The 574,837-nt window shown below is 41.9% G+C and overlaps 13 protein-coding genes and 1 long non-coding RNA gene across 17 annotated transcripts; 11 read left to right on the top strand and 3 right to left on the bottom strand.

The window, feature by feature from the left end:
* The first annotated feature begins 1,610 nt into the window (after positions 1–1,610).
* Positions 1,611–20,036, top strand: ddx27 (DEAD (Asp-Glu-Ala-Asp) box polypeptide 27). The gene is made up of 22 exons (XM_079580912.1): positions 1,611–1,856; positions 3,304–3,459; positions 3,735–3,794; positions 5,496–5,661; positions 5,747–5,799; positions 7,069–7,152; positions 7,240–7,345; positions 7,442–7,615; positions 9,785–9,935; positions 10,080–10,179; positions 11,872–12,013; positions 13,171–13,324; positions 13,997–14,078; positions 14,167–14,344; positions 15,879–15,985; positions 16,064–16,154; positions 17,179–17,270; positions 17,352–17,472; positions 18,444–18,540; positions 18,618–18,677; positions 18,750–18,770; positions 19,984–20,036. Exons 1-22 carry the CDS (start codon positions 1,773–1,775, stop codon positions 19,997–19,999), a joined length of 2,295 nt encoding a protein of 764 aa, XP_079437038.1. The 5' UTR covers positions 1,611–1,772; the 3' UTR covers positions 20,000–20,036.
* A 1,242-nt stretch (positions 20,037–21,278) lies between these two features.
* On the bottom strand, positions 21,279–28,297 carry rfc2 (replication factor C (activator 1) 2). The gene is made up of 6 exons (XM_079580765.1): positions 28,055–28,297; positions 27,471–27,576; positions 25,758–25,859; positions 25,409–25,667; positions 23,007–23,267; positions 21,279–21,558 (listed from the first exon to the last, which is right to left on the bottom strand). Exons 1-6 carry the CDS (start codon positions 28,266–28,268, stop codon positions 21,448–21,450), a joined length of 1,053 nt encoding a protein of 350 aa, XP_079436891.1. The 5' UTR covers positions 28,269–28,297; the 3' UTR covers positions 21,279–21,447.
* Positions 28,298–31,176: 2,879 nt separating this feature from the next.
* Positions 31,177–43,240, top strand: lmnb2 (lamin B2). The gene is made up of 13 exons (XM_079581072.1): positions 31,177–31,576; positions 34,801–34,937; positions 35,112–35,268; positions 36,610–36,735; positions 37,771–37,869; positions 38,156–38,227; positions 38,309–38,434; positions 39,912–40,132; positions 40,214–40,436; positions 40,517–40,624; positions 40,714–40,833; positions 41,032–41,100; positions 42,953–43,240. The coding sequence occupies exons 1-13, from the start codon at positions 31,364–31,366 to the stop codon at positions 42,986–42,988; spliced, it is 1,707 nt and encodes a 568-aa protein (XP_079437198.1). The 5' UTR covers positions 31,177–31,363; the 3' UTR covers positions 42,989–43,240.
* Positions 43,241–46,459: 3,219 nt separating this feature from the next.
* Positions 46,460–51,709, top strand: commd2 (COMM domain containing 2). The gene is made up of 6 exons (XM_079581004.1): positions 46,460–46,572; positions 48,275–48,352; positions 48,430–48,512; positions 51,048–51,122; positions 51,196–51,294; positions 51,477–51,709. Exons 1-6 carry the CDS (start codon positions 46,506–46,508, stop codon positions 51,678–51,680), a joined length of 606 nt encoding a protein of 201 aa, XP_079437130.1. The 5' UTR covers positions 46,460–46,505; the 3' UTR covers positions 51,681–51,709.
* An 8,490-nt stretch (positions 51,710–60,199) lies between these two features.
* On the top strand, positions 60,200–74,544 carry lrrc41 (leucine rich repeat containing 41). The gene is made up of 11 exons (XM_079580791.1): positions 60,200–60,346; positions 62,385–62,471; positions 63,130–63,188; positions 64,094–64,373; positions 65,111–65,539; positions 67,332–67,550; positions 70,536–70,700; positions 71,541–71,639; positions 71,963–72,091; positions 74,010–74,082; positions 74,279–74,544. The coding sequence occupies exons 1-11, from the start codon at positions 60,250–60,252 to the stop codon at positions 74,496–74,498; spliced, it is 1,857 nt and encodes a 618-aa protein (XP_079436917.1). The 5' UTR covers positions 60,200–60,249; the 3' UTR covers positions 74,499–74,544.
* Positions 74,545–77,714: 3,170 nt separating this feature from the next.
* On the top strand, positions 77,715–101,022 carry arhgap39 (Rho GTPase activating protein 39). Of its 2 annotated transcripts, none has more exons than XM_079581378.1 (11): positions 77,715–77,895; positions 84,702–85,109; positions 86,994–88,206; positions 88,275–88,439; positions 88,701–88,886; positions 90,753–90,966; positions 92,771–92,844; positions 94,458–94,657; positions 96,133–96,224; positions 96,304–96,473; positions 100,033–101,022. In XM_079581378.1, exons 1-11 carry the CDS (start codon positions 77,885–77,887, stop codon positions 100,225–100,227), a joined length of 2,928 nt encoding a protein of 975 aa, XP_079437504.1. In that variant the 5' UTR covers positions 77,715–77,884; the 3' UTR covers positions 100,228–101,022. The 2 variants fall into 2 exon arrangements, with proteins under 2 accessions (XP_079437504.1, XP_079437503.1); XM_079581377.1 differs by having other exon boundaries at positions 77,716–77,895; positions 86,979–88,206.
* Positions 101,023–108,547: 7,525 nt separating this feature from the next.
* Positions 108,548–133,511, top strand: LOC306981682 (epidermal growth factor receptor substrate 15-like 1). 2 transcript variants are annotated; one of them, XM_079581313.1, is made up of 25 exons: positions 108,548–108,645; positions 113,641–113,685; positions 113,975–114,064; positions 114,192–114,239; positions 116,245–116,340; positions 117,665–117,733; positions 117,945–118,070; positions 118,141–118,200; positions 119,990–120,232; positions 122,210–122,367; positions 122,519–122,675; positions 124,325–124,387; positions 124,470–124,555; positions 124,638–124,710; positions 124,824–124,985; positions 126,820–127,017; positions 127,100–127,276; positions 127,422–127,533; positions 127,949–127,999; positions 130,113–130,246; positions 130,360–130,417; positions 130,569–130,717; positions 130,804–130,897; positions 131,311–131,457; positions 132,591–133,511. In XM_079581313.1, the coding sequence occupies exons 1-25, from the start codon at positions 108,619–108,621 to the stop codon at positions 132,752–132,754; spliced, it is 2,787 nt and encodes a 928-aa protein (XP_079437439.1). In that variant the 5' UTR covers positions 108,548–108,618; the 3' UTR covers positions 132,755–133,511. The 2 variants fall into 2 exon arrangements, 1 of the variants encoding a protein (XP_079437439.1); XR_013794128.1 differs by lacking the exons at positions 130,113–130,246; positions 130,360–130,417; positions 130,569–130,717; ... (1 more) ...; positions 131,311–131,457; positions 132,591–133,511 and having other exon boundaries at positions 127,100–127,295; positions 127,444–127,533; positions 127,949–127,976.
* A 7,519-nt stretch (positions 133,512–141,030) lies between these two features.
* Positions 141,031–142,474, top strand: LOC306981448. Its single transcript, XR_013794113.1, has 5 exons — positions 141,031–141,098; positions 141,526–141,576; positions 141,656–141,774; positions 141,869–142,261; positions 142,342–142,474. It is a non-coding gene; the product is annotated as an uncharacterized lncRNA (long non-coding RNA).
* A 70-nt stretch (positions 142,475–142,544) lies between these two features.
* LOC306981232 (uncharacterized protein) lies at positions 142,545–143,993 on the top strand (the record flags this gene model as incomplete). The annotated part of the gene is made up of 5 exons (XM_079580793.1): positions 142,545–142,564; positions 142,690–142,901; positions 143,123–143,270; positions 143,350–143,459; positions 143,682–143,993. The coding sequence occupies exons 2-5, from the start codon at positions 142,743–142,745 to the stop codon at positions 143,991–143,993; spliced, it is 729 nt and encodes a 242-aa protein (XP_079436919.1). The 5' UTR covers positions 142,545–142,564; positions 142,690–142,742.
* A 7,433-nt stretch (positions 143,994–151,426) lies between these two features.
* Positions 151,427–164,945, top strand: fetub (fetuin B). Its single transcript, XM_079581374.1, has 8 exons — positions 151,427–151,646; positions 153,958–154,071; positions 155,118–155,205; positions 156,326–156,492; positions 158,078–158,185; positions 158,478–158,570; positions 161,927–162,129; positions 164,344–164,945. The coding sequence occupies exons 1-8, from the start codon at positions 151,440–151,442 to the stop codon at positions 164,858–164,860; spliced, it is 1,497 nt and encodes a 498-aa protein (XP_079437500.1). The 5' UTR covers positions 151,427–151,439; the 3' UTR covers positions 164,861–164,945.
* A 6,233-nt stretch (positions 164,946–171,178) lies between these two features.
* Positions 171,179–457,295, top strand: LOC306981333 (carboxyl-terminal PDZ ligand of neuronal nitric oxide synthase protein-like; the record flags this gene model as incomplete). 2 transcript variants are annotated; one of them, XM_079580914.1, is made up of 14 exons in its annotated part: positions 171,179–171,283; positions 174,386–174,457; positions 270,383–270,475; positions 281,843–281,901; positions 311,324–311,432; positions 333,715–333,844; positions 350,739–350,911; positions 389,665–389,823; positions 412,520–412,682; positions 422,787–422,945; positions 446,904–447,097; positions 450,574–450,680; positions 455,497–455,795; positions 456,887–457,295. In XM_079580914.1, the coding sequence occupies 14 exons, from the start codon at positions 171,179–171,181 to the stop codon at positions 457,123–457,125; spliced, it is 2,061 nt and encodes a 686-aa protein (XP_079437040.1). In that variant the 3' UTR covers positions 457,126–457,295. The 2 variants fall into 2 exon arrangements, with proteins under 2 accessions (XP_079437040.1, XP_079437039.1); XM_079580913.1 differs by having other exon boundaries at positions 350,694–350,911; positions 456,887–457,293.
* A 21,048-nt stretch (positions 457,296–478,343) lies between these two features.
* ncbp2 (nuclear cap binding protein subunit 2) lies at positions 478,344–488,808 on the bottom strand. The gene is made up of 5 exons (XM_079581364.1): positions 488,641–488,808; positions 488,130–488,216; positions 486,847–486,941; positions 483,918–484,056; positions 478,344–478,474 (listed from the first exon to the last, which is right to left on the bottom strand). Exons 1-5 carry the CDS (start codon positions 488,713–488,715, stop codon positions 478,376–478,378), a joined length of 495 nt encoding a protein of 164 aa, XP_079437490.1. The 5' UTR covers positions 488,716–488,808; the 3' UTR covers positions 478,344–478,375.
* Positions 488,809–491,008: 2,200 nt separating this feature from the next.
* On the bottom strand, positions 491,009–494,288 carry fkbp2 (FKBP prolyl isomerase 2). Its single transcript, XM_079580906.1, has 3 exons — positions 493,955–494,288; positions 493,163–493,346; positions 491,009–491,205 (listed from the first exon to the last, which is right to left on the bottom strand). Exons 1-2 carry the CDS (start codon positions 494,180–494,182, stop codon positions 493,170–493,172), a joined length of 405 nt encoding a protein of 134 aa, XP_079437032.1. The 5' UTR covers positions 494,183–494,288; the 3' UTR covers positions 491,009–491,205; positions 493,163–493,169.
* An 18,330-nt stretch (positions 494,289–512,618) lies between these two features.
* Positions 512,619–565,156, top strand: LOC306981347 (calcium/calmodulin-dependent protein kinase type IV). Its single transcript, XM_079580935.1, has 11 exons — positions 512,619–513,152; positions 525,003–525,081; positions 530,365–530,427; positions 532,090–532,172; positions 537,565–537,637; positions 543,970–544,060; positions 555,989–556,063; positions 557,932–558,007; positions 559,503–559,629; positions 560,548–560,700; positions 564,440–565,156. The coding sequence occupies exons 1-11, from the start codon at positions 513,043–513,045 to the stop codon at positions 564,938–564,940; spliced, it is 1,431 nt and encodes a 476-aa protein (XP_079437061.1). The 5' UTR covers positions 512,619–513,042; the 3' UTR covers positions 564,941–565,156.
* Positions 565,157–574,837: the final 9,681 nt, after the last annotated feature.

A 574,837-nucleotide genomic window follows, 5' to 3' on the forward strand; every position in this document is an offset into this window, starting at 1 on the left:
GTCTTTTTCTTTCATTGGAGAAGCACCTGGCAAAAATAATATCATTGCTCGATACTAGAAATATGAATACTTAAAGCTGGAGTACCTGACTTTTCGTTGTTGTAGAGTAAATGTATTTTTACCATCATAGAGTATGTGTAAACACAGTAAAAAACAGACCTTGTTGCATGGTTTTCATCTAGATCAGGGGTGGGCAATTAAATTTTAAAAGGCCACATGAGAAGCCTGAATTGAGTGTGAGGGCCACACCAACAATAACTCAAACGTATTCTGCTCAACTTTGTGTATCTTGAATAGCTGACACCTAGGACTATTGTTTTCTGTAAATATTGTGCACATCATAATTTAGGTTATTCAACTTTTTGTCCTCGTTAACTTCTACCATTGCACTGAAAGCACCTCGGCTATAGCAAGTACATTTCCCTAGGTCCAATATATATCGTAAGTGTATTGCCGGGTCCATAAACAAAAGCAAAATAAACAAAATAAAAAATAGTTTTGATTGGGAAAATACTATTGAGGAAACCTTTTTTCAATAAATGAATAATAATGAGCCAGACAGGACTGTAGCCTCGGAGCCTGTGTCACAAGTCTCTGCTACACTGTAGTCAATATTCATTCACTTCACTACAATGTGTTGTTTGTATCCTGATCTTTCATTATGTCAGTGCCCTCTGCTGGACACGTGTGGAATTCTTTCCTTTTATTTCATTTAAAGTGTTTGTATTCTGCTTTTTTCAATCACATAGCACCAGTCTATATCACACTACAATGATGACCAAACCTTCTGTTGGTCTGTAAATGCAGTAAATTAGAATAACTGCCTTGTATAAAATGTCTCTCAAAATGGCTGTAGTGAATGTCTTGAAATAGGCCTCTGTCTCTTTAAGAACCTCTGAGCCTTTCAGACACGCCCCCTCCACACGCTGTCTGTGGCATCAGTGGGGAGGGGGTTCTGCTGAGGAGCAGTGGTTGGTTACTCGGCTGGTGACGAAAGCTCGGAGGCGTCTCCAGGAGGTGGGGGCGTTCCTAGGAGGACTCAGGCAAAGCTATCCCTAAAATGGCCGCCATCAGAGTTTTTACAGATTACTCAAAAATACGTGAATGTGCCAAGGCAACACTTCAGCCATGTTTTTAATGAGGGAATGACATAATAACATGATGTAAAGCTTGAAAAAGTCGATTTTGCATAATACCCCCCCTTTAAACTGCCCCCTAGTGGCTGGAATGAGCATTCTGGTAATTTCTTTAAAAAAAAAATCATAACGCACAGGAATGGGCTAGAGACTTAGTTTTTTTTTTTTTACATGCTTGTGAATTTATGCCCTACAAGCCCGCGGGCCGTATTTTGCCCAGGTTTGATCTAGATGTTTATTGAGTGATGGAAGACAGACTAGATTGGTGTAATTTTGCTTCAAACAGGCAAAATAATTAGCTTGAACTATTCTGATGTGCAGGAGGGATTGTGAGAGCTAGAAATGAGTTTGGCTCAAAACTAAACGCTTCACTTCTTCCTTTCTTTTTTATTTTTCCAATCTATCAGAGCCTCCTGACCAGTAGGGGGCGGTAGGTGGCGCGTTCAGCTGCCCATGAAGCCAAAGTAAAAACACCGGAAGCGGATCACTTCCGGCATCACACGTGTGTTTTGTGCTGCTGAGGACTAGTGCTCCTGTAGAGACCACGTTAAACGACTTTGAAACGAAACGTGGTGCGTAAAGCTGTGAAGAAGACCGTGTGTCCGCTGTGTCCTGACCCTCCGCGGCTGAGTGAGGATGCTGGAGCAGCTGGGCCTGATCGGGACCCTCCAGGAGGACGACCTGAGCCCGGAGGAGCCCAACTCGGGGTCCGACGGGGAGGTAGGTCCAGAGCAGAGGGAGGTTTACACATCTGTTTTGTGTGTTTGCGCACTAGAATGTGATTCTTAAAGGCAGGGAAATCTATAAAGACAGAGCTTCTGGAGAAAATAATACAATCAAACATCTGGTCATGTTTGTGAGGGGTTCCTTAATCTGCCATGTCAAACACCTTACCCATGTTAATGTCACCACTTTAGATGCCTATGTGAGTAAATGATAGTAAATATAATTGTACATACATAATTGGGGCATTTGTGCCGACAGAAGAGTCCAATAGTTAGTTAATAGAATTCCAGTAATTACAGAGATATTATTATCCATAAACCAAGTACAAAAATAGTCATGTAGCTAAGGCTGGGACAAAGTACTACCATACCTCAATACTTTTTGCTGCAATACTAAGTTTCGACACTTTATCAAGTATTGCAATACTTTCAGTACTTGTGTTTGGAGGCATTTTCATCATGCACTCTTTTCTTCTACTTTGTTACACAAATGTACTGTTCTGTCTCATCACTGTAATAAACTGTGCCAAATGGCGTTTTGGTTTATAAACTTTGGACGCCTGTTTTCTTTTTGCACATTTTAAGGTAAACATCATTTTGTAATAAAAGTGTGTCTTCTAGGGCTGAAACGACTAATCGATTATTGAAAGAGTCGACAACTATTTTAGTAATCGATTAGTCGTTTTCTGGTTCACACAGACTCAAATAGAGCAAAAATGACATGAAAATTTAACATTTTTGATGAAAACCTGCTTTGTTTTTCATAGTAAGTGTCTGTGGTGTTTTGTACATTTTAAATTTCATAAATATCCGTCTGTGTCTCGTCCAATCAGAAGCAGAATTAGCGCCAAGAGCCTCCAACAAACATTTAAGTTTCCTCCATCAACACGTCCTCAAGCGGCGCCACTTTAGCTTTATGTGATCAATTACATTTCAAAAAATCCAATTTTCCTACACCATTCACAGCCAAGTGATTAATCGATTAATCGTAAAAATATTCGATAGATTAATCAATGACAAAATAATCGTTTGTTGCAGCCCTAGTATGTTCCCAGCCCTGGTACCAAGAAAATCTTTGATCTTTGATTTTTGATCATAACTTCAAGTTGCTTCATATTTCCTGGTGGCGTTTTCCATAGGTATATATATATATATATTATGTAAGCATCGCTCATGATCCAGGCTGAAGGATGCGTCAAATACAGAATTACACCATATATGAAAATTGCAAATTCAAATGATGGGGACCTCTGAACAAACTTTTTTGAGTCCATTTGTAGCTGCCATTTGTAATTTGTTTCAATCCCCTCTGAATCAGCAGAATATTGTATTGCTCAGAAAGTTCTGGAGATAAATGGCAGTTTTCCATCCATATGCATGATTTGAGGTTTTTAAAGGTGAAATGTCTGTGTAATATTTAACCCCTAAACTTGTTTCCTCAGGAGGAGCCCATCGTGCTGAACAGGAAGAAGAAGCAGGGCAAGCGCAGCCACGGGGCCGGTGACTTCAACGCTGACTTTGAGTTTGGAGAGCGGGATGGGGGCCTCACGGAGCGGCCCTGGCTCGAGCCCGACGTCCTCAGCCAGATGAAGCCCAAGGTCAGAGCGGAGAGAGTTGTTTTCTGTACTCTGTAGTTACGCCTGTCATCCAGGACGCTTCATCAATGACAATAGTAAACTCTGGACCTTTTCAGACCAGTGGGTGGGGTTAACTTGTTCTGGTACCACTCTTTATTCTGAAAGCTTCTCGCAACCTTTATTATTGTTTAGTAAGTTTCAGTCTCAACGATCCTGTTCTCACCTGACTCTAAATATCCCATCTTAGCCATGTTTGAAAGCTTCTGTGTTTTCTAATGGGGTTTGTGTGTTTGCAGAGGACGCTCACCACCCTGGACCAGAAGATCGAGCAGGTCCGAAAGAAGAGAAAGGCCCAGGTAACTCCCCTGTTCTCTTCTGTTCATGCACTTGTTTTGTGATGTTCCATCTTGGTGTTAGGTTGGCAAACCCGGGTCGATCAGCTCCGACTCAGTGTAGACACAATTCATTCAGTTTATTATCTACTCTTTTTCATACTCCTGTTTAATCCGGATTAGATCTTGATCCAGTTGTGGTGGAACGTGGCAGGTCAGATATATTATGAGGTACTTGGTGTGAAAAGTTTGACTGGGTTTGAAGGGCAGTAAAAGTAATTACAGGCCGCCAATGTCATTAAAAAACAATTGTATTGCCACATTAAATCTATATTTCTATGATGACACTACAATACTATGTTTAAAGCATACACTTATTGAAACAACAAAATTAACATTCAGCTGCATTTTTGGTTTGCCTGCGGTGTCCAATTTTATAAATAAAAAAGATAAATACTCTCTCAGGTTTTGAGGACCTAGTATAGTCTCGGTTTTATCAGGGTTAAGAAGGAGGTCATTCACAGTCATCCCGGTCTTTTACACAGGGGCTAAGTCTGTCTAATTTATCCGTCTGACGTGTTTTCACTGATAAGTACAGCTGTGTCGTCCGCATAACTGTGAACATTTATATTGTGATTTCAGATAATGCTGCCTAATAGAAGCAACGTAATAAAGTATATGAGCATTGCATTCGAGAACATAAAATATGACCAATTTACTTTAAAATTAAGGGTGTATTCAGACCAGAAAAGTCCTTTGCTCAGCTTGTTTGTTCCGGATCAGAAGCAAACTTTTTTTTTCCGTTGGTGCAGTTCGTATTCAGACTGTACTTTTTGCAAGAGAACTATATTTTGTAAACATGTGTGTGACGATCGAGGCTCCCATTGGACAGCAAGGACCACAACAAATGAAATAAAAATGAAAATTTGATGCTTACTATGATAATAAAAGAAACGTGAGAGGCTAAACCACTGACCTTTAACCTCAGCTTCACCGGAGCAGCTGGAGGAAGAGGTGTTTTGTGTGGATGAAGGGTCGTCTGCTGAGCTGTTTGTTGCTATTATGTCAAACAAAGTGTTGGTCTTGATCCTCTTCTTTAATGCGTCTTGTACTTTCATTTAAGTTTTTTCCACTTCGACACCGCGCTGCGACGACCGCGGCTGTTCATTTTCTCGCTAAACACGAGCGCAGTTGAGTTAGTGCATCTGCCCAAACATCCAGGAGCTCCAGGTCTGTCCACGGCTCACTGTTTGTAGCATCCATCCAGTATTAGCGTTAGCAGCCGCGAAGGGATAACTTTTCCCACGGTGCCTTAGCTAAGGTGGCTTGTTAAGCCCAAAAAGACGCATGTTTCCCGCAGTTGTTTCGGATCAACAGTGGTTTATATTCACACCTGGAGCGAACTGGACCAGAGTCCGTTTGGAAGCCGGACCGAGACCACCTGACAAAGTGGGTCTCGGTTCTTTGATCAGCAACAGGATTCGTTTGTTGAATTCACACCTGAATAAAAAATCCGGAGCAGCGTTCAAAGCGAACCCTGATCCGTTTAAAGTGGACCAAACAGTGCAGGTCTGAATACACCCTACGTAATTGAATTCTCCTTTCACTTGTTTAACATTTGCACTGTGACCTGTATCTTGATTCTAAAACGTAAACCGCTTCAGCCCTGCCTCTGAGCTCACTGTTCTGTCTCATCGCACTCATGGCGCACTTGCTCTGTTTCAGGACAAGGCCTCCGATGAAGCTTCTGTGGAGGTGACGCCAGGCCTGAGCCAGGACTCCACCGACCCCGACACTGCCTCCGGGGAGCAGCAGTCGGACCAGTCGGGGGAGTCCGAGGAGTCCGAGGCTGAGTTCAGCTCGGGAGAAGAGGAAATCCTCACCAAGTCTGGTCAGGACCATGCAACCGCTTCAGCACGGTGTTTTATATTGTTTATTCAGCCGATCGTCCTAAATGATCTGATCTCTGTGTGCAGACACTCTGAAAAACAAAGAACGCAAAGGGAGGAAGCGGAAAACTGAAGACGAGGTAGGAGCACATGACATGACGGTCCTAGACGTTCGGTTGATCTGTGGTATTTTAAGTTTTTCATTCACTTGTGCGATATTCATACCTGACTATTTCCACTGTTCACGTCCTGCAGTCGTCTTCAGAGTGGTCACGTGACAAACTTCCTTTAACTACAAAGTGGCAGAAACACCCCTCCCCATTTTAACCAATTTTTTCAGTTCAATTTTGTTACTTTTTTTTTCCCCTGAATGTTTCTACTCTTCTCCTCATTTGTTTCACTTTTTTCTATTTCATTTTGTTCCCCCTTGTTCTTTGTTATTTTTCTTTTAAAATTTGTCACTGTTTCCCCCCCCATTTTTCCTCAAGTAAACCTTTTACCCTGCTGGTTTTGTTTAACGGCACCCAGCTCTAAGGGAGACATGCAGGCAGTGTCAATTTCGTCGACTAAAATATTTAGTCTTAATTTTAGTCAAAGTGTTATTTTTGACGACTAAAATTAAACTAAAACTAAATTAAAAGTTTCTCATGAGACTAAAACTGTGACTAATATGTCCAGATATTTTAGTCGACTAAAATAAGACTAAATAAAAATGAAAAGGAGAGACTAAAATCATCCAAACTTCTATTGATGCAGTGAGCAGTGAAACGCTCGGGTATGAAAACCACACTGATGTGATAAAAATAATGTGTGAGGAAAGTTGGGAATTGAGTTTAGACTGAACTTGTCATACTGATACGCAAGAAAACATTCAGTAGCTGAGAGCGCCTGAGCACCACAGTCAAGGCTATGACAGAGATAGTACGACTGTACAGCCTGACCAGTATGATAAATAGCAATTTAATGTTATCCTCTAACACAACTAACAATTCTATATTTACCAACTATGAAAGCAAACAAACAGAAAAGTCCTGGGCCTTTTTACATCATTTTACTTCATCAGTAGGTGTCAGTAGTGAAGCGCACTGATGCGGGTCACTCTGGTCTGAAGCAGGGGCGGACTGGCCATGAGTCCATTCTGGAAGAGCACAGAAGGGCCACTGGCTCGAGGGCCACCGGTCCCGCCTTAACCGAGCTTTACCCAAATCTAAAAGCTAAAAAGAAAAGCATCAAATTAGCGACAAAAAGAGGATGAAAAGAAAACAAAATGTGCCGGAAAAGTGATGAAAAGTCAACAAAAACATAACAAAAAATGACAGAAAACATGTGACAAAAACACTGAAGTCTGAGCACAGCGGAGTATTTTCATCCTGGCACCGCGAGATGGTAACCGTGCGTTGTTTGTTCAGTCTGAGCAGGTGTTTGAAGATGCGTCCGAGTATGACCACTCTCTGACCTTCAGCGACATGAACCTCTCCAGACCCATCCTGAAGGTGAGCAGTGTGTCCTCCTCTGGGCACCTCAGGCCTCTCGTGTTGTCACAAACCTCCCTGACCACCTTCCTCCTCCCTGCGTTTCAGGCCATCACAGCTTTGGCGTTCCATCAGCCCACCCCCATCCAGAAAGCCTGTGTCCCCGTGGGGCTGATGGGCCGGGACGTCTGCGCCTGCGCCGCCACGGGCACCGGTAAGCAGTTACAAAAAGACCTTCACAGTGTGGTTGGAACTACACTGGCGTTTCCGTCGTCCCGATAAGTGACCGCCGTGTGTGCTCTTGTTTCAGGGAAGACCGCGGCCTTCATGCTGCCCATCCTGGAGCGGCTCCTGTACAAGCCGCGCAGTGCCGCGCTCACCCGAGTCCTGGTGCTGGTGCCCACCAGAGAGCTGGGCATCCAGGTGCACTCGGTGGCCCGGCAACTGGCCCAGTTCACCAGCATCACCACCTGCCTCGCTGTGGGTCAGTGCTCACACACCAAGGATGGACGGGGGGGGGATGGTGTCGGTGGTTCAGGGGTTAGACAACATTTAGGCTGTATCCGAATGTCCACACTATTCCCTATATAGTGACTATATAGTGCTCACGCCATTTTGTAGGGGTGTCCGAATGTCCAGAGAGAAAAAAGTAGTGCACTCGAAATTTCCCACAATGCATCTCGAAAAGTAGTGAGCATCGATGGTCACTAAACGGGTCAATATAGACCACAATGCATTGCGAGAGTCGGAGAAGAGCCTGACAGAGACAGGTCTTTGAACTAAACAACACGACTGAATGAAATCAGCTGTTTCAGGCGTGTGTTTGTATTTCTCATGAATAAACAACCAAAATATAAACGGTTACTGTGAAAAGATGCTAACGTTAGCTGCTTTAGCTTGCGCTGTTAAATGACCGACAGCGTCCTGTCGAATAATCCAAGCCATTCACGTAAAATCCATGTGAAGTAAAAGCGTATCTGACTCGTATTTATCCATAAATATTCCACGAGTTTGGTCTTTATCGCAGAAATACTTTATTCCCGGAGTTTCGCGAACTTTTAGCAGATATAGTCACTCAATCTGCTGGCGCTTCGGACACCGGGCTCTGACCTACTTTCGGGTCTCTGAGCTCACGCTGGGGTGACTTTTTTGTTGTTGTTGCTTTTTTTGTGATGATAGTAACACCTGTAAAAGTGCCAAAACAGTCGTTCTGTTTCATAAAATAAACGTTTGTAACAATAAATAAATTCAGATAAAAAAAAAAAAAAAAACATATCTGCAGAATAATGTGGACTTTCGGATACAGCCTTAGAGTTGGTGGTTAATTGTACCACATAATTGAGCGTCCACGGGGTTTTAAAGGTATTTAAAGTTCTTCACTCAAACTAGCCAGATTTATAACCCCCGCCTTAACCAAGCACATGTTTTCCAGGTCACATGCGTTTTTATCTTCATTTTTGTTGCAGTTTTGACACTTTTTTTTTTCAAGAAGCTTTCATATTTGGGTAAAGCCAAGTTGAAGGACATGTGCTTGGTTCAGTTGGGGGTTAAGAGGTCAAGACCCTCAAATGTATTGAAAAGACTTATTCACAATTTAGAAGGTCTTCATTTTGGAGAGCGTTTAAGTTTGTTTTTCCTCTCGTCAAAGTCCACCAAAGTTTTGTATGAAATTCGCACCTGGTCAGTTACTGTATTATGTCTTACACTTTGGCAGATTTTTTTTATTCCAGTTATATTGGATATGGAATGTTTTTTTTCCCAGAGTCTGATTTTATTTTCAGATGTGTTTAAATCAGGATCAAGGATCAAGAATTTTCAAGAACTGTGTTGAAGCCATGAAGCATGAATGTGATTCTGTAAATTACATTCTGCATTTTGAAGCCTTTTTTGCTCTCTAACTCTTTTGTAAATGTCGATTTATGATGAGGAGTTAAAAGGTGAGGATTCAATGTGACTTCAGGATTCCTGTAAAGGCCCTGGAACTGCCAAACAAGCGGCTCCTAAAAACCAGGCTCAGAGCCAATAATAATTCAGTTAATAATTAGTTTTGTGTACTTTATTAGTCAGGACTATTTATATTAAAATTTTATGTGGAAATACCACCATTTCACATTATGACTTCTCAACTTCTGTCACAATTATTTCACTTGTAAAAGAGTAAGACTTTAAAAGAGTGATAGAAAAGTGATGAAAGTGCAACAGAAAAGACAAAATAAAAAACAAAATATAAAAAGCCACACAAACGCAAGAAAAGGGCAAGAAAAAAGTGACAAAATGAGTTTGGTTAAGGCAGATTGTGAGAGGTTAAAGTTACTTTGTGCTACTGTCTCTACTTCATGGGCCAAACTGCCTTTGCTCTGCCGTGTCCTGTCAGATCTCCACAGCTAAGCAGGGAAGGACCTGGCAGTACTTGTATGGGGAAACACCAGGAAGCCTGAATGTAGTGAGCGGGTGGTTGGTGGTGGTCCAAAAAAGACTACTCGACCCGCCTCTAGCTATTTCAGTTCATCTTTTATTACCTCAAACTTTGCATCATAATGACAAAGATGTAATAAAGACAGAGGCAGCCTTAATAATTTAGTCCATTGCCCCCATAGACGAAAAACGTACCGCACTTAATTCAACCTGAACGTGCCTCTCTCGCTGTGCCCAGGCGGACTGGACCTAAAGTCCCAGGAGGCCGCTCTGAGGGCGGGGCCTGATGTCCTGATCGCCACCCCCGGACGCCTCATCGACCACCTGCACAACACGCCCAGCTTCGAGCTCAGCCACATCGAGATCCTGGTGCTGGACGAGGCGGACAGGTGAATGCATAGATATACACACACACCACGCACATATATCTGTGCTCTAAGGGGATGATGATGCCATGAGCTGGTTCAGGATCATGTGTTGGGCTGGTGGACTCACTGTGGGCAATGCGTTAATGCCACTGTGTGTGTTGACAGGATGTTGGACGAGTACTTTGAGGAGCAGATGAAGGAGATCATCAGACAGTGCTCCCACAACAGACAGACGATGCTCTTCTCAGCCACGCTCACCGACCAGGTCTGTGTGAGGGCTTCGTTCAGGGCCGGCTCGGTGCTGCACTGACTTCGTTTTCCACCAAAATAAGAGATAGCGAAGTGCTACGTTTTGATACACGCCCCCACTGCCATAGCAATGTACTGGGAAGTCAGTTGGCTCATAAAAATGGATAGTAGTCTTACTGCTACTATTTCTGGTTTATATAGTTTGTTAATTGGTTGTTCGACTCTACGCTCCTTTCATAGCCTGGTGTTTCCATTTCCCGTGGAATTTCTTTAAAGGCCTGTTTGGTCGTAGCTGCTTCCTCTAGTTATGGCTGTCTCTCAGGCTAAAGAGCCCAAAGCAAGAAGACGGTTCATGTCCTAACTATCTTAGCACTGCTTTGGCTCCATTTCTCCCCTTTTACTAAAGTTAGCGCTAACTAAGCCTACAGTCTTTTTAAGGCGAGACACTGCAGGTGAATAAGAAAAACATAAATGTAGAGATATCAATTTGAAACTTTTGCTGAACATCACAGAGATAAATATGAGAAAAAAATGTATTGCACTTTTTCTGTCATTTTATGTTTTCACATAAAAATAAGGCATTTTGAGCATTAAAATGGCTAAAATTGCCTATATTTTGGGCAACGAAATCAAAAATAATGAATTGAGCCAGATTAAATGGTTTTATTTTATTGACATATTAGTAACTAAGATTTTTTCAGAGGGGATTTTGGATATATTGTTTAGTTTTGCAATAAACTAATCATGAGTGAAAAAATCTGTAAAAACTCAAATTCTGCCTGTTTTTTTGGTTTCAAAGCTGAATAAATCAGGCTAGGAATTAGATATTAAAAAATCCCTCTGAAAAAACCTTCAAAATATTGTTATGTCTCAGACTGTAAAGTTTGGAGTCTGTGGGAGCTTCTATAAGGGCTCAGGCTCTGCCCGAGTGCGGCTTCTCTCATTCAGAGAAAACCAGCCCTGAAGTTTTGTAGCGAGTGCGCATGCTCAGCCCGTTCTCCGACTTTTCCGCACCAGCGTCTCGTAGGAGGAAAAATAACATATTTGGGTGAAAGCGTCATCACGGGGCCCCTTCGCAGGACACGTGGATGTAAAATCTGTCAATATTTATGAATGAAAACCCGCGGGAAAAACTGACTTTCTACGCAGCGCAGCAGCTACTTCCGGGCATAAAATTAACATCATGCAGGGTGAGTTTTGTCATTTTTATATCTGACATGAAAACTAAGATGTAAAGGGAGGAAAATAGATAAAAATCTCCACTTCGACTTTCACCTGCCGTGTCTCGCCTTAAAAGCGCTGTCTGTCTTTTGTTTCCCTGACGTCACTGCTGCTCGTTTCTTGGTCCAGGTGTTAACTCGGTCCTATTTGGTGCCAGGTTTTGGAGCCAAGAGCCAGCTTTTTTTTTTTTCTGTGGAAAATGAAGCTGTTCTGAAACTGGAACCGGCCCAGCACCAGCATCAGCTTGATGGAAAAAGGGCTGTGTTGGTGGTTACCCCATTTGGAAACGTTAAATCGCTGCATTATTCAAACTGCACATGGACATGCCCAGAACATTTCACATACGCTGAAGTTTCTGTAGCAGCAATACTTGAACAATTTGAGATGTATTTGATATGGTTACAATAATTATTTTACTTGAAGTTATTTTATCAGCTGCCCTCTGCCTGACCCCTGTGTGACCCCTGTGTGACCTGTCTGTGCTCAGGTGAAGGACCTGGCCACCGTGTCTCTGAAGGACCCGGTGAAGATCTTTGTGAACAGCAACACAGACGTGGCTCCATTCCTGCGGCAGGAGTTTGTGAGGATCCGAGCAAACCGCGAGGGCGATCGAGAGGCCGTCGTGGCCGGTAAACTCGCTGAGCTTTTACTCTTTGGTTTATGTCGACAACGATAGGACTGTGACAAGTGTGAGGAGATGGAGTTCATCAACATGCACTGGACCGACCCAATAAACCTATAAGTACTAGATTTTGAACAACATTTAGAGCCCAAAATAAAGTAAAAAGAAATGTTTTGAGGTTTGATTTTAAAATGTGCTACTGAGCTGTGTTTTTTCTTTGACCTTTATTCAACCATGAAAGACCGACTGAGATTAGATTTACAAGGGAATCCTGGCCCCAGAGGGAACCTATAGTACTTTTACTTGATTGTCCATGCTCTTGAAGATGAAAATGTATTTTGAGGTTAAAGGGGCTAGATGCAAGTTGGCCATTTTATACTCACTACTGCCACCTCAGGTCTTATGCGTAACTGCAGCTTCTATATTAAGCTCGTGCGTGACGGCACTTCAGACCAAAGTAACGATTTTAGACGCAGTTGTGGTGAACAGGTCTGGGCTCATTCTATACCTTAGGACATATCTTGAACATGTAGGGGGAGGAAAATACATAATTTTAACATTATTAAACTCCGTATAGTTCCTTTAAAGTAGTACTAAGTAACTCGTGTCCCTGCAGTAGCTGTGTAGCATGTTGTAGTGTTTTACTCATTGAGTAAATACTACGCTGACAGAAAAGGGATATTGTGCATCCAATTATACAATGGAGATCATTTTTTTCACTCAAACTTGGCTGTAAATACTATAAGTGACGCTAGCCCACAGCTAGCTTTGCCCGTTATCCTGTTAGCTTCTTCTTTGTGATTCCATTAGTGTGTATTGGTGACTCCGACCCAGAGGCAGGAAAGTTGCAATTCTGGTTTTCTGGTCAGAGACACCAGGGGGAGATGAAAGACCCTCCAATCATCCCATTAACACTTGTATTACCCCCGAGCGACTACGAAAATAATTTATTTAGGTAAAAACCCTACTTAGCACTGCTTTAATTGTTTAGTAAAAACAAAAACAATGTATTGTTTTGAAAAGCATCTACCTCTAGTAAGTTGCATGATGGGCAAAATTGGAACAGTGGTGCAAAGAAGCGAAATCAACACTAAACCGTCTCCTCAAAAACAGAGACCAGCGGAGCAGACATTTGAGAGTTGATTTTCTTGTGTGGCCCCACAGCGCTGCTGACCCGAACCTTCCAGGACCACGTGATGCTGTTCACTCAGACCCGTAAACAGGCCCACCGGCTGCACATCCTGCTGGGGCTCATGGGCCTGAATGTGGGCGAGCTGCACGGCGAGCTGAGCCAGACCCAGCGGCTGGAGAACCTCAGGTCAGCACCTCACGCTCCGGTCTGGACTCGGGACAATATGTCACCAGATAATCGTTATCGCAGTTATCAGTGATTCAGACGTTTGTTTCTATTTGAATCCCATTTTAGCCTCATCTTACCCTATTATTTAAAAGGAGACGTGTTTTGCAAATTGGCCTTTTGCGAGTTTTTAAGCTGGTTGTGGAGGTTTTTACTGTAGTTAGGACTTGGAAGTCAAACTCGACGGCAAAATGGGTCCATTTGGATAGTGCAATGTGCATTGGGAGGCTAGAAGCACCAGTAACTACTTCTCCTAATATAAATACGCTAAGCCTGACTGTGACACTAACGTTACATGTCTCATCAACTACTACACCATCGCTACAAAACCCTCCATGCCGGCGTTCTTTCAGAAACAGGGCTGTGCTTTATCCACCATCATTTCGGGGATTCTGCCTGTCATTGACTGGCATTAAATCTAAATTTCTTGGGATGATGATGATTGGGATAAAAATCAGCTGAAAGCTCAAAGCAAAATAAAAGCTTTCGATACTTTTCTTTTTTTCGATACCTGTAGTACCTAAACTGTTCTTCCAATACCAGCCTGGTGTTGTATAACGGGCTGGGCAAACAAAATGCCAGATAAAAGCATAGTTTCCTTTAAGTCTGTAAGTATTTGAACTGTTGTTTCAGGAGGTTCAAAGATGAGCAGGTGGACGTGCTGGTGGCCACAGATGTAGCCGCTCGAGGCCTGGACATCGACGGGGTCAAGACCGTGAGTGCCCCCTTGCTCAGTTAAAGTGCTCCACCCCTTTCTCCTGCACTTCACGATGGTAACACACACACCCGTCCATGTGTTCCAGGTGATAAACTTCACCATGCCGTCCACGCAGAAGCATTACGTGCACAGGGTGGGCAGGACGGCTCGCGCGGGCCGCTCCGGGCGCTCCGTGTCTCTGGTGGGAGAGGCCGAGAGGAGGATGCTGAAGGAGGTGGTGAAGACGGCCAAAAGCGCTGTGAAGGCGCGTGTCCTGCCTCCAGGTAATGTACGAGCGCGAGTAGGGCTGTGAACTGGTCAATGATCGAAGCTTAGAAATGTTCTTTTGGGACCCTCCGCATTGATATTTTATAATTGGAATGCTCTGAGAGTCTAAGATGGCAAGAGTTTCCCTGGAAATCCCTCTCTCTATTGGGGCAATAGGCTGCTTTATTCAGGGCATTCATGTTTAGGTTTAGACAGTACTTCATAGGGAGCTTGTTTGAAAGACAAAAAATAGCAGGTAGGTTCCGAAATTATAAGCAAGTTGTGTCCCGTTGGCCCACAAACCTGAGTCTTAGCTCAGAGTAAACTCCATCTAAGGCACATAATGTCATCGAAGCAAGTATTTCTGTTATGGAAAAGTAGCTAACGGTACAAAAAAGGCAAGGCAAGTTTATTTGTAGAGCACAATTCATACACAAGGCAATTCAAAGTGCTTCACAGTGGCATAAATACAAGAAAGCAAATAGAATCAATAAAAACATCAACATAGAATTAATCAATTACAGTAAGAGGCAAGAGTGTAGATAAAATGCTTTCAGTTATATGCATTTTTAAGTCTTGTTAAGATTTGCTCTGTCTTGAGCACTACTTTTAAGTCTTGTTTGGACTCGCTCTGTCTTCAGCACTATTTCTGTCTTGCTCGTTCACACAAAGTTACCTAACCTCTGTTTTGTCCCTCCTCCTCTGGACATCAACATAAAATTAATCAATTACAATAAAAGGCAAGAGTGCAGATAAAGTACTTTCAGTCATATGCACGGGTAAAAAGAAAATACCCCGGGCTAAGGAAAACATACCAACATTTCTCAGTAGCAGTATGCATTAAGGTCAACTTGATTATTGAGGAATATGACTGGGTTACATTAGCTGCATTACAAGAAAACAGACAACACAATGATCAATGATGATCAATCATCCTCATCCCTCAGTCACAACTGTCAGCCATGTCTGTAAATGATTCACAGCCACAGCATAAATGAATAAATGAAACACTTACAAATTAAAGCAGTTCTAAGTAACGTGTTTACCTTAATAAATCCTCTCCGTAGTCCCTGTGGGGGTAATACAAGTGTTTATGGGATTATTGGAGGGTCTTTCATCTCCCCCTGGTGTCTCTGACCAGAAAACCATGTTTGCAACTTGACTGCCACAGGTCCGGAGAAAGCAATACACACTAATAGAATCACGAAGAAGAAGCTAACATGCTAACTGGCAAAGCTAACTGCGGGCTAACGTCACTTTAAACAGTATTTACAGCCAAGTTTGAGTGAAAAAAAATATTTCCATTGTATAATTGGATGCACAGTAACCCTCTCTCCCTTCGCCTTTCCTGTCAGCGTAGTATTTACTCTCCAAGACAATTAATAAGTAAAAAAATCGTAACTTGCTACGACACCTGCAGTTGCGCTTATGGCCTCTAGGGGGAAGAGTTACTTAGTACTGCTTTAAAAAATATCTTCAATAACAGATGTAACGATAGACCAATGAGAAGGTCAAATTAAATAAATGAACCCGTGCTGTTGCGTCTCTCAGAGGTCATCCTGAAGTTCAGGGACCACATCCAGAAGCTGGAGAAGGACGTGGAGGCGGTGATCAAGCTGGAGCGAGAGGAGCGCGAGCTGGCTGCGTCTGAGGCCAAGGTAAGCGTCTGTACCTTCCTTCTGCCCCCGTACACCTCCTCTTCCGCTCTGTACCATAACACTGTGTGGTGTGCGCAGCTGTCGGTCGCACATAAGCGTTTGGAGGGCGCCACGTCGGATCCCCAGAGGGTGTGGTTTCAGAGCCAGCAGGAGCGCAAGCAGAGCCGCAGTGAGTGCACATCATACACCTGACAGGACTGTGGGCCTTTCTGAAATCTCTCTCTCTCCTTCCCCCAACACTCCATTTGCATGAACAACTATACCGTCCATATAGACATTAGTTAATGAAAAAGAAAGAGGCAATGGTAGGGTTTGAAGAAGCTAAAATACTGTATATAATGTCAAGGCCGTGGGAACCCAGGGTGCTGAGGGCGCTGCAGCACCCCCTGGTGGAGAGCTTGTGAACTGCCGGCAATATTAACCCCTTAACTCCCACCTGAACCGAGCACATTTTCTCCAGCTTTACCCCCAGTCCAAAAGCTTCTGGAAAAAAGGTGTGAAAAATCAACAAAACTGAGACGAAAACAAGGATGAAAATGTGAAAAAAGTGAGAAAACATTGACGAAAAAGTGACAAAAAATTTACAAAAACGGACAAAAATGGACAGAAATTTGACAAAAAAGTGAGAAAAATTTGACGAAAAAGTGAGAAAAATTTGACATCAAAAAATGCGAATAATTTGACGAAAAAGTGACAAAAAAAGTCACGAAAATTTGACAAAAATGAGACGACTGCCCAACAAAAAAAGTGATGAAAAAAAATCTGCTGTGAGGAAAAAGATCCATTTAGTTTTGTAGGTCTTTCAAATGAGGCGTTACACTGGCCTACAGGATTTGGGTAAAGCTGAACTGGAGAAAATGCTCTCGGTTCAGGCGGGAGTTAAGAGGTTAATAAATAGGATTTATGCACAGAAAAAGTATTTTGGGGGTAGATTTTGTCCCTCAGCGCCCCCTAACTAAAATATCTTCCCACGGCTCTGCATAATGTAAACATATATGGTAAAATTCTTCTGTTTAAAGTATCATCAGTCGAACTTGTGATTTTTGCTGCTTTAGTGGGCTGTGCTGTCACGGAAAAGGGGAGGGTTTCAGATTCCGAAAACTTCATTGATCCCACAAGGGAATTAATTTGTAGTAAACCTCAAACACATGTGTTGTAGTGCAGTAGTTCATCTGAAAAACCTGTGTGTCCAGTGTCCAAGGCGCTGCAGGAGTTTGACCAGGCTCTCAGAGGGAAGAAGAAGAGACAGCAGTTCATGAAGGACTCCAAGAGAAAAGACATCTCGGTGAGTCCAGGGTTAATCAGTAAGAGAAAACATTAAATCACGTGAGTCAGAGGAGACGGTGACCCCTGTGTATTCGTCCAGCCCGAGGAGCGCGCTCAGTTCGAGATCCTGAAAGCTCAGATGTTTGCCGAGCGCGCCGCCAAGAGAGAACGCCGGCCCAAACGAGCCCGCGCCATGGTGGAGGACCCGGCGCCCCCTACAGGTCAGTCTCTTTAAATTCACTGTCAAAGGATTGGTTATTGAGATGCAAAAGCTGCTGAGGTGAGACGCAGTAACAGTCATCAAGACACTGGACGATCCTCGACGGCTGCAGTTCAGTTAAATTATTGTTTTCAATAAAAGCTTTACTCATGTTTTTTTCTTTTTCACTCCCTTTTCTTCTTGTTGCATATTGAAGTTCTACTTGGAACCTTGTTAAGGTCCAATTATGCCATTTTTCCAAGTGGTCCTAAAGTTTTGATCAGGACTGTATTTTCATAAATGTCATTTTGAAAAACTTAAAGAGGGGGTATTATGCTTTTTTCAGCCACATAGCACCAGTCTATATCACACTACAATGATGACCAAACCTTCTGTTGGTCTGTAAATGCAGTAAATTAGAATAACTGCCTTGTATAAAATGTCTCTCTCAAAATGGCTATAGTGAATGTCTTGAAATAGGCCTCTGTCTCTTTAAGAACCTCTGAGCCTTTAGACACGCCCCCTCCACACGCTGTCTGTGGCATCAGTGGGGAGGGGGTTCTGCTGAGGAGCAGTGGTTGGTTACTCGGCTGGTGACGAAAGCTCGGAGGCGTCTCCAGGAGGTGGAGGCGTTCCTAGGAGGACTCAGGCAAACCTATCCCTGAAATGGCCGCCATCAGAGTTTTTACAGATTACTCAAAAATACGTGAATGTGCCAAGGCAACACTTCAGGCATGTTTTTAATGAGGGAATGACAGAATAACATGATGTAAAGCTTGAAAAAGTCGATTTTGCATAATACCCCCCCTTTAACAAAAAAATCTTTGTAACTAATATAAGATAAAACCATAAATGCAAACCTGGATTTTGTTGCTGAACATAAAGGTGCAGTGTCTTGCCTTAAACTAAATGACTTATTCCTCAAAAGACTACGACTAAAACTAATACTCATAATATGTTGGCAAATTTAACACTGTGTTTCTATCCCGCCAGGAGCCAAGCAGAAGGGAGGAAAAGGCGGCAAGAAGTCAGTGTTTGACAAGGAGCTGACCAACACCAACAGCCGGGTGCTGAAGCAGTACCGCGCCGGGTCAGTGTCTGCTGTGGACAGGCTTCACATGCTCCACGTGAAACTAACCTCACCCTAACCCCCTCTGTGTGTTGTAGGCCGTCCTTCGCTGACCGCAAACGTCTCGGTTTGAACCGCAAAGCAGCCAATGGACACAGGTAAAGTCTGCCCACTTTCCCCCCTTTCAGCACTCGATCGCCTTCTGCTCACTGTCCGTCTCTGTGTTCCAGGAAAGGGCCCGGAGCAGCCAGGTAAAGATGACTTAAGCTACTTTCGAAGATGTGTGTGGAGGCTGGGGTTTTGGTTTTGAATATTTTAATCAGAGAGTCCTTTTATACGGTATATTCTCTAATACTGGCCTGTATTCCATTAGCGGCCGGGTCTCTGACAGAGGCCGGGTTTGCGGCTGGCGGAGGCAAATTAAAGCCGGTCTCTAAAACAGGCCGGGGCTTTTATTAGAAACTATAGCAGTAGAAATATTCCCCATGTTAGGAATTTGTCTCATACTCGTGTAAATGAAAACTCACGTGCAGGAAGTAAACAAACGGGAACCCGGGCCGAGGGGGACGCTGCGGAGGAGCTGATCCGAGCGTAACTTTGACACAGATTTAGCCACTTTTCAAACCTCCAGTGACTATTTGTGGAAACAGGGCAACAAATGTTGTGTGACCCTCCATGGTTTTAATAAAGTCACCATTGCGTCTTCAAAGCACGTCCAGCTGCTCCGTGTGCAGGTCAGTCCCACGCCTCAAAATAACTCCTCCCATCAGCGCGAGCGTCTCGTCTTCTCTCGGGTCAGTCTCATGATCGATCACAAACACAAACGCTCCGTCTAAACTCGCCTTTTACACAAGAGAACAACAAATAATCCGGTCCGCGGTAAAAACGAAACAGAAACCTGCAGTGACATTGATGTCAAAGCTCCGCTAACAGCAACGAAACACTTCCTGTTGTCCCGACAAAATAAAAGGCGTCAATGTTCCAGCCGCTCGGAGAGGGTTTGAAATGTTCATTAATAAATGAACCTAATATTTTAGGTGCAAATGGACACAAATCTCGTTTTTCCTCATTTTCCTGGTCGTCCGTTTTGCTCAAATAGAAATAAAGGCCTGTCTCTAATTGTGGCCTGGTTCCAATAAAGGCCTGGTCCTAGATGCCCTTGAGTAAATAAAGGCCCCGGCCTAGATTAGAGCATTTACGGTATTTATATATGATCTGGCATTGTGGGGCTCATTCTGCTTTGTTACACGAAGTGGCTATGCTAGTTCCACTAACCTGAAGTCAGTGCAAGTACTTTATCTACTATTAACAATTCCGGTGTGACGTCACAAATCAAAATCGCAGTCAGAGACGGTGACATAAACGCTTGACTGAAGCCACTGGCTGATCTCATGTGATTTGAGAGGATTAATTCAGCAGAATTATTGTCAAATTCAAACAAAAAAAATGGCCTTTCTGTCCCAGGTTCAAGAGGAAGTGATGTCGCCCGAGAAGTCTGTCAGGAGTCAGGACCGCCGGTATCTTTGGGCCACGCCTTCACCCGGTCACCGCCAAAGGAACATCACAGTCCAAGTTTTCTATACGAGGCTTCCCAAGGATAGAATGGACAGATGTTATAAACCCACAATCTGATCAGGGTGGAGATTGTACCGATCTCTCAGATTGTAGTGTCTCTGTTCTGTTTCTTTGACATCAACAGACACAGGATGTTTGAAGTTGTCCAAGGTTAATCCCACCAGAACATGTTTGGATTTTTCTGTTGTTTATTTGGAGTATAAAAACTAAATAATCGCTGTCAATAAAGTAATCTGGAGTAAACTTTTTTTACTATCATTGTCCTTTTACCTGGCTCTTCTCCTCTACTGCACTTTACTCACAGATAAGCAGTTTAAGGCAAGACACTTGTGGTGAATATGGGGAAAGAAAGTAGGAGGATTACTGACCAAGAGAAAGTCACTCTTAATAATAATCACTTATTAAGAGAGATGGAAAAAGCATAAGAGCCACACACCAACAACAAACGCAATGAAAATGTGGTTAAAAACATGGCGACAACAGAACAAAAAAGTCAAGATCAGTTTTGCAGGTCTTGGCTTTCAAATGAGCCGTTACACTGGCCAAACCTCTCCAGTCCAGAAGCTTTTAGATTTCCGAACTGGAGAAAATGCAGTTGGTTAAAGTGTGGGGGGGTAAGAGGTTAAAGCAAACTGTCCCAAGACCTGAACATTTAAAAAAAAATATTCACAGCAGTGTCACCCAGACTATTTGAAATGTAAAAAACATGGGGGCAGGACTTCATGACATCAACAGCCGCAGGGCAAACTTTAACGCTTAGTACTCACAACCCACTGAAAATGGTTCCCAACCCACCAGTTGAGAACCACTGTTGACATTGACCAAATGGAATGTTATGCCAGGAAATAAAAACACTGACACGATTTTGTCTTTAGAGTACGTTACTTTAACAGGTATTTGATCTATTAATATTTTTCAACTTCATCTTGAGGGCCAGTGGTTCTGTGCTGGAGGACCGGATTTGGCCCTCAGGCCTGACGTTGCCTCAGCTTCAACAAGTGATTATGATTAGTAATACATTTACCTCAACATGTGTAAAAATCATGTCCAAAGTTTATAAACCAAACGACATTTACTGAAGCGTTGAGATTGAAAAATGCATCAACACAAAATGAAACAAAGTGCTGCGTAACTGTTCCTGGAAAACAAAGAAATGCAAGATAAAAACGCCTCCAAACACAAGTATTCAAAGTGTTTTAATACGGGTATATTCAGTTGAAATGTACATTATAAACCAGAGCGCAGAACCAGCTTTACCGTGATAGAATCCACAGCCTTTAATTCAACGTTACAAGTCTGAGTTGGAGAATAGAAACACAGTCTGTTGTGAGCCTCGGGGCCCTGCAGAGCTCCTCAGGATGCAGCAGGGGGCGCCACTTTGCTGCACAGCCTGGCCACGAGCCCAGCCATCTGCAGCAGAGAGTTGACTCCTTCAGCCACGCGCACGTGAGTGTAGCCGATCTCCTGTAACAGAGCGAGACACGTTGGAGAGGCTTTGAAGACTTTCCCACAACAATTTCAATTTGTAATTCGTGTAGGAGTGATTTCAGTCACAACTACGGTGCCTTTAATGTGCAATTAACCAGTGTTGGGAAAGTTCATTTTCTACATGAACTAGTTCAAAGTTCAGTTCACAAATTTCAAAATGAACTAGTTCGTTCATAGTTCATAATTGTTTAAAGTAAATAGTTCGTTCATAGTTCCAAAAATGAACTAGTTCATAGTTCTTTTCTTTTTTCTTTTTTTGCTGCGAGCTATTTTTCAGGCATGAAAACGGATCGGGGTGAAAAAGGTGAGAAGTATATTTCCCCCTTAAAGCAACGATCTTCAGTATTTTGAGATGCATTTTTGCCAACCTTGGGAGAGCTGGAGAAAGTTGAGCCAGTTCAGCCATGAGTCAAAAATATTATGTCCTCCTCACTTAGTGTTAAAGCTCTTTCATGTCAGCCTGTCACTGTTTTATGAGTGGATTTTGGATATCTTTGCTAATCATATTTTATTTTATTATTATTATTATTTTTAGTTTAATTGGAAAATTCTTAGTGGAAAATGAGGCTACAAATATTGAATTGCATTTGTGTTAATTTGGTAAACTAATCATGTGAATAAGATTGTTTTAGGAGCTAATTTGTAGTTAAAAAACTCCACATTGTGACTTTATGTAAATGAGTGGCACCGCGGAGCAGAGGGAAAGGGAAACTCGCTTCGTAGCCTCACTCTGTGGCTGCTCGCGGGCACCGTGCGGACCCGCAGGTTACCCGTGTGCCAGGGTCTGTGCCAGGGAAAACACAAACAGCAGAGTTCACCGCCACAGAACTGGACACAGTCGGGCCGTGGGCGCGGGGGCGGGGGCGGAGCGAGCGCGAGCTACACCGTGGACCCGGCAGAGTTTAGACGCTGGTAAACTCTGACGGCGCGGCGGGGTTTTATATTCACTGATATAAGAAATCTGGCACCATAATGAACGAACGTAAATAGAACGGGAATGCCGTTCACAGACACCAGAATGAACGCGTTCATGGTTTCGTTCATCGGACAGTAACACTGTGCGTTCAGTTCACGTTCGCTCAAAATATGAACGCGTTCATGAACTTTCGTTCAATGAACGCGTTCAGGTACATCACTGCAATTAACCCATCAGTAATTAGTTAAATCAACCATCTTTTGATAAATTGTAAGTTAAAACATTAACTTTGTCAGCCCTAGTGATTTGAGCATTTCTTCTATTCGGGGGAAGCCGCCATGTTTGTTTTGCTGCAACCCTTATTGGTTCATTTTCCTGTCAATCATCTTTGTACAGAATAGCAAAAGTGTGTCGTCTGGCTGGACAAAAGAAGAAGAAAACAAATTCTCTATTCATTCCCCAGGAGCGTTCTGCGACTGCCTGCAGGTGGCGCTCTCTGCTGCTGTACCTTGATGAACTCCAGCTTGAGGTACTCGGGCATGCTGTAGGTTTTGCAGACCCGGAAGACGTTGCCGATGATGTCCTCCGGGGAGTAGCCGAGCCGCCACAGCTGCTCCATCACGCGGTAGGCCTCGTCCACCTGGCCCTGGACGCAGCTACCCAGCATGCCTTTCACCAGCAGCGGGTGGGGCTCGTCGCACACCTTGAAGACGTTCTCGCTGTTGACGAAGCCGAAGCCCGAGTGGGTGGACTGCAGGTTGTTCAGAGCCTGTGGGAAAAGCAAGGGACATGTTTATTATTGTGTTTCGTTTAGCTAAATTTGAGACTTTGCTGGAATCCAACTGTACAGCATTCGTAGAGTAGGAGTCACTGGCAACGTAGGGTTAACAAACGGGAAATGGGAGCGATTTTATTTCTATTTATCTACACTTATAGGTTCCACATTCGCCTGATTCTTGACATTTGACCGATTGCTGACAGGTCTAGTCCCAACGGCAGCAACAGTTTGTGATCCTCGGTTATGAACGTGGATTTGTGGTGTTCGTGACCTGTCGTCATTATGTGTAAACCTGTCTTTACATACGAGTTTATTCAGCTGGAACACTCGGAGGTTGTCATTTTCAAATGGGAAAAATCCCAGTTAACCTCTTAAAGGAATAGGCCACCGTTTTTATATACTAAGACATGTTCTTACCTAGCCTTAGACGTGTTAATATATCCCCGTCTGGTCTTTGTCCGTGCGCACTGTCACGCAAACGGAGCACATACGCAGCCTCTCCCACATGTCATATAGCTCCGAAAAAGCTCACGATAGAAGCTACCAAGCTCGTCCACGTGTTTCCTATTTAAATAAAGTTAATATATATATAATATAGTCCCCCTTTTTATTTGCTTATAAAATCGACATGTTACATTTCTGTGTAAATATACTTCGCATGAAAACACTTCACGTAACTTTATTTAAATAGGGAACACGTGGAAGAGCTTGGTAGCTTCTATCGTGAGCTTTTTTGGAGCTATATGACATGTGGGAGAGGCTGCGTATGTGCTCCGTTTGCCTGGCAGAGCGCACGGACAAAGACCAGACGGGGATATATTAACTCGACTAAAGTGAGGTAAGAACATATCTTAGTATGTAAAAATGGTGGCCTATTCCTTTAAGGGGAGACACTACAGGCAAAACTCAATTTTTTCAGGTTTCAGGTTTTGGGCCAAATTTGTCTCTGAACATACAAGCTTTCACCTGGAAACCGAAAATATGCCTTATCTTCACAATAACATGTTTAAATATTGCGCTGATTCAATGTTCCCCCATAGACTTATATGGGAGAACACAATTTCAAGGGCCTTTTTCCTCAAAACACATTTTTCTGTCATTGTGGCGACACTATGTCCACGTCAGTCGGACCCAAAGACTTCACATTTTCCAGCCTTGGACTGAACAATATTTGGAAGATTTTTTCAGAGGGATTTTTTATTATTTAATCCCTTAAGCCCCATTTATTGAGTTTTGAATGTCAAAAAATAGGGCAAAAATTAAATTTTTACAAATGTTTCCACTAAAAAAAACAGCTTTTTTTTTAAAACTAAACAAGAAATCCAAAATCCCCTCTGAAAAAGTCTTGGTAACTCATTTATCAATAAAATGAAACCATAAATTTGAATGTAGCTCTATCCATTATTCAGACTTCGTCGCCAAAAAGATGGGAAATTTGGGGCATTTTTAGGCATAAAACACCTTGTTTTTATATGAAAAGATAAAATGACAGAAAACTTGCCATGTATTTTTTTCTCACATTTATGCCAGTGATCTACAGCAAAGGTTTCAAATTGACATCTGTAAATTTACATTTTTTCCCTATTCACCTGCAGTGTCTCGCCTTAACCCCCACCTTAACTGACACATTTTCTCCAGTTTTACCCAAATCTAAAAGCTTCTCGACTAGAGATTATGGCCTCATTTGAAAGACTTACAAAACTCCTCTAAGATTCTTCCATGTTTTTGTTTTCACGTTTTAATCCTTCCGTTTTCACAGCTTTTTTGTTGCCACATTTGTGTCACGTTTGTGTTGTTTTTTTATAGTGTTTTAGCCGCTATTTCGTTTTTTGTGTAATGTTCTTGATCAAGCCACAAAAATGTGACAAAAACATGTCAGAAAAGCAACAAAAGTGTGATGAAAACACAAACAAAAAAGACAAAACCATGACAATCATAACGAGGACGAAGCTTGGATGAGTTTTGTAGGTCTTAGCAAAATGCACTCGGTTAAAGGCGGTCAGAGGCTGTATATAATATAATGTCAAAAAATCATAAACAAACAGAAAACCTGACACTAAACGCACATTTTCTTCCGATCTAAGGCTTGTTCAGACCCTGCAGCAGCGAGTGGCCCCGCCCGTCCCGCGCACCTGTCTCATGTCTCCCTGCGCGGTGAAGATGACGGCCTCCAGCCCGTCGTCGGTCACGCTCAGCCCCTCGTCCTTCACCACGTCCTGCAGCCGCGCCAGGATCTGCCCGTCGCTCAGCTTGGAGTAGCGCAGCACGGCGCAGCGGGACTGGATGGGCTCGATGATGCGGTCGGAGGCGTTGCAGGCCAGGGCGAAGCGCGTGGTTTTGGAGTAGATCTCCATGATGCGGCGGAGGGCCTGCTGCGCGCCGTCCGTCATGCTGAACACACGGGGGAACGTCCGACAGGGATTCACTCACACGCATTCATCGAGCAGCAGGAGAATGTACGACGACAGTAACGATAACCACCTGTCAGCCTCGTCCAGGATTATGATCTTGTGCCGTCCTTTGGGGAGAGTCACCTTCTGTTGTGCAAACATCTTGATTTTATTTCGAACCACATCAATTCCCCTGTGACAGAAGAGCAAACAGAAATGTGTTTATAATAGAGGTGGGCATAGATTATTTTTTTTAATCTAGATTAATCTAGATTAAATTTGAAATTAATCTAGATTAATCTAGATTAAAATGGCTCGCTTGAATTCTGCCGAAGCCATTCAGAATATGTGTGCTACCCAAATAATGACTAAAAGTAAGTCTTGGAGAACGAGTTTCTCAAGTCAGGCGGTGCGTTAGACCAGGGGCTCATCTCCTGTTTCCAAAATGCATCACAAACTGCTTGAGAACTTTCTACTATGATAATTGGTGATGAAAATAATTCATGTTCAAGAAGATGCACTTGTGTTTACTAACTGTTTATTCAGTTAAACATAAATTTTGAACTGTAGGCCGACATTAGAGGTCCTGATGAACTGTTTACAGTCAGCAGCTTTGTGTCAATCAATTTTCTGGTGACAAGCTAAATCTCCTCTTCTGCACAATATCACCTGCTAAAGAACATGGGACAGTTGTGGCAGGAGTCCCCAAGTATTTATTTACGGGTAATGTGGGCCATCTTACCAGATCAGAAAAAAACAGGCCTCTGTGTGTGAGCGTGGGAAACATGTGCGCGTCTCCTGATTGGTCAACAGTGTCACGTGATCACTGTCACAACAACGCAGCTCATGCTGCTGCAGCTGCTGCTACTACGAGCTTCAACCTGGCGATAGTTCTGTCAAAATGGAGATAAACGTCGACAACACGAAGATGTGGGACGTATTTCTTTGGATTTGATGAGAAAAGGAGATGAACCTCAGCCGCGAGGCGGAGGAGACAGAGGAGAGCGGAGAAAGAGAAGCTAACGGACTCGGAGAAAAGGAGCAGGAAAGTCCGTCTCCAAACTCAGTAAGTGCTGCGGTTAAACTCTGCTCGCGGTGGAAATTTACCTGGAAAAGGCTCTCGTGAACATTTGGTGATAAAGTTGCGCTGTTTTGTGAAATGAGTTGTTCATGTCGCTGTTTTGAAAGAGGGAGGCGCTGCGGTGTTTTTCTGTCTTTTTTTCACTCTGTCATTGGCCGCTGCTTCTGTGTGTCGCTTTGGAGACGCTATATTCACTCACGTTTCTCCTGTGCGTCCCACATTGGGCATAAAAGTCGTGTAATGTGTGCTGACCATAAAATATCACGGTGAAAGTCATCATAGCAGAGTATAGACCCAGCTCCCAACCCAGCTTTGAGAATAGATTAACTGCGATATTTTTTTTATCGCCCGATAAGAGTGGATAACGGCCCACCTAGTTTATAGCCTATTCTCAACAGTGACATTCACAGCATTTGGCGAGCGCTACATCCTGTATTCCACAAGAACATATTCACACAGATGGGGGTGGCTCAAGTGTATTTGCTCAAGTGTACAACAACAACAGTACGTGTCATTAACAGGGAAAATAAAGTTCCGTTTATAACACTTTTTTCGCCGAGCCACAGCTAAAGTATATTAAGGCTGAAATGTGCCGACTTATACACAAAGGTTGAAGTTTTCTTGTGTTTCAGAGGGATTTCTGTTCTAACCTTAAAGTCTGTGCTTCCTCTTCATCTCAGTGTTTCATTTACATTTCAGGGTTTACGGAACACTCGCACTGACCTTTCGTTGGATGCGTTGAGCTCCAGCACGGCGTCCTTCATGGAGGAGCCCAGCAAGGCCCGGGCCAGACACAGGATGCTGGTGGTTTTCCCGGTTCCTGGGGGCCCTGAGGAGCAACAGCCCACGGGTCAAGACGAGAGATGGACACGGTTAGAAACGTTTACTACTTTATGTTATTATCAGGATGAAGGGAAAGTTCTTGCAGTGCTGGAAATACAAAAGCATTCAGAGAAGTTAGTTTTATGTAGGTTTGATATTAGGCTAAATCTAACTGTGTTCTCTTGTTTTGTGACATCTAGGTTACCCTTTGGCAAGACATTATACAGTCTTAACCAAGTGTGTTTTCTCCAGTTCAGCTTTACCCAAATCTAAACCAATTAATATATGGGTATTGCAGGTAAAATGTACTGGCGCTTTAAAAAATAATGATACTCTAAGTAGAAGTAAGTAAAAGTACTGGGTTTAGTTTGTCATTGTGACTACTAGCTGGTAGAAGAAGCCATGTTTTTGTTTTCCTGCATGTATTTGATCAGATGGCAATGCTACTAATAGTCTCCGGTGTTATTGTCCGAAGCCTCCCCCACCTGCGATGATGATGTTGGGCACATTTCCCTCCCTGGCGAACACCTCCAGGCGGCTCACCGTCTCCTCGTTCCCCACGATCTCCCCGAGCTTGAGGGGCCGGTACTTCTCCACCCAGGGCAGCTCGTAGGCCCCGGAGACTCTGTCGGCGGGCTTGGAGCTCGCTTTGGCGGCGCTTTCCTCCGGTTTGTCCACCTCCATGTTGTTTACCTCCATCTTTACCGCGTTTTCCTTCTTCTGCGGAGTCTTCCTGCTCGCGACGCCGCAGCGCTGATGCTGCGGTGCTGCCGCGGGTGGTGATGAAGGGTATTGCACCGACTAAAGCTACAGCGTCTCCAGACTTTTTTCTGGGTTGGCAGAGGCACTTGGTTTTTCTGTGGTGGCACCAGGACTATGGTTATGGTTTTGAAGCAGCACAACGTAAAGTGAGGAATACCAAGTTAAAAATATCAGGTTATTAAATCAATTAAAATTGTTGAATAAAAACTTAAGCTGGCAAAAGCAGCACAACAAAAAATGGAACACCTGCTATTGAATGTTAGTGAGGTCAAATGTCATTGCAAGAACCGCCAACCAAAATCCAAGTGGTGCCATCACTAACTATATGCTAACGCCACAACAAAATGGGTTGATTTTGTTTCTTACAAACAGGGGCGGACTGGCTATATGTCCGTTCTGGAAGAGCACAGAAGGGCCACTGGCTCGAGGGCCACCGGTCCCCGCCTCAACCGAGCTTTACCCAAATCTAAAAGCTAGAAAGAAAAGCATCATAATAACGAGAAAAAGAGGATGAAAACATGAGAAAAACACGGACAAAAAAACGATAGAAAAAATAATTAAAAATTCAACAAAAATGTGACAAAAACTCAACAAAAATGTAACAAAAACTCAACAAAAAAATTCCAAAAATTCAACAAAAAGTGACAAAAACTCAACAAAAATGTGACAAAAACTCAAAAAAAATTTGACAAAAATTCAACAAAATGTAGCAAAAACTCAACAAAAAAATTCCAAAAATTCAACAAAAAGTGACAAAAACTAAAAAAAAAATTGACAAAAATTCAACAAAAATGTAGCAAAAACTCAACCAAAAAATTACAAAAATTCAACAAAAAGTGACAAAAACTCAACAAAAATGTGACAAAAATGAAAAAGAAAAAAAAAAACATACAAAAGGTGACACAACACAGCAACAGCGTGAGGAAAAAGCTCAGTTTTGTGGGTCTTAGCTTTCAAATGAGGTGTTCCACAGCCAAAAGAGGACAGAATGCATTTGGTTAAGGCGGGGGGTAAGAGGTTAAAACATGTATTTGTGGAAGTGTCACAATTACGCTACTTTGGGCCAGGCTGGTCAGAGTCCAGGGCTGTTTTTCAGTCCCAGTCCGCCCCTGCTTACAAAGTGCCAGTCAGCATTATGTTTTGCTTAGTAAGAGTAATGTCCATTGTGCCAACTTTATTGCATGAATATTCTTTCTATTCTGTTTTCTATAAAGAAGCTATAGTCAAAACAATCAGTGATGAGTAGAACAAAAGGCTTCTTCTGATGATTTTGCAGGAGGGATGGGATGTGTGAGTGCTAATGAGGAAAGACATCTATACGTGGGGAAAAAAACGTATTAGTGAAACCCAACATTTGATTTGGAGTATTCCCCCATTGTGTATTTTCAACTTTGGCTTGACTTAATGACACAATAGGCACATTTTTTGCTAAAACATAGTTAACACAATCATGTTTAAGGTTTTGCTAAAGATTGTACCCAGCTGTCTTTAGTTTGGCCCTTTTTTGTGATGTTTATAGTTTCACTTCCTTATTGGACACAGAAGAAGGAAAACTATTTTAAACTGTTGCCTTGCCAACCATGTTATGTTAATGGGTAGTGAGTCAAACTTTTCATGTTAATGTTGCTTTCAAATAATTTTACACAAGTCGAAGTAAAAAGTGGTGACCCCAACAGTTATTCAAGTAAAAGTAAAAAAAAAAGTACTACAAAATGTTACTTGAGTACTGTGAGTACTGAGTAAACATCTGAAAAAAATCAGAAAAAGGTCTGATTTATCTTCAGTGGAGCCATAAATTGTGTAAAACAAAGCATAAGATAATATGGAAATCGTGATATTTCCACAGAAAATTCCAAGAAAATGGGATGAAAATACAGAAAAAAAACCCCCAAATAATTCTAAAGATCAAGCTGCACAAAACGAACGGCATCTATTTTAAAGATCCAAATATATTGTGTGGGGCTGGGTCCCGATACACAACAGCAGTTTGGTATTGAAAAAAAAGGTTTATATTCTATTGGTATAGAAAGATTAATTGTATCGAAAGCAGGTAAACTGACAAGAAATATGAATCTTTATATTCAAGTTTTGATGCTCTGTTGGTCACGATGTTGGTCAAAATGTAAAAGAAAGACAAGTTGAAAATGGAAAAATTGGCAGGAAGTGAAATAAAAAAGAAAAAACAATCTTTATTTTTTAAAGATTGAACATTTTGGGACAATTTGGTAAAAAACATGGGGAAAAAATGGGGAAAATCGAGGAATAAATATGGGTAAACATATGGAAAATTTTGGGGAAAAAACATGAACAAATTAGTTGTGAAAATGTGAAAAAAAAGTGAATGTGTTTTTTCTGCCCTTTTATAGTTAAAGGGAGTTTCTTGGTTGTTCCACCTGAAATAAATGATGCAAATGCAAAAGAAATTAAATGGAAGGAAAATAAATAAATGAACATTATTAAACTGGTTCGAATAATTGTTCAGGTATCGGTATCGGTTTTCGATACCATGCTTCATGTTGCACGATTGAACCAAATAAGCTGAACTGGAGAAATTGTGATCAGCTAAGGCGGGGGTTAAGAGGTTAATATTTATATTATTATTATTATTATTATTATTATTATTATTATTATTATTATTATTATTATTATTATTATTATTATTATCATTATTCATTGAAACAGGGACAATGTACAGAACCATTAGTCTTTACAAGAGGAGATGGTTTTCTTTTCTTTACATTTTTTATATTTAACTTTTGAAAGTTATAATGCATTAACACACTCGATGCAGCAGGTGGCGGTAGCCGCAGTCAGTTGTCTCGTGCTCCGCCAGTAAAGCTGAAAGAAGAAGAAAAAGTGCCCGCTGTCCGCGCGGGATTCGGCCATCTTGGAACTCCCTGGACCTCCGCTCTCCACCCGCCGCCCGCCTCTCCGCTCCGTGCCGCCGACTGCCCTCGCCCTGCCGCCCGCCGCTCTCCGTGCATGCCCCTGAATCTGAGGTGGATCGACCCGACCGCGTTTGTAAAAGTATCATGGCCACAGCTACACCGAGCCGGGAGGGCGCGCGACCGGCGGCCTCCACTCCCCTGTCCCCCACCAGGATCTCCCGCTTACAGGAGAAGCAGGACCTGCAGCACCTCAACGACCGCCTGGCCGTCTACATCGACCGGGTCCGGTCTCTGGAGCTGGAAAATGACCGCCTCATGGTCAAAGTGTCGGAGAAGGAAGAGGTGTCCACGCGTGAGGTGAGTTTGGTGTAACTGCGGGGATGTGGAGCGCTTTGTACTCTTCAAAAGTAGCGTGTAAACAGAGCCACAGGCCTTTCTAGTTTCACGCCCACAAACTACAATTCAAATGAGCGACCAGGCAGCTCTAAGTTACTCCCCAAAGGCTGCTTAAACTTTCTGCGTAATCTTTATAAGTACAATGTTATTACTATTGATTATTGTCATTTCAAAATTGCCCAAATTTCTATTCATGCATTCAGTTTCAGTTTATTCGGTCAAAATTATAACAAAAGATTCACATTCAGTTAAGGGGAGACACTACAGGCAAAACTCAATCAAAACTCAATTTTTTCAGTTTTCAGGTTTTGGGCCAAATTGGTCTCTGAGCATATAAGCTTTCACCCGGAAACAGAAAATATGCCTAATCTTCACAATAACATGTTTAAATATTGCGCTGATTCAATGTTCCCCCATAGACTTATATGGGAGAACGCAATTTCAAGGGCCTTTTTCTCAAAACACATTTTTCTGTCATTGTGGCGACACTATGTCCACGTCAGTCGGACCTAAAGACTTCACATTTTCCAGCCTTGGACTGAACAATATTTGGAAGATTTTTTCAGTGGGATTTTTTTATTATTTAATCCCTAAGCCTCATTTATTGAGTTTTGAATGTCAAAAAATAAGGCGAAAATTAAATTTTTACAAATTTTTTTCCACTAAAAAACAGCTTATTTTAAAACTAGACAAGAAATCCAAAATCCCCTCTGAGAAAGTCTTGGCAACTCATTTATCAATAAAATGAAACAATAAATTTGAATGTAGCTCCGCCGAAAAGATGGGAAATTTGGGGCATTTTTAGGCATAAAACACCTTGTTCTTATATGAAAAGATAAAATGACAGAAAACTTGCAATGTGTTTTTTTCTCACATTTATGCCAGTGATCGACAGCAGCAGTTTCAAATTGATATCTGTAAATATACATTTTTTCCCTGTTCACCTGCAGTGTCTCGCCTTAAGTATATTTCTTCACAACGTAACATACAAAATGACCGAAAAGGTTTAAGCTGAAGCTAATGCTTATTTTGCCAACCCTTGTTTTTTTTAAACTTACAGCACGTGTTTTTGTTAACTTTCCAACATAACATCAGACATTCAAAAGGATTTTATTTTATAATATATATATATATATATATTTTTTTTTTAAGTAAGTTGACAGTCTTAAACAAACTAGTAAACAGAATTAAGGTATTTTTCAAGTGTAATCCCTTTATACATTCTCTTTAGGTGGAAGATAGAGGGACATAATGTGAGATCCTTGTACAGTTATTCCAGAGATCGACCCCTTTAATGGAAACACAAAATCTCATGGTGTTTGTTTGAAATGTTTTCTTTACAAACCTCTCCTCTGAGCTCAGACCGGCTCTGTCTGATGGTGAACATAACATATTTTGTAGTGTTTGAGTTTATTTTATACTTTGAACATCATTTTTATTGTGTACAAATCTACTAAATCATAGAATTTCAATGTTTGCAGGTTCATGAATTGCTGGGTTGCAGGTTCTAGAATGTGATGATGTCATCGGGCCCAGCGGGGGGCAGGAGCCAGTTTTTCCTATTAACAGCATTACACTTTCACAAGTCATAGCTCAAAAGAAAATATATGAATTACAAAAATGATCATTAATATCATTCACTGGGTCCATGATCTCCCTGTACAAGACTAAAAATGTCCTCAAAAATAAAATAAGTTTTCCTCCATACAATAGTATTGGCCATTAGAACGCTGTGATGTCACCTGCAACCCAGCAATAGGGAATGGGTTGGTTGTAGGTTGAGAATGTGATGAGTCTTATTGCCTTTTTTTGTAGGGTGAAAAAAAAATGTATGTTTGATTTATAGGTATTTCTAAACAATAAGTGATACATGGCATGATTAATGAGTTATATATAAGAATTAAGCTCTTTGTTTAAAATATATCTGGATTTATATAATATCGCTTTTCATTCATTTCATTTTGTACTTAAAATACACATTGAACACATGAATCTGCTGATGGTTTGGGAGAGTAAAGTAACAGTTTTTTTTTAATAATAATACAGTTTTTACACTTTTTAGTCTTACTTTTGACAGTGAGCTGATGTTTGACTTTGGGATAATTGTTCAAAATGGTCTTACTCATCAAGCACAAACGTTTCCCTTTTGCTGCTTCTGAGTCACTCTAGTAAATGTAGATTCCTTAGTCTGGGTCTTTTTTAGTCGTGAACCTCCATTATAACAACCCCTGGTGTTTGTGACCCACAGGGCTCGTTTTTATTTGACCTGCAGAGGCTTCCTGTATAATCTGGAAACCCTTTTAAAATGATCTTGAACACCATGTGGGTCTTGTTCACCCTCAGGTAGGGCTGCTCGATTATAATAATAATCACGATTATTTTTGTCATAATTGAAATCACGATTATTCAAACGATTATTTGTTGCCTTTAAAAAAATTCATCAAAAAAGTGACAAAAATTCATCAAAAAAGTGACAAAAATTCATCAAAAAAGTGACAAAAATCCAGCAAAAATAGTGACAAAAATCCATAAAAAAAGACAAAAATCCAGCAGAAAAAAGACAAAACTCCAGCAAAAATAGTGACAAAAATCCATTAAAAAAAGACAAAAATCCAGCAGAAAAAAGACAAAAATCCATTAAAAAAGACAAAAATCCAGCAGAAAAAAGACAAAAATCCAGCAAAAATAGTGACAAAAATCCAGCAAAAAAAGACAAAAATCCAGCAGAAAAAAGACAAAAAACCATCAAAAAAGTGACAAAAATTCATCAAAAAAATTACAAAAATACAGCAGAAAAAAGACAAAAATCCAGCAAAAAAGTGACAAAAATCCAATAATTAAAAATTAAGAAAAAAAATGTGATTTTTTTTTGGAAAAAATAAATAAATTGAAGAGAAAAAAAAAATTATAATTGATTTTTTGCGATTATGCTAATTTTGTAATCGTTTACTGTTGTAATCGAAATCGTAATCGAATTTCGATTAATTGCACAGCCCTACCCTCAGGTTTATAACCAGTGTAGAGTATAGTCTCAAAACCCATTTCAATACTTGATACTGATTGTGACGCCTGGGCTGGTTCTCATAGTTGTTCTATACAGACTTGTGGCTCTCAGTGTCTGTTGTTGTTTTTCTTCTTGACAACCCTGTGCTAGTTGTGCCTGAAGCTGACGGTTCTCTGTGCAGGTGAGCGGTCTGAAGGCCCTGTATGAGGCAGAGCTGGCGGATGCACGGAGGGTCCTGGATGAGACGGCCAGAGAGCGAGCGCGGCTGCAGATCGACCTCGGCAAGGCTCAGTCGGAGCTCGACGAGGCCAACAGAAGGTACTGAGCTACTCAATCACTAATGCTACACTTCACCCCTTATGAAATGTGCTTTATGAGTGAGTGGTTGCTGATCCGATAAGTGTCACACACTCGGGAAACAATGGTCCAATTGCCTTTAGAACTTTGTCAAGGTTAGTGAACACATGTGTGACGTTATTCCCTTTGTGTCAGTGTGAAGAAGAGGGAGGGAGAGCTGGCCACAGCGCTGTCCCGGGCAGGTGCTCTGGAGGACAAACTGCACCAGAGTGAGGCTGCTCTGTCCACTGCTCTGAGCCAGTCCTCTGCCCTGAGTGCTGAGCTGGGGGAGGTGAAGGGCCAACTCGCAAAGGTACTCCATTACAAACACCTTAGTGATGCATTCACTTTTGTTCATCCTCTAACAAGGATGAATGTCACCACAGGCAAAGTGGACACTCCAGTGCTCGGCCAGTATTCTGATTTAAATTTACAAATATTTCTGTGTAGAGTTCCCATGTATTCACTAGAGCTGGGACAAAATATTGTATTGTATCGCAATACTAAATATTGATACTTTTATGAAGTATTGAAATACTAATACTGCTATTTTCAAAAAAGCAAAAGCTAAAAAGAATAAAAAGAGTCGTTGTATTTCTGTAAGAGGTTAATCTGTGGAACGACCTGGAAGATCAGTTAAAACTGTCCCAAACAGTCAAAGCTTTCAAAAAGTTGTTTAAAGCTGCTAAAATTCAAGAATATATAAGCTTAGGATGAATAAAGTAAGAAAAATAAATAAGAAATAATAATGATGACATGATTTAGTTTCAACTAAATTAACTTAAAACAAATGTATGTAACATATTTGTTGGAATATTGAAATGTATGTTACTAACTTCAGATACATGCTTATTTCTCTTCTGTTTAACACTTGATATTGTTCATTATTAATGTTTGTGTTTTGTTTTTCTCTCGTGGAAGTGTGTAAACTGGGTTAGGCGTTATAAGTTTTCACTTCAGCCTAAACCCTTTCGGTCGTGTTGTACACAAAGAATTGGAAATGTTTTTACGTTTGAAGGAATGAATGAACTGACCGAATAAAACTACTACTACTACTACTAGCAATATTTGTGTTTAGAGGCATTTTGATCATGCACTCCTTTGTTTTCCGGTAACCCTTACACTGGACTTTGTTACATTAATGCACTTTGCAATCTTAAGTCTTCAATAAATGTCAAATGTCCTTTGGTTTATAAACTTTGGACACATGACTGTTTTCTTTTTACACATTTTAAGGTAAACATATTACTTATCATAATTACTTACTGTATCGCAGTACGTATCGGATCGGCCCCGGACTATCATGATATGTATCGGATCGTAACAAAAGTGTATCGTCCCTGCTAAACAGATTCTGAATCCTAGTTGGACTTAACTAGTTAAATCAAGGTTTAGGTCTTGAGATTAGAGTGTATAAAACTCAATTGGCTGCATAATCATTCCGTCAGCCCCAAATGGACAGTTTCCTCAAGCAAGGTTTACGCACAGTGCAGATCCAACCCTGATCTTACATATCTAATCTAAACATCATGCTTATGGACCACTATGGTGTCCACAGCCACCCCTTGTAGCCCTTCTCAGCTGTTACAGTGTTACTTTAATTTAATTTAATCTGTGCATTCATGTAGTAAACTTTGCTTGTGTGTGTCTTAAGGCGGAGGACGGCCACGCTGTAGCCAAACGTCAGCTGGAGGCCGAGACCCTGATGAGAGTGGACCTGGAAAACCGCTGCCAGTCCCTGAGCGAGGAGCTGGAGTTCAGGAAAAGCATGTTTGAACAGGTCAGCCCTCTGCACACTACTGCTGTGACTGTACTGTCCACATCCCTCTGCACACGACTGCTGTGACTGTACTGTCCACATCCCTCTGCACACTACTGCTGTGACTGTACTGTTCACTACTGCTGTGACTGTACTGTTCACTACTGCTGTGACTGTACTGTTCACTACTGCTGTGACTGTACTGTTCACTACTGCTGTGACTGTACTGTTCACTACTGCTGTGACTGTACTGTCCACATCCCTCTGCTAGGGCTGGGTACCGTTTTTTTTCGATACCACTACTTTAACGATACCTGCTTTTCGGTACCGGTGCCTTAACGGTACTTTTTTCGATACCTATGTTAATTTAATTCAGTTAAAATAATGTGCACAGGAAAAGTATCGTTCAGGAAAACAAACAGCACAGCGGCACAAACACGGCACATCAGACAACAGGCCGCAGCAGCGTCACCTGTAACTTCATTTTTTGAGCAGAATTCCCACTAAAGCCGTGATAAAAAGAGATAAAGGACATTATTACCTTCTGAGCTGCAGAGACAGATCCACATCAGGCACCGTTTTCTTTCAGATAAACTTTTCTAAACACACTGAGCTCCGGTGCAGCTGGAGTTTAAACAACAGCAGTAACTTCAGGCTCTGGGGCTAAAGCTAAAGCTAAAGCCAATGTGTTTCTCGTTGTCATACCGTGTTGTCACTGCTTTTCTCTTTGTCTAAGAGCTCTAGTTTCTTATTCAGTCCTGATTTTTAACCAGTTTACTGTAAGTCCTGGTTTAGTCCTGTCTCTCTGCCATCTCAAAGCTATAGTAAGTTACAGCTTTGCTTCGCTTCTGCATTTGCGCTGAAGCTGCTCATGAGTTCAGGCTTTTTTAGACTCACTGCGGATCATTTATTGACGTTTGGAGAGAAAAAGTACAGAAAATTATCACCGGAAATAAAGTTTTTCGATACCGCCCCCTACTGGAGCTGATATAATTTTTTAGATGTGGATGATGGGTGTCTTGTGCCTCTTTGAAGCTAACATGGCGCGTGTTTCAGGAGGTGCTGGAGTCGCGGCGCAGGCAGGAGCACAGGATCGTGGAGGTGGACTCTGGAGTGAGACAGGACTACGAGTTTAAACTGGCCCAGGCCCTACAGGTAAGCACATGTCGTCACACTGTAAACTGCACTTTTGGTCAAACTAATACTTTACTACTACTTTACTTTTAGAGTTGCTTCTTCTGTTTCTTGATTCCTGATTTAATAACACATTAAACCATTGACTCTCAACCTCAAGGAGTGAGATTTTTAGGACACAGTTTGTCTCATTATTTAGGAGAGAAACTGCTGCTGTTCATAATGCTAGGGACTCCTTATGTCGACCAACTAACAACATGGCGGGTTGTATAAAGTGTGATTTCTTTGACTCTTTTCGCTTATCCAGGACCTGAGGAAGCAGCATGATGAGCAGGTGACTTTGTACAAAGGCGAACTGGAGCATGCCTTCTCAGCCAAGGTGAGACCTCTCTCTTCGTGTCCGGTGTCCCTGCCCTCTGTGGAGTGCTCCCTCTCACGTCCCCCCTTTCTCCCCGTGCAGCTGGAAAACGCTAAGGTTTCATCGGACATGAACGACAAGGCCATGAGCAGTGCCCGGGAGGAGCTGCTGGAGTCTCGCAGCCGCATCGAGAGCTTGAGCTACCAGCTGAGCAGTCTGCAGAAGCAGGTGGGACACAAGCATCATGTCTGAGTTATTAAGTGTACCTTTTTTTTAGTGAAAAACACCGGGAGTAGTAAGTAGTAACTTCACTCATGCAGGTGTGATTGTTCCACATTTTCTTTACTGTATGACAAGTTGGTCACAGGCTTGTACATCTGCCCTCAGGCCACTTGAGTCATAAAGATTAAAGATTCCCGATAAGAAAGGCAGACACTTCCATCACTGTCATATCCTCGTAAAACGCAGCTTTGAAAACTTGATAATCCACACTGCGTTTGATGTATAAGATTCTCCATGACACCGCTGGCTCCTCCACTAAAAGAGTTCATCTCTCTGGGCTCTGAAACAACAGCTCGAACCATTAGGTCAGTGGTTCTCAACCTTTAGGAGCCGCGACACCCATTATAACAGTTCATTAGGATCGTTTCAGTGGTCAACCGTGTACCCCCTCTCTCAAGGGTGTTTATCAAGAAAGTAATTGCTTAAAAGTGGTATTTGTAAGAAAAAGGACAATGTTGCCGTCAAAATAAACCTGAAATTCTCCCAAAGCAACACATTTTACTGAAAAACATAGCTTTTCCTATGAAAATGATGTTACATTTTCCCCTTTTTTCCATCTGAAATAGTTCCAAGTACACCCTGCTAGGTCCTCGAGTAACCCCAGGGGTCTCTGTACCCCTGGTTGGGAAACCCTGCTTTAGATCTACAGTGCGAGGCGAATGCAGGATCCCTAAACAAAAGACAGCATTTGGAAACTCGTCAGTGGAGTTACTTGCCCACAGAGCTGATAACAAGCACAAACTCTTACACGTTCTCACGCCTGGCAAAGAAATGGCTCTTGTCAAATCAAACTTGCACCCACATGTGACCGGATGTGTGTTTTATCTGTCCGTTTTATCCGATTGTTATGTGAAGATTTGCTTTTACGCATGTTTTCATGTATTTTACTACAACATCAGCCCAGGGACTACGGGTGGAAATTAGCACTTGAGCTAAAACCTGGTACAGCATCTCTCCCCCTGAGGTTAATGTCTATTGTGCACTCATCACTGTCCCTGCTTTTCTAAATAAATAAACTAAACTAATCCTGTTGACGGGGTCGTCCCATGAGCAGCAGAACTCACTCGGTTTTGGAAGAGTGTCACAGTTACTTAAGTTAAAACTTTTTAAACTGTGCTTCACACCATTCAGGGACAAAGTGGCGAGATCATTTTAGAATAACTAAACCCCACAGAGAGCTTTTGTTTTCCCACAAAAGTGCCCATATGTCCACTTCACATTATGTCTGGTTTACAATGGCAAAATGCGTGGGCTGAGGTGATCATTATCTAGAGAGTAGAACCATATTTCATCATGTCAAGCTTGTCCTTTGAAAATTGTCTGAAAGATCCCAGAAGTCACGCAGGATGAATAAGAGCGTTTGCAGCTGTGTTGTTTGCATGTAGCAGAATGTATTATGGACTAAATTTGTTTGTTCTCGCAGCTGGCAGCCTCCGAGGACCGTATCCGCGAGCTGGAGGAGATCCTGGGCTCCGAGCGCGACCGGCAGCGGCGCACCCTCGAGGCCAAAGAGGCGGAGATGAGTGACATGAGAGACCGCATGAACGCCCAGCTCAGCGAGTACCAGGAGCTGCTGGACGTCAAGCTGGCTCTGGACATGGAGATCAATGCCTACCGCAAGCTTCTGGAGGGAGAGGAGAGCAGGTACTGAAGCTCGCCGAGACTTCAGGCAGCACAGTTTGACCTCCAGTGCTTTGCCTTTAAACGCCTCTGTCCTGTGCGCAGACTGAAGCTGTCCCCCTCCCCCACCGCTCGAGTGACCGTGTCCAGGGTGAGCGGTTCCGCCTCCTCTCGCTCGACCAAGCGGAGGCGAGGCGAAGGAGACGAGGCCGAGGAGCTAAGGAGCGAGCTGCTGCTGTCCGAAGAGTCCTCAGGCTCAGGGGCCGTGGAAATCTCCCCCACGGACATGGACGGCAATGCGGTCACTCTTAGCAACCTCAGCCAGCAGGTTAGCACGAGGAGCTTTTTAAGTTATTTACAAGACTTACTGTCAGAAAGCAGGTTTAATCCTTCACCGGGCATTTGCAGGACCAGTCTTTGGGCAGCTGGAGGCTCAGTCGGCAGGTGGACGGCGGGGAAGCCATCGTCTACAAGTTCTCCCCCAAGTATGTCCTCAAGGTCGGCCAGTCCGTCACGGTAAGGGCAGCAACTCAACGAAACCACCGGTCCGTCTGTCACTTCTCGAACCACGAGCCGATACAACAATACAATAATCTGTGTTCCAGGTGTGGGCTGCAGGGGCTGCTGTGGCGCACAGTCCTCCCTCAGACCTGCTGTGGAAGAGCCAGGCTTCATGGGGGACAGGAAATGACATCATCACCAGTCTGACCAACACAGACGGAGAGGTGGGTTCCCAAAAAACAAATAAATGCATAAAAGAAATCTAAAACCTAGACGCCTTCATTAAACTGGTCCTGTCGGTGGTCAGACTCTCGCTGTAGAGAGAAATATGGTTGTGATTTCTATTGTTATTGTCCGCTGAGCTGAAGTTGTGAGCGCCAGTCCTACATGTGATCATTTCCTATCTGTGTGTGTGTGTGCAGGAGGTGGCACGCAGGAGAGCCACCCGGACCGAGGAAGACGCCGAGGACGAAGTGGAGGTGAATGAAACGGTCAGTGCAGCGACTGTAGAGCGCAAACTAGGGTTGGGCGATGTTCCCTTAATTGGCCGTTGACGATGTTTACAGTGAACCATCGTGATGGACGATGATATCGTCCATTTCTCATTATAAGCATTTTTTTTTAAAGACATTTGCATAGCCTATATATGCTGCATATTACTATGTATGCTAGGATAATGTGAGATTGCAGGATAAATGGATCTAAACTAAACATGATTTGAACAGAGTCACGGACACGACTTTTGCAAAAGAAATGTGTTAAAACTCGTGCGTAAAGTCTGAGAGAACGACTTATTCAGAGCGTGAACTCCAAGGCTCTTATCACACTAATACAAATGTAAATCGGAGCTTATTATTTGCATTTGCTCAATTTTAACGTAATGTTTAAGAAACAGTGGGTGAACGGGACAATATTTTGATGTTTGCGTCGTAGCTACATTTTTGAAGCCGCTCCACGCGCCGCCCGGTCCGTGAGCTGTAACTTCGTACCTCCTGCACCGCCTCTTTCTCTCTTCTCTCTCTTTCCTCTCTCGGTCCTTCGTGAAAATAATCCGCGCGCTCATCTAGCTCCGATGTGAGCGCCATCTCATTTTAAAACGGTTTAAGTTTCAATACGCAGCAAAGCAAAACAAAACCAGGCGCTGTTAAACTCTGAGCTGCAGAGAGAGAGAGAGAGAGAGAGAGCCCCGCACGTCAGAAACAGAGCAGCTGCTTCTTTATGTTAATAATTACGGCTAACACATCGCGGCTTCTGGCAGGTACTGACACTAGCGTGCATATTAGTTACATCAGTGATTTAATTTACAGTGCAATCCCTGCAAAGTTTGTAGGTTTGCAGGGCCTACAGAAGACCAGTGCGTGTTTTTGACGGGAGGGGGCGTGGCATCACGATGGTGGCTCTCCATCGTGATGTTGCTCATCCATCGCCGATGGACGATGACATCGTCCATCGGCACAACCCTAGCGCAAACGTGTTCAGAAATGCATGTCTTATTGGTTTTTAGTTTTACAGCTTCGGCACGCACACTTGTAATGTGCACCGTTTCCTTAAAGAGGGGGTATTATGCTTTTTTCAGTCACATAGCACCAGTCTATATCACACTACAATGATGACCAAACCTTCTGTTGGTCTGTAAATGCAGTAAATTAGAATAACTGCCTTGTATAAAATGTCTCTCTCAAAATGGCTGTAGTGAATGTCTTGAAATAGGCCTCTGTCTCTTTAAGAACCTCTGACTCTTTCCGACACGCCCCCTCCACACGCTGTCTGTGGCATCAGTGGGGAGGGGGTTCTGCTGAGGAGCAGTGGTTGGTTACTCGGCTGGTGACGAAAGCTCGGAGGCGTCTCCAGGAGGTGGGGGCGTTCCTAGGAGGACTCAGGCAAACCTATCCCTAAAATGGCCGCCATCAGAGTTTTTACAGATTACTCAGAAATACATGAATGTGCCAAGGCAACACTTCAGGCATGTTTTTAATGAGGGAATGACAGAATAACATGATGTAAAGCTTGAAGAAGTCAATTTTGCATAAGACCCCCCCTTTAAGCTTGATTTCAGGAGCTGTATTTCAACTATAATTGTTATGAAAGAATATATTAATGCAAAATGTCTTTTTTTTTTTTAGAATAATTCTTGGAGGCTTCTGAATTTAAAATCTTTTAAAACATTGGTTACATGAATACTTTCTCTGTGATTACTTTTTAGCACCTGCAAAGTCTCTGCAGTCGGTATTGAATTTCTGGAATTTCATTATGTGTCATTCTTCTTGTTTAAGCTGCTCTGAGCGTCCGCATTAGCCACACAGTTGTTTGCTAATTGCCGTCCCAATGCTCTTTGTCTCACAGGTGAGGACGTCCTCTCGGGAGTGTGTGGTCATGTGATCGCCCTCTGTCACTGCCAACAGACGCGTGACTCTCCGTGGGACGAGCCGTTCCAAATATATCTAACAGAATTTCTTTTTTTAAAAAGTGTGGAAATGGACAAAAAAAATCTTAGCTTGTGTGTTTTTAAGACTTTTGGATTTTCCAAATCAACTACCCCTCGAAGTATTGCAACACGGCCGTAAGGAAGGCAGCTCTGGATTTCACTGAAGAGAATTTTTTTAATTTTAATCGTGTCCTTAATCGCCTTTTTTGGCAGATGACTTTTTGCGACTTAGAAGTTTTTGCATTTTAAGAAAAGATATTGTTTTTCTTGCTGCATTGTCTTTCTGTAAATTACCAAAACCTGGACGTTATACTGTTTTGATCTTCATTGAAATTCATTGCCATCTGTCTGTCCGATTCAATGCTTCCGGAGAATGTTGTGAATTTAAACCAGCTCTTTCTGAAGTCGCTCCCTCTTACTCTGGTCATGTGGATTTCACTCCACGCGCCACCACTTGACATTTAAGATGTTTAAAACCAACCTTAGCGTGGGCTCACAGTTTACAAATCATATGTAGTATTTATTGTAAAATACTATATTTGCACAGAAATCTTGATCAAAACACCTCGGCAACAATAATATTACTAGTGGATAATTATTGGGAGAAATGTTCCCTGGAAAGAGGCTGGAGAACTCCTGTGTCTGAGGGGGGGGGGAGCGGCTTCAGAAAGGGCTACGGCCACACTGCGCTGAACTGGGTCGAGTACAGTACCAAAGTAAGAGTTTTTGAGGATCTGTACTTTCACTTAAGTAGTATTTTTGTTGAGAATGTATTCATTTTACTCCACTACATTTGAAAGGTAAATGTAACTTGTTGACTCGATTTCTATAAAAGCTCCAAAGTAAAAAAAACAAAAAAAAACAAATAGAAAGTGGGTGGCACATTTGTCTCATTTGAAAGCCTCCAGAACAGCAGGTGGCGCTGTGCTGCTGCACCGTCGCGTTGCCACAGGTGTTGCCGTTGCCGTACAGGTGGCGAACTCGGGCGTGGTCTTAATATTTTTTTACGGTTTACAACACTTATTTAAAGAGATTTGTAATTTCCTAATTAGTCAAGTACTTTCTAAAGCAAATACTTCCAACTTTTACCTGTATTATTATATAGTAATATTTGACCTCCAATCTCTGTGCTTTGAGTCAAAAACATGAGAATAAAGTACTCTGACAAAGTCCTACGTGAGAGGCGGGCGCAGAGCTGTAACTTCAGGGACTGCTTTATTTTACGGATGATCAGAGTGATCCTCAGAGCTCCACTGTGATCAGTCTTACACTCCACTCTAAGTCCTTCGCATCAAGTAGTATCTGATTTCTGAACTGTCAATCATAGCCGTCGTTTTTTGATGCTTAGTTGAAATACTGTTTGTATGAAATGCCTGTTTCGCTTCTGTCTAAATAGAATGTCTTCGTTTGGACAGCGTCACCGCAAACCTTTACTTTTGAACTTGTAATAAATCTTTTTTATTCAGTATGCGGTTTTTGAATTATGTGATTACCGGTGGTATTGAATGTGTTGTTATATACACTACAGTGGTGGAAAGTAAAGTAAGTAACAAGGCCGTGGGAACCCAGGGTGCTGAGGGCGCTGCAGCACCCCCTGGTGGATAGTTTGTGAACTGCAGGCAATATAACTTGACTTAAATCTCACCTGAACCGAGCACATTTTCTCCAGCTTTACCCCCTGTCCAAAAGCTTCTGGAAAAAAGGTGTGAAAATAAAAAAACTGAGACGAAAATGTGAAAAAAAAGTGAGAAAACATTGACGAAAAAGTGAGAAAAATGGAAAAAATGGACAAAAAAGTGATAAGAATTTGACGAAAAAGTGACAAAAAATTTGCAAAAAATGTACAAAAATTTGACAAAAAAGTGAGACAAATTTGACGAAAAATTGAGAAAAAAATGGACGAAAAAGTGATACGAATTTGACAAAAAAATGCGAATAATTTGACGAAAAAGTGACAAAAAAATGACAAAAAATTGACTAAAAAGAGAAAAAATGGACGAAAAAATGACAAAAATTTACAAAAAAAATACAAAAAAATGTGAATAATTTGACGAAAAAGTGACAAAAAAGTCACAAAACTTTGACAAAAATGAGACGACTGCCCAACAAAAAAAGTGATGAAAAAAAATCTGATGTGAGGAAAAAGATCCATTTAGTTTTGTAGGTCTTTCAAACGAGGTGTTACACTGGCCTACAGGATTTGGGTAAAGCTGAACTGGAGAAAATGCTCTCGGTTCAGGCGGGAGTTAAGAGGTTAATAAACAGGATTTATGCACAGAAAAAGTATTTTGGGGGTAAATTTTGTCCCTCAGCGCCCCCTAACTAAAACATCTTCCCCCGGCTCTGGTGAGTAAACAGTTCTAGGCACAAGTTTTGGCACGTTGGTACTAATGAACACCTTATTCATATTACTACATTTCAGAGTAAGTATTTGTTATTTATAATTCACTACATTTTCAAACTGGATTAAAGTAAATGATATGTTTAATAGTGGTTTATATACATATTTTCATTGTAGCTGCAGAAAAGGAGTTTGGTTGTAGCTGTTTACGACATGCACCATAAAGAATGTCTCAGGGATGCAACTTTATTTTAGATATTTTATATATCTCTTTATATTTGATTTAAGACCTATTAATAACTAAAAGAGAAACGGGATGCAGATTATTATGCGCATTCCTTCCCAGTACTGATGAGAAATTAAAATGTATTTGTTTTGTAAATACATGTAGAGCAGGACTTGACGCAGCTGATAAAAAACATATTTTTTTCTACTGTCCAAATCAAACTTCCAAATTTAAAAATAGGTGAATTAAACATTACAGACAAAAAATGTGACAACAAATATCTAAATAAAGCTTTCAAAGAAAGCTTTATTTAGCTTTCTTTGGTTGGACCTTGAACAAAGAACAAGATCCAACCAAACTGTGGAAGAAATTTGCAATGCTGCGGAAATGTTTTTGAACCTGTAGCACATTGTCATTTATCTGAGAACAATGCCTTATTTTATTTTACTTTACTTTACTTTACTTTACTTGCCTTGCCTTGCCTTGCCTTGCCTTGCCTTGCCTTGCCTTGCCTTGCCTTGCCTTGCCTTGCCTTGCCTTGCCTTGCCTTGCCTTGCCTTGCCTTGCCTGTTTTTATTTGCTGTCTCCACGAGATTTTGTAATAAACGTTTAATTAAAAAAAAAAAGAAAAAAAAGAAAAGAAAAAGGACTTGAGGACAATGGACAATGTGCTTGCCCTGAAATCTTCGGGGGGAAATGACAGTAAGTGTTACAGACAGGAATGGACCCAGTGTTTACAGATCTGACCTGTAGGGGGCAGCGTTACGCGAGTCTTGCAGAGGAAGTGTTCGGTCACATGACCCCGGGATCACATGATTACACTCACAGACAGCCGGGGTTGGTGCCAGTGTGGACGGTGTGGAGGGGACCGATGCTCTGGGTTTAGAGGCGGCTGATCTGCGCCATGCTGCTGGTCCTGTCCGAGCAGCACAAGGGGCACCTCTCCTTCATGTCCTCCGTGGAGCCTGAAGGTAAAACTCTGAACCGACCCACTGCACTAGGCTTCTCCCTCTCAAGCTCAGTCAATGAATTCACTTTCTCAGCACGTTCTGTCCTTTTATCAAGCAGTAGCAGGAATCAGGCAGCCTATTTTAGTAGTTACTTGATGAAATTACACTTTTTGAAGGAGACAGGGATCACTCAAGTGCATACAGGACATATTGTGAAGTCATGTAGTGTTCTTTTTTTTTGTGATCAATTTTTTTTATAGAAGTGTTACATTGCATTGGCATTTTGCACTTTTTTGCACGTGTTACACTTTCATTTTTCCCCCACTTCTGTTTTATTTTATTTATTTGTTTTACTGTGTTGTTGTTTTTCTTGCTTTTTCACACCCTTTTAATCGTGTTTGTTTGTTTTTCTCGCTCTGTTTTGTCACTTTTTTGTCACTTTCTTTGCTGCATTTTCATCCTCCTTTTTGTCTCTACTTCTATTTTTCAAGAAGCTTTCAGATTTGGGAAAATGTGCTCGGTTCAGGTGGGGGTTAAGAGGTTAAAGCAATGCCATTCTGCCTCCAGTAAGTCTTTTAGCTCCTCCACACCCCTGACAGTCGGCCCATCCTGAAACCTCTACAACCTCACAATTGTGTTGGCCCACCAGAGAGTGACCTACTTTTGCGCTGCGTGTGGTTAATACTAATTCTCTTCCAGTCATTCTCAATGGTAAATATGGATGCAGTACACTTTTTGACCACGAGCGTCAAATTGGGGGCGCTGTTTCACCCCTTTCGCAAACACTGTTGTGTCTTGGTATTTATCAATCACAGAGTGTTGTAGCATCAACTTTCACAGTTTTCCAACTTTTATTGCAAAGGTTGTGACGTCAACAACAGCATATGTTAAAAAACTGACTTATAAAAGAACTGATGCTGAACTGACACTTTCAAAACAATCTAATGTGGCATTTTCTTTGAGTGAACGAATGAGGTAAAGTCACTGTAGGTGCTGTAGATACAGGTGATTTTTTTTTTTTTAACTAAATTGCTACAGTTCGTTTTAACCCCTTAACTCCCACCTGAACCGAGCACATTTTCTCCAGTTTGGCTTTACCCCAGTCCAAAAGCTTCTGGAAAAAAGGTGTGAAAATAGCGACAGAACTGAGACGAAAACAATGATGGAAATGTGACAAAAAAGTGAGAAAACATTGACAAAAAAGTGACAAAAAATTGATGAAAAAGTAGCAAAAATGTCACAAAAATGTTACAAGAAATTGACAAAAGAAATTACAAAAATGTGACAAAAAATGGATGAAAAAAATCACACAAATGTGACAAAAAATGACCCAAAAAAATGACAAAATGTGACAAAAAAAATTACAAAAATGTGATAAAAAATGGACAGAAAAGATCCTCTCGGTTCAGGCGGGAGTTAAGAGGTTAATATGGCATGTTATTTGCATAGATAGAATCAAATGCAAACGTAGGCAATTGAAAAAAAAAAGTAGATAAAAGTAAATGTAAAATAAGTAAAAGTAAAATAAAATAAAGTTACTTAATAATTTGCAGTTATGTGTTTTTCGTGCTTGACATCGCCGTGTTTGGCCCGCGACTCACAGGCACTTTTTCATTTTGGCCCTCGGAGATGAAAAGTTTGGGCCCCCCTGCTCTAGGCTCTTGATAAAGTTTTGATTTCGCTTGAATGAAGACTCACCTCTGTCCCCCGTGTCCCCCCCCAGTGGTGGCTGAGTTCGGTCGCATCGCTCTGGACTTCCTGAGACGCGGAACGAGCCCCAAGATCTACGAGGCTGCAGCGAGTGAGCTCCACCACACACACCAACACCACATGACCCTGAATATGACCAGCGCTAAGTGATTTCTGTGTGTGGTGCAGGGAAGCTGGGGGCCTCGGTGGAGCAGGTGCAGAGGGCCGTGGAGGGCCTCATGTTTCTAGTGCTGGAGAGCTGCAGACACACGGTCAGTCTGCCACACCCCATCTGGAACTACACTGTGAATCTGCATGATACGACCACAACAGTCTCACCCGCTTTTTTTCCCCATCAAATGGTTATGGGTCTGTGATTGACAAGACTGGGTCACCTTGCAGGTAAACGGCCCCCTCCCTCCCCCGCTCCCTCCTCGCTGCTGGAGGCGGGGCCAGGGCCGTGTGTGGGAGCGTTTCATTGGAGCGTTTGTGCTGCAGGGCGAGTGACAGATTTTACGCCTCCTCCAACAGTGGCACCACATTAAAGGAATAGGCCACCGTTTTTACATACTGAGATATGTTCTTACCTGAGCTTTGACGAGTTCTTCAGGACCTGTCTGATCTTCCCCCGTGCCTTCAGTCACGTAAACACAGCGCAGACGGCGTTAGCATTTAGCCTCTCCCTCTCTCCTCTATAGCTCCAAAACAGGTCAAGATAGAAGCTACCAAGCTCTTCCACGTGTTCCCGATTTAAATATGGTACGCACAGTAAAGTGAAGATTACTGCGCGGATTTCGAACTACTCCTGGTATTATTACGCCTTACAATATAGTTCCCCCTTTTATCCGCTTAGAAAATCCACATTGTTTAATTTTGTGTAATTATACTTTGTAGTGGAACACTTCACGTAACCATATTTAAATAGGGAAAACGTGGAAGAGCTTGGTAGCTTCTATCTTGACCTGTTTTGGAGCTATAGAGGAGAGAGGGAGAGGCTAAATGCTAACGCCGTCTGCGCTGTGTTTACGTGACTGAAGGCACGGGTGAAGACCAGACAGGTCCTAAAGAACTCGTCAAAGCTAAGGTAAGAACATATCTCAGTATGTAAAAACGGTGGCCTGTTCCTTTAAAAAATCAAATGCAGTACAGACGTTTCCCCTGTAGAGGCGCCACATTGGGCAGGAAGTTGATCTATTTACTTATTTGCACTACACTGCAAAAATTATGACCAGGATTTGTAGAAAACACTGTTGGACACTCATGTATACAGTTTGTCAGCAAAAAAAAAGTGGATTCCAGGGTGAGTTTTCCTTTAAGAAATTAAAAAGAAAGAATTTGGTGGCCGCTCCATTATAAAGCTAGCACATACTCGGTTACCCTCCGTCGTGCCTTTTTGAAGTCTCTTTTTAGCCGATTTGTTTGTTAAATGGTTTTGTCTTGGTGTCGTGTATAATATGCGTTTGTGCTTCTATAAAGATTGTAGTTTGGATTTTAAAATATTGTTGATTGGACCTGGTTGATGGAGTTGAGCGTGTCTTCAGAAGTAAGACTGGTTCAACACACAAACCTATTTAACCTCTGAAGAAATCCATTATAAAGCAGACCAGTGTTAATTTTGACAACATATTTTATTTTAGTTTTAGTCTTTTGACTAAAATGTAATTTGATTTTAGTCTAGTTTTAGTCAAAAAAAAAATATCTTCAATTTTAGTCTAGTTTTAGTCGACTAAAATTGCAAGTAAATTTAGTCGACTAAATTTAAGACTAATTTAGTCGACTTTGCATTGATAATATTCATTATAATCATATTTAATCTTGTTCCTCTGCTTCATGGAGCTGCTCCACATGAACAAAGCTCAGAGCTGATCCTTTGGCAGAGAATTTAAATGATCTGAGGCTCTTTCAGACGCTCAATAGAAGTTTGGATGATTTTAGTCTCTCCTTTCATTGTTATTTAGTCTTATTTTAGTCGACTAAAATATCTGGACATTTAAGTCACAGTTTTAGTCTCATGAACAACTTTTAATTTAGTTTTAGTCCAATTTTAGTCGTCAAAAATAACACTTTGACTAAAATTAAGACTAAATATTTTAGTCGACGAAATTAACACTGAAGCAGACCCACATTTTGACGCCACCCCCTGTAAATTTGCCTCTTTTATTCTCAAACCACCTTTTTCCCTTTTCTCTAGAATTTTCCATTCCATCTAAGGAAGACCTGCGGCCCTCTTGAGATTAGAGAAACAGCCAGGCTTTGTGAAAGTAAATGTGACCTAAAAACTCACCCCAGTCCAGAACAAAGGCTATGTTATAGAGGAAAATTATAAAATTGACTTTTCAGAGCTCTTTTGACCATTTTACAATATGTTCTCTCATCAAAATCAGACTTGAAGACCCATTTGCGTATCTTTGAGTAAGTTCTTACAATAGAAGCGCATGTCAGTTCCCAAAAAGCTCCTCTTGAGGTCCTTACGCATCAGCTGTTTTAGATCAATGTTGTATTTTAGACATTAATACCAAATACCTGCAAAAAGAATGATTTCCCCTCTTTCGCTAAACTAAACTATCTGGTGTAAACAAGAAAAGGTGCCTTGACAGCCTGGGTCCCTCCCTCCAGAGTTTATGCTTCTAGTTTGTGTATTGAACCAGTCTTTCTTCTGAAGACGAGAGCAAGAAGAAGCTTCAACTCCATCAACCAATTCTATTCAACAATCTTTGAAGCTCTTTTCTTGAATGGATCAGTCCTGGGCCACTGAAATCCTGCACAAACCACTCTAAACTCTTTACAAAACATCTCCGTGTGCACAGCTGTCCGAGACCGACTTCCTGGACTCCATTCTCGTGCTGGGCTTCAGCCAGGAGCTCAACAACACCCTGCTGCAGGTCAGTCCCATCATCACTCCCATCACATCATCCACAACTGTCCCTGCATAACCCCCCCCCCTGTCTCCCTCAGCTGTACCTGCAGCAGAGCGCTCAGGTGCGCCCCCTCCTGGCTCAGCTCGCCCCCACGCTGCCCAACTACCACAGTCTGGAGTGGAGGCTGGACGTCAACGTAAGAGTCTCCATCCTGGTTCCTATTCACCCGGTGGTTGGGGAACAATGACTTGCGCAGGATCAGTCAATTAATATTCTGTATTCTCTCTCTCTGACTTTGTTTTTCTTTTTCTCTCTTCCCCCTCTTCCCCTCTCTCTGCTTCTCTCTCTCCGTCCTCCTCCTCCTCTCTCCCTCTGCAGATGTCCAGTCGCGCTCTGAGGCAGCAGCTGTGCCCGGTCACGACGCTGTGCCTGTCGCTGAGCAGGGGGGGCACCGGCGGGTCCGAGCGCAGGCTGCTCCAGGCCCGGCCCGCCACCCTCCTGCACCTCCTCTCCGCCCTCGAGGGGGCGCTGGACACGCTGAAGAGCAGCCACACCCGGCGCATTCTCAGGAACATCAAATGAGGCCCTGGACTCTCGCCTCACGACTGAAATATGAACTAACACAACAGTCACGTGCTTTTGAGAACATGTTTGTGGGGGGTCTGATAGATACAGACGGCAACGAGTCATACAAGGGGGTGTGGCCTTTGGGAATCACTATTTTTAACCGTTTTCTGGTGGACTATAAACGTATGTATTCCACGATCAAGTCAAGCCAAAATTGGGTCTAATATGGATGTTTTTTCACTGCAAATCATCCAGTAGAAGCAACAACCGCCATTGCTACTGTTTGCGTATGTAGCGCTAAGCTAACTTAAGCTTCCTGGTTAGTGTTGAACTGTTGAACCACTTTGCTCCTCTCAACGTGCTTCTTTATTTAGTCGAAAAATGTGTTCATAATTCAGCGTTTTGTTAAAGTAATGGTGCAGAAAAGGGAGACATTTTTTCCCCCCCTTATTTGTTTTTCCCTCTGTGGCTGCTTCGAACTTGACCAGATATGAGCCATTCCAAAGATGCCGTCTGTATCTACAGAGTCTGCAGGTTTTATACAAAAGAATGTGCTAATTGAGACTGGATGCTTTGTTGTTTGTGGAGGACTTTGTACTACGTGAAACACTTGTAAGATTTGGAGGGATTTATTGGGCTTCTGTGCTTGTCTTTAAATTCAGCTCAATACATCAACCCACTCCTATTAGTGTGTTACAGGTAGAATTAACCAATCGCAGTAAAGTGTGAACTTAAAGATGGAAGTAAGTTAATTTCTATCACTATGATTTCTATGTAAAGCGCATTAAACTTTTCTAAACCCTTCTCAAACCTTTGGTGTAAAAAGACAATAATTAATACTGTCTACAGAGCACTATCAAATACTGGGATCTGTCATTGTTCAGGACTCCACGGTTTCAACCATAATAGCAGGCAGAGGTGGATGTGCCAAAAACATTTACTCAAGTGAGATTTTTACTCAAGGAGAAGTAAAAAGTAGTGGCCCAAATAATTACTGATTAGCCTCTCTTTCTTCAGTCTATCCCAGGGCAACTGGGCAGTACTTACCACCACAGGGTGTGGAGTGAATGAATACTGACAACAGCGTAGTGCTTTGAGAACTTGCGGCACAATACAAGTCTAAGCTACTATAATAACTTTTTTTTTTTGCATATTTCCATCACTACAGCTATATCTATATCCTAAATTTGATAGAATTTAGATTGAGAGATTAGACCTGTTCATCGTAGAATGCATTTGCAGATCTTGTAAAAAGTAATTCCTTTCATTGAGATTACAGATCCTATAGCCAAATATAACATAAAATTATTTTAGCAACGCTAATGTATTGACTTTTCATCATGAAACGAAGTAAACAGCCGCCTCTGTCAGACCCTCTTTCTATAACTCAGATTAAGATTAACATTCTGAATTTAAATAAACTAATTCACTTGGTTTTTTTTTGTGGAAGAGTAGGGTAAAACAGCAGAACGCCCTAATGGGAGAAGGTGAGCTCTCCATAGGTCTCTTCACACCAGACTCAGAATACTTTTTATTACCATTATTTGTAAACCGGTTCACAAACTAGGATTTTTTCTTGATGAGACGTGCAACATTAAACATAAAGCATTTTAGAGTTTAGATAAAAATGAGATTCATACTTTAAACTATAAGGCTTTAGGGGGCATGCATAAGAATATTAAAATAAACTAGAAATGCAATGGCTGCGCCATTGCGATTGACTGCGGAATAATTTGCATAAATTGCTTAATTTGCATAATCTAATTTGCATAAACTGGTAAAATGCATAAAATGTTCAAATTGCATGAATTGGTTATATGCGAAAATCCCTATTAAATTGCATTATAGTGCTTTAAAATGCATAAACTGTTTAAATTCCATAAAGTGGTTAATTTGCATAATCTATTTTGCATAAACTGGTAAAATGCATAAAATGTCATGTTGCATAAACTGTATAAACTGCATAAAGTGGTAAAATGCATGAATGGGTTAATTTGCATAAATTATGTAAATTGCATAAGCTCTTTAAAATTCATAAATCCTAAATGGCATAAACTCTTAAGTTGCATAAACGGTTCAAAATGCATAAAGTGGTTAATTTGCATAAATTGTTAATATTGCATAAACTTTTATATTCCATAAACTGGTCAAACTGTTGAAATGGCCTCAGTGCTTGATTGGCAGAAGCTGCACAAATGGCTGAAAGGCCTGGAGTCTCCCCATTGGCTGGATTCCCACATACACACCAATGCAAAAATTTCACACTCCTGTATAAAAAAACTGGAAATCTGCAGAAGGCCAATTTTTTCTCAAAACCCACAAGTTGCAGAAGCTGAACATGCACAAAGTGCAGAAATTGCATAAAATGCAGAAAAAAGTGCAGAAAAGCATGGATTTGCGGCAGCCCCATTATAAGTCAATGGGAAAAATCTCCGACATTTTGGCCGATTGCGGAAAAACCGTAAGTTGCAGAAGTCCCAAAAGTAATAGCACCCTTCTCCTCAACATGCGGAACATTTTGATGCATAACTTGCATAAATTGCACAAAGCATGAAGGTGCTGAAAGCTCTAGAAAATCGGGAAAAAGATGGAAGAGAAATAATAATAAAGAACATGAAAACCAATAATTGACTGCGGAAGAATTCCGCTTGCACACTACAGACCATTGAAATGATGCCATCCAAAGGTGTACTATGCACAAAAGCATTTTAGAGCTGCCAGTGTGGCCACATGGGTGTAATGTCAAATACTAACCACACGAGGGCAGTATTTCTTCAGATATAACAGCTTCCCTTTTTGCCAAGAAATTTGATACTTCTTATCCATCCATTCCTGTTTATTTCCACCATTTATCCAGGATTGATTTCTTCTTCTACAACTAAACGCGAGGCCGTGATTGGAGAACCATAAACCCGCCTCCTTGACAAAAAGCTGTTTGTGTGTGAGCGGCAGATTCTTCTCCGGGACCCGCAGCCTGGAGCCCGTGTCCGTTTGGTTCCATCTCCAGGCAAAAATGGCAGCTGACTCTGTAGATCCTGAAGAAGCCCTGGTGTTTGTGAACCACTGGACTTGCAAAAACAAGGACGTTGACCCTCTGTGTCTCACAACTACAGACTAACCTGTTCTGACCAGACCACTGAAATGTAATGGTGCAACTGAAAAAACAAACTCCTCTGTCTCTCATTGAGGAAAAATCGGGCCTATTTATAAAACTGATCTTGCAACAACTCCCCAATGCTTTCTAAATAAGCTATGAACAAAAAAGACAATACAAATCATCATTCTTATTTACTTACGTTTATTTGTCACTGCTCAAAGTGTTCTACAGGTGGCGCTGCAGAGTCAGGGGGACTCGGCTGCAGCGCCGTCTCACCTCTGCCGGAGCTCCTCTACGGGCAGGTCAGGGACATGTGACTTCCACAAGAAAGGAAGACAGTGGTGCAGATGGTCGAGCGGGTCGTCTTGTGACCGGAGGGTCGGCGGTTCCAATTCCGCAGATGCAAACCGTCATCGTGTCCTTGGGCAAGACACTTCCCCCTCCTTGCCTCCGGTGTCTGTGTACACTGGTGTATGAATGAGAGAGTGAATGGGTGAGTGGTTCCTTGATGTAAAGGTGCTGTATAAATGTGAGCATTTACCCTTTAGAGCGGGTGGTCTCGTGATCAGAAGGTGGGATTCCTGGCTCCTGAGCGTTGTGTCCTTGGGCATGTGGTCCACCTGGCCTCCAGTACCTGTGCACATCGGTGTATGAATGAGAGTGCCAACGTATGAGCGGCTCCTTCTTTATATATACACATATATAAATATACAATTTACCATTTATAAAGAGCAGCGGCCTCCTGAGAAATCACAGGTCACTCCTAGGTCGTGTCGGGTCAGGACGTCCTCTGCTGGTGCGGCGATCACTCCCAGTTGTTTCCCCTGTAAACAAACAAAACAAAAACACACACAACCCTACCGCCGAAAACTAACTATTCATCTCCAATATTAATGTATCATCATTAATGGAAGGCATTAGGGGAAGATTTCAGACGTTTTGGCCCATTTTAAATTAACTTTTATTATAATAAGCTGCTTCTCTGTCACACCTTTTAATATTGGTTTTGTTTCTTTTGACAAACCAAAATCAAGTGAAAAGAGACGAGTCAAATCCTTTTATTAAACATGTTAATACAGTTAATACAACACCAAACAAAAACATGAGAAACGGGGGAAGTAGGGAGTGTCCCACAAACTGCTGAGTTCATGGACAAACCCAAATCTCCTGGTTACAGTTTATTACAGTCAGCAAGTGTGAATGGACCGGCTCCAAACACACACTGACCTTACAGTACAGCAGTCAGTCATTCACCCACACACGCTCTCCACTCACACATCTACACTGGGGCAATGCGGGTCAAGTGTCTTGCCCAAGGACACAACGACAGTGTGCGCGGCCAGTATTAGAGATCGAACCACCAACCTTTGAATTAGAGGTCGAACTCTACCAGCTGAGCCACTGCTGCCCCAGGACAACGTTCAGTTTACAACACACACAGCTAAGTTTGACTGAAAATACAGAGAAGCAGTCGCACCAACAACCCTCTGGTTATGGGACGTCCTGTCTAACCTGCTCTGCCCCGAGTGGAAAAGGGCCGACACAGAGAGGAAACTTTGTTCACTCATTTTGTCTTAAAGTGCAACAGTTATGACTAAGAGTAGAATAAATAGAGTCATTTTTAAACTTTTACATTTAGAAAACTAGAAACACAGATACTTTAGAGCACACACATAATATTACTACTACTACTACTACTACAAGAAATATGTTTTTTGTCTTTTTGTTTTTAGAGCACACACATAATATTACTACTACTACTACTACTACTACAAGAAATATGTTTTTTGTCTTTTTGTTTTTAGAGCACACACATAATATTACTACTACTACTATTACCACAAGAAATTTTTTTTGTCTTTTTGTTTTTAGAGCACACAAAAATACGACTACAAGAAACATGTTTTTTGTCTTTTTGTCTTGAAAGCACACAAAAAACTACTACTACTATTACTACTACTGCTGCTGCTACTAATACTACTGCTACTGCTACTACTACGACGACTACTGCTACTACTACTACTTCTGCTGCTACTGCTACTACTACTGCTACTACTACTGCTACTACTACTGCTACTGCTACTGCTACTGCTACTACTACTGCTACTACTACTGCTACTGCTACTGCTACTGCTACTAGTACTGCTACTACTTCTGCTACTGCTACTACTACTGCTACTACTTCTGCTGCTACTGCTACTACTGCTACTACTACTGCTACTACTACTGCTACTACTACTGCTACTACTTCTGCTGCTACTGCTACTACTGCTACTACTACTGCTACTACTACTGCTACTACTACTGCTACTACTACTACTTCTACTACTACGACTACTACTACTACTATTACTGGTACTACATAAATGTATGTTTTTGTCTCTTAGTGTTTTAAGCACACGCAGAAACGACTAAGTTCAGGTCATCTACAGGTCAAAGGTCGCGGCGTGGACGGTGGTAAATGTCGCCATTACGGACTTTCCAGGTCCGGAATTCAGAGGCTAAAGTTCAGTCCGAGTCTGAATCCGGGTCCTGGAGCAGGTGAGGGTGGAGGAAGTAGCGGGTGAAGCCTCCGGGCGTCCCAGCTGAAGTGGAGGGGTCGTCGGAGTCGTCTTCAGAGGAGGAGAGGCGGGGGCGCTTGGCGTCGTCTTCCTCGTCTTCATCGTCTTCATCCCTGCTGCGCTTGGATCCGCTGAGGGGCAGGAAGTCCGGAGCAGGGCCTGAAGACAAATCCAGGACGGGACGGGAGGGTGCAGGGAGAGAGAGCGGAGGGGCCCGGAGCTCCTCTCCAGGAACGCGCTGGTCTTCCTCTTCCTCTTCCATCCTCTGCAGGGCGCTGAAGGCTGGAGACGGGCTCTCTGCTCGCTGCTGTGGGGCAGGGATCTGGGGAAGACCCACCGGCACCACAGCTTGAGCAGGAGGGGCCCGGAGCTCCAGTCCAGGAACGCGCTGGTCTTCATCTTCCTCTTCCTCGTCCTCTTCAAGACTTCCGTAGCCAGAGTCCCCGTCGTCCCAGTCCTCCTCCTCCTCCTCCTCCTCTTCATCAGAAAGCATGAACACCTGCAACAAAACAGGAGCCCAACGCACATGATGAACCTCACCTCCGTCGTCCGCGTCTGAGTCGACCGCCTCCGCTGGAGCGTCCTCTGGAGAGTCCCACGGGTCGTCCCACGGAGGGAACCACGGAGCGTCCACAGGGTCTGAAAAGGACAAACATGAGCAACTCGCACCAACCAGTGTTCATTTTGACAACATGTTTTTAGTTCTAGTCTTTTGATGGAAATGCAATTCAATTTTAGACACGATTAAGTCAAATAGTTCTCTTCAATTTCACTCTAGTTTTAGTCGACTAAAATTGCAGGTAAAATTTTGTCGACCGAATCTAAGACAAACTTTTTATTTATTATGATCATATTTAATCCAGGTCCTCGGCTTCATGGAGCTTCTCCTCATGAACAAAGCTCAGAGCTGTTCCTTTGGCACTGACTGTAAATGACATGAGGCTCTTTCAAATTGTCATTGGAAGTTTGGATGATTTTAGTTTCTTCTTTACATTTTTATTTACTATCTGGACATTTTAGTCATAGTTTTAGTCTCATTATCAACTTTTAACTTAGTTTTAGTCCAATTTTACTTGACAAAAACATACATTGAATAAAATTATGACTATATATTTTAGTCACAAAATTAACACTGGCACCAACAAATGTAATAAACAATTCATGTTAATAATTCAATATGACTGACCTCAGGCTGGCATCTCTGGTGTAAGTTTACAGGGCACCTGGTAATGCTATCCAAACCTAACAACAAAAGTGAACCAATATTAATCTACTTTGAAGCAAAGCAAATGCATTTCTGAGAAATAATCTACCAGTTTAGAATGTTGGACTGGAAAGGTTTACATCAAACAACGATGATTTTCGACGCCCAGAAACTAAACTACCTCAGTTTTCCATCAAATTCCTTGATGACGTTTTACTTAAGACTCCTACTGATAAATTCAAGCAATTTTTATCAGGTATTAACCAGGCCCAAAATAGAAATAGACCAGTGAAAGTTACCAAGTGCTCTCAAGACTGACCGTTTCGTGAGCTTGACCACTTTTGACCACAACAAGACGTCGTGAAACTAAACTTCCTTATGTTTCCAACAAATGCCTCGATAACTTTTTACTTAAGACTCCTACTGATAAATGTGAGCCATTTTTATCATGTATTAATCAGGCACAAAAAAGAAATCGTCGAGTGAAAGTCACCAAGTGCTCTCAAGACTGACCGTTCCGTTAGCTTGACCACTTTTGACCACAACAAGACGTCGTGAAACTAAACTACCTTATGTTTCCAACAAATGCCTCGATAACTTTTTACTTAAGACTCCTACTGATAAATGTCAGCCATTTTTATCAGGTATTAACCACGCACAAAAAAGAAATCGTCGAGTGAAAGTCACCAAGTGCTCTCAAGACTGACCGTTCCGTTAGCTTGACCACTTTTGACCACAACAAGACGTCGTGAAACTAAACTACCTTATGTTTCCAACAAATGCCTCGATAACTTTTTACTTAGGACTCCTACTGATAAATGTCAGCCATTTTTATCAGGTATTAACCAGGCACAAAAAAGAAATCGTCGAGTGAAAGTGACTAAACCTGACCAGTTTCATTAGCTTTAACCTGACCACTTTTGACAAAAAACATTAGCATTAGCAAAAGCCGCACTGCCCCCACACGGACAAAACGGGCACTAACATTGAACATTCAAGCTATTTTTGCAATATTAGTTGATATACAGTATTATAAAGACACTTACCACCAGGGAAGAGCTGCAGATTCGGTGCCATGGTCAATCAGAATTGAGCGTTGGTTTGTAAATCTGAAAAAAACACAGACAAGCACAGAAACAAAGTGTTAGAAAGCGTTTTGAATGTGTCTATGAGCAAGAACTGACATAAACTTGGTGAGAAATGACGGTACAGACCTCTCGTGTAATCTCTCAGTCGAGCGTCAAAGTGACTGTGAAAAATGACGTTCCAGTTGCGGTTTATATAGCGCGCCTGTTGCCAATGGCAATGACGCCAACGACGCCGACGCCATGACACAGACGTGAGATTTATTATGATAATAATGATGATAATAATAATTATTATAATTATCATAATAATAATAATAATAATAATGCAGACATAGGGCATGGCGGGTGGACAAATATGGGCAAAAAATAGAGTACCGGCACTTCTTTTTGTCCACTTAAAGCACTGCCGGTCACCAACTTTTATGTTCCTGTCTTTTAACTCTTTTACAGCCTATTTACTGGACGTCTGCTGCGTGCCCCGCCATGGCCCCGCCTCCGTACGTCAATGCGGAAGTAGAAGCTGAGTTTGTGCGGTGCTGAACAACTCTCCTGTGCTTCAGACTCAGGCTGTATCAGAGTCTGAGCCGGAGTGCCCGTCTGTGCTGGAGAGTGAGAGCGGGTCAGTGTAGAGCACATGGCCGATGGGAGTGCGACGAGCTCCAGCCTGAAGCTGCTATGTTTCCGCGCCGTGAGGGAGCACTTCTGTGCCCTGGCCGCGCACACTGCCGCAGGTCAGTGCAGTCAGCATCAGCATAATGCTGCAGAGTTAAAGGAGGAGGGGAGATATTATCATTAATATGCACTTCGAGATAGGCTAGCTACACTGTACTTGCACCAGATCGTAAGTTACTCAACAATTGTCTGTTGAGTACAGTTACCACCTCAGTTAATAGAAAAGGTATGAGCAGTTGATCTGTTTGGTGTATGACAGTCAGGCCAGAGTGTGTCTCCTGTCTGGATCACTTGCCCCAGCTCAGGCAATTTCAAAAACTACTCTCTCAAAAACATTGTTCTAAACCTAACCATTCCAGACCTGATTTTATATTCTGGACAATGAAAGAGGAAGCCACTAAAACTCATTTGTAGCATCCCAATTCTTTACAGAAATGCCTGAAAACTAGCCTGGAAGTTCATGAAATTTATACAAATGCTTTATACTAAGATTGCATCATATAGATTTATAAGATTAAAATATTCTCAAGGACATAAACAAATTTAGCTCCACTACTTGGAAAAAGAAAAAAGAAAAGAGCAATTGACCAACTGCTGAAACTCTGCCAGGTCACTACTGATAAGTTAATCTATCACATCGTGTGTTCTAATGCTCCAGTATTTTACGTTTAAAAAAAAATCCAGTTCATTGTGATTAAATATTTCCAGAAATACTCCAGGTTCTACTATCAATGGCTCCCATTTTTTTGACGTAGTTTGAAGTCCTTTACGACTCCATTGGTACTTCTTATGTGAAAACCTCCTAACAGACTTCTACAAACATGTTCTGAAATGAAAAGTGTTCCCACAAATGTTTACAATATACTACTGTCAAGGAGTAGTTCAGCAAATATTGTTGATTTGTAACTGGTTCATCACAAATGGTATGACATATTTGTAATGTCTTTGAATTATTTACCAATTTACTGTGTCTACGCTTGAATATCCTGGTTATTAGTCCTGTCCTTTTTAACAATAGTCTGGATATGATGCATCAGAGAAACCAGTATATTCATTTCCCTGTTTACATGAGCAACTAAACTCTCCTGGATATTAAAGCTCCCGAGTGGGGCGGGACTAATGACGAACACAGTGAGGACCTAAACAATTTACCAATGTTGCTGCTAACACATTACTTTTTCAGACATTTCTCTCTAAACACAGAGTCGAACACTGTCTGCGGAAGCACTTAACACATAGAGCTCTGTCTCAGCTTCAGCGACAGACATGGAATTTGTGCCGTGTCCCAAAGTGAGTGTTTTGTAAAAGGGAATGTCTCTGTCTCTGTTCTGAACCACCTGAAGTCTTGCTATGTCAGTTTTATTTGCAGCGGACCAAATAACGGAGCAATATTCCAGATGTGATAACACAAAAGACAGAACTGCTAGTTTTTTAATAGCTGGAGTTATGTAATATGAGCACCTTCTGACCACAGCTGTAGCTTTACCCATTTTACCGATCACATGATCCACGTGAGGCGACCATGACAGATGGTGATCCACTGTGACTCCCAGAAGTTTCATCTGTAGCACTTGTTCCAACATGGAGCTCTCAGTTCTCAGTATTAGCTGAGTATTACTATTTAGCAATAAGCATACATCTAGTTTTGGAGACGTTTAGAATCATGTTGTTGTTTTTGACCCATTGAAGAACGGCTCCAACTCCTTTTCCAGTTCCTTTGATATTTCATTTACATTAGAATTGGAATAATACATAGTAGAGTCGTCAGCGTACAGAACAACTGACGACTTATCCAATACATACGGTAAATCATTCAATCAGAAAAGGAGGGGGCCCAGGCAACTGCCCTGGGGCAGGCCACAGTGGATCCCAGAGCTTTTGGATAGAGAACCGTTACAGAAGACTTGCTGGCATCGGCCAGTTAAATAATCTTTTATGAGGGACAATGATCTTGTTGATGTTGTTAAGCATTTTCTAGCCTGAAACGGTAAAGTCAGGTCTATCTTTCTTCTTTTTTTCTCCAGATAGCGTCCTCTCTAATGTTAATTTCATCAATACCAAAGCTGCTAAAACATTACCCTCTTGTCCCTGTGTCAGTTCTCCCGTGTGACCTCCTGGAGGAGCTGCAGCCTCACCTCACGGTGTGTCAGTTAGACCAGCTGCAGCCTGCGCTCAACACCAGAGGTACTGTCTCATCTCATCCAGTTTTAGTTTTGTGAAATCACTACACTATATACTGTACTATATCGTCTATGTTTTAGTCAAAGTAGTATGTCCACTTTCTAAAACTAGAAAAGAAACCCTACTGTTCAGTTCTGTTCAGAACGTCTTTTTTACTAATAGAAGAGTAGACCAGTGTTTTTCAACCTTTGTTGAGCCAAGGCACATTTTTTTCATTGAAATAATCACAGGCACACTACCAGCAGAACATGTTCTCATCAAAGTGTCTTGGCTAGGAACACCGTATAGTCTCACTAGCCACAATGCCTCAATACATCACTAATTACTCTGCCAATCACTAGACAGTATAGACACTCTATAGCATTATTTGTGGATAATAATGCATTTGTTTAAAAAAAAAAAAAAAACAACAACTAGGTGAGATTGGATAATTTCCCAAGGCACACCAGACAATATCTCACGGCACACTAGTGGTTGAAAAACACTGGAGTAGACACAAGTTACTTCAAAGCCTTGAACTGTTTAAAACAAAGCATAGTTTATGCTTTGAGTTGTACGATTTCTTCTTAAAGGTTAGTTATGTGAAAGTACATGAGTACTGCATTACTGGCCAGGAGCATTAAAAGCAGGTCTAAAGTTAAAGTGATGTTGTCTCTTACAGGAGTGTCCACGCTCAGCGGTTGGAGTCATATCCTGAAGTACATGCGCTGTTCGTCCAGTGTAAGTGGAGTTTAGAAAGTATCGATCCTACCAGGGGCCGGAGGGTGTCGGGTTTGGGAACCTCAGGATCTCATCTCTGCAGATGATGTTTTTCTGTTGGCTTCATCAAATCAGGACCTTCAGTGTGCACTGGGGCGGTTTGCAGCCGAGTCTGAAGCAACTGGGATGAAAATAAGCACCTCTAAATCTGAGGCCATGGTTCTCTGCGGGAAAAAGGCGGCACCCGCTCCAGGTCGGTGGAGAGTCCTTGCCTCAGGAGAAGGAGTTCAAGTATCTTGTTCTCAGTGAGGGACGGATGGCGCGTGAGATCGATGGACGGATCGGTGCGGCGTCGAGAGTGATGTGGTCGCTGCATCGGACTTTTGTGAAGAGGGAGCTTGATTTACCGGTCAATGTGCGTTCCCACCCTCATCTAGTTCATGAGATCTGGATCATGACTGAAAGGACAAGATCGCGGATACAAGCTGCCGAAATGAGTTTCCATCACAGGGTGGCTGGGCGCACCCTTCGAGATCGGGTGAGGAGCTCAGTTACCCGGGAGGAGCTCGGAGTAGGCCCTGGCATGTCCTATTGGAAGGAGGCCCTGGAGAAGACCCAGGACGACACGCTGGAGAGGTCATGTCTCTGGCCTGGTGTCGCCTTGGGCTCCCCAGAACATCTGGAGCAGACCCAGCCCCTGATACAGCAGAACAAAATTGGTTGGATCGAGTTATTTTGAAACAATTCCTTCATTGTATCATGACTTATTTAAAAAAAATCAGCTGCTGCTTTTTCTGATTAACTAGTTTTTTTGTTGTTGATTCTTTTCAAGTGGTGGCTGTTGTGCAGCTTTTCTTATTTGTACTTAGAAATGACTTTTGACTATCCCTACTTGGAGTCAGACTGTAAAAGTGTCTGTTTTGTAGGTGAAGGTGGACTCAGAAGAGAGTGCCAAACTCCTGGTGATGTCCGGTCTCTTCTTCTCCATCCTGTACGACTCAGGTAGTCGCTATATCCGCTCAACCATTTCCAGTCTGGACATTCCCTTGTTCCTGGGCAAAGCTGCCAGATACACCAAGTACTTAGCCCTGCGGAACAATCATGAGACGCTACGGAAACTGACCACGGAGTGGCGGTCAGTGCTGCACCAGCTCGAGCGACACGTCCAGAGCGTGACGGTGTCTCACAGATTGGACCCCTCCAAACGTATGGAACTTTAAACTGTTCTTAAGTATACTTTTAGTTTGGGTTCAACTTCACATGAGGTTAGAACTTTCTGAAGAGTCCACATAGACATGGACTCAAACCCAGGAATCTTTTCCTTAGAACTGCTACTGTTGCTACTCAAGCCTCGAAAGAACCGGCTCAACATTTGATGTATGTACTCTTAGTGGTATTATAAAAGAGACTATCTAGTTTACATTATTATTATTTTTCCCCTCACGACTGACTCCTCTGACTGCATTTCACGGCTCCAGAGTCAGAACTTTAGCACTAATTTGGACTTGATTTCTAAACTAGTTTTGTTGGGATCTGGCAACCCAAACTGAGGGGATCATTCTGCTTTCTGACTGGATAATTGTCTTGAGAGCTTAAACAAAAATTGCCTTTACGTCATGTAAAATGTTTTTTAAATGTGAAAAAAAACAACATGGCAGTTATTATCTGTAAATACAGTTTTTGAACACAGATGTCAGAGGTCTTGTTTATGGAATATTCACAAATTATCTTAATGACCTTTAAAACAGTCCCTCACCCAAGTGTCATATCGGCGTCTGTCCTTCATCTGAGATATTTCTAAATTGTGTGAACCCACTGTGTGAGCCTGTAATTTGACTTTACTGCTAGTGCTTGCTCGTGGCTCTTGAGATGGTAGTTGTCTGAGCCTGGTCTTGGAGAACAGTATGACTAATTATTGTTACTTACTAAATGTGTGATCAAAGCTGTGAACCAGCCGGCTGTGCTGGTGCTCCACCGGCTGCTCGACCATGGACAGGCCAGGACTGTGGTGTTGGAAGCCCGCTGCTCCCTCACCCTGGCCTGGATACTGCACAGGCACGGCTCCCAGGCGACGGACATGACGGCTGGGTGTAGTGGGCCCAGCGGCTCCAGCGAGGAACTCCAGGGCCCTGCATCCAAACGTCCCAGACTGGACTGTGGGACTGAGGGCGAGGACGGTGGGGCAACGGATGGTGTGGAAGAATCTGACGCTCAGGGTGACTGTTGGGGGGACCGGGGGCACTCGAAAGCCTGCCCACATCGCCCCATTGAGGTCCTGGAGTTGACTCAGTGCAACACGGACTGTCTGAAAGTGCTGCTCAGTGCCCTGCCCTCCTGGAGCTCCCTGAGGCGACTCAGCCTTCACAGCATTGGTGAGTGCATCCCTTCATCAAACACAAGTGCTTGAGGATGTATGTGGTTCTTCTCATGGCCAACCCCTTAACGCCTGAATGTATTTCCAATTATATAAAAAATATATCATCAGTGTTTTTGCTTTCAAGCTGATGCTAAATTAAGTGGAGATTGTTAATTTTTATGTCGCACATAGTACAGATAGAGTTTTAGGTATGTTGCAAATCGGCAACAACAGGCATAAATGTAATTTTTGGTATGTTGTAGATTGACAACAACGGGCAAAAGTTGTAAATGTATTAAAATGACAGAATGTATTTGTTCTGAATGATTACAAATGTAAATGCACTGTAAGATGCACTGAGCACTTGTGTATTCAGGTTAGAATATTAGAACAGTAAACAGAGCAAACGCTTTTCACTAAATACTTGTAAAGTGTTGATTTTGAGCAGCTGATGCCGTCCTGCAACAGCAGCACTGGAAACAGGAAGGGCATCATGGTGCTTTCATCACCTGATGTAGGGAGGAGGAAAAAAAGCCCTTTATAAAGGTGCAGACAATTTATCTACAAAATATCTACAGTTTGTATGATTATCATATTTTGCTCCCTTTCCTGAGGTTTTATAATACATTGTACATCAGATACCTCTATTTACCATTACTTATTTGCAAATTATACTATAATTGCACATTATTTTCAGAAGTGGAACTCTTGTTTGTGGTCCAATAGATCCACTTGGTGGTCGGTTTGCAAACAACACCAACGGTTTCATTTTGTTCTGTGTAAAAAAAGAGATAACTTTTTTTTTTATATCCTTGTATGTTGTTGTTACAATGATTATAGAATTTCACTAAAATGGCATGTTCTAAAAAACGTTTAGCACTGTAATAAATCTAAATACTACTATAATGCAGTCACTGTGGCCACCAGATGGAGCTACTGCAGTTTGCCTTTATGGCCTGATGTTGCCGATTTACAACGTACTGAAATCTTCAAATAACAAAAAAGAAAATCCATCACACGAAGTTCATTCCACTCAATAATCTAAAGATGGAAACGAGGAGCTGCTACATAATTTTATTTTAGCACAACTCAATTTACATTTGAAGATTTCATCAAAGTTGCTGCCTCGATTTGCAGAAATGCTATTTCCGCTAAATAGCTACCATGACCCGCTTGTGGTTCCTTCTCTGACCGGTCCTACGAGAAACTAGTGCTCGCAAAACGTTCCTAGGTACGGCCTGGATGTGCAAACAGGTATCAAGGGAAAACATGCCTTATTTTAGCCACAGTCTGGCAAGAAGAGGTATGTCGTCAATTTGCACCAATAGGCGTTAAGGGGTTAAACTGGGCTTCAATGATTTTTTTTTTGGACAAAATAAACATGCTCAGGATTAGGCCTAATTAATCATTTTCTGGGTCTTAAAACACAGATTAACGCACCAGCAGCTTGTAGATTAGCCACTGAGTGAACCATGTACAGTATATTCTGCTCTCACAATATAGAAAAATACATCTTAGGCTGCCTACATTTTTACTTAATATATATAGTATATTTATAAACTATATAAAAGGGACAGAATAAAAAGCTGACAAGCAAACATATACACAGTTTTTTTCTGATGTAATGAAATGGAAGTTCTCGACGATCTCTGCCAGTTAAATTCAGTGGGCGAGAGCTTCCGTTTCACCCACAGGGGAGTAATGCTTCCTCGAACACACTTCCTTTCCCCTCTCTAGGCCACGCCCCCTGGTATGACGCGCTGTTGTCTGTGTCCATTGTGTCCGATCTGTCTCCCGTCTCTGTGCAGGCACCTTCACCCAGTCCTCTGCTCTGGACTTGGCTGGTGCCTTACAGGAGCGGAGCCGGTGTCCCGATGGGGGTCTGACTGAGCTCAATATCTGCACTCTCCCCTGCCCGTCACTGCTGGAGCGGCTGCTGGAGGCCTGCCCCCGCCTGCTGGGCCTGTCTGCAGAGGTCCACAACGTCCTGGGACACTCGACTGTCCAGGGGTCCAGGAGTCAATGCCGTAAGTTGGATGGATGGTTGGATGTCCACTCACCATGACACTCTTTGATTTAATTTTTGATTTTTTGAGTTAAGCTCCTCATTTAGTTTATTGTTCTGTTTTCTGGTACTAGATGACAAATGCTGAAAAAAGTATGTTACAGGTATCGGCATCTGTTTAAATTTTTTCTGCCTGGTGACTGCCCCAGTAAATTGGACTAAATTATGTCTTTGATAGTGTGATACACCTAAGGGCGCTTTCACACCTACATCATTTGGTCCACTTAAAACGGACTGGAGTCCAGAACACCTGCAAGTACGGTTCGTTTGAGCTGGTGTGAAAGCAGACCAGTTTAATTGGGTCCGGACTAAAGAACCGGACCGAGACCACCTACAGACGGTGGTCTCGGTCCGGTTCCATGTGGACTCCAGTCCGGTTCGCTGCTGGTGAGAACACTGACCAGCCTCGAGTCAGACCTGCTCTGTCACGTAGCAGCCTTTTTGGTCCAACGAAGCTTCCGTAGCAAGCTGCGCGGTGTGTTTTGGGAAGCGCTAACTTTGTTTACACAAGTTTGTTTTGGAGGCGACGCTGGAGATGAATCTGGGACAAACATGGTCGAAAGAAGAGGTACAGTGCCTCATAGAAATATGGGCAGATGAGCACATTATTGCTCAACTGTCGAGCACCCACAAAAACGCAGAAATCTTCGCAATTTTCAGTAAACCAACGAGAGAACGCGGTTTCCAGCGTTCAATTGAACAGTGCCGCATTAAAACCAAAAATCTTCGACAGCAATACACCCTGCGCCAATCAGCTTTCACCTACGTCACCCAAAACACGGTATTTTGTAAATAGCGCCGCCACATGAGTGGGGGGATATATAACATCTACAGGGGTTGGCTCGTTTGCAAAAAACACTGGTGTGAATGAGAACCAAACTTGTTGAGAATTGCAACATTGTAATAACTTTTGGGCCCAACCAAACCACTTTACCGGACCAACAGGTGTGAAAGCACCCTAAGTCAAATGATCTCTAGTCTTAAATACAGTTAATAACAGATGACTGTGACTCCTGAACAAGCCCTACTACCACTGTTTGTTTGCTAAAACAAGGATCTTGACTTTTATTGCTCACAACTATATGACCTGTACAACACGGTATGTTAAACTGGTCAATGAGAGAAATGTAATAGTGGTGCAACTAGAAAAAAAAAATCCTTTGTTTTTCCCTGTCCCTTATTTGGGGAGTCTCTGCTCTTCTATTTCTATTATACCGCACGTAAAATAAAAGTCAATTATTCTGAACCCCCAATACTTTCTCAATAAGCTTTGAATACAAGACACTATACAAACACTCCATATTTACATAGGTTTATTTAATTAGTTTGTAAAAAGTGCTTCATTGGAAAACTTCAGAGCAGTTTATAGATGTATTCACTACTCATGGCGCAGATGGTAGAGCGGGTCGCCTCATGATCTGAAGGCGGGAGTTTGAAATCCGGCTCCTGCACACTGTTGTTGTGTCCTTGCCTCCACAGTCTCTCTGTCAGCACATGGAGCAGACATCAGAATGACAGACATCAGAATGACACCACTGCTGTACTGTCAAACCTCAGCTGGAGCTCCTCTATGACGCCAGTATCGTGTGACTTCCAAGTGAACTCTCCGGAGGCTGCTGTCCTTCCTCTCTTACTACATCCCCATTAGGTCATGTGTCACTCGCTTGCATACAGCCCATGTCCTTCTGGAGGCGTGTTCATGTGGTGTTGGGGTCAGGGCGCCCTCTGCTGGTGCGATGTTCACTCCCGTGTGTGGACAGTACCACGGACAGCTCCATGTTTCCCTGTAAATAAACAAAACAAAAACACACGCACCCTTCCTACGAAAGCACTTCTTTTCATCTTTAATATTGTGGCATTAGGTGTTGAAGTTGTTTTGGTGAAGGCTTGTTTTAAATGAACTTTTTTTAATTATGATAATAAGCAGTGTTAATTTTGACAACATATTTTAATTTAGTTTTAGTCTTAGTCTTTTGACAAAAGTGTAATTTGATTTTAGTCTAGTTTTAGTCAAAAAAATATCTTCAATTTTAGTCTAGTTTTAGTCGACTAAAATTGCATGTCAATTTAGTCGACTAAATTTAAGACTAATTTAGTCGACTTTGCATTTATAATATTCATTATAATCATATTTAATCTTGTTCCTCTGCTTCATGGAGCTGCTCCACATGAACAAAGCTCAGAGCTGATCCTTTGGTAGAGTATTTACATGATCTGAGGCTCTTTCAGACTCTCAATAGAAGTTTGGATGATTTTAGTCTCTCCTTTTCATTTTTATTTAGTCTTATTTTAGTCGACTAAAATATCTGGACATTTTAGTCATAGTTTTAGTCTCATGAAAAACTTTTAATTTAGTTTTAGTCCAATTTTAGTCGTCAAAAATATCACTTTGACTAAAAGTAAGACTAAATATTTTAGTCGACGAAATTTAACACTGATAATAAGTCTATCTCATTTCTGGACATGTTTCCCACCTTGTAATATTGTTTTTGTTTCCTTTGAAATACTGCGCCGCCAGTATGAGAGCTCGACCCACCAACCTTTGAGTTTGAGGTCGAACTCTACCACCAACAACAACCTCATCAGGAAGACGGGGATTTCCCAACCAAATAGTTCATCAACAGACCCAAACCTCCTGATCCAAAACACACAGTTAATACAGAAATCAAAGCACACGGTGAAGGAGTCGCACCAACAGCCCTCGGGTTACGGGGCAATCTTGTCTAAGCCTCCTCAAAATAGTTCACAGTAAAGCAAGGCCGACTCTTCAGGAAACCTATAAAGAAAGAGTGTGCACTAGATTTTCTGAGTCGTGTGTATCAAGTTTGAATTGACGCTGTGATTTTTTAAGCGCGTGATTTCACACCTGGACCTTGTTCTTAAGTTCAAACCCTGCTGCTGCCCGGTGGCGTCTCTAATTTGCTGTGCTGACTGTTGTTTACGACAGAGTTTCCCCTGCAGAGGCTCAGAATCAGCCTGAACCAACAGCTCGTCCCCGGGCTCCTGATCTCCTCCCTGGTCCGGCGTTGTCCCCAGCTCCACACCCTCCATGTGTCCGGACTGAGGCTGCAGAGTGAAGCCTCGTACGGCCGACTCCTGACCACTCTGTCCGGTAACTGCTGCTCTCACACCCGAGCTCAGACCCAGACATATTAATCTGATGTATTTGTCTTGCAGAGACCGCCCTCATTGTGCCTTTATCTGCACAAACCCTTGTGTGCTCTGAATCAGCCACAAATCTCTTACCAGTATGATGATATTTTGTGAAATATCGTTTTCATACCTAGTCCAAGGCGTTTAACTATTTCACGCTTTTCATCAGCAGAGAGATCCTTTTTCTTTCCCTTATTGCTGGAAAATGGTGGTCTGCTTCAAGGGACTAGATACAAGTTGTAATTTTTATACTCACTAATGCCATCTCTGGTCTTACGCGTAACTGCAGTTTCTATATTAAGCTTGTGCATGACAGCATTTTGGACCAAAATGAACAACTTTTTTAGTGACAGTGCAGGATGTTTTTAGGACATTGCTGGAACATGTAGGGAGAGGAAAATATATATTTTTTTTTATTATTTTTAAACTCCGTCTAGCCCCTTTTCTGTTTTTCCCTTACCTGACAAACTAATTATCACATGTGTCTGAGATTGATGTCAGTGATTCAAAGAGCCCTGAGTCAATGAAGCCATGTAATATAAATTATATTATTTGATGATTAACTGGACAGTAAAAGAGAATTGCTACATGCATATGACTGAAAGTATTTTATCTGCACTTTCGCCTTTTACTGTAATTGATTCATTTTATGTTGATGTTTTTATTGATTCTATTTGTTTTCTTGTATTTATGCAACTGTGAAGCACTTTGAATTGCCTTGTGTATGAATTGTGCTCTACAAATAAACTTGCCTTGCCTTGCCTTGCCATTTAAAACTATGTTCTGGTTGCTTCCTCAGAGTCCTGTGGGAGCCTTGTAAGTCTGCATTTGGAGGACGTGAACTTGTCAGACTCTCTGGAGTACATCCTTCTCCTGCTCAAGCGCTGCCGGCTCACAGGTAAACAAGCACTGGAACTAACCACTCTGTCTCAGTTGGATTACCATTCTTAAACATTAAAATATAGATGCACTTGAGAGCTAGGAGAACATACTTTATTTGCATTCATGTGTGCAATAAAGATAAAAAGAGTGGCTGCAGTGCTTTGGAGAAAACATTTGTAGTTTTGACATGAGTCTTGATATTTCAAAACAAATCTGTCAATGATGGGAATTCTATTCATGTAAGCTTTGATTTGTACATTCCCACCCTGTCCTATTTTGAAAATGGAATACAAAAATGTTTATTAAAATTCTCTCTAAAGCAGAGCTTGTTTTCCCCAGACCTGAGTCTGAAGGACTGCCGACTGCTGGAGAAATGGACCAATAAAGAAGAGAGTTTGGAGCGGCTGACCACTGCCCTGTCTAACCACAGGAGTCTGCGTCGGCTCAGCCTGGCACACAACCGCATCGGTAACACAGCCCTGGAATGCATCAGTAACACGGCACATCTGTAACACTTTACACAACCACATCTGTAACACTTCACACAACCACATAGGAGAGCACATTTCATGAATCTAATTCTGTAACAAGCTGCACACACCACTTAAAGGTTGAATAAAGTATTAGTATTATTCAGTGACCCAGCGGCTGTGTGGTACAGCCTTTACTTTCGTCCTGGTGGCCCGTAGGATGCTCGAGAACCAATCGTTTTTTAGGGTTTCTGGTACGTGAGAGGAGGGTGTGATCTCAGTGATTTCCCGGTGGGTCTGATTGACAGACGGCATCAACCAATTCAAGGTTCAAGGTTCAACTTTATTACTGTCCCGAAGGAAATTATTATAAAGCAGGTGTCCACACATGATTCAGAAAAACAAAACCAAAGCACAATAAGACCTCTGTCTGATCATACAGTCACAGCCATCATGAGTCTGGCTCTGAAGCTGAATCAGCATGAAATCGGACAAAGCCTAAGGTGCTGCAGCTTCCTTGCTGAGTGACATAAGATCATTTATCTGAGCAACAACCTCTGGAATAAAAGAGTAAGTTAAACTCCTGAAAGAGCGGATGGTCCAGACACTTCATTATCTGTTGGGCTTTACACACAACCCTTCGGCTGTAAAGGTCCTGCAGCTGAGTCTGCTGTGCACCAATGACTTTACCTGCTACTTTGACCAACTGACAGCAAGACCAAACCAAGACACAAAACAAAATGTTAAAACTGACTCAATAAAACGCTGGTAAAACATAGTCATGAGGACATTACAAACTCAAAAATAATTCATTTTTCTTAAAAAGAACAGTCTTTGCTGCATCTTTTTGCAGATGGCATCAGTGTTGGACTCAAAGTGCAAGTCCTTGTCAGTAATAGTCCCGAGGTACTTGTATTCAGGACTGCAGTGTTAGTGCCACTAGGGGGCGCCTTGCGGAAGTCTAGCAACATGTCCTTGGTCTTTGGTGTGAACAATTTCATTTGTCCATCAATGTGTCAATCAATAAAACCATCGGTGACAGTTTCAATTAGAGAAACGATGGATATGACGCAGGAACAAGCTGCAGGAAGCCTTTTCAGTAACATGTCTGCCAATACAACACTGTTTCTTATTCAAAACAGATGAAAGAGCAGAAAAAACAGTGGACCAGTAGCCGTGCACGCCTTCTTTAATCTTCTTTAAGCCTGGCATCCAGACTAATCTCCGATGTTTATTAATTAATAAACAGGAGACTAGTCTGGCGACCCTGTCGTAGAAAAGCTACTGCTTGAGGCGGGACTAATGTGGGAAAACCGAAGCGCAGAGCAGCCAATGAGAACATGGCGGATGTGACGACAGAAATTCGGACATTAACAATGGCGCTCCTGCCACACGGAGTTCAGTAAATGACTTCTGTCGTTTATGTCAGAAAAACTTCAGAATACAAGCAAACCGGAGCATTACGTGAAGTGGTTGCTTGTGTTGAAAAACTACAAAACAAAGGTGCAACAACGTGACGCCCGTTCAGGGAGCTGCTCTGATTGGTCGGTAGGCTCCATATCGCTGCGTCACTTTCTTTGAAAGCGCACAATGGAGTGTTGCCAGACCCTCTTCTGTAAAGAAGCGGAGTCTGGTTGGCGAGACTAGAGCAGCTGCCCATTCCATCTAGAAAACCTACCAGGAACCCTAAAAAAGAGGCCCCGGGATGGAAAGTAAATGCGGCATAAAGCTGCTTGGTCACTGAATGGTCAAATATTCAAAGATTTTTTTATTTGCCAAACCATGTTAATGATTTGAATTAATATTTCACAAATATATGCACAAATATCAACTTTTTTTCACATTAAAAGTTGCATGCACCTTTAATCAACACCGCTGATGTCTGTGTAAAAGCTGTGTTTCTGGTCCGTCTGCAGCGAGGCATGTTCCCATATTGGCCCAGCTATTCTCTGGACTCCCAAACAGCTCACTGGAGCGTGTCGACCTCAGGTAACGCCAGCGAGATCAATACGCAACACTGCTTTACAATCAATATCTGTAGTATTGCATTAGCACCAGCCCCTTTTCTTCTTTAAACTGAGACCAAACACCACTGTCAATTGTCCTGAAACGACACTAATTTCAAAGTGACATGTTTGTTTCTCTTACTTCCACTCACCTCTGCTTTGACATGTGTTCTAAGCAGCTCTAACTTCATCCAGCCGGGTGAGCTGTTGGAGTTCTCTCATCGGCTGGGAGCTCTCAGACCGAACCGTAGACTGACCTTGAACCTCCGGAGGAACCCTGGGGACCGGGACCCCGACAGATGGAGGTCAGCGGTCAGCAGCCTGGCCCCCTACTGTAATCTGCAACTGCAGGGCTGGAGCTCTACAGACACCATGGTGGACCACGTCAGCAACATGTGACCTCCTCCATCCCTCTGACAAACACCTCACTGTTTAAGTAGTGTCTGCAGCTGCTCTGAAAAGGGTTTAGAATCACAATGGAACCAGAGTTGCCTTAAGCTGCATGGACACAATACAAACTTGGTGACATTTCCTACCTCAAGCTCAGAACTTTCAGAATTCAGTCACTGAGCTTTAAATGATGGATTACTCATTTGGACTTAATTGGGGACGGGTGAGGGGAGAGTCATTTTTGAATAAATGTTTTTGAACATACTTTGTGTGCATTATTCCAGGGAGAGATGCATCAATACCAATTTTATTACAAAAATAAACGAATAATGAACAAAATACATATTTGCTTTAAAGGAATAGGCCACCGTTTTTACATACTGAGATATGTTCTTACCTTAGCTTTGACGAGTTCTTTAGGACCTGTCTGATCTTCACCCGTGCCTTCAGTCACGTAAACACAGCGCAGACGGCGTTAGCATTTAGCCTCTCCCTCTCTCCTCTATAGCTCCAAAACAGGTCAAGATAGAAGCTACCAAGCTCTTCCATGTTTTCCCTATTTAAATATGGTTACGTGAAGTGTTACACTATGTGTGTTACACGGATTTCGAACTACTCCTGGTATTATTACTCCTTACAATATAGTTCCCCCTTTTATCCGCTTAGAAAATCCACATTGTTTATTGATTCTATTTGTTTTCTTGTATTTATGCAACTGTGAAGCACTTTGAATTGCCTTGTGTATGAATTGTGCTCTACAAATAAACTTGCCTTGCCTTGCCTTGCCTTTAATTTTGTGTAATTATACTTTGTAGTGTTACATTTCACGTAACCATATTTAAATAGGGAAAACGTGGAAGAGCTTGGTAGCTTCTATCTTGACCTGTTTTGGAGCTATAGTGGAGAGAGGGAGAGGCTAAATGCTAACGCCGCTGGGGCGACCCCTAAGGAGCAGTGGGCGACGGTACACCCGGTGACCCCTCTCCTGATGTAGGGCCAGCTGATGGTCAGAGTGACCTGGCTGGAGTATTAACCTATTATACATGTTTTTAGTGGTAGGGGAAACCGGAGGAAACCAACACAGACACGGGGAGAACATGCAATCTCCACACAGAAAGGCCCCGTCCAGGTGGGAATCGAACCTGGGACCTTCTAGCTGTGAAGCACAAGCCACATTACCTTGCAAATAAATTCCCTTCTTTTTCCACTTGTAAAAGGAAAACTATTAGTGGTTTCCAACGTTTTTCCCCTCTGTGCCATCTTTTTCCTGTGCATTCAACTCCAACATCCTTTTTCTACTTGACCAATTACTAATGTGCTTTTCTTTTTGAAGATAAACTGGCTCAGAGATCACTGTGAATACTTGGACTCTCATACAGAGTCGGGCATGGGAACTTCATTTTGTGAAAAGCATATGGTGATGTTAAAGGTGCACTATGTAACTTTTTATACAAATAAAAGTTGATATTTGTGCGTGTTTGACCTTGTACTGACCCAGCGGCTGAATGAGTGGTTAGCATGACACCTTTACTTTCCATCACGGAGGCCGGTACAACGCCCTAGGATCAACTGTTTTGTGGGTTTTCTGGTTAGAGGATCCGGCAGCAGAGAAAACCTTCCACTTGATCCTAGAGACCACTGTGATAGAAAGTAAAGGCGCCATGGTAACCTGCTGGGTCACAACAAGGTCAAATACTCGCAAATATCGACTTTTTCCGCATTAAAAGGACCCCATTTTTAGGGGCTAGAGAAGTTTTGTCTCCACACCCGTTTCAGTTGCAAACATGGAGTAAGTCGATGGAGCCGTAAAGACATGCTAATGAATCCAAAATCTGCAAAGTCTCCCTGAGGCTTTAAATGGTCTCTGTGGTTTCACCATCATGGGGAAGACTGCTGACCTGACAGTTGTGCAGGAAACCAGAAACAATATTTGACACTCTCCATAACGAGGGAAACCTCAAAAGGTCATAGCAAAAGAAGTTAGATGTTCTCAAAGTGCTGGATCAAAGCAGAAAGTTAAATGGAAGAGGAAAGTGTGGAAGAAAAAGGTGCACAAGCCTCAGGGATGAGCTCATTCTGGAGAGGACTGTCAGGAAAAGGCCATTCAAAAGTGATTCCTCTGGTTGAAGCATCCTGGTTTTCCATAACACCTCAGCAGAGCCACAGGCTGAGAGCATCCAGGCAATCGCATTAAGGCAGTCGTTCAAGTAAAACGCCCAAACCAAGCAAGTACTTATGCATGATTATAGTTTTCAGAGGGCCGACATTTCTCTGTTTAAAATATCCATCCATTTTCTTCCACTTTATCCGGGGCCGGGTCGCGGGGGCAGCAGTCTCAGCAGAGATGCCCAAACTTCCCGGTCCACACACACCTCCTCCAGCTGTTCTGACCCCGAGGCGACACCAGGCCAGCTCGGAGACATAGTCCCACCACCGTGTCCTGGGCCTTCCACGAGGCCTTGTCCCACTAGGACATGCCTGGAACACCTCCCGCGGGAGGCGACCAGGAGGCATCCGGAACAGATGCCCGAGCCACCTCAGCTGCTCCTTTCGACGTGAAGGAGCAGCGACTCTACTCCGAGCTCCTCCCGGGTAACCGAGCTCCTCACCCGATCTCGGAGGGTGCGCCCAGCCACCCTGCGAAGGAAACTCATTTCGGCCGCTTGTATTCGCGATCTTGTCCTTTCGGTCATGACCCAAATCTCATGACCATAGGTGAGGGTGGGAACGTAGATCGATTGGTCAATCGAGAGCTTTGCCCCGACTCAGCTCCCTCTTCACCACGACAGACCGATACAGCGACCGCATCACTGCTGACACCGCACCGATCCGTCTGTCCATCTCACGCTCCATCCGTCCCCCACTCGTGAACAAGACCCCGAGATACTTGAACTCCTCCACTTGAGGCAAGGCCTCCCCACCGACCTGAAGAGGGGAACCACCTTTTTTTATTATCATTATTATTTTCCATTTCATGTAATATAGATTTTGATTTTTTTTTTTTTTTTTACAAGCTGTAAGCCATAATAATGAAAATCAAAACAAACAAACGTGACATGCCATGAGTCTTTATCATATAGTTGTTTCATATTTTCAATGATTTTTTTTTTTTTTTCAATATATTCTAATTTTCCGAGTTTCAACTATAATTGACCGTAACTCTCCACGTAGGCTCCTCTTCCATTTTTACAAAGCCGTGTCAGCGCGAGTAACCGAGGCTTTTATTGTGAAGCTCCCGGCGGATGTGCTCGCGCTCAGCCCCGGGCCGGTGACACACACACAGCGGGCTGGTGGTAACGGAGTGACTCGGTGACTGCGGCGGCCGACCGCTTTCAGCCATGGGGGACACTGCGGGCTTTCTCCTGCGCGGCTGCTGAACGGCTCCGACCGGGACCATGGCGGAGAGGTGAGCGGGCTCTGCGGCCCACAGGGACGGAGGGCAGAGCGGGGTGGGGAGGGGGTTGCGTTTAGGCGGAGCACCGGGACTCGTGTTAGCGGAGCAGGCTAGCCCCCGCTCCTCCGCGGGGCTCTGATCCTTTAGCTTTAGCTCGCTCCTTTTGCTTCACGGCATCTGGGTCTTTTTTTTTGTTTTTTATCTTTCTGTAGCGAGGGTTCCGCCGCGCTACCCTCCAGTATCATCAGCACCACCGGCGCCATCGGCCCCCGGGGGCTGGTGGCGCGGGCGGTGAGGGTGAGGGTTAGCGGCTCGATGATGGCGGAGGATGGCCGCAGCTGGAGGAGAGTGATGGAGGGTGGTGCTGTGATGCTCATGCACCTGTCGGACTCCACTGTTGTCTGTTTGTTGGAATGCGGGCCCCCCTCCCCCCCCCCCATTCAGCTGGGGTTTTAAAAGATGATGCCTTCATGTGTTATGGGAAACGAGAGGCTTCCCCAGGTGTGATTTAGACACACAGAATGCGATGTGTTCAAGTGCTTTTGTGGTCGTTGAGAAAGTACTCTACAGGCTTGGGATGGAGGAATATAATATATGAGTAAAATATATGATAAATTACTTCTTCGCTCATGCTTAAATCTGTAAGTGGCCAAATAAGCTTTGTGTAATGTATGAAAAGCAATTGTTTATGATGTTTTTTTCTTGAAATTGCGTGTTAACCTCTTAACTCCCACCTGAACATGTTTTCTCCTGTTCTCCAAATCTTAAAGCTTCAAAATGGCGACAAAAAACGAGAAGAAAATGAGGATGTAAATTGACAAAAAAGTGACAAAAATCCAGCAAAAAAAGTGAAAAAAAATCCAGCAAAAAAGCGACAAAAATCCAACAAAAAACAAAACAAAAATTCAGCAAAAAATGTGACAAAACAGCAACAAAAAAGTGACAATAATCCAGCAAAAAAAGACAAATCCAGGAAAAATCCAGCAAAAAAAGAATTGACAAAAATCCAGCAAAAAAGTGACAAAAATCCAGCAAAAAAAGTGACAAAAATCCAGCAAAAAAGCGACAAAAATCCAGCAAAAAAGTGACAAAAATCCAGCAAAAAAAGTGACAAAAATCCAGCAAAAATGTGACAAAAATCCAGCAAAAAAGTGACAAAAAAACGACAACCCCCCCACGTTCAGCTGGGTTTCTAAAAGATGATGATGCCTTCATGTGTTATGGGAAACGAGAGGCTTCCCCAGGTGTGATTTAGACACTACCAATGCGATGTGTTCAAGTGCTTTTGTGGTCGTGGCAAAGTGAAACACTGGAAAACACACAAGAATACACTCAATTAGTACATTCACTTGAGAAAGTACTCTACATACTACAATATATGAGTAACCTGAGTAAAATATATGATAAATTACTTCTTCCCTCATGCTTAAATCTGTAAGTGGCCAAATAAGCTTTGTGTAATGTATGAAAAGCAATTGTTTATGATGTTTTTTCTTGAAATTGTTCTTTGTTTATGTGGTCGGGACAGTGCGTGTTAACCTCTTAATGTTTTCTCCTGTTCTCCAAATTCTCCAAATCTACAAGCTTCAAAATAGCGACAAAAAATGAGAAGAAAATCAGGATGTAAACTGACAAAAAAGCGACAAAAATCCAGCAAAAAAATGACAAAAATCCAGCAAAAAAGTGACAAAAATCCAGCAAAAGAGCAACAAAAATCCAGCAAAAAAGCGACAAAAATCCAGCAAAAAAGTGACAAAAATCCAGCAAAAAAGAGACAAAAATCCAGCAAAAAAATGACAAAAATCCAGCAAAAAAAAGACAAAAATCCAACAAAAAAAAGACAAAAATCCAACAAAAAAGTGACAAAAATCCAGCAAAAAAGCGACAAAAATCCAGCAAAAAAGCGACAAAAATCCAGCAAAAAAGCGACAAAAATCCAGCAAAAAAAGACAAAAATCCAGCAAAAAAAGTGACAAAAATCCAGCAAAAAAAATGACAAAAATCCAGCAAAAAAGTGACAAAAATCCAGCAAAAAAAAGATAAAAATCCAGCAAAAAAGTGACACAAATCCAGCAAAAAAAAGATAAAAATCCAGCAATAAAATGACACAAATCCAGCAAAAAATCGACAAAAATCCAGCAAAAAAAAGACAAAAATCCAGCAATAAAATGACAAAAATCCAGCAAAAAAGCGACATAAATCCAGAAAAAAAAGACAAAAATCCAGAAAAATGTGACAAAACAGCAAAACAAAAAAGTGACAATAATCCAGCAAAAAAGTAACAAAAGTGCTGTAAAAAAGTGACAAAAACACATAAGGGAAATAAAAAGTGACGACAATGGCAAAGAGGAGAGAATGCATTTGGTTTTGGCGGGTGGTAAGAGGTTAATGAACAGACAACAGACTCATGCATGTAAACACGCCACGCCGGATTGTCTTGGGTTAACTTCCATCCGTTGTCCCACACTCACAGTCTCAAACACACTCTCGTTCATCCTATTGTACATGTTTTGTTCAGACATTTAATGGTACGTTCGATTTACCGTTCTAAAACGACGAGTTGTGTGAGTTTTTACAATAATGCAATTAGATTTGGAGTTTATGTAATCGTAGAAATCAATATTGTTTAAAAATTTGACTGAAATATGAATGGTGCTTTAAACCAAATACAAGCAGAGGTATAACAATCTACACGGTTTGCAGCTTTTGAACATAAGTGTGCAATGTTTTTGAAAAAAAGGTGAAATCGGGTACGTCAAACCAAATTAAAGCAATGCAAAGTAACTTGTTTACCTTAATCCTTTCCGTAGTCCCTCTGGGGGCAAAAAGTGACAAAAATACAGTAAAAAAACACAAAAATCCAACAAAAAAGACAAAAATCCAGCAAAAATACAAAAAAACAAAACAAAAATACAACAAAAAAAGACAAAAAAAACACAAAAATACAACAACAACAAAAAAAATACAACAAAAAAGTGACAAAAATCCAGCAAAAAAGTGACAAAAATCCAGCAAAAAAGTGACAAAAATCCAGCAAAAAAACGACAAAAATCCAGCAAAAAAGTGACAAAAATCCAGCAAAAAAAACACAAAAATCCAACAAAAACCCCCCAAAATACAACAAAAAAAGACAAAAATCCAGCAAAAAAACCACAAAAATACAACAACAAAAAACAAAAATACAACAAAAAAAAACAAAAATGCAACAAAAAAGTGACAAAAATTCAGCAAAAAAGTGTCTCTGGCCAGAAAACCACAATTGCAATTTGGCTGCCACCGGACCGGAGTCACCAATATACACTAATGGAATCACGTGGAAGAAGCTAACAGGCTAACGGGCAAAGCTAACTGCAGGCTAGCGCCACTTATGGCCTCTAGGGCAAGCATTACTTAGTACTGCTCACAAATCAGTCCCATCATTGTCCCATCAGAACAGAGGAATGTGCCTGTGTTGTCCAGGGTTTTTTACCAAATTATTTAGAAGCCAGGGTGAAAATTAGAGCTTTTCTTACCTCTCAAATAGCCTGTAGTTAAACATCAAACATTATAGTAAAGGTAGGTGAGTAAATCATAGAAATATGTAGAAATATATCTACTAGAGGACGCCCGAATATCGTTTTTTTCTAAGGCCGATACCGATTATGCACCAACGATATATAGATACAGACGGCATCTCTGGAATCGCCCATATATGGTCATGTTTGAAAACAGTTAACATGCTAACGGTTAGCCAGCGCTAGCTACAACTGCCGTTTTTTCACTTTTACTGAACAATCTGCTGTGAGAAAATATCTATATGGACCTGATTTACACTTGACTCTATTTGTGGCTAAAAAGAGGGAAAATTGTGTTTCTCTAAAGATTCTATTTTCCCCCTCGGCGAAGCCACGCCCCCTTCTATGACGAGATGCCGTCTGTATCTATTGGCCACATTTTTTAAAACGTCTCGTCTATAATCCTTTGTGTGATGCTGCTAAACGCGTCAGCAGGGGGCGCTGTATGAGGGGCTGATTTATTCAGGACATTCATTGCTTAGTCAGTACTTTAGAGGGAGATTTAGAGGGAGATTTCAAAACAAAACAAAAACGGTAAGTCTCTATCTCTTATGGTTCCAAAATTATAAGCAAAAGTCTACAATATATAATCGTTGTACAGACTTGTAATCGACTCGAATGCCCCCCCAATGACCCGAGTGAAGGGGACTGGGAAAAAAACACAAACAGTCGTCCCGTTGTACCTGCTGAACTCTCTCCGGTTTGTCTGTAAAGTGTTTCGGAGCGGGCTGAAGTGGGCCATTTGGACGAGCCACACACGGAGCATTGAGGGGTAGTTAATCTGCGGCCGCGGCGTGAAGGCTGGCCCTGACAGCGCTCTGTTCTGCCCTCACACTGGAGCGGACAACACTGGGCAGCTCAATACGGTGGCTCCTTATTAAGAGGAGCAGCCTGGCACCGGGCCACTCTCTGTAAAAGAAGCCACTGTTAGGCGCCGGGATAGGGTTCATTTGCACCACCGCGGTCACTGCTAGTTTAAAGGTCCTATACGTCTGTTTTATAAGCAATCTTTGCTCGTAAACAAAGTCAAGTTTTGCTCAGGCGGCACGGTAGTGCAGCGGTTAGTAGGGCTGCTCGATTATTGAAAAAATAATAATCACGATTATTTTTGTCATAATTGAAATCACGATTATTCAAACGATTATTTGTTGCCTTTAAAAAAATCCATCAAAAAAGTGACATAAATCCATTAAAAAAAAGACCAAAATCCAGAAAGAAATTAGAAAGAATAAAAAAATTGGAAAAATAAAAAAAAAAAAATTTTGGGAAAAAAAAAAAAAAAAAAAATTATAATAGTTTTTTTGCGATTATGCTAATTTTGTAATCATTTACTGTTGTAATCGAAATCGTAATCGAATTTCGATTAATTGAACAGCCCTAGCGGTTAGTGCTCTCGCTTCACAGCTAGAAGGTCCTGGGTTCGATTCCCACCTGGATGGGCCTTTCTGTGTGGAGTTTGTATGTTCTCCCCGTGTCTGCGTAGGTTTCCTCCGGGCACTCCGGTTTCCCCTACCACTAAAAACATGCACAATAGGCCAGGATGAATGATGTGTGTGAGTGAATGTATGGTGGTGGTCAGAGGGTCACTGGTCAAACAAAGAGCGGTTCAGAAGCCCCTTATAAGAGTCGTGAGGCCGGCCTTCTGTGGACCCACCACCTGCAGGAGGCGCCACAAGGAGCTGGTGCAATGTGATTTGGGCAACTCGAACAGCTGCCCCCACGACCCGGTAACGAAAAAGTGGAAGAAAATGGATGAATACTTTAGATTGAATCATAGTTTCGGTCCCAGCTTTGATTAGCTGCCATTAGCATTAGCATACTGTTTTTGTGCAGTGATCAAAAATCGTTTTAAAGCCCTGACACTTTCCAATGCACAAAATTGGAAGTCTCTATCTCTTTTGGTCCCGGAGATATCGGCTTTTTATCATTGGCCGATCTTTTAAGTGATATATCGGCCCACCTCTACTCCCAGGTCCGCAGCAGCAGCACACACACAGGCCTCTCTCCTCCTCGTCAAGATTCTTTATAAAGAGATCAGTCTTTCCAGAATTCCACCCTTGTTTTTCTCTCCTGCACAAATAAACGCAGTGAGTGTTCTCCCGCAGTGAGCAGATCTGTTTGAGGAAGAGAAGAGCGAGCGTGTCCATCACATCGCCCATAAGTGTCAGACGCCGGGCAGCAGAGGGCGAAAAAACATCAACTTTGATCTACGACGAAAAATAAGCTTGATGTATGAAGGAAGCACAAACTTTTCATTTCTCTCCGGATGAAATCAGCTGTGAATGAACGTAAACAAAGTTGTCACTCGGCTCGTCTGAATCAGCGGAATCAGCACGTAGTAAAAGCAACACAACAGAAAGAAAATTACCTTCAAAAATAGTTTCCAGGCTGTATAAATGTTTGCAAAACTGTAGCAGTGTAGGAAATGTTTTTTGAAGGCTCTATTCATGAAATGTACATTGTGCAAAACACTACAGACCCTAAATATAAAATCAAAGTAGGTTTTCATCAAAAATACTACATTTTTTTGGTCATTTTTGCTCCATTTTAGTGTGTGTGAACAAGAAAACGATTAATCGATTACTTAACTAGTTGTCGACTCTTTCAATTATCGATTAGTCGTCGATTAATCGATCAGTCGTTTCAACCATAAATTCAAAACTTTCATTCTTTTTTCCAATCAGTGTTAATTTCGTCGACTAAAATATTTAGTCTTAATTTTAGTCAAAGTGTTATTTTTGACAACTAAAATTGGACTAAAACTAAATTAAAAGTTTCTCATGAGACTAAAACTGTGACTAAAATGTCCAGATATTTTAGTCGACTAAAATGAGACTAAATAAAAATGAAAGGGAGAGACTAAAATCATCCAAACTTGTATTGTCCGCCTGAAAGAGCCTCAGATCATGTAAATTCTCTGCCAAAGGATCAGCTCTGAGCTTTGTTCATGTGGAGCAGCTCCATGAAGCAGAGGAACAAGATTAAACATGATTATAATGAATATCATCAATGCAAAGTCGACTAAATTAGTCTTAAATTTAGTCGACTAAATTGACATGCAATTTTACTCAACTAAAACTAGACTAAAATTGTAAAGATTTTATCGACTAAATCTCGACTAAAATTAAATTACATTTTAGTCAAAAGACTAAGACTAAAACTAAATTAAAATATGTTGTCAAAATTAATACTGTTTCCAATGAGTAGATTTTATTCAGAACTGGGAGCATCGTCCTTGTACTGACGAGCCCTGTGTGTGTCCAGGCTGGAGTGGGTGGAGATCATCGAGCCCCGCACTCGGGAGCGCATGTACGCCAACCTCCTCACGGGCGAGTGCGTGTGGGACCCGCCTCAGGGCGTCCGCATCAAGCGCACCGGGGAGAACCAGTGGTGGGAGCTGTTCGACCCCAACACGTCCCGCTTCTACTACTACAACGCGTCCACGCAGCGCACCGTGTGGCACCGCCCGCAGGCCTGCGACATCATCCCCCTGGCCAAGCTGCAGACGCTCAAGCAGCACACGGACGGATCCAACCCCCCTCCCAGCGCCGACGACCCCTCTGCGGAGAACAGCCCCGGGCGCAACAGCGGAGTGAGCCAGGAGGGCAGCACCTCCTCCTCTCTGGACCAGGAGGGCTCCGACAAGCAGAGCTCCAGAGAGGGGCCCGACAGGTGAGACCGGACCCCAGACCCACACTGGCACTGGCTCTATGCACACCTGTAGGGGTTTCAAGATGAACCGGTTTTCCAATGATCGCGGTTGTAGAAGCTCACGGTGGGAATCGTCGGACCTATGATCAACCTCAGTGTATTTTATTCCAAATGTTGCTCCTCTGGGATTCAGAGGGCAGACGTGTGTGCGAAGTACTCAGCTGCGATAAAAGAATAGAGAGAGCACATGCGTTTAGCTGCTTTTTTACTTCAGCACGGAAGAATTGTTCTTCTTAACCATGACAACAGCAGTAATCCAAACAATGTAATTACTAGAAGAAGAAGAAGAAGAAGATATTTATTTATGTAAGCGCCTTTCACAGACATGGTCACAAAGCGCTTTACATGAGACAATTGTACATTCACTCCATACTCAGTGGTGAAAAGCTACTATGCTAAATGGCCTTAAGAGTCCAAAAGTCCATGTGGCCATAGCTATATAAAGTATACTAGGAGTCACATGACAGTTACCTTACAATTTCTTCAAAAGCAACACAATTAAAATACAAAATATTCTTTATTTTATTGTACTTTTTAACCTTTTTACCTTTTTATTCTTACCATGAAATTAATCACTACTTATCTCTATTTATTCTATTCATCTTTTTAACTGTACATTTATGAAATCCCTATGCTTAATATATAATTAACTAACTAAGCCAACAACAAAATGGCTGCACTGTATCTAATACAGTAGTACAATGGCATGACTAGTTTTCGGTCATAAGCCATAGATACACCTTGGTGATAACATAACCTAGTCAATGTCTCATAGTAATGAAAAATGTTTCATTTATGTCCTAAATAAATAATACTCAAATGGTCCTTAAATACTGCATTTTCCCGCGTTGTAATTTCCCTACCCTTGACCATTAGCTCTAACAGTTAGCATTGAACACGATCACAATTCTACTAAAGAAAAAACGTAATAAACTTACTTTCTGCTAGACTCACACTTGACAGCTTTACCACAAAAACCTTCTGACTAAGATAATCTACTTAAACTTTGCGAACTTATAGTGTTACCAATAAAAGAATAGAGAGAGCACATGAAAAAACTCCGCCCAGTGTGAGATCCAGCCCAGAACAGTGATCCAATGTGTACATCGTATCTATTTTTGCTTGAAAACTGCATAACGTTGCCAAGGGAAGAGTCCCAAAAGAACAACGAGCAGCTGTGTTGTGTCGCGGTGAAAACTGAAGTGAAACGTGCTTAGATATCAGATGATTTTATGTTTATGTTTAGTTTATTTGAGCAATTCCAAGTTCCAAGTTGTTCCCAAAGAAATTATATCATTAGGTCTACTATTATTATTACTATTATTACTTTTTACATGGGTAAAAGCATAGATATACATAACCATAATCAACACATTTCATTGGTTCATTTGTTTAGGTCACTCAGAGAGAGGAGATCTTGTAGAACATCTTTTGAAAACATTCACATCAGTTTTCTTCCTTTTTAGATATTGCTTATAATAATATTCTATTGCCTATTTATTATTTTCAAATCATTATATCATTAGGTCTACTATTATTACTTTTTGCAAGGGTAAAAGCATAGATATAAGATAAAAGGGTTGGACACTGAAAGACAGCCAAGGCTTCTTTTCTGCAAATGTTGTTTTCCATGTTAAATAGGCTACATTTAGCTTATATCATATATCACAATGTCACTTTCGGACGACATTGCCTCAAGGATTCCTGCATCTCCGGTACATATTGTGCCCCCATAACCTCAAAAGTCTAAAAAGATGTTATTGTTTGGTTTGTTTTTAAAAGTTTGACATTGTGTTGACTTCACTTGTTGAAACTCTATTGTTCTGTCAGAGTTTCTCCTTTCAGATGGAACACTGGGACCAAGGAGCGCATGCTGATCAAGGTGACGGACCGAGAGCCCAGCTTTTTGGCCCACCAGGACAACGGGTACTCTTCCAGCGAGCAGCCCACCTCCACAGCACCGGGCCGGACGCGCCGCTCCTCGGGGGGAAGCGCCTCAGAAGCCGACGGGCCAATGGTGATCTACGCAGACCGGCGGCAGTCTCCGTTCCTGAAGCGGGCCGAGCTGGGCGGGACGGGCACTAACCGGCGCTCCTCAGGCGACTCACAGCCTCCCTCTCCGCGCTACGCCTACGAGCCCCCTCTGTACGAGGAGCCGCCCTCCGAATACCAACCCCCACCCATCTATGAGGAGCCCCCCTCAGACATGCAGCTGTCTGACTCCTCGTCCCTGTACGGCTCCACCAAGTCCCCCGCCCGCAAGAGCCCTGTCCCGCTGTACCTCTCCCCCAAGAACTCCCCCTACGGCCAGCTGGTCCTGACCCGGCAGAAGTGTCCCGAGAAGACCCAGAGTCTGGAGTATAGCCCTGTGGGCAAGGAGTACGTCAAACAGCTGGTGTATGTGGAGCAGTCCACGTCCAGCCCGCGCTTTCGCACTGCCGACCGCCTGCTGCGCTACGGCACCTCCGGAGGCTATGGGGGGTCGTACGGAGGCTCCTTCACCCTGCAGCACAGCCAGTCTCTGATCAGGGACCCGCGCCTGCTCCTGGACTACGGCGCAGAGGGGGACGCTCAGAGGCTGCTGTATGAAGACTCCATCTCATGGTCCGCCAGCCAGACACACGCCATGTCCTCCACCATCGGCGCTGGGCCCTTCTCTCCAGGCGGGAACCGCAAACGGAAGAGCCGCAAGCCCTCGCTGCCCCAGGAGCTGGCCCGCTGTGGCACAGAGGCGGATGGGGGGTCTCCGTCAGAGGCCATGCTGGCTCAGGCGCGCCTGGCCTGGGAGGCTCAGCAGGTCCTGAAGCAGAGGAGCAGCTGGGACTCGGGCCAGGCGGGAGGCTCCAAAGACGGCTATGAGAGTGACGGTGCGGTGCCTCTGCCCCTGCCCGGGCCTGTGGTCAGGGCCTTCAGTGAGGACGAGGGGCTGGCTCAGAGCGAACACCACTGGAAACGCAGCACCTTCGACCGGCTGGGCTTCCCTCAAGCCCTGCTGGAGAAGAGCCTGTCTGTGCAGACCAACCTGGCCTCTCCAGAGCCCTATCTCCACCCTTCACAGGTGAGCGTGACTGTGTACTAAGACTAAGTGCTTTACTTTCTCTAACTGTGCTAACATTGTCTCCCTAGTCTGAAGACCTGGGAGCCTGTGCCCAGTTCGAGGCCAGTCGAAACGCCCGGAACATGATGCCGAGCGCAAGCTGTGGGGTGTTTCCAGAGTTCTCCCTCAGAAAGCCTTCTTCAGAGACTGACATTGAGAACTGGGCCTCCAAGCACTTCAACAAACACACACAGGTACGTCACACAGGAGGGAGGCAAAGCAAACACAACAAAAAGATATTTGTGTGTATTTGACCTTGTAGTGACCCAGCAGCTGTATGAGTAGTCAGCATTTTCAATCACTGTGGTCTCTAAGACGCTCCAGGATCAGTTTAAACTATGCGCACAATTTCCATGTCACAGATATTGAAAGTGTCACATGTTGTAGTTCAGCCGTCCTGCCCATCATGTTGTTGAAATGACCCCCTCTAAGTCCCTCCCCTCTCTGCGCTTCAGGGATTGTTCCGGAGGAAAGTGTCCATCGCCAACATGCTGGCCTGGAGCAGCGAGCCCATCAAGAAGCCCATGATCGTGACGTCGGACCGCACCGTGAAAAAGGAGGCCGTGGACATCTTCAAACTCATCCAGACCTACATGGGAGACCGACGTTCCAAGATCGACCCACTCATTGTGGCTTTGGAGGTGTGTGTATCAGATATTTTGCCAAATTAGCGTTCTCGCAATCAGAAGAAGGCGCCGAAACAAAAGCTAATTGTGGGATCATTCTGTTTCTTGTTTTGATAACATCACATCTGCAATCTTTTCACGATATTAGGACATGATTTTGTCTCTGTCAGCTTTGTTAAGGTGCGCCGTAGATCATGGATGTGCAATTAAGCGTTTATTTTTTTAATGCAGCCCCCGCAAAGAACAACTCTGTTAGCTTTGTGTTAGCCGCCGCGCTAATCCCTCCATTCAGAGTCCTGGGCCGCGCCGCTACACGCTCCCCCAAAGAATCTCCTGTCGTAGATTTCCGGAGCTTCAAGGTTGTTGGAGTTTCAGGAGTTTACTTCCAGCTGTTGCCAACCTGTTGTAACCCCTTGCGTTGTGCAGCATAGTTTGAAAGCATCAAAGTACTTCTTCATCATGCTTGAGACCTCTTTGGGGAGGTGAAAGAAGTCTAGGGCGAACTCGATCGACTTATGTGGCCCAGACCCATAAGCGTTAGCCATGTCGAGCCATACTACATGCAAGTCTGCCTTCTCCCTTTTCGCTCGCCAGATTTGCTCCCAGATCATCTACAGTGTGTTATATTGATTAACAGCAGTGACTCGGCAGCTGACGGAGTTGTTCCACAGCTTTTAATCCACTTTTTGTAGCTCCAACGGCTGCCCCCACGACCCAGAAACGGACAGAAAGTGGAAGAAGATGGATGGATGGATGGATGGATGGATGTAGGGTTGCTCGATTATTGAAAAAATAATAATCGCGATAATTTTTGTCATAATTGAAATCACGATTATTCAAGCGATTATTTGTTGCCTTTAAAAAAAATCCATCAAAAAAGTGACAAAAATCCATTAAAAAAAAAGACAAAAATTTAGCAAAAAAGTGACTAAAAAACAGCAAAAAAGTGTCAAAAATCCATCAAAAAAATTACAAAAATCCAGCAGAAAAAAAGACGAAAATCCAGCAAAAAAAGTGACAAAAATCCAGCAGAAAAAAAGACGAAAATCCAGCAAAAAAGTGACAAAAATCCATCCAAAAAAATGACAAAAATCCATCAGAAAAAGACAAAAATCCATCAAAAAAGTGACAAAAATCCAGCAGAAAAAAAGACGAAAATCCAGCAAAAAAGTGACAAAAATCCATCCAAAAAAATGACAAAAATCCAGCAGAAAAAAGACAAAAATCCAGCAAAAAAGTGACAAAAATCCATCCAAAAAAATGACAAAAATCCATCAGAAAAAAAACAAAAATCCATCAAAAAAGTGACAAAAATCCAGCAGAAAATAAGACGAAAATCCAGCAAAATAATGACAAAAATCCAGCAGAAAAAGACAAAAATCCCAAAATTTAAAAAAAATAAAATAAATGGAGGAAAAAAAAAAAAAAAAAAATGGAGGAAAAAAAAAAATATAATCGATTTTTTGCGATTATGCTAATTTTGCAATCGTTTACTGTTGTAATCGAAATCGTAATCGAATTTCGATTAATTGAACAGCCCTAGATGGATGGATGGACAATATAAGTCCGTTGTAAATATTTCATGAGCGATAACATTGTCTCAGTTTATACTTTATTTTAGTTCTATGCAACAAAAAGTTATTGATTGGTAAATGGGGTGGACAAATCTAAATAAAATTGCAATATTGATTGAAAAAAAAATCTATATTGATTTTTGTCATCTCCTGCGTGTTCTCTAATCCGTCAAAGCATTATTTGGTTTGAACATGTTGACCTCACGCCTGGGGTCACAGATAGGCCGTGTTTATGACCTTTTTACTAAAAAGTTCTAAAATGTAATATCAGCCCCCCCATCTAACTCCTCCCTTCCCTGGGCCGTAGATTGTGGTACGAGGCTGGAGTCACCAGGGCCTCCGGGACGAGCTGTACATCCAGCTGTGTCGTCAGACCACGGAGAACTTCCGCTACGACAGCCTGGAGCGCGGCTGGGAGCTGCTGGCCATCTGCCTGGCCTTCTTCCCCCCCACGCCCCGCTTCCACAACTACCTGGAGGGCTACATCCAGAGGCACATGGACCCGCTCAACGATAACAAGGGTGAGCCTTTTCAGCTTTTTCTGGGGAGGCGAGTGGTGCTCAAGCTTTTCAGGCCGAGTACCTCCTCTCAAAATGGACTGAAATGGATTAAGGTGGGTCTAAAAAGGCTCTAGTTTTGTGTAAGAAAAATACCTAGACCTTCTTGAACGAAAGTCTAAAGTCACCCTAAAAAACGCCTGAAGACGCCTAAGTGCTGCCAGTGGTATATGTGTGGTATTGTGTATCTAATATTTTAAACCAATGTCCGCTGGTTGCACTGCTTTATGACCGCAACGCTAGGGGCCGCCATTGCTGCAGCACCTCCATATCTGGGTGTCAAAACAAGCTAGTTTTCCATTAGATAGCATTGCGCTTCACCCACGTTTTAAGCAACTGTAAAGCCTGGTTTCAAATTTTTTTACTTTCTTTGATAATGCCGGGTTAGTTATATTTAAAGAAACCAGACTGGTTTTCGTAAGGAAATGTTTTGAAATCTCGTATATGACAACTTTGATTGACAGGCCGTTAGCATTTGAGCTAGCGACGCAGGCACAACCGAACTACACGCCCGAGTGCAGAGTCTACAGTGTAGGATAGGAGGAGTCTGTAAATCCGCCATGATTTCCTAGTGTATCTGTCTGCGGCCTGCAAGACAGAGGCGTGTTGTGAAGTAATGTAGGCGTGTCATGAAGTTATGTAGGCGTGTCTTGAAGTTATGTAGGCGTGTCTTGAAGTTATGTAGGCGTGTCATGAAGTTATGTAGGCGTGTCTTGAAGTTATGTAGGCGTGTCTTGAAGTTATGTAGGCGTGTCATGAAGTTATGTAGGCGTGTCTTGAAGTGACGTCACGTAACCAGACACCACAAAGCAATGCTCCACAGCATAACCGCTGTCGACAAGAGGTTTATTCTCAAAAATGTCCCCTCAACTCAAACAATGAGGCTGGAAACTGTGATGCTTAAGATTAGGCAATAGAAATCAAAGTGTTTTAAGATTAGGGCCATGGACAGGTTAAGGCATAATCAATACCAGAAATCAGTGTCACTTCACGACACGCCTCTGTCTTGCAGGCCGCAGACAGATACTACTCTCCCCCTCCAACGTAGTTATTATGGCAAACGTGGAGGAGTGAGGAGATGAAGTCTATTATTATTCTGTCTATGGGTTAAACACTAGAAAATATCTTTAATTCGGTTGTGCAGAGAAACCTTTTGTGTTCACTTTTTCACCACAAGCGACACAAACATTAAAGGTCATTGAAAAAATTGTGTCTAAATTAAGGCCTTGAATGGCATAAAACTTAAATCCAGATTTCTTAGAGAATAATGATATTGCTCAACTATTTTCCAGTACAAGTTTATCAAAAATACAAAAATTATAATCGAAAACACATTCAGCTACAGTACTGGCTGAAACTGTACCCTTGTTACTCAAAGGTTTCCTGTTGTGCCCAGTTTACTTTTGAATATTGAAATTTTACTCATTCCTCTGTTTGAGAGTTGAAATATACACAGACTTGTGTATATTTCTGCATGTGGCATGAAAGTCCTTAATCCGGAAGTGAGCTGAACTCTGTTTGACCCTGAACTGTACCACAAGGGGGCGACAGCAGCAGAGCGATGTTGTGCCCTTGACTTTGGGACGCTGCTCATGTGGAACAAATCCATTCATCAAAACTCCTGTGGGCTGCTGCTAGTCCACACACAGGCCTGAAGCCTGCGCTCTACATACAGTACATATAGTACATACAGTACATACACTACATGTGTGCACTGTGATATAGCCAATGTGCTAGTATTTTATAATGCAAATACATGTTGTTATAGGGGTGGCCATCAGCAGCTACGCCAAATACTGCTACAGGAAGCTGACCAAGGCTGCGCTGACGGGAGCCAAGAAGGTACGTCCCAAACTGTCTGCTTCTCCACTAAAGGAGTGGAACATAAGAGAAACTAAATGTTTATGTATGCCTTACTGGTGAGGTACCAGCCTTACTGGTGAGGTACCAGCCTTACTGGTGAGGTACCTGCCTTACTGGTGAGGTACCAGCCTTACTGGTGAGGTACCAGCCTTACTGGTGAGGTACCAGCCTTACTGGTGAGGTACCAGCCTTACTGGTGAGGTACCAGCCTTACTGGTGAGGTACCAGCCTTACTGGTGAGGTACCAGCCTTACTGGTGAGGTACCAGCCTTACTGGTGAGGTACCAGCCTTACTGGTGAGGTACCAGCCTTACTGGTGAGGTACCAGCCTTACTGGTGAGGTACCAGCCTTACTGGTGAGGTACCAGCCTTACTGGTGAGGTACCAGCCTTACTGGTGAGGTACCAGCCTTACTGGTGAGGTACCAGCCTTACTGGTGAGGTACCAGCCTTACTGGTGAGGTACCAGCCTTACTGGTGAGGTACCTGCCTTACTGGTGAGGTACCTGCCTTACTGGTGAGGTACCAGCCTGAGGTACCAGCCTTACTGGTGAGGTACCAGCCTCACTGGTGAGGTACCAGCCTCACTGGTGAGGTACCAGCCTTACTGGTGAGGTACCAGCCTTACTGGTGAGGTACCAGCCTTACTGGTGAGGTACCAGCCTCACTGGTGAGGTACCAGCCTCACTGGTGAGGTACCAGCCTCACTGGTGAGGTACCATCCATGAAGACTATAACTATAATCATTACATTGACACAGCTGTTTTTACTGACAATAACGTAATGAGGAAAAGCTAAAACACCCTTTGGTGTCTAAAACCTGATGAGACCTCATGTGCCCCCACCTGAACTCATTTTCTCCGGTTCAGCTTTACCCAAATCTAAAAAGCTTCTTGAAAAAAGCGTCAAAATAGCGACGAAAAACGAGGATGTAAATACAACAAAAAAGTAACAAAAGAGCAACGAAAAGCAAGGAAAAATAGCGATGAAGAAAGAAAGAAACAAACAAAAGAACTCCTTGTAAAACATTTGTAGGTCTTAGCTTTCAAATGAGGCGTTGCTCTGGCTGTAAGCTCCAGTCGAGAAGCTTTTAGATTTGGGTAAAGCTGAACTGGAGAAAACGCTCTTGGTAAAGACGGGGGTTCAGAGGTTAAGAGGCGGCTTCAGGTCACACGTCCTCGCACGCGGCTCTCCTGTCTGACATCCAAGGTCTGAGCGTGTCCGACTGCGCTCGAACTGGGACTTGATCTTTTCTCTGGACAGTTTTTCCCCAATTAAATCCAAGTGTTGACCTCATGCCCTCTAAGCCTGAAAAGCACCTGTTTTGTCAACACAACAAAGTTTTTTTCAACAAGAAGATTTCCACTTTAGCCGACACCGCCTTTGACTTTGTTGATCCAGTGCCGCACTCTCTACCCCCTTTCTGTTTGACTCTGTACCGTTCCATCTAATTGTTCTGAATGTAAAATATCAATGAGGCTAAGAGAGTTCACTGAGAAGAAACAAAACAGTTACTGACGACATAATCTGTAAATGCCGTTGCCCACATAAATTGCTGACAGAGCTGTGTGTGTGTGTGTGGGGGGGGCTCAGGGTCTGCAGAAGCCCTGTCTGGAGGAGATCAAGCACGCACAGAAGGCCATCTTCAGCCCCTCCATGTTCGGCTCGTCTCTGGAGGAGGTCATGGCTCTGCAGAAGGAGCGCTACCCGGACCACCAGCTCCCGTGGGTGCAGACCCGCCTGTCTGAGGAGGTGCTGGGGCTCAACGGAGACCAGACGGAGGGCATCTTCAGGTCAGTGTTCTGTCAGTCACATTCAGACAACATAGGGATGTTACAGCCAGCTTTGAACACGTGAGAAACACATATGAGACACTGCGCTGTGGGGGCCAGTGAGGGGGGAGCAACTAGGGCTGCTCGATTATTGAAAAAATAATAATCACGATTATTTTTGTCATAATTGAAATCACGATTATTCAAACGATTATTTGTTGCCTTTAAAAAAATCCATCAAAAAAGTGACAAAAATCCAACAAAAAAAGACAAAAATTTAGCAAAAAAGTGTCAAAAATCCAGCAAAAAAATTACAAAAATCCAGCAGAAAAAGACAAAAATCCAGCAAAAAAGTGACAAAAATCCATCAAAAAAGTGTCAAAAATCCAGCAAAAAATGTACAAAAATCCAGCAGAAAAAGACAAAAATCCAGCAAAAAAGTGACAAAAATCCATCAAAAAAGTGACAAAAATCCAACAAAAAAGTGACAAAAATCCAACAAAAAAGTGACAAAAATCCAGCAAAAAAGTGTCAAAAATCCAGCTAAAAAATTACAAAAATCCAGCAGAAAAAGACAAAAATCCAGCAGAAAAAGACAAAAATCCAGCAAAAAAGTGACAAAAATCCAGCAGAAAAAAAGACAAAAATCCAGCAAAAAAAAGACAAAAATCCAGCAGAAAAAAGACAAAAATCCAGCAGAAAAAAGACAAAAATCCAGCAAAAAAGTGACAAAAATCCAGCAGAAAAAGACAAAAATCCCAAAATTAAAAATTAGAGAAAAAAAAAGAAATTGAAAAAAAAAAATTGAAAAAAAATTGGAAAAAAAAATTATAATCGATTTTTTGCGATTATGCTAATTTTGTAATCGTTTACTGTTGTAATCAAAATCGTAATCGAATTTCGATTAATTGAACAGCCCTAGGAGCAACCCTTGTGACCTGTCAACTCCTCTCCTTATCTTTCCGTGACTACGGGTATGATTGACAGGCTGATTAACCAATCAGACGAACCTGTAGTCTGTCCACATACGAGTTCAAACACATTTTTAAAAGGGTTAACAAATCATATTAAAGCAAAGAAGCGAGAAACATCACCAACACCAACAGATTCCAGTCGACGCCGTTAATCAGAGGTGAAAAACGTTGGCTCTGAACGATGCAGGGATTTTTCAGAGGAAACGTTTTCTGCTTTTGAGAAACGCTCTACAGATAAACGGCGGTGATTGGACTGTGTTTAAACCCGAGCGTTGAAGAGGATCCCGGATGCTCTGAAATGAAAGGAGTGGCTCGCTCACTTTAAGTCCTCCAAGGATTCAGAAATGTTTTAATTGCGAGCAAAGATTCATATTGTACATGTTCAGGAGAGTTTCCATTTGAGAGAAGACTGAAATGTGAGCTGCTAAACTAATTTAAGAATCACATGCATTTCAGTCCGAGTCCGGAAATTACGGTATTTGATTTGTCCAGGAAAACTGACTTTGCCGTGTTTTCCTGCAGAGTTCCCGGGGACATCGATGAGGTAAACGCTCTGAAGATACAGGTGGACCAGTGGAACATCCCCACAGGCCTGGAGGACCCTCACATCCCAGGTATCAAACAGTGCTCTGTGCAAAGTGAACGTACTGCCTGCCCCGGGACCGTTTGCCTGACCTTGTGTCCCTGTCGCAGCCTCTCTGCTGAAGCTGTGGTACCGCGAGCTGGAGGAGCCGCTCATCCCGCACGAGTTCTACGAAGAGTGCGTCCGCCACTATGACAACCCGGAGGCTGCGGTCACCGTGGTGCTGGGCCTGCCGCACATCAACAAGCTGGTGCTGTGCTACCTCATCCGCTTCCTCCAGGTACTGCACATGTGCGGCCTCAGGTCAGGCACTCCAACCTCTCCGCAATCATTCACACTAGGGATGCACCGATACCACTTTTTCTAAAACCGATACGAGTATGAGTACTTGGATTTAAGTACTCGCCGATACCGAATACCAATACGAGTACAAGAGTACATTCTGACTTTTTCACAGCAGATTGGTTTGTAATTAGTTAATTTTCTCATGTACATTACCTTAAGTAAAGTAGGCGACACATTTAAGAGCAGTTATATTAGATTTGTGCTGATGCCATTTATTTATTTATTTTTATTTTCATTCAATATATTTTTTTATTTTTATTGCCCTGTCCATCATAGACAGAAAAGTCCATGTCCTAAAGCTCCCAATGCCTGAGCTTTATTCATTTATGTGTTTTTATTTAACAATAGTATTGAGATGTTTCTTAAATGGTCTCTTTTCGTCTTTACTTCAGCTCCTGTAGATTTTCTCGTGTGTTTGTAGTAACTTAGCGAGAAGCTACAGCGTTTTCATTGTTCTGCTGCAGCTCATTTTGGCTCAATATAAACATGCTGTATCTCTTTATTTTGGATTTTCTGAGGACTTTTTAGTCGCCGGGTTAGTTTTTCAGATGAATAAACCCCTGGCCAAAACTGTTAGCCGCGAGTTAGCAACGTTAGCCTGTATGTTGTAAACACTGCAAATGCTGCAGCACGAACAACATTAAGCTCTGGTTAAATCCAGCTCAGACTCTGGTTTAGAGAGCGCAGTCTGTAATAAAGTCAGCTCTATGTGGATTATTGGATTTACACTAAACTATTCTCCGGTTTGTTGCTATTTTCTCTCCTCAGCTGAGAGGTGCGCCCCGTAGCTGCGCTTCGTAGGTGCGCTGGCCGCACGTCAAATGGTATCGGTTTCTGGTATCGGGATCTCATGAATGAGTACGAGTATGAGTACAAGCATGTGGTATCGGCCCAATACCCGATGCTGGTATCGGTATCGGTGCATCCCTAATTCACACAATGACTGCTGGTGTATTATGTTACTTTTAATTTCGGGTTTCTGGTAGGTATGCTTAGCCATGGAGATGGTTCCATCAGCAAAGAAAACCTACCAAAAACCTAAAAAACTATTTCTCCAGGAGCATCCTAGAGGTCACCCTGATGGAAAGTAAAGGTAACCATGGTTACCATGGTAACCACTCATACAGCTGCAGGGTCACTGAAAGGTCAAATACGCACCAATATCAACATATATTAGAGGTCGACCGATATGGGTTTTTCTAAGGCCGGTGCTTATTTTTTGGGTGATTTTTTCCGCTGATGCCGATGTGTTCGGCCGATATTTTTGATTTGATTTTTATTACTTTTAGGTGATTCAATCTTCAATCTCCCAGCTTTGATTAATTGCCATTAGCATGCAGTTGCTAGCCACAGCTACAGCCACAGCCCGGCGATCAAAAATACAATTGTGGAGGTTAATTCTCCATGTTCTGTGCTTTAAAATGACTTGCAGCAGGTCCATATTGACTGAGGTTTAGTGAAAACAACTTTAATCAAACTTGTAGCTAACCAATTTTCATTGCGATATTGCTCGGCTGCCCTGAGGCCTAGGAAGTTGTGGGAGGACTCGTTTTAAAGCCCTGACTTCGCTCTTACCTATGAGAAAACTGTATCACTTTACATATGTGTCTCCAATAAACCTGCTGGAACGTGATCTCAGATTCCTGTATCCATCCATGAACAGTTCTGAACAACGCACCAACATGCTGGACACACCATCAAAACAAAACACGCTCATCTTTTGACCTGATTTCCAGACACAGTTCTTCCAAAGGACATGATCTGGAAGCCAAACAAACTGACGTGCTTAAACTGACATTCAGAATAAGCCCTGAGTTTTGAAACTATACTGGCACGTTGTTTTTCAGTCAGTACGTTTGTATGTGAAGTCTTGTCCGAGGGCTAAAGGCTAAAGATTCAGCTCTGATTCGTTTTTCCAGTAAAACCTGTCAAACCAGTCTCATGGCCCAACACACATTCTCAACGCTGGTTTAGCCACTAAAATGAGCTCTCCTGTCATCTGTGTTGCAGTAGTAGGCTTTGCAGAACAACAGCAGTCGTCCATTAGAAGAGCAAGCACAATGTGTTGTTTTTGCGTTCGGCAGCCTGACTGTTACACGCTGCTCTAATCTGACCGGGGTCGGCCCAGGCAGTTCGAATCTCACGGATTTATTTGGGCGATCCTGCTCTTCACTGCAAAAAGTATTTAACTAGATCAGTATAAACATCTCAATTTGAGCATAATGATCCAAATGTTAGTTGTTTTGACTAGGTAAGAAGTTGTTGGGCGTTTGTCCTAGATTATTTAACTTGTTCTGAGATGTTTCTGACTCGTTTCGATACATTTCGTTCTTATTTCAGGTAATTTTCTTTGCCAATGGGGTAAGTAAATTGGTCTTATCTCATTGGCAATTTTATTTTCTTATTTCAAGCGAGATTTACCCTAGAACTGGTCTGAAATGTCCTCAAACAAGCAAAGTAAACTTGGTCCGATCAGGAAAAGTGTCTAAATGAGTGAAAACCGCTCAAAACAAGATACATTTCCTCAATTCAAGTCATTTACACTGCAAAAAGTGGATTCTAAGCAAGTAAAAAATGTCTTACTTTAAGAAATAAGTTCTTATTTTTTCCCTAAAAAGTAATAATGTTTTGCCGAGCAAAGTTTTCTTGAGAAAAAAATTCTTGTTTTAGGAAATAAAATGTAGCCATTTCTTGTTCAGATATATTTGCTAAAAACATGCTAATTTTTCTCGTAACAAGAAAGAAAAACTTTTTGAATCTTCTTCAGCTTTAGACAAAGAATATTTTTCTTATTTAAAAAAAAAAAAAAAATGTAATAACTGATTCTCACAGAGAGATAATACATTCCATTCTTTAAAGTGGGCGGCTCGGTGGCACAGCGGTTAGAGCCTCAGCTTCACAGCTCGGAGGTCCTGGGTTCAACTCCCACCAGGACGGGGCCTTTCTGTGTGGAGCATGTTCTCCCCGTGTCTACCACTAAAACATGTACAATAGGTGAATCCTCCAGCCATCAGCCTGGCTCCACATCATGGAGATGGGTCTCCGGGCGCTGGTAATACTTTCCTTAAATATTAGTATTTATTAAGAACATTTTGCTCAAAAATGTGAGTAATTTGAACATTTTGCTTAAATCAAGCAACATTTAAGTAAAATATCCCATTCCTTAAATTATTCCATTTTCTGAGGACATTTTGATTAATTCTAGCTATTTATTTGCTTAAATTTAGTGTTTCTTTCTTGTTTTATGATAAGAAAAACATTCTAGAAAAAAGAATTCTTAGCAAGAAAAAAATGCTGACCTCATTGGCAGAATTTTTTCCTTAAAACAAGACAAAATGTCTTATTTTTTTCCTTGTTTTTCGTAGGGTACTTTTTGCAGTGTAAGCCAATGCTTGATATTAACTGTTTGTAGTGTTGTCAGACTAAGCGAGAGACCAGACCTTCCCTTCGTTCATGTAACCGCAGCGAATGACGTTCACCCATGTGTTTTCCAGGTGTTTGCCCAGCCAGCCAACGTAGTCATCACCAAGATGGACGTGAACAACCTGGCCATGGTCATGGCTCCCAACTGTCTGCGCTGCCAGTCGGACGACCCCCGCATTATCTTTGAGAACACCCGCAAGGAGATGTCCTTCATCCGCCTGCTCATCCAGCGCCTGGACACCAGCTTTATGGACGGCATACTATAGCGCCCCGGTCTCCCGCGCTCCCTCACACTCCTGTTTTTTCCTCCTTTCTGGTCTCTCCTTTATCCCTCCCTGCTCCCTCTCTTGTCCTGCCTAGCCCTCCTCTCTTCCTCCTCATCCCCTTTGACTCTCCCGTTCCAGGCTCTTGTCCCGTGTCTCCCTGGGGTTCCATCTCTTGTCCCTGCGCTTCCTTCTACAGCCTCTGCCTCAGCTCAGACTGCTGCCTCCGAACACAGCTCCACGCACTTCCATACAGCTAACACACCACACTTTTCTCTCCGGAACTGTCACCAGACATCGTGTCAATTTTTATATTATTGTATACTGGCAGGGACACGAGAGCCGTCCTCCACTGAAGTATCGTCACACTCGGGATTTTTATATGTGTAGAAGATCAGGGCTCCTCTTCATTTACTTAACATTTTTTTAAAAGGACTACTGCGCGCGAATGAACACTAATTTATTAGGCCCTTTCCCCGGACATGGTTTGTCCCTGGACCCCCCTCTCTCTCTCTCTCTCTTTTTTTTCGTCTCCCCAAACACTCATCACAATATTCACTGCCACCACCTGCGGTCCAGGATTCTCCGAGGGGAAAAGAGGACCTCCTCGTCTGACGCCTGGGAGGATCTCGTCTGCTTCTGCGTCCTTCGTGTTTAGTGCCTGTTCAGAGTGAGCGCAGGTCGGGAGGTCTTCGCACCTCCTCACGGGTCCTTTGTCATAGCGCCATGTTCCGAACAGTTGAAAATGTGTGATAAAACCGCAACAATGTGCCGTATTCTGTAACTATTCTCTCATTTTGCAGCTTATTACAACACTTTATTTTAACATCACACTATTAAGTTTACTTTTAAGTTAACTTTATTGCACACTACGCAACATTTCACCCAATAAGTCGAATAAAATACAAACATTTATTTGATTAGATATTGTAATGCTGAAAAATCAGTAAAGAAATGCCTCCAGCTCCCCTCCATAGCAATGTTGACTAGGGCTGGAAAAAAATGAAGGTATCGTAAGCATCTCTCTGATGTCGGACCAGGAACAGCATTAAAGGAAGTGACTTGGTTGTCGGGTTTCCCCAATGTATTTATTTTTGCCCATTGTTTTTTCTCCAATTTTTTTCCCCATTTATTTGCGTATTTTGGCCCCAATTTCTCCTCATTTTTCCCAAATTATTCACCATTTTTCCCACACATTTCTTCACATTGGAGATGAGCCCAATGTTGTAGATTTGCAGATCTTCCACACATTATTGTTCTGGTTCTAGATGACAAATATTTTAGTACAGGTATCAGTATCGACAACCAAGTATCGTATAAGTAATGGTATCGAACAAATACAATACTCAGCCCTAATGTTGACGCCAAATATGAGATTTAAATAGGTCAGGCCCTCATCCAAATCCATACTTTGATTACCCCCTTCTTGTCCGCAGTGTGACTTTCAAACAAAGTATATATTTGACCATTTTAATCCCCTTCAAAAACAACACTGACTTGTTGTTTCAGCCCCATAGGCTTCTTCTAAAGGCTACCAGGAGCACATGGCTAATTATGCATAAATAAAAGTCCCTCCCATTCACACCGGTTGGATTTGATTCTGAAGGCTAAATGTAGAGGAGAGTTAGGCTCTTTTCCCTACATTTATTGTTTTAGCTTCTGCAGCTTTAAACCGCTGTGGCCGTTAGCGGTAGCATTAGCGTTGCATTGCTAAAACCCCTTTTATAATTCTTTTATTCCATGAAATTGTCAGCGGGCCAGGGCCGATCGTTTGCCAGAATCGGTTTAGATCAAACCCTTTTTCCGAAACCGTAACCAGACCCACTGTCGCCATGGGAACTATTTAGGCGCTTGTAAACATTTTAGTAACGGTTAGCACGACCATGTTGAAGTTTTACACAATGCGGCACATTATTGTAACATGCGGTTTTACTTTTGCAATGGGGTAAAAATGAGATCACTGTTCGAGCTAATGCGGTGTTATGGCAAAAACGACCCCCCCCCCTACCTTCCCCCCCCACCCAAATACAACTCAAGACTGAATGTGTCCCGACGAAACTGTCCCGTTCACTCATGACACGCGGTACCCGAGTCTTTGATAAGCTCCTCGAAAGTGTTCTTTTTACAGGACTTTATTTATTATTAATATTTATTTCTCGTCAGTAATGCCTTGTTGAGATACTGTATTGTAGTGTGCATTTTTACTGCACATTTATTGTGTACAAAGGCATGGATGAGTGCGTGCCTGATTCCGCCGGGAGGTTTTCTTCGGGGAGTGGGGGGGAATTTTATGTGTTTGAATGTGTAAACGGTGCAATGGTACACAAATGAAGGGGGAAAATGACTTGATGGTTTTACTGGAAACGTAACGGAATGGTAAGAACCTGTGCTTTTCTTTTGTCACTACACAGTCCTTAGCTCAGGGGTCTCCAACCTGTAACTGCATTTAGCTCCCCGAATGTGTCTACATTTCTGCAAAAGCTTGATGCGTACAATTCAATCAATGTCTTGGGGAATCAGCTCATAAGCATCAAGTCAGTATTTAAAGATGATTTTAGGGCCTGTTCACATTTTGTCTGTCCACCCGATTGGTTCCACTTGGTTCATCCGCATCGGTCTGGATCAGTTACAGCATTAGCCAGCAGGGGGCAGTCTGTCAATGTTTGATAGAAACACATAAGTGGACCTTAATATCACAGCCGACTTTCACAAATGATTAATGAAGTAATAATGAAGTTTAGCGCATCAATATACAGGAGAAAATCCCTGGAAACTCTCTGAAGATTTCAGCGACATTTTGCTTTTGTGTTGGTGTAGGTTAAACTTTTTTTTTTTTCAAATGTGATGTTAGCAATACACGTTGGCCTAAAAATATTTATCTGCACTTTATCCACTCGTTTTGAATCAGACTTTCACTAACACGCCCCCTCGTGTCTCCGTTGACATTTACAAAAAGTGTTTTTTGCTTCCGTTGGTTCAGAGTCGGTGTGCGTTCAAGAGCTGTACAAACTTTGCGTGTTTTCCCAGGATTTGCTTCAAGTGGACCAAATGTGAACACGGCCTTAGAGATTTCTTTTTTGTCTTTGTCTCCTTATTAGTTTAGTACAATTGTTTAATACTTTGTTTTGCCTTTGCGGTGCTGATTTTGACCTGGTATATATATATATATGCCTGTTACAGACTTGGTGCTACTTCTGCATTTTCTCTATGGTGGGACTTAACATATGACATTTCTGAAAAACACACCATATAGATTAGAGCAGTGGTTCTCAACCTGGGGGTCGGGAGACAAATTTGGGGGGGTCGCCAGCTCATTTACATAACATATACATAATAATAATAATAATAATAATAATACCTTTAATTTGTAAAGCACTTTACATGAAATCTCAAAGTGCTACAGCACAAGTAAAAACTGTCAATAATAAAATGATAAAAGCATAATATATATATACATATTTTCATTACAGTATAATCTGATGTTTTATTGTAGCATGTGTTTGCTATTTTACCAGAGTGCCATTGTTTGTTCGTAGTTTGATGAATTTTATTTCAGCCATTTGTTTTTTTTTTCTTCGTTTTTTTTTAAGAATTATGTAGGCTAACGTTCCTATTTCCCACGGTGTGACCCGGGCGGGCGGTCAAGAACCTCTTTACCTGTTATAATGGGGGTCGCGGCTCCAAAAGGTTGAGAACCACTGAATTAGAGGGATAAAATGACTCTTAAAGCAGTACTAAGTAACGTGTTTACCTTAATAAATCCTCCCCGTAGTCCCTGTGGGGGTAAAACAAGTGTTTATGGGATGTTTGGAGGGTCTTTCATCTCCCCCTGGTGTCTCTGGACACAAAACCATGTTTGCAACTTGACTGCCACCGGTGCGGAGAAAGCAATACACACTAATAGAATCACGAAGAAGAAGCTAACAGGCTAACGGGCAAAGCTAACTGCGGGCTAGCGTCACTTTAAACACTATTTACAGCCAAGTTTGAGTGAAAAAAATTATTTCCGTTGTATAATTGGATGCACAGTAACCCTCTCTCTCTTCGCCTTTCCTGTCAGCGGAGTATTTATTCTCCAAGACAATTAATAAGTTATAAAATCGTAACTTGCTACGACACCTGCAGTTGCGGTTATGGCCTCTAGGGGAGAAGAGTTAATTAGTACTGCTTTAAGGTAAAAGAAGAATAAGTTTTAAAAGATATGCTTCAATGCATATGTCATTGGCTACAATCTGATTCCTGAAGTTCTCAGATGATTGAAGTGGCATGTAATCAGATATATGTATTTTCTGATATAGATGTTTTTTTTTTTTTCGTTCATCTGAGATCAACATGAAATACTTCATCGGTCCCCGTGAATCGGCTCCACCTGGTGCTGCAGGTGTGTCCGATTGAGACAAATGAACGTTTTTGTCACAGATTTGACTCAAATGCGACTGTTGGATTGCTCAAACCGCTTTACTCCCAACTTTCTCAAGAATCCAAGTAGCTCCCTGCCATTTTTAATTTCACATTGAGAGATGGGTTGGAGACCCCTGCCTCAGCTCACACATGACCAAGTAAAGGGTCTTTCCGATGTCTTAAAGGATGAGTCGGCGCAGCCTTTGAGCATGTGTGTCTCGTAACAAGTTTCTTGTTTTGTTTCAGTGACATGTTTAAAAACTGACTGTGAACGCGCCGTCTGAACACCCTTTATCCACCGCACAGTGTCACTCACAGTTCTGCCTTTTTCTCTCTCTCTCTCGACATTTGTCCGGAAGACGCCAGGAAATCTTCGAAACTGTCCGGAGCGATCGGAGCCCTTCCCGTTCGGCTTTGTTTTCTATCGTGATGTTGTGCTGTGTAATACCAAGTTGTCTGTGGAACTTTATCTCCGGGCATCAAAAAACCTGGTGACCACTAAGTCTAAAAAAAGAAAAAAAAAAAAAAAAAAAAAAAGGTTTGGAAAACTGGAATAAGGAATACTGTTTATAATGTCACTTTCATGTATGCCATATAAAGCAACTGTTGAAAACTGCCATCTCATTTTGACACTTGTCCATGCAGCCCATATAGATTCTATCTGTGTGTGTGCGTGTGCGTGTGTGTGTGTAGGGACAGGCCTGTCTAGAGCTCGTCTGTTTACTTTCATAAAAATCACCAAGCACAAAATAAATAGGTTTTGACACACTAAAGGAAAAAAAAAAAAGGAAAAAATCCGGTGCTTGGTGCCTCTGAAGTGTCCACTTACGGCCCGCTTTCCACTGGTACCGCTCAGCCCTCCTTCACTTCACTTTGTGCGCTTGTTACTTCTCTATATTTGCACTATTTCTACTCTCTCGGGCCGTTATCGAAGGCCCGATCGCTGTCCCTGCCCACTCCTCCTATTGGTCAGTGTCTGAGTGAGTGACAGGTGAATTTAACCAGTCGAAGTGAAGTGTGATTTACGAAAAGACGCCATGATCGAAGACTTTGATTATAATCCAAACTCAATTTCCCATTGAAAGTTAACGGACATTTTCTGCCCCTTTGCCACAATGAAGGAAAAACATCTACCGAACAACGTGATTTTGTTCAGGGTGAATCTGTGTAACTGGATGGAGAAAAAAAAAGTAATCCAGTTGAATAATCCAGGTGTCTCTTTTTAGTGCTTGTAGGTAAATGCAAGAGCAAAAGTGAAGTGCTGAGAACAAGCGAGCAGTGCCATGCGGGGCTGAGGAGGTACCAGTGGGAAGATTTGCTTTATAGACCGACATTAGCTGCACTCTAGTGGAATATAGTGTTAAAAAAAAATGCCACACTTCTTTACTGACCCAAGAAAAAAACAAACTCGTAGTGTACACGCTGAGGCCTGTTGCTCGAAGTCCGTATAGGCTGAGTTTAGGGTAAGTACGGTTAACGGCCGGGTTGCCAGGTAGCGAAAAGAATTTCAGAATCCACGGGCATACAATAATTTCCAATGGAATGTTAGTATTTATTTGTAGAGCTATCGCGCTCGTCTGATGGTTTGGACCTGCCCCTCATGGCTTTGGGGTTGAGTTCTTGTAAATGTGAAGAGATCTTGTGTTGAAATGTAAGCTTATAAACGACACATTTTTGGAAGGGACCTGCAGAAGTTGGACTTGAACTGATTTCAAAACGCCTTCTCGCAACAGGCCAACAGGGTCCTCGATCTTCAGACCAACAATTGGTTCTAACACGTCTCATTAAATATATATCTAAATTATTGTCTATTTTATGCCTTAGATTTATGTTCTTTGTCATTCAATGTGGGCAGCAAAGAATTCATTTAAATGTACAGGGAAACATGTTTTCTTACTGTGCACATGACAATAAACGTTTTGAATCTTGAACCTCTGACTTCCTGTTTTTCTCCTGAGACGTTGCCCTGCCTTTCCACCACCCAGATTCAGTTTTATGAAGGTCAACAGTCCTGCCTGGCCCTGGAGATGGTGCTCAAGACTGTATAGATAACGTCCAGTCCTTGCTGCAGCTTTAGCTTATTATGTTTATCACTACTACAAATATTAACTAAGGGCATGTAGGTGTATTGTAAAATAATCTAACAAAAAGTGCAGGAGTCAGTAGTTATTGAGAGAGAGAGCGACAGGGACAACTTCTGTAATGTGAAATCCATGTAATTTGATAATTTAACACATGGCCATGGATCTGTTGTCATCTCACATCACTATCATCAAGTGATTAAGTGGATCCGCGGTCCTCCAGAGAACCAGCTTAACTCGGAGCCCTAAAGGTCCCTGTGTCCACTCAGACATAGTAAGCCTATGTTTAACAGCGCTAACCCTGTAGTTTAGGCCTCAGCATGATTTAAAATGCAGTGCATTATTATTTTCACACATTTGTGTTCAGTGCACTAGCCATTTGCAGTATAAAAATACAATAGAACCAATGATTTCAATCTCTCGAAGGCTAACTCCTGTATAAAATGAATAATGGTTTGCTTCACAAAGCTAATCACAATGCTGGTACTCGTCACAAAAATTGCATTGACTGTTTTCTTCTTTTTTCTTTTTCTTTTGCATTGGATGTTTTCTGAATAACGACATGACGTTGTGATTAGGGCACTGTTTGGACTGGGCTGGGCTCGTGAAGGACACAAATATAAAGCAGGGTTTATCAGCCTGTGGGGGCGGCCCTCAGAAGAATGTCTCTTCATTATTATTCATTATCATTATTAATACTTGTCTTAAGCAGTTCTTGATTTGTAAACCAATATCAATACATAAATCTTTGTTAATATTTCTTTATTGTTTTGAAACTTTAAAGGATCTCTTCCAGCGTTAATCTTATTGTCACTATAATAGCCTATATCAATCTGCCGCTTGCCAGGGTCATTTTATGCCAGATTCTCCAAAATAGTTTTCTCAAAAATCAAGAGCTCAAATCAAGCTCAAACTAAAAATACAGGTTCTCCTCTGGCCAGGATTCCCCTTAAAAAGAGATTCTTTATCTCAGGGACGTTCCATGTTAAATAAAGGTCAAATTAAAATAAACCTTGTTTACAGGTGTAATTATTTATTACTTATCTACAGGGTCGGACTGGGAATGAAAAACAGCCCTGGACTCTGACCAGCCTGGCCCAAATTAGCATAATTGTGACACTTCAACAAATACTTAACCTCTTACCCCCCGCCTTAACATTAACGAGTGCATTTTCCCCAGTTCGGCTTTTTATTATTATTTTTTTGACTGGTATCATCAGCAAAAAGAACTGGAAAGGTGGTCGTAGAAACAGAAGCAAAATCATTAATATAAATAATAAATAATGATGGTCCCAAAACTGAACCTTGTGGTGCACCATACTCCACGAAATTCCTTTTAGATTCATGTTTTTTTATACTGAGCTTTACCCAAATCTAAAAGCTTCTCGACTGGAGAGCAACAATGTAACGCCTCATTTGAAAGATAAGACCTACAAAAGTGATGGAAACTTTTCGTCACGTCGCCACATTTTTGTCACATTTTTGTTGTTTTATTAATGATTTTTTTCAATCATTTCTATCATCATCTATCATTGTTTTTCTCATGTTTTTGTTGACTTTTCATCCCCTTTTTCTCGCTATTTTGATGCTTTTCTTTTTAGCTTTTGATTTGGGTAAAGCTCGGTTGAGCCAGTGGCCCTTCTGTGCTCTTCCAGAATGGACATATGGCCCAGTCCGCCCCTGCTTATCTTCTATCGTGTATCACAACCTGGCTATAACCTTGTAATTACACGGATATAACACCAGGTTATGGGTCTACATCACATACTGGGGCCCCCAAACTGTGACTATGAGGCTATGAGGCCCAGCCCCAGAACCCTCCCCAAAGCTCGCGCCGGCCGTGCGTCGGTGCGCTCTGCTCGGGGTTTGTCAGCCTGTGGGAGCGGCTCCTCCGCGGAGGGACAGCAGAAAGATGGCAGCGCTCTCATCTCTCACGCAGGTACGGGTCTCGCTTTCCTTTTCCCCAACGACACTCCTGAGTTCGTTCAAACCCGGGGGGGCTTCGCTGCCGCTCGCGTTCTCCATCCCGTATTTACCGAGCGGCCTGAAAACGCACGTTATTCGGGCGCAGGACGAAGCGGATCCGCCGGAGCTCGGCCTGCGCGGGGACCGTTATCCAGCCGCTCCGGGCAGCCTTAGCGCCCTCCCTCCGCATCCAACCGGCGCTAGCTACGTGCGTTCGCGTTTTCTCACGGGGAAATATCAGAAATGCGCGCCGTGACAAGCTCGGTTTGCGTGTCCAGGAGCGACATTAACACGTGAGCGTCCCCGAATGACAGTGCAGTTAAAGGTAACACCGGGAGCCGGGCTGGGGTTTGACCGCGGCTAACCGTGGCTAAGCTAGCAGTCTGTGATTGAAGACAAGATGGATCAACGGCAGCGCGTAGAAGATGCTCACGTTAGCCGCGCCGAGCTTAGCCAGGGTTTACACCTCCTGTTTGGGCCTGTTTGGATGTGGTTAAGCCCTGGTTGGTTTGGGACGGGAGTTTAGGGTTTTTGTTTAGTTTTCCTCCTGGGGTTTTGCATTTTGGCTGCTGATGCTCATTCATTTCCCACCCGGTTCGGACACTGTGGTGGTTTTGTGTCGTTCAGCAGCTGAAAAAGTGGTAAAGGATTCAAACTTTCGCATCCAGAACGTTTGGGGAGCCAGGCTGAAGTGTGTGTTCATGTGTTCACGTGAAATAAGAAAAGAGGATTCAAGGATAACGCGACCTGAGTTGCACTGGACAGTGTGATGTCACTCATAGAGCTCGAGGCAGAGCCGGTGCTGGCCATTCTGGGGCCCTAAGCAAAGGTCCACACGGGGGGCCCTGCTGTGCGCATCCCGTGGCTATTTGACAAAGAGCAAATCCATTTACGGTAGTAATAGGGCTGTTCAATTAATCGAAATTCGATTACGATTTCGATTACAACAGTAAACGATTACAAAATTAGCATAATCGCAAAAAATCGATTATAATTTTTTTTTTTCAATTTTTTTTTTTTCAATTTTTTTTTTCTTCTAATTTTTAATTTTGGGATTTTTGTCTTTTTCTGCTGGATTTTTGTAATTTTTTTTATGGATTTTTGTCACTTTTTTGCTGGATTTTTGTCACTTTTTTGCTGGATTTTTGTCACTTTTTTGCTGGATTTTTGTCACTTTTTTGCTGGATTTTTGTCTTTTTTTGCTGGATTTTTGTCACTTTTTTGCTGGATTTTTGTCACTTTTTTGCTGGATTTTTGTCTTTTTTTGCTGGATTTTTGTCACTTTTTTGCTGGATTTTTGTCTTTTTTTGCTGGATTTTTGTCTTTTTTTTGCTGGATTTTTGTCTTTTTTGCTGGATTTTTGTCACTTTTTTGATGGATTTTTGTCACTTTTTTTGCTGGATTTTTGTCTTTTTTTGTTGGATTTTTGTAATTTTTTTGATGGATTTTTGTCACTTTTTTGATGGATTTTTGTCACTTTTTTGATGGATTTTTGTCTTTTTCTGATGGATTTTTGTCACTTTTTTGCTGGATTTTTGTCACTTTTTTGCTGGATTTGTGTCACTTTTTTGATGGATTTTTGTCTTTTTCTGATGGATTTTTGTCACTTTTTTGCTGAATTTTTGTCACTTTTTTGCTGGATTTTTGTCTTTTTTTTGCTGGATTTTTGTCACTTTTTTGCTGGATTTTTGTCTTTTTTTTTGCTGGATTTTTGTCACTTTTTTGCTGGATTTTTGTCACTTTTTTGCTGGATTTTTGTCACTTTTTTGCTGGATTTTTGTCTTTTTTTGTTGGATTTTTGTCATATTTTTTAAGGATTTTTGTCACTTTTTTGCTGGATTTTTGTCACTTTTTTGATGGATTTTTTTAAAGGCAACAAATAATCGTTTGAATAATCGTGATTTCAATTATGACAAAAATAATCGTGATTATTATTTTTTCAATAATCGAGCAGCCCTAGGTAGTAATACATAATGACCTCAATTCCTGCCCCAGCATGAGAACCACTAACCACTAAGCCACAGTCACACTGGGATTTAGAACGACACTAGTCTGTATCCCTACTTTTTTTAAATGGTGAATGGCAAATGGTCTCCTTCTCTCACCTCTGGTCAGGGGCGGACTGGCCATGTGTCCATTCTGGAAGAGCACAGAAGGGCCATTGGCTCGAGGGCCACAAGTCCCGCCTCAACCGCGCTTTACCCAAATCTAAAAGCTAAAAAGGAAAGCATCAAAATAGCGAGAAAAAGAGGATGAAAACATGAGAAAAACACGGACAAAAAAACACAACAAAAAATGATAGAAAAATAATTAAAAATTCAACAAAAACTCAAAAAATGTGACAAAAACTCAAAAAAATTTGACAAAAATTTAACAAAAATGTGACAAAAATTCAACAAAAATTCAACAAAAACTCAACACAAATGTGACAAAAATTCAACAAAAATGTGACAAAAATTCAACAAAAATGTGACAAAAATTCAACAAAAATGTGACACAAACTCAACAAAAATGTGACAAAAAAAAGGAAAAAGAAAAAAAATATATACAAAAGGTGACACAACACAGCAACAGCGCGAGGAAAAAGGTCAGTTTTGTGGGTCTTAGCTTTCAAATGAGGTGTTTCTCAGCCAAAAGAGGACAGAATGCATAGGCGGGTGGTAAGAGGTTAAAATATGTATTTGTGGAAGTGTCACATTTACGCTAATTTGGGCCAGGCTGGTCAGAGTCCAGGGCTGTTTTTCAGTCCCAGTCCGCCCCTGCCTCTGGTCCCTGACCCACGGTTTGGGAACCGCTGATTTAAAACTAACTGAAACCTGCACCTGACGGTTATTTCTGTGCTACCATTGAGAATTAACCAGCGAGTCGCCCAACTCGTAATAGACTGTGCACATTCAGAGAACCAGAGTTACTGTAAGTTACTGTACTCATGGGAACCGTGTGGATTCAGCTCCTCTTTTTGACAAAAACGCCACGGAGAACGTTTTTCGCCAGGCCCTCATTTGAAAGCTAAGACAAAACTGAGCTAAGATTTTTGTTGTCTTCACTTTTTAAAATTATCTTTTTGATTGCATGTTGTGTTTTTTTTTTTGTTCATTCCTTTTTTGTTGCATTTCTGTTAATTTAATATAGCTTTTTTTGTCATGTTTTTGTAACTTTTTGTTGCTTTTATATTGCGTTTTTTATCCTTGTTTACGTCTCATTTTCGACACTTTCTTTCAAGAAGCTTTTTCGATTTGCACGATGCTGAACACGACTTTTTATACTGTTGAAGCTAATGTTTATCGTCTCACACGTATCACAGACTAGTTTATTTTAACTGTTCATAACTGCCCATCTGTGGGTAAGTGCTGGAAATTGGCTTTTGCTGCAAGTACGATACATGCATTGTACATTTATACTTCTGTGCTGCTGTTTATGAATGTTATAGATCTATAGAAAAACAAATAAATAAATCAGAAGAATGTAAATTCACAAACAGACCTGATTGTAACTTTCCTGAGCGGGACGTCTCCAGCTCACCTCAGATCTAAATAGCCTCGCTCCTCATCTAAATCCTTTCTTGGATGTAGCATTTTCTGTCTCTACCTGCTCATTATTGCCTTTAAAGGAACAGGGCACAGTTTTTCCACACTGAGATATGTTCTTACCTGAGCTTAGACGAGTTGGTACGTACCTGTCTGGTCTTTGTGCCCCGTGGAAGAGCGTGGTAGCTTCCAATTTCACCCCCGTTTGGAGCTATTGGAATGCATTGGGAGAGGGAGAGGCCAAATGCTAACAACATCTTTGGTCGTTTTGCGTGACTGAGGGCACACACAAAGACCAGACAGGTACGCATCAACTTGTCTAAGCTCAGGTAAGCAGTGTTAATTTCGTCGACTGAAATATTCAGTCTTCATTTTAGTCAAAGTGATATTTTTGACGACTAAAATTGGACTAAAACTAAATTAAAAGTTTCTCATGAGACTAAAACTGTGACTAAAATGTCCAGATATTTTAGTCGACCAGAATAAGACTAAATAAAAATGAAAAGGAGAGACTAAAATCATCCAAACTTGTATTGACCGTCTGAAAGAGCCTCAGATCATGTAAATTCACTGCCAAATTAACATCCCTGAGCTTTATTCATGTGGAGCAGCTCCATGAAGCAGAGGAACAAGATTAAATATGATTATAATGAATATTATCAATATAAGTCGACTAAATTAGTCTTAATTTTAGTCGACTAAAGTGGTTATCGCTCTCGCCTCACAGAAAGAAGGATGTGGGTTCAATCCTGGACTGCGCGGGCCTTTCTGTCTGGTGTTTGCGTGTTGTCCCCTTGTCAGTTTCCTCCTGATGCTACGGTCAACCCAAAACATACACAATAGGCTGTCCAGCCAGGTTATTCTGACCTGGACATCTGGAGCGATGCCTGGGTGGATCAAATGCAGAAGAAATATACTACTACTTTTAATACTTAGTGCTTTTAAATAACATGTTGCACGTTGGTAATAAAGCTGGTTTCATTTTCTCATCATATTTTTCCATTTACCCATCCCAATACTAGAATTTTAAATCTCATGGGGATGTTATGGTTGGTGACCGACCCAAAGTTAAATAATCTGCTTTTGCTTCTTTCATAATATTTCTCTCAGTCAGTGAAAAAGGAGTTAACATTAGGTTTAAAGCTCCGGTATGAATTCAATTTCTAGTATTTCAATTTCTATTCTTTAATGGGGTGACAGTGGTGGAGGTGTAGGGCGGTGTCATTGGGCAAGACACTTCACTTGCCTTGCCTCCAGCGCCTGCTTACACTGGTGTATGAATGGGACTGTGAATGGGTGAGTGGCTCCTTGATGTAAAACACTGTATCGCACTTATTCAATACAAATTGTGGCTTCAAGGTTGCTAAAACTGTGCAGCCCAATTTTGCTCCCCACTTCTACAGTCCTGTCGCTGAGGTTGACAGTGTTCCTCTGCTCCACAGCTGTCCAGTGCCAACCCTTCCGTCTTCGAGACCTTCTATCGACAGGTAAGAGCCACCCTAAGGCGCATGTGAACAGCTTTTTCTCCAAACACTGAACAGTAAATCACCTGTTACCTCACATTTGCACACATTCACTTCTGCTATTGTGTATATTCAGAGTTTGCTCATTTGACTATTTAAAAATAAATACATTTGCATGCCCTCATAGACTACTGCATGCACTACTTTGTAAATGTACTTCGCTGACAATGTCAATGAAAGGTGCACATATCATGACAAAGGAAAAAACAGCCCTCGTCTTTAACCTCTGCCTCTGCCCCTGTTCCTTTTGCAGGTGGACCCCGGAAACACAGGCAGAGTGGGGCCCACAGAGGCTGCACTGTTTCTTAAGAAGTCTGGCCTCCCTGACGTCACACTAGGAAAGGTATACAGCCCCTACACCGCTGTCTGTTTCTTTTAACAATCACAATGTTGCCTTTTGTTTACAAGGGAGGGACAACAAACAAACAAAGTTACTGTTGACCCTGGGTTCACTTGTGTTCTGTTCTCAGATCTGGGACTTGGCAGACCCCGATGGGAAAGGCTATCTGGACAAACAGGTGTGACACAAAACACGCAACCATCTTGCAATATTTTTGCCCAAAACAGATTAATTTATGTATTTTTATGGTTATACGAATATCTGCTATGTTTAATGAAAGGACTCCGACGTGAGAAAGACGACGTAAAAGCTCCAAATCTAAACATTGTTGTTGAGCAGCACAGTGGTGCAGAGGTTAGCGATTATAGATGGATGGATGTGAGTCCCATATATGTTCATTAATGGTAGTTCATTAATGGTCTCTTCTTGAGATAGAAGGAGTTCAAATAAATCAGGTATATGAAACCAAGCTGCTGGGAGTTTTAGTGGACTGTAAATTAAACTGGACCAAACATATAGAAATGATAGGGGTAAAAATGGCACGGGCGATCTCAATGATAAAAAGATACAAGCACTGTCTTACACAGCAATCTACTAAACTAATCACACAAGCGCTGGTACTGTCCTACTTGGACTATTGTCCAACAGTCTGGTCAAATGCAACATCTGAAGGAATAAAAACCTTACAAGTAGTCCAGAACCGAGCAGCACGAATGGTGCTGTGACTACATGACAAGCACAAAAGAAATGCTGAATAAACTAAAATGGTTGTCAGTGAAAAACAGACTCTTGTACTCTCTGTTATCCTCAGTAAAAAGTATTATGTCAACAAGATGTCCAAAGATTACTTATGAAAATCTTCTGTTCAGCCACGAGAAACACAAATATAAAACCAGACATGCAACGGCCAGAAAATTTCTCTTGCCAACAGTAAGATCGAATAGCATCACGAGGACCTTCACATACAGAGCTATGCAGGCATGGAATGGACTTCCAGATAGTCTAACGTTAGTGGAGGACAAGAAGAGATTTAAATTGTTACTGAGAAAACTCTTACAAACAAATATGGATTGAATTTGGCGAATGAACGTGTCATGTGATATTCCTTTCTGAATGCAAATATGTGCTACTTTTATGTACAGCTTTTATAGGATTTTAGTAGGATATACAGATGTACCGATACACATTTTTGTATGGATTTAAATACTGTTTTTACTTTTTGTGAATGGATTTAGTGGGACCCCAGGAAGAATAGCGACAGCATGACTGCGCTAATGGGGATCCTTTCAATAAACAATAAACATGCACTGTGTGAAAGAAATAAACAACATTTAAACATTAAGTTGTGGAGATGATGGAGAGCTCACGCGGTTCCTTTAGAACGTACCACTCATCTGCACTTGTAACTCGGACAGGTGACAAACCCCATCGCCGTCTTCTACCTCTGTCCGCAGTGTTTACTGCACACTGGGGCGGGGCAGCAGGATGCCCTTCCACGCTGCGACGTGGCTTCTGGTGCTAAATAAATGCTTTTAATTTTCTCACCTATGAAATGTATGGATGGACAAAGCAAAGCGAAGCCTCGAGCGATTCAACACGGACCCAGCTCAGAGCAGCTTCGACACTGGGAAACTCACAGGGTGCGGAGGGCAGCGCTTTGGTTTGACTGAACACCCGGGTTTAAAGAATTATATAATCGAAGTTATACATTTTAAGTTCTTAACACACTTTATATCTAAACGCCCACAGTGTGTTTAGTTTAGTTTAGTTTATTTGGTTTATTTGGGCTGCAAGGTCACAGATCGACTCATTACATTTGCAGCAACACTATTCCCAAAGGGAGATTGCGGAAGATTACTTAGAAATGCCTACCCCCTAAGGATGGGTATCGTTAACGGATTCATCAATACTACTACTCTTCTCGTACTGCTTATTGATTCGGTATTTGAACGGTACTCTTGTCAGTGCTTTAGAAGAAAAAAAGTTAGATTGAGGCTACTGTATACGTAGTCTTGGTCATTCTAAAGATCTACGTCCTTCCGAGTCAGAAACAGACTCTTTAAGGAGGTACCTCAGGATCAGTTGTTCGTTAAAGTTCATTTGCTGATTATGTTTGACTTTGTACAAGTGTTTTAACAGTGACCGCACAGTTTTTCACTCCCGCTTGTCTGCTGTCCGTGCAGGGGTTCTATGTGGCCCTGCGCCTTGTGGCCTGTGCACAGAGCGGCCAGGAGGTGTCACTGTCCAGCCTCAGCCTCCCCGTCCCACCGCCCAAGTTTGTGAGTATAATGCCACAGAATGTCGCTACGGTCCTGCATGCTTCAGTGTGGATACATACTTCAAAAAGTTACTTACGTTAATCTGGCTCTGGAAATAAGTGTTTCTCTTGAAGTGGACATGTCGTGCAAAATCGATTTGTTCTGTACTTCCTGGAAATAATATTGTGATAAAGATAAATAAGGCCTTTTCTGCATCAAACTGTCCAGATGGGGTTTATCTTTTTTATCAGCTCAATCCAATGATGATGATGATCTTGTGAAAAACGTAATAAGGTTTTCATGTTTATTTAGTTCATGTTCAGCTTATTCTTATTCTTCGTATTCTATCATTACACTATGAAAAATATTTAAACAATATTTGAATATTATTATGCAGCGGGCAAATTGCATTAAAAGCCAGTTTTATTAGATTAGACTAGACTCAAAACTATGGCAAAAAGCCTTTATAACATTTTGCTTGATGATGTTTCAGATAAATGGTTTTATTGTATTTGCGTGTTTGTTTTGTTATATATAGTTAGTGTACAAGGCCGTGGGAACCCAGGGTGCTGAGGGCGCAGCAGCACCCCCTGGCGGATAATTTATGAACTGCAGGTAATATTAACCCCTTAACTCCCACCTGAACCGAGGACATTTTCTCCAGCTTTACCCCCAGTCCAAAAGCTTCTGGAAAAAAGGTGTGAAAATAGCAACAAAACTGAGACGAAAACAAGGATGAAAATGTGAAAAAAGTGAGAAAACATTGACGAAAAAGTGACAAAAATGTGACAAAAAAATGAGAAAAATTTGACGAAAAATTAAGGAAAAAATTGACAAAAAATTGACAAAAGAGTGAGAAAAAATGGACGAAAAATTGAGAAAAAATGGACGAAAAATTGATAAGAATTTGACAAAAAAACGCGAATAATTTGACGAAAAAGTGACAAAAAAGTCCCGAAAATTTGACAAGAATGAGACGACTGCCCAACAAAAAAAGTGATGAAAAAAAATCTGATGTGAGGAAAAAGATAGTTTTGTAGGTCTTTCAAATGAGGCGTTACACTGGCCTACAGGATTTGGGTAAAGCTGAACTGGAGAAAATGCTCTCGGTTCAGGCGGGAGTTAAGAGGTTAATAAATAGGATTTATGCACAGAAAAAGTATTTTGGGGGTAAATTTTGTCCCTCAGCGCCCCCTAACTAAAATATCTTCCCACGGCTCTGTCAGTGTTCGACCCAAGTGAACGTTCTGAGTTGATCCAGATTTGGTGACCTCGAGCCCTGCCTGTGTCTGTGATTGTTGGTTGGCGGTTTTTGCTCTGACAGCTCGTGGTTCTCTCGTTGCAGAAAGACAGCAGCAGTCCGTCGTTAGGCAGCGTGGCTCCGGCCAGCGCAGAGCCGCACTGGGCCGTCAGGGTAAAGCCCTTTTTCACATTTTTTTTTACGTATGGTTCTGGTATATGACTCACAGCATCACCAAAATCATGTTTCTAAGAATAGACTTACTTCTCTGTAATACTGTCAAGTTAACTGAGGGAAATGATCTCGAGCAAACTCACAGAACAATGATGACTTGCACTTTGTTAAAGAGCTATGTGTGCTTCACTGACCTTGCGTGTGCGTGCAGACAGAGGAGAAGAGCAAATTCGACGGCATTTTCGAGAGCCTGGCTCCGGTGGGTGGGCTGTTGTCCGGAGACAAGGTCAAACCTGTGCTCATCAACTCCAAGCTGCCCCTGGACATCCTCGGAAAGGTATTCTCATATTTAGCTCGAGCTGAATGAAGAATTGTACGTTTGACTAAAACCTCTGCCTGTCTCGTAGGTCTGGGACCTCAGCGACATTGATAAAGATGGTCACCTGGACAAGGATGAGTTTGCAGTGGTGAGTGAATGTCAGTTATGGATGTCGCCAGTGGAGATCAGTGATTCCGGATTTTCCGAACAGCTCTGAGGGTCCTCTTTAGTTTTTATTGAGTTTATGCTTTAGTCGTCTTTTGGGTTAGTCCTAGTTCCTGGTTTAGTGATGTAGATTAGAAGGTTAGCGATGTAGCTTTGGGGTTACCGTAAATGCTCTAATACTGGCCTGTATTCCATTAGCGGCCGGGTCTCTAACAGAGGCCGGGTTCGCGGCTGGCGGAGGCAAATTAAAGCCGGTCTCTAAAACAGGCCGTTGCTTTTATTAGAAACTATATTCCCCATGTTAGGAATTTGTCTCATACTCGTGTAAAAGAAAACTCACGTGCAGGAAGTAACAAACGGGAACCCGGGCCGAGGGGGACGCTGCGGAGGAGCTGATCCGAGCATAACTTTGACACAGATTTAGCCGCTTTTCAAACCTCCAGTGATGATATTTGGAAACAGGACAAGCAACAAATGTTGTGTGACCCTCCAGGGTTTTAATAAAGTCTCCATCGCGTCTTCAAAGCACGTCCAGCTGCTCCGTGTGCAGGTCAGTCCCACGCCTCAAAATAACTCCTCCCATCAGCGCGAGCGTCTCGTCTTCTCTCGGGTCAGTCTCATGATCGATCACAAACACAAACGCTCCGTCTAAACTCGCCTTTTACACAAGATAACAACAAATAATCCGGTCCGTGGTAAAAACGAAACAGAAACCTGCAGTGACATTGATGTCAAAGCTCCGCTAACAGCAACGAAACACTTCCTGTTGTCCCGACAAAATAAAAGGCGTCAATGTTCCAGCCGCTGGGAGAGGGTTTGAAATGTTAATTAATAAATGAACCTAATATTTTAGGTGCAAATGGACACAAATCTCGTTTTTCTTTATTTTCCTGGTCGTCCGTTTTGCTCAAATAGAAATAAAGGCCTGTCTCTAATTGTGGCCTGGTTCCAATAAAGGCCTGGTCCTAGATGCCCTTGATTAAATAAAGGCCCTGGCCTATATTAGAGCATTTACGGTAACTCTGGTTTACGCGGTACAATGAAGTTACATCACTGTCTATCAGTGTAGATCTCTATAGTAACAAGCCCTTGGTGCTAAGGTTGGGCGTCCCCTTAATTGGCAGTTGACGATGTTGAATCATGGTGATGGACGATGATATTGGAGGTGGAGGGTTTGGGTGTGTGCTGAGCATTAAAGGTATTATCACAGACTAACATGTCGTGTCTCTGACAGGCTACTTAAACTAGCATGCATGTGTTCAGACTGCAGAATGAAGTGACCCAATTCTGACTTTTTTTCGCCCCTATGCGACCTGTATCTGATCTTTTCATCAGTCTGAATGACACAGGTCCGATCTTTTCAAAGGCGACCCAGTCCACTTGAATATGTCCTAAACCCGATACATATCTGATCTTCCAAAGGTCGCATTTATCTGACCTGCACGTCATCGATGCACTCCAAATACCATTAATTTTGCACTAAAGTAGACGTGAGCGGGAGGAAGACAACACGTGCACTTGTTGAATAAAGTTAGAGTCTATACGGCTCATTTCCACAGCTGCACGTTAAAGACATCGCTGCCTCTGCTCCACAAAAGTCCATTGTATAAAAAACTGCACCTTGTTCAGACTGGAGATCACATACACGTCACATTTGAGAGTCTTGGTGTCAGAATATATTGATCTTTTGACATCCCTAATTGTTATACTCCAAGTCCACTTTGGCACTTTGGTCCTGGTTCAGTCTGTGTCTCCTGTGCCCCTCCCGTCAGGCCATGCACCTGGTTTACCGCGCCCTGGAGAAGGAGCCCGTCCCCCCGGTCCTCCCAACCCTGCTGGTCCCGCCTTCCAAGAGGAAGAAGAGCCTGGTCTCGGTGTCCGGGGCCCTGCCCGGTCTACCCGCCAGCCCCCCACCTCCCAAAGACTCCCTGAGGTCCACCCCGTCCCACGGCAGCATGACCTCCCTCAACAGCACGGGCAGCCTGTCTCCCAAACACACCATCAAGTCCGCCCAGGTAAGAGTCCAGTTTCACTAAGCTTGGAGATATGTTCTTAACCTCTTACCCTCTGCCTTTTCTCCAGCTCAAAAGCTTCTTGACTGGAGCTGGCAGCCTATAGGCCAGAGTAACGCCCCATTTGAAAGCTCAGGCCTACAAAACTCACCGCAACGTTTCTATCACATTTTTGTCTCTCTTTTGTGGCTTTTTGTGGCTTTTTTTATTGTGTTATCGTTGCTTTTCCGGTGTGTTTTTTTCGCTCCTTTGCCAAATTTTGTTGTCTTTTCATCCTTGTTTTTGTCACTATTTTGACACTTTTTCCAAGAAGCTTTTAGATTTGGGTAAAGCCTTAACTGGAGTAAATGTGCTTGGTTCATTTTGGGTTAAAAGGTTAAAGTTTTGAGAAACATCGGTTCCGATCTGAGAAATGTGCCACAAAAACTAATGAATCATCATGAAAAATCCCCAAATCCCTGGGCGAGTGTTTCACTTCATTCACGCCGGTCATTTCTTCTTCTACTGCTGAAGAGATCCAGTCTGTTTCAAGGATAATACACAAACTGCTCATAGTCCAACACCGTTCTGCACCAAAATTTGCATCTGTTATTCAAAAACAACAGGCCACAGAAAGGCTTTATACAGTCACTGACCAGTGGGACACAATTTATCATCCCGAAGACTTCACCAAGGAGCACTTTGAGACACAAAAGCGGGCAAGCGAGGTTCATGGAGAGCGAGGCAGGGGGAGAGCGCACATGGGTCGCAGTTACAGCGTGCACAACAGTTTGTAGATTAAATATGTGCAACAGTGCATGGACATTGTGTGAAGAGAGTCTCTCTGTGTGGGTAACACAGCAGCAGTTTCCCTTGTCATTAATGAGACGAGCAGTGTCCAGATGCTGCTTTTAAAGGAACAGGCCACCGTTTTTACATACTGAGATATGTTCTTACCTTAGCTTTGACGAGTTCTTTAGGACCTGTCTGATCTTCACCCGTGCCTTCAGTCACATAAACACAGCGCAGACGGCGTTAGCATTTAGCCTCTCCCTCTCTCCTCTATAGCTCCAAAACAGGTCAAGATAGAAGCTACCAAGCTCTTCTACGTTTCCCCTATTTAAATATGGTTACGTGAAGTGTTACACTACAAAGTATAATTACACAAAATTAAACAATGTGGATTTTCTAAGCGGATAAAAGGGGGAGCTATATTGTAAGGCGTAATAATACCAGGAGTAGTTTTGGCATCCGAACAGTAAAGTGAAGATATTACTGCGCGGATTTCGAACTACTCCTGGTATCATTACGCCTTACAATATAGTTCCCCCTTTTATCCGCTTAGAAAATCCACATTGTTTAATTTTGTGTAATTATACTTTGTAGTGGAACACTTCACGTAACCATATTTAAATAGGGAAAACGTGGAAGAGCTTGGTAGCTTCTATCTTGACCAGTTTTGGAGCTATAGAGGAGAGAGGGAGAGGCTAAATGCTAACGCCGTCTGCGCTGTGTTTACGTGACTGAAGGCACGGGGGAAGATCAGACAGGTCCTAAAGAACTCGTTAAAGCTCAGGTAAGAACATATCTCAGTGTGTAAAAACGGTGGCCTGTTCCTTTAACATTTACACAGATCACAACTAATTCATTCATTGGTTACAGTTTGCTTCAGTTGGGCTGTCTTATAGTAAAGATAATGCTTGTAGATGTTGACATCACAGTCTGGACACATGCAGGGACATGTGTAACAGCAGTGGACAAAGGTTATGCTCTGCACTGATGACCTTCCACACACATTCCTCCTTGTTCAGTCTCTCTGGAGCCGGTGAATTGACACTATATAGTGCAGATTCTTAACAACATGACTAAAGCAGATCATTTTTTTGTTTTGTTTTAAAGCACACCTGACAATTTCTCATCCAACGGACACTGCACACTGGTTGAAAATCACTGATGTAGAAAACAATGAGCGAGTAAGCAAATCCTCTCTCCCTTTTTCAGCATACAGTGAATTGGGTGGTCCCTGTGTCGGACCGCGGGCGCTACGACGACATCTTCCTGAAGACAGACGCGGATATGGACGGGTTTGTGAGCGGGCTGGAAGTGAAGGACATCTTCATGCAGTCGGGACTGTCCCAAAATGTCCTGGCACATATATGGTAAGAGAACAGCACAAATACCCCCGATATGTGTAACTGAAATGGTCTTTATTGAATCTATTGTGCCTCAGACTTCCTTCCTTGCAGAATGTTTAGGCTTCACTTTAAGCCCGATTCGTCCACTCACTTAATGGTGTGTTGTGGTCTGCAGGGCGCTGGCAGACACCCGGCAGATTGGGAAGCTGTCCAGAGAGCAGTTCTCCCTGGCCATGCACCTGATCCAACAGAAGGTCAGCAAAGGCCTGGACCCTCCCCAGACCCTGACCGCAGACATGATGCCCCCGTCCGATAGAGGCACCCCGGGGCCGGTAAGTCTTAGGGAGATTCATGATATTTTGATTTGTGACACTGGCACAACCCTTTTATACTGGCAGGACAGTAAAGGGCAGCACTGTGGTAGTGCCCTTTCCAATTAGCTCCACAAAGACTTCCAACATTTCTACAAACACTTAATAAGTAATTTTCTTTTTGTTAAAGGGGCTGGATGCAAGTTGGCCATTGTATGCTCACTACTGCCACCTCAGTTCATATGTGTAACTGCACCTTCTATATTAACCCTTGTGTGCCCCATAATGCAGAGTTACACTCGTGGTCACCTGGAGTCATTTTTGACCCCATTTTGTTTCTCTAATATCTCAGCCATAAAATATAATTTTTCAATAAGTTTGGGTTCTATCTTTAGTGTAACTTCAGACTAATGGCCTGATACTAAATTTTTGTGTTTTTTATTTTTTTTCAGTTCGTAGGCCTTGTTTATGTAAAAAAAAACACCAAATCCTGAACAAACAACAGTCATAAAATATCAAAAATCGAATTCTGAGGATAACTCGGACTATCTGGTCAGTTTCCAAGTGGAAATAGTCAAACTTTTGTGTTAATGCAATTTTTGAATTTTTTCATACATTTGAATGAGAACAAATAGTTACGCTCGTGGTCACCTGGGGTCATTTTTGACCCCATTTTGTTTCTCTATATATTATTTCAATCATAAAATAACATTTTGAAAAAAATGTGGGTTCTATCTTTAGTTTGACTTCATAAAAATGCACTGATAGTAAATTTACCAGTTTTTATAATTTTTTGAGTCGGGGGGACATGTTTATGTAAAAAAAGTCAAATTTTGAGCCAAAAATGGCCCTGTAACACTGAAAATCCGGAAGTGGATATAACTCGAAGTATTTGGTGAATTGGGCACTGGGAGAGGCTCAAAGGTAGAGCAGGTTCTGTTTTTGAAAAATGTTTCATTTTTGAAGAGCAAATAGTTACACTCGTGGTCTCTGGGGTCATTTATGACCCCGGCAAAACCCCATTCATTTTAATGGACATGAGCTGAACCTCCATGTTTTCTGTCTTTGACCTTTTGTACCGACTTCATTTGTGCTTCAAATATGAAACTATTATTATGTTTCCATCCCAGAGGACCTCCTCTACATGCACATTCACCAGATTTTGAATTCAGATATTTTTACAATAGTTACAGGGCCTAAATTGGAGTGAATGCTCAATTGTCTCATGTAAAGCGCTTTGTGACCATGTCTGTGAAAGGCGCTATATAAATAAAGATCTTCTTCTTCTTCTTCTAAAGCCTGAAAACAGCAGCAGCTCTCCATTCATTTAAAAAAAAAAACGTCTCTATCTCTTGTGGTTCCAAAATTAACCACATATGCAAAAAATCTATAACATAAAATAGGTGACTGATTTTCACTGTGATGTTTCTCCGCTCCCCTGAGGTCTAGGAAGTTGTGGGAGGCTCATTTTAAAGCTCTAACCGAGCTCTTTTCAATGTTAAAAAATATACATCTCGCCAATAGCTGATATAAAATACCCAAATATTGGCATTTAGAAACATTTCAATGGTGTTTCTTTAACTGTCAGTGTGTGGTCTATTCCCAAGAGTGTCTTTACTCAGTGATCACTGTATTTTACAACTTTGACAGCCATTGTTTTTTTTTTACAGGGCATGGCAGGATACATGGCCACAGCGGGATCTGACATGGCTGCTCTTTCGGAGATGAGACGGGTGAGTGCTCAGTATCTCGTTGTCCTGGCCCGATCTGAGACCCCGGCCGGCCTCTCACCCTCCCCCCTTTTGTCTGCCACAGGACAGCTCCAGCTCAGTGGGGTCCGGAGAGTTCACAGGCATCAAGGAGCTCGACGACCTCAGCCAGGAGATCGCCCAGCTGCAGAGGTGACTCACAGGCTCACTCCCCGGCACTTGGAGCTCCATCACAAGACCAACTGGCACTATATAACATGATGGTGATTTTCAGGGAGAAGTACACGCTGGAGCAGGACATCAGAGAAGCAGAGGAGTCCATTAGGCACAAGAGCACGGAGGTTCAGGTGAGCTGGACAGGTCGATCGGATCATTTGTGAAAACCCTCATCCAACAAATGAATATTCCGACACACAATAAACTGCTTCTCATTCTCCTGTCCCCCCATGTCCTCTCCCAGGAGATGCAGAATGACCTGGACAGAGAGACGGCTGCCCTTCAGGAGCTGGAGGCCCAGAAGCAGGAGGCCCAGGAGCGACTGGAGGAGATGGATCAACAGAAGAACAAGCTGGAGGACATGCTGAACGAGGTCCGCTTCAAGTGTCAGGAGGAGTCCCAGATGGTGAGCTTCAATTGTCCTTTCAAGGCAGTCAATGGATTAACACCGAGAGCCACTGATTTTTACGACTCGAGACCGGACTTGATCGAATAGACTAAGACTTGAGACTGGACTTGATCAAGGGACATCATTCTGGTCTCGCCAGGCTTAAGATTTATACCCATGTAGCCACTTTTTACTCTTAAAGCAGTACTAAGTAACGTGTTTACCTTAATAAATCCTCCCCGTAGTCCCTGTGGGGGTAATATAAGTGTTTATGGGATGATTTGAGAGTCTTTCATCTCCCCCTGGTGTCTCTGGCCAGAAAACCATGTTTGCAACTTGACTGCCACCGGGCCGGAGAAAGCAATACACACTAATGTAATCACGAAGAAGAAGCTAACATGCTAACGGGCAAAGCTAACTGCGGGCTGACGTCACTTTAAACAGTATTTACAGCCAAGTTTGAGTGAAAAAAAATATTTCCATCGTATAATTGGATGCACAGTAACCCTCTCTCCCTTCGCCTTTCCTGTCAGCGTAGTATTTACTCCCCAAGACAATTAATAAGGTAAAAAATCGTAACTTGCTACGACACCTGCAGTTGCGCTTATGGCCTCTAGGGGGAAGAGTTACTTACTGCTTTAAAGCAGTCCTGACAGGAAAGGCGAAGGGAGAGAGGGTTACTGTGCATCCAATTATACAATGGAAATACTTTTTTTTCACTCAAACTTTGCTGTAAATACTGTTTAAAGTGACATTAGCCCACAGTTAGCTTTGCCCGTTAGCCTGTTAGCTTCTTCTTCGTGATTACATTAGTGTGTATTGCTTTCTCCGCACCGGTGGCAGTCAAGTTGCAAACATGGTTTTCTGGTCAGAGACACCAGGGGGAGATGAAAGACCCTCCAATCATCCCATAAACACTTGTATTACCCCCACAGGGACTACGGAGAGGATTTATTAAGGTAAACACGTTACTTAGTACTGCTTTAAGATAAAAATACCCAAAATAGCACAGTTCTGCACCTATAAATGGAAAGTCTTTGGAAACTCAACGTTTGTCAAACAGTATCTCATCTGAAAACCATCTGCTAAGACACCTGACTTTGTGTCAGATGAGAGAAGTGTGTATCTGAACTAAGTCTGATGTTGTTTGTGACATAATTGTGACGTAATTCAAGGAATAAAACATACATGAAAATCTAGATATTTAAAAAGAAAACACTATTTGAATCAGATAGAAGTGATAGAAATAATAACCCTACCCTGTGTGGGGTGACACAGGAAGTAGCTACAACATCGTTTTGCAAATTCATTAGTGTGAACCAGTGTTAATTTTGACAACATATTTTAATTTAGTTTTAGTCTTAGTCTTTTGACAAAAATGTAATTTGATTTTAGTCTAGTTTTCGTCCAAAAAATATCTTCTAGTCTAGTTTTAGTCGACTAAATTTAAGATGAATTTAGTCGACTTTGCACTTATAATATTCATTATAATCATATTTAATCTTGTTCCTCTGCTTCATGGAGCTGCTCCACATGAACAAAGCTCAGAGCTGATCCTTTGGCAGAGAATTTACATGATCTGAGGCTCTTTCAGACGCTCAATAGAAATTTGGATGATTTTAGTCTCTCCTTTTCATTTTTATTTTGTCTTATTTTAGTCGACTAAAATATCTGGACATTTTAGTCATAGTTTTAGTCTCATGAAAAACTTTTAATTTAGTTTTAGTCCAATTTTAGTCGTCAAAAATATCACTTTGACTAAAATTAAGACTAAATATATTAGTCGACGAAATTAACATTGGTGTGAACCTGTTTGTAACATGTGGGGCCTGCCTGTGTCCCCCCTGAGCAGATCTCCACCCTGCAGAGCCAAATCCACTCCCAGGAGTCGGACCTCCACAGCCAGGAGGAGGAACTGTGCCGCGCCAAGGCCGACCTGGGCCGCCTGCAGCAGGAGGAGTGCCAGCTGGAGCAGAGCCTGAACGCGGGCAAGATCCAACTGGAGACCATCATTAAGTCCCTGAAGGCCACGCAGGACGAGATCAACCAGGTACCGCCCCTCACCCCCTCAGTCTGAGAGCTTAGAACCTCCAGAGGCCAACCTCGTCCGCTCTGTTCCCCCGTCACCGCAGGCTCGGAGTAAGCTGTGCCAGATCCAGGACAGCCAACAGGAGGTGTCCCGAAGCATCGAGCAGTTCAACAGCACCCTGAACGGCACCCATGGGGGCAGCATGACCAACCTGGCCGACATGGGAGAGCCCTTCAGCGAGCGGGAGAACGGCGGATTCTCGAGCGCAAGAGCAGCCCTGGTACGGACTTAAGTAAACTGTTACATCCTGCCATTTCAGTCAAGGATGCAGCTCTGAGGAAGCGACAACAACGGACACACAAAATATGTTTGACAGGCCTCTCCACTCTGTGTGTGTGTTTGTGTGTGTGTGTGTGTGTGTGCAGCCGGACGACCCGTTCAAAGTAGTGAAGCCCTCCGTGTTCCCGACGCAGCCCCAGGAACTACACTGTGACCCCTTCCACGCTGAAGACCCCTTCAAAACGGACCCCTTCAAGGGTAAGTCTCATGTCCAACACAGCAACCAAATAAACCCCGCTGCACTGCCTGGGCTGTGTGCTTCATTCATTAAAGGGGGGGTATGGAGGATGTGATCAGAGTCAATTTTATACCCAGAGATTTGGCCATATTGATTAATAACAGGAAAAAACATAGGATAGATATCTGGTTTAGCGACAATAACACATCAGGGTAAAATGTTTTTGTTATTATGAGAAAATCAGCTTATTTTACATGATTTTAAAATGATTACAATCTAAAAAATCCTACATACCCTGTGCCTTTACCTTTTTTGTCCCGATTCATATGATTTCAGTTGTTGCTTGGCTTTCGAGCCTTTTGCTTTCAGCTTGTGACTGTCTTCTCTTTTCTTCTTGCTTTGGTGCTTCCGCCCCTGTTCTTTGCTCTCCTGAAGGGGACCCTTTTCAAAATGACCCTTTTGCAAAGCCACCGACAGCGACTGCAGGTATTTAGTTGTACATTTATCGGGGAATTGTCATTAATACACCTCACACCAGTTTTCTTTGTAGCATTTTCTGAGCGTTATTGATGAGTACAGTTGGGTAATGGGGGTGTCCCTGCTGCTCTTCACCCTGTGCCGTCCTGTCCAGTAAAGCTAACCGGCCAAAAGGAGTAACTGAATACATGTGTTGAGAAAAGGTACTTAGAATACTCATTTTGAGGAACTGTACTCTGATGAAGTTACAGTTTCCTTTGAGAACATTTAGAATACAGTTACTTTCCTAAAATCAATGGAATACGTCCTAGTATCAATCACTAGCTCCCTATTGCACATTATTATGAAAGAACCTTTAACGATGACCTATTTTTCCTCCTAAAATAAAATAAAGATATAAACACCTCAGGCCAAAGTTCATATCATGATGCGCTGTGATCTTCTGCTCTTGTGAAGCCACACAAATATAATGGCAATCAATGTGAAAGTTTTCAAAAAGTATTCAAAGTATTCAGAATACAGTGCTCTGATTAGACAAAGTAATGGAATACATTACAAAATACATTTTAAGGCAAGTATTCAGTAACTAAATGTACAATTTCTGAGACCGTTCCTACGTGCAGTATGGGTGTCAGGGGAAACCCTCTCTGAAAGTTGTAATGACTTTAGGGATGAAGCGATCTGATACTGGAAAAAATGCGATATTGGGTGTCGGCTACAAATATCCGATGCTGCACCAATACCTGTTTTGGCTCTCACCATCTTAAAAACATCTGAGTGAATCGGGGCATAGTGTGCCTCATTTTGGAGAATTCAATTACAAGTTAGTTTTAGCCTGTGTATGTATTTTTGATCGCCATGCAAAATGCTGTGGCTAGCTATGCTAAAGCTAGCGGCAGTATCCTAATGTGCTATTTCTCTTCTATTGTTTCTATCGTTTCTAACTTTATTTGATCAATTATTAAAGCAAATATTTCATTAAATAGGCTATGATGAATGTATTTGTGTTGTTTTGTCACTATGCATACTCTAAGTTAACAAGTGATGATGAACAAGAAAGGAGCTTTTTCGTCTTGTGGTTTTGCAACATTTTGCTTTCCATTATTTGCTTCACCATCACCGCCCCTGCTATAGCAACTGCAACATGTCGTGGACGTACACCCCGACTGCAACACTCAACATGTTTATTTCTGACTCCCACCGCACATAATATACAGTTAAATGTCACTTCAAAAAAGAGGTTACATTAACCGAATATTCTCCGTCATTTACTTTGAGCTTTGATGCAGCGCAGTTCTGTCTTTGGCTGCGTGGGGCTCTCACTCTAAAAGCAGCTGCTTCACTGTTCACACCGCATGGTTTCGCTTTTCGCACGGCAACTAAACAGCTTTTTAGTGCCTCGATGGCGTGCAGCAGCTAAAGACGCACGAGGCTAACTTCTCGCCCATTGTTAAAATTGAGAAAATGCAAATAATGAGCTCCAATGTACATTTGTATGAGTGTAATATGAGCCGTGATATTGACGAGCTGATGACACTCTGAATAAGTCGTCCTCCTTTGAGACTTATGCACAAGTTTATACACATTTCAACCAAGTTCAAATACATAAGCAATTTACAAACAATAGCAATATCAAGAACCACCAAAGAAAATCTTGCTCAGCTTTTATTGATCAGACTTTATTGATCTCACAGTGGAGAAAGAGAGATGACCATTGACTTTTTCCCTCACCACAGCTACTCTTAAGAAAGTCTCGGTTCATATCGGATATCTGCAGATACTCAATTCCCCAGTATCGGTATCGGAAGCTAAAAAGCTGGATCGTGCATCTCTAAAACGACATTCAAATGTGGCGCTTGTATCCCAACGTGAATAAAAAACTTGATCAATCTACTTTCTACTCACTATTAGTTGTGGAAAAAAGTTGTTATTTATTTAAAATCAAGATGTAGTTCACAGTGGCCATTTTACACATGTCCTGGAGCGTCAACATTTGAGACAATCTGAAATATGAACAGCTTAATCACCTGCATTTCAGAATATGTTTTTTATACGAAATACAAAGTACTTTTAGGTGTCACTGAACTGGCCTGACGGTTTGTGGCCTCTTTTGTCTTGCTAGATCCCTTCGGCGTGGACCCGTTTAAAGAGACGGACCCATTCAAGTCCTCGTCGGAAGACTTCTTCAAGAAAACCGCCAAGGATCCCTTCGCCACAGCCGACCCCTTCAACAAAAGTGCCACGCTACCTTCCAAGGTACGACCCTCCTGTGACTCTAGAACACTATAAAAACCTGTCGTCAAACTAAGTTATATGTAAAAAAGTACGAGTAGCTGTCACACGCGCTTATTCTGTTCTGATCTTCACAGCAAGCCGGTCACTTTCCAAGCACTGACCCCTTTTCTTCAAGCAAGTCCAAAGGAGCAGGTAAAAGCGCCCTCTTGGATTCCTGTGTGTGTACAGAAGGAATATTATCATAGCTCTATTGTACTCAGGAGATTTACTGTTTATTTCTAAGATGTTTTGATCAAAATGTCTTTCACATATGTCCTGAGTGTTGGTGTCTTCTTGTGGTCAGATCTGTTTGGGGCCTTGGACCCCTTTGGCAGCAGTTCCTTCAGCAGCACCAACGCTAACTCAGCCACAGGGTTTGCCGACTTCAGCCACATGTCCAAGCCCAGAGACCCGTTTGAGGGCAGAGCCAGCTGGCTGCCAGACTACCAGAAGGTTCCTCATATCCGTTTGCTATGGAGAGATAACACTTAAACCTTCGACATTTTTCTCACGTGGGTTTTGCCTTTCTGTCTTTGCAGTCAGTATTTCCAGACGACCCCTTCAGTAGAAAAAACGACACTCCAGCTCTGCCCCCGAAGAAAGGAGTGCCCCCAAGGCCCAAACCCCCCAGCGGTACGTGTACTCAGCTGAACCGGTGTGTACGTTTTGCTCAAAGGACCGATCTGACTTTCTCCCTGAGCCGATCGGCGACTGACTTTGCAGAGTGCAGTCAGATTAGAGCAGCATGCAGACTTTAGACTTTATTGTCCCCGGGGGGAAATTCTTCTTCACGTACACAGTGCATGTTTGACAAAAGGACAGACAGAAGAATGGACTCTCTTTATAGAACATTTAAAACTTTCCCCATAGATTTACAATACACTTGCAAATCATTTCAGTCAATTTATTTCTATGTGATTGTTCCACAGTCAACACAGAACCAATTTTCACACCACACGACTCCGTGGCTACACTTTTCGTCACATGGACAAACAAAATGACACTCTCCGGGCAGGCCATTGGTGATTTGTGGACTGTTTCCTCAGGTAAAAGCACGCCAGTGAGCGGTGAGTCCAAGGCCAGTGATCCCTTCCAGCCCTTTGGCAGTGAGGCCGTGGACCCCTTCCAGAGTAAGAAGCCGCTGGTGGACCCCTTCAGCGGGAAGGACCCCTTCGCTCCACCGGCAGGCTCAAGTATGACCCCACTGTGGACTACTGCCAAGTGACTACCGCTTTACAAACTGTTTGATCATTCATTTATGTAGAATTAACTTTGTGACTGATTGTACAGTCATGTGTTTTGGTGAATAACTCGGTTCTTGTTTTTCTTACAGGAACGGAAAAAGTCAAGGTAAGACATTCCTTATGAAATAAATGTACAGTACTACTTTTACCTTAGGACTTTAGTAAATTGTGATCCCCCTACATGTTCCAGCCATGTCCTAAGGTGTAGAATGAGCTCAGACCTATTCCCCACAACTGCCTCTCAAATCCTGTCACTCAAAAAGGTGTTAATTTGGGTCCAAAGTGCCGTCTTGTACGAGCTTAATATAGAAGCTGCAGTTACACGTATGACCTGATGTGGCAGTAGTGAGTATGAAATGACTAACTTTTATTTAGTCTCTTTAAATGTGGATGGATACTATGGACAGAAATTACTGATACAATCAAAATAATTGTCCTTTTTGCTGGATTTTTGTCACTTTTTTGCTGTTTTTTTGTCATTTTTTTGCGGGATTTTTGTCTTTTTTTGCTGGATTTTTGCCATTTTTTTTGCTGGATTTTTGCCAATTTTTTTTGCTGGATTTTTGCCTTTTTTTTTGCTGGATTTTTGTCACTTTTTGTGCTGTTTTTTTGTCATTTTTTTGCTGGATTTTTGTCACTTTTTTGCTGGATTTTTGTCATTTTTTGCTGGATTTTTGCCTTTTTTTTTGCAGGATTTTTGTCACTTTCTGTGCTGGATTTTTCTCACTTTTTGCTGGATTTGTCATTTTTAACTTAATATTTATGATGCAGAACAGTGACCCTCTTAAAACATAAAAAATACAGAGAATTACCTATGAGCATGTATTTCAGACAAATTATTAGAGCCATCATCTTATGTGGGATCTTATCTAAACTTGGAGCTAAATCTGGTCCATGGAGATCTACCCTTCTAGAAAGTTATCTAGCTTTATAGTATTGAAAAAACAGGGTTAACTCTGAACTTCCCCCGCTAACCATCGAATCCAGCTTTTAAAAATCTCTAAATGTGTGTGTACTGTATTTTTCCTGCAGTAGTGAGGTGCCTAAAAGCGTGTCACGTCCACTTCGATGTGATCTTACAGTCCTGTGTTGTGTCCAGTTTGGGAACGAGGCGCAGCAGCTGGAGTGGGCCAAGCGGGAGAGCGAGCGAGCGGAGAGGGAGAGACTGAAGAGGCTGAGGCAGCAGGAGCAGGAGGACCTGGAGCTGGCCATCGCTTTGAGCAAAGCCGAGATGTCCAACGCATGAGAGGACAGTTCCCCTCCTCCTCCTCCTCCTCCCCCCTGTTCCCCGTCTGACCGGACTGTCCGCTCAGGCCTCCGTTTATTGTCAAGGACTGATGAAGAGACTTATAGTAAATACTGTACTTTTAGAGAACTACAAACTTAACGGCCAGTGAAAGGAACCCGGCGCCTCAAGCTGAAGCTCAAGCCGAGGGCGGAGAGATGAGCGGCGAGTGTCAGATGGTCCAGGCTGCTCCTCGGGACAGTACCTCACCCACCAAACTCTGAAAACTCTAATCTTTTTTCTTTTATAGTTCAATGGCTGTCTGCTGGTTCTCCAGTGGTTCTTCTGTGGTCCTCAAGTGCTGTTGAAGATTCACCCGAATCTGCTGCTCAACACTGGTCTAGGGAAAGTAAGGACTGTATGACTTCGTACTTATGAAGGGCGGCTCGGCTCTACTCAGTGTGCATCTAGCAGGCTCTCGAGCATTTCCACTTGGAGCAGGTACTTATTCAGTATCGACAGTTGATTCATCAGAGGAGAGACACGACTGCCCTATGGAAAAAAGACATAGCATTTGCAATTTTATACTTTATACCGGTAATTACTTAATACACGGTTTTGAGCTCTGATTTCCACCAACTACTGACCGCTAGCATCGGCCACTGTTAGCTAGCCTTCAGCTTACTTTCAGTTTACATTGTATTTGTCTATTACCGGCGTGTTTGCTCCTGTTTTTGGCTAGGCACTCCTGAATTATAGGTTATAATTTCCCACAAAAAGCGCTTAAGTACGATGCTTAAGCTCAGTGTAGCTGCCGATACCGAGCACCAATCCGATACCATGGAGTGTGAATAAGAACAACAGCAAAGACCTGTAAATATCCCCTGAAACCCGGGAGCACATGGTCATTAAATATGCAAAATAAAGCCAGTGCGCTGTCACATTGCTGCTCAGTTCTGCTTCCACCCTAGAGTAAAGGGAGAGTGAAGGCATCAAAGAGGTAATACGAGTGTTTCTTTGTGATTGTTGACGTTTTTCGATTGGGCGGAGCCTCCACACCCACTCATCTGCGGTTGCTTTTTAAGATAAAATGTATTGGTATGTACGGTAGCGGATCAGTGAATTGTTTTTTTTACTCACCAATACCTCAAAATCCCACAGTATTGGCATAAAATCTGATATCAGCATAGACTCAGACTGCCAACTTCAGGGTGTACATGTGAGTAGAGCCGACGGGGCTGCATAAAGACTAGTAGAAACTGAGATGTTGTGTGTTTAAACATATTGTACGGAGACTGCATTACTCCAATAAGAAATTTTATGAAGCCATGCGCGGACAGGTGCTTTCGATGCCGATACCAATACCTGAAATATCTACGGTATCGGCACAAAGTCCAATATAATTATCGTTATCGGCTATCTACTTAGTTCCCATTGACCGATTTGCTGCTTGAAATGACACTGAAAAGTAGGAGGGACAGTTGTAGGCTGCTTATTAAACTCTAAATTCTGTAATATAACTTTTAATTTCTCTTTTTTTTTATTGCTCCACACGTAAACTGCTGTTACGGAGGGTTTCTTGAGTAAGAAAAGGTGCTTTGTTTACCCACTTTTTAATTACATCTGCACGACATGACAAGAATCCAAGCTACACTCTCAAAACGTATATTTTGTTACCGTGTTTTATTTTATTTTTTAACAGATTTTGTGAAGGACACTATTAGTTCACATGACTTTGTAATTTATTTACCTTTTATGTGTTAAATGTATTTAGTTTTAACAAGGACTTTGCCACGATGTTGACCGTCTCTTGTTGTTTTTGTTTTGTCTTGAAGGGATTTTTTTTTTAATGGAATTGTTTTAAAAGCTGACAATACTGTACTTTTCTTTTGGTTTACTTAGTTATAGCACTGCTGCGTTCCTGTTGTCCTCAAAGGTCAGAGATTTTTGTGTTCCGACCTCACTCCGGAATCAACCCATGTCTACTTGCTAACTCTTGTAGCATTTCTTCACCTCAGCGCATTGGAAGTACATGAAAGATAGCAAAACCAGACTGCTATGTATTTTATGTTTCTTGCAGAGTTTAGTTTACTTCTGTTTCCACACTATCCATAAAACATAAGTCTCTACAGTTACGAAAGGCTCTGTGATGCTAATGTTGCTAACATCCACACCGGGCTAATGGCAGCAAGAGCTAACTCTGCTCACTAATTAAGCCTTGTGACCAGTTCTGTCAAAAATGCTCAATTTTGAAATATTGTGACAAAACTCATTGGTTGATACTGATTTTATGTAGCACAATAACAAAACAAACTTTAAAAAAATGTGCAAACGACCCTTCTCGCTAACATCTGTTTTGCTCAGATGCCAGGGATGACAACTTCCTGTTCCATTGCATTCCTATGGGGGCTATTGCAAATAAATAAATATTTTAATAACTTCTTGAGGGATGACCTCGTAGCAGCAAGTTAAAAATAGATTTGTAACCGGAAACTTCTGTTTGCGCGAAGGTTGGTGTTTTTGTCTTGATGCTAATGTAACCTTTAGTAATTAACTGTGCTAATATGAAACAAAACAATGACTATCCTTTCTTTATTTTTGTTTTTATTTATTCATATTTTGTGTTAGTCTTTACATTCAAGTCAAATTCATCAACAAATACTGTATTTTACAGAAACGGAACTAGCATCATGCCCTGTGAAAATGGTCCACATGCACATTTATCTAGTCTCTGACCTTTTCCACTCTACTATTCTAACATAGTGTAATATTATTGAACATATTGCAATTTTCAACAAAAAAAATGTTTTAATTTTATTGTGTGACTTAATACTCCCTCTGAAATGAGTAACTAGAATAGATTAGTATCTGGAAATCTTTATTTTTTTTGGCTAATCGTAATAGCATCATTGCGTCAAGACGTTAGCAAGAATTAGCAGTTAGCAAGGTCCGTATGTCCGACCTCTGTGGACGACAGGAACGCAGCATGATCAGACGCTCTCTGGCAGCATCATTGTAAAAGGAGTTTCATAGTTTTTTTGTTTCTTTTTTTTTATTGCTTTGTTTTGCACAAGCGTGGCCAATGCTAGTCGGTGGCTAACCTGAAACCCAGTCCTGTAAATGTGAACCCTTCATTGTGTTGCTTGGTCGTGTTTTTTGTGAAAAGCCGTGCTGGTACTCTGTAACGTCTAAGCACTGCACATTGTTTTTGTTTACCTACCAGCGCCATTTTGTTCCAAACTGTACCGCTTTTTGTGGACCCAAGTTCTAAAGTATGATACAAGTATGATGTGAATGCTATGACAGTTCTTAAACTTCACTTCTTCAAGGCCCTATACCTGATTTTTTATTTATTTTCATCCTCCTACAGAACATTGTGAACTCAGATAATTATGGAAAATTGTGGCCCTACCTATGATGCATTTTCAATTACCAATTTCATGAATTTGCAGGCTAGCATTTCCGCGACAGAGAGCCTGAAACATGACCCTGTAAGTTGTGAAATGTGCCCAGAAAGTCATGTCTGTGTAGGATTGGGACGCTAGAAATGTGAGCTCGTTTGTAAAAATCAGGTATTGAGCCTTTAACAGCTTGTTCGTACGTGTGCTTACATTAGCGACGGTAGATGTCCGGTCAGCTGATTTAAACTGTTTTCTTTTGGGCATGTTTTAGTACACTGCAAATTCTTTGTAGCTTAACAAGATTTATTGTCTTAAATCTAGCCAAATTATCTTCTACATCTTGTTTTGAGCATTATAAGCTAGTTTCCAGTTTCATGTGTTAGATAATTAGGCTTGATTCAAGTAAATATTACTTTTTGTTCTTATTTAGTCTGTATATCTAAAAGTTAGCCATTTTACATTTATTTCAAGCCAAAATAGTTTTCTGATGGTATTTAGTCCAAAAATCTTTCTCAAAATAAGAATCATTCACCTTTTTATCTTGAAATAAGAAACTCAATCAACCATATCATTTGAATGTATATTTATTTTAAGTTTTCAAAGCAATGACATCTTCAAGGTTATACTTTGTCATAACATAGACACTGTTTCTGAAATCAACTGGGTAATATGACGTATAATCAAGTAGGTTTTCAACATCAGTCAGTTCAGTTGCTTGGGCAAGGTTAGGTACCGCAACTTCATAAGCAAGAAAGTCTTTGTTAAAACCCAAGGTTTCATACACCTGGTATTCAAAGCAATAGAGCACACTATTAACAACGAAAATGTTTTTTATGAGTCCAAAGGTAGGGCTTGAACCATTTGCTGAAATGAGAATCAGAGACCTGTCACAGATGTATTTGCTACCATGTAAAATAAGCCACTTTACTCTAACAGCATGATGTACAGCATCTTCAATCCCCAAAAAATCTACAACCTTTGATTGTAAATGCTCAATATCAGCAACCTCTGATACAGGACCTAGTTCTTTCTCATGTAAAAAAATCGGATGCTCAGTTCCTGCTTCACTTTGACAGCACTCCAGCAGCTGATTGTGGTTTACAAGGGACTTGCACACATTCTTAAAGTTTAATTTGGATGACCATTGTTTAAAAAAACAGTGTTTAGACTCGAATCTCATGCACATATGCCGTATTACAGGTCCCAGGGCAATAATCTGAGAGGGAAGATGTAACATGTAATGTTGCTTTGGGATTACATTATTTTCTGGGAATAGTTGTCTGAATTGTTTAAGATGATCTTCTATCATTTGTTTCAGTTTGGACACAGTTTGTAAAGACACAACTGGGGCAAAAAGTATTTTAACAATTTCAATTAAATTCAAAATAAACTGGATATATGGATTTTTCTCTACAACACAGTCCAATAGGAATGGCAAAATCTTGATTAATATAAGCATTTGTCCAGAGGATTGTTTGAGTCTATTGTCATTTGAAGCTAAAGTAGCAACACTTATTGGTGACGGTTTGTCACGTATGTCCACTGATGAAAAAGGAAAATTTTGCATGGCAGAATTAAACATGTCCAACTCCAAATTTCCAGATAAAACGAGGTATTTCAACACACACTTCATTTCCATTGGTGCCACTCCTTCAAGAATTATATGCATAATATCCTGTGGCATTTGCTCTATGAGATCAAAACCTGGGAAATCAACTAACTTGCTTTGTCTATTTATGCCAAAAGTCGTTTTGAGCGAGGATTTTAAGAATTCTGTTGTTGCCCTTTGTATTTCAATGCACTGCCTAACGTGTCCGTCCAATGTCCGTCTGGTGAAACTCTGTTCATTGAAATTTGTTTGCATTTCATCAAAAGTACACTCACAATGACGACATTTGCTATATGCAAAACCGACTCCTTCCTTAAATCCTGCTTGCTCATGCTGGGCAAGAGTGTCTCCGCACACAGCAACAACTGCTCCATTTAAATAAAATTCCCCATTCACAGTGTTAATCTTAACGCCATTGTACAGTAACTTCAAGTCTTCATCTATTCTCCGTAGAATAATATCTACACCACACTCATCTATGTCCTTAGACTTTGCGATTGCGAGAAGTCTGATTGAAGCTAACTTTGATCTAAACTTTGGGTCTATGTTGCCTAAAGTGTAATAAAACATTAGTAATTTATTTACACTTGCACGTGACCCTAGGGGGTTACAAATTTCTATCTCATCGGAGTACAGTATCAGCTGTAAAGCAGAATTCTTTTTCGAAAACAGTGGGTGGGTTTTGAAAATTCTTCCATCATTAATGTCATAAAAAAAACTGGCCTTGGGGCAACTCTGAGGTCCAGCACGGAGCATGTCAAATAGTCTTGAATTGGATAATAACTGTTTCAGACTTTCAATCAGAGGGATGTAGTAGAAAGACTTGTTTTTGATTGCAAGAACCCTAGATTCTCCCTTTTTAACTCTACAGGCATACTTGGAAATGATGATCTCCTCAGGTGTAACAGGATTAAAATGCATCTGTGTTGATCGGTCCTGTAGGTTTGAAGTTGCACATAGGGGAAAGGGATCCTGAAAGTTGTCCAGTGTTGAAAGAACTTCTTCTTGTAAAGGTCCATTGCTGTCAGGATGTCTTTCAAGGATGGTCTTCATTTTTTCTCTCAAGGACGTCAGAAGAGCTGTTTGATATTGCTGGACACCAAGGACAATGTTGTTGACACTCCTCTGATGAAAAAAAAGAAAAGAAAACAACAACATCAGAGACATGAAAACATAAACATACAATACTCAATGAATATAAAATATTGTTTATTAGTATTAATTAATAATGATTGATTGTGGTTCTGCACTAGGTATTTGAGTAAATGGTATAAATGCAAAAGCTTAATGCAAGAGTGACCTCTGAGGAGTGTGAACTTTATGTCAATATTATTTATTTGTAGTAAAATAATGATAAAATGCTTTATTGTTAAAATCAATTCTTCATTCCAGTGAACTAGACTTAAGAATTGTCCACTTTTTTCAAATTAACAATGACACCCTTTTTTCAAATTAACAATGACACATCTAATAATGAAACATACCGTTTCATTATTAGATGAAACGGTACCTGTGATAGGTGGCATTGCTCACGCACACCAATAGCAAATGCAGCTGCACATCTGGCAAGATCAACAGTTTCTCTTCCACCCTACAGGTAAAAAAAGAAGACAATTGTGTAAGAAAAATAAGTCACTCAGAATGTGAAAAAAAAAAAAAAAAAAAAAGCAAAACAAAACAAAACAAATACTCCCAACTGTTGTATCTTTTTGCTATTTCAAAATTCCTACGGGGAGGCATATCTAGTCAAGCTGCAGATTTAGTGAAAAATGTACGACTTATTTAATTAAACCTCAATCTTTATGGAATCTACTCTGGAGTTAATTGAAAGAAAAAGCAAGCTTAAAGCTTTAAAAAGGTCTACTCTAAAGATGCCAAATAGGCATTAAGTATTGTAACTAAGCCTACTTTGCTTTCTAAATCTGAGTTTCAGCAGATTCCTGCATTTGCATTTCAATACTGGCATTCTTATACTAAAAAAGTTATACCTTTTTAATTATTCTTATCAAGTAGCTTGTCTCAAAAAACACACAACTTTAATCCCTTAACCCCCACCTGAACCAAGCACATTTTCTCCAGTTTGGCATTACCCAAATCTAAAAACGTATTGAACAAAGCGTCAAAATAGTAACGAAAAACGAGGATGAAAGTCCTGTACAACAAAAAAGTGATACAAAAGTTAAAAAAAAGAAAAGAAAAAAAAGGGGCGACAGAAACACAATAAACACACGGGGTAAAAAAACAATTAGAAAGTGATGAGAAGGCAAACAAACACACAACTCACACTCACACACAAAGTACATTACCTGATTCTGACGCGGTGTTTGAACCTCAGCTGTGTCTTTCTCCATCAAATTCTGACTTTCCTGTTGCTCCTGCTCCAACGTAGCCGACCCATCTGGGAGTTCTGACGGTGACTCTGGCTCTGCTTCAGTGGCATTGTCATCAATTTGTCTTGCTTCGGTAGTATAGTCTGCAAAAATGGCTGTACCAAACGTTTCATGTCCTAACACATCTGCATCGAATGAAGCCGCCGTCAGCCAACCTCTAGGAGGGTTCCCTGTGGCGAAGTATTGTGGATGCGTGCGCCTGAGATGGTAGTAAAAAGAGTTGAAAACGCGGTATTCCTCGGCGCATCCATCTACTCCACAAATAACACGGAAATCCGGACTGCGACTGTGTGCAGTATTGATATGACTTAAAAGAGACTTCAGCGTTAATGCAACAAAGACGAAGCAAATAACGCACCTCCAGCAGGCCATTGTATTGCAAGAAAGTCGCGCAGAAAATGTATTTTTTTGATAGTCAAGTCCAAAAGCAACTCCAGTGTCTTCGAGCCTACAGTGGAACTGTTACCGCGCTAGTTTGGCAAATACCAACTTGATGGGGGTTTATTCCAAACTGTAACAAAATAAAATGGTCACAAATAAAGGAAAATAAAATAATACACATAACTCAATGAATAATTTGGCTATATACCCAGTTAGAGGTAACCAAGCAATAGAATTTAATCAATAAAAAATATATGTTGTATGTAGGAGCCTCCCAGTGGTATCATCCGGAATCAACCATGTTTACCCTAAAGGGTGTGCGTAATTGAATAAGACACAATTAAACTCAGATTTGGCTGGCAAGTTATTTTAAATCAATTCAAAGGAGATTTACATATATACTGACTGTTTTATGAACGCAAACATTAATTGATTGGATGTAGGCGGAAAAATTCAGATGTGCACCCCCTTCGTCTTCCGTGTTGTTACCCTACTCCATTTGAATTTGCTGTGTCACAGTCACAGGCGATCTTGGGCACTGTCGAAAGAAAAACTGTACGAGAACACTTCAGCAAGAAAGAGAGGTAAGCAATTTGGAAAATTTGATACATACGCGTGTGTAGCCTAATCTTTGTTTTAAATTCAAGCGGAGAGAACAATGAATGTAATTTAATTTGGGCGGGGGGGCGGCTAATGGAGGATGCTAACAGATGCTAGCGTTAGCTTAGCAGCCGTCGCACATGGTTCAGAGAACATTTAGTAAATTAGCTATAACGTTAATATTGGTAGGATTTCTAGCTATGATATTGATGAGGGAAAAGTTAGCCTTTGCAAGTCTTGTATTAACTTGTCTTTGACCAATTTCCTGGCTACTTGAATTCCCTCACAAGGTCTGGGTTTAAATTTATATTTTGATATTGATTAATTTGAGTGATTAAAGTTGGCTAAACAGTTTTTTTCAGGAATCAGGTTAGTTGTTTATATATTTTGTAAGCATATTTTGTTTTGTAGGTAACTGAGCAATGGAGAAACTGGATGAAGTAACCGTATCCATCCTTAAAGGTTAGATTATATAATATATATGTGTGTATATATATTGTATCGCCACTTGTTTAATTCAACTGGCGTTTGTCTTTATTAGCTGCAAGCATTGACGAGCAAATGCTTTTAACATTGAACCGTGATGATCTGAGGGACCTGTTTCCCGGGCCTGAGCACTTTATCAGAAGAAAACATGTGTGGTCAATAATTCATCCTGAGGTATTGTATACAAATATGTAGTTAAACTAATCTCTAGAAGGTGTGCTTTTATTTTTGCAGTACTTGACATTATTCTTTTCTCGTTCTAAACCAGGAAGACCATCCCGTACCACAGAAACCTGCAACAACTTCACCCAGAGTAGTTGCAACAGCCAGCCCTCGAACTGCTGATGCGTATAAAAGCCCGCTGAAAACCTTGCAGCTACCCAATCCTCCGGAATATGTTGTCTACACAGACAGTGAGTTGGAGCAATGCCGAAAGACCTACTCTGAATTGGCCCTTGCTGGCAGGGAACATGAATGTGTCATGTCAAAAGAACTGAGATGCAGGCTGGTGAGAAATACAATCACAAGTATGGTGTCCCTTCTGAGAGCAAGCAAAGGCCAAATGGAGCGATACCCCTCAAAGACCGAAATCACTGCAATGGCAAAAAGAATTGTGGAATATTATCCTATGCTGCAGGATCAGGATACTAGCGTGAAACATGTAAGTTCTTTTATTCGTGTGTCCTCCATAGATCATTTTGTTTAGTTCAGTAAGCATGAAATATATGTATTTGTCACCAGGAGAGCATTAATGCCAAGCTGCAAAAAAGGCTGCAAAATATAAAAACTCCATTAAAAAAGCAAGGACCAACACCTGACAGGGGACGGCCAAAGAGAAGGCTCACTGACCTCTCTCCAAGTGATAAAGAAGCTGATGATGAAGATGCTGACTGCAGTTCTTCCAGTGGTGCATCTACTCTGCTGTTATCACCCACCAGCAATTCGGATGATGCCTCCACTTCATGTAAGTGCATACATGTAATTTTGTAAAATGGTTGTCAACACAGTTGTTTACGGCTATGGTTTGTGGATAAGTCTATTTCTGTAACTATTAAAACTGAAGTGCTTTTGTACTTCTCTCCATCTTAGCTGACAAGGATAGTCTGCTAATACAAGCAAGACATTACAAAACTCTACAAGACATGTGCAAGAAGCCAAAACCGAACCAAGATGATGTGTCCCAGCTTTTAGACCTGGAGTTTGAAGCCAGAAGAGCCTTCATTGACTCTGACTCCATGAAGGAGGAGAACAGAGCTTCACTCATCTTGGATGCATATCCTTGCTTCAAAGAATTGCATCATGTAAGTTATTGGGGGAGTTCAAATATAGTGGTGTAGTTCTTAGCTTTCAAATGAGGCGTTACACTGGCCTCTAGGCTAAGTCTTTAGATTTGGGTAAAGCTAAACTGGAGAAAATGTGCTCCATTAAAATGGGGGTTTAGAGGTTACATTTCAAATGTGTTGCGTGTGGTATTTTAAGTTATTATTATTATGATATATTTTTTAAAACCTCCTGTGTTTAGGCGTTGGGTGAGCTACGCAGAATTTTGGAGCCAGAAAACAACAAGTTCATAAGTCAGATAAAACTAAGATGGGAGGAATTCTGCTCCAGAGTAGAATTCTATGGCGTGTCAAAGAAGGCAATGAAGCCGCCGATGACCATGGACAAAAGTAAGTATTAAAATTTGAATACCAAGTACTTCATCCTTTGAAATGTAGGTTTATGACGGTTTGTTTTTGCTATGTCCAGCTGAAGCCCACCTTGCATTGATGAAGGCTCTTCCAACGCTCTTTCCCTCACCTGCCCATCCACCAAAAAAGATGGGGACTCCTTGTCAAGCGTTTCTACATGTCCTGAAGGTAAGTTTTGCATAATTTGCGTTATAAAGATGGACTACAGACTCACTACAACAAAATTAGGGAGGGGCTATGCAAAAACAAGTTTTTATATAGCATGTTACAACCTTGTTCTCTGATTTTAAAAATAAACACAGAACAAGATAATGATTTTGAGGTTATAACCAAATACCAGCAAGAAGCGTAACATGTCTAAATGTGTGCCATATTATTTGTGTCTTGCAGCCTACAGAAGATCCAGATGCTATCCTCCAGAAACGAAGCTTGCCATGTCCTGTAGTGGTGTTCGATGGCAGCAAGTGTGTCATTGCAGTTGGTAATCTGCCAATTACAACATTTGACAAAGAAAAACTTGGTGAGGCTATGATTTATGTGATGGCATACTTTTATGCGCTCCATCTGACTTATCCCAAATGCGTGGCAACCCTGCTGTCTGTCATTCAGACAGAAGTTCTCCAGGATGCCATTCATGAGCGTGACACTACATCATCTTACAGAAAAGCCCTGGCAGAATTCCATGCATTTATTGGAAAGTAGATTTCAGATTAGATTATTGGGGGGGGCGCTTAAAGGAATAGGCCACCGTTTTTACATACTGACATATGTTCTTACCTTAGCTTTGACGAGTTCTTTAGGACCTGTCTGATCTTCAGTCACGTAAACACAGCGCAGACGGCGTTAGCATTTAGCCTCTCCCTCTCTCCTCTATAGCTCCAAAACAGGTCAAGATAGAAGCTACCAAGCTCTTCCACGTTTTCCCTATTTAAATATGGTTACGTGAAGTGTTCCACTACAAAGTATAATTACACACAATTAAACAATGTGGATTTTCTAAGCGGATAAAAGGGGGGACTATAATGTAGTGGTAGTAATACCAGGAGTAGTTCGAAATCCGCGCAGTAAAGTGAAGATTACTGCGCAGTAAAGTAAAGTGAAGATTACTGCGCGGATTTCGAACTACTCCTGGTATTATTACGCCTTACAATATAGTTCCCCCTTTTATCCGCTTAGAAAATCCACATTGTTTAATTGTGTGTAATTATACTTTGTAGTGGAACACTTCACGTAACCATATTTAAATAGGGAAAACGTGGAAGAGCTTGGTAGCTTCTATCTTGACCTGTTTTGGAGCTATAGAGGAGAGAGGGAGAGGCTAAATGCTAACGCCGTCTGCGCTGTGTTTACGTGACTGAAGATCAGACAGGTCCTAAAGAACTCGTCACAGCTCAGGTAAGAACATATCTCGGTATGTAAAAACGGTGGCCTGTTCCTTTAACTGGTGGCACTGTTGTTTTAAAGAGAGTTGCACATATGACCAGAGATCAGGTTTTTTTTTTAATACCAGTCAGCCCATTTTATTTCAGGTTTCAAAAAACATTGAGATTAGTTACATTCATTGTGTCTATAACACTCAAGGTTCAGTTTGTCAGACACGAGGATTAAAGATGTTGCAATCTTTGATTGTTGATTGTACCATTCAAGTGTACAAATAAACATTGAGAAAGATTATGCTCTGCTTCAGTCTATTTTCATTTGCCCTGTACAAGAAATATAATCTTAAAGTACTAGTTTTAGGATTAATTAGCTAAATTTAAGGAATAAATAAATCTTTAAAATGATTAAATGTACTACTTATTAGATTATTTGCCTTGATTTGTTCCTTATAATAAGTGTTTAAAGCTTATTTTAAGATTTAATTGTCTTCATTTGTTGCTTAGAATAAGTGTAAAATACTTATTTTTAGCTTTATTTAGATCTAGATATTATTCTTATTTCAAGAAATCTTAGTAAGAAAAATTCACTTACTGCACTGGCAGATAATTTCACTTGTTTCTAGTAAATTTTCACTAAAAACAAGTGTATTTATCTAGTATTAAGGAAGTGGGATTTTGCAGTGTAGCTCCCCTGGCTGTGAACCGGGACGGGGTGCGCAAGCTCTGAAATCAGACTGAAGACGGCGCTGTCAGCCCCCCTGCCAAAACCTGTTTTAATCTGCTAGCCAGACATGTCACAGCAACATCGCGTGACACTTCAAGGTATGAAATAAACACACGAGCATACTGTCATGAGCATTAATGTTTACACAAGGGCTGCTTGACAAGATGAAAAATTAGAACTTCTTTGGAGTAATTTCAAGGTATTCTAAGTCTTTTCAGTAAACTTCATGTAGTAGCTGGAAACCAGGGGCGGACTGGTCTTATGTTCAAGAGCACAGAAGGGCCACCGGCTCTAGGGCCTTAACCAAGCTTTACCTAAATCTAAAAGCTTAAAAGAAAAGCATCAAAATAGTGATGAGGGTGAAAACGGAAAACAAAAATGTGCCGGAAAAGCAACAAAAAACGTGACAAAAAAAGCAACGATAAAAAGCCATGAAAAACCAACACAAAAACACAACAAAAATGTGCCGAAAACACAACTACAAAGCAACAAAACAACACAAAAAGTGAAAAAAATAAAAATAAACATGACAAAAACGTAACAAAGCAACAAAAAAAGCAATGAAAAACCAACAAAATAGCCATAATAACATAACAAAAACACAAGACAGTGACGAATACACAACAAATACACACAAAAAAACACAAAAATGTGACGAAAACACACTAAAAAAAGTTGTGAAAAAGCAACAAAAGACATGACAAAAGACATGACAAAAATGTGACAAAAATGTGACAAAAACATGACAAAAACATGACAAAAACATGAAGAAAACGTGACAAAAATGTGACAAAAACATGACAAAAATGTGACAAAAACATGACAAAAATGTGACAAAAACATGAAGAAAACGTGACAAAAATGTGACAAAAACATGACAAAAATGTGACAAAAACATGAAGAAAACGTGACAAAAATGTGACAAAAACATGACAAAAATGTGACAAAAACATGACAAAAATGTGACAAAAACGTGACAAAAATGTGACAAAAACATGACAAAAACATGACAAAAATGTGACAAAAATGTGACAAAAATGTGACAAAAACATGACAAAAATCTGACAAAAATGTGACAAAAACATGACAAAAATCTGACAAAAGCATGACAAAAACATGACAAAAACGTGACAAAAATGTGACAAAAACATGACAAAAACATGACAAAAACGTGACAAAAACATGACAAAAATGTGACAAAAAGTTTCAATCACTTTTGTAGGTCTTAGCTTTCAAATCAGGCATTTCACTGTTGCTCTTCGGTCAAGAAGTGTCGCATTTACGCTCATTTGGGCCAGGCTGGTCAGAGTCCAGGACCGTTTTTTCAGTCCCAGTCCGCCCCTGCTGGAAACCCCAGCGTACTCCATGATTTGAAATGTTATGTGATACATAGCTCGCAAAACGTATTACATCACAAAATGAAAACCTACAATACATCGCAGTAAATACATTTTGATTTTGCGTCATCTTTAAATGACTGTAAAGCAGTATAGGTGTTTGAATAATTGAAACAAGCCAAGTTTATTCTTAGAAAAATACCGCATTATCAGCAATTTGTCCAAATCCAAGCTTACAAAGGCTAAACGAGGAGCCGACAAAGCAAAATAAATCCTGGTGTGCAGCCGGCAGCGCACATGGATCTGGGTGAAATGGTGCTGAACTCAAAGTGCATATGTACTGGCTCCATACCTCCGTTGTGCAATAGGTGTTGACTTTATTTTTAGTCTTGTTTGTGTCTTTGTATTGTACAGTTTATTTGAAGAATATTTATAACCGACAGAATTTAACTTTTCATTTCATTCCCGTCGCAGAAAGGAAACTGCCCTCACACTTTTTAAATCAAACTGTTTTAAAATGATGATTATTATTTGCCAGTGTAATGTAAAAAGAGCAGACTTTGTGAGAGTACATGTTAAAGGCTGTCAGGGATAGTCCCTCTGTTAGGACCGAGAAGAGGCCGTGTCGGTACCAGAATAAAGACTTGCCAAAACAGTTCACTTCGAAAGACGTTTTTTTGTTTTCAACTATTAAAAAACAAAAACATACCATAATAACTGATGTGTAATACATTTGCAACCTCGGAGACGGTTCATTTGCCTCAAAGGAAACCAAAACAAAAAATGGCAGTATACACACATTTTAGAATATTTCTCATTGATCTACAGTGCCTCTCGAAAGTACACAAATACAATACAAATAATACACAAATACACCTTGAACTTTTGCACATTTAGTCATGTTTACAACCATAAACATAAAGATTTTATTAGAATTTTTTGACATTTTAGCCCATTCCTCTTTACAAAACAACTCAAGCTCTGTCACATTAGAAGGAGAGCGTTTGTGAACAGCAGTTTTCAGGTCTTTCCACAGATTTTCAATAGGATTCAGGTCAGGACTTTGACTGGGCCATTCTAACACATTAATATGTTTTTTTTTTTAAACCATTCCATTGTAGATTTATCTTTGTGTTTAGGGTCATTGTCCTGCTGGAAGGTGAATCTCCACCCCAGCCTCAGTTCCTCCAAAATGTCCCTGTATTTTTGCTCCATCCATTTTCCCAACTATTCCTACAATCTCCCCAGTCCCCGCTGATGGAAAAGCAGCCCCACAGCATGATGCTCCCCCCCGTATTTGAACTGAATATTGAACAAATCAAGTTGGAGGTTGGTGTAGAAGCTCTGTAGTTGCGTGTAATTGATGTCAAAAACAGAAGAGAATGGGGGAAAGTAACTCAAAGCAGTCTAACTTTTTTAAAATAGTAATATGTAGTACAAACATATTACATTTTTAAAGCTGTAATCACCAAAATAGAATATATTACAATTTTTAAGTAACCTGCCCAACGCTGGTTGTCAGTGTGGTACATCTTTATCGTGTGGCTCAAAATAAAAACACATCGACCAAAAAGTAATAAAAACAAATACCACATTGAAACAGTTTAGTATAACGTCGTATCGCAGTATTGAACAACCGCATGTTTTTCCACGTCGTACAGCGCTACTACTGATGGACACTCACTGGGAATTTGTTTAAGACGTTGCATCAGAAACAGTCCAAAGTGTTGCCTATTGTGAATGTATCAATATTGTTATCAGTCCAGCAGATGTTTGCCTCGTATGTCGGGCCACCAATCTCACAGGTCATGTTTGTGAAATATTCTGACAGTATGTGGCGGGCCGGCCTGTCGCCCCTCATCAAAAGACCAAGGGCCCCTCCACACAGATTAGACAACGTGCAGATGTCCCACAAACTCAAACCCTCCATAGGCCTACTTATCCCCAACCTTTCGATCTGTTAGAGCAGTCCCCCCTCACGCGCCTATTGCATAACCGGCCGGAGTTTGACTATTGCACAGAAAAGTATTGATTCAAACAGTGATTCTCTGAACTATTTGCCTTGTCCTGACTGAGGCCAAAGGTCCGATGGTGAACCCAAGCCACAACTGTCAGCAATTGGTTTAGGATTCTGTTCTGCACCAGTTTGGCTCATCAGTGTGTCACGTTGCACTAGTTGCTAAACAGGAATTAGCCTAAAAAGGACAATGAGCACCATGTTTTAAACCAAAGAGACACTGCAGTCAGATATGGGGGGAGTAAAAACGCTTTGGGAGTGAACAGCTTGTTCCTCCGTAGAATAAAAGGAGGAAGGTGTAGTTTTGGCATCTTATCTGGCAACACAGACTGGCACAGGGCGGCCGATGGTTGATTTAGTGTGTTGTTGCGTAATATATGAACATTATATCATGTTCATCAAGCATCTGAATTAAACCGCTAAGACTTCCTCATGTCTGAATGTGCACAAATATAAAAGCTTCGTCTGCAGCTTCATGCAGCCAATATGTGATGTAGCATCTGTTCAATGCCACATCCATCTCAACGCCAGTGGTGCCCCTGAAAATGTGTTTATTCTAGATTGAAAACAGTATAGATTTGTGTTTTGAGCGAAAAAATAAATGTATAAATGCAAAATAAACCTGTGGGAGCGCTCGCCGGATCCAGCAGAAGTGTGAGCGATGTGGTGCTCTGCAGGATCCCCATTAGGCAGAGGATCGATGGTGAAAGAAAATGAGATCCGAGGCACACAAAATCAGCCAACACGTTTCGACTCTACTCATTTTCTTTCAATATGTTTAAATGCATTATGTTAAAAATGTTTTAAATGTTTCCACATGTTTGGGCTGAAGCAAGAAGCTTATGAGCGCCCCCAACCCCCCACTCAATGCAATAAAACATTTTGTTTCACAATATTAAAAAGGGACATAGTACAAAAGAAACAAAACAACAACAAAGAACAGCAGCAAAAAAATTGATTATATGCACTCATAATGGCATTTACCTTAAAGGAATAGGCCACCGTTTTTACATACTGAGATATGTTCTTACCTTAGCTTTGACGAGTTCTTTAGGACCTGTCTGATCTTCACCCGTGCCTTCAGTCACGTAAACACAGCGCAGACGGCGTTAGCATTTAGCCTCTCCCTCTCTCCTCTATAGCTCCAAAACAGGTCAAGATAGAAGCTACCAAGCTCTTCCACGTTTTCCCTATTTAAATATGGTTACGTGAAGTGTTCCACTACAAAGTATAATTACACAAAATTAAACAATGTGGATTTTCTAACCGGATAAAAGGGGGGACTATATTGTAAGGCGTAATAATACCAGGAGTAGTTTGAAATCAGCGCAGTAATCTTCACTTTACTGTGCGGATGCCAAATTACTCCTTACAATATAGTCCCCCTTTTATCCGCTTAGAAAATCCACATTGTTTAATTTTGTGTAGTTATACTTTGTAGTGTAAGATTACAAGACTGAAACTCTGCACTGTATACATTCCCAATAGGGAGTAATGCTAACAGAGATTAGCTACATAATGAACCGTAAGCAGCATTTACACATCCACACAGTGTGCAATAAAAGACAAGAGTGCAGTTGTCATATGCACGGATAAAAAGAACTGTTTTCAGCCTGGATTTGAACATTGTCAGAGTTCCAGTCCAGTTTAGTCCTGACTCAGGAGACCCCTTCCTGAAGTTCTCAGGGCCCGAGACGGTTCATGCGGCTCTAACATGTCAGAGATGTACTTCGGTGCTAAACCATGAAAAGACTTGTAACAAGCAGAGCTGTTTTAAAGTCTATTCTCTGAGTGACAGGAAGCCAGTGCAGAGACCAGAGCACTGGACTAATATGATCAATACTTGATCCAATCAGCAAAATGTTGCTCCAAAAGTGAGTTCTCCCCGAATGATTTAAACTGGTGCAATCCCAGATTTTCATTTCGTTCTTCATTTTATAATTTATTGAATTTGTCCTTAACACAGGGATTGACTTGGAGGTTTTATATTTTTACACTCCAGACTGATGCAGCTGATTTCAACCTGGCTTTTGTAAAAACCTTTCTCCCTTTTTGTTCATATCTTCTTTCCCTCTTAGTAAATGTGTTTTGCAAAGTTGTACAGTAAATCTTTTTAGATCTTTTTAGATCATTGCATTCTATTCATGCATTCTAACAATTAATTCAATGTCAGTGCTGTTATTTGTATAAAAGTGTAGGATCAGTTGGGTCTCTGGATCCACTTCCGCTGATCTTCTCTGTAAAAGCAACATTTGGATCAATGTAGGTTTTGCCAGCACTTCCCCCACACTTAACACTAAATATCTTTGAATGAAATAGCACCAGGAGTAGACTAGTTGTGTGTTTGTCGGTGAAGGATGGATGTGAAGAGCACAAAACCGTCCCAAAGCCTCAAAACAAACCCATGAAGAAAAATGATCTCCCCTAACCCTAACACCCCCTTCAAAATGAATTAAATTACAGCATGCAAAATCATCCTGTAGCCTCATTGTGCAACCCTGCGGGGGAGGAGGTCAACGTTCGTGTTTACTGGCCCCAGGAGGAGTACCACAGGGGGGCCAGGGGGGCTGGGGACAAGGGGGACGGGGGCCGGCAGTGGGGAGGGCCGGTGGGTGTTGCTAGTCCACAGAGCAGGTATAAAAGTCCCGGCCGCCCCGCTTCTCCTCTCACCTCTAGTTACCGCAGTCCACCATGAAGCGCGCGCTCCTGCTCATGCTCGTGTGCCTGGGGGCCTCCTGGGCGGCCCCCGTGGATCCGGAGGGCCCCGCGGCCGCCTCCTGCACGGACCCCGTGGTGCTGGGCGCCGCGGCACAGGCCATGGACAAGATCAACAAGGACCGCACGGAGGGATACGTGTACAGCCTGCGCGACCTGGCCAACGCTCACATGCAGAATCACGTAAGTTCAGAGGAGAGTTCACTGCACTTTTTAGACCCGCTGTTGCGATGTACACTTTGTTTTTTACCAACACTGCCTAAAACTCACTTGAAAATGTACAGAAAACATCTTTTTTTTAGCTTGGCTTTTGTCCAGATTTCTGTTTTTTTGGGGGGGTAAAAGTTTGGTAAGAGTTTGGAAATGTTAAAACTAAGTATTTTCCTCCCCCTACATGTTCCTCCATGTCCTAGTGTGTAGAATGAGCCCAGACCTGTTCACAACTGCCTTTAAATCCTGCACTGTCACTCAGAAAGGTGTTAATTCGGGTCCCAAGCGCCATCATGCATGAGCTTAATATAGAAGCTGCAGTTACGCCTAAGACCTGAGGTGGCAGTAGCGCAATGTTCATTTTGACAACATATTTTATTTTAGTTTTAGTTTTAGTCTTTTGACTAAAATGTAATTTAATTTTAGTCGAGATTTAGTCAAAAAAAACGTTTCAATTTTAGTTTTAGTCGACTAAAATTGCAAGTAAATTTAGTCGACTAAATTTAAGACGAATTTAGTCGACTTTGCATTGATAATATTCATTATAATCTTGTTCCTCTGCTTCATGGAGCTGCTCCACATGAACAAAGCTCAGAGCCGATCCTTTGGCAGAGAATTTAAATGATCTGAGGCTCTTTCAGACGCTCAATAGAAGTTTGGATGATTTTAGTCTCTCCTTTTCATTTTTATTTAGTCTCATTTTAGTCGACTAAAATATCTGGACATTTTAGTCACAGTTTTAGTCTCATGAGAAACTCTTAATTTAGTTTTAGTCCAATTTTAGTCTGAAAAAATATCGCTTTGACTAAAATTAAGACTAAATATCTTAGTCGTCGAAATTAACACTGCAGTAGTGAGTATAAAATGACTAACTTTCACCTAGTCTCTTTACATTTGAGGATTGTCAGCTGCTTTTTTGAAAGGGTTTAGGAAAACGTCACAATAAAATTGTTATTACAATGTTCAAGGCAGTTATTCAGGGTTTCTGCAGGGCATTGAAAAGCATGAAATCATATTGAAACTGGTATTAAATATACATTTCTAGGAAAACCCACTCAATTACATCTATCAATCAATATTAAAAATGGTTAAAAAAAATCATTATTCATCATTAATCATTATTATACATTAAAATCATAAAATTTGACTTGCTGCCACCCTGTTATTGAATATCGCTCTATTTCTGAAATATTGCTGCCCTCATGCTGGGGCAACTTTGACAACAAAAGTAAAAAATTATAATTTAAGGAGCAAAAATGACTATTATCAGGGTCCGGTCTACAGCATCTTCAGTGTTGGTACAACCTTCTTGGAAAATCCCTTTGACATTATTCTTTTTGTTTGTTTTGGGTTTAATCTGTTTATTGAAAGTGACAAATCGCAGTCGATAATGCAGTGCCATATTGGTGGATAACTTTCCATGGACTTTATCGGCAGAAACTCACGTCCATCTCGAAAAGTTTGAAATGACATAATTAAACCAAATTCCCTTTTCTTCCAGCAGCACTTCCATACGCACCGAAAGTTTCATTTACACTTCATCTTTCTGTCGGCAGAATTCCTTTTGTATCGAATGATGTTGGACCTGTAATCACATTGCTAATCATTCGTTAGCATTGTAGGCTAGGCGAGGCTCAGTTTGACATTATTTGTGTTAGAAAAAAAAATCCAATATGGCGTTTTTGTCACGTGACCACACAGAAAACCATGTTTGCAACTTGACTGCCACCGGACCGGAGCCACAAATACACACTAATGGAACCACAAAGAGGCTAACATGCTAACGGGCAAAGCTAACTGCGGGCTAGCGTCACTTTAAACAGTATTTACAGCCAAGTTTGTGTGAAAAAAAATATTTCCATTGTATAATTGGATGCACAGTAACCCTCTCTCCCTTCGCCTTTCCTGTCGGTGTAGTATTTACTTTCCAAGACAATTAATTAGTTAAAAAATCGTAACTTGCTACTATACCTGCAGTTGCGCGTATGGCCTCTAGGGGGAAGAGTTACTTAGTACTGCTTTAAGTTGAAGATGTATTCAGAACTTTATAAATCGAAAGTGTACGATAGATTTCAAGTGTTGGTCTATCCGCGCTATGGTATTTAGCTCATGTTAGCACGTGGCTAACTTCCTAGCATGACAGAGGCCTTCAAGAGTGACTGTTTAGCGCCGTACTTTTTGAGACTTGGCTGTGATTGGCTAAAACAAGGCACACAAAGTCCTCCTGAAATTGAATTGTGCTCTCCAACCGGTGGTGAGAACTGAATGTGTGTGTGTGTTGCAGGGAGAGAACAGCATCGTGTTCTACCTGACCATGAACGTCGTGGAGACCAACTGCAGTGTGCTCAGCAAGGCCCACTATAGGAACTGCGAAGTGCGGGACCTCGCAGGCACGCCGGTAAGGAGCAAACATTTCATTTCCGTGTTGTACATTTCCCGGGCTGCGTCTGAAACCATCAAATTATATCCTCTAAGCACTAACACTAGCAACTAACTCCTTAAACTTTCATGGGGTCGACTGTTAGATCTATGCAGTTAGTGAACTAGAGCTTCAGCAGCATTTTGAACAATCCGTCCGTCCTTAAACAGGGGAAAGGGAAGTGACATCACCAACAGCTGTTTTTCTTCTTCTTTAAAGTTATTGGTGGAGTGCAGGCCAAACAAAAGTGCATGTCGCCCCCTAGTGTCCAACAACAACATAGTGTCCAAACAAAGACATTTAAGGAGAAAAATAAATCCAAATGATCCAAACATTTCCCTTTAGTGCTATTTTATTTCAACCTCTGTAATAATCCAAATTTTAGTTGTTTTGACTAGTTAAGAAGTTGTTGGGCATTTGTCCTAGATTATTTCACTTGTTCTGAGATGTTTCTGACTCGTTTCGATACATTTCGTCCTTATTTCAGGTCATTTTCTTTGCCAATGGGGTAAGAAAGTTATTCTTATCTCATTGGCAATACTTATTTCAAGCGAGATTTACCCTAGAACTGGTCTGAAATGTCCTCGAACAAGCAAAGGAAACTTGGTCCGATCAGGAAAAGTGTCTAAATGAGTGAAAACCGCTCAAAACAAGAAACATTTCCTCAATTCAAGTCATTTAAGCCAATGCTTGATATTCACTTTTTGTAGTGAAAGAGCACATGAAAAATAAAAGTTTAATGGTCCTCAACTGGTGGATTTTCAGCGGTTCAGAACTCTTTCCGCATAATTGTTGTTAATATATGTGCATATATTTTTCAATTTTGGTAGTCAGCCTAATATGATGAATGCTAAAATCCCCAGAACTCTGTATAATGATCATATTTACTATAATTGTGTCATACAGACCCACAATTAAGATACCAATCATAATACCATCGCTTTAGAAGTGTTGGCACTGGACACCCTTGGTTGAGAGTCCCTGGGGTGTAGCCTAACATGACGTGACCCTGTGTGTCCCTGCAGGTCTATGGCCAGTGTAAAGTGGCCATCTTCATCAGCAGAGTGAACCGAGTGGTCCGGCTCTACAAGTACAACTGCGTGGTCAGACCAGGTGAGTCCACACTTCTTTTTCCATCATCAACATTTTAGTGATTTCAATTTGTTGTAGATTAGTATGTTCTTATGGTTAAAAATAGGCCAAAATTGCACACAAAAAAATACATATATGGATTGAGCCAGATTTGAATTTAAAAGTAGGCTAATTATTTTGTTGACATATTAGATACAAAGATTTTCAATATCGGCCTTTGTGCCATATTCAAAGAACAATCTGTAAAAAATCAAATTTTTGCTTTTTATGGGGAGGCTAAAGAGGCTAGATCCAAGTTGGCCATTTTATGCTCCCTACTGCCACCTCCGGTCATACATGTGAAGTACACCTTCTATATGAAGATTGTGCATGACTTTTTGAGTGACAGGATTTTAGAGGCAGTTGTGGTGAACAGGTCTGGGCTCATCTGGAACATGTAGGGGGAGGAAAATACATAATTTTAGCATTTTTAATCTCTGTATAGTCCCTTTAAATGTACAAAACTAAAATTGAAAACTATACAGCATGTCTCTATGATGTGAAAAAAATGCATTTTGAGAAAATGGCTTTCAAATATACGATTTTATTATAAAACTATGGAGTAATAATGTAATATTACATAAGTGAATTGATTGGACAGTTTATATGTTTCCAAGTGTGTGTTAAGAGAGTAAACTGCCTCAAAAGTATTCCATTTGCAATTTAATTTAGAATTGGTTTATTCATAGCAGATTTTGTTATTTTCATAGATAATTGGCCTAAATTAATAATTCTCAAACTTTTTACACCATCATGAAATATTTTAACCAGTGGAGCCAAGGAGCCCATTTTTTTATATAAATAAAATAGGAAATAACATGTACTGTAACTACAATGCCAGTGGCAGCTCATTTTCTAGATTATAAAAATAATAGAAAATGTTGAAGGGGGCCCCACATGAAACCTTCTTGCTCCGGGCCCCAACACATCTCTCTACGGCTCTGCTCCCAAGAACTACCTCCTCAAGAAAACAAACAAAACCTTCGTACCACCTGAAGATGCTATGTGGACTTTGACTCAGACGGCATTCATCTTGCATTCCTTTTAGATGTAATGTTTTTGTTACCAGTTGCTAACATATTTTTTGTGTGTGTGTGTCCAGTGCCGGCGGAGAAAGTGAACGCCCTCTGCCCGGACTGTCCATCGCACACCGACAAGGACAACGAAGAAGTAAAGAAGACCGTCTCCAAGTCCCTGGAGAAATTCAACAAGGAGAGCGGCCTGTCCAAGCACTTTGCTCTGCTGCAGGTCACCCGTGCCACTTCAGGGGTAACTGCTACTACTACTACTACTACTACTACTACTACTACTACTACTACCACAATGTCCTTCAAACGGCTGCTTTTACAGTTGTAATCTAAGTGGACGCGGAGTCGCCTAGTCTAGACTTCTCGCCCTGGATTATCATCAGATTATCTAGTGATTAGCATTTGTATTATCTCAGATACTGTGTTGTTATGCAGCTGCTGCCACATGTGGAGAGCATCAATGGGTCCTTGAATGTTTAAAGGCCCCTTTCATTCAACTTTAGGATGGTGGAGCTGGGATGCTAAATCTGATTAAACTCACTTTTAATCAAAACTCCGTTAGAATTAACAGAGACTATAATAGACTATAATCTAAAGTCAGCTTTTTATGGAGCTGATGGTTTTAGTGATTCTGTTGGTGCTTATTTCTTGCTTTCACATGATTTAATCGCCGCTAACGTTTGCTGTACCTCTGGTGGGAAACTTAAAGGAACAGGCCACCGTTTTTACATACTGAGATATGTTCTTACCTTAGCTTTGACGAGTTCTTTAGGACCTGTCTGATCTTCAGTCACGTAAACACAGCGCAGACGGCGTTAGCATTTAGCCTCTCCCTCTCTCCTCTATAGCTCCAAAACAGGTCAAGATAGAAGCTACCAAGCTCTTCCACGTTTTCCCTATTTAAATATGGTTACGTGAAGTGTTCCACTACAAAGTATAATTACACAAAATTAAACAATGTGGATTTTCTAAGCGGATAAAAGGGGGAACTATATTGTAAGGCGTAATAATACCAGGAGTAGTTCGAAAACCACGCAGGAATCTTCACTTTACTGCGCAGTAATCTACACTTTACTGTGTGGATGCCAAACTACTCCTGGTATTACTACGCCTTCCCCCTTTTATCCACTGTCTCATGACCCCAAACGCATTCTCGGCGCTAATCTAGCCACTAAAGTTAGATCCCCTGTCAGTCGTGTTGGACTAGTAGTTGGACCAGATGTTGTTTTGATGTTCCTTCCGGCAGCCTGACATTCAGTTTGAGCCAATTCAACGTGCTTTTGATTCAGCCAGCAATCTTTTCACCTTTCCCCTCATACATGTAACTGCATTCCGCGTTGGAGCAAACCTGAAACAACAAAGAGGCGCTGGGGGAGGAAGACCTTGTTTGGAGTTAAGCCGGAATCCACTGGTGGCTCCTCACAGCCATGCGCAGAAACAAAACAAAGGGACTGAACCGAGAGGGATCTGCATTGGGGGGGGGGGGGGGGGGTGAAAGCCTGAAATGTAGTGATGGGCGACTGAAGCCTAGTAACGCTTTGAGGCTTTCCTGGCTAAAAGCTTCGAAGTCTCTGAGCTGCTTCATTCTGTTTGAACACTGACCTCTTGTGGACAAACTCTATTATTGTGACTTCTCATAAACAGACCGAAGCACCGACACAATCATGTGGAAGAGAGGTTTCAAACAGACGTGTGGCGGTTTTATTATTTGCATTTATGTTGGTAGCTGCTTTATTTTAGTCGTTTTCATTTCAAACCAGATTTTGTGGACCGAAATATATGCACAAATGTGTGTTTCCGCTAATGAATGGTCGTCTGTGTCGCAGTGGGGCATGGGCATGATTTACAACGTACAGTACACCATCCAGGAGACCACCTGTGCCAACGGAGCGGAGAAACCAGAAGACTGTCCCCTCATGAACTGCGAGTTCGCTGTGAGTAACAAACAAGCTCCTTCCCTCTGTTTTTACTCCGAGATTGTTTTGAAAATTGGTATTATTGGCCTTTACGGAGCTATAACTGTGACTTAAATGTTTCTACTGCTAGATTCCACTTTGCAGGAGGTTTTCCAAGTACTTCCCAAGTAAAGAACGTTCTACCTGTAACTTATTTCTGCGTCTAGTCCCAATACAGAATGGACTTAAGAATTTGGCATGAAATGTTACAGGAATTTTGGGTCAAACTTTGAAACCAGCTTTATAACCACATGTCCGTGTCCTGTTTCAGCACAAAGGCTTCTGCAAAGGCTCCCACGTCCACGCCCCGAGCCCCACCGCAGACGATTCTGTAGATGTGACGTGTGAGATCTATGAACCCGAGGTGAGTTCGGGAATTGTTTTCGAAAAGGAGGCCAGGGTTCCCTGTTTACACAACAGTAGTGGCCCTAAGTCTGCTCCCTGCTGACAGGCTCCACACCGCACCGGGCAAAAATGTTTCCAGTGCCAACAGAAATATGCAGAGAGAAGTTGATTAAGCTACTGATTGCAGAATAGACCATTTTTTTTGTTATTTCCAGTTGATTGTTTCCCGTTAAACCAGTAGTTCCAGACCTTGGGAGAATTCCAGAAGGTCAGGTCAGAAGACACTGTGGGACAAGTAAAACATAAAAAAGACTGGAAGGTTAATTTAGCTACTGAGAACTCAAGTAGTATTTTTACTTGTTACTATTTTTCTTTCTCGAGTTATGATTTTCTTTAATATAATTTACCTTGAATTTCTACTTTTGTTAATTTGATTATTTTAAGGGGAGACACTACAGGCAAAACTCAATTTTTTCAGTTTTCAGGTTTTGGGCCAAATTGGTCCCTGAACATACAAGCTTTCACCCGGAAACAGAAAATATGCCTAATCTTCACAATAACATGTTTAAATATTGCGCTGATTCAATGTTCCCCCATAGACTTATATGGGAGAATGCAATTTCAAGGGCCTTTTTCGCAAAACACATTTTTCTGTCATTGTGGCGACACTATGTCCACGTCAGTCGGACCTAAAGACTTCACATTTTCCAGCCTTGGACTGAACAATATTTGGAAGATATTTTCAGAGGGATTTTTTATTATTTAATCCCTTAAGCCCCATTTATTGAGTTTTGAATGTCAAAAAATGAGGCGAAAATTACATTTTTACACATTTTTACACTAAAAAACAGCTTATTTTAAAACTAAACAAGAAATCCAAAATCCCCTCTGAGAAAAAGTCTTGGTAACTCATTTATCAATAAATTGAAACCATAAATTTGAATGTAACTCTATCCATTATTCAGATTTCGTCGCCGAAAAGATGGGAAATTTGGGGCATTTTTAGGCATAAAACACCTTGTTCTTATATGAAAAGATAAAATGACAGAAAACTTGCCATGTATTTTCTTCTCACATTTATGCCAGTGATCGACAGCAAAACTTTCAAATTGATATCTGTTAATATAATTTTTGTCCCTATTCACCTGCAGTGTCTCGCCTTAAAGTGACCTCACTCTAAAAATATTTTGGCTTCAACACCCACCTCTAATTATGGCCTATTTTTAGCAATTGTTAACCCAGGAACCAGGCTTATTTTTTTTTTTAACACCAGGGATCCTAATGTTAAAAACAATTAGTATGGTTCCTGCCTAGTACTCTCCAAAAATAAATACTTTTAAACTAATTGGCCCTCATTTGTGGGAGCCTGGATGCTTTTGCAGTGACTCAGGGGCGGACTGGCCACATGTCCATTCTGGAAGAGCACAGAAGGGCCACTGGCTCGAGGGCCACCGGTCCCGCCTCAACCGAGCTTTACCCAAAACTAAAAGCTAAAAAGAAAAGCATCAAAGTAGCGAGAAAAAGAGGATGAAAACATGAGAAAAACACGGACAAAAAAACACAACAAAAAATGATAGAAAAAATGTGACAAAAATTCAACAAAAAAGTGACAAAAATTCAACAAAAAAGTGACAAAAATTCAACAAAAAAGTGACAAAAATTCAATAAAAATGTGACAAAAATTCTACAAAAATGTGACAAAAATTCAATAAAAATGTGACAAAAATTCAACAAAAAAGTGACAAAAATTCTACAAAAATGTGACAAAAATTCAATAAAAATGTGACAAAAATTCAATAAAAATGTGACAAAAATTCAATAAAAATTTGACAAAAATTCAACAAAAATGTGACAAAAATTCTACAAAAATGTGACAAAAATTCAATAAAAATGTGACAAAAATTCAACAAAAAAGTGACAAAAATTCAATAAAAATGTGACAAAAATTAAATAAAAAAGTGACAAAAATTCAACAAAAAAGTGACAAAAATTCAACAAAAAAGTGACAAAAATTCAATAAAAATGTGACAAAAATTCAACAAAAAAGTGACAAAAATTCAATAAAAAAGTGACAAAAATTCAACAAAAAAGTGACAAAAATTCAATAAAAATGTGACAAAAATTCAACAAAAAAGTGACAAAAATTCAATAAAAAAGTGACAAAAATTCAACAAAAAAGCGACAAAAATTCAACAAAAAAGTGACAAAAATTCAACACAAAAGTGACAAAAATTCAACAAAAAGGTGACAAAAATTCAATAAAAATGTGACAAGAATTCAACAAAAATGTGACAAAAACTCAACAAAAATGTGACAAAAACTCAACAAAAAAGTGACAAAAATTCAATAAAAATGTGACAAAAATTCTACAAAAATGTGACAAAAATTCAATAAAAATGTGACAAAAATTCAACAAAAAAGTGACAAAAATTCTACAAAAATGTGACAAAAATTCAATAAAAATGTGACAAAAATTCAATAAAAATGTGACAAAAATTCAATAAAAATTTGACAAAAATTCAACAAAAATGTGACAAAAATTCAACAAAAATGTGACAAAAATTCAATAAAAATGTGACAAAAATTCAACAAAAAAGTGACAAAAATTCAATAAAAATGTGACAAAAATTAAATAAAAAAGTGACAAAAATTCAACAAAAAAGTGACAAAAATTCAACAAAAAAGTGACAAAAATTCAATAAAAATTTGACAAAAATTCAACAAAAAAGTGACAAAAATTCAATAAAAAAGTGACAAAAATTCAACAAAAAAGTGACAAAAATTCAATAAAAATGTGACAAAAATTCAACAAAAAAGTGACAAAAATTCAACAAAAAAGTGACAAAAATTCAACAAAAAAGCGACAAAAATTCAACAAAAAAGTGACAAAAATTCAACACAAAAGTGACAAAAATTCAACAAAAAGCGACAAAAATTCAACAAAAAAGTGACAAAAATTCAATAAAAATGTGACAAAAATTCAACAAAAATGTGACAAAAACTCAACAAAAATGTGACAAAAATTCAATAAAAATGTGACAAAAATTCAACAAAAATGTGACAAAAATTCAACAAAAATGTGACAAAAATTCAACAAAAATGTGACAAAAACGGAAAAAAAATGAAAAGAAAAAAAAACATACAAAGGTGACACAACACAGCAACAGCGCGAGGAAAAAGGTCAGTTTTGTGGGTCTTAGCTTTCAAATGAGGTGTTACACAGCCAGAATGCTCTCAGTTAAGGCGGGTGGTAAGAGGTTAACATACGTATTTGTGGAAGTGTCACATTTACGCTACTTTGGGCCAGGCTGGTCAGAGTCCAGGGCTGTTTTTCAGTCCCAGTCCAGCCCCTGCAGTGACTTGACTCTCTTCCAGGCGGCCGAGCGGGAGAAGAGGCTCCATCTTAGCGGCGGAGACACCGACCACAGCCACAGCGACACGGACGTGACCAAGCCGGCGCTGGGCCACGACCACGTGCACGACCACACCAAGGGGCACGAGCAACATGACCACACGCACCAACACGGAGCCAACGATCAGCACCACCACGTGCACGACCACGCACACGGGGGGCACAGGTGAGGCCAATCAGTACTCATGGTTCTGAAAATGGGATTTAGAGTCCCATTGTGGGCACTGTATTTTAGTGATACTTTGGCTTATGATACAGAAACCTGAACAATACTTTTAAAGCAGTACTAAGTCACTTGTTTACCTTAATAAATCCTTTCCGTAGTCTCTGGGGGTAATACAAGTGTTAATGGGATGATGGGGGGTCTTTCAACTCCCCCTGGTGTCTCTGGCACTAATACACACTAATGGAATCACTAAGAAGAAGCTAGCAGGCTAACGGGCAAAGCTAACTGTGGGCTAGCGCCACTTAAACAGTATTTACAGCCAAGTTTGAGTGAAAAAATTATCTCCTTTGTGTCATTGGAGTACAAGTACAATATCCCACTCTCCTTTTGTCTTTTCTGTCAGCGTAGTAGTTACTCTCACGGACAATTAATGAGTAAAAAAACAAAACATGCTACGACACCTGGAGTGGCGCTTATGGCCTCTAGGGTATGAGTTACTTTGTACTGCTTTCAGTTTGTGTCATTTATATGAGCTGAAACAACCAAGTACTGGTAACTTTCTTTAGTGCTGACAGGCATCAAAACTCGGTCTCTAAAGACATAATATCTTTTCGATACCTTTATTTTTTTTCGATACCATACTGGTATCATTTAACAGTACCCAGCCCTAATCAGAGAGATACTTAATCCTTACTGCCAAAGAATCTGGCAACCGGCAATCAAATAATAGCTCCTCTGTCCTGATCACGTTATAATGCAGTTAGGAACTAGAGCTTCAGCTGCGTTTGTACAATCTGAACGGCGGCGTGGTGGTTTATGGGATGGCACATGTCTCCTAATCGCCGATGAGGAACCACCAGAGGTCCCTATGCTAAAGGAAGTATGATAGGAAGCGTTGAGGCTCCTTTTGCAACCTCCTTGCTAACTGACCGCCCTATTCAGAGGCTTCTTGATTGGGTCCTAAGCTCACAAACAAAAATAAAAAAGTAAATAGTAAGTGAATAGGTTGAAATTTCACTTTTTAATAACCATTTTTTTCCCACATTTTCTTATAAATAGTTACATCACGACCAGAGTTCGAGTGGCTGGAACGCAGTGGCGGAAAGCTATCACTTTAGTTGTAGTTAGAAATATCCAATGTCCAGCGTGAAAACAGCCTCACCACTGTTAACTACTGATGCCTGTGCCTGGTTATGGTTAAAGGAACAGGCCACCGTTTTTCCATACTCAGATATGTTCTTACCTGAGCTTAGACGAGTTGATGCGTAACCTGTCTGGTCTTTGTGCCCGTGGAAGAGCGCGGTCGCTTCCAACTTCATTCACGTTTGGAGCTATAGGAATATGCTGGGAGAGGCCAAATGCTAACAACATCTTTTGTGGATGCCTTTAAAGGAATAGGCCACCGTTTTTACATACTGAGATATGTTCTTACCTTAGCTTTGACGAGTTCTTTAGGACCTGTCTGATCTTCACCCGTGCCTTCAGTCACGTAAACACAGCGCAGACGGCGTTAGCATTTAATAGCATTACGGATAAAAGGGGGGACTATATTGTAAGGCGTAATAATACCAGGAGTAGTTCGAAATCCGCGCAGTAATCTTCACTTTACTGCGCAGTAATCTTCACTTTACTGTGCGGATGCCAAATTACTCCTGGTATTATCACGCCTTACAATATAGTCCCCCCTTTTATCCGCTTAGAAAATCCACATTGTTTAATTTTGTGTAATTATACTTTGTAGTGGAACACTTCACGTAACCATATTTAAATAGGGAAAACGTGGAAGAGCTTGGTAGCTTCTATCTTGACCTGTTTTGGAGCTATAGAGGAGAGAGGGAGAGGCTAAATGCTAACGCTGTCTGTGCTGTGTTTACGTGACTGAAGGCACGGGGGAAGATCAGACAGGTCCTAAAGAACTCGTCAAAGCTAAGGTAAGAACATATCTCAGTGTGGAAAAACGGTGGCCTATTCCTTTAAGCAATAGGCCCAAATTTGGAACAGTTTGGAAAAGTATTTTGGGATAGTTGTTTTATTATTTTTTGCACCACGTACCATGCTTAGAATACGACAATGTAATTCATGTGTATTTGACTCAACACGACCGCTTTTGAAAACATAAAGGCAGGCGTGGATGACTGGCCGGGCACGAGATAACCCAGCATGTAGGTGTCAAGTTTCAAACAAATCCTCACATCGCCTTTCTCTCCACCGCAGGCACTCTCACGACCACTCGCACGACCACGGCCACGGCCACGACCACGTGCACTCCCACCACGAGAAGGCGCACAACCACAGCGGCGACCACCCCCACCAGCACCACCAGTACGCGCACGCGGAGGGCGTCACCACTCACCACCACGACCACGAGATGGCGCTGGACCACGACCACAAGCACCTTCACCTGCACGACCACGAGCACCACCACCACCACCACGGCCACGAGCACCACGACGCCGCCCCGCACCACCATCCCGAGGGCGTGTGGCGGCAGATCCTCCCCCTGGGCGGGCCCGTCACTCTGCCCGCCTTCCCCGACGCGCCCGCCGGCCCAGAGGCGGGCGTGACGCTGCCCCTCAAGCCCGACCCTCAGATCCCCGGGCAGAGCGAGCCCGCCATCGGCCCCTTCCCCGCCAAAGTGTCCGCCGAGTGCCCCGTCCCCGCTGTAGTTGACGAAAACGACATTGTGGGTAAATTGTTCCTGGAGGATCCGGAGTTCAAGGCAGCCGCGTAAGGCTATCACTCGGAAATGATTTAACAAATGTTCTGAGCAATGTGGTGCATTCATTTTGTCTTAAACTCTCATTAAAGGCTTTAAATGATGACTTAAAATGTGTGTGGCGTTTATTATCAGGGGCGGACTGGCCATGTGTCCATTCTGGAAGAGCACAGGAGGGCCACTGGCTCCAGGGCCACCGGTCTGGCCTCTCACTATACCTTATACCCTTACCCCCCGGCGTAACCGAGCTTTACCCAAATCTAAAAGCTTAACCTCTTAACTCCCGCCTGAACCGAGAGGATCTTTTTCCTCACGTCATCAGATTTTTTTTCCATCATTTTTTTGTTGGGTGTTCAACTCATTTCTGTAACTCATTTTTTTGGTCATTTTTTGTCACATTTTTGTCATTTTTTCTTCTAATTTTTTTCATTTTTTGGTCAAATTTTTGTCATTTTTTTGTTGTTTTTTTCATTTTTTTGTCACATTTTTTTCATTTTTGGGTCAATTTTTTTTTATTTTTTTTATTTTATTTTTTATTTTTTTGTCACATTTTTTTCATTTTTTTGTCATTTTTTCTTCTAATTTTTTTTAAATTTTTTTGTCAAATTTGTGTCAATTTTTAAAAAAAAATTGTCATATTTTCTTCTAATTTTTTTAATTTTTTGTTCACATTTTTATTAATTTTTTGTCAAAATATTTTTAATTTTTTTTGTCACTTTTTTGTCATTTTTTGGTCATTTTTTCTTCTAATTTTTGTCACTTTTTGTCATTTTTGTCATTTTTTTGTCATTTTTTTGTCATTTTTTGTCACTTTTTTGTCACTTTTTTGACATTTTTTTGGTCATTTCTTTTGTCATTTCTGTGACATTTTTGCCACTTTTTCATCAATTTTCCGTCACTTTTTTTGTCAAACTTTTCTCCCTTTTTTCTCACATTTCCATCATTGTTTTCGTCTCAGTTTTGTCGCTATTTCCACAGCTTTTTTTTCCTGAAGCTTTTGGATTGGGGTAAAGCCAAACTGGAGAAAATGTGCTCGGTTCAGGTGGGAGTTAAGGGGTTTAAAAGAAAAGCATCCAAAAACAAAAATGCTCTGGAAAAGCAGCAAAATGTGACGAAAACGTGACGATAAAGCGATGAAAAAACAATAACATGAAAAAACCCCCCGAAAAACAAGAGACAAACACAACGAAAAAGTGACGCGTTACAGTGTTGCTCTCCAGTCAAGAGGCTTTTAGATTTGGGCAAAGCCGAACTGGAGAAAATGCTCTCGGTTAAGGCGGGGGGTAAGAGGTTAACATATGTATTTGTGGAAGTGTCACAATTACGCTAATTTGGCCCAGGCTGGTCAGAGTCCAGGGCTGTTTTTCAGTCCCAGTCCAGCCCCTGGATACATTGATCTTATTTTATTACACTCCTAGTTATTGCTCACAATCATCATGAAGGTTTTGCTGTTTATGGGCCTCACCACCAGAGGGCGGCATTGCACCATGATGGACACCGCTCTATCCCGCTCCAAACAAACAGCAAGAAAACGCTTTCCTCAAACCGTGCAGCGCTTGAAACACATGATTTCTCCATTTAACATGTATCCATTTATCACATGAGGACCTCATCTAAGTCTGCCCGTGGATTTCACAACCAATATAATGATAAAACATCTCCCTCCTCCTAAAATGACTACAAATAATGATAAAAACACACACACACAAAAGGTATTACTTACAAGTATTGTAATTAGACGACTACCAGTACTTTATTTCATTACTTAAAGGGGCTAGATGCAAGTTGGCCATTTTGTACTCACTGCTGCCACCTCAGGTCTTAGGTGTAACTGCAGTCTCACTTCTGACCCGAATGAACACCTTTCTGAGTGACAGTGCAGGATTTTAGAGGCAGTTGTGGTGAACAGGTCTGAGCTCATTCTACACATTAGGACATGGAGGAACATGTAGGGGGAGGAAAAGACTTCATTTTTACATTTTTAAACTCCGAATAGTCCCTTTACGTCAAAATAAAGACACTTCTGATCAAGCTCTAAATCAGCTTAAATAAATGTTGAGCAAGACACGGATCATTATTTACTAAAACACACTTAAACACACTTATTGTTTCACTTCCTTGTTGCACACTGACAGGAAGTGACACACATAGAGGCAAACATTTTTTAAATTGTTTGTATATGAGGAATGAGTGAGTCAGAATTCTATGGAACTTTGCGTCTCTCTATGTCACTAACTCACAAACAACTTTTCTTCACTAAATTGCTGCTTCACTGAAATAAACCTATGATTCTTACTTACAACAGATCTAAGTCATAAGTACTGACCTCCGCTGCCTACAACTACAACATGAACTACTTCTACTTTTTCTATACAGTTCAAGGATTTTATTGTCAGTTCATTGATATGCATTGAAATGTGTGAAGCAGGGATAATAGTTATAATAGTTAGATAATAGTAATAGTGATGCTGGTGCTGCTGATGGTCCAGGGGTTCGACCGGCTGCCATTGTCATGGAACACTCTCCCAGCCTCAGCGTCGTGACTCCTGGCTTTATGTCATGGCTCTGATAATTTGCTGAATATCTCCCCCCACTCTTCACCCCCTCCCTTTCCAACAAAGCATGTGGGCGTCATTAGACATAACTTTACTATAACATTACTTCATTTCTATTGTTTTACAAATAAAACGTTTCCAGACCGGTGGGGCCTAAAATGTCAAAACAATGATTACTACACTATAGGCAGTAAAGTAAAAAGTAGTGGCCCAAATATTTACTCAAGTAAGAGTAAGAAAGTACTTGGAGAACATTTACTTGAGTAGTGTGAGTACTGAGTAACTGTTTGAGCGTAAAAGTTTGATTCATGTTTCATAGTCACATAAATGATGTGGAAATAGTAATATTTTCAAAGGAAATACCACAAAACTGCACAAGGGGGGCGGGCCAAAGAAGCAGAGCGAGCTGAGCGACGGAAAGCCTTTTTTATCTCCTCCGTCTCTCTTGGTGTGAGGTCGGTGTAAAAACGAACCACCCACACAGCCGCGGGGTCACTGAAAGGTCAAATATGCACGAACATTAACTTTTTTTTCCCTTAAAAAGTTGCATAGTGCCGCTTTAAAGGGTGTAAAAAGAGTGCTGTGTAAGCCAGTGGTTCTTCTTTTAACAGTAAAAGGAATTCGTGACCCCCGCTCGGGTCACACCGTGAGGAATATAAAGAGTAGCCGACATAATTCTTCACCTCTTAACTCCCGCCTGAACCGAGAGGAACTTTTTGTCATTTTTTTGCAATTTTTTGTCAATTTTTTGGTCATTTTTTGGTCACATTTTTGTCATATTTTTTGTCACATTTTTATCACATTTTTGGTCATTTTTTGGTCACATTTTTGTCACATTTTTTGTCACATTTTTTGTCACATTTATGTCATTTTTTTGTTGTTTTTTTGGTCACATTTTTGTAATTTTGTCACATTTTTTGTCGTTTTTTTTGTCGCATTTTTTATCACATTTTTGTCATTTTTTTGTCGTTTTTTTGTCACATTTTTGTCATTTTTTGGTTGTTTTTTGTCACATTTTTGTCATTTTTTGTCACATTTTCATCACATTTTTGTCATTTTTTTGTCGTTTTTTTGTCACATTTTTGTCATTTTTTGGTTGTTTTTTTGTCACATTTTTTGTCACATTTTTGTCATTTTTTGGCTAAAATGAAATTAATCAAACTACAAACAAATAATGTCACTCTGGTAAAATAGCACACACATGCTACAACAAAATATCACATTATATGCTAATGAAAATATGGCTATTTTATCTAAATGATCTGGCGACCCCCCAAATTTGTCTCACGACCCCTTGGGGATCCCGACCCCCAGGTTGAGAACCACTGGTGTCGGCTACCTGAGTAAATGTAAGTGAACACTGCCCACCTCTGACATAAGGTTTAGCTGAAAATGAAACTATAAAAGTACAGAGTACTAGCGCCTAAATCATCCAAAAGAACAATATGAATTAAAATATACAATAAAAAAAACACAAACAAACTACAACAGTTAAAAGCAGTTGAACAAGAAAACGTGATACTGATATAACTGGAAGAGCACAGAAGGGCCACTGGCTCTAGGGCCACCGGTCCCGCCTCAACCGAGCTTTACCCAAATCTAAAAGCTGAAAAGAAAAGCATCAAAATAGCGAGAAAAAGAGGATGAAAAGTCAACAAAAACATGAGAAAAACACAACAAAAAATGATGGAAAAAATAATTTAAAAAACAACAAAAATGTGGCGATGTGACGAAAAGTTTCCATCACTTTTGTAGGTCTTAGCTTTCAAATGAGGCGTTACATTGTTGATCTCCAATCGAGAAGCTTTTAGATTTGGGTAAAGCCCAGTATGGAAAAACATGAATCTAAAAGGAATTCCGTGGAGTATGGTGCACCACAAGGTTCAGTTTTGGGACCATCATTATTTATTATTTATATTAATGATTTTGCTTCTGTTTCTACGACCACCTTTCCCGTTCTTTTTGCTGATGATACCAATAAAAAATAACAATAAAAAGCCGAACTGGGGAAAATGCACTCGTTAATGTTAAGGCGGGGGGTAAGAGGTTGAAATATGTATTTGTGGAAGTGTCACAATTACGCTAATTTGGGCCAGGCTGGTCGGACTGGGACTGAAAAACTCTGACCAGCCTGGCTCAAATTAGCGTAATTGTGACACTTCCACAAATACATATTTTAACCTCTTACCTCCCGCCTTAACCAAATGCATTCTGTCCTCTTTTGGCTGTGTAACACCTCATTTGAAAGCTAAGACCCACAAAACTGACATTTTTCCTTGCGCTGTTGCTGTGTTGTGTCACCTTTTGTATGTTGTTTTTTTCTTTTCTTTTTTTTTCCCCATTTTTGTCACATTTTTTTTTGAATTTTTGTCACATTTTTGTTGAATTTTTGTCACATTTTTGTTGAATTTTTGTCACATTTTTGTTGAAGTTTTTGTCACATTTTTGTTGAGTTTTTGTGACATTGTTGTCACATTTTTGTTGAGTTTTTGTCACATTTTTGTCACATTTTTGTCACATTTTTGTTGAGTTTTTGTCACATTTTTGTTGAGTTTTTGTCACATTTTTGTTGAGTTTTTGTCACATTTTTGTTGAGTTTTTGTGACATTGTTGTCACATTTTTGTTGAGTTTTTGTCACATTTTTGTCACATTTTTGTCACATTTTTGTTGAGTTTTTGTCACATTTTTGTCACATTTTTGTTGAGTTTTTGTCACATTTTTGTCACATTTTTGTTGAGTTTTTGTCACATTTTTTTTTTTAATTTTTGTCACATTTTTGTCACATTTTTTTTTTTTGTCACATTTTTATTGAATTTTTGTTACATTTTTGTTGAGTTTTTGTCACATTTTTGTCACATTTTTGTCACATTTTTGTTACATTTTTGTTACATTTTTGTCACATTTTTGTCAAATTTTTGTAACATTTTTGTAACATTTTTGTAACATTTTTGTAACATTTTTGTCACATTTTTGTTGAATTTTGAATTATTTTTTCTATCATTTTTTGTTGTGTTTTTTTGTCCGTGTTTTTCTCATGTTTTCATCCTCTTTTTCTCGCTATTTTGCTGCTTTTCTTTTTTAACTTTTAGTTTTGGGTAAAGCTCGGTTGAGGCGGGGACCGGTGCCCCTCGAGCCAGTGGCCCCTCTGTGCTCTTCCAGAACGGACACATGCCCAGTCCGCCCCTGGGTAAAGGTAAACTTTCGTTCCCAGCTGCAGCCGCTCGTGCTCCGTCCGCTCTTCCTTTCGTGCCCGGGGAGGGAGGGAGCTCGATCCGCGGGGCAGGTCCCACAGCCGCGCCCCGCCCCCCCCTTTCACTTCGCCACTGAACCACGGCGCGTCTCTAATCCAATCCAAAGCCATGTCTGTCCGGGCCAACTTCAGGAGGACGCGCCCCACGGAAAAGTAACCCCCCCCCCTGAAAAAAAAAGAACCTCCACATGTCCTCCGCGCGCCCTCGCCTGCCCTCTCCCACACGTCTTTCCCCGAGGATTCTACCCGGTCTGTAGCGCGTCACTGGCGGAGGGAGGGGGGGGGGGACTACGAGGCTATACTGGGCTATACGAAGCTCCTTCACCGCCCCCTTTGGAGCTATTTTTTTTTTTTTTTTTTTTACCGCTGCAACACCGGGACGGTAAGGGCTGCCATGGAACGCCGGATTTAGCGCGCAGTTTTCCGGGGGGATTTTACTCCGCTGGATCGTGTCGGGTGTTTTTTTTGTTTCTTTTGGTTTTGTTTCGGAGTTATCGCAGCGCTCGCGGACGCTGCGACCCCAAAAAATGCCCGTGAGAACTAAGTATAATCTCGTGGACGATGGGCACGACCTGAGGATACCATTGCACAACGAGGAAGCGTTCCAGCATGGGCTCAACTTCGATGCGAAGGTAAAAAAAAGTGGGAAGTGGTGCACACGTAGAGAGCGAAGGGGAGTTTTCGTTTTTTTGCGCCATGACAACATGTTGGCGTGTGGATTAAAGGGTCTGTACCCTTTATTTAGTTTTGTTTACGCGTAATGAGAGCGGGGAGCGCGTAAAGGTGGAGGCAAATGTTCCTCAAAGTAAATATTGGCTGCTTGAGCACTGAGTGAGTAATTGTGATGGCTATGATCACAAGGATCATAAGAACAACAATAAATGCATTTATAAAGTGCTTTTGCGTAATCTGACACACAATAATGTAAAGATCTTGATATTTCCAATGAATACTCCAGCATGGAATGAAATAAAACCAATTCCAAATAGTGCTCAAGACAGAGTGAAGTAGTGTTCAAGACAGAGCGAAATAGTGCTCAAGACAGAGTGAAATAGTGCTCAAGACAGAGTGAAGTAGTGTTCAAGACAGAGTGAAATAGTGCTCAAGACAGAGCAAAGTAGTGTTCAAGACAGAGCGAAGTAGTGCTCAAGACAGAGCGAAGTAGTGTTCAAGACAGAGTGAAGTAGTGTTCAAGACAGAGTGAAATAGTGATCAAGACAGAGTGAAATAGTGTTCAAGACAGAGCGAAGTAGTGTTCAAGACAGAGCGAAATAGTGCTCAAGACAGAGTGAAGTAGTGATCAAGACAGAGTGAAGTAGTGCTCAAGACAGAGCGAAGTAGTGTTCAAGACAGAGCGAAGTAGTGTTCAAGACAGAGCGAAATAGTGCTCAAGACAGAGTGAAGTAGTGTTCAAGACAGAGTGAAATAGTGTTCAAGACAGAGTGAAATAGTGCTCAAGACAGAGTGAAGTAGTGTTCAAGACAGAGCGAAGTAGTGTTCAAGACAGAGCGAAATAGTGCTCAAGACAGAGCGAAGTAGTGTTCAAGACAGAGTGAAATAGTGCTCAAGACAGAGTGAAATAGTGCTCAAGACAGAGCGAAGTAGTGTTCAAGACAGAGTGAAATAGTGCTCAAGACAGAGTGAAATAGTGCTCAAGACAGAGCGAAGTAGTGTTCAAGACAGAGCGAAATTGTGATCAAGACAGAGTGAAATAGTGTTCAAGACAGAGTGAAATAGTGCTCAAGACAGAGCGAAGTAGTGTTCAAGACAGAGCGAAATAGTGTTCAAGACAGAGTGAAATAGTGCTCAAGACAGAGTGAAGTAGTGTTCAAGACAGAGTGAAATAGTGCTCAAGACAGAGCAAAGTAGTGTTCAAGACAGAGCGAAGTAGTGCTCAAGACAGAGCGAAATAGTGATCAAGACAGAGTGAAGTAGTGTTCAAGACAGAGCGAAGTAGTGTTCAAGACAGAGCGAAATAGTGATCAAGACAGAGTGAAGTAGTGTTCAAGACAGAGTGAAATAGTGTTCAAGACAGAGTGAAATAGTGTTCAAGACAGAGTGAAGTAGTGTTCAAGACAGAGTGAAATAGTGTTCAAGACAGAGTGAAATAGTGCTCAAGACAGAGCGAAGTAGTGTTCAAGACAGAGCGAAATTGTGATCAAGACAGAGTGAAGTAGTGTTCAAGACAGAGTGAAATAGTGTTCAAGACAGAGTGAAATAGTGCTCAAGACAGAGCGAAGTAGTGTTCAAGACAGAGCGAAGTAGTGTTCAAGACAGAGCGAAATAGTGATCAAGACAGAGTGAAGTAGTGTTCAAGACAGAGTGAAATAGTGTTCAAGACAGAGTGAAATAGTGCTCAAGACAGAGTGAAATAGTGCTCAAGACAGAGCGAAGTAGTGTTCAAGACAGAGCGAAATAGTGTTCAAGACAGAGTGAAATAGTGCTCAAGACAGAGCGAAGTAGTGTTCAAGACAGAGCGAAATAGTGTTCAAGACAGAGTGAAATAGTGCTCAAGACAGAGCAAAGTAGTGTTCAAGACAGAGCGAAGTAGTGCTCAAGACAGAGTGAAATAGTGATCAAGACAGAGTGAAGTAGTGTTCAAGACAGAGTGAAATCGTGCTCAAGACAGAGTGAAATAGTGTTCAAGACAGAGCGAAGTAGTGTTCAAGACAGAGTGAAATAGTGCTCAAGACAGAGTGAAGAAGTGTTCAAGACAGAGTGAAATAGTGATCAAGACAGAGTGAAATAGTGCTCAAGACAGAGTGAAATAGTGATCAAGACAGAGTGAAATAGTGCTCAAGACAGAGTGAAATAGTGATCAAGACAGAGTGAAATAGTGCTCAAAACAGAGCGAGTCAAAACAAGACTTAAAAAATAGTGCTCAAGACAGAGTGAAATAGTACTCAAGACAGAGCGAGTCAAAACAAGACTTAAAAAATAGTGCTCAAGACAGAGTGAAATAGTGCTCAAGAGAGAGCGAGTCAAAACAAGACTTAAAAATAGTGCTCAAGACAGAGTGAGTAAAAACAAGGCTTAAAAATAGTACTCAATGAATGGGTGCTGCTGCCGGATGCTCTCTCATCGAATGTAATTTCTCCATCTGTGAGATCAATAAAGTATCTATCTATCTATCTATCTATCTATCTATCTATCTATCTATCTATCTATCTATCTATCTATCTATCTATCTATCTATCTATCTATCTATCTATCTATCTATCTATCTATCTATCTATCTATCTATCTATCTATCTATCTATCAAGACAGAGCGAGTCCAAACAAGACTTAAAAATGCATATAACTGAAAGTATTTTATCTACACTCTCGCCTCTTGCTGTAATTGATTAATTCTATGTTGATGTTTTTATTGATTGTCTTTGTTTTCTTATATTTATGCCACTGTGAACTTGCACTTTGAATTGCCTTGTGTATGAATTGTGCTCTACAAATAAACTTGCCTTGCCAATTCACACCCACAAAGACACAAGTCTACATAATTAATGCAGCTTTTGTCAGAGATTTACTCACTGTTCTTCGAGTCAGCAAATGCTTTAGTCAAGTAAGAGTAGCCTTCTGTTACTGTGTGATGGAACTACTCCAGAGATGCACAGTTGCTTCAAAACGCTCGGGTGTGCGCAAAGTGTTCGATCAGAGTTTGAACCGTGTCTTTTATGAAGTGACTGGTTGAGTCCGAGCCTGTCTGAGCCTTGTTTGCTCTTGCTTCTCTTGACAGTACATCGGGAGCCTGGATGTGGCGCGGCCCAGCAGCAGAGTGGAGATTGTGGCTGCCATGAGGAGGATCAGGGTAAGTCCCCGGAGCTTTTCGTGTCTGCGGAGGTCTGGGAGGGGGGGATTCTGGAGCGCCGTGATGGGGCTGACTTTTTCCTCTCACGGTAAATATGAGGTGCTGTTGGTGACGCTTCAAGTAAAAATCAAAGAAATGATCGGGTGATGTGGTCCCGACAGCAGCACCGGGGCCAGGCTTTGTCAACTCGGGCTGGGACCATGCACTTTTGTCACGATCCAATCACAACACCGAGGGCCCGATGTGATTACATATTTCAATACCGTATATTACAATGGATGATGTATTACAGTGTGTTACATTTCAGATTTTTCATTCAAACAAACTGCGATGTTCTAACCCAAATTAGTTTAATACGAAAGCACAAGATTCCAAAATGTGTAAATGAAATATAAATCAGTCTGACATTGATTAACCTCCTAACTCCCACATGAACCCAGCACATTGTCTACAGTAGTGGTTCTCAACCTTTTGGAGCCGCGACCCCCATTATAACAAGTAAAGGGGTTCGTGACCCCCCGCCCGGGTCACACCATGAGAAATAGGATTCAGTAGCCTACATAATTCTTGAAAAACAAAGAAAAAAAATAAATAGCTGAAATAAAATTCATCAAACTACAAACACATAATGGCACTCTGGTACAATAGCAAACACATGCTACAATAAAACATTAGAGTATTTGCTAATGAAAATATGTATATTTTATCTAAATGATCTGGCGACCCCCCAAATTTGTCTCCCGACCCCCATGGGGGTCCCGACCCCCAGGTTGAGAACCACTGGTCTACAGTATTAGTCTCGCCAACCAGACTCCGCTTCTTTACAGAAGAGGGTCTGGCAACACTCCATTGCGCCCTTTCAAAGGAAGTGACGCAGCGATATGGAGCCTACCGACCACTCAGAGCTGCTCCCTGAACGGACGTCACGCTGTTGTGCCTTTGTTTTGTAGTTTTTCAACACAAGCGCCCACTTCACGTAATGCTCCGGTTTGCTTGTATTCTCTAGTTTTTCTGACATAAACGACAGAAGTCATTTCCTGAACTCCATGTGGCAGGAGCGTCATTGTTAACGTCCGAATGACGACAACTTTCTTGTCGCTGTTTCTGTCGTCACAGCCGCCATGTTCTCATTGGCTGCTGTGCTTCGGTCGTCCCACATTAGTCCCGCCTCAAGCAGTAGCTTTTCTACGACAGGGTCCCCAGACTAGTCTCCTGTTTATTAATTAATAAACATCGGAGATTAGTCTGGATGCCAGGCTACTACAGTATGGCATTGTCCAAATCTATAAGCTTGACAAAAAAGGTAACCAAAAAAAGCAAGAAAAAAAAGACACGAAAACAGGACAAAAACGCTTCAAAAATGTGACAAAAACGCAGCGACAACAAAGCTCCGAGCACTTTTGTGGGTCTTAACCTTCAAATGAGGCATTGCACTGTTGCTCTCCAGTTTAGAAGTTTTTGGATTTGTAAAGCCGAACTGGAGACAATGCACTCGGCTCAGGCGGGGGTGAAGAGGTTCAAACTTTGTGAATGATGCAAATGGCAGAAGCATTTTAATCAGCTCCTAATCTTGATTTAACCAAACTATCTTTAGTCAAAAACATTTGTATTGTTTTTTCTATGACCAAGCTGAGTGTGAAAAGTTTTGCAATAGAGAGTTAGAGTTTGCAACATGAAAACTGCTGAATGTTTTCTGAGCTCGGCTTCCAGCTCTTTGTGGAGACGTCTCAAGGCCAGATGAAAGTTATTTGATGCATTTTCCCCATCGTGTCATTGTAAGGTAAAGTAAATATGGTTTGATTCAGTAAGAATACACTTGATACGATGTAAGAGTTTGTGAGAATATCCATCTGTGCTGTAGTATCGCTCCATACCGTGAGCAGTACTTTGTTTGCCCTCAGTTGTCTCCCGATGTAGGATCTCGGAGCATGTTTTACTAAACCGACTGCTGAGACCTGTGCGTGACGTCTGTTTGACTAAGCTGCAGCTCTTAGGAAGAATCACACTTTCTGGTGCGTGCTGTGTGTTTTTTTTCCGCTGCTGGCCGGGGCTATTGTTGTCCCATTTCCTCTGCCTGAAGCCCCTTCCTGAGTGAGCACACTTCCACCGGCTGCTTCAATTCAGCCCCCAAAACTCAGGGCGCCGGAAAAGGGAAAAGGCACTGGAATGGTCAGCGTGAGTCATACCCTTTTAAGAAAAAAAACTGGAGGGAAGAGAAAGAGGTAGCTGCTCACTCCTCCAGCTCTGAGCCACATGAAGATAAATTGCCCTTTTCGGCTTTTTGCGATGGTATAATGTCATGTCCTCATCAAAAACACACCCGGACGGAGTCTGAAAACGAATATCTCCGTATTTGTGGGGACTTTCTCAACAACGATGATGAAGCGAACCATCAGGACTATGCAAAAATGTGCAGTCAAGTATCTTAACCTCTTAACCCCCACCTGAATCGAGCACATTTAGCTTGTGGTGTTTTTGTCACTTGTTTGCCGCTCGTGTGTGTGTGTTTTTTGCCGTTTTTTTTGCCACTTTTTTGTTGCGTTTTCATCCCAGTTTTCGACCCCATTTCGACGCTTTTTTTCCGTGAAGCTTTTGGATTTGGGTAAAGCCAAACTGGAGAAAATGTGCTCGGTTCAGGTGGGGGTAAAGAGGTTCATTTACATCAAAAAGATCATCCGTCCTGAAGAGGGTACGGAAGAAACCCAAACAATTTTCCCCCATCTTTCCCCCATATTTTCTCCATTTCCCCCTTTTTTCCTCTATTTTCTTCCCATTTAAAAAATAAATAAAAAAATTCCGCCCATATTTTGCTATTTCCACCCCCAATTATTTAGTTTAGTTATTTAGTTTTATAATCTGAAATAATGTCTGTGCACGAATAAGACAATGACTCTGAAACGTAAAGGCCGGGGTTGGTCAGGGATGTCACCATTATTATGAGGAAAAATATTGCGATTGTATGAAATTGTGTGAGGAGAGTGAAGTTTGAAGCTCAACCGTCAATTTCCAGAATCAAGCTCCTCCCCCCTCCCTCCTGATTGGACCTGACGGGCTGGTTCACAGGAAAAGCTCGTCTCATTGGTCAACGTGGGAGGATATTAGACTCTGATTAGTTGCTGATTAGTTAAGGAGGGACTTTATAAAAAATAACATTTATATATTATTTACTTACTTTACATCAAAATGCGAGACCAGGGGGTTGTAAAACATTTAGACTTCCAGACTGTCACTTTAATTGAAGATATTGACCTTTCAGCCGGTCTTTTATCTTTATGCTTTATCTTGGCGAAAAAAACAGAATAAAGTTATGATTTTAAAATAACTAACAAGCAAAAGAATAATCATTTTAGCCTTATCTAAAGGAAGCAAATTTGTGTGAATGTTTTAAACCGATCACTATAAAAGAGCTCCTAAATGAACGAACATGTCAGCAGTGTTGGGCAAGTCACTTTAAGATCGTAATATATTCTGTATCAGTAGTTACAGTAAGTTAATATGTTTCTATTACATATTGCTGTTTCAAAAAAATCGAGTTACACTACTTTGAGTTACTTCTGAGTTACTTTTGTCAAAATATAAACTGAAAATAGTAATAATGAGTTGAAGTGCAGTCAAAGACACATTCTCTCGTGTTTAGTGGTGCTGCATTTTTTTTTTTGTTGCATTTTTTCATTAATTGCACCATGACACGTGGTTCTTTTGGGACTCTTCTTTTGCTCCCTGCACACTGGATTATTAAACCTGCCACTTCACGTGTTTTGTGGTGGAGCTCCGGAGCTCGCAGCGCTTTAACCTCAGGCCCTAAACGTCTTAATGAAACTACCGTAAGCTTTTATAACCGCGGTAATCGTAAAACCAGTTAATCTTATCTCTATTAACGGCTTCAGGGCGACGTGATGATTATGAGCTTTAAAAATGTGGAGGACGGTAGAAAAAAACGGTAGGGAACATCTAAAGTGAGTAGGATTGCGAGTCTGTGCTCACATGGGGAACCTAATAACTGCGCTGACACTTCAACAACTCCTCGCGTCGCTCCGTGCTCTCCCCCTGACCCTCCACGTCGAGGCGAGCGCACAGGTCCCGACGGGTTTTTATTTTTTTTCTGTGACAGATGAGAGAGGGGGGGGGGAGCTCCTGATGAAATTGTCACTCAGCACATGGCAATTTGGGCCCAGGCGGAGGTGTCCTCTCGCCACTGGAACATATTTCCACCCAGAAATCAATTACATTCCACAGCACGTAAGGCCGAGACAGCCAGGACACAGCACGGAAACAAGTTTGCCGGCAAATTCTTTTTTTTCTTAAATGTCCAGGTATGGTGTGGTCTCTACACCAGAGGTTCCGCTACACTTTTTTTTGTCGGCCATTAAAAAATATATACATAATGAACGTGGCTTATTATCAATAACAATCTACATTTAGGCAGACCTACACAGAGCTTTAGTGGGTCCAAAAGACGACTATTGCTAATAAAAAAGTGATGTGAGAAAATGCAGCTGAATCCAAATATAAAGTGCGCGTGGATCGATCGAGAGCGGCAGGTTTCACGTGGACGAAGCCTCATCTGCACTTTAACTCAGACAGAAAGTAGCCCATATCTCTGACCCTCATCCAGGTCTGACCACATCAGCTGCTCAGCGAGGGCTGGGCTTCAACGTGACATCAGGTGTAAAATAATGACTAAGTCTGTCACCGCTGAAATATAATATGCAAATCGAACATGGACCCAGCTCTGCCGCGCTCTAGAGCGGCTCCAACACCGGTAACTAAGCCGAGGCGTCTGCGCAGACTGACCGAGGGAAGCAACTCTAAACCCGGCTACTCTGAGCGGCTCCAACACCAGTAACTAAGCCGAGGCGTCTGCGCAGACTGAGGGAAGAGCCTCTAAATCCGGCTACTCTCCCAGGAAGAGCCAGTGCAGGACAGCGCGACCACACGCTCGTTTAAAGAATATCCTAATCAAAAGTATTGCTGAGTTCTTCACACTTTTATAAAAGTAAATGTACCTGTAGTTCACTGTTTTCTTGGAAAATGTGACGAAGCACGAAGAGAAAATCCTTTCATTTCCAGCGTGATGATGGCGCTTCAACTGCGCTTTGTAAAATGGGCTTTTTGATAAAAACATTGAACCTTTCTTTAATATTTGGAGCTGTCTCAAAAACACTTTGTTATGTTAGTCACTGACCCAGGTGACATGTTGTATTTAATATATTTTTCTATATTTTCTCCATATTTTTTACTGTCGGCCAATTTGGCCGATGGAAATTATTTTTACCGGCCATTTGCTTTGCAAACCGGCCAAAAGCCGGCTACAGCCGGCTAACGGAAACCCTGCTCTACACATGTAAGCCCCAAATGTTTTGTCAGTGCTTTTATTCTTTAGAACAACATGTGCCGTAAAGCAGCGCCTAAACACTCCAAACTTTACAGTCCTGTACGTAAAGGCTAAGTAAAATCAACTCAACAAAGTAAGTTAACAAATTGGATTAACGAAAATAAACCACCCTGGATGGTTTCTCAAGAAAACTGCCGAAACTACTGTTGAACCTCTTAAAGGAACAGGCCACCGTTTTTCCACACTGTGATATGTTCTTACCTGAGCTTAGACGAGTTGATGTGTACCTGTCCAGACGGGTACTAATCCACTCGTCTAAGCTCAGATAAGAACATATCTCAGTATGGAAAATTGGTGGCCTGTTCCTTTAACCTTCACCGAGCACATTTTGGAACAACACATCCACTCACCCACATCCTGGCCTTCATCGTAGGGGAGAGTGGGCTAAGTCGAGGAACTGCCAATATGTATGTTGGAAATCTTTGCCAAACAGAAAATGAAAGGTCAGCTATTTTTCTGACGCTGGTCATTTAATTTTTTTTACACTTTGGAATAATCCTTCCTTCTAATGAAAAATAAGAAGTATCTGTATTCTGCGACGGATGATGGTGAGAAATGTATCAAAATGCAAGCAGTGTTTCACAGCTGGTATGGCCTCAGGACCCACAATCACCCCGGGATGACAAGCCGCGACACAATATGACTTAGACTTGTTAAATACTATGTCAATTATTCTCTATTCCTCAAAAAAAAAATAGTTGAATAAAATAACAGACACAAGTGCTGATTCTATACTTTTTCTGTGCATGGATATTAAGGCGAGACACTGCAGGTGAATATTTTATATTTACAGATATCAATTTGAAACTTTTGCTGTCGATCACTGGCATAAATGTGAGAAGAAAATACATGGCAAGTTTTCTGTCATTTTATCTTTTCATATAAGAACGATGAAATCTGAATAATGGATAGAGCTACATTCAAATTTATTGTTTCATTTTATTGATAAATGAGTTACCAAGACTTTCTCAGAGGGGATTTTGGATTTCTTGTTTAGTTTTAAAATAAGCTGTTTTTTAGTGGAAGAATTTGTAAATATGTAATTTTCGCCTCATTTTTTGACATTCAAAACTCAATAAATGGGGCTTAAGGGATTAGATAATAAAAAATCCCTTTGAAAAAATCTTCCAAATATTGTTCAGTCCAAGGCTGGAAAATGTGAAGTCTTTAGGTCCGACTGACGTGGACATAGTGTCGCCACAATGACAGAAAAATGTGTTTTGAGAAAAAGGCCCTTGAAATTTTGTTCTCCCATATAAGTCTATGGGGGAACATTGAATCAGCGCAATATTTAAACATGTTGTTGTGAAGATTAGGCATATTTTCTGTTTCCGGGTGAAAGCTTGTATGTTCAGAGACCAATTTGGCCCAAAACCTGAAAACTGAAAAAAATTAGTTTTGCCTGTAGTGTCTCCTCTTAAGAGAAATGTCACAACTCACCGAAAACAGTTCTGCAACTCATCTTTGGGTCCCGACCCACCAGTTGAGAACCGCTGATCTAAACTACTGAAAATATTCATGATCCTGTGAGCAAAGCTTGATATTAGTGAACAGTGGGGAGTTTCACCACACACACAAAATCGTCCAGTGACAGAGGAAAGTACCCCTGCTGTAAAACCTCGATATTTAGTTTACACAAGCCTCACTTAGGAGCAGCAGCAATTAGGACTTGCTTCTGAGCACTGCCATCGACGGAGAAAAACACGGCCATGAACTGAAGGCCCTTCGTATAGAAGACAAACAAAGATGTACGGCATGCAAATGAAGAGGGCTTACAATCAGGAGACGCTCACATTCATGATAACATGGCGGTCCCTCAGGTACACGGGGCAGCCATGTGCACTCAGACAGGCTTTAATCAGTGCGGGCCAGACTGATGATCTCTGCATGTTGAAAACTCACTTTGGGAGCCTGGCAGATATGACTTTGTGTCTATATTGTCCACATTTATGTACAAAGGACTGGATAGGGTTCAACGAGTTATTGTAAAGACGCAGCAAATCTGGCATCTGCCTTTCTTGAATCAAAACGATCAAAATGGCGTAGGGCTGTGCAATTAATCGAAATTCGATTACGATTTCGATTACAACAGTAAACGATTACAAAATTAGCTTAATCGTAAAAAATCGATTATAATTTTTTTTTTTTCATTTTATTTTTTTTTCTTCAAATTTTTTTTTTGCAATTTTTTTTTCCACATTTTTTTTCAAATTTTTTATTTTTGGATTTTTGTCACTTTTCTGCTGGATTTTTGTCTCTTTTTATGGATTTTTGTCATTTTTATAATGGATTTTTGTCTTTTTTTTGCTGGATTTTTGTCACTTTTTTAATGGATTTTTGTCTTTTTTCTGCTGGATTTTTGTCTTTTTTTTTATGGATTTTTGTCACTATTTTTGCTGGATTTTTGTCTTTTTTAGCTGGATCTTTGTCATTTTTTTAATGGATTTTTGTCATTTTTTTAATGGATTTTTGTCATTTTTTTAATGGATTTTTGTCATTTTTTTATGGATTTTTGTCACTATTTTTGCTGGATTTTTGTCTTTTTTAGCTGGATCTTTGTCATTTTTTTAATGGATTTTTGTCATTTTTTTAATGGATTTTTGTCATTTTTTTGATGGATTTTTGTCACTTTTTTGATGGATTTTTTTAAAGGCAACAAATCGTTTGAATAATCGTGATTTCAATTATGACAAAAATAATCGTGATTATTATTTTTTCAATAATCGAGCAGCCCTAAAATGGCGTCCACAAGCTTATTTTGCCATATGACTGGATTTGGAATTATGTTTGCTGTCAAAAGCACCACCGCATTACCTCATTTTCTAGTAAGTGTGGTGCGGGTGTTGCCATATTGTTTTGGTTCCAGCTCTTCATCTCCCGTTTGAGTACATTTCCCACTGCCCTCTGGTGGTCGCTCATGATAACGCATGCTGGACATTTTAAACAAGTGGAAGCATAAATGCAGTGACAGTAGCTACGCTTGGAACGCACTGATCTATTTACGCATGAAGTGGGAGCATAATTGAGCCTTGGGTCACTGAGGGCGACTGAAGCTTTTAAGAAAGGCCAAAGTTTGTCCTGACCTTTTTGTCCAACTGAAACACTCCACCAAAATAATCGCTCTATATCCGTTCACCGGGCCTTTCACCATGGCCCTGATGATGCCAGCAGAAGTATGTACTCTTAATACTTGCATAAGGCATTGAATTGCACTTAATTTGCTCAGTTTCGTGTAATTCTCAGGTCATTCTGTTCACTTTGATGGTTTCTTCTTCTACCGCTGTAGAGCTCAGATCTGTCCTTACCGGTTAGTGCGTCATTGGTATAATAACATAGCAGTTCTCCACATTTTCGAAGCCCACAATCCACCATTGGATCGGTTCTGAACCATTCTGTGCTCAAAGTGTGTTCATGGCGCAGCTAACATCGCTGTAATTTAAAAGAGTTTGTTTTTTGCCAAGTTATTCCCGCTGCTGCCTGAGGAGGGCGCTCCAGGCAAACTGCTCATCAACCCGCTGTGTTTAAGGGTTACTGAAGTATCCTTACTAAGGCCATTATTTCAAATTTCTAAGTGTCGAGACGCCAAGCAGATAGTTTAGAAGTCTGTTTGTGATACATTCAAGCATAGGTTTTGTCTCCAATGTCTTCTTTTTTCGGATTTTCCAAATGCTGAACAGTGAGACCCATCGTGCTACTGCTACAACTGTGTTTGTGCTAATTTTAGACGGCAACACTTGATGGGGAAGTTGGAGATAGACTAACAACAGGAAACGGGGAAGTACAAAGTTTTCAGACCAAACAGGAAACAATTCGACAAAATCACCCTGGATATCTTAGCGGAAACCAGAACGAAACCAGGACTGAACCAAACTAGGTCTGCACATATGCATTGTTTGTTTGCCCAAAGATGTGGAAAGAACTGTCAATTCCATTAAAATTTCAAGGGAAATGCCTTTAGTTCGTAAAATCGAGGTCAAGTATACGATGTGCTTGACTTTGACTTGTCTGGGTTATTCGTTTTTAAAGGGGGGGTATTATGCAAAATCGACTTTTTCAAGCTTTACATCATGTTATGATGTCATTCCCTCATTAAAAACATGCCTGAAGTGTTGCCTTAGCACATTCACGTATTTTCGAGTAGTCTGTAAAAACTCTGATGGCAGCCATTTTAGGGACAAAACGCCTGATTCCTTCAGGAAACGCCCTCGACCTCCAGGATACGCCCCCGACCTTTCGTCACCAGCCGAGTAACCAACCACTGCTCCTCAGCAGAACCCCCTCCCCGCAGTGTCTAGCCCTAAGATGTAAACAGAGTCATCATGGAGGATTAGCTTCATGTGTTGTGAACCGGAGCCACAGCAGACTTTTACAAAGACACACATCAGTGTTTCTGTTACCGAAACACCCATGATTAAAACCGGTGACAAGAACACTTATTTCAGTGGCTGGTTCTGCGCTGGGCCTTGATGATGCACAGAGCCTCCGGAGAAAGCTAATGCTAAGCTAAACCTCGAGTCATCACGTGGAAACGAGAAATATGCACAAATAAAGTCAATAAAACCACCACACACATAAAGAACCCTTTAACAATGATCACACACGGAGCCTGGCTTGTTGATTTGGAAGTTTATTGCTCACATTTCATCTACAATGGGTCATAGACGAGTGGCTTTCTCCCGGAGCTAACAAGCTAGCCGCGACAAGCTAACGGGAAAATTCACAATGCAAGCAGCATATTATGCACTAAAAACGACACAAAAACATGCAACTGCTTGAAGCAGCCTTTATGGTGATCACACACGGAGCCAGGCTTGTTGATTTTGTAGTTTGTTGCTCACATTTCATCTAGTGAGTCGTAGCCGAATGGTTTTCTCCCGGAGCTAACAAGCTAGCCGCGATAAGCTAACGGGAACATTCACTGAATACAAGCAGCATATTATGCACTAAAAACGCCACTACAACAGGCAACTGCTTGAAGCAGCCTTTATGATGATCCCACACGGAGCCTGGCTTGTTGATTGTGTAGTTTATTGCTCACATTTCATCTACAGTGAGTCGTAGCCGAGTGGTTTTCTCCCGGAGCTACGGCACTATTAGCCACGGCAAGCTAACAACCTTCACCTTCACAACATTCATTGAAAACAGGCAGCATATTATGCACAAATAACGTCAATAAAGCAGGCAACTACTTGAAGCAGCCTTTACGATAATCACACAATGAGCCTGGCTTTACACATTTGTGGTTTATTGTAGACTTTTCATCAACAATGAGCTGTAGTCCTTATAACAAGCTAACGGGGTAAAAACCATTGTCCACCTGCACAGATAATGTCCGTCTTTTAAATCGTATGGGCTCCTGCAGATCCTGGTGTAGTCCATGGGGGTATAGTTAGAGATCCATAGGGCATGGCAGATGCAAAGAGATAGCCTCCAAACAGCAGTTATTTTTCAGGCAAGAGCCTCTTCCAAGCGTGCGGTGTGGAAGGTTCGTCTTCAAATCACATCCTGTGTGGCCATTGTTCCCAAAGTGATAAACAGTAGCTCCTTTCCAACAATAAAAATTAAAATGCACCGATCGTAGTTTCAATACTGTGGAGAAAGTGTTGTGATGCCACTGACAGCGTGTGGAGGGGGCGTGTCGGAAAGGGTCAGAGGTTCTTAAAGAGACAGAGGCCTATTTCAAGCCATTTGCTACCACCATTTTGAAAGAGCAATTTTATACAAGGCAGTTATTCTAATTTACTGCATTGACAGACCAACAGAAGGTTTCGTCATCATTGTAGTGTGCTATAGACTGGTGCTATGTGTACCCCCTCTTTAAGTCCTCCTCTCCCGCACTAAGGATTATCTGGAACATCCCCTTGACAGGTGGTCCAGCAGAGGTCCAGAAGAGGCTGCGATGTTTAGTAAAAGGTGTCCGAAATTGGCACTAAAGGGCTTTTGGTAAAACCGTAGTGTTCTCTGTACCATTTTCCATTGTCCAAACCTCATCGATCACGGGATACGGCCGGATACAGTGACAACAACACCCACGTCTGCTTAATATCCCACACAAAAAGATGAGCATTGGACTCGGACTTGTCTGGAAACACGTCTTCCTGATCACTGAACCGAGACCGAACCGTTTGCCGCAGCAGAAACGATCTTGCAGAACTCTTTTACCACCGCCTCGGCTCCACTCCGCTCCCTCAGACCGCTGCCAAAAAGCTCCCGAGACTGAAGATAATTGGTCCAAACGAGGGATTAACTTCTGACTGCTGCACTTTTCAGACCAACATGGCCGCCCTCCGTGACCTCAGATTCCTCAGATGGAGTGTGAACTTTTAAGAAGCTCTAATGCGGTCTTTCATGTAAGGCTTTTCTTCGCAGTATGACCTTTCTTGAAGTCTTTCAGCGACTGGAGTAGGCAAAGTAGCATAGCATTTTACCCAAGGGTCTCAGCAACACTATGGGGCAATATTACAGCAATGTTTGATTCTGTTCTCTTTGTTCGAAGGGAATCGGAGCTAAATGGACCTGCTGATTGTTGGGCAGTACGTTGTGTGCTTGATTTTAGCCGACCGTACGACAGACCTGGTACTGGTTCTGTTCGTTACTTCTTGGACTAAACTAGAGGTCATGGTTCTCTGTGGGGGAAAAGGTGGCTTGCGATCTTCGGGTTGGTGGAGAGTCAAGTATCTCGGGGGTTTTGTTTGTGAGTGAGGGACGGATGGAGCGTGAGATCGATAGACAGATCGATGCGGTCGCTGTATCGGGCTGTTGTGATGAAGATTCGAAAGGCAAAGCTCTCGATTTACCGATCTACCTATGTTCCTACTCTCACCTGCGGTTGTGAGATTTGGATTAGGGCTGCTCGATTATTGAAAAAATAATAATCACGATTATTTTTGTCATAATTGAAATCACGATTATTCAAACGATTATTTGTTGCCTTTAAAAAAATCCATCAAAAAAGTGACAAAAATCCAGCAAAAAAATGACAAAAATCCATAAAAAATAGTGACAAAAATCCATAAAAAAGACAAAAATCCAGCAGAAAAAAGACAAAAATCCAGCAAAAAAAGACAAAAATCCAGCAAAAAAAGACAAAAATCCATAAAAAATAGTGACAAAAATCCATAAAAAAGACAAAAATCCAGCAGAAAAAAGACAAAAATCCAGCAAAAAAAGACAAAAATCCAGCAAAAAAAGACAAAAATCCATAAAAAATAGTGACAAAAATCCATAAAAAAGACAAAAATCCAGCAGAAAAAAGACAAAAATCCAGCAAAAAAAGACAAAAATCCATAAAAAATAGTGACAAAAATCCATAAAAAAAGACAAAAATCCAGCAAAAAAAGACAAAAATCCATAAAAAATAGTGACAAAAATCCATAAAAAAGACAAAAATCCATCAAAATAAATTACAAAAATCCAGCAGAAAAAAGACAAAAATCCAGCAAAAAAAAGACAAAAATCCAGCAAAAATAGTGACAAAAATCCATTAAAAAAAATTACAAAAATCCAGCAGAAAAAGACAAAAATCCAGCAAAAAAGTGACAAAAATCCCAAAATTCGAAAAAAAAAAATAACGGAAAAAAATAACAAAAATTTAAGAAAAAAATAAAATTTATAATCGATTTTTTGCGATTATGCTAATTTTGTAATCGTTTACTGTTGTAATCGTAATCGAATTTCGATTAATTGCACAGCCCTAATTTGGATCATGACCAAAAGGACAAAACTGTGGTCGAAATGAGTTCTTCCTCAGGTTGGCCCTTGAGGAGTGAGCACCAGAGCTGGAGTCAGTGGTCACTAAAGAGGGAAGTGGTGCAGAACTGCTCTGGGTCAGTCTGTTCTCAGTGAAAGGGGAAAAAGTTGTGAAACTCTTTGCCACTGGAGCTAAAGTCCCAAATTGACCTGAGCCTTTTTGAGGGAAACTGTGGCTAAAGAATAAACAAAAGTGTGAGCGCTGAACTGTATGGAAGAACTTGGGATGTGAAGTGGTCAGATATGTCTTCTCTTCTTTATTTTTATTGTTGATGTTGTATGATACTTTTTAATGATGTTTTCCATCGTTATACTTGTACATACCATGAAAAGCCTAACCAGGGACAGGAGCTAGACACTTTATGCACATGACATATGAATAATGAATAGATAAATTACAGAGAGGCTGAGGAGCTCATTCACTCCATGTCGAGAGGAGCCAGTTTTTCAGATGCCCCCTGAACAGTAGGGGTTTCAGGCTTGCCCCCCTGGGAGTAGGACCTGGGGAAGACCCAGGACATGCTGGAGAGACTATCTATCTTGGCTGGCCTGGGAATGCCTTGGGATGTCACCGGAGGAGCTGGTGAGAGTGTGTGGAGATGGAATTTTGTCTGTCTCCACACAGGCCAATACTCTACTACTGTCGCATCCCGGTGAAAGATAAGTGATGGATGGAATAGATGAATGAAGACCAAGAAGTATAAATCCAAGAAGGATAAATCAGAACGCTGCTGCCGTACAAGAACAGACCGAAGTGAACGTGATTACGCGTTAAAAGCTCCAAACAGTCGATTATGCACGATACGCCCCCTTTAATGCATCCCTCCTGGCTCATCTGCTGCCCCATGTCCCTGCCGCCTCTCGATGAGACACATTACTCCGGTGTAGAGAGGTGTGAGGCTGCGTTTCCTCCGTAATTATCACTTACTTAGACTGAGGCTGACCGCGGTAATGAAGATCTAGCGTTTACTGGCCCCGCCGCACAGCATCCTAACGATAATATGTGCTGAAGAGCTTTCACCGGCGTCTGAAATGTCCCCTCAGAGTCTTCCACTGATGCATGACGACCGCACTCACGACAAGATTACAAGCCGCCCCCAACGATTTCAGTGTTTGCAGAGAAACAAAAATAACCGCAGCCTTTTGAGATGAGCTAACACAGGAGTTTCTGGTCGGTGACGGCGATTTCGAGTGTCTGTGACCGTGTAAACGCAGTATCCTGAACTCAGTGTCCTGGATAAGCCAGCATCCAAGTTATGTGAAGCCAGTTGTGATGATTTCAGCAGTATCTGTGTCATGAAAGTCCTGGTTTCTACTGAGCATATGCGAATTTAAGAGATGGGTATACGGCAGATGCAGAAACTTCCCCACAGTGACTGGAGCTGGTTTTACTTTGGAGCTTTTAAAACTTTGTGTCTAGTAAAAAAAAGAGAAAAATGCAGTAGCTATTACAAAACAACTACTAATCACTCTATTATAGTTCCGATTAGGACTAGGATTTTTCACTTCTACCAACGCAGTGCCCTACTGTCTTCAATCACTCCTTGTTAGCACCGATCCAGCTTTTCTGCTTCCAATGCCGATATCCGATATTAAACGATTCCAAGAGACTTTCTCAACAGTTGCTGCTGTGAGTGAATAACATCAAAAGTCCTCTTCACTCCATTGTAAGATCAATAAACTCGTATTTTTTTTGGCAAACGAGATGCTACAGATCAATGATATCAATCGATAAACTAAGGGAAAAAAACAGATACATACACAAAGATAACTCAGCTTTTCTGCACTACAGATCCTTGGGTATAAGACTAGGGCTATTAGGTTACATTAATATAAACAAAACAACTCACATAAAGTGATGTGATCATTTTAACTTGTGCATTACTAAGGTGTTAGATCAGTTTTTTATTTTCAAGGCATTTCATAAACGAAATCCCAAACTCACGCTCCAGCTGTAGCTATTTTATCTTTTGAGGTGATCCCATCATACTTCCTGTCCCAGCTCTGATTCGTGGACGCTATAGCATTAGCACGTTGTTCCATGTGCATTTTGTGTAGTGATTGAAAATACGTTTGCGGAGGTTCAAAATAATTCAGCGATTGGATTCTCCAGGTTCTGCCCATATTCATAAGTGTTTATTTGGTGAAAGTTGAGAGCTAAAATATGTATTGGTTTAGTATTGAATATTTGTTGCCGATACCGGATATCGATATCCTCAACCTCAACCTGTATTTTTGCCAGTATCAGATTGGTGCATCCCTGCTCCTTCGACCGGTTGTGTCCCTGCGTTTTAGAGAAATATGTTAAAAAGCCATATGTTAGCAACCAGTGTTAATTTTAACAAAACATATTTTATTTTATTTTTAGTCTTTTGACTAAAATGTAATTTAATTTTAGTCGAGATTTAGTAAAAAAAAAACTAGTTTATTCTAGTTTTAGTCGACTAAAATTGCAAGTAAATTTAGTCGACTAAATTTAAGACAAATTTAGTCGACTTTGCATTGATAATATTCATTTTAATCATATTTAATCTTGTTCCTCTGCTTCATGGAGCTGCTCCACATGAACAAAGCTCAGAGCTGATCCTCTGACAGAGAATTTACATGATCTGAGGCTCTTTCAGACGCTCAATAGAAGTTTGGATGATTTTAGTCTCTCCCTTTCATTTTTATTTAGTCTTATTTTAGTCGACTAAAATATATGGAGATTTTAGTCATAGTTTTAGTCTCATGAAAAACTTTTAATTTAGTTTTAGTCCAATTTTAGTCGGAAAAAATATCACTTTGACTAAAATTAAGACTAAATATTTTAGTCGACGAAATTAACACTGTTTGCAACATTGCTTAAAGGAGCTGGCCACCGTTTTTCCATACCATACCAACTTCACCCCCATTTGGAGCTATAGGAACACATTAGGAGAGGCCAAATGCTAACAACATCTTTGGTTGTTTTGCGTGACTGAGGGCACACACAAAGACCAGACAGGTACGCATCAACTCGTCTAAGCTCGGGTAAGAACATATCCAGTGGCCAGTTCCTTTAAGTGTATTCAACTTATTCCGCCCCGCCCACTTTTGTCTCTTTTTGTCACAGATCGGCACTTCTGTTGTATTGGCACTTCCAGTAGAAAGTGTGGAGGGAAAATGTTCGTTGCTAAACTCTGTGTAGAATAGATTATACAGTATGACAGTAGATTGATTTGCATCCGTGTAGAACAGATTTCTCTCTGAGCGCAGACACTGTTCTGAAATGCATGGGATTCTTGTATTAGCAGCGTTTTTCAGTCCACTCTCAAAAGTACACACTCCTGGATGTGTTCATCGTGTGTGGACCGTGAATTCAATGCTGATCATTAAACATTTATGGCAAATCTAATGTCATCTGTCCCAGACTTACGGACCACGACTGGGACTGAAAAACAGCCCTGGACTCTGACCAGCCTGGCCCAAATTACCGTAACTGTGCACTTCTACAAATACATATTTTAACCTTTTACCCCCCGCCGAATTTTCCCCAGTTCGGCTTTTTATTCTTCTTCTTTTGACTGGCATCATCAGCAAAAAGAACGGGAAAGGTGGTCGTAGAAACAGAAGCAAAATCATTAATATAAATAAGAAATAATAGCGGCCCCAAAATGTAACCTTGTGGCACACCATACTCCACGGAATTCCTTTTAGATTCATGTTTTTTTTTATACTGGGCTTTACCCAAATCTAAAAGCTTCTCGACTGGAGATCAACACTGTAACGCCTCATTTGAAAGCTAAGACCGACAAAAGTGATGGAAACTTTTCGTCACGTCGCCACATTTTTGTCACATTTTTGTTGTTTTTTGAGCTATTTTTTCTATCATTTTTTGTTGTGTTTTTCCTGATGTTTTTGTTGACATTTCATCCCCTTTTTCTCACTATTTTGATGCTTTTCTTTTGAGCTTTTAGATTTGGGTAAAGCTCGGTTGAGGCGGGACTGAATGAATTCACCCCCGACTTGGAATAAAATGCCTCGGAATACAACTGCGGCGCCCCCATGAAGACGAGCCCCAGCGTCAGTGTTTGTTTTCGGTTCACAGCCTCCTGAAAAACACTGCTTAGCGTGTTTCGTAGCGTCCACATTGGCTGTGCAAACGTTAAACACGAAGAGGGGGGGGAGGTGTTTGATCTCATATCTGAAACGATCCTGAAAAACCAGCCCTGTGTTTACTGTGCGTCTTCTGCAGAGACCTTTTTGGAGGCGAACCGTGCCCTTCAGCAAATTTACTTTTAAGATCGTCCAACGAGATACGCCAGCAGCCGACACAGCTACAATAAGACACATTACTCGAGAGCCAGGGATGTGCAGTCAGTGAGGCAGGTCATAATGAGGAAAAAAAACACACAATCCCAATAATAAGACAACTCATTAAATTCAGTGAACTCTGCGTTAACACATGCTTTTTCTGGTGATTTTTGTGGTTTTACTATGATTTTATTCAGTTTCTTGGATGAAAACTGACACATATTTATTCAGGTTCTGTTGCTATTCTTCCTAGGATCCAATAAAAATAACTGAAATACAACAATTGCATTACAACGAGAGGTGGGCATAGATTATTTTTTTTAAATCTAGATTAATCTAGATTAAAATGGCTCGCTTGAATTCTGCCGAAGCCATTCAGAATATGTGTGCTGCCCAAATAATGACTAAAAGTAAGTCTCTGAGGACGAGTTTCTCAAGTCAGGCGGTGCGTTAGACCAGGGGCTCGTCTCCTGTTTCCAAAATGCTGTTTACAGTCAGTAGCTTTGTGTCAATCAATTTTTTGGTGACAAACTAAATCTCCTCTTCTGCACATTATGACCTGCTAAAGAAAAAAGTCTCTCGCGTGGGACAGTTGTGGCAGGAGTCCCCAAGTATTTATTTACGGGTAATGTGGACCATCTTACCAGATCAGAAAACATAGGCCTCTGTTTGTGAGCGGGAAGCATGTGCGTGTCTCCTGATTGGTCAACAGTGTCACGTGATCACTGTCACAACAACGCAGCTCATGCTACTGCAGCTGCTGCTACTACGAGCTTCAACCTGGCCATAGTTCTGTCAAAGTGGAGATAAACGTCGACAACACGAAGATGCGGGACGTATTTCTTTGGATTTGATAAGAAAAGGAAACGGACCTCAGCCGCGAGGCGGAGGAGACAGAGGAGAGCGGAGAAAGAGAAGCTAACGGACTCGGAGAAAAGTAGCTGTAAAGTTCGTCTCCAAACTCAGTAAGTGCTGCGGTTAAACTCTGCTCGTGGTTGAAATGTAGCTGGAAAAGGCTCTGGTGAAGTTTTGGTGATAAAGTTGCGCTGTTTCGTGTGGAGCTGTGGCCATGAAATGAGTTGTTCATGTCGCTGTTTTGAAAGAGGAAGGCACTGCGGTGTTTTTCTGTCTTTTTTTCACTCTGTCATTGGCCGCTGCTTCTGTGTGTCGCTTTGGAGACGCTATATTCACTCACGTTTCTCCTGTGCGTCCGAAATTGGGCATAAAAGTCGTGTAATGTGTGCTGACCATAAAATATCACGGTGAAAGTCATCATAGCTTACAGAGTATAGTATAACGCAGCACGTTAACGCCGATAACGGCCCACCACTAATTACAACATACCCAATATGGAGTCAATACATTCTGCGGGGTGTCTTGTGATGGTTCATGGTTCAAAAGTTCAACCTTTTAGATAAGCCTAAACAAGAGGGGAATGCTGTCCACTTGTGGGCCATGTAACCACAGTACATGTATGTTCCTCCTCCCTGTGAACTGGCGGTTTCACAGCCCTTACATTACGAGTGAGGAGGATCCCAGTGAAACGGGTGCATTAATGTGACACTTCTGGAGGGGCGGCTGATGTACTGTCCCGCCGCTGGATCAGAAAGCACTCAAGAGGTCGACCGGCACTCGTTTATGACCAGATCTGCCCCTTCACTTTGCTCTGCTCTCATCATTAGCCCCGCGCTGGACAGTGGGGAGCGGAGTCACAGCCAAAAGTCTCTCCCAGACCTCTGCATGTCCATCCGTCAGAGTCCGGAGGGAGGGAGGGTGTAGAGCGTCTGCCAACATGATGGCTCGGACTCATCTGGATTAGTTTGATTTGTCGAAAGAAAAGAAAAGAAAACAAACGAAAGAAAGAAAGAAAGAAAGAAAAGGAGAGAAAGAGAGGGAGCAAGAGAAGGAAAGGAGAGAGAAAGAGAAAGAAAGAAAGAGAGAAAGAGAGAAAGAAAGAAAGAATGGTGAGAAAGAAAGAGGGAAAGAGAAAGAAAGGAGAGAGAGAAAGAGAAAGAAAGGTGATAAAGAAAGGGAGAGAGACAGAAAGATGGAAAGGAGAGAAAGAGAGCAAGAGAGAGAAAGAGAAAGAAAGAAAAAAAGACAGAAAGGAGAGAAAGAGAAAGAAAGAAAGAAAGAAAGGGGGGAGAGAGAGAGAGCAAGAGAAAGAAAGGAGAAAGAAAGGAGAAAGAAAGGGGAGGGAGAGAGAGAGTAAGAGAAAGAAAGGAGAAAGAAAGGAGAAAGAAAGGAGAAAGAAAGGAGAAAGAAAGAGGGAAAGAAAGGGGAGGGAGAGAGAGAGCAAGAGAAAGAAAGGAGAAAGAAAGAGAGAAAGAGAAAGAGAGAAAGAAAGGGGAGGGAGAGAGAAAGAAAGGAGAAAGAAAGGAGAAAGAAAGAGAGAAAGAGGGAAAGAGGGAAAGAGAAAGAGAGAAAGAGAAAGAGAGAAAGAAAGGGGAGAGAGAGAGAGCAAGAGAAAGAAAGGAGAAAGAAAGAGAGAAAGAGAGAAAGAGAAAGAGAGAATGAATGGTGAGGAAGAAAGAGGGAAAGAGACAGAAAGGAGAGAGAGAAAGAGAAAGAAAGGTGAGAAAGAAAGGGAGCAAGAGAGAGAAAGAGAAAGAAAGAAAAAAGAAAGAAAGGTGAGAAAGAAAGAGGGAAAGAGAAAGAGAAAGAAAGAAAGAGAAAGAAAGGAGAGAGAGAAAGAGGGAAAGAGATAGAAAGAAGGCAAGGAGAGAAAGAAAGAAGAGTTAAAGAAGAAGAAAGAAGAGAAAGAAAAGGTGAGAAAGAAAGAGCGAAATGAGAGAAAAAGAAGAGAAAGAAAGAACGAGAGAAAGATAGACAGGAGAGAAAGAAAGCGAGAACGAAGAGAAAGAAAGAGAGAGAAATAAAGAAAAGTATATCTTGCTGAGCACAGACTGCTCGATGTGGGGTGTAATGTGGGGTCACATTTCGTGTGATTACATAACGAGACCTCACTACAGGAGTCTGACACCACACGCTGCTTTATAAAACAGCCTGTTCTCCTGCTTTGTATCTCCCTCTGGAGGACAACAAAACTGACCTCAGATCAGCAAAGATATGCCCCTGTCTGGATTGGTCAACAATGTCACGTGATCACCGTCCTCCTGAACTTGTCTATAGTTCAAATGGAAATGAAGAGTGGGCGACATGAAGAGGCGGGAGGTATTTCCAGTGTTGAGTCGGAGGGGACCAACAATAACTCAAACTTGTTCTGCAACTTATACATTACACTAAATTGTGTATTTTGAATATCTGATGCAGATATTTAGAAGGACTATTATTTTCTGTAAATATTTAGCCATATGAAGCCAAGGCCGCGCAGGTGTGAGCAGCGTTATTTAGCTTGTTCAACTTCTTGCTATCTTGAAGCGGTAACAGGGGCCTCCAAGTGAATTTCCCTGGGGGCCAAAACATACATGGGGAGTGTATTGCCGGGGTCCATTAACAAAAGCTCCTAAATAAAAATGTGTTTTGATTGGGGAAAATACTATTTTTTTCAATAAATGAGAATAATGAGCCTGACAGGACTGTAGCCAATGTGTTGTTTGTTTGCCTGGCTCTGCCCTGCTCTTCCCCGTCCCAGTCTGGACACGGAGCAACTGGAGCAGTTTGAAGGGGCGGGTCTAACGCTCACAGACCAGTCAGTGAAATAAACCAATTAGCGATTAGCAGACGTGACGACGGCCGTGTCCAATTCAAAAAATATGAAGTCAATATAAACTCAGGCAGAGAACATGAGGCAAAATCCTCGACTACTTCATCCATGATTAGTTTTGGCTGATGTTAATGTTAATCAAACTAACAACAAAGTGAAATCGTAATCGAATTTCGATTAATTGCACAGCCCTAGAGGAAAATACTTAATTTTAACATTTTTAAACTCCGTATTAGGGCTGTTCAATTAATCGAAATTAGATTACGATTTCAATTACAACAGTAAACGATTACAAAATTAGCATAATCGCAAAAAATCGATTATAATTTTTTTTTCAAATTTTTTTCTTTTCAAATTTTTTTTTTTTTCAAATTTTTTTTTCTTTCTAATTTTTTATTTTGGGATTTTTGTCTTTTTCTGCTGGATTTTTGTCTTTTTCTGCTGGATTTTTGTAATTTTTTTGATGGATTTTTGTCACTTTTTTGATGGATTTTTGTCTTTTTCTGCTGGATTTTTGTCTTTTTCTGCTGGATTTTTGTCACTTTTTTGCTGGATTTTTGTCACTTTTTAGCTGGATTTTTGTCTTTTTTGTTGAATTTTTGTCATATTTTTTAAGGATTTTTGTCACTTTTTTGCTGGATTTTTTTAAAGACAACAAATAATCGTTTGAATAATCGTGATTTCAATTATGACAAAAATAATCGTGATTATTATTTTTTCAATAATCGAGCAGCCCTACTCTGTATAGTCCCTTTAATAGTTCCAGCGTTCTTGATTTGCATTTTGGATGTGATTGTGACTTGCTCAGTGAAGCGTCGTCCCGTCCCATCCCATCCTGTGTGTCTCCAGCTCCCGCACTGTGATTCACATTATGCAAATCCGTGCGCAGGTGAGGGTTCGTCCCGTCGGCCACAGATGATGATGATGGTGATGGTGATGGAGGAGATGAGGGCTCAGAGTTACCGGGGGGAGTCTTTTTGTTGTTGCTATAGGGACCAGCCCGAGTCAGTGAATGCTCCAGCTGCGCCTCTTTCGGCAGGCGACTCAATGGGGAAAATGGAATTGCGACGTGTGCGATGGGAAAGTGACACAATGCCCCTCCGAACATGGCGCCGAGCTGCTCCTGCAGAGCGGAGTGTGCGGTAACCGCGGCCGTCGGTGTCACAAACGCAGAAAGGAAAATCCAATCCGTGTGTTGGTCTGCGTTTTCAGCCTGAGCACCGACTAAAAAGATTCAGAAGTACAACCAATGTCACGGACGGTTTGTGAAATAGCCATCTGCTCCATAATCATAGAACCAGAAGCAAAATACAGTTTGGGAATACGTTTTTTATTAGGGGTGTAACGGTCGCTAAAATTGTATTCGGTTCGGTTCACAGTTTTGGAGGGCTCGGTTCGGTTAATTTTCGGTACAAATAAATAAGAACTAACACAATGTTTCTTTTGAAAAGCTGCCAATACACAATAGAATTCTTGCATAAAATAAATAAAAGCGACACATTTGGGTGATATTTTGAATAAATTGCACTCTTAGAATGAAATACACATTTTGTAACATTTAAAATAAAAAATTAAATACTGTAAGTAAGTGATACAGTAAGCGCACTCAGAGCTTGTTGACCACATCAGTTTGAGCTTTTTCATGAAGAGCTGGTATAACTTTTTGGCTGAAGTGCGGACGTGATGGGATATTGTAGCGAGGCTCAAGACTTTTAATCAAATACTTAAAGCCAGCGCCTTCAACAACTGAATATGGGCGCAAAGCCGTAGCGATGAAAACACCTATACGACTGCTTTTGCCTGATCCAAACTACTGGACAGGGGTTGTTTGATGCCGACGTTAGCGGTGTTTGCACAAGGCTGCTTTTCTTCAGTAGACGTGGTTTTCACACTCGGATGATGCCGTTTTAAGTGCGTTAACATGTTTGATGTGTTGCCTGCTGCAAACCCGATCTCCGTGGAACAATGTCGGCAACAACTTTGGATTTATCCACTCGTCTGTCCCCGTCATGAGTTTTAACCGCAAAGTGTTCCCAAACAGGAGACTGTAGTGATGTGGAGGGTCTTCAAGCTCTGGCTTCTCTTTCACTGTTGCCATGATCCCGTTTCTCTCGGCTACTCATGCAGCTTCCATGTACGTCACTCAATAGCGTCAGCGCGGAAACTCACGTAGGAACTTGGTTCCGCGGCACTTAATATGACGCTAATAATAAATTAACATTATTTAATGAAAATAATACACCGAAACGGTACGTAAGTGGACCGAACCGAACAGGCCGAACCGAAACGGTTCAATACATCCCCGTGAACCGTTACACCCCTATTTTTTATGTACTGGTTTTACGTTGCAGATTCTCACTGAAGGCATTTTAACCACCATTATTTGCGTGACTGAGCGCACACACAAAGACGAGACAGGTACGCATCAACTCGTCTAAGCTCAGGCAAGAACATATCTCAGTATGTAAAAAACGGCGGCCTGTTCCTTTAACTGAGTGCATTGGCTCCAGTTTAGCCTTACCCAAATCTGAAAGCAGCAGTGTAATGCCTCATTAGAAAGAAAACTGATGACTTTAACTTTTGTGATGCGTCGTTGCCGTGGTTTTGTCACATTTCGGAACCGTTTTTGTTACTTTTTCGCCGCTCTTTTGTTGCTGCTTTGTTGGTTTTTTTGTCACTTTTTTGTCACGTCTTCGTCACTTTTTAATTTTGTGCTTGTTTATTGCTTTTTTGACGCTTTTTTTTTCTTCTTGGGTCACATTTTTGTTTTTTCGTCCTTGTTTTCGTTGCTATTTTGAGCCTTTTTTTTTTTGAAGAAGCTTTGCGATTTCGCTAAAGCCAAACCGGGTTATTTCACCACGTCTTTAATGAGAATCACAGAATGTAAATAGTGTTGAAATGATAGAAATGTCAATGCATAAGAAGTGTTTCCAAACCTTTGACGGGTACTGTATATTTGATCATATTGGCAAGATAAACAACCATTCATTATTGCTGAGTCTTATCTTAGGACTGGATATTTCCTTTAAGTCAAAGGTTCTTGTTCGTGACAGTAGGAATAATAAAATAAGGAAGGTATTGGCTGATCACTTTGTTCTGTGCATTTTGTCTGAAGGATCGACTTGGCGATGTGGCTAAAACAGAGGAGAGAATACGACTGAGAGCGGCTGCTAAAAACAAGCTCCTTTCTAACTGCGAGTCCTCCTCACTCCCTCCTCACACTTCCTCCCTGGTCACAAAACACAAACATAAAAAGTCTTTATTGTAGACACCGTGACCACCGAGAGGACTCCGTGTACCACAGCGAGACAAAGGCTGTTCTAGTGGCTGTTATGATGATGTGGAGATTGAGAACTAGAAAACCAGCTGCCATATTACATGTTTGTTTTTCTAAATGCCAACAAGCCTTGGTACTTGCATGGCAGCGGGAGTTTATAATACAGTTTGAATATTGTTTGCGCACAAAGTGAATGAATGTTCCTGCTTATTCATTTGACATTTGTGGTCATTTTACTGCAAACATAATGCCAAACTTCATCACGTACAGACGGAGAACTCGTTTGAGTGTCATCGATCTGATGTTGGATTGTTGACTTTGGAAATGTCATCGATGATGCAATACAATCCACGTGGTACAGATTAGAGCTTCATCAGTAGAAGAAGAAACGACCATTGTGAACAGAGTCCTTCAAAACTGCATGAAGGCCGTGTGATTTAGAGCAGTGGGGCCCGCGGGCCAAATTTGGCCCACCGAAACAATTCTGTTGGCCCGCCAGAGAGTGACCTACTTTTGCGCTGCGTGTGGTTAATACTAAAGGCCTATTCATACTCCACAAGACGCGAGAACTTTGCTCTCGCACCCAGAGCTGCGAGAACAAAATGACGTCATTTTGTTCTCGCAGCTCCTGTTCGGCAGGTCTTGCTGACGCATCAGCTCAGAAGAACTTTGTTCGGCAGGGCTGCGAGAACTCTGGCTGTGATTGGCTGGATTATTAGTGGGCGGGGTTATTTTGGCGGAAGCGGGAAGCGAGAATCCAATGTTTACGTCCTAACACCGGAGACATGTATAGTTTTGTGGCACCGCTCGCGGCAGTAAAATACTTCGCTGAAGGACAAGGACACGCACACGGCAACAAAGTCCTGGGAAGAAACACGCAGACGTTTTGGGCGTTTCTAATATAATAAACCAGCGCGAGATGTGGCTAAACATGAAGTCAATCTTCAAAATGTTTGCAATATTGTGACTGATACATTTTATAATAGTTTGAAGTCAAATGGCTCGTTTTATTTCGGTCATTCCTTGTTTGTTTTGGCTGCGGGAAAAGGGGCGTGGCAGTTCGGCAGAAACACGTCTTGTGGAGTATGAAATGTCAGAGCCCAGACGAACTTTGTTCTCGTTCTTTTTGCCTCAAGAACAAGAACAAAGTTCTCGCGTCATGTGGAGTATGAAGAGGCCTTAACTCTCTTCTATTCATTCTCAATGGTAAATATGGATGCAGTACACTTTTCGACCACCAGCGGCAAATTGGGGGCGCTGTTTCACTCATTTCGCAAAGTTAAGGAAACACTGTTGTGGTGTCTTGGTATTTATCAATTACAGAGCGTTGTAGCATCAACTTTCACAGTTTTCCAACTTTTATTGCAAAGGTTGTTTAGATTAACAACAGTATATGTTAAAAAACTGACTTATAAAAGAACTGATGCTGAACTGACACTTTCAAAATAATCTAATGTGGCATTTTCTTTGAGTGAACGAATGAGGTAAAGCTACTGTAGGTGCAGTAGATACAGGTGTTCGTTTTTTTGCACTAAATTGCTGCAATTGTTGATTTTGTTTTGCCATAGTTACCATTTGTTTTAATATAGCATGTTATTTGCACAGATAGAATCAAATGCAAATGTAGGCTATCGAAAAAAGTGACTTTATAATTTGTTTGTATTTGGCCCGTGACTCACAGGCACTTCTTAATTTTGGCCATCGGAGACAAAAAGTTTGGGCACCCCTGTTTTAGAGCTTGATAATGTAAATAATAAAGAATTTTGCAAACAGCGCGTCCCCTTTTAAAAGCTGCTGCATAAATAAAGCTCGGGCGCTTGATGACGGCCCACATTCTGTTTGTCTGTGTTTAGCCGCCGGCCCCTCGCGACCTGCCTGCGCGTTAATCCGGGTCATCGTCTGCCTATTGTTAATCATTGACTCTTTAATCACAAACAGAAGCCCATTAGTTCATGCAAATGGTTTCCGCCAAACCTCAGCATCGTGGTGAGCTTTGGTTGAGCCTGTCTTCTCTGCGCAGGGGCCTCCTTTCACAAGTCAGTGAGCCTCAAAGCAAGTATTTTTCTGCTCATAAACTGTATATAGGTATATGACACTTTGCCGTCCTTATTTTTTACCATTTGAGTGTTCTTGTGGTCTAAAATAGTCTAGAACTGTGTGTGTGCCGCCCCTTATGGCTGCCTACACTTATTTAGACATCACATTTGCCTGGACATTACATTATCCTCAACATTACATTACCTTGGACATTACATTATCTTGTAGGGCTGCTCGATTATTGAAAAAATAATAATCACGATTATTTTTGTCATAATTGAAATCACGATTATTCAGACGATTATTTGTTGCCTTTAAAAAACAGTCTATCTTTATTTGATTTATTTATTAATCGAAACACTATGATGATATTTTATGTTTTCTGGACAGTCATAAAAGTACAAATGATTTCAAGCACGCCTTGATTAAGGAGAGGTCCCTGTTTCACACCTGCCCCCTGCTGGCCAGCCCTCACACCTGCGCAAGCAAACTGAGCGGCGCGGCCTGATGACATCATCACACAGCGCCGTTTGTTTTTATGCCAGACAAAAGCATGAGCCACGGCGCGAGAAAAGCGAAGGGAAAATAATCCCAGCGGCCTGAAATAACGCAAGTCGGCTTTGCAAAAAAAAAAGAAATAAAAAAAAAAGAAAAAAACGTGAAAAAAATAAAAATAAAAAATAATTGGAAAAAAAATAATTATAATCGATTTTTTGCGATTATGCTAATTTTGTAATCGTTTACTGTTGTAATCGAAATCGTAATCCAATTTCGATTAATTGCACAGCCCTATTATCTTGGACATCGCATTATCTTGGACATCGCATTATCTTGGACATCACATTATCTTGGACATCGCATTATCTTGGACATCACATTATCTTGGACATCACACTTTGATGTTTAGTGCAGTAATACAGTGATCTTGGGCTATACAAAACAACTTGATATGATATAAACTGTTTAGTGTAATTTGGATTTTTCTGCAGTGGAAGTCTTTGTAAAAGTGGAAGTCTCCATGGCGATCTGATCAGCAGATCAGTCCCCTGTCACGCCCTGACCACACCTCGGGGAGGAGGGAGAAGGAAATGTGGGCTTTCAGCATTGCATCCACTCTGTGTCCTGATTGTGTCACTAGATAACTTTCTGTGTTTATCTGATGCTTTATATTCGCTGTTTTGCTTGACACTGACCGTGGCCTCGCTTCTTCCAGGCTCAAGCCACGTCGTCAGGTCTGGAACTTCGAATGTGTGTGGAGCTCGGCATTTAGTCGGGCTTTACTGAGCAGGAAGGTCAACCGGGTCGTTGCACAGATACTCACTAAACAATGTAGATTTTGTCGAAGTTATGGGTAGTTTTTAAGAATGAAGACTGGTTGTGCCAGTTATAAGTTAAGCTCCTCCTCCTGGACCGGTATGTTTTCAGCCTGATGCAGCGTAACTACCAAGTACAGTCGTCTGCTTACAGAACATTTGTCTTTACCTGTTCAGAGCTCTTGCCAAGTTTTAATTACTTTTTTATGTGCTGTAGTTTTTACCCTCTTCGAATTGTAAGGTGACCTTGGGTGTTAAAAATGTATTATCATTGTATTGTCTGTGTGTTTTTGTCCATACACCTTCATCAGACTTCTTCTTTTCATGTCTGCCTTCACTAACACTTGAGCAAAGACTGAAATATGAAGTGCTGATTTACTCCAGGAACCATAAACATTTCCAACTGTCATCAACATCAAACCGGAGCCGTGTCTGAACAAACGAGACGCTCGGGAAATGACTTGTTACAGACACGAGGAGGACGTCCACCAATAATGAGGAGGATGTGATCAATTATTGAACGCTCCAGGTGGATGGGAAGATGAGATCACAAGTTGGTGCACTCGTGTAGTTTTTAAATGAGATGTTTTCGATGGATCGCTCAAAGACGCTTTACTTTGTATTCCTTCAGTAAAACAACTCTCATATATTCATGTCAGTTTTCCACAGCAGAGTTTTGCCTCCTCCACAGCTGCAGTGTCCAGGCATCGCTCCTCATTTACACTGTTTAGTAGGGCTGTTCAATTAATCGAAATTCGATTACGATTTCGATTACAATAGTAAACGATTACAAAATTAGCATAATCGCAAAAAATCGATTATAATTATTTTTTTCAATTGGTTTTTTTTTTTCAATTTTTAATTTTGGGATTTTTGTCTTTTTCTGCTGGATTTTTGTCTTTTTCTGCTGGATTTTTGTATTTTTTTTGATAGATTTTTGTCACTTTTTTGCTGGATTTTTGTCACTTTTTTGCTGGATTTTTGTCACTTTTTTGATGGATTTTTGTCTTTTTCTGCTGGATTTTTGTAATTTTTTTGATAGATTTTTGTCACTTTTTTGCTGGATTTTTGTCACTTTTTTGATGGATTTTTGTCTTTTTCTGATGGATTTTTGTCACTTTTTTGCTGGATTTTTGTCACTTTTTTGCTGGATTTTTGTCACTTTTTTGCTGGATTTATGTCACTTTTTTGCTGGATTTTTGTCACTTTTTTGCTGGATTTTTGTCTTTTTCTGATGGATTTTTGTCACTTTTTTTGATGGATTTTTGTCACTTTTTTGATGGATTTTTGTCTTTTTTTTTTTGCTGGATTTTTGTTTTTTTCTGCTGGATTTTTGTAATTTTTTTGCTGGATTTTTGTCACTTTTTTGCTGGATTTTTGTCACTTTTTTGCTGGATTTTTGTCTTTTTCTGATGGATTTTTGTCACTTTTTTGATGGATTTTTGTCTTTTTTTTTTTGCAGGATTTTTGTCACTTTTTTGCTGGATTTTTGTCTTTTTTTGTTGGATTTTTGTCATATTTTTTAAGGATTTTTGTCACTTTTTTCATGGATTTTTTTAAAGGCAACAAATAATCGTTTGAATAATCGTGATTTCAATTATGACAAAAATAATTGTGATTATTATTTTTTCAATAATCGAGCAGCCCTACTGTTTAGTGCTGCAGACCCCGGTTACATGTCGACTGCACTCTCAGCTCTGAGCCTCCCCCGGTGCTCCTCTTTGTGTTTTTAATATTTGGCCCGGCTTCAGGAGGAATAATCTCCAAATGGAAGAGGGACTGACTGCTGGGAGAAGTCCACCCCACAGCACACACGGGCGAAAAGTCGGTCTGCAAACGGCGAGCAGACACCAGGGCTAAGCCTCTTACACTGGCCCCGATACAAACCCGTATATGCTCCCAGCGCCGAGAATCTCCACAAAACAGAGAAAGGCTTTTTGTGCAAGTTTATTCCGGTGAAAAAAGGAGCATCAGTCTGTTCGTGTCGCGTTAACAATAGCTATGCAGCAGATTAGGCTTTTCAAACATTGACGGCGCAGGATGAAGGTTAATCCAAGCATTCAAAGGCTTACGTGATGACAAATTAACTTTTTCTAAATGTGTTGTATCACCGTCGTGAGCGCATCTGGTGTTTTATTTGTGCCTTGCTTTTGTTCTACACATCGCCTTTTTTGTATCACCTCCGGCTGAACCGAGCACATTGTCTCCAGTTCAACTTCACCTAAATCGAAAAGCTTTTTGAAAAAAGTGACGAGAACAAGAAAACATGACTGAAAACGCACCAAAATGTGTCAAAAGCTGAACAAAAAACTGGCAAAAATGTGAGAAAAACTAAAGCGCAGCAACAAAAGTATCTATTGTGTAACAAAACGGAAGAAAAAGATGAAAAAGAATGTGAAAAAAGTGACAACTACAGAGGAACATCGCGAGAAAAAAAGATTTAGATCAGTTTTGTTGATCAGTCTTAGCTTTCAATAATCAATCTAGAAGAGTGATGGTCACTTTTGGTCACGTTGTCGCTGCATTTTTGTCATGTTTTTGTTGCTTTTTCATGACTTTTTTGTGTGGCTTTTTGCCGTGTTTTCGTCACTTTTTCGTCACTTTTTCGTCTCTTGTTTTTCTTTACTCTTTTCATGTTATTGTTGTTTTTTCATCGCTTTTTTCATCGCTTTGTCGTCACGTTTTCGTCCCATTTTGTTGTGTTTTTGTCACTTTTTTGTTGCTTTTCCAGCACATTTTTGTTTCTGGATGCTTTTCCTTTAAGCTTTTCGATTTGGGAAAAGCTTGGTTACGCCCGGTGGTGAGGGTAAGGTAAAGTACTTTGAGATAGTAGCACTTTGAGATTCCATGTACAAATTAAAGGTATTATTATTATTATTATTATTATTATTATTAAGTGAGAGGCCAGACCGGTGGCCCGAGAGCCAGTGGCCCTCCTGTGCTCTTCCAGAATGGACATATGGCCAGTCCGCCCCTGTTATTGTAACCACAGCTGCCCTGGGGTAGACTGACGGAAGCGAGGCATCCAGTCTGTGCCATCGGCCCCTCCGACCACCACCAACCACTCACTACATTCGCCCAGGCTTCTTGGTGTTCCCAAACGGTCTCCCAACCAAGTACTGACCAGGCCCTTCCTGCTTGGCTCCCAAGGCCTGACAGGATCGGGCAGAGCAAAGGTGTTATCACATGTTTCAAATGAGGCGTTACCCTGGCCTATAGGCTTTAAGCTCCAGTCGAGAATTGATAAAAAATTGACGAAAAAATGACAAAAATGTGACAAAAAATGACAAAAATGTGATAAAAAATGACAAAAAATGACAAAAATGTGATAAAATGTAATGAAAAAATGACAAAAAATTGATAAAAATTTGACAAAAAAATGACAAAAATGTGACAAAAATGTGACGAAAAAATGACAAAAATGTGATAAAAAATTGACCAAAAAATTACCAAAATGTGACGAAAAAATGACAAAAAATTGATAAAAAGTTGACGGAAAAAATGACAAAAATGTGATTAAAATTTGACAAAAAAAATTACAAAAATGTGACGAAAAAATGACAAAAATGTGATAAAAAATTGACAAAAAAATTACAAAAAAGTGACGAAAAAATGACAAAAAATTGATAAAAAGTTGACGGAAAAAATGACAAAAAATGACAAAAATGTGACAAAATGTGACAAAAAAATGACAATAATGTGACAAAAAAAATACAAAAATGTGACAAAAATGTGACGAAAAAATGACAAAAAATTGATACAAAATGGACGGAAAAAATGACAAAAATGTGACAAAAAATGACAAAACATGACAAAAATGTGTCAAAATTTGACAAAAATGAGTTGAATGCCCAAACATATGCTTCTGCTTGGGGAATTACATAAAAAAAAAAAGCGTTTTATGTAAGTTAAAACAGCTGCAGATTTGTTTATTCATTCATTGTGAAAGACACTTGTAGGTTTCTTCTTAAGGCCTTTCTAGTTCTATTGTATTATTTTGAAGGCCTGTAAAAGACAGTTTGCACCGGGAGCACATGGCTAATCATTATGTGTAAAAGCCATTCCTAACTTCACTCTAAAGGGGAAATTATAGCACTGAGGTTCATCAAGAATCCAAATCAAAAGCATAGTTTTGATGTTCACTGAGAAGGGGCGCTAACAAAGCTAAAACATCAGGGTAAGTGAGCAGTCAAGCTTGTCATACTCACTTTAAAACAAATCGTGCTTCTATTACTTTGTGTGGAGTGAGAAACTGTAGGGATATAGTTCCGGCGCTGGCAGCAGACGTTTCCCCCGGAGTTACCGCCGTGGTCATCTGTTTGGAACGACAAAAGATCAGCGCCGGCCCTCCACCGTCTCCATTGTTCGTGCGGGACGTGAGCGGTGTCTCCAAAGACCAGCAGAGCCCTCCAAAGTGGATCCATGGCTGCCTTCGGATACACGGCCCGAGTCCAAATGCCCTACATTAGTTTGATTGAACACCGTTCGGAGTAACAGGGGCCAAGTAAAAGAGTGCAGACCTGGGAAGCACCGCTGGATGTGAAAAAACGATACGTGTGCAAAGGACTTATGGCGGATCGTCGTCTCCAGCTGGAACCGGCACAAATGGAGTGGATTGACGATGGGAATGGTGATGATTATTGTTTTTACTGCGGCCATTTTCACTCCGAGCGAAATGTAGAACGTACTGCACCCGGGGTGAGTGATGGGCTGGGAAGGAAGTCTTAAAGGCTTAAAACTATTATTTTTTTTGCTGGGGGCAATTAATGTTAGAGAACTTAAATTGTGGTCTGGTGGATTAGACCACAATTAAAATTAGACCATACAATTAAAGAAAGCATGGGAGCAGCTTGCACTGGTCATGGATCTTATTAAGGGGGCTTTTATCCACTTCACTCAGGGAAACTGGAGAATTGACTTGTTGACCTAGAGCCGTCTGGAAGTTCAGTTTGTGGTCCCGACATATTTGTATTTCTTCACTCTCTCAATTGACTCTGTGCACAATGTTATATTCAAGCTAACGGTAGCTTCACGACCCGCACATTTCTAGTTCCGGTCCTGATTCAGTAAATGATTATACACGCAAATACGAGATGGGATACTAAGAAGCTCTAATAGAGGCCGGGGCCTTTATTTACTCAAGGGCATCTAGGACCAGGCCTTTATTGGAACCAGGCCACAATTAGAGACAGGCCTTTATTTCTATTTGAGCAAAACGGACGACCAGGAAAACAAAGAAAAACGAGATTTGTGTCCATTTGCACCTAAAATATTAGGTTCATTTATTAATTAACATTTCAAACCCTCTCCCAGCGGCTGGAACATTGACGCCTTTTATTTTGTCGGGACAACAGGAAGTGTTTCGTTGCTGTTAGCGGAGCTTTGACATCAATGTCACTGCAGGTTTCTGTTTCGTTTTTACCGCGGACCGGATTATTTGTTGTTATCTTGTGTAAAGGCGAGTTTAGACGGAGCGTTTGTGTTTGTGATCGATCATGAGACTGACCCGAGAGAAGACGAGACGCTCGCGCTGATGGGAGGAGTTATTTTGAGGCGTGGGACTGACCTGCACACGGAGCAGCTGGACGTGCTTTGAAGACGTGATGGAGACTTTATTAAAACCCTGGAGGGTCACACAACATTTGTTGCCCTGTTTCTACAAATAGTCACTGGAGGTTTGAAAAGTGGCTAAATCTGTGTCAAAGTTACGCTCGGATCAGCTCCTCCGCAGCGTCCCCATCGGCCCGGGTTCCCGTTTGTTTACTTCCTGCACGTGAGTTTTCATTTACACCAGTATGAGACAAATTCCTAACATGGGGAACATTTCTACCGCTATAGTTTCTAATAAAAGCCCCGGCCTGTTTTAGAGACCGGCTTTAATTTGCCTCCGCCAGCCGCGAACCCGGCCTCTGTCAGAGACCCGGCCGCTAATGGAATACAGGCCAGTATTAGAGAATTTACGGTATATGATAAGGGAAAGTTTTTTCAAAGTGGAGTTTGAAGGATATATCACCCGAAAAGCCCCTCAATAATTGCACGGAAAAAAAACAAGTAGGCTAATACAGCAACAGCTTTATGCATTTGCGCTAGCAGCAGAGCTAAAGTTAGCATTCGATCTGTTGATGCTGCCATCTTGGGTGTGTATTACCTTGTCTCCGGCGATACTTTTCATATCCCGATTCATTGGTCACGATACAATACGATATATCCCGATATATCCCCGATGTATCTGCTTTAGTTTAGTTTTTAGTTTAGTTTATTTGAGCAACAGATGCATACAGGTATAGTATTCATATAACATACAGAATTTTTCACAACATAAGAGGTATTAGTGCTGCTCAAAGGGAGTAGGAAGAAGTTTATGAATTAATAAACTAGTAGAACCAAAGAGAGACGCTGCAATGAAAATAGATGTTTAAATATCGATTCAGACGCTTTTCGCATCAATACGAGAAAGGCGCGATGTAATATTGCCATATATATCGCAGAAACTATTTTTTTTCAACACCCCTACTGTCATCCAATGCTTCCCAACCTCTGTTATCCCTGAGTCACACAACTGCACTCAGAGCACCCCCGAGCTAAAGGATCCTGACAATATTTTTTACAAAGCGATCAACTAAGGAACCATTGATTTGTTTATCTTTGATTCTGTCGGCAAAGAAATGAAAGCTTGTTTGTCTTTTGGTCTAAAACACACAGTTCCCTCTGCTCGCTGAATGATATGAGTGTGGAGGATGCAGAGGTGTGTGGTTCAGATGATGATGGCCCCGTTAGCGGCCCGTCTGTGGCCGGAGTCATAAAGATCAGGTCATTATGGTTAGCTTTGTGTTGCTCCCGACAGCCGCTCACATCGATCCACTTGTTCTGAGTCGATAAACAATTACGAGCTGTTTTCCTTCTGTGGCCGACGACAGCTCCTGCCAGTGTCGGGGTTTATTACGGCCCCGTGCCACATTTATGCCCCGCTATCCTGTTTGTTTGAAGAAGATCGCCTCTCACCAAGATAAAACCATACATTACTTTTACAGCTCGTTGCATTAGCTTCTTTCCATTAGCATTTCCAAAAAAATACAATAAACATTTCAAGTTGCTCAAAAATATATTTCTCTAAATTTACTAACCTTGCTCCCAATTGACCGAAGCTAAATCTTGTATTTTTGATTGCTTTTTCCGTAGTTTTTTTCCGTTTTTACCGTGAACCCTTTTCCCGACTTTTTCGTTCGTCTTTTTCTCTGTGCAAGCTAACTTCCGTTGTTACGCTTCCATTTTCTATAGTTACCAAAATAAAACCTCGATAGATACAGACGGCATATATGGTCATTTTTGAAAACAGTTAAGGGGGAAACAATTTTGAAAAAATTTAAATTTTCTCTAATTATTCAAAAACGACTGTAACAAATGCTGAAATATGAATATAGTTTCTACTAAATAAAGATACAAAGTCATGGGGAGGAGCAAAGTGGTTCAACAGCCCATAAATACATGAATAACGGAGAATGCTAACCTGATGCTACATGTTAGCATCGGGCTAATGCTAACGGTTAGCTAGCGCTAGCTACAACTGCCGTTTTTTCACTTCTACTGAACAATCTGCTGTGAGAAAATATCCACATGGACCCGATTTACACTTGACTTTATTTATGTGATAAATAAGTTCATATTCCACCAGAAAATGGCTAAAAAAAGTGAAAAATTGTGTTTCTCTAAAGATTCTATTTTCCCCCTCGGCGAAGCCACGCCCCCTTCTATGACGAGATGCCGTCTGTATCTATACAATAGCTATAGTGAAAATAATGCAAAAGTACTCTAAGCTCAGCCAGGTTATTTGTATTGCACAGTGTTGCACCAAAGTTCTCCCAACTAAAGGGCAAAAAGTATTTTACTGCACAAATTGAGGTTTAAACTACAGCGGTTCCCTAACCACAAGGGACTTAGTTGTTTCTGCGCTGCTGGCTTTTTAGTGATCGACATGTTCACTAATCAGAATGATCAGTTCTCGCCTTCATGTTTGTGCCGCAGTGCACTATAAACAATCTCCACTTGTGTCTCGCGCTGTGTAAACGACAAATCATTCTCACCCTCAGGAACAAACGAGTGTATCATGACCTGCGGGGTCACGGAATTATCATTTAATTGCGGAGCGGGTCGATTGTTCCAGAAAAAGCAAATGGCCTCCGCTCAGTGTCATACGTGCGTCATTGTATAAAGCCGGTCAGTCCAATCAGTCGCTATTGTGAAGGCTGACACGCTAACATTTATCCATGACCGGACGACCTCTTCGTGAAATTGTATTGTTATCGTAGTGTTCGTCATTTGACTTATGGAAGTTGATCATACCTGTCCTGGGACCTGTCCTGTGACCTGTCCTGTGACCTGTCCTGTGACCTGTCCTGTGACCTGTCCTGGGACCTGTCCTGGGACCTGTCCTGGGACCTGTCCTGGGACCTGTCCTGTGACCTGTCCTGGGACCTGTCCTGGGACCTGTCCTGGGACCTGTCCTGGGACCTGTCCTGGGACCTGTCCTGTGACCTGTCCTGGGACCTGTCCTGGGACCTGTCCTGGGACCTGTCCTGGGACCTGTCCTGTGACCTGTCCTGGGACCTGTCCTGTGACCTGTCCTGGGACCTGTCCTGTGACCTGTCCTGGGACCTGTCCTGGGACCTGTCCTGGGACCTGTCCTGTGACCTGTCCTGGGACCTGTCCTGTGACCTGTCCTGGGACCTGTCCTGGGACCTGTCCTGTGACCTGTCCTGGGACCTGTCCTGTGACCTTTCCTGGGACCTGTCCTGGGACCTGTCCTGGGACCTGTCCTGGGACCTGTCCTGGGACCTGTCCTGGGACCTGTCCTGTGACCTGTCCTGGGACCTGTCCTGTGACCTGTCCTGGGACCTGTCCTGGGACCTGTCCTGTGACCTGTCCTGGGACCTGTCCTGTGACCTTTCCTGGGACCTGTCCTGGGACCTGTCCTGGGACCTTTCCTGGGACCTGTCCTGTGACCTGTCCTGGGACCTGTCCTGGGACCTTGAGAACAACAGCCTCTGAACGATTGATTGGATTCAGACGTTTTAAAGCAGTACTAAGTAACTTGCTTACCTTAATAAATCCTTTACCTCTGGGGTGATACAAGTGTTAATGGGATGATTGGAGGGTCTTTCATTTCCCCCTGGTGTCTCTGGCCAGAAAACCACAATTGCAACTTGACTGCCACCGGACCGGAGCAACCGGTGCACACTAATGGAATCACGAAGAAGAAGCTAACAGGCTAACGGGCAAAGCTAACTGCGGGCTAGCACTTAAACAGTATTTACAACTTTTTTTTTTTTTTTTTTTTTTTTTTTAAAGTTTTTTATTTATATTTTTTATTGCAAGGTCAAATGACAATGTATCTTAATCAAAAAATAAACAAAAAAATAAACAAAAAAAATAAACATTTGTTACAAAAACATCAGGGCATTAGCTCATATATACAGATAATTTTTCACATAGTTTTAAGGCACTTTTACATTCTAGAATTTTTCAACAAATAATCGTTTGAATAATCGTGATTTCAATTATGACAAAAATAATCGTGATTATTATTTTTTCAATAATCGAGCAGCCCAATATTCATCCATGAAGTCCACACTTGACAGCCAAAGTTGGTATTTATTAGTTATTTTGCCCTGGTTCGAGGTTCAACTTACTATTAATGTCCCGAAGGAAATTATTATGCAGCAGGAGTCCACACATAATAAAGCAAAAACAAAAACAAAAACCAACAACAACTGAAATACTTTTCCTAATGAAGAGCTTCTGAGTAACAGTGTGAGTTGTCAGAGTTTGGCTGAAAGTCGTCCCAGGCGGGTGGAGAACGCTCCAGCCCGGGAGGAACTGTTGTTGTTGTAGCAGAGTGTTTCCAGTTCATTTGGCTGGGAGCGGTTGTGTCCACATGTGGGAGAAGCTGGCTCTGATAGTACGGAGCAGACTGTGTGGGTTTGACCGCTGCTCGGGGCCAGAGTTTTTTCAAATAAGTTTTCTAACAAGTGCGGCGACTGTCATTAGATGGGATGTTCTTTTTTCTTCGTTCTCACTACGCAGTTTGAACATTCGGAGGGAAGACTGTTTAATAATGTGACTGCGGAGAGAAAAACAAGAAAAAGAAGGTTTGATACATAGTCATTTTGTTCTTTTGTTCTCCGAGGATGGTTTATCTTCTAAATAAATAGGCCGTTCCTCTGTTTTGTTCACTTTTCTTATATTGCTTTGGTGAATGTGACTCCGTGGATGTTGCATTTTGCCAATAGACGATTAACGATACTGGGCCCAGGAGAACAATGAGAGATCGAAAATGAAATGTTTTCTTTTCACAATTTTACTAGACCACTAACAAGAATCTGTCATTTCCGCCTGATTCAAATAAAATGGCTTTCATCCTGGAAACATCGCTGGAGTGAGTTCATTACAGCTTCTCTCAGCAACAAGGATGGTACTTCTGCAGTGTATCAGGCAGGGCTGTGCAATTAGTCGTAATTCGATTATGATTTCAATTACAACAGTAAACGATTACAAAATTCGCATAATCGCAAAAAATCGATTATAATTATTATAATTTTTTTTATTTAAAAAAAAAAAAATCCCCTTTTTTTTCACATTTTTTTTTTTTTTAATTTTTTTTCCACAATTTTTTTCCCCGCAATTTTTTTTTTTTTTTTGTAAAGCCGACTTGCGTTATTTCAGGCCGCTGGGATTATTTTCCCTTCGCTTTTCTCGTGCCGTGGCTCACGCTTTTGCCATAAAAACAAACGGCGCTGTGTGATGACGTCATCAGGCCGCGCTGCTCAGTTTGCTTGCGCAGGTGTGAGGGCCGGCCAGCAGGGGGCAGGTGGGAAACAGGGACCTCTCTTTAATCAAGGCGTACTTGAAATCATTTGTACTTTTATGACTGTCCAGAAAACATAAAATATCATCATAGTGTTTTGATTAATAAATAAATCAAATAAAGACAACAAATAATCGTTTGAATAATCGTGATTTCAATTATGACAAAAATAATCGTGATTATTATTTTTTCAACAATCGAGCAGCCCTAGTATCAGGAGCTTTTCAAGTAAAAAAAAACAACAGGACAGAACTTTTAAGATGAGTCGACTAACTTGAAGTGCAAAGCTACAGTGAGGCAAGAAAGTATTTGTCTGAAATCCAATCGGAAGTCTATGGGGAACTGACCAAATACTTTCTTGCCCCACTGTACATCCTCATTTACCATTCCCTTCCATGTCGACAGTAGCTCCAGCCGCGTATAGACGGTGAAATTATTTATGTTCAGTTTCCTGAGATAATAAGTGTGTGAGACCTTTAGCGGGTTATAGGAAAGATGGATGGATGGGGGGGGAAAAGTAGTGAATGCAGTGCAGCGGGGCCCCTCTTTAGTCGGAGAGATCCTCCCCAGACTTGACAGTTTTGGATGGAGCGCTTGTCTTAGGCTCATTGGCTTCGTCTGGCGGATGACCTCCCCGACCGAACACTGCCCACTCACGGCAGCCGCACACAATCGGCTTTTTCACTCTCAGCTTTGTGTGTGGGCTCGGATCCTGTCGATCACTGAGGCCTGTGTGTGTGTGTGTGTGTGTGTGTGTGTGTGTGTGTGTGTGTGTGTGTGTGGTTTACTCCCCGCAGGTTGTGCTATTGATCCCTGCTTGGGCGAGTCTGTGTAAAAGTTTGAGAGCTCTTCCCTCCCGCTCCACCCCAGCACAACTGCAGCTCATGGAGGGGTGGACTGACCAGCAAAGTACAACAACTTCTACACAACAGTATTTAAGTGTTTGTTTGTTTTTTACAGTTTCGATACAACTTCGGTCCTTTTATTTTCCTCCCCCTACATGTTCCAGCCATGTCCTTATGTGCAGAATGAGCCCAGACCTTGTTCACCACAACTGCCTCTGAAATCCTGCACTGTCACTCAGAAAGGTGCCGTCATGCACGAGCTTAACATAGAAGGTGCAGTTACACGTATGACCTGAGGTGGCAGTAGTGAGTATAAAATGGCCAACTTGCATCTCGTCCATGGATTTATTATATATACTGGATAAGGCATGCTCCATGACTCCAGTTTCGTCCGCCATAACGGCCCAAAGTACCCGTATGACGCGTCACCTGTATCTCTGCTCCCCACGGCCCAAGTGGGTGAAGTCAGCGGGAGCGCGCACGGCTGCCGACGAAGCCTCAGAGCCGAGCGGACGCCATGACGCAAAAAGTCAAATCTCTTAATATCATCGTTTTTTAGATACAAAATGTTTTTTTAAGGCCATTTCAGGCGAATAAGCTACAATGTTACGATGACTTTGGGGGTTAAAAAGCTAGTTTAGCCGCTCTTGGAACGTACGTAGCTGCGCTCATGAACTTCCGCTCGGTCACGTTTCTGGGAAGTTTCGTAAATGCTGGAAGTCTTGATATTGTGATAGCATTGATAAAAATCGAGTTGTTACTTCACTGTATTTGCTAGTATAATAGTCCATGTCCTAAAAATAGTAATTTTAAAGAAATATATTTGCCTCAGTCTGAAACTCCAGATGCCCTGTCGACCATTTTACAGGCTGCTCCTTTTACATGAGTGTCTATGGCAAAAAGGGCTTTTTGGGCTGCTGGCTGCAATATCACGGCCTGCCACTAGCACGTACTGGAGACGGGTGTAAAGGGGCGGACCCCCCCACTGATCTCGTCTCTTTAGGTGCAGCTGAACTGATTTCTGCATGTTTCAATAATAATACCAGGAGTAGTTTGGCATCCGAACAGCAAAGTGAAGATTACTGCGCCGATTTCGAACTACTCCTGGTATTACTACGCCTTACAATATAGTTCCCCCTTTTATCCGCTTAGGAAATCCACATTGTTTAATTTTGTGTAATTATACTTTGTAGTGGAACATTTATTTAAATAGGGAAAACGTGGAAGAGCTTGGTAGCTTCTATCTTGACCTGTTTTGGAGCTATAAGATAAGATGATACTTTATAGAGGAGAGAGGGAGAGGCTAAATGCTAACGCGGGGGAAGACCAGACAGGTCCTAAAGAACTCGTCAAAGCTAAGGTAAGAACATATCTCAGTATGTAAAAACGGTGGCCTATTCCTTTAAATAGACACTCATGATGACAGTCCAATGCAAAGATAATGAGCTTTGTGAACTTCCATCTCCAACCACAGTAATGAAAGCCCAGTCCTACCTTTAGGACTGTTCCAGCTGCACTGATGGCGTCTCTGAAGTGCCGTTAACCACTAGAAGCAGTGCTGTTACCGAGGCTGATGTCTGCTGTCATTTACCAGTCTAGCAAACACTTACACTACATGCTCTGGAGCCTGTGCTGTCACTGCAGCTTGTCGGGCTCCATTCTGTCGGCAGTCCGCCTCATCTCAGGGCACTGGAGTTTGTTTAGATCCATATTTACCGCTTTGTTGTGTTCTTTATCGCATCTACGAGGGCAAACGGGGCACACACACGCCTGAGCGGAATGCGGCGCCGCTCGCATTTACTCCCGCCTGCTAGAAAGATCCAAAGGAGAGTAAAGAGGGACTGGATAACAGTACTCAGGTACTCAGGAGAGGGTTCTCACGGCTCTGAGAGGTGGCAGTGTTCTAAACAACTTTAGTTTTATGCCAGCTGAGTGAGTCAACTATAAACCGTAGTCTCCTATACATGCCTTTCAATCATGTGACCTTTGTTGTTAAAGCGGCCATTTTGAATACCAAAGTAGCATTATCTAGTGCTACCACATGTGACAATATCTCTACTTTACTAAGAAAATAAAACATAACTGATTGGCAGTGACATTTTTATGTACTCGTAATCATTGCTCAAGAAGATAACAGTAAAAACACAGCCCCAGAGACGCACGTTTATGTGAAGAAACCAGTGAGTCAGTGTTTAAGATGCTAGCATTCTACCGGCTAGCATTTAGCTTCAACAGCTCAGCTCCAACCTCTCCAAGAGAAACCCCTGAACCACACTCCAAACCTTTGCTACAACTTGTGACAGAGCTCAGAGCTGAGCTGTTCTCCAGTGTTGATTGAATCAGCTGGTTAACAGTTGCTAACCGGTAGCATGCTAGCGCCTTGAGCAGCTTAAACACTGACTCAGACGGAGACAAACTGTAAAAATCACAGAAAAAGGTTCTCTGTTTCGTCTTCGATGAGTTAGTTTAGCCCGCGTAATGCTACTTCGGTATTCAAAATGGCCGCTGGAACTATGCCTGATGTCATTAGAAGCGCATGTGTAATAGTGCAGCACTATATAGTAAATGAGCTGTTGGGGGCGAGTCCGGGAGTCTTTTCAGAGTCTTGTATGTATGTATTTTCCCTATAGCTGTTGGCGTTTACCATCAAACATCACAAATTATGACTGACCCACTTGTTTTAGCTGTTGTCAACCCTTCGACCACCGCCATACTTTAATATAGGGCCTGGCTTTTCTGTGATTTCTGTGGTAGGGCCCATCTTTGTTCAAACTGCTCAACCTGTTCAAAAACAAATCTTTACTATTTACTCAGTTTGACCTTTTGTCATAGGTTAGTGCTAGATCGTCTGCTCCGGAGACAGTGTTCAACTCATTTTTGTAACTTTTTTGTAATTTTTATCACATTTTTCTCATTTTTTCGTCAATTTTTTCGTCCATTTTTAATCAATTTTTTGTCACATTTTTTTTGGTCAATTTTTCGTCCATTTTTAATCAATTTTTTGTCTCATTTTCGTCATTTTTTCGTCATTTTTTTCGTCAATATTTCGTCATTTTTTTATTAATTTTTTGTCACATTTTCATCATTTTTCGTCAATTTTTAATCAATTTTTTGTCACATTTTTGATATTTTTTTGTCCATTTTTTATCCATTTTTTGTCAATTTCTTGTGACATTTTTGAGACATTTTTGCCACTTTTTCATACATTTTTCGTCACTTTTTTGTCAATGTTTTCACACTTTTTTTGTCACATTTCCATCATTGTTTTATTGCAATTTTCACAGCTTTTTTCCAGAAGCTTTTGGACTTGGGGTAAAGCCAAACTGGAGAAAATGTGCTCGGTTCAGGTGGGAGTTAAGGGGTTAACCTTGAGGATTAGGGTTAGGATTAGGATAATTTGTATTTTTAGACAAACCAACTCATAGATCTATACAAACTCACAGCAGACCGTCCCTCCGGAGCATACGATCTAGCTCTAACCTTTTGTCATATGTGGCCAACCTCATATTGGGAACGATAGTCAAAATCTTAAACTCGGAGTGCTCTTTCTTCAACATCATTTTACTTAAGTAGAACTAAGTGAAAAGTACAGTGTCCTAAAGCTACTCTTTTGAAGTACTGGTTCATTAAAAAAGGTGTAATCAAAGTAAAAGTTTGTGTACTCTAGTAAATGTTGCTGATTACATCTCAGATCGAGCGTTGTCTGTCCGTTGTGGCTCTTCACTCTGACGTCTCCTTCTTTGACCTCGTAAACATCTCAGGAGTCATCGCCACGGCAACGGCTGAACGAGCGCGTGCTTTATAGAGGCCATTAAAGCTTTTATGGCGGCGTCCGGTGTATGTTTAAGTCCTCTCTTTGAAGGTCTTTGACTCAGACCTGCTCACACGTGAACCCGCTTGGACCTTTGTGGCTTGTGTTCAGATTTTTTAGCACAAAAACAAACCTGAGCCCTGGTAGAGACGGGATGAGTGACCTTCAACGTGGTCAGACAGAGTAGGTCTTCTGCTTGATTCACAAAATGAGCGCGTGTAGTGGCCAGTGGACAATTGTTCTATTATCTTTGAGAAATGTGTTGCATTGTCCTCGTGTTGTGTTTGTAATGAGCCAGAGCTGACCTCCGGCTGCAAGGCCGTGGGAACCCAGGGTGCTGAGGGCGCTGCAGCCCCCCCCTGGTGGATAGTTTGTGAACCGCAGGCAATATTAAGCCCTTAACTCCCACCTGAACCGAGCACATTTTCTCCAGCTTTACCTCAGTCCAAAAGCTTCTGGAAAAAAGGTGTGAAAATAACAACACAACTGAGACGAAAACAAGGATGAAAATGTGAAAAAATTGAGAAAACATTGACGAAAAAGTGACAAAATTTACGAAAAATGACAAAAATGGACAAAACTTTGACAAAAAAGTGAGAAAAATTTGACGAAAAATTGAGAAAAAATTGATGTAAAAGTGAGAAAAATTTGACGTAAAAGTGACAGAAAAATTTCAAAAAATTGACAAAAAAGTGAGAAAAAATGGACGAAAAAGTGACAATAAATTTACAAAAAATGACAAAAATGAACAAAAATTTGACAAAAAAGTGAGAAAAATTTGACGAAAAATTGAGAAAAAATGGACGAAAAAGTGATAAGAATTTGACAAAAAAATGCGAATAATTTGACAAAAATGAGTCGACCGCCCAACAAAAAAAGGTGATGAAAAAAAATCTGATGTGAGGAAAAAGATCCGTTTAGTTTTGTAGGTCTTTCAAATGAGGTGTTACACTGGCCTACAGGATTTGGGTAAAGCTGACCTAGAGAAAATGCTCTCGGTTCAGGCGGGAGTTAAGAGGTTAATAAATAGGATTTATGCACAGAAAAAGTATTTTGGGGGTAAATTTAGTCCCTCAGCGCCCCCTAACTAAAGTATCTTCCCACGGCTCTGTCCGGCTGACCTCCGGCTGACTCTGGATGAAGGAGCTTCCTCAGATTGCGCAGACTCGGTTGACACTCGTCAGTGCAGCGGTGGGTGTGAGGTGCTCCGCAAGTAGAGCTGAAAGGAATCGAATCAACCGGTGATTCAGTTATTTAAGAAAAACAATGTCCTGTGATTCACGTAACTTAATCTCCTGTCTCCATGGGGTTTTGCCATGAGTAAAAGCTGCTAGAGCTCCACACACACGTCCTGGGAGTCATGGGGTTCTTGCATTAGTTTAACAGTGCCTCCCCATTTAATAAGTTGTATTTATAAATCATGTTCATGTCAAATGGATGTTCAAATTGACATCTCTTAGTGTATCATTGTTTCCTGTTCACCTGCAGTGTCCTTCTTAAATCCTCCTGACGCATTTAAAGTATGCACAGTGTGACCTGAATATTGACTAACAAGATTCAGGTCACACTGTTCCTAGTCAATATAGGAACAATCACTATACTGACCAGACCGCCTTTTTAAGGATGACAGGCCAATCTCTGTAATGCAAATGATGAAGACATTATAGTCTGCTCACGCGGCGCGTCCGGATTGTCAACAACTCATCACTCTGGCAGGCGGGGATCGTGCACGCCATGTTGTCTTTTCATTTTTTTTATTTGCGATGTCGTGGCAATATATTTGAATTACCATAAATGCTCTAATATAGGCCGGGGCCTTTATTTACTCAAGGACATCAAGGACCAGGCCTTTATTGGAACCAGGCCACAATTAGAGACAGGCCTTTGTTTCTATTTGAGCAAAACGGACGACCAGGAAAACGAAGAAAAGCGAGATATGTGTCCATTTGCACCTGAAATATTAGGTTCATTTATTAACATTTCAAACCCTCTCCCAGCGGCTGGAACATTGACGCCTTTTATTTTGTCGGGACAACAGGAAGTGTTTCGTTGCTGTTAGCGGAGCATTGACATCAGTGTCACTGCAGGTTTCTGTTTCATTTTTACCGCGGACCGGATTATTTGTTGTTATCTCGTGTAAAAGGCGAGTTTAGAGTTTAGCGTTTGTGTTTGTGATCGATCATGAGACTGACCCGAGAGAAGACGAGACGCTCGCTCTGATGGGAGGAGTTATTTTGAGGCGTGGGACTGACCTGCACACGGAGCAGCTGGACGTGCTTTGAAGACGCGATGGAGACTTTATTAAAACCCTGGAGGGTCACACGACATTTGTTGCTTTCCCTGTTTCCAAATATCGTCACAGGAGGTTTGAAAAGTGGCTAAATCTGTGTCAAAGTTACGCTCGGATCAGCTCCTCCACAGCGTCCCCATCGGCCCGGGTTCCCGTTTGTTTACTTCCTGCACGTGAGTTTTCTTTTACACCAGTATGAGACAAATTCCTAACATGGGGAATATTTCTACCGCTATAGTTTCTAATAAAAGCCCCGGCCTGTTTCAGAGACCGGCTTTAATTTGCCTCCGCCAGCCGCGAACCCTCTGTTAGAGACCCGGCCGCTAATGGAATACAGGCCAGTATTAGAGAATTTACGGCAGTTTTTCAATGGAAAATGCTGCTGTTATTCCAATGTGAGGAACATTCACGCAGCTACCAGATTTCACGTTGCATGTTGCAAAGTTTTGTTGACTTCATGTGCTTTGGTCAATGTCGAGATTGTCTGCTCGCTTTCTCCCGTAACATCTTCGTTTTAAACCCAACTTTTATGCTTTTTGAGTATCTGTAGCTTTCCAGGAAATCACTCCAACATAGCACAGCTCCTTTGTCGTTTTCCTTCACAAATACTTTCAACATCTCCACTCCAGTAGCTCCTACAGACTCCAAACTTTCTGGTCTTGCACAGATTTTTTTCAGAGCAAATTCTAAACGTCTAATCCCTTCCAAAGAACAAGGCGAAATTTCAATATTTACATCTTGTTTTCTCCTTTGACTCGCTTCTTCAAAAAACTAAACACGATCCGAAATCTCCCTCTGAGGGAAAACCCCGCAGCAAAAGTGTCAAATTGGATATCTGTAAATGAAATGTTTTCCCCCGTTCACCTGCAGTACGTGTCTCGCCTTCAGTTTGAAAGATAATGTAGTGCGCCGACTACACGGACGAAAAACATCCCAAAGTGCACCTTGACAAAAAAGTGCCCGGTTCCACTTCAGCTCCACTTGGTCGGACTGCCCCGCGTCGGGACACTTCCTCTGAGGTGAACCTTATGCATGATGGGAACGGGAGAGCGGTTGGAATCGGGTTTGATGGATGCCCCGTCTGCCCGGCCCGTCACCGGAGCTGTAAGCTGCGCTCGTAAGGCTTTCGCCACCAGCTCACCGCCCTCCGAGTGAAGCGAGGCTCACGACTGAACGCCGGGGGAGAGGAAGCTCATTTGTTTTTAGGAATACTTCCAATTGGCAGAGGCAGTCTTTCGTCTCAGTCAGACAGAACCTTGCTGTCTTGTCCCGTCTTTAGACTTTAGACTGTTGTCCCAAATTTGCTGTGAAAGAGTCTGACAGAAGAATATCACAAGGACCGGAGTTTCCCATGCCGGCTCTAGACTCTAGGTTAAATGACCGTATCACACCAGTCCCGTCCACCCTGCCCTGGCTCACGGTCTTGTTCAGAATCCTGTTTGTTTTCTGTTCCATCCACAGCCTTGCACCTGCGTATTTATGTGAGACTCTGACCCAGAAACACTTGCTGGAGACGTCCAGGTCAAACGGCACACAGTGGGGAGCTCGTGCTTTTGCTGTGGCAGGTCCAACACTCATTGCCCTTTGAGCTACGTGCAACCACAGACCTGCCTTCGTTCAAAGCTAAACTTAAGCCACCTGTTCCGAAGGGCCTTTGACACAGTATTGTTGTAAAGGATAATCCTAGAATAAAACAGCTGGAGGAGGAAAGTGCAGGCTGACTCAAACAGGCATGAATGAAATCAAACAACGACTCCAGGTTTATTTTTGACAAAGGAACGTCGTCTGAACACGGTACAAAGCTCTAAAGCCTGAGCTAAGCAGAAAATAAAGCCATCTATCCGATTCCGTCAGTGCGGCGGAGTGTCCGCATCGACCGCAGATAACTTCTCCGACGCGAGGCAGTGTCAATGAAAATAAAAATCCATTCTCCTCATAAAAAAAACGCATCACAGTGAAGCGACATCCAGGCTTCATTTGTCCCATTATCGGCTTCAATCTGGGACATGGACTCCGGAAAGGGCTTTATGAGAGGAATCCTATTGGGAGCAGTGATGTCTAAGAGCTTTATCCGTGTGGAACAACCTAAATGTCTCCACTGGACTGAGCCGTTTTGTGATTCGTAATATTTGACAGATATTATAACTAAGTAAGGCCGACACGAGGCTGTAATCCAAGTCATTTCTTTCGAGGGAGACTGCGTTTCATCTTGTTTTGTGGGTATGAGGCTCTATAAATCAGGCATGGACTGGATATTTAAAAAAGCTTTCTGATAAAACCTTTAACAAATTGTTAAAGGAACAGGCCACCGTTTTTCCATGCTGAGATATGTTCTTACCTGAGCTAAGACGAGTTGATGCGTACCTGTCTGGTCTTTGTGCGTGCGCTCAGTCACGCAAACGTTGTTAGCATTTAGCCTCTCCTAGCATAGATATAGCTCCAAACTGGGGTGAGTTAGAAGCTACCATGCTGTTCCACGTTTTCCCTATTTAAATACAGTTTCATGAAAAGTTACACGAGTATAGTTACACATAATTATGTGAAAATTATGCTTTCTAAGCAGATAAAAAAGGGAAGCTATATTGTGAGGCGTAATAACACCTTTGGAGCATTTTGAAGTGCTCCAAAGATATTATTACGCCTTACAATGTAGTGCCCCTTTTTTGTCCGCTTAGAAAATGCACGTTTAATTTTGTGTAACTATACTTGGATCGTGTAACTTTTCACGTAACTGTAATTAAACAGGGAAAATGTGGAACAACGTGGTAGCTTCTAACTAACAGCTAACAGCTAACGATTATTTTTACGATTAATCGAGTAATCGCTTGGCTGTGAATGGTGTAGGAAAACTTTATTTTTAACCACATATAGCTTAATTGGCGCTGCTTGCAGATGTGTTGATGGAGTAAACTAAAGGGAAATGTTTGTTGGAGGCTCTATTCATGAAATTTACAATGAACAAAATGTACACATACCCATACACTACAGTATATAAACAAAGTAGGATTTCATCAAAAATACTACATTTTTATGTCATTTTTGCTCCATTTTAGTCTGTGTGAACCAGAAAACGATTAATCGATGACTAAAATAGTTGTTGACTATTTCAATAATCGATTAGTCATCGATTAATCGATTAGTCGTTTCGGCCCTACTCATCCCAGTTTGGAGCTATACACAGGCAGCATTGCGTCATAGAAGGGGACGTGGCTTCGCCGAGTGGGAAAATAGAATCTTCTAGGAAACAGTTTTTCACCCTTTTTCAGCCATTTTCTGGTGAAATATTAGTTTATTTAAAACATACAAATAAAGTAGAGTCTAAATCGGGTCCATATGGATGTTTATTCACAGCAGTTTGTTCAGTAGAAGTGAAAATAGGGCAGCTAGGTAGCAGCTAGGTAGCGTTAGCACGATGCTAACATGTATTGTCATTCACCATTATTCATGTATTTATGGGCTGTTCAACCACTTTGCTCCTCCCCATGTCTTTGTGTCTTTATTTAGTCGAAAACTACATTCATAATTCAGCATTTGTTAAAGTAGTTTTTGAATAATTAGAGAAAGTTTAGATTTTTTTCAAAATTGTTTTCCCCCTTAACTGTTTTCAAACATGACCATATATGGGCGGATCCAGAGACGCCATCTGTATCTGTACCTATGCAAGGAGAGGCTTAAGGCTAACAACATTTGCGTGACTGAGCGCACGCACAAAGAACAGACAGTTACGCATCAACTCGTCTAAGCGTCTAAACAGTGGCCTGTTCCTTTAAGCCTGGGAAGTATGGCGTCCGTCGTGAAGTGGACATGATGTTGCAAGAGTGGGACAAAGACGTCATTCTTCTTTAGCCGCTGCTGTCTGAAAGGGAAATGATCATATTTGGATTACAGCGTCATCTTGGTCGCCTTTCGTGCCACACGTGGATACCAAGCATGTCCCTATTTGTGAATGAATACAGCTCGCCAGTGTCAAAACATCATTTCCCTAGTGGGTTTCACTTTATATTACGGGCCGGTAAGTCCTTAGTACTTACAGTGGTACTTACAGGGGTAATTCTAGGTACTTATTGTGGTTCTTATAATAGTACTTACAGTGGTTCTTACAATGGTACTTACGGTGGTACTTACAGTGGTTCTTACAATGGTACTTACGGTGGTACTTACAGTGGTTCTTACAATGGTACTTACGGTGGTATTTACAGTGGTTCTTACAATGGTACTTACGGTGGTACTTACAGTGGTTCTTACAATGGTACTTACGGTGGTACTTACAGTGGTTCTTACAATGGTACTTACGGTGGTACTTACAGTGGTTCTTACAATGGTACTTACGGTGGTACTTACAGTGGTTCTTACAATGGTACTTACGGTGGTACTTACAGTGGTTCTTACAATGGTACTTACGGTGGTAATTGCAGTGGTAATTCTAGGTACTTATTGTGGTTCTTACACTGGTACTTGCCGTGGTACTTACAGTGGTACTTACAATGGTACTTACGGTGGTACTTACAGTGGTACTTACAGTGGTAATTCTAGGTACTTATTGTGGTTCTTACAATGGTACTTACGGTGGTACGTACAGTGGTTCTTACACTGGTACTTACAGTGGTACTTACAGTGGTACTTACAATGGTACTTACGGTGGTATTTACAGTGGTACTTACAGTGGTACTTACGGTGGTATTTACACTGGTAATTCTAGGTACTTTTTGTGGTTCTTACACTGGTACTTACCGTGGTACTTACAGTGGTAATTACAGTGGTACTTACGGTGGTATTTACAATGGTACTTATGGTGGTATTTACAATGGTACTTACGGTGGTACTTACAATGGTACTTATGGTGGTAATTACAGTGGTAATTCTAGGTACTTATTGTGGTACTTAAAGGATACTATAGTGAGTATTACAAATTATGTACTTCTAGATACAGTGGTAGCGCTTAGTAATGAAGGTTGTACTTCTTGTTTTCCCTAATGCTGTTTTATGTATATGTTTTATAGTCACACAATCCTAGAAATGACGTCTGTTTGTAGAAGTACCACATTTACTACTTATGAATTGCTGCTGTAGTATTCTTGAATTACCAATAAGTACCAAAGATCACTGAAACTTCTAGAAACTATCATTTAAAGTATCAAAGTACACCTTCATTACTAAGAGTTACCACTGTATCTGTTAGTAATGAGATACAGTGGTAACTCTGTGTCTCCCTAACCCATAACCCTATTTACTAGTAATTATGACTTTTAGTACCACAATAATAACCTAGAATTACCACTGTAAATACTAGTACTTACCACTGTAATTACACTGTAAGTACCACGGACTTACCGGAGTGTCGGCCATCTTGATCGTTCCGTGGATGTAAACTGCGGGATGAGCGGGAGTGAATGGAGTCCTGTGTAAAAGCGCGTTCAGTCGGTGACAGCAGCAGGACTCTGAGGATCAGCTGAAGCGTGCCGGCTCTGAACACTCATCCATCAAACACTCTTCAGGATGAGTCGAGCGCGAGGGAAGTGGGAGCAGAAAAGGCTCTCAATCATCCAGGCGATAATGAAGTTAAAAGTGCCACGGGCAACAGTTGCTCTCCAGCCCTTTGCTTTGGCCCCTGCAACACCTGGTTTTGACTTGATACAAATCAAGACCAAATCAGGACTGAACCGGGTTTAAAAAGACCTCAGTTCTGTCTAAACCAGAACCAAAACATCCACTTGAGACACAAATCAAAAAAATAGAATCTCCTGAAGATTTATTTGAAACATGTACGTATATCATGAAAAGGCGAGGCACTGCAGGTCAAAGTGCCCAAAGTCTGGCCCTCATCTTGATGCATTGGCGCACATTGCCTGAGGGTTGACACTGAGCTGGCATTACGCTCCAAGCCTATATAATAGTTCAGTGTTTTCTGCTTTGAGCCGTGGCCCTCCACACCGTGTACAATTCAAGATGTGATTTTAACGAAGTATAGAGCCAGGCTTACATTTATGGTGTTATTCCATCCATCCATCCATCTTCTTCCACTTGTCCGTTGCCGGGTCAGCCCCTATGGCTTCATGGTGTTGTTATGTGACTTATAAATGATTAAAGATTTGAGAGGATTTTGGTTTAGTTTTGGAATAAGCTTCTTATTAGTGAACCAAATCTGTAAATATTCCAATTTTGCCTTGTTCTTTATTGGGTTCAAAGCTCAATAAATCAGGCAGAAATTAGATCTTAAAATCTCACTGAATAAAACATGCAGTATTAAGTTTGAGTCTTCTAAAGTGCTGCTAAAGTGGAGATATTGTTGCAAGAGTGGGATGAAAACCTAATTTTTAGGTTAAAGAAGCAAGTAGTGTGCTTTTTTACAGGTGTTTGGTAATAATAACCGGGTAGTACTCAGTATTTACTCCAGAAGTGTAATGCTGCGTTCAGACCGCACGCTTCTCGGGCTTCGTAGCCATCTTGGAAGTAGAAAACTACAGTTGTTTGGAGACTAACTAATCTCCCTCTTTGCTCCTGCCCAGTCCTACGGATCTATAACTATACCCCCATAGTCTACGCAGGATCTCCCCAGTACTTAAAGGAACAGGCCACCGTTTTTACATACTGAGATATGTTCTTACCTTAGCTTTGACGAGTTCTTTAGGACCTGTCTGATCTTCACCCGTGCCTTCAGTCACGTAAACACAGCGCAGACGGCGTTAGCATTTAGCCTCTCCCTCTCTCCTCTATAGCTCCAAAACAGGTCAAGATAGAAGCTACCAAGCTCTTCCACGTTTTCCCTATTTAAATATGGTTACGTGAAGTGTTCCACTACAAAGTATAATTACACAAAATTAAACAATGTGGATTTTCTAAGCGGATAAAAGGGGGAACTATATTGTAAGGCGTAATAATACCAGGAGTAGAAATCCGCGCAGTAATCTTCACTTTACTGCGCGGATGCCAAATTACTCCTGATATTATTACTTTTTTAAAGTGACAAAAACACAATAAAAAAGTGACAAAAACACAACAAAAAAAATGATAGAAAAAAAGTGACAAAAATACAATAAAAAAGTGACAAAAATACAACAAAAAAGTGACAAAAACACAACAAAAAAGTGACAAAAACACAACAAAAAAATGATAGAAAAAAAGTGACAAAAACACAATAAAAAAGTGACAAAAATACAACAAAAAAGTGACAAAAACACAACAAAAAAGTGACAAAAACACAATAAAAAAGTGACAAAAACACAACAAAAAAGTGACAAAAACACAACAAAAAAGTGACAAAAACACAACAAAAAAGTGACAAAAACACAACAAAAAATGATAGAAAAAAAGTGACAAAAACACAATAAAAAAGTGACAAAAACACAATAAAAAAGTGACAAAAACACAACAAAAAAGTGATAGAAAAAAAGTGACAAAAACACAATAAAAAAGTGACAAAAACACAACAAAAAAGTGACAAAAACACAACAAAAAAGTGATAGAAAAAAAGTGACAAAAACACAATAAAAAAGTGACAAAAACACAATAAAAAAGTGACAAAAACACAACAAAAAAGTGATAGAAAAAAAGTGACAAAAACACAATAAAAAAGTGACAAAAACACAACAAAAAAGTGATAGAAAAAAAGTGACAAAAACACAATAAAAAAGTTACAAAAATACAACAAAAAAGTGACAAAAACACAACAAAAAAGTGACAAAAACACAATAAAAAAGTGACAAAAACACAACAAAAAAGTGACAAAAACACAACAAAAAAGTGACAAAAACACAACAAAAAAGTGATAGAAAAAAAGTGACAAAAACACAATAAAAAAGTGACAAAAACACAATAAAAAAGTGACAAAAACACAACAAAAAAGTGACAAAAACACAACAAAAAAGTAACAAAAACACAACAAAAAAATGATAGAAAAAAAGTGACAAAAACACAATAAAAAAGTGACAAAAACACAACAAAAAGCCACAAAAAAAAAGGAATGAAAAAAACTAAAAAAATATGAAGAAAAACGTGGCGACTTGACATAAAGTTGCAATCACTCTTGTAGGTCTTGTAGCCGTTATATTGTTGCTCTCCAGTCGAGAAGCTTTTAGATTTGGGTAAAGCCGAATTGGTGGCACGTGCACAGATACATTAATTTGGGCCAGGCTGCTCACTTAGAGTCCAGGGCTGTTTTTCAGTCCCAGAGCTGCTGTAGCTCAGGTTCTCCCTGACTTGTTTAGATCTGCCCCGGTGGAGGCTCATGTCTGTCCTTACCTTTAAAGCAAAAAACAAGATTAATATGAGGAAAGGGATTTCTTTCTTTGCCGTAACACCCAAAGTTCGTCCGTGTATATTGCATATGCTCGGCGTTATGGTATACGCTGCGTCCTATAGTCCACAGATGTGACGGATTAAACGTGCCGCATCCTCTTCCCGCACAAATGAAACGGCCTCTTCATAAACGCCGCTGCGGTAGATCCAATCAGAGAAAAGGGAGCGCGAGGGGAGGGCGCACATGAAAAATCGGATGGATGAAAGTGCGGCGCTCCCGGGAGGCGGAGGGGGCACACATCCATTTAGCGGCGGGAGGGGCGGGGCTGACAGGGGCTGAGGAGGAGTTAGTGACCACGCGCTCTACAGCAGGAGGAGATGGATCGCGTGGGTTCGGTGAGGTCTGTGTTTGAGCGAGCGTGAGAGGATACGCTCATGCCGTCTGGAGCAGGGCCGCACGATGTCGGGGAAATCTGGAATTGTGAAGATAAAAGTAACATGACATTTCATTTACGCAGTTTCCTGTTCACTTTGGTCTTTTCTTCTTCTATTGAAGCTCTGATCTGCGCTGTCCACATTTCTAAAGCCCATCATCCAACATCTCATCCGTTCTGCGCTTGAGCTGAAAGTTTGTTTTCAGACTATAAGGCTGGGCAATTCTCGGAAATTGAAATGGAATTGCAATCTCAATGATTGTTTTTTAACAGACGTTAAGTGAAAAAGCCTTTTAAATATGCCAAATAGGTTTGCCTGTTATTTGCTCTGGGCTAAAAGCATTGAAATGCCTCTGAAAATGCCCTTTATTTCATTCAGTCTGATTAATTGGAAACATAAATGAGTCCTAGTATTTTTGAAGAGAGAATTCCTGTCCTAATAGGATCTGCTGAGGCTCAGGAGGATCATCTTCTGCAGGCTGCTCCTCTACACTAGGTCGTTTTCTGAAAATCAAAGGCACTGTTCAAATTGCAATTACTTTATAGTGCATATTAGTAACAGTATGACTGTGCTGTAGGGCTGTGCAATTAATCGAAATTCGATTACGATTTCGATTACAACAGTAAACCATTACAAAATTAGCATAATCGCAAAAAATCGATATTTTTTTTATTTCAAATTCTTTTTTTTTCTTCTTTTTTTAACATTTTTTCTTTTTTTCAAATTTTTTTTTTTTGCAAAGCCGACTTGCGTTATTTCAGGCCGCTGGGATTACTTTCCCTTCGCTTTTCTCGTGCCGTGGCTCATGCTTTTGTCTGACATAAAAACAAACGGCGCTGTGTGATGACGTCATCAGGCCGCTCTGCTCGGGTTGCTTGCGCAGGTGTGAGGGCCGGCCAGCAGGGGGCAGGTGTGAAACAGGGACCTCTCTTTAATCAAGGCGTACTTGAAATCATCTGTACTTTTATGACTGTCCAGAAAACACAAAATATCATCATAGTGTTTTGATGAATAAATAAATAAAATAAAGATACTTTTTTTTAAAGGCAACAAATAATCGTTTGAATAATCGTGATTTCAATTATGCCAAAAATAATCGTGATTATTATTTTTTCAATTATCGAGCAGAATATCTCTAAAACAGGGCTGCGTACAGTTTCTTTAAGTACCTTAATGATCGGCGAGGAACTGGTATTTGAACCTTTGGCAGTTGTTGGTGCCATTCCCTCTTGATCACTTTCCGACAGGAGAGAACTGGGACTGAGCCATAGACAACCTTTTTGAACAAGTGAAAACAGGTCTTGTCTGTGTTCACAAACCACGCCAGTGAAGAAGATTGATCAATATGACGGGAAAAAACATCCAATAATAACTTTCAAATGTGCACTCAGCAGCAGCAGTTGAATATTGTTTCTTATTGCTTCACACAAGGTTGTCCAAGCATTCCGTTCCCGCACACTGGCAAAGAAGTGGAAAATGTTAATAACCGGCAGAGCAGCAGCAGGGTCAAAAAAACGCCTGACCTCCAGTGCCCTCGTTATCCCTGAATGGGCTGAATTAGACTGCATTGTTGTGTGATCATAAGGCAGAACGCTTTCCCATCGATATCTGTTTGCGTAGCTGTGTGTGCGTGCCCAGGGGGAGCGCACCCACTCGCTGGTGAAGGCTGGGGGCCGCAGAAGAAACAGTCAAAGCAGCACTCTCTCTGATGAGTACTTTTAACTACATCTGAGAGCGTGTATCTGTACTGCATTTTTGGTTTTGGCCAACGAGAGCCGTTTTTCTTTGGTGACAATAAAAAAAAAAGGGGGGTACGTGAAGCTAGCAGTGTTTTTACCACAAGGGCAAGTCTTTTCTGAGCCAGATGAGCATTGTGGTTTCCGCCACTCGTTGATTGAGAGCTGGGATGATCTGCTATAGTTGCGATGCAATACCTATGTGATAATTACGATATGTATGCCGCAAGAATTGTGAAACTCTTGAAAAAGAAAACAGATAGATGCACATAAAAGCTATGAACTACGTGGCACTTAACATTAAACCTGCATTTTCTGTGGTAAATGTCAAGTGCTGTGTAACTGTTCCTGAAGGAATCTTACATTTAAAAAGTACTAAAAGATAAATCACCCTGAAAAGCATCTTAAAGAGGGGGTATTCTGCTTTTTTCAATCACATAGCACCAGTCTATATCACACTACAATGATGACCAAACCTTCTGTTGGTCTGTAAATGCAGTAAATTAGAATAACTGCCTTGTATAAAATGTCTCTCTCAAAATGGCTGTAGTGAATGTCTTGAAATAGGCCTCTGTCTCTTTAAGAACCTCTGAGCCTTTCCGACACGCCCCCTCCACACGCTGTCTGTGGCATCAGTGGGGAGGGGGTTCTGCTGAGGAGCAGTGGTTGGTTACTCGGCTGGTGACGAAAGCTCGGAGGCGTCTCCAGGAGGTGGGGGCGTTCCTAGGAGGACTCAGGCAAACCTATCCCTAAAATGGCCGCCATCAGAGTTTTTACAGATTACTCAAAAACACGTGAATGTGCCAAGGCAACACTTCAGGCATGTTTTTAATGAGGGAATGATGTAAAGCTTGAAAAAGTCAATTTTGCATAGTACCCCCCCTTTAAAGCAGTACTAAGTAACCCATGCCCCTAGAAGCCACAAGTGCAACTGCAGGTGTAGTTGCGATTTTCTAACTTATTAATTGTCCGTTTGAGTGAATACGACACGGACAGAAACGGTGAAGGGACAGAGGGATATTGTACATCTAGCTACACAACGGAGATACATTTTTTCACTCAAACTTGGCTGTAAATACTGTTTAAAGTGGCGCTTTTTTCTTCGTGATTCCATTAAGTGTGTGTTGGTGACTCCGATCCGGAGGACGGAAAGTTGCAATTGTGGTTTTCTGGCCAGAGACACCAGGGGGAGAAAAAAAGACCCTCCAATCATCCCATTAACACTTGTATTACCCCCAGAGGGACTACGGAAAGGATTTATTAAGGTAAACAAGTTACTTAGTACTGCTTTAATATTTAGAAAGATGAACAAATAAACAAGTAAGCTAATACAACAAGCTTTATGGGAAAATGGAGTGCTTCTTCCACCGCTGATACGATACACACATGGGCACTGCTGGAAAACGTCAAACCACATCCAACATTGAAGTGGAGAACAGATCGGATCACCTCATTCTGAAATATCTTTGGAAAGTATTCAGACCAGTAGACGTGGACTCACCTGTATCGTTTTCAGTACAGTCAGTGAGAAGCGAAGCCGCACTCGCCCAAATCAATCACTACCAAGATCCGCCATTGATCCTTTCAAAAAAAAATCTCTCTCTCAAAGTTGGATTTTCACAGACCGCACACCGCACGCCGCGAGGAGGGCTGGACCTTTTCAGTGCTGACGGAGCAATCGATATTATTATATAGTGCAATGAATTAGAACTGGAGGTTTAAGCTACGAACTATTGAGTGGGCCTCGAAAAGGGGCTCGAGAGGAGAACTGTTGAGTTTACAAGAAATACGGCCGGCCCAATATGTCGCAGTCTGAAAGAGCCACAACAACAGGCAAGTCCTCAAAGAAGAAGTCACCGCAGAATCAAAGAATGGTTCAGGGGGGCGTCCGTTTAAATCAACCCCAACCACAGCCTGTCAAAGGTCATGGGACCGGCTCGTCTCCTTGGAGTAGAATCGTTCTTCTTCTGTCAGGTTTACACTGAGAAAGAAAGACGGCTACTAAGGGTGTGCTCAAAAAATCCATACAGCAATGTATCGCTGCGGGCTTCTTGACAATACACTCATCGATGTGGAGGCCGTAGTGTCGATACTTGATCCGGCTCTTTTCAAACAGCTTTAATCTGTTGTAGTTTCCCTTGCAGCTGCCAGGAGAAGGAGAGAAGCCTACGCAAAGCAGGAAGGCAAACTTACTAAACCTTTTACTGCCGTGCCACCAGCCAAACTCAAGGAAAACTGTGGGAGCACGACGGATTCTGAAAGGTTGAGGGAGTCAGGAGTGAAAGACACCTCCAGCATCGCTCTGGCTTCACATGACAAGATCGAGCCGCTACTAAGAACACAAGCCTGTGTCAGACTTCATCAGCTAAACACTGTGGGTGAAAAACACACAATGTCATAACATAGAAGACATTAAAAAGTCAGTGGATGCAAAGTGTTTCTTACAAGGGAAAACACCATCGTAAGAAAGGCAGCATTAGAGGTGAGGGTTTTTGCAGCACATAATAATCACGATTATTTTTGTCATAATTGAAATCACGATTATTCAAGCGATTATTTGTTGCCTTTAGAAAAAAGTATCTTTATTTTATTTATTTATTCATCAAAACTCTATGATGATATTTTATGTTTTCTGGACAGTCATAAAAGTACAAATGATTTCAAGTACGCCTTGATTAAAGAGAGGTCCCTGTTTCACACCTGCCCCCTGCTGGCCAGCCCTCACACCTGCGCAAGCAAACTGAGCGGCGCGGCCTGATGACGTCATCACACAGCACCGTTTGTTTTCGAAAAGAAAAAGAAAAGCGAAGGGAAAATAATCCCGGCCGCCTGAAATAACGCAACGTCGGCTTTGCAAAAAAAAAAAATGGAAAAAAAAAATCAGGAAAAAAATGAAAAATAAAAATAAAAATGGAAAAAAGAAAATTTGAAAATAAATAAATAATTATAATCGATTTTTTGCGATTATGCTAATTTTGTAATCGTTTACTGTTGCACAGCCCTAATTCTTCATAAGAAAGGCTTTAGGTTCCCACTATTGATGCCTCAAATCAGGACACGTCTTGGGCTGACCTTTTTGCAACACATGCCGATGATGATAAAAGCTCCACTTTTACAAATACTATAGTGTTATACATCATTGTAGGTATAAAGGATGAGTTTTGATGATGATGATAATGATGATGATGATGTTTTAGATGCCCATTTGCAAGATCCTGAAAAGCGAGAGCCACGACAGAAGCCAAGATGGAAACGGCTAAAATCGCACACAGAGTATCCGCTGCTCAAAACGGTCAACAGAACCTTGGAGAGTAAATTGTGAGCACCTCCCTGACCATCCATCTCCGTCGGCCTTATGAACGCACTCTCTCTGCTCTGTTGGCCTGAATGAGGTCACTCTAATATCTGCGCCGGTGCTGCCGACCACTGCTCCGCGAGGTGTGAGATATATACGCTCATTCACAACTAATGCATCTTTAATGAACTCGAATGACATCGCCGAGGAGCCCTCCGGCCATAAGGTATATTACTATATCCTCCGCTCATACAGGAGCCTCATCGGGGCTGCACAGAGTATCACCAGATTATCATCATCGCAATATGAGTTGGAGCAAAAGATGATGTACTTGTAATGGGGCTGGAGCCAAAAAATAAATAAATAAGGCAACAAACAAGAAGTAAAATGGTCTAAGTCTGACACCTGACCCTCTCATGTTGATATCATTCAGCCGCTAATGGGCTTTTTTTAAAAACTGAAAGCCATTGACAAAATTTATGCCCACCTTTGGCGCTTTTATCATAATGTGAATGACTAAATCCATTGTGCTTAAAATTCGTCTTTGAATTTCATTCCACTTTCCACTTTCCGACATTCGTGCTGCATCTTTAGGCATTACTGGCACGTCCTCAGCCTGAAAGCCAAAGCCACACCTTTATTGTAAGGGCAGGGGGCGATATGGCCAAAGGAAGCCGTTTAACCTCTTACCCCCGCCTTAACTGAGCGCATTTTCTCCCGGTCGGTGTTTTTTTAAGCGTTTTTGTCAAGTTTTGTTTAGGTTTTTTTCTTTGTTCTTTTCTTCATCGCTTTTATTTGGTGGTTTTCTTTGCCGTGTTGTTGTTAGCACCGCGCTAAGGAACGCTAGCGGGCTATGCTACAACTTGTCGAACTTCATCCAAGACGCAAAGCCCGAGCCTTTCCTTGCAGAAGATGATCTACAAGCAGCAGAGAAGCTTCTTTTTAGTTTCTTTACGCCCCTGAAATCTCCACAGTCATGTTTATGCTGCTGTGTAGCTTAAGCGCATAGCATCAGCTGTGATTGTGCGCAAAAATTACACCGGTATAGATACAGACGGCATCTCTGGAATCGCCCATATATGGTCATTTTTGAAAACAGTTAAGGGGGAAAATAATTTTGAAAAAAATGTATATTTTGTCTAATTTTTCAAAAACTACTGTAACAAATGCTGAAATATGAACATAATTTCTACTAAATAATGATACAAAGACATAGGGATTAGCAAAGTGGTTCAACAGCCCATAAATACATGAGTAACGGAGAATGCTAACTTGATGCTACATGTTAGCATCGGGCTAATGCTAACGGTTAGCTAGCCCTTGCTACAACTGCCGTTTTTTTCACTTCTACTGAACAATCTGCTGTGAGAAAATATCCATATGGGCCTGATTTACACTTGACTTTATTTATGTGATAAATAAGTTGATATTCCACCAGAAAATGGCAAAAAAGAGTGAAAAATTGTGTTTCTCTAAAGATTCTATTTTCCCCCTGGGTGAAGCCACGCCCCCTTCTATGACGAGATGCCGTCTGTATCTATAACAGTATAATATGATATTGCCCAGCCCTAATCGGAAGTCTACTTTCTGTTGTCCCTCGGCCCTTCATCGTTAATACACTGCGTTCCAAATTATTATGCAAATTGGATTTTTGTGTCAAAAAGGTAAAAAAAAAAACAATAATAATGAAACTCACGGATGGTATCGTGTCTTGGGGCTCTATGAATCACTGACATTAATCTCAGAGACCTGGGATGATTAGTTTTCAGGTTAAGCCCAGTTAAGGGAAAAACTACTGAAAAAGGGTGTTCCACTTTATTAAGCAGATCATCATTTCAAGCAATATGGGAAAGAAAAAGGGACTTTCTGCTGATGAAAAGTATGAAATAGTTGAATGCCTTGATCTAGGTGTGAAAACCTTCGATATTTCATGAAAGATTAAGTGTAATCATCATACAGATAAGAGATTTGCGGATGATTCAGAGCACACTCCGTTTTGTGCCGATAAAGGCACAATATGGACGGTTTCTGCCAGACAAACACATCAGATTAGGAGAACAGATGCTACAAAGCAGCATGCAGGTATTTGAAGCTGCTGGTGCCTCTGGAGTCCCCCAAACATCAAGGTGTAGGACCCTCCAGAGGCTACAGTTGTGCATAAACCTTCTATCCGGGCCTCCCCTAAATGGTTAATTGAATGCTGATGAACAGAAACGGCTGCAGTGGCTCAGAAATACATGAGGACTCATTTTCAAACAGTCTTGTTCACTGATGAGCGCCGTGTAGCCCTGGATGGTTAACTCAATGGAGTAGTGAATGGTTGATGAATGACCACAATGTCCCAACAAGGCTTTGACGTTAGTAAGGAGGTGGCGGAGTCATGTTTTGGGCCAGAATCATGAGGAGAGAGCTGGTCGGCCCCTTTAGGCCCTTTTAGGCTCCCTGAAGGTGTGAAAATGACCTTTGAAAAATATGTGGAGTTTCTGACTGACAACTGTCTTCTATGCTACAAAAAGAAGAGCCGTGTTTTCCCGAACAAAATCCAATTCATGCAAGACAACGCACCATGTCATACTGCAAAGAAAACCTCTGCATCACTGGCTGCTATGGGCATAAAAGGAGAGAAACTCATGATGTGGACCCCCTCCTCCCCTGACCTCAACCCTGTTGAGAACATTTGGAGCCTCAACAAAAAAAAACTTCTATGAGGGTGGGAGGCAGTTTTCATCCAAACGGCAGCTCTGGGAGGTTATTCTAACATCCTGCAAAGAAATCCAAGCAGAAACTGTCCAAAAATTTACAATTTTAAGGGATTTAAGAATTTTGAAGCTGCGATCACACAAGGGCTCCTATGGTAAAATATAACTTGACCTGTTAATATTTTTTTGATTGAAATAGCTTCTGATTTCAGTAAACATGACCTCCTAATGCTACAAATACAACAAATGACCATTTTCAGTTAATTACAAGCTTTAAAATGTATTGAAACGATGAGTTGCATAATAATTTGGAACAGTGGATTTTGAGGTTTTTACTATATTTATTTTTGAAAAAAATACTGTTATCACTAGGAAATTTTTTCCACCACATTTAAATGATCCTCTACCAGTTAAAGACTTGAAAATTATGCTGACTCTCATTTGAGTTGACAATTTAGAAAATCTTAGAAAAATGTCATTTGCATAATAATTTGGAACGCAGTGTATGTCACATTTTATAACTTGAAATAATGTCCAACATGTTTATGGAAAGGACACTTCACCACCAAAGACTGCGCTGGTTAGCATTTCGTTGTTTGGTTGGAACGCCCTCTGCAGGCGGGAGTGGGAAAGGTCGGCCTTAAAGGAATAGTTCACATTTTTACCATGAAGTGATATGTTCTCTTACCTGAGGAGTGAGGTGAGGAGCTCAGTTACCCGGGAGGAGCTCGGAGTAGAGTCGCTGCTCCTTCACGTCGAAAGGAGCCAGCTGAGGTGGCTCGGGCATCTGTTCCGGATGCCTCCTGGTCGCCTCCCGCGGGAGGTGTTCCAGGCATGTCCTAGTGGGACAAGGCCTCGTGGAAGACCCAGGACACGCTGGTGGGACTATGTATCCGAGCTGGCCTGGTGTCCCCTCGGGGTCCCCCCAGAACAGCTGGAGGAGGTGTGTGTGGATCGGGAAGTTTGGGCATCTCTGCTGAGACTGCTGCCCCCGCGACCCGGCCCCGGATAAAGCGGAAGAAAATGGATGGATGGATGGAGGTCACATTACTAACACTTCTAGCTCAATTCTGATATAAAGGAAGAGAGTCAAAGTAGTCGTCCCATCTCCATTAATCTCTAAAGTCTATAAAAAGTCTATAAAATATAATGTATCATTTTTCATTTGTAAGACTGAAGGTTTGTTTGTTTACTGAGGGTGACCAGACACAATCACACTTTTTTTTCAGCCCCGCCAAAAATCTACTGGTCTTCTTCTGGGGCATCTCTTGTTTGTTTTGGCGAGAATCCCCCCCACTCCTCTCCTGTACATTCATTTTTAACAGCCACCAAAGTTTTCATTTTTTTCCGCCTGAAAACCACTGTCCTCATTTTTGATCATCCCACCCTCGCCACTCTAGTCTCGTTTCAGCCACATCCGACTCGGCTACTTCTGCTTTACTAAAGGAAAAGTCATGAGCAGTAAGAGTCTATTTCAAACTTATCAAACTCAGTAACCCCGTTCCCGAAGTCTTCATGAAAGATCTAAATGGATGCAACTTAATTAGGCTGGATTTTTTCCCCCCTTCCACTTTCAAAGTCAAAGGTCTGGTACACAGCGCTGCCTTTTGGCGAACGTCTCCCGGGCGAGGGGGGAATTCAAACGGCATTGTGTCCACGTCATTGAGCGCCTAATGACGAGTGAAGCCCCTTTTTGACTCCGCCTGTGTTCAATCATGGAGCCAATCATGTGTGCGTTTAATTAAAATCCACATTCTCAAAGGACCATTACTTTGAATTATCTTCAAGTGCACTGTTAGCCTGCCGGACAATATTAGCACTGCACGTTTACAAAGAGTTAGCCAGCGTTAGCGCTATCTTAGCAATAGCAATTACAACATTTTATCAGAAAATGTGGTCAAGATTCCCCCCCCCCACAGGTGAGCGCCATTCTGATGTACAGGAAGTGAATTAGCTCAGTGCAATGTTTTTGGCTAACTTCCTGTCGGCCAGTGTAGCGTAAAGTCTACTTCCTGTCCAGCTTTTTTTTTGGTTTAAATCAGGGGTGCCCAAACTTTTTGTCTCCGAGGGCCAAAATGAAAAAGTGCCTGTGGGTCGCGGGCCAAACACCGCGATGTCAAGCACGAAAAACACAAATAACTGCAAATTATAAAGTTTATTTTATTTACTTTTTATTTTTTCGATAGCCAACATTTGCATTTAATTCTATCCATGCAAATAACAAGCTATATTAAAACAAATGGTAACTATGGCAAAAGCCTAATTTTAGTAAAAGAAAATCAACCATTGTAGCAATTTAGTGCAAAAAAAACCTGCATCTACATCACCTACAGTAACTCAAAGAAAATGCCACATTAGATTATTTTGAAAGTGTCAGTTCTGCATCAATTCTTTTATAAGTCAGTTTTTAGCATGTAAGGTCAACAACCTTTGCAATAAAAGTTGGAAAACTGTGAAAGTTGATGCTACAACGCTCTGTAATTGATAAATACCAAGACACCACAACAGTGTTTCCTTAACTTTGCGAAAGGAGAGAAACAGCGCCCCCAATTTGACGCTGGTGGTCAAAAGGTGTACTGCATCCATATTTACCATTGAGAATAAATGGAAGAGAGTTAGCGCAAAAGTAGGTCACTCTCTGGGGCCAACAGAATTGTTTCGGCGGGCAAAATTTGGCCCGCGGGCCCCACTTTGGGCACCCCTGGTTTAAATTAAAAACAAGTCAGTTTAAAAGATAAAGTACAATTTAAATAAACGTCAAGCCCAGTGCTTTTCAAGAAAATAAATTCAGATTGTGCTTTAACATTTGTTAGCTTAGTTAGCCTTTAGCTTGAGGGCGAAGGAAGGCTGTGTCCGAATGCCTACACCAGGGGTCACCAACCTTATTTCAGCTGAGGGCTACTTTAAGAGCATTAAGTTGTTCGAGGGCTACCAGTTAAAAACAAATCCTAAAGACTTAAACGTCGTACACTGTTCACTTATAGGATATTGACCCCATATTATATTAAAATAGCTTTATTTAAACTCATACTGAGTCACAAGAACCGAAATAACTGTGATTTTAAGAATTAGATTCAAGAAAATGAAGTGTTTTACACTTTAGAAAAAGTCCCAAGGGCTACTGGACCTGCCCCAAAGGGCCCCTCGGTGCCCGTGGGCACCACGTTGGTGACCCTTGGCCTACACTATAGCAGTTTTGTAGTGGTGCCCGAATGTCCAGAGAGTAAAAAGTGGTGCACTCAAAATTTCCCACAATGCATTGTAAGAGTTGGAGGCAAGACGCTAACGCTAATTGCTAACCTTTAACAGTTTCCCTCCTAATAGGCAACAATCCACACAGTTTTCCTTATTCATGTAAAAATACATGTTTAATCAAACTGTTCTGACTCATATTTATTCATAAATATAAATTGAAATTTGGCCCATTGCTACCGAAGTTTAGCAAACTCCTTTTAAGTCCTGCATAGCCTCCAGAGTCCACCCACTATTTGCTCTGTATTTTCCCGCAATATCCACTCACTTTCTATTTGATGAAAATCGCTCTAATATTCACGACTCTCTGCACTCTGAAGCCCAGTGAAAATAGACGATGGCCTGCAGAAACGGCTGATCAGAAGCGGAGATAAAGTGCCGCAGACTCACAGATCCGCTATCACAGAACAGAAAGGCAGAGAGTGTTTGAATCCTCCTCACAACATCGCTCTGCATTTGGGCTTAAAAACATCAGAGGAGTCGAGCTCAGACGTCCTGATAGTTTCACATCAGCCGTGTTTGAGAAGCTCGGCATTATCATATTACAGACTGGGGCTTCTGATCACACTAAGGCTAAGGCACACTGATTATCTTCCGCAATATTGGCGAAAATGTATTTATGACATTTCCCATTAAATGTATCCATATTATACAACTTGGAAAATATTAAAACATCACATAAAACCCACCAAAATAGTGGAAATGAGACCTTATTCCTACACAATTTCTCAGGGGGAGGATCCCGGACCTCCCGCTGACATTTAAGTACATTTAATATTTGTACCTTAAAGCTGATATGCATTGATGGTTGACAGCGTTGGGCTATTTTCTACTGTTGGTTGACAGTAGAGGTTGATTGATATATTGATATTGGGCCGACATATAGTTTTTTTACTATAGATACAGACGGCATCGCGTCATAGAAGGGGGCGTGGCATTGCCGAGGGGGGAAAACAGAATATTTTGGGGAATACAACACTCTTTTTAACCATTTTCTGGCAAAATATAAACTTATTTATCACATACAAATAAAGTCGACCTAAATAAGGTCCATATGGATGTTTTTTAACAGCAGATTGTTCAGTAGAAGCGAAAAAAATGGCAGTCATAGCAAGCGCTAGCTAGGGTTAGCACGATGCTAATATGTTGCATCATGTTAACATTCTCCGTTTTTATGTATTTATGGGCTGTTGAACCACTTCATGTCTTTTTAATCTTTGTTTAGTAGAAAACTATATTCATAATTCAACATTTGTTATGATAGATACAGACGGCATCTCGTCATAGAAGGGGGCGTGGCTTCGCCGAGGGGGAAAATAGAATCTTTAGAGAAACATAATTTTTCACTCTTTTTTGCCATTTTCTGGTGGAATATGAACTTATTTATCACATACAAATAAAGTCAAGTGTAAATCGGGCCCATATGGATATTTTCTCACAGCAGATTGTTCAGTAGAAGTGAAAAAAAGGCTGTTGTAGCAAGCGCTAGCTAACCGTTAGCATTAGCCCAATGCTAACACGTCGCATCAAGTTAGCATTCTCCGTTATTCATGTATTTATGGGCTGTTGAACCACTTTGCTCCTCCCCATGTCTTTGTATCTTTATTTAGTAGAAACTATGAGAACATTTTCATTTTTTCAAAATTGTTTTCCCCCTTAACTGTTTCAAAACATGACCATATATGGGTAATCCCAGGCTTTCCCTGTGTTGCATTGGAAAGAGCTTTCAAAAGAGCGCCCCCCCCAGAACTCCCCAGGCCTGAGGCGAGCTGAGAAACATTGTGATGAAAATCGGTCACAAATGTGTATATTTTACGTTGCAGACTTTTGCTTGTTATTTAGGAACCATAAGAGAGAGAGACTGGAGACGTTTTTTTGTTTTGTTCAATCTATCGGCATCGACCTTAGAAAAGCCCTTATTGGTCGACAGACGCTCTGGCGGAGTGTGTGGTGATGCAGAAAGTGTCCCTTTCTCCTCCTGCGCTGAAAGTGGCAACCATAACGCTTGTTGGCAATAGTGAAATCATCGGTGTGAAGAACAACTTGAGACAGTGTTGTGGATTTAGAGAATATTTACTGGGTGAAGAGTATAGGACATGTTTTCACAACGGACAACGATAGACATGGGTTTTTATCCTAGTATGTAAATGAGGTACGTACAGGGCGTATCCTTAAAGATGATAGGCTGGCCCAAATTCTAAGTAAAAGTTGTTATTCTTGGTGAGGTTAGTTGAGACAGACCGTCTGTCTGTGAGGCCCCGTATCAGTCACTGTCACGGTGACTAGACAGATATATACAGTGGGGAAAAAAAGTATTTGGTCAAAATCCAACACAATGTCTATGTGAAACTGACCAAATACTTTTTTTCCCCCACTGTATGTGAGGCCTTAAGATAGAAAAACACATTCCTTGTCCTATAGGTTACAAATACCTCCATGTAGTGTAGTAAGAATATACGTCATACTCATAACTGAACACACTGGGATACTTAATCATTTCAATATACGCCTGCAGCCTGTTACTCTGATGGTACTGTTTTTTGAAGAATACACAGCATGGTATTTGATTGTGGAGTTCTGGTGTTTGATTGTGGAGTTCTGGTGTTTGATTGTGGAGTTCTGGTGTTTGATTGTGGAGTTCTGGTGTTTGATTGTGGAGTTCTGGTGTTTGATTGTGGAGTTCTGGTGTTTGATTGTGGAGTTCTGGTGTTTGATTGTGAAGTTCTGGCGTTTGATTGTGGAGTTCTGGTGTTTGATTGTGGAGTTCTGGTGTTTGATTGTGGAGTTCTGGTGTTTGATTGTGGAGTTCTGGTATTTGATTTTGGAGTTCTTGTGTTTGATTGTGAAGTTCTGGTGTTTGATTGTGGAGTTCTGGTGTTTGATTGTGAAGTTCTGGCGTTTGATTGTGGAGTTCTGGTGTTTGATTGTGGAGTTCTGGTGTTTGATTGTGGAGTTCTGGTGTTTGATTGTGGAGTTCTGGTGTTTGATTGTGGAGTTCTGGTGTTTGATTGTGGAGTTCTGGTGTTTGATTGTGGAGTTCTGGTGTTTGATTGTGGAGTTCTGGTTTTTGATTGTGGAGTTCTGGTATTTGATTGTAGAGTTCTGGTATTTGATTGTGGAGTTCTGGTATTTGATTTTGGAGTTCTTGTGTTTTAATTGTGGAGTTCTGGTGTTTGATTGTAGAGTTCTGGTGTTTGATTGTGGAGTTCTGGTGTTTGATTGTAGAGTTCTGGTGTTTGATTGTGGAGTTCTGGTGTTTGATTGTGGAGTTCTGATGTTTGATTGTGGAGTTCTGGTGTTTGATTGTGGAGTTCTGGTGTTTGATTGTGGAGTTCTAGTATTTGATTGTGGAGTTCTGGTGTTTGATTGTGGAGTTCTGGTATTTGATTGTGGAGTTCTAGTGTTTGATTGTGGAGTTCTGGTGTTTGATTGTGGAGTTCTGGTGTTTGATTGTGAAGTTCTGGCGTTTGATTGTGAAGTTCTGGCGTTTGATTGTGGAGTTCTGGTATTTGATTGTGGAGTTCTGGTGTTTGATTGTGGAGTTCTAGTGTTTGATTGTGGAGTTCTGGCGTTTGATTGTGGAGTTCTGGTGTTTGATTGTGGAGTTCTGGTATTTGATTTTGGAGTTCTTGTGTTTTAATTGTGGAGTTCTGGCGTTTGATTGTGGAGTTCTGGCGTTTGATTGTGGAGTTCTGGCGTTTGATTGTGAAGTTCTGGCGTTTGATTGTGGAGTTCTGGTATTTGATTGTGGAGTTCTGGTGTTTGATTGTGGAGTTCTGGTGTTTGATTGTGAAGTTCTGGCGTTTGATTGTGGAGTTCTGGTGTTTGATTGTGGAGTTCTGGTGTTTGATTGTGGAGTTCTGGTGTTTGATTGTGGAGTTCTGGTATTTGATTTTGGAGTTCTTGTGTTTGATTGTGAAGTTCTGGTGTTTGATTGTGGAGTTCTGGTGTTTGATTGTGAAGTTCTGGCGTTTGATTGTGGAGTTCTGGTGTTTGATTGTGGAGTTCTGGTGTTTGATTGTGGAGTTCTGGTGTTTGATTGTGGAGTTCTGGTGTTTGATTGTGGAGTTCTGGTGTTTGATTGTGGAGTTCTGGTGTTTGATTGTGGAGTTCTGGTGTTTGATTGTGGAGTTCTGGTTTTTGATTGTGGAGTTCTGGTATTTGATTGTAGAGTTCTGGTATTTGATTGTGGAGTTCTGGTATTTGATTTTGGAGTTCTTGTGTTTTAATTGTGGAGTTCTGGTGTTTGATTGTAGAGTTCTGGTGTTTGATTGTGGAGTTCTGGTGTTTGATTGTAGAGTTCTGGTGTTTGATTGTGGAGTTCTGGTGTTTGATTGTGGAGTTCTGATGTTTGATTGTGGAGTTCTGGTGTTTGATTGTGGAGTTCTGGTGTTTGATTGTGGAGTTCTAGTATTTGATTGTGGAGTTCTGGTGTTTGATTGTGGAGTTCTGGTATTTGATTGTGGAGTTCTAGTGTTTGATTGTGGAGTTCTGGTGTTTGATTGTGGAGTTCTGGTGTTTGATTGTGAAGTTCTGGCGTTTGATTGTGAAGTTCTGGCGTTTGATTGTGGAGTTCTGGTATTTGATTGTGGAGTTCTGGTGTTTGATTGTGGAGTTCTAGTGTTTGATTGTGGAGTTCTGGCGTTTGATTGTGGAGTTCTGGTGTTTGATTGTGGAGTTCTGGTATTTGATTTTGGAGTTCTTGTGTTTTAATTGTGGAGTTCTGGCGTTTGATTGTGGAGTTCTGGCGTTTGATTGTGGAGTTCTGATGTTTGATTGTGGAGTTCTGGTATTTGATTGTGGAGTTCTGGTGTTTGATTGTGGAGTTCTGGTATTTGATTGTGGAGTTCTGGTGTTTGATTGTAGAGTTCTGGTGTTTGATTGTGGAGTTCTGGTATTTGATTGTGGAGTTCTGGTGTTTGATTGTAGAGTTCTGGTATTCGATTGTGGAGTTCTGGTGTTTGATTGTAGAGTTCTGGTGTTTGATTGTGGAGTTCTGGTATTTGATTGTGGAGTTCTGGTGTTTGATTGTGGAGTTCTGGTGTTTGATTGTAGAGTTCTAGTATTTGATTGTGGAGTTCTGGTGTTTGATTGTGGAGTTCTGGTATTTGATTGTGGAGTTCTGGTGTTTGATTGTGGAGTTCTGGTGTTTGATTGTGGAGTTCTGGTATTTGATTGTGGAGTTCTGGTGTTTGATTGTGGAGTTCTGGTATTTGATTGTGGAGTTCTGGTGTTTGATTGTGGAGTTCTGGTGTTTGATTGTGGAGTTCTGGTATTTGATTGTGGAGTTCTAGTGTTTGATTGTGGAGTTCTGGTGTTTGATTGTGGAGTTCTGGTGTTTGATTGTGGAGTCCTGGTGTTTGATTGTGGAGTTCTAGTGTTTGATTGTGGATTTCTGGCGTTTGATTGTGGAGTTCTGGTGTTTGATTGTGGAGTTCTAGTGTTTGATTGTGGAGTTCTGGCGTTTGATTGTGGAGTTCTGGTATTTGATTGTGGAGTTCTGGTGTTTGATTGTGGAGTTCTGGCGTTTGATTGTGGAGTTCTGGCGTTTGATTGTGGAGTTCTGGCATTTGATTGTGGAGTTCTGGTGTTTGATTGTGGAGTTCTGGTGTTTGATTGTGGAGTTATCTTGTGCACTAACCAATACATTTTCTAGATATTGGTATCAGCATGAAATTCAATACTCTTAGATTCATGACAATAACAATCAGATTCCAGGATGATATTTCAGGCTCCACTCCATTCCAATACGTGTAGCTTGTTGACATTTCTGAACACAGCCTCTTGTTTAGTATATGCTGTCTGCCCTTTCTGCTTTGTCAAAAATAATCTTTAGTATAAAAGCTTTTATTTACCAAACGCGCTCACCTTTTCCGCCTCTCCCCACCGAGCGCGCTAAACGCCGCCCGCTGCTGTGGCCTCCCCGCTCTTTCTCGTGCATTCTTATCAAAAATCCCTCCTTTATTCAGCCAGGGCCGGGGTTGAAGTGTGTCCATTATGTGCGCTCACGGGCCCGCATTGTCTCCCCTCGCTCCCCCGCCGCCGCCGCCGTCCGGCCGAAAATAGCTCGCCGCCGATGCCCCGGCTGCCGCGCACCGCTGTGTCTGTGTCCGAAATGATGGATTATGGGGGAACAGAGCAGGTAGGAAAATATCCCGATGTTTATCTGGCTGAGAAGCTGCAAATGTGGAGAGGTATATGAGTGATGGATGGGAGCTATTGTCTGGCTCGGGGGCTCATTTTGACTGTGTTTACCTCGACGGAGGGGGCAGGACACCTTTTCAAGACAAAACAAAGGCGGGAACAGCGGGGGATTGTTTTCCAGGTGGGCAATGGAGCTTCATCTCCCAGGTAGTGTCTGACGTAGTTTAACCAGAGAAAAATTAAATAAGGGACACTCAGAGCCGTGGGAAGATATTTTAGTTAGGGGGCGCTGAGGGACAAAATTTACCCCCAAAATACTTTTTCGGTGCATAAATCCTATTTATTAAACTCTTAACTCCCGCCTGAACCGAGAGCATTTTCTCCAGTTCAGCTTTACCCAAATCCTGTAGGCCACCTCATTTGAAAGACCTGCAAAACTATCTTTTTCCTCACATCAGATTTTTTTTCATCACTTTTTTTGTGGGGCAGTCATCTCATTTTTGTCCAATTATTCACATTTTTTTTGTCAAATTCTTATCACTTTATCGTCAATTTTTCGTCAAATTTTTCTCACTTTTTTTGTCAAATTTCTGTCCATTTTTGTCATTTTTTGTACATTTTTTGTCACTTTTTCGTCAAATTATTTGCATTTTTTTTGTCAAATTTGTCTCACTTTTTCGTCCATTTTTCCTCAATTTTTCGTCAAATTTTTCTCACTTTTTGGTCAAATTTCTGTCCATTTTTGTAATTTTTTAAATGTTCACAGTAAAGTGAAGATTTTCCACGCTGTAATCTTCACTTTACTGTGCGGATGCCAAACTACTCCTGGTATTATTACGCCTTACAATATAGTCCACCCTTTTATCCGCTTAGAAAATCCACATTGTTTAATTTTGTGTATTATACTTTGTAGTGGAACACTTCACGTAACCATATTTAAAAAGGGAAAACGTGGAAGAGCTTGGTAGCTTCTATCTTGACCTGTTTTGGAGCTATAGAGGAGAGAGGGAGAGGCTAAATGCTAACGCCGTCTGCGCTGTGTTTACGTGACTGAAGGCACGGGTGAAGACCAGACAGGTCCTAAAGAACTCGTCAAAGCTAAGGTAAGAACATATCTCAGTATGGAAAAACGGTGGCCTATTCCTTTAAGGTCAAGAAAGTCGACTAGGAATAACGCCGAATTAACAACAAGTACAATATGTTCACGTCCAAATCCGTCATGTAATAATGCAGGCTCCCGTGTGACCTCCGTTTGCCTCGCTCTCCTCCTGGCCTCATCTGGCCGCTCATCTTCCTTGTAAATCCAAGGCCTTGAGTCCACGTGGATAAGTCCGTGAGAGAGGAAGGTTTGACGGTGGAGACTGTCTCGAGTGCAAGTGATTACGTGGGTGAAAACTCTATGTAGGGCACTAAAAAGTGAAAAAGAACTAGCCTCTGCTATGGTGTAACACTGTTTATTGTCCCACCGAAACACGGAAAAGGGGTTCCTCCTTGACATTAATGAGGAAATTAGGCAGAGAGGGAGGGAGGGAGAAAGAAATAAACACATGACTATGGACTCTCTAAAACACGTGTGTCATGGTCAAAGTCTTGCAGGCCACATGCGGCCCGTGAGATGATTTAACCCCTTAACCCCCGGTCGAACAGATTCCAGTTTAACCGATTTTCCTTTAAAGGAATAGGCCACCGTTTTTACATACTGAGATATGTTCTTACCTGAGCTTTGACGAGTTCTTTAGGACCTGTCTGATCTTCCCCCGTGCCTTCAGTCACGTAAACACAGCGCAGACGGCGTTAGCATTTAGCCTCTCCCCCTCTCCTCTATAGCTCCAAAACAGGTCAAGATAGAAGCTACCAAGCTCTTCCACGTTTTCCCTATTTAAATATGGTTACGTGAAGTTTTCCACTACAAAGTATAATTACACAAAATTAAACCATGTGGATTTTCTAAGCGGATAAAAGGGGGGACTATATTGTAAGGCGTAATAATACCAGGAGTAATTTGGCACCCGCACAGTAAAGTGAAGATTACTGCGCGGATTAAGGAGGTATCAGGGCAAGGCTCACAGCTAAGCCACACAAATCTTCTATCTCTGCTATTGTTCTGGCTAATGTTCGTTCACTAGCGAATGAGACGGATTATATTAGTCTATTACGCTTGTCAGAAGATGGTGAAAGGCTGTTGTGGAGCGGAGGGAGCTGCGCAGGAGGTGGATGAGGTTTCCCCTTCCTCTTAAAGGGGGGGGGGTATTATGCAAAAATGACTTTTTCAAGCTTTACATCATGTTATTACGTCATTCCCTCATTAAAAACATGCCTGAAGTGTTTCCTTGGCACATTCACGTATTTTTGAGTCATCTGTAAAAACTCTGATGGCGGCCATTTTAGGGATAGGTTTGCCTGAGTCCTCCTAGGAACGCCCCCACCTCCTGGAGACGCCTCCGAGCTTTCGTCACCAGCCGAGTAACCAGAGGGTTCTTAAAGAGACCGAGGCCTATTTCAAGACATTCACTGCAGCCATTTTGAGAGAGACATTTTATACAAGGCAGTTATTCTAATTTACTGCATTTACAGACCATCATTGTACTGTGCTATAGGCTGGTGCTATGTGACTGAAAAAAGCATAATACCCCCTCTTTAACAACCTTTTTTCCCCCACTGCTGTTGCGCTCGGATGGAAGAAGACCTCCCACAGCATGTAAGATTTACTCGCGCCTCACCCCGGACCTCAAAGGAGCGCGGCGGCTCATTAGCGGAACCTCTGTATCTCCGCGGAATTTCAAAAGCTCAAAACTAAAAATTGGTTTTAGTTTGACGCAACTTTTCAATTTGATCCGACCCCAGGCCATTTTTTTTTTCTCCCCCCCTTTCCTTTTCAATACAAACTGTTCTCCGTCGTTCCGAGTCTCATCGGTCGGTTCGAGAAGAGGTTCGCAGAAATCGGTGCCGCCTTTTCCGTCGCCATTGTGGGTGCTCGGGAAGGGAGAAGAAGTGACTTTGATTATCTACAGAAGCAGCTGCCTGCGTTTTTGCGATTTCCTTTAGTGTCGCCGAACTTTCAAAAGCATTTTTTTTCTCGCTGTCAGTCACACTTTGAATATGTTTCGAACACAAATGCTGTGCGGGTTAAAGCGGGCCTTTCCGGAGATGGCTCGGCGAGTATCTGATCTGCAGCCGGAGCGTTTAAGATGCAGCCGAGGCTTCGCGCTGATAAGACTTTGCTGTCATAAAATCCCCAAATACAGGGATCTCGGCCAATCGCAGGGCAGAGCTGTCGGCGCGTCAGCCGTGGTCTGAAAGCAGCTCCGTCATTGCTGTTCTGTTCACTGACGTTCGCCAGGCTTTCAGTCGATTCAGGTCATTTGTGTTTTTGTTTGAGGCGAGAAGCGTTGAGATTTTTAGCGATTTTGCTCCTGAAAGGGACTGTACGGAGTTTGAAAATGTTAAAATGATGTGTTTTCCTCCAACTACATGTTCCAGCAATCTCCTAATGTGTAGAATGAGCTCAGACCTGTTCAACTGCCTCTAAAATCCTGCACTGTCACTCAGAAAGGTGTTAATTCGAGTCTGAAGTGCCGTCATGCACAAGCTTAATATAGAGACTGCAGTTACACAGATGACCTGAGTTGGCAGTAGTGAGTATAAAATGATCAACTGGCATGTAGCCCCTTTAACGCCCGGTTTACATGGAGGGAAAAGAGGAAAGGAGCACCACACAAACGAAACTAACCAAATGCAGAGAGACGCTTGCATGACGACAAACACCGTAAATTCTCTAATACTGGCCTGTATTCCATTAGCGGCCGGGTCTCTAACAGAGGCCGGGTTCGCGGCTGGCGGAGGCAAATTAAAGCCGGTCTCTAAAACAGGCCGGGGCTTTTATTAGAAACTATAGCGGTAGAAATATTCCCCATGTTTGGAATTTGTCTCATACTGGTGTAAATGAAAACTCATGTGCAGGAAGTAAACAAACGGGAACCCGGGCCGAGGGGGACGCTGCGGAGGAGCTGATCCGAGCGTAACTTTGACACAGATTTAGCCACTTTTCAAACCTCCTGTGACGATATTTGGAAACAGGGCAAACAACAAATGTTGTGTGACCCTCCAGGGTTTTAATAAAGTCTCCATCGCGTCTTCAAAGCACGTCCAGCTGCTCCGTGTGCAGGTCAGTCCCACGCCTCAAAATAACTCCTCCCATAAGCGCGAGCGTCTCGTCTTCTCTCGGGTCAGTCTCATGATCGATCACAAACACAAACGCTCCGTCTAAACTCACCTTTTACACGAGATAACAACAAATAATCCGGTCCGCGGTAAAAACGAAACAGAAACCTGCAGTGACATTGATGTCAAAGCTCCGCTAACAGCAACGAAACACTTCCTGTTGTCCCGACAAAATAAAAGGCGTCAATGTTCCAGCCGCTGGGAGAGAGTTTGAAATGTTAATTAATAAATGAACCTAATATTTTAGGTGCAAATGGACACAAATCTCATTTTTCTTCATTTTCCTGGTCGTCCGTTTTGCTCAAATAGAAATAAAGGCCCGTCTCTAATTGTGGCCTGGTTCCAATAAAGGCCTGGTCCTAGATGCCCTTGAGTAAATAAAGGCCCCGGCCTATATTAGAGCATTTACGGTATACTCCTATATAAAATCTAATTTTTTATGTGGACAGCGCCCTCTTCTGGAGGAGTTTCCTAGACATTCAGAGCTCCTCTGGGGGACAGCCACTCACAGAGTGTCTAAACACTTTAGAATCTGCTTTAAGAAGACTCTAACCTTATATCTGTTGCAGCTGAACCTGAGATCAGAGTCTCCACAAATTATGTATATCTCTCACTGAAAAGCCAGAGACAGAAGAAAATTCCACTTTAGTAGCTCCTACAGACTCCACACTTTCCAGTCTTGGACTCAACAAGACCATTTTTTAAATATCTGATCCCCCGCCTGATTTATTGAGCTGTGAACCCCCCCAAAAAGGAAACATTTGGATGCTATACAGATTCATATCGCACCTGGATGATTGGCACGTTTAAAATGCTGCCTCCAGATGCGCGGCGGACTGACAGGGCCCTGAGAGGTGATTCAGATCTGACTGTGGAATATTAACCACTGAGATGATGTGCTCGCCTCCACTTTCGGAGCAGCTGCAGTGACTGACTCTCCCTCCGCGAAACCAAACCAGCTTCAATATCCTTCATCGCAAGCAGCTACAATATACACACAACTTACAATGTTCTTACAGAGTGCAGTTTGCGAGGCCGTGGGAACCCAGGGTGCTGAGGGCGCTGCAGCACCCCCTGGTGGATAGTTTGTGAACTGCAGGCAATATTAACCCTTAGCTACCACCTGAACTGAGCACATTTTCTCCAGCTTTACCCCCAGTCCAAAAGCTTCTGGAAAAAGGTGTGAAAATAGCAACAAAACTGAGACGAAAACAAGGATGAAAATGTGAAAAAAGTGAGAAAACATTGACGAAAAAGTGAGAAAAATGTACAAAAAAATGACAAAAATTGACAGAAATGTGACAAAAAAGTGAGAAAAAATGGAGGAAAAATGGAGGAAAAATGGACGAAAAAAATGTGAATAATTTGACGAAAAAGTGACAAAAAATTGAGAAAAATTTGACGAAAAATTGAGAAAAAATGGACGAAAAGTGAGAAAAAATTGACAAAAAAATGCAAATAATTTGACAAAAAAGTGACAAAAAATGACAAAAAATGAGAAAAAATTGAGGAAAAAAATTGACAAAAAATTGAGAAAAAATGTACAAAAAATTACAAAAATTTGACAAAAAAATTGAGAAAAAAAATAACGAAAAATTGACAAAAAAATGCGAATAATTTCAGAAAAAAGTGACAAAAAAAAAAAAGAAAAAGAAAAAAAAAAACGAATAATTTGACAAAAAAGTGACAAAAAATGAAAAAAAATTGAGAAAAAATTGAGGAAAAAAATTGACGAAAAATTGAGAAAAAATGGACGAAAAAGTTAGACAAATTTGACGAAAAAAATGCGAATAATTTGACGAAAAAGTGACAAAAAAGTCCCGAAAACTTGACAAAAATGAGACGACTGCCCAACAAAAAAAGTGATGAAAAAAAATCTGATGTGAGGAAAAAGATCAATTTAGTTTTGTAGGTCTTTCAAATGAGGCGTTACACTGGCCTACAGGATTTGGGTAAAGCTGAACAGGAGAAAATGCTCTCAGTTCAGGCGGGAGTTAAGAGGTTAATAAACAGGATTTATGCACAGAAAAAGTATTTTGGGGGTAAATTTTGTCCCTCAGCGCCCCCTAACTAAACATCATGAATGTTTTACATCTATAAAACATTCACAGGCGTAAAACATTATAAATCCGACTGTAGTTTCCGCTCCACCGAGAGTCCGGATCTCGTACCATTTCTCATTGATGGAACTCGAGCGAGACGAGCAGATCACGCCACAGGGAGCGGTTTCTGTGTCTTTATATTTGATAAAGCTGGCCTCATATTCACAGGAAAAGATCAAAACGTGCAAGTGATCAAAGACGAGCTCTAGCAAAGCGGAAATGCACAAAGTCATTGCCTTTTATTTCACAGTTGTAAATCTGTTGTATCTCTGTCATGAGTGCAGTGAGCAGCTGGAAATATTACATCCAAAAAATTGCAGAATAAAAGAAACTGACCTTCAGCTTTATAGATTCTCTGTTACATCGAGACTTGTACAACACGCCTTTGATTGTAATGATTGAACATAATTGAAAAGGCTACACACGGCCAGGCAAAAATGGTATTTCATTATGATAATGTGCTGCTGACTGTGAGCTGATGAGGGGCAGCGACAGAGAGCGCCGAGGTGAATGTACCCGCCATTGCAGCCTCTGGTTTCTTTACAAACTAAACTTCTGTGAGCGAGACTCTTTTGTGGATTCTAGGGCTGCTCGATTGTTGAAAAAATAATAATCACGGTTATTTTTGTCATAATTGAAATCACGATTATTTGTTGCCTTTAAAAAAAAGTCGTTATTTATTTATTCATCAACACTATGATGATGTTTTATGTTTTCTGGACAGTCATGAAAGTACAAATGATTTGAAGTAGATTAAAGAGAGGTCCCTGTTTCACACCTGCCCCCTGCTGGCCAGCCCTCACACCTGCGCAAGCAAACTGAGCAGCGCGGCCTGATGACGTCATCACACAGGGCCGTTTGTTTTTACGTCAGACAAAAGCATGAGCCACGGCACGAGAAAAGCGAAGGGGAAATAATCCCAGCGGCCTGAAATAACGCAAGAAACAGAAAAAAAAGAAAAAAATGTGTAAAAAAAAAATTGAAAAAAAAAAAAAATTATAATTGATTTTTTGCGATTATGCTAATTTTGTAATCGTTTACTGTTGTAATCGAAATCGTAATCGAATTTCGATTAATTGCGTAGCCCTAGCGGATTCCGTGCCATGTTTTCTGAATATGAAATATACTATTATTAGATTGATGCACCGTAATTTCAGTTTGGATCTTTAAAAGCAGATACTAAAGTAAACAAAGTTTTAACAAGAGAGTGCGTTGGCGTCTTTGAAAGCCCCACACCTTCTCTAATGTTGCCTTCACACATGTTTTCTCCTCAAGGAACTAAAGAGGACTCTTTGTTCCTGACGCCGCAGTAAACTAAGAGCACCGCGGTGTAAGGCGCTCATTAATGTCCCCTAATGGACTTCCAATGACATCTTTTGTGTTTTATGTGCATTGTTTTGATTTTCTATCTTGAATTGAGCTTGTGGAAAGGGTGAGGCCATGGCCTTGGCAAACGCTGATAAAAGTAACTCCGGCTTTTTTTTTTATAGCTGCACTTAAGCTCTCGCACAGTCCGTGTTTTTACAAGGTTCTGAAATCTATTCATCTGTTCATCTTCATTTTCACACTGCATCTATGAGCACCTTTTCTTTCCAGGTCTAGTTTCCAGTTAGTTGTTTTTTTTTGGCTTATCTGTGTCTTTAGATATGGTGTAAACATTTCCCACTGCCCATTTTCCAACTCCTGCAACTAGAGAATTGCAAGTCAATACCAAAGAACTAGTACTTTTGACTTTTGACTCCATAAAAAGTATTATTTCTTTTCATTTTCTCTGATATTTGTCCTATTCGTCTGATATCCATAGTCCATAACGTCTATTACAAGCTCTGACTGGACCATTATGGGGGAATGAAAGTGAAAGGGGGCCATAGGACGAGGCTGTCGCGCGGCGGGACGGTTCTGGCGATGGTGAGAAGTCTGTAACTTTAGCGGTTCTGTTTGTCGCGCTATAAACAGGGTTCGTACAGTCATGGAAGTTTTGGAATTTTAAAAAAACATATTTGCGAATCCTAAAATATTCTAGAATCAATAGTGGGTAAATCAAATGTAAATCAGGAGTCACATTTTAGGTGGTTGGGCCTGTAGCAGCGACACGTCCCACGCCCGTGTCCTCTGAAGGAGCTAATGGCAATAATGCGTTTATGGAGGAAAATATTGGAGCTGGATTCATAAATACACGAACACAAGACCAACATACCGTAAATGCTCTAATATAAGCCAGGAAAATGAAGAAAGACGAGATTCGTGTCCATTTGCACCTAAAATATTAGGTTCATTTATTAATGAACATTTCAAACCCTCTCCCAGCGGCTGGAACATTGACGCCTTTTATTTTGTCGGGACAACAGGAAGTGTTTCGTTGCTGTTAGCGGAGCTTTGACATCAACGTCACTGCAGGTTTCTGTTTCGTTTTTACCGCGGACCGGATTATTTGTTGTTCTCTTGTGTAAAAGGCGAGTTTAGACGGAGCGTTTGTGTTTGTGATCGATCATGAGACTGACCCGAGAGAAGACGAGACGCTCGCGCTGATGGGAGGAGTTATTTTTGAGGCGTGGGACTGACCTGCACACGGAGCAGCTGGACGTGCTTTGAAGACGCGATGGTGACTTTATTAAAACCCTGAGGGTCACACAACATTTGTTGCTTGCCCTGTTTCCACAAATAGTCACTGGAGGTTTGAAAAGTGGCTAAATCTGTGTCCAAGTTACGCTCGGATCGGTCCTGGTGGTCTCAGTACTTGGTCTTTCTCTAGTATTCTGCTCTGGACTACAGTATTCCTACCCCTAAAACACCAAAGTGAAACTGTAGCGCTGATTAATACGTAAATTTGATCATAAATGTGGCGTATAAAGTGGTGGCATTGGGGTCATGGAAAAGTCATGGAAAAGAGTAAATCTGTTCGAACCCTGTGTAAAATGGTTTTAAAGTGAGCTATATAAGATTGTGTAGAAGCTTTTCATCTTTTTCTCTCAGTCCTTTATTTTGTCAGGGATAATAAAGTGCACCATACCTTCACTTTATCGAGAAAACATTAACATTTCAGATATTTTTTCCTAGTATGCAGAGTAGTTTTGTAAATAATCTTGAGTTGGAGTTTTCTTTCCTCATATTCACCCGGGGCTCCGACATTTCTTAATGGCGCCCTAACTCGGTTTGTGTCGGATCTTCCCCGATGATTTACCGTCCGCTGCCGCACGCGTTGCCTCCAGGGTCATAAATTCAAATTACCCAAACTCCACAAACTCCCGGCACGTCGTCCATCTCCGCTCCGCTCGCGTCTGCTCCCGTCTGTTAGCGCCGTTCTGCTGACGGGGCGCGCTCGGGTTTGGACGTGCGGTGGTGAATTTACTGTTAACCCGAGGAGCCGCGGCAGCGCTGCGTTCACTGTTAATCATTCCTTCTGCCGCATAAACTCTGTAACCAGGCCCGTCTTTGCCACTTTTGAGAGACTAAAGAGACCAGATGCAAGTTGGTCATTTTTATGCTCACTACTGCCACCTCTGGTCTTAAGGCGAGACACGGCAGGTGAAAGTATTGATTTTTCACGCAGTGGTCGAAGTGGAGATTTTGATCTATTTTCCTCCCTTTGCATCTTAGTAGGGCTGCTCGATTATTGAAAAAATAATAGTCACGATTATTTTTGTCATAATTGAAATCACGATTATTCAAACGATTATTTGTTGCCTTTAAAAAAAAACATCAAAAAAGTGACAAAAATCCAGCAAAAAAGTGACAAAAATCCATAAAAAAAAGACAAAAATCCAGCAAAAAAATGACAAAAATCCAGCAAAAAAAGTGACAAAAATCCAGCAAAAAAGTGACAAAAATCCATTAAAAAAATTACAAAAATCCAGCAAAAAAGTGACAAAAATCCAGCAAAAAAGTGACAAAAATCCATAAAAAAAGACAAAAATCCAGCAAAAAAGTGACAAAAAAAAAAAAAGACAAAAATCCAGCAAAAAACTGACAAAAATCCAGCAAAAAAAGACAAAAATCCATACAAAAAGTGACAAAAATCCATAAAAAAAGTGACAAAAATCCATAAAAAAAGTGACAAAAATCCAGTAAAAAAAGACAAAAATCCAGCAAAAAAATTACAAAAATCCAGCAAAAAAGTGACAAAAATCCATGAAAAAAGACAAAAATCCAGCAAAAAAGTGACAAAAATCCAGCAAAAAAAGACAAAAATCCAGCAAAAAAAAAAGACAAAAATCCAGCAAAAAAAGTGACAAAAATTAAAAATTTGAAAAAAAACATTAAAAAAATAAATAATAAAAAAAAAACATAAAAAAAAAAAAAAAAATTAAACAAAATATTATAATCGATTTTTTGCGATTATGCTAATTTTGTAATCGTTTACTGTTGTAATCGAAATCGTAATCGAATTTCGATTAATTGCACAGCCCTACATCTTAGTTTTCATGTCAGATATAAAAATGACAAAACTCACCCACATGATGTTTATTTCATGATGTTTTGTCTGTGAGGTGGGGGCAACCCGGAAGTAGCTGCTGCGCCGCGTAGAAAGGCCGTCTTTCCCGCGGGTTTTCATTCATAAATATTGACAGATTTTACATCCACGTGTCCTGCTAAGGGGCCCCGTGATGACGCTTTCACCCAAATATGGTGTTTTTCCTCCTACGAGACGCTGGAGCGGAAAAGTCGGGCCGAGCATGCGCACTCGCTACAAAACTTCAGGGCTGGTTTTCTCTGAATGAGAGAAGCCGCACTCGGGCAGAGCCTGAGCCCTTATAGAAGCTCCCACAGACTCCAAATTTCCCAGTCTGAGACCTAGCAATATTTTGAAGGTTTGTTCAGAAGGATTTTTTAATATCTAATTCCTAGCCTGATTTATTCAGCTTTGAAACCAAAAAAAAACAGGCGGAATTTGAGTTTTTACAGATTTTTTCACTGATGATTAGTTTATTGAAAAACTAAACAAAATATCCAAAATCCCCTCTGAAAAAATCTTAGTTACTAATATGTCAATTCATTATTTTGATTTCGTTGCCCAAAATATAGGCAATTTTGGCCATTTTAATGCTTAAAACGCCTTATTTTTTTGTTAAAACATAAAATGACAGAAAAAGTGCAATACATTTTTTTCTCATATTTATATCTGTGATGTTCAGCAAAAGTTTCAAATTGACATTTATTTATTATCCCCTATTCACCTGCAGTGTCTCGCCTTAAATGTAACTACAGTCTCTATATTAAGCTTGTGCATTACGGTACTTCAGACACCCCAAGTAATGCAGGATTTTAGAGGCAGTTGTGTAGGAAAATACTTGGCTTTATCATTTTTAAATGCTGTATAGTCCCTTTAAGCGAGAGATTGTGTTTCTGAATCTAGACCTGACCAGCTGCAGCAACCCCAGACCCAGGTGGACACCGGCCGAGCGGTGACTTGTCGACTTATTGTCAGATCATACTGACCCAAGTCGGATTTTTATTTCCTCCTGTGTGACAGTCTGAACAACAACCGATCAGAGTTTGTTTCCAAATGCGATCCAGGCCTTTGTCGTTCCGAAATCCGCTCTGATTCACATTTTCGGCAATGCAACTCTTCAGTCTGAACAGGCTCCATGTTCCTCCGGCACGTGTCAAAGGTTTCCGAGACTATTAACGTTGTAGATTCTCATTGAAGGCGTTTACGAATGAGCACATGGAATTATACATTCTACAAAATGGACGCCTTTACAAACCTTTACAAAAAATGACAAAAATGGACAGAAATTTGACAAAAAAGTGAGAAAAATCGGACGAAAAATGGACGAAAAAGTGAGAAAAATTTGACAAAAAAATGCAAATAATTTGACGAAAAAGTGACAAAAAATGTACCAAAAAAAGGACAAAAATGGACAAAAATTTGACAAAAAATTTAGAAAAAATGGACGAAAAAATGGACGAAAAAGTGAGAAAAAAATTGACAAAAAATGCAAATAATTTGACGAAAAAGTGACAAAAAAGTCCCGAAAACTTGACAAAAATGAGACGACTGCCCAACAAAAAAAAATTGTCGTCACCAGAAATGGTTTACAGACTGTTTGGAAACCATTTCAGGGACGACCTTATGAAGCTCATTCAGAATAAAGGGGGGAATTTCAAATATAAACCATATTTTGAGTCGTTTCACCCTTTTTTGTTTCCTAAATAACCCCACGTGTTCATTCATAGTTTAAAGTCGCATTTTGCAAGTTTTTAGCAGCAAAAACAAGTTGATATTTGTGTGTATTGACCTTGTGGTGACCTCGCAGCTGTATGGTGCCTTTCCTTTCCATCATTATGGCCTCTCTGACGCTCCAGGATCAATTGTTTGGAAGGTTTTTTACTGCTCTCCCCAGAAAACCTACAAAACAATTGATCCTGAACCGTCGAGACCACTGTGATGGAAAGTAAAGGCGCCATGCTGACCTCTAACACAGCTGCTAGGTCACCACAAGGTCAAATACACACACAAACAATATTATTTTCCCGCATAAAAAGTTGCATAATGCACCTTTAATGCCTTCAATGAGAATCACACAATGTAAATAGTGTTGAAAATTGAAAAAGAGCAGCCAGTGCTTTAAAAGTGGTTCCAAACTTAGTTCCCCTTGTTATGAATGAACTCAACAACTACTTTATGCAACAAAAATTCCAAATGGTAACTAGTACTAAGTCACAGCCAGATTCATTTAAAACATTTTTCTTCTTTTTGTTCAACCAAAGGATCTTAACCTCTTAAAAAAGCTTTTTTAGTGACGAAAATGAGGATGAAAACGCAACAAAAGAGAAACAAAAACGTGACAACGAATTGATAAAAAATGCAACAAAAGAGAGACAAAAAAGAAGTGACGAATGTGCAAGAAAGATGCCGCTCAAGAGTAACAGAAAAGTGGCAAAAAAGTGACAAAAACGCCACAAAGAGAAAAGAAATGTCAAAAACAACATGGCAACGGCGAAGGGAAAAGATCCGTTTAGATCAGTTTTGTAGGTCTAGGCTTTCACATGAGCCGTTCACTGCAAAAAGTATTTAACTAGACTAGTATAAACATCTCAATTTGAGCATAATAATCCAAATTTTAGTTGTTTTGACTAGTTAAGAAGTTGTTGGGCGTTTGTCCTGGATTATTTCACTTGTTCTGAGATGTTTCTGACTCGTTTCGATACATTTCGTCCTTATTTCAGGTCATTTTCTTTGCCAATGGGGTAAGAAAATTGGTCTTGTCTCATTGGCAATATTACTTTCTTATTTCAAGCGAGATTTACCCTAGAACTGGTCTGAAATGTCCTCAAACAAGCAAAGTAAACTTGGTCCGATCAGGAAAAGTGTCTAAATGAGTGAAAACCGCTCAAAACAAGATACATTTCCTCAATTCAAGTCATTTAAGCCAATGCTTGATATTCACTTTTTGTAGTGTTATCGTGGCCTATAGGCTGTAAGCTTTTAGATTTGGTGAAGGCGGGGCTTAAATTGTACATGGACTCAACTTATAAAGCGCTTTTCTACCTTTATCAGGCCCAAAGTCTGTCTGGAAGATTCTAAATATAAAAGACAAGATGCATTAACTGCTTTGTGAATCTCACCCACCACAGTAACATAGTCCTTTAAGGTTACCTGGCCCCGCCTCTGGAGTTTACACACCTTTGTACAGCAGGACACTGGGGACTGACTCGTGTTTTGCAGCAACATGACAAACAAAAAAAAGTCTGCGGTTTTCAAAGGAAATTGTGGTTTTCTTTGCCGTGTTGCTGTTGTTGTTAGCGCCATGTTAACGCTATAGACTTGTCTGAGTTCATCCAAGACGCAAAGCCCGAACCCTCTCCTCGCAAAGATGACCTGCTCGAGCAATAGAGAAGCTTTATTCATTTTATTTTGGAGCGCCTGCCTGCTTAAGCCTCCACGGTCAGTGTTTCTGCTGCTCTGAGTGGAGCTAAGTGCAGCTAAGCGTAGCATTAGCACTGCTATCTCCGTCTGGCCCTGACTCCAGCTCAAACACACATGCAAATTTTACTGCTTCTACAGTGGTATTAAAATTTGCATTGGTGTCCAAAAACAACACAATATGATATGGTCCAGCTCTACTTTGAAGATAACTTTGTACCAAATTTTCCGGACTATAAGTTGCTCCGGAGTATAAGACACACGAGCCAAAATAAGCCTAATGAAGATAAAAACAACAGGCTGAATAGGAGTATGGTATGCTAACGTAACACACTGATGGTTAGCTACATGAATAGATAAGATAAGATAATCCTTTATTGATCTCACAATGGAGAAATTCACTTGTTACAGTCGGCGTTCAAGAAGATCACTTAGAGTTGTGCAAAAACAGACAGGAAAATGTGCAACCAGTTAAATAGAATAAAAACAAGGTCTCCAATGTACAACAAGCTGCAGAAATACAACAATAGGTGAGCAGCAACAATAAAAATAGGATAAAAACTAGAACAGGTCATATAAGTAAAATATCGGGGTGTAAAGTTACAGTCCTAGTGCAGGATGCCAATAAGTGATGCTGGTGCAGGGACTAAAGTGCAGCTGATACAGAGATTATTGCACATGTTACTTCACAGTCTTATTGCACAGTCTGACAGCAGTGGGGATGAAGGCTTTGCGGTAGCGCTCCGTCCTGCACTGAGGGTGTCTCAGTCTTCCACTGAGAGAGCTGCTCAGCTCCTCTACAGTCCCGTGCAGTGGGTGGGAGGTGTTGTCCATGATGGAGGTGAGCTTGGCTAACACCCTCCTGTCCCTCACCTCCTCCACAGAGTCCAGAGCTGGCCCTCCTGACCAGCTTGTTCAGTCTGTTCTTGTCCCGCTCTGTGCTGCTTGGGGCCCAGCACACGGCAGCGTAGTGGAGAGCAGAGGCCACCACAGAGTCATAAAAAGTCCTGAGCAGAGGCCTGCTCACTCCGAACGACCTCAGTCTCCTCAGAAGGTGGAGGCGACTTTGGCCCTTCTTGTACAGAGAGTTGGTGTTGTGGGACCAGTCCAGTTTATTGTTGAGGTGAACACCCAGGTACTTGAAACTGTCCACCTCCTCAATGTCCTCCCCCTGGATGTTCAGCAGTGTGTGCGGTAGTGGCTTAGGTGTATGGTATGCTAACGTAACACACTGATGGTTAGCTACATGAATAGGTGTAGGGTATGCTACACCTATTCATGTAGCTAACCATTGAGGGTTAGCTACATGAAGATCAACAAACTATATAGGTGTCTGGTTGGTATGTTATGTCACATAAACAGTTAACTATAGCATAAAGAACATCCCAAACTCTCCATCTCACTCCAAATCACTAAATCCATTGAAATCTTCATCCCGGTGCCACTTCTGACAATCGCCCTGGCAACGCCCTGGGCACGGAGGCGCAACTGCACTGTTAACAAGCCTCTCCCGGCAGCACGTTTTCCAAGCTCTCATTTGTGAACTCTAGCTGTGGCCACCTAGCTTTTAGCCCATGATTAGCTTTGTTTTGCTTTCTTCTCTAAGAGTAACCTCTGCTTCTTTCTTTCTGCTGCTCAATTAGCCTGCAGTGCCCTCTAGTGGCATGTGAAATGATATATTTGAATTAAAAGATGAATAATAATGATAAATAAATCATAGAAAGCTGCTGTTTGAACAAAAACCTGTTAAACCTAAATGACTGCTGGGTCTAGTGTGTGACCATTGCTCCAGCGGGATCCAGATTTGGCCCGACGGTCCTAATTTGCAACAGTAAGTGAATATTTTGACCCGTGTCCTGATGGGGCTGACCACGCGCGCCTCTCCTTTGGTCTGTGGAGCAGCTTAATGATTTCGCTTAAAGACGTTATTAAATATTCATGCTGAAGGGAAGCCTGCGCGGATGGACTTGCGAGGAGCTGAACTTCTCAGACTAATGTGACTCCTGAGCCTTGAGGCACTGTGTTGTGGAAGTTTAAAGAGCTTTCATTCCGCTAAACTCACCTTTTACCGCTGATTAGAAAAGTGAGCGCTTACGGCAGGGCTGTTCAATTACATTTTTTAACGTGGGCCTAGATTTTTCGGAGGTCAGATTTCAGATTCCGATTTGATTTATTCTGACTTTTAAACGTTTTCAAGATAAAGAGAGGACAAAATGTATACAGGAAGTCTGAAATGCACCTATCCCAGTGACCTCTGAGCCCTTTTGGGATACGCAAATGACAAATTCATTAACATCATTGCTCAAATTAAATGTAGCCTATATATTAAAGCAGCGGTGCCCAAACTTTTTGTCTCCGAGAGCCAAAATGAAAAAGTGCATGTGGGTCGGGGGCCAAACACGGCGATGTCAAGCGTGAAACATATAACATTTAATTCAATCTATGCAATTAACCTCTGAACTCCCGTCTGAACTGAGAGGATCTTTTTCCTCACGTCATCAGATTTTTTTTCCATCATTTTTTTGTTGGGCATTCAACTCATTTTTGTAACTTTTATGTCATTATTTTGTCATTTTTTGTCACATTTTTGGCATTTTTTTGTCAATTTCTTGTGACCTTTTTGTGACATTTTTGCCACTTTTTCATCAATTTTTCGTCACTTTTTTGTCAATGTTTTCTCACTTTTTTGTCACATTTCCATCATTGTTTTCACCATTCACAGCCAAGCGATTCATCGATTAATCGTAAAAAATATTCGATAGATTAATCTATGACCAAATAATCGTTAGTTGCAGCCCCAGTCTGGACTCTGGACTCTGGACTCAGGGAGCATGAGGTGGATCGGCCACCACACTTTTTCACAAGAACAATTGTGTCCATTCTGTGATTCTTGATGCACTGCAGGGCCTTTAAACCTGCCTTTGCTGACTCCAGGACTGACTCTGGTCCATTTAACAACTCGATCAGAGCATGTAAAGAAGACCAAAGTAGACAGGAGTGAATGAAAGTCTGTTTTTGAGGAGAGAACAAAGCAATAAAGCTCCCAAAAAGGTTAATTTTGCATGTCTCCTTTTTAATGTTTCATCCGTTTGAGTGATCGTGCATGAAAGGACGGTCTCCTTTAAAAAAGTTTTCTAAGTAAGCGAAGCCTCCCAACAGTCTTGTGCCAGTTTCCCGTCCGTCTGAAGCAAAGCTGTCGGTATGTAATCGGCGCTGACTCAGTGGGAGAGATAACAGACTGTTGCCAATGGAGCCGGCTTCCTGCTCGGCCTCGGTGGGATTGTAGTGTTCACATAATTGTTTTATCAAAAACATCGCGCCACTTCCAAAATCCGCCGCGATGTTCTGCCAAAGCGACACCACACGCGAGATTAGTTTTCAGCACATCCGTCTCCGCGACACCGGCGGAAACGTAGCAGTGACTTTCAGACAAGAATGCCATGATCAGACGGTGTTCCCGGATTAATAAAGGCTCTTGTTTTGTTCACAGCTTATTTTCTTTTCCAAAGTCGACGTTAACTGTTGCATGTGAATGAGAAACGCTCAAGGGGAGGCGCTGCAGGTGACTAGGTGTGAGGTTTAAATGTAGAGGTATTCATTTCAAACTGTTGCTCGACTAATCCTTTTTGAAATGGAAGTCGGTCACTCCGCCGTCTCATTTACACTTGTTTAGAGATGTCCTTTATTTTGCCAAAATGAGAAAAAAAATTGAAACTAACTTTGAATAATGGTTTAATTTTCTTTCACTACAAAAAGTAAATATCAAGCATTGGCTTAAATGACTTGAATTGAGGAAATGTTTCTTGTTTTGAGCGGTTTTCACTCATTTAGACACTTTTCCTGATCGGAGCAAGTTTGCTTTGCTTGTTTGAGGACATTTCAGACCAGTTCTAGGGTAAATCTCGCTTGAAATAAGAAAGTAAAGTTGCCAATGAGATAAGAACAATTTTCTTTCCCCATTGGCAAAGAAAATGACCTGAAATAAGGACGAAATGTATCGAAACGAGTCAGAAACATCTCAGAACAAGTGAAATAATCCAGGACAAATGCCCGAGAACTTCTTAACCAGTCAAAACAACTAAAATTTGGATTATTATGCTCAAATTGAGATGTTTATGCTGATCTAGTTAAATACTTTTTGCAGTGTTTTCAACTATGGACCTAGTACAACGTCATTAGCAGGTTGTTGCCAATGCTATGATACATATAGCAATCTTGAATTGATCTGTTTTCAGCGGTCACACTTCTTACGTTTCCAAAGTATAATTACACAAAATTAAACGATGTGGATTTTCAAAGCGGATAAAAGGGGGAACTATATTGTAAGGCGTAATAATACCAGGAGTAGTTCGAAATCTGCGCAGTAATCTTCACTTTACTGCACAGTGATCTTCACTTTACTGTGCAGATGCCAAATAACTGTGTTAATTATACTTTGTAGTGGAACACTTCACGTAACCATATGTAAAAAGGGAAAACGTGGAAGAGCTTGGTAGCTTCTATCTTGACCTGTTTTGGAGCTATAGAGGAGAGAGGGAGAGGCTAAATGCTAACTCCGTCTGCGCTGTGTTTACGTGACTGAAGGCACGGGTGAAGATCAGACAGGTCCTAAAGAACTCGTCAAAGCTAAGGTAAGAACATATCTCAGTATGTAAAAACGGTGGCCTATTCCTTTAAATAACGGGGGGAAATCGTTTGCATGTTTTCTGTCATTTAATGTTTCCAAATTAGTCTCATGCAAATGGACAAAAATCCATATACTTTCTGCAGCAAAATGGAAACGATATAGTCAGATTCACAGTTATGGTTTACTTAGTTGACAAACAGCTACAAAGACCGTAGTGGATTTCTGATGCACTCAAGATGAAAATGAAGAACAACTGATCGGCAGTAGCATTTTATACGCAGAGCCGTGGGAAGATGTTTTAGTTAGGGGGCGCTGAGGGACAAAATTTACCCCCAAAATACTTTTTCTGTGCATAAATCCTATTTATTAACCTCTTAACTCCCGCCTGAACCGAGAGCATTTTCTCCAGTTCAGCTTTACCCAAATCCTGTAGGCCAGTGTAACACCTCATTTGAAAGACCTACAAAACTAAATTGATCTTTTCCTCACATCAGATTTTTTTTCATCACTTTTTTGTTGGGCAGTCGTCTCATTTTTGTCAAATTTTCATGACTTTTTTGTCACTTTTTCGTCAAATTATTCGCATTTTTTTGTCAAATTGTTGTCCATTTTTGTCATTTTTTCTACATTTTTTGTCACTTTTCATCAAATTATTCAGATTTTTTTGTCTAATTCTTATCACTTTTTCGTCCATTTTTTCTCCATTTTTCGTCAATTTTTTGGTCAAATTTTTCTCACTTTTTTGTCAATTTTTTGTCAATTTTTTTCATTTTTTTGTAAAATTTTTGTCCACTTTTGTCATTTTTTTGTACATTTTTTGTAAATTTTTCGTCACTTTTTCGTCAATGTTTTCTCACTTTTTTCACATTTCCATCCTTGTTTTCGTCTCAGTTTTGTTGCTATTTTCACACCTTTTCTCCAGAAGCTTTTGGACTGGGGGTAAAGCTGGAGAAAAAATGTGCTTGGTTCAGGTGGGAGTTAAGGGGTTGATATTGCCTGCAGTTCACAAACTATCCACTAGGGGGTGCTGCAGCGCCCTCAGCACCCTGGGTTCCCACGGCCTTGTTTATACGTGATCTTAATCATGGTTCAAGAACTGTAAGAACTGACAACTGTAGAAAGACGGCCTCAGATGCATGTTTCTGTTTATGTGGTTATGTTCAACTTCAAAGGAATTATAAATTAAAAGAAATCTTGGAAATCTAAGTACAAGACTGGAAGATGTGGTGTCCTAGGCGCTATTAAGCAGAAGGTTTTTTGAGCTAAATCTTGTACGACTGGTTCGCTTGGTGAAATAATGAACAGTTGAGGGCTAAAAACATCCTGAAGTGATGTTTATTGAATCTATAAAAGCCACTTCATTATCTGACATAATGAGGTGGCTGAAGCCGTATCAGCTGTCGGTGGTTATTGCCTGTTATTGGCCTCAGCCCGGGCCTCGTATACCGGTGTCCCAGAGGTGCTCGTGGTGTAAAGTGGCTGCGTTCTCCCAGCAGTCCGCCCGGTGTCTGAGTGAGCTACAGTGTGATAAAAGAAGAGTTGGAGTTGGAATGACCCCAGTATTTGTTCTGTTGTACGTATAGTTCCGTTACATTTCACTGTGCAGAATGCATTTATTATTTTGCAGCTGTGTGATACCTTTTACAGGTGTGAGCTGGGAAAGCACACCACCCTACATCGGGCGGCCACAGTAGCAAATGTAGAGGTATTTTGGAGACATATGAGAAAATATTGATCTATGAAAAAAATAGCTGTTTAATAATAAGTTTAACAGCCAGAAAATAACAAGGTTTTCAATTTAGCCTGTCCAGTTTATCTAGTAAAAATGCAGACTTACATTAAAGGCACACTGCGTAACATTTTGCACTATAAGGTACCATCAACAGGTATTTTGAGGTATTTTTCATTGGTGAAAATATATATCATAAAATAAATGCTTGTATTTCTGTTTTGTTTTTTGGGTGAAATCTTACGCAGTGTGGCTTTAACATTGAACTATAGACATAAGTTATCAATAAATATTTTATTCAATATTTTATTCAATATTTTATTCAATATTTTACATATTTTACAACACACAGAAACTTCCAGGATATCCAGGCATGGGTCAATTTTAAATTGATCCAAGCCCCTTATATTGTATTTTCCCTCTCTTTCAGAAATCAACTGTTGAACTTTTAGAGGTAGTTGCTTATTTTTAGCTTTACACATTAATTGAGCATTAATTGATCTCTGTATCCACCATTATAAATTGTTCTTATTGCTCTCCAAATTCCAGCACAGTATGTCAAGTAAGGCGTGAGCAGAGAAGAACAGTGTTTAATTTGATCCCCCGTTTGGGGGAACACATTCCCCCAATTCAATTTTTTTCAGGGTAAAGGATCTGGGAAATATTTAGGAGGATCCGGCAAAAAATGTATCTGATATAATGGTGTTTAATGAGAGTGTTCCGGCAAATGTTTTGGCCTGTTTCCCCAATCCATCACATCAGACCAAAAATGTTCCTGAAAATACAAATTTACAAATTAAGCTCTGGAGAAGAGTAAAGAGTTTGTAAAGCCCTTGCTTTGCCTTGCTTAATACTTTTTACTACTTTTTATGTATATATTGAATATTCGCTTTCCAGTTTATTTTTTCATCTATAATATCACCCCTAGAACTTGATCTCTTTAATACGGTCTATGTTTACCCCCTGTATATTTAACTGTACCTGTACATCATCTTTAAAATTCCCAAATAATTCCCTTTGTTTTTGACAAATTTAGTGATAATTTGTTGAAATCAAACCAAGTCTTTAGCTTCATAATTTCGCTATTTAGATCAGATCTCAGATTGTTGTAAATTATCTCCCGAACAAAATAAATTGGCATCATCTGCAAATAAAACAGCTTTAAAGGGGGGGTATTATGCAAAATCGACTTTTTCAAGCTTTACATCATGTTATTAAGTCATTCCCTCATTAAAAACATGCCTGAAGTGTTGCCTTAGCACATTCACGTATTTTCGAGTAATCTGTAAAAACTCCGATGGCAGCCATTTTAGGGATAAAACGCCTGATTCCTTCAGGAAACGCCTCCGACCTCCAGGATACGCCTCCAACCTTTCGTCACCAGCCGAGTAACCAACCACTGCTCCTCAGCAGAACCCCCTCCCCGCAGTGCCTAGCCCTAAGATGTAAACAGAGTCATCATGGAAGATTAGCTTCATGTGTTGTGAACCGGAGTTACAACAGTTCTGAAACTTTTACAAAGACACACATCCGTGTTTCTGTTACCGAAACACCCAGGATTCAAACCGGTGACAAGAACACTTATTTCAGTGTCTGGTTCTGCGCTGGGCCTTGATGATGCACAGAGCCTCCGGAGAAAGCTAATGCTAAGCTAAACCTCGAGTCATCACGTGAAAACGAGAAATATGCACACATAAAGTCAATAAAACCACCACACACATAAAGAACCGTTTAACAATGATCACACACGGAGCCAGGCTTGTTGATTTGGAAGTTTATTGCTCACATTTCATCTACAATGGGTCATAGCCGAGTGGCTTTCTCCCGGAGCTAACAAGCTAGCCGCGACAAGCTAACAGGAAAATTCACTGAATACAAGCAGCATATTATGCATTGAAAACGTCACTAAAACAGGCAACTGCTTGAAGCAGCCTTTATGATGATCACACACTGAGCCGGGCTTGTTGATTTTGTAGTTTATTGCTCACATTTCATCTACAGTGAGTCGTAGCCGAGTGGTTTTCTCCCGGAGCTAAGGCACTATTAGCCACGACAAGCTAACAACCTTCACCTTCACAACATTCATTGAAAACAGGCAGCATATTATGCACAAATAACGTCAATAAAGCAGCAACTACTTGAAGCAGCCTTTACGATGATCACACAATGAGCCTGGCTTTACACATTTGTGGTTTATTGCAGACTTTTCATCAACAATGAGCTGTAGTCGATTATAACAAGCTAACGGGTAACCTCGAAAAACCACTGTCCACCTGCACAGATAATGTCCGTCTTTGAATCGTATGGGCTCCTGCAGATCCTGGTGTCGTCCATGGGGGTATAGTTAGAGATCCATAGGGCATGGCAGATGCAAAGAGAGAGCCTCCAAACAGCAGTTATTTTTCAGGCAAGAGCCCCTTCCAAGCGTCCGGTGTGGAAGGTTTGTCTCCAAATAATATCCTGTGTGGCCATTGTTCACAAAGTGATAAACAGTAGCTCCTTTCCAACAATAAAAATTAAAATGCACCGATCGTAGTTTCAATACAGTTGAGACAACGAGCGCAGTGTTGTGATGCCACAGACAGCGTGTGGAGGGGGCGTGTCGGAAAGGGTCAGAGGTTCTTAAACAGACAGGGGCCTATTTCAAGTCTTTCGCTACCGCCATTTTGAAAGAGCAATTTTATACAAGGCAGTTATTCTAATTTACTGCATTTACAGACCAACAGAAGGTTTCGTCATCATTGTAGTGTGCCATAGACTGGTGCTATGTGGCTGAAAAAAGCATAATACCCCCTCTTTAAACAAATGGGAAATTTTGCACAAATCATTAATATACAAAATAAATAATTTTGGTCCTAGTTCTGATCCCTGGGGGATTCCACAAGTGGTGTCCAAATATGTAGAGCAATGTTCTCCAAGTTTAACAAACTTTTTTTTCTAAGTAGCTTTTTACCCAATTCAAAGCTACCCCTCTAATACCAGGTTTCATTGGAAAATTAAAAAAAAGGAAAAGAAAAACATAACCTTGCAGTGCCTTATGGGTAATATTCACCTCTCTACAGGGGTGGAGGATGAATTGGAGCACCACTTGGCGGAGTCTGATGACATGGATTCTTTTGAAGTGGTTCAGCCACTGACATTGAGAAACACCCACTGACATTACTTCAACTTATCCTACAAAAATATGACGGCCAAGGTGCCCAAAGGTAGTTAAAAGGGGCAGTACCAGGGCTCGAGACTAGCTTTCACTAGGGCTGTGCAATTAATCGAAATTCGATTACGATTTCGATTACAACAGTAAACGATTATATATATATATTTTATTTTTTCACATTTTTTTTTTTTTTTTCAATTTTCTTTTTTTTTGCAAAGCCGACTTGAGGCTGTCAGGCCGCTGGGATTATTTTCCCTTCGCTTATCTTGTGCCGTGGCTCATGCTTTTGTCTGACATAAAAACAAACGGCGCTGTGTGATGATGTCATCAGGCCGCGCTGCTCAGTTTGCTTGCGCAGGTGTGAGGGCTGGCCAGCAGGGGGCAGGTGTGAAACAGAGACCTCTCCTTAATCAAGGCGTACTTGAAATCATTTGTACTTTTATGACTGTCCAGAAAACATAAAATATCATCATAGTGTTTTGATTAATAAATAAATAAGATAAAGATAGACTTTTTTTTTAAAGGCAACAAATAATCGTTTGAATAATCGTGATTTCAATTATGACAAAAATAATCGAGCAGCCCTAGCTTTCACTACTCACACTGGTGCGACCTACTTTTTTCATTTGGTCACTCAGACAAACCTCCTTAAAATCAGACACTGATTTGCAAAAAACTGCCGTCCAAAGCAAACACCAGGAGAATGCATAGCCGCGTTAGCGTCATGGCTGTCTACAGTATTTACATAGCAGAGCTGGTCAATGAATCAATAATCATGCCATTTTATTTCAAAGTTATTGGAATTAAATGTTATTGTCATTGCGGATACATTAATCGTTGCCGGATTTTAGGAGAAACATTTCCACCTGTTTTGACGCGTGTCCGTGTGTGCTCTCTCTCTCTCTGCAGTACGAGTTCAAGGTGAAGAACATCAAGAAGAAGAAGGTGCACATCATGGTGTCTGTGGAAGGGGTCAAGGTGGCGCTGCGCAAGAAGAAGAAAGTGAGTCCAAAAGTGAGAGAGTTTCTTTTTCTCCATAAACTATTGCCATGTAAAGTCTCAACAGGGCCTGAGGTGTGAACAAATCCATGCTTTACCGAAAACTAGATTGAAGTCAATTAACTGTTGCTGGCTAACAAGGATGCTGGCTCAGATCTGGAGATGGGCGCCCAGTGTTCTTGAGCAGATGTGAAACAAATCCAATTTTAACTCAAACTTTTAATTATCACCCCGGAGGAAGAAAGATTGGACCATTTTCTGTTTACTTGGCACTTGGAGTCCGTTTTCAAATGTTGCAATTGCACGATGCATAAATATTGTAATATTATGGCCACAGTGGCTCAGGTGGTAGTGGCATCTTCCACCTGGGAGGCTAGTGGTACCTTCTTCTAAAATATATGACCTTCAAAGTACCTTCTTCTAAAATATATGACCTTCCAAGTACCTTCTTCTAAAATATATGACCTTCAAAGTACCTTCTTCTAAAATATATGACCTTCCAAGTACCTTCTTCTAAAATATATGACCTTCCAAGTACCTTCCAAGTATTTTAACTCCCATATATTAAGTGTACATGCACAAATTGGAAATAAAATGTAGAGTAATAAAACAAATATATATAGGCCAAGGATTAATGCCTACCTATACAGTAGCCTCTAACTTTTTTTTCCTTTTAAAGTACCGATAAGAGTACTGTTAAAGTACCAGATTGATAAGGAGTATCGATAAGAGTAGCAGTATTGATCAGTCCTCAACAAAACCCATCCCTACCTTCCAGTATCCTCTCACAAAATATTTGACCTTCCAATTATCACTGCATAGAGTTACAGCGGCTCAGGACTGAACCTCCATGTGATCTATTTCATTTAATTGTACAATTGTGTATGATGATGATATAAGCACTATACCCCTTTGTTTTTTTGAGTTGCTGGTTAAGTTGCTTAAGTTGAAGATGGGTCCTGAAGCTACGTCATCTGACAATCCCTCTAAATATATCTAAAAATAAAAGTAAAAGTGGGGTGTTATGCAAATGTTACTTTACCACGTGGGACTATTCAAAGTGGAATGGACGCTTATTTGTCCAGCGCTTTTCACATGACACAAGTCACCCAACGTGTTAAAGAATATTCCTTCATTCACTCCACACTCGCTGTTTGTAAGATGTTTTCCCTCGGGGTTGACTGACTGGTGTAGGCTGACAGAAGCATCAGCGGACCCTCCAAAACCACCAGTGTAAGATCAAGATGTGTTTGAAATCCTTATGAAATACCTGCAATTGGTTGCGTTCATGTTCTCGAATTCTATTTCAGTTGGAGCCAACTCACAGTTTAAAGTCTTTATATGTTTCTATTTACCTAAAGTTATATGTTTTCTGTTTCATCAGAGGCGGATCTAGAAAAAAAATGACAGGGTGGCAAGCAGGGTCAGGGATCATTTCTGGGGTGGCAACACATTTTGAAATGTTGAATGTTTATAGCAATGTTTCCGTGTAGATGCAGGCGGATCCTCACAAAATTATATACAAGTCGTTTTCTAACTCAAGTAAAATTGTAACTTTTCATCATCTTGGGGGCCACAGGAGTTGGCACCTGGCTCCTTATTTAGCTATAAATAAAATTAAAAAAGTACTGAGAGCGAGCCTCTGTAATCACCCACGTAGCTTCTAGAGCAGATGTGGGACATCACATCACATCAATAGGGTGGCAGCTGGGGTGGCGAGACCTTCACTAGGGGTGGCAACTGCCCCGTGCCCCCCCTTTAGATCCGCCCCTGTGTTTCATGTTGCACGATCGACCGGAAAAAAAAAAAAAATCCTAGTTGTGAACCTGTTCATAACCGTGGCAATAACACTGATTCTGATTTTGATTCTGATTCTAAAGGCGGGAGTTATGGGTGTGTGGAATATGGATGACATGAACCAGAAAAGTGATTGTAAAAATGGAGACAAGGGCAGGGCATTTAAAGGCACACTGTGTAACATTTTGGACTATACTGTTGCCAACACAAAACATGCTCCCAATGACCAGCTCAACACAGGAAATGCTATTTTTGCAGTGGATAATCAAAGAATGGATCTGGATGAGGGCCTAGCCTGTTTAACTCTCAATTCTACTGACTTTAGTTTACGTCTCCATAGAGACGAGCTGGAGACGCACCCACTCCCGGTTCTAGTCATGTTTCAGCAGAGGTGAGCCGGCGCCGCACAGCGCAAAGCACATGATTGATTGAGGTGTTTTTCAATGGTGAAAATAAATGCTTGTACTTCAATTTGGTTTATTGGGTGAAATATTACGTGTTGTGGCTTAAACCATTAAAAAATTAATGCAAAATGTATCAAAACAAACATGTATCAAAGGACTGCCCAAAAATAAAAAGATTATGCTAAAGGTCCATTAAAGTTATGCTAAAGGTCCATTAAAATACAAAGTGGGCTGAAAAGGTACTAAAGAATGTTTAAAAATGGCATCGTCCAGGGGCAGGGCCTAAAGTGTGACGTGTAAGGTGCTGGTCTTCCTCCTCTGGTCACACGCACAAGGTTACCTAAAAATGCAACTGATGTTTTCCTTCTAAATAGGTCATATTTTCAAAAGCATTACAACCTGTCATATGCACTTTAAACCAGGGGCGGACTGGGACTAAAAAACAGCCCTGGACTCTGACCAGCCTGGCCCAAATTAGCGTAATTGTGACACTTCCACAAACACATATTTTAACCTCTTACTTATGCCTTAGCATTAATGAGTGCATTTTCTCCAGTTCGGCTTTTTATTATTATTTTTTTTGACTGGCATCATCAGCAAAAAGAACGGGAAAGGTGGTCGTAGAAACAGAAGCAAAGTCATTAATATAAATAATAAATAATAATGGTCCCAAAATGGAACCTTGTGGTACACCATGCTCCACGGAATTCCTTTTAGATTCATGTTTTTTTTTTAAACTGGGCTTTACCCAAATCTAAAAGCTTCTCGACTGGAGAGCAACAATGTAACGCCTCATTTGAAAGCTAAGACCTACAAAAGTGATGGAAACTTTTTGTCACGTCGCCACTTTTTTGTTTGTTTGTTGTTTTTTTAATCATTTTTTGTTGTGTTTTTCTCACGTTTTTGTAGTTTTTTTTGGTCCGTGTTGTTCTCATGTTTTTGTTGACTTTTCATCCCCTTTTTCTCTCTATTTTGATGCTTTTCCATTTGGGTAAAGCTCGGTTGAGGCGGGACCGGTGGCCCTAGAGCCAGTGGCCCTTCTGTGCTCTTCCAGATCGGACACATGGCCAGTCCGCCCCTGCTTTAAACTATCGGCTCTTTAGAATGTTGCGACGTCACGTGAATGCAACCAACAATGCCCCCTGCATAGTTGAAGGTCCCGACACCACTAAGAATCTCATTATAAATCATATAAAGAACATTTATCTACCGTCTGCTAGTGTTTGTCAGTGGAACATGCATCAGTGGAGGGCGCCGAGTTGATTTCCCCCCCCGTGTCTGCGCGCCTGATTGCGATGCACGGAGTGAGCGGAAGGGGCTTTAGAAGTGGCTTTGGTCCTCCTGACTGTGTTATGTGCAGCTTGTGATCCCCGTCAGAGAGAGGAGAGAAGAGATTAGAACAAAGAATCAGGCCCCGAGGCTACGGATTGAGAGACAAGAGCCAGTGCAGATGTACAGGACACCTAATACACGAGCATGTCACGAGGAGAAGTCGGCTCTCTCCGCTGGGCCTTTCCGGAGCGAAAATCGAGTTATAGTGAAGCTGCAAGGATGTTCTTCTCTTGAAAGTGTTTGGGAGCAGATTTAGCAACAGCGAAGGTGGAGGACATTTTTCCACAATTAAAAATCTCACACTCGAGATGTGAAGCGAGGCCACAGACTAGACGATTCTGTGAAGTGCGGGACTTGGTGAGAAGACAACATACTTCTCGTTTTTTGTTCGGTGCCGCAAACGAGACCTCAGGACGATGAGCAGTGTTAGGTTTACTCCATACATAACGTTTTGCATTTGGGACAAAAAGTCTCATCTGACCAAAGCTCCTTCTTCCACATGGAGCTGTGTCCTCCATGTGACTTCTAGCAAACTTCACACGGGATTTCTTATGGCCTCCTTTCAATAATGGCTTTCTTCTTGCCACTCGTCCATGAAGGCCAGATTTGTGTAGAGTGCGACTTATAGGCAAGGCAAGGCAAGTTTATTTGGAGAGCACAATTCAAACACAAGGCAATTCAAAGTGCTTCACAGTTGCATAAATACAAGAAAGCAAATAGAGTCAGTAAAAACGTCAACATAAAACTAATCAATTACAGTAAGAGGCAAGAGTGCAGATAAAATACTTTCAGTCATATGCATTTTTAAGTCTTGTTTGGACTCACTCTGTCTTGAGCACTATTTCACTCTGTCTTGAGCACTATTTTTAAGTCTTGTTTGGACTCGCTCTGTCTCAAGCACTATTTTTAAGTCTTGTTTTGACTCGCTCTGTCTCAAGCACTATTTTTAAGTCTTGTTTTGACTCGCTCTGTCTTGAGCACTATTTTTAAGTCTTGTTTGGACTCGCTCTGTCTCAAGCACTATTTTTAAGTCTTGTTTGGACTCGCTCTGTCTCAAGCACTATTTTTAAGTCTTGTTTTGACTCGCTCTGTCTTAAGCACTATTTTTAAGTCTTGTATGGACTCGCTCTGTCTTGAGCACTATTTTTAAGTCTTGTTTGGACTCGTTCTGTCTTGAGCACTATTTTACTCTGTCTTGAGCACTATTTCTGTCTTGAGCACTATTATAGTTGTCCCATGTACAGATTCAGCAAGAAGCAAGAAGGGCCTGGTCGGTACTTGGATGTGGGACCGTTTGGGAACACCAGGAAGCCTAGTGAATGTAGTGAGTGAGTGAGTGAGTGGTTGGTGGTGGTCGGAGGGGCCGATGGCATAGACTGGTTGCCTCACTTCCGGCTGCCCTGGGGTAGACTACAATTGTAGCTTACTACTAGGGCTGAAACAACTAATCGATTAATCAACAACCAATCGATTACTAAAATAGTTGTCAACTATTTCAGCAATTAATCAGCGATTAATCGTTTTCTAGGAAACACAGACTAAAGTTGAGCAAAAAAGACATAACAATTATGTATTTTGGATGAAAACCTACTTTGTTTTTTAAGTTAGGGTCTGTAGTGTTTTGTACATTGTAAATTTCATAAATATCTGTCTTTGTCTAGTCCAATCAGAAAGCAGAATTAGCACAAAGAGCCTCCTACAAATGTTTACTTTAAGTTTACTCCATCAACATGTCCTCAAGCGGCGCCACTTTAGCTTTATGTGCTAAAAAAAAATGTAAAAATACAATTTCCATGCACCTTTCACAGCCAAGTGATTAATCGATTAATCGTAAAAATAATCGGTAGATTAATCGATTACCAAAACAATCGTTAGTTGCAGCCCTACTTACTACCACCAAGTACAGAGTGAATGAATAATGCGATGTAAAGCGTCTTTGAGTGTCCAGAAAAGTGCTATATATAACTGATGCATTATTATTATTATTATTATTATTATTAAATCTATCATCATGACAGGCAGAGAGATGAAATGAATCTAAAAAACTGAGAGAAAAGCCAGAAGTAGTTTTGGCTCTGCAATAATTGACATGAACATAGCCCCACAGCCTCTCCTGTTAGTCACTTCCATCGCAGGCTGGAGAGGTTTTTAATTTAACAGCAGAAATCTGGCTCACGAGAGGCTGTACCTTGGCCCAGGAGACAGCAGCTGACTGCAGGTCATCAATCACTACGCTCCTGCCCGTCTGTGCACAGGAGGTGATGTCCCTCTCATCACCCTGTGTGCACTGGGTTAGGGGCGAGTTGTGCCGTATCTATTGTACAGCAAATAAACCTGATGATTAAAAGTGACAGCCAAGGCCCTTAAAGCTTATCACGAACTCTATGTGCTCTGTTGATGAGGCTGTGAATGAGCCATCCATTATCCATAAAGTCTGCTGACATTTTCTTTGGCTTTTGTTGTCTTCACTGTGCTTCCCACACATCCATCAGACCCTGCATGTCTCCTGGGATGATTCTGTCAGGCCTGAACCAGGACTAAACAAGGTCTAACCCAGGTTTAACCAAGACTAAGCGGCTGTTGATCAAAGTATTATGAGAGTTATATTAAAGAGCGGATATTCTGCTTTTTGTAGGTTTATTTGGTCATGTCAAACACATCTTTATCACTATCTCACGCCGGGTGTGCTTTGTATGCTTTTAGCTTCTGCTGAAAATCGCAGCAGACAGGCCAAGATCACAGACCGTCCAGTCCTCAGATTCCAGATTCTCACTGCTCCTTGGATCTCTGTCAAGCGTCTCAGTTCAACACTGGTGCACCGCGATGGTCACAAGCAGCAGAGCCCAGGCATGAACAGGTCCAACTCTGCATTTGACTTTTTCTGTGGAAATAAGCCCTGCGAGCATGGTGGCCCTCGCCTCAGCTATAAACACATGACATCTGGAAACTGAAAGTCGCTACGATGTGCTTTGGTTATGACGATGATGAAGCGATAGTTTTGTAAACCATCGGAAATATGCACAAATGTGTTGCAAACGTCCAATTTACTTTGTTTTGTCGCTCAAAATGATAATTGTCCTGAACCAGGGGCGGACTGGCCATATGTCCATTCATTTCCATAATTTTTTGTTGGATATTTAACTCATTTTTGTAACTTTATTTGTAAGTTTTGTCATTTTTTTGGTCATTTTTCGTCTAATTTTTGTTATTTTTTTGGTCAAGTTTTTATCAAATTTTGGTAATTTTTCGTCACTTTTTTGTCATTTTTTGTCACTTTTTTGTCATTTTTGTCATTTTTTTGGTCATTTTTCATCTAATTTGTGTTATTTTTTTGGTCAAGTTTTTATCAAATTTTGGTAATTTGTTGTCACTTTTTTGTCATTTTTTTGTCACTTTTTTGTCACTTTTTTGTCATTTTTTGGTCACTTTTTTGTCCTTTTTTTGTCATTTCTTTTGTCATTTTTTGTCTAATTTTTGTTATTTTTTTGGTCAAGTTTTTATCAAATTTTGGTAATTTTTTGTAATTTTTTTGTCACTTTTTTGTAATTTTTTGTCATTTCTTTTGTCACTTTTTTGTCATTTCTTTTGTCACTTTTTTGTCATTTCTTTTGTCATTTTTGTCATTTTTTTGTCATTTTTGTCATTTTTTTGTCATTTTTTGTCTAATTTTTGTTATTTTTTGGTCAAGTTTTTATCAAATTTTGGTAATTTTGTGTCTTTTTTGTCACTTTTTTGTCATTTTTTGTCACTTTTTTTGTCACTTTTTTGTCACATTTTTCTCACTTTTTTCTCACTTTTTTTGTCACTTTTTCATCAATTTTTCGTCACTTTTTTGTCAAATTTTTCTCACTTTTTTCTCACTTTTCCATCATTGTTTTCGTCTCAGTTTTGTCGCTATTTTCACACCTTTTTTTCCAGAAGCTTTCGGACTGGGGTAAAGCCAAACTGGAGAAAATGTGCTCGAGTTATAAGAGGTTTAAAAGAAAAGCATCCAAAAACAAAAACGCGCTGGAAAAGCAACAAAAAAGTGACAAAAACGCAACAAAACGTGACGACAAAGCGATGAAAAAAGTGATGAAAAAACAACAATAACATGAAAAAACTTCCCACATTTTTTTGTTGTTGCTATTTTCCCCCACTTGCCCCCCCCTCTCCCTCGGCTTTCACTGTCTGGGTCGATAGTGTTTGTTTTTTCACGCCAAATGTCAGGTGTGCCCATCATCAATGCTCTATTTACATTCAGAGAAGAGCAGCTCTGATGGAAGTCTGTCCGGATAATCCTGCGTACTCAAGGCTGACATTTTAACTGCGGCTTTCCCTGCCTCCAGTGGATTCAGTCGGACTGTAATGGAAATATCGGGATTGGTACAAAGCGAGACAGATAAACTCACTTTGGGCGTCTCGGTGTCGGGGAAGATTAAATGAATTTTTTCTAGATCGATTAGACTAAAGCGAGTCACTGCAGGTGAGCGGGGAAAGAAATGGAAATCAATTCTTGTTTGGCTGAAAATGACTGACATAAATATGAGATGTGCTGCGTGACTGTGCATGGAGTTAGAATCAAGCTCATACTGTGGGAGGACAAAGTGAGTACGCCGTTTCTCACATTTCTGCCTAAATTGGTCATAAAATGTGGTCTGATCTTTATTAAAATCACAAGGATGATTAAACAGTGTCTGCTTAAACTAATACAACCCAAACATTTACATTTGATCATATTTTTATTGGCCAAAACATGTAAACATTCACAGGACAGGGAGGAATAAGTAAGTACACCCCCTGAATCTCACTGAACTGCAGCAGTTTTGTAAAGAGGAATGACCCAAGATTCATCCTGATCGTTGTGAGCGGTTCAAGAAGGATCAGCCAGTTATTTAATCCAGGGGTTCACTTACTTACTCACATGCTGTTGCGAATGTCTCATGTCTTTCTGCAAAATATCTTGATCAACTTGTGAATTCATTCTTCTGTTGTTGATGGCACATTGTCCAAGCCCTGAGGCAACAAAACAGCCCCACACAATGATTCTCCTCCATGGCGTTCTTCCATGAAGCCCATTCTTGTTTGTATTGTAGACGTGTCAACAGAGATGTTGGCCCATGGAGTCATCTTTACAGGATGGCCACTCCTTGGAAATGAAGCAACAGTGGTTCCGTTACCTTTTCCAGCTTTATACAAATCAACAATTCTTGATCGCGGGTCTTCAGAGAGAACTTTTGAGTGAGGCATGGTGCACATCAGACAATGCTCCTCAACCAGAGACAATTCTTAACTCGTGTGTGTGTAAGCTATCAGTGTTTTTAAGAGGGTTAGTTTTGGTTTCCACTTGTAGCGCGAGCAGAGTGGTGTTCGAAGGATAAATCACTCGGAAAACGCACTTTAATATTTAGAAAAATGCACAAATAACCAAGCAGGCAAATGGGCAAATGCAGCAACATTTTTGAGATCCCTGAAGCACCTGAAATGAGATGGGAGCAACCTCTACGTCACTGAGAGGATTAGCGCCTCCTTTGCGTGAAACAGACGCTCTCGTCCATTGAAATGAATGGGAAGAGATCATCTGAGAACTTCCAATTTACATATGAAAATACAAAGGTTTTATCTGCTTCATTTATTTGTCAAATATGGAAAAGCAAAGGAAGTGATTTGCTCCTTCAGATCATTCATATACTAGAAGACGATGCTCTAATACTGGCCTGTATTCCATTAGTGGCCGGGTCTCTAACAGAGGCCGGGTTCGCGGTTGGCGGAGGCAAATTAAAGCCGGTCTCTAAAACAGGCCGGGGCTTTTATTAGAAACTATAGCAGTAGAAATATTCCCCATGTTAGGAATTTGTCTCATACTGGTGTAAATGAAAACTCACGTGCAGGAAGTAACAAACGGGAACCCGGGCCGAGGGGGACGCTGCGGAGGAGCTGATCCGAGCGTAACTTTGACACTGATTTAGCCACTTTTCAAACCTCCTGTGACGATATTTGGAAACAGGGAAAGCAACAAATGTTGTGTGATCCTCCAGGGTTTTAATAAAGTCTCCATCGCGTCCTCAAAGCACGTCCAGCTGCTCCGTGTGCAGGTCAGTCCCACGCCTCAAAATAACTCCTCCCATCAGCGCGAGCGTCTCGTCTTCTCTCGGGTCAGTCTCATGATCGATCACAAACACAAACGCTCCGTCTAAACTCGCCTTTTACACAAGATAACAACAAATAATCCGGTCCGCGGTAAAAACGAAACAGAAACCTGCAGTGACATTGATGTCAAAGCTCTGCTAACAGCAACGAAACACTTCCTGTTGTCCCAACAAAATAAAAGGCGTCAATGTTCCAGCCGCTGGGAGAGGGTTTGAAATGTTAATTAATAAATGAACCTAATATTTTAGGTGCAAATGGACACAAATCTCGTTTTTCTTCGTTTTCCTGGTCGTCCATTTTGCTCAAATAGAAATAAAGGCCTGTCTCTAATTGTGGCCTGGTTCCAATAAAGGCCTGGTCCTAGATGCCCTTGAGTAAATAAAGGCCCGGCTTATATTAGAGCATTTACGTTAACACCTACTGTGGTCATTACATCGGCAACATTTGCTTGTGTAACTTTATCGCTTGTTGTATAATGTGACAGCTTCATTCTCTCCCTTTAATCTTGTTATTAAATGAAATGTCTGCAGCCTTTGATGTACTTTTGTAAATTGTGAGAGTGGAATATTAATTGTTCCTTCAGCAGCTAATCTACTTGCTGCTATGGCTACCGTTAATGTGCGTTTTAAGACCTAGAGAATCATCAATTCAAAACACTGAGCATTTTTAATAAGTCTGAATATTTATGGATTAAAGAAGCCACAATACACGGCCAGAATAAAACCGCTCCCGCACTGACCATTTTCCAGTGGTTCTGATCACTGGCTTGGAAAATTTTATCCCCAGAACAAAAAAATGACCCTAGTCCTCCCATACACGCTAATGTTAACTTCTCAGCCAAGAGGGGGCGGGGACTCGAGGGCAAAAGCTCCCCGATATTGCTCCCATCTTAGGTGCACTGCAAAAAGTGGATTCTAAGCAAGTAAAAAATGTCTTACTTTAAGAAATAAGTTCTTATTTTTTCCCTAAAAAGTAATAATGTCTTTAGGAAATAAAATCTAGCCATTTCTTGTTCAGATTTATTTGCTAAAACATGCTAATTTTTCTTGTAACAAGAAAGAAAAACTTTTTGAATCTTCTTCAGCTTTAGACAAAGAATATTTTTTCTTATGTGAAGAAAAAATAAGATCACAACAACTCTTTATTTGAGAACTGTCCATTCTTTAAAGTGGGAGGCACGGTGGCGCAGCTTCACAGCTCGGAGGTCCTGGGTTCGATTCCCACCAAGACGGGGCCTTTCTGTGTGGAGCATGTTCTCCCCCGTGTCTGTGTATGTTTCAGCCTGGCTCCACATCATGGAGACGGGTCCCCGGGCAATATTTTCCTTAAATATTAGTATTTATTAAGAACATTTTGCTCAAAAATTTGTGTAATTTTGAAAATTTTGCTTAAATCAAGCAACATTTAAGTAAAATATCCCCAAATTTTTCACTAAATAAGAAAGTTTTCCTTAAATTATTCCATTTTCTGAGGACATTTTGATTAATTCTAGCTATTTATTTGCTTAAATTTAGTGCTTCTTTCTTGTTTTATGATGAGAAAAATATTCTAGAAATAAAAATTCTCATTGGCAGAATTCTTTACAAAATGTCTTATTTTAAGATTTTTTTCCATGTTTTTTGGAGGGTACTTTTTGCAGTGTAAAGTGACTGAAAGACCCTTCCTTGAACAGCCCGAGTGACTCTGTTCTTGTGCTTTGTTCTTGCAGAAAAAGGAGTGGACGTGGGATGAGAGCAAGATGATGGTGATGCAGGACCCCATCTACAGGTGAGGACGCTACAGGTCGCCGAGTTCAAATCGTTTTGGGGTTTTTACTGTTGTTGCTGCCAATCGAAGTCCTGAAGAAACGGCTCGGTTTATCGCAAAACATCCGCTTTAAATCACTCCAATCCAGCTGTGTTCGACTGATTCGACTTAATGAGTTCTTACGGATGATTACCACGCTATCTGAAAGGCTTTGTGTGTGTTTTACAAATGATGAATTGAGCGTTTACCCGTGTTTTCTCCTCCGCTCCACGCCGCCGTCTGCACCTGTGATTACCCACAAATACAGCCACATTACCATCCAGCAGAGCACTTCTATTTGCACATTCTCCTCCGGTTCGGCGCGGCGTTTTCAGTCTTTTATATTTACGATGTTGTTTCTTCTCCGAGCGAGGCCGTCGTGCGCACGTCGGTGATTACCTCCGAGGTGAAATAAAGTCTGCAGAGGCGCCGGGGCGTTTGTGAAGAGGGAGGTAACTCAGCTTTAGGGCTCTTAAGATAGCAGTGCGGGGATGGAGTGTCAGGAAAACAATGGCCCTGAACATTTTAGAGCCCCCCAGGGATGTTCATGGGTAACTGATTAACTGTTACTAATTATGTAACTAGTTAAGAGCCCATCCAGGAGGGCCTTCCAAGTCTACTTTTCTACATTATGTTACTGTTGCTAAGTTAAGCAGAACTTTTCCTCCTCTGAACAGCGGACACTGACAGTCCAGCTTCTCTCACATCAGATTTATCGTCACGGCGTTCTTTTTTTATTTAAGAAGGAAGTGGAAGCAACGTTTATAAAGGCAACAAACGTTTGTTGTCGCAATTGAGATGTTAAAGGATCTGTATCATGTAGGGCTGTTCAATTAATCGAAATTCGATTACGGTTTCGATTACAACAGTAAACGATTACAAAATTAGCATAATCACAAAAAAATCGATTATAATAAAAAAAAAATCATTTTTTTTTTTTTCAATTTTTTCTTTTTCTTTTTTTTTCTACTTTTTAATTTTGGGATTTTTGTCTTTTTCTGCTGGATTTTTGTAATTTTTTTTTATGGATTTTTGTAATTTTTTTTAATGGATTTTTGTCTTTTTTTTATTGAATTTTTGTCACTTTTTTGCTGGATTTTCGTCTTTTTTTTGATGGATTTTTGTCTTTTTCTGCTGGATTTTTGTAATTTTTTTAATGAATTTTTGTCACTTTTTTGCTGGATTTTTGTCTTTTTTGTTGGATTTTTGTCACTTTTTTGATGGATTTTTTTAAAGGCAACAAATAATCGTTTGAATAATCGTGATTTCAATTATGACAAAAATAATCGTGATTATTATTTTTTCAATAATCGAGCAGCCCTAGTATCATGCTATTTTAGCCATTCCAAAGTTAAGTATAGGCATTTATATGAATGATTGTACCTCTACCGCTATGGAGCACTCATTTTTGTGATAAATATAAGTGTTTTCTGGAGGTATTTTTCAAACCCGGAAGACACAACGCTTCGATTCAGTTAACTCCGCCCCCTCTCTCCGCACATACTTTACCGTAATATAAATAAACAGCAATAAGTGAAGATACTTCACAATGCAGTTATAAGGAGTTGACATCTGCAACACAGCTTCATAAATGGCTAACACACAAGCTAATATGCTAACACACAAGCTAATATGCTAACACACAAGCTAACCCGCGTTTGGATTGACTCACCGCTCTGGTCCATCGCTGTTTACATTATGGGACTCGCGTTGGTTATAAAAGTTAATCCACTTTGATTCTGGCGAAGGTTCATCAAACATCCATCAGTGACAATCACAGAAAAACAATATTTTGGTGATAGTCGCTAAATCCCGGAGAAAAAAACAACTTCTGACGGGAGTGGCCTCTTCTTTAGGAAGGTTTAATCATAGACTGTATATAGTCCTGTCCACGTTGCCAAACGCGCTTCTTTTTCTCCGTGACATTATCGTTAGGAAAGAATAAAGAACAGGTGTGTCCAGAATAGGTTATAACGAGCTCCATCTTCAGCTGCAGCGCAAACATGACTGATCTGTTCAGACGCTCAGAGGATGTGTTTGTTTTGGCCTCAGCTGACCTGGAAGCACCTCGGGCACATCCTTTCTTTTTTTTTTTTTTTGTCCTTTTCCTTTATTTATTTATTTCTTACAACAGAAATAATGAAAAGGCTGGTTTTCAATGTAAAATCAGGCCGTAAGCATAGAATTAAGACATTGCTTTACAGACGTCGAGCACTTCCGTTCCGCTGTGACGACACAACGGAGCAGGTCAGTCGTTCACCAGGAGAGGGCGGAGCCTCAGAGAGCAGGATTCAGGAGGATTACTGCGTGAATGCGTGAATGAAGCCACAAACCACTCTGGGGGTGTTTTTGATAAGGAAATAGCATAACAACATGGCTAAAAGCTCCAAAAAGTCGATTTTGCATGATATACGACCTTTAAGAGCTCTGACTGTCAGTTAAAGAAAAATAAGAAAACGTACATCCCCAAACTGTAGCGACTTTGACTTGAACAAAAAAGACCAAATGAGATGAGTAAAAATTGGTTAAGAAGTTGGTTAAGAAATGAGTTAAGCGCCGCGGTGGTGGACCCCGTCTTTCCCAAGCTTATCCATTCACAAATATTGACACGTTTGGTATCCACGTGTTGCACAGAAGCCGACAGATTCCTTTCCTTTCGGCGGCAAAAAAGCTGTGATATCCAGGCGCAGATGCTACAAAACTTTGCACTCGTTTTATTACTCAAAATAAATGTCCTTCTACTCTTCCAACAACAACTCCACTCTCCAGTTTTGTACTTAACAAAAAAAACAAAATTCTCAGGGATTTTTTAATATCTTTTTTTCCACTACTAACTACCTTATTAAAAACAAACTAAACAAGATATCCCCTCTGTCTCACCTCAAACCCAGCGTCTCTGCTTTGTGTGTGTGTGTTGGCTCATTTTGCCCAGGCCCAGCTGATAGAGTTGAATGAGTAAGTGTAGAAACTCCCACAGGGCCGTGTCCCAGGCTAACAGCGCAGTGCAGGCTGTGTCCTTGGGCATAGTCCGGGGGTTATCGCGCTCCTCTTATCAGCCCCAACACGCACTTTAATCCGAAAAGCGCTAAAGACAAACCTTCTTTTATCGTCTGTGGCTCTGAATGAATGAACAAATGTTAGATTAGAGCGAAACAACACTAGCGTCTGCCTTTGGATGCAGCGTCATTGCCGTTTTCATGTCAGTGTTGATTAGTCGCGAGTGAATTGTTTGAACAGATGCGAGGGACAGGCTTGGGTAAAACAGTGTCATCTGTGAGAAACATGTTCCTGTGTCTTGTTATACAGATATTAAAGGAACAGGCCACCGTTTTTCCACACTGAGAAATGTTCCTACCTGAGCTTAGACGAGCTGATACGTACCTGTCTGGTCTTTGTGCGTGAGCTCAGTCACACAAAAAGACGTTGTTAGCATTTAGCCTCTAGCACTTCAACATCCAGGCAGTAAAGTCGAAGTGCACCTAATGTATTATTACGCCTTAAAATATAGTTCCTCTTTCTATCTGATTAGAAAATCGACATCTCTAATGTTGTGTGACTATTGGATCGTGTAAACGCTCACGTAACCGTATTTAAAGCGGAGACACTACAGGCAAAACTCAATTTTTTTCAGTTTTCAGGTTTTGGGCCAAATTGGTCTCTGAACATATAAGCTTTCACCTGGAAACAAAAAATATGCCTAATCTTCACAATAACATGTTTAAATATTGCGCTGATTCAATGTTCCCCCATAGACTTATATGGGAGAATGCAATTTCAAGGGCCTTTTTCTCAAAACACACATTTCTGTCATTGTGGCGACACTATGTCCACGTCAGTCGGACCTAAAGACTTCACATTTTCCAGCCTTGGACTGAACAATAACTGAACAATATTTGGAAGATTTTTCCAGAGGGATTTTTTATTATTTAATCCCTAAGCCCCATTTATTGAGTTTTGAATGTCAAAAAATAAGGGCGAAAGTTAAATTTTACAAATTTTTCCACTAAAAAACAGCTTATTTTAAAACTAAACAAGAAATCCAAAATCCCCTCTGAGAAAGTCTTGGTAACTCATTTATCAATAAAATGAAACCATTGCTAAACCACAGCTACTGTCACCCAATAAATTTGGGGCATTTTTAGGCATAAAACTACTTGTTCTTATATGAAAAGAAAACTTGCAATGTATTTTTCTTCTCACATTTATGCCAGTGATCTACAGCAAAAGTTTCAAATTGATATCAGTAAATTAAATTTTTTTCCCTATTCACCTGCAGTGTCTCACCTTAAATAGGGAAAATGTGGAAGAGCTTGGTCGCTTCTAACTTCACCCCCGTTTGGGTCCATAGAATATTATTATTTTTGTTTTTGTTGAATAAACAATTGGTGAACTATTAGCCACCCATAACTTTATATGATGATTTTGTTTTATCACACTGTGATTGGTTCAGATCAGGAAAAACGCTGATCAATAATGTACAAGGAGTGGGCGGGGCCTGTGTCTAACACAGAGCTGCACTAAATAGAGCAGACCTAAATTACAGACATTTAAAGGAACAGGCCACCGTTTTTCCATACTGAGATCTTTCTTTTACCTGAGCTTAGACGAGTTGATACGTACCTGTCTGGTCTTTGTGCGTGCCCGTGGAAGAGCTTGGTCGCTTCTAACTAGGGCTGCTCGATTATTGAAAAAATAATAATCACGATTATTTTTGTCATAATTGAAATCACTATTATTTGTTACCTTTAAAAAAATCCATCAAAAAAGTGACAAAAATCCATCAAAAAAATGACAAAAAAACATTAAAAAATGACAAAAAAACATTAAAAAAAATGACAAAAAACATAAAAAAAATGACAAAAAAACATAAAAAAATGACAAAAATCCATCGAAAAAAACATAAAAAAAAGACAAAAATCCAGCAAAAAAGTGACGAAAATCCATTAAAAAAAAATGACAAAAAAACATCAAAAAAATGACAAAAAAAACATTAAAAAAAGACAAAAATCCAGCAAAAAAGTGACAAAAATCCCAAAATTAAAAATTAGGAAAAAGAATGTGAAAAAAAGAAAAAAAATGTGAAAAAAAATAAATAATAATAATAATAATAAAAAAAAAAAATTATAATCGATTTTTTGCGATTATGCTAATTTTGTAATTGTTTATTGTTGTAATCGAAATCGTAATCGAATTTCGATTAATTGCACAGCCCTACTTCTAACATCACCCCGTTTGGAGCTATAGGAATATGCCGGGAGAGGCCAAATGCTGTTTCAGTTTATTACAAATATACAGTAAAAATGTGCACATTCATTCATAGATAATGCATATTCATAAATGGGACACCCTTGAAGCAACATTTAGCTTATATATGGGGGTACGCATCAACTCGTCTAAGCTCAGGTAAGAACATATCAGTGTGTAAAAACGGTGGCCTGTTCCTTTAAAATGCGCATTAATTACTGACATTAAACAATGCCCAAAGCCCCCTGACTGGTAATTCCCCTCCGTGTGTGCCTACAGACTGACATACATGCTAGCTCCCCATGTGCAAACGAGATTCTGTCACTGATGTTTAAACAGGGCCGGGATCCGCCATGTTGCTGTCAGTGCCACACATTTCCATTAGTGCTGGGATTGGCCCCCAACGCTGTTCATTTCATCACCCATTTCAGACCAATTTAGCACAGATTCAGAGTCATTGTTTTGCTGAATGAAACAATTGTGCTCCTCATCGTGCACAAATCAAGAGTAATAAAGCATTGAAGTGAAAGGGAGTGATACAGCGGTCAGGCTTGAGGGGGAAAAGAACAACTCTTTCATCGACCGCTCCGCCACTTCTTCAACAAACGCTGAATTATGGATGAATTAAGGACAAATAAAGATACAGAAACACAAACAAAGTGGTTCAAAGGCCCGAATTTGATAAAAGTGAATGCTAAATGCTGATGTTAGCTTCATGCTACATATACACACAATAGCTTGGAGTGCCAGTACTTCACATCGAAATATAGAAGATAAGCTGTGTCCGATCCTCACGCACAATTTGCAGACAGTTAGGAAGTCGGCTAGTCATGGATACTTTTCAGAGTCTGTTTGCTTGCTCAATGCATTTTTCCTATAGCCATTAGCGTTAGCCATCAAGCTTCGCAAATTATGAATGTGCCAGATGTTTTCAGCTGTGGCCTCTGAGCTCAATGCTAACTCAAATTCAGTTAAGTTTTTGCTTTTCGTGGGGTCGGAATGTGGCCACTAAACAGCATCTTGTAACATGTTGATAAAGAAACCACAGAAATGCCATGAAAAGGACAAAATGCACCTCGCCGTACTTTAGTATTGCACCTGTCCCCTATTCATTTGTAAGGGGATTGGAAATTTAATTGGTCTGGGATTCGACGGCCAACAAAATGTGCACATTTGTCGGAACAGGCTGAGAAAGCTGAAGACACTTCTTTTCTATGGTTCTTCACTCCCAGTGGACAGTTGTGTAAAAACCTGATTTGGTTTTGATGACTTTATGTCTACGCTAAATATGTTGATAGTCTACCAGAATACGTTAAAAAAAAAGAGTGTAAAAAAAATAACAATTTCCACAACACACTGAATTCCCCCTCGCTAGGTCACGCCCCGTAGTAAGACCATCGACTGTAAAATTAAGAATGGACTGAGGGAGCCAGGCTTCCCCCATAGCGTTCAGCATGGGCTAGCTGCAGCTCATTCATGCTAGGAATTTGGCTGGGTTTTTGGAGCCAGCTCCATTATTTAGAGAAGGGCAGAAATAAAAATAAATTGAGTAAAAGGATCAAATTAGGACGGTGTTGTACAGGTTGCAACAATAATAATGCATTGGTTTTATATAGCGCTTTTCTGGACACTCAAAGACGCTTTACATTGCACTATTCGTTCACTGGTGGTAAGCTACTATTGTAGCCACAGCTGCCCTGGGGTAGACTGATGGAAAAGGCAACCAGTCTGCGCCATCGGCCCCTCCGACCACCACCAACCACTCACTCACGCATTACATTCGCTAGGCTTCCTGGTGTTCCCAAACGGTCTCCCATCCAAGTACCGACCAGGCCCTTCCCTGCTTAGCTTCCAAGGTCTGACGAGATTGGGCAGAGCATAGGTGGTATGGCCACACACAATTTCCTTAGAACCCCTCCTGGAACCACCACCTTAACGTGGTGGAGGGGTTTGAGCACCTGAATGATCCTGGGGGCTCTGTTGTCGGGGGCTTCGTGCCCCTGGTATGGTCTCCCCTGGCAAACAGGTCCAAGGTGACGGATCAGACAAAGAAGCCCCTTACGAGAGACCAACAGGCCCGGTTAGAACCATGAGACCGTCCTTCTGTGGACCCACCACCTGCAGGAGGATGTGATTTGGGCAGCTCCAACAGCTGCCCCCACAACCCGGAAACGGACATGTGGAAGAAAATGGATGGATGGATGGATGGATGGATTTCCTTAGAAGTATAGAAGAAAGGCCACCATAAGTCCTCTTGTAGTTTGACAGTACAGTATATGGTGATGTGTTGCTGTCTGCTTTCTGTAGCAAATGTGACGGCTGTTTTGTCATCATCCTGTATGCCAAAGTCTTATTGAAAGAGATGTAAAAAGGACAGACATTTCATTGAATTAAAACAAAAACATCCGATAGAGTGGTAATTTTGGACCTAATTACACAGGAAGGTCTCTCTCACTCAATCTAACTCAATCCAGAGTGAACTGGACTTTAATTTACACAGATTTACAGTGTCTTTGCATGTCCTCACACGAAATCCCACTGATAAATATAATCTCGTTTACATTATTTCTTGAGTGGGATGGACACTCACAACATGGCCCACCAGAGCAGTACATTTCTTCCCATGTGTTTCTGGCGACGTCCTATCGTAGATCTGTGAGTGGGAATCACACAGTGGACACATTCCTTCAGTTTCTCCCCATCGATGACGCCTTGATGAACAAACTTCGGGGATGAATTTTGAGCTTCAAAGACGTGGGGGGACAGTTTCGTGTTTTCCGACTGCAGTGTAGTCTTGGAAGCACAGACCGGAGCGCGACAGTAGGAGACACCACCAAACGTGAACAGGATGAGTCAAAACTGCGAAATGAAGTAAAGTGCTGCTGTGGGGATGTTTTTTGTCAAGGCAACAAGTCAAAGGTACGCAAAAAAAGCTCCCTTGAGTAAAGAAATGTGACTAAATAAACAGTTTTCAGAGGGAGGTCAGATGCTTTTTGTAAGCAGTGCATTGGTGATGTCCCTCGCAAATTCAGTGATTGGAGTTTTACTGCGCTGAGGTTTCCATTCTGGACATTCTTGCTCTGTTCACAGACTGAGCGTTTCCTTGGCTGTGGGGTGGAGGCATTCGTCCTCTCCTTGTTTTGACTTTAGCTCTGCGGGATGATCATTAAACCCCTCTGTTTGCCAGTGTCACATGACCACGTGTTCGGTCGCTTGGCAACCGCCTCAGAATGGCCCTCTCTGACTGCTGCCAAACGGCTTTGTACAGTGGGAGCTGTGGAACTTGTGTGTGGCGTTCTGCGTTTGGTAGGAAGTGTTGAAAAGTGTTGAAAACGGAGTGTCCGGGCACGCCAAACTATCACGGCCGGATCAGACGACTTGTCAATGAACAAGATCAATGAACAAGATCAATGAACAAGATCAGATAGCTTATTCATTGACAAGATTTTTAGAAGTCAAACCGTAAAATCATCAAGTTTCAGGCCCAGACGGCGAGCGTTCAGCTGAATGCGGCTCGCTAGTGGTGTTTATTTCAACGGAAAAGGGCTCTTATACATGCGTTTCCAATGACATCACGCAGCGTTCCGGCGGCCATTTTGAATACCGAAGTAGCATTATGCAGTACTACAACATGTAACAATAGATACAGACGGCATCTCGTCATAGAAGGGGGCGTGGCTTCGCCGAGGGGGAAAATAGAATCTTTAGAGAAACACAATTTTCCCTCTTTTTTGCCATTGTCTGGTGGAATATCAACTTATTTGTCACACACAAATATAGTCAAGTGTAAATCGGGCCCATATGGATATTTTCTCACAGCAGATTGTTCAGTAGAAGTGAAAAAACGGCAGTTGTAGCTAGCGCGAGCTAACCGTTAGCATTAGCCCGATGCTAACATGTAGCATCAAGTTAGCATTCTCCGTTATTCATGTATTCATGGGCTGTTGAACCACTTTGCTCCTCCCCATGTCTTTGTATCATTATTTAGTAGAAACTATATTCATATTTCAGCATTTGTTACAGTAGTTTTTGAATAATTAGAGAAAATATACATTTTCCAATTCCAGAGATGCCGTCTGTATCTATATCTCTCTCAGGATGAAAATGAAAGACAACTGATTGAGTGTCAATTGATTTTTACTGTTTGTCAAATCAACAGAGTCTCAGTCTGAGTCAGTGTTTATGCTGCTCAAGACGTTAGCATGCTACCGGTTAGCAACTGTCAATCAACTGTCAATGGCTTCAACACGCTAAACACATGTGTGGCTCACATCTCTGAACACGGATGAAATACTACAGTAACAGCATGTTATATCCAAGGCTAGATGTTTGTGGTTCAGGGCTTTCTCTTGGAGGGGTCAGAGCTGAGCTGTTGAAGCTAAATGCTAGCCGGTAGCATGCTAGCATCTTGAGCAGCTTCAACACTGACTCACTGGTTTCTTCACATAAACGTGCGTCTCTGGGGCCGCGTTTTTACTGTTATCGTCGTGAGCAATAACTACGGGTAAATAAAGATGCCACTGTCAATCAGTTGTCTCTCTTATATCCTGAGTAGAGCTATTGTTCCATGTTAAAGTACTGCATAATTCTGCTTAGGTATTCAAAATGGCCGCCAGAACAACAAAAGTCACATGACTGAAAACCATGCATATACAGACGGCAACGCGTCATATAAGGGGGGGCGTGGCCTAGCCAATGGGGAAAAAAACCTCCCATGGGAATCACAATTTTAAAGGTCAGGCCTAAACAGATCGTATCCCAAACTGTTAACATGACCGAGTGCGACACAGATATTGAATATATTGAGCGTTGAAAAACGATGTTATTAAAGAATTCTGTAAGAAACAGGGACACAATGTTACTGGGAAGAGAAAAAGAGCTCGTGGCCCTCGTGGTTAAACCAAGAAATAAATAAAGAACAGTTGTATTAAGTAAATAAGCATATTTGTTACAAATAGCATTACTAGTTAGCTATATGTCAAACTTACTAATTTAATCCATTTGTCACAACGTTCTGGATCTTTTCTTACAGTAGGACATTTGATGAGTACGTATGGTGGCTCTATATACAACGCTGTGAGGTTCCTTTAGTGAATAGAGCACTGAATAAAAACTTATTTTTGAGAAAACCAGCCCTGAAGTTTGTACACATTTCTCTGCTCTTCCGTACCGTGTGCCTCCCAGATAGAAAAAATATCATATTTGGATTATAGCACCATCTCGGGAACCCTTCGCAGGACCCATGGATGTGTCCATATGTGTGAATGAATACATGTGGGAACCCGGAATTGAACCCGGCAAATGACAGTTTTGTCATTTTCATACTTATTTAGTCATGAAAACCAAGACGTTAATGGAGAAACCAGCAAAAAAACTCCACATTGACCACTGTGCGAAAAATCAATGCTTCCACCTGCCGTGTCTTGCCTTAAGTAGAATCTTGGAAGACATGGACTATCCGCCCACAGTGGGATCTTGTGGGACACATCAACTTTAAGAAAGTCCCGCAGGTTCAGTTTCAACTGGCTACTATACCTGGATCAATGTTTATTCTAAGTTGATTTTAGCCATAGCATCTGGCAACCCACTGACAGGCCTGTTTGGGGAAAACTTTCATAAAAGTTGACTTGGTTCAGTTTCCTGGGCCCTGCAGCTTAATACTCCTCTCCACAGCTCGCTGAAGGAAGTGTTTTCTCAGCTCTTGTTCTGACTGTCCACCCCCTCCCTGGCTTCAGCACAGGCGCTCGCTCTCGCTCTCGCTCTCTCTCCCCAGGGGCTGGACACTTTGGACCTAAACACAGGCTGAGCCGCTTTGAGAACCTCTCACGTCACCGCCGCTCTGTGCAAACACAGCCGAGTGCGTTTGCGTATCCTCTTTCCATTTTGCGTTCTCGCACGCTTGATCGTGGATCGTCTCGTGGACTGGTCTGAGCGACTTCTTTCTCGGATGGACGCGACTTCGCTCATGCAGAAGCGTCCGCGGCTAATGGACTGTCCCCTCCTTTCGGCTGCACAGTCTCACGCACACTCAGCTTCGTCGCGATGTCTTCGGACGTCGCGCTGAAACGATTCTGGGTCACTTCATTTCCTTTTCAATGGCTTCAGTTATTAGTCTGTCACACTCTTGCTTCTTTGTTGTCTTTGCTGCCAACTCAATAAAATAATGGACCAATATACAGCATGCATTTTAGAAGAGAAAGCCATTTCGGTGGACAATAATCTGGATTGTATTTCCAAGCCTGACAAATATCTCAAATCCCTGGGCATGGGATGTTTAAATTTGTCTTACTATTATCTATCACTATTACAATGATTAAATAGTTGCTTATTGCGATTTGAGCTTCCTATTTTTCTAGGAACTGGTCCAAGGTCTTTTAAATGTGCTGCTGCTGCTGCTGCATCCGTCTCAAACGTCTGGATTTTGGCAAAATGTTGACTGAGGCAAGGGCTTAGCTGGAGCTGTGCCGTATACAGTGCCTCTCGAAAGTATTCATACACCTAATCTGTGGAATAATCTGAAAACTGCTGTTCACAAACGCTCTCCTTCTAATGTGACAGAGCTTGAGTGGTTTTGTAAAGAGGAATGGGTTAAAATGTCAGTCTCTACATGTGCAAATCTTGTAGAGAACTTGCACCTTCTCATATTTACTACGACCCCCGTGTTAATGCTCACAAATCCGACCGTCTTTCAATCACTTCTTCAGATGAAGTTTGAACTTGTTGTAAAGTGCTGCTCTCTCGAACAGTCAGTGGCAGCGAGTTCCACATCCCTGCAGCTTTTACAGAGAAGCAATTCTGTCCAAACGTGGAGGATCTAAAGTTCAATCACAGAACAGTCTCCTCTGGCCGAGGCTCGCGTTGTTCTACTTCACAGTTGTCGGTTACTTGTGTGTGAACGTTCAGTAAAAAAAATCTAAATAAAATCGTTATGTTTAGGGTTGTAAACATGACCAAATGTGCAAAAGTTCAAGGTGTATGAATACTTTCGAGAGGCACTGTATTTCATCGATACGGACGGCTTCTTTGGAATTGCTCATAATGTGGTCATGTTCGAAGCAGCCAGAGGGAAAACAAAGAGAAGAGCTTTCTCCCATTTCTCCACCATTACTTTAACAAATGTTGAATTCTGAATATATTTTTTTCTACTAGATAAAGATACAGAGACATGGAGAGGAGCGAAGTGGTTCAACAGCCCATGAAAGCTTCTCTAAAAGTTCATCCCCCTTGGCTAGGCCGCCTGTATTTATAGGTTCGAGCTGTTGAAAAAAAACAACACTTTAGGACACAAGGAAGCCATTCAGATTTGGCTAATGGAGAATTCCAACCGGTGAACATGGCTGTTCGATTGTACGTTTTGGAACTGGCCTGTCCAGCCGTCGACTCGAGCAGGAACGCCTGGAAGTTTGCTGACAGCCAAATCAGATCTCAAAAAGTTCTCCATCGATCCAATCACGGACAACGTTGTTACGACAGGAACCGAATAAACCGCTAGTAAAATATCTTCTGAAATGTAGCTTCATCTTCTCTTAAGAGGATTTTCTTCTTGTTGCTGTTTCCCCTCACTCTCTAAGTTGATCATGCCGTCTTCCTGTCGTGACAACGTGGTCTGCGATTGGATCGATATCAAACCTTTCCAGATTTGATTGGCTGTTAGCAGAGTTCCAGGCTGTCCTGCTTTTGAACAGAAACAAAAAGCAGGAAGAAATGGCTGGACAGGCTAAAAAATCCAGCACTTTGACTCTGCATTGTCTAAGAAATGTCCAGAAGTAAATGTAACTGGTTAACTCCACATATAAATGATTGATGATAAAAGCTCTCGGGATCATCCGGTCCACTGGGGACTTGTTAACGCGGCGTCCAGAGAAGCGGTTGAGCGGTTTGACGGTGTAGCGTAATGTGCGATTGGGTGAGAGCGGGGCCCCGGGGCGCTGTCGGCTGGAGTCAAATCAGAGCCAGCCTCGTCCCGCTGAGAAAGTACCTGCGCAAACATGATGTGAATATGGGTTATTAATATGGATGAGGGCAAACTGGGAGCGGAGGTGGAATTACCCAGCATCGTGTTGGCATGGATTTGCGTAATAGGGGTTCCATGTCCATACGCAAACACAGGCTGGCTTGTGGTAACTCTAAAAGATCATATTTTTGTATCTATTAGGGGCGCTTTGGTGATGTATCGCGATGCATTGCCTACACAGCATATCATGAAGGCCAATACAAAACACCTGTCTATCAATTGTGTAGAGGGAAGTCATCAAAAGGCGTTCACAGCACTGAAAATGACTGACTGAAATGCATGTGTACAGCTGCAAGCATAGTTTTACATTTCATTTACATTCGCTGAGGTAGTTTGTAATACAAGTGTCGACAGCCCTAATGGAAAACAACATTGATTATCTTATCCAGGCACCTACACAGTTGGACCATGCAAGTGCCTGCTCATGCACAGGTACCAAGAGAAGAAATGTATATGTTACCCTTCTCCATACTCAGGCACCCACACACTCAATACACAGCCAAGGTTTGGGCACCTGTAAATTTTCATGACTTTCAGTGAAACCTATCATATAGGAGACAAATACAGTGATATTAGAGAAGTGAAATAAAGTGTAGATGATTTATGGAAAGTGTGCAACAATTATTTAAACAAAATTAGGCATGTGCATAAATTTAGGCACCACAAAAGAACGATTTTGCTCTAATTCTCAGTCGTGCAGAGTCTTCTCAAGTCGCGTCTAGTTGAAGGCAGTCGGACTGAGTCGGGTCACGTAGTGTGGGGGGTTCATGCGACTAGACTCCTTCACCTCGCAGCTAACGGCGGCTAGCCTCTCCCCGTCTCCTCCGCTGTCTCCTCCATCTCGAGTCTGAGGTCCGTCTTCTTTTCTTTTTAAATCCACTGAAATACGTCCCACTTCTTCGCGTCGCCAACTTTTATCTCCATTTGACAGAACTATAGCCAAGTTTAAGGCTTCGTAGTAGCAGTAAGCTAGCACTGCGGTGTTGTGACATTGTTGACCAATCAGGACACACACGTTTTCCCACGCTCACAAACACAGGCCTGTGGAAGCCGGAGGTGAAATGAAGCCTTCGAGAGGACAGATGCGCAGGACAATTGGCCTCCTTAAATACCCTTTCTCAAGATTGGATTGAGTTCTAATAATTAGTGCTAAAGGTATTAAATCAATAAAATGACAAAAGTGCCTAAATTTATGCTCATGCCTTATTTTTATACCACTGTATAACCGTTTTCTAGGCTGTATTGTAATATGCTCACTGGAAGTCAATACAAATCACAGTGTAGCCAGTAGAAGTAGAGAAAATGTGAACTGCCCACTGCTGGGACTTACTAGCCCACAGAAAATAATCGAGCGCAGTTTTGGATTACTTTGAAATCACCGCTCCTCACTGTTGTCTCCCTAAATGAGGCGGCATATATTCTGAACTCCCCGTGACAGGCGTATTCCGGCGTTAGAACAATCCCGCGTCGTCTGTTTACTCGGTCTTTGTAATCACGTCTCCTGCGGTGCGTGGCTCTGCACTCGGAGAAGAAGTCAGAGACGTCGGAGCTTCCCTGCCGAGGCCTCACCATTAGTTTTCCTCTCTTCTCTTTTCAATGGCTTTTGTCATTTTGGCAGAAATGTTGAACTATAATTTTTTTCGTTTTGATGAGTTGTCGGTGAGTGTTGTGTGTGGGTGTACAGATTCCCCTCCCTGTATAATAGATGTTTTTGGCTTCTTTCTTTACCTTTTTTACCTGTTATTACGTTTTATTCCATGTTCACTGTTGTTAGCTGACTATAAACATATTAATCACACAAATAAATCAAGCCAAAATCGGGTCCATGGATGATTTTTTCACAGCAGGTGCATTTGTGGAGCCACTTTGCACCGAAAGTTGTGAAGAAGGAGCTCTTTCTAACCTACTCTGGACTCTACTCTTTTATCTTACCCAACGATAATGTCACGGAGAAAAGCGCTACAGGACTTTATTCAACCTTCCTATAGAAGAGGCCACTCACAGAATATTCCTACTACTGCTAATGTTGCATGAGGGTTTGCATCAAGTCGGAGAGAGAGGGGGCGGAGGCAACTGAATCCAAGCTTCTTGTCCTCCGGTTTGGGGAAAATACCCTAGAAAATACTTTTATTCCTCACAAGAATGTGTCCATAGTGGAAGAGGTACAATATATTATATATATAATCCGGTGTGGCTTGTTCATTAACTTGCACTGTCCCTACCAAATAAACCATAAATAAATAAATAAAATATCATATACAGTTAATGCCTATAGTTTACTTTGGAATGGCTAAGATAGCATGATGCAGATCCTTGTTTGGGCTGTTGAACGACTTTGTCTTCCTCCTTGTCTCTGTACCTATATTTTGAAGGTAATACATCCATGGGTCAGCATTTCTTAAAGAACTGCTGGAGTAATTGGTGAAAGAGTAGTTCTTTCAGCCCTTTGCGCTACAAAAAGTAAATATCAAGCATTGGAATTGAGGAAATGTATCTTGTTTTGAGCGGTTTTCACTCATTCAGACACTTTTCCTGATCGGACTTGCTGATTTACTTTGCTTGTTTGAGGACATTTCAGACCAGTTCTAGGGTAAATCTCGCTTGAAATAAGAAAGAATAATTGCCAATGATATCAGAGCAATTTTCTTACCCCATTGGCAAAGAAAATGACCTGAAATAAGGACGAAATGTATCGAAACGAGTCAGTAACATCTCAGAACAAGTGAAATCATCCAGGACAAATGCCCAAGAACTTCTTAACTAGTCAAAACAAGTAAAATTTGGATTATTATGCTCAAATTGAGATGTTTATACTGATCTAGTTAAATACTTTTTGCAGTATGCCGTCTCCACTTCACACAAATGGAACTCATTACTTGCAATTCCTGGCCTTGTGACTCTCAAGTTATATTTTTTAGTCAACATTTGTGTCTTCAAAGTGATTCATTCATTCTGTAGTTTGATTTGTTTATTTTTTACGAGTATCCAAAGGAGTTGTAGTATTAATAGCAGTTGTAGACAAAAAAAAAGATATGAATAATAAAGTTTCAACATTTGAGCATGAATCCCTCTGAGCTCTTTGTACGATTGGCTGATTTAATGACTTCTTTCTCACGAAGTCCCTTAAGTTAATCTAATTCTCTGCGTGTGCCTGCGTTTTCATATTAGCGCTAATGAAACCCGCAGCCTGCCCCTGACGGCACACTGCGGAATGGCCTGTCTCTCATGATTAAATAGGTGTACACTTTTGTTGGGAACCGCTGCCTTCTCTTTCTTTTTCGGGGCTGATCCAACAGTTGTTGTTTTTTTTTTTGTCTCTGCGTCTCTATCTCCTGTGTTTTTAATCAACTTAATGCCTGATCTCTGCAGTGCAATTATCCCACTCTCACGTTTCACTGGGTAACAACAGCGGGATCCGATAGTTTGTCATAGAAATAACACTGCGCATTTATCTGTCGGCAATAATTATCACAAGCAAGAATAATATCCCCTCTCTCTCTGTGTCTCCATTGCGTCTTATTGTGTGCAAAATACCGTAAATGCTCTAATACAGGCCCGGGCCTTTATTTACTCAAGGGCATCTACACTGCGTTCCAAATTATTATGCAAATTGGATTTTTGTGTCAAAAAGGTAAAAAAAAAAACAATAATAATGAATCACTGACATTAATCTCAGAGACCTGGGATGATTAGTTTTCAGGTTAAGCCCAGTTAAGGGAAAAACTACTGAAAAAGGGTGTTCCACTTTATTATGCAGATCATCATTTTCAAGCAATATGGGAAAGAAAAAGAGTCTTTCTGCTGATGAAAAGCGTGAAATAGTTGAATGCCTTGGTCTAGGTATGAAAACCTTCCATATTTCATGAAAGATTAAGTGTAATCATCATACTGATAAGAGATTTGTGGATGATTCAGACACACTCCGTTTTGTGCAGATAATGGCACAATATGGACAGTTTCTGCCAGACAAACACATCAGATTAAGAGAACAGATGCCACAAAGCAGCAGACAGGTATTTGAAGCTGCTGGTGCCTCTGGAGTCTCCCGAACATCAAGGTGTAGGACCCTCCAGAGGCTGCAGTTGTGCATAAACCTTCTATCCGGGCCTCCCCTAAACTGTTCATTGAAGCTGATGAACAGAAACGGCTGCAGTGGCTCAGAAATACATGAGACTCATTTTCAAACAGTCTTGTTCACTGATGAGGCCGTGTAACCCTGGATGGTCAGATGGATGGAGTAGTGGATGGTTGGTGAATGGCCACAATGTCCCAACAAGGCTGTGACGTCAGTAAGGAGGGGGCGGAGTCATGTTTTGGACCAAAATCATAAGGGAGAGAGCTGGTCGGCCCCTTTAGGCTCCTTGAAGGTGTGAAAATGACCATTGCAAAATATGTGGAGTTTCTGACTGACCACTGTCTTCTATGCTACAATGCTGCTATGAGCATAAAAGGAGAGAAACTCATGATGTGGACCCCCTCCTCCCCTGACCTCAACCCTATTGAGAACCTTTGGAGCCTCAACAAAAAAAAACTTCTATGAGGGTGGGAGGCAGTTTTCATCCAAACAGCAGCTCTGGGAGGTTATTCTAACATCCTGCAAAGAAATCCAAGCAGAAACTGTCCAAAAACTCACAATTTTAATGGATTTAAGAATTTTGAAGCTGCTATCACACAAGGGCTCCTTTGGTAAAATATAACTTGACCTGTTAATATTTTTTTTGATTGAAATATCTTTTGATTTCAGTAAATATGACCTCCTAATGCTACAAATTCAAAAAATGACCATTTTCAGTTAATTACAAGCTTTAAAATGTATTGAAACGATGAGTTGCATAATAATTTAGAACAGTGGATTTTGAGGTTTTTACTATATTTATTTTTGAAAAAAATACTGTTATCACTAGGAATTTTTTTCCACCACATTTAAATGATCCTCTACCAGTTAAAGACTTGAAAATTATGCTGACTCTCATTTGAGTCGACAATTTAGAAAATCAGAGAAAAATGTCATTTGCGTAATAATTTGGAACGCAGTGTAGGACCAGGCCTTTATTGGAACCAGGCCACAATTAGAGACAGGCCTTTATTTCTATTTGAAAAGCCTAACTTGAGAGCATTTTATCCGTTGTAAAAGTATGTTCATTTAGTCGACCAGTGAAAATTGCGGTCAATCAACGTCACATCAAACCCGCTGGATCACGAACGGGATGTCATTTACGTTCATATCAAGTCAAGGCAGGTGAGACTGAACGCCTTCGTCAACATAGTGTAAGTCAGTCCCGTCTACTGTTTGCTCACGAGGCGCATTAGTGAACATCGGATCATTCCTTTGCCACGTTTCCCCCGCCGGAGCGCCCGCCTCTGCATTCCGGGCAGTGCGCTCTGGTGTGCGCGGAGTGCCGTGTTTATCGTATGATTTACGACCGGCGGTTTCACGGTGATTTATCAAAACAAAAGCGGTTCGGGCGCTCCGGTCATTACTCACACATCAGCCGCATGTGCCATCGGCCGCTAACAACGGCCTTCAATCTGCGCTGCCTTCAGGAGCACAGCGGCGTGGGAAAACACGGATGCCCGGGGGGGGGTATTTAAGGGCGCTCACACCGCAGTACGTCTTAATCTCTGACACGGCGTTCAAACAATCGTTCTGCAAGAGCGGTGTTGGGGGGGAATGTGGCTCTGGAAAGGAAGCGTGGAATGAAAGAGTTGAGACTTTTTTTATGTGAAGGCTATCTGCATGCTTTTATTTCACTTGTCAGGGTAATATTGCGCTGACAATCTTGGGAAAACACGATTGAAGTTTGCGATTTATTGCCTCCTCACACACGGTTGTTAACTCTAAGCGCCCGTGCCTCAATTCTCTCACTTCTCTCACTCTCAAACGGCATCAGATGGAACAGACTGGCAGCAGTGTTATTTTTGGCAGCCCTTTTAGTTTTCGTTTTTTGGACCAAAATGCTTTAAGTTTTAGTTAGGGCTGCTCGATTATTGAAAAAATAATAATCACGATTATTTTTGTCATAATTGAAATCACGATTATTCAAGCGATTATTTGTTGCCTTTGAAAAAAAGTCTATCTTTATTTTATTTATTTATTAATCAAAACACTATGATGATATTTTATGTTTTCTGGACAGTCATAAAAGTACAAATGATTTCAAGTACGCCTCGATTAAAGAGAGGTCCCTGTTTCACGCCCGCCCCCTGCTGGCCAGCCCTCACACCTGCGCAAGCAAACTGAGCGGCGCGGCCTGATGACGTCATCACACAGCGCCGTTTGTTTTTATGCTCAAAAGCGTGAGCCACGGCGCGAGAAAAGCGAAGGGAAAATAATCCCAGCGGCCTGAAATAACGTAAGTCTGCTTTGCAAAAAAAAAGAAAATTGAAAAAAAATTGAAAAAAAAGAAAAAATGTGGAAAATAAAAATTGAAAAAAAAAAGAATAAAAAACAAAAAATTATAATCGATTTTTTGCGATAATGCTAATTTTGTAATCGTTTACTGTTGTAATCGAAATCGTAATCGAATTTCGATTAATTGCACACCCCTAGTTTTAGTCACATTTTAGCCATTTCTAAATGTGGTTGTTTTAGTCTAGTTTAGTTTTAGTCTATGTTTAGTTTACTAAAACTTTAAGGTCCTATATCATGCAAAATCAACTTTTTGGAGCTTTTAGCCATGTTGTTAAGCTATTTCCTTTTCCAAGCAATCTGCCCTCTCCTGGAAAACCACTGAGTTGTGACACTCTGTAATGTAATGCCTTAAGGCCTGATTTTAATCTATAAAACCGCTTTTTCATTATTTCTGTTGATAAAAAGAAATAAAGAAACAAAAAAACACAAAGGAAACAAACGCGCCCTCTGAGCGTCTGCGCAGACGTCATGTTTGCACTGAAAGTTGTGAAGAAGGAGCTTTTTCTAACCTACTTTGGACACACCTGTTCTTTTTTCTTACGATAATATCACGGACCGAAATGAGTTTCCTTTGCAGGGTGGCTGGGCGCACCCTTCGAGATCGGGTGAGGAGCTCACTTCACTTTTGACTGTGGTATTTATATTTCTACTACTGCTAAAGTTGTATGAGTGGAGAGAGGGGGCGGAGTTAACGGAATCAAAGCGTTGAGTCGTCCGGGTTTGCAAAATACCCCTGAAAATATTGATATTTCTTAAAATAATACTCCATAGTGGTAGTGATACAATATCGCATATAAATGTCTATACTTTACTTTGGAATGGCTGAAATAGCATGATACAGATCCTTTGAAATGGTTTTAGTCCAGTTTTAGTCAGTTTAATAAAAAAAAAGAATAAGTATTTGAAGCCGTAAGTAACGAAACATGGATGAGGCTTGACAGGCTGTGCTAAGCTTTGACTGACAGATCACAACACAAAAGGCAGAAGTGTCATTATGAACATGACTTTTCACAAGGCGGCTGCTCTCCTCCTCCTCTGATCTTTGTCTCCAGATTTTTTTTATCTACAGTTATCTTCCTATGTTCATACTTGATGAAAACCTCCTCGTCAGTTTCCCTCAGGGCTGGAGGTAGACTGTGGTTAAAGCATTGAGGATGGGTCAAATGCAGAGAACGAATTTCCTCACAGGGATTAAAAAAGTATAACTTAAGGGGAGACACTACAGGCAAAACTCATTTTTTTCAGTTTTCAGGTTTTGGGCCAAATTGGTCTCTGAACATACAAGCTTTCACCCGGAAACAGAAAATATACCTAATCTTCACAATAACATGTTTAAACATTACGCTGATTCAATGTTCCCCCATAGACTTATATGGGAGAACACAATTTCAAGGGCCTTTTTCTCCAAACACATTTTTCTGTCATTGTGGCGACGCTATGTCCACGTCAGTCAGACCTAAAGACTTCAAATTTTCCAGCCTTGGACTGAACAATGTTTGGAAGATTTTTTCAGAGGGATTTTTTATTATTTAATCCCTAAGCTCCATTTATTGAGTTTTGAATGTCAAAAAATAAGGCGAAAATTACATTTTTCCACATTTTTCCACTAAAAAACAGCTTATTTTAAAACTAAACAACAAACAACAACTAATCCAAAATCCCCTCTGAAAAAGTCTTGGTAACTTATTCATCAATAAAATGACACCATAAATTTGAATGTAGCTCTATCCATTATTCAGATTTCGTCGCTGAAAAGATGGGAAATTTGGGGCATTTTTAGGCATAAAACACCTTGTTCTTATATGAAAAGATAAAATGACAGAAAACTTGCAATGTATTTTTTTCTCACATTTATGCCAGTGATCGACAGCAAAAGTTTCAAGTGAATATCTGTTAATATACATTTTTTTTCCTATTCACCTGCAGTGTCTCGCCTTAACACCACAGAGTATGGAGTGAATGAATAATGAGAACAGTGGCGCTTTGAGAAGCTTGGTAACACAGGCTTTGTAAAGTGCAACACAAGTATTATTATGACTAAACACACAGATCTGTGCAGTGCGTTCGCTCTCTCTTTCTCCTCCACGCCTGGGCCGCCCTTAAACACCGAGCCCGATCGAAAAGTCATCGGCTCTGGTGACTCAGATTGGAGCCACTCGCTGCTCGGAGAGGAGAATAAAAAGGGCACTCTGTGGAAAATAGGGCCTCAGCTGCTTTCATCTCCGTGTGGGCTTTTCCCAGCAACGCATGGGCAGATAAAGAGCATGTCACGGAAACGCAGCTAATTCAATTTCACATGGGATTAGTGTGAATGTTTGTGGGTGTCTCTTTCAGGAGAGATACACCTCATGACTCACCTGAACCTTTGATGTCTCAGCGGCAGAGCAGAATATTTTGTAGAATGCGGTAGAATTTTGTAAATATCAGGTCCCAGAGAAGAGGTTTTCTGAAACACAAGGTCTTGGGCCACGTCTATGCCGCTCCACATGCCGTGAAACCTACGCTCGCGGAGCAGCTTAAGGCAAACCCGAGTTCGGTCGCCGCTCGCTCTTTAACCTGTTCAGGACCGATTCCAGTTCCATTGACTTGCATACAGTATTTAGGCATATTATATTTCGACCAACATAGACATGTGGCACAGATTTTTAAACAGGAAATTCTCCCCAAAACATCTATTCCAGTCATGGACCACCATCACATAAATCAAAACATTAATTAAGGGGAGACACTACAGGCAAAACTAAATTTTTTCAGTTTTCAGGTTTTGGGCCAAATTGGTCTCTGAACATATAAGCTTTCACCCAGAAACAGAAAATATGCCTGATCTTCACAATAACATGTTTAAATATTGCGCTGATTCAATGTTCCCCCATAGACTTATATGGGAGAATGCAATTTCAAGGGCCTTTTTCTCAAAACACATGTTTCTGTCATTGTGGCGACACTATGTCCACGTCAGTCGGACCTAAAGACTTCACATTTTCCAGCCTTGGACTGAACAATATTTGGAAGATTTTTTCAGAGGGAATTTTTACTATTTAATCCCTAAGCCCCATTTATTGAGTTTTGAATATCAAAAAATGAGGTGAAAATTACATTTTTACAAATTTTTCCACTAAAAAACAGCTTATTTTAAAACCAAACAAGAAATCCAAAATCCGCTCTGAGAAAATCTTGGTAACTCATTCATCAATGAAATGAAACCATACATTTGAATGTAGCTCTATCCATTATTCAGATTTCGTCGCCGAAAAGATGGGAAATTTGGGGCATTTTTAGGCACAAAACACCTTGTTCTTATATGAAAAGATAAAATGACAGAAAACGTGCCATGTATTTTATTCTCACATCTATGCCAGTGATCTACAGCAAAAGTTTCAAATTGACATCTGTAAATGTAAATTTTTTCCCTATTCGCCTGCAGTGTCTCGCCTTAAGGACAGAAAAATTAAAAAAACATGAAAATCGAGCATTAAAAGTAAGCATTTCTTATCCATATTCAATTATTTATGGTCCAATCATAGGTTGACTGGATTTTTTTTGGTCCAAAATACTCTTTTTGGAAAATTTGGCTCATTATTTTCAATTTTCACGGTCAGAAATTACCTAAAAATACTCACACAAATGAGAAAATCTTCTTGTAAACAAACTTTTTGGCAATTCCAGTTCTGTTCCCTTAACCCTAATGACTATTCTCTTCAAAATGAGCCATTTCCCAAAGAAATCCATTGATATTTGAGCTGGCAGTGCTCAGTGCAGGGCAGAAGCACATGTTAGCTACATGTTAGCCACATTAGCATTTACGCACAAACTTGTCTAAAATGTCCACAGGGCCATTGATTTCACAGGTGACAGTGGTACATCTGTCCATTGTCTCTGTCCAACAATCTGCCATAGTCCAGATCAACAGTGAATGAAGACGTGTAAAAGCTCTTCTCTGAGTAAACAAGGCGGCCATTTTGTTTTGGGGGAAGGGTGTGACTGACGCACCTTTGAAAAGAAATGACCCACTTCATTTTGCTTTGATTCAGTCCATTTTTTGGGAGGTTTGTTGTTGCTGCTGCACTTTGACAAATTTGTGAAAATATTTTTGCTTTTATAACATTTAGCACTTTGGAGAGGTTTGTGCACAATGCTATTTAGATATAGCCAGGCGAGAGTACATCAAAATAGGTGGTCCTTAACAGGTTGACACCGATAGAGCACATCACGCAGGCATCACCTTTAGACGCCGAAAGACAGGATTTTGCACAGCCAAAGCACGAGTTCCCCCCTTCTCTGCACTGGCTTATCTTCATGTCAAATGTCCACTTCCCGGCCTTTCGTCCCCGTGATCAAATGCATGAGCAGACGCCGGGGACTGTTGGTTTTAAGCGGCGGATAAAAGGTTTCTGAGAGAGAGGGAGAGAGAGGGGGGAGACCTTGGTGGAGCCAGAGCGTGATAAGAAAAAGGTGTGGGAGCAGAGAGGAGAGAGCTGTCAAGCCCCTCCAGCGCAGAGGACATGGGCATGAGGCTTCAGCGGGAGTCCCACACACCCACAGCGGGGATTTTCTTTCAAACACGGATCTACAACCTTCTGTTCCCCCGAGACACGCCGTTACAAACATCTCCCAATGATTCCACACTTCTAAAAGTCACCGTTCTAACCGTATTGTTTTGTCTTCCCTTCACTGGCTTATAGAGTTGATTTTTGAAAGCCTTGCATTTCGCTTTTAGATTCCTCAGTGGCCTTGCCCCGCGTTTTCTGCCCGACCTGCTGACGTGGCCCTCCCCACAGTCGCACTCTCTCGGCTGATCGGGCTTCGCTTCCGTTTCCTCGGGCCCGAGCGCCAACTTCAGCGAGAAATATTTCTGTTGTTGGTCCCGGATTGTGGAATGAGTTGGATCAGGCAGACACTTCTTTCTCTTTCTCTTCGGCGTTTAGAGAGTTTGAGATCTTGCGCCCCGTGGACTCAAATTTTCCCAGAGAACCAATTATCGTCCCATTTGTTTGTGGAGAGTGAGTGCTGACAAAGTGTGTGCTGTCTTGGTTGTACAATTCGGAACATGAAACTCAAAAGTAGGTTGTTGAGCACACACGTAGGTTTAGTCTTAGTCTTTTCTAGTCTAGTTTTGGTCGACAAAACGCAAAGGTATAGGTATAGCAAGGTCATAACGCAAGCTGTAGAGCAGACGATAGCGCAGGCGGGTGGTGCTCCTTGCAATCTGTAGTGCCGTACCTGGTGCAGAAAGTGGGCGGGACAGGGGGTGGACCGACCAGCTGAAAAACATTGCCAAATTAAAAAAACACAGTGTCCAAACCAGACTTGGAGAGACTAATTCATGCTTTTGTCTCTAGCCGGTTAGACTATTGTAACGGCCTGTTCACTGGCCTCTCTAAACGAGCTGTTAGAAAACTGCAGTACATCCAAAATGCTGCGGCTCGAGTCCTGACCAAAAGCAGGAAATACGACCACATTAGTCCAGTGCTCCGGTCTCTGCACTGGCTTCCTGTCGCTCAGAGAATAGAGTTTAAAACAGCCCTGCTTGTGTATAAGTCCCTTCATTGTCAAGCACCAAAGTCCATCTCTGACATGTTACAGCTGTATGAACCACCTCGGGCCCTGAGATCGTCAGGGAGGGGCCTCCTGGTGGTTCCCAGAGTCAAGACTAAACACGGTGAGGCTGCGTTTCAGGTTTATGCAGCAAAAGTCTGGACACCCACAGGATACCAGAGAAGGCACAAGCCCAAAGCATGTATTTGCGCTCGACCAAAAACTCGCTATGACTAAGACCATCTTCGCGTCAGGCACAAGATCTGTTTTTTCCGTAACTCCCTCCGAGCACGCCGAAGGTCGGACAGTTGTAATTCCCCAGGTTTTCATTTGGGTGAAATGAACGAGGTTTCCCTGCACCTGTAAACGCTCGGACATCTTTCACGGCGTCACAGTGATAAATATCCCTCCTCTCGGTAACACAGCCTTCATTGTGTCTCAAAGAAAGCTGTGGTTCTTCACAGTCAGCACAAGTCGACTAAACTTTGCCTGAGCAGAGCCTCTCCCCCCCGGGCGGCTCATTAAAACTCACTGTAGTGTACCATTAAGCACTTTCAACTCGGGCGGAATGCTTTCAACTTCCACTGAGCTCGGCACATAACAGCTCTCTATGTTATCATGATACATTATTAACAACTTTTGGACTATTTAGATGCAGTATTTCATGTTTTATAACTTAAAGCCACCCTGCGGAACATTGCAGATGATGTGTTGCTACGTCACAAGAGAATCTAAACTGTTGAGATTTTATCTTTCAAATTGTACCCATGAAAACTGTTAAATCGTGCAGCATATTACCTGGAATCCTCCACAATGTGGTTTTGAATACAATCGATTACGCAGTATTTAAAGGAATAGGCCACCGTTTTTACATACTGAGATATGTTCTTACCTTAGCTTTGACGAGTTCTTTAGGACCTGTCTGATCTTCAGTCACGTAAACACAGCGCAGACGGCGTTAGCATTTAGCCTCTCCCTCTCTCCTCTATAGCTCCAAAACAGGTCAAGATAGAAGCTACCAAGCTCTTCCACGTTTTCCCTATTTAAATATGGTTACGTGAAGCGTTCCACTACAAAGTATAATTACACAAAATTAAACAATGTGGATTTTCTAAGCGGATAAAAGGGGGAACTATATTGTAAGGCGTAATAATACCAGGAGTAATTTGGCATCCGCGCAGTAAAGTGAAGATTACTGTGCGGATCTCGAACTACTCCTGGTATTATTACGCCTTACAATGTAGTTCCCGTAACCATATTTAAATAGGGAAAACGTGGAAGAGCTTGGTAGCTTCTATCTTGACCTGTTTTGGAGCTATAGAGGAGAGAGGGAGAGGCTAAATGCTAACGCCGTCTGCGCTGTGTTTACGTGACTGAAAACACGGGTGAAGATCAGACAGGTCCTAAAGAACTCGTCAAAGCTCAGGTAAGAACATATCTCAGTATGTAAAAACGGTGGCCTATTCCTTTAAAGCAGTGGTTCTCAACCTTTTGGAGCCGCGACCCCCATTATGACAGGTAAAGGGGTTCATGACCCCCCACCCTGGTCACACTGTGAGAAATAGGAACAATAGCCTACAAACTTCTTAAAAAACAAAGAAAAAAAACAAATGGCTGAAATAAAATTCATGAAGCTACGAACAAATAATGTCACTCTGGTACAATAGCAAACACATGCTACAAAAAAACATTAGATTATATGCTAATGGAAATATGTATATTTTATCTAAATGATCTAAATGACCCAAATTTGTCTCGCGACCCCTATAGGGGTCCCGACCCCCAGGTTGAGAACCACTGCTTTAAAGGATAATCTAACGCCCTGTCCACATGTAGCTGGGTTTTTGTTAAACCAAATATATGTAGTAGAAAAAATAAATGCCCAATAGAAGCTCTGATGAGTTTTATGAATTAAAGCAGTACTAAGTAACGTGTTTACCTTAATAAACCCTCTCCGTAGTCCCTGTGGGGGTGATACAAGTGTTTATGGGATGATTGGAGGATCTTTCGTCTCCCCCTGGTGTCTCTGGACAGAAAACCATGTTTGCAACTTGACTGCCACCGGACCGGAGCCACCAATACACACTAATGTAATCACGAAGAAGAAGCTAACATGTTAACGGGCAAAGCTACCTGCGAGCTAGCGTCACTTCAAACAGTATTTACAGCCAAGTTTGAGTGAAAAAAAATATTTCCATTGTATAATTGGATGCACAGTAACCCTCTCTCCCTTCGCCTTTCCTGTCGGCGTAGTATTTACTCTCCAAGACAATTAATAAGTTAAAAAATCGTAACTTGCTACTACACCTGCAGTTGCGCTTATGGCCTCTAGGGGGAAGAGTTACTTAGTACTGCTTTAGAGGTCTGGTTTAGTGAAAATACAGGGAAAAGGTACCAGGCACATGCAGGCTGGTGCAGGCTCCACCAAAGTGACCGTCTGGAGCGATAGAAACAGAGGGTTTTATACACAAAATGTTGCATCCTGTCATTTTGCAGTGACGGGATCAAACAAAACAGAGGTGTTTCTTCTGCTCATGTTTTAATTCACTCAGCATGCCCGTGGGAGGAGGTCTTCAATACACAATCCATTTCAATCAGGGCCATGAATGTTGATTAAATAACAGAAGGCACAGGTGTGAGGAACGGCTGCCATCCACAACGTTGGCTCCGGCCCGTCTGGATGCCTGACCAGAGTTTGCTGCTGCTCCTTTAGCAAGTACATGTGATCATAATAGAGAATATTGTTGAAAAAAAAATAATCTACACTTAACTGCACAAGTGTGTGATAAATATTGTATGTGCTGGTTCCAAGTGTGTTGTTATGGCTTTATTGCTAATCATGGAGGCAACATCAACAAACCCACGCATTTGCAAATTGTTCATTATCTAGCTGCCCCTCTCTGTGAGGAGATAACAACTCCAAAACTTCATCCCAAAGTTGTCCCAGCAGCTGGCAGTGTGTCCCGGTCACATGTTTGTTCTACAGGAGGTTAAGGCGAGACACTGCAGGCGAATAGGGAAGAAATTTAAATTTACAGATATTAATTTGAAACTGTTGCTGTCGATCACTGACATACATGTGAGAAAAAAATACATGGCAAGTTTTCTGTCATTTTATCTTTTTATATAAGAACAAGGTGTTTTGTGCCTAAAAATGCCCCAAATTTCCCATCTTTTCGGCGGCGAAATCTGAATAATGGATAGAGCTACATTCAAATTTATGGTTTCATTTTATTGATGAATGAGCTGCCAAGGACTTTTTCAGAGGGGATTTAGGATTTCTTTTTTTAGTTTTAAAATAAGCTGTTTTTTAGTGGAAAAACGTGTAAAAATTAAATTTTCGCCTCATTTTTTTGACATTCAAAACTCAATAAATGGGGCTTAGGGATTAAATAATAAAAAATCCCTCTGAAAAAATCTTCCAAATATTGTTCAGTCCAAGGCTGGAAAATGTGAAGTCTTTAGGTCCGACTGACGTGGACATAGTGTCGCCACAATGACAGAAAAATGTGTTTTGAGAAAAAGGCCCTTGAAATTGCATTCTCCCATATAAGTCTATGGGGGAACATTGAATCAGCGCAATATTTAAACATGTTTTTGTGAAGATTAGGTATATTTTTGGTTTCCGGGTGAAAGCTTGTATGTTCAGAGACCAATTTGGCCCAAAACCTGAAAACTGAAAAAAATTGAGTTTTACCTGTAGTGTCTCCCCTTAAGAGAATGCCGGCCTCTTGTCCACCGACCGGCGTCCAGGCATCTCGGACGACGGCGGTCTGTGCTCTTCGACGTGAAGTAGTGGCTTATTTGTCAATCAAGCAGAAAGCGTCTGAATTCACCTCAAAACCAACAGTTCTGAAGTCGTCCATGCAGTTTCAGATTGTGACGTTTCTGTTGGAGACAGTGACAAGTGGAAACCTACAATTCCGGTTATTCAAGTCCATGTCCTTCGCTTTGACATGCCTGCTAGGTGTGGACACGGCCTAAAGGTGGCACTGATAAAAACAAGGCGCCAAAAACCACGTGCTAGTAGTCAATTGAAAGTAATTCTGTCACTCACGGTTTTCCAAATGGTACAGAAGTGGACCTCATGTGTCCCCTTACACCCCTAAGAAAACCTTTCTATATGTTTCTCAAAATGTAAATATGAGTGAACATATTTGGTTTCTCACCAGGCCTCCATGTTTGCTCCTCTGTTGCAGGATCTTCTACGTGTCCCACGACTCTCAAGACCTAAAGATCTTCAGCTACATCGCTCGAGACGGACAGAGCAACGTGTTCCGCTGCAACGTCTTCAAGTCCAAGAAGAAGGTGGGACCCTAAACGCACGCCTGCGGAAAGCCACAAGACACAAATCACACACACACGATAAAACAAAACCCTGTGTTTGCAGAGGAAGTGTGGTGAAATGGTTCTGTAAGAAAATCGCAATGACATTATCTCAATATAAGACCGTTATTTATTTATTTTTTGGATTTATTTGGTCAGGACTGTGAATGTTAATGAACATAGCAGAGGGAGGGAGGGGTGGGCAACACATGACGAACAAAGAGGATTGAATTTCCTGGTTTATAAAGGAAAATAGGGAGTTGTTGTGGAGGAGTGGGTATTATGCTTTGTCCAGGTGTTTGGCACACATTTTTATCACTACCACTTTGTTGGTTAGAAAATGCAATATTGATCCAATACAGCTGAAAAAAAAAAATCCAGTGCTTTCACTTCCTGATTTTCACCTTATAGTCCAGTGGAGATAACAAAAGTGTGTCTGTGAGTAAATAAGTGGACAGAAAAAAGGCAGATGAGGGGGGGGTTCGTCTCTTGTTTTTCGTTTTTTTTTTTCATGTTATTGTTGTTTTTTCATCGCTTTTTTCATTGCTTTGTCGTCACGTTTTCGTCACATTTTGTTGTGTTTTTGTCACTTTTTTGTCACTTTTTTGTTGCTTTTCCAGCGCATTTTTTGTTTTTTGATGCTTTTCTTTTAACCCCTAAACTCCCACCTGAACCGAGCACATCTTCTCCAGTTTGGCTTTACCCCAATCCAAAAGCTTCTGGAAAAAAGGTGTGAAAATAGCGACAAAACTGAGACGAAAACAATGATGGAAAAGTGACAAAAAAGTGAGAAAAGTTTGACAAAAATTTTTTAAAAATGTGACAAAAATTTGATAAAAATGTGACAAAAAAATGACAAAAAAATGTGACAAAAATGACAAAAATGACAAAAAAATGAGTTACAAAAATGAGTTGAATACAAAAAAATGATGGAAAAAAAATCTGACGACGTGAGGAAAAAGATCCTCTCGGTTCAGGCGGGAGTTAAGAGGTTAAGCTTTTAGATTTGGGTAAAGCTCTGTTTCGCCTGGGGGTAAGGGTAAGGTAAAGTGAGAGGCCCGACCGGTGGCCCTAGAGCCAGTGGCCTTTCTGTGCTCTTCCAGAATGGACATATGGCCAGTCCGCCCCTGCTTTACAGCTTTACAGGGGGAGTGGGTGTGGCTTATCTAAATGAGATGAAATGAGCCCTATTGTCACTTGAGCAGGACAGCCCAAAACTTTGGAAGCCTTTTAAAGCCCATTGGGCTTTTAAATGGCCGCTAGGTCTCCGAATATTATGAGTTACACATTGTTGGAAAGCTTGGAGACCACACTTTAACACTCTGTGAAAAGCTCAAAATGCCCCAGAACCGACTCGTGTCCCTGATTCCTGTGACTGGGCACATTTTTTTCATAATGCCACCCTTTAATTCCTCCTCTCCCTTCAAACGAACTACGGTGGCTGATAAGTTATCACTCTTTCCTCACAGCGAGAACCTCCTTACGGGTCGAAGGGCAATAATGCAGAAGATAAATATCTGTACAGTAGGGCTGCTCGATTATTGAAAAAATAATAATCACGATTATTTTTGTCATAATTGAAATCACGATTATTCAAAAGATTATTTGTTGCCTTCAGAAAAAAGTATCTTTACTTTATTTATTCATTAATCAAAACACTATGATGATATTTTATGTTTTCTGGACAGTCATAAAAGTACAAATGATTTCACACCTGCCCCCTGCTGGCCAGCCCTCACACCTGTGCAAGCAAACTGAGCAGCGCGGCCTGATGACATCATCACACAGCGCCGTTTGTTTTTATGTCAGGCAAAAGCGTGAGCCACGGCACGAGAAAAGCGAAGGGAAAATAATCCCAGCGGCCTGAAATAACGCAAGTCGGCTTTGCAAAAAAAAAAAAAAAATTGAAAAAAAGAAAAAAAGTTTAAAAATAAATAAAAAATAGGAAAAAAAAAAGAATTTGAAAAAAAAAAAAATAGCGATTTTTTGCGATTATGCTAATTTTGTAATCGTTTACTGTTGTAATCGTAATCGAATTTCGATTAATTGCACAGCCCTACTGTACAGGGAAATTAAAGACGACGTATCCAAAGTAGCAAGGAAAACATACTGTCGTGGTGTTCTTGGTCAACAGGGAGACTCCTCAAAATTCCAAACCTTTGAACAAGTCAAAGTAAAGCAAGACCTTAAAACTGTAAATATTCGCCGTTGTTTATAACTGAGCTTGTGTGTCGCAGTGAGAAGAAAGGCCGTCGAAGCGTTTCCACACTTTGCCCCGACTCTCCCTTGGGTTCAGACAGCGCTCCTTTGTGCGTTTGGGGATCGCTCTCCTCGCTTCCTGAGCTAAGCTTCCAGAATGAGAGGATTTATGTTTTCTAAATTGAGACTCCGTAGCCCTATTGTCATGGCAACGGCATAAACATCCATACCGCTCGCCGAGGCCTGTTCACGGAGCGCATGTTCCACTGCCTGCTTCCGCTGCCTCCTCATTATCTGGGCCGCACATTTGCTCTGACTGCAGTGTGGGGCCTGCAGACACAGTACCAGTCACAGTATTTTTGAGATTTTTTTTTTCTTTTTCCCGAGCATCCTGCCACGCTGTAGGCTAAAGAGCCGGGTTTTATGTCGTCGGTGCATGTTTGGAGCGAATTCTACATCTGCCATGGCAACCGTTTAAAAGCTTTCGGGAATTTATTGTAATGAAATGTGCTTCATTCAGCTCTCCACACTCAAGTTATGTATTTAGCCGTGCGGCGCTCAGCTCTATGTTAACACCGCGTTATGTAAACACCACTTTCACTGCACTTCACACATTTATCGGCTTTTCTTTTCTTTTCAACAGTATTGCCATTGATTATTTATGATCATGTCGGGCGAGCAAGAATCTTCCATAGACTAACTGTATAAAAAATACTGTGGAACAACTCCAGCTGCCAAGTCAGTCTCCAGTATTTTACCCTTTTAAAATCCCCATTAGCTCGGAATAATAAAAGTATCGAGAGCAGGCACCGAAACGAAATATAAAATCTTTATTCAAGTTTTTTATGCTGTTGGTTATACAAATTTAAAAAGAAAAAAAAAAAGTGAAAGACAAGTAAAAAAAAAAAAAAAAATGCAAATAGTGGGAAAAATTGGGTAAAATTTTGGGGAATCAAAAATATCAAAAAGGGAAATAACGTGGGAGAAAATGGAAGGAAAAAAATGGCGGGGTAAATTTGGGGAAAAAAGGGGAAAATTGGGAGAGAGAAGAAAAAACACAAAAAAAAAATTGGGGAAAAATTTGAAGAAAAATTTAAGACAGGGACATTTTTCTTTTAAATTGTTAAAAATGGAGGGAAAAAATGAGAAACGTGGAAAGTTTTTTTTCCGCCTGTTGTTGAAGGAAGTTTTATCTCAAACAACTAATACAAATGTAAAAGAAATTAAATGGAAGGAAAAGAATCAATTAACATTATTCATAAGTTTTTATGGTTCTAAATGAAAAATAATTAAGTATCGGTACCGGAAACCAAGTATCGTTAAAGTACCGGTATCGAAAAAAATGCAACGGTACCCAGCCCTACTCTTAACTGAGCGCATTTTCCAAGTTTATTTATATAGCACTTTACAGCAACACCGGGAGGACCAAAGTGCTTCACAGAAAGATAAAACACATTTTAAAAACATTACAACCTAGACACAATTCAGTGCTCTAAGTATTAAAAGCAAGTTTGAAAAGATGAGTCTTTAATCTGACTTTTTTGTCACTTTATTGTTGCTTTTCCAGCACATTTTTGTTTTTGGATGCTTTTCTTTTAACCCCTTAACTAGTGACAAAACTGAGATGAAAACAATGATGGAAATGTGACAAAAAAAGTGAGAAAAGTTTGACGAAAAAGTGACGAAAAATTGATGAAAAAGTGGCAAAAATGTCACAAAAATGACCCAAAAAATGACCAAAAAAATGACAAAATGTGACAAAAAATGACCCAAAAAAATGAGTTACAAAAATGAGTTGAATACCCAACAAAAAAATGATGGTAAAAAAATCTGATGACTTGGCGCGAGAAAAAAGGCTGGAAAAAGCTGGCCTTGACCACGGCATTTATCTGTTGTTTAAAGTTCAGTTCTCGGTCAAAGACGACTCCCAGGTTCCTGACGGCATCACGGACCGGACCCACGACCCTGGACTGAGTCTGAGGAACATCCTTGGAGCCAAAAAATAATGAATTACGGTGAATAGACCTGGATGTCGTCATGGCATAAAGATGGAAGGATAAATTGTGTCTGGCAATGATGGACCCGAGCGGCAGCATGTGAAGTGAGAACAGGACCGGGCCAAGGATGGAACCCTGCGGCACCCCCAGATGACAGCGGGGCGGAGGAGCAAAAGAGGACCGTGCCCTGAACACCAACATGCTCCGCCAGCCGGGAGAGGAGAACTGCGTGGTCTCCTGTTGGCTTTACCCAAATCTAAAGGCTTCTCAACTGGAGCTTGTCGACTGTAGGCCAGTGTGACGCCTCATTTGAAAGTTGCGTCGTCACAAGTGTTTTTTTTGGTGATTTTTTGTTGAGTTTTCATCCTTGTTTTTGTAGCTATTTTGATGCTTTTTTTGAAGAAGAAGTTATTTGGGTAAAGCCAAGCTCGGTTAAGAGGTTTACCCTTTAGTTGTCGTCCACTGCCCCCTGCTGTGTGACGACTTCCGGGTCCAGACTGCACATTGACAAACAACAAAAGCAGCAACTTTGGCTTAAAGGGACTATACAGAGTTTAAAAATGTTAAAATTATGTATGTTCCTCCCCCCAAAATGTTCCAACAATGTCCTAATGTGTAGGATGAGCTCAGACCTGCCTCTAAAATCCTGCACTGTCACTCAAAAAGGTGTTAATTCATGTCCGAAGTGTCGTCATGCATGAGCTTAATATAGAAGGTGCAGTTTCACGTATGACCTGAGGTGGCAGTAGTGAGTTTAAAATGGCTAACTTGCATCTAGCCCCTTTAACCTCCTGCTAAGATAAAACAAAAGACCAAAAACTGTTTTATCCGTGTAAATTTAAATAGGATAGGCCTGAATATTCTATATCTGAAAATCGTATAGTTTCATAATTCATGTCTGAAAAGCATTGCTAAAGAAAAGCCAGGATAAATGGTGTTTAAATGAGGGTGGTTAAAAAATCATCAACACAAAACTGCCAACGATGGAGGACATTTTTAACTTGCATTGTGTCTGTAAAGTAAAAAAACATTCTGAGTGACTTTTCTCATCCGTCACCTGTTTCAGCTTCACCATCCGACAGACACTATTGTTCAGTAAAAACAAACACTGCAAGGCTGGCAAACAGTTTTTATTCTCCAGCTATCCAGCAACTGAATGCAAATCTAAAACATTCCTCTGACTAACTGATTACTTTGTATTTTTGTGCAGCAGCATACACTTTTTTAAGTTTTTAAGCTATAGTTTTTCTCTAGCTTTTAATGCAGTGCTTGACGATAAATTAAACTAACTAGCCAACTAAATGTATCATTAGCATCAGATGTTTAAAAAAAAAGCTGTGTACAAAGCTCAAGAGCTGGTTCAAATAATCCAAATTCCAGAATAGCGTAAACAATTTAAAGGGACTATAATGAGTTTTTTCCACACTGAGATATGTTCTTACCTGAGCTTAGACGAGTTGATACGTACCTGTCTGGTCTTTGTGCGCGGTCGCTTCCAACTTCATCCTCGTCTGGAGCTGTAGGAATATGTTGGGAGACACACATCTTTTATAACATCTTTGGTCTTTTTGCATGACTGAGCGCACACACAAAGACCAGACAGGTGCGCATCAACTCGTCTAAGCTCAGGTAAGAACATATCAGTTTGGAAAAATGAGGACAACTGGAACGCAGCTAAACCAAATCACTGTAAATGTTTTGAAGGAAAAAGGATTTACCAGTGCATTACAAAGTTATTGATCACAAAATGTTGCGAGAGTACATGACACAGTGAGGTAGAAGTCATTTTCAAGCGCTGTTTAGACTGACCTGCGCCATCGCTCCTCGTCCCGCCACCGCCCATCGCTACACAGAGCCGTGGGAAGATATTTTAGTTAGGGGGCGCTGAGGGACAAAATTTACCCCCAAAATACGTTTTCTGTGCATAAATCCTATTTATTAACCTCTTAACTCCCGCCTGAACCGAGAGCATTTTCTCCAGTTCAGCTTTACCCAAATCCTGTAGGCCAGTGTAACGCCTCATTTGAAAGACAAAACTAAATGGATCTTTTTCCTCACATCAGGTTTTTTTTCATCACTTTTTTTGTTGGGCAGTCGTCTCATTTTTGTCAAATCTTCGTGACTTTTTTTGTCACTTTTTCGTCAAATTATTCGCATTTTTTTGTCACATAGATACAGACGGCATCTCGTCATAGAAGGGGGCGTGGCTTCGCCGAGGGGGGAAATAGAATCTTTAGAGAAACATAATTTTCCACTCTTTTTTGCCATTTTCTGGTGGAATATGAACTTATTTCTCACACATAAATAAAGTCAAGTGTAATTCGGGTCCATATGGATATTTTCTCACAGCAGATTGTTCTGTAGAAGTGAAAAAACGGCAGTTGTAGCTAGCGCGAGCTAACCGTTAGCATTAGCCCGATGCTAACATGTAGCATCAAGTTAGCATTCTCCGTTATTCATGTATTTATGGGCTGTTGAACCACTTTGCTCCTCCCCATGTCGTTGTATCATTAGTTAGTAGAAACTATGTTTATATTTCAGCATTTGTTACAGTTGTTTTTGAATAATTAGAGAAAATTTACATTTTTTCTAAATTGTTTTCCCCCTTAACTGTTTTTAAAAATGACCATATATGGGCGATTCCCGAGATGCCGTCTGTATCTATTCTTATCACTTTTTCATCCATTTTTTCTCCATTTTTCGTCAATTTTTTCTCACTTTTTTGTCAATTTTTTGTCCATTTTAGTCATTTTTTCTAAATTTTTTGTCACTTTTTCGTCAAATTATTCGCATTTTTTTGTTAAATTCTTGTCACTTTTTCGTCTTTTTTTTCTAAATTTTTCGTCAAATTTTTCTTACTTTTTTGTCAATTTTTGTCATTTTTTGTACATTTTTTGTCACATTTTCATCCTTGTTTTCGTCTCAGTTTTGTTGCTATTTTCACACCTTTTTTTCCAGAAGCTTTTGGACTGGGGTAAAGCTGGAGAAAATGTGCTCGGTTCAGGTGGGAGTTACGGGGGTTAATATTGCCTGCAGTTCACAAACTATCCACCAGGGGGTGCTGCAGCGCCCTCAGCACCCTGGGTTCCCACCGCCCATCGCTACACGTTGGCTGCACCCTGGACCACCCTTCCCCAATGTGAGCCCGATAAACCCTGTCATTACCATCAGGGAACAGAAGAAAACACATGAAGTGAACGCTCGTACTGTATTTCATTCTCTTATTGCATTATTAAGGACTCTTCTTCGTTAATGAATCATACGTTTTGCCGCGCGGCTTTGACGGTGGCCCCAGAAGAGGATGTGTCCGTGTGAAGCCCGTGGAGAGCAACCTAACGAGGGCCACGCCGGGACACGGCCGGGCGCTCTTACACCGAACAGCAGTTTTACAGTAATTGGCCGTTTTTTTAACCTAATTGGCAGCGAGGATGAAACTTTCATGAGGCCCGGGGTGGCTGGTCTCTCGGATGGTGCAGTAGTTAAATTGCAAGCTCCTCTTTTTTTTTTTTTCCAGTAATCCGGTTTCCCAATTTGGGCCTGTAGGGGATATGTTGTCTAAACCAGTGCTTCTTCTTTGTATCAGACAAGTATCAGAGTGAGCACAGCCAAACCCAAAGACGTGGTCATTCTTCAGAGAGATAAGCAATTAAATCATCTGTTTGCTGTGGTGAATTGTAATTTCACCCCAGCCGCTCCGGAAGTCCAGCGGGTCGCGGACAATTACAGCGGGATAAAGACTCTGTAAAGTTGGTTCTTTTCAAACTCAAAGAACTCCATTGTAACGTGGCTTATGCTGGGAGGACACTGGAGCATTTTTAATCCGATATTGAGCCCGATTTGCCTCGCCCCTTAAGTTGTTTTGGCTTTTAGTTTAGTTCAGAGTTCAGCACCAAGTATTTTGTTCAGTTCAGTTCATACAATCGTTTTTTTCTGAAAGTGCAAAGTTCTGGGAGTACGATTCTTTAATTGGAAGCGAAAAAACACATGACTGTTCATCGAGCTGGAGCCTCACGAGCCTCAAATCACAGCTAACAAGCACGTTTGGTATTTACAATTCTCGATTTGAGTTAAGCCACTGCGGCAACGGCCAATCTGGAAACTCTCCGACAACTTCGTCATGTCTTGAGAGATTACTATCCATCCATCCATCCATCCATCCATCCAACCATCCATCCATCCAACCATCTATCCATCCAACCATCCATCCGTCCAACCATCCATCCGTCCAACCATCCATCCATCCATCCATCCATCCATCCATCCATCCAACCATCCAACCATCCAACCATCCAACCATCCATCCATCCATCCATCCATCCATCCATCCATCCATCCAACCGTCCGTCCGTCCATCCATCCATCCAACCATCCAACCATCCATCCATCCATCCAACCATCCATCCATCCATCCAACCATCCATCCATCCAACCATCCATCCATCCAACCATCCATCCATCCAACCATCCATCCATCCATCCATCCATCCATCCATCCAACCATCCATCCATCCATCCATCCATCCATCCATCCATCCAACCATCCATCCATCCATCCATCCATCCATCCATCCATCCATCCATCCATCCATCCATCCATCCATCCATCCATCCAACCATCCATCCATCCATCCATCCATCCATCCATCCATCCATCCATCCATCCATCCATCCATCCATCCATCCATCCATCCAACCATCCAACCATCCATCCATCCATCCATCCATCCATCCATCCATCCATCCATCCATCCATCCATCCATCCATCCATCCATCCATCCATCCATCCATCCATTTTCTTCCGCTTTATCCGGGGCCGGGTCGCGGGGGTATCAGTCTCAGCAGAGATGCCCAGACTTCCCGATCCACACACACCTCCTCCAGCTGTTCTGGGGGGCCCCTGAGGCGACACCAGGCCAGCTCGGAGACACAGTCCCACCAGTGTGTCCTGGGTCTTCCACAAGTTTTCCTCCCAATAGGACATGCCTGGAACACCTCCCGCTGCTGCTCCTTTCGACGTGAAGGAGCAGAGTAACTGAGCTCCTCACCCGATCTCTCTTTCAGCCGCTTGTATCCGTGATCTTGTCCTTTCGGTCATTACCCAGACCTCATGACCATAGGTGAGGGTGGGAACGTAGATCAATCGGTAAATCGAGAGCTCCCTCGACGCCGCACCGATCCGTCTGTCGATCTCACGCTCCATCCGTCCCTCACTCGTGAACAAGACCCCGAGATACTTGAACTCCTCCACTTGAGGCAAGGACTCCCCACCGACCTGAAGAGGGGAAGACACCTTTTTCCGGTGGAGAACCATGGCCTCGAGGTGCTGACCCTCATCCCGGCCGCTTCACACTCGGCTGCAAACCGCCCCAGAGAGAAATTCCTAACTGTTGAAAAATGTCCTTGTGTGTGTTCACGTTTTACAATCGGAAAACAAGTTTAAAATCCTCGAAGGTGTAACCGTCTTACGAGGTTAGAAAAGTCTGTTTACCATTTAAAAAAACCTGCTCGGATTCAGAAACCTTCTTCACCCCGAGCAGGTGACATCCCTGAAAGGACAGTCACAATCCTCTGGCTCGGAGTTTAGCTGGAAAAAAAACCTTATACCTGTCAGCCTTGTGAGCCTATATTGATGCCAAAACAGACGCCCACAGTTGTCAGAGCGCAGACAGAGGTGCCGGTTTCTCCTCTGCCCACTGCACGGTGAAGGGACTGAGTTCCTGGACGAATGCCCTGATGAATAAATGCACTGTTTTAATGAGAAAGCCGCGAGCAAACTATGAATAATGGAAGGAATAAGCAGGCACTTCTGATCCCGGAAGTTAAATTATTACTATTTTTACAAAGACATTTCACTATCGTATAATGGGTTCAGAAGGTTATGTTGAATAAGTAATTGTCAGTAATATGTGCACATTTTGACCAAAATAAAACCGATCTATCATAATTGTGTCTATTCTATCAGGCAACGGTTTGATAATAGAAATATAACTTTCTTTGTTATTGGTCCTAAAGTTTACATTAACATATACATCTTTCATAGTGATAAGTTTGATCAATTATCCACATGTCTATTTAAGGCCCCGGCTTCATGTCCCCTGATATTTAATAATGTAATAATACAAAAGTTGGTAACACTTTACATTACGGGCCGGTAAGTCCTTAGTATCTACAGTGGTGCTTACGGTGGTATTTACACTGGTAATTCTAGGTACTTATTGTGGTTCTTACACTAGTACTTACAGTGGTACTTACAATGGTACTTATGGTGGTAATTACAGTGGTATTTCTAGGTACTTATTCTGGTACTTAAAGGGTACTATAGTGAGAATTACAAGTTATGTACTTCTAGATACAGTGGTAACTCTTAGTAATGAAGGTTGTACTTCTTGTTTTCCCTAATGCTGTTTTATGTTGTTTTATAGTCACACAATCCTAGAAATCACATCTGTTTGAAGTACCACATTTACTACTTATGAATTACTGCTGTAGTATTCTTGAATTACCAATAAGTATCATAGATGTATCACTGAAACTACAAGAAACTATCATTTAAAGTATCAAAGTACATAGAAGTATGACCTTCATTACTAAGAGTTACCACAGTATCTGTTAGTCATGAGAGATACTGTGGTAACTCTGTGTCTCCCTAACCCATAACCCTATTTACTAGTAATTATGACTTTTAGTACCACAATAATAACCTAGAATTACCACTGTAAATACTAGTACTTACCACTGTAATTACCACTTTAAGTACCACTATAAGTAACAAGAAGTACCACTGTAATTACACTGTCAGTACCACTGTCATTACTAGTAATTACCACTATAAGTACCACGGAGTTACTGGCCCGTAATGTAAAGTTATATAAAGCGCTTTTCAAGGAACTCAAAGACGCTTTACAAATGAGACAAGCAGAGATGAGAGAGCTGTTGTAGGTTGTAACAGAGTTTTGAGCAGTTTTTTGTAGGTGGTCAGTGATTCCATGTTTCTGGTGTGGATTGGGAGTGAGTTCCAGGCGATTGATTGCTTGATTTGGTGATGGCAGAAATGGAAAAGAAGTTTGACTTGCCAATGACAAGTGACACGGCTGTTTCCGAATCCGCGACCAAAACACCAAAACAATTCCACTATAATTAATCAAACCGCAGACGCCTTCGTGTGCCACAACACCGCACCAGAACTCACCTCTTGCGCCAAATGTCAAACTGGATGAAAAACTCCTGAAGTCCAAAACGGTCCGGGATCCGCGTAGCCTCACTCCCCACACATCCAGGAACAGTTCGCAAGCAAACCTTTGGGCAAAACACGTCAATCGCGCCGCACGCCTTATTCATTGACTTATATTGCATATTATTATATTATTATATTATATTGCATATTTATTATGCAATATAAGATTAAATGACTCCATAAAACATAAACAAAACATCAGCGAAACAGTTCCACACATTCACAGAAGCGCTGTTGGTGATCTCAGCGTGCGCCTGTTACGCAATGACTTCCCAGACCTGCTATGTTAACGTTCTATCCCCATGCAAGTAAATGGTAAAGCCAGTCCCTATATTAAAGTAGCATCAGGCTCTTTCCTAATAAGCCGAATGCCCATCTCGGGTCACCCGTTGCATTATGGTGCCCAAAGTGCGGCCCGGGGGCCAAATGCGGCCCTCAGACCAATTTATGGTGGCCCTCGGCCTCTTGCTGTATCGGTACACATCACCAGAGATGGACCTTTTTATTTGAAATGTAATAATTAATTCTATACAATTCTAACCTAACAACTAACATGTTATTGTGAGACAGAGCTGGCATGAAGGTTTTAAGCTTAAATAAAGGTGTGGGGCACAATTTAAACCTCTGCTAGTCGAAGGTTTTGCAGCACTAACTACTGATCTACGGCCCTTCACCCCGTGTACACTTCAATATGCGGCCCCCCATGAAAAAAGTTTGGACACCCCTGCATTATGTGTAATGGAATTTATTTCGGCTACCAAACAGTATTGATAGTTAGCGTAAAGCAACGAAGAAAGCTCAGATTTGGACCGTTTTAACCACTGGAAAGTTGATGATATAAAGTACTTTTGTCGTCGCCGTGGTGCTTGTTACGATGTTAGCATAAAGTCTATTTTTACAACCTCGGCTGCGAACGGAGATAAACAGAAACTGAAAGAACTGAACGGCCGAAGTGACGACCAGTCCTTGTTCACATATGTGAGAAAAACATTTGTGACCCTCGAAAGCGACTGTTGGACAAAGTGCAGGATCTGAAACTGGCCTCATGTCGCCGACATTTAGAACATTTAAACTGGAGTGAGAAATAAACATGTAGAGTTCTTTTTCTTTTTTTATCAATAAGGAGGTGGACAGTAAATGAAATCTTTTTTTATTATTATTGTGACCAGAGAGATCCACATACACATATAGGCGTATAGGGCGACAGTGGTACAGATGGTAGAGAGGGTCGTCTCATGATCGGAAGGTCAGGGGTTCGAATCCCACCTCCTGAAAGTGCACATTGTCGTTGTGTCCTTGGGCAAGACACTTCACCCACATTGCCCCCAGTGTCTGTGCACATTGGTGTATGAATGGGTGAGTGGATCCTTGCTGTAAAGTTGCTTTGAGTGCCTAATGTAGGCGGAAAAGCGCTAGATAAGTTGAGACCATTTACCATATAGGCTATGCCTCTAAATTGACTTTATTTGTATTTTTTGCGAGTGATCTGATGGTACAACAGCTAATCGATCACTAATTTGACAGATGGAAATGTACCCACTATGTTCAACATCAACACAATTTCAAGACGAATTTAAATGCTTTAAGAAGTGACGGTGTCTTTGTCGGGCTGATCCCAGGTCCTGTCGTCCCCCTGTCCCCTATGGTCCACTATGGCCCGCTCTGGTCCGCTCCTGCCTACGAAGCCGCCGTCCTGACTTTTCCCTCGCTTTCAAGATATTGACAACTTAAATAAATAATATAAAATGTCACTTGAGACTTATAGTCTTTGAACAAATGCCCGTAAGCCTTAAGTTCACGGTTATGGCTCAATACACTTCCGTGTTCTCGCTCCGCTGCCTGAACTCGCTCACACATTTCAATGGAGTGGTTTGTTTGGGCTGAAATTAGGAGCCTGATTGACCCACACATGCGCAGTCGAGATGGGCATTCAGCTTATTTGTGATGTTTTATGGCTAAATGTTACCGGCTATAGGAAAAATACATTGAACAAGCTAGCAAAAGTTACAAAGTTTCATGGACTAGCCGGCTTGCTAACCGTCCGCACACATTGCGATCGACCGGTACTTCTCTTAATGTTTCGGTCCAGCTTTTTAAACATGTAAGTACTTTATGTGATGTGTGTGGGGGTTTGCCTGTGCGCATGTGATACTTCATCATTTGGACTGTACATCCTATTAGCAGCTGTAACAGGTTTACGTTCTACACAGCCTGCGGAGTACGTGATAAACCTAATGGGCGTCTTGTAAAACAATCGAGTGAACACATCCAGAGCTCTGAGCTAATCACATTTCTGCCGCGGAGCGAGCCAAGTGGTCGTTGCCAACTCCGGATTAGATGGATATGTGGGAGCGAGGAGGATTAAACAAGACGTCAAATCCTGTCACTGTCCCTTAAACGCTGGGATCTGCTCATTTCCGTGGGTCTCCTCGTTATTTGTGTCCGTATTGCAGAATAAACATCTCGCGTTGTGCCAGGTTGACTTTTCTGAAGCTCCTGAGCTCGTTCTAATGCCGTTCTCTTCTGACAGTCGAACCTGAAGCTGTTTTGTTTCAATCACAGTGTCAACAATCCCAATTCAGGATGAGTGAATGCACGAATGAAGGAATGAGTGAGATTCATTGGGAATATGTCTGTGTCTGTGAGAAAACATTACAAAGCATGAATGGTTTTGAACTAATCAGATTGTTGCGTCAAATTGGCCACAACCACCTGTAGATTTTTGTACTTGAATCAAATATTGTAATGATAGGGTACTTGGAAAGTCAGATATTATATAAAATGATACATTGAAGTTCAAATATTTTATTCGAGGGTATGTGAAAGGTCAAATAATTTATGAGAAAGTACTTGGAAGGTCACATATTTCATTAGAGGGAACTTGGAAGGTCAAGTGTTTTATGAAAGGATACTTGGAAGGTCAAATATTTTATGAGAGGATACTATGAAGGTGTTATAGGATACTTTGAAGGTCAAATATTTTATAAGAGGATACTTGGGAGGTTGCATATTTTAAGAATCGATACTTGGAAGGTCAAATATTTTATGAGAGGGTACTTGGGAGGTCAGATATTATATAAAATGATACATTGAAGTTCAAATATTTTATTCAAGGGTACGTGAAAGATATGAAATTTATGAGAAAGTACTTGGGAGGTCGCATATTTTATGAGAGTATATTTGGAAGGTCACATATTTCATTAGAGGGTACTTGGAAGGTCAAGTATTTTATGAAAGGATACTTGGGAGGTCAGATATTTCATTAGAGGGTACTTGGGAGGTTGCATATTTTAAGAATCGATACTTGGAAGGTCAAATATTTCATAAGAGGATACTTGGGAGGTTGCATATTTTAAGAATCGATACTATGAAGGTCTAATATTTTATGAAAGGATACTTTGAAGGTCAAATATTTTATGAGAGGACACTTGGAAGGTCACATATTTCATTAGAGGGTACTTGGAAGGTCAAGTATTTTATGAAAGGATACTTGGAAGCTAAAATATGTTTTGAGAAGATATTTGGAAGGTCACATTTTATGAAAGGATACTTGGAAGGTCAAATATTTTATGAGAGGATACTATGAAGGTCAAATATTTTATGAAAGGATACTTTAAAGGTCAAATATTTTATAAGAGGATACTTGGGAGGTCGCATATTTTATGAAAGGATACTTGGAAGGTCAAATATTTTATAAGAGGATACTTGGGAGGTCGTATATTTTATGAAAGGATACTTGGAAGGTCAAATATTTTATAAGAGGATACTTGGGAGGTCGCATATTTTATGAGAGTATATTTGGAAGGTCACATATTTCATTGGAGGGTACTTGGAAGCTAAAATATGTTTTGAGAAGATATTTGGAAGGTCACATTTTATGAAAGAATACTTGGAAGGTCAAATATTTTATGAGAGGATGCTACTATGAAGGTGTTATATTTTATGAAAGGATAATTTGAAGGTCAAATATTTTGTAAGAGGATACTTGGGAGGTCAGATATTTCATTAGAGGGTACTTGGAAGGTCAAGTATTTTATGAGAGGGTACTTGGAAGGTCAAGTATTTTATGAGAGGATACTTGGAAGGTCAAGTATTTTATGAAAGGATACTTGGAAGGTCAAGTATTTTATGAAAGGATACTTGGAAGGTCAAATATTTTGTAAGAGGATACTTAGGAGGTCAGATATTTCATTAGAGGGTACTTGGAAGGTCAATAATTTTATGAAAGGATAATTGTAAGCTAAAATATGCTTTGAGAAGATATTTGGAAGGTCACATTTTACGAAAGGATACTTGGAAGGTCCAATATTTTATGAGAGGATACTTGGGAGGTCAGATATTTTATAAGAGGATACTTGGGAGGTTGCATATTTTAAGAATCGATACTTGGAAGGTCAAATATTTTATGAGAGGGTACTTGGGAGGTCAGATATTTCATTAGAGGGTACTTGGAAGGTCAAGTATTTTATGAGAGGATACTTGGGAGGTCGCATATTTTATGAGCGTACATTTGGAAGGTCAGATATTTCATTAGAGGGTACTTGGAAGGTCAAGTGTTTTATGAAAGGATACTTGGAAGCTAAAATATGTTTTGAGAAGATATTTGGAAGGTCACATTTTACGAAAGGATACTTGGAAGGTCGTATATTTTATGAAAGGATACTTGGATGGTCAAATATTTTATAAGAGAATACTATGAAGGTCGTATAGTTTATGGGAGGGTTCTAGGAAGGTCTTATATTTAAAAGAGTATATTTGGAAGGTCACATATTTCATTAGTGGGTGCTTGGAAGGTCACATATTTCATTAGTGGGTACTTGGAAGGTCAAATATTTTATGGGAGGTTACTTGGAAGGTCTTATATTTTATAGAGTAGCTATATTTGGAAGGTCACATATATCATGAGAAATGAAAGTGAGGTAGTACCTGGAAGGTTTAATATTTTGTGAAAGGGTCCTTGAAACAGCCAATATTTTCTGAAGTGGTACTTGGTATGAAAAGTATGAGAATCGCTGGAATATAGACTACTGAACGAGTTGAGTGTAGTTTTTAGATTAAATATAGGGGGTATCTCTGAAAAGGTAACCCACTCCTACTGGATAAGTACATCAGCCTTCAGCCAGAGGATCATTAGTCACTGCTGGTGAAGCTTCTTATGTGAGAGATGAAATGTCCGCAACACCAAAAGAGCCTGGCACAGACGGCAGCTTACGAACATTTTGTCTGCGATGGATAACTCCGGTACAGCAGCTTGCACAGATATATTTCATGTCGTAGTTCGCTCAGACGCTGCGATGAAACAGCTTTCAAACAATACATTCATCAGAAAGTCCCGAGCTTTACTCCATGATAATGACGATGTTTATTTGGCTCCTGTTTCTATTTTTTACCCAAAACATGCACAGGAGAATCATCCCCCAGCTACAGGCACAGGAAAGTCTTTATTTCGCACAATACCTTTCTACTATTTCAGCTACTCTTTGTCCCGATTTAATCCTTGGCCAGTTTTCGGTCAGTATAGTCATTTATCAGCGTAAATAAATAGTACCAGCACGTTCTATTCAAATAAGTGCCTTCATAATTCACGCGTTGGGCTGAGAGACTGCAAAGCACGCACTTCTGAGTAAAACCAATAGTACCTGGGCTGCGTCCAACTCCTCCGGCCTGCATGCATTTTCCGCACACAGATCTAGTATATAGGGGCTTTATGAATGTGACGTTTCTGTTTATGAAGCTGTATTGGGTGCGGGGCTAGGAACCTCTGAGTATCTCGTAATTCTATGCGATATATGATAAATGACTCCATAAACCTCGCAACATGATCACGCTGTGAAAAAAGACTCGGGCCTCAGCGTGAGCAGCAAAAAAGAACATTTCTCTCACCAGGAATAGATAAATAATTGCTTTTAACACGACATTTTTTGTACACATTTGGAAGATTGTAGAACCTTTCACGTTAAAGGTGCATTATGTAGCTTTTATGTGAAAAATAAAGTTGATATTTGTGCGTATTTGACCTTGTAGTGAATGAGTGGTCAGCATGGCACCTTTGCTTTCCATCACAGTGGTCTCTAGGACGATCCAGGATCAATTGTTTGGAGGTTTTTCACTGCGGACGGACCCTCTAACCAGGAAACCTACAAAGCAATTAATCCTGGAGCGTTCTACAGACCACTGTGATGGAAAGTAAAGGTGTCATGCTGACCACTCATAAATCCGCTTGGTCACTACAAGGTCAAATATGCACGAATATCATTTTCTTTTTCACATAAAAGTTGCATAATGCAGCTTTAAGATTACATTTGCTGAATAGAAACAACCCTGAATTAACTAATGAGAAAAAGGAATCTTTAATAATAAGATAGTTTGCAAATATAAAAAGCTAATAAGTTTGACTATATTGATGCCAAGGGTGTAAGTTTGGTGATATTTTTTCCATATATCCCCACGCAAACCTACGCCCATGTGTCACAACAGAAAAGCGCAGGGAAACTACTGTGAACACTGCACGGTGACTGTCCGCAAATGTAAAAGCTCGGAAAGGAAATGGTGCGGAATATTGGTGAGGACCGACCCTGCCCGTTGCCAACGTTGAGTTTGATAAATGAGGGCCGCCGGGAGCATTGATACTTTGTTGATGTCCTTGTCACGTCACTCACTTAAAGAAACCACAGGCCTGTTTCTAAAATGAAAGAAATCAGGTAGTGGAAATGTAAAAATCCCCACACTGTCTGGGACTACCTACACAAATCACACCATTTCCCTGTTTGCTTATTAAACCAACCTCTCCACTAAAATGTCACACCCCATGATGATCAAGACTTGAGCGTCCTGCCTAAAATCCAGCTTTAAAAAGAAATGTGTAAATGTTAAAGGCCCTGAGGCTGTTTCTCAGAAGTGGAACGACATTTGTTTTGTCCTCTTTTAGTATATTGCAAACTCCCATGCGTGTGTATCAATTCCATGAACTTGCAGGCGAGTTTTCGAGCATTTCTGTGAAAGTGACCTTGAAAGTTGTAAAAAGTACTGTATGAAGAACACAATGAAGAATGTGGAAGCTACAGATACTGTTTGGAAAACCACGACAACAGATTGAGATTACCGGCTCCCTCTTTCATTCTTTAAGTGTTTTGTATTTTTTGGTATGATTTTTCACTTGTATTATAACCAGAACCGGCTTAAAAACTTTGGAACTACATTTCCCATATGCCCCTGGAGAAGATGACTTAATATCTCTTTTCAACAACAATATGGACAGAGGACGAGAACATGGACGCTTCTGAAACAGGCCGACTGAAGTTCAGCAAATCATGCACCGATAAAGTTGACAACGGCAGGGCACTGCAAAGCAAACATCGCAACTTACAAGTTCAAGCACTATCTCTTCCAAGAATAGAAAAATCCGCCACTAGGCCAAGGTCAGCCGCTTGGAACATGGTTGCCTCTGGGTCTTTGTTGATTGCAACAATAGTCTAGCTGTCTTTCATTCCAGCGAGATGCTGAATAGCTCCAGAAACACCAACAGCAATGTTTAGCTCTATCATTGGGGAGCTATCATTGGGGACATATCATTGGGGACCTATCATTGGGGAGCTATCATTGGGGAGCTATCATTGGGGACCTATCATTCGGGACATATCATTGGGGACCTATCATTGGGGACCTATCATTCGGGACATATCATTGGGGAGCTATCATTGGGGAACTATCATTGGGGACCTATCATTCGGGACATATCATTGGGGAGCTATCATTGGGGAGCTATCATTGGGGACCTATCATTGGGGACCTATCATTGGGGACCTATCATTGGGGACCTCTCATTGGGACCTATCGTTGGGGACCTATTGTTGGGGACCTATCGTTGGGGACCTATCGTTGGGTACATATCGTTGGGCACCTATCGTTGGGGACCTATCGTTGGAGACCTATCGTTGGAGACCTATCGTTGGGGACCTCTCGTTGGGGACCTCTCGTTGGGGACCTCTCGTTGGGGACCTATCATTGGGGACCTATCATTGGGGACCTATCATTGGGGACGTATCATTGGGGACCTATCATTGGGCACCTATCATTGGGGACCTATCATTGGGCACCTATCATTGGGGACCTATCATTGGGCACCTATCATTGGGGACCTATCATTGGGGACCTATCATTGGGGACCTATCCAGCGTCCACAGTGGCTCTTGAGGCACCAACTGTAGTGTATAGCTTGTCGGCAAGATCATAGAGCAGTTTAAAGTTGTCCCCGCTCTTCTGCCCCTCTTCCTCCGGACACAACCACCTTAGCACTGGTCAGCTCTGGATGATCACTTTTGGTCAGATTCTGCTCGACCCCTCAGAAACCCCAAGGCATCCACTGTTTCAGATGTGGCGCTGCCCCCTCCCGTCAAACCCTGTGAAGGGAGGAGATGAAACTTTTGGCTCTCGCTGTGTAAAGATCTTTGACGTGTGAAGTACTTTCGTTTTGTCATCGAACAGTGCATGTCCTGATGTGGATCTGTCCTTGCAGCTCAGGAGGTAATAATGTCCTTTCTCTTCTTTTTTTTGCTGCTTAAGTGGAAAGTCTGCTCAAAACATGAAGTTAAATGTGACGCTACCGTGTTGCTGTCTCTTGTGCCGATACTTTTTTATACACGTTATTTTAATTCAGTTTTAATAATAAAGATAACATAGGTATCGAAAAAGTACCGTTAAGCCACCGGTACAGAAAAGCAGGTATTGTTAAAGTAGTGGTATCAGGGGAAAATAACGAACGGTCCCCAGCCCTGGTCATAATAAAGCACTGAACACAAGAGAGGACCCTGTTCAGTTTGTTTCTGTTCTGATGAGGAGGAGGAAATATTTAAAGTGATGGTCTGCAAGTTTGCAAAGTGAGGAAAGGAGGAGAGTGAAATTAGTAAAACAATCAAATTCCTCCCCTCTTTAACCAGAAATCCCGTCTCAGTTTGCAAAATGAGGATTAAGCTCCTCCCCCTCCCTCCTGATTGGACATCTAACAGTCTGCCTCACAGGAAAAGCTTTTCTAATTGGTCAACAGGGGAGGACGCTAGACTTGATTAGTCGCTGAGATCTGGGAAGGAGGGACTTTACAAAAAATGATACAGGAGGTGGATTTTGTACATTTTATACAATTTGTAAAACATTTAGACTTCCAGACTGTTCCTTTAAATGCTGAACCTTAAAGGCATTTTATACCAAATAATAAACAGTAGTGAAAGTCTGTTTCTGACCAGCACTATGTTTATATTTTAGGCTCCCTCTCTAAATGATTTGACACCCGTGATGTAGACTATCATGCGTGATCTGATGTCACGTGGACCGCAGTGGATTCCGACTCGGGGAGCCGCGAGTGTGCAGGCCTGTCCTCACCGCCTCTGTTCGCCGGTGTCCTTGGCCCGCGGTCGCGTTTAATGCTCTGGGCTTATCTCCGTGCCTATTGAAGCCACTCAATCCAATGTCGGCTCAGCTAAATGCATCAGACACTCTCATTCTTATCCGTTCAGAAGATGTGCAGCTACAATTGTCCCAGAGAGCGGCGGTTCCACACCTTCCCTGCACTGTGCGCCCCATGGGTTGAGTGCGGATTCTGACGGGGGCGACAGGGAGAGATACATGAGAAAAACACACATTATATACATGAGAAAAGCCACATCATGGGATAAATCAGTGCAGATGGCTCATATAATACACAATGTTTGGACGAATACATGTATTTCACAAACGTCTTTTGAATGAAGCTCCTCATTTGGTTTCAGGATGGACTCTTCTGATGTGTCTAATGCCTGGTGTACACCGCGTTTTTCTTTTTGTCTTATAAGATTTACGACCAAAAGTAGTGGAGTTTATTTTCATGGGAAAGTGCAGGGAAAGTCCTGTAAAATGCGGAGTCGTGCCCGCTCGTGACTGGCCTCTGATGCTTGTGGCCACTCTGGCGAGGGGGGGAAAGCTTGCAGACCCAGAGCTGAGGCAAATCTACAGTGAAGTGAATCCGCCGAGATAGTGCGCCCCCTGCTGGATAAGGCGGATCTAGACCGATCAGGTTGATGTTGATCTACTTCACACACGTGAGGAGTTAGTAGGCTAGTTATTTAAATTTTTGTCCCTGTCTCACTGTACAATCTATGACCTGCGAAAACAAAATCGCACCGTGTACACCTGCCATTAGAGTATTAATGTAGCGGGCCAGAGGTTCTATGCTGGAGGATCAAACTTAGCCCCAACACTGGATTTACCAAGAATAACAAGCTGCAGAAAACCTCTGTGAACTGAATACATCTACATTTGTATAAACACCATCTCGGGTTCACTGCCTCATAGAACTAAAAAATATCAACTTTTCCTGCTCAAAGCCTAGTTAGAAATCATTCATGAATGTAAAGACCTTTTAAGATTTTACTTAACTAGAAATTAGCGCATTTAAAAGCTCTGAGCTAAACGCTAACTCAAATTCAGTCAAGTTTCTGCTTTTTGTGTGGTCGGATAAACTTCCACAGGCCACTAATGTGATGATAATGATAAAAAAAAAAACACAGCAATTATAGAAATGCCATGAAAAGGACGAAACATGCCTTCCCATACATTAATATTGCACCTTTATTGCTGTTTTCATCCTCATTTGCGTCTCATTTTTGTCGCTATTTTGCCGCTTATTGCAAGAAGCTATCAGATTTGGCGAAAGTCGACCTGGAGTAAATGCGCTGGGTTAAATTGAGACTGGGGCTGTAATGTGGGCCGGGCCGGGCGACTGTCTGCCACACTGATCGATGGTGGAGATGATACCTGAGCGTGATGAATAAAGGCTTGGCTCTTTGCCCGTTGTCTGTGCAGAGTCAGGCCATGAGGATCGTGCGGACGGTGGGGCAGGCCTTTGAGGTGTGTCACAAACTGAGCCTGCAGCACGCCCAGCACAACACCCCCCAGAGCGGAGAGGACGACGGGCAGAAGACGCCGGCCAACGGTATCACACTACGCACTTTACACTTTACACACAAATACCACATTTCAGAAGAGACGTCAGTGACAGAAATCTAACTGTCACACTGCAAAAAGTATTTAACTAGATCAGTATAAACATCTCAATTTGAGCACAATAATCCAAATTTGGGGGCAACCCGGAAGTAGCTGCTGGGCCGTGTAGAAAGGCCATCTTTCAAGCGGGTATTCATTCATAAATATTGACAGATTTGACATCCACGTGTCCTGCTAAGGGGCCCCGTGATGACACTTTCACCCAAATATGGTATTTTTCCTCCTACGAGACGCTGGAGCGGAAAAGTGGAAGAACGGGCCGCGCATGCGCACTCGCTACAAAACTTCAGGGCTGGTTTTCTCTGAATGAGAGAAGCCGCACTCGGGCAGAGCCTGAGCCCTTATAGAAGCTCCCACAGACTCCAAACTTTACAGTCTGAGACCTAACAAGATTTTTGTTTTTTTCTGAAGGATTTTTTAATATCTAATTCCTGGCCTGATTTATTCAACTTTGAAACAAAAAAAAACAGGCGGAATTTGAGTTTTTACAGATTTTTTCACTGATGATTAGTTTATTGAAAAACTAAACAAAATATCCAAAATCCCCTCTGAAAAAATCTTAGTTACTAATATGTCAATAAAATAAAACCATCAAATGTAATCTGGCTCAATTCATTATTTTGATTTCGTTGCCCAAAATGTAGGCAATTTTAATGCTCAAAATGCCAGAAATGACAGAAAAAGTGCAATACATTTGTTCTCATATTTATATCTGTGATGTTCAGCAAAAGTTTCAAATTGACATCTCTACATTTTTTTTTCCTCCCCTATTCACCTGCAGTGTCTCGCCTTAAATGGCTGAAGTCTGTTGTGGATTTTCTTGCTTAATAAAGCTTAAGAGATGTTTGTCTAGTCAACATGTGAAGTTTATTACACAATGCATCTGCGGAGAGGGTTACACATGACGGCGAGGTCATGGTAAGCTCTGCTCTGCTCAGCCCTGGCATCATCTTTATAGGTGAGCACACCAAAGACAGAGCAGCAGGACAGGGGTCATACACAACAAAGGGAAGCACAGAAGCACATAGAAATGGTAATACAGTTGGGGATGTCACTGCAGGCAACCAAGAAGGTGCTTTACATGGTAATGCATCATGGTGGCGTTTGGAGGCAGGAGGAGATCTTTGTCATGTTGGGGAAATGGGCCATGTGGGCCCTATTGTCTAGAAGTGTGAGGTGCTCGTCTGGGGCACAGGAAGAAACCAGTCTGGTCACCCAGCAGGGAGCCAGGCCCGCATGGCGTTAACTTAGTTACCTGGCTTAACTTTAACCAAATTTGTCATAACACGTCTCCGTGGGGATTTATCCTGGATAAAACCCGCCACGCTTCTAGAAAGCATGTCCGGGAATCCACGCGGTCCTTGTATTAGTTTAGCAGCTCATATTTCAGTCTGCTCTGGAACGCTAATGCTCCCGTTTTAAAAGCAGCACATTAACCCTACATCGCTCTGTAACCGTGCGCCATAAGTCACGGCGTAAATCAGAGCTGTTGTTTACCGCTCCGCATTTGATGGTCGGCTTCTAACGGCGCTGTGCTAGCTCCCTAATCGCAGAGCGGTCTGTAAGTGCGTGTGGATGTCCTGCTCTAAACAAACTTCTTAATGAGGAGCTGCGGCGTCGCTGTCGGAGCCGCTGCTGCTGCTGCTGTGCGTGGGCGGCCGCCTGCGGTTTGTTTGACACGCGCTGGAATGAAGCCGTGTGGTAAAGACATTAAAAGGTCTGGTGTGATTATCAAGCTCTCAATATATGATGTCACACCCCAATCAGAGGCAAACCTAGTATCACTTTTTTAGGTTCGTTTTGTCAGACACTAAGGTTAGAGATGTTAAAGATCTTTTACCTTTACATGTTTCAGCCGCCATCTGCAGGCCGTCATCAGAAGTATCGAAGTACCTTTCCACATAAGAAAAAAGTAACACCAAACAGAATGCGAAAAAGAAACAAGGGGACGACTCACACGAACAAAAAAAGAAAAGGCAGGACAGGAGAATTTAAAATCAGCTATTTCGGACCAACTGCAAAAGAAACAACCACATCATGGACTGGGACGAGGCTCGGTTCATTGGATCGGAAACCAATAAATTCAAGCGCTGGATAAAAGAAGCCATAGAAATCAGGAAACGGAGCACCGACACCATCAACCCTGTCGCCCAGAATCCACCGGGCGGCAGGGGGCGTGACCAGTCTGTCGGACCTGTTGGGACCGTCAGACTGGTCACGCCTCGGAAGTACAGCTGATAAGTGACACGTCACCGCACGCCGGTGATGCTTCTGATGACGGCCTGCAGATGGCGTTGAAACATGTAAAGGTAAAAGATCTTTAACATCTCTAACCTTAGTGTCTGACAAAACGAACCTAAAAAGTGATACTAGAACACAAGTAGACGTTACGAAGTTTAGAGACAAACCTAGATGGGCGTTTGGTTTCACTCCTGTGGATTTACACAGTAATAATCATTTGAAAATCAAAAATGTAAAATCCACATTAAAGAAAGTGCTTGATGTTGTAGTCTCGATTCTGGCCATCCGTATGTGAATAGATCTGTGTGTTACAGTCGTAGTTACTGTCACTGCATTTATGCTTGCGCTATCGAAAGTTACCACCAGAGTGCGCTGGTTAAATTGGAAGATGTACACAAACAGAAGATGAAGAGTCGGGACCAAAACAATATGGCGCCACCCGCAATGTTTTTTTCAACAAGAAGGTGAGGTGACTTTTTTTAGAAGGTTACTCTCTTCCGTTTGTCGTGCTTCACCTGTAGAACTGTGTACAGTAGTGCCCCCAGTGGTTTGTTCATTTACTTTCCGTTGATCTGACTCTGGATAAACAAAGCGACTAACGGACTGAACGCTACATGCGTATCCAAACGGAAAGCTTTAATGGGCCTTTAGGTGCCAATGTTTGCAAAGTGAGCAACCTGTTGGGGTCCCCTTCCTTTCTTGGAGTCTCACATGCTCAAACGCTATATAATCCCCATCGATATTATGTTTGTACGTGGACTTGTGTGTGGTGAACTCCTCCTGCTCACTGGTGGATGAGCCGACCAATCAGAGAGCAGATGTTATAGGAGAGGCATGAAAGTATGACCTGAGGAAGATCCACTTTGATACATGGGGTTGTGTGCGTATATATCAGGGCTGTCCAAAGTGCGGCCCGGGGGCCAAATGCGGCCCTCAGACCAATTAATGGTGGCCCTCGGCCTCTTGCTGTATCGGTACACATCACCAGAGATGGACCTTTTTATTTGAAATGTAATCATTCTATACAATTCTAACCGAACAACTAACATTTTACTGTGAGACTGAGCTGGCATGAAGGTTTTAAGCTTAAATAGAGGTGTGGGGCACAATTTAAACCTCTGCTAGTCAAAGGTTTTGCGGCACTAACTACTGATCTACGGCCCTTCATCCTGTGTACGCTTCAATATGCGGCCCCCCATGAAAAAAAGTTTGGACACCCCTGGTATATATCTACAGTGATTGATTAAGAGCCTATCTCCGGGGCTTGACTGCGTGCATACAAAGGGCCTATCTCACCGGTCTGGAGACTGGAATTGCCGCTGGTCATGGAGATGTCTCCGAGACGTCCCCTTGAGATAAGACAAGTCTTCAGGTAGTCTCAGTGTCTTCAGTTTTTTGTTTTTTTTAATTTTTTATTATAATTATTATTTATACTTTTGTTACTTTATGTCTTCCTTGTCTTCAAATCCCTCTATTTATTTTATATATCTTGTTTATATTTTTATATCGAGTTATCTGTATCATTTTGTTTGCATATATTCGTATCATTACTCTATGACTATAATGGGATTATATTATTGTGATTATTATTATTATCACAATTACTACAACTACAATTATTTTTATTATTATTATTATTACTACTATTTCTTGTATAACAAATTCCACTTTGGTAAATCATGTTAATTGCAATGATGGTAATAACATTCATCATATAATAATAATAACAAATGCATTTTGATGTATGCAATAACATAAATGTAAATCTTAAATACAGTTGTATGTGCCTGGGTTTGGAAAATCAAATACATGAATTTTCTTATTTTCTTGTTACTTGTTTAGTATCCAATAGGAAATGTAAGCTATGGAGTCCATGCGTTCCACTCATGTAATCTCATTTCCTTTTTAGGTGCAAACTTCTTCTTGGTTGTGGATACAGTCCTCATGTATTTCTGTAAATGGTAAACGTTTAATATGTTGAATGTGTGGGGCAGGCGCTCATAAGCTTCTTGCTTCAGCCGACTCCTTTTGAGCATCTGTGACTGGTTAATGTGTAATTGTAAATCAGGAAAATGTAGTTGCTCAAATAAATTAAACTAAACTAAACTAAACTAAACTAAGTTCGTTGTAGTATCATTAGTATCATAGGCCGAATCACCAAGAATGATCCTAAGAATCAAATATGTAACCTACCCTTATGTGTCTTTCCTTTGTCTATGTGCTTTTTGTAAGCTTTGTTTTATGTCAAAAAAAGAAAAAAAGAAAACGGAACAGAGACTACCTGAAGGCTCGTCTTATAGGTCTACGTGTTCTCATGCAGCTGTTGCAACATTGCAAACACTATTTGTTGTCCTCAACCTGTGAGACGTTTCTGTAAAGTCCCTTCAACGTCTCCGAGACTTGTCGAAAATGTCCCAGCTGTTCATTTTCACTGATACTACCTGGAGACTCGCATTATCTCCAGGGGACGTCTCAGAGACTAGTCTCCAGGCCGGTGAGATAAGTCTTTAATTTCATACATCTCAGGATATATACAGTAATTACACAGTGGGAGGGAAAACTGAGCACATCGGTCACTAAACGTGGTCTGATCTTCATCAAAATCACAGGAATGATTAAAGTGCTTAAACTAATACCACGCAAACATTTACATTTTATCGTGTTTTTATTGGCCGTGGCATACAAACATTCACAGGAGAGCGTGGAACAAGTAAGTACACTTATTCCACGCATTCACAACAGGCATGGAATAAGTAAGTGAACCCCTGTATTTAATATCCGCTCATCCTTCTTTTGCAGCAATAACTGCTTTTCTGTAGTTTCAGATCAGACGCTCACAACGATCAGGATGAATCTCGGATCATTCCTCTTTACAAAACTGCTGCAGTTCAGCGAGAATCAGGCGGTGTACTTACTTATTCCACGCTCTCCTGTGAATGTTTACATGTTATGGCCAATAAAAATATGATCCAAATGGAAATGTTTGTGTGGTATTACTTTAAGCACACTGTTTAATCATTCCTGTGATTTTGACGAAGATCAGACCACATTTTATGACCAATTTTGGCAGAAATGTGAGAAATTCCAAATGGTGTACACTGTATATACTGTAATTCAGCCGTTTTGTGATCCTCAAATTGCCTTAGTTTTTTCCCATATGCTTCTTTTGTCCATGCATGTTCACCAAACTTACTCTGATGATGTCAATGCTCAAATTGTCTTCCTTTCTTGCGCAGTTAAAAACTTTTGATAGATCGCTACCACTGCGGGCGATTAATAGCACAATGTTTGGGGCATCTGTCTCCATGGATCCCAAAGTTGGCAGCCGTGTGAAGGACAATTTGAATACAGGCTATCATTCATTAGCGTTGTTAGCTTGTTTTTTAATTGTTTCCCCTTACACTGTGCTTGCAGATGCCGGGCCATGTGAACTCTGCTGGCATTTTTACGTTCAATTTACTTTAACAAAGTCCTGGAGGTATTTCCCAGACACATCGTTGTAAGTTATATTACAGGAAAGACCAAGGCTATAGGGGCAATGATGCATTACTACACCACAGTAGAGCGAAAGAACTCATTTCCCGCTATGGTATGGATTAAAGAAAGGAACATAAAAGGTGTAGAGCAGGTATTAAGTTGAGGTACGACAACACGACTCTATAGAATACATCGCCCACGGTCCACTCGAACCAAAGCCATTTAATAGCCATCACAGTCGCCGTACAAAAAGAAGTATACTGCAGTAATATCTCACATTTACAGTATGTGCGTCAGCCGCAGTTGTCAGACATGTAAGTATAAAAACAGCATAACCATTTACTTTATCGCATAAATAAAATGAATAAGTAATGTCTATAGCAATGTGAAAAAGGAAATAGCAGTAGTATTTGATAAAGTTGCACCAGTAGTGTGTGTAATTGAGTTGTGTGTGAACTATACAGTTGCCGCAGTAGTAGTCTTGATAGTGGTGCAGTAGTGCGTGTACTTTATAGATAATGTGAAAGAGTTTCAGCAGCAGTAGGGTGTACTGAATAGAATACTTGATAGAGTCGCAACAGTAGTCTGTGTTCTTAAAAAAGATTCAGTAGTTTGTGTACTTTATACATTACGCGATATAGTTGCAGCATTAGTTTCAGCAACAGTAGTGTGTGTACTTTATAGTTTATGTGGAAGAGTCACAGCTATGGTGTGTGTGCTTGACAGAGTCGCAGCAGTACTGTGTGAACTTGATTATGGAGTACGTGATAGAGTTGCAGTAGTGTGTCTACTTGATGAAGTTGCAATGGCATGTATACTTTTTAGAGTATGTGATGGAGCTGCAGCATTAGATGTGTACTTTATGGGTTGCATGATAGTCACAGCAGTAGTGTGTATACTTTTTAGAGTATGTGATTTAGCTGCAGCATTAGATGTGTACTTTATAGGTTACATGATAGTCGCAGCAGTAGTGTGTATACTTTTTAGAGTATGTGATTTAGCTGCAGCATAAGATGTGTACTTTATAGGTTACATGATAGTCACAGAAGTAGTGTGTATACTTTTTAGAGTATGTGATGGAGCTGCAGCATTAGATGTGTACTTTATAGGTTACATAATAGAATCATAGCAGTAGCGTGTATACTTTTTAGAGTGTGTGATTTAGCTGCAGCATTAGATGTGTACTTTATAGGTTACATAATAGAGTCACAGCAGTAGTGTGTATACTTTTTAGAGTATGTGATGGAGCTGCAGCATTAGGTGTGTACTTTATAGGTTACATGATAGTCACAGCAGTAGTGTGTATACTTTTTAGAGTATGTGATGGAGCTGCAGCATTAGGTGTGTACTTTATAGGTTACATGATAGTCACAGCAGTAGTGTGTATACTTTTTAGAGTATGTGATGGAGCTGCAGCATTAGGTGTGTACTTTATAGGTTACATGATAGTCACAGCAGTAGTGTGTATACTTTTTAGAGTATGTGATGGAGCTGCAGCATTAGATGTGTACTTTATAGGTTGCATGATAGTCACAGCAGTAGTGTGTATACTTTTTAGAGTGTGTGATTTAGCTGCAGCATTAGATGTGTACTTTATAGGTTGCATGATAGTCACAGCAGTAGTGTGTATACTTTTTAGAGTATGTGATTTAGCTGCAGCATTAGATGTGTACTTTATAGGTTACATGATAGAGTCACAGCAGTAGTGTGTATACTTTTTAGAGTGTGTGGTTTTGCTGCAGCATTAGGTGTGTACTTTATAGGTTACATGATAATCACAGCAGTAGTGTGTATACTTTTTAGAGTGTGTGATGGAGCTGCAGCATTAGATGTGTACTTTATAGGTTGCATAATAGAGTCACAGCAGTAGTGTGTATACTTTTTAGAGTATGTGATTTAGCTGCAGCATTAGATGTGTACTTTATAGGTTACATGATACAGTCACAGCAGAAGTGTGTATACTTTTTAGAGTATGTGATTTAGCTGCAGCGTTAGATGTGTACTTTATAGGTTGCATAATAGAGTCACAGCAGTAGTGTGCATACTTTTTAGAGTGTGTGGTTTTGCTGCAGCATTAGGTGTGTACTTTATAGGTTACATGACACGAGTCACAGCAGTAGTGAGTATACTTTTTAGAGTATGTGATTTAGCTGCAGCATTAGATGTGTACTTTATAGGTTACATGATAGTCACAGCAGTAGTGTGTATACTTTTTAGAGCATGTGATTTAGCTGCAGCATTAGATGTGTACTTTATAGGTTACATGATAGTCACAGCAGTAGCGTGTATACTTTTTAGAGTATGTGATGGAGCTGCAGCATTAGATGTGTACTTTATAGGTTGCATAATAGAGTCACAGCAGTAGTGTGTATACTTTTTAGAGTGTGTGATGGAGCTGCAGCATTAGATGTGTACTTTATAGGTTACATGATAGTCACAGCAGTAGTGTGTATACTTTTTAGAGTATGTGATGGAGCTGCAGCATTAGATGTGTACTTTATAGGTTACATGATAGAGTCACAGCAGTAGTGTGTATACTTTTTAGAGTATGTGATTTAGCTGCAGCATTAGATGTGTACTTTATAGGTTGCATGATAGTCACAGCAGTAGCGTGTATACTTTTTAGAGTGTGTGATGGAGCTGCAGCATTAATGTGTGTATTTTATATTTATTTAAGGACAGTGCATGTTAATGAACACACCCCACCTGGCTAATTTGCATCCATTGTCCCACACTCGCACTCTCAAACACACTCTCATTCATGCTGGCCTATTGTACATGTTTTTTTTGTGGTAGGGAAAACCAACGCTGACACGGGGAGAACATGCAAACTCCACACAGAAAGGCCCTGTCCAGATCATGGAGTCACAGTGGTGTGTGTTCTTGATAGAGTTTCAGTGGCAGTAGTGCGTATGCTTTTTAGTGTGCGTGAAGGAGCTGCAGCATTAATATGTACTTGACAGAATAGTACATAAAGCAGTTTTCTGTTGTTGGAGCGTGGGCAGTCTGTTGTGTTTTCTGTCCGTCCTGCCTGAGTGCTGAGTGGGAGTGGGCAGATGTTTTCACTCTCTTCTCCATCAAACAACACTCTGCTGCAGCTCGCGTCCTCAGGAATGCAGCACTACTTCACTGGATTAAGTTTCAAATGTAGCACTGCTCCGGCTAGCTACATCCACCTTCTTATTTGTAACGCGCACTACTAATGTCTGTGCCAAGAAATATGTTTGATAGATTCTTCAAAACCATCTGAATTTTCTTGTTTTTTATGTTTTGTTCATCCTATACACTTCTACTTAAGGCGAGACACTGCAGGTGAATAGGGAAAAAATGTAAATTTACAGATATCAATTTGAAACTGTTGCTGTCGATCACTGGCATAAATGTGAGAAAAAAATACATTGCAAGTTTTCCGTCATTTTATCTTTTCATATAAGAACAAGGTGTTTTATGCCTAAAAATGCCCCAAATTTCCCATCTTTTCGGCGACGAAATCTGAATAATGGATAGAGCTACATTCAAATTTACGGTTTCATTTTATTGATGAATGAGTTACCAAGACTTTTTTCAGAGGGGATTGTGGATTTCTTGTTTAGTTTTAAAAGAAGCTGTTTTTTTAGTGGAAAAATGTGTAAAAATTAAATTCTCAACTTATTTTTTGACATTCAAAACTCAATAAATGGGGCTTAGGGGATTAAATAATAAAAAATCCCTCTGAAAAAATCTTCCAAATATTGTTCAGTCCAAGGCTGGAAAATGTGAAGTCTTTAGGTCCGACTGACGTGGACATAGTGTCGCCACAATGACAGAAAAATGTGTTTTGAGAAAAAGGCCCTTGAAATTGCGTTCTCCCATATAAGTCTATGGGGGAACATTGAATCAGCGCAATATTTAAACATGTTGTTGTGAAGATTAGGTATATTTTCTGTTTCCGGGTGAAAGTTTATATGTTCAGAGACCAATTTGGCCCAAAACCTGAAAACTGAAAAAATTGAGTTTTGCCTGTAGTGTCTCCCCTTAAGAGTCTTTCACTTCAAGTACTTTCTTTCTCTGAGTAATAAGCGGTCTCTTTTACTTGTACTTGAGTTGGCTTCCTCCTCCGAGCCGCAGTGTAATGAGACAGACTGTTCCACGTGGCCTTCTCCGTTCTCCTGCATCTGCATGTCTAAAGGCTCTTGTTATCTGCAGCGCACAGCTCCTCATGTTCTGTAAATGTGCCCACGTACGGTGCGCACAGTGTGGGAGCAGGAGCGCCTCGGCCAGGCCCTGTCACAGCCGCTTAACCCCACACACGTTCACTCCGCTCACCCAGAAGTGCTAATGATCACAGCCAAGCGTCACCGGTGACAACTGACAACAGGCAGCTCCTCTGGGGCAGGAAACACGGTAGCTTTTTAGAACTAACGTTATGTTAAATCTGCTTTTGAGCCTTTAGCCGTGGTGTAACGTAATGCCTGATTCGACCTGGAAGTGACCTTTAGATGTTCAAGGAGCTTCGAGTTACGATGCGTTCCAGGCGACTGGTAACTGGTATTTTCTCCACTTGAAAATTACGACTTACGACCTCACAGCGTTCCAGCTGAATAAACAAAAAAATTCAAGGTTGACTGTTATGGGCCGATGCTGATATGCACGGCCAATATTTTTGTCCGATTTTTTTGGGAGATTGTTTTCAAATCTTTAATCCTGCAGCATAAATACTTATTGTTTTTTCTTTTTCTTTTATTACTTTAGGTGGTTCAATCATAGTTTCTCTCCCAGCTTTAATTAGCTTCCATTAGCATTAGCATGCTGTTGCTAGCTGCGGCGGAGGCTAAGACCAACTCATTCTTCAAAATGACGTGCAGCATGTCCATATTGACTGAGGTTTAGTGAAACTTGGAGCTAACCAAGTCTCATTGCGATGTTTCTCTGTTTCCCTGAGGCCGAGGGAGTTATGGAGGACTCATTTTAAAGCCCTGACTACGTTCTTACCAATGCAATGGGAAGCCTCTATCACTTTCGGTCTCGGAAATATCGGCTTTTATGGGCGAAAGATCAGCTGATAGCCGATATTGTAAAATCGGTCCAATATATCAAGCTGACCATATATATATATATACTCGGACACATCAGCGCATTAAAGCAAATGAAACTGACGTAAAATTAAAATGGGCCTGTTTAGGTGACGCGGAAAATAAATAAATAAACTGGGCCCGCGGTGCATGATGTTGGCCGCTTGCTCGCTTCTTGGTCCAGCTTTTAATTGGTTCCCAACCGGCACCAGATTTTGGAACCAAGAGCCAGCGTTTTTTTCAGTGGAAAACGAAAGAACCGGTTCTGAAACTGGAACTGGCCCAGAACCAGCACCGGCACCAGCCTGGTGGGAAAGGGCACTGCGTGGAGCTCGCTGAACTCTCAGACGTGAACGGGACAGTCCGGTACTGAAATGGCTCACTCTGTGGAGCTCCATAAAGCATTGGGATGTGATTAAATATGTTTGAATAAAATAAGTAAGAGAGATTGTTTATCCTGACTTTTCATCAGAAAAAGCAAAGAGAAAGAAAAAAAGAAAGAGTTCACTGTGTGTCTAATCTTGGCATGAACAAGCCCGATGTCAGGTCAGGTGTAATCCCCGCAGTTTTCTTTCCCGCCGTTTGTCTTTGTTTTTAGTTTAGAAAAACCCGGTTACCGAGAGGAGCGGAGAAGGAGGAGGAGGACTCGCAGATCAGGCGGGAAAAAAACGGGACGGAGGAAACGAGTTGTTGCCAAGAAATGTACAGCTTTATTCGCCGTCTTCCCGCAACATTTACAACATCAGACATTCAGATCTGTGGGACGCCGCTTTGAAGTGCGAGCCGAATAAATCTGTTTCACAGGAAAATAAGGCACTGACTTGGAAAATGCCTCTTCAGATCAATAATAGATTGCACCCAGTTCCAAGCGTTCAAACGTCTCATGATTTTGTGATTATGATTATGCTTTTCGAGCGTAATTATGTCCTTATGTATTTGAGTTGATTATGTGAAAGAAAGAGGTCAGAAGACTCCCATGTACAGAATGACCTGGGGCCTCATGTATTAATAAACAGTATGTAGGAATGAGCAGACAATATGTACTTAATATACATCCTTTTCCCACTGATGGTCCTTGAGATGTTTCTCCAACTTGACCGGAATGGATTGGATTGGATTTGGAAAGACACAGACCTCGATAAGGTCCCACAGGTTTAGTCTCAAAAACAACTTTTCATTTAGTTTTGATTTAGTTGATAGTTTCGAGGGTATTACATGGACTATTTATAGCGCCAGAAACAAAGAAGAATATTTTCGAACAAGATAAACCGTCTATATCAGGAAAATTGTCCTCAGTTTGTTTCCTTCCAGTGAGGTTTCCCTTTGCAGATTTGGGAAAATGCCTCAGACAGTGATCATTGTTAAAATCATAAAACTGCGGCGAGAGTGAATATGCCACCGGGAGCCCTGTAACGCATTGTGCCATTGTGCGGAGGTATCCGGACACGGCTTACGCTGGTGGTGGCGCTGCAGCCGCACTATGGGGCGACTCGTTACATTCTCCCTCAGCCCAAAGTCCCACATCAGCATTTCAGCTAAAGCGCTAACGTTAGCTTACTGCTATAGAGCTGTGGGAGACGGTCACGCTAACGTTAGCTTACTGCTATAGAGCTGTGGGAGACGGTCACGCTAACGTTAGCTTACTGCTATAGAGCTGTGGGAGACGGTCATGCTAACGTTAGCTTACTGCTATAGAGCTGTGGGAGACGGTCACGCTAACGTTAGCTTACTGCTATAGAGCCTTGGGAGACGGTCACGCAGGAGAGTCAGAGGTTCGAAGTCTTGCTGCTTTAGAGACACTTTTTCCTGCACGTTCCACAAACAGGAAAACTGTCTTCTATCAACTGTCCTTCAGCTTTTTTTAAATACCCAAAAAATATGTCGGTAATTATTATTGTCAACATTTTTGCCGGGGTTTACCGCTACACCGGTAACCGCGACATCCCTAGTATTTACAATGGCCGCCAAACGACAAAAGCGACATGACTGAAAGAAGGCATGTATAGTCCCGCAAAATATCGCAATTAGGGCTGTGCAATTAATCGAAATTCGATTACGATTTCGATTACAACAGTAAACGATTACAAAATTAGCATAATCGCAAAAAATCGATTTTTTGGTGGATTTTTTGATGGATTTTTTGATGGATTTTTTGATGGATTTTTTGTCATTTTTTTGCTGGATTTTTGTCATTTTTTTTGATGGATTTTTCTCTTTTTTTGATGAATTTTTGTCTTTTTTTTTGTGAATTTTTGTCTTTTTTTTGCTGGATTTTTGTCATTTTTTTTGCTGGATTTTTGTCATTTTTTGGATGGATTTTTCTCTTTTTTTGATGATTTTTTGTCTTTTTTGATGAATTTTTGTCATTTTTTTTGATGGATTTTTGTCATTTTTTGATGGATTTTTTGATGGATTTTTGTCATTTTTTTGATGGATTTTTGTCATTTTTTTGATGGATTTTTGTCACTTTTTTGCTGGATTTTTTTAAATGCAACAAATAATCGTTATTTCAATTATGACAAAAATAATCGTGATTATTATTTTTTCAATAATCGAGCAGCCCTAATCGCAATATATCGAAAAATATATCTTCACACCCCTAGTCCCTCAGTCTGTCTCTGTCGAGTTTCCACCAGGCTCCAGAGAGTTTGGACAGGTACATTTGTCTCACTATCCCTATGGCAAAAATGAATGGAAATCTTACCTCCGGGAACCCAAAGGTGGGCAGGACTGGGAGTTTTTCCAAGGCCGTGGGAACCCAGGGTGCTGAGGGAGCTGCAGCACCCCCTGGTAGATAGTTTGTGAACTGCAGGCAATATCAATAAATGGGAAATGTGCACAGAAAAAGCGTTTTTTTGGGGCACATTTTTTTCCTCAGCACCCCCTAACTAAAATGTCCTCCCACGGCTCTGAGTTTTTCTAAGTTTTTTTTTTTTTTTCCCCAAGTTTCCGAGGAAAGAAGCAAAGCCAATGGGGGGAAACTCTTTTTGATTTCTCTGTTCGACAGGCGGTGTGTGTACGCTTTGAAGTGCGAGCCTAATGAAACCAATCGCCGCAAAACAAACGAAACACACACAAAAAAAAAAAGCCTCTCCACATCGCCGATAAATTACGCTCACTTCACAGTCATTTTGCGCGAGTTTTATGTCCTTATTTGCTTTCATCTCTCCCTCCGCCGCGCTCAACATAATGACTTGTTTTTGATGCTTGATTATCATAATTGCCATTTGCTCGCAGATAACGGACAGAAAGGCTGGCGTGTGCGTGTGAGAATGGGGCCCCGGTGTAAGTGCCGCGCGGGGATGGCTTCCTTCTCCCACTCCTGTCGGCGGCGCATCGATTTTTAAGACGCTCATTTTTCACAGTCAGCCTCCGCCAAAGCAAGGGGCCCGCGTTCGAAAATAGACCAATTTGTCGCATTAAATATGGATCGGCGACGGAGAGCGCGCCCCGCACACCCCGGCTTTTCCATTCACTCGGCCCCCGAAAAATCCATGAAGTCTTATCTTGTTTAGAGTCGTTCTCAGACAAGCTGTTATTTTTTGCGACCGCGAATAAAGTTTCCGCTAAGTTTTGTTTTTGTCTGAGTGGGTAGTAGCTCTCTCTTCAATCCCTGAGGCAGGAGATGGCTTTCTCTGTGGGAATTACGCTGCCCGACCAAAAAAGGAAAGTGTTCTTTACCTGTTCTGATCTTGGTCATGAGATCAGCTGAAGGACCAGGTTGTTCTGTTGTCTGATAACGCGCAAAATCAGAAGAAACAAAACATTCCGCTTGAAGAAAATCCAAAGCAGAATCTTTTTTTTCCGTCAGAGCATCACAAAGGAAGGTATCGGCTCTGGATGCAGCTACTTTTACCTTTTACCAGCGTCATGGATGAACACAGTCTACAATAGGAGTGTGACAATATATCGATTTTCCAATATATCGCGATATTTTGTGGGACTGATATTTTTTATTCTGATATCAATACTTTTGATAGCGTCACGCATATTAATGACCGGCGTTGTGCATATTAATGAGCTACTAATGAGCATTACAGTTTTCAGCACTTGGACTGTCACACAAATAATTTACTTTTAATTATTGTTTTTATATTTATATGTAAGATTCATTTGGGGTTGATTTGTTCCTTTTTAAATTGGACTGTGGTTTGTTGTTTATTTAAAGGGGCTGGAAGCAAGTTCGCCATTTTATACTCACTACTGCCACCTCAGGCCATATCTGTAACTGCACCTTCTATATTAAGCTCGTGCATGACGGCAATTCGGGCCGAAGTGACACATTTTTGAGTGACCGTACAGGATTTTAGAGGCAGTTGTGGTGAACAGGTCTGAGCTCATTCTACACATTAGGACATGGCTGGAACATGTAGCGGGAGGAAAATACTTACTTTTAACATTTTTAAACTCCTTATAGTCCCTTTAAATGTCCCTGACAGATCTATAGACCCATTTTCAGAAAGCCATGTTTCATGTATCATATCAACCGTGTGGGAGGTTCCCACCCCTAGTCTACAAGTTACCTATCTTAGATTTCATACATGACAACATTTAGATCGTGATGAATTATTAAGATTTTCATGTACATTCATTACAGTCATTAGACGTTTAATTCAGGGATGAAGTCACCCATGAACCAACATGTGATCATGTTTGTTCCTGAGAAGTCATGTTTTAGTAATGCATGAATGTATCATCAAAATTTAGGAAATCTTTTGGACAGTCGAGCTTCTCCTTCAGAGAGGCTACACTGTGGAACTCTCTCCCTACGGCTCTGAAACTGCAGACTAACGTGAACATCTTTACCAGAGGCTTAAACAGTGGCTCAAATCGGCCCAAAGGTGTTCACATGTGTAAAATGTGCCTTATCTAGTTTAATAATCTGTTTTATTGTAACCGTGTTTAATAATGTGTTTTATTTTTAAATCCTAAAAGCCCCCTATGGACAGGTGTTGAAAATTAGCACATGTGCTATAACACTTTAAACAATGCATGTGGTTCGTCCAATGTAATTGCTATGTCCATATTAAATAAATAAATAAATGAAATGAAAATCATGAAATCATGCATTAATTCATACATAAGTTCATGAAAATCATGCATGAACTCATGTACCATTATTATAAAGTGTGACCAATATATCGATATGTCGCCCGGCCCGAATGCAGTGTTAATCTGTCAGATAAAAGCACATTACTATAAAAGGTCCAGTAGCAGGGAAATGAGAGTCGGTGAATACAGAGGTCGGACAGGGCGTGCTCGCTGTGAAGTCAGACCGAGACGAGTGAGAGGAGGAAGAGAGACACACGGCTTCTCACGCACAAATATAACAAGTAAGATAGTTTTAACTGACCAGAAACGGTCACTTTAGTTTAGCTTGCCTGCAAACTGAATTCTCGCCGTCAGTTCACAAACCGATGAGAATCCCTCTTGAATCTCTCCTGCCTTCACCGTTCTAAACTGACCAGTGGTTTGGGCCAAATAGACACTAATGAACAACGCAACTACGACACAAACGCATGCGGTGCTGCTGCGTACTCACAATCACACAACATTGTTCCAAACTAAATATTGAATGGATTTGTGAGGTGCTTGATCCAATCAGCGGCAGATGCAAATGCTGCGTTTTCTCTCCCAGATCCCAGATTGATATCAGTGCGAATGTTTCCGCCTCTGGAATATCAATCTGGCTCTTGCAGGTTAGAAAAGTCCCAGTGGCGCTCTGATCTCACGGCGTTGATTATGTGTTTATCGTTGCAAAATGGAGGGACGGCCTTCTAAGACTTTTAACAACCTCTTAACCCCCGCCTGAACTGAGCACATTTTCTCAGTTTTGTAGGCACTTCATAATGCCGCTTATTTTATGCTTTTTACTTTAGAAAGGATAATAAAAAGTACTTACTGTATGTAAATCTTGTGTGTTTTTGCTTGTGCTGATCTCTGACCGTGTCCCTCTCTGTCCTCATGTGTGTCCATGGTGTGCCTGTCCATCCTCATCTGTGCGTGTAGGCGTGCGTGCTCATCCCGTATGTGTGTGCACTCTGTTCCACCCAGAACGCAAAGCCCCGCCCCCCGCCGCATCGGAGGCCCCGCCCGTCACAGCCGCAGAGACCGCGCCCACCACCGTCGCCGAGGAAACCGACATCGACGCCGTGGAGACCGGGACGGACGGACCGGAGGAGTCCAACCTGGACCGAGGCGTCACGGACCTGGACGCCACCGACAAGGTACGGCTCAAGTCCTAGTGTCGTTCTTTTCCCTCGTAAATTCAAATAAAAGACTGAGAGCGACGGACATTTTACAGCTTTATCTGTAAGAAATATACACATTTTCGAGAAATTAAAAAAAATAAAGTCTGGCTCTTTTGTTTAACCCAATCAGCAGCAAATCTGGATTTAATAAAACTCTCTTTAAGTCAAAAACATTTGTACATTTTAGCTTTTCTACACCCCTCCTAGAACCATCACCTTAACGTGGTGGAGGGGTTTGAGCGCCCGAATGATCCTAGGAGCTCTGTTGTCTGTCGGGGGCTTCGTGCCCCTGGTAGGGTCACCCAGGGCAAACAGGTCCAAGGTGACGGGTCAGACACAGAGCGGTTCAGAAGCCCCTTATGAGAGACCAACAGGCCCGGTTAGAATCGGGAGGCCGTCCTTCTGTGGACCCACCACCTGCAGGAAGAGCCTTATGGGGGCTGGTGCAATGTGATTTGTGGATTTTGTGGTCATACCGCCTTTGCGATGCCCAACCGTCAGACCTTGGAAGCTAAGCAGGGAAGGGCCTGATCGGTACTTGGATGGGAGACCGTTTGGTAACACCAGGAAGCCTAGCGAATGGAGTGAGTGGTTGGTGGTGGTCGGAGGGGCCGATGGCGCAGACTGGTTGCCTCGCTTCCGTCAGTCTACCCCAGGGCAGCTGAGGCTACAATAGTAGCTTACCACCACCGGGTATGGAGTGAATGAATAATGCAATGTAAAGCGTCTTTGAGTGTCCAGAAATGGATGGATGGATGGATGGATGGATGGGTTGATGGATGGATGGATGGATGGATGGATGGATGGATGGATGGATGGATGGATGGATGGATGGATGGATGGATGGATGGATGGATGGATGGATGGATGGATGGGTTGATGGATGGATGGATGGATGGATGGATGGATGGGTGGATGGATGGGTGGATGGATGGATGGGTTGATGGATGGATGGATGGATGGGTGGATGGATAGATGGATGGATGGATGGATGGATGGATGGATGGGTGGATGGATGGATGGATGGATGGATGGATGGATGGATAGATCTTTTCTATACCTGAGTTGAATATCAAAAATATTGCAATACACTGTTTCACGTATCACCCCAAAGAGTTATTGGGATACATTGCAAAAGGATATTTTGTCCCAGGCCTAATGCTTATGGGGTAGGTTTAGACCTTGGAGAACGAGAATAAACACCTAAAATCAATCTATTTGACAAATAAATACACATATTATTTTCATGTATTTATTTCAGGCAAAGGTATTCCACAGTGGAGCAAAAGGACAGGACAGTTTGTGACATTTCAACATTCATTTCAACATAATAAAAGCAATTTTGCCTGGAAGGAAGTGGGAAGAAGAAAAACTTATTTACTCCCATCCTCATTTTACATCAATATTCACACAATGAGCTTCACTTATCAATTATAGCAAGAACAATGGTAGCAAAAGACATTTAATGCACCACGAGAAAATAAATGGATGTTACTTCTAATGCTACCGATGAATAAGTTCAGTAGTAGTTCAGTAGTTAGTGGAAAGTACTAATAGAAGTCTTGCAACACTTTGAGAGCTAGCGGCGTTAATAGCTGTATCGGTGGGTTGTTTATCATCAGGAGGAGTAACCATGTAACCTGAAATACTCCGCAGTTGCACCTTTCGCTCTGACTGTTTAAATAAAAGATATAAATGGAAGCAGAGCCGTATCAGATTTGGCAGCGTCAGGAAATGCCATTTACGAAAGTCTGTTGTCAGTGTCTCCGTTTCATTACACAGAAAGATGGAAATGTGCTTTTGATCAGCTGCGCGTTCAAAAGAAACACGCTGCTGGTGCACCGCCGCGGGCTAACAACAATAGAAACGCCAACACAAGCAATCTCTCTATCAAGTCTTCACAGCCAAATCAAATCATCTTCTTCTTCTATCTGTCGCAATACCCCGTCGTAACACGAGCATATCGGTGACTGGCCCGAATGCACTTCAAATGTTCATGACTTTAATGGGACTGGGGTGAGTTCTTCTTTCATTACCCACTGCATCATTTCTGCAGTTCATACAAGAAATAATGCCCTGAAAATTGCCATCATTCGTCAAAAGAAACACACAAGTCAACTCAGTGGTGGGCCTTCCCTGCTGGCCCGGGTCAAATGAAGAAAAAAAGTGTAAAATGTCTTAATAGCAGAGCCGGGACGATCCACTTTTGTCATGATCCGATACGTATTGCGATACAGTAAGTAATTAGGAAGTAAATTTACCTGTGTGTATAGAAAAGTGCATTAACACAAAATGTAACAAAGCGCTGTTGCTGGAAAACAAAGGAGTGCAGGATAAAAATGCCTCCAAACACAAGTATTGAAAGTATTGCGATGCTTTGTGTTGCAACACAAAGTATAGCGATCCATATCCAATCCGATATTTTGTCTCAGCCTTACTTTATATTATATTTCATTTCTAATTTATTGATATAATGTACAGTTGAGTCGCTTATATATATTAGTTTTGTTGATGTGTAACTGTAATTTCCTACTCAAAAAGTGAACAGGTACAGGACCAAGAGTTTGAGTTGATCTCTGATGTCTCGCTCTGTCAACAAAACATCTCAGGCTATGGAGATAGTGCCATAATACCGTAAATTCTCTAATACTGGCCTGTATTCCATTAGCGGCCGGGTCTCTAACAGAGGCCGGGATCGTGGCTGGCAGAGGCAAATTAAAGCCGGTCTCTAAAACAGGCCGTGGCATTTATTAGAAACTATAGCAGTAGAAATATTCCCCATGTTAGGAATTTGTCTCATATTCGTGTAAATGAAAACTCACGTGCAGGAAGTAAACAAACGGGAACCCGGGCCGAGGGGGACGCTGCGGAGGAGCTGATCCGAGCGTAACTTTGACACAGATTTAGCCACTTTTCAAACCTCCAGTTACTATTTGTGGAAACAGGGCAACAAATGTTGTGTGACCCTCCAGGGTTTTAATAAAGTCTCCATCGCGTCTTCAAAGCACGTCCAGCTGCTCCGTGTGCAGGTCAGTCCCACGCCTCAAAATAACTCCTCCGATCAGCGCGAGCGTCTCGTCTTCTCTCGGGTCAGTCTCATGATCGATCACAAACACAAACGCTCCGTCTAAACTCGCCTTTTACACAAGATAACAACAAATAATCCGGTCCGGGGTAAAAACAAAACAGAAACCTGCAGTGACATTGATGTCGAAGCTCCGCTAACATCAACGAAACACTTCCTGTTAATAAAAGGTGTCAATGTTCCAGCCGCTGGGAGAGGGTTTGAAATGTTAATTAATAAATGAACCTAATATTTTAGGTGCAAATGGACACAAATTTTCTTTGTTTTCCTGGTCGTCCGTTTTGCTCAAATACAAATAAAGGCCTGTCTCTAATTGTGGCCTGGTTCCAATAAAGGCCTGGTCCTAGATGCCCTTGAGGCCCCGACCTATATTAGAGCATTTACGGTATATCTGCGGCACAAGAGCAGCATGCACTTCAGGTCATTTTCATTAGGATGACCCAGACATGTGAGCGAGGCCGATCACCACTCTGAAGATGATTCTGAAAAGGAAGCATAAGTAAAAGCTCCAGAAAGGTCATTTTGCCTGATATAGCCTCTTTCAGACAATTAAGCAGTGCCTCCTCCACCACTGCTGGCTTCCCTCATCAACTTAGATCTGTGGACGAATGGTGCAAGCAATGAAAAGTAAAAAGTAAAGAGATTTGATCAAAGCATGAGCAGCACGTCCACAGTTCACTGATTACTTTGGAGCTGTGGCCCGCAGAGACTCCACCATCCCCGATTTCATTTTCATCCAACAAACTCCAAAATCTGAGCGGTTATGTTGCAACACGGATTATACGAGATTACTTTTTAGATCCAAACAGTTTTATTAATTTCAGATGCAAACAGAGAGAGAGAAATGAAGCGTGAATAGATTTATAGGAAGGACAAACTGTGCCGCTGAAGGTAGAGTCCGTCGGCGATGTGATGAAGGGAGAGAATGTTCAGAAAAAATGTCTCGGTCTTTTTTTCTTGCAAATCGTGGCATTTCTGTCTCTCGGCGTAGACGTTTTTGTGAAGTTTTGCCGCCTTTGTGGACTGGAGGGCACTTCAACTCCAGTGTTTCCAGACGTGAGTCGGCAGAACTGCTTGAAGTGCTTGATGAACTTTGTCAATTCTGCAACATGCCACGTGCAAACAATCCTTTTTTTTTTCTTCCCTCAAACCATTGACACAAAATATAGTAACACATAGAACATCAAATACACACACTGCACTCAAATGCTTGGGGTCACTTAAAATGTCCTTATTTTTCTTGCTTTTTTTCCAACAAGGACAACATTAAATTAATCAGAAATACAGTCTAGAAATTGTTCACGCATTTCCAGCAGCCATCACTCCAGTGTTCTAAAACCAGTCCATAGTGTTAGCTAATCGTGGCTAAGTAGTGATTAGAAAACCCTTGTGCAGTGATGTTAGCACAGCTGGAAGCCGCTATAAAACTGGCTCTCCTGTAAGCTAGTTAATAATCTGGAGCAAAGCTATTTAATAAAACTCTAGCTCGGACATGGCGCTCGTTGACGTGGCAAACCAATGTAAAACCAGGAGCAACATTTTCATTGATCCAACGGCAGAATGTGAGACTCACTCATTGTTTGTGATCGGTTTATCACTTCTAAGTCTCGTATCTCAAGCCGTATAAGCTTTGTTTTCTCCGTTCATTCCCAGGGTTCAGTGTTAGCTTTCACTGTATCACTGTCTCATGTTCAATAAATATTGTCATGTTGTACAGAAAAGTACAGAAATACTGCTTTAAAGGATCTGTATCATGCTATTTTAGCCATTCCAAAGCTAAGTATAGGCATTTATATGATATATTGTACCTGTTTATTGTCCCTGGCCTTGAGTGTAAAATCTGGACTGGGCGGTAAGACTGCACCCGCCTCGCAGCCTCTTCGCCAGTTGCTTGTCCACATAAACCCCCCTGATAAGTTGCACCGTCCATGCTCTCCGTTATACTGATCCGAATCTCCGGACACTCGTAAGGTCATAATAAAACTTTTCCTTTTGCTTGGCTCTGTGTCGGCCCACATCCCGCTTTAATCTGTCACTGAGCTGCGGAGACCAATGACCTGTCCACTCCAGGAAGTCGACTGCCCCCGTCCCGAGCCCGTTTATCATAGGGGGATTGCTGTAGGGGTGGGAGATGAAGGTACAGCCCCTTGTGTGACATTTTGCTATAGAATTGGTAGATGATATAAAGCCATGCTATTTAATTTCAGTTGTTTTGTCGGTCTTTACTCCGTGCAGTATTTCACTAAAAGACAAGATGATGTTTTGTGGCCATTGGATGTGTATCCCAAACAAACAAAAAGCAGAAACTTCACTGAATTTGAGTTAGCTTGTAGCTCAGAGAACACTTTTAGACTAGCTAATTTGAATCTAAATTAGGGTCGGGACTTTTTACGGGACTTTAGCGGCACTTTTTCACTTAGGGTTAGGGCTTGTTCCTGCAGATGTTGCTTAGAGACACCAATTAAAGTCATAAACACTTTTACTGTCAAACTTGTTTATTCACACCGTTAAGCCAACGTCGATTTACTTAAAAAGATCGTTCTCCAAAATAAATCAAACTGCTGTTGAAGTTGAAGTTGTAGGAAAATACAAAGAAGCATCGAAACTAGGGGTGGGGAACCTCAGACCTTAGGGCTTTTGGTGCGTTCCACTTATGTCGGAAGTCGGAAAATCCATCCATCCATCCATCCATCCATCCATCCAACCATCCATCCATCCATCCATCCATCCATCCATCCAACTATCCATCCATCCATCCATCCATCCATCCATCCATCCATCCATCCATCCATCCATCCATCCATTCAAACCCATCCAACCATCCATCCATCCATCCATCCAAACCCATCCATCCATCCATCCATCCAAACCCATCCATCCATCCAAACCCATCCATCCATCCATCTATCCATCCATCCATCCATCCATCCAAACCCATCCATCCATCCATCTATCCATCCATCCATCCATCCATCCAAACCCATCCATCCATCCATCCATCCATCCATCCATCCATCCAAACCCATCCATCCATCCATCCATCCATCCATCCATCTTCTTCCGCTTTTTCTGGGGCCGGGTCGCGGAGGCAGCAGGCTCAGGAGAGATGCCCAGACTTCCCGATCCACGCACATCTCCTCCAGCTGTTCTGGGGGGACCCTGAGGGGACACCAGGGCAGCTCGGAGACATAGTCCCACCAGCGTGTCCTGGGTCTTCCACGAGGCCTTGTCCCAAACTTCATTGTAATATTTATTATAATGTATATTTACGTCAATACAGTGACAATTTTTTCCATCTTTTTTCCCGTTAAGAAGACGCTACCAACAGAGGAGTAATGCTCATCCGTTTCCGTATCCGACATCTAACAAGTTTATTTGGGAAAACATCTGCCAAATAACGCGGTGTTTTGGTGCAGCCATCTTCAAGTGCTCCTTTCGGGTTAGCTGATTCTGTCCCGAGTTTCTGAATTACAGAGTTGGTGCGCGTTCCAATTGAAATTTCGGCTTCCGAGATCAAGTGGAACGCACCATTTATACGGCTCTTCTAGACTCTTTGACAAAGACCCCAGGGCATTTTTCATTATAGTATAGATAAGGGTCGATTGACAGGTGCGGCATCATGGCGACCGCTAAGAAAAGGAAGGTGGATCTTGAATGAAGTGTGTTCCAGGAAAAGTTAACAAACGATTTGTCAAAGTGAAAAGCCGGCCAGTGTGCCCGGTATGTGGCGAGGGACTGGCAGTGATGAAGAAGCCAAATCTCGAGCGCCTTTACACCTCAAAACAAGATAAAATGAAAGCTCTTTGTTGAAGTTTGGGGCCCATCAAACCGCTTTCACAAGACTGACCCAAACTAGCTTCGAGTAGGATCATCATCACCGCCAGCTGACATCAGACGCCTCTACAAAGATAAACAAGTCCAGATGACATGCATAGAAATGATTGTAGTGCTTTATAAAAATGTAAGAATTATGGCAAGTATCACAGCTTTAAACCTACATCGTCTTGCCTTGACATGCGAAACATTATTGCGTTTGGCCCTTTGCACACTGATGCACTTTCATGTCGTCTCCAAGGACAAAAGCTTGCACACCGCTTTCAGGAGATTTTTTTTTTTAATCTGGGAAAAGCCACTTCAACAGGTTGCTAATTGTTTTTTTTGCCTCTCCTGCAAAGTTGCCAGAAAGCCTTTGGAAGTCTTTGGAAGCGGTCGAAATAGCGTTGCACATTGTGAAGATGAGGCGGCGTGCAGATTTGATGGGGCGCCTAAAAGCCTTTTCCCCCCAGCTCGTGACTGCGGTCTTTGTGGAGGAGGAGATTATAGTTGTACTCCATTGTGCCGTGTCTTTTCAGAGCAGCTCTTCCCGTTCTGTGTCTCTCAGAAGCCGGGCCTGTCTTTGTTGGATAATGGTCGATGTGCGTCACAGACTGACCCCAGCGAAGCCTCCTCGTCTCAGATCAGAACTGCGGCGTGAAGCACCTAGCGCCCGCCTGGAAGTGTTCAGGAGAGACCTTTGTTTGGTGTTTTGATCGAATAAATCCTAGAATTTTTTTCAACAGAATTAGTGGAATTTATGAGAATTGACCTCTAGAATCAAGCTAGCGGTAGCTCCACAACCCGCTCATTTCCGTTTCCGCTCCAGCACGCACTTGTTGCTTGACATGAGGTTTTTTGTTTGTGTTTCCACTTGTTGCAGATAAACAGAGGAGTTTGAAGGATCACTCACCTGATAAACACTAAGCAGAGAGATGCACGGCTAAACCTGTATGCTAGCGCAGCAACGGGTTTACGCATTTGCGCTAGTAGCAGAGCTAAAGTTGGCATTCAATCAGTTGGACTAAAACCGCATACCTTAAAGGAATCGGCCACCGTTTTTACATACTGAGATATGTTCTTACCTTAGCTTTGACGAGTTCTTTAGGACCTGTCTGATCTTCCCCCGTGCCTTCAGTCACGTAAACACAGCACAGACGGCGTTAGCATTTAGCCTCTCCCCCTCTCCTCTATAGCTCCAAAACAGGTCAAGATAGAAGCTACCAAGCTCTTCCACGTTTTCCCTATTTAAATATGGTTACGTAAAGTGTTCCACTACAAAGTATAATTACACAACATTAAACAATGTGGATTTTCTATGCGGATAAAAGGGGGGACTATATTGTAAGGCGTAATAATACCAGGAGTAGTTCGAAATCCGCGCAGTAATCTTAACTTTACTGCGCAGTAATCGCTTTACTGTGCGGATGCCAAATTACTCCTGGTGCCTCTCCTCTGGTGCTGCTTTGCTTTGTGAGGGGGGAAAAAAAGGAGGAAAAAGACTTGGCAGCTCCTGTAGATGTTGGATTAATAAACAAACAGACATTTCACGAGGATTTCAGCTGCATCAGAGCAGGTCGGTCAGATGTTTGTCAGTTCACCATCTTTTTGTAAACTTCTGTCATAATGCTAAACTGTTAGCCGCTAACTGTTGCTTCTGCCTCGATCATTTGCGATCTCTTGTTCTCGTGTTTGTGTTTACATGGTGCGGGGGGGGGGGGGGGGGGGGGGTCTATTATAATAAATGGGTGAGGGAGGTGTAGCGCCGGTCTTCTTCTGCTGTGTGCCTGTGTGGTGCACAAGGTGGCGGATCGCTTAGAGCAGCTTTAAAAAGGTTTTATGCAGTCATCGATCCATGGGATTAAGGGGAAAAACTGTGAATAAACATCCTGATTTTTCCCGAGGCCGTGGCCGAGTGAGTGTGACGATGAGAGGGAGGGAAAGTGTCAGCTGGTCAAATCCTGAAGAAACAGTCTTTCCATCGAGAGCTAGCCTGAAAGCATAATTACCTCAATCATATTTCACAGTTTTTTGGAAAACAAGAAAAAAACGAAAATTCTAGAAAACACATGGGTAATCTTTTTTGATGTTATAAAAATAAATGACTTTGGCAATCGTGATATGAGGCTAACAAAATGTCTGATCTACTGCTGAACACAAAACATTTCAACCACTAAATAAAAAAAAAAATACCAGCTTTAATTTCATTACATATATTATATACATATTCATTACACATTATTATTTTAACTCAAAAATACCTAAAATAAATGACCAAACCTGTGTATTTGCTGCAGTGATGTGACGTTGTGAAATAAATGGTAAATGCACTAAAAATGATTTGTCAGACAGTCAAAGCCTCTTTTTGTTATTTATGTATTTATTATTTAGCATAGGTGGTGTGGCCATACCGCCTATGCGATACCCAATCCCATCAGACCTTGGAAGCTAAGCAGGGAAGGGCCTGGTCGGTACTTGGATGGGAGACCGTTTGGGAACACCAGGAAGCCTAGTGAATGTAATGCGTGAGTGAGTGAGTGGTTGGTGGTGGTCGGAGGGGCCGATGGCGCAGACTGGTTGCCTCGCTTCCGTCAGTCTACCCCAGGGCAGCTGTGGCTACAATAGTAGCTTACCACCACCGAGTATGGATTGAATGAATAGTGCAATGTACAGCGTCTTTGAGTGTCCAGAAAAGCGCTATATAAAACCAATGCATTATTATTATTAGTTACTTACTTATTAATTAAACAAAAATGTGTGCCTTTAATCGATGGCGTCAGTAGAATCCAAAATGTTGCACAATGTGCATTAAACACCTTCGGGCAATAATCTATCGCATTGTTCGTCATGTGTCCCACCCTTGGACTCTACATTTAAATTCTGTACGATGTTAAGTTCCCTCCATGTAGCTGGACATCTGTCTCCTCTCGCCCTCTCTTGACAAAGACGAATCTTCTTAATCAACTCTTTCACAGAAGTGTCTCGTAAAAAAGCCGTTCCCGAGTGTGGGGTAGTGGGTAAAACTTTTAATCACACACAAAAAAGGATTGTTTTTTTATTTTTCATTAATTCATGCATGTTCGGTTTGGGCATAGTTTGTGTACTTTCTCAGAATGACATTAATTAATAACATATTTTCTACAGCATTTTCAGAAGGAATAAAATACTTTCAGGAAATGTCATGTTTTATTTTTATTATATGTGTCATTTAACAGACTTTTACACTTAAACAGTACTCAAGGCGCATTTGCTACCGACTCATATAAACTCCAATATGCGCTAATAGTAGCATAGTATTAGACGTACTGAAGTATTTGCTGAAGAAAGTACTTAAGTGATGAAATGAAAATATGTTTGAAAAAGTTGCAAATAATGACTTTTCATCTTCAAAAACATTAAAATCGTGGCCAAATTCCACTTGTGTACGGCAACACGACTGGGACAAACCTTCTTCTTGGTTGTGAGTCAGTGGCATTGACGTTGCATGACTGCACAGCACCACCTACTGTTCTGGAGTGTGCATGTTAAGGCTTTTGAAATGAACCAAACACGTGGACAAATGGGCTTTGTCCCAATACGCTTGATCCGATACCAATCCAATACAGTCTTTTTGTATTATTATATATTTGTATAATATATGATCAGTAATATATTCTATATATTAGATCATTTGTAACCAATTTACATAATGTAGTCAATTGGCAATTTATCTGCCTCTAAAGGCCATTCAGGTCCATCGCATTATGTTCAGGGCCTGTAAAAGACATAAGCACTAGGAGCACATGGCTAATTATTCTGCATAAAACAAAAGTGTGTGCCTACGAGAGCGCGAGTTACCCGAGTTTCTTGCTCCTCTGCAAAAGCTAAAAGTTAAATGAGAGGTCAAGCTGCGGTTCTTAGCAGTAGTAGCTTTGCGGTAGTTGTTGTTAACGGCATTAGCTTTGCGGTAGTTGTTGTTAACGGTAGTAGCTTTGCGGTAGTTGTTGTTAACGGCATTAGCTTTGCGGTAGTTGTTGTTAACGGTAGTAGCTTTGCGGTAGTTGTTGTTAACGGTAGTAGCTTTGCGGTAGTTGTTGTTAACGGTAGTAGCTTTGTGGTAGTTGTTGTTAACGGTAGTAGCTTTGTGGTAGTTGTTGTTAACGGTAGTAGCTTTGTGGTAGTTGTTAACGGTAGTAGCTTTGTGGTAGTTGTTGTTAACGGTAGTAGCTTTGCGGTAGTTGTTGTTAACGGTAGTAGCTTTGCGGTAGTTGTTGTTAACGGTAGTAGCTTTGCGGTAGTTGTTGTTAACAGTAGTAGCTTTGCGGTAGTTGTTGTTAACGGTAGTAGCTTTGCGGTAGTTGTTGTTAACGGTAGTAGCTTTGCGGTAGTTGTTGTTAACGGTAGTAGCTTTGCGGTAGTTGTTGTTAACGGTAGTAGCTTTGCGGTAGTTGGCGTAATAATACCAGGAGTAGTTCGAAATCCGTGCACTAATCTTCACTTTACTGTGCGGATGCCAAATTACTCCTGGTATTATTACGCCTTACAATATAGTCCCCCCTTTTATCCGCTTAGAAAATCCACATTTTTTAATTTTGTGTAATTATACCTTGTAGTGGAACACTTCACGTAACCATATTTAAATAGGGAAAACGTGGAAGAGCTCGGTAGCTTATATCTTGACCTGTTTTGGAGCTATAGAGGAGAGGGGGAGAGGCTAAATGCTAACGCCGTCTGTGCTGTGTTTACGTGACTGAAGGCACGGGGGAAGATCAGACAGGTCCGAAAGAACTCGTCAAAGCTAAGGTGAGAACATATCTCAGTATGTAAAAACGGTGGCCTATTCCTTTAAGACTAGACAAGTCATGTAGTGTGTGCTGACCTTTAGCGATAGCATTAGCAGAGCTGCAAGTCAAGCATAGGGGAGACCGGGGCTATCTGTCACGCGGGGTAATTCGTCACATGTAGAGGGCGCTGTACGCTGGTACTGATATATAATATAGTATGTGTATTGGTATTCTTCTTCTCTTCCAATAATAATTTTCTCATTTGGACAGAGGACCTGAGCGGAGGACACATTTGAATTGTTTTCATGCCTTTTCCCAAACTTTAATGCCTGGGTTATTTTTTGTAGTGAGAGTTTTTCTTTAGTTAGTGCCCTAAACAAACGACACAATTTGATTTGAGCTGTTTTAGAGCTAGCACGCTAAAGCCGTTTGTTAGCTAGCTTACATTGTTCATAAAGTGGACACTCAGGGCTATTTGTCACATGGGGTGTAAATGGCGGGACATTCTTTTGTGTGTAATATGTTTTAATTAACAGTTAGTGTCATGACATCTGGCATTGCATTGCGACTGTTATTTGTAATTTGTCCTTTTTATCTCAAAAAGCAAAAAAGTTACAAAGGTTTATCAAATTTCAAGTTAACAACAAAAACTCTATTAAAAACAATAGTGACAACCATCCCAACGCCTTGGGACAACTTGCCTCGCACATGGGGCACATTGTAGCAGTCGATCTTGTTGCGTTTTATAGTGAATAACTATTTATCTCAATATGATAGAATAAAGAGAGCGAGGCCTACTTCAAGTCAAGGGTTCAAGCTTTAGTTTAATGCAGGTAAGACTCTTGTGGGATTTTCTGTTGATGAGCAGCAAACTGTACTGACAAATAGCCCCGGTCTCCCCTAAAAGTACTTTCTCAACAAAAAGTCCCACTCAAGTAAAGTACAGATACTCAAAAACACTACTTTAGTACTTTGTCATGGACCAGCTCTGGGTAAACCACAGGGGAAGCCGATCGTTAGGACATTTTGACTAAACGAGTATTTTCCTGGATAGGCAGACATCATTATTAACAGGATTTGGCATTTTTAACAATCCGGCAGACAGTGAAGGGCATTTCATTCAGTCTGTCACTCAGCGCTTCTCTAACAAGCTCCTGTTCAGCCGGTGAAATGGAGAAACCGTTTGGGTTTATAACACGGCTCTGTTTCAAAACGCAGCCAATGGTTTAATGGAGTTTTTTATTTTCCTCCATATTCATTGAAATGCATGAGGGAGAACAGCGCTGATGAGGCTGAGAAAGTGATTAAGGTTAGACTCCTTTTTGCATGTAAAGGATTTCACAAAAGATGTCACGTTTATTTACATTTTTGGCTCTTTCATGTGAACGCTTCTGCTTGTTTCCAGTTTTAGACAGATGCAAATACTTCAGAAAACAGTTTCACCTTTATTTAACCAGAAAAGTCCCGCTGACATTAAGGATCCCAGTGAGTCGTTTGTTCTTTTTGCTCTGAAACTTACTTGGCAAAACAGTTGTTGCCTCTTATCAGTAATAGTGGCCCAAAGTTTTATTTACACGACACAAATTACAAAGGATGAAATCCATTCTTGCTGAAAAAGTCATTTTAAACAAAAGACTGAAATCACCATTAGTAGTTGAGTTGTTATTTTTTTCTTTATTATTTTTGCTCCTTTCTTTCCTCTTTTTTTAACAAAACAATGCAAAATATAGTATTTGGACAATCTGAAAAGTGCAAAGTACAGTCCTGATCAAAAGTTTAAGCACATTTTGCATGGTTGGATCTTAACACATTGAGTGCCAAACGGAAAACGGAAAAAAAATTAAATTACAAAACTAGACACTCTAATACGCCTTGTTTTGGTTGCTCTGTGATGATCAGAAGTGAAATAAATGATGATCAAATCTTGTGAAAAGTAAATTTTATAATATTGCGTTTCTTTACTGTTACTGGATCTGAGAGGCTACAACAACAACAACCCGGAAATGTTTTTTTGCCTTTGCCATCAGGACAGCATGGCCGTGTGAATACCTGACAGAAAATGACTATGAATCCACATTTTAGCACTTGCACTTCACTTGAATTGTTGTTTTGAATACAAGGTTTACTTAATATATTTTCTCTCTTTCTTTCTTATATATTAAAGTTCTACTTGGAACCTTGATCCAATCACGCAAAATGTGAATTTTTGCCAATCCCGGCAGCACGAACCAATGTGAGTTTTCTTTGATCCGCATTGGTAAGACGCTCCTCTGTGGAGTTTTAGACTCATCTACACAAGGAGCAGCCCCCAACTTCAGCAGCTTCAGTAACTTGACTTATAATATACAGCCACGTCCAGGCCATTGTTGTAGTTGTGCTGCAACAAACTGTGCTAAGCAGACGTTACACGCGGGACAACTGTGTGGGCATCTGTAGAAGAATCGTACAGCCCATCCATCCATTTTCTTCCGCTTTATCCGGGGCCGGGTCGCGGGGGCAGCAGTCTCAGCAGAGATGCCCAAACTTCCTGATCCACGCACACCTCCTCCAGCTGTTCTGGGGGGACCCTGAGGCCACACCAGGCCAGCTCGGAGACATAGTCCCACCAGAGTGTCCTGGGTCTCTCACGAGGCCTTGTCCCACTAGGACATGCCTGGAGGCGACCAGGCAGGATCCGAAACAGTTGCCCTAGCCACCTCAGCTGGCTCCTTTCAACGTGAAGGAGCAGCGACTCTACTCCGAGCTCCTCCCGGGTAACTGAGCTCCTCACCCGATCTCGAAGGGTGCGCCCAGCCACCCTGCGAAGGAAACTCATTTCGGCCGCTTGTGTTCGCGATCTTGTCCTTTCGGTCACGACCCAAATCTCATGACCATAGGTGAGGGTGGGAACGTAGATCGATCGGTAAATCGATAATTGCACAGCCCTACATCCCATAATGAGTTAAAGCCAGTCTTTGAATTAAAGAGCCTTAAATCCCATCACAAGCTTAATGTGTTGTAGTGGGTTGTATTGTCTGCCCATTCACCAGAATGTCGCCGTAACCATGTGACTGTCCCTGCACTAAAGCACATTCAGCTTCTGTGGGGCTTGTACAAGCTGCCTGAGAGCATGAGTCATGTGTAAATGTCAGAGGTCTGGACTCATATGCCATTATTGTTACAGTAACTGTCAAACACAAGCATTAGACATGACTACAGCTGGGCTTACACTGACACAAATTTTGATCGCACCACAGTTTCTAGCTCGGGCCACTTCACTGTGTGTCTCGGCTGTGCAGTGTTCAGGAGGTTATGAGCCGTGATTAGCTACTCACGATGAACTTACTGAAGATTTCACGGACGCGGGGGTTTCTGACATGTCGGATAGTTCTCATGAGTCTTAGGGTCCAAACTCTGCAGTAGAACTAAGTCTTTCTAAGCCGAAGCCGAAGTGAAGGCAGCAAGTATTCTGATAAACACAGCTGCAGGAGCCAGGCGGGAGAAACACTGCATGGACAGAGCGCACAGAGGTCAGCGAGGGCAACACAGACATGAACAACAGCACATGTTTTGTGGCTATTGACTGTAATTGTGTCACTGATGCTATTTTAGAGGAAACTGTGTCTGCTCTAAACCAACCCTGTGATGGGAGCAGAGTCCTCCCCCCTCTGGAGGAAAACAAAAGGAGAATTATAATGGCCGTATAGGAAATCTGGGATCATTTCTCCTTCTGGGGAAAATATTACAAGCCAGAAACACAGAACAATGGCCAGTCTCACTCACAAACACTCCAGTTCAGTCTGGACCAATTTTATTTGAAATGGAAACATACAAGAGCTAGTTTATGCATTTCTACGATCTGTCAAGGGTCTTTATTGAGGAAGTAGGAGTAGTTTGGCATCCGCACAGTAAAGTGAAGATTACTGCGCGGATTTCAAACTACTCCTGGTATTATTATGCCTTACAATATAGTTCTCCCTTTTATCCGCTTAGAAAATCCAAATTGTTTAATTTTGTGTATTATGCTTTGTAGTGGAACACTTCACGTAACCATATTTAAATAGGGAAAACATGGAAGAGCTTGGTAGCTTCTATCTTGACCTGTTTTGGAGCTATAGAGGAGAAAGGGAGAGGCTAAATGCTAACGCCGTCTGTGTTTACGTGACTGAAGGCACGGGTGAAGATCAGACAGGTCCTAAAGAACTCGTCCAAGCTAAGGTTTGTAAAAACGGTGGCCTATTCCTTTAAATGGTGAGGGGGCAGGTGTGGGTAGTGTTAGGGTTGCACTGTAAGGTGAGGCATTCTGCAGGACAAAGTTAGCTCACGGTTTGGAAGGTGGCGCTTCTATCGATGCAATGTGGGAATGCAATGTTTCCGGGCTGGCAAAATGGAGTAGCCGAGGGCAGCTTAAACGTCTTCTGATCCCTGCCCATTAATTTCAATGGACAAGAGCTTCTGTTTCACCCACAGAGGCCGCCTCGGATACCAACATGTGTGCAAGCTCTCACAACAACGTTCTCGTGACGTCAGCACTAGCAATGAAAGATGAGAAGTAGCATGAACTAGCATGTCTCTGAAACGGAATATTGATCAGTGGGACGTTAGAGTGGATGGGTTTTTATCCTGATCTGTTCCCTTAGTCGAGTGGAACTGCGGTTTGCATAAAGCTGTCACGTAATTACTCGGCGAATGAGAATGAATGGACTGTTACGAGAAGCGGCGGGCCAGATGTTCAGACAAACCGTGGATTTAGATGAGAGACGCGCTCTAATGTGTTGTTAGTTTGAGCCCGCGCCGGCTGAATACCAAACATCTCCCCCGTAATCAAGCCAACTTCACTCCCAAGGATTTACAAACAGAATATGCTGCCGTGAGTTTGCTCTGCCCTCAGTCGTGTGAGGAATGACACTTACCACTTACTGTATATATGAGTCAATATATACAAGCTCCCACTGAGGGTATGTACATTTAGCCTCTCAACTCCTGCCTCCTGTACAGCAACAAAAAACAGGATGAAAAGGCAACAAAAATGTGACAAAGGAGTATTAAAAAAGCAACAAAAAAACACACAAGAGGAACAAATAATGTTGATTCCAAAACTTATACGCAAAGAAAAAGAATCAGTAACTTGCCCTGCCACACCTGTGGGGGGACTGAATGTCGGGCAGTGGAAAATGCTCTCCAAATACATCTCACCTCCACGACCACAGCAGCAGAGGTCACGATTCACCACTCATCTTATATTGCATGGGTGCACTGGATTATCGCCTTTTTACTCACAACAACAGCGATACCAAAGCTCACCATAGGAGTCTTCATGAGTCCCCTTCCTGTTCCAGAAGAACCATTGCCACTCCAGAGAGTCTGGTCAACTTCCAGCTCTGTCCCAGTGTTGTCAGACTCCGTGTCACCCGTATGTCCCATTGTCCGGTGACACCGCTGTGAGCCGGAGTTCCAGAGCGTATGATGCGGACGGACTGCTCTCGTCATGATGTATTCAAGATGTCATGACTTCATGTTCTTTCATAGATGCATGAATTAATTCAGTAACTACTGTAACGAAGTCATGAGAAAATCTTAATACATCTCATAATCTTAGAATCATGATGAATTCACTGAAACATTTACATTTTGTAACAAAAACATGAACTAATTGTAATTGTGAAGTTTATACATGAATATCATTATCCTGCACAGCGTTATTTTATTAGCACCACAGGATGATGTAACGTTTCGGGCAGTGTGGGCCTCTGATCACAGACATGTCTGATGAAGAATGAATAAACACCATGATTATTGTCCAAACACGTTCCCGCCCTCACCTATGGTCATGAGATTTGGGTCATGACCGAAAGGACAAGATCGCGAATACAAGCGGCCGAAATGAGTTTCCTTCGCAGGGTGGCTGGGCGCACCCTCCGAGATCGGGTGAGGAGCTCAGTTACCCGGGAGGAGCTCGGAGTAGAGTCGCTGCTCCTTCACGTTGAAAGGAGCAGCTGAGGTGGCTCGGGCATCTGTTCCGGATGCCTCCTGGTCGCCTCCTGCGGGAGGTGTTCCAGGCATGTCCTAGTGGGACAAGGCCTCGTGGAAGACCCAGGACACGGTGGTGGGACTATGTCTCCGAGCTGGCCTGGTGTCGCCTCAGGGTCCCCCCAGAACAGCTGGAGGAGGTGTGTGTGGATCGGGAAGTCAAGGCATCTCTGCTGAGACTGCTGCCCCCGCGACCCGGCCCCGGATAAAGCGGAAGAAAATGGATGGATGGAGGATGGATTATTGTCGAAACATAAAAGTGCATCACTTCAGTACAGGGGACACAATCACATGAATTTATGAATGAACTAAGAATTAGCTGATGATGAGTTAATTACAGCAGTAAATGTTGTATTAAGGTGAAACAAATGTTCTTAAAAATCATGATCAATCCTGATATTCATGCATTAACTTCATAATTAGGATTAGTTAATGTTGGATTTTTTCAATGTTTTAATGAATTCATCATGATTCTAAGATCATGACACATTAACAAGATTTTCTCATGAATTCATGACAGTTACTTGATTTATTTATGCATGAAGCTATCTATGAAAGAACATGTTAGTCATGTTAACTCATAAGTCATGATATCGTCATGAAATCATAAATTATTTCAAGCATAATTTCCTGTCATTCATGCATGACTTAATTTAACCTTATTTTTAAATTAATTAATTAATTACTTATTAAAGTGTTACCAAGCATTTTTCAGGTTTTTTTTTTTTTTAAATTCCCAGCCTGATATCAAACTTTTTTTTTTATTTATCAAGCGCTTTTCATACCGAAAGGTGTCACAAAGTGCTTTACAGACTACAACATTTAAAAGGATACATCTGGTACACCCTCCCATCCTATGTTGAGCTTTGAATCCAAAATAATAAAGGCAGAATTTGAATTTTGACGTGAAAAAACCTGATCAGAGACAACTCTCTCTGTGGTTATGGACACGGTTCACTTTGATTGATGCTGTAAAAGAGCGCCCACAGTGACAGAGAGAGAACCCCACAGTGACAGAGAGAGGCCCACAGTGACAGAGAGAGGCCCACAGTGACAGAGAGAGGCCCACAGTGACCGAGAGAGGCCCACAGTGACAGAGAGAGAACCCCACAGTGACAGAGAGAGGCCCACAGTGACAGAGAGAGGCCCACAGTGACAGAGAGAGGCCCACAGTGACAGAGAGAGGCCCACAGTGACAGAGAGAGGCCCACAGTGACAGAGAGAGGCCCACAGTGACAGAGAGAGGCCCACTGAGACAGAGAGAGGCCCACAGTGACAGAGAGAGGCCCACAGTGACAGAGAGAGGCCCACAGTGACAGAGAGAGGCCCACAGTGACAGAGAGAGGCCCACAGTGACAGAGAGAGGCCCACAGTGACAGAGAGAACCCCACAGTGACAGAGAGAGGCCCACAGTGACAGAGAGAGGCCCACAGTGACAGAGAGAGGCCCACAGAGACAGAGAGAGGCCCACAGTGACAGAGAGAGGCCCACAGTGACAGAGAGAGGCCCACAGTGACAGAGAGAGGCCCACAGTGACAGAGAGAGGCCCACAGTGACAGAGAGAGGCCCACAGTGACAGAGAGAGGCCCACAGTGACAGAGAGAGGCCCACAGTGACAGAGAGAGGCCCACAGTGACAGAGAGAGGCCCACAGTGACAGAGAGAGGCCCACTGAGACAGAGAGAGGCCCACAGTGACAGAGAGAGGCCCACAGTGACAGAGAGAATCCCACAGTGACAGAGAGAGGCCCACAGTGACAGAGAGAGAACCCCACAGTGACAGAGAGAGGCCCACAGTGACAGAGAGAGGCCCACAGTGACAGAGAGAGGCCCACAGTGACAGAGAGAGGTCCACAGTGACAGAGAGAGGCCCACAGTGACAGAGAGAGGCCCACAGTGACAGAGAGAGGCCCACAGTGACAGAGAGAGGCCCACAGTGACAGAGAGAGGCCCACAGTGACAGAGAGAGAGGCCCACAGTGACAGAGAGAGAACCCCACAGTGACAGAGAGAGGCCCACTGAGACAGAGAGAGGTCCACAGTGACAGAGAGAGGCCCACTGAGACAGAGAGAGGCCCACAGTGACAGAGAGAGGTCCACAGTGACAGAGAGAGGCCCACAGTGACAGAGAGAGGCCCACAGTGACAGAGAGAGGCCCACAGTGACAGAGAGAGGCCCACAGTGACAGAGAGAGAGGCCCACAGTGACAGAGAGAGAACCCCACAGTGACAGAGAGAGGCCCACAGTGACAGAGAGAGGCCCACAGTGACAGAGAGAGGCCCACAGTGACAGAGAGAGAGGCCCACAGTGACAGAGAGAGGCCCACAGTGACAGAGAGAGGCCCACAGTGACAGAGAGAGGCCCACAGTGACAGAGAGAGGCCCACAGTGACAGAGAGAGAGGCCCACAGTGACAGAGAGAGGCCCACAGTGACAGAGAGAGGCCCACAGTCACAGAGAGAGGCCCACAGTGACACAGAGAGAGGCCCACAGTGACAGAGAGAGGCCCACAGAGACAGAGAGAGGTCCACAGTGACAGAGAGAGGTCCACAGTGACAGAGAGAGGCCCACAGTGACAGAGAGAGGCCCACAGTGACAGAGAGAGAACCCCACAGTGACAGAGAGAGGCCCACAGTGACAGAGAGAGGCCCACAGTGACAGAGAGAGAACCCCACAGTGACAGAGAGAGGCCCACAGTGACAGAGAGAGGCCCACAGTGACAGAGAGAGGCCCACAGTGACAGAGAGAGGCCCACAGTGACAGAGAGAGGCCCACAGTGACAGAGAGAGGCCCACAGTGACAGAGAGAGGCCCCACAGTGACAGAGAGAGGCCCACAGTGACAGAGAGAGGCTCACAGTGACAGAGAGAGGCCCACAGTGACAGAGAGAGGCCCACAGAGACAGAGAGAGAACCCCACAGTGACAGAGAGAGAGGCCCACAGTGACAGAGAGAGGCCCACAGTGACAGAGAGAGGCCCACAGTGACAGAGGGAGAGGCCCACAGTGACAGAGAGAGGCCCACAGTGACAGAGAGAGGCCCACAGTGACAGAGAGAGAGGCCCACAGTGACAGAGAGAGGCCCACAGTGACAGAGAGAGGCCCACAGTGACAGAGAGAGGCCCACAGCGACAGAGAGAGGCCCCACAGTGACAGAGAGAGGCCCACAGTGACAGAGAGAGGCCCACAGTGACAGAGAGAGGCCCCACAGTGACAGAGAGAGGCCCCACAGTGACAGAGAGAGGCCCACAGCGACAGAGAGAGGCCCCACAGTGACAGAGAGAGGCCCACAGTGACAGAGAGAGAACCCCACAGTGACAGAGAGAGGCCCACAGTGACAGAGAGGAGAGGCCCACAGTGACAGAGAGAGCGCCCACAGTGACAGAGAGAGAGGCCCACAGTGACAGAGAGAGGCCCACAGTGACAGAGAGAGAGGCCCACAGTGACAGAGAGAGGCCCACAGTGACAGAGAGAGCGCCCACAGCGACAGAGAGAACCCCACAGTGACAGAGAGAGAACCCCACAGTGACAGAGAGAGAACCCCACAGTGACAGAGAGAGGCCCACAGTGACAGAGAGAGAACCTCACAGTGACAGAGAGAGGCCCACAGTGACAGAGAGAGGCCCACAGTGACAGAGAGAGAACCCCACAGTGACAGAGAGAGGCCCACAGTGACAGAGAGAGGCCCACAGTGACAGAGAGAGGCCCACAGTGACAGAGAGAGGCCCACAGTGACAGAGAGAGAACCCCACAGTGACAGAGAGAGGCCCACAGTGACAGAGAGAGGCCCACAGTGACAGAGAGAGGCCCACAGTGACAGAGAGAGAACCTCACAGTGACAGAGAGAGGCCCACAGTGACAGAGAGAGGCCCACAGAGAGAGGCCCACAGTGACAGAGAGAGGCCCACAGAGAGAGGCCCACAGTGACAGAGAGAGGCCCACAGTGACAGAGAGAGGCCCACAGAGAGAGGCCCACAGTGACAGAGAGAGGCCCACAGTGACAGAGAGAGGCCCACAGAGACAGAGAGAGGTCCACAGTGACAGAGAGAGGCCCACAGTGACAGAGAGAGGCCCACAGTGACAGAGAGAGGCCCACAGTGACAGAGAGAAGCCCACAGTGACAGAGAGAGAACCCCACAGTGACAGAGAGAGGCCCACAGTGACAGAGAGAGGCCCACAGTGACAGAGAGAGGCCCACAGTGACAGAGAGAAGCCCACAGTGACAGAGAGAGGCCCACTGAGATTACAACAGCCCTGGGGATCGACCACTCTGCCCCGCCGTACATCCTGATACGGCTGCATTTCCTGGAGAAAAGATTAGCAGAGCTCCATTTCCCGATAATAAAAAGAAAGTCCATGTTACAAATGTAATTATGCTTCTGCAAAGCCTTATCTCTTTCCAGTGGCAGATATACTGTACGTGTGGTGGAAACGCTCGGGTTTCTGACTGCAAGTCACTGAGCGGCACATTCACCGACTTTTGATTAACAGGCCTGCACCGAATCGCTGAAATAAGAGCACTTTTGTGTTGCTAGACATGCGCCCTTGGCTCTTTCAAAGCCGCCGCGTTCCCCTCCAGATCATTCAGATACTAAAGATGCTTGTGTGACTCAAATCCGGTGCGTTGCTCAAGGGCGGCGGCGAATACAGGTCGTAACAAGGCGAGGTCATCAGTGGCATCTCAGCGGGTTGGACTTACAATGTTGCTGTTTAAATGTCATTGAGTACATTGTTCCAGTACTTCAGGCCCACGTTTGCCATTTTTCCGCTCGAACTCGGTCATGGTGGGAGTAAAACAGGCCTGATGAGGTGATCGTTCACTTGTTACTCTCGGGTCATTTTCACACATGATGGAGTGCTTTGTGGGCCGACCCAAGACCGCTCCGTTTCAACTGTATTTGCTTCAAGTGAGTTCAGTCGCATTCACACGTGCTCACTCCAAACGCATCATCAGCCATGTACCAGGTCGGGCTGTGTTGGGGTGCAGTATTACAGTACTAGCTGAGACCCGGCCTTCGGCCGGGCCTCGCTAGTCTCCACATTTGATAGTCTGAGATTATGAGTTATTACAAAGAAATGTCCAACCGGTCACACAGTTCAGCTGTAGACCAGTGGTTCCCAACCCATTCCAAAAACTATGGCCACAACAAATGTTTAAAATAATGAATGCTAAAAATAATTTCAAACAAACTGCAATTTGAGTGTTTGATGCACCCGCACTCCTTTCTTATAAACTACATCGACAATATGTTCGCTAAACTCGGGGAATAGAATTCAAGAGACAGTGGGATAATTATGGATAAATATTAGGGGTTCAGCTCTAACGGTTCGGTTCACGGTGCAGGACCCGTGGTTTGGTGCATCACGGTAGTGTGCAATCAAAAAAGTAATAAGTTGGTTTTGAAATGAAATCGCCTAATGATCGTTGTTCGACAGTATTTATAACCTTACAATAAAATTGGCAATGCTTTCAAAGCTGCTTTAGAATAAAATGTACCTCTGGGCTCACAATACGTGAAAGCAAAATAGAAAACAAATGGTCCAGCAGCAACGTAAAAAAAAAGAAAAAAACTACGCAGTGCAGGCCATGCACTTGTTAAGTGGTAGTTTCATTTTCGCTTTTACTCACACGGAGGATAAATCAGTCGGAGCAGATGTGTTTTGGAGGATGTACCTGTACGTGTGCGGAGCGTTTACAGCTGCAGTTTAGGATGAGTGACGATGACACACATCGCCCTGTTTGGATGCGCGCACACATACACACACACACACACACACACACACACACACACACACACACACACACGCGCACACGCACGCACACACCGCCCTGTTTTGCTGCACGCGCGCACACATACACGCACCGACGCACACACAAACGCACGCGCACACACACATCTCCATGTTTGGATCCGCGCACACGCACGGCAGTCAGATCTCGTGCACTCGCGTTGTTGTGACGGCGGGTTGTCCTCGGACAGCAGCACCGCGGTCCATATGGACCCGTGGTCAATGCCCGCGGGCGGCGGGGCCGCAACGTGGGGGCCGGCAGCGGATGTAATAATAATACCTGGTGTTCCCAAACGGTCTCCCATCCCAGTCCTAACCAGGCCCGTCCCTGCTTAGCTTCAAAGTTGGTATGGGAAATAAACATGGCGGTGCCCAGGTGGCGGCCATTGAGATTGCGTTTTCTATTATAGATAGATTACAAGTAACAAGTATTAGGAATATAACATATTACTACAAAATATGGTCATATATTAGTCATTACAATTCAAGTAACTCGAGTTACAAGTGCTTTTAAATGTGAAAAAATGCCAAACTCCCCAGAAATATAATATACCAAATCAAGTTAGAAGTTGGTGTATAAGATCTGCAGTTCTGTGTCGCTGATGTCGTCAAAACAAAACACAAATGAATGGGGAAAGCAAAGGAAAAGGTGGCATTATTACTATTTTCAGTTTATAAGATAAGATAAGATGAACCTTTATTGATCTCACAAAGGAGAAATTCACTTGTTACAGTCGGCGTTCAAGAAGAAGAGTTAATAAAGTGCAGCTGATACAGAGATTATTGCACATGTTACTTCACAGTCTTATTGTACAGTCTGACAGCAGTGAGGATGAAGGCTTTGCGGTAGCGCTCCGTCCTGCACTGAGGGTGTCTCAGTCTGCCACTGAGAGAGCTATATAGTTATACTTATACTTATACTTATACTTTGTTACACTACTCAAAGTAGTGTAACAAGCTTCTTTTTTGAAACAGTAAAATGTAATACAAACATTTTGCATTTTTAAAGCTGTAACTACTAATATATAGAATATATTACATTTTTAAGTAACACTGGGTGTGACAATATATTGGTTTTGAAATGTATCGCGACATTTTGCAGGATTATAGGAATTTTTGTTATATTTGATATAAACTGAAGTGAATGATTAGAAGTGTTTGACAGAGGAAAATCCATCAACAAAAGGAGCTTAAGTCTATGAAATAAACTGAAATAATATTTAAAAAACTTATTTCCTTGCCAGATTTGACATAAGGTCAGTCACAATGATCAAAATGATCAAAAAGTCATGAAATAACTGAAAATAGTAACTCTGGCCATGTCCTATCTCGAGTTTTATGAAAGATCTTTGGTTGATCCATTAGTTCACCCATATGTCCTGACATGCAGCGTGTGTTTGTTCAAAATAAAGACGAGATCAGATAAAATCTAACTTTATTGATCTCACAATGGAGAAACTGACTTGTTAAATAAATCAGCTCTCGGGAACACTCAGGGGGTGCAAATGGTCAGGGAAATGTGCAAACAAGACATAGTAAAATAGAGGCGTCTTATGGGCAATGAATAATAAAAACTTCAAAAGAACAGAACAAATTAGAACAGAAGAAAACACCGACTTGCAACGACGGCATCCCGTAATATTTTCTGCTGAGGTCATGATAATCCTGTCACAGACTGAAGCGGTGGAGTGTGTGACTGCGGCGCAGAGAGGGTGGATCGAAGTGTCCTTGGAAGAGCGCGCTCAGGGATCTACTTAGCATGCAGCCTCTGTTAGCTGCCGGAGAATAACCACACGGGTCTTTGCTGTTACTCGCTGCCCACTTCACCCTGACCCATAACAAGAGTTTGATAGACTATAGTGCGAGGTATATGCAGTTAACAATGTCACGCTTTGTTTACAGTACGCTCTAAGAATATTAAGCACAAATCCTTCTGCCTTAAGTCTGTAGAGCCAAAGCAAATGCATTAAGATGTATGCCAGATTTCAGTATATACCTTTTCGGCTGTGTCATGTATAGGGCATGGGTACTGCTACATTTTTAACGATAATTGGTTTTCGATACCGATACCTGACCGATGCTTATATTTGTCGTATAGAACCTTATAGCATGTTAATTTATTCCCTCTCCTTCCATTTAATTTATTTTACATTTGTATCATTTATCTGAGGTAAAACAACCAAGAAACTTCCTGTAAAGCTCAGGTACCTCACTTTTTGTTGTTGAGGATTAAGGGGAGACACTACAGGCAAAACTCATTTTTTTCAGGTTTTGGGCCAAATTGGTCTCTGAACATATAAGCTTTCACCCGGAAACAGAAAATATGCCTAATCTTCACAATAACATGTTTAAATATTGCGCTGATTCAATGTTCCCCCATAGACTTATATGGGAGAATGCAATTTCAAGGGCCTTTTTCTCAAAACACATTATTCTGTCGTTGTGGCGACACTATGTCCACGTCAGTCGGACCTAAAGACTTCACATTTTCCAGCCTTGGACTGAACAATATTTGGAAGATTTTTTCAGAGGGATTTTTTATTATTTAATCCCTAAGCCCCATTTATTGAGTTTTGAATGTCAAAAAAAAGGGCGAAAATTACATTTTTAAATTTTTTTCCACTAAAAAAACAGCTTATTTTAAAACTAAACAAGAAATCCTAAATCCCCTCTGAGAAAGTCTTGGCCGCTCATTCATCAATAAAATGAAACCATACATTTGAATGTAGCTCTATCCATTATTCAGATTTCGTCGCCGAAAAGATGGGAAATTTGGGGCATTTTTAGGCATAAAACGCCTTGTTCTAATATGAAAAGATAAAATGACAGAAAACTTGCCATGTATTTTTTTCTCACATTTATGCCACTGATCGACAGCAAAAGTTTCAAATTAATATCTGTAAATTTACATTTTTTCAATATTCACCTGCAGTGTCTTAAATGTACTTTTGCCATCTCAGAGTATGTTCCCCCGGGTCCAATGTACCCAATGTTGTCCGGAGAACATCGGAACCCGGGGAACATAGGTACGCACCCGTAAACACAGCAACAAAACATGCATTGTCTTTACTTCAATAAAGTACAAACAAACAAATGAGTGCAGTTTAGTTTGGGGGTGGTCCCTCCCCGCCTGCTACTTTGTTACTTTGTCACTGCTCAAAGCTGTAAAGGTGGGAATTGTGTTTATAATGAATTTGCTTGAACAATTCGGACGTCCAGGAGGGATTGCGGGAGCTAGAAATGAGTTTGGGCCAAAAATGAAGATGCCACAGTTTGAACAGAAAAGGTCTGCCGAAGCTTTAAAGGGCGGGTATTATGCAAAATCGACTTTTTCAAGCTTTCCATCATGTTATTATGTCACTCCCTCATTAAAAACATGCCTGAAGTGTTGCCTTGGCACATTCACGTATTTTGGAGTAATCTGTAAAAACTCTGATGGCGGCCATTTTAGGGATAGGTTTGGCCTGAGTCCTCCTAGGAACGCCCCCACCTCCTGGAGACGCCCCCGAGCTTTCGTCATCAGCCGAGTAACCGACCACTGCTCCTCAGCAGAACCCCCTCCCCACTGATGCCACAGACAGCGTGTGGAGGGGGCGTGTCGGAAAGGCTCAGAGGTTCTTAAAGAGACAGAGGCCTATTTCAAGACATTCACTACAGCCATTTTGAGAGAGACATTTTATACAAGGCAGTTATTCTAATTTACTGCATTTGCAGACCAACAGAAGGTTTTTCCCCCCAATTTTTTCTTAAATATTTGAGGACCAACAGCATCAAAGCTTGGATCTAAAGATAGTATATGTTTTTCTTTACCTGCTTTCAATGCTTTGATTTTTTTGATGCCTTACTGGTATTGTTTATCAGTAGCCAGCCCTAGTCCTGTTTGCACTCTGCTTCCGGTGACTGAACCATAATGTTTAGACCTGGTTTAAACCTGGTTTGGATCTGCATAAGACCTGGCTCTGTCCGGGACATGGTTAGACCTGAAGCCCTGGCTCTATACACTGCAAAAAGTGGATTCTAAGCAAGTAAAAAATGTCTTACTTTAAGAAATAAGTTCTTATTTTTCCCCTAAAAAGTAATAATGTTTTGCCGAGCAAAGTTTTCTTGAGAAAAAAAATCTTGTTTTAGGAAATAAAATCTAGCCATTTCTTGTTCAGATAAATTTGCTAAAAACATGCTAATTTTTAATACATTCCATTCTTTAAAGTGGGCGGCTCGGTGGCACAGCGGTTAGAGCCTCAGCTTCACAGCTCGAAGGTCCTGGGTTCAATTCCCACCAGGACGGGGCCTTTCTATGTGGAGCATGTTCTCCCTGTGTCTACCACTAAAAACATGTACAATAGGTGAATCCTCCAGCAGGTGATTCTGACCGTCAGCCTGGCTCCACATCATGGACATGGGTCCCCGGGCGCGGGCAGTATTGTCCTTAAATATTAGTATTTATTAAGAACATTTTGCTCAAAAATGTGTGTAGTTTAGAACATTTTACTTAAATCAAGAAACATTTAAGTAAAATATCCACAATTTTTCACTAAATAAGAATGTTTTCCTTAAATTATTCCATTTTCTGAGGACATTTTGCTTAATTCTAGCTATTTATTTGCTTAAATTTACTGTTTCTTTCTTGTTTTATGATAAGAAAAATATTCTAGAAATAGAATTCTTAGCAAGAAAAAAATGCTGACCCCATTGGCAGAATTTTTTCCTTAAAACAAGACAAAATGTTTTTTTCAAAAAAAAAATCCTTGTTTTTAGTAGGGCACTTTTTGCAGTGTATGACCTGGTCAACCCTGGTTTATTCTGAGACTGACTGGATCAACTCCCACTATTTATAAATGACTTTATCCAGAAAATGCATTTGTCCAACTACAGCTTTTGCTTGTACTAACTTGATTATTTTTACTAGCAGCTAGCTTCATACCTTCATCATTTAGATTGTTTCCTTTTCCATTTAACATGTCGTTTGTTTACAGTAAAACCAGAACAAATGTCACTGTGATGGCATTAAAAAGGCCTTGTGAAAGTTCTTGGTGCTACTATGGCCCGTCTCTGTCCCTTTCAAGTCCGCCGTATATTCTTTTATTCCGCCTCGTGAATTTTTGATGTCAGATTGTGTCGGCGCTCGTCTGCACTGTGCGACGGTTCAAAAGATTGAATCGTAGCAGAATCTGTCAGAGGGAGATCCAGGCGGCAGACGGCGCGTGTTTAGCCGCTCGCTGGCCGGGTTTGTTTTTCGCTGAAGAGTGCGGGGAAAGTCAAACGCGGTCTGCTTGCGGCCGGGCGCTGCTGCTTTCGCCTCCTGACAGTGACAGTTTGGTGGCGTTCCTTTTGTTGACGGAGATCGCGGTTGCAGGGAGTGGAGGGCGAAACTCTGCTGCTCCATGACCCCCTGTCGCAAGCTCGTCTTTGGTCTGTTTTTTGTCTTTGTTTTTCATTTTGTGTCTATGCGAGACCTACGGCAGGTGAAAGTATTGATTTTTCACGTAGTGGTCGAAGTGGAGATTTGTATCTATTTTCCTCCCTTTACATCTTAGTTTTCATGTCAGATATAAAAATGACAAAACTCACCCGCATGATGTTTATTTTATGATGTTTTGTCTGCGAGGTGGGGGCAACCCGGAAGTAGCTGCTGCGCCGCGTAGAAAGTCCGTCTTTCCCGCGGGTTTTCATTCATTAATATTGACAGATTTTACTTCCATGTGTCCTGCTAAGGGGCCCCGTGATGACGCTTTCACCCAAATATGGTATTTTTCCTCCTACGAGACGCTGGAGCGGAAAAGTGGAAGAACGGGCCGAGCATGCGCACTCGCTACAAAACTTCAGGGCTGGTTTTCTCTGAATGAGAGAAGCCGCACTCGGGCAGAGCCTGAGCCCTTATAGAAGCTCCCACAGACTCCAAACTTTACAGTCTGAGACCTAACAATATTTTGAAGGTTTTTGCAGAAGGATTTTTTAATATCTAATTCCTGGCCTGATTTATTCAACTTTGAAACCAAAAAAGAACAGGCGGAATTTGAGTTTTTACAGATTTTTTCACTGATGATTAATTTATTGAAAAACTAAACAAAATATCCCAAATCCTCTCTGAAAAAAACCTCAGTTACTAATATGTCAATAAAATAAAACCATAAAATTTAATCTGGCTCAATTCATTATTTTGATTGCCCAAAATCTAGGCAATTTTGGCCATTTTAATGCTCAAAATGCCTTATTTTTATGTGAAAACATAAAATGACAGAAAAAGTGCAATACATTTTTTTCTCATATTTATATCTGTGATGTTCAGCAAAAGTTTCAAATTGATATCTCTACATTTATTTTTTTCCCCTATTCACCTGCAGTGTCTCGCCTTAAGCCTGGGCTGCTGGAACAGACAAAAATGACAGTAACACAAGCGTCATTGTCATGTAAATCTATCAAATAACAACTGATGCATCAAACTCAGAAAGAACTTTGCATCAAGCTCTTCATTCATTGTAACAGGGAGATACCATTTGACTATGAACTAACTCAGAGGGGCGTTAAGTCGGTGCAGTCCAATCCAGCGGAGACAAAGAAGTGTCGGTGTGAGTAAAGAAGAGAAGAGGCCAAAAAAGGCATTAAATTAGCGTTCAGTGACTGTGGAGACGTATCAGGCTCAGACTATGTGTGCAGCGGCCCATGACAAGAGAGAAAAATGTCATGAGCTGGAACCAATCCTACAATCTCTGACTCATAAAGCTGACGCCCTAGAGGTGAGCTAAACCTCTGCGGGTACGTGGGCCGGTCTAGATCAACTCCCGGACCGAAATGTTTTTGAGCTGCGACGTGAAAGTTTCATTACTCGTCTCGAACGGCCTCTTCTCCTCGTTCCCCATAACGAACAAACCCCGATGATAGGGCTGCTTGATTATTGAAAAAATAATAATCACGATTATTTTTGTCATAATTGAAATCACGATTATTCAAACGATTATTTGTTGCCTTTAAAAAAATCCATCTAGAAAGTGACAAAAATCCATCCAAAAAGTGACAAAAATCCAGAAAAATTACAAAAATCCATCAAAAAAATTACAAAAATCCAGAAAAAAGACAAAAATCTATCAAAAAAATCACAAAAATCCAGCAGAAAAAAGACAAAAATCTATCAAAAAAGTGACAAAAATCCATCAAAAAAGTGACAAAAATTCATCAAAAAAGTGACAAAAATCCATCAAAAAAGTGACAAAAATCCAGCAGAAAAAAGACAAAAATCCATCAAAAAAATTACAAAAATCCAGAAAAAAGACAAAAATCCATCAAAAAAGTAACAAAAATCCATCAAAAAAGTGACACAAATCCATCAAAAAAGTGACAAAAATCCAGCAGAAAAAAGACAAAAATCCATCAAAAAAATTACAAAAATCCAGAAAAAAGACAAAAATCCATCAAAAAAGTGACAAAAATCCAGCAGAAAAAAGACAAAAATCCATCAAAAAAGGGACAAAAATCCAGCAGAAAAAGACAAAAATCCATCAAAAAAGGGACAAAAATCCAGCAGAAAAAGACAAAAATCCATCAAAAAAGGGACAAAAATCCAGCAGAAAAAAGACAAAAATCCATTAAAAAAGTGACAAAAATCAAAAAATTTGAAGAAAAAAAAATTTGAAAAAAAATTTGAAAAAAAATAAATAAAAAATTATAATCGTTTTTTTGCGATTATGCTTATTTTGTAATCGTTTACTGTTGTAATCGAAATCGTAATCGGATTTCGATTAATTGCACAGCCCTACCCGATGAGGCTCTGTGGATGCAGCTGCTGTCGGGACATCGGCGCTGTAGTACCAGGCGATTGTTGTAATACGGAATCCGGCTACCTCTGCAAAGTCAGTGCAACTTTTCCAAAACATTGCGTCTTTTCCTGCAACCCTTTATCCCTTTAACCCCCCCTCCACGAGCGAGGGATGTTTCTTGATCGGTTTAAATCCATTTTACTTGTTAGTTTGTGCGTAGAGCATGATGTCCAGGGATATATCACTTGGAACGAAGCGGGGGCCGCCTCCCATTCACCTTGAGCCTGCCTCCTCTCTTCCGCACTCTTTATCGAGTCTCTTTCTTTCCTCGGGGATTCTGTGAGAACTCATGTGACGCAGACTTTGAAGAGTCACGTAGAATTGTGGCCAGAGAGCTGTGTTATATCATAGCTTGGAACACAAGAAAAACAATGACTCACAAAAGTAAGAAGTTTTGCCATGCAGGTGGTTTGCTTTGCCACGTAATATCTTGATTGAGCAACTTTTAGTTTTATTTGAGTGATATTCATCCAAGTAGCAAAATCTAAACCCAGCTCCAGATATACAGATGTGACGGGTTGGCGCTTCAAGGCCCTCCGTTCCGTTTTTCTCCCAAACAAACTGGTCCGGTTGTTTTAAATGCTCTCAGGAGCGTACGCCGGACAGCTCATCGGTCTCCTCCAGCCAGCGAAGAGAGGCACGGAATGGGGAAGTGCGGGGCGGGTCCCCTGTGGCCTCTCCGGGAGTGTTTAATCTGGAGACATTGATCGACAACACAAGCTCTGGTTTAAATGCGGTCGACTTTCTCCGCGAGAGCACTGTCTCACTCCTGCGTCTGCAATTAGTTGAGGTTTCTGAGTCGCCGTGACCTTCGGCGAGACATTCAACCCATTTCATGACTTGGTTCAGATAAATATGGCCGTTTTACTCGCCATTTCTGCTTGTTTTTGTTTGAAGGAACTTGTGGAGCATGCATGTTGCCATGCAAGTCTGTTCCGCGTACTCTCTTTATCGGACTGGATTTCACAGAGTTTGCTCTTGAGTAGTTATTCATCATTTTACAAGGAGTTTGATTTCACAAACTCGGATGCTGTAGCTGTTGATTTTGGAGGCTGTTTGCGAACATTCAGGTGGTTAGGGTTAGGGTTGGGGTGTCATAGGGTTAGGGTGTCATAGGGTTAGGGTTAGGGTTAGGGTGTCATAGGGTTAGGGTTAGGGTTAGGGTGTCATAGGGTTAGGGTTAGGGTTAGGGTGTCATAGGGTTAGGGTTTAGGGTTAGGGCTAGGGCTAGGGTTAGGGTTAGGGTGTCATAGGGTTAGGGTGTCATAGGGTTAGGGTGTCATAGGGTTAGGGTTTAGGGTTAGGGTTAGGGTGTCATAGGGTTATGGTTTAGGGTTAGGGCTAGGGTTAGGGTTAGGATATCATAGGGTTAGGGTGTCATAGGGTTAGGGTTAGGATTAGGGTTTAGGGTTAGGGTTAGGGTGTCATAGGGTTAGGGTGTCATAGGGTTAGGGTTTAGGGTTAGGGTGGTTAGGGCTAGGGTTAGGGTTAGGGTGGTTAGGGCTAGGGTGTCATAGGGTTAGGGGTTAGGGCTAGGGTTAGGGTGGTTAGGGTTAGGGTTAGGGTGTCATAGGGTTAGGGGTTAGGGTTAGGGCTAGGGTGGTTAGGGTTAGGGTGTCTAGGGTTAGGGGTTAGGGTTAGGTCTAGGGTGGTTAGGGTTAGGGTGTCTAGGGTTAGGGTTAGGGTTAGGGTGTCATAGGGTTAGGGGTTAGGGTTAAGGCTAGGGTTAGGGTGGTTAGGGTTAGGGTTAGGGTGTCTAGGGTTAGGGTTAGGGTTAGGGTGTCATAGGGTTAGGGGTTAGGGTTAAGGCTAGAGTTAGGGTGGTTAGGGTTAGGGTTAGGGTGTCATAGGGTTAGGATTAGGGTTAGGGCTAGGGTTAGGGTTAGGGTGGTTAGGGTTAGGGTTAGGGTTAGGGTTATGGTGTGTGTCATAGGGCTGAATCCTGCTGAAAAGTGTCAATACGGTACCACTACTACTGGTATCTAGCAAAGAGACATAGTATGGATACAAATATTCTTCTTTAGATAGCCTACCACCCCCCCTCCTGGAACCGCCACCTTAATGTGGTGGAGGGGTTTGAGCACCCGAATGATCCTGGGAGCTCTGTTGTCGGGGGCTTCGTGCCCCTGGTAGGGTCTCCCATGGCAACCAGGTCCTACACCGCAAAAAGTAAATATCAAGCATTGGCTTTAATGACTTGAATTGAGGAAATGTATCCTTTTTTTGTCGGTTTTCACTCATTTAGACACTTTTCCTGATCGGACCTGGTTTACTTTGCTTGTTTGAGGACATTTCAGACCAAGGTAAATCTCGCTTGAAATAAGAAAGTAAAATTGCCAATGACATAAGACCATTTTTCTTACCCCATTGGCAAAGAAAAGACCTGAAATAAGGACGAAATGTATCGAAATGAGTCAGAACCATCTGCGTGAGGAGCCATAAGGGGCTGGTGGATAGTCTACCACCAAGTTTGGAGCCTGGGTCCTTGAGAAGTGACGTGCTGAAACCTCATTTCGGTCCGTCTTTACAGTTGGGGTTTTAGCTCACCTAGACAGTCATAACCCTCTCGTTCCGGGTTTGAATCCACTCGACAACGTTTTCATTTTGACACATTTTTTCCTCACCCCCGCCTGGCCTTTTGCCTTTCTTTTAACCACGCAGCCACTTTGGATCGTTCTACGTCGAATGGCATCTCTTGAGGACTAAAGAAAGGGAAGCACAATGCTGAAGTTCATTCTGATTTCAGTTCCTTAGTCCTTATTTGCTAGATGTACAGCAGCGCACACTCGTCCCTTCTTTCCCGATAGCCCTCTTTGCCCCTGATCTCGAAACAGCGCGAGAGAAAGAAACTCGATTTGGTTTCGCTCAAAGAAATTGACATTTTATGGCGAGCATGAACATTATCATTCAAGTAAGATTCTAGATGATGAGCAATGCATCATAGGGTTGTGCCGATGGACGATATCATCGTGATGGATGAGCAACATCACGATGGAGAGCCACCATCGTGATGCCACGCCCCCTCCTGTCAGAAACACGCACTGGTCTTCTGTGGGCCTTGTAAACCTACAAACTGTGCAGGGATTGCACTGTAAATTAAATCAGTTTCAGCAGTTTCAGTACCTGCCAGAAGCCATGATGTGTTAGCCGTAATTATTAACATAAAGACGCAGCGCTGCTCTATTTCTGATGCGCGGGGCTCTCTCTTTCTCTGCAGCTCAGAGTTTAATAGCGCGTGGTTTTGCTTTGCTTTGCTGCGTACGGAAACTTAAACCGCTTTAAAATGACGAGATGGCTCTCACATCGGAGCTAGCTGAGCGTTTGGGTTTGGATTATTCTCACGAAGGACCGAGAGAGGAAAGAGAGAGGAGAGAAAGAGGCGGTGCAGGAGTTACGAGGTTACGAGCTCACGGACCGGCTTCAAAAATGTAGGCTACGACGCAAACTTCTAAATATTGTCCCGTTCACCCACTGTTTCTTAAACATTACGTTAAAATTGAGCAAATGCAAATAATAAGCTACGATTTACATTCGTGTTAGTGTCATAAGAGCCTTGGTATTGAGGAGTTGACACTCTGAATAAGTCGTTCTCCTCTCAGACTTTACGCACGAGTTTTAGCACATTTCTGTTGCAAAAGTCGTGTTCCATGACTGTGTTCAGATCAGGTTTAGTTTAGATCCATTTATCCTGCAATCTCACATTGTCCTAGCATACATAGCATGCAGCATATATATAGGCTATATAAGTGTCTTTAAAAAAAATGCTCATAATGGCAAATGGACGATCACGATGGTTCACTGTTAACATCGTATTAAGGGAACATCGCCCAACCCTAATGCATCATAGTTGACGAACAAAGGGGAGGGGAATCTTATTTGTGTAGCTTTTCACACAGCAGAAGTCATCCAAAAGGCCATATTACATGCAAAATTACAAATCGTCTAACACATGTGGTGGCCAATCCATTGATGAAACAATCAGGTCATTCAGGATGTTCAGGCCGTCAGCTGATCTCATTCTGAACCCAAGACCCAACCAACTGCAGCCGCCCCAGATCAGAACAGTTTGTCCCATCAAGGTGGTGACCTTCTTGTTTTTGCTCAGGCAGTGTGTTACAATTGTGATTTATTTTTAGAATCAAGACCCAGTTCACACACGTCCAAGAGCATTTACGTTCTTTGATGGTCCGCCTAATGATCAACGCTCGAAACCAACAGAACTCTGCGTTTCCCCACATCAAAGTCCTCGATTGTTCTGCTAACTGTCATGAATATTTCTCTGGGTTGAAAGTGGGTGCCAGAGTTGCGATGAATGATCCAGCCCAGTGCGCTCTGCAGATTGAGACGGATCTTTATTTGGCTGGCACCAGACGAAGCGCGTGTCCCCGGCCTCATTACGGAGGCTGAGGCGGCCGTGCATCCGAACGCGAGCCTCGCTCAAACTGAAACTCATCAACATTTCTCACTCCCTCGTCTCCATCTACAGAGGACGCATCCTCGGAGGCGTCCGCTCTTTACTTATTCATGAGGCCTCTCTCGCTTTCAAATGTGTTTATGTCTTTGTGCAGTTGTTGTGTTGCAAAGGTTTGTTCTTTCCGGTGGATTGCAGTCGTGTAAACTGCATCCCAAAGAATGTTGTTGCTCAAGTGAGGCAGACTATGTATTTCTTCCTCTTGTCACTATTTGTGTTTCCATCCCTTGATTTGAATGCCAGTTTTGAAGTTTTGCAGAAGTGTTCATTGATGGAAACAGCCTTAATCCGCGTGAAATGTTAGTGTGTTTTTGTTTTGTTTTGAAAAATGGAAATGGGTTCATCAAATAAAGATTAGACGTGATGAATTAGAAGGAAACGTGAGCCTAGCTGGAGCTGGAAACTTGAAAATGGTGCTTCTCCTCGACATCCAGAGAAACATTTTCTTCACCGAGACATTTTAGTAATCGAGAAATTCAAAGTAGGAGGAGAACGTGGGACAGGAAAACGCCGTCATGAGCGGGTCGTCTCACGATCGGAAGGTCGGGGGGTCTTAATTTTAGTCAAAGTGTTATTTTTGACGACTAAAATTGGACTAAAACTAAATTAAAAGTTTTTCATGAGACTAAAACTGTGAGTAAAATGTCCAGATATTTTAGTCGACTAAAATAAGACTAAATAAATAAAAAAAAGGAGAGACTAAAATCATCCAAACTTCTGTTGACCGTCTGAAAGAGCCTCATACAGTGTTAATTTTGACAACATATTTTATTTTAGTTTTAGTCTTTTGACTAAAATGTAATGTAATTTTAGTCGAGATTTAGTCAAAAAAATCTTTTCAATTTTAGTCTAGTTTTAGTCGACTAAAATTGGATGTCAATTTAGTCGACTGAATTTAAGACGAATTTAGTTGACTTTGCATTGATAATATTCATTATAATCATATTTAATCTTGTTCCTCTGCTTCATGGAGCTGCTCCACATGAACAAAGCTCAGAGCTGATCCTTTGGCAGAGAATTTACATGATCTGAGGCTCTTTCAGACGCTCAATAGAAGTTTGGATGATTTTAGTCTCTCCTTTTCATTTTTATTTAGTCTTATTTTTGTCGACTAAAATATCTGGACATTTTAGTCACAGTTTTAGTCCCATGAACAACTTTTAATTTAGTTTTAGTCCAATTTTAGTCGTCAAAAATATCACTTTGACTAAAATTAAGACTAAATATTTTAGTCGACGAAATTAACACTGGCCTCATATCATTTAAATTCACTGTTAAAGGATCAGCTCTGAGCTTTGTTCATGTGGAGCAGCTCCATGAAGCAGAGGAACAAGATTAAATATGATTATAATGAATATTATCAATGCAAAGTCCACTAAATTCGTCTTAAATTTAGTCGACTAAATTGACTTGCAATTTTAGGCGACTAGAACTAGACTAAAATTGAAAAGATTTTTTCGACTAAATCTCGACTAAAATTACATTACATTTTAGTCAAAAGACTAAGACTAAATTAAAATTTGTTGTCAAAGTTGCACCGCCTCCTGACGGTGCATGCTGTCCTTCTGTCCTTGGGCAAGACACTTCACACATCTTGCCTCACCTTGCCTAATGTATGTGGAAAAGTGCTGTATAAGTTACAATAACCAGCTTCAGAGCTCTAAAAGTTCATTTTGCCCAATATGTCGCCTTCATGAAAGTTCCTGCAAACAGACCCCGGACACAGCTTTTAACTCTTTAGTTTCTACTTTCTAACTAATCAAGTCGCTCATCTTGACAGAGGTGGGAGACTCGAAAATATTTCTTTGGATGCATTAAAAGTTTTCGAAAGACAGTGAAGAGGTGGAGATTTACGGACAGGAAAACGTTTGAAACAATGGGCTGAACCTACAGCGCAGACGGAGCCTCCAGAACCACTATGTAAGAGCTGATTAATCAACAGGAATCTTGGGGCTTTTCGATGTTTTAATTCGTTCACACACAGTTTACAGCATTTAGTGACTAGTTTCTGCATCCGCACACAGCCCAGTGACAGCGGGACTGAAGGCTACGCAAGATCTATTTTGAGCAGGGCCGAATCCGAGTATACAGGGGCTGGGGCAGTACAGGGGAACCACTGACAGAAAAACCGCCAGAGACTAACAAAAATAAAAATATTATTTTATATTTATATTTCATACTACAAGGAAAAGCAGCTCATGTTTAAGAGACTTTCTTTTTTTTTTTAAGTCGGGCCCCCTTCCTTAAAATGCTGTCTTAGTAATTTTGTACATAGACTGTTCATTTAAAATATATATAGTTTGAATTTTTTGGCAATTAAATATTAATTAGACTTTAAATCCAAATCCATGAGGTTTTAAAACGTTTGATTTTAGCCTAAATTTTCAAAATCGCTATATCTTGAGAAAGCACTTGTTGTTTTCAAGATTAAACACATTTTGAAAGGTCGACACCTGGCGTTTATGACTTGAGGTGACTTGCCGGCTTAAGCAAGACTTGACTTGACAAAAGCTATGACTTGACTTGAGCCCATGACTATGACTTGGACTTACTTGAGACTTGGACCTTCACGACTTGGACTTGACTCGAGACTTGCATTTAGTGACTTACTCCCACCTCTGCATCTTGATACCTTTTTCTTGGATTCTCTTCCAATAGAACACATTCACCGCTCCGTAAGTTAAATTATGTATTTGGATGTTGAATTATGAATGCTTTGCTGCGATCCGGCCCACGAGCGCTTTAAATTCATGTTTGGATATCAGGAGGATTAAAGGTTAAATCCAAATAAATGCGCATTCTGCCTTTGCACCGACACAAATATTGGAATGATATTTCAAACGAGGGCTGTATGAATCATTCAGATGTTTTCTCATTAATGCGACTCAATTTCAGAAGTCTGTAGGCTAAATAAACTCTGACTGGTATGTCAGTGCCACGGCCGCCGCGCTGTGAGCTCTGAACATTAATGAACCATGTTGTGTTGTGTTGCAGGACGAGGGCCCGGTGCTGATGTCCAGTCCCAGGATGCTGCTCCCTCCCTCGGGCGTGGCGGCGCCTCCGGGAGCCCCCCTCTCGGTGCACCACCACATCCAGCTCCTCCAGCAGCAGCTCCAGCAGCAGCAGCAGCAGACGCAGGTGGCAGTGGCACAGGTGAGGGGCTGAGTCTGCCGCCATAGGGATACGTTTGAGATTCTGGAGCGTCTGTGTACAGCTAAGCAACAAGCAACAAGCAACAATCACTGCGGGGTTTGAACATGAACACCTTTCTATACAACCAAACTTCTTTCCATTTTGCTAATTTAGACTTTTTGAGAATACAGTGCCATGAAGAAAGTAAGTGCCCCCTGAACTTAACTTAATAACTGGTTGAGCCACCATTTGCAGCAAAAAAATGAAATCAAAAGCTAAATTGTATCCATTGTCCTAAGGCAGGTAGAAAAGAACAAACACACACAGACACAGGCTGTATCCGAATGTCCACACTATTCCCTAACCCCTCATTCACTACATAGGCCCGCACTATATAGTCGACTATATAGTCACTGATTCTGTTGGCGATTCGGACACAAGACACTACTTTCTCCGCGCTGCGTGACGTCAGGCGCTGCGGCTGCAGATATGTTTTTTTAAATATTTTTTTATCTGAATTTATTTATTGTTACAAACGTTTATTTTATGAAACAGAACGTAAATATCACCCCAGCGGGAGCTCAGAGACGTGCTGAATGTTGGTCAGTGCCCGGTGTCCGAAGCGCCCGCAGATTGAGTGACTACATATGCTAAAAGTTCGCTAAACTCCGGGAATAAAGTATTTCTGTGATAAAGACCAAACTCGTGAGACAGTGGAATATTTATGGATAAATACGAGTCAGATACGCTTTGACTTCACATGGATTTTACGTGAATGGCTTGGATTATTCCAGAGGAAGCCATCGGTCATATAACAGCTCAAGCTAAAGGTTAGCAGCTAACGTTAGCATCTTTTCACCGTAACCGTTGATGTTTAGGTTGTTTATTCATGAGAAATACAAACACACGACTGAAACAGCTGATTTACTTCAGTTGTGTTGTTTAGTTCAAAGACCTGTCTCTGTCAGGCTCTTCTCCGACTCTCGAAATGCATTGTGGTCTATATTGACCCGTTTAGTGACCATCGAAACTGAAGCTACAAACGTAGCTTACACCACTGAGTATGGAGTGAATGTACAATTGTCTCATGTAAAGCGCTTTGCGACTATCTCTGTGAAAGGTGCTATAGAAATAAAGATCTTCTTCTCTTCTTCTTCTGTGCGCAGATAATTAGCGAAAATGCAGCTGTTTTAAAGGAACAGGCCACCATTTGTAGAACATATCTCAGTATGTAAAAATGGTGGCCTGTTCCTTTAAAGCGAAGCGACGCTATAACTTACTGAACTTTTGTAATGATCAGAGATGGCAGAGCCAGGGCTAAACCAGGACTTAAACATAGGACTAAACTAAACCAGCTATCAACCAGGACGAAACCAGGAAACAGAGCAGTGACAATGAGAAAGACGTCTTTACCTTTGGCCGCAGACCCAACACGGAACCAACACATTTTTGGTGCAGTTTTGGTAAGTTATTAGTGACAGAGTGAGCACTCACACTGTGTAAAGATCTTTGACGTGTGAAGTGCTTTCACTTTGTCACAGCGCAGTGTGTTTAGAAAGGTTCAGCTGAAAACAGTGTCCTGATGTGGATCTGTCTCTGCAGCTCAGGAGGTGATAACATCCTTTCTCTTTTTATCGCTGTGGAAATTCTGCTCTGAAACTGTTGTTGCAGGTGACGCTGCTGCAGCCTGTGTTCTTTCTGTTGTGCCGTTTTAGGACGTCCTGTACAATAGTTTATTAATACACATTATACCATGGTCCGGGTGAATACTCGATTCTGATTGGCTGGTGGGTGCTAACAAGCGTGCATTATATTCGTATAACTGCACACTATAATATGAGCTTTACATTAATGTTGAAAACGGTTACGGCACATTATTTTCAGGCGTACATAAAATGATCCTGCATTGAAGCATATTTGTCTGGATTAGTAAAGTCAAACATCAAAGTTTCAGTTGGGCCCAGGTGTGAGCGACTCCACCGCAGCTGTTTCCATAAACAGTTGAGCTGGTTGAGCTAGCTAGCTTTAGCTTCAGGTTAAACAGCGTAAAAGGTAAATAACTCCTGCCCACGAGTGCCGCATATCGGTGTTTCCTTCCAGGGAAAAGTGTTTCCGGGTTAGTCCTGTTGTGTTGTGATTCTGTGCTGATGTTGTGTCGTTGAGCCTGACTGAGATCCTCGTAATAGCTGCGGAGAATGACTCGCTCTGAGACCAGCCTTCAGTGACCGGCTAATAACCCACACAAAATAGTCCCGTAGTCTGGCAGATTTAGTGAGTTTAGTAAATGAAAAAAAAAAAAAAAAACATTTGTTATAAATGTTACGTTTGTGGGACCCTGGTTTAAGCGCAGGTTCTTGACTCCGCGTCGGGCATTATAACCGTCTAATGCACGACTCCTCGTTGTTTAATCCTCACTTATTTTAATTGAATTAAAATAACACAGGTATCGATAAAAGTAGTGTTACGGCACCGGTATTGAAAAGCAGGTATTGTAAAAGTAGTGGTATCAGGAAAAAAGGACTAGCTAATACTGGCTAAAACAGACGTTAAATGCATCCAACTGGACAAAAACAACATTCGCCGGCCCAATCAACACGTTTGTTACGTTTGATTATAATTCGGCTCCTAAATGATAATATTATAAACGAGTCATTGGTGGTAAATGATGGAGAGAGAACAAACCGGAGAGTCTTTGCACGCAACTTGCTTGTAGTTCAATATGGAGGTCTTCTGCTGCAACAACAGAGGATCCGGGGGAAATATTTCCATGATAAAATGTTATTTTTACAAAAGGACCAGACCGTGAGATCGGTCCAGAACAGGAGGAGAGAGAGCGAGTGCTGGGCTCGCCAGAACTTTTGGAAGTTCTCGGCCAGACGTTGTCACAATAAAAGCGCTCTACGTAACGTGGATCCCAATAAGAATCATTGAAGTGTGATAAATACTATACTTTTCACTGCTCTATTTTTTCCAGGATTTGGCCCATCCTGGTCCAAGATCTGTGTGTTTGTGTATAGATATTAATAACAAGAGTTTTGGCCAAATGTTACTTCCTTACAAAAAGTACTGCTGTTTATTTCCAGAACTGTGTCTCCTTTATCGATTGTTCAGGCGCTTTTTGCCGATGTTGTTTTTCCAAGCCCGAGCCCTGCTTCCCATCAAAGAGCGAGGCCACCGGCTTTGGGTCAGACCGGGACCGAGACCTTTGAGATGAAAGAGGTCGTCCCGAAAGGAATGGCGGAGCAGTTCCTGCAAGACGAGGTCCTCGCTCCAGAGTTATTAGGTCCTCACATAGAGGAGCCGGCACGGTCATGCGGGCAGCGGTCAGTGTGGTCAGAGACGTTTCCTGCTGAAGGTAGAGGAGGAGGAGGAGGGAGGAAGAACGTTTTAACTTCCCGAAAACCTTTGGAAAACTCTGGAGCATCCTTCCCTCCTCTCCTTGTTTCCTTCATATCCCTCCTCGTTCCCTCCTCTCCTTGTTTCCTTCACATCCCTCTCGTTCCCTCCTCTCCTTGTTTCCTTCATATCCCTCCTCTCCTTGTTTCCTTCATATCCCTCTCGTTCCCTCCTCTCCTTGTTTCCTTCACATCCCTCTCGTTCCCTCCTCTCCTTGTTTCCTTCATATCCCTCCTCTCCTTGTTTCCTTCACATCCCTCCTCGTTCCCTCCTCTCCTTGTTTCCTTCACATCCCTCCTCGTTCCCTCCTCTCCTCGTTTCCTTCCCATCCCTCTCGTTCCCTCCTCTCCTTGTTTCCTTCATATCCCTCCTCGCTCCCTCCTCTCCTTGTTTCCTTCACATCCCTCTCGTTCCCTCCTCTCCTTGTTTCCTTCACATCCCTCTCGTTCCCTCCTCTCCTTGTTTCCTTCACATCCCTCTCGTTCCCTCCTCTCCTTGTTTCCTTCACATCCCTCCTCGTTCCCTCCTCTCCTTGTTTCCTTCACATCCCTCTCGTTCCCTCCTCTCCTTGTTTCCTTCACATCCCTCCTCTTTCCCTCCTCTCCTTGTTTCCTTCACATCCCTCCTCGTTCCCTCCTCTCCTTGTTTCCTTCACATCCCTCCTCGTTCCCTCCTCTCCTTGTTTCCTTCACATCCCTCCTCGTTCCCTCCTCTCCTTGTTTCCTTCACATCCCTCTCCTTCCCTCCTCCCCTTGTTTCCTTCACATCCCTCCTCGCTCCCTCCTCTCCTTGTTTCCTTCACATCCCTCTCGTTCCCTCCTCTCCTTGTTTCCTTCACATCCCTCTCGTTCCCTCCTCTCCTTGTTTCCTTCACATCCCTCTCGTTCCCTCCTCTCCTTGTTTCCTTCACATCCCTCCTCGTTCCCTCCTCTCCTTGTTTCCTTCACATCCCTCTCGTTCCCTCCTCTCCTTGTTTCCTTCACATCCCTCCTCTTTCCCTCCTCTCCTTGTTTCCTTCACATCCCTCCTCGTTCCCTCCTCTCCTTGTTTCCTTCACATCCCTCTCGTTCCCTCCTCTCCTTGTTTCCTTCACATCCCTCCTCGTTCCCTCCTCTCCTCGTTTCCTTCACATCCCTCTCGTTCCCTCCTCTCCTTGTTTCCTTCACATCCCTCTTGTTCCCTCCTCTCCTTGTTTCCTTCACATCCCTCCTCGTTCCCTCCTCTCCTTGTTTCCTTCACATCCCTCTCGTTCCCTCCTCTCCTTGTTTCCTTCACATCCCTCCTCGTTCCCTCCTCTCCTTGTTTCCTTCACATCCCTCCTCGTTCCCTCCTCTCCTTGTTTCCTTCACATCCCTCTCGTTCCCTCCTCTCCTTGTTTCCTTCACATCCCTCCTCCCTCCCTTCGCACTTGTCGTCGGTCCAATTTCCGCGCCTGCACACATCATCGGGCTCATCTCCGCTGTCTATATTTTTTTACAAGTGCACCTCCAAAAGGTTCTCTTATCACAGCGGCGGCCAAATAAGACATTTCCTCAGAATGACATTTGTAAAGGAGACGGAGGGAGGGGGGAGGGAAGGGGAGAGAAAGCAGAGGTATAGAGGTGTGAGGCGTTGCTTAGCTCAATTCAATTCACTTAGCTTTATTGTCAATTCCACCACATGGCGCACGCGGGGAATCCAAATTCCGTCTCTCTCAAGCAAACAGACGATCGGAGCACTCTGCAGAAGACTCCGGGGGGTGTGAGATCCCCCTCCGTCCGCTCGGCCGCTGAGACAGTCAAATGGGCCCTGTCCGGATTATTGTTGGACCCAAAAATGGAACGGTCCAAATAGAGCCGTGGGAAGATGTTTTAGTTAGGTGGTGCTGAGGGACAACATTTACCCCAAATATGCTTTTTCTGTGCATATTTCCTATTTATTAATATTGTCTGCAGTTCCTAAACTATCCACCAGGGGGTACTGCAGCCCCCTCAGCACCCTGGGTTCCCACGGCCTTGAGTCCAAAGAACCAAAGAGTGCAGTTTAGCGATACAGCCACAGAGCACATGATGGTCTCGCCTCCGTCACTCCAGTTGGAGTTGTTGGGATTTGGGAAAAGATAACATCCCATGAAGCTCATTGTTTACATTTAAGGAATAGATATGTTCTTACCTGAGCTTAGACGAGTTCATTTGTACCTGTCTGGTCTTCACGCGTGCCCTCAGTCACGTAAACACAGCACAGACGCCTCCTCTCCACTATAGCTCCAAACTAGGTCAAGATAGAAGCTACCAAGCTCTTCCACGTTTTCCCTATTTAAATATGGTTACGTGAAGTGTTCCACTACAAAGTATAATTGCACAAAATTAAACGATGTGGATTTTCTAAGCGGATAAAAGGGGGAACTATATTGTAAGGCGTAATAATACCTGAAGTAGTTTGGCATCCGCACAGTAAAGTGAAGATATTACTGTAGCCTGGCTAACGCCAAACTAAAATCACAAGTGATATTTAGTCTGGGGACCACCAATTCATTTTCTCGTAGGAGAGGTGTGGTTTACGATCGTCCATAGCCGTTTATTGGGCGATATGAAGAAAAAAAAAAAAGTCTATTATGCGTCGGCCCGTAGCCATGGCCAATCGTATCATCGTATGAGATGACGTATGACGTACACGCTGTAAACTTTCGTGCTAAACTATTTAGAACAAGGTCTAAAGCTTGATCGAAAAATACCATCGTGTCTGCTGCTGGTCATGTTTGATCCGTAAATAAACTTTTTTTTTTTAATCCGTAAATAAACGACAAGCTTCCGTATATCGAATAGCGCGTCATCGTCTTGCCGTCCCTCCTCATTCTGTGATTGGTTCCCAAATCCATGCTAAAACTCGGCCATGGTCCCCAAGCTGTTGTGCAGTTCCAAATGATTCGAGCGCACACAGCAGCATGACGTTAGCCAGGTTAGCGCGGATGTCGAACAGGTACAAATGAGCTGGTCTAAGCTAAGAATATCTCAGTATAGATATTTTGATTTTTCAATACCAGTATTACCTAAACTTTTTGCCCGATACCAAACTGGTTTAGCGTCACTCGGCCCTACACAGGAGTAGCAAAAATGATGCAAAGAGGAGTTGACATCAAACCTGTGCTCTTACCAAAGTGACATGTCCCCACTTCATGTAAAGATTGTTGTTTGTTGTTCGATCTTTCACGGACACCATACACACCCACATAGTTACTTTAAGCTTAGAGAGAAGAATGTTAGGATGCTGCCCACAGTTTAACGTCGCAGAGATGATGACATTTAAAGTGGCTATCATGCATAATTGTGTCTTAAAAACCTGATTAAACAATGACATGAGTGGACATGGACGGTGTTGGTTTGTGTCTCACAGTGAAGCCGTGGGAATCGTAAATACTAATGAGCAGATTTTACAGAGTCCACTCACCGGTTCTCCCTTTACAACATCGCTCTGTTCCACAGCACCACATCCACGTCTCATAAGTAAAAAACAAATGTTACAAGTGGACTTCTCTCTTTCTGGAGAACACACTCTTGGCAGTTTTATGTGTGACAATCTCCCACGTGTAATATACTTTGACTTCGAGGGCAGAGTGAATGGAGTGAAATACTCGACGTACAGTTTGTTTGTTTTTGACGAGAGAAGAACATAGCAGTGTCAAAAGGTCAACTAAAGTCCAAGATCTTTTTGTTTTATCCAAATATCAAACTTTTTTTTTGTCAGGCAGAGCCAAAGTTCAAACCAGAACTATACGGCTTTGGAATGAAGAGGAGAGAAGGAATACACCAAAGAGAGAGGGTGTGAAGTATGGGAAAGATCTTTTCCAGACAGTGATTCAGAGTCAGAGAGGACTCCTTTGAACTGAAGGACAGACTCCATCAGTCTTAGGGATGGGAATATACAAGGAGAACCGGTTCTACTTGAGCAATCCATTGGAACCTTCTCTTTCACTAAGGATACCTCTTTGCACCGCACATATCTCTTTATATTAGAAATCCTCTCTATAAGCGCTTATAAATGTGTGCACTGCAAAAAGTAATTAACTAGATCAGTATAAACATCTCAATTTGAGCATAATAATCCAAATGTTTGTTGTTTTGACTAGTTAAGAAGTTGTTGGGCATTTGTCCTGGATTATTTCACTTGTTCTGAGATGTTTCTGACTCGTTTCAATATATTTCGTCCTTATTTCAGGTCATTTTCTTTGCCAATGGGGTAAGAAAATTGGTCTTATCTCATTGGCAATATTACTTTCTTATTTCAAGTGAGATTTACCCTAGAACCGGTCTGAAATGTCCTCAAACAAGCAAAGTAAACTTGGTCCGATCAGGAAAAGTGTCTAAATTAGCGAAAAACGCTCAAAACAAGCGACATTTTCAACGTTGGGTGTTGAATTAGTCAAACAGACAAGTGTGTGCTTCTGTGGAATTAATATTTAAATCCCATTCATTTATTAACCATAGGAAGATTATGTCAGAATTGGTCACTTTATTATCCCTCTGTTGAACTAAAAGCTACAAAAACCAAGCCTGAACATACTGTATTTGATCATCTATGGCCTATTTTTAAAACTCGATAAGAGAATGGATAAAGATATAGATAAACAGGTATTAATTCCCATCCGTGATCAGCCTGTCTTTAAATGAGCCTGGAGCCTCCTCTAAAGTGTCTGACTCCCTGTCTACTGATATTTTGGCTGATCCTTCACTTACTAATTCCCAATAAGCGTTTATTTAGAGACAGACAAACAGAATCCTGAGTGCTTTCTGGGTTTGCTCTCCCTCCGGTCATTATCATAATCATTATAAGGATGGCTTGCATCTGTAGCTTGCTTTCGGAGTTCTCAGGGCCTCATTCACTCAGCCAGGTGCTAAATGTAAAAAGAGCAAGTGCTATTCTGTCGTCGTGTTGCACCTGCACGTCGGAAACCTGGTATGTGAACGAGTTTGCTGCGTGAGGAGAGCATGTTATGATGGATAGATGACACTGTTACTGTTAAAAGTGCCATATGCCATTTTAAATGCAATGGGTTTGTGCGCGATTGACCTTTTTGTGACCCTGTGAATGCCAAAAATCTTCCTAAGAAGGTGTTACGAACAAATGTGTGAACATGTTGTAAATGTGGCTCATTGGGCATTAAAAAGTCATTAAATTACTTTTGCCAAAATCAAGCCCTTAAATGTCATTAAAAAGCATTGGATTCAAACTGGCATTAGGTCTAAATTTATTGGCAAATTGTGACATCGCTTAAAGAGGGGGTATTATGCTTTTTTCAATCACATAGCACCAGTCTATATCACACTACAATGATGACAAACCTTCTGTTGGTCTGTAAATGCAGTAAATTAGAATAACCGCCTTGTATAAAATGTCTCTCTCAAAATGGCTGTAGTGAATGTCTTGAAATAGGCCTCTGTCTCTTTAAGAACCTCAGAGCCTTTAGACACGCCCCCTCCACACGCTGTCTGTGGCATCAGTGGGGAGGGGGTTCTGCTGAGGAGCAGTGGTTGGTTACTCGGCTGGTGACGGAAGCTCGGAGGCGTCTCCAGGAGGTGGGGGCGTTCCTAGGAGGACTCAGGCAAACCTATCCCTAAAATGGCCGCCATCAGAGTTTTTACAGATTACTCATACTCATGACATAATAACATGATATATAGCTTGAAAAAGTCGATAATACCCCCCCTTTAACAATTTTTACTGTATACCAAAATGATGGTTTAAAACATGTTCAGCTGCAGTTTTGCCTGAAATAGACCTTTATTTTTTTACAATTACAGTGGGAGGAAAAAGTGAGTACACCCTTTGGGATTTCTTACATTTCTGCCTAAATTGGTCATAAAATGTAGTCAGATCTTTATTAAAATCACAAGAATCAGTGAACAGCGTCTGCTTAAACTGATATCACCCAAACAATTACATGTTATCATATTTTTATTGGCCATAACATGTAAATATTCACAATCAGTTGACCTGCCATTCAGCGAGCGGGGGAGGCGGGTGTTGTAGGTGACGTCAAGCATTTGTGCTGGATTTGCTGGTTGTAGTTCGGCAATGGCGGAGAATACGAAAGTAAAGGAAGCTCTTCAATCCGTTCTGGCTCGGCTCCCAAATATCATGAAATTGAGCCTTGCAGGAATGCTCAAGGAATGCTCCCAAGAGTTATGATAGCTGTTTCACTCACTCAGGCGCATCACATACAGATCCAATCGCTTCAAACTTTAAAAGGAGTTCACCCCTCCCACCTGATAACGGAGCTCAATTGTGAAGATCCAGACCCTCTGCACGAAATGAGTACAAAGGTGTGATAAGAGCAGGCTAACTCTGAAGTGGATTTGCTTTTGTGCTCTGGGTCATTGTCTTGTTGCAGCTTCAACTGTTGGACAGACGGCCTCAAGTTTATCTGAAAAAGTCTTGATAAACTTGTGAATTCATTTTTCCATTGATGCTAGCACGTTGTCCGGGCCCTGTTGCAACATAACGTCCCCACACCATGATGCTCCTGCTCCAGACTTCACAGTGAGGAGAGTGTTTTGATGTTGATCTGCTGTTCCATTTGTCCTCCACACATGACGTTGTCTGTGAGCAAACCGTTTTTACAGCAATGGCTTCCTCCGTGACGTTCTCCCATGAACCCCATTCTTGTTCAATGTTTTATGTATTGTAGATGCGTGAACAGAGATGTTGGCATGTGCCCGTGATTTCTGTAAGTCTTTAGCTAGCACTCTAGGGTTCTCTTCTACCTCATTAAGTATTCAGCGCTGTGCCCTGAGAGTCGTCTTTACAGGGCGGCCACTCCTTGGAAGTGAAGCAACAACTGTCTCTCATTTTTTCTAACCGTGGATTCATGAACATCCAGACTTTTAGTGATGGTTCTGTGATCTTTTCCAGCTTTATACAAATCAACAATTCTTTCTTCAGAGAGTTCTTTTGAGTGAGGCATGATGCACATGACTCTTCAACAAGAGACTTTTTTATTTTGTGATGCATTTTTTATTCAAGTGTTACATTGCATTTACATTTTGGCACTTTTTTAAATTTATTTTTTCTCCCCTTTTTGTTCCTCACATCCCCATTTCCCTTGTGATGGGCAGAGAAACTCAAAATTACACAAAAAACAATCCCTTACAAAATGAGAAAAATAAGAAAAAATGCAATGAACTGATATAGCAATATAATAGCTGATTTCCTTCATCACTGATGTCCACAGAAATAGCAATATACATAATGACATAATATACCAATCAATGCACAAAATACATATAATCATGTAGTAGACTTTCTCTCAATACACAGTACAGGCAAAGATATGTCAAATGTAACCTTGTGATTTATCTCGAAATTGAATCCAGACTGAGTGTATTTAATAAATTAGAGCAGCATGAGATATTTTCAGTTTTTGCGCCTTGAATTCCAGCAGCAGAGAGCTCCAATTGAATTACATCTCTATAGGACAGGAGCCACTTCCTTGCAGTCAGAGTCTGCGAGGCCAGCTAATAATATTCAGCGGTTATTAATCGTCAGATTTAATTTGGAAGTAACAAAAGACGCCTCGGAGTGCAGGGTGTGGCTCTTTCCATGATGTTTGAAAGCATCTGGGTAACGTTTTCCCAAAAGTTAAAATTGCCACACCATATGAAACAAGAGACAATTCTTAACTAGTTTGTGTTTTTCTGTAGCAAGAGCAGCTTTAAAGGGATATTTCAGGGTGTTTGACATAGGGCCTCATTTCCTAGTTATCCAGAGTGTTGCTGGTACCTGGAGCTATTTTTTTTGTAATTCATGCAGTTCTTATGTTTGAAGAGTTTTGTGGTGCTAGGCTAATGCAAAGCTAGTGCATGTCTATGGTATCTCAGTAGTGAAAGCCCTGCCTGTCAGAATGTGTCACGTCTTCTTCTGAGCTGTTCAGGCTCCGCTCGGACGCCGGGCATTTCCAGTTCTGCTGAGATCAGACGCGCACATGCGGGGGAATGAATTACACAGCAGCGCCGGCTCCGCTGTGGAGAAAATCAATACCAAGTGCCTTGTATTCGTCGATGAGAGGCTTCCCATCGCAAATGATTCACTTCCACAAACTTATCCGACGACAGTCAATGTGAACGGCGTAGATTCTTTTGTCATCGTCGTGTTCATCTTCTCGCCTTCGGGGGAACATGTTTTTGTGTGGTCAGGCCTTCGTAGTTACCGTAAATTCTCTAACTCTGGCCTGTATTCCATTAGCGGCCGGGTCTCTAACAGAGGCCGGGTTCGCGGCTGGCGGAGGCAAATTAAAGCCGGTCTCTAAAACAGGCCGGGGCTTTTATTAGAAACTATAGCGGTAGAAATATTCCCCATGTTAGGAATTTGTCTCATACTCGTGTAAATGGAAGTAAACAAACGGGAACCCGGGCCGAGGGGGGACGCTGCGGAGGAGCTGATCCAAGCGAAACTTTGACACAGATTTAGCCACTTTTCAAACCTCCTGTGACGATATTTGGAAACAGGGCAACAAATGTTGTGTGACCCTCCAGGGTTTTAATAAAGTCACCATCGCGTCTTCAAAGCACGTCCAGCTGCTCCGTGTGCAGGTCAGTCCCACGCCTCAAAATAACTCCTCCCATCAGCGCGAGCATCTCGTCTTCTCTCGGGTCAGTCTCATGATCGATCACAAACACAAACGCTCCGTCTAAACTCGCCTTTTACACAAGATAACAACAAATAATCCGGTCCGCGGTAAAATCGAAACAGAAACCTGCAGTGACATTGATGTCAAAGCTCCGCTAACAGCAACGAAACACTTCCTGTTGTCCCGACAAAATAAAAGGCGTCAGTGTTCCAGCCGCTGGGAGAGGGTTTGAAATGTGAATTAATAAATGAACCTAATATTTTAGGTGCAAATGGACACAAATCTCGTTTTTCTTCGTTTTCCTGGTCGTCCGTTTTGCTCAAATAGAAATAAAGGCCTGTCTCTAATTGTGGCCTGGTTCCAATAAAGGCCTGGTCCTAGATGTCCTTGAGTAAATAAAGGCCCCGGCCTATATTAGAGCATTTACGGTAATCTAAGTAGCTGACTTTACTCTGTCGGCCTCTGCACCAGTCTTGGCAGCTCCAGGTTAAATGAGGATTTCATTTTTTAATGAAAATAGTCTGAAGTTTCTTTTCCTCTTCCTCCTCCCGCTCTCAGATCACACTTATCTCCCCCGTAGAAAACTTCAAAGTGCTCCGGGCAGTGCCTTCAGATGAACATTTCACCGTGTAACCGCTGTGACTGTGACTTGGGGACAGTTTTCTCCCCTCGCACACGAACGCGCCACGGGCTGCTTTTGAAGGCGCCCCGGATGTGGGACAGCGGCGGCTCTTCAGGTGCAGATGAACCTGGAAGTCGGTGTTTTGTCCCCCCCGGCAAGACGCTCTTACTCCGGCGTCTGCATGAACGAGTGATTGTTAGGAGACTCTAAAGCAGCGCTCGGGAGAAGCGTGGGCGGCACTTCAGCGTCCCGAATGTGAACACACACATTTGGCTGATGTTGGAGCTGATTAAAAACTGTACGGGACACAACCCCACACAGACCACGGCAAACAGCACTAAACTGTGTCTGTTGATGTCTGTTCCTTTTCTTCATACTGAATTCACTGGAAATACACGTTTTCACTTTCATTTGAGAAAACTACAGTATATAGTGGGAAGAAAAAGTTAGAATTTCTCACATTTCTGCCTAAATTTGTCATAAAATGTGGCTTGTGAATGAATAAACAGTGTCTGCTTAAACTAATACCACCCAAAGTTTTACCTTTTATCATGTTTTTATTGGCCATAACATGTAAACATTCACAGGAGAGGGAGGAATAAGTAAGTACACCGCCTGTTCCTCCCCAAACTACCGGAAAATGCTCTAATATAGGCCCGGGCCTTTATTTACTCAAGGGCATCTAGGACCAGGCCTTTATTGGAACCAGGCCACAATTAGAGACAGGCCTTTATTTCTATTTGAGCAAAACGGACGACCAGGAAAATGAAGAAAAACGAGATTTGTGTCCATTTGCACCTAAAATATTAGGTTCATTTATTAATGAACATTTCAAACCCTCTCCCAGCGGCTGGAACATTGACGCCTTTTATTTTGTCGGGACAACAGGAAGTGTTTCGTTGCTGTTAGCGGAGCTTTGACATCAATGTCACTGCAGGTTTCTGTTTCGTTTTTACCGCGGACCGGATTATTTGTTGTTTTCTTGTGTAAAAGGCGAGTTTAGACGGAGCGTTTGTGTTTGTGATCGATCATGAGACTGACCCGAGAGAAGACGACACGCTCGCGCTGATTGGAGGAGTTATTTTGAGGCGTGGGACTGACCTGCACACGGAGCAAATTGTATTTTTTCCATTTTTTTATCACATAAAGCTAAAGTGACGCCGCTTGAGGACATGTTGATGGAGTAAACTTAAAGTAAACGTTTGTACAAGGCTCTTTGTGCTAATTCTGCTTTTTGATTGGACGAGACAAAGACAGATATTTATGAAATTTACAATGTACAAAACACTGCAGACCCTCACTTTAAAAACAAAGTAGGTTTTCATCCAAAATACATAATTTTCATGTCTTTTTTGCTCTACTTTAGTCTGTGTTCACTAGAAAACGATTAATCGATTACTGAAATAGTTGGCAACTATTTCAGTAATCGATTAGGTGTCGATTAATCGATAAGTTGTTTCAGCCCTACTTGAATAGAGTCCTATCTCATCAATAAAGTCTTCTCTGTTACAACCATTTTAATGGTGAATTGTAATGTACACTGCAAAAAGTATTTAACTAGATCAGTATAAACATCTCAATTTGAGCATAATAATCAAAATTTTAGTTGTTTTGACTGGTAAAGAAGTTCTTGGGCATTTGTCCCAGATTACTTCACTTGTTCTGAGATGTTTCTGACTCGTTTCGATACATTTCGTCCTTATTTCAGGTCATTTTCTTTGCCAATGGGGTAAGAAAATTGGTCTTATCTCATTGGCAATTTTACTTTCTTATTTCAAGCGAGATTTACCCTAGAACTGGTCTGAAATGTCTTCAAACAAGCAAAGTAAACTTGGTCCGATCCGGAAAAGTGTCTAAATGAGTGAAAACCGCTCAAAACAAGAAACATTTCCTCAATTCAAGTCATTTAAGCCAATGCTTGATATTTACTTTTTGTAATATACTGTAAGTAATATTCTCTTCCCCTTAAATAACACCTGCCTTTAGATGTAAGTGAATGCAGTTATACAAATCTCTCTAAATTCAATACATGTTTGCGACATGTTAAGGACTAAAACTTGTTCCTATTATTCATCCAATGACGAGAAAACCAAAATAAGAAATTGGGGTATTCTTCCTTCAAACAGAACTGCACTATTTCACAATTTCCTGGTCGTTGTACAGTAGTATAGTCGATTTAGCACAAACTCCCCTTTAAACAGTGCGTGTGCGTTTGAACCTCCCTCATCATTCTCTCCTCTCACTCATCGTGGCCCGGCCGGGCTCAGGACTGATCTGCTCTTTAGTCTGGGCCCACTTCCAGACTCCAGTCGGCCCCGCTGATAATGCAGCGGGCTGACGTCTGGGGCCCCTCTGCTGACAGGAGCAGGCTAATGTCTGGAGATGATTTCACTCAGTCGGGCACACAAATGGCTTTGCTTCGTTCAGATGCCCTCCCATGCGCTAAACCTCTGCTTCACTGAGACGGAGCAGGACAAATGTCTATTGTCCATTTTCAGATTCCTCGCTTGGATAGATATCGCTCGATCATGGACTTTGCTCTCCTAATAATAGCAGCAACAGTAATACGACAGTGCAGCGATGCTGGTGAGAACAATAATGTAGCTCCGCAGACAGCCGGAGCGGTCTATCGCCTGGAGCGGGACGGGCTAATTTAGGTGAGTCTAGAGTCTGTCAGCTTTGGTTTCTCTGCTTCAGTAGGTCCTCATTACAGACCTGCCCAGAGAGGGAGGGGGGGGGAGCTTCGGTTTATGTACGAAGGTAATGGAGAAAAACTCAAGTAGAAGACACTTTTGAACAAAAAATAGATCCAAAAACCTTCCCTCTGCAAGAAGGATGAAGCTCTTCACGGACTCGCCAATTCAATATGCTTTTTAAGTGGTGCTGACCTATGTGTTGTTTTATGACAGTCATGTTGGGACGTCCATCTAAAGACCTTCATTGTTTGTAAGTTGGTTGTGTCCAAACCGATGGGCGAGGAATGCACTTCTCTTTGGCACCCCCTAGTGGCCCGCGGCGACTCCAGAACCTTCGCTATAGATACAGACGGCATCTCGTCATAGAAGGGGGCGTGGCTTCGCCGAGGGGGAAAATAGAATCTTTAGAGAAACACAATTTTCTCTTTTTAGCCATTTTCTGGTGGAATATGAACTTATTTATCACATAAATAAAGTCAAGTGTAAATCGGGCCCATATGGATATTTTCTCACAGCAGATTGTTCAGTAGAAGTGAAAAAACGGCAGTTGTAGCAAGTGCTAGCTAACCGTTAGCATTAGCCCGATGCTAACATGTAGCATGAAGTTAGCATTCTCCGTTATTCATGTATTTATGGGCTGTTGAACCACTTTGCTCCTCCCCATGTCTTTGTATCATTATTTAGTAGAAACTATATTTATAATTCAGCGTTTGCTACAGTAGTTTTTGAATAATTAGAGAAAATTTACATTTTTTCAAAATTGTTTTCCCCTTTAAAGCAGTACTAAGTAACGTGTTTACCTTAATAAATCCTTTCCGTAGTCCCTGTGGGGGTAATACAAGTGTTTATGGGATGATTGGAGGGTCTTTCATCGCCCCCTGGTGTCTCTGACCAGAAAACCATGTTTGCAACTTGACTGCCACCGGTCCGGAGAAAGCAATACACACTAACGGAATCACGAAGAAGAAGCTAACATGCTAACGGGCAAAGCTAACTGCGGGCTAACGTCACTTTAAACAGTATTTACAGCCAAGTTTGAGTGAAAAAAAATATTTCCATTGTATAATTGGATGCACAGTAACCCTCTCTCCCTTCGCCTTTCCTGTCAGCGTAGTATTTACTCTCCAAGACAATTAATAAGTTAAAAAATCGTAACTTGCTACTACACCTGCAGTTGCGCTTATGGCCTCTAGGGGGAAGAGTTACTTAGTACTGCTTTAACTGTTTTCAAAAATGACCATATATGGGCGATTCCAGAGATGCCGTCTGTATCTATAACATGGAAACCAATGAGGACTTTACACCTGTCAAAAACTACTTTAAAAGCCTGGCTCTAAAGACTTTTGTTTTTTCTACATATTGTGTTCTCTCCTGTGAGTACTCGGAGGATAGTGCATTTTCAACCACATTGTTTTTTTTTTGTTATATGAGATTATAAAGTTTTAACTTGGGTTTTGATTGACATTAAGGATGACTTTTCAGAGTCGATCTCACCGGATGTAAACAAGAACTTGCACAAATGACTACTTTTAAGATTGACTGAAGACTAGCTTGTCTAGTAGTACTAACTAGACTAGTCTCATCAGCGCAGTTCTGATGTGTCTGTTTAAAAAGCACAAAGTCATCCCAGTGTTTTGTGTGAAGGTGAAGCTTCACTCTGAGCTGTTTTCAGTACAAAAGCTGGGTTCCTCTGGAGAAGGCCAGGCGTCGCAGCTTTTAAAGCTAATGCAATTGCAGCAGCAGGTATTTCAGGGAACTCTTGGCAGGCACAGACAATAGTTTATTACTGAATGGATAAACGACGTGGGTGCTCGGGCAGGTGGTGACTATAGCAACCCTCGGGTACTTCATTGTTTAATACAATGCACGATATGAACCTCGTAATATGAAGGTACTGCAATCTCTGTACTTCTATAGAAACATATATAACGTTTTTTAAACATTGTTACTTTATAAACAAATACTTGCTCCATTTGTCATTATTTACAATGGGAACGGGATATAAAACCGTGTAGAGGGTATTATTCTGGAATCAATTTCATGTCAGACACTGAGAAGAAAATGTATTTTTAAATAGTGTATGTTAACATCTGGTTCCCACTGTGCCTGTGCATTGTTCCCTTTTCTGAAATATGTAAATGATCCCTGACTTACTCACTGTTCGTCTTATTTAAAGGTATACAGGAGGATTTTCCTGAATTTTAGGAAAGAACTGCCCTCTCCACTTTTAAAAAAAAATGCGCATGCGCATCGCTCTACCTGCCTCCGAGGAGGAAGAATCTCCCAAAAACACTCTGGTCTTGTTTCTCTCTCCTGAAGCCTTTCTCTTCTTCTCATACACTTCGAAGACACTTTTTCTCTTGCGACCCTCTGCCATTTTCAAACGACTCGGTGCGTTCCGCGAGCAGCAATGAATGGCTAACAGCGTAACTCACATAGGCTTGAAAGTGCGCATGCGCAGAAATGAACAAGGGGCGAGCGCGCACGACGGCCTTACGTAGGCATATCACCAGAATGATCGACAATTAGGACCAATCGTCTTGATGATCCACCCGGAAATAGAACATCCTCCGCTATACCTTTAAATAATGGTAAAACTGTCAAAGTAATGTATTTGTGGGACAGTGTTTGGTCCAAGTGCTGCCCTCTACTGTCCTGGCTGAATCCTTAGCCATTATTGTCCCTGTATTGGGGCGAGGATGGCACTTCTCTAGTGGCCGGGGGCGACTCCAGAACGTTCGCTCTAACATGGAAACCAATGGGGACTTTACACACGTCAAGAACAACTTAAAAGCCTGGCTCCAAAGACTTTTCTTTAAAAAAAAAAAAAAAAAAAATGTCTCCGCCTGCGACAACTCTGAGAAAAGCGTCATATTTTGAACCATGCTGGTTTTTGTTCTCTAGATTTCTAAAGTTTTAGCTTGGGGCTTTGATTGGCAGGTCCTGGAGAACTGTAGAGGCTCGTTGCCGGGCCGCTGGTGCCGCGGGGCTCTGCTGAGAGTCCCAGAGACATCCTGAAATCCTTTCCTGGTTGAATAATGTGGTAATAAAAAAAACAATAACTCTGAATTTTCCACCATAACCCTTCAAGAGTAAAACATGGTTGAGCCTCATATTGTAGACCAATGTTTCTACTCATCCATTTCCTGTTCAAAGCCCGTGGAATGGACTCAGCCCTGCCCCTAATCAAACGTGACTCACCAAAAACACACCCTCACTCAAGGCCCAAATGTCTCACAAAACCATAAAAAACTGTCCCACAACCGGTCGCCGTGAATGTAAAAAATGGCGCACCGAGTTGCCTTGTGTACGAAACGCGTGGTATAAATAAACATGCCCTGCCTCGCCTAAAGCACAAGGGAAACATATGATGGTGAATAAAACAGCAGAGTTTTTGTATCTTGGGACTGCACCAGGTTTGACACAGTAAAGTAAAAGTTGGTGAAATAAGAGTGTGTTGGTCCAAAGGATGGTCCAACTTATCTAATCCTGTGCCGTCGCCTGGAAACATATATATCTTACATGTATCTATAAACATATGTCTTGAAAATGGTGGTTCTTCTCGACATCCAAAGATCCGATAACCACTCCAAGTGCCCAAACTACCAGGAACACCGCCCTAGCTAGCTTATCTGCTCACAAATGTCGTTGGATGATGGAGCTGGTCAGGATGCTCTCTATAGTCCCTCTGTAGAAGTTGGACATAGCAGAGGCTGGGACTCTGGCTCTTCTCAACTTGCGGAGAAAGTAGAGACGCTGATGACTTTTCTTGACCAGTGATGTAGTGTTCATGGTCCAGGAGAGCTTCTCTGTGATGTGCACTCCTAGGAACTTAGTGCTGGTCACCCTCTCCACTGAAGCACCGTTGATTGTTAAAGGAGCATGATGGACCCGCGCTCTTCGAAAGTCCACAACAATCTCTTTTGTCTTCCCCACATTTATTGTGGAGAAGACATTGATTGTTCTGTGAGCACCACATGGTCAGACTGCTCACCTCACTCCTGCAGTTTGACTCGTCTCTGTTGCTGATGAAGCCCACCACTGTTGTGTCGTCTGCAAACTTGATGTAGAGGTTTGAGTCGTGCTTTGGAGTGCAGTCATGGGTCAGCAGAGTGAACAGGAGGGGGCTGAGCACACAGCCCTGGGGAGCTCCCGTGTTCAGTGTGATGGTTCTGGAGGACACGTACAGCCTGTGGTCTCCCTGTCAGAAAGTCCAGCAGCTACAGTGATGTGTTAATCCCCAGGTGGAGCCGTTTGTGTATTAGCTGCTGTGGGATTATAGTGTTGAATGTCTAAAAACAGCATTCTAACATAGGAGTCCTTTGTTTCAAGGTGAGTGAGGGCTGTATGAACTAATTCTTTTGAGTACCGTGAATCTTTTTAAAAAAAATTTTTTTACAGGGAACCCACTTTAAAAATGACTTAATAATACAGTCATTGTGGCCATACCGCCTTTGCTCTGCCCAATCCCGTCAGACCTTGGAAGCTAAGCAAGGAAGGGCCTGGTCGGTACTTGGATGGGAGACCGTTTGGTAACACCAGGAAGCCTAGCGAATGTAATGCGTGAGTGAGTGGTTGGTGGTGGTCGGAGGGGCCGATGGCGCAGACTGGTTGCCTCGCTTCCGTCAGTCTACCCCAGGGCAGCTGTGGCTACAATAGTAGCTTACCACCACCGAGTATGGAGTAAATGAATAGTGCACTGTAAAGCCTCTTTGAGTGTCCAGAAAAGTGCTATATAAAACCGATGCATTATTAATAATATAGATAATGCGACGCAAAACATGTATTTACTTTGTTTGACCTCAATTCACAAAGCTTGGCTGTTTTCATTGAAGACTTTTGTTAAATACTACAAAAGGTTTCCTATTTTCCAAATCTAGAAACCATCAGTGTTAATTTTGACAACGTATTTTAATTTAGTTTTAGTCTTTTGACAAAAATGTAATTCGATTTTAGTCTAGTTTTAGTCAAAAAAATATCTTCAATTTTAGTCTAGTTTTAGTCGACTAAAATTGCAAGGGAATTTAGTCGACTGAATTTAAGACGAATTTAGTCGACTTTGCATTGATAATATTCATTATAATCATATTTAATGTTGTTCCTCTGCTTCATGGTCAATAGAAGTTTGGATGATTTTAGTCTCTCCTTTTCATTTTTATTAGTCTTATTTTAGTCGACTAAAATATCTGGACATTTTAGTCATAGTTTTAGTCTCATGAGAAACTTTTCATTTAGTTTTAGTCCAATTTTAGTCGTCAAAAATATCACTTTGACTAAAATTAAGACTAAATATTTTAGTCGACGAAATTAACACTGGAAACCATCTTAGGACCCCCTCCAGCTCTGTGCTCCTGGGGGGTCCCCCTTTGGGAACCACTGTTGTCTACTGTCAAATGACTGAAATAGCAGCAGAAGTACTTGTATGGGTGGTAGTAGCAGCTGTAGTAGTCGTAGTAGTGGAATACTGCTGTTTATGCTCCTGATTTTACAACAAAGGCCTCTCAAAGTACAGCAGTTAACTTGAAAAGCCGATAGAGCCTTCTTTGGAAAGGTTAAAGCGCCTGTTCTCTCCGCGAGTGCACGAGGTGGATCTATAAATGAGGCAGTTGTTCGGGAGCGTCTGTGTGCGCTCGGCTCAGTTCTGGTCGACTGTGTCCAAATGACCTGGGATTAGCTCCATTGTTCCACCGCATTAAGGGGGGGGGGGGTTTAAAGGGCACTGCGTTTAAGTGCACTAGACTGGTAACTCTCTTCACACCTCACAGATCTGCGCTCAGACTCGGTGCAGAGGTGTCGCCCAACCGCACCTGCTCCGGTCTCACGCGCCCCCCGCTTTACCAGGGCTTTCCCGCGGGACACCGGCGGTTCCCAAAGCAGGGTTTGGGGGGCAGAAAAGACGGTCACTCACCAGGCATGTGAAAATAAATGTTTGGTAAAGCAAGAGTGTCTCTTTATGTTAATTTCCAAATGGGTTTTAGTCATAATAATTGGCAGCCCAAAGAGTGTAGCAGAATTATAAACCCTGAAAACAGTTGTTCAGGTCGGTGGGGAGTCCTTGCCTCAAGTGGAGGAGTTCAAGTGTCTCGGGGTCTTGTTCACGAGTGAGGGACGGATGGAGCGTGAGATCGACAGACGGATCGGTGCGGCGTCAGCAGTGATGCGGTCGCTGTATCGGTCTGTCGTGGTGAAGAGGGAGCTGAGTCGAGGGAGCTCTCCATTCACCGATCGATCTACGTTCCCACCCTCACCTATGGTCATGAGATTTGGGAAAAAATCCAAGTATCGAAAGCGGGTACCAAGAAAAATGTATGTCTTTAGAGACAAAGGGACCTGATCTTGTTGACCTCTTCTCTTTTTACAAGCGACACCCTCTAGCTAGCGCCGCAGTCACATTGTACAACAGCTGCGCACATGCCAGATGACCGTCTGGTTTGGAGCAACGCTGTCCTTGCGCCAGGTGGACGATCAGGCCCATAGCACTGATGCCTGTTGGTCCAGGGACAGCATTACACGGAGTTACTCAGTTGTTTCAGTTTGAATAAATACCATTCAGGTATCTGATTTACCGATCGATCTACGTTCCCGCTCTCACCTATTGTCATGAGAGTTTCCTTAGCAGGGTGGCTGGGCGCACCCTCCGAGATCGGGTGAGGAGCTCAGTTACCCGGGAGGAGCTTGAAGTAGAGTCGCTGCTCCTTCACGTCGAAAGGAGCAGCTGAGGTGGCTCGGGCATCTGTTCCGGATACCTCCTGGTCGCCTCCCATTTACATGATGTCACACCATTCTAAATATCCTATAGTTTAGAGCTGCCTCCGGCTACTCCTTTTTGCTGGCCCGGAATTGTAACCATCCCTCACAGTGCACCCCGAACACACCCCTCAGAGCAGGGTTCACCACTGACACCACTGATGACATAGAATCCAGGGGCCTCATTTATAAAGCTCACGTACGGACAAAACGAGGCCAAAACCTTCCGTACGAGCTGTTCTGCGCCAAAGGTGGTATTTACTTTCCAACATCAGAGTGATTAAAAGCTTATTCTGTAGTTTCAGGAAGGTTGAGCTCTGGGAATGGCACTGGCAAACATCACGATCAGCGTCTAAAAGGCTCTTCTTTCCGTTCTAAAAGTGTATTTGGAAACGTTTTATGGATGAGATACTGCACTTTTTTTCCTCCGTACGTGAAGTTTGGGTTTTGCTCGTGCGGACTCTTATAGGCAGAGTCTCACGGACAGTTTTATAAATGAGACCCCAGGAGAATCACTGAGCTTTGAAACGTTGGTGCAGCTAAGAGTTCTACTGTGGTAACTCTGGGTCAATCAAACCCTGACCATATAGAATACACTTCTGAACGTGTGATCCAGCTCTGTCTGATCTCCGCCGTTTCCTGTGGTCTTCTCAGGTGCACCTCCTGAAGGACCAGCTGAGCGCAGAGGCCACCGCCAGGATCGAGGCCCAGGCCCGGGTGCACCAGCTGCTGCTTCAAAACCGAGACCTGCTCCAGCACATCTCCGCCCTGGTGCAGCAGATTCAAGAGCTGGAGAGGACGTCCCAGCCAACGTCCAGTGAGTGTTGGTTCATTGGTGATGTTATAGCCTGATCCTCTGTTCGGATCAGGCTATAACGTTCTGCTAGACTCTGCCCTTCCCCTTCGCAAACCACCAGCTTTTTTATTTATTTACAGCCTAATAGTTATTATACTTATTCCCCACATGTCTCTATATAAAACAATTAATTAGTTGTATTTTAAAGAGTGGATATTGTTTTGGGTTTAGAGAGTAGGCCGCTAGACATTTTTGACCTCAAAAGACAAATTACAAAGCTATAACATAAAACATATACACTACAAAAAGTCAATATCAAGCATTGGCTTAAATGACTTGAAATGAGGAAATGTATCTTGTTTTGAGCGGTTTTCACTCATTTAGACACTTTTCCTGATCGGACCAAGTTTACTTTGCTTGTTTGAGGACATTTCAGACCAGTTCTAGGGTAAATCTCGCTTGAAATAAGAAAGTAAAATTGCCAATGAGACAACACCAATTTTCGTACCCCATTGGCAAAGAAAATGACCTGAAATAAGGACGAAATGTATCGAAACGAGTCAGAAACATCTCAGAACAAGTGAAATAATCTAGGACAAATGCCCAAGAACTTCTTAACTAGTCAAAACAACTAAAATTTGGATTATAATGCTCAAATTGAGATGTTTATACTGATCCACTTAAATACGTTTTGCAGTGTAGGCCTATGTTTTTGTATAAGAGCCCTCTTTATACTTTCACTATTATTGTATCTAAATAAACCCAATTTCCCAGGAAAGCCAAACACTGCCCTTTTCCAGGCGCTTTAGGTCTACATAGGCTAAGCATTAGCTGCTTTATTTCCGTCCAACTTAATTACACTGCAGCACAATGTCGTATGTTGTGATCTTCACCTGGGAAAAATCCCAGTTACCAAGTTGCTTGGAGCGAACCATATGTCGCAGAATAGAAACGTACAGATGTTGACATCATTTCCATCCATTTCCGGGTCACAATGTTCAGCACATTATCACCTTCTTTGTTCATCGTTTGCCTCTGACGTTTGTGGATGTTGAGGCTGATCAGACGGTGAGATGTGACTCTGCTGTGTGTCGGCTCTGGCCATCAGTGATGTGTGGGCTAGACTTTTTTCAGCCTACATATACAAGTCTTTAACTGGTAGAGGATCATTTAAATGTGGTGGAAAAAAATCCTAGTGATAACAGTATTTTTTTCAAAAATAAATATAGTAAAAACCTCAAAATCCACTGTTCCAAATTATTATGCAACTCATCGTTTCAATACGTTTTAAAGCTTGTAATTAACTGAAAATGGTCATTTGTTGTATTTGTAGCATTAGGAGGTCATATTTACTGAAATCAAAAGATATTTCAATCAGAAAAATATTAACAGGTCAAGCTATATTTTACCAAAGGAGCCCTTGTGTGAGAGCAGCTTCAAAATTCTTAAATCCATTAAACTTGTGAGTTTTTGGACAGTTTCTGCTTGGATTTCTTTGCAGGATGTTAGAATAGCCTCCCAGAGCTGCTGTTTGGATAAAAAAAACTGCCTCCCACCCTCATAGAAGTTTTTGTTTTGGTGAGGCTCCAAAGGTTCTCAATAGGGTTGAAGTCAGTGGAGGAGGGGGTCCACATCATGAGTTTCTCTCCTTTTATGCCCATAGCAGCCAGTGATGCAGAGGTTTTCTTTACAGCAGCAAATATGATATGTATGAATGGATCACAGCTTCAGTTCTGTCCAAAAAGGTGATTTAAAGTGTCCTAAAACTAGCTAAAGAGATGCAAATCTGCAAGAACCAGCAATACTAGAGTTGTCTATGGTTATCATTCCCAAATGAACGTGACCGGCGAGTGTCCCCTCTCTTTCTCTCCCTGTCATATGGGATATCGGAGAGATGTACGACCTCCCTCTCCAGTGTTTGCAAGTTCACAAACCGAATGTGGGCCTTGCATCAAAAGGTTTGCCACTCCGGGGGTCCACGGCCTGATTTTTCACATTTCAATCTTCTTTCAAAATGTCAGTGTCCTTGGACTTGGACATATTTGTTCGGTGTATTGCCCCCACATCACTCAGCCCTGTGGGGGAGCGAAGGGGAGAGAGAGACAGTTGGATGGTGATCAGGAATTCCGGGCCGTACAGTAAATCCTCCGTGGTGCCTCGGATACTCCGGGGTAATAGCGTGGTCCGAAAGCCGCTGCTAATGTGCTTAATATGCTCTCCACTGCAGCTGTGCGTGGGGCGCCGAGGGAGGGAGGGAGGGGTAGTCGTGAGGGGGGTTGAAGTGTGAATGCGCTGACCTTGAGCTGAAAGAGGTGTATCATGAACACAAAAGGCCAGGCTGTGACAATATGTTCACGTTCAGAGGTAAATGGAGGGAGAGACGGGGAGAGAGGGGGATGACAATAGAGAGAAGTGGAGATGGATGGATGGATGGATGGATCATTTGTTGCATGGGGAGGTAAATGGATAGATGGATGAATAGATTGATATAGACGCAGACAGGTGAAGCTCAGAAAGGTAGAATATCATGAAAAAGTTGTGAAAAGTGTGGAAGTAAAAGGTGCACAAGCCTCAGGGATGACCTCAGTCTGGAGAGGACTGTCAGGAAAAGGCCATTCAAAAGTGTGGGGGGGCCTTCACAAGGAGTGGGCTGAGGCTGGAGTCAGAGCATCAAGAGCCTCCACACACAGACGGATCCTGGACCTGGGCTTCAAAACGCCATGTTCCTCTTGATGAGCCGCTCCTGAACTGCAAACAGAAGCGTCTTGTGTGAACGAAAGCACATTTTGCAGAGTTCTGGAGAAAGAATGGAGAAGCACATGATCGAAGATGCTAGAGCTCCCAGGTGAAGTTTCCACAGTCTCTGATGATTGAGGAGCCAGGTCTTCTGCTGGTGTTGGTCCACTTTGCTTTATTGCAGAGTCAACACAACCGTCTACCAGGAGGTTTTAGAGTACTTCATGTTTCCTTCAGCAGACACGCTTTATGAAGATGCTGACTTCATTTTCCACACTGCCTAAAGTACCAAAACCTGGTTCAATGACCATCGGATGCTTGGTTGACCAGCAAACTCACCTGACCTGAACCCCAGAGTGAATCTATAGGGCATTGAGAGACAGATGAGAGACATAAGACCGAACTATACAGAGGAGCTGAGGGAGCTGCTGAAGCATCCTGGGCTTCAAGTACAAAGGCCCAAACCAGAGTACTTTTGATTGATTTCATGCATTATGCTTCTGAGATTTTTGGATTTGAGGTTTTTTACAAGCTGTAAGCCATAATCATCCAAATTAAAACAAATATATGTCACAATATCATATAGTAGTTTCACATTTTAAATTGTTTTACAGAAATAAATGAACTTTTTCAAGATATTCTAATTTTCCGAGTTTCACCTGTAGATTTACAACTTTGGGTGAATAAACTGATAAAACTGCCCAGGAGCAGTGCCCTGTCAGTGTTTAAATGTAACTCTGTATCTGCATGTCTCACCTTTTCCCACATGCACATGCTGTGTGGAGTTAAGAGGCTTGTTTCTCACACCTGTCAAACTGAATCAAACTCTGCAGCTCCTATGATGGCTTTGGAAACTGGAGGCAGGATGGTGCTTTACCCTGATCAAGCAGGAATTACTGCAGACCCGGGTGGGCTAAACTCGTGAGAGAACAAGAGCTGACGTTTTGTGATCCTGAGAAGAGCCACAAATGCACCGGCCATTTGCGAGATCCAGGGACGGATCCGATATCTAATCACGATAAACTGTAACCTCATGCCAGGCCTTGTGTATTTATTTTCAATAATGTTCATTGTACTCTGACATATGTCACGCCTTTATTTTGATCGATGATTATGGCTTACAGCTTGTAAAAACCCACATTCAAAATCTCAGACGATTAGAATATTACATGAAATCAATAAAAAAGATTTGAAAACTATAATCATGCATAAGTACTTGCTTGGTTTGGGCCTTTTACTTGAACGACTGCCTTAATGCGATTGCCTTCAAGGATGCTCTCAGCCTGTGGCTCTGCTGAGGTGTTATGGAAAACCAGGATGCTTCAACCAGAGGAATCTGACGTTTGAAGCCCATGTCCAGGATCCGTCTGTGTGTGGAGGCTCTTGATGCTCTGACTCCAGCCTCAGTCCACTCCTTGTGAAGGTCCCTCACACTTTTGAATGGCCTTTTCCTGACAGTCCTCTCCAGACTGAGCTCATCCTGAGGCTTGTGCACCTTTTTCTTCCACACTTTCCTCTTCCATTTAACTTTCTGCTTTGATCCAGCACTTTGAGAACATGTAACTTCTTTTGCTGTGACCTTTTGAGGCTTTTGTCAATGATGGTTTTCTGCACAACTGTCAGGTCAGCCGTCTTCTCCATGATGGTGGATTCTACTGAACCACTGAGACCATTTAAAACCTCAGGGACACTTGATTATCTGATGAAAAGGTGACACTTTGAGCTACAATATAGTTCCTTTTCACAATATTCTAATCTTCTGATATTTTTGAATTTGGGGTTTTTACAAACTGTAATCCAAAATCATGATATAAAGTGAGATCAAGCCTTTATTTGTCACTTTTGATTTATTATGGCTCAGTTTGTAAAAAAAAAGACAAATAAAACATCTCAGAAAACAAAGGCTTGACATATCTCACTTTGCATGTCGTGAGTCTTATATTAGTTTCACATTTTAAGTTGTATTACAATATTCTTCTCAGTAAAACGGGGAGTGTTTGAACGTCTTCATGCTGCATTCATAGTATTTCTGCTCCGTTAGAGTTCGTCTTTTTCCATTTGCTAATCTAGATCTCTTTCTGTGAACATGAGCCCGATCTTCATCCATTACAGGGTGATCAGAAACTTGAGGATCACAGAAGCCGTTCCCGGAGCCACGATCTGCCTGACTGGTGTTTAACCTGCGTCTGGCTTCGTCTGAGGCGGCTGCATGAACACCTCTCACCCGTCGCCTCAGGACAGAGAGCGAGCGAGCGTGGGGAGAGACACAGACTCTCACTGGAGGGTTTTAGAAGGAAACCCGGCTCTGGACGACCAGGATTGGATTTTGGAGCGAGAGAGAGGGCGGAGTTAACTGAATCGAAGCGTTGTGTCTTCCGGGTTTGAAAAATACCTCCAGAAAACACTTCTATTTATCACAAAAATGAGTGCTCAATAGCGGTAGAGGTACAATATATCATATAAATGCCTATACTTAACTTTGGAATGGCTAAAATAGCATGATATAGATCCTTTAAAGTCTTCAGTCTGAGACCCAGGCTGTTTTAAATGCACACGGCATAAAAAGCGATCGAAAACACGCAGTGTTTCAAAACGTGTCAACAATATTGTCATTGAAAATTGACTTGAAACTGAGATATTTAGGCATTTGCCTCTTCCCATAACGTTAGTGTCCGTCCAGAAAGGAGAGAGTTGGAGAGAGGAGTTAATCAGAAAGAAAAGTATTCCATAAACCCAACAATTAAATATAAATTAAAATAATCATAAGGTGCTGAGATGAATAAATTGGCCTAGCAAGAATAAATATCAGTTAAAAGCTAAACTAAAAAGATGGGTCTTGAGAACTACACAGAAAGGGGTCTTGTCATGGTTTATAGACTTTGAAAAGGGCATTTTTCACTTGGATCCAAAATCCCCTCAGAGAAAAAAATCTTTAACTAATATATCAACACAAACCCATTTCCTCACTGAAAATACAGACCATTTTGACCATTTTTATGCCTCAAATCTTGGCACCGACATCTGATCCAGTATTGGCGCTTCTCCATCACCCTCTCCACCGCAGCAGCAGAACCCTCCGCCTCCTCAGCCTCTCTGTCTGCTCCCTCTTCATCACCTCACCGCTGTAACCGCCGAGGTTTACGCATCGACATCCGTCCATTCAACAAGCCCCTCCTCCCGTTTGCTCTCAAAGCGAAATACACTTTTGGATGACATTTTTCCCGCTCCTCCTCGGCCGTTTCCTCCCAAAGCCGGAGCCGATGATGAAACCGTCTGAAAGCTCCGCCGTGTCCCGAACGCAGCCAGCTTGATTTATAATGGCCGTGTGATTGATTGGGGCGCAAAAATCACACTAATCTGCCCTCCATATATTTCCATGGATATTAACGCACGCATAATTCTGCTGCTGCTGCTGCTGCTGCTGCTGTGGCCGTTTAAACTTCAGACCCCCCCCAAAGCAGCCTCTGGACATGGGCGACTGGAGGTTTTGCATTTAAAAGAAAGGATCTCATACTTATTCTACAGCAGCGTTTTCCGGAACTTATTATTCTGTCTCATGCAAACAACCCAGGACCCCCCCACACACTAAAAGGTAGAAAGAACATCATTCGATTTAGTTAATGTCTGCATCCTGGAATTGTTGTTAAGACTTACAATCATCTTACGACCCCCACTTCAGTGTCCTGCGAACCCCACTATGGGAACCACTGTTTTAGGGAAGTAGAGAAAGATCAGAGGTGCTCAAGTGTGACCCTCAGACCAATTTTTGATGGCCCTCAAGCTTCTAGTTTTGTTGGCACACATCGCTATAGATCAGGGGTTCTCAACCTGGGGGTCGGGACCCACTAGGGGATCGCGAGACAAATTTCGGGGGTCGCCAGAGCATATAGATAAAATATATATTTTAATATTATTATTATGGTGTCGTAGCATACATGCTATTTTACCAGGGTGCCATTATTTGTTCTAAATTTAATTCATTTTTGTTTTAGCCATTGTTTTTTCTTTGTTTTTGAAGAGTTATATAGGTTTAACCTCTTAACTCCCGCCTGAACCGAGAGGATCTTTTTCCTCACGTCATCACATTTTTTTTCCATCATTTTTTTGTTGGGTGTTCAACTCATTTTTGTAAATTTTTCATCATTTTTTTGTCATTTTTTGTCACATTTTTGTCAATTTTTATGTTAAATTTTTGTAATTTTTTTTGTCATTTTTATCACATTTTTGTCATTTTTTGGTCGTTTTTTTGTCATTTTTTCATCACATTTTTGCCACTTTTTCATCAATTTTTCATCACATTTTTGTCACATTTCCATCATTGTTTTCGTCTCAATTTTGTTGCTATTTTCACACCTTTTTTCCAGAAGCTTTTGGATTGGGGTAAAGCCATACTGGAGAAAATGTGCTCGGTTCAGCTGTTGGAGCTTCCCAGTGCACATTGCCCCTTATGGCGCCTCCTGCAGGTGGTGGGTCCACAGAAGGACAGCCTCATGGTTCTAACCGGGCCTGTTGGTCTCTCATAAGGGGCGTCTGAACCGCTCTTTGTCCGACCTGTCACCTCGGACCTGTTTGCCATGGGAGACCCTACTAGGGGCACGAAGCCCCCGACAACAGAGCTCCAGGATCATTCGGGTGCTAATATGAGAGACAGGGCTGGCATTGTAGTTCTGAGCCTAAATAAAGGTGGGGGAACTGGTTAAACCTGTCTTAAGTACACACAGTTGAATGTTTGAATGCATTGACCACTGATTGGTGACCCTCTATGCTGTAAACATGTCAATATGCGGCCCTCGGTGAAAAAAGTTTGACCTTTCAGATAGACTGTAAATTCTTTGTTCCTTGTTGCTGGTACTAGTACATTTTAGTTTCACACGACTTTGTTTTAAAAAGAAAAAGGTGGGTTAGTTTTGTACGCGTCCTCCCTTTTGACCCTTTCTTCTCACTTTTGAGCTCCAGTGCCATACAGACCACCCCACACGGTATTCACCTGTCCGGCACAGATCCATGTATATTTACACCCAGGCCTCAGAGGTTCGAGCTACATCCCTGCGCTGTTGGCAGAAATGCACTTCTATAGGTGTGTTTCCATTCTTTATTTATTTTCCCTCCACACGGTTGGACCTGCCCATTTCAATTACGCTGATGACTCACCGCTCATCTGTATTCTGGAGCCGCCGCTCTGCGCTTGTATCCTTGGATAACCAACACATTTTGACAAAGATATTTTTCACAACAGTGTTTTCATAAAAAAACACTAATAATTGAAGATGCATTCAACCTGCACCGAAGATATGAAGAATGAAGCAAATGTGTCATTTTATACATGACCATCTTTATTTTGCTTTTTTAACTACTACCCCATTACAGTGGGAGGAAAATGTTTGTGAACGCTTTGGAATTTGTCACATTTCTGCCTAAAAAATGTGGTTTGATCTTCATCAAAATCAAAAGAATAAAGTAAACAGTGTCTGCTTAAACTAAAACCACCCAAATATTTACATGTTATCATAGTTTTATTGGCCATAAGATGTAAACAGTCACAGGACAGGGAGGATAAAGTAAGTGAACCCAGGATTCTCGCTGAACGGTCCAAGAGATTCATCCTGATCGTTGTGAGCGTCTAATCTGCAACGACAGTAAAGCAGTTTCTGTTGCAAAAGAAGAGTCTGCCAGTTATTTAATACAGGGGTTCACTTATTTATTCCACGCTTTTGTGAATGTCTGTTGTGAATGTTTTTTTCGTGATAAACTTGAATTTATTTTTCTGTTGATGATATCACATTGTCCAGGCCCTGAGGCAACATACCATCCCCACACCATGATGCTTCTGCCCCAGACTTCACAGTGAACATAGGGGTTTGATGTTTGATGTTGATGTGCTGTTCCATTTTTCCTCCACACATGATTTTTTTTGCCGAAACCTTTCAACTTTGGTTTGCGAAAGAGCACTTGGACACTCCACAGCACTACTGGCAAAATGTACTATGGACTGATTTAACCCAAAGTTGAATTGTTGTTCAAAACTGTTGCAGTTCAGCGAGATTCCTGGGTTCACTTACTTTTCCCTCCCTGTCCTGTGAATGTTTACATGTTATGGCCATTAAAAATACCGTAAATGCTCTAATACTGGCCTGTATTCCATTAGTGGCCGTGTCTCTAACAGAGGCCGGGTCTCTAACAGAGGCCGGGTTCGCGGCTGGCGGAGGCAAATTAAAGCCGGTCTCTAAAACAGGCCGGGGCTTTTATTAGAAACTATAGCGGTAGAAATATTCCCCATGTTAGGAATTTGTCTCATACTGGTGTAAATGAAAACTCACGTGCAGGAAGTAAACAAACGGAAACCCGGGCCGATGGGGGACGCTGTGGAGGAGCTGATCCGAGCGTAACTTTGGCACAGATTTAGCCACTTTTCAAACCTCCTGTGACTATATTTGGAAACAGGGCAAGAAACAAATGTTGTGTGACCCTCCAGGGTTTTAATAAAGTCTCCATCGCGTCCTCAAAGCACGTCCAGCTGCTCCGTGTGCAGGTCAGTCCCACGCCTCAAAATAACTCCTCCCATCAGCGCGAGCGTCTCGTCTTCTCTCGGGTCAGTCTCATGATCGATCACAAACACAAACGCTCCGTCTAAACTCGCCTTTTACACGAGATAACAACAAATAATCCGGTCCGCGGTAAAAACGAAACAGAAACCTGCAGTGACATTGATGTCAAAGCTCCGCTAACAGCAACGAAACACTTCCTGTTGTCCCGACAAAATAAAAGGCGTCAATGTTCCAGCCGCTGGGAGAGGGTTTGAAATGTTAATTAATAAATGAACCTAATATTTTAGGTGCAAATGGACGCAAATGTCGTTTTTCTTCATTTTCCTGGTCGTCCGTTTTGCTCAAATAGAAATAAAGGCCTGTCTCTAATTTTGGCCTGTTTCCAATAAAGGCCTGGTCCTAGATGCCCTTGAGTAAATAAAGGCCCGGGCCTATATTAGAGCATTTACGGTATGATACATGTAAATGTTTGGGTGGTATCAGTTGAACCAGACACTGTGTTTTCATTTTTATGATTTTTAATAAAGATCAGACCACATTTTATGACCGATGTAGGCAGGAATGTGAGAAATTCCAAAGCGTTCACATACATTTTCCTCCCACTGTAAGAACCATTCCAGTTCCGAACCTCAGGGAGTGGTCTCTTTATGTTGCTAATTCTGGAACAGTCTTCCAGCAGATGTGAGACAGGCTTCAACTCTGACGATGTTCAAATCCAGGCAGAAAACAGTTCACTTTTTACACTTTTAAATTGATTTCATTTCATAATTTATTTTTGTTGATTTATTTGCCTTTTAAATGTTTAAATGAATAACCATATATATATATTCCGTTCTCTCCACAGTGGGGTCTCAGGACAGCCTGCTGGAGATCACCTTCCGCTCCACCATCCCCCCGGTCATCTGTGCCCCCTCCACCCCGAAACCAGAGGTCACCTCGCCCCCGCTGGGCCTGAGCAACCACCCCTTCACCTCCGCCAACGGGATCGCGGGCAGTCCGATAGGTATGAGCACACGCCTCTTCAAACCCGAGCCGTTTCGCTTCCTCCCGGGACCGCCTTTGCCCTCGGCCCCCGCCCGGCCGCCCACCTCTCCGGGCGCCCTCCCGGCCAACTCACCGGAGGAGCAGGCGGAGGTGGTGGTGCCCCGGGACCCCAAGCCGGCCAACTTCGCGGACTTCGCCGGCTTCCGCGAATCGGGCATCGCGTCGGAGGGAGACTCGGACTCGGAGGACAGCGAGGAGGATGAGTTTTTGGGGTGGGGGGCGGACGCGGAGACTGTGCGGCTGCTGAACGTCCTGAACAGACACGTGAGGTCGTGTGTGGGGGACGAGATCGCAGTGTGACACAGGGGAAAAGTGTCACTGGCCGCTCATTGTGTTTAAATGTAGCAGACACAACTTCACCAAATGTATCTACGAAATGTATTCAGCGGGAGCACTTTACTTTACAGCACACTAATATCATAGTATCAAAAAGGAATAATAGATAATGGATACACCTGATATAGATGATATTTCATGCTTAACTTAATACTTCCTCAAGGCTTCATCTCCTGTTGGAGTGGAGTAGAACTTGGCAAAGGTTACTGTGAGCAATCTTCAGTCTTATGACCCTCTGTATTATACAGTATATAGGATCAGTCTGGAGTGTGGAGTGACACACTCTTGCTGCTTGTTTCAAACTCAAGTAGAACCAGACTGGTTTATTTGCAGTCGAGTGTTGTTTGCGAGCTGCGTCACTCTTGGGCATAGACTGTAAAAAACACATGGAGACTATTCCACAGTCTATGTTCTTGGGACATGGAAGTCTCCTCGATTACAATCCATGGATGGTGCACTGGAGGGCCGGGAGTTTTTTACCAATCTGCGGTAAATGACCCAGAAAGCATCGACAGTTGGTGAGTTCTGTGTAAATATTTGCACAGAACCGCCATAAACACCTCAGTCTGGATTTTTCCTGGCAAGCATCCATCTTGTAGAAAGCATTGTCACCAGCCTAAACCTTGAGGAAGTGATTTGATTCATCAAGTGTTACTAGTGTGCAGTAAAGTGAAATGTATCGGGCACATACAGCTATAGTTTGACATTGAGTCCTTTTCAAGATACTCTTGACTCACAGCAGCTCCCATGTTTGATTTCCAGTCTGTGTCAGGCCTTCCTGTGTGGAAGTGCTCACCATGAATGAACAATGCTGAAAATCTACTAAGGGTCCTGGGAATTGCCTTCTGGTTCCCCTCTTCTGACATGTCTTCATGCCCCATATTTGTTGACTTTTTATTGTCCCTGTAGGGAAATTTGTCATGTCCAAGGACCCATCTTGAGCCAGGATCGTAGTCAGGAGTAGGATGAGACTACTGTGCACGATTGGGACATATTGGCCTTATGTTACGAAACTGGATCAGAGGGTTACCAAGGTACCGTAGCTTCGGAGTTAACTCTTGTAGTACTACGAAACTGGATCAGAGGGTTAGCGAGGTACCGTAGCTCCGGAGTTAACTCTTGTAGTACTATGAAGCTGGATCAGAGGGTTAGCGAGGTACCGTAGCTTCGGAGTTAACTCTTGTGGCACTACGGAACTGGATCAGAGGGTTAGCGAGGTACCGTAGCTTCGGAGTTAACTCTTGTAGTACTATGAAGCTGGATCAGAGGGTTTCCAAGGTACCATAGCTTCGGAGTTAACTCTTGTAGTACTATGAAGCTGGATCAGAGGGTTAGCGAGGCACCGTAGCTTCGGAGTTAACTCTTGTAGTACTATGAAGCTGGATCAGAAGGTTAGCGAGGTACCGTAGCTTCGGAGTTAACTCTTGTAGTGCTATGAAGCTGGATGAGAGGGTCACCGAGGTACCGTAGCTTCGGAGTTAACTCTTGTAGTACTATGAAGCTGGATCAGAAGGTTAGCGAGGCACCGTAGCTTCGGAGTTAACTCTTGTAGTGCTATGAAGCTGGATCAGAAGGTTAGCGAGGCACCGTAGCTTCGGAGTTAGCTCTTGTAGTACTATGAAGCTGGATCAGAAGGTTAGTGAGGTACCGTAGCTTCGGAGTTAGCTCTTGTAGTTCTATGAAGCTGGATCAGAGGGTTAGCGAGGCACCGTAGCTTCGGAGTAAACTCTTGTGGTACCACGAAACTGGATCAGAGGGTTAGCGAGGCACCGTAGCTTCGGAGTTAACTCTTGTAGTACTATGAAGCTGGATCAGAGGGTTAGTGAGGTACCGTAGCTTCGGAGTTAACTCTTGTGGTACTATGAAACTGGATCAGAGGGTTAGCGAGGCACCGTAGCTTCGGAGTTAACTCTTGTGGTACTATGAAACTGGATCAGAGGGTTAGCGAGGCACCGTAGCTTCGGAGTTAACTCTTGTAGTACTATGAAGCTGGATCAGAGGGTTAGTGAGGTACCGTAGCTTCGGAGTAAACTCTTGTGGTACCACGAAGCTGGATCAGAGGGTTTCCAAGGTACCGTAGCTTCAGAGTTAAGTTTAGTGGAACTACAAAGCAGCATCAGACTGTTGGCAAGGTACAGTGAACTTAAGTGGTACTACGAGGCTGGGTCTCTTCGTATCAGAGCAGACCTCTGTAACATGCCCTTGGCCTGTGCCCTGCTTTGGGGCCGGACATAAGACAAGAAGATACAGTAGCTCTTTAACCAGTCAGAAGAGAGAAACCAATTCTTTGAACCAAACTATGCCAATGTGAGGAGTGGAGTGAAGAGAAGAGGCGAAACGAGGAGGAAGTGCAACCGGCTTGTGAATTCTGTTGGATAGTATTACTGCGCACATGGATTTGATCACGTAGAAGCATCATCTTCCAAGTTTCTGACTTAGGATGACATAAGAGAGAGTTCCTTGGCCGCTCACGTCTGGGTTTGCACACTCAGAAAAGAGAAAGTCATCAATGATAAGTTCAATCAGCTTCGGATTAGGGCCAGGGAGAAGATGGAAACTCCACACAGAAAGGTCTCGATGGGTCTGGGACTTGATCCCGGGACTTCCTTGCTGTGAAGCCCCAATCAGTCACATCATCAAACATTAGCAGCTCGATAGGCACAACTGTCGCCTTGTATGTGTTTAACCACCTGCGAGCATCATCAGCAGTTTTACTATTCTAGACGAGTGTGGAGCGTTGCGGTTCGCTGAACATCCTCCAATTGTGTTCGTTCCAAAAGTAGTTGAATAATGTATCAGAATCTGGGTTTTCTGCTAAGGTCGTGTTCACATTTGGTCCACTCGAGACAAATTCTGGCGCATTTCCTGGAAAAGTCCATTTGGTTTATGCAGCTGGGGAACGCACACAGACTCTGGTGCGTCGCCCATTCCCAACCAAGCCAAGAAAATAAACTCAAAGATGCACTTTCTGAATTATCCCATCTTCGAACAGAGAAAGTCAGACTTATGAAGCTCAGATTGAGACAGTGTTGAGAATTTAGGCTTCGCAATCTGTTAAAATACACTGGAATTTTGCTAACTCTGGATGAAAATGAAGGACAACTGATTGACACTTGCATTTTGTGTGTAATCGTAATCATTCCTCAAGAGGATAAGTGTATGAAGACCGCAAGTGGTTACGTTTATAAGGTCCAGCGAACAAAGATCTGCCAAAGATCTTCTTCCACTCCTCAGACTAAAAACGAACACATCGAAGAGGAAACAGAAAACCCTTCTCTATGAGTTTGACTGTTTGCCATGTCAACAGAGCCTGAGTCAGTGTTTAAGCTGCCAAAGAGCGCACAAAAGCACACGCGGTCTATTTTCCTTCCACAAATGCGGCGTTTTCAATAGTTTGCAGTAAATTTACTCCATTGATTGACACATGTTAGCAAAAGTAAGACTGCAAAACAAGTGGATGCTGCATATTCAGACCTAGATGTGTCGCTAACATGGCATCGTCAACAGCGTTTGAACTCGATCAACACAACACAGTGTCCTGAATCAAAGTAATATTCTAAAACTAAATCAAAAGTTTTTCATGAGAATAAAACTACTGTAAATGCTCTAATACTGGCCTGTATTGCATTAGCGGCCGGGTCTCTGACAGAGGCCGGGTTCGCGGCTGGTGGAGGCAAATTAAAGCCGGTCTCTAAAACAGGCCGGGGCTTTTATTAGAAACTATAGCCGTAGAAATATTCCCCATGTTAGGAATTTGTCTCATACTCGTGTAAATGAAAACTCACGTGCAGGAAGTAAACAAACGGGAACCCGGGCCGAGGGGGACGCTGCGGAGGAGCTGATCCGAGCGTAACTTTGACACAGATTTAGCCACTTTTCAAACCTCCTGTGACTGTATTTGGAAACAGGGCAACAAAGGTTTTATTAAAGTCTCCATGGCGTCTTCAAAGCACATCCAGCTGCTCCGTGTGCAGGTCAGTCCCACGCCTCAAAATAACTCCTCCCATCAGCGCGAGCGTCTCGTCTTCTCTCGGGTCAGTCTCATGATCGATCACAAACACAAACGCTCCGTCTAAACTCGCCTTTTACACAAGATAACAACAAATAATCCGGTCCGCGGTAAAAACGAAACCGAAACCTGCAGTGACATTGATGTCAAAGCTCCGCTAACAGCAACGAAACACTTCCTGTTGTCCCGACAAAATAAAAGGCGTCAATGTTCCAGCCGCTGGGAGAGGGTTTGAAATGTTGATTAATAAATGAACCTAATATTTTAGGTGCAAATGGACACAAATCTCGTTTTTCTTCATTTTCCTGGTCGTCCGTTTTGCTCAAATAGAAATAAAGGCCTGTCTCTAATTGTGGCCTGGTTCCAATAAAGGCCTGGTCCTAGATGCGCTTGAGTAAATAAAGGCCCCGGCCTGTATTAGAGCATTTACGGTATGACTTTGACACACTGCCCCCTGCTGGGTAGTGCCGTCACTGCGCCCTGTGAGCAGTTGCATGGACAAAGGTGAACACGGCCTTCAAACGCGTTGGGGTTATTTTTTTTTTAACAGCATGCCTATGAAGAAACATAAACATTTCTCTGGCGGCCCATCCAGATAATAGCAGCTTATCACCCTCTCCTCCGCTCAGCCCCGACAGAGCTAATGTCTCATCTATATGCGCCCGCACACTCGGCGCCGGTACCTACTCCTGACCCTCTTCTCTTGATTACAGCACTGCCTCCTCACCCAGACACAACACCGAGCTGCGAGTCACATCCCAAAATAGGCCTAATCCCGTCTTAATTCTGGTCTATTCTCCCCATTTGTGAAGTAGAAAAGCAATAATGTAAAAAGAGGCATACTATTTTTGTATTTTAAGCAAATGATGATAATAATAGATGCTTGTGTTGAGCTTGGAGACTATGAAGATTTTCTACCACTTATCCAGAGCGTTGGGAGTTATTGTTGCAGAAAGATGCTTCGCGTGCGTTGGGGTGAGTGACTTCTCTTAGTTTTGGAAAGAATTGTGGCTCATCTTATAGATACATCCAGCAGCATATGTCCCCGCCTCCTCCTCCTCCTCCTCACTTGCAGTCTGTGGGCTCATAAGTGCGTATACATGCGGCTCATATTGAACAGGAAGCACAACTAAATCAATTAGTCTGAATCGCTTTTTGTAAAGGAGTTGCAGCGCATCTGTTAACTAATGAAGGCACACAGAAGGAGCTCATAATGGTTTTTCCCACGGCTGAGGGTCTGTCCAAACACAGACCGAGAGCTTATTGTAAAAACAGATACATGAAAAATGTATCTGTTGCAACCTAATGGTGTACCGTTAAACAGTACCAGTAAGTTTAGGCACTACTGGTATCAAAAAAAGTTACAGAAAAAATATATATCTTTAGAGACCAACTTTTTGCCTGTTTGGACTTGGTTTTCTTTTCTATTACTTACTTATATTCTTTTTCCGGAATAAATTATGAGCAATAAACATTATCCCATAATACTTTATAATAAGGTTACATGAAGTCATGCATGAATAACATAAAATAATGCATAATTTCATGATATATTTATTATGCATGATGATATCATGACATCATGACTTCATGTTCTTTCATAGATGAAAACATTTTAAATGTTTTAGTGAATTCATCATGATTCTAAGATCATGATATGTTAATAAGATTCTCTCATGACTTTCTCATTACAGTAGTTTCTTAATTAATTTATGCATGAAGTCATCAGTGAAAGACCATGAAGTCATGTTAACTCATGATGAGTCGTGATATCGTCATGCCTGAATACATTTATTTATTTATGGTTTATTTGGTAGGGACAGTGCATGTTAATGAACAAGCCACACCGGATTGTAGCCTTAGGCTAATTTTCATCCGTCGTCCCCCATGCGCAAACGCACTCTCATACATCCTGGCCTATTGTACATGTTTTTAGTTGTAGGGGAAACCGGAGTACCCGGAGGAAACCTACGCAGACACGGGGAGAACATAAAAACTCCACACAGAAAGGCCCCGTCCTTGGTGGGAATCGAACCCGGACCTTCTAGCTGTGAAGCACAAGCGCTAACCGCTGTGCTACCATGCCGCATCATGAAATCGTGCATAGTTTCATGCATAATTTCATGGTTTTCGTGCATTACCTGCCCTTTATCTCCGTTTTCTAGATCTATAAGACAACTATTCGAGCATAGGTGTCAAAAAAAGTATTGTTCAGGTATCGATATCATGAACTTAGTATTGTTACTGTACCCGGTATTGCAAAAAATGTAACCGTTTCCAACCCTAGCTCAGTTCTTTATCCATTACACGTGTCTCAGCAGAGTGAGCTTCCACATTTTCAGCTCACTTTTCTGCCCAACATTTCTTCATTGAAATTGCTGCTTCACTAAAATAAAAGTATAATTTCGCAACTTGCAAATGATAAATAAGTCATATTTTCAAGAGCATTTGAACCTGTCACATGCACTTTAATACGCACACCAGGCATCTTTCTGTCCATGCGATGCATCAGACACTTTGCTTAACCGGAGTCATAGCAACGTGTAACAGTACATAAGCGAACCGCTGGGGGGCGCTACTGCAGAACACAGATGGGACTGAGCAAAACCGACGATGCGCACGCAAATATGAAGGCATCGTTAACGTCTTTTTGCAACAACAATCCAGTCTTCTTCATACAATTATTGCACTGGAAGAAGTGGTAGAAAATTAGAAAATGCTGACAATGCCAACGCAAGCGCTTGTATATTTAGCATGTACATATATGATGATGTTGTACTGTTGCGTCCTTATAAACCCCTCTTTATATTTCTATACAAATGTCTGTTCTGTCTTGGCTGTGAGTGAATGATGCCACAGGTGAGGGAACGTGGTCAATACGTTTACATCCTCCTTCCCCTGTTACCAGCTCAGTACTTCGATTCGGATACTAGTAAAGAATGAGTTGCTAACAATTTCAAACTCACACGCTCCCTCATTCCAAGGCTCTTTGGAGAAAAGTTTTGTTGTAGGTCACTGGACATTCAGACGGACTCTAATCGAAAACCTTGGGCTTTGGGGCCGAACAAAGATGTCCCTTTATGCCATCGAAAAACCGCGACATATTGAAGATAACCAAGCAACGTTTGTGAGCACTCTTACCTGTGTGAACATATTGACCCACATCAGGGGCCTGTCATGTCTTTGGGAAAGTGTTTTCTTTCTTTCTCCACACTGGACTCACACTGTGTCCTTCATACATCCCTGCGACCCGGCCGACCCAGCATGCTCGTCCTTGTTTTTCGCAGTCCGGCAGCTGTGGTCGTCTGGGGTGTGACGGACTTCTAGGAGTGCCGTTTTGTACTTTTTTTGTCGTTGTTTCTCTTGTAAATAAAAAAAAAATGTCGTACAACGTCAAATGGGTGCCTGATGTAATGTCCCAGCGAGGGCCGCACCTTTGCCGAGTTCACCGTGAGTCTTTCCGTCTTGTTTTCTCTTCTGTTTGTCCTGTGCTACTCGGGTGCATTCTCACTGGCTAATCGGGTTTCATGCAAAATGGACGTCTTCTACTGCCAATTCTGTATTTTCTGGGTAGTGTTGCGCAATAGATGGGCCATAAAAGTGTCCTCCTCATTTGAAAAGTTCATCAACCTTCGCTGCACCGGTTCTGCTACTGTAAACGTGTAATCTATAAGAGACCCGCTTTAGTTTTAGTTTGAATATCATTTCAACTGCAAACAACAACAAAAAGATCACGCTTTCATATCTGGTTGTTCCACCTTTAGCGTTGATTCCGGCACATTCGCCTACACGTGGTTTCAATGTTAAAAGATCCAGTGTTGCATTAACTTTTCACCAAGATCTTGTTTTGGTGACGGGAGAGTGTGACCACTGCACAAAGCCTTTATCAGCACATCCAAAAGATTCTCAGTGGGGTTAAAGCAGTACTAAGTAACTCTTCCCCCTAGAGGCCATAAGCGCAACTGCAGGTGTAGTAGCAAGTTACGATTTTTTAACGTATTAATTGTCTTGGAGAGTAAATACTACGCTGACAGAAAAGGTGAAGGGAGAGAGGGTTACTGTGCATCCAATTATACAATAGAAATATTTTTTTTCACTCAAACTTGGCTGTAAATACTGTTTAAAGTGACGCTAGCCCGCAGTTAGCTTTGCCCGTTAGCATGTTAGCTTCTTCTTCGTGATTACATTAGTGTGTATTGCTTTCTCCGGACCGGGGGCAGTCAAGTTGCAAAGATGGTTTTCTGGCCAGAGACACCAGGGGGAGATGAAAGACCCTCCAATCATCCCATAAACACTTGTATTACCCCCACAGGGACTACGGGAAGGATTTATTAAGGTAAATAAGTTACTTAGAACTGCTTTAAGATCTGGGGCCAGATCTTGTGTTGGCGCACTTAGGGGCGCAGGCTCTTGGCGAATTTATTTTCCGAGTGGTGGAGCTATATGCAGCATTCGCCTCCGCCACCTGTGAGGGGGCGTCACAAGAGGAGGTGACTGCACTGATGGCTGACACTCATTTCCTCGTTTACATTGCGCTGCCCTGTGTTCTTTCTTAAGCCTTCGGGTCTCACGCATCAAATTAAAACCTTGATTTACCCATCATAATGCAATGTTCTCGTCAGGAGAGAGAAAGAGCTACAGCCACCGATGTCGGCCCGCACTTGGCGTCAACGCGAAACAAAACAAATGCACATGTTCACCCCACACTCCCACACAACCCCTCTCCCGACCGCGGAGTCGATCTGGTTGGAGGAAAATGTGCGTCTCCACCCACTTAAATGCGCTAAGTCTGGAGTGGCAACATCACAAAGTGGCTCCTACTGGGCGCAAAATGTTAGTGGTGTCATCATTTTCTAGTGGCTACATTATGTCTCTGTCAAGCCACAGCTCCAGTGTCTGAGAGTGAAACACACTTCCAACAGTCTATCGGTCTTTCCCGTGGACTTCAGCGCTTTGTAATACAGATTGTTTCCCGTCTGCACCTGTCACTGCCTTCGCCCAACACCGCTCTCACACACTGCTGCAGGGGAGGGAGAAATGCGCTTTAAGGGTTCGACATTGTGGACTCCCAGAGCGGGGATTATCAGGGAAAGTGTCAATGACAGACGCTGAGCTGAGACGTGAGACGTACGCCATTCCTCCAGCGCCGTGAGGACATTTAATAAGCCTCTGTCATTATGGGCTGTTCTCAGGTCAGGTTTTATTTTGTGCACATGCTCACCATGCATGAGTGCAGCTGAAAGGGAACTGTCGGTAGAGAGAGAGAAAGAGAGGTGGATGAGTCTGTTTTCTCTCTCGTTTTCAGAGGAGGAAATAGCTTGTGGTGAAGTTTGTGCTGGTCTCCAAACGGACAGAAAACGCTACAATAATGCTGCGCAAATGAGTGATAGGTCTGTTTTCCCACTTTCCCACGTTATACTCTAATTCTGCAGGCCTTCTAGTGGTTATACCTGCGTATCACGTAGACTACACCCCTGGACTTTTGCGGCCAATACATCTCATGCCCCACGAAACCGCTCTTTCACAATGTGAGCCCTGTGAATCCTGGCATTGTCAATTTGGAATATGCCTGCGCCATCAGGGAAGAAAAAATCCATTGACAGGAAAAACCTGATCATTGAGGATGTCAAGGTGGTCAGCTGATCTCATTCTCTGGGCGCATAGTGCTGCTGAACCTAGACCTGACCAACTGCAGCGACAACACATCAGAACAGTTAGTTACATCCAGTTAAAGGACACTTCACATTTGTTCAGACATCCATCCATCCATCCATCCATCCATCCATCCATCCATCCATCCATCCATCCATCCAAACATCCATCCATCCATCCATCCATCCATCCAAACATCCATCCATCCATCCATCCATCCATCCAAACATCCATCCATCCATCCATCCATCCATCCAAACATCCATCCATCCATCCATCCAAACATCCAACCATCCATACATACATCCATCCATCCATCCATCCATCCAAACATCCATCCATCCATCCATCCATCCAAACATCCAACCATCCATCCATCCATCCATCCATCCATCCATCCATCCAAACATCCATCCATCTATCCATCCAAACATCCAACCATCCATCCATCCATCCAAACCCATCCATCCATCCATCCAAACCCATCCATCCATCCATCCATCCAAACCCATCCATCCATCCATCCATCCATCCATCCATCCATCCATCCATCCATCCATCCATCCATCCATCCATCCATCCATCCATCCATCCATCCATCCATCCATCCAAACCCATCCATCCATCCATCCATCCATCCAAACCCATCCATCCATCCATCCAAACCCATCCATCCATCCAAACCCATCCATCCATCCATCCATTTTCTTCCGCTTTATCCGGGGCCGGCTCATTTCGGCCACTTGTATTTGCGATGTTGTCCTTTCAGTCATTGTTATTCTTCTTTATTACTATTATTTCTCCAAGAACGTTGTCATTTCGGCCTGGGAATTTTATGATGCCCCCAGATCTCATATCGCAGGGCTTTCTCTTTTCTCATGAGATGTTATATTCAAAAACCAGGCCTGGTGCATTTGCACAGTCAAAAAGTCATTCAAACCGGATCGGATTCAAACTGGCGTCAAGTCTAAATGTCTTTAGAAAACCAATTTTACTGCATACGTTTGTCAAAAACACACAGACAATGGTCTAAAAGAAGTTCCGCTGTAGTTCTGACTGAGATTTTACACAATCCTTTGCTCAAAAGTTGCCCGTTTTGTCCAATTTTCTTTTGAAAATCAACAATTCCTCCCATTCCCCTCTTTCAATCTTACTGAAATCTGCAGTTGTTAGTAGATTTACACGATGGCCCAGTTTATGCTCCTTTTATGAATTGATATTTTTTCCCGCCGGCCCCAAAGCCCCCGCTCTCCCGTTCATCCAGCGCGCCATCGAACTCGTTCCAAAGGCCCAGCAGTTTGTAATGCCCCAGTTCAGTATTAAAGCTGAGTTGAATGGGGGAAAGTTTTTGTTCTTCCTTTTGTGCCCGTCTTTCTCTCCGTCTGGTGCCTTTATGATTTGCAGATTTGGGTGGAAGCCGGCCAAGAAGGCGCACACACAGGCGCAGTGGGGAAATCCTCACACAGTTTACACAGCGATAGGATCAAACCAGTCCAGGCTCTGAGCAACGAGGGGGCGGCGCCGGCAAAAAGGCATTAGTTTTGAGTTTCTTTTTTTTTTTTGCGCGGGAACAAACTGAATAGAGCCAGATGCCTGAGCGCCGCGGACCGCATCGTGTCGAGTGCGGAACCAGAAGCATCTGCCGAGCGCTGCCTGGAACGTCACAAAACGCGAGCTTTTGATTCATCGCATTCAACATTTTCGGAACGGGATTGAAAGTAAAGAATGGGTTCAATGCTAGAGATGCGCCGATCCAGCTTTTTTTTGCTTCCGATACCGATCCTGGGGGTTTGAGTAGCTGCCATTATCCGACAGATTTCCTTAAAAGTGTCTTTCTCCGAGTGGAAAAAAGTGAATGTTCCTCTTTTCTCCGTTCATCAATTCATTTCTCAATTATCTATTAAAAAAACGAACGGCAAAAACATTTAACAAGGAGCACTGGACTTTTTTATATCCTTGGCTACATGACAGGCTTTTAGGTTACATTAACATTAACATTAACAACTCACATAAAGAGATCTGATCATTACGGCTTGTGCATTACAGAAATGTCAGATCAGTTATTCTTCTTTAACAGCGTTGCATAAAGTAAAATACAAACACCATTCCGGCAGTGGCTATTTTGTTTTATTAGGCTTTTTCTTACCCAGCCTTGCTTAGTTCTCGTTAGCAATTCACCTTATTCCGCCCCGCCCACTTTTGACACTTTTTGTGTTGTCTCGGCACCTTGTTTTCCTGACACTTCCGGTCGAGCGCGAAGCCCGTTCATTTTAACGGAGAACGAGGGGAAATATTCTCCGCTCAAATCCAAGGCCGTTGGAAACCCAGGGTGCTGAGGGGGCTGCAGAACCCCCTGGTGGATAGTTTGGAAACTGCAGGCGATATTAATAAATAGGAAATATGCGCAGAAAAAGTGTTTTGGGGGTACGTTTTGTCCCTCAGCACCTCCTAGCTAAAACATCTTCCCACGGCTCCGCTCAAATCTGATGTTTAGTCGATTGATTTGTGTAAAATGGCCGATGTTCATTTGCACCGACATGTCGACACTGCAGCGTTTCTCTGCGCGGCCTTGAAAACGGCTTTGTTTTCGTGGAGTGACTGATTTTATGTGGACTTCTCCAGTCCCATCTTAACACATAGCAGAAAAGGGGCAGGCACAATTCATGGCGGCGCCCACGCGAACCTCCGGAATAAGGTGAATAGCGTGCTCCAGCTAGCTTTAGCGTGCTATTGGGGCCACAGATCTGGAACACTTTACCTGCTGATCTGAAAACTTTAACAGACAGACAGTTAAACAGTGGCTCAAACTGAATCAAACTTGTGGACACAACAGAAGTTTATATTTTATTGCAAACTTTTTCTAAATTGTATTACTTGTAATGATTTCTGTAAATGTTACTATTTTATGTCTTAGGGACCAGGCCTGCGAACTAGCTTTTAGCTATACGGCCTATGAACATGGCACAGGTTATTGTAACAATGCTTCTTGTTCTGTCCCTATCAAATAAACATATAAATAAAATAAATATTGCTAGTCAGAAATACTTTCGGGGGAGGTTAAACCTAACTCAGCTGATTATTTCTTCAGCTTCTGCCCTTCAAAGTGACATACAGCATGTCCATATTCACTGAGCTTCAGTTGGTGAAAGTTGTGTTTTTAAAGTGATGAGAGCCAAAACTGGTATCGGTTCAGTATTTGCAGCCGATACCATCCATCCATCCACTCATTTTCTTCCACTTTTCCGTTGCCGGGTCGTGGGGGCAGCAGTTGGAGCTGCCCATATCACATTGCACCACGGCCCTATGGCTCCTCCTGCAGGTGGTGGGTCCACAGAAGGACGGCCTCATGGTTCAAACCGGGCCTGTTGGTCTCTCATAAGGGGCTTCTGAACCGCTCTTTGTCTGACCCGTCACCTTGGACCTGTTTGCCATGGGAGACCCTACCAGGGGCGCCAATCCCCCGACAACAGAGCTCCAGGATCATTCGGGCGCTCAAACCCCTCCACCACGTTAAGGTAGCGGTTCCAGGAGGGGTGCAGCCCATACCCAATATCGTATTTTTTTCAGTACTGGCTCTGATATCGGATCAGTGCATCCCTGGTCAATGCTATAATAAAGTCTGACAACACCAGTGCTCACATTGTGAAGGAGTGGGTCAGGGAGCGTGAGACGGATTGGCCGCCACAGAGTCCAGATCTTTGGGATGTGCTGGAGAAGGCTTTGCACAGTGGTCAAAGATCTCATTGGATCTTTGGACATCACATAAGCTAATCGAAATGTACTTGAATCAGAGCTAAAGGCGGGACAACCAAATATTAGAGCGTGTGACCTTTTCTTTATGTTGTGCTCCTGTAGCTCTACTTGGACTTAAAGGAACAGGCCACCATTTTTACATACTGAGATATGTTCTTGCCTGAGCTTAGACGAGTTGATGCGTACCTGTCTGGTCTTTGTGCGTGCCCTCAGTCACACAAAACGACCCAAGGTGTTGCTAGCATTTGGCCTCTCCCAATGTTTTCCTATAGCTCCAAACGGGGGTGAAGTTGAAAGTTGCCACGCTCTTCCAGATACGTATCAACTCGTCTAAGCTCAGGTAAACATATCCCAGTATGGAATAACGGTGGCCTGTTCCTTTAAGTATCCAACTGAAGTATTCTCCCAATATAGACTTCTGTGGTGGTTATATTCAGCCTCGCGCTTAAGCAGAGCCATGGGAACATATTTTTGCTATGGGCTCGACGCAATGTCGCTCCTCTTCACTTCATTCCCAGTGGAGTTAGCGCGACAAGAATAAAATCCTCCTCCCGCTACGCGACAGGCGGAATTTGAGCATGTGAAATTTCGAGCTCGCGGGCTTGCAGCGCGATACGAGAGAAGAGGCCTCTCAGCTAGGGTTTAATTGACAAAACAATGCTATGACTTTTATACATTCAGTCTGTTGGAAAACGTATTATCCAGCCATTATCGAATTCAACGTTTTCCCCTGTTTAAAACAATCATCAGTGATATGTTTAGGGTTCCTTAATCTCCACACCATGTAAAACACCGTCCACTTTCAGAGCTCAACAAATCTGTAGAAGCTCGTGATCCCTGTTGGTTTTCACCTCGGAGACGATGGGTTTCGCCAGTCGCTGTCGTTTGCATTTAACCATCTTTCCCTTTTTTAAAAGCAAAGGATATCTCAGTATGGGAAAACGGTGGCCTGTTCCTTTAACGTCTTAGTTTTAACGTCAGTGCATAAAACAAACAAAGGTTCCCCTGTACAATGCTTGTTTCATGTTTTGTTGTTAGCGAGCTTCAGATAACCAGGAAGTAGCTACAACATTGCGCCGCAAAAAACGGTTTTACTCACAAATTCATTCACAAATACTGACATTTAGTATCCACGTGTCCTGCGAAAGGCGACCAAGATGATGCTGCAGGCAAAAATATGGTCTGTTTGCTTCAAGTGAAGTTCACCTGCTCTGAAAACCACGCCTTCACTTTTGCAGCTCTTACAGACGCTTTACAGCATTGGACTTAACACATTGAGGCTGCGCTGTTTTGGGGATTTAGCTGTTGAGGTCCAACAATCCAGACCATTTTTCATGATATTTGTAGCACCACAGCGCAGAGCCGTGGGAAGATGTTTTAGTTAGGGGGCGCTGAGGGACAAAATTTACCCCCAAAATACTTTTTCTGTGCATAAATCGTATTTATTAACCTCTTAACTCCCGCCTGAACCGAGAACATTTTCTCCAGTTCAGCTTTACCCAAATCCTGTAGGCCAGTGCAACGCCTCATTTGAAAGCTAAGAGCTACAAAACTAAATTGATCTTTTACCTCACATCAGATTTTTTTTCATCACTTTTTTTGTCGGGCAGTCGTCTCATTTTTGTCAAATTTTCGTGACTTTTTTGTCACTTTTTTGTCCAATTTTTCGTTTTTGTTTTGTTTTTTTGTCACTTTTTTGTCCATTTTTTCTCAATTTTTCGTAAATTTTTTCTCACTTTTTGGTCAAATTTTTTGTCCATTTTTTGTCATTTTTTGTTAAAAAAAATGTCACTTTTTCGTCAAATTATTCGCATTTTTTTGTCAAATTCGTATCACTTTTTCGTCCTTTTTTTCTCACTTTTTTGTAAATTTTTTGTAAATTTTTGTAATTTTTTTATAAATTTTTTGTCACTTTTTCGTCCATTTTTTCTCACTTTTTTCACAGTTCCATCCTTGATTTCCTCTCAGTTTCGTTGCTATTTTCACACCTTTTTTCCCAGAAGCTTTTGAACTGGGGGTCAAGCTGGAGAAAATATGCTCGGTTCAGGTGGGAGTTAAGGGGTTAATATTGCCTGCAGTTCACAAACTATCCGCCAGGGGGTGCTGCAGCGCCCTCAGCACCCTGGGTTCCCACGGCCTTGCCACAGCGTATTCTATATTATAGCTATGGACACATGCTTGTTTGCTAAGACTCTAAGCTCTCCGTAGGTGAAAACAGTTTAATTCTACGTGCCTCGGTTTCTGAGAAATCTAAGCTAAACATAGGCTAGTTTTGATCAAAATCACAGAATTTTTTTGTGTTAATATTTTTTCCAGTGGGATTTGTTCCTGCCTGATTTGTTGAGCTCTGAATCCACGAAAACAAGGCACAACATAGGACTTTGACTCCATGTATTCGCGGTGATATCGAGGCATACTGCGGTTGCTTCCTGATCAGGGTTGTTGTGAAGTCTCGGGCCTCCGCGCCAAAGTAGTTTGTTGCGTTTGATCAAAGCCACGAAACTTCCCCGCTGTCAGAACGGGAGTGCGCGGAGACGCCACAGAGCGAAACACGGAAACCAAACAGGACGCGAGCAGCTACAACCTCACGCCTCTAATCCCGGGCCGTGTTTGCTTTGATCGCTCTTGTTTTGTACCTCTTTTCTCCGGCGCTATAGCTGTTAACGCGGTTTGACACATGAAAAAGCCTGACGCGGCGGGGGAAAAAGCTCACGTCAGCGGAATGAGGAGCGCGCTTACAAACAAATCAAGCGCGCTTTGCCGGCCTGGATATGGGGGGGAAATTACACGTCAGTTCTGTTCCATCCGACAAGACGCAGGTAGGAGGGGAAACCCGACAACCGCTAACAGCTAATCTAGCGCAGTTGCCGAAGAGACCGTTGAAGGGAATTTGCCACAAGCGCTTTCGTCAGACTCGTTCCGATCGTTTCAGCGCGAGGACTATATCGACTGCGAAGAGCCTGCGCGTATGCATTAGCGTCTTGCTGATTTTTTTTGGAGAGACGGACTGAATAAGAAAGACTGCAGAAGAGTGAAAAGAGTCTGCTGAGGCGAGACGCGGCAGGTGAAAACTGAGCAAAAAAGGCAGCAATTTTACACACATTACAAAACGTTTGGCCTGTTTTTTCTCCAAATCAGGTTTTCATTCCACTCTTGAAACAACATCTTTTCACTTTAGTAGCACACAGACACACACTTTACAGTCTTGTTGTTTTGTATTATCAAGTTTAACATAGGAGCCCTTCTTCAATAGCAGCTTAAAAATTCTTAAATCCATTAAACTTGTGGGTTTTTGGAGAGTTTCTGCTTGGATTTCTTTGTAGTAGCCTCCCAGAGCTGCTGTTTGGATGAAAACTGCCTCCCACCCTCATAGATGTTGGCTCCAAAGGTTCTCAATAGGGTTGAGGTCAGGGGAGGATGGGGTCCACATCATGAGTTTCTCAATCAGAAACTCCTTCAGGGATCCTAAAGTCACGTCACGTTTTTGTAGCATTTTAATCACGTTTTCGTTACGTCAGGAATCTGTTCAGAATGTCAAAAATATATATAAAAGCGCTCCCATCCTCGCTTCATAAAGGTTGCTTTGACCTCCAGGTGTATCGTATTTTCAGCTACATGTCCATCTTAAGAAAGTTTCCAAATTCTAACCACATAAAAGAACATTTCTAAACGATCCATGCACCGTCCGCCCCCAAAGCTGTAGCGCCTTTTCTGCTCCTACAGTGCGCCACTTCTCATAAACGTAACAATGCAAACCGAAATCTTCAACAGTGACTGAAGGGCGTTTTCTCCACAGTTCAGCTTTGCCCAAATCCTGTAGGCCAGTGTAACACCTCATTTGAAAGCTAAGATCTACAAAACTCATCTAAATGGATCTTTTTCCTCACGTCATCACATTTTTTTCCATCTTTTTTGGGGGGGTATTCAACTCATTTTGTAATTTTTTTGTGGCTTTTTTGTCATTTTTTTTGTCATTTTTTTGTCATTTTTTTTTGTCAAATTTTTAGTCATTTTTTAGTCATTTTTTAGTCATTTTTTGTCGTTTTTTTGTTGTTTTTTGTCATTTTTTTTTGTTATATTTTGTGTCACATTTTTGTCATTTCTTCGTGTTTTTTTTGTCAGGGTTTTCTCACTTCTTTGTCGCATCTTCGTCGTTGTTTTCGTCTCGGTTCTGTCGCTGTTTTCCCGCCTTTTTTCCAGAGGCTTTTGGATTGGGGCAGAGCCAAGCTGGGGAGGGTGTGCTCTGTTCGGGTGGGAGTTGGGGGGTTAAAGTCTGATTTACGATTCAGTCGTGATAGTAATAGTGAGGAATCATTTTTAAATTATGATATTTTCAATGGAAATGCCATAAAAATGTTAAAAATAAATCATGACGGATTAAGTGACAAAAGTAAGAAACGGATAATTCACCTTCATGTTCCTCAAGTAGAAGCAAAAAGTACTTTGTGAATCAAACTGTTTTCATCAAATGATATTTTTGCTGAATAAAATTGGACTAAAAGTAAATAAAGTTTTTCCTGAGACTAAAAAAAAACAAAAAACGCATTAAGAAACATTTAAGTAACGTCACAAATGCAGACTGAATGACGCGCCGCACGTTTTGCTTTCGGTAACACCCCGAGGTCTCGAGTGTTTTTGCTCCGTCAGGTCTTATTAGCGGCCGGCGTGGGCATGTGTTCCGTCCAGCCTTAGCTCCACACGACTGACATTTGTGGTTCATTATAAGTTTGGTTGAACGCAGCGGAAGAGTTCTCGCTCATTACTGCCTCACGGTTAGAAGTCGGCGAAGGTTTTAGGGGGCACAGTTGCCCTGGGATACGGCTCACAGGCGGTTTTAAAGGCACAAAAAAACAACAACATTTTGACTGACTCCCGTCTGGTGCTGGGTGCCTTTAAAAGTATTGTTAAAGTACTGGTATCGGGGAAAAAAATATATATAACTGTACTTTTCTTTTACTTGTGGTACGTAATCTCTCTTGACCTTTATGTACTTTGAACCGGAATGCTTTCGGGAGAGTGTTAGCTCTGAGGTAAGTCCCCGCTTCCTGTTTTTTTGGTGCATGTTCGGGACTCTTCATCCCCCGTCTTTCTCGGCCCATAGCTGTCACTCACCTCCATTGCCTCATCATCGTCCCGGGTTCAATTCCCAGTGGTGCATGTTCTCCCTAGTGTTTGTTTGGGCGTCTTTTTGTCAAAATGAGACATAACCAGCCATGTGTAGTGCTCCTTTTAACCGCTTAACCCCCACCTCAACCGTGCACATTCTCTCCTGTTTGGTATTAGCCGAATCTAAAAGCTTCTTGACTGGCGCTTAAAGCCTATAGGGCCAGAGCAACATCTCATTTGAAAGCTAAGACTGACAAAACTGATGTCTTTCCTGTTATTTTTTTTGTTACGTTTTTTTTTTGCACATTTTTTCGTGACATCTTTTCGTCACGTTATCGTTACGTTTTCCCGTCATGTTTTTTTCGTCACATTTTCCCGACACGTTTTCCGTCACGTTTTTGTCAGTTTTTTCATCACGTTTTTGTCACATTTTTTCGGCACGTTTTTGTAGCATTTTCATCACGTTTTCCCGTCACGTTTTTTTGTCATGTTTTTTTTAACACGTTTTCCCGTCACGTTACTGTCACGTTTTTACGTCACGTTTTTTCGTCACGTTTTATCGTCACGCTTTCTCGTCAAGTTTTTTCCGTCACGTTTTTGACACATTTTTTCATCACGTTTTTGTAGCGTTTTCATCACGTTTTTGTAGCGTTTTCCTGTCACGTTTGTCACTTTTTCCCAACACGTTTTTTCGTCACGTTTTTTCGTCACGTTTTTTTGCTACGTTTTTTTGGCACGTTTTTTTGGCACGTTTTTTTGGCACGTTTTTTTGGCATGTTTTTTTAACACGTTTTCCCGTCACGTTCCTGTTACGTTTTTCCGTCACGTTTTTCCGTCACGTTTTATCGTCAAGTTTTTTCGTCACTTTTCCCGACACGTTTTTCCGTCACGTTTTTGTCACATTTTTTCGGCATGTTTTTTTGTCACGTTTTTGTAGCGTTTTCATCACGTTTACGTTACGTTTTCCCGTCACGTTTTTTTTATCTCGCTTTCCTGTCAAGTTTTTTCAGTATCGTTTTTGTCACATTTTTTCGTCACGTTTTTGTAGCATTTTTATCACGTTTTCGTTACGTTTTCCCGTCACGTTTTTTCGGCACTTTTTCCCAACACGTTTTTTGGTCACGTTTTTTGCTACGTTTTTTTGTCATGTTTTTTTTAACACGTTTTCCCGTCATGTTCCTGTCACGTTTTTGGGTTGAGAGGTTAACGGCAGAGTCTGTAAGTTTAACTGTGTTACAAAGTGACCGCCTGTGCCTGCAATTTAGTGCAGCATAAGTGATAAAGCTACATTTTGTTCTAAAGTCCCTCCCATCTCTAAAACGAATCAGAATCCCCGACCTATGAGAACCAAGTCCAATCAGGTGGGGAGGGGGGCGGGACATGGTTGTTTCCTTTTGAAATATGTCTCTCTCTTTCCTCATGCAACTTTTTATGCAGAAAAAAAGTTGTTCATATTTGACTGGGGGTCTGCAAAGTCAAATACGCACAAATATCAACTTTTTTTCCGCATAAAAAGTTGCATAATGCACCTTTGACCCAGTGACTGCATGGGTGGTTAACATTTACCATCATTTACCTTTATCTTCCATCCTGGTGGCCTTTAGGACGCTCCAGATCCAATTGTTTTTTGGGGTTTCTGGTAAGTCTTCACTGCTGATGGATCTGTCTCCATGGTTACATATGCATTCCATCCAGAAAACCTGCCAGAAACCCTAAGAAACGGAAATAAAAGTGGTTGTGTGATACTTGCCATATTTAGCGGCTATAAGGCATTATTTCTGCAGGTGCCCAAACCTTTGCTCTGGCCTTTTTTTTTGAGAGTAGAGGCAGGTACCGACGGATGAAGTAGAACTGTGTTGACTTGACTGACAGCGGTGGGCACCTGCTGTCGCGCTCCTCACTGACGGGACACGTTTCCCCCATTCCGAATAACACTTCCCCGTTATATTGCGATTTCCCTGCGTTGAAAGTGTCAAACACTCAGCCACTGCGTTCTCTGGAGTTTGATAGGAACAGGCATAAAAAAACACAGACGAAGAAGCGGAGCGACGGTCCCGGGACGTCGTCTGTCCTCATTCACTCGCTCTTAGAGAGTTTTTACCGAGACTTCGCCCCGCTCTGCCCACTCCAGGCGCACTGTGATGGGGCCGGGATCTGTCAAATCACTGTGTGGGTGGTTCACCGCGGCGGCTCCCGACTACAAATGGAGAAGACAGACCGTGATCAAAAGCAAAAGTGAGAATGTGAATGGAACTTGAACCTGGTCCACGTCACAACAAAAAGAGAGTCCCTTGTGAAGTGCTGTGGGGGACTCTGACTGACCTACAGACCCACCCACTGATCTACAGACCCACCCACTGATCTACAGACCTACCCACTGATCTACAGACCAACCCACTGATCTACAGACCTTCCCACTGATCTACAGACCAACCCACTGACCTACAGACCCACCCACTGACCTACAGACCCACCAACCGATCTACAGACCCACCCACTGACATACAGACCTTCCCACTGATCTACAGACCAACCCACTGATCTACAGACCTTCCCACTGATCTACAGACCAACCCACTGACCTACAGACCCACCCACTGATCTACAGACCCACCCACTGACCTACAGACCCACTCACCGACCTACAGACCCACCAACCGATCTACAGACCAACCCACTGATCTACAGACCCACCCACTGACCTACAGACCCACCCACTGACCTACAGACCCACCCACTAACCTACAGACCCACCCACTGATCTACAGACCCACCCACTGATCTACAGACCCACCCACTGACCTACAGACCTACCCACTGACCTACAGACCCACCCACTGACCTACAGACCCACTCACTGACCTACAGACCCACCCACTGATCTACAGACCCACCCACTGACCTACAGACCTACCCACTGACCTACAGACCTACCCACTGACCTACAGACCCACCCACTGACCTACAGACCCACTCACTGACCTACAGACCTTCCCACTGATCTACAGACCCACCCACTGACCTACAGACCCACCAACCGATCTACAGACCCACCCACTGATCTACAGACCTACCCACTGACCTACAGACCCACCCACTGACCTACAGACCCACCCACTGACCTACAGACCCACCCACTGACCTACAGACCCACCCACTGATCTACAGACCCACCCGCTGACCTACAGACCCACCCACTGACCTACAGACCCACCCACTGACCTACAGACCCACCCACTGACCTACAGACCCACCCACTGACCTACAGACCCACCCACTAACCTACAGACCCACCAACCGATCTTCAAAGCCACCCACCGACCGATCTTGTTCAGCCAGATTTGGACTGGCTCTTCTTTGTTGGTGTTTGTTGTGAGGTTTTGTTTGTATTCCTGTAACAGTTCTTTCTGTCGAGTAATATCTGACCAGCCGGATCTACTCTGGTAACGAAACAAAGCTCTTCGACCACCTCTGCAAATAAGATTCTATTCTCATAAAGCAGAAGGACTGAACTACAACTAAAAAGGGCCCAAAACAGGACTAAACGTAATCTAAACCAGTACAAACCGCGGTTAGACCAGGACTAAGATGGATCTCATTCACTACTTTTCCCCACGTCATCATCCCTCGTATTTTTGTCCTTTTTGTTCATCTTTACAACAGTCCCACTATCATAAAGAAGCATGGTTCCATACTGGGATGTTTAGATCAGTGGACGTTTAGGATTCTGGAAATGTTCTACCTTAATGTTTGAGGATTCAACAGAAGTGAGAGCTGTCGACTAGTAACTTCAGCATCAACGAGTAGGGGAAAGCTGCAGACCCGGAGCCGAGACAGAAATACCGTGAAGCGAATCCACCGTGACAGTGCGCCCTCTCCTGGTAAAGACGGATGTATGACGGTATTAGGTCTTGGGAAGATTGATTTGATCAACTCAACGAACGTGAGACTTTAACCGAGTAATTTCATTTTTTGATTTCTTATGAACCAATTTTGAAATCGTAGATGCTTCTGTTGTTTGATAAAGATAACGTGACACATTAATGTTGTTTGATAAAGACAAGATGACACATTAATTTTCTGCTTAAGATAGCGTTTATGCTAGTTGTAAATGAGTAAAAACAATAAATAATCCCAATTACATGCTACAAAAAAATGCAATTGCAGGCTGTAAAGTAAATATAGGCTATAATTTAGTCATAATTATGTGTTACGGGTACTTTTTACTTTCTGTGGCAAATTATTGCATATTTTAATTTGAAAGAAACTCTTGAGATTTTTAATCTCAACGAGTTTTATCCTGGATAAATAAAGGACAAATAAAATAAAATAAAAAGTTATGGCACCATTATTAATGGCACATGGTTGCATGTGTATGTCATTCCAGACTAGTTTTGACCGTAGTATTATTATTATTATTAGCCCAGAATTACAACATTTGATTTTTACACATTATTGACGTCAGTGTTGATCTTTTGTTTTAGTGAAGTTGACAGAAAGATGCTGCTGAATTTTGGAAACAGGGAAGACACTGACGGTACAAATGTTATTTTTTTTGCTTTGTTATTGCATCTGCAAACTAACATTATCAACCCGATTTCTCTCCTTTCTTTACTGATTACAGCAATGGCCGTTACCGTTAAAAATGTGATTTTGTTCCAAAATATTGTCTCTGTCCCTGAACAAATGAACAAATGAAGGCTCTGTCCTACAAAATACAATGTAAGCAGTAAAATATACAGTTTTAATTTCATAAAATAACCCAAATAATGGTACATGTAGCCTAAACTAAGTTACATGTCAACACATTCTAAATTACACAAAATAATCCCAACGATACAACTGTAAAACATGAGCTAAATACCGTCGTATATCTGTCTTTGCCAGCAGAGGGCGCACTATCACGGTGGATTCGCTTTTCACGGTAGATTTGTCTCGGCTCTGGGTCTGCAGCTAAACATTATTGACATCAACGTCCACAGCTCTAAACGAATCCCACTCATGTATTCCCCGTTAGCTGATCATTAACCCTCACTGTCCCGTCGTGTGCTCTCTCCTCAGTGGACCAGGGCATGTTTGAGAACTCCAGCGCGCAGAGGCAGAGCCCGCTGGTGCCCAGGTCCAGCTCCAAACGCTCCTCCTCCTCCTCCTCCACCGCCGCCGCGAGCCACAGCCTGGGCAGCGGCGCCGCCGACTGCACCTCTCCCGGAGGTCAACAGCGGCTCAAGAACGCCATCAACCTGGGCAAGGCTAAGGTCAGAGGGAGAAGTGTTTGGGCTTTCAGTCACCTCCAGATTTATTTCTTTTCCCATATGTGACTTATATGACATCACTTTTCTACTGTCCATGTCCAAAATACTCTCTGTAAGGCAAGACACAGCAGGTTTTCACGCTAGTTTTCATTCTGTAATGTCAGAGCGGGGAGATCTACAGCATCATTGCAAAACTTTAATGTGGAGACTTCACGCCGGCTGATATCAATCCGATACAGTCTTTTGGTGTAATTGTTTGCATATTGCAGTAGTTTCACCAATTAGCATCTATAGGCCTTTTCTATAAACATGCACGAAGTTTGGGATTTAGCTTTGCATTTTGATGACAAGATAATGTTGGGTAATATAAAGGCTGAAATGGGCATTTTTACAAAAGCAGCTTTATAATTGCAGCAGATATTATAGTTTGAGCTCTATCTTCCTCTAAAGGACATTCAGGTTCATTATGTTCAGGGCCTGTAAAAGACATAAACAACATAATGGCGAATTATTATGCATACAAAAGTGTAGGTATGACAAGCTGCAGATTCAGGACCACAGACTGACGGCCGATCCAGGCATTAAATCTGATCCAATCCGATACTCTTCCAAAAAATACCTGGATCGGCTACTGATACCGATACTGGGACATCCCTTCTTTTGGATTACACTCCAGCAGGGGCGGACTGGGACTGAAAAACAGCCCTGGACTCTGACCAGCCTGGCCCAAATTAGCGTACATGTGACACTTACCACCCGCCTTAACGGACCGCATTTTCTCCAGTTCGGCTTTACCCAAATCTAAGAGCTTCTCGTCTGGAGAGCAACAATGTAACACCTCATTTGAAAGCTGAGACCTACAAAGTCTGTCAAGTCGCTGCATTTTTTGTCATAGTTTTGTTGTTTCTTCATTACTTTTTGTTGTGTTTTTGTCACATTTTTTGTCACATTTTTTTGTTATGGTTTTGTCCTTTTCGTTGCTTTGTTGTCGTGTTTTTGTTGACTTTTCATCACATTTTTTGTCACTTTTTTTGTTGCTTTTCTGGCACATTTTTTGTCACTTTTTTTGTTGCTTTTCCGGCACATTTTTGTTTTGTTTTCATCCTCTTTTTTTTGTCGCTATTTTGATGCTTTTAGATTTGGGTAAAGCTCGGTGGCCCTAGAGCCAGTGGCCCTTCTGTGCTCTTCCAGAATGGACATATGGCCAGTCCGCCCCTGCACCCCAGCAAAAAGCATGTCCACTTCAGTAGCTCCTGCAGACAGTAATTTGTCCAGTCTTTAAAGGAACAGGCCTCTGTTTTTACATCCTGAGATATGTTCTTACCTGAGCTTAGACGAGTGGATGCGTAACTGTTAGCATTTAGCTTCTTCCAGCATAAGTATAGCTCCAAACTGGGGTGAAGTTAGAAACTACCATGCTGTTCCCTGTTTTCCCTATTTAAATACAGTTACATTAAAAGCTGTATGATCCAAGTCTAGTTACACAAAATGAAACATGTCAATTTTCTAAGCGGATAAAAAAGAGGCACTATATTCTGAGGCGTAGTAACATCTTAGGAGCACTTCGACGTCTGCAGTAAAGTCGAAATGCTTGGGAAAATGTGGATCTGCTTGGTAGTTTCTAACTTTACCCCAGTTTGGAGCTATACCTATGCCGCGAGAGGCTAAATGCTAACAACATTTTGCGTGACTGAGCGCACGCACAAAGACCAGACGCATCAACTCGTCTAAGCTCAGGTAAGAACATATCTCAGTATGGAAACACGGTGGCCTGTTCCTTTAATGGGAGACACAGCCAGTGAAATATAAAGTTTTATAGGGATAGGGAGATTTTTTTCTCATCGGTGTATTGTGCAAGGTGTGTGTGTAACTGATTTTTTACTTTGTATGTACCCGATGAAGGAAACTTGAGCTGGAAACATAGTTTTTTTTTAAAATATATTCCATAGCTATTATTCTGTTTACCATAGAGGACAAAGAAAATAATGAGCAGTTTTAATTGTTGAAAAGAGTACCAGAATTAGGGAGACCTATACACCTTCTGTAAGGATGAAAATTTGGAAAGTTGAGCTCAAAAGTGAGGGCAAAGGGTCAAAAAATCTATGGAAAATGGGCTACATTTAAAACAGTCTTTGATTAAATTGAAATACTTTTTTCAAAATAGGAACAGATCGGGAGAGTTGGCAAGTATGGTTTTCACGCGGTGGCAAATGTTGAGATTTGAAGCTAGTTTTCCCTTTTTGCATTGTAGTTTTAATATCCGAGTCCAAAACAATGCAAAACGTACCTTTTACATTGTTTTTTTTATGATGTTTTGTCGCTTCTAAGTCGCCAGAGATTTCCAGGAAGTAGCTTCAACATCGCGCTGCAAAGGGCCATTTTCCCACACATATTTACTCACAAATATTTTACTCACAAATATTTTCATAGTTTGTATCCAGGTGTAGAACAAAAGGCTACAGGCCTGTGCGCAGACGTCACAAAACCTGACGGATTTATTGAGATTTGAACTAAAAAAACGGGGCCAAATTTGAATTTTTACAGATTTTTTCGTTCATCAATAGGCAAGGCAAGTTTATTTGTAGAGCACAATTCATACACATGGCAATTCAAAGTGCTTCACAGTTGCATAAATACAAGAAAGCAAATACAATCAATAAAAACATCAACATAGAATTAATCAATTACAGTAAGAGGCAAGAGTGTAGATAAAATACTTTCAGTTATATGCATTTTTAAGTCTTGTTTTGACTCGCTGTGTCTTGAGCACTATTTCGCTGTCTTGAGCACTATTTCGCTCTGTCTTGAGCACTATTTCGCTCTGTCTTGAGCACTATTAAGTCTTGTTTTGACTCACTCTGTCTTGAGCACTATTTTTAAGTCTTGTTTTGACTCACTCTGTTTTGAGCACTATTTCACTCTGTCTTGAGCACTATTTCACTCTGTCTTGAGCACTATTAAGTCTTGTTTTGACTCACTCTGTCTTGAGCACTATTTTTAAGTCTTGTTTTGACTCGCTCTGTTTTGAGCACTATTTCGCTCTGTCTTGAGCACTACTTCACTCTGTCTTGAGCACTATTTCACTCTGTCTTGAGCACTATTAAGTCTTGTTTTGACTCGCTCTGTCTTGTGCACTATTTTTAAGTCTTGTTTGGACTCGCTCTGTCTTGAGCACTATTTCTGTCTTGAGCACTATTTTTTCTTGCTCGTTCACACAAAGTTACCTAACCTCTGTTTTGTCGCTCCTTCTCCTCTGGACATCAACATAGAATTAATCAATTACAGTAAAAGGCAAGAGTGTAGATAAAATACTTTCAGTCATATGCACGGGCAAAAATAACTGTAGCTTATTCAAAAACTAACCAAAATCTTTGTATCTGGTATATCATCAAAATAAAACCATATTTAAGTGTCTATGGCTAAAAACATCAGATTAAGATGAGTTTTGAACACTCCTCCTGTGTGTCCGTGTGCTGTAGATGACGGACCTGCTGCGGAGGAAGGAGCCCGCCCACCTGGGAGACATCGGCGTCACGGAGGTCAACAAGAACGTGGACCCGAGCTGGAGCAGCCGCAGCCCCCACAGGTACACGGCTTCAACGGGACGCGCCCGTCCTTACACGGGGTGGGGGGGAGTTTCTTGTTCGGCCCTAGTGGGAAAACAAACCATTACTTGGAAGTGTCCTCCAAAAACCAATCAGCCTGAGCTGTTCTGCCCTCAGACTGCATTTATTAACAAAACCCATCACAGAACGGACAGAGTAGTGGGAGTTTGTTGACAATACGCAGTCTTTCTAAGTACTTACTGACTACTGCATTGTAAGCACTGCAACCATGATTAGGACATTGTTCCCTCGTCAACAAACATCCCTGGAGTAATATTTCACCTCATTCTCACAGCTTCTGGGTCACATTGAGACATTGTTCAAATCCGACACTGTCCTCCACATTTTTAAAGCCCTAATCCAACATCATATCGGTCAAATTGTGTTTACTGTATCAGGCTGACCTGAAATACAAAAAAGGTGTTAGGTTAGACCTGGGTAAACCCCGGTCCGCGAGCCAGGTCTGGCCCGCCAAACAATTTAATCCGGCCCGCTGCTTATTCTCCATAAAATTTAGTGATGCACGATTATGCCAATTTGAACCGATAATTCCGCATTTCCCGATACCGATAACCGAGAATGACACCGATAATTATGTGTATATATATTTGCACTTTATTTTGTGACAAGAACTCAATGTAACAGTTCACAGTTCTACCCAAAATGTATTAAAGCAGTACTAAGTAACGTGTTTACCTTTATAAATCCTCTCCGTAGTCCCTGTGGGGGTAATACAAGTGTTTTTGGGATGATTGGAGGGTCTTTCATCTCCCCCTGGTGTCTCTGGACAGAAAACCATGTTTGCAACTTGACTGCCACCGGTCCGGAGAAAGCAATACACACTAATGGAATCACGAAGCTAACATGCTAACGGGCAAAGCTAACTGCGGGCTAACGTCACTTTAAACAGTATTTACAGCCAGGTTTGTGTGAAAAAAAATATTTCCATTGTGTAATTGGATGCACAGTAAACCTCTCTCCCTTCGCCTTTCCTGTCAGCGTAGTATTTATTCTCCAAGACAATTAATAAGTTAAAAAATCGTAACTTGCTACGACACCTGCAGTTGCGCTTTTGGCCTCTAGGGGGAAGAGTTACTTAGTACTGCTTTAACTCTACCAAGCAATATACAAGTGTATACATATAAATCAAATAATGAGTTTTACTTTGGGTTTTACTAGGGTCCACCTTTTTCTAAAGCTCTGGTTTTTTACAGTTCCATCATCTGAGCAGGTCTGTCTCTATTCATCTGTGTCACATCTTATTAAAAAAAAGAAGAAGAAGAATATTACTACTGCTATTTCCTTCCTAGTGTTTATCTTTTTGTTGACATCACACTAATGAATTCTTATTTACAATACTGACAGATTCAAGTTTGACTAATAATACGATACCACAGCACAAAAACAAGACTCTCTCCTGCATTGGGCTCATTTATGCATTTGTGCCTCGTGTGGCTGCGTGGCTCATTTCATCAATGTAAAACTTCTCTCTTTCATAGCGCTTCAGTCGCGGGGCTTTCGTGTTTATTTGATCAGAAATACGGTCACGGTCACGCCGTGACCGTGACCTGCCAGAGCGAGCTCCATTGAAAACATGGATGTCACAAAACAAAAGCATGAGGACCATGTGCCTCGTGTTTCACCATCCTCATATCCAGCGTCTGAAGCTGTGCGCTCTCTGCCCCTGGAGTTTGAGAGCGTAGTGAGTCCGCTCGTTTGAATATGAATACAGTCTGTGCTGAAGAGATGTGGGCAAAGCCTCCAGGAAAGTTTGTTGTTCTGGAAGTGGTGTTACACTGTGTTACATTGTTACACTGAAAAGCATCACTGTCAAAACTGGGCAATTATCCCGTGTTTTCCCCTTTAGTCGGGCACATGGCTCATTATGCAGGATAAACAAAGTAAAAAGCCATTGATGACGCTCTGGCCTCTGTCTTTTTTTTTTTTGTGATCAATTTTTTTTATTGAAGTGTTACATTACATTGGCATTTTGCACTTTTTTGCATGTGTTACACTTTCATTTTGTACCCCTTTCTTTTTTACCCACATCCCCATTTCCCTTATGATGGGCAGAGAGGCTCAAAACTGCGTAAAAAGCAGTCCCCAAAAAATGAAAAAAATTGACAAATAAAAAAAAACAGAAAACAGAAAATAAAACAGAAAATGAAACAAAAAATAAGGCTCTGGCCTCTGTCAAAACTGTTCCTGTCATAGAGCTAAAAACGGGACACATGGCGGACAGGTGTAAACCACCAGATTAAAGTTATTTCATTTCTATTGTTATGGTCAATGAGGCGTAAGAGCGTCTGAAGCCGAATAGAAAACTTCCCAGCGGAGTGTCATTTACTGCAGAGTTCTTCTGGACTTCACAGACAGGAGCCTGATATAAATAAATAACCCGCCTCAGTCCGCAGAGTTGTAAGAGTGAGACGCAGGTTGTTTGAGAATCACTGAGCTCTTGGTGAACACCTTCTTCCTCCTCTGTAGCCTTTGTCTTGTTTCCTTTGGTTTGGTTTTGGTACAGACAGCACATGTTCTGCACTCGACCAGTTCTCGGCCTGGTTTACGTCCGTCCTGGTTTAGACCTGATGTGGGTAAATACTTACAGATTGTTATAGTTGTACCGAATATTGAAAAGATGCAGGACAACTGTCTGCACACACGTGACCCTTTTTGCTGAGCTTGCTGCGGATCTCCGGACAGCCCTGCCGTTGTTTATTAGGTTCGGTGATGTGAACGAAATGAGACGTACATATTCTATCGCCACTTATGCTTTTAAAACGTTCGCGCTTATAGACTCAGGCCAAGTAATGTCTGGAATTCACAACCGCCGTAAACCTCTGTCTTGTTATGGGAAAGCAGAGCGTCGTTATGTCGTTTTAATTAACTCTGACCTGCTGCTGCGTGAAGAGTAAACATGCTTTCTGTTTTATATATGCGGCTTTAAATGCACCAGTGCCGTGCGTATGGGAGCTTTTCTCTCCCTATATATTAAACCTTTATTAGCCCAGCTTCGGCGCACAGTTCCATTCTTTACAATAATAACTTCAGCTGCCGGCTTTAGGCGTCCTTGAGCTGCGCAAACTCATTTCTGAGGAGACATAAAGCTCATGGCGCAGAAGAGAGAGAGGCAAGTACAGCTTAGAAATGACCAGTGTGGCTCAGTTTGCAGTGGGAGCAATTTGAGTGTTGAAATCGTCGAAGGAGCCTTTAAAGGTACATTGAAAGTATGATTTTTTTTAACCAGCAAAGTTATATGGTCAGGATGTTTGTTTTTAATCATTACCAAATACCATCTACCCCCATTTTTATTTACTCGTTCTTTTCATGTTATTATGTCCATCCATCCATCCATCTTCTTCCGCTTTATCCGGGCCGGGTCGCGGGGGCAGCAGTCTCAGCAGAGATGCCCAGACTTCCCGATCCACACACACCTCCTCCAGCTGTTCTGGGGGGACCCCGAGGCGACACCAGGCCAGCTCGGAGACATAGTCCCACCACCGTGTCCTGGGTCTTCCACGAGGCCTTGTCCCACTAGGACATGCCTGGAACACCTCCCGCAGGAGGCGACCAGGAGGCATCCGGAACAGATGCCCGAGCCACCTCAGCTGCTCCTTTCGACGTGAAGGAGCAGCGACTCTACTCCGAGCTCCTCCCGGGTAACTGAGCTCCTCACCCGATCTCGAAGGGTGCGCCCAGCCACCCTGCGAAGGAAACTCATTTCGGCCGCTTGTATTCGCGATCTTTGCGAGGTGACGGGTCAGACGAAGAGCAGTTCAAAAGACCCATATGGACGCACAACAATCAAGGACCGTGACGTCGCCCGGCATGGCGCAGCCGGGGCCCCACCCTGGAGCCAGACTTGGGGTTGGGGCCCGAACGCGAGCGTCTGGTGGCTGGGCCTCTGCCCACGGGGCCCGGCCGGGCACAGCCCGAAGGGACGACGTGGGCCCGCCCTCCTGTGGACCCACCACCCGCAGAGGGATCCGTAGGGGTCGGGTGCAAAGAGGACTGGGTGGCAGTCAGAGGCAGGTGCCTCGACGACCTGGTCCACATGCACAGCTTCTGTTATTATGTTTTACAGAAATTTGATAATAATCTCAAACACATCTTTATCACTGTTTCTTTCACTTTGTTGGTTAGAAAATGCCATATTGATACAGCTGAAACAAAATGTCCAGTCGTTTCACTTAATTTCCACACGATTCTCACACAATCTCCCAATAAAAATTGTTTGTTTGGTTTTCCCTGTTTTAGTTGCTTTTTTGTCACTTTGTTGCCATTTTTCTGTTACTCTTTTGTGGTGTTTTTGTTGCTCATTTGTGGTGTTTTTGTCACATTTTTTCTCGTCAGAAACACACCTGGAGTCGTATTTCACTTCATTCATGCTCTGCATAGACTTTAGACTTGATAAGCCGTCATCCTGGAGGTTCATGCAGATTTCAGTAACCCCTGTTTACTTTGGTCGTGTCTTCAGCTACTGCTGAAGCGCTCCCATCTGTATTTCTTTGAATTTTTTTTTCTTTTGATCAGTAGGACCCAAAACTGTTGTCTTCCAGTAGTTCATTCATAGATTTATTTTCAGACCTGTTCTGAGCCGTTCTGCACTCAAAGAATGTTCATTATGAGGCCATTGCTTTGTTATTAACCTGCTGTCACCTGACAAGCACAATGTGGACGACGACCTGCTCTTACTGGCATTTTTATGACAAAACATAAAATATCACCGTTGTATATAATATATATACGCTTCAGTTGCATATATCATCATAACCTACTTCCTTGTGTGTCTTCCAGGCCGCTCTCCGCCCTGGACTCGTTCCCCCGCCTGGACCCTCCACCTCCCTCGGGTAAAAAACGCGTCCCCCGCGCTCTGAAGACCACTCAGGACATGATGATCTCCTCGGTGCCTGTGGTCTCCTCCCCCGAGGCCGTCGACGCCGCCTCCTGCCCGCCCACCCCTGAGAAAACACCGCCCGCCCCCGAGAAAGCCCCGCCCGCCACCAGCCCAGACACCACCGTCACCGGCCGGACCACTCCCACGATCACAGGACAGGAAGAGGCGGGGCAGACGGAGGAGGAACCAGGAAGCAGAAGTGGGTGGTAGATGTATTTAAAGAACCGGATAGGGTAGCGCCCATAGAAATATAAAAGAAAAGCGGTGTACAATCCTAGCGTAGCAGTTAGCAAGTCAGCTAGTCCGGGAAACTTTATAGCTTTACTTTTTTTTTAGTTCGTTAGCCTGCTCAATGTATGTTTCCTTTAGCCATTAGCATTAGATGTTTTCAGCTGTTGCCAACGCATCTTTAAAGTGCATTTGACACCATTTTTGGAAAACATAGTTAACACAATTATAATTTAAAAAAAATAATCTAAATTGTACCCAGCGTTCTTTGGTTTTACCATTTTTGCGATGTTTGTAGTTTCACTTCCTTATTGGACACTGACAGAAAATGACATAGATAGAGGCAAACAATTTTAAACTGTTGCCATGCCGATCATATTCAATCAACGGGAAATGAGTCGTTCTGTCTGCAATCCGCCTCATAAGCCGCAGAAGTTTGCTTCAATCCACATTTACTGCTTTGTTTTGGCACATGGCTCTCGTTCATGGTATTCTAACCGAGCAGCGTTTGCGTTTCACACACCCTCTCCAGGATCCGCTTGTTTGTGTGGACGAGCATCACGTTAAGTTGTTTACAGAGGCAACAGCGGCGCACCGCGCTTTTCACTCATACAACTCAAGGGTGTATGGGTAATGTAGTCTCTGCTCACGGTGGGACGAAGTAGGAAGCATTGTGAAGGGCGCTCTGAAAAGCGGTGGGGCAGACAAAGGATGAAAACAGATGTGCAAATGAACGTACTGGTACGCTAAAAGCACGTTCTTGGCACACGGAGAGGTGGCGGTACGCTAAAGAGATATTTTTGGAAGTGGCGGTACTGAGTATCAGTGCGTACCGGCCCACTTAAAGCACTGCCCTGAACAACTAAGCACTAAAGCAATGAAACATTTGCTTGTTGTTGTTGGCAAAATAAAACCCGCCCACCCACGGGATTGGTCCGGATTCATTAGTGGATCTGAGCCTGAATGCTACAGTTTGTTTTATTTTGTATGAAGTTGAAATAAATAATCACGGCGAGTATGATCAGTTTTAACCTCATGGACTTTCTTTCTAACACGTGGCAGGAAGCGTCACCGCGGACACCGCCCTCCCCACGGACCTGGATGAGGCCAGTCGGATTGTAGAGGCGGCGCTGGAGCTGTCCATCCCGGACCTGATCAACAAGGACCCTCCGGAGGCGTGGCTCAAGGGGGGCGGAGCTGACCCCGCCCTCTGTCCCGGTCAGGACGTCCCGCAGGGGAACGGGGGCGGCGGTGAGGAGGCGGAGGCGCAGAGCAGTCCGGACCTGCTGTCGTTCGAGTGAGGGGGGACGAGAGTTCAGCTGCACCAAAACAAACGAACGCAAACAATAGGGGAAACAAAATCCTAAATTTTGTTAAAACGACTTGAATTTTAACTATTAATATTGACTTGAGTAATTTTGAGTATAACTGACTTGCTTTAAAACATTTTGGTTGGGGTTTGGTTTGTTTTACAAGTTTTATGCATATTTTTGATGCATAAAATGTTTTAAGAGGTTAGAAATGTCATGTAGATTGAAACCAAAAAATACCGTAAAGTGCATATGACACATTAGACACAATTATATTTAAGATTTTTCTAAAAGTTTTACACAGCTTTATTTAGTTTGACTTTTTCTGTGACGTTTAGCGTTTCAGTTCCTTATTGGACACTGACAGGAAGTGACATAGATAGAGGCAAACAATTTAAAATGTTGCCGTGCCGACCATATTAAGTCAATGGGAAACATAGATTAAAGATAGAAGAGGTAACAGGTGTTTCCATTCAGCCAGTGTTGTCACATGGGTCAGGCTTTAAAGGGGCTAGATGCAAGTTAGCCATTTTATACTCACTACTGCCACCTCAGGTCATGCATGTAACTGCAGCTTCTATGTTAAGCACTTCGGACCCGAATTAACACCTTTTTGACAGTGCAGGATTTTAGAGGCAGTTGTGGTGAACAGGTCTGAGCTCATTCTACACATTAGGACATGGATGGAACATGTAGGGGGAGGAAAATACTTAGTTTTAGTAACTCTGTATAGTCCCTTTAAAGGAATAGTTCACCGTTTTTACATACTGAGATATGTTCTTACCTGAGCTTAGACGAGTTGACACGTACCTGTCTGGTCTTAGTGGGTTCCCGTGGAAGAGCTTGGTCGCTTCTAACTTCACCCCGTTTGGAGCTATAGGAATACATTGGGAGAGGCCAAATGCAAACAACATCTTTCGTCTTTTTGACTGAGGGCACGCACAAAGACCAGACAGTTACGCATCAACTCGTCTAAGCTCAGGTAAGAACATATCTCAGTATGGAAAAACGGTGAACTATTCCTTTAAGCAGTGCTAGGGAAGGTCAAAGTGCTCATAAGAACGCTGTTTACCAAGTGTCTTTTGGAGTCACGCCTGGCCACCAGGGGGTGCTGTTACGGCAATGTCAGCTCCCTGCCATGAGGACCAAAGAGAAGCGCTTTCCTCTGCTATTTTAACTTTACCTCTATCTATGTCACTTCCTGTCAGCAGCTTAAAATTCAGTCCCAATATTTCAAATTTTCAAAAGCATTCAAACCTGCCATATGCACTTCCCTGTGTTATTTTTACCGTACCAGAAATGTAGATTATTTTTGACCTCCTAAAGCAGACATGTGTGGGATGAAAACAGACCAACGTGTGCAGTCTTGAGAGCAAAGAGATGTTAAAAATGTTATAGGAAAGAGTTGAGCTTGAACAGTTTAAACTTCACCAGCTTCCTCAGCCAGCAAGAAATATCAGGTACACGGCCTTTAAAATGTGTTTGATGTGTATTTATTGGCGCGTCAATCTAGTCAAAACTACTCAAAGCAGATTCATAAGTTGAATTCAAGTCATTGGTGAGCTCATAAAGTTTATTTTTCTTGCCGTTGAGAAATTACATACATTTCAACTGTTTTTACGCCGCAATTTCTGCTATTTGAGTGTAAAATGTGGGAAATGATAATAAGGTTTGTGCTACATCTATGCAACTCTTTCCAATGCATGTAAAAAATACCTTTCCACATTGTTTGGACAGTTTTGGAAAAAGAAACCATGCGATAAAAGGGACTTATGAAAAACAATTTTATAAATTCCATACGAAGGGCTGCACGATATGTGAGAATATTGTGATTCGATTTTCTAATATTTTTACTGGATCCTTTTAGCTCCAGTGCACAACTTGTTTTTTGTATTTTCTATCAAACTGTGTCAAAATCGGGACCAAAATGAGGCTAAAATTGAACTAAATGAGGAAAATCGTGAGTCGAGTGGAAAACCTCAGTGATTTTTGTATATTTATTTCAGCTTACGACATTAATAGTGAGTCACTTCATACTAATATCACCTTGTCAATATAAAGCGCGGTCCTATTTTACTAATCTTTTATTCACCAAAGACTGTGGAGTTTTTAGATCTTTTTTTAAATCGAAGGTCAGTTGAAACAAGTTGATTAATATTGGATTTTTTTGTATATGTATATTTTTATGATTATTTTATTAAGAACATAGCTATTTTTCTAATCTGCTTTGGCCTTGGCCTTTATGAATGAATGTATTTTTTAATCAAAGATCCATCTTAAACTGTAAAAGGGTTCATTTGCCAGTATAAACTATATATGTGAGGTTTGGGGTGTTTTTAGTGACACCTGGTGGTTTGTTTTGATGGCCAACAGCATCGAAACCCGAGTCTAAATATCTTTTCTACTTCTACTACAACTACAGTTTAACTTTAATTCATAGGCTTAACAACATGAATTATAAGTAAGATTTCAATTTCAGGATAATTCCTATTAAAGCCCCTCTGTGGAACATTCCAGGCGATTTGCTGCTGGTGTTAACGGTTCCAAAGACACATCAGTGACGCCCAGTTTTTCTTTTTCCTGTGAGTTATCAAAAGAATGCATTTGGAGGAGGACTTAATGTGTGTATATATATATATGTGTAATCAAAGCAAAGGAGCAGCATCTCCATGGAGACAGGTTGGTGATGTCCCGCCCCCAGCAAAGTTACAGTAAAGGGGAGAGCCCACTATTATTGACACCAATAAAAACACCCTTAATGGAATAAATCCTTGTGTTTTATTCTATTTCCTGGGTGAGAAGCAACATATGTCCATTCTGGAAGAGCACAGAAGGGCCACCGGCTCTAGGGCCACCGGTCCCGCCTCAACTGAGCTTTACCCAAATCTAAAAGCTAAAAAGGAAAGTATAACAATAGGGAGAAATAGAGGATGAAAACAAAACAAAAATGTGCCGGAAAAGCGACAAAAAGTGACAAAAAATGTGATGAAAAGGCAACAAAAATACGGACAAAAAAAAACTACAAAAACGTGAGAAAAACACAAACAAATGATAGAAAAAATAATGAAAAAAACAACAAAAATATGACGTGAAAAAAAGTTACCATCACTTTTGTAGGTCTTAGCTGTCCGTTGCTCTCCAGTCGAGAAGCTTTTAGATTTGGGTAAAGCCCAGTATAAAAAAAATATGAATCTAAAAGGAATTCTGTGGAGTATGGTGTACCACAAGGTTCAATTTTGGGACCACTATTATTTATTATTTATATTAATGATTTTGCTTCTGTTTCTACGACCACCTTTCCAGTTCTTTTTGCTGATGATACCAATCAAAAAAATAAAAAGTCGACCTGGAGAAAATGCACTCGTTAATGTTAAGGCGGGGGGTAAGAGGTTAAAACATGTATTTGTGGAAGTGCACAATTACGCTAATTTGGGCCAGGCTGACTGTTTTCCAGTCCCAGTCCGCCCCTGCGTGTGGGTCCTCAGAAAACACCTTGTTGCGGGAGTGTGTTTTGTTTCATCCACTCGATTAAGCAGTCTTGTAGTAATAGTAGTTGTTGCAGTCAAATAATAAGTTTTGCTCTTGAGTTTATTGTGGAAAAGGACCTTTGTGCACTGTGCGACTAATTCTAAAGTATTTTTATTGTTAGTATACTTGCGCTAGCTTTTGTGTTGTTAGCGTCACTATAATCCGCCAAAGAATATAGATACAGACGGCATCTCTGGAATCGCCCATATATGGTCATTTTTGAAAACAGTTAAGGGGGAAAACAATTTGGAGAAAAATCTAAACTTTCTCTAATTATTCAAAAACTACTGTAACAAATGTTGAATTGTGAATATAGTTTTCTACTAAATAAAGAAACAAAGACATGGGGAGGAGAAAAGTGGTTCAACAGCCCATAAATACATGAATAACGGAGAATGCTAACTTCATGCTACATGTTAGCATTGGGCTAATGCTAACGGTTAGCTAGCGCTTGCTACAACTGCCGTTTTTTCACTTCTACTGAACAATCTGCTGTGAGAAAATATCCATATGGGCCCGATTTACACTTGACTTTATTTATGTGATAAATAAGTTGATATTCCACCAGAAAATGGCTAAAAAGAGGGAAAATTGTGTTTCTCTAAAGATTCTATTTTCCCCCTCGGCGAAGCCACGCCCCCTTCTATGACGAGATGCCGTCTGTATCTTTATCAATAGCACGTTTTCCATATACGTATATTATTAAGTTATACAATGGAAAACACCATCAGTGCCCGACTGCATTCACGTTGACGGTTTTGCAATAATAATAATCTGAAAGATTTTGTCTGCTTTGACTCTTTTATGCTGGAGCTGGGAGCTGATTGAAACGATGGTTATTCATAAATGTCTAAACCGCACATAATCATTGTCATTATCATTCGCTCTGACTTTAATTGCCCTCATCACGGCGGCGTTAAACGACGAAACTGTCAGGTCCAATCAGGAGAGAAGGCAGAGGGAGCTTGATCATTGACTTGAGAAATGCCCTTCTCTTTCTCCTCATTTTGTTCCACATCCAGACGTTAGCAAGAGGTTTAAATAGGTTTTCCACATATCTGTTGGTACTGCTGATGAAGATTTTCTTTTTTGAGGATAATTTTGAGTTGAAGCTTGCGGGAAAGTAGACGTGCTTTAGGAGTAGACGGAATTAACGGATGTCAAAGAGCGTAACAGCGAAAAACCAAGAAGCAGAGTGACTTTTGACCTGGGAAAATAATTGGTTTGAAGAGAAAGAGTTCGCCAACCCCAAAAGTCAATTTCAAGTTTGAGTTTTTGACCTTTTGAGACGGTTGCAGTTTTAGGAAGTTCAACCGAGGCACAGAGTTTGAAGAGCAGATTTCGAGTTGAATACTATTAGCGAGAGAAACGGAGACGTCTCTGGACTTGCTGATCATTTACATGGAAATTATTTGGTTTAGTGTGAGTTTGGTCAGTTCCTTCTGTACAGATGATTATTCCACAGCGATCGAATGGGGCTGTGAAAGTGTCAGAGCTGTTAATATATTCTAAGTCGAGAAAGCGGCACAGACAGACCAAAGATGCAGTATTTTCCTCAGTGAAAGATTGAACACTTTTTTTTTTTCGTATTAATCTCGTGGCCCATTGGCACAGCTGTAATAGTAGAAGATATCAGGTGGCCCTCAAGGTGGTGTTCGCGGGCCTGTAGTTTATATTGTTCCACTGAACCCTTTCTTCTATAGGTTTCTGTGGGAAATTGTAATTTGTTTTGTCAAAGTGATTTTTTATTACAGCCGGCAAATAGTGCCTGGCAAATTTTCAATCTCGTACTTACATTTTTGAAAGGAAGGGATAACCACAGTGGTCCGAGTTCAGATACGAGATGAAGACAGCGGTGTAGCTAGTGATGAAACGTTCATATAATGTTAGCATCTTATTAGCTAACTAAACTTTGAAACGTTCATTGTGTCTACTTGTGTTCTAGTATCATTTTTTAGGTTCGTTTTGTCAGACACTAAGGTTAGAGATGTTAAAGATCTTTTACCTTTACATGTTTCAGCGCCATCTGCAGGCCGTCATCAGAAGTACTTTTGACCTTTTGAGACGGTTGCAGTTTTAGGAAGTTCAACCAAGGCACAGAGTTTGAAGAGCAGATTTCCAGTTGAATACGGAGACGTCTCTGGACTTGCTGATCATTTACATGGAAATGATTTGGTTTACCGTCATCATACTTCTGATGGCGGCCGAAACATGTAAGGTAAAAGATCGTTAACATCTCTAACCTAAAAAGTGTTATTAGCTAGCTGTTGCAGCATTAGCCGTTTTGTTTACATATTACTTTATAAAGCTGGAACTCTCTGAAGTTATAGATCGTCATTTTCAAGTGGGAAAATTACCAGTTACCCAGAACGCAGTATTAACCTGTACATTCACCAGAGAGCAGAGAATCCTGTCGTCGTTGCCTTGTAACATCACTAGTTCCTTCTGTTATCCATGGATTTGAACTAAAACACAAAGGAATTAGGCTCTAGCCCAAATAAAAGGATAGGGGCACAGATAAACCAATGTTGCAAACAAAACAAGAGCTTTTCCTGATAGACTAGAGCTGTTTCTTTAGCTGGGTTATTGAGGGACTTTTATTTTTGCGGTTTGGATCACTTTTGAATCATTTTAAAGACATTTACGTACACAGCCGGGGACATTGCAGGGAGAGTCTCCTCAGGCTGCTGTCGGCCACAGCGAGCGCATCTCCTGTTAAATCTCAGACTTCCTCCTGCCCCAGACTGGGCGTGAAAGTTAGACCTAGCCGTAGGGCACAGAGGGTTTAAGTCTGAGTGGAGCGCAGGTTGTAAGAATGTGGTTGGCATTACTTTCAGATTGAAGGTAGACGTAAGACCAGGCGTGCAACCTGCTGGTGCACTCTGCCCAGGGGTGGAAGACTTTATCTATTTATTCATTATGTTGAGTATGTGAATGTGAGCTTGTCTAGAGTCAGAGCCTGTTGGAGGTTCAGCTTTCTATCCATTTTGTCCCTCATGCTCTTGTGTGGAGAGCACCGGGCTCAACCAATTTGAACTAGTGTGGAATTATCTTCCTGTTGTCCCCGGATGAAACAAAACACTACTCCAGATCAGTTTGTCCTGAGGAACTGCATTAACACATGGTTTCAGACAAGGCAAGTGTATTAAAACTGCACATTTCATGTTTAAAGGTGAAAAAGCAAAACTAAGGCCCGTCGTTACCCGATCCGTAAGGCCGTACTTAACCTCCCCGATGGTGGTTGTCTCTGTCTGGCTCATCATGTCAAATTTCATAACCCTGACAGAAATGATGTGACAGGATTTTGTTCAACTTCCTTATAGACCTTCAAAAGCAACATTTCCAACCAACGAGAGTTTCGGTTCCCGGGACCAAACGAAACCAATTTGGCTCCAAAATGCTGCGAAAAGGGATCGAATATTTCTAGAATAAAAATAGTGAAATGAAAAAAATTGGACAATCTTGCGAGTTCAGAATGACAAGCCTTTGTTCAATAACTTATAGAGGGGCAAACAGTTTCTACGGAAAGTCCATTAGAGCGAGGAACCTCCGGAGCCAGTCGACATAATATTAGGCTTCAGGAAGTGGGAGGCTATAATTAGTCTATTCTTACTTTGCAGTCTACGGGCCCACATAGATTTTTGTGTGTGTTGCTAAATGGCTTTTCTGAAACACATGGTTCTTGGCAATATTTATACCATATTTGGAGCAATGTGTATAAATAAAGGGAAGAGGCCGATACAATTCTGTACGAAAGACATTAAACCAAGTAAAAGAAAATGTGACCATATACCGTAAATTCTCTAATACTGGCCTGTATTCCATTAGCGGCCGGGTCTCTGACAGAGGCCGGGCTCGCGGCTGGCGGAGGCAAATTAAAGCCGGTCTCTAAAACAGGTCTCTAAAATATTCCCCATGTTAGGAATTTGTCTCATACTAGAGTAAATGAAAACTCACGTGCAGGAAGTAAACAAACGGGAACCCGGGCCGAGGGGGACGCTGCGGAGGAGCTGATCCGAGCGTAACTTTGACACAGATTTAGCCACTTTTCAAACCTCCTGTGACTATATTTGGAAACAGGGGGAGAGTTGTGTGACCCTCCAGGGTTTTAATAAAGTCACCATCGCGTCTTCAAAGCACGTCCAGCTGCTCCGTGTGCAGGTCAGTCCCACGCCTCAAAATAACTTCTCCCATCAGCGCGAGCGTCTCGTCTTCTCTCGGGTCAGTCTCATGATCGATCACAAACACAAACGCTCCGTCTAAACTCGCCTTTTACACAAGAAAACAACAAATAATCCGGTCCGGTAAAAACGAAACAGAAACCTGCAGTGACATTGATGTCAAAGCTCCACTAACGGCAACGAAACACTTCCTGTTGTCCCGACAAAATAAAAGGAGTCAATGTTCCAGCCGCTGGGAGAGGGTTTGAAATGTTAATTAATAAATGAACCTAATATTTTAGGTGCAAATGGACACAAATCTCGTTTTTCTTCGTTTTCCTGGCCGTCCGTTTTGCTCAAATAGAAATAAAGGCCTTTCTCTAACTGTGGCCTGGGAAACGGATATGACACGCCCTTTAAAATGCGATGCTTTGTGAATAGCCAGTCAGGACAAGGGGGGCGGGGCTTTTCACCTGTCACTCACTCCACTAACTTATTTGCACCAACAGCTTTTAATTAGTGTTTGTTTGTTTGTTGTTGTTGTTTTCTGAACTGGAGGCTGCTTGTACAATAAAGCAATAAATCAATGTTTTATGTTCTACCACAGTTTTATAATAATGCTAAAAAATATTCCACTGTGCTTTTACCAATGAAGGAAATGATCTATTTTCAAATTGATTGTGTCGATGATTTGAAAATGTTATAATAATTTGCCGTTAGGAAATGTCTTTTTTTGTGTCTATATTCTGTTTTGTGATTTCTGGATCTATGAAGGAGACGGTGCACATGACGACTGCTGCCAGTGGACTAAAGTATGCTTTATTTTCCTATGCAGATTTGAAAATGAATGATTGTAAAACTTCCTAATAGAGCTAATAACTGACTTTGGTGTTGTGTCTTTCTTTTTTGCAATGGAAAAATCACATTTCGCTTAAACCTTCTTGGAAAAATCTGCGTTTAGATCATTCTCGGCTTGTTCTATAGCGGTCGGGTTTCGTCTCGGAGCGCTCAACACTTTGTACTTCTGGATAGATTTGCCAGATGTCTTTTCCTTGCCATTCCGGGTGACGGGAAAATAGTTGCTGCTGATTCCAAGCGTGGAACACTTCCTCTAGTCACAAAACATCGCCATCGCCTTGGAACAGCCTTTCAGTCTTACACAGTCGTCATAACTTTTAAAGGGTTCACTGTGGTCCTTCTGGCAAAATCGAGACCATTTCTTTCAATCAAACTGTAGACTTTCGGTGTCAAAGTTTAGGCACTAATCAAAATTTCAATATCAATGTGAACAATAGAGCGAGAGGAAGATGAAATGATCTCCAAAAGGCATGGAGTTCCAGATGAGACGTTCCCATAGCGTTTTAGATAGAACAATCACAGCTTTAAATGCTTTCTTCGGCAGCCGAGAGTCTCGCAATTTGAGGGATTTGTTTTGTCTTCCTTAAACCATCTGGGAAAAGGCTGAAGTAAAAAAGCAGATGGCTTCTACAAATGGGTAATGAGTGATTGTGAACCCGAGATCCACGATGGACGACGTCAAGAGGTGCAGGCTGAAGGTTTTACCGTGGCCTTCACCGTCCCCTGAACCTAAACATTGAAGATCTGTGGATGTACGTTTAAGAAGAAGACTGGAAGACTTTTGTAAAGAAGAAACTCTTGTCTCTGGTCTGACTAGGAAAGCGTTTCAAGCTGTGACACTTATTTGGCCATATTTGGAGGCTACAAGGTGTTGCCTCAAACTTTTGCGGTGGCCTTTAGTCCTTTTAAGCTAGATTGAAAATGCAAAAGATGAAAATAAAAAGTGATTTCTGATCTTCCTCTTCCTTAATTGATCACATTACGCTGGAAAAAAGTCCATCTCATTTTAGATTAGTTGCTTAAAAAGTGCTTATATTAATACAGTTTAATGCTTAGGGTTAGGGGTTACTTAACTGCAGGCGTTGTTGCAAGTTGTGATTTTTTTAACGTATTAATTGTCCATGAGAGTAAATACGACGCTGACAGAAAAGACAAGGGGACAGAGGGATGTTGTGCATCCAATTACACAATGGAGATCCTTTTTTTCACTCAAACTTGGCTGTAAATACTGTTTAAAGTGGCGCTAGCCCGCAGTTAGCTTTGCCCATTAGCCTGTTAGCCCATTAGCTTCTTTGTGATTCCATTAGTGTGTAGTGGTGGCTCCGTTCTGGCGGCAGTCAAGCTGAAATTGTGGTTTTCTGTCGAGAGACACCAGGGGAAGATGATAGACCCCCCCCCCCCCCCCCCCACCCCAGTCATCCCATTAACACTTATATTACCCTCAGAGGGACTACGGAAAGTATTTATTAAGGTAAGTTTCATAGTACTGTGATATGTTATTGCCTGAGCTTAGACGAGTTGATGCGTACCTGTCTGGTCTTTTTGCCCGTGGAAGAGCTTGGTCGCTTCCAACTTCACCCCGTTTGGAACTATTGGAAAACATTGGGAGAGGCTAAATGCTAACAACATCTTTGGTCTTTTTTGTGTGACTGAGGGCACACACAAAGACCAGACAGGTACGCATCAACTCGTCTAAGCTCAAGTAAGAGCATATCTCAAGATGGAAAAACGGTGAACTATTCCTTTAACTTAAACATGTCTGATACAAGGCTAATAGTTTATAGATGCACAGGGCCGTGGGAAGATATTTTGGCTAGGGGGTGCTGAGAGACAAGATTGCCCCCCCAAAACACTATTTCGTTGCTTATTTCCTATTTATTCAACCCCTTGACTCCCACCTGAGCCGAGCACATTTTCTCCAGATTGGCTTTACCCCCAATCCAAAAGATTCTGGGAAAAAGGTGTGAAAATAGCGACAGAACTGAGACGAAAACAAGGATGAAGATGTGACAAAAAAAGACAAAAAATGACCAAAAAATTGACCAAAAAAAATGACAAAAAAGGACAAAAAAGGACAAAAAATGTGACAAAAAAATGACAAGAAATGTGACAAAAAAATGACAAAAAATGTGACAAAAAAATGACAAGAAATGTGACAAAAAAATGACAAAAAAAATGACAAAAAAAATGACCAAAAAAATTACAAAAAAAATCACAAAAAAAGTACAAAAAATTTGACAAAAAATGACAAAAAAATGACAAAAAATGACAACAAATGTGACAAAAAAATGACAAGAAATGTGTAAAAAAATGACAAAAAAAATTGACAAAAAATGACAAAAAAATTGACAAAAATTGACCAAAAAATTACAAAAAATAAAAAAAAAATCACAAAAAAGTACAAAAAATGTGACAAAAAAGGACAAAAAAATTGACCAAAAAATGGACCAAAAAATGACAAAAAATGACCAAAAAATGACAAAAAATGTCAAAAAATGACAAAAAAATGACAAAAAATGACACAAAAAATGACAATAAATTTACAAAAATTAGTTGAATACCCCCCTCACAACAATGGAAAAAAATGACGTGAGGAAAAAGATCCATTTACATGAGTTTTGTAGATCTTAGCTTTCAAATGAGGTGTTACACTGGCCTACAGGATTAAAGCTGAACTGGAGAAAATGCTCTCGGTTCAGGCGGGAGTTAAGAGGTTAATATTGCTTGTAATGCATATAGACGATCCAACAGGGGGTGCTGTAGCGCCCTCAGCACCCTGGGTTCCCACGGCCTTGTAGATGACCTAATCTTGAAAAAATCTTTACAAATAGGTGTGATCATTGTTAGCTAAATGTCCACAGGTGTTGCTAATCATTTTGTTTTGGTATTTCTTCCTAGCGCGGCGGACCGTCGGGGTAATGAGCTCGGAGTTCGGAGAATATCTGTGGATAATGGCCGTAAACAAACAGAAGTCTAATTATCGCCGGGGACGTATTTGGAAATGCCACGGTGTCTGCGAGCAAAGAGCGTTATTAGGATTCATTACTTTGTCGCGTCGGTGTTTTCGTAGAAGCAAGGGAATAGAGGGAGCGTAAGGATTCGTGAGTAAACGAGTGTAGAATTTACTTATCATCACATGAATAGAAATGACGATGGTAATTGTGACTGACCTTGTGTCATAACTGTCCAAAAAATCTAGTTTTTATCAACATGACCAGTGTTTAGTTAGGTTTTGGTGAGGTCTGGTGCCCACACTTTAGCTGGGCTTACACTTGTTGGAGACATTTGTTAGGAGCTTGGGGTGAATAGGGAAAATATGTATATTTACAGATATCAATTTGAAACTTTTGCTGTAGATCACTGACAGAAATGTGAGGAAAAAATACATTGCAAGTTTTCTGTCATTTTATCTTTTAGGTGTTTTATGCCTAAAAATGCCCCAAATTTCCCATCTTTTCGGCGACAAAATCTGAATAATGGATAGAGCTACATTCAAACTTATGGTTTCATTTTTATTGATGAATGAGTTACCAAGACCTTTTTCAGAGGGGATTTGGGATTTCTTGTTTAGTTTTAAAATAAGCTGTTTTTTTAGTGGAAAAGTTTGTAAAAATTAATTTTCGCCTTATTTTTTGACATTCAAAACTCAATAAATGGGGCTTAGGGATTAAATAATAAAAAATCCCTCTGAAAAAATCTTCCAAATATTGTTCAGTCCAAGGCTGGAAAATTTGAAGTCTTTAGGTCCGACTATGTCCACACATAGTGTCGCCACAATGACAGAAAAATGTGTTTTGAGAAAAAGGCCCTTGAAATTGCGTTCTCCCATATAAGTCTATGGGAGAACATTGAATCAGCGCAATATTTAAACATGTTATTGTGAAGATTAGGCATATTTTTTGTTTCCGGGTGAAAGCTTGTATGCTCAGAGATCAATTTGGCCCAAAACCCGAAAACTGGAAAAAATTGAGTTTTGCCTGTAGTGTCTCCCCTTTAGAGACAATCCAAGCCGTTTTTTAGAATGAATTGCTGCACATTGTCCCGGAGTATTGTCATGAAAGCAAAACGATCTGTGCGCCTCCTTTCGCCCCAGAGGTCAGAGCGTTGCGGAGCCGAACATAAATTGGGCCCGCGGCCTCTCAGACGTGCCGGGTTTAGATTAGCGAGTCCTTTAGAACTAATTAAAACGCACTCACAATCTGCTGATCACTGATAACAGCATTCAATTACGACCCCCCCCCCCCCCCCCCCCTCCTCGCAGCTCGATCAGATTTCTCTCCTCTACCTCTTCACAAGCTCCCTTCTCTCTTCTTCTCTCTCACCCGATTTCCCTCTCCTCCTTCTCCTCCCCATCTCTTTTCCCCTGTGCCCGACTTATCCCATTTCCTCTCTTCCCCCTCCCGTATCGCTTCCCCCTCATATTTCTTTCTCCCTCTCTTTTTCCTCCCCCTCCCATTCTTCTCTCTCCTCCCTTCCCCAGCCCTTTCTCTTCTCCCTTTTATCTCTTCTCTCTTCCCCTTTTATCTCTCTCTCTCCTATCTTCCCCTTCTCATCTATCTTTCTTCCCCCTCCCATCCTTCTCTCTCTCCTCTCTTCCTCTTTTTATCTCTCTCTCTCCTCTATTCCCCTTCTCATCTCTCTCTCCTCCCTCTCCCATTCCTCTCTCTCATCCTATCCCAAACCCTCTCTCCTCTCTCCCCCTTTCATCTCTCTCTCCTCTCTATCCAATTCTTATCCGTCTCTCTTCCCCCTCCCATTCTTCTCTCTCCTCTCTATCCCCTTTCATTTCTCTCTTCTCTCTATCCCATTCTTCTCTCTCCTCCCTTCCCCAACCCTCTCTCCTCTCTCCCCCTTTCATCTCGCTCTCCTCTCTATCCCATTCTCATCTGTCTCTCTTCCCCCTCCCATGCTTCTATCACTCTTCTCTTCTCCCTTTTATCTCTTCTCTCTTCCCCCTTTTATCTCTCTCTCTTCCCCTTTTAACTCTCTCCTCTCTTCCCCTTCTCATCTATCTTTCCTCCCCCTCCCATTCTTCCTCCTCTCTTCTCCCTTTTATCTCTCTCTCCTCTATTCCCCTTCTCATCTCTCTCTCCTCCTTCTCCCATTCTTCTCTCTCATCCTATCCCCAACCCTCTCTCTCTCCTCTCTCCCCCTTTCATCTCTCTCCCCTCTCTATCCCCTTCTCATCCGTCTCTCTTCCCCCTCCCATTCTTCCCTCTCCTCTCTATCCCCTGTCATTTCTCTCTTCTCTCTATCCCATTCTTCTCTCTCCTCCCTTCCCCGACTCTCTCCATCTCTCTCTCTCTCCTCTCTTCCCCTTTTTATCTCTCTCTCTTCTCTCTTCCCCTTTATCTCTCTTCCCCTTCTCATCTATCTTTCCTCCCCCCAATTCTTCTCTCTCTCCTCTCTTCCCCTTTTTATCTCTCTCTCTCTCCTCTATTCTCTTTCTCATCTCTCTCCCCCTCCCATTCTTCCTCCTCTCTTCTCCCTTTTATCTCTCCTCTCTTCCCGTTTTATCTCTCTCTTTCCTCTCTTCCCCTTTTATCTCTCCTCTCTTCCCCTTCTCATCTCTCTCTCCCCCTCCCATTCTTCCTCCTCTCTTCTCCCTTTTACCTCTCTTTCTCCTCTCTTCCCCTTTCATTTCTCTCTCCTCTCTATCCCATTCTTCTCTCTCCTCGCTTCCCCAACCCTCTCTCTCCTCTCTATCCCATTCTCATCCGTCTCTCTTCCCCCTCCTATTCTTCTCTCTCCTCTCTTCCCCAACCCTCTCTCCCTCTCTCTCTCTCTCCTCTCTCCCCCTTTCATTTCTCTCTCCTCTCTATCCCATTCTTCTCTCTCCTCCCTTCCCCAACCCTCTCTCTCCTCTCTCTCCCATTCTCATCCGTCTCTCTTCCCCCTCCCATTCTTCTCTCTCCCTCTTGTTTATTCGCGATCAGAAAGTAGGACGTTTGTTCACAGCGGATCAGTCCCCGGGGGAGCAGAACACTGAACGCTCACTTTAACAAGACATTAAACGCACCGCGGAGTGTTTAAGGCCCACACCCCTTTAGGGAAACGGGGGAGTCCTCAGCCGGCAGTGTTCTCGGGAGAGCTTTAAAAGGCGTCTTCATTAGAATAAACACCTCCTCCCACGGTCCGCCGGGAGCTGAGCACATAATGATGTTAGCCGCGGAAACAAACGAGCGGAATTAGCTTTAGCCGCTTTATAAGTGCCTGCCGCCCCGGTTCATTTGTAGCATTCAGTACATTTTGTTCTGAAACTTTGGTGCTTCTGTAGGTCTTGTCGCACACAGTGGGCTTGTCATGAAAACACATTTTTAAGTGTGTCATACGTAGGCTACCGTACTGCACCGCCATGCTAACATGAGAAAACGTCGTAGCTCCAAAGGAAACATATCAAAAGTCAAATGGGGATTACTAAAGCGTAAAATATGACAATAACATCAAACATGACAGTGGCCGTCTTAGCAAATATATTTAAAAAAACTCATGCAAACGTGGCGGCCATCTTGTGACTGGTCGGCGAGGCTAATCCCTATAGCATCCAATGCAAAACCAGGAGAAACATGACACTAAAGCTGGTTGCTATAGATGTGGTAATTGTTCTTTCTGTGAAAATATACAAAGGACTAACATCTTAAAGGAATAGGCCACCGTCTTTACATACTGAGATATGTTCTTACCTTAGCTTTGACGAGTTCTTTAGGACCTGTCTGATCTTCCCCCGTGCCTTCAGTCACGTAAACACAGCGCAGACGGCGTTAGCATTTAGCCTCTCCCTCTCTCCTCTATAGCTCCAAAACAGGTCAAGATAGAAGCTACCAAGCTCTTCCACGTTTTCCCTATTTAAATATGGTTACGTGAAGTGTTCCACTACAAAGTATAATTACACAAAATTAAACAATGTGGATTTTCTAAGTGGATAAAAGGGGGACTATATTGTAAGGCGTAATAATACCAGGAGTAATTTGGCATCTGCACAGTAAAGTGAAGATTACTGCGCGGATGCCAAATTACTCCTGGTATTATTTAGCCTGGCATCCAGACTAATCTCCGATGTTTATTAATTAATAAACAGGAGACTAGTCTGGCGACCCTGTCGTAGAAAAGCTACTGCTTGAGGCGGGACTAATGTGGGACGACCGAAGCGCATATAGCAGCCAATGAGAACATAGCGGATGTGATGAAACAGCGACAAGAAAGTTGTCGTCATTCGGACATTAATAATGGCGATCCTGCCACACGGAGTTCAGTAAATGACTTCTGTCGTTTATGTCAGAAAAACTTCAGAATACAAGCATGCCGGAGCATTACGTGAAGTGGTTGCTTGTGTTGAAAAACTACAAAACAAAGGCGCAACAACGTGACGCCCGTTCAGGGAGCTGCTCTGATTGGTCGGTAGGCTCCATATCGCTGCGTCACTTCCTTTGAAATCGCGCAATGGAGTGTTGCCAGACCCTCTTCTGTAAAGAAGCGGAGTCTGGTTGGCGAGACTAGGTATTATTACGCCTTACAATATAGTTCCCCCTTTTATCCGCTTAGAAAATCCACATTATTTAATTTTTTTGTAATTATACTTTGTAGTGGAACACTTCACGTAACCATATTTAAATAGGGAAAACGGGGAAGAGCTTGGTAGCTTCTATCTTGACCTGTTTTGGAGCTATAGTGGAGAGAGGGAGAGGCTAAATGCTAACGCCGTCTGCGCTGTGTTTACGTGACTGAAGGCACGGGGGAAGATCAGACAGGTCCTAAAGAACTCGTCAAAGCTAAGGTAAGAACATATCTCAGTATGTAAAAACGGTGGCGTAATCCTTTAAAACCATCATCAGCTGCAACACCACCTACAGTATGTTGTTCATAGACTTGAATGTCCCTGCGGTCGATTTTACAAAGAACAAAACGTAAATTAAAAAACAGATTAGCAGAACACAAACAAGCAATAAGAACTAGCAACCCCCCATATCCTATGGCCATGCATTATAAAGAGGCCAACCATGGGAATTGTAAAAGCCTTAAAATGTGTGGCTTAGAGTAAATACAAGAGACCATCAGACAGATTAAAAAAAAACTCTTTCAAAGGGAAAAACGTATTGCGATACAGTAAGTGTGTAAAATTCTGTTCCAGAGAAAATATTACATTTAAAAGGTATTGAAAGTATTGCTACTGCAATATTGCGAAATGATACACCCCCCCCCCTAATATTTGGGTGGACACAATTAACCTGTGACTGGTGCCATTTGGTTCATGGTTCTTCAGTAGCATGTTGGGCTAATATTGATTTATTACATTTATGTTTGAATTGCTGAAATGAGGTGCTAATCCTGATTCCGAATTCCTCGTCTAGATCTACCTCCTTCTGAGGAATGAACATTTTCTCTAAGGCTTTTCAGGTTCATTTTCCCGCTAAGATTACATCTCTGTCGCTTGAACATCTTCTGAATATTTGCAGGGAGCTGATTATGTTTGACTTAATACATTATCTGGAGGGTTTGAATTAAATCAAATCATGCAATCAATGTCAGTATATGGGGGGACTTGTGGGGACTTGAGCCACTCTTATTAAAGAAATACAAAGAGGTTTTTTTTTAATAGAATAGACATTCTCTAGTTAAGAGAATGTCTATTCCCCTCCTCTTTTGAAACTGCATTGGTAACACCCATTTTTAAATCAGGAAACAGAAAGGACATAAAGACTTATAGACCTTTCAGTATACTCCCTGCCGTTTCAAAGATTATTTTAAAAATTGTTGCAGGACTGAGCACCTTGATGATGGAAACATGTTCCACCCCATGCAATTTGGCTTCTGATCCAAACACTCCACCAACACAGCCTGTTGTTTGATATCTGCTTGGTACATAAAATCCTGAATGATGCTGCCCCACCCCCTTTAAAAACATATGTACAGCTGCGCACTCAGCGAACAAACAGAGCGCAGAGGTCTGAATCCAGGGGTGACGGCAGTGTTCCTAAAAGAAAGTCCGCCTTTTCCTATAAAGCCATCAAAGCATGGAATGGGCTCCCAGACAATCGAAAGAATAATGCAGATTTTCACAGCTTCTCACGGGCTCAAAGACCGGCTTCTAGACCACCAGTCCTGCCCACACTAAAAGGACCAGACGGGCATTTGGCCACCAGATGATCCCCTCACGGGTCCCGTGTGATGGCTGCTAGTTTACTGCTGTAATAATGTTGTCGTGTGTATGTGTTGTAAACACTGTTGCACTTTATAATTCTGCACTTTAGGATTTGTAGAAAGTTACAATATTGCCCCTTGTAACTTGGACTTTGTATTTGTTTCCTGCACTTGTTGTTGTAAATTGCCTGTGAAATGTAATTCTTCATTCTGTTATGTAATTTTTAATCATGTAGGACTACAGATGGTAATTAGCATAGTGCTAAATCTGGTGCAGCCATCGTTTTAATGTAACGGCACACTGTCCTTTCAATAAACAAACAAATATATATATATATATATATATATATACTGTATATATGTATATATATATATATATATAAAGACACAATTTAAAAGCGATATATTTACAAAAATCAATAAGATATTGAACACCAAACAAAACACAAACAGGAAGGAGAAGCTCGTCTGTAAAACTGCACCGGTCATCTTTGAACAAAGGAAAACAATGTGATTTGTCTGAACCCTCATGTAGTAGTACATGTGGTAGTACATGTAGTAGTACATGTGGCAGTACATGTGGTAGTACATGTGGTAGTAGTACATGTGGTAGTACATGTGGTAATACATGTGGTAGTAGTACATGTAGTACATGTGGTAGTACATGTGGTAGTACATGTGGTAGTACATGAGGTAGTACATGTAGTAGCAGTGCTACATTAATCATGTTTAGCCATAAGTTTGTAGCTTTTGGAGCTTAAATCCGCTGGTCTCATGAGTCTGTGAGGCTGTTCTGAGTTGTGGATGTTACGGCGGTTTCAAACCAGCCTCGCACGTGGGCCACATGTCACAATCCATTTCTCCGCTTGACACCGTGAATAATTATTTACTGCAATAAGATGCCAAAAAGGAAGAGAGGCTCGTAGTCCCACTGCTCACTGGGGTCTGATCGGTCTACCCGATATTTCTCACTGGTTCTGTCCTGCTACAGTACCTTGAATATGCAGTAGTTTGTGGGGGGGAAAGTCCTTGTCATTATAAAGCGCACTGAAAGCAGAGGCGTGTTGGAACATCGTCTCAGCCCGGGATTTTAATGCTTTAGACCGGCCCACAGGTTACAGAGTTATAGCTCAGCTATAGTGCGCTGTGCTCCATAAACCAGAGATTGCAGCTTCAAGTACCACTCGAACAAATATCTAACAATTTCTCTTTTCACATGGGCCGCTGCACACAGTCTGAGCCTGATACAACTCCTCAGTCAGCTCAGGCCCTTCTCCTCTTTACTCACGCTTACAAACTCATCTTTGAGAAGACTTTTGGATGTTAGGAACGTGCTGGGTAAGTTGGAAAGTTAAAAGTTTCATTACTGTAATACTGCTGAGACTGCTGCCTCCACGACCCGGAACCGGATAAAGCGGAAGAAAATGGATGGATGGATTCCCTTTCAATACTGTAACCAAAACAAATAGAAAAATAAAAAAATCAGACAAATAGGGCATTTAATTATGTAATTTAGGGTGACCAGATGTCCCAGTTTTGAGTCCTTTGTCCCACGTTCCGATACATTTCCCCAAAACCATTCATTTGTCCCAGTTTTACTTGTAATCTGGCCCAGTTGTCCCACCTTTGGCCGACATGGTCCCAGAAACAACACACCTGAACTGTGTCCGTGTTTTTAAATTGGAAATCTGGTCACCCTAGTTTAATTATTTGTCGCCGGAGCACGAAGTAAAAGTATTTTGAAACACAGATTGTGTATTTGGGGAAGCACATTTTCTGGAAATTTCTCATATTGAAGTGAGCGTTTCTCCCTCCGCTGTCAACACATCGAGTGTTCAAGTGGCTCCACCTGCTGGACAAGTTCTGTCACTACATGCAGTCATTTTGGAGGGTATGTTGCAGTCACAAAGTAAGGCAGAGTTAAGCGACTACCTCACCCAGGGCTGGACTGGGACTGAAAAACAGCCCTGGACTCTGACCAGCCTGGCCCAAATCAGCGTAATTGTGACTTCCACAAATACATATTTTAACCTCTTACCCCCCGCCTTAACTTTAACGAGTGCATTTCCCCAGTTCGGCTTTTTATTACTATTTATTTGACTGGTATCATCAGCTAAAAGAACGGGAAAGGTGGTCGTAGAAACAGAAGCAAAATCTTTAATATAAATGATAAATAATAGCGGTCCCAAAACTGAACCTTGTGGTGCACCATACTCCACGGAATTCCTTTTAGATTCATGTTTTTTTATACTGGGCTTTACCCAAATCTAAAAGCTTCTCGACTGGAGATCAACAATGTAACGCCTCATTTGAAAGCTAAGACCTACAAAAGTGACGGAAACTTTTCGTCACGTCGCCACATTTTTGTCATATTTTTGAGCTATTTTTTCAATCATTTTTTGTCCGTGTTTTTCTCATGTTTTCATCCCCTTTTTCTTGCTATTTTGCTGCTTTTCTTTTCAGCTTTTAGATTTGGGTAAAGCTCGGTTGAGGCGGGGACCGGAGGCCCTAGAGCCATTTCTTTTTCCTTTTACACTACAGTAACACAAATGACAAAAAGGTTATTCCCGGCACCTTAAGAGTCTAGCATCCTCCCCATGCTGACCAATGAGACGAGCTTTTCCTGTGGGGGAGGAGCTTGATCGATTCCTGTTCTCCTCATTTTTTCTTCTTTCTGGTTAAAGAGGGGAGAAATTTGACAGTTTACTTTCAAATTTCACTCTCTCCCCTCACTTTGCAAACTCACAGACTATCACTTTAATGGGATCTTGCCGATTTAAACCTTTAGCCCCCGAGCTTTTGTACAAGGCTCTTTTCAAAACATCTGATCGCACAGAAATAGTACATTTACTCTGGATTTTCTTTAACAATGAGTTTCAGTGACTGATCATAAAAAATAAAATGATTTTTTCCCCCCCCCATACAAAATGAAGGCCCATTTTGACCAGAGAAATATGTGAAGCGCTAACAGTTTATGGCCTTTTATGGACAGACCTTTGGACCCGGAAGTAGCCTGGATGTGACACGTAACCCAACAGGCTGCACTAGTACTACAGCCGTTACTGTGATACTCATACTACTATTACTGCTACTACAAGAACTGCTCCTGTTCATTTAAAAAAGGCTATGCAAATACAAATTACAATACTTTGGATGAATATTATTTCAAAGGAATGCTCCGTATGTAAGTGATATTTTGAAGTTAAAGATGTGAGATAGAAGCTTTTTTCATTTTGATTTGGAGAATTAGAAATAAAGCAAAAATATTCTCCAATTTAAATTCGTCTTCAATGGCCTTTCCTTTCCAAATCAGGTTCAGAAAACATTGACCATGACCCGACACGACTTGGACCAACAGATACAAACTCTGAAATGACCGTCTGAAAGTCATCGTCATGGACAAGATTTATTAAAAAATACAATAAAATAAAAATGCATAAACAACATAAAAATGTGTCTTCGTCTACAACATGGCCGTCCCGGGAGACGCTCTGATGGCCGGTCAGTCAACACACAGTTCATGTTTTCGGTGTTTGGGACGGTCCGTGTGTGCGGTGTTAGAAGCTGTTGACGGGCTCTGTGGTCCTCTGCTGCTGGGCCAGTTTACCATAGCCTCCTCGTGCCGGGTCGTAGTCCTGGCGGTACTCGTCTCTCACCTGGAAAAGAAAACAAATGAGGTTAGATTAAAAACCCACTGCGGCGGAACGTTTAGTGTTCTGAAAATAGAAAGTAGGTGAGTCACTCTGCCCCAACGTTTAGAAACAAACACGCACTGTGGACTCTTTATCTTAGTGTTGCAAAGAATATTACATCTTCACACTCCATTTTGATACCACAGAAAAATATTTATACACAATGCATAAGTGCAGATTCCTCAGCGTGTGCAGGCGCCATCTGGTGGTGAGAAAGCATTCCACCAGTGAGCCTGAAAAAGGTGAATTCAACACTGGCTGAGCCAATTTCTACCAGATGGACTTATGAATAGGGCTGCAACTAACGATTATTTTGGTAATCGATTAAAGAGGGGGTATTATGCTTTTTTCAGCCACATAGCACCAGTCTTTAGCACACTACAATGATGACGAAACCTTCTGTTGGTCTGTAAATGCAGTAAATTAGAATAACTGCCTTGTATAAAATTGCTCTTTCAAAATGGCGGTAGCAAATGACTTGAAATAGGCCCCTGTCTCTTTAAAAACCTCTGACCCTTTGCGACACGCCCCCTCCACACGCTGTCTGTGGCATCACAACAACACTGCGCTCGTTGTCTCAACAGTATTGAAACTACGATCGGTGCATTTTAATTTTTATTGTTGGAAAGGACCTACTGTTTATCACTTTGTGAACAATGGCCACACAGGATATTATTTGGAGACGAACCTTCCACACCGGACGCTTGGAAGGGGCTCTTGCCTGAAAAATAGCTGCTGTTTGGAGGCTATCTCTTTGCATCTAGCTTGTTAGCTCCGGGAGAAAACCACTCGGCTACGACTCACTGTAGATGAAATGTGAGCAATAAACTACAAAATCAACAATCCAGGCTCCGTGTGTGATCATCATAAAGGCTGCTTCAAGCAGTTGCCTGTTTTAGTGACGTTTTCAATGCATAATATGCTTGTATACAGTGAATTTTCCCGTTAGCTTGTCGCGGCTAGCTTGTTAGCTCCGGGAGAAAACCACTCGGCTATGACCCATTGTAGATGAAATGTGAGCAATAAACTTCCAAATCAACAAGCCTGGCTCCGTGTGTGATCATTGTTAAACGGTTCTTTATGTGTGTGGTGGTTTTATTGACTTTATTTGTGCATATTTCTCGTTTTCACGTGATGACTCGAGGTTTAGCTTAGCATTAGCTTTCTCCGGAGGCTCTGTGCATCATCAAGGCCCAGCGCAGAACCAGACACTGAAATAAGTGTTCTTGTCACCGGTTTTAATCCTGGGTGTTTCGGTAACAGAAACACTGATGTGTGTCTTTGTAAAAGTCTGCTGTGGCTCCGGTTCACAACACATGAAGCTAATCCTCCATGATGACTCTGTTTACATCTTAGGGCTAGACACTGCGGGGAGGGGGTTCTGCTGAGGGGCAGTGGTTGGTTACGCGGCTGGTGACGAAAGGTCGGAGGCGTATCCTGGAGGTCGAGGGCGTTTCCTGAAGGAATCAGGCGTTTTATCCCTAAAATGGCCGCCATCAGAGTTTCTACAGATTACTCGAAAATACGTGAATGTGCTAAGGCAACACTTCAGGCATGTTTTTAATGAGGGAATGACTTAATAACATGATGTAAAGCTTGAAAAAGTCGATTTTGCATAATACCCCCCCTTTAATATACCGACTATTTTTACGATTAATCGCTTGGCTGTGAATGGTGCATGAAAATTGTATTTTTTCATTTATTTTTAATCACATAAAGTTAAAGTGGCAACTCTTAAAGGACATGTTGATGGAGTAAACTTAAACTGTGTTGTAAAGTGTTTTTGGAGGCTCTTAATGCCAGTTCTGCTTTATTCATTGAATGAGACACAGACAGATACAGTGGGGAAAGAAAGTATTTGGCCAAAATCCAATACAATGTCCATGTGAAACTGACCAAATACTTTTTTTCCCCACTGTATCTATGAAATTTTCAATGTACAAAACTCTACAGACCCTAACTTGAAAAACAAAGAAGGTTTCCATCAAAAATAAAAAATGTTCATATAATTTTTGCTCTTTTTAAGTCTGTGTTTACTAGAAAACGATTAATCGATTACTAAAATAGTTGACAACTTTTTCGATAATCAATTAGTTGTCAATTAATCGATTAGTTGTTTCAGCCCTACTCATGAATGAGGTGTTCAAAGGCTGAGAATGATCATTCAGAGGAAAACTACTCAGGATAATGAGAATAGAAACAAATGACGGTACAACTAGGGTTGCAAAGGAGTGGAAAATTCCCATATACATTTCCAGAAATCTGAGTCTATTTTTCTATTTCCAAAAACTCCTCTTTGTATCGGAAACAATTGTCGTTTTCAAACCCAGGTGTCAGACGTTGCAAAAATCATTCCTTTAAGCCGTTCCCTCTCTGCTGTGACAGATGTTTCAGTGTCTGTATAACTATCAAAACAAATGTTTATGCTTCAGTTTATCAGAATCAGAATAGTTTTTATTGCCATTGTTTGTAAACTGGTTCACAAACTAGGAATTTGTCTTGGTTAGACGTAAAACATTAAAACATAAAAACATAACACAGAGTTTAGATAAAAATAAGCCATAAACTTTTAACTACAAGGCTTTAGGGGCATAAAAATATTAAAATAAATAAGATCAAAATAAGAGGTAAAATATGGTAGACGACAACAATTGACATAGAACAACGGGATTGGATTTACATCTATTATAGAAAACGCTATCTCAATGGCCGCCGCCTGGGCGCCGCCATGTTTATTTCCCATACCGACTTTGAAGCTAAGCAGGGACGGGCCTGGTTAGGACTGGGATGGGAGACCGTTTGGGAACACCAGGAAGCCGCGGTGCTGCGGTGCTGCTGTCCGAGGACAACCCACCGTCACAAACACGCGAGTGCACGACATCTGACTGCCGTGCGTGTGCGCGCATTCAACCAGGGCGATGTGTGTGTGTGTGTGCGCGCGCGTTTGTGTGTGTGCGCGTGTGAGCGTCCGTGCGTGTATGTGTGCGCGCGTGCATCCACACAGGGCTGTGTGCGCGTGCGTGCGTGTGCGTGTGTGTGTGTGTGTGTGTGCGTGTGTGCGTGCGTGTGTGCGTGTGTGTGTGCGTGCGCAGGCGTGTATGTGCGTGCGCGCGCGCATCCAAACAGGGCGCTGTGTGCCATCGTCACTCACCCTAAACTGCAGCTGTAGACGCTCCGCACAGGTACAGGTACATCCTCCAAAAGACATCTGCGTGTCTTTGTTTAAGTCTCTCCTGCCCAAAACCTGCTCCAACACGAGCCTCTAATCAAACGCGCTGCTCCGACTGTTTTCTCCTCCGTGTGAGTGAAAGCGAAAATGAAACTACAACTTAACGAGCGCATGGCCTGCATTGCGTAGTTTTTTTCTTTTTTTTTACTTTGCTGCTGTACCATTTGTTTTCTATTTTGCTTTCACGTATTGTGAGCCCAGAGGTACATTTTATTCTAAAGCAGCTTTGGAAGCATTGCCAATTTTATTGTAAGGTTATACATACTGTCTAACAACGATCATTAGGCTATTTCTGTTCAAAACCTACTCATTATTTGTTTTATTGTACACTACCATGATGCACCAAGCCACGGGTCCTGCACCGTGACCCAAACCGTTAGAGCTCAACCCCTCATATTTATCAATAATTATTCCACTGTCTCTTGAATCCTGTTCCCCGAGTTTAGCGAAAATATTGCCGTAGTTTATAAGAAAGGAGCACGGGTGCATCAAACACTCCAATTGCAGTTTGTTTGAAATTGTTTTTTGCCTTCATTATTTTACACATTTGTAGTGGCCATAGTTTTTGGAATGGGTTGGGAACCACTGGTCTACAGCTGAACTGTGTGACGGGTTGGACATTTCTTTGTAATCACTCATAATCTCAGAATATCAAATGTGGAGACTAGCGAGGCCCGGCCGAAGGCCGGGTCTCAGCTAGTAGGTGTATAAAGTTATAAAGTGATGCAGTGATAAGTGGTGCAGTGGATCTAAGTGCGGACATAGCACATAGTACAGACTGTAATCTGCTCTATTGCACTGAGTTATTAGGTCTCTTTATCGTTCATGAGTCTGTCTATAAAGAAGCAACCTTCAGGGGATTTTGCATCCCTAGATATAACCATCTCAAAATGAAGTCACTGACCAGGATTGAATAAAGAACACTTGTGTTTGTGATGTATGTGAGTATGAGGCACTTTTACCAGTGGGTGATCAGATCAACGACTGAACCATCTGACTCAAACTCACAACTACACACCGGGCGCTCCTCACAGAGATAAGTCTGTATTTAATGAAACAAATTAATATATATATATATATATATGTTGTGCACTCACGCCGCCCTTTAATATCTTTGTTGCTACTTTCTGTTTCTGATACATGTGTCGGTACCTGGGCTCATTTAGCCCATCACTACTAATCAGAATCAGAAGAATCAGAATCAGAGGAATCAGAAGAAGAAGAAGAATCAGAAGAAGAATCAGAAGAATCAGAAGAATCAGAAGAAGAATCAGAAGAAGAATCAGAATCAGAAGAAGAATCAGAAGAATCAGAAGAAGAATCAGAAGAAGAATCAGAATCAGAAGAAGAATCAGAAGAAGAATCAGAATCAGAAGAAGAAGAAGAAGAATCAGAAGAATCAGAAGAATCAGAAGAAGAAGAATCAGAAGAAGAAGAAGAATCAGAAGAAGAAGAATCAGAAGAAGAAGAAGAATCAGATGAAGAATCAGAAGAAGAATCAGAAGAAGAAGAAGAATGATAGTCACAAAGCGTTATACATGGGACAGTTGTACATTCCCTCCATACACGGTGGTGGTAAGATACGTTTGTAGCTTCAGTTTCCCCTGGGGGAGCCTGTCAGAAGCCCCTCTGACCACCACCATACATTCACTCACACACATCATTCATCCTGGCCTATTGTACATGTTTTTAGTGGTAGGGGGAGCACCCGGAGGAAACCTACACAGACACGGGGAGAACATGCAAACTCCACACAGAAAGGCCCCGTCCTAGTAGTTCCCGAGCAAACACCACAAGCCTGAAGGGCAGACAATTATAACTGTCGTATTTAACCAAACGCTGACCTGTGTTAAAGATCAGCACTTGTATTCCGTGAGAATGGAAAGTTAAAGTAGAGCTCAGATATTTAGCAAACCAGTAAATTTAATTATCTGTTTAGGGGCTTCAGATGCGTTTATTGTTTGGACACATTTTAGAAACAGCCCCACATCAGTCAATCATTCTCTTCCATGGTCCGGTTTATTCTAAAACGCAGTGAAACTCAAACCTGTGAGCACAGTCTCCAATAAACCCAAACCCACATCGCTCCGCTCTTATAGAAAGGCCTCGAAAGTCTTCATGTGTATAAAATAACACTGTTCAATAAATGTTGAATAAGAACACTCTCAAAGTACTGACCTGTCCCCCGGACTTGCCCCGCCCGTACTGCCGGCCCTCCTTGAAGCCTGCGTCCCAGTCCGTGCGGATGATGCGGTCGTCGAGCCGCGTGCCGTTCACAAACCTCATGGCGTTCTCGGCGTCGCCGCGATTGTAGTATCTGGCGCCAGGAGTTAAGGAGCGTGTTTCTGAATCAGCGTTTGACCCGGCAGCTGTGTGGGTGGTCATCATGACGCCTTTGCTTTCCATCACGGCGGTCTCTAGGACGCTGCCAGATCAATTGTTTTTGAAGGTTTCTGGTAGGTTTACACTGCTGGTGGAGCTGTGTATATGGTTGGCCACCGTGATGGAAAGCAAAGGTGCCAAAGCTAACACGCCCCACAGCTGCTTGGTCACTGAAAGGTCAAAATAACAACTTTTTTTTAACCACATAAAAAGTTGCCTAGTGCACCTTTATTTATTTTTTAAATTTTTTTTAAATTTTATTTTTTTCCGAATTTTTCCATACAGAAAAACAAGAAACAAGAGGTGTACATACAACAATTATATGACTGTGTTATTTATGCATGTGATATATGAAATGTAATTCGTTCCATAACAAATATTGTATGTAAGATTATATCAATCTTCCACGTTCGGGGATATTGAACTCAACCATCTTTTTGTAATCGATTTCCGTGCTACTAAACTCAACATACCAAACAATAGTTGCGTCTCTTTATCTGTGTCAATAGAATATAATGAGCCAAATAGTAATTCGTCCCAGTTTAAAGTTGTTTGTAGCTTTAGCATGATTTTCAATTCAATTTTAACAGAATTCCAAAGTGTTGTAATAATGGGCAAGACCAAAATAGGTGGTACTGTGAGACCCCCCGGGCACCACAATTTCTCCAACAACTGGAAATGCCTGAATAATGTGAACTCTGAGCTGGAGTAATAAAGAATCTACAAAGGCTCTTCCATCCAAAACATCTCCATAAGTTTGAACTAGTGATTTTCCACTGAAAAACGCAATGTTTTAGCCAAATATGATCCAGTATCAAATTATTTGATTCTCTTTCCCATTTTTGTTTTATATAGTCAGTGTTTATCATTTTACTCTCTTGAAAGTCCTTATATAGTCTAGAAATCAATTTAAGACCTGAGTCCGCCCCATATGCTTTAGTGAAGATCTTCAAAATAGGCAAATCTAGAACATTTTTGTCCTTTGGCATAAAACTATTTATATGGTGACGGATTTGTAGAAATCTGAAAAAATCACTATTTTGTAGTTGGTATCGTCTCTTTACTGATTCAAAAGCCTAGTGCACCTTTAAACATCACCTTGGCTAGGAGCTCTCCAGGGTGAACTCCTCGTAACTCGTATAGTTACACAAATATCTTCGAAACATAAGTAGCTCCTTGACGTTTTTGTAAGTAACTCTCCAGGTAAAATAGGCTCGTTCACCTCACTGATGCAGCGCTTTGAAGCCATAAACATCTCTGGTTAATGATAGAAATGAGAGGTCCGCGCTAGCGTCGATAAAAGTCGTAATAGAGACGTTTCACTAAACCTCAGTCGATAAGGACATGCTGCGTGTTATTTTGAAGTACAGAACCCGGAGAATTCAATTGCTGAGTTAATTTTAACCTCTGCTATTGTATTTTTTGATCATTGCGCAAAATGCCATGTGTAGCAACAGTATGCTAATGCTAATGGCAGCTAATAAAAGCTGGGACAGAAACTATGATTGAATTAACAAAATCAATTTGGCCACTATATGTTTTTACAGGATTATACGGTGCATTCATGTGGACTGGGGAGCTCGTTTTCCCGAGATGTGGTGTCATTGTCACAGTTGGTTTGTGTTTCTGTGGGAAAGTGGGGATTTTGATCCCCACTTAATCATTGATTAGTGTTTAGCTGAGCTCATCATTTAAATGTGTTAGCGTCTCATAAGCTAAACGTTTGTGTTTGTTTGTAAATTGACTTTTTGCTAACGTTGATGTCAGGCTCACAATTTTGTTACGAGGACGACCACAGCTCACACTAAACTCAAAAAAGTAGCAGTGTTGGTTACATGGTTATTTTTCAATATGTACGTGTGCCATGGGTTGGGTGGGGGGTGGCTTCGGGCTTTGGGGTGGCTTGTGGTTTGGAAGGGTCTAGGTTCTGGGGGAATGTATGTTTATTCTTAATAATAACAATGTATACACTCCCAAACTTAAAGAAAAAATCCTAATAAAAAGTTGATCACATAAAAAGTAGCAGTTTTTTAACTAAAAAGCTCACATAAGACAATAAAAGAACAAATCAGCTGATTTCCGCAGTCAGGTAGCTCGTTTTGACCAGTCGTTTTCCCCAGTTGAGCGAGCGTTCACGTGAATTCCCCAACTGGGGAAGTCGTTCACCCGAGTTCCCAAGTACCACATAACATGTGCAATAATCTCTGTATCAGCTGCACTTTATTCCCTGTACCAGCACCACTTATTGACATCCTGCACTAGAACTGTAACTTTACACCCCGACATCTTACTTATATGACCTGTTCTAGTTTTTATCCTATTTTTACTGTTGTTGCTCACCTATTGTTGTATTTCTGCTGCTTGTTGTACATGGGATACCTCGTTTTTATTCTATTTAACTGGTTGCACATTTTCCTGTCTGTTTTTGCACAACTCTGAGTGATCTTCTTGAACGCCGACTGTAACAAGTGAATTTCTCCATTGTGAGATCAATAAAGTATTATCTTATCTTATCTTATGAACGCACCAACAGACCAGACATTTGGAAAAATCGTCCAAAAACATCGATCAAAAACATCGGCTGAGCATATCAGCCTCGGCCAATAAAAATCCTAAATAATTGGCATCGGCCTTAGAAAAACCCATATCAGTCGACCTCTAATAGAAATTGACAGTTCATTGATTCTAATGTTGGGTAAAGAAACAGGAACACGCCAAAGGATACTCTACAAAGCAGAAACCGCAGGCCGTCTTCTTGATCTTGTCCAGGCCGATGATGATGCGCTTCACGTCGCCGCATTTGGCAAAGAGCTCATGGACCTGAAGGGAACAAGCCACACCAAAAACAAACTTACCAACCGAGCAGGATCTTCAGGGCATTACTGTGACATGGACACTGCGTCTGCGACTATCATTTGGCAACACTTTGTGAAATACTAATGATAAACGAAAGCAAATTTTTTTTCTTGGGTATTCAACTCATTTTTGGGAAATTTTTCATCATTTTTTCATCATTTTTTGTCACATTTTGTCACATTTGTCTTTTTTTTGTGTCACATTTTTGTCCTTTTTTGGTCAATTTTTTTTATCACATTTTTGTTACATTTTTGTAATTTTTTGGTCAATTTTTTATCACATTTTTGTCATTTTTTTGTAACATTTTTGTCATTTTTTTGTCAAATTTTTATCACATTTTTGTTACATTTTTGTAATTTTTTGTTCCATTTTTTATCACATTTTTGTCATTTTTTTGTTACATTTTTGTCACATTTTTGTCAAATTTTTATCACATTTTTGTTACATTTTTGTCATTTTTTTGTCAAATTTTTATCACATTTTTGTCATTTTTTTTGTTATATTTTTGTCATTTTTTGGTCAAATTTTTATCACATTTTTGTCTTTTTTTTGTAACATTTTTGTCATTTTTTTGTCAAATTTTTATCACATTTTTGTCATTTTTTTGTTATATTTTTGTCATTTTTTTGTCAAATTTTTATCACATTTTTGTAACATTTTTGTAATTTTTTGGTCCATTTTTGTCATTTTTTTGTAACATTTTTGTCATTTTTTGGTCAAATTTTTATCACATTTTTGTCATTTTTTTGTTATATTTTTGTCATTTTTTTGTCAATTTTTTATCACATTTTTGTTACATTTTTGTTACATTTTTGTCATTTTTTTGTCAAATTTTTATCACATTTTTGTCATTTTTTTTGTTATATTTTTGTCATTTTTTTGTCAAATTTTTATCACATTTTTGTCTTTTTTTTGTTACATTTTTCTGTCAAATTTTTATCACATTTTTGTCATTTTTTGGTCATTTTTTCGTCACATTTTTGCCACTTTTTCATCAATTTTTCGTCACTTTTTTGTCAATGTTTTCTCACTTTTTTGTCACATTTCCATCATTGTTTTCGTCTCAGTTTTGTTGCTATTTTCACACCTTTTTTCCAGAAGCTTTTGGACTGGGGGTAAAGCCAAACTGGACAAAATGTGCTCGGTTCTTACCTGCTCCTCTGTGGTGTAGAAGGACAAGTTTCCCACATACAGCGTGTTGCTCTGTTTAAGCAGTTTCTCCTGTTCATAACGATTTCCCTACAAACAGACCAGAAATGTCATGTTAAAATGGATTGTATTGGCAGACAAACTCGAAACACGAAATGAACTGACAGCACTGCCATCAACAGCTTATGATGGATAAAGGATGACTCAATCAGGGTTGCAAAAAGAAGTCCAGAGTGTAAAGGTTTGATGGCTGGATTATGATATATCATTAAATTATACACAGCGAAACAAAAATAACGTCTGAAATATTAAACGTGGCATATAGTAGTGGCTATTTACCAGTTTTATTTAATTACAATACATTTCAGGACGAGAATAAAGGAGATTCTCTGGTATGAAAGACGAGTGATTCTGTTGTTAGCTCCAGGTGCTAACAGTTAGCATAACAATACAGCAACAATCTTTCATTCCTGGTTCCGTCTTTAAGGTAAGAGCATTTCCCTGCTTTACCGACCTTAAAATGCTGGTCTCGGTACTGGCTGATGTCCACGTAAGAATCGCTGGTCAGAGCGTTCAGTTTCGCGGACATTGTGGAGTTTGCTTGAGCACAAATGTGTAAAGCAACTGCACACACAGCGGAGAGCGGCGCGGCGCACACAGGAAGCAGCTCGTCGGTCCGTCAGGGTAAAGAGTCCGGCGGGTACAAGGATTTATGGGAAGGAGTTCCGGGGCCGCTTTCGTTTCTACGGAGAAAAGTGGAGACAAACACGACTTAACCCCCGAGCACACTTTCCCCAGCTCGGCTTGACCCAAATCTAAAAGCTTCTGGACTGAAAACGCAGCAAAAGAGCGGGACAAACGTGATAAAAAAAAAAGTGGATAAAATATGTGACGCAACAGAAACGTCACATAAAAGCAACAAGAAAATGCAACAAAAAAGTGACAAAAAATCAACAAAGCAGCAACAAATGAGCTGCAAAAAATCTATATTCATACAAAACTGGTTCGAGAAAAAAAAAAAAATCTCTGATTTTGTGGACAAATATAACCTAATCTGCGAAAGGAATTTTTTTGATAAAATGTGTTAATTAATTCCACAGTCTTGGATTCAGTTAATTCAAAACACACTTTTGTTTTCTCAGGTAACAATTGCACTGCCAAAATTGAAGATAAATGACTATAATTTTATTGATTTCATAACAAGTGTCTGAGGCAAATAATCTATCACGACTGTAATGGAACTTCTTTCAGGAAATCGGACTGTTCAGTCAATCATGAAGCAAAACTCAAGGCACACTCTGCCTTTATTGAATGGCCAGTTTCCCCTAAAGTGAAGGAGACTCATTTTAAATTAATAAATAATGTAAACCCTGTGAACCAATTTCTTGAAAGAAGATTTAAATTTGATGTCGACCCATGTACTTTCTGCAACCAAGATGTTGAAACTATTTGTCCTTTATTTTTTGAATGTCACTATTCAAATGTTTTCTGGAATGATGAGTTGGATTAATTTAAAGCGTAGTTTTCCCCCCTTAGACAAGTCACACGTTTTGCTTTATATGGACAATTTGGACCCTACATTATCAGATGTCATTAAAATTATTGTGCTTTTAGCTAAATATCATATTCATTGCTCCAAAGGGAGGGGCAATAAGCCATCTTTTCCCTGCGTTATCAATGAATTTAAAATGTTTTACAGCTCCCTAGAAACACTAAAAGACTGGAAAACTGCACGCAGGGGCGGACTGGGACTGAAAAACAGCCCTGGACTCTGACCAGCCTGGCCCAAATTAGCGTAATTGTGACACTTCCACAAATACATATTTTAACCTCTTACCCCCGCCTTAACATTAACAAATGCATTTTCCCCAGTTCGGCTTTTTATTATTTTTATTTTTTTTGATTGGTATCATCAGCAAAAAGAACGGGAAAGGTGGTCGTAGACACAAGCAAAATCATTAATATAAATAATAAATAATAGTGGTCCCAAAATTGAGCCTTGTGGTACACCATACTCCACGGAATTCATGTTTTTTTTTATACTGGGCTTTACCCAAATCTAAAAGCTTCTCGACTGGAGATCAACAATGTAACGCCTCATTTGAAAGCTAAGACCTACAAAAAAGACGGAAACTTTTCGTCACCACATTTTTGTCATATTCTTGTTGTTTTTTTTAGCTATTTTTTCTATCATTTTTTGTTGTGTTTTTCTCATGTTTTTGTTGACATTTCATCCCCTTTTTCTCGCTATTTTGATGCTTTTCTTTTTAGCTTTTACTAGATTTGGGTAAAGCTCGGTTGAGGCGGGACTGGTGGCCCTTCTGTGCTCTTCCAAAATGGACATATGGCCAGTCCGCCCCTGCTGGAGGGATAAAAGTGCACATGACAAGTTTTAATGCTTTTAAGTATGACTTCTTTAGACAGATAACATCTGTTGTAAGTAATAATTCTTTTATTTCAGTGAAGCATAAATTTAATGAAGAAATGTTGGGCAGAAAAGTATTTTATTGTATTTCTTCATTTTAAAGCACTGACAGGAAGTGACAAAAATAAAGGTTAAAAGTTCCATAGCAGCTTGACTCACTCATTTCCCATTGACTTAACATGGTCGGCATGGCAACAGTTTAAAATCGTTTGCCTCTATGTCACTTCCTGTCAGAGTCCGATGAGGAAGTGAAACTAGAAACATGACAAAAATGTCAAGTTTAGGAAAACTGGGTAAAATATTTATCACTATGTTTTAGCAAAACGTGTGTCTAATGTGTCATATGGACTTTAAAATGTATATCTTGATAAATCATAGTAGTAGTAGCAGCTGTATATACTGTATTTGATTATAATATGATTATAATATGTGGGCTCGATTGATATTCACACACACACACTCTGCTCCCTTTCACCTTTTATTATAACAAAATCATACAGTATCTTAATCCAGACAAGGTTAATTAGTATTAAATCGACATGAATGACCAAAAACATGATGCGACATGTACGTCTATGTATGGGAGACTATGAAAGGCGTCAAGTAAAGGGGTCGTCTGCAGAGTCCAGAGGTCACGGACGTCATCTGTGAATCCTGAAGCACACACAAGAACACACTATTTACACAAGATATCATAATCAAGGGTAACTGAAAAATGACATGGTGGTAATTATCAAACTGAAAATGTTTTTGACTTATTCTTTGGCTAATACTATCTTTCTTACAAGGAGAATCTACATGAAACAAAGTTGACTGTGTTCTCTGTCAGTGCATATTAACGAAGGTTCAATTATTTCTCTGAAAGGCGTCCAAAATTGGTGACAATATTCAAAAATACGAGCGTGATGTTGGCCAGGAGAAAGGACTTTCAGGTATAAAAATAATATGGCAGGTTTGTTCATCCAATCACAACCAAATACCGATGATATTTCTTACAAACTTATTAACAGTAATAATAATGTTCATGATTAACCTAATATTACACAAACTCAACACCACAACACATCATCCCTCAGCTTTTAACCCACCACAAAACTCTCACATCGATAACACACCACTAAGTGAGCTGGTAATAAGCCACTTTCTTAATGCATCACACCCGAGCAGGCAGACACACACATGTTAATCGAGAGGGATCAATGTGTTGCCAACCAAATGCTAGCGTCCAACCGCCCTTTGAATTGCATAAAATTAACAATAAAAACTAAATAATGATGGAAATTATAATAATAATGATAATAATATTGACATAATCCAATGTTGCTTACATGTATGTGCACCTACTGTATAGATATGCATGGGTGTGTATGTGTGAAAATAAGGATGATGATGGTAGCAGTGACGGTAATAACAATAGAGATTTGCATTTCGATTGCCCCCCCCCTCCCCCCTTCGGTTGTTCTATCATTATTCATTTATATCTTAAATCTATGTGTCCACCATCTTTTTTTAAGTTTTTATTTATTTTATTTTTATGTTTTTCGTTTCTGTATTCACTGCACTATACTTCAGGCACTTATTTCTCGATGTATCTCTGTACCTGTTTCCCCTCAACATCCCTCTACAACTGTTTTGTCCCACCATGTTCCACATTCCCTAACCCTCAAGCCACCGAGCCACCCATACTGTAAGAACTGCACTGCCCTGGACCCTCAAATGAGTGCAGAACCACACTACTCACACCCCATCACACACTGCACCTCCACACTTGTCTAGTCAACATAAAGTTTGTCTTTGTCTAATGTCAGATATTGTATGTATGTAACTACAAATAAAAAATAAAAAAGTGCAGGGGTGAATGTGCAGAACAAGTGTTAAGGACTGATTGATGCTTTGCAGAGTGAGTGGTGTAGTGGCCTGGTCCGGTTGGGGACAGAGGATGGAAATTAGCTTGAGCTATAATCCTGCATTTTAAGTATACTGTACTTTGTGTAAGTGCATTGCCCCTTTTAGATAAATAAATAAATAAAAAATAAAACCTATAGGTACATATGACCAAAAATAATAATGTAGCCACAAAAAAAAGAAGTGACACGCTCTAATATTTGGTTGGAGCGCCTTTAGCTTTGATCACAGCTCACATCCTCTGTGGTGCTGCATTCATTTTTCACCAAGATCTTGTATTGATGGTGGGAGAGTGTGACCACCGCACAAAGCCTTCTCCAGCACATTCTCAATGGGGTTAAGATCTGGACGATGTGCAGCCGAATCTATGTGTGGAAAGTGATGTCCCTGAGCCACTCTTTCGCAGCGTGATGAATCCTGGCATTGTCATCTTTGAATATGCCCGTGCCAGAAGAAGAAGAAACCCATTCATGGAATAACCTGGTCATTCAGGGTGTTCAGGTTCATAGTGTTGTCTGGAAAAATCCGTACCATCAACTCCATTTCCAGAGCGGAGCAAACAGGAAGTGGATAAATAAACAAATAGAGACTTTAGACTTCACATGTATCTGCTTTCTGTTCCCCAGTGCTCAGTCAGTGCAGTTGATTTCTGTCCTTGTGACTCACTATTTGCTTAAGAGCCTGATTTTGTGACACAATGTGGCACTGACCTCTCAGAGCTCGGCCCGTCGCTCGATGCTCAGCAGCTCCACCTCGAAGATCAGCGTGGCACCGCCGGGGATCTTGGGAGGGGCGCCCCGGTCTCCGTAGCCCAGCTCTGAGGGGATCACCAGCTTCCTCTTCTCTCCCTCACACATGCCCAGCAGACCCTGGTCCCAGCCTTTGATCACCTGTGGAGAAGAGCGGCCATGAGCAGAGCATTCACACGTCAAAGTGCAGCGAGGGGCAGAGTAAGATCCACACATGAACCGGACCATTACAAGGCAGTTCATGGAAGAGTTTAACAGGACCTTGTGCTTGGATCCACTTTTAAACACACTTTCACATCAAATACTTTTACTGATAAATAATTTGAACTTTATGTCAGTTTTTGTTTGTGGATAGTAATTAGAGACCATAAACCAAGTTTTAAAAAGAATCAGAGTTATCACATTTACCATGGTTAGACGACCGCCACTTTACAATTCTTTATTTGAAACTATAAACTGTACAATACAGTGACGTCACGTGAGCTAAACCTTTGCGTTTTAACTTCTAAGCTTAAGTCAAACTTAAGTTCCCAGTGCTGCACATTGAGAGCCGAGAGAAGACTTAGTTACAGCTAAACTGATAGAGTCAGTGATCTGGTTAGTGCCCTGCCCCAGAGAGTGCCGCTGCCCCAGAGAGTGCCCTGCCCCAGAGAGTGCCGCTGCCCCAGTGAGTGCCCTGCCCCAGTGAGTGCCCTGCCCCAGTGAGTGCCCTGCCCCAGTGAGTGCCGCTGCCCCGGTTAGAGGCTGACCTGGCCGGTGCCCAGGGTGAAGGTGAAGGGTCGGTCCCGGGGGATGCTGCTGTCGAACTCGGTGCCGTCCTCCAGCCGCCCGGTGTAGTGCATGTTGAGCACGTCGCCTTTGCGGGACTTGATGGGGCAGTGGTCCACGCGCTTCTTGATGCCGATCTGGAGCTTCTTCTTGTCGGCGCCGCTCACGGCCGCGAACGCCACGGCCAGAAGCAGCAGCAAGACCCGCATGACTGAGGAGGGAGCGCGCGGTGAGGTCTGGAGGTCTGGAGAGGGATGGATGAGGTGGACAGAGCGCTGAAGAGCCAGGGGAAGAAAGAGGAAGCAGTGATCCTGACCCGGATGCACTTCCCACGGTGCTGCGCGTTATGTGTCCGACTGGGAACAAGCTCCTCCACTGCTATGATATCCATGACTGCAACAGACACACAGCAGTGAGAACCAGAGCCGAAGGCTCACAAAGTGAGCAAAGCTTCCGTTTGACTGACCTCGAAGAGGACACTTTAAACTCTGCAGACCTCAGGACAGCTGGTAAGCGCAGACTGAAGGCTGTAATAAAGCTCTGCTTATCTGGGCTGTTCTTCAACATGAGGTGCTGCTAACAGCTAAGGCCTGCACAGACCATGCTTTAACAAGCAGAGTCTGTGGTTTATGCTTCTTGGTAAGAGTTTATGAGTTAAAATCCCTCCTTTGAAACGTATTTAATTTAAAATTACTTTCTTGTAGATATTTTGGGAACAAAATGAACAAATTATTCTGAAAGTGCATTTGTTTGATTGTATCAACAAAACCTTTTTCCTTTATTCTCTTCTAGGTTTCTCACCTTCCCACAGTAAAATCCTGCGGGGAATTGGAGTGAAATCCTGTTGTCAAACTACTGAGGGCAGTTGACCTTTTTAATTTGGGCAACAGTGCAGAACTACTCAACTTGTAAAAAAGTAGTGAGGAAGAGACTGGAGAAGAATTCCCCAGTGACACCTCCCTCTGCTCACCCACTGCAGTCAACATGGCCGACTCCCTGGTGCTGGTGCAGCTCAAAGCCAACCGGACTGATGCAAAACGCCAATTCTCACGCTTAGCCAACAACGTGCTGAGGATGCACACTGTGATGTCCGAAGAGGAACTCAAGGACAGTTTTAAAACCCTCACCATGGAAGCTAATAAAGCCTTTGAGGCCAATGATGATGTTGAAGATCAGTACACTGCTGAGTCGGCGCTGGAAGGTGGTGCGCTGACTGACCAGCAGAGGGCCGACTTGGAGAAGGCTTCAAGTGAGTGTGAAAAGAAATTAATGGAGCTTAAAGACCTCATTGTAAAAACTCTATGGGCTAAGTATGGAGAAGAGGAGATCAGCTTGGCAGTCGAGGCTGCAGAGTCAGAAGTGGAGCATGTCAGGGCTATTGCACCGAGTGAAGATAAAGAAATATTTGACTTCATGATCGAGCACCTGGGAGAGCTGGTCAAAAGAGCCAAGGACCTCCACACACAGTGGAAGTCCTGGGCACCGCCTGAGGAGCAACAGCCACTCCAGACCCGGGTCCGCGAGCTGGAACGGGCATTAATGAAGCTCACTGCAAGAAAAGCTGAATTTATCAAAGTTCGAGGCAAAGAAGACAGGCCTAGTGTCACCACCTCTGGTTACACAGCAACACCTGTTCCACAGTTAAAGTCTGCCTCCCTCCCAAAGTTTCCCGGCACCAGAGGAGACTTCCATCACTGGAGGAAGTACTGGGAGGCTCTGCAGGAGCAAGTAGATCCAACTGGATCAAAAGAAATGAGAAAAGTACAGCTACTTGACAGCATAGATGATGCAACATCAAGGGATCTTCGGCTGTCGACTTACTCCACCGCTGAAGATATCTTCAGAGTACTTGAAAACCGCTATGGTAACAAGACAAATAACGCAATAGAGATTGTTGAAGAGCTCCAAAGGCTACCCTCTGTAAAAGGTAACCAGCCTAAGAAGATAATTGAACTCATCCACTTGGTAGAGAAGGCCTTTATCGACCTGACTGACCTCGGAGAAACTGGAGCCATCAAGAACACCCTCATGACAAAGTCCTTAGAGGGCAAGCTTCCGGACTCCATGAAGAAGGACTGGCTTCTGTACGCAGCAGAAAGAAGTTCAGAGCAAGGCAATCGTTTTGACACCCTCTTAGCCTTCCTGAGAAGTCAGGAAGCCATTTATGAACAGCTGGACCAGCTGCAGGATGAAGACAGCCCCAAAGTGAAGCAGGATCCACAGCAGGACAAAACTGTGATGCAGACGGGCAGCCCTGCTCCTGAGTGTGTCATCTGTGGTCACGCTAAACACGGGCAAAGGCTGTACTTCTGCAGGAAGTTTCAAGCTCTTAAATTAAGGGAGAAAAGGGATGCTGTCAGAAAACTTGGAGCCTGCAAGAAGTGCCTGGAGATTCACTCTGAAAACGATTCCTGCAAAAAGGAATTCCTGTGCCAGCGGTCTGAATGCAGCGAAGAACAGCACCACTTCTACTTGTGTCCCAAAACCGAGCGAGCCAGGACGTTCACCCCATTGAAGACTAGAGTCAGCGCAGGTGGAGGGGACATCCCGAGGAGCTACACCAAAGCCCAGCACGAGTTTGTCAAGAAACTTCCCCCTGAGCTCGCCAAAGAGTGCCGCCATGTGTTCCGTAACCCGGCCGTGAGGACCTCGCAAGCCACCGGCTCGCACAACCTGAGCGAGAGAGTGTTCAGAGCTTGGCCTGTCCAAAAGAAGTATTAAACGATGGAATCATGCATTATTTAGGGGAGACAAAAGCGTAGCATAGAACAGGTCAACTTTTTTTATTTAGTATAAACATTATATGCAAAGGTCAGACTGACATTTCAATTCATTTGTTGCACTGAAATATGACTAATGTTATAAGGCAGGAGGCATTGAGCAAAAATGTGAAGTTAAAGAAAGAAGCATCTGATCCATAATTGGACATTAGACACTGCATGATATTATGGACAAATAGAAATATCGGGTTTATGAAGTTTTGTTTGAGTGTGGGGCCTAGCTAATCGTAGGAGTAATTAGTTGCGTTTACATTTAAGAATTTTTATGTAATTTCAGAGGACAAGGGCCTTTATAACTCCAGGGTCATTCATTGTTTGTAAAAAACACACCTGAAAACAGAAAATTCACCGTAGTATAAGCTTACTATTGTTATTCAGTGGGTCAACAAATTTAGTAAATTTATCTTTTAAACTTTTTTAATTTGACAAAATTCCATTTTCTAAATATGTGGAAATGGTTCAATTTGAACAAAAATCTGTTTGTTTGTTTCTTACAGTAGGATTTGATGATATAGAAGTTTTTCCGTAACAACTTATTTGTCTTTTTTTGAACGATGGGATATTAATAATCCTTTGTAATGAGTTGTATGAAACATGTCAACTAAATAAACCCACAAATTAAACCTGGACCTGGCTCTTTCTGTAAATACAATGGTGTTTATAGTCCTGCCCCCACCCTGTGCCGACGTAAAAATCAAATTGAAATTAGCCACGGACTTTTCAAAAAAATCAAATGTGAAGTTTAAAAGGATGGCAGAGGCTTATATGCGCTGAACTGTTCCTAAAAAATACATTTTGCTAGCTGTTGAATCCCCTACCTGTTCCAATTGAACGTTCTATCCCCACAAAAAATGTTTTTAAAGGGATGCCAGGCACAATACTTAACTATGGCGAGGTAGGTTTTGTCTTTTTCAGATTCTGTTTCAGTATAAAGCCACGTTGGGGAAAACAAGAGCTCAAAGTGCACTGTCAACACATAAAGAACATGACTCAACATGCCATTTATATAATTTATGTGTTTTATTTTATTTATTTATGTATCAGACACACAAAAAGCAAAAATTTAATATTAGTTAGCATTTAGCTCAGCTCAGATAGGCTAATTTGTACCTAAAGAAAAATCACAAAAGGTCTGTACATTCATGAATGATTCCTAACTGGGCTTTAAACTAAATGTGGTGACAACAGCTGAAAACATCTGGATTGATGCGATGTTTGATGCCTAATGCTAACGGCTATAGGAAAAACACACTTGAGCAACTGGCCCGGACTAGCCAACTTGCTAACTTTCCACATACGTTAGGATCGAATGCCGCTTCTCATTTTTATTCCTATGAACTTCCTGTCAGTAAAGGATAAAGACTTCCTGTGGACGTATTAATGTAAATAAAAAATAAAATAATAATTTCAAGGTAAGGGTGTTTTGTAAAAATGATTTCAGAGCGTTATTTTCATACGTTAAAAGCGTCAAATTAATGTTAGTCTTTCGCTACAGTTATAAACACAGAAGTCTCTGAAGTATTTACATCCTGTAGAGTTTTGTATACCGTAAATGCTCTAATACAGGCCGGGGCCTTTATTTACTCAAGGGCATCTAGGACCAGGCCTTTATTGGAACCAGGCCACAATTAGAGACAGGCCTTTATTTCTATTTGAGCAAAACGGACGACCAGGAAAACGAAGAAAAACGAGATTTGTGTCCATTTGCACCTAAAATATTAGGTTCATTTATTAATGAACATTTCAAACCCTCTCCCAGCGGCTGGAACATTGACGCCTTTTATTTTGTCGGGACAACAGGAAGTGTTTCGTTGCTTTTAGCGGAGCTTTGACATCAATGTCACTGCAGGTTTCTGTTTCGTTTTTACCGCGGACTGGATTATTTGTTGTTATCTTGTGTAAAAGTTGAGTTTAGACGGAGCGTTTGTGTTTGTGATCGATCATGAGACTGACCCGAGAGAAGACGAGACGCTCGCGCTGATGGGAGGAGTTATTTTGAGGCGTGGGACTGACCTGCACACGGAGCAGCTGGACGTGCTTTGAAGACGCGATGGTGACTTTATTAAAACCCTGGAGGGTCACACGACATTTGTTGCCCTGTTTCCAAATATAGTCACTGGAGGTTTGAAAAGTGGCTAAATCTGTGTCAAAGTTACGCTCGGATCAGCTCCTCCGCAGCGTCACCATCGGCCCGGGTTCCTGTTTGTTTACTTCCTGCACCTGAGTTTTCATTTACACCAGTATGAGACAAATTCCTAACATGGGGAATATTTCTACCGCTATAGTTTCTAATAAAAGCCCCGGCCTGTTTTAGAGACCGGCTTTAATTTGCCTCCGCCAGGCGCGAACCCGGCCTCTGTTAGAGACCCGGCCGCTAATGGAATACAGGCCAGTATTAGAGCATTTACGGTATGCTCATGATTCAACCGCTGCATGTTGTTTGCAATGTACTGTTCAAATACGTATTATTTCAACTAGACACGGCTAACTCTCCATTGGAACAAAGTGAAGTCCTTGGACTTAAGACACCATCAAGAAGGCGGGACTGTTGAGTTCCATTTTGGCCATGTATAGATACAGACTGGAATCGCCCATATATAGTCATGCTTGAAAACAGTTAAGGGGGAAAACAATTTGGAGAAAAATCTAAACTTTCTCTAATTATTCAAAAACTACTTCAACAAATGCTGAATTATGAACATAGTTTCTACTAAATAAAGAAACAAAGACATGGGGAGGAGCAAAGTGGTTCAACAGCCCATAAATACATAAAAAAACGGAGAATGCTAACTTGATGCTACATGTTAGCATCGGGCTAATGCTAATGGTTAGCTAGCGCTTGCTACAACTGCCGTTTTTTCACTTCTACTGAACAATCTGCTGTGAGAAAATATCCATATGGGCCCGATTTACACTTGACTTTATTTATGTGATAAATAAGTTCATATTCCACCAGAAAATGGCTAAAAAGAGGGAAAATGGTGTTTCTCTAAAGATTCTATTTTCCCCCTCGGCGAAGCCACGCCCCCTTCTATGACGAGATGCCGTCTGTATCTTTTTTTACTTATTTTATAGTATTTTAGTAATTTATTAATTGTGCTGTGTGAATGTGAGCAGCCGGCAATATTGCAATTTCCTTCGGGATCAATCAAGTTTATATCTATCTAGTTTATGCCAGAAATCTGCAGCAAAGGTTTGAAAGGGATATCCCCGTGTTGCTGCATATGCCAGCATGTACGGATCAGCATTTAAAACGAGGCTAAACCCCGTAGATGAGAGCTGACTTAGCGTTACATGGGCCCGTTAATGTCTAGCCCTGATCTTGACCCAGAGTAAATGGACATATCCTGGAGTAATCTGCCGCTAATCCGCACGGAGTCACTGTATTCGACAAGTATGGGATTATTGTCAGAGAGTACCTCCTGCATGTGCGTCACCGGGCGCTCCTGTCCATCCGGCCGGGTAATCCTAATCCAGTGCCGTCCACTCCGGAAGACCTTCTGACCCGCGTGAACATGTGGGTGAGATCCCTGTCCACTCTGACGGGCACTCTTTCAAAATAACGTGGCATTTTCAAGTAAAAGATTGAATGCGGTTTCAAGAAAGAACGGCTCAGATTTTTGTATTAATTTATTCCAAAAGAGACATCGAAAATAAGTCTGATATCCAGAGCCGTGGGAAGATATTTTAGTTAGGGGGCGCTGAGGGACAAAATTTACCCCCAAAATACTTTTTCTGTGCATAAATCCTATTTATTAACCTCTTAACTCACGCCTGAACCGAGAGCATTTTCTCCAGTTCAGCTTTACCCAAATCCTGTAGGCCAGTGTAACGCCTCATTTGAAAGACCTACAAAACTAAATGGATCTTTTTCCTCACATCAGATTTTTTTTTCCTCACTTTTTTTGTTGGGCAGTCGTCTCATTTTTGTCAAATTTTCGTGACTTTTTTGTCACTTTTTCATCATTTTTTTTCTCACTTTTTTGTCAATTTTTTGTCCATTTTTGTCATTTTTTTGTAAATTTTTTGTAAATTTTTTGTAAATTTTTGTCATTTTGTTGTAATTTTTTTGTCAGATTTTTGTAAATTTTTGTCATTTTTTTGTAAATTTTTTGTGAATTTCTTGTCACTTTTTCGTCAAATTTTTCTAACTTTTTTGTCAATTTTTCGTCAATTTTTTCTCACTTTTTTGTCAGATTTTTGTCCATTTTTGCCATTTTTTTGTCCATTTTTTGTGATTTTTTTGTCACTTTTTCGTCAAATTTTTCTCACTTTTTTGTCAGATTTTTGTCCATTTTGTGCTCGGTTCAGGTGGGAGTTAAGGGGTTGATATTCCCTGCAGTTCACAAGCTATCCACCAGCAGACCTGAAGTAACACCTTTTTGAGTGACAGTGCAGGATTTTAGAGGCAGTTATTGTGAACAGGTCGGAGCTCATTCTACACATTAGGACATGGCTGGAACGTGTAGGGGGAGGAAAATACTTAATTTTGACATGTTTAATCTCTGTATAGTCCCTTTTAATATAGAAGATGCAGTTACATGCATTACCTGAGGTGGCAGTGGTGAGTACAAAATAGCCAACTTGCATCTAGTCCCTTTAAAAGCACGTTTTCAAGTTTCAGTGTGGCAAACTGGTGGCAGTGATTTCAGGGAGCAGTTTAGGACAGGGTCAGGCAACAAGATTTATAGTGTCCTTATGGTGTCCAGCACAAATGCCAGTCTTCACAAAAGTCTGCTCTTACAATATACAGAGGAGCAAAACTGTTAAATTACACACACACAAAAAAAGCGATTATGGGATTTCCAAATGATCTAATGTATGAAATATTTGAAATCCTTATGTGACTTGAGCGCAGGTGTTTGCAAAGATGTGGGAAAGCGTGAGGAATCCTGCGGCTCCCTGCGCTCCTGAAGGGGTCGGCTCTACCTGGAGACGAGGCGGAGGAGAGCTGAGGGTTGCTATGCATGTCCTCGTCCCTGCTGCGTTGCTAGGTAATATGCGTTAACTACACCTGCCAGATATTTGTGTGCGAGGGCTAATTAGAGACAGGTTTTAAGTGACGTAAAGAGCATCTGTGTGCAGAAGCCGACAGAGGGGGGACGGCTGCTCCGATAGTGGTGATATGTTGGGTTTAGAACATGTGTTAGTAGTTTAAAGTCGTACTGTGTAACATTTCGCCCGATAAGAAGCATGAAATACAAATGATCATTTCATTAAAGGATGTTTGTATTGGTGAAACAGAACCCGACAGACGTGTCTTTGTGAGCGGTGAGGTCTTTGCTCGGACCTGACTCGGAAGCGGGACACGACCAGCTCGTCTCCGTGGAGATGTTGCGGCCTTCGGGTGGCCAAACGTCAGAGGTGGTCTTTAACAAAGTAAGTTGAATATGTTGGAGTAGTTTTGGATGTTTAAATATCAAGCAACATGTGAAGAAAAACGTGCCAGAAAAGCAACAATAGCATTAATTCTGACAACGTTTTTTCCTGATCTACAAGATGTTTAACCTCTTAACCCCCACATTAACCAAGCACATTTTCTCCAGTTTCGGCTTTACCCAAATCTTGACCTGAGAGCTTACAGCCTATTGGCCAGTGAAACTCCGCCTTTGAAAGCTAAGACCTAAGCTCTTTCCAAATTTTTGTTGTCACATGTTTGTCACGTTTTCGTTACGTTTTTGGTCACATTTTTGTTACTCTTTTTGTCATGTTTTTAATCACGTTTTCGTCACCTTTTTGCAACATTTTTATTACTTTTTGGTCACATTTTTGTGACTATATCCACGTAGCATTACACTAAACCAAATGTGGCCAAAGACCTGAGACCATAGCTTTCAAATACGCTGGCCAATAGGCTGTCCGCCCCAGTCGAGAAGCTTTTAGAATTGGGTAAAGTTGATCTGGAGAAAATGGTGACGGTTTGGGTTAAGGGGTTAAAGACTTTGCTCATTTGAGATGCGTGCAGTGCCAACACATCTGCCCATGTGTTAATGGCAGAGGTGGGAGGTTACTTGACCAAAGCTCCGAAAAGACTTGACTTTACTTGGGACTTGCTGTTTGTGACTCGAGACTTAACTTGGACTTGAGGCCAATGACTCTCAATGACTCGCTGTGACTTTATAGTTATTTATTTGAGTGAAACTGTCGAAAGATCACGATTCACACAAAGTTTACAGCATTTAGTGACTATTTTACGCATCCGCACACAGCCCAGTGACAGCTGGACTGAAGGCTACGCAGAATCTATTTTGAGCAGGGCCGAATCCGAGTATACAGGGGCTGGGGCATTACAGGGGAACCACTGACAAAAAAACTGCCAGAGACTAACAAAAATAAAAAATATTATTTTATATTTATATTTCATACTACAAGGAAAAGCAGCTCATGTTTAAAAGACTCTGTTTCATTTTCTTTTTTTTAAGTCGGCCCCCCCTTGTAAATAGTTTGAATGTTTTGGCAATTAAATATGGTGGTCGTCTCCCGCGGGAGGTGTTCCAGGCATGTCCTAGTGGGACAAGGCCTCGTGGAAGACCCAGGACACGGTGGTGGGACTATGTCTCCGAGCTGGCCTGGTGTCGCCTCGGGGTCAGAACAGCTGGAGGAGGTGTGTGTGGACCGGGAAGTTTGGGCATCTCTGCTGAGACTGCTGCCCCCGCGATCCGGCCCCGGATAAAGCGGAAGAAAATGGATGGATGGATGGCAATTAAATATTAATTAGACTATAAATCCAAATCCATGAGATTTCGAAATCGCTATATCTTGAGAAAGCACTTATTATTTTCAAGATTACAACACATTTTGAAAACTAGACACGCTGGCGTTTGTGACTTGAGGTGACTTGCCGGCTTAAGCAAGACTTGACTTGACTTGACTTGACAAAAGCTATGACTTGACTTGACTTGACTTGACTTGAGCCCATGACCGATTGACTTGGACTTACTTGGGACTTGAACCTTCGCGACTTGGACTTGACTCGAGACTTGCATTTAGTCACTTATTCCCACCTCTGGTTAATGGCATGTAAGACGGTTAAAGGGGGCAACACCGGCAGTGGGTTAAAATATCTGTTGCCATGGCAACACTAACTCCTGCCAAAACAGGAGGAAATAAGAATATCCACTCATGTTACGTAGGCGTATCAGGACTCCGGATTCTAATGTGTGGAATGAAGCCACATGCGACCTGTCACAACAACAAACAACGCCAAATCAGCTAATTAGCCGCTCCAAATGGATAATTACACGCTGAAATAACCACGTTTTCCGCGCCGAGTTCGAGAGTTTTGATGCCGCCGTTTACACCACAGACACACAAGTCGTCTATAGGGCCAACACATAAGATGTCGAGTTCGATCTTTTAAACTGAACGCTTTCTTCTTTGTTTTTTTTAGGCTATTTGAAGAAATACAGGCTACGTGCGTAAGTAGCCTGCTACAGTTCAATGTGACGTCACGACTTCCGCTTCCGGGTGCTAGCAGACTGGAAAATATGCGAGAAAAAAAACATTAAAAACTCTTTAAAACAATCATCAATATTCAGGAAACTCAACAGAGGGTTACTGAACCTGTTTATTTCTCAGACTCATTGGCCAAAAATGCCGCACCTACAAAGTAATATTTACTAAAGTCGGTACTTCCGGGGTTAGTGTAGCTGCTAGTATTTACTAGCAGCTACACTAACCCTAGCGTAACCGCTAGTATTAGATAAATACTAGCGTAACCGCTAGTATTTATCTCCGCTAACCCGGAAGCACCGATTTTGGTAAATATAACTTTTATAGCAGTAGGTTCAGCATTTTTGGCTAATGGGCCTGATAAATAAGTATGTTCAGTAACTCTCTGTTGAGTTTCAGAAATATTGATTGTGGTATTAAAGAGTTTTTTTGTAGTTTTTCCACACATCTCGGGACCCGGAAGTAGAGCTGTGACGTCACCACTTCACAAACGTATACGACCTGCAGCTGAATTAACTTATATATAAACAACATGGTTAATGCTACAACCGCTAGCGAACAAGATGCTAATGTTACATGAATGTTTCTCCACGCTAATTATAATTCAAAACATGCTATATAATGTCATATTGAAGGCTGTGACCAAAAATAACTTCCGCTTGAAAGGGGGGGTATTCTGCAAAATCGACTTTTTCAAGCTTTACATCATGTTATTATGTCATTCCCTCATTAAAAACATGCCTGAAGTGTTGCCTTGGCACATTCACGTATTTTTGAGTAATCTGTAAAAACTCCAATGGCGGCCATTTTAGGGATAGGTTTGCCCGAGTCCTCCTAGGAACGCCCCCACCTCCTGGAGACGCCTCCGAGCTTTCGTCACCAGCCGAGTAACCAACCACTGCTCCTCAGCAGAACCCCCTCCCCACTGATGCCACAGACAGCGTGTTGAGGGGGCGTGTCGGAAAGGCTCAGAGGTTCTTAAAGAGACAGAGGCCTATTTCAAGACATTCACTACAGCCATTTTGAGAGAGACATTTTATACAAGGCAGTTATTCTAATTTACTACAGTTACAGACCAACAGAAGGTTTGTCATCATTGTAGTGTGATATTCACCTTATTCCGGAGGTTCGCGTGGGCGCCACCATGAATTGTTCCCGCCCCTTTTCTCCTATGTGTTAACATGGGGCTGGAGAAGTCCACATAAAATCAGTCACTACACGAAAACAAAGCCATTTTCAGGCCGCCCAGAGAAACGCTGCAGTGTTGACATGTCGGTGCAAATGAACATTGGCCGTTTTACACAAATCAATCGACTAAACATTAGATTTGAGCGGAGAATATTTTCCCTCGTTCTCCGTTAAAATGAACGGGCTTCGCGCTCGGCCGGAAGTGTCTGGAAAACGAGGTGCCGAGACAACGCGAAAAGTGGCAAAAGTGGGCGGGGCGGAATAAGGTGAATAGATTGGTGCTATGTGATTGAAAAAGGCATAATACCCCCTCTTTAAAGTTGAATCTTATTTTCTTAAGTTCTCCACTTCATGACGTATCTGAACTCAGAGCAGTCTGGACATCTCCGAGTTTACAAATTGTAGTTCACCTCTTAGAGTGGCGAATGTAGCAGTTACCTGGAGCTCACCATAAAGTCCACCTCATTGTCATTGTCTATTCCACAAAGAAGAACTCTTATTGTTATTTTCAGTTGATTTTACTTTTTAATTTGACCAACAGCGTGATATCCATCAAGTCCATGTTTGACCATTCGGACGTGAAATGATCTATGAGTAATAATTGAACAACATAAAGTCTCTTATAAGCACTTTAAAAAATGGGTTGGCCTGTTTATTTTTTATTTATTTATTTATTTACCTTACAGCAAATTAGTTTCAAATAAAGTTCCAAAGCTGGTTTCTTCTTTTAAGAAAAATAATGACTGTAGACTATTTTTAAGCCTTTTTGAAATCCACAGAGTCCATCACCATCATCTCTCGCATCTATAGATCCCATCTGGGTTATTTCTGTATTTAGGTTGCAGATGCAGGCTGCGCTGAGTGGCGTTGCCTTCATCCAATCAGCGAGTGGTACTTCTGTCCATGCTGTGATTGGTCGAGGCGATGACAGCGGGGCGGGACCAAGGGATAACAGCAGCCGCCTGCAGACCGGAGCCGCTGCAGGTCCAGGACGGCAGATCTGCAGTCCTGGAAAGTGAAACAACCCGAGCATTATAAAAACTTACGGATATTTGTGAAATGGTTTGGCCTTAAATGAAAAAAACCTTTTATTTCACAAGTGCATTGTTTATTCATGTTGTGCATCTGCTTGGCTTCACTTATAGAGGTTTTGCAGATCACATTTCCATATGGCTAAAGTTAAAGCTGGGGTGCCTGATTTTTCCTGTTCAAACAATTAAATGTTTAGTTTTGACCCAAACTCATTTCCAGCTGTAACAATCCCTCCTGCACACCTGACCTGTTCAAGCAAATTATATGCCCGTGAACAGCTTTGAGCAGTGACAAAGTGAGCATTTTTTTTTTTTTTAATTAACCTTTCCTTTTTTAGGTCAATCAGAATTTTCAAAATAATTTCTATTCGCTAAATGCCAGAAGAATGAGAGAAGATCCATCCATCCATTTTCTTCCGCTTTATCCGGGGCCGGGTCGCGGGGGCAGCAGTCTCAGCAGAGATGCCCAAACTTCCCGATCCACACACACCTCCTCCAGCTGTTCTGGGGGGACCCCGAGGCGACACCAGGCCAGCTCGGAGACATAGTCCCACCACCGTGTCCTGGGTCTTCCACGAGGCCTTGTCCCACTAGGACATGCCTGGAACACCTCCCGCGGGAGGCGACCAGGAGGCATCCGGAACAGATGCCCGAGCCACCTCAGCTGCTCCTTTCGACGTGAAGGAGCAGCGACTCTACTCCGAGCTCCTCCCGGGTAACTGAGCTCCTCACCTGATCTCGGAGGGTGCGCCCAGCCCAACTATATGGACAACTGCCTAAAGTATTGGCAGTAACTCAAAAAGTAACTGTGAAGCAGACATTGAAAAACAGCAGAAACAGCTGCTTATTTTCATGGTGTTCATCTCCAAAAATATGCATTCAAATACAATTAAAAGACATTTATCATGTCCATAATCAGGTAACAATTAATTTTGTTAGCTTAAACCATCAAAGTATCAGCAGAAAATCAACTTAAATCAAGTGGGCCACAATCAAATGTCCATTTTCATAAAGAATGAGAAAGCTAGACCCAAACAATTCATTCTATGGGTTAAGGCAGCAGCACCATGTCCATCATTTTGGTAGCTGGACGTTCTTTTTTTCTGAAATTGCAAACCTTATCATTTTAGTCAGATCAGACTTGTCTGCCAATTCACTTTTCATACTCTTCTCCTCTGCAGGCGAAGTCTCAACCATTTAATCAATCAATCAATCATTTTTTGTTTATATAGCGCTTTTCATGCCATGTAACACAAAGTGCGGTACAGATTTAAAAACATTCTCTCACTCCCACACCCTCCCACAAATACAAACACATTGTTGCATTCACACTCCCCCCACCACCTCCCCAGAGACACACCACACACACTCAAGGTAAAACAGTGGACGCAATGGACATAAGGCTGAGATAAGGCTGAGATAAGGGTGAGATAAGGGTGAGTTAAGGCTGAGATAAGGCCGAGTTAAGGCTGAGTTAAGGCTGAGATAAGGCTGAGTTAAGGCTGAGATAAGGCTGAGATAAGGCTGAGTTAAGCTGAGATAAGGCTGAGATAAGGCTGAGATAAGGCTGAGATAAGGCTGAGTTAAGGCTGAGTTAAGGCTGAGTTAAGGCTGAGATAAGGCTGAGGTAAGGCTGAGATAAGGCTGAGATAAGGCTGAGATAAGGCTGAGATAAGGCTGAGTTAAGGCTGAGTTAAGGCTGAGATAAGGCTGAGATAAGGCTGAGTTAAGGCTAAGGTAAGGCTGAGATAAGGCTGAGATAAGGCTGAGATAAGGCTGAGATAAGGCTGGGATAAGGCTGAGATAAGGCTGAGGTAAGGCTGAGGTAAGGCTGAGATAAGGCTGAGATAAGGCTGAGGTAAGGCTGAGATAAGGCTGAGGTAAGGCTGAGGTAAGGCTGAGATAAGGCTGAGGTAAGGCTGAGGTAAGGCTGAGATAAGGCTGAGATAAGGCTGAGGTAAGGCTGAGATAAGGCTGAGGTAAGGCTGAGGTAAGGCTGAGATAAGGCTGAGGTAAGGCTGAGATAAGGCCGAGATAAGGCTGAGATAAGGCTGAGATAAGGCTGAGATAAGGCTGAGGTAAGGCTGAGGTAAGGCTGAGGTAAGGCTGAGGTAAGGCTAAGGTAAGGCTGAGATAAGGCTGAGATAAGGCTGAGATAAGGCTGAGATAAGGCTGAGATAAGGCTGAGATAAGGCTGAGGTAAGGCTGAGATAAGGCTGAGATAAGGCTGAGTTAAGGCTGAGGTAAGGTTGAGATAAGGCTGAGGTAAGGCTGAGGTAAGGCTGAGGTAAGGCTGAGATAAGGCTGAGATAAGGCTGAGGTAAGGCTGAGGTAAGGCTGAGTTAAGGCTGAGGTAAGGCTGAGGTAAGGCTGAGATAAGGCTGAGGTAAGGCTGAGGTAAGGCTGAGGTAAGGCTGAGGTAAGGCTGAGATAAGGCTGAGTTAAGGCTGAGGTAAGGCTGAGGTAAGGCTGAGATAAGGCTGAGGTAAGGCTGAGGTAAGGCTGAGATAAGGCTGAGATAAGGCTGAGGTAAGGCTGAGGTAAGGCTTAGATAAGGCTGAGATAAGGCTGAGGTAAGGCTGAGGTAAGGTTGAGATAAGGCTGAGATAAGGCTGAGTTAAGGCTGAGGTAAGGCTGAGGTAAGGCTGAGGTAAGGCTGAGGTAAGGCTGAGATAAGGCTGAGGTAAGGCTGAGATAAGGCTGAGATAAGGCTGAGGTAAGGCTGAGGTAAGGTTGAGGTAAGGTTGAGATAAGGCTGAGATAAGGCTGAGTTAAGGCTGAGGTAAGGCTGAGGTAAGGCTGAGATAAGGCTGAGGTAAGGCTGAGGTAAGGCTGAGGTAAGGCTTAGATAAGGCTGAGATAAGGCTGAGGTAAGGCTGAGGTAAGGTTGAGATAAGGCTGAGATAAGGCTGAGGTAAGGCTGAGGTAAGGCTGAGTTAAGGCTGAGGTAAGGCTGAGGTAAGGCTGAGATAAGGCTGAGGTAAGGCTGAGGTAAGGCTGAGGTAAGGCTGAGATAAGGCTGAGTTAAGGCTGAGGTAAGGCTGAGATAAGGCTGAGATAAGGCTGAGATAAGGCTGAGGTAAGGCTGAGATAAGGCTGAGGTAAGGCTGAGGTAAGGCTGAGGTAAGGCTGAGATAAGGCTGAGGTAAGGCTGAGGTAAGGCTGAGATAAGGCTGAGATAAGGCTGAGGTAAGGCTGAGGTAAGGCTGAGATAAGGCTGAGATAAGGCTGAGATAAGGCTGAGATAAGGCTGAGATAAGGCTGGGTTAAGGCTGAGATAAGGCTGAGATAAGGCTGAGATAAGGCTGGGTTAAGGCTGAGATAAGGCTGGGTACAGATGAACCAGGTAAGGAAACACCATCCAAGGAGCCGTCTGCATCGGGAGCGGCCCCTCGGCTGCAGCCACAGGGACCAACACAGGGTGCCCGGACAACACCACACCTCCATCCAGACCCCCACAGGACAGCCCCCCCAGCAGCCACAGCCAATCACAGCCCCCGAGGCAGAGGGCTCCTCCAGAGGAAACTGGGAGAGCATAAAAATGGTTAAAATCAATAAAAAGGATCACTAAAACAAGACAGAGAGGTAAAATATATTAATACAAATTAATTATAAAGTGCTGAGATAAATAAATAGGCCTAGCAAAAATAATTATCAGTTGAAGGCTAAACTAAACCCCACCAATGAAATGTTTTGTATTTTGTTATGAACATATGAGGCAATGATTTAAAGCCTTTTGCACACTTTAAATGGCCCATTTTACCTGATAGCCCATTTTACCTACATCACCCTATAATTAAACAAGAGTGACAGAACAATGGAAGAATAATACTGTAAAGTGCCTTCATCAGATTTACTTTTGTTTATAAATGAGTGAGCAATAATATGAAGGACATGCCCCAAACAACACATGTTAATCTGTGAACTCAGGCCGCCTTTGATTGGTGAAGTAAGAACAAACATATTTTAAAGATTTGCAAAGAAATATATATGCCGATATTTCAAAAAAATCTACAATTAAAGAACTTAGAAACCTCAAAGAACAACTTAATGTTGGAATGTTGCTAAACGGCGAGCAAGAGTTCATAGTGAACAAGAGCTAAAACTTCAATCAGAAATGTGATCAGAAAACTTGATCAAAACAAGAAATAGAGTTAAATTGATCTAATTTGAAGATGTGTAAATAAAAGAAACACCTAATACCCAGGATTTTATGTTGATGTTTTTATTGATTCTATTTGTTTTCTTATATTTATGCAACTGTGAAGCACTTTGAATTGCCTTGTGTATGAATTGTGCTCTACAAATAAACTTGCCTTGCCTTGCCATTTACCACAAAAATACACTGTCCCACTTTGTCAATATGAGGCTGTCCCACTTTGCCAATAGCACATTGGTAAAGTGGGACAGTGATAAAATCTCTTATAAAAATAGTTTAAAAAAAAAGCTAGTATAAAGAATAAACATGTGATTTTGAGATGTTTTGTTTGCAGATGCATTCCCTTATATAAAGTATCAACAAAAATCTGCATGTCTGTTAGTTTAAAAAAAATGATAACCTTAAGATCATAAATCCCCAAATGCTTTGTCATTGGACACACTTCTGCTTTTTTACTACTTGGTCGTAGATTATGTTTGTCATGTCATATGAAGTGAAGTCATATCCACAGAACTATTATTTTCTTCTCCTGCACATTCTAATTATTGGGTGTGTTTGTATTTTTAGTAATAAAATATGACACATTAAAAAATAATTATGATTAAAGTTAAGTGTCCCACTTTACCCATATATATATATATACATATATATACATATATATGTATATATATATACATATATATACACATATATATACATATATATATATATATGTATATATATATATAGTATATATATATATATATATATATATACATATATATGTATATATATGTATATATATATATATATATATATATACATATATATACATATATATATATATATATAGTATATATATATATATATATATATATATATATATACATATATATACATATATATATATATGTATATATATATATAGTATATATATATATATATATATATATATATATATATGTATATATATATATATATATATATATATACATATATACATATATATATATAAATATATACATATATATATAAATATATACATATATATATATATATATATATATGTATATATATGTACTCGGGGCAGTGACCCCCAAACTGGAGGAGTGGCTCCAGCAGATCCCAGGAAATACATCAGACATCTCGGTCCAGAAAAGTGCAGTCCTAGGAACAGCAAAGATACAGCGCAGAACCCTCAAGCTCCCAGGCCTCTGGTAGAGGACCCGAGCAGGAGGAGAAAGAGACCGCCCGCGGAGGGTGAGGAAGAGCTTTTTTAAATTTTTTTTATATATATATATATATATATATATACATATATATATACTATCTATATATATATACTATCTATATATATATATATATATATATATATATATATAGGCTAAACTCTCTCGCCAAAAACATATAAATACTGCTGTCGTAGCGGCGCTGCGGTGCTGGATCTGCAGCTGCTCCGGTTTGCAGCCTTTACACTCTCTCTCTCTCTCAGCAGCAGCTCCTCGTCTCTCCCACCACAGAATCAGCGGACATCTGGAAGAGCCGTCCCCGCCAAAGCGAACCCCAAACACGGCGAAACCTGCCTGCTGTCGCGGCGGGCTCGGCAAAACGGGCTGAGGTCGAGGGCGCTTCGTGTCGCTGCTGTTGTTGTTGTTGTTAGTGTCGTCCTCGCGGGGGAAGGTGGAGTCTCGTGCGGTGAGACGGGCTCGCAGGTGCCGCGCGGGGTGGATAAAAGCACACACGGAAACGGGGCGGCTGATGGACTGAGCTGCTCCCGCATCCAGGAGGTGCTTAGGCCGCATGGGAGAAGCGACGACGCGGCGGCTGCGAGCGGACGGGATGCGTTCGCGTGAGCTGGATTCGTTCATCATCACGCTTGGACTTTGAAGGGGCTGCCGTCATTATTATTATTATTTTTATATATGTTTTTTTAAAAACACAGGAACCAATTGAGATCTTGGCAAATGCAGTCGATTTTTGATTTATTTTTGAAGCTCGTTTAGTTCCGCTTTAGATTTTACATGATCGATTTAAACATGCCAGTGAAGTCGCATTGATTTCGGCAGTTATGTTTGTGGGGCTACCCAGATTCAGCAGTTTGTATCATAAAAAAACATAGAGGAAAAACAATCCTGACTGGTGCAATCTGCTTATGTAAACCATATTTGTTGATAGCCTACATCCACCCTGTCTAACCATCGTACATTATATAAACACAGAGCAGAACTTTGATTTTGGCTTGTAAAAAAAAAAAAAATCTCCCTTGGCCAGTCACTCCTGAAAGAAAAGAAGAACAAACAAAAAAAGACTAGCCACAGTGAGCAGCAAAAAAAAACGAGTTTCCCCACATTCTCCTCGCCTCTAATCTGGGTTTACATCTGGAGAGTTGTCCCAGGATTACCCCCCCCTCTCTCCCCGCCTCTCCTCCAGCATCTGATTTGGGCTCCCCTCCCTCCCCGGCCCCCCCCCCAACCTTGGCCATGCCGACGTCCCAGCCCGGTTCGGAGCCCGACGAGGAGTTCTGGGTGGACGGGTCCAGGCGGGACGGGACCGTGGAGGAGGTGTACACGCTGGGAGCCGAGCTGGGCAGGTTGGTGTACCCCGCACAGACGCACACACATACGGAGAGGGGGGGGGGGGGTGTTGGTATAGTAACCATTTAGGCTCCTCTTTTTTTGGAGCGCCTCCTTGGTTTATTCCTGGATTGGTGTTGGTTTAGGGGCGGCGAAGAACATCATGATTTCGGTTGATGTTAAGTCTGTACCGTAAGAAGCCTCGATATATCGGGAAATCATTTAAAAGTCTTTGACTGAGATCGACTTTTTTGTTGTTGTTGCAAACTCAGTCTAAAACGAAGCAAAAAATGCATGGAAGTTATGCATATGCAAATGTTCAGTTTCACCAAAACATAAACAATAACAGCGTAGTGTTTTATTTCCGTGATTTTCACCGGATGTTTTGGTGTATGGTGGGCTAACAGCTGTTTATTTAAATCACAGATCTTTTACAGCGCAGATGTTTTTACAGAGGCAACGCTCCATGAACATTGTTTTCATCCACCATCAACCTATCATTATCTATTTAAAGCAGTTGGCGTCTTTGTGAGCCCATTAGTGTGTATTGGTGACTCTGACCCGGTGGCAGGGAAGTTGCAATTGTGGTTTTCTGGCCAGAGACACCGGGGGAGATGAAAAAAACAAACAATCATCCCATTTACACTTGTATTACCCCCAGAGGGGCTACGGAAGGGAATTCATTAAGGTAAACAAGTTACTTAGTACATTTGTGTTGCCCACCAGAGCCTCGGACGTGACGACGAGGCGACCGCTCCTATTGAACGGAACATACCACTTTAAAACGGTCTAGGAGAAATATCGCAATAATATCATGATCCCAACATTGCACAGCTGTATCACATATCGCATGTTTTTGTCAGTGCAGTGTAGGGTCTTGGTAAATCACTGCGTTGAGCACTGAGACTTATTCTTGGTCTAGGCCTCAATTCGTCCTTGTTCATCCCTGATTTAGTCCCAGTTTCGATCCGGTTCAGTCCTAGTCTGGAACTGATTTACCATAATATCAATTTCTTTGATGAAGGTTGTCGACTCATCTTCTGTTTTCTGTAGTTGAAGTGTAGGACGTTTAAGTTTTGTTGAGTGACACAAAAAATACTCATTTTTCATTCATTGCAGTGGCTCAGTTATGTTCTAAGCACGTTACTTATATATAACCAGAATTATTCCAGAACCTAACCTTAACCAGACCTTAATCAGTAGCTAACAGCGGTGAAGTTGGTTTCATGTTGGACACAGAATATTGCCCTCCATAGATACAGACGGCATCTTATAATGTTTTTAGCTAATGTTAATCTATGGAAATGTATGCTAACAGCTGCAAAGATGGCGGATCTCCATGGTAACTGTGGACTTTCCCGAACTCTATTTGGCGAAAAATCGAAACTTTCTCTAATTATTCAAAAACTACTTAAAAAAACGCTGAATTCCGAATATAGTTTTCTACTAAATAATGATACAAAGACATGGAGAGGAGCAAAGTAGTTCAACATCCCATAAATACATAAATAACGGAGAATGCTAACATGATGCTACATGTTAATGTAATGCTAGCGGTTAGCTAGCGCTAGCTACAACTGCCGTTTTTTCACTTCTACTGAACAATCTGCTGTGAGAAAATATCCATGTGGACCCGATTTACACTTGACTTTATTTGCGTGTGATAAATAAGTTGATATTCCACCAGAAAATGGCAAAAAAGAGACAATTGTGTTTCTCTTAAGATTCTATTTTCCCCCTGGGCGAAGCCATGCCCCCTTCTATGACGAGATGCCGTCTGTATCTATATCTGCAGTGCTAGCTTCCCTCAACTTAATGTTTATGTACAGAAAGGGTATAGAATAGGGGTGTGACAATATTTTGCTTCAGCAGGGGGCGCTGTATTAGAGGCTTACGGCTGATTTAATAATGAATTAATATTGATTTGGATGGAATAAAAGACAAAATCCTTGCTGCCTGATCCGGTACAGAGCTGCGCATTGTCTAGGATCTGTGATGCTAACTGCTATGCTAATATAAAAGTCAGTTTAGTTCACTTTACGTGCCTGCAGAGGTTTGATCTACTAGCCTTGCCAGATCCCTAATGATTGTTGATGAAACGGTCTACATGTTCGTGTTCTAGGTACAAAATAAACTTGCCCCACCACTTGCTAATGTCACGACCATGAGCTTGACCTGTTTTTAATCGTGGTAAACGAAATTCAAAATCATGCTGGTGTTGGGTAACAATTTCAAACTCCTTGATCACCATTTTTCACTTTGTTGGTTAAAAAAATATCGTGTTGATATTCCCTTCATAGCAAACCTCCGGCTCAGAGGAACAGTGCGCTGTCAGGACATCAGTGCTATCGGAGGAGGCTGCCCTGATCCCCCTTTTTTAAAGCGGCACTATCTGAGTTAGTCTGTTATCAAACTTGAAAGTCATAGGCAGTTGAGTAAAATCTCTCAGCTGTTGCTCTCACAGACCCTTCTGCGCACCATGGTCGTTCACTTGAGTTCATTAGAAGCTCGTGAACGTGAACAGGGTGCTGCGTTTACAATGTGGATCTATTGTGCCGAATGAAGTTTACTCTATTGCAAGAAAATAATTCGATTACCACAGCTTTGAGACTCCTTAGCGGTAATTGTTTGATGCTGTGTTTGCACTTCCTCCATACTTCTAGGTTTACGTCAAATTTATACCAACAAAGCCACTGCTATAAGAGCCCCTTTCACACACGTACGTCTCAAAGTGTCAATTTATACCAGGCGTGTCAGAGGCATGTAAAAGCACACTACAAAAAGTAAATATCAATCATTGGCTTAAATGACTTGAATTGAGGAAATGTATCTTGTTTTGAGCGGTTTACACTCATTTAGACACTTTTTCTGATCGGACCAAGTTTACTTTGCTTGTTTGAGGACATTTCAGACCAGTTCTAGGGTAAATCTCGCTTGAAATAAGAAAGTAAAATTGCCAATGAGATAAGACCAATTTTCTTTCCCCATTGGCAAAGAAAATGACCTGAAATAAGGACGAAATGTATCGAAACGAGTCAGAAACATCTCAGAACAAGTGAAATTAACTCAAGACAAATGCCCAAGAACTTCTTAACTAGTCAAAACAACATGTTTTTGACGTTAACCCCAACTTTGTGTTAGCTCATCTGACTGTGTCCGAGTGTGGGCATGTCCGAGGTTTGAATGAACCCACAGGACATAGTTTTCCCGTTCTCCATCTTATAAATGGATTGCTGTTGTTGGCAGCAGTTATTTAGAAAACGTACCAGTAGACCAGACAGTTACGCATCGTCAAAGCTAAGGTAAGAACATATCTCGGTATGTAAAAACGGTGGCCTGTTCCTTTAAACTGCAAGAAAAAGTGCCGCTTTATACCCCTAAGCCTGTGTCTCAATTCTACTAAGCTAGCAGAGTGCGCACTTTCTCATTTTGTGTAACGGTGACCAGAGCTGCAGGGCAATGCAAAAGTTTCAAAATGGCTACAAACATGCTAATCAGCACGAGGAGGACATCCTAGCCACGGACAGGATCAATCAACAAGCCAATCAATCGATGGTTTTGTATAGCCCAATGTCACTACAGGAGTTGCCTCACAGGGAGACAATAAAACAGAACAGTAAATAAGACAATGTACACTGCGTTCCAAATTATTATGCAATCATTATTTTTTTAAATGAAACTCATGGATGGTATCGTGTCTCGGGGCTCTTTGAATCACTGACATTAATCTCAGAGACCTGGGATGATTAGTTTTCAGGTTAAGCCCAGTTAAAGGAAAAACTACTGAAAAAGGGTGTTCCACTTTATTAAGCAGATCATCATTTTCAAGCAATATGGGAAAGAAAAAGGATCTCTCTGCTGATGAAAAGCGTGAAATAGTTGAATGCCTTGGTCTAGGTATGAAAACCTTCGATATTTCATGAAAGATTAAAGCAGTACTAAGTAACTCTTCCCCCTAGAGGCCATAAGCGCAACTGCAGGTGTAGTAGCAAGTTACGATTTTTTAACTTATTAATTGTCTTGGAGAGTAAATACTACACTGACAGGAAAGGCGAAGGGAGAGAGGGTTACTATGCATCCAATTATACAATGGAAATATTTTTTTTCACTCAACTTGGCCGTAAATACTGTTTAAAGTGACGTTAGCCCGCAGTTAGCTTTGCCCGTTAGCATGTTAGCTTCTTCTTCGTGATTTCATTAGTGTGTATTGCTTTCTCCGCACCGGTGGCAGTCAAGTTGCAAACATGGTTTTCTGTCCAGAGACACCAGGGGGAGATGAAAGACCCTCCAATCATCCCATAAACACTTGTATTACCCCCACAGGGACTACGGGAAGGATTTATTAAGGTAAACACGTTACTTAGTACTGCTTTAAGCGTAATCATCGTACTGATAAGAGATTTGTGGATGATTCAGAGCACACTCAGAGGACGGTTTCTGCCAGACAAACACATCAGATTAAGAGAACAGACGCTACAAAGCAGGAAACGGGTATTTGAAGCTGCTGGTGCCTCCGGAGTCTCCCGAACATCAAGGTGTCGGACCCTCCAGAGGCTGCAGTTGTGCATAAACCTTCTATCCGGGCCTCCCCTAAACGGTTAATTGAAGCTGATGAACAGAAACGGCTGCAGTGGCTCAGAAATACATGAAGACTCATTTTCAAACAGTCTTGTTCATTGATGAGACCGTGTAACCCTATAATCCAATGGGCGTACCCCGTCCTTCGACTCTCCAACACGGTGAGGAAAAACAAGCTAGTTTCGGGAAGCTACCGCATTTTACTCGCTCTTCCCCACCGTCCTCCTGTATTAGTTTGCGAAAACCTGCAGGAGCCTGGTTGGCGGTCGGCGCGAAATGAGTATAACTGTGAAGTCTCCCGTTTTTGGCTGGGAAACTACCGTGCTTTGCTCCTCTTCGAGCTTGGCTGTGGTGGTGAGACGCCTCGCAGCGCGCACCATTTCCCTCATTTTAAATCCAAAATCTGACAGGTGTGGAAGAGAGAGACTGACTGAGCGTGCAAGATTACTGAAACCCCTGCAGGTCTGTTTTTGACGAGTGTTTGACAGTATGACTTGGTAAAACCTCCAAAAAGATGATCTGATGTAGGCCCTTTGAAAGACCTGAGAGGTGAATGATCAAGAGGCTGATGGTGAGTCTTTAGTGCTGAGTTTTCCACACACCCGTCCAGACTGTTTCCCTTCCGAGGCGCTCGCAAATGTTGATGAAGCTCCGCCATCTTTGCGTTCTGTGAGAACTGCAAATATCTGGCCTCATTTTTATGTAACAGACTCCCATCAGTGAGCGATCCACTTAGAGATTCAGGCTGCTCACGCTCTTGGTGCTTCTACACCTTCGGCGGATCTTCGGCTGGAAACATTTATAAATAACGTAGTTGCAGTCTCTCCCTCGTAATTCACATTTTAAAATCCGTGCTCGTTCACAGTGCACATTTGGAACCCCCCACCAAAAGTGTTGACGCTTGAAAAAAAGATATACAGTGCCGTGAAAAAGTATATCCTGATTTCTTACGTTTGTTTCTGTTCATCAATCCGTTTTTTATATCACACAAGGACATTCCCAGTGAATGCAAAAAGCTATTTCCCAATAATTATCACATTTGTTATGGCAAAAGAAAATCCAAAGTAAAGGCCTCCTGAACTTAATAACTGGTTGAGCCGCCCTCTTTGCAGAATTAGTTGAACTCAGCCATATTGGAGGGTTTTTGTGCATGAACTGCCCTTTTGAGGTCACATTGCAGCATCTCAAATGGATTTAAGTCAGGACTTTGACCTGGCCACTCCAAAATGTGTTCTTTTTGAGCTGTTCAGAAGTGGATTTGTCCGTATGTTTGGGATCCTTGTCTCTGCATGGCCGAAGAGCGCTTGAGCTCGAGGGCTTGAACTGATGGACGTTCTCCTCCAAGAGTTCCTGGTAGAGTTCATTATTCCATCAATGACATCAGGTTGTCCAGGTCCTGAAGCATCGAAGCCCCAGACCGTCGCACTGACATCTCCATGTTTGACTTGACTTGAGAATCATTCATATGTTTTTTGGCAAATGAGAGACGAGCTGTTGCGTTCTTATTGGTCAGCATTGCTTTTCGCCTCAGAACTCTCCGTGGACGCCATTTTGGCTCTGTGTCTGTCTTATAGCTCTAGACTTTGACTGTTCTTACCTAACCTTAGTCGAGTTAATATATCCCGTCTGGTCTTTGTCCGTGCGCTCTGTCACGCAAACAGAGCACATACGCAGCCTCTCCCACATGTCATATAGCTCCAAAAAAGCTCACGATAGAAGCTACCAAGCTCTTCCACGTGTTCCCTATTTAAATAAAGTTACGTGAAGTGTTTTCATGCGAAGTATATTTACACAGAAATGTAACATGTCGATTTTATAAGCAAATAAAAAGGGGTACTATATTGTGAGGCGTAATGATACAGGAGCACAGCGTCCTCGCAGTAACTCCTAAAGACTTCCCCCGCTCACTTCCGTCAATAGAAGCTGCGTGACTTGTAGAGAGCCTTTTACAACAAGCAGAAAATATATTTCCGGAAAGTGCTGCGCATTCCTACCTCATGGTCGAGCTCCTGAGTCCTGTGTCGTCGTCCGGGGTGAGTTGGAAATCTGTGAAACATTACTACACTATATACTTTCTGCTTGTTATCACAGCCCGGCACGATGCACGTAAAAGGCATTGTTCACAAGTTATCCACGCTTCTTCAACTGTTCTCTGCGAGCTCTCTACAAGTCACGCAGCTTCTATTGACGGAAGTGAGCGGGGGAAGTCTTTAGGAGTTACTGCACGGACGTTTTGCTCCTCGTATCATTACGCCTAACAATATAGTACCCCTTTTTATCTGCTTATAAAATCGACATGTTACATTTCTGAGTAAATATACTTCGCATGAAAACACTTCACGTAACTTTATTTAAATAGGGAACACGTGGAAGAGCTTGGTAGCTTCTATCGTGAGCTTTTTTGGAGCTATGTGACATGTGGGAGAGGCTGCGTATGTGCTCCGTTTGCGTGACAGAGCGCACGGACAAAGACCAGACGGGGATATATTAACACGTCTAAGGTTAGGTAAGAACATATCTCAGTATGTAAAAACTGAATCGAAGCGTTGTGTCTTCCGGGTTTGAAAAATACCTCCAGAAAACACTTATATTTATCACAAAAATGAGTGCTCCGTAGTGGTAGAGGTACAATATATCATATAAATGCCTATACTTAACTTTGAAATGGCTAAAATAGCATGATATAGATCCTTTAAAGTAGTTTTTTTTTTATTTGAGAAAGTTTTGATTTTTCTCAATTGTTTTCCCCCTTAACTGTTTTTAAACATGACCATATATGGACGATTCCAGAGATGCCGTCTGTATCTATTGGCCACTTTACTCCTGTCATGCCTCTTCTCTGTCTTTTGGCCTGAGCTTCACCACAAAACAACTTCCTGCTTCAATTCGTGTGCTCAACTGTGCCCAGAAATCTGCAAACACTCTTTGATCCCCATTGCTCCCCGACTCCTTCAGTCCCGCGGGGGTTATAGCACGACATGGCACAGCTCTGTCTTTCGTGGAGTAGCTGTTTGGATGTGGAAAGGACGGAGGGGGCGGGTTTATTGGCCGTAAACACCGCCATCAATCACACCATCGCCGTAGAAACCGTCTCGTTGAAGAAGCCCGATTCAGCGGCGGCGAAATCGACAGCAACGCGCGAGGCCCCCATCGACACCACTACACCGACACCCTCCGTCACCTGCGAGCGCTGTTTCCATGGCAACCGGACCGGGAGGATTGTGGGGGGGAAAGCTCGCTGGGCCTGGGACAGATGGAGGAACAGATCCTAGAGTGTGAACAAAAGCTGAAGGGTTTGGAAGAATGTCTCACTGCACTGCACTTGTGTGTTTTAATGTATTACTAGTTTTTTCAAATCAAGGTTTAGGGTCACACATAGGTCCTGTAAGTCGCTCGGATTGACAGCTAGGAGGCGCTAAACCACGGACGTTCTCTGGTGTTTACTATGGCAACGTGATAAATACATGTTTCGCATTTCCCCCGTTTATGGCCGCGGGAGACTGTGGAGCGCGATCTACAGCTAATTAGTTCTGGCTGAATTAAAAAAAAATAAAGGGTTGCGCATTGAGGTCAGTGTTAAAATAGAATGAAGCAGCTCTGAAGCTCTGAATCTTCAGCGAGACTTCACTCGCCCAATACCATGTTGCATCGTCGTTCCGTCCAAAACATACCTGGAGCTGTGTTTCAGTCCACTCTTTGAGGAGTGTTTCTAGTGTAATTGGCTTGTTGCACATGTGGCTACGCTAGTTCCTCTAACCTGAAGTTGTGGGCGCTAGCACTTCCTGTTCGTATTAATTTCCGTTAAAATTAGCTTAGACTTGTTCGAATCATCGTGTTTCCTAAAGATTCTGTGGTGGACAGTGAGTTCCTGGTAGACGATCACTTCCTGCAGGTGAACGTGTTGCTGTGCAGTGTAAATATTTCCATAGAGGAGACGTCTATGTTTATAAAGATCAGTGAGTTTGTCTTGAAGCTAAAGGCTAACATTAATTTCATGGATTATACAACTTGAAATAGTGCCTTTTATTCATTTTTTAATAGCATGTTAGCCTTTAGCTTCAAGACAAGCTCAATCCTTTATGATCACAGGTGTCTCCGATCTGGACAATATGATTGTTATTCCAGGAAAAGAATACAGACAGGAAGTACTGGCGCTCACAACTTCAGGTCAGAGGAACTAGCATAGCCACACCGTGCAACAAGCCAATTGGATTAGTTTTTAATTAACGGAGGAATAGCGGGCATGGTGGCACACTGGTTAGTGCTTGTGCTTCACAGCTATGTGGAGTTTAAATGTTCTGCGTACATTTCTTGCGAGTACTCCGGTTTCCCCTCCCACTAAAAATGTACAATAGGCTACAACAGTAGCTTTCCACCATCGAGTATGGTGTGAATGAATAAAGATCACAGTGTGGCACTTTGAGAAACTTGGTAACACAGGCTTGTAAAGCGTAATACATTATTATTATTATTATTATTATTTTGTGATTACCTTTATGGACAGAATTTCTAGGCGCAGCCAGGGGCCGCAGGGTGTCCTGTTTGGGAACCTCAGGATCTCATCTCTGCTGTTTGCAGACGATGTTGTCAACAAATCAGGACCTTCAGCTGCTCTGGGGCGGTTTGCAGCTGAGTGTGAAGCGGCCAGGATGAGGGTCAGCACCTCGAGGCCATGGTTCTCCACCGGAAAAAGGTGTCTTCCCCTCTTCAGGTCGGTGGGGAGTCCTTACCTCAAGTGGAGGAGTTCAAGTATCTCGGGGTCTTGTTCACGAGTGAGGGACGGATGGAGCGTGAGATCGACAGACGGATCGGTGCGGCGTCAGCTGTGATGCGGTCGCTGTATCGGTCTGTCGTGGTGAAGAGGGAGCTGAGTCGGGGGAGCTCTCGATTTACCGATCGATCTACGTTCCCACCCTCACCTATGGTCATGAGATTTGGGAATGACCAAAAGGACAAGATCGCGAATACAAGCGGCCGAAATGAGCTTCCTTCGCAGGATGGCTGGGCGCACCCTTCGAGATCGGGTGAGGAGCTCAGTTACCCGGGAGGAGCTCGGAGTAGAGTCATTGCCCCTCCATGTCGAAAGGAACCAGCTGAGGTGGCTCGGGCATCTGTTCCGGATGCTTCCGGGTCGCCTCCTGCGGGAGGTGTTCCAGGCATGTCCTACTGGGACATGGCCTCGTGGAAGACCCATGACACGCTGGTGGGACTATGTCTCCGAGCTGGCCTGGTGTCGCCTCAGGCTCCCCCCAGAACAACTGGAGAAAGTGTGCGTGGATCGGGAAGTCTAGGCATCTCTGCTGAGACTGATACCCCCACCCGGATAAAGCGGAAGAAAATGGATGGATGGATGGATTATTTTATAATGGGATTGCATTTAGTAATCAGATCATAGTTACTTCATCAAGTAACGATTGATTACTTTTTGAATCAGAAGTTGGGTTACTTTTATGGAGTAACCCACCAACACTGTCTTTGAGTAATCTTTAATTGTCCTTTCCTTTCCTCACCTCTCCATCTCTTGCTACATTTAATCCTTTCACAACAAAGTAAATGTAATGGAACTCAGGCCTGTGAAGAAGCTACTTATGTGCAAGTTAGGAATAAAAGGCACACCAATTCAAAACACAGTTCAAGCAGTGGGCTCCATTACAACATCACTGCCATACCTGAAAAAGGATACTACATGATACAGTGTTGAACCAGATGTTTTACACCTAAAGGACTCTGCAGATGGAACAAACCCAGCCCAGCCGTGTGTGGACTCATTCAGAGAGACGCCACATTTTCCTCCTCTTGCATCATCCGTCTCCTCTTTTGGGCTCAGCGCCTTTATCTGTCCTTACACCAGCTCCCTGTAAGTCGAAACGCACCATGAAGCTAAAATAAATAATACAGAGCCAAAACTCCTCTAAACGGCCTTTGTACTTCATGCACAAAGAGCACAAGTCTATTTTTTGTACGTTTTTGTAGCATTTGTAAGATGTTTAAGTGCCACATCTTGACCTTTTTCTTTTTGGGGGAGATCCAATGCAGCACACACTTTTATGCACCGTTTCGCATTGATTGGATGAGAGAGAACTCGCAATTGAGCAAATACAACAAGCCTGTAAGCAGAGACGAGCATACATTTGGGAACTCGCCTTGAGAATACAAAAGCAGCAATTCTTCTTTGAGGAGCCCATTTGTTAAGGTTAAGGTGAACTTGATTGTCACCAATTTGGAAAGTAGTTCGAAAGATCCAACATTTGTTTTTAGCACAAGTTTTCTAAAACATTCACATATTTAGAATGTGCCAACTACCGACCATTGGGTGGACATTTTACAAAAAAGAAAACACTCAATAATGAATGTAAAATGAATTTAAGACTTTTTAGTTATAAAGTTTTAGACAAATCTTCAATTAGATCTTGTGTGTTTTATGTCCTTGAGTTAGCATGTAGCTAATTAGCTGGCGTTAAAGGAATAGGCCACCGTTTTTACACACTGAGATATGTTCTTACCTGAGCTTTGACGAGTTCTTTAGGACCTGTCTGATCTTCCCCCGTGCCTTCAGTCACGTAAACACAGCGCAGACAGCGTTAGCGTTTAGCCTCTCCCTCTCTCCTCTATAGCTCCAAAACTGGTCAAGATAGAAGCTACCAAGCTCTTCCACGTTTTCCCTATCTAAATATGGATACGTGAAGTGTTCCACTACAAAGTATAATTACACAAAATTAAACAATGTGGATTTTCTAAGCGGATAAAAGGGGGAACTATATTGTAAGGCGTAATAATACCAGGAGTAATTTGGCATCCGCACAGTAAAGTGAAGATTACTGCGCATTTACGCCGAACTGGAGAAAATGCGCTTGGTTAAGACGGGGGTTCGTTAGAAAAACTCTGAACCAAATCAACCTGTTCTCTGATTGAAAGACTGCTGCAGTCCACCGGGACTCGACTGGGGACAGGGGCTTTTATGTTCACTTCCAAACTGGTTTTATTCATTGCATCTGGCAATTGTAAGTGTGGGGCTCATTCTGGATTATGAGAACTTTTTTTCTGTCAAACCTGTGTATGATTTGAACCTTCTCGCCTCATGTGGAGACACCAGCCAACGGACACGCCCTACATCTTCAGTTCTGGATTTATTTTCATGTGATTGCCTCGCACTGATTATGGTACACAGTCTCTCTCTCGACTGCTCTCCTTTCTCTCGTACAGGATACAGTGGAAGCCCTGGTGCCTCTGAGCTCTGGGATGATTCTCTCCAAACATTATACTCATGTGCCTGTGTTGTTTCTCTGCAGAGGAGCGACGTCCGTGGTGTACCGCTGTGAGGAGAAGCAGACGCAGAAGCCCTACGCTGTCAAAGTGCTCAAGAAAACGGTCTGTACACTCACTAAAACCAGCTCCTTTTCACTGATTAATACTTCCATTCTTCTTCAAGGCGAGACACGGCAGGGGAAAAGTGTAGATTTTTCACGCCGTGGTCCATGTTGAGATTTTGAGCTAGTTTTCTCCTTAACGTCTTATTTTTTATGTCCGAGTAAAAAAGCATTTTGTTGCTAGCGAGCCGGAGAATTACAGTATGTAACAACAACTAGGGCTGAACGATTCATCGCATTTGCGATTTTATCGCGATATTACACAACGCGATTTCGAAATCGAAGAGGCACGCGATTTTGGCCCATGCAGCTGATTGCCGCAGCCCATAGAAGTGAATGAAGCAGCGAGAGAGGCCACCGACGTCCGCTCCGCGCTCAACCGTGTGGGGTTTACTTCTCCGTCTACTTAAGGTGTGCGGTAGATCGTGGATGTACTGTGAAAATATTAGCGGTTATAAAGCAGCCACCGCTAAGGACTATTGCTGTTTCCTCCGTTAGCATTGCGTTAGCTGCAGCGCTACATGCTCCGATGCACTGAACACAGAAACTTTCCTCCGAATTCACACGTCTCTGCCTCCACAGAGATGAAGCTGAGCCTGAGCTGCTTGTTAAGAGTCCTTTGCGTCTCACTAGATATTATTTAGGCTATTTACAAAAAAAAATCAAATATAAGCTTATTGGAAATTATGTAGGCTAAATGACTATGTGGACTATTTGGAATTATATTCCATGTGATTATGAAGGATTTGAGAGTAAGCAACACTTTATTAAATCAGTAGTAAATATTTAATTGTATTGCAACAAAAAGTTATTAGCGGAAAATCGCAGTAAAATCGAAATCACAATATTGATTGAAAAAAATCGCAATATTGATTTTTGACAAAATCGTTCAGCCCTAATAACAACATGGTCGATTTCTTACTTGTATTCATTCACAAATATTGACCTGTTTGGTATCCACGTGTAGCACAAAAGCCGACAGAGATGACAACATGGTCCATTCCTTTCTCCAAATTAAAAATTAGGTTTTCGTTCCACTCTTGCAACAACATCACCACTTTAGTAGCTCCTACAGACTCCACATTCTCCAATCTTAGGCTTAACACATGGCAGGTTATTTCGGAGGGATTTTTTAAATATCTAATTCCCAGACTGATTTTTTGAGCTTTTAAGTAAAAAAAACGTATTGACAGCTTATGCCCCCTGTGTCAGAAACTTGTGCACGAGCTGGATTCATCTGCGTTTCTGCCTGAATTCTGTAGAACCGCTCAGTCACGCTGCTGTGCGCCCACACAGGAGAGAGATATGTTTAAAACGAAAGATGTTATTCTGACAAGCACCTCTTCAGGCTGAATTAAAGCCGTGATCCATTCTGACCCATCATGTTGTATTATGTACTGTATTTGTTTGCAACGCGTAGTGTTTTTTTAATGATTTTAAATATACATCTTTCGAAATGGCAGATGTGTCAATCTTTTGTGTGGCATAAACAATGTTGCGTCTGGACTCTGGGCATGACAAAGCGTGCAGTAACACGAGCCAGTAGAAGAAAATTGCTCTTTGAGGTTTGGGACAGCGCTTCATGCAGATCGCTGCTGTCCAAAGACTGTCAAATAAGCTTTGACCCACTTTACAGTTTTTGAAGCAGTAGCCTCTCACATGTGGAGTCCCCCAGGGTTCCATTCTTGGGCTCCTCCTTTTTTCATTGTATCTTCTTCCTCTGGGATCCATTTTTCATAAACAAGGCATTCCTTGAAGCATGAATCTGCTCACAGTGCTAAACAACTCTTAGAGAACCTGAAGAAGAGTTGAACGTGACCCATACGCGTCGGCATGTCCATCCAACAAAGGACTAATAACCAGGTATCGAGTAGGGTTGGGCGATGTCCCCTTAATTGGCCGTTGACGATGTTTACAGTGAACCATCGTGATGGACGATGATATCGTCCATTTCTCATTATAAGCATTTTTTAAAGACATTTACATAGCCTATATAGAAGCTGCATATTACTATGTATATTAGGAAAATGTGAGATTGCTAAACTAAACATGATTTGAACACAGTCATGGAGCACGACTTTTGCAACAGAAATGTGCTAAAACTTGTGCGTAAAGTCTGAGAGGAGAACGACTTAAGAGCGTCAACTCCTCAATACCAAGGCTCTTATCACACTAATACGAATGTATATCGGAGCTTGTTATTTGCATTTGCTCAATTTTAACATAATGTTTAAGAAACCGTGGGTGAACGGGACAATATTTAGAAGTTTGCGTCGTAGCTTACGTTTTTGAAGCTGCTCCACGCGCCGCCCGGTCCGTGAGCTCGTAACCTCGTAACTCCTGCACCGCGCCTCTTTCTCTCCTCTCTCTCTCCTCTCTCAGTTCTTCGTGAGAATAATCTAAACCCATGCGCGCTCAGCTAGCTCCGATGTGAGAGCCATCTCGTCATTTTAAAACGGTTTAGCTGCAGAGAGAGAGAGAGCCCCGCGCGTCAGAAATAGAGCAGCGCTGCGTCTTTACTTTAATAACTACGGCTAACACATCATGGCTTCTGGCAGGTACTGAAACTAGCGCGCATATTAGTTATATTCGTGATTTAATTTACAGTGCAATCCCTGCATAGTTTGAAGGTTTACAAGGCCCACAGAAGACCAGTGTCTGTTTCTGACAGGAGGCGGCGTGGCATCACGATGGTGGCTCTCCATTGTGATGTTGGTCATCCATCACGATGGACGATAGCATCGTCACAACCCTAGTATCGAGTGCCTTTTCTCTTTTTTGTGCCTATACTTACGATTTGATCCTGAAGAGCACCTGACCTTCTTCACAGACTTTTCTACCCACTGAAGCGATCGCTTTGTTCCTCTCTAAACTCTTAGAGTGAGTTGAGGAAAAGAAGATCTGGATGCATTTTGTTCTTAAATAAAAAGACTGAGGTCATGGTATTTGGGCTGAGTGAAGCGAATATAGTCCCTGTCCTGTGAAGTACGGCATTAACAACTACTGATTGAAAAAGAGAGTCCAGTCGACTATTCGTGTGATGACGTCATCAGATTAACAGCGGAGAAATAAGGTTAAGGTTTGAACTTCATTTTTAGGCAATGCTCAGTGTCACCTGCGCCTCCAGAAACATTGTGTAGATCAGTGGTTCCCAACCTTTTTTCCTTGAAGCCCCCCTGCGCATGCTGCAGTCGGGCTGTATCAAAACATTAAATTCAATTTCTTCCAAACAAATAAACTGCAGTTAGAGTGTTTAATGCACCTGTAGTCCTTACTCAGTCATATTTGTTATTATTATTATTCTAGACCATTTATTTTGCTCAAATAATATCATTTTTAACCTGACCCTCTGACCAAAGCTCTGGGCCCCCCCTGCAATCCCATAGATACAGACGGCATCTCGTCATAGAAGGGGGCGTGGCTTCGCCGAGGGGGAAAATAGAATCTTTAGAGAAACACAATTTTTCCCTCTTTTTAGCCATTTTCTGGTGGAATATGAACTTATTTATCACACATAAATAAAGTCAAGTGTAAATCGGGCCCATATGGATATTTTTTGAGCAGATTGTTCAGTAGAAGTGAAAAAACGGCAGTTGTAGCTCGTGCTAGCTAACCGTTAGCATTAGCCCGATGCTAACATGTAGCATCAAGTTAGCATTCTCCGTTATTCATGTATTTATGGGCTGTTGAACCACTTTGCTCCTCCCCATGTCTTTGTTTCTTTATTTAGTAGAAAACTATATTCATAATTCAGCATTTGTTACAGTCGTTTTTGAATAATTAGAGAAAATTTACATTTTTTCAAAATTGTTTTCCCCCTTAACTGTTTTTAAAAATGATCATGTATGGGCGATTCCAGAGATGCCGTCTGTATCTATGCGTCCCCCCTCCCAGGTTGGGAACCGCTGGCGTAGATCCACGTCCTCCCCCCTCTCTCCTCCTCCTCGCTCTCCCCCTGGCCTCATCTGTTCTCCTCTGTACTGTTAGGATCGTCTTCCTTGTAAATCCCAGGTCAAAAGTAAACGAGCTGTCCATCCAGGAGGGACCGTCCCGGCTTCAGTTTGCTCATGTCAGCTGAATATGTGCGTAAGGAATTACCCAAAGTATATGTAGAGCACTAAAAGTGAACGCTGACCAGCAAAAACAACTAGCTGCTGGTTGGTAACTGGGTGTAGCACTGTTTATTGTCCCACTGAAACACGAGAAAGTGGTTCCGCCTTCACATTTATGTTAAAACTAGACGGAGAGAGAAAGAGAGATTAACACAAGAAGAGTCAAATCTCGTCTAAAATGAGGTGCCGCAACCCCCATTTTAACAGTAAAAGGGATTTGTGACCCCCGCTCGGGTCACACCGTGAGAAATAGAAATAGTAGCCTACATAATTCTTAACCTCTTAACTCCCGCCTGAACCGAGAGGATCTTTTCCTCACGTCATCACATTTTTTTCCATAATTTTTTGTTGGGTATTCAACTAATTTTTGTATCTTTTTGTCATTTTTTTCATCATTTTTTGGAATTTTTTGGTCAAATTTTTATCACATTTTTGTAATGCTTTTGTAGCATTTTGTCAATTTTTTGTCATTTTTTTTCACATTTTTGTCATTTTTTTGTCAACTTTTTATCACATTTTTGTCTTTTTTTTTTCACATTTTTGTCACATTTTTGTCATTTTTTTGGTCAACTTTTGTCATTTTTTTGTCAAATTTTTATCACATTTTTGTAATGCTTTTGTAGCATTTTGTCACATTTTTGTCATTTTTTTTTTCACATTTTTGTCATTTTTTGTCAACTTTTTATCACATTTTTATCACATTTTTGTCACATTTTTGTCATTTTTTTGTCAATTTTTGTCAATTTCTTGTGACATTTTTTTGACAATTTTGCCACTTTTTCATAAATTTTTTGTCACTTTTTTGATCCATTTCCATCATTGTTTTCGTCTCAGCTTTTTTCCAGAAGCTTTTGGACTGGGGTAAAAGCCAAACTGGAGTAAATGTGCTCGGTTCAGGTGGGAGTTAAGGGGTTTAAAAAAAAAAAAAAAATGGCTAAAATGAACTTCATAAAACTACAAACAAATAATGGCACTCTGGTAAAATAGCACACACATGCTACAATAAAATATCAGATTATATGCTAGGATCTGTTTGTCTCACTTGGTCAACAGTGTTGTTTTTAAAATGCCTAATATAATCAAATATAAATAAAGTTGGATTGGATCTTACATTTCTTTTCTAATAATTCTTCACAGTCGGTGTCTATAAACAAAATCACTTTGTCTTTCAGATCGACAAGAAAATCGTGCGCACGGAGATCGGCGTCCTGCTGCGCCTCTCCCACCCCAACATCGTGAGTATACGGCACTCTCTCTGTACTGGCATTGTCTCAGCTTGTTATCCAGGAATGTGATGGAAGGGCGCCACGAAATGATCCATATTTAAGAAAAAACAAGACCCGTAATGCTAATCAGAAAAGATCTAGAGAAAGTTGTTGTTTCCACATTGATTGAAGCTCGTCACAATAATTACTAAATGGACTTAGCGTTCAATTAATGGCAGATCAACAGTATGTCTTTTAGGCTCTATATTTATCATCAGTGCATTTGTGTAGAACAGAAGGCTGTGACCGAGATGACGCTGTGATCCAAATATGGTCGTTTCCTTTGTGGGAGACAGCAGTGGCTAAAGACAGGAGAAATATACACACTGCAAAATTCTGCCAATGGGGTCAGCATTTTTCTCTTGCCAAGAATTCTTATTTCTAGAATATTTATCATAAAACATGAAAGAAACACTAAATTTAAGCAAATAAATAGCTAGAATTAAGCAAAATGTCCAAATGGAATAATTTAAGGAAAACATTCTTATTTAGTGACAAATGGTGGGATATTTTACTTAAATGTTGCTTGATTTAAGCAAAATGTTCTAAATTACACACATTTTTGAGCAAAATGTTCTTAATAAATACTAATATTTAAGGGACCCGTCTCCATGATGTGGAGCCAGGCTGATGGTCAGAATCACCTGGCTGGAGGATTCACCTATTGTACATGTTTTTAGTGGTAGACATGGGGAGAACATGCTCCACACAGAAAGGCCCCTTTGGGAATCGAACCCAGGACCTTCGAGCTGTGAAGCTGAGGCTCTAACCGCTGTGCCACCGAGCCGCCCACTTTAAAGATTGGAATGTATGATCTCTCTGTGAGAATCAGTTTTTAAATTAAGAGTTGTTATGATCTTAGTTTTTCTTAAAATAAGAAAAAATATTCTTTGTCTAAAACTGAAGATTCAAAAAGTTTTTCTTTCTTGTTACAAGAAAAAATAGCATGTTTTTTAGCAAATATATCAGAACAAGAAATGGCTAGATTTTATTTCCTAAAACAACATTTTTTTCTCAAGAAAACTTTGCTCGGCAAAACATTATTACTTTTTAGGGGAAAAAAAGGAACTTATTTCTTAAAGTAAGACATTTTTTACTTGCAAATCCACTTTTTGCAGTGCACAGGGAAGTGCAGACAAACGTTACTAAACGTTAGGCCTGTTTTCTCCGTCTTCACAACATCTCCCCTTTAGCAGCTCCTACAAACCCCAAACCTTCTAGTCTTGGACATGTACTTATACTGCATATATTATTTTGAAGGGATTTTTTCAATATCTACTTCCCAGCTTGATTTTATTCAAAAACTAAACAAAATCCTAAATCTTTGTAACTAATACTAGGCCTGGGACGATCCCCTTTTGTTTATCTTGTGTAAAAGAAAACAGATATTTGTCTAAAGTTTAGAAACCAAATGCCATTTAACATTTAGTGAAGTGTTAATGGGACTATACAGAGTTTTAAAAATGTTAAATCTAAGTGTTTCCTCCCCCACGTGTTCCAGCAATGTCCTAATGTGTAGCATGAGCCCAGACCTGTTCACCACAACTGCTCCTAAAATCCTGCACTGTCACTCAGAAAGGTGTGACTTCGGGTCCCGGGTTAGTTTAAGTGTTTGTTCTGTTGTTTGTGCAGATCGAGCTGAAGGAGATCTTTGAGACGGACACGGACATCTCCCTGGTGCTGGAGCTGGTCACAGGAGGAGAGCTTTTCGACAGGTCCGACTCTCTCCACACTACTTGTGTTAACAAGGAGTCTCATTTCAAACCGGTTTGTCGCGTTTGACGGTCACTGACCCGGCTGTGGAAGAGCTGACGACGGGAAAACTGAGATCATGATTTAATGAGGCTGTAGAAAATAAAGGCGACTAATACACGGCCGCTGCAAGACATTCCAGTGGCCCCTCCCCTACCCATAAAATGAAGGGAAAATGGGAATTGGAAATGGACATAATTATCAAGGATGAGGACTGGGAACAGACACTGCAGGAGGGACATAAAATAACAAAAAGTCCAGTTTTTCAGTTTGAGTGGAAAACTTGAATGAGATTTTTTTAGAACTCACTTTGTCCCTTCAGACCAATGCTGGATTCTGCTCAGACAGGTTTTCTCCTCTCTTTCCTTTTTCATTTGCCGCTTTGAGTACAGTCTCAAGAGAACAGTGTTGGGGAGAATACTTTGAAATTGCATTTAGTTACTGAATACTTGCCTTAACATGTGTCATATAATTACAATTATTGGAAGACCTGTTATGAACTCACTTACCATTAATAATGAACTTTAACTCTCTTGGCAAATGGAGCGGCAGATACTAGTGATGGGATTTTCGGCTCTTCTTGGTGAACCGGATCGTTTGGATCGGCTCACCAAAAAGAGCCGGCTCTTTTTTTGGCTCCCAAATGGCTCTTCGTGTTTTTACATATACAGTTTAAATTTAGGAGAGATTTGGATTCATGGCATGTTAAATGAGCTTTTCGACTACTCCCAGCACAAAACAACTGTAATCAAGAAGGAAATTGAAAATAATGTATTTTTTTTTTTTGTTCATTGCCATAATGAAGTGATTTTGGCTTATAGTGGTGTTGATTTTTCGAGATGGCAGAGCCATTGTTTATTATAGCAACACATGCACTTTTAAAGCTGGTAGTAGTTACATAATATACTCTTTTATTTACAGTCAAAATCCTTAGTGCTCCTCCCCAGTCCCTCAGCTGCCTGTAGCTCCGCCCCTGGTCCCTCTGCTGCCTGTAGCTCCGCCCCTGGTCCCTCTGCTGCCTGTAGCTCCGCCCCTGGTCCCTCAGCAGCCTGTAGCTCCGCCCCTGGTCCCTCAGCTGCCTGTAGCTCCGCCCCTGGTCCCTCTGCTGCCTGTAGCTCCGCCCCTGGTCCCTCTGCTGCCTGTAGCTCCGCCCCTGGTCCCTCTGCTGCCTGTAGCTCCGCCCCTGGTCCCTCTGCTGCCTGTAGCTCCGCCCCTGGTCCCTCTGCTGCCTGTAGCTCCGCCCCTGGTCCCTCTGCTGCCTGTAGCTCCGCCCCTGGTCCCTCTGCTGCCTGTAGCTCCGCCCCTGGTCCCTCTGCTGCCTGTAGCTCCGCCCCTGGTCCCTCAGCTGCCTGTAGCTCCGCCCCTGGTCCCTCAGCTGCCTGTAGCTCCGCCCCTGGTCCCTCTGCTGCCTGTAGCTCCGCCCCTGGTCCCTCTGCTGCCTGTAGCTCCGCCCCTGGTCCCTCTGCTGCCTGTAGCTCCGCCCCTGGTCCCTCAGCTGCCTGTAGCTCCGCCCCGGTCCCTCAGCTGCCTGTAGCTCCGCCCCTGGTCCCTCAGCTGCCTGTAGCTCCGCCCCTGGTCCCTCAGCTGCCTGTAGCTCCGCCCCTGGTCCCTCAGCTGCCTGTAGCTCCGCCCCTGGTCCTGCTGTAGCCTGAGAGAGGGACCTCCTTTCTCCCTCTCTCCCCGATCCCATTCTCTTACTCTTTTCTTTTTTAGCATTTGCCTTTTTCGATCTATTTTTCTCTAATGTAGCAAAGGCGGTGCACGTAAAGCTCGATAAACATGCAACCTTAAAAAAAACGGCTCACAGGTGAGACTCGGCTCTCATCGTTCACTTAAAAGAGCCGGCTCTTTGTACCGACCCATCGCTAGCAGATACAGCATCATGTGACACAGGCCTTTTAAATCTTTGTTTGATTTTCGGAGGGAAACGGGTCAAATTAAGTTCGTTCTTAATAACGTTCCTTCGTATTCACTTGTGAGTTGTCCAGGACCTCCCCCCAAGGCGTTGGCGTGACATTTCCAGAGGCCCAAAGCTGCCTTCATGTGTCATTGAAATGATTCCATCTGAATGTTGCATGAACGCACCCACAGGAGAACTGGGAGCCATCACGATGATTTAATGTTGACACAATTTAATGTTCTGTCTATTTCCACTTAGCGTCAGTAAAACGAACAAAACACACGGCACAGGCAGGGCTCCTTTTTTAAACTTTAATGTCTTTAATGTCCAATCAATCAACCATGGAAAGATGGCATCACCTCAAGTGTGGAGGTTAAATATTTTTCAGCCTCAGGGGCAGGAGGGGCTACTGTAACTACCTAGGCTAGCTGTTAGCATGTTTGAATTTTAAAGGTGCACTATGGAACTTTTCATGCAGAACATAGATGATATAAGTGTGTATTTGACCCTTCAAGGCCGTGGGAACCCAGGGTGCTGAGGGCGCTACAGCACCCCCTGGTGGATAGTTTGTGAACTGCAGGCAATATTAACCCCTTAACTCGCACCTGACCCGAGCACATTTTCTCCAGCTTTACCCCAGTCCAAAAGCTTCAGGAAAAAAGGTGTAAAAATAGCGACAAAACTGAGACGAAAACAAGGACGAAAATGTGAAAAAAGTGAGAAAACATTGATGAAAAAGTGACAAAAAATGTACAAAAAATGGACAAAAATTTGACAAAAAAGTGAGAAAAATTTGACAAAAAAAATGCAAATAATTTGATGAAAAAGTGACAAAAAAGTCACGAACATTTGACAAAAATGAGACGACTGCCCAACAAAAAAAGTGATGAAAAAAAATCTGATGATGTGAGGATAAAGATCAATTTAGTTTTGTAGGTCTTAGCTTTCAAATGAGGCGTCACACTGGCCTACAGGATTTGGGTAAAGCTGAACTGGAGAAAATGCTCTCGGTTCAGGTGGGAGTTAAGAGGTCAATAAATAGGATTTATGCACAGAAAAAAAAAAGTATTTTGGGGGTAAATTTTGTCCCTCAGCGCCCCCTAACTAAAATATCTTCCCACGGCTCTGTGACCCTTAGACTGTAAAATTAATATTAATTACTTGTGGCCGACTTCTTCCTGAAACCATGAAAAATGGTGGCTGGTCCCGGAAGTTCTTGGCTCTGTTGGACTTTCCATTTAAACATTTTGTCTCTCCAAGTTATGGGTCACCAACCCTATGCCCGCGGGCACCTTGGTGTCCTTGAGACTTTTCTAAAAAAATACAACATCTTGCATCTTGATGTAAAAATACATTTGTGTTCGTGAGACTCTGTATTTGTTTAAAAGCATGAATAAATTATAGACCATTAACCATATTATGATCATCAGTTTAACTTTAGGTCTTCATGATATTATTTTGAACTGGTACCCTTGAACAACATATCCCTCGGTGACCCCTGCTCTAAGTGATGATTGAACACAGGCTTGTCATTACGTCCACGCGTTTGTCTCAACATGCACAACATCCTCCTAATTTTGTCCTTTCAATATATTTATTTTCGAGTAATGAAGCCGGCTCCACAAACCCAGCCAATAAATGAGCTTCAGCTGGAGCACTATGGGGGAGTCCACACGCCCTCAGTCCTGTCTTCATTTTACAGTCGATGATTTGACCTTTTTGTGACCTCAGCGGCTGTATGGGTGGTTACCTTGGCGACTTCATTTTCCATCACAGTGACCTCTATTATATTTCTGGTAGGTTGAAATGGAATGGTGACCATGGAGGTCGTTCCATCAGCGGTGAAAACCTAACAGGAACTCCAAAAACGAATTGAGCGTCATGATGGGAGTTAAAGGCGTCATGCTGATTACCCACACACCCACTGGGTCACTGGACTACTATCCAGTTTTTTCGTGTAGATCATTTGATTTCCCGCAGATCTGTTCAGCCACAGTTGGTCAAAGGCATGGGACGATATTTAAATTATAACTCACAATTATCTTGGACAAAATAATTGCAATTAACAATATTATAGCATTAAGCTACATTATAGCATAAGCTCACAGTTTAAAAGAAGCCCATCGATGTGGGCTGCAGCAGGTTAGCATTTAACATGTTAACAGCTACAAGCTACCCATCGAAAACACTGTAACAGCTCTAGAAATAATACAAACTCTAATAATCACAGAGGAAGTATTTGTATTACCTCACAGATGCCAACGTTGAGTCTTTAAAGTAGAAACAGAATCTGGCCGAATCCTGCTGCTGTCGTCGTTTGTTTTATTGACTATTGTATCCATGTAAACGAGGATCCCGATGAAAAAAAAAAAAAAAAAGCAACGATCAATTAATCGGGCCTTCTTACCATCACGATTCACGATCAGGAGTGGACTGGCCATATTTCCGTTCTGGAAGAGCACAGAAGGGCCACCAGTCCCGCCTCAACCAAGCTTTACCCAAATCTAAAAGCTAAAAAGAAAAGCATCAAAATAGCATGAGAAAAACACAACAAAAAATGATAGAAAAAATAGCTCAAAAAACAACAAAAACATGACAAAAATGTGGCGACGTGACGAAAAGTTTCCATCCCTTTTGTAGGTCTTAGCTTTCAAATGAGGCGTTACATTGTTGATCTCCAGTCGAGAAGCTTTTAGATTTGGGTAAAGCCCAGTATAAAAAAAACATGAATCTAAAAGGAATTCCGTGGAGTATGGTGTACCACAAGGCTCAATTTTGGGACCAATATTATTTATAATTTATATTAATTATTTTGCTTCTGTTTCTACGACCACCTTTCCCGTTCTTTTTGCTGATGATACCAGTCAAAAAAATAATAATAAAAAGCCGAACTGGGGAAAATGCACTCGTTAATGTTAAGGTGGGGGGTAAAAGGTTAAAATATGTATTTGTGGAAGTCACAATTACGCTAATTTGGGCCAGGCTGGTCAGAGTCCAGGGCTGTTTTTCAGTCCCAGTCCGCCCCTGTTCACGATATTATTGTTTATTGTCCAGTTGGATTCTAGTGTGTTTATAAACTCACAAATACTAAAGGCCAATATTTGAGTATTTTTCAGTACCGGCTGATCTAATGCCGATAAAAGCCAATTTCACGTTGCAGATTTTACTTATAATTTCGAAAAACCATAAGAAATATCGAGTTTGTTTTGGAATCTGCTGGTTCTTGTACCTACTAAACCGGAATGTTTTTAATAAATCAGTCTTATGCAGTCTTATTTACAGTTTAGAAACTTCATAAACAGGAGTTACAGACCAGACATTTGGGAAAAACCTCTGTCAAATACCATGAGAATTTCCAATCCGCCAGAGGAACGGATGGTTTAACCCCCAGAGCGCTCGAAGGCAGCATAACTCACACACTTTCTCCTGACTGTGGTGCGTTGGGTGTGTTGCAGGATCGTGGAGCGCGGGTACTACAGCGAGCGGGACGCGGCTCACGTCATCAAGCAGATCCTGGAGGCCGTGGCGGTAAGAGCGCGCCGCATTCACTGTCCCTCCCCACACACACACGGGCGGTTAGGGAGCTCCAGCTTGTGTTTGGAGAATGTCACCGCTCATTCCCTGTGGTCCCAACTGCCGGATTTCCTAAAGATTCAGTTTGTTTAGTTGCGGTTTTCGTTTTTTTGTTTAGTTTCCACGCAGTGCAGAAGTTATTTCACGCGAGTTACTTTACTTTGGGCGGCGTTTCTGTGGAGTTCTCCCTGTGTGTGGGTTTCCTCCGGGTTTCCTCTACAACTAGAAACATGTTCAATAGGCCTGTGTGAGTGAGAGTGTGAGTGTGAGTGGGTGGTGGTCGGAGCATAGACCGTAAAATATAATAAACGACTCCTGCTCACTCCTCCCCGTTTGCCTCCGTGACTGCGCTCGTGGGGGAATTCATGGCTGATTTACAGACTCTTCCTCCTCCCCAGCTCAGACGAAGCATGTTCCTAAAAAGGGCATAAGGGCGGGATCTTCACTGTAGGCTCGGCCCTTGCGTGACGTGTAGTTTTTTTTACGAAAACCAGCCTGGTTTCTTTATTTGTAACTAGGCCAGCGTTATCACAGGAGAAAATTAGAAACCAGGCTTTAAAGTTGTTTTTCACGTGTCTAAAGCGCAATGCTTTCCAATGGGCGTCTAGTGGCTACATGGAGGTACTACAGCAATGGCGGCCTCTAGTGTCGTCGTCACAAAGCAGAGCAGCCAGCGGCCACTGATTGGCAGCCTCGCTTCCGTCATTCTGCCCCTATAGGCGGCAGTGGCTACAATAGTCACTTAACTCCACAGTGTCTGGTGTGAATGAAAAATGAGTGCAGCGCTTTGAGAAACTAGGTAATACAGGCTTGTAAAGCGCAAGACAAGTGTAAGCCATTTACAGTAGTAATGTGTGAAACACAGGGATGTTTATTTACAATTCTGAAACGACCGAACTCTCTCTGTTTTAACTAATGTACATTCAACAACTATATAAACAACTAAATGAAAGAATACTGAATAATATTTTAGATGTTTTGAAACTAGGGCTGGGTGATAAATTGAATTAAATGAATTCATTCATACTTTTAAAAAAACATTTTGGAAAATGGCTAGATGGTAAAATCAAGTCCGCCGTTCCGTGTCCCCTTCACTTGCGGCCATTTTATCAGCGTTTTAGACGCTCTGTAGTGAAATGACTCCAGTGGAGAAGCAGCGACTTTCTGACGATCTGCTGCTTCACAAAAGCCGTGTGTTTTAAGAGGATAAAGTGGAGTTTTCTTTCCCACTTTCCTCTGCTCCTCTGCCTTTCTCTCACTCTGCTCTGAGCGGACCATTTAACTCCGCCCCTTTCCCTTGAGTCTCCATACGAGCGATCGCTGTTATTGTTTACTTCCGCAATTTTCGCCGGATGTTTTGGTGAATGGTCGGCAACAGCTGATGCATCCAGGCCTCTAACTCGGTTTTATAAAATGATAGATCTGTTACAGCGCAGAAGCAATGCACCGTTTATGGACAATGTTTTTGCTGAATATTGGATTTCAATAAAATGTTCATCAAATATGAAAATGTAAAATGCCGACCACGGCCAACGGATGTGACGACATCGCGATCGCTCGTATGGAGACGCTTGTCAATCACAGCAGAGGCATGAAGACGATAAAGCTATAACACTTTTGAAAACTTCATGGTTTATTAAGAGGTTTTACTATTGAGAGCAGACAAGGAAGATCTAAAACAGAAATAACTTTTTAAATAAAGGGTTATGTTTTCTTAATGGGCCTAATTGTAGCTACAGAATGAAATATTAAGGAGCAGTTTTCTTCATATGAAAGATCAGGAGACCAGCAGATCAGCAGCCCCCAAAGTCACAGTGGGACACTAAACTGAATTGGTGGTTCTGATCATTTCAAGCGTCACATTATTTAAAAGAATCAAATCAACAGCATGTACATTGACATGCTAAATGCTTCGTCTATACTAAACACTATCTTAAACAGGCTACAGTGTAAAACAGGTTTTAATTTCATATCAAAATCTTCTCTAAACCCTCACCCACTTGCCAAACGGTGTGTTTTGACATGGCTCCATGAAAGTGCCTCTGCAGCCTTTACGTAATTGCCTGGGAATCTCATCAGTGTCCGATCAGATCCTTTGTCCGAGTTGTGCCCACACTCCTAACAGATGTTTTAATCCCGTTTACAGTGGGGACGGCTGCGTGTTTTGTCTTCAGAGCGCTCGCGTTTGTCGGGACGCGAGGCGCAGTCCAGCGGTGCTCTTATGTAACAGCCGCTGCAGATTAAAGGGGGGATTACAGGAAGCACACGCGGCGTATGTTTTCTGCGGGAAATGTAGGTCAGCTGCTCTGCGTGCCGCTCAGATTACCCCACAGTTTGTGTTTTGGACGTGTGGAGCACTAATCTGGGCAGCAAAACGTTCAGGCAAAAGCGCGACCTGACGGGGAGATCGGCGCTGCCAGCAAAACGCCAGGCCGGGAACATTCACTACCAGAGAAAAAACGCAGACTCTACCAGCGACTAGCCATCGATTCCAATTTCAGCAACCTCCGACGTGTCACGAAAAAAAATCACTACCACCAACCATTTAAATAGTTGCTGATGACAAAAAGTGGTTTAATTTACAGTACGTTGTTTAAGGCGAGACACTGCAGGTGAATAGGTAAAAAATGTATATTTACAGATATCAATTTGAAACTGTTGCTGTCGATCACTGGTATAAATGTGAGAAAAAAATACATTGCAAGTTTTCTGTCATTTTATCTTTTCATATAAGAACAAGGTGTTTTATGCCTAAAAATGCCCCAAATTTCCCATCTTTTCGGCAACGAAATCTGAATAATGGATAGAGTTACATTCAAATTTATGGTTTCATTTCATTGATAAATGAGTTGCCAAGACTTTCTCAGAGGGGATTTTGGATTTCTTGTTTAGTTTTAAAATAAGCTGTTTTTTAGTGGAAAAATTTGTAAAAATGTAATTTTCGCCTTATTTTTTGACATTCAAAACTCAATAAATGGGGCTTAGGGATTAAATAATAAAAAATCCCTCTGAGAAAATCTTCCAAATATTGTTCAGTCCAAGGCTGGAAAATGTGAAGTCTTTAGGTCCGACTGACATGGACATAGTGTCGTCACAATGACAGAAAAATGTGTTTTGAGAAAAAGGCCCTTGAAATTGCATTCTCCCATATAAGTCTATGGGGGAACATTGAATCAGCGCAACATTTAAACATGTTATTGTGAAGATTAGGCATATTTTCTGTTTCCGGGTGAAAGCTTGTATGTTCAGAGACCAATTTGGCCCAAAACCTGAAAACTGAAAAAATTGAGTTTTGCCTGTAGTGTCTCCCCTTAATGTAATATGAATTTCCTGTCACCGTTGGGTTCCAGGCAACTGGTAACTGGTGAATCTCTGACCTCCCGCGTGGACAAATGCCTTGGAACGTCGCTCCATGTGGTCATTACAACAGGCAGAGATGTTCAGAGTGAGTTGGTGAGCGGTGGCCCCTGTGGAGAAGTGCAGCTAATGATCGAACTGTAGCAAAACCACTGCACCGGTCAAGTGAACGTTACTTTCAGTCACAGGCTGTATTCGAATGTCCACGCTATTCCATATATAGTGCACTATATAGTAGGGATGCACCGATACCGATACCACAGGCTTGTACTCATACTCGTACTCATTCATGAGGTCCCGATACCAGAAACCGATACCTTTTGAAGTACCTACGAGGCGCCATCATCATGTCCGGGTGGGTTTTCAAACGGTGGCTCTCTAACTTCTCACGCCAAGTACCTTCCAAATACCATCAGGCCTAGATCAAGATAAAACCAGGACTAAACCAGGTCTAAAAAGGGTTTAAATGGACTTGATTATGTCTCTGACGTCTCCCTGTGGCGAGAGACGGGTCAGACCCAGCATGTGTCTGCCGTCCTATCAGACAGACGGCCGCCTCCTACGCTTCCCAGCATGCCCCTCTGCTCTTCACTCGCTTCCTGTTCACTGACGCTGGAGATTGGACGTTTGTTTGTGGAGAGTAGTTCAGAGCAGCTGTACTATTGTAGCCTCGGCTTTGCGACTTGGCTTTTTGATCCGACTAATCTTGCAGCCTTGGCCCCGAAGCAGGTCAGGGTGGGCCGAGTTCTTCAGAATCATACATCACATCATTGGTTCGCACTCTCGCTTTGCCGTAAGAAGTTTGTGTGAAGTGTGTGAGGAATCCTAATCCTCAAAGTGTTAAAGGATTCCTCCAGGTGCCCAGATATACCCGAAAAATGTTAAGCGACTAGGTTGGTCTAGTTAAACGTTCAATCTTCCGAGTTCCACCAGGCGAAGGTCAAATCAGGACCAAACCGGGTTTAAAATAGACTTGAATTTGACTTAATTTGTCTAAACTGGGAGTAAACCATGTCTAAACACTTAAATGTATTACTAAAGCATTAAAGTGATAGTCTGTAAGTTTGCAAAGTTAGGAGAGAGAGCGAAGTTCGAAGGTAAACCATCAAATTCCTCTCCCATTTAAGCAGAAACACCTTCTTAGTTTGCAAAATGAGGAGAGCAGGAACAGAATTTTCAACAGTTAATGATCAAAAGTTCAACAGTTAATGATCAAAAGTTCAACAGTTAATGATCAAACTCCTCCCCCAAGCTCCTTGATTGGACCAGACAGGCTGGTTCACGGGAAAAGCTCGTCTCATTGGTCAACGCAGGAGGATAATAGACTGACGATATCCACAATTGAAATTAATATAGTCTAAAAACTGCTGTTGACCCCGAATACCTGAAGAAGCCCATAATAATAAGCTCGTGTTAGGTAATAATTCATGTGTTGCTAATTACTACATTCTCACTTCACTCTTTAAACACAGATTTTGACAGGTAGCCAATGGAGGGAGGCCAGCACAGAGGTGCTACGCTCCCGCCGCCTTGTCCCTCTAAAATCCTGCACAGTCACTCAAAAAGGTGTAACTTCGGGTCCGGATTGACTTGTTGCACGGTGTGGCTATGCTAGTTCCTCTGACCTGAAGTTGTGAGCGCCAGTACTTCCTGTCTGTATTCTTTTCCTATAGAGATTAGCTTGGACCTGCTGGAATAATAATCCTATTTTCTAAAGATTACGTGGTGGGCATTGAGTTCCTGGTAGATGATCATTTACTGTGTTAAATCTTGATGTAAGGAGTTCAGAGGAGACACCTGTGATCATGAAGGATTGATAGTTTGTCTTGATGCTAAAGGCTAGCATGCTATAAAAAAAATGGAATAAAAATAAATACCGATAACAAGATGGTTTATATGCAGATTATTTTATATTTAAGGCACTATTTCAAATTGTATAATGCATGCAATTGATGTTAGCCTTTAGCTTCAAGACAAACTCACTGATCCTTATAAACATAGACGTCTCCTCTGCGGAAATATTTACACTGTACAGCAACTCGTTCACCTGCAGGAAGTGATCGTCTACCAGAAACTCACTGTCCACTACAGAAACTCTAGGAAACACGATGATTCGAACGGGTCGAAGCTAATCTTAATGGAAATTAATACGAACAGGAAGTGCTAGCGCCCACAACTTCAGCTCGGAGGAACTAGCGTAGCCACATTGTGCAACAAGCCAATTGCCGTCATGCACTAGCTTAATATAGAAGGTGCCGTTACACGTATGGCCTGAGGTGGCAGTAGTGAGTATAAAATGGCCAACGTGCGTCCAGCCCCTTTAAAACATTGTATAAGCCTAAAAAGCTGAAATCATGATCAAAACAACAAAAAGACTGGAGTCTGGAGTGGCCCAGCAGTAAAGAACCGCTGCTCTAGTGTCCCTGTCCCAGTAAATCATTGGAGAAGAGGAACATCCTTGAAGTTATTTGGTTTTCTATAGCAAAACCTACATGAAGCGCTGCATAGATACTCTTGCGGTATAGGTGAGATTGTCGTCAGGACTCTAACTACTAACTAGCACTGTTCTAAATAGGGCTGGGTACCGTTAAACAATACCAGTATGGGATCAAAAAAATCCACAATTGATCCCCTATTTATCCCAAAATATTCCCACATAGACACTGAAGATGAACCTGATGCACATCTTCCAAACATTATTGCTCTGATTTTTAGTTCCAGATGACAAATATTTTCGTGTAGGTATTGAAAAAATGATCATTCAGGTATCGTGAACCAAGTATCGTTAAAGTACCGGTATCGTAAACAAACGCAGCGGTACCCAGGCCTAGTTCTTAACAGTGCGATGTGTTTTTCATGCCCGCTGCAGATGTTCTTTGTGCGGGGCCCGTGTAAACCTTGAGATGACTGTCTCTCCGTGTTTGTTTCAGTATCTGCATGAAAACGGCGTCGTGCACCGCGACCTGAAGCCGGAGAACCTGCTGTACGCCGACCTGTCGCTGGACGCTCCTCTCAAGATCGGTAACGAACTCATGCTTTTCTCTTCAGTGTTTGAAGGCGAGACACGGCGGATGGAAACGTACATTTTTCAAGCAGTCAATGAATTTGTAAAGATTTTTTTTTTTTACTTATTCAGAAACTGAGCAGAAAAAAAAACTTTAAATCTAATATTAAAAAAACAACATACATTTAGAGCAGGGGGGCCCAAACCTTTTGTCTCCGAGGGCCAAAATGAAAAAGTGCCTGTGAGTCGCGGGCCAAACACGCCTATGTCAGGCACGAAAAACACACATAACTGCAAATTATAAAGTTGCTTTATTTTATTTAGTTTTGGAGCTATAGAGGAGAGGGGGAGAGGCTAAATGCTAACGCCGTCTGCGCTGTGTTTACGTGATTGAAGGCACGGGTGAAGACCAGACAGGTCCTAAAGAACTCGTCAAAGCTAAGATATAACAGGCCTATCTGACCAAGCTGTCAAAAGCGTGAAACAGTGCAGACTCAAATGATTCTGTATCTTACATTCCAAGAAAAAATATGGAGTTATTTGATAATGAAATAAGACAAGTTAATTGGAACAAAAGTATTGAGTCTAAAGACTGTAGTGTCTCATCTCTTGATTTAATGGAAGTGTTTCAGCAAATTATATCTAAATATTAAAGTAACAAAGGTGAAGCATGATGGGAGAAGTCCCCTACCTTGGATGAATGATGTTTTATGTAAATTGATGAGAGAAATACATTTTAGAACAAACCTACACAGGTTTTTAGAAAAGCTAGGGCGACATTTATTCTTAATATAATTAAACAAGCCCAGGGAAATTCTAAAAAGCTGTGGCAAACAATAGATAACATTACAGGAAGAGGGAAACCAAAGTGCACGACCATAGAGCTTAAAATAGATGAAACTTACAATAATGATGGTACAGTTGCTGATTATTTTAGCAATTATTTTATAGACTCTGTGAACGAAATCACATCACAAACCTCTGGTTCCCTTCAATTGCTCTCACTACCTGCATTTCTGTCCAATACTGCACTAAAAAAGTATTGATGATGCCAAAACAGGTAAAATACTACAATCTTTATCAAATTCAAAGGCCAAAGACTACTGGGGAGTTGACAAGACACTTTCAAAAACATGGGGAGACTCTAACAACAACAATAACCCGCATTGTTAACAAATCTATTAAAACCCTTGTGTCGTCTTTGGGTCATTTTGACCCGAAAGCCACTGCAGCCCGCGGCCGGTCAACATGACCCAAAAGCCACTGAAGATTTTTGTGAAAAGAAGCAGAAAAAAATATGAATGTACGGTTATTTTAAGGCTCTTTTGTGGAGTGTACATTTTTTGACATTAGGGTTTGAAAGTGTGTTCAAAACAGCAGTTATAACCCCAATTCATAAATCTGGTAGTAAAAATGAGGTTAGCAACTATAGGACCATTAGTATACTACCTGTAGTATCAAAAATATTAGAAAAAGCAATCATACACATTCCAAGGCATCCCCTACTGCATCCATTTGAGAACAGGGTCTATATTGAACTATTTTAGAACTTTCAAAGTAAACTCCTACTATAGGCACATGTTAGACATAATATTTTAATTTTGGCAACATGTAAAACTCATTTGTTAAGTATTTTTTTTAAATTCTATTTACTTATTATTTGGTAAAGTAAGTTTGGTTTGTTTTTGCTTATTTATTGACAAAAATCACTAAATCCAAGGCAATCAGTGCTGCTTTTCCAGTGAGGGAGAAAGTGGCGATTCCACATCACTGAAGGAGCACATGGGCTTGTGAATAAGTACAATATCTTGAAAGGTCCAGCTGCAGATTTTGAACATTTTTTCAGACACTTTTGGGCGTGGTTTGGCAGCTGAGACCTGGCAACCCTGGCTGTAGTGAAGCTATAGCAAGCTGCGACTACAACTTGTCACATGTGAAACAACAAAAACTCCAGCCTACATAAGATTTCACATTTTTATTCATTTTTATTTATTTATTGGCACAATTCAGCGACAGAATCCACAGAAACTGGCAGCACTGGAGTAGTAGCAGTTCTTCTGTAGTTAGCGTGCTCCAGGTTTGCTGCGATGCTAGATCTTGTAGTTTATGTTAATTGTTCTGAAGTCGGAGAGGTGGTGAGCAGAAACCGCGAAATGATCGTGCCCCGCTTTCCCCCAGCATCAATAAAACTATATTATTTAACCTAGTTCATTAATCTATTGCATTGAAGCCTAATATTAATATGCATGTATTGCACAACCCAGGCCAGCACAATGTGTTTAAAACCTAGTATCTAAAACCCACAGAAACCAATGGAATTTGGATTATTTTTTGTCTAGTAACTTGGTACTAGGAATGGCTCAAATAAACTAAACTATTGTAATGCAGCCCTGGGAGTTAGGGATTTGCTTTCTTAAAGTGGTCCAAGTATCTGTCACCTCAATAAAGTTGAAGAAGTTAATGTGGATTTTAAGCGTTGCCCTGGATTAAAGGTCCTATATCTTGCAAAATCGACTTTTTGGAGCTTCTAGCCATGTTGTTCTGCTATTTCCTTATCAAAAACACCCCCAATGTGATGTAGAGGCCAGGACAGAGCGGTGGTGAATCAAAACGCGTGTTAGCTTGTGTGTTAGCTTGTGTGTGTGTTAGCTTGTGTGTTTGCTAGTGTGTGTGTTAGCTTGTGTGTTAGCTTGTGTGTTAGCTCGTGTGTTAGCTCGTGTGTTAGCTCGTGTGTTAGCTTGTGTGTTAGCTTGTGTGTTAGCTTGTGTGTTAGCTTGTGTGTGTGTTAGCTTGTGTGTTAGCTTGTGTGTTAGCGTGTGTGTTAGCTTGTGTGTTAGCGTGTGTGTGTGTTAGCTTGTGTGTTAGCTTGTGTGTTAGCTCGTGTGTGTGTTAGCTTGTGTGTTAGCTTGTGTGTTAGCGTGTGTGTTAGCTTGTGTGTTAGCGTGTGTGTGTGTTAGCCATTTATGAAATATTGTGAAGTAACTTCACTTATTGCTGTGATATTTATATTTATTTTAATGCTAATAATGCATGGGCAGATCCGCTCGGAGAGAGGGGGCGGAGTTAACTGAACCGAAGCGTCTTGTCTTCTGGGTTTGCAACATACCCCCAGATACCCCCCTTATATTTCTCACAAAATATAGTACTCCATAGCGCTCGAGGTACAATGTATCATATAAATGCTTTGGGATGGCTAAAATAGCATGACACAGATCCTTTAATGCTTCGATTGTGCGGGCTCTCATTCGTCCAGAAAGTAGTATTGTTAAAGTTGAGGAGGTCTTGCTTCTATCCACCAAGAAGCTTCTTTTAAATTCACATTAATTTTATTTTTAAAGAATCGTTCAGATGAAACAAAAACTAAAAACATAGTATTTAAATTTGCAATGAAGCTTAAATCGCCGTCTGGACTGTTTTTTGTTGAGCTGAGGATGTTTTGCTTCTATCCGCAGAAGCGTCTTCTTTGTTCTTGTGGTCAGAATGTGACACTTCACCCAAGCTAGAGCGGCCTCATGACTGACTCAGGAACCAAAGCTGCCAACAGCCTTCTATTCAAGTTGTTCACTTAACAGCATCACTTCTGAATCGAGTGCTACTTTAAACAACTTGAATAGATGGTTGTTGTCAGCTTTGGTTCCCGAGTCAGTCATGAGGCCGCTCTAGCTTGGGTGAAGTGTCACATTCTGACCACAAGAACAAAGAAGACGCTTCTGCGGATAGAAGCAAAACATCCTCAGCTCAACAAAAATAGTCCAGACGGCGATTTAAGCATAAGGCTTATGTTTAAATTTTGCAGTATGGCCGGGATGAGATGGTGCTGAGAGGGCGTTGGGACTATGTTTAAATAACAAGATTATGTTAATTTACTGTGTCAAATTCTCCAGGAACAAAGTTTGGGTTGTTGTGGTCTGATTCAGACCTTCGGCTCTGATGACAGATATTCGCTGAATGCACCTGTGGGGATTCTGTTTCTCTTGAATACCTTACTTAAGACACTTTTGTGCCATGGTTTTTCAGCGAGAGTATGGTTCAGTGAACTCTTGATGTGGATCTGCAGATGTTTGACTGTGACCTTGATAAAATCTTCCTCACTTTGTGATAAAAGCGTGGAGGAGCCAAACTCCAGCAGCAGGCCTTTGGCAGCTGCTTTGCCGATTGTTTTCAGCATTTTGGCTCTGAGCTCAAGGTTCTCAGGGACCAGGACTCTGCCCTCCACCTCTCTGAGTCTGTGAACAAGGTCCACTTGTTGCTGAGTGTCAAAGGACACAGGGGATTTTTGGACCAGTTTCTTGGCCATGGCTTTGACCATACTGTGCACAGTGGAGGAGGATTGTGGCATCACACTCTCCTGAGGATACGTGCTCAGAGAGTGAGCAGAGGCCACAGTTAAAGTTAAACTTCCTGCAGCAGAAAGGTCTTGTTGATCTAGATATAGTTGGGTGAGCTGTGCAGTGCTGGAGACAGCTCGATCGGTGAAGTCCTCTAGTGCGTAATGGGAGTCCTCTGGATCGGTGAAGTCCTCTAGTGCACAAGGGGAGTCCTCTGGATCGGTGAAGTCCTTTAGTGCACAAGGGGAGTCCTCTGGATCGGTGAAGTCCTTTAGTGCATAAGGGGAGTCCTCTGGATCGGTGAAGTCCTCTAGTGCACAAGGGGAGTCCTCTGGATCGGTGAAGTCTTCCAGTTCATAAGGGGAGTCCTCTGGATCGGTGAAGTCTTCCAGTTCATAAGGGGAGTCCTCTGGATCGGTGAAGTCTTCCAGTTCATAAGGGGAGTCCTCTGGATCGGTGAAGTCTTCCAGTGCATAAGGGAAGTCCTCTGCTGGAGTGGGTTCAGCGGAACTGGTTAAATCCAGTGGCGTTGAGAACTGCTGTGGTACAGAGCAATAGGCCTCTGCTTCCATGAAGTCCTCTGGAGGGACAAGGCCCCCTGTTGGACTGACATGGTCCACGGTGCTGAGGGTCTCTGGTTCAGTGATGTCCTCTGGAGGGGTGGAGTCCTCTACTAGAATGAAAGGCTCTGTGGGATCAGGTATGGTCAGTGGAGTTGAGAACTGCTCATGTTCAGAGGTGGGGACCTCTGGGACAGCACCCTCTGCTGGAGTGACTGAGTCAGCACTCCTGGTCAAATCCTGTGGTGTCATGAGCTGTTCTGGGGTGAAGACTTGAGGATTTGAAGGTATGAACTCAGGCTTCTGTGACGGTGAGGGCAGTGCTGAGCTGGAGCCCTGTGGAACCTCTGAGAGATTACATTTGACCTCCTTTGGTCCATTGTCCACTGTAACCTGTAGGACCTCAGGAGGATTAGTCCATGTCGCTGTTGTCGGAGGTAGTTTTACTGGCCTGGGAGCTTGGGTTGACCTGAATGGAGCAATAAACGCTCGCTGGTGTCCCTGGGCAAGCAACTGGTCCCTTCTCATCTGCTCTCCAAATCCCATCATCTCTAGCATGCGATCGGCAGCCATTTCCTTGGCAATTTTCTTCTTGTGAGGTGCCTCAGCTTGGGCAGTCATCTCGCCCACTCTCACCTCCACCGTGTACCAGGGGACGTGGCCTTTATAAGTGGTTTTGATGTTCGTGAACTCTGGGGCCTTCTCCCGCCTCACTGTGAGAACTTCCACAAGGGCACAGACGGGATTCTTGTCAAAAAAGAAATATTGCCGATCCTTAATGTCCACAAGATCAGTTTGAGGCCTAGACCAGTACGGAGTCGCAGTCTCTGGCACTGGGAGCGTGGCTAGTTTAGTCACCACTTCTTTGGCAGCTTCTAATTTGGCCTTCTTTTTGGTCGCCCCACTGCCAAAGCCGACAAACTCCCCCACACGTAACTCCATTTGGAAGATCCTTGCCTGCGGTGTGCCGATGTGTTTCAATTCTTTGAACTGCACGTGTAAATTGTGCAGAATGGCAAGGTCGTGCAGGCGAGTTAGGTCAGTTTTATAAACTTCTTCCGGCATCTCTGTCTCCATGATGACTTCAGTCTGTGGGCTTTCTGTGTTGAAGCTCACTTCAGTTTGAGACCCGTCTGTCTCCATGTTAGATGCTTGAGTCTGTGGGCTTTCTGTGTTGAAGATAACTTCAGTTTGAGACCCGTCTGTCTCCATGTTAGATGCTTGAGTCTGTGGGCTTTCTGTGTTGAAGATAACTTCAGTTTGAGACCCGTCTGTCTCCATGTTAGATGCTTGAGTCTGTGGGCTTTCTGTGTTGAAGCTCACTTCAGTTTGAGACCCGTCTGTCTCCATGTTAGATGCTTGAGTCTGTGGGCTTTCTGTGTTGAAGATAACTTCAGTTTGAGACCCGTCTGTCTCCATGTTAGATGCTTGAGTCTGTGGTCTCTTGTTGAAAATAACCTAAGTCCGAGGTCTGAGGTAATTTCAAGTTGAGGCCTGTCTCTTTCCTTGATGGAGATGTCAAATGCGTGAAAATACGGTCAGTTTTGCTCAGAGAGTCGTGCAAATGCGTGCGTCTCTTGTGTGCAAGGCAGACAGTAATGACGATAACAGTACCCTGTGGAATCACTACACCTTCTAAACATACCATTCTATGCAAATCACCATCAGAACTCCATAGCAACGGAGTTCTGGTGGTGATGTCATCACCATCAGAACTAGACAGCAGGTTTCCATAGCAACACTTCTCTCCGGGAATATACTTGTAGTGGGTTATATGCACAGTTTCCCAACGTGACTTCTTCCTGGACAACAGATACAGACGGCATCTCGTCATAGAAGGGGGCGTGGCTTCGCCAAGGGGGAAAATAGAATCTTTAGAGAAACACAATTTCCCACTCTTTTTAGCCATTTTCTGGTGGAATATTAACTTATTAATCACACAAATAAAGTAAAGTGTAAATCGGGCCCATATGGATATTTTCTCACAGCAGATTGTTCAGTAGAAGTGAAAAAACGGCAGGTGTAGCAAGCGCTAGCTAACCGTTAGCATTTGCCCGATGCTAGCATGTAGCATCAAGTTAGCATTCTCCGTTATTCGTGTATTTATGGGCTGTTGAACCACTTTGCTCCTCCCCATGTCTTTGCATCATTGTTTAGTAGAAACTATGTTCATAATTCAGCATTTGTTAAAGTAGTTTTTGAATAATTAGAGAAAATTTAAATTTTTTCAAAATTGTTTTCCCCCTTAACTGTTTTCAAAAATGACCATATATGGGCGATTCCAGAGATGCCGTCTGTATAAGACATACGCTGTACTTCCTGTCGCTGGTCGTTTACATTCACAGTTACAGCGGCACCAGAAAGTATGACGGACGTAGCAACAGTAACTAAGGGGGGCGGGGCTCCGTGAAACGTACATTGGTTGTTTATATTCAGATAATCACAGTGGCGGTCGCGGCTCCAAGAGGTGTAATATCAAAAGCAAATGGGGAAAAAATAATTCCTATTCCTATAGGATTTGATACGATTCTTATAGAAATCCTGTAAGAGTTACTTCTTTTGGATTTCCTATTATTTTAGAACCAATCTAAGTTTTTTTTTTAATAGTTTATTATTTATCTAAGTTATGTGTTGTGTGTTTTATGTTTCATGGTGCACGATCGACCAATAAAAATTCCTAGTTGTGAACCAGTTCATAACCACCAAGATAGTTTGTATGTTGTGACATATAAGAGCATTTAAGAGCCCTATGCATTTAACCCATCCCCTGCGCAGATTTCCAGTCAAGTCCAGTCGAGCTGCGCAATATATGACAAAAAATATCATATCGCGACAATATCTGTATTGCAAGAAGCGACGATATATTGCAACATCACCAAAGTCTTCATCTGATTGAAATCAACATATATATTTCTTTAAACTCAGCCTCACTGCTTTGAACTTATATGTGTAAAGGTTTTAGTTAAACATTTACTAACTTAGTTCAATTTTAGTCTTGTTTTGGTTCTAATGTAGTGTTAACGTCCTGTTTTGACATATCGACATATTTGACATGAAATATCGCAATAATATCGTTATCAGAATCAAGTAGTTTTTATTGCCATTGTTTGAGAACAGGTTCACAAACTAGGAACACAGACTTAGATAAAAATAAGTTATCTCAATATGGTTCAGCCCTATGATCAAGTGTTTATCACGACACCATTTATTTACTAGCATGCCTTTAGCCAGAATGAAATCACGTCCAATTCCCAGTCTGCCTTCTGAATTTTTTCTTTCAAACCAACAGCAGATTGATGTCCATGCAGGCTTTATTTTAAATTTGAAAACGTTTCAAAAGGGTGAAGTTTACAGTACGTGCAGGTTATTCCATCAATTAGGGCTGTCGTGATAATTACTATATAGATACAGACGGCATCTCTGGAATCGCCCATATATGGTCATTTTTGAAAACAGTCAAGGGGGAAAACAATTTTGAAAAAATTTAAATTTTCTCTAATTATTCAAAAACTACTGTAACAAATGCTGAAATATGAATATAGTTTCTACTAAATAATGATACAAAGACATGGGGAGGAGCAAAGTGGTTCAACAGCCCATAAATACATGAATAACGGAGAATGCTAACTTGATGCTACATGTTAGCATCGGGCTAATGCTAACGGTTAGCTAGCGCTTGCTACAACTGCCGTTTTTTCACTTCTACTGAACAATCTGTTGTGAGAAAATATCCATATGGACCTGATTTACACTTGACTTTATTTATGTGATAAGTTGATATTCCACCAGAAAATGGCTAAAAAGAGTGAAAAATTGCATTTCTCTAAAGATTCAATTTTTTTCTATTATTCTATTCAGATGAAAAATTTCTCAACATTTTCACACATGGATTGGCCTCCGCAGAGTCCAGATCTTCACCCCAGTGAGAATCTTTGGGATGTTCTTTCGAAGACTCTACGCAGTGGCCCGACTCGCCCATCTTCAAAACCCTAGGAATCAAATTTATTCAGCGCTGGATGGAAATAAATGTTGCAGAATCTTATCAAAGCAAGTGAACGTTTGCTGTAATCAAAGCTGAAGTGGTTAGTTCTGGTCTGGGGAACAAAACCGTGACTATTGTTCAAGGTTCAGTCCTGTTATTGAGAAATTAGTTCAATCAGTCGGTTGCTCCCAGTGGAATTCATTCTCTCAACACTTGCGAAAAAGTGTCAAAAGCCAGAATCATGCATAATGTATGTTCAGTGTGGCCCTGTCCCCATTCCATCACACCCCACGTCAGCGCTCCTGCCTGCGTCTGCGCTGCACGTCTTGTTTTTCTTTTGCTAGATGACTCCTTTTTTACATCTCTCTGTTTTGCGAGCGTCAGAGCCAGTCTGGCACATGCCGCCCGGTGCCAGTCTCTCTCTCCTCACACAGGAAACTGGCTCGGGCTGAGTGTTGGCGAAGGGAAAGAAAAAAAGCCTCTTCAGAGTTTGGCAGTGTGTCTGAGTGTGAACGTCCTCATCCAAGAGCCTCCTCCACAGTGACCCCCTGACCGCCGCTCCGCACACCGACACATGCTGTCTCCCACTCTGCCTATGCTAACGCTGCCGGAAGTCCGCTCAGTTTTGCTACTTTATCTGGTTTCATCCCAGTTCTAGTATCGCCCAATCCTATTGGATACACAACGCAGATCAACAGCAAACCAAACTCGTTCATCCTGAGGAAACCGGAAGCTTCTTGCTCCCCTATTAGTCATCTTGATAGCTTACAATCTTTGGAAACTAAAAATAAACAGAAATAAAATATGAATTAGCTCTTTGTTATGTTCAATAAATGCACCACAAAATGGCTAGTGCCAGAAACTTGACATAAAGTTGGCATTAGCTGTTGCTAGTAAACATTTTTAAACTAAACTTACCTTAACCCTAAACTTAAGGATAGTGGAGTTTACGAACTAAAGCTAACCTTACCTTAGCCCTAACCTTAAGGATAGTGGAGTTTACGAACTAAAGCTAACCTTACCATAGCCCTAAACTTAAGGATAGTGGAGTTTACGAACTAAAGCTAACCTTACCTTAGCCCTAACCTTAAGGATAGTGGAGTTTACGAACTAAAGCTAACCTTACCTTAGCCCTAACCTTAAGGATAGTGGAGTTTGCGAACTATAGCTAACCTTACCTTAGCCCTAAACTTAAGGATCGTGGAGTTTACGAACTAAAGCTAACCTTACCTTAGCCCTAACCTTAAGGATAGTGGAGTTTACGAACTAAAGCTAACCTTACCTTAGCCCTAACCTTAAGGATAGTGGAGTTTACGAACTAAAGCTAACCTTACCTTAGCCCTAACCTTAAGGATAGTGGAGTTTACGAACTAAAGCTAACCTTACCTTAGCCCTATCCTTAAGGATAGTGGAGTTTACGAACTAAAGCTAACCTTACCTTAGCCCTAAACTTAAGGATAGTGGAGTTTACGAACTAAAGCTAACCTTACCTTAGCCCTAACCTTAAGGATAGTGGAGTTTACGAACTAAAGCTAACCTTACCTTAGCCCTAACCTTAAGGATAGTGGAGTTTACGAACTAAAGCTAACCTTACCTTAGCCCTAACCTTAAGGATAGTGGAGTTTACGAACTAAAGCTAACCTTACCTTAGCCCTAACCTTAAGGATAGTGGAGTTTACGAGCTAAAGCTAACCTTACCTTAGCTCTAACCTTAAGGATAGTGGAGTTTACAAACTAAAGCTAACCTTACCTTAGCCCTAACCTTAAGGATAGTGGAGTTTATGAGCTAAAGCTAACCTTACCTTAGCCCTAACCTTAAGGATAGTGGAGTTTATGAGCTAAAGCTAACCTTACCTTAGCTCTAACCTTAAGGATAGTGGAGTTTACGAGCTAAAGCTAACCTTACCTTAACTCTAACCTTAAGGATAGTGGAGTTTACAAACTAAAGCTAACCTTACCTTAGCCCTAACCTTAAGGATAGTGGAGTTTACGAGCTAAAGCTAACCTTACCTTAGCTCTAACCTTAAGGATAGTGGAGTTTACAAACTAAAGCTAACCTTACCTTAGCCCTAACCTTAAGGATAGTGGAGTTTATGAGCTAAAGCTAACCTTACCTTAGCCCTAACCTTAAGGATAGTGGAGTTTATGAGCTAAAGCTAACCTTACCTTAGCCCTAACCTTAAGGATAGTGGAGTTTACGAGCTAAAGCTAACCTTACCTTAGCTCTAACCTTAAGGATAGTGGAGTTTACAAACTAAAGCTAACCTTACCTTAGCCCTAACCTTAAGGATAGTGGAGTTTATGAGCTAAAGCTAACATTACCTTAGCCCTAACCTTAAGGATAGTGGAGTTTATGAGCTAAAGCTAACATTACCTTAGCTCTAACCTTAAGGATAGTGGAGTTTACGAACTAAAGCTAACCTTACCAGATGAAAAGTTACGAGAGTTGTAGCTATTATTAGCAGTTAACATCCGAGCATTTTCTATTTAACACAGCCGTGCCAAACAAACACTACATATTGCGGCGGGGGTAATCTGAAATCAGGGGGGGTAACTTGAAATCAGTTTCAGGTTACCCCGGGGGTAATTTGAAATCGATTTCAAGTTACCCCCCGGTAGTCTGAAATCAATTTCAAAGTACCGGGGGGTAAGGTGAATGGGGGGTAGTTTGAAATCGCTACACAAGGAGTTGGCTCGGGAAACGTAATGGTCAGCAGGGCATCATCAGTCACAAAGAAAAGTTAGCCTGGAAAAGTTCACTGGTTTCACGCAGAGAAACAAACCTCTGCAATAGTATTCCATGTAGTAGTATTCCGGCGTTGGCAGCAGCGGCCTCCGTCAGCCACACACGGTCCCAAATCTCCCAAATCAAGCCGGTTTGAACCTAAAAGTTTACGCTTTTAATTACCAATACTGCTAGCTTAAACATGGAGAGGCGTCTTTGTGATCTCAACGGAACCGTTCTGCAAAAAAAGCGAAGATCACTCATAAAGGACGGCTCATCTACTCCCGGTTTAGACCCAGTGCAGGTTTGTTTTTTGTCGCCCCTTCACTTGTTTTCTTTTGTGATTTCAGCTGACTTTGGCCTGTCCAAAATCATCGACGACCAGGTGACCATGAAGACGGTCTGCGGGACTCCGGGATACTGCGGTGAGACCACATTCTGAACAATGCCTGTATTTTTGGGGCGGACTATTTAGCAGTTTTTAACTCAACAGTTCGAATTGTAAAAAACCTGTCATGGCCATAGATAGGGGCTGCTTTGGATTCAAACGGAAATCATTGTCAGGAGTGCCAGTATGTTTCTGCGGTCCACGTTTTCAGCAGGCAGAAGAGGGGGATGTGGCGGAGAACATTTGAAGTAGTTGGATGAAAAAAGGAGTGAGATGTGAGAGTGTGAACGAGCCGATGAGTCACTGCTGCTCCACTCCCTCGACAGCCTCATTAAAACTATTGCAGAGAGGGATCAACGGTTTGGGAAATATATCTGACTACGGTTTAGAAATGGCTATTACGGCTGCACCACTTTCCAAAAATGAACTGCTAAACTGACTGAAGGATCACGTGCATTTCAGAGTGTTGGTAGAGGGGTACGTCCAGGCTGTTTGTCTGGATTTTGTTTGTATAAAGTGAGATGTAAAGCAGCCAGAATGACACGCGTTTCCTCTTCTTTACAAAAAGACATGTACCTGCTTTTGGAGCCTTCTGCCTCTGTCAGAGCAACTCACGGCTTTTTTTCTTCAAGATTTAGTCCAATCATTCTCTTCAATCATAGTCTAGTCTTTCAGTGCTCATCTCTAGGCTTAACCAGGTCGAAACTAAGACTACAGCCACCAGAGCCATGGGAAGATGTTTTAGTTAGGGGGCGCTGAGGGACAAAATTTACCCCCAAAATACTTTTTCTGTGCATAAATCCTGTTTATTAACCTCTTAACTCTCGCCTGAACCGAGAGCATTTCCTCCAGTTCAGCTTTACCCAAATCCTGTAGGCCAGTGTAACGCCTCATTTGAAAGACCTACAAAACTATCTTTTTCCTCACATCAGATTTTTTTTCATCACTTTTTTGTTGGGCAGTCGTCTCATTTTTGTCAAATTTTCGTGACTTTTTTGTCACTTTTTCGTCAAAATTTTTCTCACTTTTTTTGTCAAATTTTTGTCCATTTTTGTCATTTTTTGTAAATTTTTTGTCACTTTTTCGTCAATTTTTTTGTCACTTTTTCATCAATTTTTTTGTCACTTTTTCGTCAATTTTTTCTCACTTTTTCGTCAAATTTTTGTCCATTTTTGTCATTTTTTGTCACTTTTTCGTCAATTTATTTGTCACTTTTTCGTCAAATTTTTCTCACTTTTTCGTCAAATTTTTGTCCATTTTTGTCATTTTTTGTAAACTTTTTGTCACTTTTTCGTCCATCTTTTCTCCATTTTTCGTCAAATTTTTCTCACATTTCGTCAAATTTTTCTCACTTTTTTTGTCAAATTTTTGTCCATTTTTGTCATTTTTTATAAAAAAAAATCACTTTTTCGTCAAATTTTTGTCCATTTTTGTCATTTTTTGTAAATTTTTTGTCACTTTTCCGTCAATTTTTTCTCACTTTTTTCACATTTCCATCCTTGTTTTCGTCTCAGTTTTGTCGCTATTTTCACACCTTTTTTCCAGAAGCTTTTGGACTGGGGCAAAGCTGGAGAAAATGTGCTCGGTTCAGGTGGTTAATATTGCCTGCAGTTCACAAACTATCCACCAGGGAGTGCTGCAGCGCCCTCAGCACCCTGGGTTCCCACCTGAGACATTCAAACATACATCTATATCTCAAACTGTTACATTCGTTGAAAGTTGTCGAGGAAAAAAAAAGCTGTTTTTGTTTCCCTACGTTCAGATATTTGTCAGAGGGCGATGAAAACGACTTCACACTTCCCGCTCGTGTACATGTTGTTTCCGATGGCAGTTGGCGAGGCATTCGGGGAGCAGCTGCTCTGTGGGATTTCTCATGACTGTCTCCGTCTGTCTGTCTGTACACAGCCCCAGAGATCCTGAGGGGGAATGCCTACGGGCCCGAGGTGGACATGTGGTCAGTGGGAGTCATCCTGTACATCCTGTGAGTCCGGTAGCGCCGCACACTCACGCACACTTACACATGAGTGGCTACCTGCTGCTGGGTACTACAGTCTTCCTTATTTGGTTGGGAGATGTTCTAAATATTGGCTCTCAGCTGTTCTGAAATGTTTAACCATAGACAACACTGAGATCTTGTTTTTGTTGACTCGCCTCAGAGTCACTGTGGGTCAGACACCATGAGTGACAGGAACATGACAATGGCTTTTGCTTTACGTTCAAAGGCTGAGGCCACATTGCGCTTCAGTCAGTGAAAAATAAAGGAAAGATGTGGACAGGTGCGTGTTACAGAAGAAGCTCATTTCTTCAAACTACAAAAAGTAAATATCAAGCATTGGCTTAAATGACTTGAATTGAGGAAATGTATCTTGTTTTGAGCAGTTTTCACTCATTTAGACACTTTTCCTGATCGGACCGAGTTTGCTTTGCTTGTTTGAGGACATTTCACACCAGTTCTAGGGTAAATCTCGCTTGAAATAAGAAAGTAAAATTGCCAATGAGATAAGACCAATTTTCTTACCCCATTGGCAAAGAAAATGACCTGAAATAAGGACGAAATGTATCGAAACGAGTCAGAAACATCTCAGAACAAGTGAAATAATCCAGGACAAATGCCCAACAACATCTTAACTCGTCAAAACAACTAACATTTGGATTATTATGCTCAAATTGAGATGTTTATACTGATCTAGTTAAATACTTTTTGCAGTGCAGTAACTATTGTCTCCAAAGTCAAAGTAGATCTGCCACAGTCTTGGTCCACCATGACTCAGAGGAACTGGGACAAACATGACCTACATCACATAATGTATATCCATATTTTTTCAAGTAACATTTTTCTACTTACAGTATTTACTCTTAACTAGAGTAATTATTTAGGCTATATACTTTTTACTTCTACTCGATAGGCCGGCCACCCTTTAGTATACGAGATTTCTAAAATGTTTCTCACGAAAACCAGCCTGGTTTCTTTAATTGTCACGATCCCAGGAGGAACATCTAGCTGTAGAAAGTTTAGGAAAGTTAGAAGCCAGGCTCTAAAGTTGTTTTAAATGTGTCTACAGTGCAATGCATTCCAAAGGGAAACTAGCGGCTATATGGAGGTACTACAGCAATGGCGGCCCTTCGTGTCGTTGTCACAAAGCAGAGCAGCCAGCGGCCATTGGTCCATTCACATTTACACTGGGAAGGTTGGGAGGGAGCCCCCTTGTGTCCGGACCATAAGCCCCAACACTACTTTGAGAAAGCTTTTTAAGAAGTCACAAACAACTACAATGATGGAAAACTCCTGTAGGACTGAGAGCTCATGAACTATTGCTTATTGTGAACTACTTATTGTTGGGTATTTTTTTCTAAGTCAGAGAAGAGACAGATCTGAATTCAGCTCCAGACTGCTTCATAATAAATGGAAGAAAAAACAAAAACTGGTCTGAAGACGCCCTGTCCCCGTGTGAATGACCTCTGACCCGTGTTTGCAGCCTGTGCGGGTTCGAGCCGTTCTTCGACCCTCGGGGAGACCAGTACATGTACAGCCGCATCCTCAACTGCGACTACGAGTTTGTCTCCCCCTGGTGGGACGAGGTGTCTCTCAACGCCAAAGACCTGGTGAGTCCAGCTCCTCGTGCAACGACATGTTCATCCCAAACAGGGCTTCACAATGATGGACGAATCAACGGGCAATAACCGAACTGTGGCAAAATAAAGGCCTTAAGTGTCATTAAAAAGCATCAACTGGCACTGCTCCACCAGTTGATCCAGGGCATTTTATTTTAAAGGGGGGGTATTATGCAAAATGGACTTTTTCAAGCTTTACATCATGTTATTATGTCAATCCCTCATTAAAAACATGCCTGAAGTGTTGCCCTGGCACATTCACGTATTTTTGAGTAATCTGAAAAAACTCTGACGGCGGCCATTTTAGGGATAGGTTTGCCTGAGTCCTCCTAGGAACGCCCCCACCTCCTGGAGACGCCTCCGAGCTTTCGTCACCAGCCGAGTAACCAACCACTGCTCCTCAGCAGAACCCCCTCCCCACTGATGCCACAGACAGCGTGTGGAGGGGGCGTGTCGGAAAGGCTCAGAGGTTCTTAAAGAGACAGAGGCCTATTTCAAGACATTCACTACAGCCATTTTGAGAGAGACATTTTATACAAGGCAGTTATTCTAATTTACTGCATTTACAGACCAACAGAAGGTTTGGTCATCATTGTAGTGTGATATAGACTGGTGCTATGTGATTGAAAAAAGCAGAATACCCCCTCTTTAACCTTTGGATTTATATAACCCAACATTACCTTCTCATTTAAAATTCAATACAAAAATGTGCTAATACAAAAAGATTGTATCGGATCGGTATCGGCCAGCATGAAGTGTTAAAATATTGGATCGGGACATCCATGATTGGAGTGGCATTAAAGTGCTTTATGTTTGAATGGCTGCTCCCTGTAAGCAGTTCATATTTGTGTCGTTTATAGATGGCACAGTCCCATGTGATTAGTCTGACCCCGGTGTGTATGTGCACAGGTGAGCAAGCTGATCGTGCTGGACCCTCACAAGCGCCTGAGTGTGCACGAGGCCCTGCAGCACCCATGGGTGCTGGGCAAGGCGGCCCGCTTCTCCCACATGGACACCACCCAGAGGAAGCTGCAGGAGTTCAACGCCCGACGCAAACTCAAGGTACAAAACGACTACGGTTTGATTCTGATTTCTGCAGAGAACTGGATGTGGACTTGGCAGGGTCCTTTTCATGATAGGGTCAGGGTGCGTGGAAAGTGCCTATATCCACATAAAAACAAAACGGGTGTAGTAACCCTTCTCTATGAACACGGAGCCAGCTCAGTAAATGTGTGCGTCCGCTGAGCTGGGGGAAACTGTACATTGGACAACTATAAGTCTTACTCTACACAAATCTGGCCTTCATGGACGAGTGGAAGAAGAAAGCCATTATTGAAAGGAGGCCATAAGAAATCCTGACGTTTGCTAAGAGTCATATGGAGGACACAGCTCCATGTGGAAGAAGGTGCTTTGGTCAGATGAGAGAAAAATTGAACTTTTTGGCCCAAATGCAAAACGTTATGTATGGAGCAAACCTGGCACTGCTCATCATCCTGAGTGCACCATCCCCAGTGTCAAATATGGGGGGGGAGCATCATGCTGTGGGGCTGCTTATGTGTGATAAACCGCTGTGATTCATTGCCAGGCCTGTGAGAGGCGCTGTGACGCGACCACACTGTAGATAGTGCTATAAAATGTATGGAAAGCATAAGCACAGCGCCGGTAAATTGGATTTACGATCTACAGAAGAGACTGGGTTTGATTTATTCTTCAGACCTCACGGGACTAAAGCAGACTTTTACTGTCAGTCCAGAGACACAGACTGAACGGAGTCCAACTCTGCTGGGTTTTTGTCCCTGTCGCCTGTGGCTGTAGATCATGGACATAGCGCTCTCACTGTCATTTCACCGTTTTTAGAAAAGTTATGAGATCGTTCCGCTTTGGGACCTAGTGTAGAAAATGTTCAGACCCCCCAGGTTCTTGTGGATGATACACTGGCTTGATCAAATATTTTGCGTTTAGTCCTGAGCTTGACTTTGTGTGGACAGGGCCTGAAGCCTTGTTGCTCTACTTGCTAAAGAAAAAATCAGCTGGCTAGCAAAGTAGGTAGGTATGTAGATACTTTATTCATCCCTAAGGGGGAAGTTCAAGTGTCCGAGTAGCCTTACACTTATCATGATAGAGAATAAAAAGTAAGAAGCTTTACACAATTAAAAAATGTAATGTCTGATCTTAAACACACCTCAAAATCCAAGATGGACGACCTTTAGAGGTGCAGGCTGAAGCTTTGAACGTGGCCTCCAAAAAGCAGTGACACCGACAGCTCAAATGTCTCTCAGATATATTGTGAAAGACTTTTATGAGGAAGAATGGGTCAGAAATCCCTCACGCTAGACCAGGGGTTCTCAACCTGGGGGTCGGGACCCACTAGGGGGTCGTGAGACAAATTTGGGGGGTCGCCAGAGCATATAGATAAAATATATATTTTAATATTATTATTATGGTGTGGTAGCATACATGCTATTTTACCAGGGTGCCATTAATTGTTCTAAATTTAATTCATTATGTTTTAGCCATTGTTTTTCTTTGTTTTTTAAGAGTTATATAGGTTAACCTCTTAACTCCCGCCTGAACCAAGAGGATCTTTTTCCTCACGTCATCACATTTTTTTTCCAAATTTTTTTTCTTGGGTATTCAACTCATTTTTGTAAATTTTTCAGCATTTTTTGTCATTTTTTTGTCAAATTTTTATCACATTTTTGTCACATTTTGTCACATTTTTTCGTCAATTTTTAATCACGTTTCTGTCATTTTTTGTCATTTTTTGGTTACATTTTTGTAATTTTTTTTGTCAAATTTTTATCACATTTTTGTCATTTTTTGGTCATTTTTTCCATCATATTATTGTCATTTTTACGTCAATTTTTTGTCAATTTCTTGTGCCATTTTGCCACTTTTTCATCAATTTTTCGTCACTTTTTTGTCAATGTTTTCTCACATTGTTTTCGTCTCAGTTCTGTCGCTATTTTCACACCTTTTTTCCAGAAGCTTTTGGATCGGGGGTAAAGCCAAACTGGACAAAATGTGCTCGGTTCAGGTGGGAGTTAAGGGGTTAATGTCCCTATTTTTCCCATGGTCTGACCCGGGGGTCACGATCCTAATTAACTATTATAATAGGGGTCGCGGCTCTAAAAGGTTGAGAACCACTGCGCTAGACTACAGAAGCATTACAAAAGCATCTCAAATACTTGCCTGGCTGTATGTTGAGAATGATGCAGAACAAAGCACACCTTATCTTATCTTACATGATTGACATTTTCTATCTAAGTCGTAAGGCTGCTGAACGTTAGCATAATGGAGCACAACAGCACTGGCCCTGGCCCCTATCGCCCTCTCAGATCTGCACACGGGGTAATTGGAAACAGACAGAGCTTTGGAGGTTGAGGTGAAAGCAGGTCGTGTGCTGCTGTCAGTGACTCATGAACACACACACTGCAGTCCCACACACTGTCACAGCCTCGTGCGCTGATCCCCTCGCAGGGCGCCTGTCAAATTTCAGTCATTATAAGCAAGCATAAAGCGGAACCGTGAATCTGGATGGGGGATTACATCATTATGGTTCCCGTCTTTTTGCCCTGTTTAAGGCACAGGCTTCGTATGAGGAGATTGACCATGTTCACTTCCCAGACTACGAGGGACCATTACGGTGAATGGGGCTGAATAGAAAATCATCGACCTCTTGTGTACTTGTATCTACCCGAGTAGCTGACACCTCCACAGTGCGCTAAGTGCTAATGACACTTGCTCCTGCTGCTTTGTGGGTGTAATACAGAAAACCTACACATCCTCCTTCTCTGGGCCTGAACAGATATACTTTTCAGCCATGAGGGGGCAGTACACACACGGTTTTAGGCAGTTTCAACCTTTATAAAAAAAAAATACTAATTTACATTAAAAGGACAAAAAAATGGATGATATCTCAGGGCCCTGTGTACCATATGGTTCAACTCAAGTGTGTGTGTTTGAAGAGGAAGGTGAGCTCATAATGCAATGACACAGAGCGAGGAAAGAGAACGATTAGTCTTGCCTCGCTCTTTTGCACTTGCAGGCTCTGCTTACAGCTTACAGGCTCGGCTTTACCCAAATCTAAAAGCTAAAAAGAAAAGCATCAAAATAGCGAGAAAAAGAGGATGAAAACATGAGAAAAACAAACAAAATAATGATAGAAAAAAATAAGAAAAAAAACAACAAAAATGTGGCGACGTGACGAAAAGTTTCCATCCCTTTTGTAGGTCTTAGCTTTCAAATGAGGCGTTACATTGTTGCTCTCCTGTCGAGAAGCTTTTGGATTTGGGTAAAGTAGCACAGTATAAAAAAAACATGAATCTTAAAGGAATTCCGTGGAGTATGGTGCACCACAAGGCTCAATTTTGGGACCGCTATTATTTATTATTTATATGAATGATTTTGCTTCTGTTTCTACGACCACCTTTCCAGTTCTTTTTGCTGATGATACCAGTCAAAAAAATAGTATTAAAAAGCCGAACTGGGGAAAATGCACTCGTTAATGTTAAGGCGGGGGGTAAGAGGTTAAAATATGTATTTGTGGAAGTGCACAATTACGCTAATTTGGGCCAGGCTGGTCAGAGTCCAGGGCTGTTTTTCAGTCCCAGTCCGCCCCTGCATCAGGTCCATCCAATAGCTGAACAATTTGGTACTACACCCATGCTGAAAAGTTGTGAAATGTTCCTACAAACTTGTCTCTGTGAAGAACTGAGATGGTACAAATCTGTAAGGAAAGTTAGGAATGAGTTTGGGCCGGGAGCCGGTGTAATCTGTTGTTGTCCAATGCGTGTTTCAGGCTGCCATGAAAGCGGTGGTCGCTACCAGTCGAATGCACGAGGGGTCAAAGCGCCGCACCGACAGCTGCGAGATCTCCGCGTCCGGGACGTCCCGCCAGAGCAGCATGCAACAGGATCCGCCCCCCGAGTCTACGGATCCCGCCCCTGAAACGTCAGGCCCCTCTGCCCAGAGCGCGCAACAGGCCGCACCCACGCAACCGTCGCCGTCGGACCAGAACACGACACAGCCGCGCAGCCCGGAACCTCCGCCCGGGAACAGCGACGCCCCCGCCCCAAACCCCGCCCCCGTCCGGCCCCCGCTCAGAGCCGACGGCGTGCGACCGGCCTCCATCATCCCCAAAGACATCCTGGCCCAATCGCAGAGGAGCCACTCGGCCATAGACCCCGCCCAAATCGCACAGGCCACCCCTCCAGCGGTCACGCCTCCCGTGGCCACACCCACCAGTCCCAACACTCTCAGTAACGGCTTCAACTCGGACACAGAGGACGGCAGGCAGTGAGCCCCGAGTCGGCTTCAGTTTGGGAGCTCCATCCATGTACAGTGTCACGCATTATATTATTATATTTGTATATACAATAGAATATGAGAACCTCTGGTGGCCTGTTTGACCACTGCCAATCACACAACAGGACATTTGTACAGAGAGAGCGGCAGGAAGAGTCTATGGCAGAAAGACAGGGGCTGATGAAGCACCAACCGTAGGGTCAGGGGGCGTTGGTAAAGTGACCAGAAACATGTACGCATTACATGTACATAATACGCTTTACAGAGAACACGATGCTGTTATAACACAAGTATGAAGCCTGTCGAGTCTGTTTACATTTGTACTTTTTATTCAACAGCAACGGGAATGTTTACTTTAGAGCTGTCATTCCCAAAGTCTCGAGCGCTGCGCCTGTGGTACTTAACATAGCTTTGACTTTGTTCGCCGTTCCATGAAGACCAGCCAGAGTGGGCATCGAGGACCGCCGTGGGTGAGTGGCACAGCTTGGGAACCACTTTTACTGGGACGGTGTTGAGCCTCAGAAGCTCAGCTAAACCCCGCTCTACCAAGGACGCATTTATGACACATTATTTTAGATTTTAGGTATTAATATAGGTTATTAAAACATGAGAAAAAAAGTAATCATAGCAGTACCCCAAGACATACAAATTCCGTTTTCAGTGAATTTAATTCTTTGTCTTGATTAGTATTGAGTTCCAAAAATCTCAGCTTGGCAAATGAGTGTCACTGCCACAGAATATAAGCACATGTACGTTACAGACTTTGCTAAATATTTTTTGACTAATATAATGTACTGATCAAGGAGCTGCTGATTTATAACGAGTTTAAAAAAAAAAGACCCAATTTTCTAAAATTGGTGTAAGGCATTTTTTTGGTTCTTCAGTTGAATGTATCGTCTCATATTCTAATTGTTCTTTTGTTTTGTTTTTGTTTTTTAATCCCTTGAAACACTGTGTCTGGTCTAAGAAACTATTTACACCAGGCCACAACCAAAGTATTTTTGTCCATGCTTTTTATTTGTGATCGGATTAAAATTTACCATTAAAAAAAAGAAAAAAAAAAGTCCAACATATTCATCTTTGACTTTGCTACAGTGGAGTAAGGCACACTCTTGGGTACACCTCTTCTAAGGCTTCAGGGAGATTCGTCTTTTAACAGAACGCAGTAGGTTATAAATCATAATTTGCTTGGATCCCTGCAAGACAGCGGAAAAAGATCTGACCAAATCTGTAACACCCTTTTAATCTTTTCCCAGTTATTATTTCAAACGCAGTGAAAATGGTCTTTAATTGATTGAATGACACTGTACATATACAGTAATAATTATCATGACCCACCTTCTGAAAAGTGTTATTTCCAGCTAAAGACATAGTGCATAGTTTAGTCAATGGCCGCTGGCTGCTCTGCTTTGTGATGACAACACTGGAGGCCGCCATTGCTGTAGTACCTCCATATAGCTACTAGTGTCCCATTGGAAAGCATTGCACTTCAGACGCATTAAAATCAACTTTAAAACCTGGTTTATCATTTTCTCAAACTTTCTACAATTAGATATTCCTCTTGTGATAACTCTGGGTTAGTTACAATTAAAGAAACCAGGCTGGTTTTCGTATAGAATTTTTTTTAGAGATCTCGTACTAATGAGGGCCGGACTGTTGGCATTGGGTCAGCGCGAACTACACGTTTATTCATTTATTTATTTTATTTGAGCATACATTTTGCTCAAAAGGAGTAGGCTGAAGCAAAAGCTTATGAGCGCCTTCCCCCAACTCAAAATGATGAACTTTTCATTTCTCATAGTATAATCAGTGTAAACAAAACAACAACAAGGAACAATAGCAAAGAAAACAAAACAAAAAATGAAGAACTCGTTTCCTTTCAGTACAGCTTTTTGACTCACAACCACTGTTTGAACTATTCACATAATAACAGAACCAAACACTATTCCACTATTACTATTTCCTGCAAGATCGCTACAAGTAACAAAGCGACCATTCATATATTTCTTTCAGTTTCCAATGCCAAATATCAGCCACATTCACTAGTTTTCATGACATAAGGACACGTCACGTAAGGACTGAGTCTACAGTGAAGATCCCGCCCCTTATGCCCTTTTTAGGAACATGCTTGGTCAGAGCTGGGGAGGAGGAGCCTGTAAATCCGCCACGATTTCCCCCTTGAACGTAGTTAATGTGTCAAACGGGGAGGAGTAATGATGGTCTATTAATAATATGTCTATGAGTTTAGTAAACAGATGCTTAATTGTATGTTTTTAGTTTAATTCAGCTGGCGATTGAGCTATATGGTACTGAATCTTTAATACAACCTTAACCTTTTACAATAATGGTATTAACTGCCATAAAATAAGAAAAGTAAAAAGCTATAATGACAGTTAATATGTTTCCTTGTAATATATAGTACATTTTGGGCACTTTAAGCTAGATGCTATTAGATTAATTTAATAAAATCATCATCCGCGTCTGAAATAAATTAAAAAAAGGAATATGGAGGTGCTTCGATCCTGTCTTTTTATAAAATCATTCTTTTATAATATTAAAATATCTATTGTTTTAATTAATATATGTTGCATTATTTATCTAATTCCACATTTACCTTTATTCATCCTGTGCGTTAACCTTAACCTTTTACAATAATATTAACTGCCATAAAATAAGAAAAGTAAAAAGCTATAATGGCAGTTAATAACATGTTTCCTTGTAAGATATAGTACATTTTGGGCACTTCAAGCTAGATGCTAATATATTTTATTCATAAAATTATTAAATTAATTTAATAAAATCATCATCCGCGTCTGAAATAAATTTAAAAAAGGAATATGGAGTGCCTCGATCCTGTCTTTTTATAAAAATCATTCTTTTATATTAAAATATTGTTTTAATTAATATATGTTGCATTATTTATCTAATTCCACATGTACCTTTATTCATCCTGTACGTTAACCTTAACCTTTTACAATAATATTAACTGCCATAAAATAAGAAAAATAAAAAGCTATAATGGCAGTTAATAACATGTTTCCTTGTAATATGTAGTACATTTTGGGCACTTCAAGCAAGATGCTAATATATTTTATTCATAAAATTATTAAATTAATTTAATAAAATCATCATCCGCGTCTGAAATAAATTTTAAAAAAGGAATATGGAGTGCCTCGATCCTGTCTTTTTATAAAAATCATTTATAATATTAAAATATCTATTGTTTTAATTAATATATGTTGCATTATTTATCTAATTCCACGTGTACCTTTATTCATCCTGTACGTCAACCTTAACCTTTTACAATAATATTAACTGCCATAAAATAAGAAAAATAAAAATCTATAATGGCAGTTAATAACATGTTTCCTTGTAATATGTAGTACATTTTGGGCACTTCAAGCAAGATGCTAATATATTTTATTCATAAAATTATTAAATTAATTTAATAAAATCATCATCCGCGTCTGAAATAAATTTTAAAAAAGGAATATGGAGTGCCTCGATCCTGTCTTTTTATAAAAATCATTTATAATATTAAAATATCTATTGTTTTAATTAATATATGTTGCATTATTTATCTAATTCCACGTGTACCTTTATTCATCCTGTACGTCAACCTTAACCTTTTACAATAATATTAACTGCCATAAAATAAGAAAAATAAAAATCTATAATGGCAGTTAATAACATGTTTCCTTGTAATATGTAGTACATTTTGTGCACTTCAAGCTAGCTTATATATTTTATTCATAAAATTATTAAATCAATTTAATAAAATCATCATCTGCGTCTGAAATAAATTTTAAAAAAGGAATATGGAGTGCTTCAATCCTGTCGTTTAATAAAATCATTCTTTTATAATATTAAAATATCTATTGTTTTAATTAATATATGTTGCGTTATTTATCTAATTCCACATGTACCTTTATTCATCCTGTACGTTACAGTGATTAGAAAAGGTGTACCTAATGTCGTGGCCTGGCAATAGCCGTATACATGTTTGGATATGGGTAAAACTTCTTTGGACACCATGGACACCCCTGGATCGTTCCCCTCTAGGCTCAATGATTGTATTTGATTCCTCTGGACCCGGCTGGCCACTGGACTCTCTTCTTCTCTCTTCTTCGTGAGCATGTTACTGGCCAGCTGGAAATGGTCGGGACTTCTATCTCCAGAGGATCTCGAGTCTCATTTCTAATCCCTTTCTACTTTCTCTCAATGACACTCCTAGATCGTAACCTCGTGTTGTCGCATGTTCGTAAGCTTCTAGTAAAATTGTGTTGTTTACACTTATTGCACTCGGCTGCACTGTACATATGTTTTAGATGGATATATTAGTATGAGATGTTTTAACAGCCCGAAACTTCCAAATTCCTTTTAAAAAAGAAAAAAAAAAGAAAATTGAAGTAACCACACGCTCTACCTCTTTTTGTACAGGGGCTTCCAAAAAGAAACTTCTGAAAGTTATTGAACATGGAGCAGATGCAAGTGATCTTAGCTGATAGATTAAATAAATATTCAAAATGATGAATGTGAGGAAAAACCACCCACTTGAAATCCATAGTAATAACGTTCATTTTTAGCCAAATAGCAAAGTTTTCAAGCCAAATGAAATTGTTCTCTGTTTGATAGGGAACGACGAATGCCTGGTTTCTTTCTCCATTACAATATTTAACTACCAATAGAGTAGAATTATTTATGAATGCAACAAGACAATGCATGTGCGTTATATGCCTTCTGATGTACAAATACATTCTTTTAAATTTACAAAACAAATACACTTTTGGTTTATTTTATATATTTCGTGGATTTTTTGTTTATGGGTATGGAGAAGCAGACCGGAGCGACCGCTCAAATTGCTGTGGGATAGTGGTTAGCAACTCTCATGGTAAGAAAATATGAAACGGGGATGAGCAGCTGAACCTGACCGTGATCGTGACATGAAAGTAGATCGTGAGAGCAAACTGCACATGGTTCATTCAGCAGCTAATCTACTGCTGCTATTTCTAACATTAATGACCTAGAGAATCATTCATTCGGCCCAATGCTGAGCACATTTAATAAGTCTGAATATCTACTCTTTAAAGAAGTCACAAAGGACATGATAAGCGGCCACCAGATGGAGCTGTTTCCCCAATAATGAGCCTTCCGAGGAGTCACAATCAACAAACTATCTCTTATATTGTTCCATTCGAAATAAAATTGCTCTCAATCGTTAGCTGAGACCCCAGACACACCGGCCACGTTTTCTGTTCTGCATTGCCTTTTTTGACGCGTTTTGACATAGATCCATTGACAGTGATTGAAGTGGCCACAATGATAATAAAATCTTTGACAATTATAACTACAGTGAATAGCCAAGTCACACTGAATGGCGCCTATCCGGCCTGAAAATAGTCCATCAAACTCGTGTTTGGTTTTGAGAAACACAGATTCAAAAATGATATCTATTTCACAACACACTTCATAAATGTACACTGATTTGACAGGCATCATGCTGACGCTTGGTCTAGTGTGGCCACATCTGCGTCTCTGCAACATGGTGGTAAAGTGGACTTACGCATGTAAAAAAAAAAATTGTGGCCGGTGTGTTTGGGGTCTGACGGTGAACTTTTGTTCGTTCGTTATTTTATTTTGAACATGTGAGCAACACAACACCTTTACAAAATGTTAAACGTAAAGGCTGTTACAAATCAAAAAGACAAAAGCAAACTTGTCAGTTCCCTTGAAAAGCCAAATACAATTGCACATGTCCAAAAAGGAGTGAGGAGAAGTTGAACTTATTTAACCCCACCCCCTATTTCAAAAACAAATCATTTTCCTGTTCCTACATAGTTACTCAAAACTCAAAAGAAAATTGCTAAGTAGCAACAGTAACAAGGCACATACATGAGACAAATCACTTAATAATCTGTAAGTTCTGTTGTCTCATATTTCAAAAAAATGTTTTCTTTATATTTCTTCTTAAACTGATTCATGCTTGAGCACAGTTTTAGATCTGAGCTTAAATCATTCCATAATTTGGCACCAGTAATGGAAACACAAAAACTTTTCATAGTTGATTAACTGATGTGTTTGAACCACAGGAAATGGCCAGTCTTGCTTACAGATTATTGGCAGGGAATGTTTTATCCCCAGAACAAGAAATGATCCAAGATTTCATATCTGCCGTCATACTAAATATCTTTTGGTTTCTTAACCAGACGGGGCGGGGACTCAACTAAAGTTGTTGCTCCCATGTATTCTATGTTGGGAACAGTCCAAATAGTGATTCTTTTTTGTTTTGTTTCTTTGTTTATTGCTAATCATTAGGCTACTACTGGGCCTTTCCACGCGAAACAAAAACTGACACATTTGAGCGATGGAAAAATGTTAGTGGTTTCTCACATTGATGTCTGAAAGTGGTGATATTTTTGTAATTATTGCTATTATTGTGGGGGATGAAAGTCCTTTCAACTGCCCATAATCACATCCATGTTTTTGAAAACTGTCGCCACTTTAAGACACCACTGTGATGAAATTATCCACGTGCTGAGGAGACCACTTTGAACTGTGTGCCCGTTTTTTGTTTCATGTGGATGAGCTGAACAATTTTAGAGATTATCCATAAACCACAGCTACCACAGTGGCCGACAAAGACATTCACCTGCCCACCTCCTCAGTGTCAAACCATGGGCTCTTCAGAATGTTATGTATTGTTAATGTTAATGTATAGTTATAGTATAAAATGATAAATATATAAATTAACACAAATAAATAAACACAAATGTAGGAATAACAATTAATCACATTTAATCTCTAATCACAATTCACTCACATTGCTCCCGTCTGCAACTCCAAACTTGTAACTGACCTCTCACCAGCGGCTGCACGATTGTTGGCAAAAACCACAACTCTTTGCGCTTTATTGTCTTTAAGTGTTTATCAATAACATTATTTAACAGTCGCAAATTAGTCTTACATTACTTAAATGCTGATGGATATTAAATACATGTTTGGCTGATAGAAATGTGTCTATAATTGCAGAGCTACAGTATCTACCTAGGCTAACAGTTAGCACGTTTAATCTTTCTAGAATGAACTTATGATTGTGCCTCTAGTCACGGACTCGGAGGCTCGATTGTTACTTTTTAATAAGTACGTTACACTCGTGGAAGCGCCAACGATCGTGGAGCCGTTCTGAATCGAGATTGAGAATGTTGTGGCTAACGTCCTGTTGGCCGGTGTACGGTAAAGGCTATTTCCTGTCCTCAGTTTTTCTTACATTAACAATAAAAAAACAAAACAAAAAACAGATAAAAATTAAATAAACACCAAGCCGAGTGTTTTTCAAAACAGTTATCAAGTTTGTGGCACTATTTTAACAGTTGTTAGCGTCAAATTAGCAATTAGCTTTGACGACACAGATTCTCCTCTGGTGTATTTACATCGTACGTCAGGTTTTTAACATATTGTAAGCAATTATCTGTTTGTTTTCTGGCAGATTTATTTATTTTAGCGGGACATGGCTAACCCTCCATAGGAATAAACAAGGACAGGAAACAGTTGTCACCTTAGGAAGCTACGCAACATAAAGTCTGCGGTGGCCCCTCAAAATAAGTATTAAATATAATTTCCAATGAATCGAGGCCAGGAGCACAAAATATGCAAGTTTGAAAAGAGTATTTTTTCCAGGAGAATATTAAGTGAAGACGACATGAGCCGAAAGTGCTATCGAATACGCTGAATAAAAATTCCGGTTTCCCAACATTTCACCATTGCTACGCTGGACACTGGAGTGGCGCATGTGTATGTATATGAGTTACACCTATTTCTGTACAAACATGATATTTGACATATATTTATTATGGATATGGGGGGGGAGAGTGTTTTCGTTTTGTGTCGTACCTTTTTTGATTTGCAGAGGACAGCGTGACACGGCCTGGCTGTTGCATGTCCAGTAGATTTCTGCATGGACTTTCTGTTGGTCATATCTGCTCCTCATCATGTACAGTAAAGACTGATGCAAACACTCCTGACCTACGCTTGTTTTTTGTATATTATTTGCACTAGATTCATTTTGACATTTATTTTTATATTATATTATATCTTGATCAGTCATTCATTAGTTTAGATTCTCATAATCAGTGCAGTTTATCCTCTTACTGAAATACCTCTATACACTCTCATTTTGGTTGACTGCTGTTACACATTTACCACCAGATGGCGCCTATACACTTTAGCCTACCTACACAATAGTGATATACAATCATGAAGTGTGTCCATCGATATAATATAATGAAGAGCGGGTCTCATTCAGCCCCATTCATTGTAAAGGTTCCCGAGTCGTGTGTGAACCTTAATGGCCGCTCGTTCTCCTTCTACGCAGCCTGTTCCTTAAAAGGGCTAAAAGGCGGATAAACAAAAACCAGCGTGGTTAAAAATATTTCATCCACCCCATCATTGTCACGTGGGTCGTAGCAATTTTTAGAAAGAGAAAAACTCTTTGGAGCCAGGCTTTTAAACCTTTCTTGGGACGTTTGAAGTCCCATTAGAATCAATGCTTCCAAGTGTTTCTTGGAGTCGCCCCTAACCACAAGAGGGCGGTATTACAGCAATGTCAGCTCGACACCATGAGGACCACAGAGAAGGACGTTCCTCGCCCATTGAGTGTGTCCAGTAGTTTGGCATCCGCACAGTAAAGTGAAGAACTACTCCTGGTATTATTACGCCTTACAATATAGTTCCCCCTTTTATCCGCTTAGAAAATCCACATTGTTTAATTTTGTGTAATTATACTTTGTAGTGGAACACTTCACGTAACCATATTTAAATAGGGAAAACGTGGAAGAGCTTGGTAGCTTCTATCTTGACCTGTTTTGGAGCTATAGAGGAGAGAGGGAGAGGCTAAATGCTAACGCCGTCTGCGCTGTGTTTACGTGACTGAAGGCACGGGGGAAGATCAGACAGGTCCTAAAGAACTCGTCAAAGCTGAGGTAAGAACATATCTCAGTATGTAAAAACGGTGGCCTATTCCTTTAAAGTGATAGTCTGTAAGATTGCAAAGTGAGCATTTAAACTTACAGACTATCACTTCGACTATCACTATGGTAATGTTTGTGCAGTCACTCAGTTGGGAAGCCACTCCCTGAAGATGTTCCGCATTCTCTTATCATTAACCGCGTATTTCCCTGCCACTTTTCCATACAGAAGGGGAAAAGAGCTGGAATCCACTCGCAAAAGGCTTGTGTTAGCAAAACAACAACAAAAAATTACCCAACCCCCAAAAATAAAGCACTTTTTGAAAAGTCAATAAATAACTATACTTCTGTTAAAGGGATATTCCAGTGTGAGTGTTGCTGATTTCTGGAATTAAAAAAAAAAATTCATACAGTCCTTATATTTGAACAGTTTAGTGGTGCTAGGCTAGTACTAGGCTAGCGCATGTCTATGGTAACTAGTAGCCTTCATTAAAAACCTCTTCAAAATTATGGGGTCGTCCTCCAAACGTTGCCATATCTGATTTGTAGAAAGCTCCTTCCACGTGTAGTAATGCTGCCGCTAGTAAACAAACTACTGTAGATCCGGTAAGCTAGCAGATCACTCCGCCACTGCGTAGCTCAGAACCAGGAAGCGGATGCTGCTCAAATATAAGTTCTTTTAAATGCAACATTGTTAGATTTCAAAAGTTATTCAGTCGACACTGTGTAGTCTGGTGTTATAAGTGATTTGCCTCAGGTGCACTGTGCTCGGGTCAGACTGTTTTTAACGCAGGCTACTAGTTACCATAGACATGCACTAGCCTAGCACTAGCCTAGCACCACTAAACTCTTCAAATATAGAGGACTGCATGAATTTAAAAACATATATAACTCCAGAAATCAACAACTCTCTGGATACAAGGAAATGA

This window comes from Gobius niger (assembly GCF_951799975.1).
Source record: "Gobius niger genome assembly, chromosome: 22".
In the NCBI taxonomy this organism is placed as follows: Eukaryota; Metazoa; Chordata; class Actinopteri; order Gobiiformes; family Gobiidae; genus Gobius; species Gobius niger.

Coding starts and splice junctions, on each gene's coding strand:
- lmnb2 (XM_079581072.1), top strand. CDS start 31,364: ATGGCCACAGCTACACCGAGCCGGGAGGGCGCGCGACCGGCGGCCTCC. Junction 31,577..34,800: donor AAGAGGTGTCCACGCGTGAG/GTGAGTTTGGTG, acceptor TTCTCTGTGCAG/GTGAGCGGTCTGAAGGCCCT. Junction 38,435..39,911: donor TGAGCAGTCTGCAGAAGCAG/GTGGGACACAAG, acceptor TTGTTCTCGCAG/CTGGCAGCCTCCGAGGACCG.
- rfc2 (XM_079580765.1), bottom strand. CDS start 28,268: ATGGAGGTAAACAACATGGAGGTGGACAAACCGGAGGAAAGCGCCGCC. Junction 27,577..28,054: donor GCCCAACATCATCATCGCAG/GTGGGGGAGGCT, acceptor GTTGCTCCTCAG/GGCCCCCAGGAACCGGGAAA. Junction 23,268..25,408: donor CGCAGGGAGACATGAGACAG/GTGCGCGGGACG, acceptor CTTTTCCCACAG/GCTCTGAACAACCTGCAGTC.
- ncbp2 (XM_079581364.1), bottom strand. CDS start 488,715: ATGTCCGCGAAACTGAACGCTCTGACCAGCGATTCTTACGTGGACATC. Junction 488,217..488,640: donor ACCGAGACCAGCATTTTAAG/GTCGGTAAAGCA, acceptor GTCTGTTTGTAG/GGAAATCGTTATGAACAGGA. Junction 484,057..486,846: donor TGCGGTTTCTGCTTTGTAGA/GTATCCTTTGGC, acceptor TCCTGGCGCCAG/ATACTACAATCGCGGCGACG.
- arhgap39 (XM_079581377.1), top strand. Junction 88,887..90,752: donor CACTCATTGTGGCTTTGGAG/GTGTGTGTATCA, acceptor CCTGGGCCGTAG/ATTGTGGTACGAGGCTGGAG. Junction 96,225..96,303: donor GGAGGACCCTCACATCCCAG/GTATCAAACAGT, acceptor TCCCTGTCGCAG/CCTCTCTGCTGAAGCTGTGG.
- LOC306981347 (XM_079580935.1), top strand. CDS start 513,043: ATGCCGACGTCCCAGCCCGGTTCGGAGCCCGACGAGGAGTTCTGGGTG. Junction 556,064..557,931: donor CGGGACTCCGGGATACTGCG/GTGAGACCACAT, acceptor GTCTGTACACAG/CCCCAGAGATCCTGAGGGGG. Junction 560,701..564,439: donor ACGCCCGACGCAAACTCAAG/GTACAAAACGAC, acceptor TGCGTGTTTCAG/GCTGCCATGAAAGCGGTGGT.
- ddx27 (XM_079580912.1), top strand. CDS start 1,773: ATGCTGGAGCAGCTGGGCCTGATCGGGACCCTCCAGGAGGACGACCTG. Junction 3,795..5,495: donor GAAAGAAGAGAAAGGCCCAG/GTAACTCCCCTG, acceptor GCTCTGTTTCAG/GACAAGGCCTCCGATGAAGC. Junction 18,678..18,749: donor AAAGCAGCCAATGGACACAG/GTAAAGTCTGCC, acceptor TCTGTGTTCCAG/GAAAGGGCCCGGAGCAGCCA.
- LOC306981682 (XM_079581313.1), top strand. CDS start 108,619: ATGGCAGCGCTCTCATCTCTCACGCAG. Junction 118,071..118,140: donor CCCTGGACATCCTCGGAAAG/GTATTCTCATAT, acceptor CCTGTCTCGTAG/GTCTGGGACCTCAGCGACAT. Junction 124,388..124,469: donor CTCTTTCGGAGATGAGACGG/GTGAGTGCTCAG, acceptor TGTCTGCCACAG/GACAGCTCCAGCTCAGTGGG.
- fkbp2 (XM_079580906.1), bottom strand. CDS start 494,182: ATGCGGGTCTTGCTGCTGCTTCTGGCCGTGGCGTTCGCGGCCGTGAGC. Junction 493,347..493,954: donor TCACCCTGGGCACCGGCCAG/GTCAGCCTCTAA, acceptor TCTTCTCCACAG/GTGATCAAAGGCTGGGACCA.
- lrrc41 (XM_079580791.1), top strand. CDS start 60,250: ATGGCCGATGGGAGTGCGACGAGCTCCAGCCTGAAGCTGCTATGTTTC. Junction 64,374..65,110: donor CAGATTGGACCCCTCCAAAC/GTATGGAACTTT, acceptor GTGTGATCAAAG/CTGTGAACCAGCCGGCTGTG. Junction 74,083..74,278: donor CTGGAGCGTGTCGACCTCAG/GTAACGCCAGCG, acceptor TGTTCTAAGCAG/CTCTAACTTCATCCAGCCGG.
- commd2 (XM_079581004.1), top strand. CDS start 46,506: ATGCTGCTGGTCCTGTCCGAGCAGCACAAGGGGCACCTCTCCTTCATG. Junction 46,573..48,274: donor GTCCTCCGTGGAGCCTGAAG/GTAAAACTCTGA, acceptor GTCCCCCCCCAG/TGGTGGCTGAGTTCGGTCGC. Junction 48,513..51,047: donor TGGAGAGCTGCAGACACACG/GTCAGTCTGCCA, acceptor CCGTGTGCACAG/CTGTCCGAGACCGACTTCCT.
- fetub (XM_079581374.1), top strand. CDS start 151,440: ATGAAGCGCGCGCTCCTGCTCATGCTCGTGTGCCTGGGGGCCTCCTGG. Junction 158,571..161,926: donor GTGAGATCTATGAACCCGAG/GTGAGTTCGGGA, acceptor ACTCTCTTCCAG/GCGGCCGAGCGGGAGAAGAG. Junction 162,130..164,343: donor CACGCACACGGGGGGCACAG/GTGAGGCCAATC, acceptor TCTCCACCGCAG/GCACTCTCACGACCACTCGC.